The sequence below is a fragment of the Scatophagus argus genome, chromosome 16 (assembly GCF_020382885.2).
Source record: "Scatophagus argus isolate fScaArg1 chromosome 16, fScaArg1.pri, whole genome shotgun sequence".
Classification (NCBI taxonomy): domain Eukaryota; kingdom Metazoa; phylum Chordata; class Actinopteri; family Scatophagidae; genus Scatophagus; species Scatophagus argus.
Window position 1 is genome coordinate 4204061 of NC_058508.1, and position 558029 is coordinate 4762089.

A 558029-nucleotide genomic window follows, 5' to 3' on the forward strand; every position below is an offset into this window, starting at 1 on the left:
TTACCTCCACCTTTCAGACAGACAGGGATGGAAGTGTAATTCTGTGACAGTGACATGACAGTTTACTGTAACAAACTACATTCAGAGCAGATCTGTTTTAGCATAGCCTGACTAAGTGTACCTTAAAATGCCTGTGACTGCCAAAACAGCACAATTAGCACTCTCAAATTAGTTCTAACTAGGCTTCAGTTCTTTCTGGCTCGTCTTGTGAATAAGTTGTACCGACTGGTCCCTCCTTCAAACGTTTAAAATTCCTCACAAATATATTTTTATCCCCCTTTTTTGGATCCAAGACTTTGAGAATAATGTAGTACACTGACAGTGTGTGTGTGTGTGTGTAGTGGATAATGGAGGGTTGGGGTGGGGGGAGGTGCATAAACATAGCTCTGCCTATCTATATATCCTAATCACAGTCATGAAGACTAATTCCCAAGTTGAATGTAATTTCCTTTTGATTTATGTTTGAACCTTGGGTAAATTGACACATTTTCACATTCTACCTCTTCTTCCCTGTGAGTGACAAAACAAGCATTCAAAGAGTTTTTCTGTGGACTTCACTTCTTGGGAAACAATTTCAGGACAATACATCTTTTTGTGAATGGAAAAGTGATCGTCTGATTCTAAAACCAAATATACAGGATTATATTTATGCCCTCAGTTTTTAACATACCAAGACATTTATTAAAGTGAGATTCTGTTATTTATTTTTTTTCTCAGTTTCCAGTAAGCACTGAGTGATTTAAAATCATTCAGGATTAAATTAACACAAACAATATAAATGACAACAACAATATATGCAATATATATGTGTGTGTACATATATGTGTGTAACATATAGCACAGTATAAAGTGAGTGTTAAATAGAAAAGAATTAGTATTTTAAAAAATAATATTAGTTTTGTCCAGTGCACCCTGTGAGCATGAAGTTTTGTTTGGGAGAAAATTATTTCTCTACAAAATAGTCATCAGTTCATCACATGGCCAAGACCGCAAGAAAAGCAAGAGGAGGAAAAGCCTGTTTTTGATGAAGAAGAGGATGATGTCAGGAGGCTGAAAAGAAAGAAAAAAAGAAAGTGTATTGCAAAAGTGTATTGAAAGTGTATTGTGAGGAGCAGAGGAGCAGAAGGAGGGGAGGTGCTGGAGAAAGAAGGAGGATGGTGAAGAAAAGACAAATGCAAGAAGGAGGAAAAGGAAGGTAGAAAAGAGAGCAAAATAAGGTTGAAGACAAAAGAAGAAAAGGAGGAGATTCAAAGGAAGATGGAATAAGAAAAGGGTGTATGTGTCCTTGGCTGGAGGGCCGTGTGTTCTTCAAACAGACTGAAATAGAAGCAGTCATTACTCCCTGCACTGCTGTGACTGCTAGCTGACTGTCTGTCTGTCTTTCTGTCTCATGGTGTGATTGTCTGATTGTCCCTCTGTCTGACTGTCTGACTGACTTTCTCTTTTGTATATGTACTGTGGTCAGTTAGCAGGAAGACAGACTGCAGGGTGGAGCTGCCTTCACTGTAACCACACACACACACACGCACACACACACACACACACACACACACACACTCAGATGTGATTCCCTCTCGATCTGAAACTGAACATTTGGCAAGTTCAGTCCCAAAGAAGCAAACGCAAAGAAGGCAGTCCTGAGTCTTCACATACAACAACTGTGTCTGGTACAAACCTGAAGCCACAGCAGTCACACTTTATTACTGCGAGCCTTTCATAAGTTTACAAAAAGTGGTTTGTCCAGACGTTCATGGTTCCCAGAGGATTGAGCCCAGTGACTTGACATGATCCCTTGACTTTTCCTCTACTGCCACCATGAGGTTGCTATCTGTGGTATTAACTAAAATGACTGGATGGAATGGCATCACATTTAGTACAGTCATTAAGAACTTAATAAGTATTTGATAAATACACGACTAATATTGATACTTGATATGTAAATTGATACTGAGTGACAGACAAACTCATGGTTTGATTATTTGATTATTCATGTCATTTCTAAGCATGTGAAAACACAGTGCATGAAGTAGAGAAAGAAGAGTATCTACAAAAAATGTGTCAAACCTTTTTTGATTCAATTAGGACAGTGCATTTTATTTTTCAATACAGGAGGACAGGTGGCAGCCCTAAGCTGCACATGCCAGCAGACTACTGTGGATTCATGGCTGCAGGTTAGAAGTGAAGTACAGAAGTTTTTGTTCTTCCACCAAAGATATGACTGTTTTGAAATTCTTGACGCAAACAGCATTTGAAGAGAATAAAACGGCTGTGGTGAGCTAGCCTTATACTGAATTTGCGGTAACTGATGTTTAAGTATTTTTACGACACTTGGGGGTTCCTGATGGAACAGATAGCTTTACTTGTTGCTTATTTCTAACTGCTGCAAACTAGAGCTGCCATTAGCTAGTAGGCTGAGTTACACATGCAGCTAGTGGATCAGGAGCCTTTCCCAGCAAGAAGCCCACCTTGGTGCTGCATTCCCAGTTGTGATGCTGGTTTTGGTTGGTCTCAGAGGCTGTGTTCAGTCTTGGTCAGACTGTGATCATCTGGAGCTTCCAGTGCAAGCAGAGGCCGATAACAGAACCATGTAACCATGGCTGCATGTAACACACATTCAGAACTATTGGCTGATGTAAACGACAATCATATATCTGCAATATCTGCAGCTAGTACCTCCTTATCATGCAAAATAGCTCTCTGCTATCTCGCGGTTTCGAAAATTCAATGTTCAGAAGTAAATATCCTGGAAATGAAGTGAATTTGGCAGTAAGCACAAAACTGCACCGAGCACTGGTGTGACAAATTAAACTATACTTAACTCTACAACAGTAGCTGCTTTGATGTTGCACTGCTGTCGACTTTGCACTTCCTCTCAGGTTGTAAAACCTGGAGACACAGCTGTCTGTCATCACACACAGCAAGACAGCGTGTGTGTGTGTTTGTGTATGTGTGTGTGTGTGTGTGTGTGTGAAAGAGAGAGAGAGAGACAGAAATGGACGATGAAAAGGTTAGCCTACAAGCTGCTTTCTCATTACTGCCTTTGAGAGACTCAGCATTGGTTAAACATGTGTGTGTGTGTGTATGTGTGCATGTGTGTGTGTGTAATGGGCTCTTTATAAACGGAAGCTATTGGTTGTTTGAAGTTTACGCTACTGGCAAATACGGGAGAGGTGAGGAGTTAGCGGTTTTATGCAGAGTATGGTGTGTATAAAGGGGCCTCCCTCTAATAATCATTTACTGCAAGTGTTTGTATGGTAACAATGGGAGGTTTCCACCTAATAATAATGGGTTTCAGTTGGGTGTGTGTGTGTATGTGTTCAGTGCTCGACAGGAACTGACCATCTGTTAATTGGCTGCTCTGGGTCTACCTTTGTCCTCCAACATGGATGAAATGTACATATTCTTCTCTATTGATGTTCTCATTTTGACCAGTAAGGACCAATGTATGTGAGGAGGCAAGCCCCCGCCCCGACTAACTGCTGTTAGATGACAAAGTTGATACAGCCCCCGTTTCTTTATGCATAGACGTGATCATGTGAGCTGATGTCTTAATTGTTAAACAGCCTCCATTACTGATGAAAATCTGTCTGATGAGACAGAAGCGCTCATGGACGAGGTAATGTCTGGAACTGTTATTCATGCTACGTTTAGTCACATTTGCCGACTTCCTTCTCCACTCTCTGACTGAAAAGTTGCTGGGGACATTTGGAAGAATGCAGGTACAAAACTCAGCCGGATCGAGACGTTAGACATTTAAAGGAGGAATGCCACATATATCATCAAAAAACAGTTACAGTTAGGACTTCTTGTTGCTCTGTCAGAAGAGATTATTACATTTTTAACAAAAAATCCCGCTCAACTGCCTGATCAGGGAGTTATTGTCTCACACACGTCTCAGAGTGTCATTTGTAGAAATGGAGACACATCTGTTCTCTGAGACAGATAAGTGACTGACATCAAAACACACCACAGAAAGACTTCACATTGCCCTTAATTATGTAATAAGCTAATTCTCTCTCTCTTTCTCTCTCTCTCTCTCTCTCTCTCTCTCTCTGTGTGTGTGTGTGTGTGTGTGTGTGTAAAGGTGCAGTTGTGTGGGCTAGACTAACTACACTCTACTGCCACCTGTTATTAAAACCAACTACTGGATTCACAATTAAGAGGGAGAGAGTCAGAATCAGTTTAATCTCAAAGAACATTATTCAGGAATTTCCTGGGTTTTGAGAGTTAGAGAGAGAGAGAGAGAGAGAGAGAGAGAGAGGCAGTGCTGAGATGAAGGCCTTCTTCGTGTGTTTCTCTCTCTCTATGTTTCTGCCAAAAAACAAACAAAAAAAAACAGATAATTGAAGGCCTCACTCTGGTTTGGGAAGCAGAAGGAGGGACAGACGAAGAATGAGACCGAGGGATCGGGAGCAAAAAGAAGAGAGAGAGAGAAACAGAGGGAAGCCACGTCCACATGTATGACTCACTCTCCTTCCCTCCCCCTGCTCTATAACTCTTCCTTGATGGCACTCTCCCACTCTCTCTCTCCTTCTCTCTCTCTCGCTCTGTCAACGAGGTCAAACTGAACTCAGAGCTGCACTGATTTCCCCTGAAAATACTACCACTTGTACTATTTATTCATGGTACTACTGTAGCAAAATGTTTCTGTCGTGTGCAGTCGGTAAAGCTACACGGACAGGGACACGATGTCTGTTTTTGATGTGCTTGCCAAGGTAAACTCAGACAGGCTTGAGGAGGGTGTCTGCCATCTAAATATATGTGTGTGTGTTCTTTGGTAACCACAAGGAATAACTGAAAGCAGACTGAAAACATGAAACAACAATGCAAAATGAAGTGTTCGAAATCATAAAAGCTTGCATGAAAGTAAAACTCAATGGCTGTGAGGTGAATTCTTGCCTTGTGTTGTGTGCACAGCTCGCAGAAGTGCTTGAATGAATGCTTGTTGGTCCCATCAGTGTTGAAAAGCCTTTTTTTTTTCATTGTTGCTCACTTTCTTTAACTGTGCGTTTGTTTTGCTTTGTTTTCTGGCTAATTCTAGCAACAAAACACTGGAATGAGCACAGATGTTTAACTTAAATTAAAACATTGTCAGCACATGCAAATGCCATATTTTACACAACACTAGCCGTGTTGATGTGGCTCCAGCAGTGCCAATGTCGGTGTATCGGTCGATTCACCACGTTGATCCACAACTAGTGGAAGGATTGTCTTAAAAGTTGGCATCTTCATGACTCTTTTCTGACACTTTTTCTCTAGCGCCACAAGTTTGTCAAAGAAGTTGAGCATTTGGCTCAAGGTACCACCTACGTGCACCACGTGCAGCCTCACAGACCTGCTAGCATGGCAGCATGTTACATGTGACCTGGACCAAATCCCATCTCTCGAAGTTGTAATTAACGTACAGCACTGACTGGCGAGTGATGCTGTAGAGTTCGGTTCTGTCCAACAGCAAACCACAGACAGACAGGCAGACAGACAGACTGATGGGGCTGAGTCTTCCTCACAGGCTCTACGTCAGAAGAGAAAGACCCTCCGCTCACGATGTCACATCCCATGAACATGAGCGTGATGTCACCCCTCAGCAACCAATCACATACATGCAGAAAACAATGCTTTTACATTTTCAGGACATGTTGCCTCAGTTGTGAAGAAAAGACACTGAGGGTCTAACAGTAATGTAACATTCCTTTTGCATAAAAAGAAAGGAGGGAGATGCGAAATGAGAGAAAGAGTGAAAGATAGGCAAAAGAGTGAAGAACAAAGTCTTCAATAAAGGATGGGTTGGATTTAAAAGAGAGGAGGGGGTCAGCTGAGCGTGAACGAATGGAAAAGCAGACCAAGGAGTGACTCAGTACAGCCAAAGAGAGAGAGAGGAATGTTTAACACACTTTATGTCTCTCTGTTGCTCTAACTTTCTCTGTTTCCCAACATGCAAAGAATATCAAACCCATCCCCCCCTCTCCTGACACACACACACACACACATACACACACACACACACACAGAGCAGACAGGCTGAGGATGGAAACTATGAGCACGCTGCTGCTGGCAGACAGCAGAGAGAGAGAAATGATCAACAGAAGGAAAATATCCAGTAACGCTGGACTTGAGCGATTCTATTCTACTTGTTTCTATTCAAAAGAGGAAATTGTGTAGAAAGAGTTATGAGATTTTGATTAGGATGTGGTAACATTATGTTGAGATTTGATTGAGATTTTGATAAAATGGTTGTAGCAGTTCTACATTTTACAAAGACGTTAGCGTCAGAAATATTTGCATTACAAAGTTAGATGATAATGTGAAAAACTTAACTGAACATCTTTCAAACTATAAAAATTCTGACTGTTTCTGTGTTCTGTTCCGACTGCTTATCATTTAGCTAATTAATCACTGGCTCAATCAGAGCCTGGTCTGTATGGAGTGAAATGAGTGACAAACATGCTATCATTCTCTGTATTACCTAAGCTCACATACCTGTATATAAACAAACCTGGCTAAGTGCCGAGCACATACAGACAGACATACACGCCTGTGTGCACACAACACCCAACCCCCAGGACAGACACACAACTTGGCAGAATGTTATGATGATAATGATAAGGTGGTGTTAATTGGCAAGAAATAGTAGCATGCAACATCTCTCCATTCAGAGAGAAGGTAGGTAGTCTGGTAATGTCAGACAGCTTCTGCAGCCTCTGCTCCTGTATTCTTGGAACGCACACAGGCACGTACCCACACACACACACACACACACACACACACACACACACACACACAGTCTTGCCTCCATTACTTGCCTCCATGACTTGCATTCATTTCCTGGATGCTTAAACACCACCTAACCATAACAATAAACATTACTTACCTAATCCTAACCCTTACCTTAACCTAACCCTAACATCAGCATGACCTTAAAGCAAGGCTTCACCCTAATATTTAATGGCTTACGTTGTGGAAACCTCTATTTGGTGCCCATAAGTAGCACAGGTCCTCACAATGTGACTGTGTAAACAGTTTTGTATCCCCACAACTACAGAAATACACATCCACACACACACAGTTAGCACAGTTATTAAAGTTATCTCCCATTTTCTACTAATAGAGCAGTTCATTGTTTATACTTAATATTTATCCCACTTTAAGCATGAAAGTTTATACTTTACCATCTTGAAAAAAAATTGCTTTACTAAGACAGCTTGACTATAGGTCTACTTACTACTTACTTACTACTTACTTTATACAGACACTTGGGACATTTATGCAGATGTTTCAGTTTAGCTACTTAATAAATATATAAAAATACAAAAACACTGAGAACATAACAATTTAGCACATATCACAATCAATCAAATAAGAAGGCATGATTCAATTCAGTTCAGTTTATTTATATAGCACCGATTCACAACCAAAGTTATCTCATGACACTTTCCAATTAGAGCAGGTCTAGACCAAACTCTTTAATTCATATCTGAAAGATAAAACAGTAAGTCTAAAGAAGATCAAATTGTCAATTTGTTTGACTGAATAGGAAAATTTCCTTAAAATCTTGAGGTTGTGAATTAAGAGAGAATAAAAGTGCTACAGTAGCTTAATGGACCACATTGCATTTTTTTTTAAAGAAGACTGCACAAAAATGGGTAGAGATCCAGATATAGGTTCTCTTTGTCCATCAGCATGCACTTTTGAGACGGTCCCTAACTTCAGTTTGTCAGTCTTTGTATACAGTTGAGATTCAGCACACAAAATCTGTAGAGAATTTTTTTGCACTGATAAACAAATTTGGTAAAAACAAATGAAACATTTATCAGAATGTGCCCAGCTGAAAGTGTGATTATTGCTCGTGAAACTATTTACAGCTCAGGATGTGTTGGCTGCTATCAGCTCCTGTTTACACTGTACAAACATCAGTCAGCTGGATTAGGATGAGAAAAACAAGAGCTAAAGTTACAGTGAACTGTCATTACTGTGATTTCTGATTTAGGGATGTTTAACAGTGTTTTTAACAGTGTTTTTCAGTGGACATTCGAAATTCTGCCACCATTAGCAGTTACAAGTGTGTGACTGTTACTGCGAAAATGTGTATACTGTTGCACACATGCATACTTGGATACACAATATCTCCAGGGAGCTATTAAGCTTCAACATAGCTGAAAAGTACATTTGCTATTAGCAGAACATGTGAATGCTGTTCTACGTGGTCACACTACACAAAGTGTTTAACTACATTCATATTAAACTACAGTTCACTGCTGCACAGCTACAGACATGGTCATTTTTGTTTTCTAATGTTCCTCTGGATGGGATCTGCAACTCTGCATCACTAATGGCACTGTATTGTTTGTGTGTTTGAGACAGAAAAAAAGAGCAAATTAGATGTGTGTGTGTGTGCTTGTGTATGTATGTGTGTTAATGACGTGTCATAACCTCCTGCTGTCCACCATTTCCTGTGTAGTAAATCCATAGCCTCCAGTCTCCCTGTCACACCTGTGTGTGTGTGTGTGTGTGTGTGTGTGTGTCTTCACCTCATGGTGCGCTAAGGCGCCATTTGCGTACATTTAAAAATGCAATCCTGCTGTGTGCTGACTAGAGAGGTGATGTTAAGCTAACTGAGCAAGCCCAACCAGGCATGTAGACAAAAAAACAGCACCCTGACAACAACATCTGGGGGGCTTGTTTTGGGTACCAGTGAGATATTTGGTAATTTAAGCAGCAACAGTGGAGGGACGGCTACTGCTTTTAAGAAAAATGATTTTGCACTTTCTGGACATTGTAGCCCAGTCGTCTTCTCTAAGAGAGCGACTGGTTTATTATACCTAGCGATTTGTCAGAGGGTTAGCAGGTAATTACAGAAATAGCTGTCGTAGGAGTTAAATGTTGCTTAATGATATTCAATTTCCAAGAGAACTGCAACACACTGTAATGTTTTACAGACACTATAGCAGTCCACTGCTTAAAGTCCCTAACATAGTGATCCAGGGTGTGATAAGTGACCGATTGATGTGTTTGAAGGCTTATAACAACATGAGACAGGATTGATACAGCACTGGTAAGTTATCAGCAACAGCTCCAAACATTTTATCCTCCATCTCAATAAAAGTAAACAGTTTAAGCATCCAACTGATATGGAAAATAATAAACCCGAAATCTATCATTTTATATGGTGAGAACATCACAAAGATTACTCTTTCTAAACTCTCAAAACATGAATTTATTCAATGACACTGATAATCTGCATGTCAACCTGCCCTCCCCTATTGGATATGCTAGTTATTTGTTTATCTCATAAATGTAAATAAATGTGATTATCTTGAATTTTGTATTGTGATCAGATCTCTGCTTACAGGATGCAAAGTGAGGGTCACATTGAAGAATCAGTGTTCTCCCTAACATTATCAATACATTAAGAAGACGATCAGAGCCAGTAGCAATGATTTTTAGTACTAGAGCTAGCTAACCTGCCCCTATTGGTTACATGACCCTGGTCTTGCACATGGTAGTGGTTCCTCAAAGGTCTCCTGAAGTGATGCTGCTGTATGGACCATCTCCAGGTGTGTTCTGACATTCTAGTTTTGAGACCTGCTGCATGTTAATACCAGGGGGTTCCTATCAATTAAACCATTATCATCATCTACCTAATAATTCTGTGAATTCCTCATTGCATTTAATGGTGTATTTTCTTCCATATTATAGTCTTTTCATTGGATGAACAGAAGCAAGACCCAGTAGACCTCCGTTTGGCAGACGGAGAGAAGTAAAGCAGACTCAGTAACACAGTTTTGTAATGACTGTGACTGGAGTGTATTGTATCATCACTTCCTGTGCCATTTAAAAAGCATGACATGTGAGAGTGGGCGGTACTAAACCATTCCCTACATTCAGATCAAATAACTCCCCCACGATCAGAGGGAGGCCGGCCTGCAGAGCCTCGGCTCTCCAGCGCCCCGCAGCTCCATTAGCTAGTGATTTTTCCCTGGATGCTAGCCAAACCCACAACCAAGGACGAGCAAGAGACACAGCACTCAGCAACATTTATCTACGCTACTATCTTTGTGGTTACACACCTACTGTACCTGTCCAAACAAATAGCAGTTAGAAGACTCTCCAAAACACACAAACATATCCATCTGATCAACAGTCAGGAATTAACAGTCAAATCGTGATTTAACAGTGACCGTTATATGGTCTGCCAAAAAGTGTGTTATAGATAGTTATAGTGTTTGCTTTGTGTTGGATTCCATATCATAGTCTTTAGATGAGGAGCGTTCTCTGATTGTAAATACAGATTTACAGTATATGAATGCATTGTCAAAGACACACTGATCTCTGGTCATTTCCTCCTCCCTCCCTGAGTGTATTCTGTGCTTCATTAGCTAATGTTCTTCAGCCAGTGCAGAGCAACACGGCAGCCTCTGTTTTGTTATTCTTTTTTGTTTGTGGAACATCTGGAAATGTTCAGCTCTGCATTGCCATGGTTACGACCAGGAGGTGAACAAAGTGGTGGTGTAAATCCGCCTCTGCCTCTGTCCTCTGTCCCCTGGATGAGACAGGCACGATGGGAAGCCTAGGAGCACTGTAGGCCAGGAGTCCTGGCTGGAAAACTCGAAGAGTAAATGACAGCAGAAGAAGTGTGTGTGTGTATGTGTGTGTCTACAAACTTCCACATGAGAACAGAGATCACTCTGAGAGACATCACTGATCATCCCCTGGTAGAGGTCAAAGGTCATGGGTGGTAAAGTGTTGGTGGGGGTGGGACAGTTGCTCGGTCTGACATGGTAAAAGATTTACCAGCTGCCTTCGCTCCAGGTTCAGGACACCTCCATTAATTCTTTGCTGTTAGCTTTATCACCCCAGATGGACGGGGCTTTGCTTCACAAAGTGATTCTCCATAAAATGTTTAATTTTGTTTTTGTTCTTCTTTAACCCAACCTGAGCCTGAAACCTTTGTTTGGACTATCACAAATATTCTCAATAGATTGATGTCAGAAGGTGTTCTGTCTGTGTCTTAGGGTCTGTGGAACATAAATTCTGCCTCCTATTGGTCCTACATGTGTTTTCTCCATTACTGCCAAACACTGCGCCTCATTGGCTCAGAGGTCAGTGACCCCACCATCCTGTGAAAACACACAGATGAGTCAAGGTCTGGATCTCCCCATATGCCACAATGCTGAGCATCAACTTCATCACACCACACCGGCAGCAAAAGGCAACTACATTACCCAGAAGTCCTTTCTTTGCTGCAGTCAGGTGTGGGTTCAGACTGCAAAGATGACTGCAGCTGTGCAAAGACATTAACCTGAGAGATTACAGTTAGCTCTGGCTGAAAGAAGCTTTAAATGCCAACATTTGTGAAAGAGAGAAAGCAAAAAGAGAGAAAAAAAGCTGCCCTACACATGACGTTAACTTTGGTGAAAGTAACATCACACACTTTGTGATGGATTACCTACCTCAAGCAGGTTAGCATAATGACATAATGTAGAGTACAGTACTTATGCATGTAATAGGCTAAAGCATAAAAACCCACCGCTGTCATCTATTAAATAGAAAAACTTTTATTGTTATAACAAGTATTAAGATTGGAACGGTGGTTGCTCTGCTATAAGAGATAAAAGCAGTGGTTCCCGTGACTTTTGGCCTTTGACCTTTGTAAACAATCAACGAGCGAAGTTACCTGCTTGGGTTATTGAATACTGAAACTGAAACTGAATATTGAATAGGTCCCGAAAAGGTAAAAGTATTTAATTGCCCACCTTGTCACTCTGTGTGTTAACTTTTTAAAAACATTTTGAGAGAAACCCAACGCCACCAAAATGACCTTATACTTGACATAATGAGAAACATTTTTTTCTGTCTTGTCTCTGCTAACTTGGAAAACATTTATATATAGTCTTCACCGCATTCAAGTTTTCACTCCAAGTATCTTGAGAACGATTACAGTTTTCATGGTTGTGTCAAGCTTAGGCACTTGGCGCACTTTGTTAATGAGCATATATTTGATGAATGGATTTGTTGCAGCCAAGAAAGTACCAGGTACACAGGGTATGTTCATTTGGTTATATTTGTGTACAGTGTGGAAAATACTCTTTGGACCTTTTTAAGGAGTTTGAACATAAACTTAAAGATATGGCCTTATTATTAATTGGACTATTAATTGTATGTATATTGTATAGTATATTTTATTAGTCAGTGCTGGTAACCTTCATTTATCTGCTTCTTGGTGGATGTTTCTACTCAGAATTCTTACAGTTTCTGGTTTACAGAGTTAATGTGAGGTGATGAGGACCTTCCCGGTCGCCCTGCCCATACAGCTCTCAGAATAAACTCCGCTTTCAGTCTATTTCCAGCCTTCTCTCTTTCTTTGCTTTCTGTGCATGTGTCTGCTAGCTTGAAGCTTTTCTTTTCTCTTTCTCAGTCTTTCACTGTCCTTTCCCTCTCACTCATATGCCTCTCAGAGATTAAAGTTATGTGCTGTACTTTTGAGGTTTGCTTTAATGGTTATAATCATAACATGTCCTCAAGGCCCTGTGATGTTTGACAAGTGAAGGAACTTTTCCTCCATGCTTTCTCCCTTCAGTCATTTTTTTCTTCTCTCGCAGTCTGTCTTAGAAACAGTTCTCAACTCTTCTCACTTTGTTTCATTACCCCTCTTGACCTCTATCTTATGTGTATGTGAAGGAAATAGAGAGAGAGAGAGAGACAGAGAGGCAGGCTGCCCATCCTCGACGTGGCAGGGTGACGTTGCAAAAACCTGAAGACAAACCCTGAGGCTGGCTAAGAGACAACCACAAAGAGAGTAAGAGCAAGAGACAGAGCAGGAGGAGGAGACAGTTTTATTTTCTTCACTGTTCGGACACAGTTGTAATTTAACACTCATATCAATAAAGTTTTTTTTAAATTAACTATTCTATAAAGAAAGAAAGACTTTCTCATGCAGTGTAAGAGAGGAGTGATTGCTTTAAAAGTAACACATGGTAACACACACACACACACACACACACCTCAAATACATTTAAACAGAGACCAATTTTAACACAAAAACATATATCACTACCGTACATCTTGAGCCTATTAGTAATTCTTTGTGTATTTGTGTTATGCACTCAGACTGGCCATGACAGACTGCTTTCGGCCGTACAAACACACTCTCCCCAAACATATCCTCTTGTAACCCTAACATGCACTTACTAGGATCATAATTTTCCAAATCACATAAAAACAAGCAGCTATGTGAGGCTGGACTGAGGCTCCACAGTCCATTGGGCTAGATGTTAACTTCAGCAGGCTAACATCCTCACAACAACATTTCTATTCGACATTTAGCAGCTAAAGTGTTATTATGTTGAACACCTTGGTTTAGCATGCAGCATGCTAACATTTGTTAATTGTGACTAAGCACATACAACTGTAGGTTTAGTGCTGCTGGAGTGCAGTTGAATGGTGCTCCATCAGAGAATATTTAGAGTTTGCATAATCTAGACGCTTGAAGATCCAATCGAGAAAGTGTATGCCATGCAAGAGGGCCAATGAAAACAAATGGAATAGTCTAAGCTGTCATATTGACATTTAAGGTGACAACTCATTCGTTGGGCAACATGCAAGAAAACAGTCCAAAAAGTTCAAAGTTGCTGGTACCTTTCAATAGCCCTTTGAGTGCCAGGAGAATGAAATTGTTGTCTTCTAAAGTCTGTAGTAACTACTAAAAATGAAAAGACAAAACAAAACTTCCTTTCATTCATTCATTCTTCTGATGGTTTTCTTTATTTGTGATGCATTGGAGGCGAGCCCATTAACCTTGGCCATCTCGAGCTGCATCCACAGCGCCCGCAGGTAATGAAAGCTAGCTTAGCTATGTTTTCATAGCTTAGCCTACAAGTGCTAGTGCTTCCTATTGATGTAAGACAGGTTCAGTTTTCTTGGAATCAACTAACAGATAACAAAACTCAGCCACGATGGAAACTCTTTTGTCTTGGGAACACAACCACCAATGGCTCCTGTATCTGATCATCTACATCAGCGTCTAACATGATTTACATATGCAGGTGCAGCCCATGTAAACCAGGGATAAAACATAAAAACTGGTGTGGTGCCACCGGAAAAATGGTCAATTTGCAACCAAAGCAACATTCATAGTCTGGTAGCTGAAGCAGCCTAAACCGTCTGCCCCTTAGAAAAATCACTGTGCTTGGTTAACAGTCGCATTTATCATTTCCTCTGCCCTCTTATCTCTTTCCTTTGTTCATTTCCTCAAATAAGTCAGGTTTAACTTGCTGAAGCTTAGTAGGAGAGAAGTTCAGCGACTTTCCTTTTGACTTTATATAAATACTATATAATAAACTATATAAATAAACTGAATTGAAACTGAACTGAAAACTCTGCCTTTAGAAAAGTGTTGTGAAGGTAAAAAGTGTTTCGCTCTTTGTGATAATCCAGTTTTCTGAGATGAACTGAGAAAGAAGAAGAAGAGCAACATGGGAGATGAAAAGAAAAAAACAAAAAGAGAGAGTCTGGGTCAAACGTGGTAAAATGAATATTCTCTCTCTCTCTCTCTGTCTCTCTCTGTCTCTCTCTCCCTCTCTCTCCGTGGCAATTTAATCTAACCAATATGTGTGTGTCTGACACACGAGGGGAGGAGACGCAGAAAGAGAGAGAGCGTTGCATTCTTTTCCATTGAGGTCAATGTTTTACCGAGCCTTTGACCAATGCCTGCAGAGTCTATATGTGTGTATGACCTGACCGCAGAAGAAGAAGGAGTTCATGTGCGCTTTGGACAGTCAAGAAATCGGTCACTTGGTCCTGTCATCTATAATCAAGTTGAGACGTCTTTCGCCTCACTGCTCCTTCAAAACGTTTCGACTCTCCTCTATTCTCCAAATGACGTGTCAGCCTCGTCCCACTGTTATGACATCACAGCCAGATGTTTAGAACTCTTTGGTTGACACATTTCGGCCAAGCTGTTAAAACCTTTGCTTTCTGTGACTTTGAAAATCATACTTAATATCTAATATGTAAAGAAATTTCAACTGATAATGATATTGTATTGTGTGTGTTTCTTTTGCTTTTTGCAGATTTTTTTTTTTACACTTCTTTCTCCTCCCTTCATTTTTCTCCTCCCTCTGTCTTTTCTCTCCTCCTCAAATGTCCGATACACCAAGTCCTCACTGATGTATGTTTTTTATGGATCCTCTCTCCCTGCTTTTTTCTTCCTCACTGTCCACACATCAAACTATAGTTTTCCTTGGTTTTCTCCAACTTTTCCTCCTTTCCTTCCTTCCTTCCTCCCTTTTTTTAAAAAAATCTCTATCTTTTTTATCTCTTTCCATTTGTATGCAACATCAGTCTTTCCATTTTCTTTCTCCACCCTCTGAGCCGCCCCTTAGTGTCCATTTCTCTCTCTGCTGTATTTCTGTCTTAACGTTCTGCTTTCCCTCCCTCTTTATTCCCTTGTGCTTCTTCTCCTTTTCCTCTTCTCCTCTGTGCTCTTCAGGACAGCAAGAACAAAATATCTGAAACAGCAAATGGATTTTTTTTTAACAAACTCCACATTGTGAAAACTCTACCATGCAGTAATTATAGTGCGTGGGGAAATATTCACTGAAAACTGTGTCTTAAGCTGAACCACACAATGAACAGTTATGTTAGTGATCACTGAATCCAACCCCCGAACGGCGGCTGTGAACGACAGTGACTGTTTGCGAATGCCATCTAGGTTTAGCGGCAGACTGCTACACCCTCAGCGTAGGAAGGAGGGCTACTGCAGGTCCTTCATGCCCACTGCTGTTAGACCAGACAGCTCAACAGTCTAGTCCTCATTTCCTCCCTGTCCTCACAGAACTGTGCAGCACTAACCCACGATCATCACCTTCCACCACTATGCTGACATGTATATGGCCTGTGTAGCAGTATATTGTACAGTGTTTGTTTTTTAGTTGAAACTACTTTGCACACCTTTTGCTTTTTGCACACTATTCTCATCTTGTGAGCTGCCACAACAGGTGAATTTTCCTGTGGGATCAATAAAGTTCTTCTTATCTTTACTGAGTCAGTCTGTTACATTAGTACAGAGCAGAGTGACACAGACACTGTGTGAATTATCGCAGTCAGCTATGAAAAGGTAATCAGTGGCTTTTACAAGAAGGACAGCCATAGCCATGATAAGTGCACACAACAAAAGTAATGACAGCTGTTCTCCAAATGCTTAAATAGCATAAAAAATAAAAAAAAAATGTATGACAAAAATGAGACTTTTGCTTTTAATTGTTTTATGTGACTGGCCTTAAGATAGCCTGTTATGCAGGCTACACACAAACACACACACTCACACACACACACACACACACACACACACACGCTATTTATATCAGTAGCCCTGTAATTTCACTGCATGTGGTCAGTCAGTGTGGATGGAACATGAAGAGTTAACCTCTCAGTAAATGGCTTCTCTCTGCTCCTCTGGTTTCTCTCACACTCTCACCACTCCCTAACATGAGTTCCAGTCCACTGCAGGACTGTGTGTGTGTGTGTGTGTGTGTGTGTGTGTGTGTGTGTGTGTTGGACTTCAGTCCGTCCTTCCAGCTGGATATTGAGACTTGTTGGAATCAGCCGTAGTGCATTTATTTCATTGTCAGAGGTGCAGGGAGAAGCAGAGTGCAGCCTGATGTTCATATAGATGATGTGCTCAGATACTTCCACATGATGGTTGTCCCATGATATTCACAAGCATCACCACTCTGGTTTTACTAAGTAGACGTTGCTCTGTAGCGGTGTGGGTAGTCTGCTGACGTGTGACTGTACTTCATTTTGTTCATCTTCCGCCTTTTTTCTTTCTCTTTCCCTCACTGTTGCTTTCTGGCACGAATTCATTTTTCCTTTTGTCTCCTGTTACTGCAGTCTGCACATTCACTTTGTGCGTGCTCCCTCTTTCCTACAGCCCATCTCTGCCCTCCTTTGTTTGCTTTGCTTTTAATTCTGCTCTCACAGCCCTTCACCTTTCTCTTCATTACCACTCCACCATCATAAACGAAGAAATCAGATAGCAACAGTCAGGGTTGTTGATGTTAACTCATTAACCAACAAAATGTCTTTGGGATGACAGCAAGGTGGGTGCTTTGCTGTAGAAGCTGTGTGAGTTTCACACAGCTGACAGTTGATAAGATCCTATCTACCAACAGCCAACATTATTTTTCCCTAACTTCAAGGGTACAGTTGAATATTTTCGGTAATACACTATTTCAGTATCTGCTGAGTTGGATGAGATGATAGATACCACTCTCATGTCTGTAGGGTAGACTGAAATGAGTAGTGGTTTCCCATTAGCTGAAAATGGGAAACCAGACAGAGCCAGGCTAGCTGATGACCCTTGTTTGTGATCTTTGTGCTGAGTTAAGCTGACCGGCTCCTAGCTGTAGCTGCATACTGTACAGTCGTGACAGTGGTACCAGTCTGCTCATCGAACAGCAAGAAAGTCAAGAAGCATATTTCCCAAAATGTCTAAAAACTATTTCTGAAATTTCTGAAATTTTGGGAGTTTAGCAGTTTTTATTGCCCAGTTGACCAAATCTTTATTTTGATTGATCAGAAAACTCAAATGGTTTGAAATGACCAACTTTGTTGTGTAGGCTGGGCAACTTGTTGGTTGATACAGTAAGTTTAACAATGAAACGTTATGCTTTATACTGCATTATGTTGTGATGCCTGAATGTAGATGCTGTGGCAGTTTGCTTGCAAATCATGCACACATTTATGATAGGGCTATCAAATTGCATACTCTGGATAAAATGTGTGCCAGACTGTGTGATTGATGTAGCACGCACCTTACCATCACAGCGTATACTGTGTTTATTAAAGCAGCTGCGAGGATCTGGCCAACATCAAATGCTGAAATGGCCGGTGCACTAATTGTTGTGCCTATACTCTCAGGTTTCAACACCTAAGCTGACCCTCAAGGCAATTTGCTCAAAAGTATATTCTTCCACAAAAATAAGTATAACCTTTGAAACACATTCCTCACTCAGGCTTCACCTGTTCTGTTAAAACACTTCAAATTATATGTTGCTCCACATCCCCTAAAGACCCCCTCTCTGCCTGTCTCCCCCTGTCCTCTCTCTCTCTCCCTCTCTGTCTCTCTCTCATCGTACCACCTGTGTACTCTGAAGCAGGTGTTTCCCATGATGCCATGGGGTCTGTAATATGTGACATTATGGTAGCAGAAGGGCGAAAAATGTGAGGTTTTTATGATCACTCTGACATCCCTGTCATTTTCTTATGATTAGAGGTTCACCTACTGGAAATGGAGTGTGTGTGTGTGTGTGTGTGTGTGTGTGTTTGTGGATGAGAGAGAGAGAGAGAGAGAGAGAGAATGAGAAAGAGGAAGAACAAAAAGAGGATGAGGAGAAGCACTGCAGACGACCAGTTGAGGAAAACAAAACCTGTTCTTGTATATATCCTGTCTGGGATTTGCATATCTGTAGTATTACAGATGTAAAGATGTCAAAAGGTCAACCCAGAGTGCAAACACATGCACACAAACACACCAAACAGTTCATGCCCTGTGATCATGTGTTGTTGGCTTTGAGTGATTAAAGGACGGCCGAGGCAGGCAGGAAAAAAGAGTGAAACACAAAGAGAGACTGAAGAAACAGGGCAATAATAACTCGTCTGACAGAGAGGTTTGTCGATTTGCAGTTTTTCTTTGTCTTTTTCAGGCTGAACTTCAGAAAACCACACATACACACGGGAAAAGAGAAGGCAGCTGACATTCACAGGAATTTTCAGAAACACATTTGAGTGAACAGCCCATAGTTCTCCCCTCACTCCCCTCTTCAACTGAGCCTGGTAATAGCAGTCTACATTTTACTTTATTTCATCAAATCCAACAAAAACACCCAAAGCCAAGAATAAATTGTCCATATGACAAAGTGTTGTGTGTGTATATCCAAAGCCTCTGTGCCATAGACATCCACTGTTGTGCATTAACTCCCACTGCTGCACATGCTGACATGTTCCCTCACTACTATGGATGTAGATGCTCTAATTTATTTAGAATGAATTCTACACTGACTGTTCTGGTGCTAGAAATAGTCCCCAGCAAATCTGGCATTTCCTCTGGTTTGAGTAAAGTTAGCTTAAAACTACAGTGACCAACTGTTTTAGGACCCTTATTAAAAATGAAAACAAATGGTTTGGACAAATGGTCTCAGGGCTGACAACTGTTAGGAGTTAAATGATGGAGTAGTCTCTTAAGGAAAATTTGTTATAATGGTAATTATGAGTATGATCAAGCAGGTGGGGTCTAATACCACTGTACGTATATGAAGAAAGGTTTTCAATTTTCAAACAGATGCATGTGAATTTAAAAGTGGCACCAAAAATAAAAAGCGAGCTGTTTTAGTGAAACTTCCCATACTGAATATGAAACAAACAGAATCTCTACAGAATTATTTCTGCAAGACTGTGTATGTCAGGCACAATCCTAACGTGCTACAAAATTACCGCAGTTCAACTATTCATTATTTTAGCTATAATGCGATCAAGGGCTGACAGTATAATGCATTTTCTCATCCCTATTTTCTAATCACTTTATATTCCAGGGTAAAGCACACACACACAATCCGACTGCTTCCTCGCTCCTTCTGTTCGTGCTGTGATGAATACTTGTGTGTGACTGTGAAATGTGTGTGTGTGTGTGTGTGTGTCTGCCTGATTGAAAAACCTGCTGCTGTTTTTCCACCAGGACACTGGAACCGTGAGTGTGGGTGGACTTAATCTGTCTGCTCATGCATGTGATTTTACGTGCAGGGGCGTGTCAATTTGTGTATACAGAAAAAAAAGAATATACAAACAAACAAAACATAGAAAGAATCATGACGTGGTCCCGACAGCATTTCAAATGACAAAATCGATAAATTCTAATGAAATTTCCCTAACCTTCCAAACTGCAGCCCTCTTAGTAACGCTGAGCTTTAAGGGGGCGGAGAGCTGAAGAGTCATCAGTAGCAGAGGAGGATTTCCAGCTTATTAGCTGTGTTGAACCATGTTTTTTTAATTTAACCTCCTCGACCGGAGTAAACTGCTTTGCACAAGAGGAAAGGACAGAGTAGAGTTGATGATGCAAAGACAATGGTGCCACTTTCTGGGAAGGCCTTTAATGGGAATAAAAAATGAGAGAAAAAGAGTAATAGAGACAGGAGAAAGAAAGAAAGAAAAAATAAGATTGATTCTACAGTCGTCTGGAAAGAGAAGATGATGGACACAGAGGAGCAGGAATCTTTTCCTTTCCAGAAATTCTCTCTGTCGCTGGTGTGCCAATATGCACACACACCTTGCTCCTCTCTCTCTCATACACTCACACACACACTCAGCAAGAGGAAAAGGCAAAGTGCAGCGCAGGTATAAGTCATCATCGTTTCTCACATTCTTCTGCAGCAACGAATCAGAATTTCTATCTAACAGCTTGACTGGACTTACTGTTGCCAAGCTGAAGTCCTCTGGTCCTTGAGCGTTTATACAGATGAGCCTGTGATATGATACGATCATAGCCCTTTCAAAACCCACGAGTGTCTTTTTCCATCACTCTGGCTATGTCACAAATGGCTTATCCTGGTTATATCTTTATTGTATTTTCAGAGGTCAGCAATAAGCAAGGCCAAAATTGAAATAATTTAAACTTTGAGCGGTGATGTTGAGCAGTGTGTCACACCAAGGGTATCACTTAAGTGAATTGGGCAACACTGTTCTAGGAGAACAATGCAGAGAGGTTTTGCCTCTGATCATGAGTAGGTGCCTTGAAGTTGTCACTCCTCTCCACTCCACCATCTCACTCATCCACCAACCTACATCTGAACCTGAAGTCAGGTGACTTTGGTCAAATGACCTTTGTTATCTTAATCACTTGACCTATGGTTACAGTTTGGGTAGGTTTAGGCATTAATACTTCATGTCACGTTTGTAACGTGAGGTAAAAACATTGTGTGAGTTAACTTATGGACAACAGTTCAAATGGACCAGTGTTTAATTTTGGTTTCACACAGTACTTGAAGACTGGTCTCCTGGATCAAAGTGCAGCATTTGTTTGGACCATCTGCATGTGTTGACTTTCTTCATGATACTGGACTTTGTCACCTGCTCCATTAGACTTACGGTATTGTTACAACTTTTCATCCGTATATTTGCTCCTCACTTGTAGCAGGCCGAACTAAGTGGCTCGGATATCCTTATGTTTCCTTTAGCTCCCCTAGTGACATGGGATATGCAGTCCCTCCAATATGTACTGGGGTCTGCCACAGGGTCACATCCCAATTGGACAGGAAGAGGTCCAGGGTGCATCCTAATCAGTTGCCACAACCACATCAACTGGTTTCTGGCTCATAAATCAACAATTGTTCTACTCCCAGTTCCCTGTGGATGTCCAAACTCCTCATACTGTCCCTACCAGCACCTCTCAGCCTAAAGGTGTACAAATTATGGAAGCAGAAACTGCACTGGGATCTAAACATTTGTGCACTACTGCATTTCCATAGCATCCGAAGAACCACGAAGATGAAGCAAGGACATCCTGTTCTTTATATTAATTGATCCTTGATCGATGTTTTGGATGGTAAGAAGACCCGAAGAGATGGAAAATGTCTGAGATCTGTAGATCTGAGTGTCCTAGTATATAACTGCAAAGAAACATTCAGCAAACAAAAAGTTTCATCTCTGTTTCACTTACTTTGTTATTTGGTTGTTGTTCCTTCCATCTAATTCACTTGCAGTCTCTTATGACCACTACACCACGTCACTTCTTCACACAGTAGCCCTTTCAAAAAGTAGACAGAAAGCTGACAAAAAAAAGACGAATTTTGTTTTTAATAGTAAAAAAACATCAAGAAATGTCAAGATCTTGTGTGTGACCAGTGATCAGCTTTCTGTGCTCTGCATCCACATTTTCCAAACTATCAGAAAATGTTATGCCTGGACTAAAATATTTTTTTTCAATTCTATTAACGAAATTTAGTTCCTTCAGTAGATGCTGATATGTATATCGACTATTTTCTATGGGCTATTGTACAAATTATACTAATGAGATATGATAGGTTAATTAGTGAACTTCAGAGGTGTAAGTAAACAGATTGTTAGTTAGTTGTTTAGTTGTTTTCACTGGCTTCCTTTCAAAATCAGCATCTTATTGTTTGACTTCATTTTCTTTAATTTGTTTCATATATATATATATGTTTTCAGCTGGTTGTATGCTTTTATTGTTTGTTGCTCTGACTCTTATTGGCTCACTGTTTTATTTTTCCTTTGTGAAGCACTTTGTGACATTTGTTCTTGAAAGTGGCTACATAAATAAACTTTCTTACTTCTTGACCTTTCAGAATAAAAGCTCCAACAGATTGGGTATCCTTACTACAGGAAGGGAGGGGGAAGGCTGGGAATAGTAGTATGTAATCATGTCTCTACATTTTCCTCCATCCACCGTGGCATCCAGGCCACTCAGACTGCTATAAATACACATAAATTAGAGACTCTGTATGTGTGTGTGTCGGAACTAATGGTCCTTGGGCTGAGAGAATGTTAACTGTTGTACATTTGCCTATGTGTGAGCAGATTATGATATGTGATCTCGGACCACTGGTTTCTTTCTTTCTTTCTTTCTGTCTTTCTTTCTTTCTTTCTTTGTTTCTTTCTTTCCACATGGTCAGTTGTCTCTCCTCTCCATATCTATGTTTATTTCACATCTCGTCCACTTTTTGTCTAAAAAAAATGCCCTGTCAATGCTCTATTGAGAAATAAAAGAAGGAAGCGACGTGTTGATGGACACGTCGCTTCCTTCTTTTTCCGCACAAACTCTGCTCTGCTTGTTACGTACTTTGTGTTTGGCAGCAGGTGTGATGAGGCGTTTAAAAGCTTCCAACCTTTTCATTTAGTGGCACAGTGAGAGACACTCTGCATGTTTAAGCAGCCATTCACCACGCTGCTATTAACATTACTAGCACTGGTGCTCTTCTATTAAAGGAAAACTTCCCTAAAACACTATAACTGGACTCAAAACAGCTGTCAGTTATGTTCTTGTCATTCCTGTCTGCATTTTGTAGTTTGGTGTGTATTTCTTCAGCCTGTGGGTAAGTGGCCAGTCATACATTACATGACATCATATCCAGATATTTCCAGTAGCTCCAGTGGAGTCTGAAAGCAGAAATTGTTTTAGGGATTTTAAACATTAAGCATAAATGTCTGTTAGAATCAGACTGCTGTTAAAGTTAACACCAACATTCAGCATAGCAGCCTCAACAGACCAGAATGCAATGCATCAGGAGCTTCCATCTATGCAGAAATGTGACTGAATGTAAAATATGTTGTCAGTGCCTCAGGAAAAAAAAGAGAAAATTCATTTCAAGAAGAGAGGCATCCCTGATATCATAACTTTTTTACCCCCTTTTAAAAACATACTTAACGTTATTTAACTTATTTCAAGTTGTCCTCAAGTTTTCGGTCCAGGTTGAACACTGCTGTCATGGTTAAGATGACACATTTTTAATTATCAATTACATCTCACCTCTCAGAGAGTTCTTTGTATTTTTTGTGACAGCTTCACAACGAAAGCTACCATGTATTTTGCTAGTTATATGGTATAATACTGAGGTTCGCAAATTAAAGCAAAATGCACAAAAACTTGAATGGAAATGGCGTTCCTCCAAACTCACTGAATCTCGCCTGATCTACCTTCAAACACTGAAACCTTAGAAACAGCAGTAGAACCAGATAATTATCTTGACTGATTTTCTCCCATTGACCTTCATCAGTTAAATTCATGCATATTTTCATCTAAACCAACAACATGCCTCAACACCCCATCACAACGAGGGACTTATCTTTGTCCTTGTACTATTAGACCTTAGTGCTGCATTTGACACCACTGACCATTTTATCTCATTACACAGATTGGAACACCTAATTGGCATTAAAGGAACTGTATTAAACTGGTTTCAGCCCTATTTATTAGATTAGTCTCAATTTGTTCATGTTAATGATGCATTCATCCACACTCACAATTGGCCATGGTTCTGTGCTCAGGCCAATACTATTCACCCTTTATATGTTCCCCATCAGTGATATTGTTAGGAAATACTCCATGCATGTTCACTGTTATGCAGATAACACACAATTGTACGTGTTAATGAAACCAGATGAAACAAATCAGCTAGCCAAACTTCAGGCATGTCTTAAAGACATAAAAACTTGGATGACTTGCAATGTTCTGCTTCAAAATTCGGATGAAACTGAAGTCATTGTTCTGGGCCCTAATCACCTTAGAAACAAATTATGCGATGATATAGCAACTCTAGATGGTTTAACCTTGACCTCAAGCTCCACTGTAAGGAATCTAGGAGTTACTATTTGATCAGGGCATGTCCTTTATCTCACACATTTCAAAGACTGCATTCATTCACCTCCACAAAATTGCAAAAATTAGTCTCATTTTGGGTCAGAAAGATGCACAAAAATCTAGTCCATGCATTTATTACTTCCAGGCTGGATTATTGTAAATCCCTTTTATCAGGTTGCCCCAATAAGTCTCTAAAGACTCTCCAGCTAATGCTGCTGCACGATTACTCACAAGAACCAGCATGAGAGATCATATTTCTCCTGTTCTGGCTTCTCTACATTGTCTGCCTGTAAAATCCACGTTAGAGTCTTCTTCTCACATATAAAGCCCTGAACGGTCAGGCACCATCATGTCTTAAAGAGTTCATAGTCCTCTATTATCCCACCAGATCTTTACCTTTCCAAGATGCAGGGTTACTTGTGGTTCCTAGAGTCTTCAAAAGTAGATTGGGAACCAAAGCCTTTAGTTATCAAGCTCCTCTACTGTGGAACCATCTTCCGGTTTCGGTCTGGGAGGCGGACACCCTCTCTACGTTTAAGAGTAGACTTAAAACTTTCTTTTTTGATAAAGCTTAAAGTTAGGGCTGGTCTAGGCTGGCCCCTAGTTATGCTGCTATAGGCTTAGACTGCCAGGGGATCTCCCATGATGCACTGAGCTCCCTCATCCTCTCCCTCTCCTTCTGCACACATTTATGTCCCATTAATGCATATCACTAACTCAACTTCTTCCCTGGAGTCCTTGTGCTTGTCTCTCAGGTTGGACCTCCTGCTGCGGTCCTGCTCGAAACTTGCGATTACTACTGTTTAGTCATAATCTATTTTAATTCTATTACTACTCTGTATGGCTCCTCCTTATTAATGTTACTACTATTGTTATCATAATCACCATATTACCTTCTGTATACTTCATCATTATCATTATCTACAGTTCCAATACTTATTATAGCTGCTGCTACGCATCTCTGTTTGTGTGCACCTTCTCTGGTCTAGACTTGCTCTAATTGGAAAGTGTCATGAGACAACTGTTGTTGTGAATTGGCGCTATATAAATAAACGAATTGAATTGAATAGTTGACTGGGTTTGTAGGAGCAGTAATTTAAAATGGGTCTAAGACAGCGTTAAGAGAGTGAACAGTAAGCAGTGAGGCTGATGTTTAATCAAAAAGCATAACGCTGGTACCTGCCTGTATAATTTCCTTGCAGATCCCTTGTGCATAGGTAGATAATTTCAGTCCAGGTCAGGAATGGCAGACCCTGCCACCAGCAATGAAAAATAATATATAAACTGTTGTACTGTGCTCTTATCTTAGAATGTGGACAGTAAAACTCAGGGACATGTTTCACTATTTCAGAAAACAGATAAAAGACTGATGCTGGTAGTTTAACAGCTTGTTGATTAAAGTTATTCTATCAAATCCAACAAACATATGATATATAATAATGTAAGAAGTTAAAGTTCTCCTTTATACTCTTGCTATTATAAACAGCCCTTAAAATACATTGGAACTGGTTTTACTGCTGCGGTGTGCATGTGTGTGTGTGTGCACACTCTCACTGTGCCTGGTGTTGCTGGCGGCAACAAGTTTTTACACGTCAGAAGATCAAGGAGGAGAAGAAGTAGTGAGCATGGTGTGATACCTGGTGTGTTTACTGCTTCCTTAGAAACCAGAACCTCTTATTGGGCTGCTACTGTGTGTTTGTGTAAAGTCAGTGAGAGAGACACCAGCATTGAATAAACTCACTGAAATGTGCTTCTAACTACTTCAGTTATCTGTCCCATCTTCCTTCCAACGCCTTGTCCATTTCTTAACTTCTCTGTTTACATTTTTCTCTTCTTCTGATGCTTCTATTTCTTTCATCCCTTCTTACTGACATGAGTTTTGTTTTCCCTTTGGATATAAACAGACATACAGAAAAGAGACCATCTGTTGAGATAACATTGTATGATTGTTAAGATTATAGCACTGGGTGAGGCAGCAAAGACAAACTAATCTGCCAGTGCACACCTCTGCCAAGGCCAATGGTCTTCTGTGACACAAAACTGTCATTGAACCCCCCAAAAAACTCATACATTCTGTCACTGTGGATGTAATTATAGTGAAAATAAAATTATTCCTCTTTTTGACACATTGAGAACTGTTCTGTATGTAAATCTGCAAATGTATGTATATGTTTGGATATATTTCCAGATTATTAGAATTATGTCACACGCTTATGACTAACTAGAAGTGTGTGGTGGCGTCTTCAGAGACCCTGTTTGTGCATGTTTTTCTCCTCTAATTATTATTTTTGTGCTGTGTTGGGGAAGTTTCTGGGCATCAGCCTTTGAGTAGTGGGCTTGTAGAGTCCAGCCAATAACATCTCTGTCTCTGTTTGTCTCCTCTGCTCTGTCTGTGTCATGGATTGTGTGTTGAGCTGCAGATTTGGGCACTTTTCTGCATGGCACGTACAGAAGTGTTGGTGAGTTTGTTTGTGCTTTAGAATGTGACCACTACATTTGCAAGTGAAAAAATCTGAAAATAATGTTTTATTTCTTGGATTCACTAATTTGTTGTCACTCACATTGCTCACTGTCTTTACTCACTGTCTTGATGCGGCTCTGTTGGCTAGATGTGGTTTATCAAAGACACTAGCAAAGAACATATGATATATACATATGATTTAACGTATGATGTCATTGATTACCCAGTGTAATGGCTTTATGGATGTTTAGATTGGTTTCGCTTTCACTGTGCAATTTTGTCTGCCACAGAGCATGAAATCACCAGGAACATGAAGAGTGACTGTCCAGCCACCATTTCATGATGCCTTCATGTCTCCATTACAGATGAAATTAATTATTAAACGTATACTTTTGTCCAGTTTTGTTCTTGGTTACTACAGTGAGAAAGCTATCTGTTTGTCTTTGTGACACAACCACTAGCAATAATATCACTTGGAAAGCCTATGGGGAAAAGTCTGTTTTCATTTTTAGCTTGTTGCTCTTGCCAAATGTATTAAGAGCTGTGATTTAAATGTGATATGCATAAATAAAGGCTACATACAGTGCCAATGAAAAGTACACAGAGAGACAGAAACAAAAGCTTTAAAAAACACTTTAAAGAAGTCAACACTGGCATCACACAAGCTGTGGACGCTTTAAAGACACCAATTCTGCATCTTCCACTTAATCAGCTTGCAGCCTCAGCTGGTAGATTCCCTCTTTATCCTCTGTGGCTTTACCTGTCCTGCTGCCCAAAGCCAACATGTGCCCTTGCCACAAGGCCAGAAGACGGCCATCTCTGAATGCAACTCAGTTTTAACTGGACAACCTCGCACACACACACACACACACACACACTGAGCTGAAAGATCAGCAGCTACCTGCTTGCCACGCTGGCACCCCCAAACTACTAAATTTCTTTATGGAGTGGTTTTAAAATGCCCCCCTTCTGGCGGTTTCCAATATGACATCGGGGGGCCACAGGTCACCTCTTCCTTCCCTTTCTTCTCCTCTTTTCATGTCCCTGTTTCTCTCCCTCTCAGCAATTTTTAAACAGTCTTTCTTTCCATATTAGCTGCTCTGAAAGCCCATTAACTAACCCCCCCACGCCTGCACACCTCTAATCCCACTGCTGTTTTCTGTTAGCACTGAGCCACGTTAGCAGGGGGGTTATGGATAAAGAGGCTGTATCTCCTCAAAGGGACGAAGAGGAGGAACTGCTTACATTGGACCTGCACGTTTTTGAAGTTTTATGGTGGTGTTTTAAATGGGATTTGTGGAGCTTTACCTTACAAAATGGGTCGTTTATTGCTACTTCAATCTGCCTTGTTAATGGTGGGGCGCTTTATTTTTCTCCTTGTCAGGAAGCTTTCTTTTCAGCTTCAGCCAGAGTGCTGGGGCTCAACACATGACCCAGCTGGAGACACTGAGCTCTGCATTCATTACAGTATAGCTTTGAGAAATGCTATCAGGAGCAACATTATACAACCAAAAGGCTTCAGAGTCTTCATCATCATAGATTCATTTGTGTCATCATCAAGTGTCAGTTCTAAAATATAACTGTAGTGATCCACCAGGTAGATGTGAATTCTGTAACTGATTCATTGTACTCTGTCATGTCCAGGAAATGTTAAGTTATCAGTTTTGTCTTGTGTTTATGTTGTCTTGTGATTTCCTGTTTCATTTTGTCACTACTTCCTGTCTGTGTCTATTGTTGTCGGTTTTGCTTTCTCCCTTTTTCTGTTTTCCCTCCTTTGGGATTCCCTATCTCCACCCTGATTGTTTCCAACTGTGCCCTCACCTTATGTGTTTATATAGTCCTCATCTCTCTTTGTCCTGTTCCACTTTGTCCTGTCTCTTGTGTCAGACAACCAACATCATTGCATTTGGGTTCTGGTCCATAGTTCAGTCTTGACAGTACTCTAGATTGTGTGTTGAGAAACCTGTGAAGACCAAGTTAGGTAAAGCATTTGTAGGGACAATTCTGCTGTCAGCTGGACTGTGTGGGTCAGAAGCCACAGTCAGTAGACCCTTGAGTGGGCTACAACCAATCCAAGTAGAAAATGAGAGCTGATTTCCCTGACGTTCGCTCATTCCTGATGCTTTCAGACTCTGTGTGAACAGCAGAGCGGGACTGAGGAATTCTCCCTGAGTCACAAATAAGAAATATCTCTTCCTATCTAGACTCAGATATATCTTCCATTTAGAACATCACTTCTTGACTTTTTTGTCATCATCAGCAATATGCTTTCAGTTGGTGGTAAAAACTCTGTTCTCCATCCTGACATGTCTTTGAGAGACAGTGATAAACTGAACCCTTAAGGCAGACTCCAAACCAGGACCACTGTTCCTTGCACTGACGCATATCAACAACCCAGAAAAGCAGCAAAGTATTCATGTACTGTAAGCACATAAGATTGGCACATCCTGGCTGTGGTTACTCATTCTTTTGTGCTCCGGGTCGCTAATGGCATAACATTTGACTCCACTGCTTGTGTGTGTTGTATTTAAGCCATAACTGGAAGCTTATCAGACCAATGCTGAGCTGCTGAAAGTCTCATACATTCTTGGAAAGACACTTATTTACTTTTGTCCCAAGAGTTGGAGGAGAAAGTGGAACTGGCAGCATTAACTTTCTCTCCTAGAATTTGTTAAGAAAAGTGAGACATTTAACCATGACCCAGGTCATTCATACATTATTGTTCTTCTTCTTGCTGGTAGACAGTCCAGTATCATTCTGGAGAAACCTTCAATATGTAAGTTTCAACAGAATAGCACTTGAACACACTGTTATCCAGCAGTTAGCATGGAAGTCTGGCATTTCCAGAAATCTCTGAACTCTGGATTTAACAAGATGTTGCTGTGTATGTGCTGAGAAATACGTGCTGATGTGACATTCTCTGTTGTATTTGAAGCCCATTGTGGGTCCATAGAAACCGTTCTTTCCTCATTCAGAAATATTAATGAGGTTTGATTTGCAGTGGAAACAACTCAGAGTTTTTCATTGTGCTGATAGCCTGCTCCACCAGACGCTGCTGGGTGGAACTGAGAGAAATGTGCTGGTCCATCCAAACGGACTGGTGGTGATTGGTCAGTAACAAGGTAGTCCACATACTACTGGCTGCTGTGACACTCAGACACCAGTGTTAGTGGAATCTGAGCCGACTGATGGGATCTTCAGAGGACCAACACACACACACACACACACACACACACACACCCTGGTTTCCTCTCTCTCTGTCGCTTTCTTTGTTTATCTGTGTCTGTTCCTCTAATCTTCACTGTTTATTTTAACCCATCAGAGATTTTCCTTCTGAGACAAATTGTGCTTGGTCACAATATACAAGGTATACAACCTCACAGTCACCTTTTATTCTGAAAGAAAACCTCATTGTTGCAAGGTTCTGATGGACCTGGACCACCTTTTTTTGACACTGTAATCATCTTTGTGCACTTTAATGCCCTGCAATAGTTTACAGCAGGGCTTGTTTATTGTTCTTGTTTTCTTCTTCTATATGTACGTCTCATCCATACTAGATAATATTCATCTTTAACAATTGTGGAGTGTGTAATTTGTGTCTGATGGGTTGGATACATTTTTACTCTTTATAGATCAATGGGAGAGTACTTAAAGCAATGCTCTGACATTTGTTTTCTTGGTCTGTGCTGGATGGTAAATATGAAGTTGACTGTTAGCAGGCGGTTAGCCTAACACAAAGAATGGGAACAGGGAAACATCTAGTGTGATTCTGCCCAATGCTATCTAGCTACAAGCACCTCTAAAGTTCACTAATCAACATGCCACAAGCCTATCTTGTTTGTCTGATCCATTCAGAAGCCTCAGTGGAGCCTAATGTGTTTGCTAACCACCTGCTTGTGGTCATACTCTGAGAAACAAAGACAGAAAAAGACAGGATCATATCATTTTCATCAAGAAAGTGTATTTTTCAAAATGTAGGACTACATCTGTAGAAGTCTTTTAAGCACAGCTGGGTCAGCTTGCTAACCTGACACCAATAGGAACCTCTAGAAAAAATTACACTTTGTATTTCTTTGTATAATCCTGGTGTTATTTATTATTTATTTTTCCATACAGACTGATAAGTCTGCCTCACCAATAGCTAAGTGTTTCTTTTTCAAACATTAAGTTTGAATGTTAAAAGATTTTGAAACCAAGTGTGAAGGAAAGTTGATTTTTCTGTATGTCATCCTATAACAGCCTGCACAGCTGCTATGAGTTTATCCACTTTTGTTGCTCTGGCACAGGAAGATGACGTCCACATTCTTAATCACGCCTGCGAAGCTCTGACTGGTTTTGTAGTTTTGTACATCTGCTGTCAGTAAGGACAGCAACAGACCAAGCTGAATCCCTGTCTGAAAGAAATGGAGGATGTGGGAAGCGATTCAGAGGCCTGGAGCCAGTTCCTGACTGAGAAAAATACATGCAAAAAAAAAAAAAAAAAAAAATCCAAATCACCACAACTATGCAGCTGATCAACACTTGAGGTATATCAGTGTAGACCTCAGGTCATCAGACCTTTAATGTGTCCTCTGGGTGTCCTTCCCCATCACACATAACAAAAAAACTTTTTTAAATAAGCTTTTGATCAAACCTTCTCTTACTTGGTTACATGTGTGACTGTAAGAGAGGTGGACAATAATTACAGTTGGACATGGAATCTCTGCAGTTGCACTTTGATAGACAGAACTGTCGTGGCGCCCACTGGTGGTCACTTTAGGTACCTGCACTCCCGCAACCAGAACCCCCATTCACACACACAGACCCTGGATCCCTGCAGCTATTGCAAACTGCTGTACTGATACTGGTACTGGTCTTACTGTTGGTTTGGGTAACTGGTGATGGAATAGGAGGAAACAGCACCCACTGATTTACCTGGTTAACATGAACCATCACTATAAAACTCAGACATGGGGTGTTGGGGGCAAAGGGGAGGGAGGGGTGGCTGAGGGTAGAAGTGTGGAGTTAACAAAGGGTGTGGCTTATAAGAGGCAGGGAGGGGTTCAAAAAAAGGAAGGAGGTGTCCTGTTTCCAGCTGCAAGGCAAAGGGAGGCAGAACAACACGCTCCAAGATGCTGTGTGCTAAGCTCACTCTTCTGTCAACATTCACACACACACACACAGAGTACATGTGATCCACACACACAGATGAACCGATACATTAGATGAAGTAAATCAGAAGTACATTACAGCACAACCACACTGTTTTGGTAGAAATCAAAGCAGCACCAACATCATCTGGACCCAACAGTTCACCAACACAACATTAAACAGCATCTATCAAGACCACAAACATTAGCTGCTTTAAACACTTCGTGCAAGTTCATTGACTCTTTTCATAAAAAAATAAGTTTGGTGATATGCAGCGTTTTTCTCATTGTCAACAAATCGCAGTCCAAAGCCCAAAATCAATGATTATTTGATCCTATACTGTGCATCAGTGCCACATATATCCTCTTCCTATGTGAAAAGCAAGCTTGACATTTAACTACATTTTTATGTCTGTCTATGTCTTTTATGTCTCATTATGTCTTAAAATATCACTACAAAAAATCTTGATGAGATGGTGCCATATGTTACAAAACCATTGCAACCATTACACTAGCGCATCAAATATGTATTAATTCCATCTTCTAAAGTGACTTTATCCAGCTGTCCTAGGAAATAACTGAGTCTTTTTTATAACTGAAACTACATATTTATGACCCATTTTTAAAGACTTAAGTGAACAAACCCACTCAAAGCCACTGATTTCTACTGAAGAAATCAATGGCTTTGAGTACCACACAGGTTTAGGACCAGATCAACCCAGTAGTCCCAGGGGCAAAAATGTGCTTTGGGGTCCTTATTCAGCTTTTCCACCCACCAAACAAAATTTTAAAACAGAATTCCTACAACTCACGGCCTTGATAAAAAATGCAGTTAATGTTTGACGGTTTGAAAAGTGAAGCCAATGTTGAAGTGCCTTAAACCGCTTGACTTCTCACTTGATTTAGTCTCTCAGTAAACACTTTCCTAATGAGTTTATGATCTCAGCCACCAGTTTCAGGTCTTCTTCAACACAGCATGGTGTTCACTTTGTAGATTATGGTCCCATTTAGAGTAAAATGGACAATAAAGCAGGATATGCTCTAGGATATGGCTACCTTGACAAGCTGCCACAACCAGGTTAGAGGCCTAGCAGTGTGTGTTTACGGCATTGAGTACACAGTGGCTCCATCCGCTTCTTTTTTTACGACCTATGCTGTCACACCTTGTTGTACCAATTGTGTGTATGTTGTGTGTTAATGGAGCATCTTAAAATTTGCAATCAGCCAGATAAATTACTTACACATTGAACCTGGGGATCAAGATAATATGCTAAATGCTAAATGCAAATGAACAGTGGGTTTCATTTGACAGATTTTCATATGTACAGACACGCAGTAAACAGTAAAGGAATGTACATTTTTTTTCCTTTTTAGTCGCTATTTTAGGTTATTCTTAAAGTCATATAAGACACATTAGAGAATTTTTATGAATGCCTGAAGACATGAATGGAGGGGATCTTTGATGCAACTTTTATGCTCTATAAAGCTGAATGAATTAGTTGTTTTTAGTTTAGTTAAAATAGCAAACTACATTTTTGTGTGTGTGTGTGTGTGTGACTGTGAAAAAGCATCACGCAAGAGTTGCAGTTGGACAGAAATACCCCCTCATTCCACACCTCCCCTCACTCTGAGACAGGCCATGTGTTTACTGGACCAACACAGGACTCAGCATGATAGTTTATGTTAAAATATGTGTGTGGAAGAAAGAGAGAGCTGGGGGCTAAGCAGGATCTGTGTGTGTGTGTGTGTGTGTGTGTGTGTGTGTGTGTGTGTGTGTGCTCTCTATTGGCCTGGACAGTCTCTCAGCATTGAATTCAGAGTTGGCAGAGTCATTGACTGGAGTGAGGAGCTCTGACTAAAAAGGTTTCTCTGCTATTGATGTGGATCAGCACAGCAAGCAACATAAGCCAGCCAGATGTGTGTGTGTATGTGTGTGTGTGTGTGTGTGTGTGTGTGTGTGTGTGTGTGTGTGTGTGTGTGCGTGTGTGTGTGTGTGCGCATACTTGTCTGTCTGAAGAGCAAAGAAAAAGAGAAAAATCCAAGAGAGATCATTTTTTTCTGCCCAGCGTGCATGTCAGTGACTCACATCGTCATCCACAGACAGCCAATCAGAGAAAACCTCCCCTGCTTTTAGCTACGCACACACACACTCACACATACACACACACACACACATACACATTCCTCCTTCCCCCTCCGTATCCTCAGGATGGAAAAAGCAGATCCGCCATCAGGTCATACAGGAAAAGAACACAAAAACCTCCCAGCTGAGTGTTTCCTTAAACTATACACATTGTCCTACAGTTAATGACTAAACTAAATGATTTCTGTTTAAATAACAGATGTAAGTAGCAATAAGATAAAAACCTGTGTTTTTTGTTTTAGATTTTTTAACACAACTGGCTGAAAGTTAAAAAGCTGCCACTTAGACTAATGTAAACCTGTGAAACACACAGCATGATTCTAATCTGATTTGTTACTGATATGGTCAAACCTGCAGCCAATGAGAAACACCATTCAACATACTGATATTACACACGGGATCCCGATTCAGGAAAATACTTATTATAAAAATATTTATTAGCTTTGAAGCTTTGATGTACAACTGGCGGCTGTAGTTTATAGTGAGTTAATTGAATGGTTGATGTTTATTTGCTCCACATATTGAAGTGTCTTTGAGCAAGACACTGACGACTGGAGGCAAAGGCAGATTAAGCTTTACTGCAAAGGTTTATGCATTTCCCTCTGTAGCAGGAGAGCAGATGGTGATTGGCCGGCTTGTCACTGCACGCGTCGGATTACAGAGAATTATTAAAAACAGACAATTTCAAAAGGCAAACAACAGAGAAAAAGGCCGTCAGTAAAGCAACACGTCACTGTGTCATCCCTCGCTCCTCCTCCTCGGTTCAGAAGAGGAAAGCGTTTCGGTCACGGCTCGGACCAAAGCATCAGAGTGGGGCTGAGGAGGTGCACCTCCTCCCTCCCTCCGTCCCTCCCTCCCTTTCTCACAGGGTGTGTCGTTTCACCCCGAGCTAGAGAACTCCCCTGGAATGTGGGCTGAAGGGAGACAGACATATGACTTCTTCATCTTTTAATGTGTTTCTATAAGTGTGTGCTTGGACTGTGTCTGTGTTCTGTGCTCATCATGTGTCAATACAGCAAAGGTTTGTCCCACGATATGTCAGCACGCATGTAGGTGTGTGTGTGTGTGTATCGGTGTGTGTATCCATGTCAAATGACTGAGCTCACACTTTTTGTATCACACTGATTGGTCCTCATATTCACAAATCCAAGATGAATCCCAAATCACACATGCAAAACATCCAGTTTAGTGTCTAATAACTGTTGCATTCAAGACAAAGCAAAGACAAATAAACGTATGGAAAATAGTAACAAAGTCAGTCAATAAGCTTGCTGATTTCTAACCAGCTGAAATGACTGGATAAAACACAAAACTGTACAGTCAGCCGGTAACCAAAGTGTCTGGAAAGACTGAGTCATCTCTCTTACAAGATACTCAAGTCAGTGTTGGAAATAGTATTCAGATCCTAACACTGGCAGCACACGAGTTGTGTGCTTTAACGTATCATTATGAAGTAAATGTCGATCACACATGGCTAATGGCTATAGAACAATGGCAGCATCTCTGTCACTATGCAATTCTGTGTGCCACCGGGAACGAAATCTCTGAGGAAAACGAAGGCCGACTGGTCTGATCCAGTCACGCTGGCAGCCTGGTATCATTTCTATGTGCTCACACGTCTCCATTACAGACGAAACGAGGGAATAAGCGCAGGCTTTTGTGCTGTGCTGCTGGCAGTTGCTGCTCTGAGGAAAACAAGTGATCCGCTTGTCTCAAGGTGGAGCTTGTTTTGATCATTTTACATTCTCTTGGGTCATTCAATCAATCTGTTAATCAAACTTTATTCGTATAACACTTTTCATACAAGAATAATGCAGCCCAAGTGCTGTACACAATAAAAAACAATAAAAACACTATGGCATTAAGCTCTCTTTGTTTCAAATGCCTTATTTTGACAACGTTTAACGTTACATATCAAATTGTACCAATTTTTGACAATTTTCTGAGTTTAAACTTCCATGTAAACATCAGAGAAATTTGTCATTCAGAGCATCCCTGGCTTCCAGGAAAACGTCAGAGGTACAACCAGCTTCACACGCTGGTGTTAAAATGAGGTTTAAAACAAACTGCAGCAGTTGATCAAAATTCAATAATGACATTTACAGCTGTTACTTAATTGCACTTTCTTCCCAGTTGACAATAATGGGTTCAGTGTGTTCTCTGTGCACCGTGGGGGGACATTAGGTGACAAGAAAATTTACTCAATTAGATGAGAATTGTAAAAAAATTAGTAAAATAATAAACTTACACCCATGTTAACCTTTTCATTCAAAATTACAAAATGAAGAAAATGACCTTGAAGAGAAATTCTGGGATTTTCAAATCTGGGCCCCATGTTTATGTACAGCATCTTGGTGTATAAATGATTCAAAATAACCAGAAGTTTTGGAATTGGCTCAGTAGATGGCCTTCAGCTTGCCCAGTGTTACAGTGCAGTATGATAAGGAAAATATGATGAAACAAATCTAAGTTATGATTGAATGTGAAATTATATTGGATTTTTGATTTCAGTGCTGCTGACAACTCTTTATTCACACTGCTGCTTGTGTTTGGGTTGTTTCATCTTCATCACCTATCTCTCTTACTCGTTTCCTCTTCTTCTCTCTGCCTCTTTCAGTCAGCCTGTCTGTGCCTGCCTCCAGCATACCTAAAGTTCCAGCCCACTTCTCCTAATAGCCCCCCCCCTCCACCACCACCATCTTTCGCTCACTCCCTCCTCTGCTTATTTTTTTTTTTTCCTGAGGTGTTTCTTCTCTTCTCTACATCCTCTCTCTTGGCTTCATTCATTTTAGGAACAAATTAGAATAATACTGAAACACTCCAGCTCTCTACAGCATTTGTCATAGTTTAAGCTTGCCTTGAAGACAAAGTGAATCTGAGTACCCAGGCTTTGAAACACACACACACACAGACAAAGTCGTGTTTCCATCACTTCTGGGGACATTATATAGACTTCCATTCATTTCCTGGAGGCTTAACCACCTAACCATAACAATAAACATTAGTTGCCTAATCCTAACCTTTACCTTAACCTAACCATAACCCTAACCTAACCTTAAAGCAATGCTTCACCCTAATATTTAATTATTTAAGTAAGACAGGTCCTTACAATGTGATAGAACAGATTTTTGTCCCAACAACTACAGGAATATGCACACACACACATAATATGCCATACTGGTTTGACCTCTGCACATACAGACACAGAGACAAGCCTGGACAGGTATGCTGCTGTGGATACAGGGCTACACACATGCAGGACATCCAGACACACAACAGCTTGTCCTCAGAGTGAGGAGACATCAATAAAATGTATTGGCCCTGCTTCTTTGCAATGACAAGTGTTAGGGAGAGAATCTGGTCATTGATGACTCTATACCCGCTTTACCATTTCAGGGTCGTCAGAGGGCTGGAGCCTATGCCAGCTGACAACAAGTGAGAGGCGGGGTACACCCTGAACCGATCGCCAGTCATTCACAGGGCCGACACACGAAACAATCTATCGGCATGTTTTTGGGACTGTGGGATGAAGTCGGAGTACCTGGAGAAAACCCACGCAGGCACAGGGAGAACATGCAAACTCCACATAGAAGGGCCCAGACCGGGATTCGAACCTGGAACCCTCTTGCTGTGAGGTGACCGTGCTCAAACCCTGTATCACCATGTCACCCCCTACTCCATCAGCAGATTCTGAATCCCTAACCAGATTATGATTATCATTGGTTGTGATCCACCTGGACTATCATTCCGGTGTTTGGTCTGCAGCATTGACTGAATATAAAGATGGATGACACCAGAAGTAAAGCCAAAGCATCCTGATTGCCCCCTGCAGGCTGGCTGCAGCATAGATCATAAAACATGAAACATCATGATTGACAGCTGAGCGCTCCTTGAGATTGGGTCAGATGAGTGTGTGGGTGGGGACTTGATTATCACACTATCACTAAGAAAATGCAACTGCTACCATTTAATTATCCTGCCCTTGTCAGATGTAAGAAAACCATCTACTCAGGAAAACCTGAATTATTCTTCGCTCTCTTTAAATATATAAACCAAAGAGAGATAAAGGCAAAAGTCTTTCAGCCTTGTCTCATAAAGGGAAAAAAACAATCATGATAAAAACCCAAGACACATCATGGTGTGACCTTCACAGAGAGCAGCCCGCAGCAGTTGCTTCAGTACTAACCAGCATTAGCCACAAATCTCTGCCTGGAGCTCGTTCAAAATTGTGCAGGGATCTGAACTAGCACGGTGACAGAGATTTAGAGTTCATTCTTCTTCTTTGCGTTCCATCTCTTCCATTTGTTTCCAGAACTGATTGTAAGGCTCTAATGGGAATGTGCCGTTTTTTTTCCATTGGTTACACTGCGAGAACATGGCATGCGTCTTAAAAGGGCTACCAGGACACCCTGCCCTAACAAACGTTAAATTTTTGTCGCATTACTATTTCTTTTATAAACATTTTTTAAAAAGAAAAAAAAAACAAAACACAAACATCCATCATCAACCGCTTCTCTATTTTGTTATAGCTAAATTATAGAAAGACAATAAAAAATTTATGACAAACATGCAAAAGGCCTTAGGAGCCAGTAAATAGTGAGTATCATCCAAAACCACGTTTGTATTGATGTATGGGAAAGTCTTCCTTACATGGAACGTGATCAGTCAAAGTGAGATACATTTTAGAGTCCTTTTGCATAAAAAGTAGCTAACAAATTAGCATCATCATATAGAGGACTTATCCTCAACCTGTTTGTAAGTTATGAAACTCCCCAGAGCAGCTCATCTGCAGCTGGTTTGCTTCCCGTTCCTACCATCCATCCATATGTGTGGAGCAAATCACCAGGTCAACACTTTTTAACGGGAGTTTCGAAGTCTTTTTTGTTTCTTCTTGCTTTCGTAATGTTTTCGTGATTGTGCTCTTTAAATAAACTTTATGCCATGCTACAAACTATAAGTTGTTTTATGTCTGTGTTTTCTGTCGGCTGGTTGCAAGTTGTTTGGACCTTAAAAGTCAAGTAAGCATGTCTGTGTGTGGGCGTGTGTTTCAGCAGACGGTTCTGTCAGTGTAAGGCTCCCTCTAGTGGATCACCGCTGATAACAACTGCTTATACACGTGTACTGTTTTCTCCAGCACTGAGGCAGAAAGCAGCAGAGTTGGCAAACCAGCAGCCTGGTCACCACAGAAAGGCAGAGCCGTGCATTACGGGAGCTCTGAGCGCCTTGTCTGCCAGCGTCTGACCAATCAGGTCAAGCTCGACAGTGTTTTAACTGGATGTGTCCTCAGTCATCTAAACCCATCCAACGGCAGACAAGCCTCATGTAATTCCATGTTGCAGTAATCACACACATGGGAAAGTCTACTTTCAGAGTCGTGGTTTTCCCCACACGGCCGAGTTTAACTCTTTACTCTGTTTTTCCAGCTTTATTCTACATCCAAACCAAAGAGGGCAACTGCACATACACACATCGGTTGTTTCTCAGGATCACATAGATGCTGCTCTTCTTCTCTGCTTTTCTCTTGTGAATTTCCAAACGTGCTTTTATGTGATTTCATGCCGTGCTCGAAATGGAGATCTGACTGAGAAGGCATCCCATTGTAAATACTTCGAAATTTGATTGGACAACAGAATTTTCCACAGACGGATGTTGAAAATCTTGCTCAAAAAATGTAAAAATTCAAATTGGAGTCTTATGTCAAACAGCTTGTTTTTCCTGTGAAATGGAAGAACAGAATGAGATGTCAAGCAGCCTGAGCGACCTTTGCTGGCTTACCTTTCTTAAAATACTTGTGACTGTTTCAGTAAATGTGAATTAATTTCCTTGTCGTGATCATGTCGTTTAATTTTCAGATCTTTCTTTCAAATGACTTGATCTCAGTGAGATTCCCTGAATAAACAAAACATTAGCAACATAACCACTTATCTGCCAAAAATCTGTAGGAACAACCCAGTCTGTGGTCTCTTTATCTGCTTATGGCTGTAGACAATTTAAATTTACAAAGAGCAGCTTTCTTTATTGATTAGAAAATTTGTTGTTTATTGGAGATTTGTTTTTTTATTTGTTGTTTGTTTACACCGAATTGCCAAGAATCACTAGTTAGACTTTGCGTTTTAACACCATCAAAACAGGGACATGCCAGAAAAACAAAAAACAAAAAAAACACAGACACATTCTCACTCCTCATGTTAAATAACGTAAACACATATGTGGACCTGGAACATCAAAAACTGCAGACAGTCTTGTGTCACTTGCAGTTGCTTCATTAAACCCCATATGTTTTGTTTTGGTTTTTTTCAGGGTATTGCCAAGCAGTGGAATGTTCCAGATGCACAGGTTTTCCTGTTATTTCCAAAACATTAAACCACAGAGCCTAAAGGAGACAGTTAATCTGATGATCTGACACTGTTTACTGAACTGAGGACAGTCTTCTCTGTTTAGGAGATGTACATGCTGGATACTGCATTTCTGCTGGCATGTGAGATGACATTAAATTGCAATATTTGTGAATGGGGTTTGGTGAGGGCGGCACGGAGGTGCAGTGGTTAGCACTGTCGCCTCATAGCAAGAGGGTTCCAGGTCCGAATCCCGGTCTGGGCCCTTCTATGTGGAGTTTGCATGTTCTCCCTGTGCCTGCGTGGGTTTTCTCCGGGTACTCCGGCTTCCTCCCACAATACCAAAAACATGCACATTAGGTTAATTGGCTACTCTAAATTGCCCCTAGGTGTGAGTGTGAGAGTGTGTGGTTGTTTGTCTTTGTGTGTTGGCCCTGCGATTGACTGGCGACCAGTCCAGGGTGAACCCTGACGGATAAGCGGTATAGAAAATGGAGTTTGGTGAAAAGATTTCTGTTAACTATAATTCCATCTGTTCTATAGTTTTTCATGAATTTTGGTTTCCTTTTTTTCTTTCCAATGTTTGACTATTATTTATTATTATCAAATTCATAAAAAAATTCACTGACAATAACTATGTAATTTGGTATAAATTATATGAAAAATGGTGAAATATTCAAAGTAAATATTCATTTAATTATTACTGAAAATGACAACTTTCACCTTTTCACGTGTTCTGCTGACCTGTCTCACAAAATATTCACTTCGAAATCATGGATCTGTAAAATAAGCTTTACTGTTTTTTTCAAGCTGAAGCTTTGCGTAATTTAAGGTAAGTTTACATGAATGCAAAGAGTCCAGAAATGGACAGTAGATTTTCTAAAGTTGTACCAGAAAACTAACAATGAAAAAAAAACAAACAAAAAAAAAACAATCTGAGTTAGGCAGACATGGCTCGTCACAGGCCTGTGTGAGGTCACAGTCTGTCAAAGTGACAGACAAGCTCCCCACCCCCCACCTGCCCTGTGCTGAGGGTACAGTAAGTCCATGACAGTCCATGGTCAGTGTCATCACGAGTTGGCGCCCGTCCGCGGCCCTCTGATGATGTGGATCTTGGCTTCATCATCCAGCTCCTCCAAGATTCTCTCCTGTTTCACCGACAGGATGGTGTAGCTAACTGAACGACTACAGATTAAAGAAAACACTTATAAAAACAACAACAATGAATAAAAAAAAAACCAGCCATGTACCTTGTTGGGAGTATAAATGTTTAATGAATGGTCTTAACTAATTTCCCAGATTGCTAAACGGAAGTTTAAACTTAGACAAGTCAACCAGTCTTTGCGAAAAAAACTCCATAAATCTAACTGGCATCTAGCAGGAAAATAAATGGCACAACTGGAGAGTACAGTTATATACAGCTGAATCCACAAAAAATACTGTGTGTGTGTGTGTGTATAGAAAGTCTTATAAATCCTGTTCTTCTGTGCTATAGAAATATTGTTGTCCAAAAACACATCAGTAAACCTCAGTGGGTAACATCCATCACCACTGACACACAGATGATTTTCTCCTAAATCTGAATTCAGATTCCACATGTAATGAGTTAGTGAGTTAGCCTGTGTGACTATGCAAGGGTTGACAAAGCACTGTAAAAACACTCCTGACACTTTACTCCTACATTTGAAAGCTCTTCTTCAATGTTTCTTATATCACTAAACTCCCTGAACGAAAGACACAGGTAATGTGTGTGTGTGTGTGCTGTTAGGACAGTTAAATGACCCTCTGTGAAGGATACACATGCCGACCACAAACGCCCCGATGGCCAGGCCGGTCAGCAGGTTTCGGCCGCGGAGCTGTGCTGCATTCTTCTTCCAGTAGTCGAGCTCCTGTCGGCGGCGGAGGAGTTGTTTCTCCGCCGCTGATAGTGTAGGTTTAGCGGATCCTTCTGCTCCTTTTTCTGCCATGACTTGTTTGGAAGATCAGCTGCCGGAAGCACAGAGTTTCTCGAACCGGAACAATTCTTCTTAAGATAAAAAAAAAAAAAAAAGCAGAGCATATCGCCACCTGCTGGCTCGGAGCGTGTCGAGTCGTTGCATTAAATCAAATGAAAAGTGACGGTTATTATTTTTAACTGACTCACTCGTAGTGGCTCATTTTCAGCTTAGTTTTTGTTTTACAGGGCCCAAAGTTTCATTATCTGGAAAAAAAAGATTTGGAAAAATAACGATAAAAACGAAAAAATGAAGGTGAATCTGAAAATACAAAATGTCCATTGAAAAAACAAGACCTCAAATATTGAAATATACGTGAAAGTGAAAACTGAAAATAGATAATTTATTCATAAGAATTTCAGAACTGAATAAAAATCATATTTGAACTGAAAAAAAAAAAACTTTTCCTACACTTATTTTTAGTTCGAGTACAATTGTCTACAACAGTTGTCTTTTTCAAAGTTCAAAACTGAAAATTCAACTTTCGAGTTCAAATCGTTGAAACCTTTGGCCCTGATCTGGCTCCATAGCCCTGTCATACCACAGTGGGCCTACATTATCATCTACATTAGTCTCTTTGGGATAATGAAGTCCATTTTTAATTACTTCATACCCTTAAGGTACACACTCATTGTGATTTTTATTCATATTGTCATGTATGGTGTTATTATTATATTACATAATATTATCTTCATTTGAAAATACATTTAGAGTACAGCTCCATATAGACAGACTAACATGAGTGACACACAAGCTGAGGAATTGTGATTAACGGAGGAACAGTTTATGATTGTATTCCACAAAGATATGATGGTCAGAAGAGTTTTTCATTCTGAAATAGATGTAACGACAACACAAGCAGGCTACCATGCTTGATGTTGAGCATGCAATGTTTGTTATGTTCTTCGTCTCATGTTAGCATGCTGACATTTGTTGATGAGCAGGAAACACAAAGTACATCTGAGGCTGATGGGAATGTCAGTAGTTTTGCAGGTATTCAGTCGGAGAATGAAGAAGTGGGCAAAATGAAATTCGAGCTGAAGACGGTGCTGCATAAAAAGTGGCAGGGCTGTCAACATTAGGCAAGTTTATTTAGATGGCACATTTTATACACAGAAGCAACTCCAGCTGCTTTACAGTCAGTACAGAAACAGGTAAAAGGCATAAAAGTGGACAGCATAAACAACTTGGAATCAGTCTGTAATGTCAGTTCTATGAGTGAAAGCTAATCAAAAATAATAAGAAAGAATAAATAGTTTGTTTCGTTTCGTTACTGTAAATTCCAATACGAGCAGGCCTGAATGCTGTAACTATTGTAAAACTTCATGTAACTATGTAACTAGGCTTCTGTGGTCTTTATCATTATTATTTTTAAATCATATAAAAGATATTTATTATACCTTTCTTTTCACCCCTTATACTACATAAGTGGTATAAAAAATGAACAGATGGATATTTATTATAATAAAATAATTTATTATAATAAAATAATTGAATTGGAATAAGTGTAGGACAGTATGAAAATACCATCATTTTCATGAGTCACCATGTTACTACAACCAGCAGTCTTTGGTCCTCTGGTTCTCTTCTATCCATATCGGACACATTTGAGGTGGTTTTTGAAGAAGTGAAGCTGCAGTTTGAACTCCTCGTCACTCTTTGCAGGGTGTCTGAACTGGGCGTATCGAGCCTCGGCTTTTTCATGGTTTGTTTTGGGCTGATGGCCAATGGACACGTGGCCACAGCTGGCAACCATCAAGGAGCCCAGGCCATCCATAAAGAACTCTAGATTCAGAGACAAACACTTGGCGTTTAAGACAAACAACAGCTTGCATCACAGCTGACAAAGGCCATCTGGAGTCCATTCCCATTTGAGTGTGGACCTACCTGAGTGTGCTACCCTCTGGAGCTTAGGGTCAAACCCCACCTTCTGTACCGCATCGGTACGAGCCAGGAAGAAGTTGACCACCCCATTGGCCAGAGAGCATTTTGGGTAACCAGGAAGTGAGTGGAACTTGCCATTGGACTTCCTGTTCAGGCAGCCACCGTCCATTTCCTCTCCCTCCTCATAGTGAAGAGAGAAGTAAAACTGGTTCCCTTCTACTGAGCCGCCCAGCTGGTAAGAACAGAGAGACCAGAGAAGTCGTTAGAAACTGGTCCAAGGTGTGCCTGCCTCTAGTCCAAGACATGCTGGGACAAAGTGCTAACAGTCCCCAAGAGATTAGTGGTGAAAACAGTAGTGATGTTGAGTTTATTGTGGGTTGGGGTGGGGCAGGGCAAAAAGGAAATATGTGCACAGACAACTGCAGAATTAAATAATAAAACAAAATTAAATAATAACCACAACCCATCAGACATGAGCCTTTTCATTCTCACCACATCCAATTCAGGGACAGCCTCCATCACCTCCACCAGTTTCTCTATCTTTGTGTGCTCCGTGAACACAAAGTCATCATCCACCCACAGGAAGTACTTGGTGGTTACCTGGGAGACAGCCAGATTTCTGCCAGCAAACCAGCCCTGAGAGAGGAGACAGGCTTCACATCTGGAATCTCTAACAGTCTCCTTTAATGTTCATTATACAGTGCCAATAAAAAGTATTCACCTGGATGTTTTTCCATTGTATCGCTGTTATGAATTTTATAAATAATCGATATAACTTGGATTTTTGACCAACATTTACAAAAAAAATCTTTAATGTCAAAGTGGAAACAGATTTCTGCAAAGTAATGTCAGTTAATTAAAAATGTATAATGTAAAATAAGCGATTGAATAAATATACACCCCCTGGTAGTGTCACAGTTAGTGAAATGGAAATCACCTGACTGCAGAGAATGTGTCTCAAGTGATGAAGTATAAAGACAGTGAACTATAAAAGGTCCAGTCACTGGTGAAACTTTCCAAGTCACTGAACATCCCCTGGGCTTCAGTTAAATCCATAATTAAGAAATGGAAGGAATGTGGCACATGTGTAAATGTGCCAAGAGCAGGCTGACCTCAAAAAGTGGCAGTGCAAGAAGGAGACTACTGTGAAGGAGTTAAAAGATTCAGCAGCTGAGATGGGGGAGACTCTGCATATAACAACTGTTGCCCGGGTTCTTCATCAGTCCAAGCTCTATGGGAGAAAGCCACTGTTGAAGAAAGCTCATATTAAACCTTGATTAGAGCTTGCCCATAGTGGTCTGATGAGACCAAAATGGAGCTTGTTAGCCATCAGACTAGATGCTGTTTTAGGTGGACACCAAACACTGCACATCAAACAGTGTGTAACATGGTGGAGGCAGCCTCATGCTGTGGGGATGCTTCTCAGCAGCAGGCTTTTAAAGATAGAAGGTGAAATGAGTGTAGCAAAATATAGGGAAATCCTGGAGGATAATCTGATTCTGTCTGCAAGAGAGCTACAATTGAGGGAGGATTTATTTCCCAGCAAGACAATGACAAGAAGCATACTGCACAGAAATAATTTCGGGACAACAAGTTGAATGTCCTGGAGTGGTTGAGTCAAAGCCCAGACCTCAATCCAATAGAGAATTTGCACAGGCTGGATGCCTGTACAACCTGACAGAGCTTTCAAAGAAAAATGGAGTAGAATTGCATTGTCCAGATGTGCAGACCTGACTGAGAACAAACCACACAGACTCATAATGTGCCGTGACTGTGGCCAAAGATGCATCTAGTAAATACTGACTTGAAGGGAGTGAGTATTTATGAATTCATTTATTTAACATTTTATATTTTTAATTAATTGACTCTACTTTATAGAAATCTGTTTTCACTTTCACATTAAAGAATTTTTTTTGTAAATTTTAGTCAAAAGTGATATTTGACCATGATTGTGTGTGTATATATATATGCACTCTCTCTCGCTCGCTATATATATATATATATAGCGAGCGAGAGAGAGTATTTATATGTCAATATTTGTTTAAAGTGTGTGCTTAATGTATACATGTGTGTGTATGCACCTGTGCTGGAGGCATGATGTAGTGTCGTATGTGCTCGCCGGTAATGTGCTCTGGTTCAAAGCTGTCATCTGCAACAATGACTTCTATGTTGCTATAGAAACGGCGGATGCTGCTCAGCAACACTTTGAGTTGTGGGTAGCGCAGGAACGTCTTTGTCGTGATGGTGACATGAGAGTTGATATCTGAAGGGCACAGAAGTAGGCAAACACACACAGGAAAGCTAAGACAATAGGACATAGTGTAGCATGAGAGAAAATTTCCTAGTCAAATTTTCCTGTAAATACATATCATACAACCAGTCCACAGCTGTTTAACCAGGAAGCACTGCAGCTATAGATTTATCTTCCTGTATCAGAGTATAAATTTGACTACATTGAAATGAACTAGACAGCAGTGCCAGACCACCACCACGAGTCTGCTCCCACCTGATCCCATGTCATAAAGGACCGGAATGTGAGGCTGTTTGATGGTAATGGGAAACACAGCTTCATGGTTCTCAAACTGGAAGGATGCTGAGTACAGAAAAGAAACAGTTACGGTACCAGGCCATATTAGTTCATTATGACATTTAGGAAACAACACATTTCAGCACACACATACTTGCCAACAACATAAACTCTTTTAATTACATTTACTGTGTCAGGACTTATGCAGGTCGTTACAATTGCAGTTTCTCAGGCACATACCAAGGTCTCCAGTATGTATGTGGTAGACAGTGCTGGTATAGGACACTTTAGCCAGCAGGCCGTTGAGGGTCGCCAGGCTGCTGGACTCCATAATCAACATTGTTTCACCATTACCTGTCATTTATGAAAACATTTCTCAATAGCTGTTATTGATATTACGTTCCAGTTAAGCCATGAAGAATATCATGTGTTAGCATGAATGCAGTTAAGACAGAACTACCTGCAGAAGTGTATTGTTGGTCTTTTTTATCTTAAAGGGCAATACCAGTGTTTTAACTTGTTAATCAATTACAGTATGCATATATGCTTATATTACATTATATAAGCATGTTGTCATCTCACAAATTTTATTTTGTCTGTAAGCAGACATGTGTCTCCTTTTGTGTGAAATAGCAAAATTAGAAGTCAAAGATAAGTATGTGGTAACGCAGCTCAGGTTGAAATTGATTGGAAAGTTTGCACTGTGGTAGATCTCAGCAATAATATAACACTGTGACTGACATTGTCCAAGGTCCACAACAGATTTTCATCTAGTTTGGAAATGAACTGAAACCAGTGGGTGCCAGGCAGGTGAGTGTGAGGCAGCACAGGTAGGCACACAGGTACTGTCATGCTCATGCTTATGCCTTAAACAGTCTTCTTCATGTTTCCTGTGTCCAGTTTCTCCTGTGTTACCCAGTGCTCCTCTGTCTCTCTGTGTGGGTGTGGTCTCCCTCCTTCACTCTCCTGCCTTCCAGAGCTGTTTAAATGCACACCTGGCCTGTTGCCTTTGTTTCACCAGCCAATCTGTTTTTTTCTGTTACCTCAGTTCCCTTATCAGTTTATAGTTTCAGTCCAGTTCTTTGTTGGGTCATCTGCTCTGTTTGCTTGCTTATGTCATTCTGTAATTTCCAGTTAATAATTTAATCAGGAAAATAATGATATATAAGGTATCTGCTGTTTCCTGCATCTGGGTCCAACTGACCAACTCAACTTGTGACAGGTACAACTGAACTACAAATTGAGGTTAATGTTTTAGTGAGGTATGTTGAACCTTAAGCCAGGGTTTTCATTGTGGTAAAGGTGGCTCTTGACCTGGTTAGATCACCAATATAATTTATAGTACATACCTAACCTGGTTTGGAGGAAGTTACGTTCACAGTTTGAGATTAAAATGGCTATAAACAGAGGTGCCTTTTCACTCATTCTTCCTGACAGTATTCTCTACGAGTATTATAGATTCGAGTATTATAGATAGAGTACGTATGTGGGTATGTATGCAATAAAAGGTGGACCACAGAAAATAGGATTCAAACCCACAACTCAGGAAAAAAGCTTCAATAAAACTCAGTCTTCGGTTTGTTTGCAGTTTCAGGTACAGGGACAGGTGGACAGTAAAAGCAAACAAATCCAAAGGGTGAGGCAAAGACAATGAGAAAACCAAACCAGAAAGAACCAGAAAGACAGGACCATGGGCATACTACAATGAATGAGACAGAGATACATAACAAACCGGCACAGGGAAAAGACAGGGCACAGCTTATATACACTCAAGAGAAAGACACAGATGGAAGTAATAAGGGCAGGACAAACAATTAATAATGGAAGAAAAAACAGACAAAGATGGGAAGCGTGACAAGGATAAAATGACATTAAAGGCAACAAAATAAAAACAGGATATACCAAAACAAAAGCACCACTACAACACTGAAGATGTGTAAATGTATTCTGTTTTGGTCTGCATTATAACTGCTGGTCATGTTCAGCTGGGAGAGACTTTTTGATTTTAACAGCCATGTTGATCTGGTAGCCCACTGAGAAAATGCAAAGTTAATGTACTTATTTTTACAGAGGATAATTTATCATTTTGAGATACTGGTGTCACATGCTGGTAGTTGACTTCAGTGTTTTTGCTGCTAAAGCTGTAGCTTATGGATTAGTAAATTTTATGTTTTATAATGTTTTCCTAATGATGGGTTGCCTTACCACATTCTGTGTTGGAATTATGCATTTGTTTCCACTTCAACTTTAACAATGATTCAACAATAAATCAATACAACATCAACTGTTGTCAGCTATTGTTTGCTTATTTGCTCAAACACATCAGACTGAATCATACTCATTGAATCACAACTACAACCTGTATGATATTAATTCTGAAATAGGGCTCTCACCTTTGATTGTTACTTCTTCAGCAGGAACCTCTGTGGTCAGGATGCCTTTGGACACATTCAAGGAGATCTGGAGCCCATTTCAGAAAGCAGTTTTAGTGAAAGCAAACTCAGATCAGCTGTTCTGTAAATGGAAACTCAGACTTTTGAGTTTGTTGAACTTCCTTCCTGAAATGTGCTCCTGGAGTAGACACCTTAATGAACTACAGCAATAGAAAATGTAAGTTCATATTATAAATGATATATATATTAATAAATTTAATGTGACTCTCGATGGAAGACCCATGATGGCCATATGTGCAGATGTAACAATGACTGATCAAAACTTGATACAGAAGTGAATTAGTTCTGTTTGTCGAGACAGATTTGACAGATTCTTTAAATAAATTATTATCATGATCAATATTGTTGTTTTTATTTATTAATGTCCCAAGCTGAAAGAAGGCCAGCCCCACACCACAGCCACAAAATAAGATCAGAAAATCAGCACAAGCAAGAACAGGGCCTGCTGTCGACACCACTGTCTTTCAACTCAGCCTTTACTACCTGAAGGCTTGGTCACATCAGAATTCATGCATGTCTTTGAAATTTGTAGTGAAATATGTGATTCTAAAATCTTGACCAACTAACTACTGGAGCTAGTGGGGTAACTATTGTTTTCAGGGGATTGGACATCATTTAATTCAATAAAAACTGAAAAGGGTAAAAAAGCTAAAGTTGTTAGGTTGTTGGGCAACAAGACATTTAATTTGCACAGTTCATTCAAAAGATCTATTTGTGTCATGGCTGCTGTCTGCTAAACATACCTCACAATCAATCATTAATTTGTGGATCGTTCATATGTCAACAGAAGAAGTTAAATACAAGTTTATGGTGCTAGCTAGCTACAGTAGCTTCTTCCATTTTGGACTTTCTCAGTTCCTTATAATAACACCGCAGCATTCGACATGTTAAACTGTCGCAAATTTAATTTGCCCCTGCACATCCACTGATGCCTGAGATTCCACTGAAATGAACTGACCTTGCTACTACAAATTTTGACACTTTAAATTCTGATGCTCCAAGCCATTTGAGTTTTTGAAAGCCAATACTGCTCATGGTACATTCTGCCATTCTGTTTTCATCACCTTTAAATTCTGTCTACAGTGTGTTTGCCTGACATCATGGCCACAAATAATGAATAGGGAAATAATTACCTATGTTGGAATAATACTTGAAAATGTAATAATTGTATGTCATAAAATGAAAAAATTAAAACTTAAATTCAGAATAAAACTCAGGTAATGTCTTTCAAAAACAAACCCACATCCCTCTTTTGCAGCTGTTTTAGGCCTAGAGGTTTCTGCCTCTAGCTCCAACTTTAACACCAAGATGGCTGCTGTACAATGATAGAAAATCATGTCAAAGAAATGTATCTATCTTGAAAACATTAGCACAAAACCATGGAATTATTTCTGTGCAAACAAGAATGTAAATTGTGTCATTCAGACTACATTATGCTCAGTTGAGAGTCAAGTTCTCAGTTCTCTGAATCTCTGCAAGGAGGTGGAATATGCCACCTTGAAATATACCAGAATTATATATGAATAATTACTGTTATCTGTCCATATTTTACATAGGGTATATTCAATATTCTGTATTTTTAATTTGTTTAAACATTAAAAAAATAAATAAATAAAAATCCAGCAGCCATCTTGTATCAACCACACATCACTATCGTTCTACCAGGTTGACCCGGGTGAGAATGATCAGCAGTTCTGTTTTACCTCCTCAAACCAACCTTGTAACTGCTTCTTTGTCCTGCATGCAGAGCTAAACCTGAAATCAAAATTACCTCATACTTTTATATTTTCATACAGTTTTGTTGACTTTTACGTGAATTCTGCAACACAAATGATCAGGGTAAAAAAAAAATTCCCAACCAGCTTTCTTTCTCTGCACTATGGCTTCTCTATCCTGAAACTCAACTTTTTTGGTAATTAAAATTTTGTTTACTATGTGTTTTTCAAACCTATTTTTCAGTTACCTAGATGAACCCAAGCTTCTCATACTTGCTATGCCATCAGTCTGTAGTGTAATTAAGAAACCTAAAATAGATAAAAATGCCATCTGTACTGTATGCAGCATACCTGGTATGTAAGTGGATGTCAAAGGTCGTACTGTAAAACCTTGGATAGGATACTGCAAAGGAGAGTTAGGCATAGCAAGCAGCTGTCGTGCCAATTCCGATCCTCCATTCCTGTTGAGGAGATCCGGGAGGGTGGGGAGTTAATGGGAAAAACAAACAGGTGTCATCGCTGTGCACGGATAACCCGCAGGAATGTGTTAGCAGGAATATTTTTGGCAACAAAGCTCACTATACAGGTTCCTCGGCATTCCCACAGATGGTGCGTCTGAGGCGATACAGTTCAATTCAGGTACAATTGTTACAACATACCTGTATGACCAGCTAACGCAATTTTGAGTTGAGCCTTAAGGTTTATCAAATGCCAAAGTATTGTACAACACAACAAGGACAGAAGTTATCATGGAAGGAAGTTATTAAATGCAAACAATACTAACTGTAGCAATAATAATATGGTCCCAATATCCACACTCGTTGCATTGTATTAAAGCCTGAGCAAGGGTCACTTTTTCACCTTTTGACCCTTGGTTTTTCCAGGAGCCATATTTATTCATGTAGGGCTGATGGAGTCATAATAGCTTAGCTAGCTAGCTCCTCTTAAAACATGTACGCACACTGCATTGTTTACATTGATATTTACACATTAGCACAGGATATCTCCGATTTACAGTTAGACTAAATGTTGAAAAGACTAGTGGCAGTTCATCCTTAATAATAATATAATAATAATCAGAGTTAATCAAAGTGTTTCATGTTTCCTTTGAAAATAATTTCCAGTTCTGCTGCACTGAATCAGCAGTAACGCGGAATAACTTTGGAAGAAACTAACTTCAGTGAAAGCTCCATCCACTACCTGGCTTTGTATTGTTGGAGCTCCTTTGCTCGTCGTTGCACCAAGTCCTCATACTGATCCTTGGGGATGTGCTCTTTGAGGAGCACTGAACCATCAGGACAGGTACATGGACCAGCTGAGGGAGAATGACTCCATGGCATCAGCCTGGAAGTAAGTGGACATTATTGAAGTCCTGAGGAGTCACAATTCCTTCTTTGTCGTGTCAGGACGACAACAGTGTCCGACATTACACAGGATTAGTTGAGCAGTGAAGCAGATAGTTCTACACAAGCATAACAACTCAAGCCCTCACACAGGAAATGTTGTCCTTAGAAAGCCTAACTTTGTGCTGTTGTGCTCACAATGTTCAGCAAACCCTTCTGACCATTAAGTGCATCCATATTTTGCCCCAGTATTAAGAGAGGCAAACAACTGTGCACCAAGCTTAGCGCAGGTTTTATAGCTTCTTCTGTAACTTCCAGAGACAGGACAGTAGTCTCCATCTTATCTTGGACATGAGTTCATTAGCCATTAATTTGACAAAGTTCAAGTTCAGCATGTCCACTTGACTTCAGGAAATTCAGTCTTTTAACCAGCACATTGTTCACACTGGTTCACTAATTTAAGGGGTTCCTATTTTTTCCTCACAGTTATAAAGGTGAAAGTGGCTAGAAAGCAGATAAGATGAAGAGATGCAGACAGATTGCTGTTCCTGCAATTTACTCTCATGTTGTTCTCAAGTTGTAAAGCTGCTTTGAAACACATTTGATTTGTGCACATAGCTTCCCAGGTGTGGTCAACATTAAATTGGTAAATTTAACATTAAATTCTTTAATTTAATGTTTTTTTTTACAAACAGACAGTTGTAGTCTGGCACAAATGACTCTGTTACACTACATTTTTATTTATCAGCCACACTGCAGCCAGTGGGTTGAGCAAATTTTCTTGTCAATATACAGAATCACTTGGCAAGAGGCATCATCATTAAGCGAGAGGTGGGAGCTAATTTCAAACCCTCACACTCACTCTCTCTCTCTCTCTCTCTCTCTCTCTCACACACACACACAATGGACTTTACCTCTGTTCTTGCGTAGCAGGAAATTCTTTGGTTTGCTCTTCATGATTATTATAAAGTATCATGTAAAAAAGCAGGGTGAGCACACACACAGCAAGAGCCATCTTAAATCTGTTGAACACAATCATCTGTAAAAAGACAAACATTAGGCCATGGTCAATGGAACATATGATCAGTTTATGAAGAACATTATGCCTTGGACCACAACCTAACAAGCAACAGTAACCAAACAATCAAAACTAAACTTAGCATACAGATAGATAGATAGATAGATAGATACTTTATTGATCCCGAGGGAAATTCAAGACTTCTATACAATCTAACGATCAAACAATCTAATCTACACAACAATGCAACGCCCTGCCTCGCTGAGTTAAATGCTAAAGTTAAATTTGTGTGTGACGCTGGTACAACAATGAGAAAACAAAAGACTGCTTAGTGTGATTGTTCAGTATTTGTTCCTTGGAAAATACCACAGACTGTGTTCTGCCTTGAGGAGCCACTTATCACCTTTAGTTAGATATACATACATATGTATACGTGTGTGTGTGTACACCTAAAAATTAAACATTTCCTTCAAACAAGAAAAAAAGAAAGAGGAATTGATTAATCTAGAAAGAAACAAATACCAGTAAAAACTTATGGGCTATAGCAGCCATTGTTCAGTACCAGTCCCCTAATAACTGGATTTCTATATTTAAAAAAAATTACATTACTGGTGGTACCAAATCATAATCACAATCTCACCATGAGAAAACATCAAGGCAATATCATATAAATACTACAGTTCTTACTTTTTTGCTCTCGTCCAGGTTCCACCCTTGTCCTTCCTGAAGCAGACTAACGAGTAACCTCTCCTGAGAGAGGTGTTTAGAAATATGATCTGCTGCAGGTTCAGGTTTGGGCTCTGTACGCAGTAGAGGGTGCTGTTTTCTTAACTACAACTGACTCAATGTGATCCGGATATGTCCTGCAAGGCACAAGCAATCTGACATGAATGTGGGTAAAATCAACAGTGAAGTTGAGTAACAAACAAAACAGTAGTGAAGGACCCACAGAATGAAAATTCTTTGTCCAACCAGCAAATCACAAATAAATATTAACAACTGCACGTCTGGACCCACATTCATAACCACCATACCACGACTGAGGGTGAAAACGTACTTTTTCAATAAGAAAAGCCCTGTATGTCAAGTTTGGGCGTCTTGGCTGACGCATAAAAAGGCTGAACCCCGATGCAGAGTAAAAAGGCAGGGATGCGAGGTAGAGGTCCAAAAACTATAAGTCTTTATTTAACAAAAACTCAAAAAGCACACTTAATGTGGCAAGGGAACTGAGAAAAACTGTGGCAGAGAAACTGTGGCAAAAAAACCCCTGGCAAAACATGGCATGGTAAGGCAAAGCAAGGCAAGACAAAAATCTCCTGGCATGAACTCAAGAAATTCAACAAACGCTCTTACAAAAGGTGGCTGGGAAGACAAGGACACCCCATCCACAAACACTTGGCTTTGTGTTTCTGCAGCTCCTCAGCTCTGTGGTGCACCAGCTCCTCATACTGATCTTTGCTGATGTGATCTCTGAGGAGCACTGAGGCATCAGGACAGGTGCACGTCCCAGCTGAAAGAAAATCACTGTCAATCACTGGCAATCTGGAAATGAGCAACAGGGTATAAGATTGCACAGTGATACTATTAAAATAATTGCAAAATAAGATCATTTTATTACTGGCTTGATTAAATAAATATCTTTAAAGATTGTTTGTAGTGTATGTTACATAAGTGCTTGGACTTTAAGTGTCCTTAGATGTCCTTTTACTCTCAAACTATATCTCTGCTTCTAATTCATTATTCAGATAGGACACAGTTGCTGTTTTCTACAAAGTAGGAAAACCGTTTTCAATCCATCCACACACACACACACACACACAGTGGGCTTTACCTTCATTTTTGAGTCATAGAAAGCTCATTGGTTACTGGTGTAGTTGTGGAAGATCATACAATAAGATGTCAGCAGGATGATTACAATCACACACATACCAATCTGAAGTGGTGGTCTGTTAAACACAGCCATCTGTAGACACAAACACACACACACACACACACACACACAGAGAGAGAGAGAGACCTGCTAAACTATGAAGAGCTAAAGCAAACAGTCTTTCAAATTTCACCAAATGTAACTTAATATTTGGGTGTGACACTGATGCAAACTGAACCACAATGGTCTTATTAAACATGGTGTCATTTTACGCAAGTAACAGTGCTTGTTTTCAGCAGACTGATTAAACATTTTCCTTAAACTATGACAATGATTTTAATGACACATGACATGCGCAGGTACTGTTTTGTACTTTCTGGGTCAGATTTGAGCATGGGATGTGATCATGTACAGACCCGCTTCTGGGTCTCCTCTCTTGATGTGTCCCAGCTGCTTTGGCTTCTGAGCTTTTGAGATTGCCAGTCATTTTTCACCATCAAGCTACAAGGACGCACTCACATGTAGACATCGGGGTCATGTCTGTTTTAAACTTAAAGGCCGCACAAAAATGACGATCAGCCTTTGAATATGCTTTGTGACCATATGCATTTGTATAACATATGACCATATGCATTTGGCACAACGTCACATGTAAGATAACATGTGATGTTGTGCCGCTTCAAGTACTGCCAAAAGTGACCACGGGCAGCTTGATCATTACAAGTGTGAGTCAAATCATCCGTCCCATTCACAGTCTGGCTGCACTTGAGCATAAATCCAATTCTCTGGCATACATCCATGTCTGAATGGCATCAAAGGTTGATCTGCAGACTGAATAGTGCTCAGATTTGAATTTGTCATCAATATACTTCCATATTGTGGTGTGATGAAGAAAAGTTATTGCGAAAATGAGTTATTATCAGCTTCATTTAGTGAAGACACATCCATTAAAAAAACCTTTCTGAAATCACAAAAAACCTTCATGTTAAGATTCATGTTTTACGAGTACACAGAAGATAGAAGTTGGCAGCTGTCTACGGTGAAAGCACCAGGCTGGTACATCATAACCAGACATCCCTGATTTTGTGCACAACAAAAGTGTCATTATAATTATTATCGAGTTTCTATTGCAAATCAATTCCCCACCCTGCTAATAACTCCCTCAGGACCTGTTTGTCTTCCCCAGTGTCTCCATCCAGACACATCACACATCATCTTCCTAATGAGCCTGGCCTGGAGCTCCACGTTTAATAATAACAATAATAATAATAATGATACAGGTAGATGTGTGGCTTTTATGAGCAAAGTGATGTGATAGAGATTTAATTTTATAGTTGTGTTCCCTGAAACAAAAGATTCTAAAACTCGTGATTGACTTGTGAAACATTATTAAGATTGTGCTATGATGCAATATGGTGAACATGCAGGCAGTTTGATAGTTTTGCTTTTACGAGAGTCACACCCGACAGTATTAAACACTAGGACTGACAAACTGTCAATGCGTCACAATGGGAAGAGTTTAAAAGTGAAGAAAGTAAAGAATGTAACTGTGACAAAGTGGGTGAGAACCTTTCTTTGCTCACCACTTGTCATTACACACACCATGATTTCCATTTTGTTGAGTTTGCCATTGCTTAAGTAATATTGCTTCACTTACTATCCTGGGCGTGTTTGTGTTAGCATCTTGTTACAGCTGATATATTTACTTTGGTTTATTTAAAAATTTCACTAAAGAATGTGTAACGATTGCTCACCTGTAAAAAGCCATTGATTAATCATCATGAGTTTGGAAAATAATCTAATAATGTTAGGTGGTTTCCTGGTTCTGATCATACTGTGTATGTTTACCTTCAGAACCATGGTACCGGCTGAGGCAATATAAGTGTGAATTAAACACACTATATATGCAGTAGAGTTGTTGCTGTTTGGGAAGGTGAGGTGGTGCTGCCATTAACATGTGCCTTTATTTTGTGTTAATATGAGTTATTTTAATTGTTTACATGTACAGATTGAATGAGTTACACATGTAATGGAGAACACTGTTAATAAATTTTCACCTTTGGGCAGAGGAACGTGCATGAAAACAGAGCCTAACTCTGCACCTTCTGCAAAATTTGCTAAATTGTCTAATAATTCTGAAAATATTTGTATTTAAATTTGTCTTCCTTGTGGTGTTAAAAAAAGCTTTGGAGCTAAACCAAGTAGCCATTCACCCTATCATGTTCAAATACAAAAAGTCACATTTTATTTCAGTTTAGAAAATAAATTGATGAATGTGTTGGGAAAATTCCAGTATAAAAACAACAGACTATACAAGTCATAATCATTACTATGAGATCTCTAGTAAAAAAAACCACATGATACCACAGTCAATTACTACAGTCCTATAGCACATACAGTATACTACATGGAAAATTACTGAGATTTAGTACTGCTACTAGAGGTGACAGAATCTCACCTTCAGAACATATTGTGATATTAAAGAAATGCTGCAGTTTTTATTTACTTACTATTTACTCTTGCTGTGGCTCCACTTCTTATGTAGAATACAAAACAACTAACCCTCCTGTTATTGTAAAAGGTAAAGCAGGCACCCTGTGCTGGTGGACTTGGGACTATAGCCAGGTGACTCAGGTCTAGATACTGTAGCCAGGTGACTCAGGTCTAGAGACTGTAGCTAGGTGAGTCAGGTCTGGGGACTGTTGGTGACTGCTAATTGCTTTTATGTTAAATGGTGGAGAAAATAAATGGTATAGGAGGGGACCAGCGGTGCAATAGTGAGGGGAACCTGGGCCCGACCAAAAAGCCCTGGCCCGTTTCAGTACAAAGGACTCAATTAACATATAATCACTTGTTTTGGTACTGGTCAACAAATTATTTTCCCATTATCAAACTTTTTTTTTTTAGTACTAATAGTACTACCTACCTGTAGTACTATTTATCCATTGAGACTGCTTTGGTGTGAGATGTCTGCCTCCTGCCGAACATAACAGAACTAAATGGCACTTCATTTGTGATGCTCAAAGTGTCCCCCCCAAAAATTGAAAATCTCAATAGCGATGTCTCTTTCCAGAAATCATGATCCAGTCACTCAAGATAATCCACAGACCTTGTGAGCATTTTTGTACAGGAACTAGAACACAGGAGGCAGACATCTCCTTGGACACTGTCTTCAAAACTTAACACTAGCACTACAGTTAAGAGTACAAATATCTATCTTTGATTTGGGGGTGAACTGCCCCTTTAATGTGAGCAGTGACAGGGACAGGACAGTGATGAAGGGTGGAGCTGCTTTTGGTTGGAAGAAAACCAGTCATGTTGAGTAAGAGATCACAAGTGTCTGTACAACAAGTTGAGCCACACAGTCAGTCAGGCAGAACCTGCTCTTTCTTTATTCACAAAGCAGCATGACGTGCTCAGTAGAATAATCTTCATCCATCTACAGCATCAATCCATAACAGACAACAAACAACAGGAACACAACATCAGAAAGGCAACAATGTGGTAAATAACACCTCATATCGAATTTGGTTACTGGCTTCATTTCATAATAATAAGTTAATTGCTGTATTATTACCTCCAGCCCCACTAATCTCACTGACATCTCGTGACATGTAAAATTACAATCATTAAGATATTTCTCAAATTAAATCACAGTGTTGAAAATATTCATGGTTAACATTTTTTTCAGTAATAAACATTTAATGTATTTAAATTCAGTAATTACAACTCAACAGTAATTGTACTGTAAGCAGCGGAGTTGTCCATTCCTGTAGTGTTTCTAATCTGTCTTCCCTTGCACTGAGGATTCAGTCATTTCATCTCAGTGGTAACAGCCTTATCTTTTGCTATTTCTTTTCTGTAGCCGAGTTGTATTATTGCTAAAGCAAACCTAACGCACTTAAAGGTCACCTTGATTAGCAAAGTATTACAGAGACTACTTTTCTGAATTCTCTGCGTTTATTTCTGTTGTATGTGTGAGTGTGTGAGTGTGTCAGAGGAGATTTTGTAGAACAGGGTGCCAGCAGGCCAGTCCATTTACACTGCGAATTTGTTAGTACCGTTAGTATCTTTAGGAGGGGTATGTATCTTTGTTTCTGTGTTATTGTGCAACAAAAAATAATCACTGTTATAGTAGTATAGACTCCAGACTCCCCCCCAAATCTGCAGTTAGTACTGGCAGCTGTTGACTCCCAGCTGCTTGCAACAATCAGATCTTTCTGGGTGATACCGATAAGGCTGCTGCTCCTCCTCCTTCACATATATCACTGTCAGTTGTCCTCAGACAGTATGAGCTGTCTGTGTGCTGTGTTTGGGTGCAGCGTGAGTTTGCAGGCGTCTGATGGAAAGTGTATGTTCTACCACAATAAAGTGGTAGAACATACATGTTATAGTCAGCATTTGTTATTTCAATAACTTAATGTTCTATTCTGTTCAGTATCGGATTCCTAACAAATAATCAACAAGATTTCAAGAAGCTGCCATTTTAGCTTTTGTAAATGAAGCAGACATATATATGTTAAGATAGCAAACAAAGAAGCATGTCTCTAGTGAGTCCTCGAGCATCAAAATTAAGAATAATACAGCTCACAAGACTTGCCTTTTTGTCGCCTAATTCTGATCTATAATGACTATAACACCAAACGTGTGGTGTAAATGAAACAAAACAACTTCATAAAATGCTCTAAACAAGCTATCTGTGTAAAGCCTGTTCTATAGACTCCTTACAGGTGAGAAAACAATACCTTTCCTTTTCAAACAAAGGTCTTGTTCAGATTGAGGTCTGGAGTCGTATCTGTGTTCTGTGGGTGTGTACCGTAAAAGGTCGACAACTTCTATTCCATTGTGCAATCCTGTCTTGTACACAGGATTGCACAAGGACAAATGAAAGAGTTTAGACTGAACTTGAATCTTGAAAGAATTCCACTTCCCTCATAGAATTTCACTTTTTTTTTTTTGTCAAGTTTGGGTTTAATTAGATGTCTGATGCTATTAAAAAAAAAAACAAAAAAAAAAACAACAGTTGTGAAAGGTCATGGCTGACAGTTGAGCGCTGCTAGTTACTCAACGAGGTTGGAGGATGGGCAGGAACCCAACACCACGGCTCCACTAACACATCACTGCTGAACAGACTCCAAACGACATCACCAGTGCAAGATGGCGGCGCTCATATCTTTTCATTTGTTAATGGTCAAAACAATGCATCTCTAGACAGCAGTCTACTGTTTTAGCACAAAAATACAAAAATATACCAACTGCTGAGACACAAAGTAGGCCTACAAGTGAGGTTGATAGCCTCATAGTGTCATTAGTTTCGTAGATATTTGGACACAAGTCAACATACTGGACAAACAGAATTGTGTGCTGAAGATGTTTTATTGCTTTCCCCTTCTTGAGTATACTAATCAAATCAATGTAATCTTTTCTGTTTCCTCTCCCAAACAAGGTACAAAGCTGGGCATGCACACAACTTTTGTTTTCATTTGTCTCATCAGTTCCACTTAAGTGCCTGATTTAGGCTGAGCTAAAGCTAACCCTGCACGTCATCAGCTCAACCTGCCTGTGGTGTAAACTCTGCTGATCTACAAAGCTAAGCACCAACAGGTCAAAAACAAAACTGCACCAACTGCTACCATATGAGCAGCACATCATTTAAACTGCTGAATGTAAACTGGTCCTTGGGAAAATGGTCTGAATTGAAAAACACAGTATTATCAGAATAAAATGTTAAAATTCTGCAAAACTTTATAAGCTTATCGTATGTCAACTCTTCACAGGTCAGATTTCATCCCATGTTTGTCAGGCATCTCAGAGTCACTCCTGGGAAACACACTGAAAGATAAATTAGGACTAAAAACAAAAACCTCAGAGCAGAATTTAAGACTAATTTATGAAACATCCTGCCTTTCAGCAAGGAGGAGGACCACTTCTGAGATGGAGTGTGTGATGTCCCTGTTTGGTTACACTCAGAGCTCTTAAGTAGAAATTAAGATGAAATACTGAAGCCATCCATAGTTGTAGTTCTCTGATAGGTGTGGTTTGATGTATTAAATTGTAAGAATGAAAACCGTGACAACCTGAACACTCCTCTGAAACATAATCGTGCTATTATTTTGAAATGCATAATAAACAGGGATCGACTGACATGTCCTTGTTATGAGGAGCGTAAACATACGAGCATATCACTGTCATCCATTGTGCTCCTTTTTTTTCTGTCAAACATAAGAACAAAGTAAAACATGTCTATTATTGATATATTTTTTCCAAAAACCAAAAGACATGGAGAATCAAACAAAAAAAGAATAACAGATATTTTCCATTACCATACACACTTGTTTCTTAAGCCACACAGGGTCTGCTATATTACTGTGTACTGGTAACTGTTGCTTTCCTTTTGGCATCACTGACATCTTTGCATGTTTAACTTTGTTTAAAGTCACCCGGTCATACAAATAAAACACAAAAGAAGTGGTGCTGTTTCATGGGTTTTGTATTTCACCCTTAATAATCTGAAGAGGAACTATGAGGAAAACCCTCTCTTCATAACGTGGTTCTCTGTGGGAAGCTTCATAAATCAACTCTGAAGGAGTGTGACCCCAAGGAGTGACTGTTAGATGTTTGCTAAGCACAGGGCACGGGCACGAAAAGTGTTTCAGTAATAAGAAAACATCACAAACAAATACTCCCTCTGGCATTTAAGAAGTGCAAGAGAACAGGCCACTGACAGGTTTGTCTTCTGAGCAGCTGCTAAAAAAGACTTTGCTGACTTTACTTTCACAATTCTGCCAGCCAAAACAACAGGAAACTGATAAAACCTCTTAAATTGTACACCTATTCATATAAGGAGACTTGCTGGTAATGTAGACTTTATGAAGGAATATGAAGTTTCCAAGCCAAACCAAAGGCAACCCTGCTGACATCACTATGACATCATCAGGGTTATTTCCTCAAACTGTAAAAGCTCTCCAGTGAGCGCAGCGTGCCCCTTTAATGACACCTGTACTTCAATGTACTGGCCTTCAAAACAAGTGACCGCAGAAAGATCTGGAAGCATCACAGCACCTGGCTGTGTTGGTGAAGGCATCCACGACAATAATCACTTTCCTGGTCCACATTCCAACAGGAGGCTGTAGTTTGGAGAGGATTTTTGCAAAAAAGTTTTTGTCTGGATGTAAAAAAAATGAGAGAAACCTGACGCACCACTGGCGTTTTCAAATGAATCAACCGTAGCATATACATGTAGTTAGTGTTTCTTAGCCAAACTGAAATGCCGCTGACATCCTCTGCTTTAATCACTAGAACACTTAGAGGTAACCCCAACTTTAGAAATATAAGGTGTAACAATACTGAAATTCTCACTGCAGCTTTGGTTTTCAAGTTTCAAGGTAAAACAAATTGAGAAAACAATGTCCATAGCTCCAAGGCTGCACCAAAAAGCCTCAGAGCCAACAACTCTTCAGAGGCACAGTGCAGCAGCTGGGAGGAGGCGGCTCAGGATCCCCCTGCAGGCGTGGGGGCCTGCTGGGAGGCGGCGAGAGACGAGGCGTGGAAAGAGTCTGGAAGGTTCTTGGCATACTCCACCAGCTCGTAGGAATCTCTGATGTCTGTCAGGCCCAACCAGAAGATGGTCCACACCCCATTAACGAAGCTCCCATCGCAATGTTTAAAGTACCTGGATGGACAGAAAGCAGCAAAGATTTTTTTGCCTCTTGCAGAGTGTTACCATGGGAACACACAGAGCCAGACATTGTTATTTGACCAGTGAATGAAATACACCAACAACAGAAACAAATAATGAAAAGATAGTTTGGTGAAGCCGCTTGTATGATCACATCAAACTACTTCAAGTCTTTAAGCCTTTGTCAGGCTGTGCTCACTGTGGCACAGACACGCATACACCAGAAGGCCAGCTGTCAGACTCTGTATCAGTAGGTCTCTGTTATGTACAGGTGTCTACTTGCAGCTGTGCTTTAACTAGTGTTTAATTGAGAATTTGCAGTTCAGTTGCTCAATAAAGTTGGTTATTTTTCATTTCATTTGGGTGGGTCAGTTTCTACCCTTGCGCTGTGCCAGACTTGTGCCAGACTAAGACTTCATAAAAGGTAAATGGACTGTACTCGTAGCACTTTTCTAGTCTCACTGACCAGTCGAAGCACTTTACAAACAGACAGCATTCACGTTTATACACTTGTGGCAGAGGACACCATGCCTGTCCATCAGGAGCGATGACCATTCACACAAACACTCACTCACTGATGGAAGGGCCATAAAGAGATATTTAGCGTCTTGGCCGAGGACACTTCGACCATCAGAGCGCAGAGTCAGCAAAACAGGGCCCCTCTTGTCAGTACTAGGCCTTTGTCCTGTCTGCACATCTCCAGGCTACAAGTTATATCAAGTCTTCAACACTTTCAAGGTACTTCTGAACTTCTGGCGGGGGTCACAATTCCCAGACATCAACTTAAGCAGTCAAAACCTGTGGTGCTTCTCTGTCTCTGGATGTTCATGTTCCAGCTCATCACTCATAGGTCAAATTGTGGCCCTGTAGTGGTGGACAGCGGGACATCTCCCATCTTCTGCCATAGAAAAAAAAGCCACCTTTCCGAACTTCATCTCGAGCACTTGTCTTTAAGCATTTGCCCTGTAGCACTGAACGTGGATTTAGTTAACTCCTTAAAAGGGACAGAGTACAAATTTTGGGTCACATCTAGCTTTTGCTCCCACGTCATTTGAATGTATTGCTCATATGAATGTACTGTAAATGTTAACATTAAGTCTTGGTACGGGTGTGTGTGTGTATGTGTGTCTCTCACCAGGGGTTGATCCTATTGGTGGCTCTAGACCTCCAGAAGAGTTTGCCCAGGTCCTGCCTGATACATTCCCACAGGATGTGGCTGGTGCCCTGACCCTGCTTACTGCTGCTCACCACAAACTTGTCGAGGTACGGAGTGCCGCTGTTCACCGGCTCCATGGTGATGATGGCTGCCGCGCTGTAGCTGGAGAGGAAGAGAGACATAAATCCTCAGGAGGGGGGCGCAATGGGGTTAGCGTCATATATCTGATATAGTTACAGGAGGACAGGGTGTAGATTATGATACTGACAATTTATATGTGGTCACTTTTTTCCTGGAATACCTGCACGCACCCTTCAGAGAGGTAGATGGAGTGCAGTCGTCCTTGCAGAGAGTCGATGTAATCTTGCTTCAGGGTTTTATCAAACGACTTGTTGATGAGAGCCAGCAGACGCTCTACATCAATTCCATCCAGAGACCTGTACCTGCGCGCACACACACACACACACCAAACACTAATTTACTTGAAAGGCAAAAGATCAGATGCAGTGTCTGTTTCTTTCAACTTGTGAAATGGAAAACAACTCTTTAAAGGGGGTCATTTGGACTACGACTTGAATGAAGGGTTACGAGTCGAATTACATGTGTTTGTGTGTGTGCGTGAGAAGCACTTACCGGTGTATGGGGTCTTCATTTTTAAAGAGTGTCCCTGATCCTGAACCAGAAGTAGAGATAGAAAGCACAAGCAGTTTCAGAAATCCAGATTGGAGCTTAAATTCATGTCAATCATCGTTGCCTGGTCAAAAACACCTCCCAACATACACACAAACACACACACACACAAAGACCAGTACCCTCTTGGGTTACACCTCAAAATAGAAAGCCCTCTTCACATGTGTGCACATGTGAGGACAGTCAGCAGTCTCACCTCTGTGACTGAACAGCTCTGTGAGCAGCGTGTCCGCCGAGGTGATCACCGCTGAGGACTCTGACGGCAGCTGATTGAGCAGCCTGGCTATGGTGGTCACTCTGCGCCGCTCTGCTGCGCTCAGCCATGACGCCATGGACAGACTGGGCAGGTCGCTAGGCAACGACACTGTGCCCAGCACCTGTAACACAAACATGAAGTGTTCAAAGGAAGTTGGACAAGTATTCTTATATACAATATATGTGCATTTATTCTGCTGTGGTCACCATCCGTGCATGTGGTCAGACTTGACTGTTTGTTGGTTGTTGTCTGTCTGACTTTGCGTACTGTATAAAAGAGCTTGTGTCTGTCATGCCTTGCGTTCTTGGCTGCGGAGGCCTCCTGAGTTGTTCAGGAACATGACTTTGTGGGGTTGCAGGGCTCGGGAAATAGCTGTCGTCACCTCCGTCGGGTCCAACATTACCGAGCAACCCCGGCCATCCCTCCCCACTGGACACACCAAGGGGATTGTCCCGCAGTCCACGCACCACTGGAGGAGGCTGGTGTCCACAGTGACGGAGGGTGAGGCGCTGGAGAGGAGAGGAGGAGGAAAGGGATGAAGGCAGTGGAGTAAAGGAGCAAGAGGGATGAAGAGTGAGCATAGCAGATACAGATATACAGTACATGTGTCCATCGGCTGACTTTTGACTTGTGTTTTCTAGAACTTCATAATATTGATAACTGACTTTGCTTTCATGTATATTAGCCACTCAAAGTGTATTTGATATCCCATTTTATCATTTTGTACTTTTACTTTTTTATCCATCTGAGAGAACAATGGCATCTGTGATCGATTAACTAGTATCTCTCCTCACACACATGCTGTTCTGAGAAACACACACACACATACATACACAGACGGAAAAAAGAGTGAGTGAGTGTGTGTGAGATACTCTGGTATTATGTCCCTGCTGGTACATACAATGGCTGTGGTGTTTAATGTAGGCCTTCCTGTGCCGTTGTTTAAAGCTTTTAACTGCATCTGGTTGGTGTCCTGTCATTCGGTGCCACGTTGCTTTGAAAAGTTATATCATTAACAAAAAGCCTCCTCCACACACAACTCACCTGCTGCTGTGAAAACACAATTGCCAGGGGGAAAAAAAAATGATAAAGACAATCAACAGAACAGACACATAAAGGGAAAGAGAAACAGAATGAGGCAAGGCAAGCCATTGTGTGTCCAGTTAGAGACCATAAGGTATTCTTTTAAATTTGTTTTCTATGGACATAATCACATAGAACCTCATCCCCTTTAGATTGGGGGTGTTTTACCATGTTGTGTGTTTGCAAGAGAAATTTCCCTTTGGGGACACTGAGATCGAAGGTTGAGGTTACAGCTTGGACATCATCAAGCTGTCATCACCAGCTCCTTACTGAAAAACTACTAAAAACAAATGTCAGTGGGAGGACACTATAGTGTATGGCTGCACACTTCTCTCTTTTCTTTCTTTTCCTGTGTAATATGAAGACAAGTTTTAGAACATTTACAAAGGGCCGTCCTCTTCAAGGACCTAGAAACCTGGTTCCTCAGTTCGTCTCAGCCCTCACCTGCTTCCTCGTGGGGCTTCATGCAGCAGGAGGAAGGACTCGGCGGAGAAGAGCGGCAGGACGGTGGCAGAGTGTTGCTGCAGAGCCTCAGTCAGCTGCTGGCTGCGCTCCACCAGGCCTTTGGTGCACCGAGACCCCGCCACTGGCTCACTGGGCCCCGTCTCCTCGTTCTCGGATCGGCCCATCACCACCACAGGCTTCATATCCATGCGCTGCAGGAACGAGAGCCCAAAGGCGAGGCTCTGAACCATTTCCCTGCTGTGGAACACAGAGCTGTCCGCCTGGCAGGGACAGAAACAGACAGGAGAGTGTGTCTGAACCACAAAACAGGCTTGATTTGGTGAGTTCTTTTACCAATAGATGATTGCTACTGTCATAAATTTGTGTACTAAACCTGCTTTATCTTACAGGTTGTTAGTGGCTTTGTTTTTGTTTTTTTGCATGTAGTCCAACATTTGTGACTCTTTTTTAAAAGTTTCTTACTTTTTGGCAGTTTGTGGGGAGCACTCAGATCCAGTGGACTTAGACACGATAGTCTGCTATCTCTCTGACTGCAATTCAACAAGCCCTTCGGTGTCATGTGACATTTTCAAGTAAAGGACTTTTAATTATAGTATATTTTTTACCTAAGGTACGAGCCAGCTTCCACAGTGGGGTACTTTCTGGTACTTGGTTTTTGAACCCTTTTTATAGACCTGTTCAGCCCTGATAAAGCGGCAGACATCATCATGTTCTGATTCCTCACCGTCAGCTGGAAGCTAGCATCATCTCAATAGACCGCGGTGGTTAGCGTAACTACATTTGAAACAAAAAAATGCCCTACTAAGTTTTTTATTCATATTCACCAAATTAAAAAAGAAAAAAATAGTATCTTGCGTTACCTCTAGTACGGCAAAGGCAGGACACTGCGCGGTACTCGCTCTCTGGAACTGAGTGAGCCAGTACCGAGCCTCACGGGGGTCCCCACCAACCTCACTGAGAAAAGCCTTCACGTCCCGGTAAATAAGATTCCGGTTTGCCAGCACATGTCGGTCAGCGGCAGAGATATACCCGAGCGGCTCCTGCTGGGCCAAAGCCGCGTTTTTTCCTCCAGTGCTGCCGACGTCAGAGCTCATCATTCGGCGCTGTGGACCAAACATCCCCCGCTGCCGATGCCCGGAGGTCCGAGTCAGGGCCGGGGGAGACGGGTTCGACAGGTACTTTCCTGCCAACACCACGGCCCGACAACCAGAGGAACCGCTGCTTACTTTGGCCATGTTCCCCGCTGATAGATCTCAGTCCCTCGGGCTGATTGTTGGGGCTGTGGAGCCCCCCCCCCGCCGAAATGTTGGCAGGCAAAGAGGTTTATTGAACATGCTGCTGCGTTAGCACTTCTCAGATTTCATCAGTGCGGGACGTGGGCTGGGGGCTCCCAGTCTGCACTGTGGAGTTTGTACAAAAAATTACTCAAAGGCTCCATAGACTGAACCTTGTAGAGTTTGATCAATTCAGTTTCATCAGTTCATTTTTCTGCAAGTCTTCTGTGAAATTAAAATAGATTGATGGTGTAGTCTGAGTTTATGAAATTGAGGCATGGGAGTCAGGGGTGTAGCAAAAAAATTTAGGGCCCTACACTATCTGTAGCCCCCCCCCCGAAAATAAATAAATAAAATAAAATAAAACACATACACACAATTTTGATCCATGTCACTCATAGCAACTTTTGATTTTTTTCTTATTTTTAATAATTGATGCAACAATTATAGTATTTGTTACAGTAGTCATGGTTAAATGAGATTTGTATGGACTGTCATGTTTCAGAGACTGCAGTTTTCTTCATGTTTAAGATTTCCCTAAGGTGTAAGACAAAGATAAAAATTAAATACCATCTTAGTTGTCAAACCCCTACATTGTGAAAATAGTTACTGTACTGCATAATAAAAGACAACTGAACAAGACTTGACTACAGTTGTGTTTTATTTGCAAAAACAAAATCAGCTCTTCACTAGCCTAAGTAATGAAAAAAATATATGCATCATGCTATCCTGGACGATTGCCTCCAATATATGCAACATATAAAATGTTAGTTGAAACCATTATAAAGCAGTGTTCACAGGCAGGCAGAATGTTGCCCATACCAGACAAAAGTTTTTATTATGTAAATGTAGCACCAAAAGGATTTATTTGTAGGTGCTGAAGATGGCCTTTTGATTATGCATGGCTGCTGCTTTGTTTGATTGCTTTTTGAGTCAGAATCATGCCATTATGTAGTCTTGCACTTTTCTTCACCTCAGAGGATATTTTCTTTAAGACACACTTGAAAGACTTTTTGGTGATCAGGTATTTTACTGGCCAAAATTGTCTTTTTTCATTTTGCTTTTTTATTTTCTTCCCATGATTTTGTTTCTTGTAAGTGTAATTCCATCATTAACGTATGGACTATGTTGTTGTGATTCCAGTGATGGCACTGATGTGCTCTCTGTCTCCCTCTGAAGGACAGTACAGGGTAGTGCAGTGATCAGGTCCTGCTGGGCATGAATTTCAAAATTCAAAGCAGAGGTAACATTTTTAAAATAAAGAGAAAATTAGAAAACATTTATAGAACTGTTTTTTGACAATAATAAAGAATGATTTTCTGTCTCTTCGCAGTCATTTTTATCATTTACTGGTAATTAAATGCATTTTTCAACAACAGTCACTTCATACAGAGGATCTTGGTATGATGTTTAAATAATCCACCCATGACACTAAAAAGCCAACTATCTATTATTTTTTGACCCTGGTTGCAAAGCACCGCCTTTAGGTACAGATACCTGGTCATTTTGAATTTTCCACAATAGAATAGTTGTTTTAATTCTAATAGTTGTGCTGTGCTGCTGTTGACTCACAGGAGTGTAGTGCCACTGTTAAACCACTGGGAAGAGCCCTCGGCTTACTGGCCACACTGGACTGTGATCGTGATATTTCAGAGATTTTTCTGAAACTGTAGACAGTGAAGACATCTCTGTGTTTAACTTTAGCTGTTGTTCCCACACTCTATTGTTGGCTCAGTTCCCTGACTAAAGACACCCCAAATGTCTTTGATCACTGGGACAAACAGAGGGTGTACTGGCTGTTGGTGTGATGCCAGTCAGTGCTATGCCTTGCACCATGCATTTTTTAGATCAGATATGACTTTATTACACTTTTGTCAGTGTTTATGTTGGATTTTGATGGCATGAAGTCGAGAAGTAACATTACACGTTTCATGGTAGAATGAACAAGAAAAGAAGAGAAAGAGAAGAGAATGCAGACAAATGGATTTCTTTGTGAAGTCATTAATTGATTGCGACGATGATTAATCACTTGAAAATTTCAGCAGAGAACAGCAAAGAAAGTATGTTTCATTATATTTCATGCATTTGTTAGACTTTTAAGAAACTGATCACAGGAACCACAAGCTTCAGTGTCTACTCCCATAGTGCCACAGCAGCTGTTAAAGCTCATATGGTACAATACAGTGCAATATATTACAATGATAATTATCTGAATAGAACATATGTAATCCATTGTGCACTGACACCAACACCCTACAGTTTCTTTATTACAAATAATGCAATGAGGAAAGAGAACTGCATCTGATAGATCAAAGTGCAGAATAAATAAATAGTATTTTTTCTCCGTAATTTGCATTTCTTTTCCATGTTGGAGTTTTCAATACATTGTGTCCATATGAATGATTCTTAAAATAAATCTTTACAAGCACCTACACTTTAAAGTCATTTGTTTATTTTGTTACTGATGTAATATCAAAGCATAGCTAATCCTTCAAACCAAACGCTCCTGCGTCTTCGGTTCTGCCTCGGCTGTTCCCAAGATGCCTTCACTGCCCCCAGAAACCATAATAACACGGAGATCTGCCAAAGTCTTGCTGACAACTTGCTCAATGACTTTACCAGCACGTACATCCCTTTATTTTTGTAGTGTAAAAAATGTGCTGACTCTTTTGGTCAGTTTATACACTTTATGTATTTCAGTACGACTACCAGATGTATTTATAACTCCTCTTGGTTGTCACTGTCTGATGACATCATGCTTCTGTCTCTGTTTCTTCCCTATCTCTGTCTGTCATCAGACGGGGCTCAGAGGACTACATCTGCCCCGGCTGCCCTCAGGCAAGCACACACGCTATTCTCTCTCTCTCTCACACACACACACACACACACACACACACACACACTCAGTGAGGGCAGTGAGGAGGTGCACGTACTGTATAATCTTCAGGAAGTGATTAGGGGGTGCGAGATCAAAGGTTTTGTGCGAGGGGAAAACATTCCTCCCTCCGTTCCCCCTCAGGGATAGAAGGACGGACAGCTTCCTTATGTTTAACTCCAACCGCCTCAACTGACACTCAGACAACCTTTATGTTACCCAAAGCCCCCTGTCCCCTATAGATATATATATATATATATATATATATATATATATATATAGATATATATATATGTGTATTTATATATTTCATTTTTATTTTTTAATGGCAGGAGTTAATAATTTTTAATCAAGCTTAAGTTCTTTCTGTATTTTTACCAAAGATTCTTTGAAGTGTAAGATAAACATCATTTAATTTGGGATCAACACCCTTAAAATGTCGGACAAATGAGGACAAAGCAGCTGAAAAATGTACCTTGTGGTGAAGCACCGCACAAGCATTACCAGACTGACATATGAAGTTACACCTAAGTATTAAATCAAGTCACTTTCTGAACAGAATTAAGCAGCTTGAGAGCAACTGCAGACATGAAAAATATTCAAGTTTGTTCAAGAACCATACAGTCTGAGATATTTACTTTGAGTATTTTCATTTTCTACAAGTATATACTTCTACTCTACTACATTTCAGAGAAAACTATGAAAAAAAATGTACTTTTTACTTTATTAAATATAGCTATTGTCACTAATTTTAGTAGTGACATTAATGGACCTAACAATGACCAGTAGAGTAATAAAAATTATTTAAATGCAGCTTGATAATATTAATGCATTACAAATATAATCCTATCCTAACCCTAATAATAATACTAGAGGGAAACTCTGCATATTTAACACACCAGAATGTTTTTACGGGTCTTACTATAAATGCATATGTGACAAAATTAAAGTAGTATTTATAAAGTATTTTTTTAGATAAGCAAAACCTGATCATTTCCCTTAAGTGTCTGTCTGACATTATTATAGGACTGCAGTGCTAAATTGGTGGAGCACATTTTAATTTTAGGACTTTTATTGGTAATGGAATATTTTTTTTTTTATCGTGGAAAGCTTCCATCAGAAACAACTGAACAGACTTTAAGTCAGTATTGAAAGTGACATAAAGGTATGATGTGCCATCATTGATTATTGTATATGAGGGATGATGTCACAGTCCTTCATATGGGTCCAGTGTCCCTTTGTAAAATGGAAACGTGGTTTTCAGAAAAGTGGGGTCCAGGGACCCCCAGGGGTCCTTGAGAACATTTCAAGGAGGTCCCTAGCAAAAAGGAGAATAATTTGTTTTGACTGTAATCTCATCCATAAGTAACTAAGTGGCAGAATGTATGACTATTTTAGTCTTGGGATTTGTAATAAAACATCTAAAAGCAAAAAAAAACAGTTTTCTAGTTTGTCAGTTTAGAGGTCCATGATGTGAAAAAGCTTAGGAACCACTGATAGAAAATAAAATAAATGAAGACAATAGAATGTAAGAAAGACAAAAATGTTGGTCTTGTGGAGAGAAGGGAGAAGGGTTTCTTCAAGGTATTTCAAACTCTGTAAATGTGACGCTGGTGTGCATTGAGATTTGTGGTTTTGAACCTTCAGCATTTCTTAGTAAACTGTAATGTCCTGAATGCTCACATTAAAAATACGTCTCCTTTGTAGTGAAGGACTCAGGAGGGAAGGATCATCAGTTAAATGCTTAAAAACATAGTTGACTTCATTCGACATAAATTACACAGGAATACACATATAAACATTTTAATAAAATGACACCTGTCATGGCAGGGTTGGTTTAAACCAATTTAAAAGCAGTTTACAGTGAAGCTAAATGTGTCAAAAGGGAAATATAAGTTCTGTAACTTGAAAATTGCTTCTGTGTTATCAAAAGCTCAACTCATCAACTATGATCCGACAATGATGACTATCCATTTCAGGGCATAGTCTGATGTGCAACCGTCATTGACTTCCCTTTTCTCTTCGTCTTTAACATGATCAGATTTAAAAACAGTAGAGGGCAGTAGATACTAGGGGCTGTGTGTGTGTGTGTGTGTGTGTGTGCGTTTGTAACTCTCCAGCCATCTGGCTCAGCCACCACTGACAATGTGCAGCAGGTAAAATATCAACACAAACAAACTGAAAATATGATACCATGACTCAGTGAATATTCAAATTAAAACAGCTTTCAGTACTTTTGAACTGACACAAGCTTCAGATGTAGTTTCAGCTTGCATTATGAGATGTGACGTTTATTGAACAGTAATTCATGTCAAAGTATTTATCCCTGGAAATCTTGAAATAATTTTAAGATCATTTTTATAAACATGCTGGGCGACAACTCATTTTTCTTGGGCAAAAATGAAAACTTTTCAGGTTTCGAAAAATACGCAAATTACAAACTTATGGCTTTGAGAGCAATTTAATGCTCTCAGAGTGTTAGAAGGAACACACATTTTGAAGGATGTGGCTGAGACTTGCTCTACAAATAGTTATGTTCTTAATTCTATGAAAAGCATGCATTGAATTTTACATGTTTCAGCGATTTGAGTTTTACATGCATTATGAAGCATCCCCTTCTCTGTAAATATGACACAATCTAACTACACCTTCAGCTAGCAATCATGTTGTCAATGTTGTCATGTAACACAGAATGTCTTAAAGGCAGCATTCATATAACTTCAACAAACTGATAAACTAAGATAAGGAAGATAAGATAGGATACCACTGCTGCACAACTGCATCATCCCCATTAAAGCACCACTGAAGCCACTCAATGAGATCAACTAGCTGCTACTGTCTTCTTCTTCTTACTCTTTTGTTTTTTTTGTTTTTTTTTAACCCAGATCCTTTTTGGTGAATTCGCATCCACTGTGCATCTGCGCTTACAATGGATTACAATGGATGGATAGATGCAAGACTGAAACAATAGTTAATTGATTCAATTTACAGATTTTTTTTTTTTAAACATATTCAAAACTTTCTGTAACTTGATTACAGCTCCTTAAACATTATGATTTCATGCTTTTCTTGTCATGTAGGGGCCATGGACTAAAATTCTACTTGTAAGTGTATTTTCAGTGTATCAAGTATAGCAGGTGGGATGTTATATTTTTGCAGTTTGTACAGTCTTTAGAAATTACTGTATCACACTACTTAAAAATTTAATATACAGAATTATAATTCCCTGTTTCTAGTCTAAATGATTTAACCGTCCTTATGCATATATATTTTTTCTACCATATGATGCTGGGTGTGTAATGGTAGCAGGAAGAGTGAAGCAAATTTTAGAGGTAACACGTTTTCATACAAAGTCAATGGAGAACTGTGATTAGGTATGAATGGTGTGAAGATGCTTCCACATGAGCTGTAAATGTTTCAGATTGAGTGGAAAATGAACGAATCTGCTTCATAAACATACAGGAGATGTAAAAGGAGGAAGACTGAGTTCAGTCAGAAGCTGAGCTGATCGTAAACAGGCACATATTTACAGACATGCCGTCTACAGCTGTGTGCCAGTTGTTAGTCAGCTTATAGCTGTCTGGCTGTTTGGGGCGAATAAGCAAAAATGGTATCATGTTGATCTGAGGCGAGAATATGTGTTGTTTTTTGCAGGGGTAACTAGGTGGAGCAAAGGGGCCAACACTTATGACCCTGGTCCATATATTGCGAAACTTGCAGTTAAAAAGAAGTTTCAGTCATTCCTGTCCCCTCCTAGTCTAGCCCTCTTGAGTCTATGGACGCAGCGCTGTATTTACTCTGTGTTTCTATTAAAATCTCTGCGATAATGCATGTCATCTGCCTCTCAGCTTACGTAATTGGTGGATTCGTGTCCCTGCGTACACTTTGTTTGAGGCTAACAAATGAACACTCGGGAAATCACTAAGAACCTCCCCATCACATTACAGACACTGGAGTTTTCATTCAGTCGACACCGGAGATGCTTAAAAAATGGCAAGGAAGTTTGCTGTAGCTGAAGTTGTTGCAGCAATTTGCAAAGCAGTGATGAGAAAGACAGAGTATGAGAGGTTTTATACATTCAGTCAGGAGCAATACCTTTTATTTTACAAATACTTTGTGTTGCAATATCAGTGAGTGAACATCCCACAGATGTACAAATGAGATGCTGTCTTTCAAAGAATTTCATTTATTTAAATATGCAAATATAAAATGACCATAAATCAAGTGTATAGTTGAGAACTGGGGGGAGATTTGCTTCTGCAGTTCAAGATTATTTCCATGAAGCTTTCAGTCCCACAGATGACACAGACAACATGGCATTAGAAAATTTGATTTTAGACTGTTATTATACATTTATCTACCATTTTATTCAACCTAGCTTTTATGCACAACTGCACATGCACTATACAGAGACACAAAGAACACTGTGTGAAAAAAAATTTCACACAAGATTAAAAACAACAACACCTTATCAAAATAATAACATATGTTCAGCACATATGTTCCATATTGTGGATCATTTGTTTGCCAGTACATCTCATTGCTAACTAATGTAATTGCTCCTTTTGTATGTTTTTGCACAGTTATGGCTACAGACTCGCTCTTCACCTCTCTACACTCATATTTTGTGTGTAAAGCATTTGCCAAAAAAGAGTCAAAACATACAATAAGATGATTTGTTCAATCTTGGAGAATATTCTCTCTGACATAACTGACATTGTTACAATGCAAGGCCTTTGTGGCATTAGCCTGGTGAGCCCAACTCTGAAACTGCTTGAAAGGGTATGACAAAGGAATGACATGGCACCTGCTACTCTCTCATGGAAAAGGCTCAAACAACTGATTCTTATGTAGCACTACCTGCTCCTTCCTGTTCACCTGGTTGCTGGTTGTTTGCTGCTGGGAGTCACTCTGCAGTTACTCTTCCCTGGAAACTTCACATGTAGTTTTAGCATCCCCAAACTCCATCTTTTAGGATCTTGGGTCAAAAGCTGCAGCCAAGGTGTGGTTATACTGCATTCTGTGGCATCCTCCCGTCACGTTTGGACACAGCAGGTTGTTACACTACTGTGACCCTGTTACGTTTGGCCCAATAAAGAGTTTTTCCTATAAGCTCACTGCAAAAGAAGTGGCTCTAAAACAGTGGATGCATTGTTTTGAGCCTCCTTGAAATGACTGAAATCATTTTGATCCACTGTGTCCAATAACATTTAGAAAGTCGAAAAGAGTTGCAACATTAAATCATTCCATCCCCATTCAAGTTAATGGAGGGCTAAACTAGTGTGTGCAGTTTGCAATGTGAATGCTATGCAGGAGGTTCAGATATGTTCATACCCAGGAAGTATGAAAATACCTTGATGTTCAACAGCATGTGGTTAAGCAAACTGATGACACTTTAGACACCCTTTCTTTCAGTGATGCTGCTTCTCCCTGACCAATGTTTGAAACTGTCAGAGATACTGTATTCTTGATAAAAGACTGTAGAAAGGGTTGAGATCATTGCTGTATCTCTTGAATCCTTTATCTTATGTCCATTTCCATGAATTCTATGATACTCATATGGGAAAATTGATAGATAGTTTTGAAGAATACAGTGACTATTGGAATTTACATTTAAAGGAATAGTCTGTGACTTTTCCGAGATGGTGGTTCCCCCTCCATTTTGTTTTGCTTTGGTCAACTACTTACTGTTTACTGACTTTAAACACACCTACCAATTAGAACCTTGGCCAGTGGTAGTGAATATGAGAGCTTGCAACAGCAGTGGAATCTAACTAACTACACTTATTCATGTAAAGTACAAATTCAAGGCATTTGTACTTTACTTGACTGTTTCAATTTTATACAACTTGTTACTTTTTACCCTACTACATTTGTATGAATATAGTAACTGTGTATCTTCAAATTTGGTGATTTTGATTTTTTTGTTGTTGTTGTTGTTGTCCCACATACCCCAAAAAGAACACATGGTTAAGTTAGCTTACTACTAACTGGATTTTAAGGCATGTACCACATGCACATACACCTTAAGTGTAGTTTGAACTTGTGCCATCACTCAGGTCAACCCACCTGCCCCACAAAGGCAAAACACAATAATTTGATATTGTGTCAAAACTGATTTAAGATGTAAATCTGACTTTTTGGCGTCTCCTTTATGATATGATAGCCATGTCTATCTCACAGCTAGCTTTTCTATTCCAGCATGACTGTACCCCAGTGCATAAAGCGAGGTCAAGTTTGGATGAGTTTGGTGTGGAAGAACTTGACTGGCCCACACAGGGCCCTGACCTCAACCCCATCCAACACCTCTGGGATGAACTGGAACAGAGATTGCAAACACTGACCTCACAAATGCTCTACTGCGTGGATGGGTGAAAAGTTTATGTTATTTCCTACCTTGTTTTTGGAGTTTTATCTTATATGGTAGGAAATTTTTGTTTGTTTCCTACCTGTCTGCCTGTTTGTGTGTCTGTCTGCCTGTGTGTGGGTGGTCATTTAATCACAGACTGTATGTGGTCCTTCTTCCTTCTGAGGGCGAGAGGGCTGACTGGATATTACAGCATCTCTGATTACATAGGCAGTAGCTAGTGTGTGTACAAATCTATCAACAAGGGGTGTTAAAGTGATATTTCTCTGGCCCAGGAGTTTCATCTTTTTTCAAACATATGACAAGACTCTCCTGGGCATTAAACACGTGAGATCTGTTGGTACATGACATATGGTTTCAATAGTGATGTTTATTTTATATACAGTTTTAATTAAAAACAGGCAAAGTTTGCAAAAGCCTACCTGTAGTACACCCCTGTTCTACCTATACCACTGGTAGAAATTTCAAGTTTATGTTATTGACAATATTGACGTGATGTGGCAACAATGATGTGAGATAACTGTTAGGAAAAAATAAGAACTAAAATTAAGTTAAGTGTTGAAAGGGTTAGGGTTAGTTAATAAATTATTATAAGCTCTAGGCATAATAATGAGGGACATGACCTGCCAAGAGATGAGCTTTTAACTTCAAAGAAAAGTTGGGGGGTGACTGTTACAAATACACATTTTATTCTGAAAAGGGAAGAGGATGGTAAAAGTCAACATATTTCTGGGGGAGCCTTCTTCATTACTACGAACATGGGCTCTGTGGTTTATTGTAAGTCAGTCCCAAATACACAATCCTGCTACTGTTAATACTCACTAGAGCACTTAAAGTGTATTTGTCACTAGTCTTCAGTAGTGGCCTTGAGGATGACAAACACATTGTTGGTTTAGTTGGTTATTGTTGGTTTCGTGGGATTTATTAACAATAAGAAAATTCTAGAATATCGAATATAGCGTCATCCTATCATACATTTCTGAATTCTGAAAAAAGTTGGGATACTGTATAAAACATAAATAAAATGGAATGTGATCATTTCCCAATCTTTTTGAATATATGTTCAATTGAAAACGTTATGAGGACAGTGTATTAAATGCTTACCTCGTACCTCATCAGCCTCAGAGATTTTTGTGAATATATGTTTATTCTGAATTGTCTGTTGTCAGCAACACATTTCAGATAAGTTGAAACAGGAGTAACAAAAGACTGGGAAGGTTGTGTGCTGCTCAGAAAACACCTATTTGGAACTTTCCACAGGTGAACAGGTTAAGTGGTAACAGCTGATTGTATCATGATTGGGTACGAGAGGAGCATCCTCAAAAGGCTCAGTCGTCCACGGGGATGGGCTGAGGTTCACCACGCTGTCAATTCCTGACTGTATAAAAGAAATCATTACACTCAGGAACACTTTATAAAACTGTTGTCAGTAAACACAGTCTGTTTTCAAATGATTCTGCATTCTGCTTTCATTTGCGTTTTACACAGCATCCCAACTTTTTTGGATTTGAAGTTGTAACATCCCACACATTTACTTTTCATACAACCTTTGTAGCTTCTTATCAGATTTCCAGATTCACCTGAGAGTCACATTTTTCAGTGTGCCCTTCCCCCCATCTTGCCGACTCCGTACTAATAAATTTGATATTTATAAATTTATTCCACACATTTATTATAATATAGAGAAACAGTTTTCTGGGAGGAGATCCCCAAATACTGTCACTGTCTGGCATTTGACAAGTATGCTGATTCACCATAGTCATTTATCACTGAACATGATCATTGAGTTCATCTGTACATGCTTTAAAATTATGATGTTGGCAGCTGAAATTTTGCAACAAAATTCACGAGGAATGAGGACCCTGAACCCGGACTGGGGTTAACTAGGCATGCTAGCAATTTGCTGCTATATCACTGTTCAGTATGTCATACACAGGAAATTTAAAGGTAAAGGTGATTGCTAACTTTTATTATAGCATTGGTTTTCATGGTTATGAAAAGAAACAACTATGACCCATATTAACATGACAATCCAAGTTTGCATCTGCAAACTACAAAAACTCCACAAAAGCTATATTAATCATAATCATAATTCTTAAGAAACTTAATGAGTTGAGGGAATTCTGAGCGGTATGTTCAAGTCACTATTTGAAGTCAGATCAGTCAATCCACTCAGGTGAAGTAATGTTCTGACAATTAGAAAAAATAAAATTCAAGCTGGACTGGCTTGATATTAATGAAGTGTATAAAGTAGCTGTTTCTGCTAAATTCCTGTATGAAGTTTCACAGTTTACATACCACTAGAGGCAAGCTAGAATATACTATATTTTATTGTTATTTGGATGAATTGACTATTTAGGATAAGTACCTTAAATCTCAGTGGGGTTTTTTGGTTTCAGGCCTCCCCCTCCAAAGAACACTGTCTTCCTCCTCTTTCATCAAAGTACATGAGCACTTTCTTTGTTCCAAATACCATTAAACAAAGAGGTAGTAATCAACATCCTTACCAACACACATGCATGCCTCCCATTCATGCAGGCACAGTCACAAACTGAAGTGATAAAGGGTTAAAAAACAACTTCACAACAGTAATTCCCAAAGTGCTCAGTAGAAGTGACAGTGTGTAAAATGCTGCATTTTTCACCAAACAAAATGAAAGGCTGCTTTGAAGCCTGGCAGACAGCTTGTGGGCACATGCCCCCCTGGCAGTGTAGACACCCACAAATCCCCAGCGGTGCCACCCTGCCACCCTGCCACCCTGGTGCCACACAGAGACTTGAAACGCTAAATTAGAGTCAGTTGGGATGGCGGATTTGGATGCAGAGTCAGGGTGGGCTCATTGGTGTGGTTGGATATGTTGGTGAAATGTGGTATTGTGTGGGTATAAAGTATTTATTTTGGTGATAGCTGTGTGTGTGTGTGTGTGTGTGTGGTCAGTGTCTGTGTGTGCTCTGAAACCAGGTCTAGTCTGCATGTCCCACCATGTGATCTCCTGATTAAAATGTCACTATACAGTAGATTGAGAAGTAAACAAGCTGTCAGATTCAGGCACAGTATACTTTACTACAGAGTAAACAAACACCCATATCTCCCCACTCTGGTTTACTTGTTGCGCTGTAGTGAAATTTAGTTCTTTTATATTTCTTCAGGTCTTCTTCTCAGCAATCTTTTTCTTTTGTGTTTCATATAAAAATGCCCTCTTCTGTCAATGATCCCTAATAACAAAGTAGAAACAATAAGTCACAATAAATGGGTAACACCTTCCCTCGTTTTCTGTCTTACTGTACTCTATGAGAGGTGGAATGTAACACAATATAAAACTAACCCAAGGGAAAGGTTTGGTTTTGAAAGTGGGGATGCAATTTATAGTACTTTATACAACTGCCAGCTTGTACGTACGTGTCTGCTTGGATTCAGTAACATCGAAGCAACGGCCCCTCCTAACCTGTGACATAATAGCACGTCCCCACATCCCCACCCCTACCACCACCAATTGTGAGCTGCCATGCCTAGTATAAAAACCAGAACACAGCTAACCTTAGCTCCAGTTTGAGCCCCTAAACACAAAGCTGCTGTTGAGCCTTAACTAGTGCTGACAAAAAGACAACGTACACAAACCCACCAATACCTGTACCATATTCTGTTATGTAGGGCTAATGGCAATGTTACAACACTCCCCCATAGACACTCCAACAGTGTGAGTGCTTCTCAAAGTAGGGCTGAACTACACCACAGGTAACCACAGTCACTTTCTGAAAGGACCATAACTGTGCTACTAACTGTTGTACTCCCTGTCTGTGCAGTAGAGACGCCGAGAGTCTGACAGTAGTTAGCTGGATCGCTCTGACTACCAGAAATGTCCATGCTGCACTAAGGTATATTAGATCTTCTCTGATGTGGACTGTGGTGGCAGGGCAGTACAAGAAGACACCATACAATGAAATTTTGAATCAACACCTCACTGAATTGGTTGATAAGAGTGGAGCAATCTGCTGTATACCTTGCGTTAGCTTTTAGACAATAGCTTATTGAGCTAATAGTGTGCCATTTCTGACATTATTTTACAGTTTGTTGTATCCAGATTGATAAATGTAAAAACAGAATCGTTACATTTACATATACATTACTTTAACATATGCAGTGTGTAGCCAAATTAATCACTTTGTGGGTATACAAACAGGATGAGTGCTGCCTTTTTTCCCTTCTGATCCAAATCCTTCTGAATAAAGTCATTCAAAATGTGTCCTTCTGCTGAACTCAAGACAATTAAATATCTTATTTTGTGCACAGTATGTTGTGCACAAAACTGAAGGATGATTCCCGTGCAACCCTGCACAGTTTAAGCACGAAAGATAATAGATGGATGAGTGTTCTCTGAATGAGGGCACTAAGCTAAACACTGAAATTTCCATTTATACTCAGCAACATTCTCTTTGAGGGGACAGATGAGAAAACGGCTCCATGGGTAGTTTTTGGTGGAGATCACAAATGATTTGTTTTGTTGTTAGGATTGGAAGACTTGTTGCTCATTAAAGCTTTGAATTACATTTCAGCATACAGGAGAGAGTAGTTGCAAGAAATAAGGTCTGGTTTATAACTGTCATATTTTATCAGCCATCATCTTTAGTGAGCTGTTTTATTTTAAAATCATTTTTTGTTGTGTTTTTGAAGAAAGCTAAAAGAGCCAAAGAAAAACACTCCACCCCCTGCAGAAACACCACAGCAAAGGTCCGCTTTACCAAAACTGTTGCCAAAATAGAACAGGACATGGAGCTTGAGCACCGTGACTAGCTACAGGAATTATTCATTAAAAATCATTTGTTTTCACTAATTGTTATATGTCTTTGTGTAGGAGTAGTGACAAAGACAAAAAACAAAAGAAATTTCTATCCATTTGATTCTTCTCATGACTTAACTTTGGATCCCAGCAGAGCTATTAGAAAACACCTTTTACACACACACACACACACACACACACACACCATAAACAGCCATTGAAAAACACCCTCCTTGTATTTCATCCAAGAGCCCCCCCCCCCACACACTCAGAACACCCATCTCTTTTGTTTTTGCCTAAACTTTGGTGAAATTCCAACACGAGGCGAACGGGGCAGGAGAAGGACGAAGGAAAAACATGCTGGAATTTTCTTCTCCTCTCAGATCTTCAGGGTTTCTCAGCAGCAATTACACAGAAGTGTTACCAGATGCTTCTCACCATTGTCGGACCAAAAACCACGTATCTGCACAAAGTCAGTCTGTCCTTCAGGATTGTGAAATGCTTTATTTCATTTTTTTTTAATTAGGTTGATGCAGTCTTGAAATTTGATGATGGATTTTCGACGAAATACCTTGAGGTTGATGAGGCGCGCATACCAACAGCAAAACATTCGCTCTGAGGAAGAAAAACACTGAAATTGCAGTTACATGGTTATTTCCCGACAGCAGCATTTGGCTTCTGCAATCTTATCTTGTCCCTGAGCCTTGACAGTTAGCTCTTACCAACTGCTTTCAGAAAACACACTGATATGGACACACACACAGATGCTCTTCATACAAAATTCTGCATGTGCATGGACACACACGGCCACATTCCTTCATGGACAAGTGTTTTTGCTGTACATTTCATCTGGAGTGTGCACACATGCATCAATATACATGAGTTCATTGCACACAGTACAATACACAGTTACATAATTCCACATTTTTCACTCACAAAATGGAAAGATGCTGGGAGCAATTAATCACAATTAATCAATTCACCGAGTCATCTCTGGCACCATGCTTAGTTATCTGTGTCTCCAGAGCACCTTGTAGGCAATAAAACTCAGGCCATACATGTTACCGGTGATGAAAGAAGTCTTCAGAAACTCTACTGTAGTGAAAGTACCAATACAACCATGTAAAAATACTCCACTAAGGTCCTGCTTTCAAAATGTTACTTCAGGTACCATAGTATTATAACACAACTGTAGGCATCAAAATATCAAATATTAAAATGAAATTGCTTCCTAACCAGGGGTTCTTGTACAGCAGGTGGAGTAACTCAACTTGTGGAGTAACTCAACTAATTTAAAAAAATGAATTCATGATTTGATTCAAAAAACACATCCACATATTGAGTCAGCCATAACAATTGATTTAGTCATTCATTGCAATTAAAAGTGAGCGAAGACTAGTTGTAATGTCCAACATTTGTCACTCCGTGTGATAATGCAAACTTGACCAAACGGAACTGAACACTGACAGTTCAATACAATACTGAAACATCTATGCACTTAATAGTTAAATAACTTCCAGTTTTTAAATAAATTTAAATAAACTTAATTGGAACATTAACTGGTGGTGTTGAAGGGGTGCTTGAGTTCATCAGCCTGGGAAGTGGGGGTACGTCTTACATAAAAGGTTGTAAAGTATTGTGCTAAATGACCCCTTTCAGAGTGTCATAAATATTATAGGATCATTATCACTGATGCATGCTGGAGCTAATTTAACTACTTTATAAAGTGGAGTTTAATCTGCAAAAAGTCTTTTAAGACATTTCTGTCTATAATCAAGTGCTAAAACCCTATTTTGCAGAGCAGTGAGAATATTTACACCTGTTTTTAATTTACATCAACTTCTTTAAAGAAATTGTTGAAAAGGTTGTATTTTGTGATTGAAACAAAATCAAATAAGACACGTCCCAGAATTATGAATACCAATATTTTACAGATTTCTTTCTCATAATTTGATATGCACTGAAAACGAGTTGAAAATGACTACACTGGCAGATTTCTTTCACTTAAAACATTAAAGGACTGAACTAAAGACTCAACGAGTGGATAAGTGGGAAATTTGCTTTGCACTGAACAAGATTTTATGTTTTAGAAGATGATTATTTGTTCTATAGAAGTAAATAAATAAAATAAATGTACTTAGTTTCTTAGCAGCTTTGGCTACACATGAGACCCAAATGCTGGTTTCCTGCAGTAAAGTCTGCCCCCTGACTCTTCATACTCTTACATTAGAGGGAAGAATAGATGGGTTTTATTGTTTCCAGTCTTTATGCGAGGCTAACCTGCTTAGCATGAAGCTAACCTATTACCTTCATATTTATCATACAAAGAAGTACAGTGATCTTCTTACCTAACTTGCAGCGAGAAAGATGACAGGCATATCAAATTATAAATAATTGTATTATTTTTAAGGCCTAAAACTGAAGTAAAATGTACTTCTTTTCCAGATGTGTGCATGTGATTTTGTCCATGTTAACTCTCTTCAATGTCAATGGTCAGAGTTCAGACAACAGCGGAGCCAGCGACTGATCTGCACCGCAAGCAATTTAGACATAATCTAACCAATCCTTGGTCTTGTATAGCCCAACAGGACGGCCCCACCCACTGTACAAGGCTAATGTTGCAATTATGACAAATCAAATATTTCTGACATGGTCGCTGTCTCACTGGCTTAACCTCAGGGTGCATCAGCTTTCAGTTTTCAAATTATCAGAAGCTGGGGGCCGTTAGTAAAAGAGAAACTAAATACCTCATGTGGGCACACAGAGGGATTATGGGTATTTTCGGTTGTGTGGGTAAGCTCAGCTTTCTGACACGGTCACTTTGGGGTTTCCATTCAGAGCAGAAACACATTTGATATGTGCACACACACACGTACACACAATTGCAAACTTAAACATACTGTAAGCATGTTCACACATTCATCACACCACTCTCCCACACACACACACACACACCCTTACTCACTCATTCATACAAACACAGAGAAGCCGCCTATGCTCTCAGCTTCTCCTGGGGTCTCGAGGGAGAAGGTAATTACTGCGGAAGCCGAGCTACTGAGGACCAGCCGTCTGTTCGGTTGATAGGGATCAGTGGGCAAAGAAATGTGGAGCCTACAGAGTCCAAAGCAGAACTCTTCACAACCTTGGAAAACTCTTCTACCTTTCTCTACTCTGATTCTGACTTTTCTCTGGAACTTTTATTACATTTGTTAGCAAACTCCCCCTTGACCTACTAGTTACAGATTCAGTAACAATATACGCTCCACTAGTCAGTGATGTTGACCGTTTGATCACACAATAGTCTGGAAAAAGAGGATTGTCTGGAGATGTGTTCAGACAGAAAACAATGTGTTGTTAGCTGTTAGCTAGCTAGCAGCAGACACACATGACACGCACGTGGCATTTAATTTTACAGTCATAGTTTCTGCAGCGTGATCAAATATATCAATTAGTAATCAATACTATGAGACAAGGTGTGAATAAACCAAATGTCAGTATATGACATAAACCAAACATTAAAGAATAATAGCCCACATCCCTGCGTAATGGATGCATGGTGGAGCTCAGAGGGCCTGCACGTCTTATTCTCCATGGGAACTGTCACAAAAAGGGGAAACCTTTTAAATGCTGCATGTTTTGCAACTGTTGTACAGATTCAGAGAGGATTCAAGGTTATGTTATTTACAGACTGCTGAAATTTTTCTCTGGCTGTGTAATTTTAAGCAAATTAAGCCCTCTCCCCTGATGGCCAGTATGTTATTTAAATTTTCTTACAGTTTTGAAAAGATTGAAAAATTTGATTCGCAATGAGATTGTGACTGCTGACTTTTTAATTCGTGTCACCAGCTGGTCGATTTGATGCAATATACTTTATTGTCTTAGGGAAATTTGTGATCCTAGTTACTACATCCAGTGAAATGTTGCAGCATATGGATCAGCACAAAGCTTTGTACCGACAGTCATGGTTCCCAGAGGATAAATCTTACTTTCTTTGATGATCCCTTGACTTTTGTTTACTAGTTACAGATTCAGTAACAACTATGGTTCACGTTTGTGTTGAAATATCTTAATAATGATTGAACTGATGACATAAAATTTGATACACAGACTGGTTCCCTTTAAAAAGAATTGTAATAACTTTAATTACCCACTATACATCATCTGCCAATACTGTGGTTTACAAATACCTGCAAATGACACTCCCATCAGCTATAGCTGTAACCTGTGCTTAGTGTCATTATTATAAGGTGAGGAACAAGGTAAACCTGACAAACAGCATATTGGCATTGACATTTATTATTTATAAATAATTATTGATTATTTTGTTTTCTTGCCAGTACAAGTTAGAGAAACTAATGACTTTATTCTGCAAGTATAACATTCATGCTCTTGACAGAGACTTCATTTTTCCCCTGAAGCAGGTTGCACGATTGAGAGTAGCGCTGACTGTGCAAACCACACTGATTTCCCTGATGTGTGCCTGACTGAGTGGCGTTGTGTCCTGTGTGCATGCAAAGTTTAACCGCCTTCACCCGGCCGCCACCTGCTCAGATCTTCTTCATTGTCCTGCATGGGAAAATTGAGAGTGTGTGTTCTTTGTGTGGTACAGTTAGGGTGTCAATGATCAAAGTTCTGACTCTTTAACTTTTACAGACAGGGGCACTTCCAGGATCAGACCTTTAGGGGGCTTAGCTCCCATGCATTTAAAATTCTATTGTGAATAAAATGTTTTGTTTTGTTTTCCCTGCATCTCTCCTTTTTGCATTCACTATCTCAAATATATTTTATGCAGTTAGAAAATGACATATAAATTGGCAATAAATGAATGAAGTATTTATGATATACATAAATATAAGAGGAGGTTGGGAAAAAAATATTTGTGTGTGAGTGTGTGTGGACATGTTTTACTTACCTTGTGGGGACAAAAACCTGTTCACATAGTTACACATGGGGACTCAACTTCCTTATGGGGACAAAATGCAAGTCTCCATAATGTAAATAATGAAATTTTAGGGTGAAGACTTGGTTTATGGTTAGGCTTGGGTTAAGGTTAAGGTAAAAGTTGTTGGTTAGAGCAAGTGTCCGGGAAATGAACGTAAGTCTATGTAATGTCCCCATAGGGAATGAAAACATAAACTCTGTGTGTATGTGTGTGAGAGCCCTTACTAAACCAAATAAAATGCAGACAAATTAATAATGACTGCCAGGGTGTTTGATTCACCACACGAGGAGCCGCCCATGCTGAAAGTGCATATAATTGTAGTCCTGCCATGTGCTTTGATGATAAATGTTATGTCTTCAGCTGCCTTGTCACATAATTGCAGTCAAGTCAGAGAGATGCAAATTCTCTCTTGCGTCAGTAAAGTCAGTTAGTTAGCCTGTGCTGGAATTTGTACTTGTATGACTGCTAGCAGTAATTAAATGCTTAAAGATTGACGCTGGGATTAGGAGAGTGAAAGGAAGAAAGGTTGTTTTCACAAATGTCACTACCTGAACTATTTACTACTACTAGACAGGTGTGACAAATTTTTCTCTCTGATACAGTGACAGAGTCGTTGAAGTGAACAGAGTGAAGAAGGCAACGAGTGAAATAGAGGAACTTAAAGTTAGAAAGAGTTCAAAAAGAAAGTATGAGATAAAGAGATGAACAGCTAAATCATGGAAAAACTTAACCTCTGATACTAAAGTGAAACTGCTGACTCAGCCCGAACCTCAGGGGAATTCAGTCATGCGACAGATTCTGGTATTCTATAGGGAGTTTTTTTAATGAAAGTGTGTATGTGTTAACTGGGTATTTCCCAGTGTTTAGTTTTTCCTTTTTTGCGAATACAACCTCTTTGATTTTTTTATGCAGCATGTGTTATAGTTAATAATACTACATTTCCATATCAAACTTTGACGATGGACTCTAAGTCAGGATCAGATGAGCTATGGTGAGTAACCACTATGGCAAAGTTCTACAAAGATACCCGTTAATGTCTCCGTGGATGGAAATCTGGGCACACTGTGCCTTTTCATTAATCTTACATATGAACCTGTCACATCTATGCTCACACTGTGCCAATCGACTGACCTGCAGTGATGTGGAGCTCACACTGAGCGTAAGAAACGATACCTGAGCTGTTTTGTCGCCCCGTTCAGGGCAAAACTTTGGCATAATCCTTAATGTGTCCAGCTTAAAAGTCATTGATGATTTATCTTGTTGGTGCAGCTTTAAAAATGAATCATCCACTTGTAAAATCGCCACCAAGCCAACATTAGAAAAAGTTGAGACTCCATATATTTTTATTGGGTTTGTATTTTTCTCAGGATAATGTTTACTGTTTACTCCTGCAACTGCAACACTCAACAACCGTATTGGTAATATACCAATATTATTTTAACTCCAAAGTCAGACACATGATGCTTTTTTACTTATCTTAAATTGTTAGAACCATCCTGATGATTTTGCAGAGTGAGCTGACATGCTGAAGCACATCTTCTCTTTCATGTGGCTGCCATGCTCCTCAGTCACGCTGCAGGACATTTGTCTTTTCATCCACACTGCCAATGCTGTAACATAGTGTAAACTGTCATGCATTTTGCAGCGTCTGGGTGGTTTGAGAGGGCGCGGCATAAACAACCTTTCAGAGGGCTTCAGTTTGATTTGGTTCCCTGCACACTGGGAGGAAGGCTGCACAAGGGTGGAGAGCGTATTTTGACTTTTGAAGCTAAATTGAAGAGAGACTTAGCAGAAGCCGCACTAACAACAGAGCAACTGAGAGACACTAACATTTATGCAGAGAAACCACACACACGGATGCACATGCAGGGTTACAGCAGGGTTACATAAGAGAAATGCCTACATTTACATGGACAAGCCAGATACACACATCCGCAAGAACATATGAAGTGGTGTACACTTACAACACAGGAAAGGAAAGATGCCAGTGTGTACATGGGGGGAATATTAATGCGCACACACACACACAGATGGTGGCAGCAGGGCAGACCCCCTAGTCTGTCCACATATGGCTGCAATTGACCGGTAGGGTGGGTGGATAAATGGCAGCCGACCAACCGGTGGTGTAATTATCTGACCAGCCTCTTTATGTAGCCTTAAAAAGGGGTCTTGTTTGCACTAAAAATAAACTGTCATTTCAGCCTGCCAACATTTGACCCTTGACACCTGACCCTGAGCCTTAAAGGACAAAGGTCAGCCATCTTGGACTTGATGCTAAAAATAGTAGGTGAACCATTTCTTCACCCTTGAACCTGAATCAAAACGGGGTGTTTTGTTTTTGTTTGTGGCCGAAGCAAAAGTTCTTGTAAAGATTGAGGGAAATAACTTCAGGGAATTTTGGGGGGATTTTTAAACTAGGGCTGTCACAATATCAGATTTTCACTACACGATTGTCATGGTCAAAAGAATTCACAAATATTATATATATATAACATCTATTAGTTATCTATTTTATCTATTAGGAGATAATAAATAATAATAATAAAAAAAATCTACTTCTATTTTCTACTTTGTCTGTTGTGTCTTTTTTGCTCAAGTTATATTTTCTGAATGTCTGCAAAGGAGATTTCAAGTACAATATTGACAACATTTAACCATAGTTAAAATGTTCACAGTTTGAGGGAAATAACCTGGTTGAAACTCACCCAAATTTTCCATCAAATGTTCCAGGTTGAAATTTTGGAAACCATTTGGTATACACTCCAAAGTACTGTTTAAAAAAGTCGTTTTTTTGGGGTTTTTTTTTTTTCTTTTAAACCAGATCAAGTTTTATTTTTTTCCTTTTGCACACACTCCTCCTGTCTTTGAACACCAGATCACCACCTGTTCACCCTTAAAATACCCTCCTTCTCTGAGTCTCACTGACACACACACAGAAAAGAGTTAATGACCCTGACCTGTGATTATGGTCGCCTGTGGCGTTCACCTGCAGCTCTGCTCCAGTCACACACAAACACACACACAAGCAGTGGCTGCAGATATCCAGCAGACCCCTCACCTCTGCAAAAACACACAGGGCCACATGTGGTGGCAAAAGTCTTTTCACGCACACACAACAATATAATATAATAGAATACTAGAATAATAATAGAAACAGTCAGCAGAATTATGTGAGTGTGACATACGCTCAGCTTGCCTGATCCTGGTCCTAAAGTCTTGCTACTATCCTTCAGAAGTAAACAAAAGCAATTTAACCTAGTTGGTAACTGCTGCTTTTGTTCATTGACAAATATAAAGATGGACAAATGTCTAAAAAAAATTCCTCTCAAAGCCACACATGCAATCAAACCGCAAAACTTAGTGCTGCTTTACGAAAGAACAAAAACAATCAAAGCTTCATGAATTGACTTTCGCAAGCTAAAAATACAACACACTGTCAGCCAATAAACCAGCTACAGCAAAATTGTTAGCATTAGATCTCCTATTATTTCACATGATGCGGATACAGAGGAACAAAATTCACTGAGAAACACCTTTAACTTTACGCAGTCGTCCGATTTAATGTTACCATGACGATAACGGTTACTGCAGCTTCACTTAAACAAGCTGTGAGCTTCGTGCTTGCTCTGTTCGCCTCCATTTTGGAATCAGTATTTTCACACGTGCAGATTTAATACATACATACTGTATGCTCATTTTAATTATTGAAATTTCATACTTTCTGCCCCAAATCAAAATGAGCATCAAATGTGAGGTGTGGTATGTGCAGCAGAGGGAAGACCATTCTGAGTGTGCATATTTCCAGTTCATGGATATGTATACTATAAGTGGAGGGTTGATGCCAATTTTTACTCATACATCCTCTGAGTATTAAACAAGACACCTTCCTTTCACAAATATGGTCTACACTGATACATCTGGCATGTGTCTAACCTGCTTGATTTTCTTTTTGGGAAGCGGTTACACAGAATGTAATGCAGCCCAGACACAGGAGAAGGGAGTGTGGGGTAAAGTGCTCTTTCAACAACGTCACATTTGATCAGTTATGACATGGAAATTGCTCTTTACAAAATCGCTGTCCAGGCAAAGACTTCATTACAGTACCACAAGTCTGTTCTAAGGTCAGATATTTCTCTTCTCCCTTCTTTACTCCTCTTCGCAAACCAATCCCCCATTTCATGTAGCCACACACATACACCCCAACATATGTGCTTTATGTGCTGTCAATTCTGTACTATAATGTAATTCTACATTTACTTCTCTGAATATGAAACCATTAATGTAGATATAGGCAGAGTAATAACTTTAATTCACTAATAAGAGCCTTTTTCCCATCAGTGTTGTTGTGTCTTTCTTATATTTATGTTAACAAAAGATTGAATTTCTGTTTACAAAATGGAGGTCAAGGTCCTCTTTCGTGCTTTTGTGTGCATGTTACAACGCTGGTGTGAGGTTCAGCACTTTGTAAAACACACATAGAGGAACACTTGGTAAAACAGTTCTGAAACATTTTAGACAGCGTGCCAACTTTTTAAGGGGTTGTTAGGGTAGTAGCTTTACTCATGTCTTACACCTGTCGTTGGGTAACATTACTTTTAAAAGTAACTTGTTACTAGAATCACTAGAAAGCTTGTTATGTTACAGCGTTGCCCACAGAGAAAAGTATCTTATCCTCTAAGTACTTCTGCATTACCAGAAATAAAAATCCCTTTGACATTCCTTGCACGCGTTGGTTATTTTGTCCAGAGCTGTACATATCTACCACTGACTGTACTGACCGCAGACTCCTTGCATTGTCTTTTCTATGACCCACAAGCACTTCCCTTTACAGCTCTGTATTAAGCACTATGTTCTATTACAAGTATACAAAAAAATCAAGATGGTTACTTTCACATAACGTGTATGTTTTTCATTTATTTGTTCTATTCAGCCATAAAGTAAATAGAAATTGAGGATGTGTGAGAGGTGTGTGTCTGTTTGCCTGATAACAGTGTGACAGTGAACTGGGCTACAGCTGTGCCTACACAGCAGTAGGCACAGCTGTCTCTGGGAAGACAATACAACATGAGCTCACCATGTTTCAGCATGCACCTAATGAAGCAGCTAACAAGGTCAAGGCTTACATACAAACATGCAAAAAAACAAACAAACAAAAATCACACAGACTCACCCAACCCTTGTTCCCTCTGCTTTAGTCTTTTAGCAGAAGAAGAAGTTTAGGGATATTTGTTCTTCTTGGTATTGAGGATGAGACTTCGTAGACTAAAAAGCCTCTCCGCACATGGACTGGATGGTGTTTGAGATTTATTATTGGATTTATTATTGACTACTGACTTACTGACTTGAACAAAGATGTTCTTGATCTGTGAGAATTTGGTCAGTACGTCCATCTTGAGACCCGACTTGACTGTGCGTCACTAAGCAGCTAGCAACATCCTCATCTTGTTTTTTTGTCTCCTTCCTTAATCATTGCGAAGATGTAGTGCATCAAATATGGGACTTTATTAAAAACCTGTGCAGTACTGCGTGATGTTGTCTTTTTTTTTTTTTTTTTTTTGTATTTGAGGTTATGTGTCACCATACCATAGCATGTCATCTATTGCACGAGACGGCTCCCTGAAGAGTCATTTCCTGTATCTGTGTCAAATGGGTGTGGTCACTGCCATCAGGGGACTAGCAGCAGGTCCCAAGTCTGTTCATTCCAATGGGCGAAGCGAACATGGGCACAGATTATGTCTGATTCTTTAGCCCCTTAGTCATCAGAGTAAGTAGCCGCACATTTCCGAACATCATTTTAAATTGTGTTTTTCAGACAGATAAATCAGGAGACTTTGTCTGAGACCTGTCTCTGCCTCAGCAACACTCTCTTGTGAGAATTGAGAGGTGTGTTATGTACAAATGTTCAATTTTTTGATCAGGTGTTGTTGCATTTTGACATGGACAGGCAATAGCCCTTTGCTGCATGTTAGTGTTAAAAGTACCCTATGATGATGGGGAGAAGAGGTGACCGCTCCCACTGAGGAAACAGGAAGTGTATACCATATACCACTGGCACAGCTTGTAATGGGTCATCTTTTGTTGTTATAGAGAATCTTTGAATGCTTTGCTGTCCCATGACTATTGCTGGCTTTAAAAAAGCAGCTCTACAGGTCAGCTTTGGCCTATCAGTGCAGGGCATATTTTGGGTTTTGTGTCACATCTCATTTGCTGTAATAAACAATTATCTTTACTCCATTCATATGTCTCCCTCAATTGAAATTCAAAATAACACAAATACTTCCAGCGCTACACATGTGTACGTTTTATGACTAAAAAAAGAACAGAGACAGACTTTAAAATGTTAATGCAAAGAGACTCCTTGTTTTAAAATGTAAATAAACAACTGAAAAGTGCCTTATGGTACTTATTACTACAAAATAGTAATCCAAGTATATGAGTTACTTTGTAGTGCATTACTCCAACACTGGTCCTTAAGTACAGCCTCACATAGTCAGGTTCTTATTACAGAGAGAAATATAATGAGCAGACACATAAACATTGCTGTGTCTCTTTTCCTCCCATATTTCCTCCCACGCTCCCATACTACTTCCTTCCTTTTCCTCCTTATCCAAAAAAATATCTGAACCAACCACCTGCAACAAAACTCAGACATCTAATGGACTGATCTCCCCAATGAGCTGTAGATTTTCTTTTTTTATCGCCATCATTTACGGGGTCACCTCGCGGGGCCAACTCCCTGCAGCGTGTAGACAGTAAGGCCAAGAAGCCTCGAGTTTGGGGACACAGTTCTGACACACTGAAGGACAGATGTCAACACACACACACACACACACACACACACACACACACGGACAGAGGAAGCCTGGAAACTAAGGGAAGCTATGGTGACAAACCATTTCCCCTGTTCAGCAATTACTAACCATTCAGCTCTCCACTGAGGCTCATTACATCCAGGCCTGGAATGACATTTGGAAACGGTTGAAGGGGGCCCGTTCAGCGCTGCACTTTGTTGTTGTTATTATTATTGTCTGTGCTGAGAGCAGCCCATTAGCACTCTGGTCCTCCCTCAGCCTTTCACCACCTGCTCTTGTTAAACTGTTGCAACCATATCGGTTGCTTGTTACAAACTCATTCTCTGTCTTCACTCGAAATATCACAGCCCTGCATAAGCTGATTGTACGTTCTGTAGGAGAGTTTAAAAAGCACAGACATTCGAGAAAAGGTATACATATATATATATATATATATATATATATATGTATATGTATATATATATATATATATGTGTGTGTGTGTGTGTGTGTGTGTCTGTGTATACTATACTGTATGTATGTACTAGCTTATTTGAGTGTGAATTCACGTGCAATGCACAAAATTACAATAGTAGTTAAAGTATTTTGCTGAGTGAGACTTACCCATACTTTATTTCAGTCTGTCCATGTAATTTGTCTTTTCCTCTTTTTTTCAGAAGTGATGCCTTATAATTAAATTAAATAATAATGAACTTGTCTGATCTTGTCTCAAAGGAAGAGCAGCTACAGCATAAAAAAAGCCTTCTGTGAAGCGGACTTTCAGTAAAAGTCAAAGATGTTTCGGCTATTGAAACAGGCAGGTTAACCGTCCCCCTGAGGCTGAAACACTTTGTTATATCAGGTGAGACCAAAGTCTGGTCATGTTTTATTGCCTGGTATATGTTGATTTAGGAACTGCACCTTTTCTGCTGGGATAAACACTCAGGAAACATTTTGCAACAGTTCTCTACCTGCTTTTTCATGTAAGAACTGAGGTTCATTTCTGACGTTTGCTTGAGCTGCATGGGTACTTAATACCATCTCTGTTCATTTTTTTTGTTAATTATTTAAATTTATATTCTACATGACCGTGACAGTACATTACCCAGGCTGTGAGAAGATGTTGTATTTAGCATACGGTTGTTCTGATTTCAGTAGTGAAAAAAATGCTGCTTCTTAATGACTTTCTTACTGTACACATTGCTGCATAATGCTGCAGTGACTTACCGTAAAAAGCTTAATAAAATAAGCATTTGGGCACAGTTGTTCATTTATTTATTTAATTTTGATTCAATGGTAAAGAAATTTATAGAAATTTGTTTTCAAATTCATTGTTAATCAAAACTGTTTTTACAGTGTACTTACATTGCATTTTTATCAAGGTCACATGCAAAGTTTCATCTATAAATGTATTATATTTTAAATGTTTGTCCTGTATTAATTATGACTGCAACTGCACAATTCCTCATTATTTATTATTTCTTCAGTCCAAAATACAATAAGCTGAATTTCAGTCCTTAAAATATCTTAAAATGTCTTAAAAGTGAAGCAGCTTTTGGTTTCTTGCTCCACATGTGTGAAACAAGCCTCCTGAATACCTGAGGTCTGCTAAAACTATCAGCTCATTTACATCAGGGCTTAAATCATTACTGTTTACTGTGGCTTTCCAATAAATTACACACAGAACTACTTTTTAATCTGCAGCTATTCTTTTACGTGCTTCTGTTTTAACTATTTTTTTAAATGTTATTTGTTTTTACTTATCTGCTTGTTTGCGCTTTTTGCTTTTAATTTTCTTTTAAATGTAAGTTTAATGTTTTCTTAATGTCTTGTCTTTTCAATAAACTTGCTAAATAAACTTGCTTCCCCGGAAGAAGTTTTTGACAGGTGTTAAAATTGCTTTTAAATGTATTTTTGAGAAAAATTTGTATTGATCACACTGAAGCACAAATATTAACCTAATTATGTATGAGGCTTAATGTGTCACAACGTGAAGTGTGTGCTAACGTAACGTCGTCAAAAAATATCTACCTCTAGTGTAGTAACGTGTTCAAGTTGTTTCTGTTAATGTAAAAGTTCAGCGAGATCTGACACGAGAACAGCACATTTAGGGCTTGGCTGAAGCCTGTTGAAAATAATTGTTGCAACTTATGCAAGAAAATGCGTGAGACCTTTAAGGCATTAGAGTCGCATGAGGAGTAAGGAAAAAAAAATTTAAGGAACCTTTTAGGAACCTGCAGAAATCTTGTATTCTGTGTGGAATAAGATAAAAGCAGCAAATCCATTAATCCATTAAGAGGCTGAAATGGAAAATAAAACCTGAACCATTGCATTCAGGAAAAAAAAATCTAACTGTTTTTCTGCTAAATGACTAACAGACTAATAGATTCAGCTCTAATGTCTTTTTTATATAAAGCCTTAGTCTGAAAGGAACTAGTAATTAAAGCTGCCAAATAAATGTATACTGAAGTAGTTGTCGGAGTACCAGTACCTGAAAGTTTTGCTTGAGTACAATAGAAGAGTAAATGTCTTTCCACCCCTGGGTTTGAGGAAATCATATTCCTAACATTTATCTTATTGTTTTACATCCTGTGTCTCTGTCCTCCACTTGCTAACAGACATGCAGCTCTGCAGACGTCCAGCTGCAGTTCTGGCAATGACTTCTAACGACTTTCTCATGACTCAACTATTGACTGTGTTGGTGATAACAGATTTGCATGGACAACTTCTTCTACTCTGCAGAAAAATAAACTTTACTTCATGTAACACCTCAGAATGGGGGATTTGCCTTTTGTTTGCAAACATCACACATGTAAACAATTTCAGCAGTCTCAGTGTTTTTGCTTTTTTTCTTACCGCAAAGCAAACCTTTTAGTTATGGGACATCGAACCAGCACTTCATGTGCACATATGTACATATGTGTTCATTATGCACACTGTAGGATACTATGAAAACAAAGCTTTACTATAGTGAGACTGGCAGTGCTTCAGCAGTTAGTGCTACACTGCAAATACAGATCACACCTCAAACACACTGCTGCTTCTTTCCTAACAGAAGCAAGCTTGGAAAATGTTGCAAAATAACAACAATAATAATAATTCACTGTTGACTTTTAGCTTTGCACAGGACACAAACAGAAGCCTCCAGGGTCAAAGTGTGAGCATGTCTGACCCACTCCAACCTCCTTCGTATGCAGACAAGGTCACCTGACTTCTTCTTTTCTATCATTCATGTCTTAAATCACTAATGGTACAAAACCAACTCTGTGTGGGAAGACGGGGAACAACACAGGACTACTATATGCACATCATGGAACTCGACAACACGCCTCCTCCGCAGTTTGAGCTTTTAAAAGGCACTTAGCAGCTGCTAAGGAAACACTCAGCCAGAGGCCTGAAGCCTCAGCACTCCACAAACCATGATTTGATCTTAAAAAATAAAAGATAGAAAAGTGTGCAAACTGCTGACAGAGTGATGAAGTTTTGGAAAAACAAATAAAATTTCATGGAAACAGAAATCTCAGGGACAGCTGACTCAAAAGCTGGGCAGATATAACCTTCTGCATGGCTGGATTACACTAGAGGACAAACTGAGTGTAACCTCAGGAGGGAGATAGAGGCTTCCAGGTCTCACAGCCTCTTTTATGGAAAGAAAAGTGTCAAAATTTCCCCCCAGCTTTTTCCACTGCTGACACACTGCGCCAAGAACGACCACAGACTTTCTCTCTCTCACACACACACACACGCTCGTGCTCACACACACACACGTGCGCGTGCCTGTTGGAGCTGCTGAAGAACGATATCGCAGACTCTGAAAAATCAACAACAGTTGTTTGTGAAGACAGTGAGCACAGAGGTTGGAACAATATGTCTGCCAATATGTGTGTGTGTGTGTGTGTGCTAAGGGATGGCAGAGAGTGTGAAGCTTTGGCAAGGTATGCAGACCAGTGTTTACGTCATGGTAATATACAAAACAGTTCTGTTTTGTTTGCTTCAGCTGTGAGATAATAAAACCATTCATGTTTTGTTTGACTGTTGGTCTTATTTCATTTACTGCTATTCTTTTTTTTTTCACATCACTGACGTTTCCAGGTATATTCAAACAGTCAAGAACTGCCATTCAAATCCATAACTTAAGTCGCGGTCTGTATCCAGAAAAAGGATTAAGAGAATTTGTTAGGCCTGGACTGGTGGAGGACAGCCTGCTGGTTTTGCTCAACTTAGGGCTGATTTAGGGTTGAGTTATGTTTCTTTATTTCACAAACATTTTAACATCTGGGTTACTGAGGTAACTAACAAACACTAGGTGCCTTCAACCTTTTCTTCCCCCTCTTTGCTCCTTCACCCCCTGGCCCAAGACATTGAAGCTGATCAAGGTCCATCATCATTGGGCATGTGCAGATCGCAGTGAGGGCACTGAGCAAGGAGGCTCCCACAAGCACTCAGAGCGAGGAGCAACAGGTGTATCCTCTGTGGAAGATTTTTAGGGCACTGCAGCACCACCTTGATCTGTGTCTTAATTGGTCAGCTGCTCTGACAGGACGGTCAAAGAAAAGTCTGTTTGAACAGCTTTACTGTATTATAAATTACATTGCAAATCACTTTACAATCAATATATTGTTCATATTGCATGATTTGTAACCAACAGCAGCAACATTCATAAGATATTCTGAGGCATATATGAATGATGAAAACGCTCCTTATTGCTTCTGGAATCTTTTTTGTTCTTCGTCTTTTCTTAGTGCATTTTGGCTCAGGCATTCATTGTTGTTAGTCTTGCTATCATCCTGAACATGAGGAGGACATCACATTTACTGTACCTGTGCCATCATCAGGTCAAATTCCAGCAAAATGAATAACATACCCATAAACCTCAGTTGTACTTAATTCCCTGTAAAACTGAGGGTTCCTTTTTATTCATCCGTTTCCATCACTGAATCACTGCAACAGACTAATAGGACCACCCTGAGGGAATAAAGCTGTAACACAAAAATACTGTAACATCATGACATCAGAGTTGCAATTTAATGACAATAAAGAGGAAACAAATAATAATTGCAAAAATCTCACCATTGTGTGGCTTATTGTCCTCCAAAGTAAGAGCTGCTTCTGTCACTGTTCAGTGGGAAGCTTCCTGGAGAACAGACGGCCCACGCTCACACTGTGTAGGCAGCAGAATTAGCGCCACATCAGGAGTGCACTTTCTGATCCGATCTCATCTCTGCAGTGAGGTTCTGGTCTGCTGACTTTTTGGCAAGAGGGGGAAATGTGTGTGTGTGTGTGTTCCATCTGGGTGGTCAGCTAATACATTAACCAGCGCACATATAAACAACAACCAGCTAATGAGGCACAGTGGCCATGAACCTGATGTTTATTTGTATAGTGGTACATCAAAAAATGAAGCCGTCAGCTGCAGAACCTTATTATACAGTATCAAGGCTGATTTCCCCCCATATCACAGCTTCTACTTTACAAGGGCTACCCTGGAAATTTGTTTTTTGGTCTACACCCCAAAAAGTTGTAGGTTTGAATCCTTGAAAGGGAACTGAAAAAAACAATTCTCACCCAGAAATGTACACTGAGAATAACTCAGGAGAACAACTCCTGTTCCTTCTTCTAGTTTGACCCGCTGATTTGGCTGCTCAGCATCATGAGCAGCAGCTGGAGCTGCAGGCTTTGAAACACAGCACACAGAGACAACTGGCTACTTCTAAACACGCGGGATAGCTTCATCTGTGACGTCCACAGCCAATACATGTTATGAATCACAAAAAGAAAAGATGATTCTTCATCATAGTTAAGTTTCTTCATTCTCAAAGAAATCCAGTGTTCAGCAAACAGAAAACTGCTAATAGCTAATTTGGCACATTTGTAACGGTGTCAAAGTGACCTCGCCATCAACAGTTATGGCTGGAAACTACTGTTGGATTTCTACAGGAGGAGTTTTCAATGAATGCGAATGGTTCAGGTAAACGTGCAGAATGATTGACAATTATTTCCAACACTCAGTGCCTCTGTGACACAGAGGGGACGAGAGACAGAGAGAGGAGAAAGGAGAAAAGAAAAACAGAGCTTGAGGGAGTAAGAGGGGAAGGGAAAGAGAAGAAATCTGCTCTCATTCACTGTCTTTGCATAAATTGTTGAATTAAGAGATTAGAGGAAAAGAGCTGAGATTACCGGAGAGACACTGAGGATTAAGGTGTTCAAACATGACCATTAACCAAATGTAGCATTTTTCAAAGCATTACAAACATCACACAAACAGCTTTGGAGACCCTTCTAGCCATGCCAAAACACTGTAAAAAAAAATATATATCTGGCACCCTAAAAGCTGTTTTACTGCTGAAGTCATCAACTTAGTTTTTCAAGTTTGTCTTAAGGTCAAACTGAGTCAGCTACAGTGGTGTAAATACTGACTTTGCATAGTTTAAAAAATAGATTCCAAAGCAAAAAAATCCCAAGTAGAATGTGGGATGAGGCGGAATGTTGAGTATTGCACGACTTTCACCCGACAGGCCGAGTTCACGACCGGAGTTCATGTCTTTTGTGAAATGGGTGTTTTCCTAAACTTAACCATGTAGTTTTTGTACCTAAACTTAACCGAAGTGCTGTTTCATGTTTAGCACGAGTTAGAAAGGCTTTGCACATCAGCCACAGACGCCATATTGATGAGACGCGTCAAAGCGATGTGACAAAGTGAGAATAGTGTTGCCTAACTCCTTTAAATATTTCCATTCACTCCCAATGGTGCTTTTAACCACAAACATAATATATTTTAAAATTTTGATGGCCATGTGTCTACCTTTTGGATAAAAGTAAGGAGACCACATTTTCATGCTTGAGTGGCCAATAGCACCATTCTGTGGCATTTTATCTCAGCTGTTGTCTAACTTCTCACACCAAAGTCAGGCTCATTTGTCCATATGGTGAGTTAGCAGCCTTCATGTGAGTGACTGTTTTTATATTAGCTGACTTAAGTTATGTTGTCTTAGCACAGACAGGATGGGAGTTGCATAGGGAGCCTCTCCATGGTGCCATAGCAATTGTCTGCTTTGCAACTGTCTGGACTGGTTGTGTGAATGAGTGTGTGCGCACGAGTGGGACAGTGAGAAATATGTTATGCTACAGGTTGACTCAGTGACTTAATGACTATAATTTACTTTTCTGATGTTATACAACAGTCTTAAAAATGTAGAATTTGCATTTGCATTTGAAACTTTTATTTCTTTTTCACTGCACCAGCTCATCTTGTTTAAAAATGAAAGTATTCCAAGTGGAAAAAGGGCAGTGAACTAAGTTAACAGTTATGGCAAAAGTAGTTTACTACATCAATTACTTTTTTATGTACTGAACCAAATTCCTTCCAAGTCAACGCTTTCTCTGTCAGTCAAACAGATAGGCAAGCAAAAGTTTAAGTTACTTGCTTATTAAACAATAACCTGTGCTGTCTGCTCTCACTGCTCCAAAACCAATTTGGCAAACCGGTCCTTCACATAATAACTAATAATAGCATAATAACATAATAACAAGCAGTATCTTTTGTGTGTGTGTCTGCTTGAGTATACGCTGAAGCACTTAAAGTACAAATGGTTAATTATAGCTCAACTGAAAACACAGTTACAAAAGAATAAAGATTCAACTCTGTTAAGATCAATTACCCTCCGCCCTCACCCTTTGCCATATTTCCATCAAATAAACTTAAGCCAAAGTGTTTGTATTCCATGCAGCAGAGACGATGGAGGCATCAGCTGGGAAGCAACGTCACTGTCATACGGATGTCCTTCTGATGACCACACTAAGGTATTCGTGTAGGTGGTGGCACCACTTGCTGTTCCTAAGCACTTTTATTTCAAACCACAGCAGGAAGCTTGGCTGCACTGAGATTCAGAAATACTTGAGGAAAATGTTGCTTGTGTGGATGCTATTGCACTCGTCGTTGAGTCACTAAATTTAATTTAATTTTAGTTACTTTATTAATCCCAAGCTGGGAAATTAAACACACTTTATTCAAACTCAACAAAGCAAAACAATACTCACCAAACCTGTCTTGTCTTTCTACTGTTCCAACAATAACCCCTGGTTTTATCAGAACAAACTCTTAGTTCACCGAGTTAGATGTGGCAGACCTTTTGGCTACTTAACTGGGCAGAGGCATATGGGTGCTTGTCCAACCCTTCCACAAACATGCAGTTAACAACAGCAAAAAAAACCCAAAACAAAACAGGGTTATATGGTAATATCTTATAAGTAATTCACTTCTTATACCAAAGAAAAACACTACAACAAAAAAGTAATCTGAGAACTCTAACATTTCACTTTGTGGCACGTTAACCCCAACACTGATCCATCCATCCATTTTCTATACCGCTTATCCGTCAGGGTCGCTGGGGGAGCTGGAGCCTATCCCAGCTGACTACGGGCGAGAGGCGGGGTTCACCCTGGACTGGTCGCCAGTCAATCGCAGGGCCGACACACAAAGACAGACAACCACACACTCACACCAATAACCAATTAACTTAATGTGCATGTTTTTGGTATTGTGGGAGGAACCCGGAGTACCCAGAGAAAACCCACGCGGGCACAGGGAGAACATGCCTGAAGCAACACTGGGGAATAATAATGTAAAAGATGGAAGGAGCTGTTTCTTCCACTTCACAGGTCTATTTGATGACTGTTGTTTAATTTGCTAAACATTTCTTTTTTCCAGAGGATGAATTGTAATACCTTTTAAATATTGAACTTTCATCTTGCATCTGGTAGTGTCATAGTATGCTAATATGCTAAGCTAAAAGAATCAACATCATCAATATTATAAAATGTTGTGGCACTTCATTTTGAGGATAACTTTCCCACTCACTGCTATGAGTAATGATGTAATTGGAAAAACAAATTATGATGTTTGTTTGTTTTTATGATGTGGTACTAATTATAGATAATTAGTACCACATCATTACATTTAGTTTACATGGCTTATTTATGTGACATTGTCTTCCATAAAAGATGTGTCTCTGTATGCAGGTCATGTCTTACGTAGCTGCAATCACACGCACATACAAAAAAAAAATGTTAACACTTTCAGTGGAGACCGCATCTCTAATGAGTTATGGACGCTTTCATAGTTATAATAAAGCTTTATGACCACTGGAGTAGTCATAAAACTTTCACTACACACATCATTTTTTCTGATGCATTATAATGACAGTAATAAACATTATAGATGTGACTTATAATGAATGATAAGTTAAAGTCTTATGGATGCTCTTGATTACCTATACTCACCAATACATACCTCAACATTCAACTGTGGTGAGCAGTCGTAATTCATTATAAGCCCCATCAATCGACCCCGAAGAGCATCCATAAGACACTTGAACTTATGATTCATTAGAAGTCATTTTTTATGACTGTTGATATAGTCAGTCAGATAGCATTATGTGTTTTTCTGAATGCAGTCATAAAGCATTAGGAATGCAGTATGATACATGTGAATGCCAGCAGGTGGACCTTGACTCAAGCAATTTTTACCAGCTAATGACTTTACTGTTGTTGTTTTTAGGTTTTTTTCTGTGTTTCCTTGTATATAATAATAATAATAGCAATGTTATTACTATCACTATTATTTTTGTTGTTGCTGTTGTGTGGAGCAACCACGGAAAACGTGAACGTTTCGGTTTTTTGTACAACATGTAAAATATTAGCGCTCTCTTTCTTTCTCTCTCTCTCTCTCTCTCCTCTCTAACCATATCTGTATCTGTATTTGTATGTGATCTGTAAGTCTCCGAGTTCAACTCTAGACAGGCTGATAAATGACGGCAATTAAAACTTTCTCATTAATGTTGTTTTTAATTCAGTCCATCCACATAGGGTATTCATCATCTCCCTCCTTTACTGCGTGTATATGACCATGTGTTTGCTTATGTGTGCGAGCGCATGAAGGAGACAGAGAGGAAAAAAGTGAGTGAGAGAGATCAGAGAGAGAGAGAGAGAGAGACAGATAGTCCAGCTCCTCAGTGTGTTTCCTTTGGCTTGACGCTGCTGTTACTTGAGTGAAGTGGGAAAGAGGAAGTGAAGTGGGTGAATTGGTCAATTTAAACATACACGCACGCAAGATCCATGACAACTGCACACACACACACACATACACACCTGTTAATGTGGTGTCTGTTATGGTTGGAGGCCTTTTGTTTTCTTCAAATACAGTCATTTATCAGGCAAGATATTTTTGAAAGAACTTGTGGGATTCGCAACATAGCATTAAGATTTACCATCATGAATAGGCCTAATGTTGATGAAACTGATGAAGAGTATGATGATGAAGAATATGATTATGATTGAAATGGTAACACATTTCAGTAAGGTCATTAGGCTACTACTGTGAGAGGTTGCACTGGGCTTAGTAATACAAATTAATGGAGTCATGGAAATGAATTTCTGCAGCTTTCTTTCTTTTTCACTATGTGTTTAAAAATGAGCATAAACAATTTTCAATTTTCTAATTTCAGTATTAGTGTCATCATCAGATGACTGTTTCACATATGACTGCAATGCAAATCAACCACCAGTGGTAGTAATCAGTCACTGTTGTTGTTAGCTCATAGGTAATTGAGAGCGACGACGACAGCTAGGAGGTTATGAACAAACATGAGACAGATGTAAATGACAGGATGGTATGAGGTATAAGGATGTCAGTTGCTCAACTGATCACATCAATCCAGTAGCAGCAACGTGTCTACACCTTTAGCCGTTATCCTCTTGCTGTTGTCTTTTTAAATATGTAAACAAGTAAACATATTTAGCTCAAGATACTGCTAACAACTTAAAGAAGTAAATCCCAATTCACATGCAAAGGTTTCTAGTCAGGGGTTGAAATGAGCCAGAAATCCTGCTGCAGCAAAAGTCATTTGAAAAACCAGGCGAATGCTTCTATGAGAGAAAACAGCTTGTGGAACTGTTTTTTTTTCTGTCTCTGAAAGAATCATTTCTTGAACTGAACACAAGTCCTGCCTATAGCCTATGAAGTGAGTGAAAAGGAGTGATCTAAATGCAAAGCACCCTGCTACTCCTCCTAGTCCTTTCATTGTCTGTCAATATGTGCAAATCAGGGAAGCTTTCACAAATTAAGTATTTCTTTTCCCAAACTCCTATAAAAGTTATTTTCCATAAGGTGAAGTTGCTTCAAGCTGACAAATCAGCATATCCCTAATGTAATCCAAACACTGGCTAACACTAGCTTATCAGCTAGCCTTCCAGCTAACATTATTTATTCTGTACAGAAAACAGGTTCAGTTAGACAAAATGTGAGGAGGGAAAAGAGCTTTGATCTTTTTTTTTTTTACCAAATTTGCATTACCATCGCATATTCAAACTAAAGAGAGCAGTTTGTAATGCTGACCGTTTTACATTTTTAGTAGTAGTACATCAAACGTTGGACACCCCTGAAGTATCCGACATTTAATTGCAATTCATAAAAATAAATTCTACCTATAAAGAAATATGTTTTACATTTTATGATTGTAAGAAAAGTTTATTATGCGTGAAAATACCCTTGGTTCATTGCTGTCATTGCCTATATACCATTGATATATTACAGTGAGTTGTAGGTCTATCGTCAGTGGGCGTCTATCTTGCACTACAGTTCTTGCCTCATCACAAGATTTACCTTTGTTTCATTTGCCAGTTCACTGTGCCAGCTTTGTTGTTTCTATGGCAGCAACGACATACCAGTTTTAGGTCTAGCAAAATGTGACTGAGGTAGGTGACTTCCCCAGCCCACTATGTTGCCACATTTTTCTCCAAAAGTTTATTCAGATGTCCATCACTGGCAGCGGCATGGTGGTGATTAGCACTGTAATGGTGGTGATTAGCCTCACAACAAGAAGTTTCTGGGTTCGAGTCTTGGTCTGGTCCCTTCTGTGTGGAGTTTGCATGTTCTCCCTGTGCCCTGTGTTTTGTCTGCTTCCTCCCACAGTCTCAAAAACATTAGGTTAATTGGCTACTGTACATTGGCTCTAGGTGGCAAGTGTGTGTGTGTGTGATTGTCTGCCTTTGTATGTCAGCCGTGTGACTGTGACTGGTGACCAGTTCAGTGTGTATCCTGCCTCTTGCCTATTATCAGCTGGGACTCCAGCCTCCCCAACCCGCAACCCCGGACAGATAAAGCAGTATAGAAAATGGATGGATGGAAATTAATTCAGATCTTTTAATAGGATCTTTCATGTTAAGTGACATCAAGTGAAATCAAAGCCTTCCTCCCTGCATTTCAGTACGTCATCCATGATGTCATTACAGAGTGATTATAAAAATAAACTGTATTTAACTGTTTAATTGCACCTATTGTGTCTGGTCTTTCACCATTTGAACACGGCAGGGTGTGGAATGTTTTTCTCTCTTCTCTACCAAAGAAGACCAATTAGCTAAATCTGCTCTTCAAAGTGGGCCTGCCCACTGCACCCATCAGGAATCCACCATAGTTCACACGACATGCATGCACATACACACACTCACTGTCACACAGGGAAACCAGACTGACATTTTGTTTGTGACAAACAGCCATTTCCAATGATGAGTGTGAAGACACACCTACACACATCAAAGCCTATAACCGCACATACCTTCAACTGAAAAAATAGGGTGTGCTTGAAATGACAAAAATAAATATTAAAGATGTGATGGAAAGCACGTACAGCAGAAACAAGTACAGAAATTCCGGTAGAACTTGAACAGCACATCTGAGAAATATAGGGATACTGGCTTCATGTCATATTTCAGATGACATACAGCTTCAAGAGATCAGTGTGTTGTGAGCATATGGTACACAGCGTATGTGCCACAGGGGTTAAAGTTATCACAAAACCTGATCAATCAGGAGGTTCAACTCAAGGTCTTTTAAGTTCCAAACTGAGGTCGTGCGTCCTACCTCCTTCTAACGCTTGCCTTAAAACAATTGTTTACTGGTCATACACTCTGTTGTGCATTTATTTTATTTATTCATTATTTCACACCTTCTTCATCAAAGTGCAGCTACTTACCAGTATTGGCAGACAACACTGCAACATTATACAACAGGTGAAGATGGAAATTAGTGTGAGCTCAAAGATGTCATTGCCAAACAACTCTTCCACATTTGCTCCTGACAAATAAGAAATCAAGTGGATCTTACTGATTGACTGAAATACATAAAAATATGTGAATATGAATATATGACATAAACTGACCGGCCACCACATGAAACTTGCAATGATCAGGCGGTTTTGTCTGATGATCACTGAACAAAAAGGTTTGTTCAAGCAAGATGATCGATGTTGACAAAAAAGACAGACAATCTACAGACCACAGTTTCCCTAAACATGTGAAACACGCAAAGTAATACTAAAACAAGCTCACAGTTCAAGATGGATCTTTTAACAGTATCCGTGAAGGTAATCAAACCAGGGAACTGCAGAAATTCAGCCAAATTATAAATTTGCCAAATGGTCACAGAGTTAGAGTTGAAATTCAGAATTAATATGTACAGATTTAGAGTCAACACCAAAGACACTACGGACACGTGATACTGCTGTTGAACAGCAGCATTAACTCGTCACTCAAGTGAGCCTCTGTGAATGAATGACATAACATCAGTTCTAAAAGGTACAGGAAGAATACACTACTTGAGTAAATTCCAAATTAATTTTAACTAATTGCAAACTATCTGTACTTGATATCTGACAAATGACATGTCTTTTGTGTCCACACTGTCTCATTTTAAGGACAGTCAAGATAAAGAAGCTCTTAAGTCTAGGACTAGCACATACTGTACGTCAAACCGCTGAAGTGTCCTTGAGCAAATCAATGAATGTCTACAGTTTTAAAAGCTCCAGGGCTTCTGCTTGGGCAAGAGAGAGAGATTTGGTTATGACCTCATTCCCCATACCACTTCAAAACAATCTGATCACAGTGGTGATAAGGATAATTATCAGCCGTTTCATTTCTTTGAAGTGGTTCAGTTTAACAGGCAGTAATGATTTACAGGCAACTTCTCAAAGTAATCCAGGTATTACCAGATTCCTTTTGTACACACGGTACAGATAAATGAAACATGTACAACACATACAGGTGTGTACATAACACACCTTCAATCATGTCCGTCTTAAGGAATTTGTTGAGGGTAAATGCAACGAATTCATAGTCTCCAGGCTTTTCTTTACACAGCTCCCAAACCTTTAAGCAAATATGGTTCGAACAAACCTAAGCAGCAAAGAGGCACGCTGTACTGCACAGTTCCACCGACTGTATTTTCTTTCCGTGTCACCACACTGAAAGAAGCCTGCATCCTTTTGAGATGAGAGGCTAGCTAACTAAGCTAACTAATGCTACAGTTGAGCTCAGGAGGATAGCATTAATGTTAACAACCCACCCTGTCACGAGCATGAGCGACTCGACCGTGAGCAGATGCACATTTCCTTCTTCAGTTTAGTTCGGTAGATAGAAAATAGTTCCCACATGAAACTGCTCACAACAAGGTCTGTGGATTATCTTAATCAGGTCAGGATTTCTGGAAGCAGACATCGCTGTTGAGTATGCAGTATGATGTTGTGTTTTATTTGCAGCTTTCCACCGCCTTATTTCCAAAACTCACAGCAAAATAACATAGATGGATATATATATATGGATATATTGCACTGCAGGTAAGAGGAAAAATATGTATTTTGGATTTCAGGGTGAACTGCACCTTTAAATTCACCAAATCAGCTGCGCTATCTGAAAATGGAGAGTGGAGGAAGTTGTGTGTCATGCTGAACAGCCAACATTTCCACACAGTGTCACTTCATCTGGCCCTTCTGTCAGCTGTGTGAGGGGACAATTAAGACATGCTAAACTTTCCCAGAGACCTGTATTCAGTGTTGACAGACTAGTTTAAATGAGATGATAAATACTATGAGGTCAGCTGGAGGATAAGAGCAAGGTCTGAGACCACAGCTGCCGAAACTGCTATCATGTGTTCTTTCATCTCATTTTCTTTCTTTTTTTTTTCTTTTTGTGTGTGTGCAGACTGTTAAGTTTGTGCAGCTGTCTGCTCATATACAGTAAATACACCAGAATCTCGAAGCAATTGCTTTTTCACTGTGAATTTAGTTAATGAATTTAGTGAATCCATTTCCCTGTTGGCGCCACCAGATACCAAAAACAAAAAGAGTTTTCGATATGCATGAAATGTTTTTTCTATAAACTGAACACCATCAACTGGCAGAAGGGTTTCACAGACACTCTAAACAGAGTATCAGATAGCGTTGTAATCTGTCACTAATAACATCTAATCCCTCACAAGGACTTAACATGATAGTCATGATGATGACTGTGTAAGCAGATTTCAGATGTCAGCAGTAGAAACTCTTGAAGAGATAAACATATATGAAATGGTTTTAACAGTAGCCAGGAATATTAGTTTTATATTTATTTAAGTTTGGTTAATAAAGATAACTTTTCATCAACAGTCAATATTCTTTGAACAACGTTGGAAGCCGTTGCAGAAAAACCGGCAGAGTTTGTCACCACCTACACCTTTTCTTTGGAAGTCTTACGAACAATATGATGACCTCCTTTACTGTCATAGTCTTGATTACAGGTTATGCACTGATCTGCCGCCAACTTAAACAACCAAGCAGGTATGCAAGCAATGTGGCTCATACACATCACAGCATACTGTCTCGAAGAAGTGAATGCAGCATGATCCTTTCTGCTGTCCTGCAACAATATTAGAAACTTTACAAACTACAGTGTCATGGAAGCAGTGAGGAGAGGGGGTCCTGATATTGTTCATTCTGTCAAAATAGAAAGGAAAATAAAGGCCACCAGCAGAACCAAATGCTGTCTTGTCTTGACCAGGAAATTACTGAGAATCATTTAATTTTGACCGAGAATGGATAAGCTTACATTTTCATTCTTTCAACGGGCAGTTCAAAAGCAGACCTTGGAGATTCTTAAAAATGTGCCAGTGTTTCATAAGGCACTTCATAACACAAGTTAGATTTTACAATATTGTGACTAGCTGGACCTCTGTGAATTCAGTGTTCCATTTTGAATCGAATACCTCTATTGAATAGAATAGATCTATTGTTTACAGCAATGTAAACACACAGGTAGGCCTAAGTATGTAAACGAAACTAACTAGTTCTGCCTCCCTATGACTGATATATATGACATATATGATATATTATTTATTCACTAGAGCAGCAGCGTAATGTTGTAAGTGGTTGAGGTGAAGCAGCTGGTGCATTCTACTTTATATACAGTTGGGAGGTTTATTCCAGTAGCTCCCAAGTGGATCACAATGCATCTGAGGGACGGTGTTTAGAAGAGAATAAAGAACAACATTCTGCAAAATGTATTTGTAATAATTTTGGGGCCTTTAGATCATTTACCTTTAAGAAACCATCTGGCAGCTTTCTAAAAGGTAAACTGGGGAAAATAACAGTTGGGAACCACTGATTAAATTATTAACAAACAGAATGTAAGATCAGCACTGGGGCTAATGTAGTTTTTATGCAGTTTTCTTGAGGCACAAATTCTTGTTGCCTGTTTCGTAATTTGGTAGTTTCCTGGCACCAAATGAATGCGTTCGTGCTGAGGTGGGAGGAGAAGCAGAGCTGAGGCTGTGTTTATGCTGATTAGATGACAGTGCAAACTTGGTATTCTTTTTGGCACAAAATTGTACCTGCACAAACAAACTTGTCACGTATGTTGAGGGTGTTTTTCTTTCATTTTCTTCACCTTTTTTTCATTTACTGTAGATTGATGTGAATCAGAATAAAATTTTTTGTGTAACTATTTTTCATTATCTGACACAGTGACAGTTTCAGTTGGGATTTATTTATGTCCTGTATTTTTATGGAACTGGGAGGATATCATAGACTTTAAGTCCAGACTTTTTTCCTGGTATGTGAAGCACCAGCACCCACAATCAATGCAAACTGACCTGCTACCTCCAAAAATCTGACTCCACCCACTAATATAAATCCTTTTATGGAATATGGGCTCAGAGCTGCTGCTGGGAAGTGAACACATGGAACTACTGAAGTAAAGTACAAATAAATGTATTTTGGCACTGTGGTAAAAGCACCCTTTGGACTGTCAAAGTCAAAAAACAGTTGGTGTAGACAGTTGTGTGAAGATGCTTTACATTCAGTGTTCTGGTATTGTTCATGCTGGCTCACTGTCACACTGTTATGATGTACTGAGACACTTGAAAAGAGCAGATCATGTTAGTCTTACCTAATGGATCAGCGGTTAGGATGTCGGACCTGTAACCGGTGGATCGCTGGTTCGATTCCCTGTCCCGGTGTCCATGGCTGAGGTACCCTTGAGCAAGGTACTCCCCGGGCGCTGCACGCGGTCGCCCACTGCCCTGGGTTTGCTGTGTGTGTGTGCATGTCACTTGGGTGGGTTAAATGCAGAGCACAAATTTTGTTGGAGTGAGTTCCCTCCAATGACAAAATATGTCACTTTCATCACTTTCATCTTTCATCACAATTCAAACAATTTGTGTCTGAACAGGTTCACATGTTCCATATCCTCCTTGCTGTGCTGCTGTTGATTTGTTGGTTTGTTGGTCCGTTGCATGCTTTATTGAAGGCATCGAACCGCAGGCAGATTAGAAAACATTTGAGAAGTGTCTTAAGGGCATGTTTTATACTCACTCAGAATCAACAATGCTGATCATTACAAAGAAATTACACTCAGAGGCTGATTGTTGCTTTCTCTCATTTTAAAGGGATGATTATCTCATTTTATGGTTGAACTTGTCTTGGTAAACCACTCTTATAGTGTCACGGTGTCAATTAAAAGGACTTGTGCTTCACCAGCCCTCACACTGACCAGCATACATGTACAACATGCGCAATGCACAAACGTACACACCGGTCACAGTTGGCCTTTTTATCTCTTGGTCTCACACACACCCTATCCCCTCCCTCCCCTTCATCTCTTGCGTACATACATACACACACACACACACACACATGCAAGGAGACACACGTGGGAGGGTTGACGCCGCGCTGTCTGCAGTGCATTGAGGAGTATTGTTATTAACTGCGGTGTGAATAGAGGCGGCAGTACATCCCCTGCTCTCCGGCTGCTGCAGGGCTGTAGGGCTCGCCTTTGTTCTGCACTCCATAATGGCACACCATAATTACAGTCTTAGCAGAGAAGGCACACAGGCAGCATCTACCTTACCCCTCACCTTGCCTCACCTCACCTCGCAGGGCAACAGAGGCACACACAGACACACACTTCTTTCGCTTGTATACTCAAATTAAATATGTCAGGCTGTGATGCATGTCACTGTCACAAGAACAGGTTACCGTGCACTTGTTCTTGGCATCAGGGCTCATAATTACAGTCCCAAAGCTTATCACTACAAACTAAAGCAACTTACAATTGCAGAAAGGCAATGCCTTTTCCCCCCGAAATGGTGCCATGCTGATGACATCACATGTGTAGGACAAATAAGGTCTGCATTGTTTTGTTCTGTTTCTAGTCTGTTTTTAGATATCAGTATGCTTTAAACAAACTCATCGCAATGACAAGCCATCAAGGACAAACATGTTTACAGCTGTTGTGAATGGTCACACTCAGGTGAAAAGTTTTTCAAAATTCATTGACAGGAGTGTCAATGAATTTTGAAAAAGAAGAGCAGCACAACCTTTTAGTCATTCTCTCGAAGGGGACTACAGTGTTGCTGTCATTTTTATGAACAAAAAGTGGTTGAACCTGTTATGTGCAGCCTGAAAAAAGAGAGCTTGTGAAGTTTGGGCTCTTCTTTCTCATCTACCAAGTAAGCATACTTGTCACATAGCTGGTTTGAGAAAGTCACCGAAAATGTCAGACACAGCATTAGAACAGGAGCTGCAGACTCTGTTAAGGTGTGGTCAGAAAGGAAGCGAAGCAAACTATGACTTTGTGTCATGTGCCACCTGTACAAGCTAAAGCTACAAGCTAGGTAAATTCAGCCTCTGACTGATCACAGAACTCACCCAAATCTGAGGTTATTTCTTACATTTTTCTCCAGTATCTCCCACTTCTCTATCCTGACACTGTATATTTAAGTAGTACGACTCCGGACTAGCACTAATTTTTCGCTCAAGTTAAAACATTTTCAGTTCTCATGTACACATTGTAGTGCAAGTTCTCTCCACCATAAGAAAATTCACATCTATTAGTACCTTTCAACTGACTGTATGCAATCACACTGCCCAGAAAATTTGTCTTGTGTTCTGTCAGACCACACTGATTGCTGAAAGCACTTCATTTGAAGCCTATTTGAGGGCTTTGAGGGTTTTACGCATCAAGAACAACATACAAAAAGGCACAAAATAGACACTGCAATTGGTCAGGTGTGTTCCTGTCACTGAGGAAAATCTCTTTGTTGGAAAAAAAATACATCTTCTCATTGATTATGTGAAAGGCTTAATTGAGAGGCTATTACCCTAAAAAATATTACTGACATGCAAAATAACTGCGTGACAAATTTGTCGCTGGTGCAAAAAGACCATTAGAGTCACAAGGAGTCAAAACAAGAAAACAAAATGTCTATCCACATCCACAATTCTTTCTTACGGAAAATAGGTGTGGTCATCATCGCTACATATTAATAATAACTTGCTGACGTCTGGGGAAGTTTTGCTAGAGTCCTTCAGTAACTAAGTCACTCTAGCTGGTTGCAAACAAACCAGATTTGCAAACCTCATTTGGAAATCCACGTCCATTACATAAAGCAGATCTACTGGTTTCACTATAGAAGAGTGTACACACATATTTTCCATCCAGTGAGTGTTTATAAGTAACATTTCAGGTGTGATCGCTTTTGGTTTTACCCAGAATTACGGTAAATGGCTTCAATAATCTGGCCAAACTGGGGTTCCGACTTGTTTCAATATCTGGCTGTTTCTGCTCCTAGCTTTCCATTTAGTTTCACTGTAACATCATCAGATCTCAGCAATTATTATAACTGTAGGGGAGAGTTAAATTCATAGGAGTAACAAGCAAAATTCAAAAAACAAAAAAAAACTACTCTAAACAAACAAAACAGTTGTCTTTTAAGTGAAGAACCTGGCACAAACAATACAACAAATGTCTGGTGAAACGTCTGAGAACAATGAATAGTTACTGGTGACAAAGATATGCAGAGAAAGATGTAGAATCAAAAACAAATCACACAGTACTGTTGTTAACAATGGTATTTGCTTTTCAATGCTCCAGAAATGTGCATTTGCGGTCCACAGTGAAGGACTGTCAGGCCTCAGACAAAGAGGCTCATGTGTCATTCAGTATTGGTGTTGGGTAGTCAAGATTTAGTCTGTCAAGTAGTAGTGTCATTAGAATGACATGGATGGCAGATATGAAGCTTAGTGAAAGTTTAGTCAGGAAGACTACCTCTTTGTGCATGCCCTTTATGTCACAAGCATTTTCCCGCTATCCTTAAGTTACACTATCTCATTCTTCTCTTCTTCAATTCAATTTTATTTGAAGTGCCAATTCAAAAACAAGAAGAGAATCAGAGAGAAACAGGTCCCAGGGCAAAACCCCACACTGAGTAAGCATTTGGCGACAGTGGCAAGGAAAAACTTCCTTTTCAGAGGCAGAAAACTTGAGCAGAACCAGACTCAGACTGTCTACAGAATATAGACAGCCTGCGACCGGCTGGGAGGGAGAGGGGGAGAGGAAAGACAGGGAGATGGGGAGAGAGAAAGGAGAGGGGCACTTAGAGAGTAAAAGGAGAGGGAGAGAGGAGAGACAGGGAGGATGGATAGAACAGTGCAGAGCAGGAGCACCAGGATCCAGGCAGGGCCATGGAGAGGGTTCTGGTCCAGCAGCACTATCAGTGCAATAGGCAGGGCCATAGAAGCCTCAGGATCCAGCAGCGGTACTAGGCCTCAGGAGGGCAGGGTAGGAGATTCTGGATCCAGCAATATGCTCCGAAAATGCTGAGATAAGATGGAGCACAAGAGCACTAGGGGAAAGGGCGAGTTAGTGTTGTGCTGGTTTTGGGACATGATGAGTGAGTTCCCTTGCTCTGAAAGCTCGGTATCTAAGGATGTCCCTCAGCAATCTAAACCTATAGCAGCATAACTAGGGATTGGTTCCAGGCATAACCTAAACAGTCTAACTATAGGCTAACTAACTTGCTGTGCTGTGTTTTAAGTTCACTCTTAAACATAGAGAGGGTGTCTGCCGCCCGCACTGAGGCTGGTAATTGGTTCCACAGCAGAGGAACTTGATAACTGAAGGCCCTGGCTCCATATCTACATGTGGACATTCGTGGTATTACCAGTAAATCTGCATCTAAGGAATGCAGCATCCTAGAGGGCTGATATGTTTCAGTGACATCAGTGATATGATGGTGACAGACCATGCACAGCTTTGTGGATTAGGAGGAGGATCTTAGATTCTACTCTAAATTTTACTGAAAGCCAATGTAGAGAGGTCAGCACAGGTGAAATGTGGTCACGCCTCTTAATCTTAGTCAGAAAACAAACTGCAGAGTTTTGAACGAGCTGCAGAGTTTGTAGGGCTTTGTAGGGCATCCTGACAAAAGAGAGTTACAGTAATCCAGCCTGGAGCTTCTCAGCAGCATGTAAGGAAAGGACCTGCATGATTTTTGCAATGTTACGAAGGTGGAAGTACACAGTCCTCGAGATTTGTTTTATGTGCATGTTGAAAGACAAGTCCTGATCAAAGCTAACACCCAGGTTCTTTACAATGATGCTAGAGGCATAATATCGGCAACACAGGATTGCAGTTGTGTTGGCTGATTGCTTTCATCTGGCTTCATTGATAAATACAATTGGGTGTTGTCAGCATAACAGTGAAAATGTATAGAGTGCTTTCTGATCACATTGCCTAGTAGGAGCATATAGATTGTGAATAGGATAGGGCCAAGCACAGAACCTTGTGGAACACCACGGCTAACCTTAGTGCACATGGACGAGTTGTGATTTACAAAGTGATGTCTGTCTGACAGATAGGACTTGAACCAGCTCAAAGCAGTTCCATTTATACCAATTTGATTTTCTAGTCTCTGTAAAAGAATCTGGTGGTCAATAGTATCAAATGCAGCACTGAGGTCCAGAAGGACAAGTACTGAAACACAGCCCTGGTCAGAGGCCATTAACAGGTCGTTAGTGACTTTTACCAGTGCAGTCTCTGTGCTGTGATGTTTCCCTAAAACCTGACTGAAAGACATTTTTTTTTTTTTTTTTACAATAAGACAATTTTTTCATTAAAGAAGTTCATGAAATCACTGCTACTGAGATGTGGAGGATTGGATTGCTCAAAAGAGTTACGACTCTGGGTCACCCTGGCTACAGTGCTGAATAAAAACCCGGTGTCGTTCGTATTTTCTTCTATAGTCTGTGTTTGGTCTAGTAAAGATGGATAAATAAGAATCAAAGATCACAGTAGAAATAAATTTTAAGTTAAAAAAAAGTAATGTTTTCTATCATCAGAGAGTTTTTATTATGCTGTCCAAACTGTTTGCCTGAATAATTGTAAATTCATATCATTTTAATCAGCATCGTCTTAGCTGGCATAGCTAGCATGTGTCAAAGCTGTTGTGTTAAGCTAGCATAGCAAGTTTCATCATGGCTGTCAGTTATCACAACATCAATGGAAAGCTCATTGATGTAGGGTACACAACAAAATTGATTGCATGGATTAATACAGAACATCTTTCAATAGTCCAGTATCTCCCTTTGGGTTTATAAGTAGCCTTTAAAAAATCTGACTAGGCCACAATGTAGCATATATTTTATCTGTATTTTATATAAATTTTCAGTATGCCACAAAAGAGGAAGCACACAACAGATAGGAGTGCCCCTCTACCTGTTCGACATTAGCATTGTCTTTATACAGCCAATTAACTTAATAAAGACCCTGTCTGTTGACAAATAAAACTTTTTTTTTTAAAGATTTTATTACATTAAGGTCAGAGGTTGTAAGGTCTCTGGGTCCTGTTGCGGCGGCAACCGGTCCACATGTGCTTTGTGAACTTGGAGAAGGCATTCAACCGTGTTCCTCATGGCATCCTGTGGGGTGGTTCTCTGGGAGTATGGAGTTGGAGGCTCTTTGCTAAGGGCTGCGCAGTCTGGTCTGCATTGCAGGCAGTAAGTCAGACCTCTTCCTAGTGCATGTTGGGCTCCGGCAGGGCTGCCCTTTGTCACCAGTCCTGTTTATCGTTTTTATGGACTGGATTTCTAGGCACAGCTCTGCTTGTTGCGGATGATGTTGTCCTGTTGGCAAAGAGGGAGCTGCATAGTTCCTGGCCTTGTTGTTGCCAAGAAAGTTCTTCACGACCAGAACAAAAGCCTTACATGCTTCCAGCGGTGGGAAGAGTATCTTGTCTTGTCTACCAGAGGATTGTTGATGACGTTCCTTGCTCTGCAAGGCACCAATTCCTCCCACACAGGCCAGTCCTTCTTTGTGTAATGCTGAGCAGTGTCCCTGCTATCCCACATGCACAGAATGCATGGGTACTTGGTGAAGCCGGACTGTTGTCCCAACAAAATTCATTTTCATCTTCAGGTCAACACAAATAAGCCACTCATGCTGATCATAACAAATTTTCTCCTTCACCGCTCCTTCATACTTCACCGCTTCATACTTCTCCTGAGAAGTGGGTGAGAAAGGGGTACAGAGGCCAACTGATTGCAGAACACATTTCAGCGATCGCTTGCTGCTGTCAATGAACAGTCTCCAATCTTTGGGTTCATACTGTGGCACTTCAAGCTTGTGCAGAAGCTGAGCAATATCTGTACAGTACACCCAGTCCTTCTCTTCAAATAAAAAATGGAGGAACTCTTGATGTCTGTTGCGGTAAAAGGTGATGCGGTCCACTTGTGACTAGATTCCTGTTAGGAACAATGGTGTATTCACTGCAGATGTAGCAGAATACGTCAGGCTTATTTTTGCAAGATTTCTAGTCAAAGCTATTTCAGTCACGTGTAATATAGAGAAAGAAATATAAAAGAGTTTTGCATTATATGACATGAAAATACCCGTACATGTAAACAAAAATGTTCAGAAAGTTGACCTGGTTGAGCAAAACCAATGTGATTTTTGGATTCAGCACATCAAAATGATCCTAAATCAGATAAAAAAAACCAAAAAAAACTTAAACAATAAATTTGGTGTTGACCAGTGTTATCATGTATACACATGGTACAGCAGGGTGGGTGGGTACCTGACAGATGTGGGTGTAACATCTTAAAATTTGGGCTTTCCAATACAAACTCTGAGGAACTGAAGGAAATTTAAAAAGTGTTGCAGCTGTCCCCACTCTTCTTTCAGCTTGCTGTTTTGGTTTTATGGTCAGCAGCTTCACATAGTTCTGCCCCCAAGTGGCCGAAAATTAAACAATGCAGCTTTAAGATGGAGTATCTATCCCCCAAATTAGGTTCCTCAGTCAGTTTTTTTAAAATTCCTGGTTCTATAACAGTATAATCATGGAAAAAAAATTCAACAACTTCAGTAATCCTATTGTAAAGCAGACACATTGTGAGTTTTTAATACAATCTAATATCAGCTGAATGGCAAAGAAAGAGGGCCAAAGGACTCCTTGAGCTCTTAAAGGATAAGTATGGTGGTATTTTTTATTCTTTTTTTCAGCCAGTAACTATCATGAAAAGACTTTAAAGATGTCATTCTCTATTTCAGCTTCCACAGCTTCCCTTTCTGTGGTACTCAGCTTTGAGATGATTAATTCCTAAAGGAGACATACATTGTATAGACAAAAGTATTGGGCCACCTGACCATTACATCAACAGGGTCTTTAATGACATTGCATTCCAAATACATGGACAGCTTTGCACCTATAACAGCTTCCACTCTTTTGTGAAGGCTTTTCACAAGATTTTGGAGTGTCTCTGTGGGAATTTTTGCCAATTCGTGCAGCACAGCAACAGCGTGGTCAGACGCTGTTGTTGGACGAAAAGGCCTGGCTCACAATCTCTGTTCCAGTTCATCTCAAAGGTGTTGGATGGAGGTGAGGTCAGGGCTCTGTGTGGACCAGTCAAGTTCTTCAATCATCCAGCCATGTCTTTATGGACTTTGCTTTGTGCACTGGGCCACAGTCATGCTGGAACAGAAAAGGGCCTTCAACAAACTGCTGCCACAAGGTTGGAAGCATAGCATTGTCCGAAATGTCTTGGTATGCTGAAGCATTAAGATTTCCCTTCACTGGAAGTAAAGGGTCAAGCGCAGCCCCTGAAAAACAGGTACATCCCAGTACTTTTGTCTTTATAGAGTAAATTCTTAAAAACGGATCAGCTATAGATTAAAAAAGGCAAAGTAATTTCCAAAAAAATGGCTAAGCACTGTAGTTTTTCACAAGCATTATTGAGATTTTATTGAGTAAAACATGCATTTGCTGGGAACTATTTTCAGCAGCAGATTAATCCTCATATTTTCTGCAGCAGAATGGTGCGTTTGTCTTGATTCAAAATAAACTACAGTGTATGTTTTTGGTAATAAAGGAACATGACACCCAGCTTTGTGGGACAGAGGAATACGATACATCAGCTTTATGATATGTTGGATGAAAGTTTAGTATTCTAGCACATCTGTTGAAAGCAAGGATCAGTTTACAACCTTTATCCAAAGTAAATTCTGAAAATTTATTTCAAACTTGTTTACATGAGCTTATTTTTTATGAGCCTTTTCCCCTCTCTCCTCCCTCCCTCCTCCTCTCTTTCTTTCTACCTGAGGGTGTAAGCTGACCTGCATGTGTTCCCACAAGCTACCATGTCTGAACTCCATCTCATCGATGTCGGACAGTAACTCATCTCCCCTTGACACCACATGACAAATTGCCTCCCTGCAGGCCAATAAATCAGCATGGTTGTGTGAGCGCAGTCATTAGCCAATGTTACTTATTGAATCAGCAAGGTTAGCAATGTCTCTCAGTTGTAAAATCATCCATATTTGTTCCTCATAGTAATGTGGTTGCCAAAAAGACATTAGAAACACTTTTCATCCTCTTTATGCTAAATGTGACAAACTTTTTTTTTTTTGCTTTAATTTAGAATGGTTTCAGCTGAACAATTCTTCTTGTATTCCAGCTCAAACATTTCTATTGAGAGCAAGACCGACGATAACTTGGAAACTGTCGGACACTGCCAAAGCGGAGTGAACTGAACCGAACTGAAAATTGAGTTTTAAAGGGGTGATAATTTGCTCCCATGTTGCACCTCTCTCCAGCCCCACCGACTGACCTCTTCGCCTTTTCAGTCTGTGTGGAAAAACAGAAAGAAAATTTGACGACTTAGCAAGATTGTGCCCCTAAATACCAGCATTGACAGAGCGAGGAGGGTGTGCCCGGCGCTCAGAGGTGAAGTCAGGGAGGGGAGGAATGTTGGCTGCAGATGAAAGCTGGAGAGCAGGCTGAGATGTGTAGTAACTCTCCGTTCATCAGCCTGTTGGTGTAATAAGCCGGATCCCAGAGGCAGGAGAAGAGAAACGAGAAAGAAACATGCCAAAACATCTTTCACTCTGTTCTCTGTGTGTGTGTGTGTGGGTGGATGTGTGTGTATGTGTGTGTGCGTGTGCTCTCCCTCCTCCACTCCTCTTTGTCTACAGTATGTTCAAATTATTACTTTTTCCAGTGTGTGCGTAACTAAAATTATGTTCTCGAAGCTACACAGCTTCATTCTGATGGAAATAACTGACGTCCGTCGGTTCATTCATACTTGACATTCACTTCAATTCAACTGCCTTAAAAATTTTGCATTTCAGAAAATCAAATCGCATGTGTCTCTTTTGCTTTCTGTGTGTGTGTGTGTGTGTGTGTGTGTGCGCGAGTGTGTTTGCATGTGACAGCAGAGCCTTCAAAGAGTGCTGTCAAAGCTGAGATTAGTGACTAAAGAGAGACCCACGGGCCCCGGGGCCAGTCTCAAAACATCCATATAGACTTTCTTTTAGCTTCGGCTGGTAGGATGAAAGGAGGAGCACCAGCAGTGATGGGACAAGTATTCAGAAACACCAACCACAACACAGTAAAAATACAAAAAAAGGGGGGGTCTGTATTCAGATCTTACTCAAGCAGAAGTACAGAATCTGTAAATGTACTTTCCCGAAAATGACTCCTGTGTCTGAGATATTATTACATTATTAAGCTGTTCAGCTCTTCAGAGAGCATGCAGAACGTTGCTTTGTCCTGACTGAGATGGAACTACTGGCACTTTAATCCTGCGGCCCCCAACGTGAAGCTCAGGCCGCTTCTGAAAGTCCTGAGGTGACTAAAGAAGAAGAGTTACTGCTACACGTCTGTGTATTCATTCATTTATTTATTTATTAGATTTTTTTTCCCTAATTCTTACTTTTGTGTGGAATATTTAGCAGAACGGCAGACATAGACACACGCTGTTGTAAGGAGTCACAGTAAAAAGGTTGGAAACCACAGGTTTGACCTTCAAAAATAAGCTCATCACACGTTTGCAAGTATAAAACTGTCAAATATCTGCAGTGCAGCAAAAAGCGCCACGTATTCCTGTGAGACGCAAAGGAGTAGAAGTACCTCAGAACTGCACCACAGTACTTAGAGTACATTTGCAGCTGAGCAGCAGTATTCCCACCATCAAACAGTGTGAGTCCATGATGGGACTTTGTGGGCTTTTCAGACCCGACGTCTAGAAGTCAGATTGTATCTCGTGTTTATTGCAGCGTTGTGATAAACTAATGATGCGTTCCAAATGCGTCGCTGCTTTGCTTACATTCATGTCAATAAATGTCACTGAAACTGAAAGGGCTTAAATGGCAACATTAAGTCGAGACTTTATAGAAATGTAGACTTCGTTGTTAAGTTGCATTTACTATAATTTCTGCTGAGAAACGCCGCTCCGTCTGCCCTGCATGCGTCCCCCACCGTGGATGTAACCAAACTGTCTTAGAAATCCCGTTAAAACGCCAGCATTTATTATCTCGTGGAACTGGCGATTTAAAATGATCTAATAATTCCTCTGCAGCTTTATCCTATAGCATTTCATATATCATCTGGTAGCTAATGCTTTGGCTTTGGAGTTTAATTTGAAAGCAAGCCCACAGTCCGGGATTTCCACCGCAGATGAGCATAATGACCGAGAGCTGAGTGAAATTACAGTGTCCGAGCCTCTGCTCTGCCAAAATCACAAGTTTGGAGTTTCTCTTGAAGGGCGATGTTTGTTGTAATTGTCCCTCGTGTAGGACCACAGGCGGTGTGTGCCCTCAGTGTCAGTGTCAGTGTGTGCGTGTGTGTGTGTGTGTGTGTTGTTGTTATTGTTACGTTGGCATAAAATCACGTTGAACCCGATAAGTTTGGGGTTTATTTGACGTATACATATCGCTTAAGCTCCATTTTCATCTCAAAAGAAAGAATTAAGAAAAAGAACAACACGATGCTTCTCGGCAAGTGGATTCTTGCGGATCAGTGCTGGCCTGAGTGTGTGTTTAATAAAAACTCATTTGGATAATAAGGTCTGTGGCCTTTCAACAGCAGCTTATGAAGATAATTTGGTCTGATCTGCCTTATTTTGCTTTTGGCAGGCAGGGAGAATTTTATACTGGAAAACCGCTGGCTTTCATGAGGCAGCCTGCCGTTGTCTTTGTTTCATGAAATCGTGCATAGCATTTTTCTGATGAATAGTTATTTCTAAATATATTTATATTCTTATATTCTGCTGTTTGTTTGCCACTTACGGTGTGAAATAAATTTTATATTTTTATTGACTCCATGTGAGAAACGATCGGCCTGTAGTCACACATTTTACACCGAAGTGCGTCGATGTGATTCGTTACAATTTTATTACTTTGTATAATAATTAAAGGTAGCACGTGAATCAAAGGCCAAGCAGGCATTTATCTCCCAACAGATGAGGATCTCCGTAACAAATCTAACATTTTATCAGTTATCAGCACTTATTTATTGCCTTATCAGTTGGGTTCATTATTTATGTTTAGTTTTTGATTTGATTGATTTGTTTAGGCAGTGATTTTCCGTGATTTGGTGTGAATAAACTGATAAACTTGAATTGTAATTAGGTAACTATTAAGTTCACGAAGCGAATCGATATCTTTGTCTTTTTCCTTTCTTTTTTTTTTTAAACCCTGAAATTCGCACTTGCGGAAGCATATTTGAAGAGTTAAAATGTGCTCTTCGCTCAAGAGTTCTTTGAAAAGTGGCCATTAAGGCCTGTTTATTGTCCGCCAAAGCCGAGCGCAGCCGCTCCACAGCCGCGGCTCCCTGTGATTTGTGTGACACGGCGAAGCGCTGCAGCCAATGAGCGCGCTGTGTGTGCCAAGTGGAGGCAGCGGATGGTGCGTGCAGACGCACAGTGCGGTCTGAAGAGGAGGAACACACTCCTCTCTGTGCTGCCAAGCGCCCCTGCACAACACGGGAGGGAACAAGCACCGGACTGGTTGTTTTGGACGGAGAGAGAAAAAGGAAAATAACTCAATTCGAAGGATATTAAATCTTTTTTTTAATTTTCTTTTATTTTTTTACCGCCATTCTGTGAGGAGTTCCTGTTTTCTCGCCGCGTGCCGTCCTGGCTGCGCACTGGCCTATCATGTGTCTTGTCTTTATCAGTGATATTAAACTCTGAGTGTCACGTTTCCTTTTAGCTGGGATGTAGCGGATGGCAAAGCCTCTCAAACCCGCCTTATAGTCTCCGTTTCTTTCGGCGTGAATAAGGTGACATTTATCAAAGGTAAACTACGTTGTGAACGGCCGATGTCGGTTTATGGAAAGTGAACCACTTCTCTGAAAGTCTATTGACTTTTTAACATTGATGGTGGGTTGTCTTATGATGACCCCCGTCTGGTGGTCATAGTTGACACTTTTTATTTCCCACCACATCACTGCCCCTCACCCCAATGATGACTATGAGCTCTATATCGGACACTTTAGTCCCGCCTGATCCGTCCAAATCGGCGTTTTTGGAGTTCGGCGGCCACGGTTACCCCGGACACCAGCAGCCCTCCCCCGGTCTGTCCCACAACCATTACCCGGTCCACGGTCTGCACGCCGTCGGGCCCTCGCAGCACGACGGGCCCTTCTCCTCCGGCGCATCATCGTACGGTCGTCCTCTGGGATACCCGTCCTATCACAGCCCCGTGAGCGCGCACCACCCCGGGGCCTACCTGCCCTACCAGCACGGGGGTCACGGCGGGGCGCTCGGACATACCAGACTGGAGGATGCTGGTAGGTTTGCACAGGAGAAATGTGGAATCTCAATGTTTTCTATTGCACCCACAGCTTGCAGTTGTCACCGATAAGTTCCGGCTCCTGGATACCGACCCTGTGTGATATCAGCACATGGGCCCAGCAGTCACGTCGACACCAGTTATTCTTGCTGGATTAGAAAGATGTCAGAGAAAGAAAACAGCATTAAATGAACTTAGTCGTGACTTATTTGATTTTTAACTGGGCCCATCCGTGCTAAAAAAATATATATATGTTTTCCTGCTTGGTTTGAGAAAGAAAGACCCACGTGACGACCTAAATATTGCTGATCGTACCAGGACGTTTCGTGTCCTCTGTCATGTTAAAATGTTAAAGTAAAACCCCGTTCTTCACAGAGGTCTTACACAGGCCCATCAAAATACTTGAAGAATACTCGCGTTATATTGTAAAAAAAAAAACTCAAAATATTTCAAAAATTAACCACAGAGGAGCACAATAATTGGATGCACACACAGGTCCGCCGCAGTGTGTTCTGGGGTTGGATGGGAGATGAGTTTCAGGCCTGCAGAGACTCTCCTGTGGTGTCCCGCAGGGGCCTGCGAGCTGCGCACCGTCCAAACCCAAAGCCTCAGACCTGAACCCAGACAGCGTCCACCGAGGCCCTGCTGCCTACGCTGCCTGCATAATAATAATACTAATAATAGTGATAATTTCTTTAAACAAATTTGTTTTTAAACTCAAGCATTTCTTGCGTGTTATAAGGTTTATTTCAAAATAAAATAACCGAAGTCATTTGACCTCAGATAAATGATAAAGAAAACATCTAAACATTTATTTTTTGGGTTATCATATTAATAAAAGCTGCAGCAGACTTGTAATTGCTTGTACATTATAGACAGTATATTTGACAGCATTTCTTCAATTTCTGCAATGCGCCTCTAAGGATAAACAATTTCCCAGTCTGATACAGTGAACAGAAAGCCAGATTACACTGATGAAAACTAAAATCAAAGATATTAAATTTATTTGATGCCTTCATTTTATAAGATCCTTCATTGCTCAGATCTTTGGTGGTGAAGAAGATCAGTCTGCACAGGACACTTTACTGCAGCGTGCGGTTTGTCAGCCATCATATATGTTAGATTAATCACTGCCAGATGTGGAGTCACATTGTATACTACTAGTTATAAGCAATAATAATTTACGGGTCATTCTATACACATCCATTTAAATAAGTGACTGCAGATCAATATCCTGTTTTTTCTGTCAAAACTGACATGCTTTCTTTCTTTCTTTCTTTCTTTCTTTCTTTCTTTCTTTCTTTCTTTCTTTCTTTCTTCCTTCCTTCTTATAGCTGTCATGTACCGAATCCTTCTTTCAGCACAAATATGAAATATAGTTTCACCATTTAAACCTCCAAATACAATGAAAAAAACGGTAAGAAATCAACTTTAATATAGGCTATTTACATGGAAGATATTTTATTCCAACTCCTTTTTCTGCCTTTTTCTTTGAAATTCAGTGTACTTCACTGTAAATTAAAATTGGAAAACTGAACGCTCGTCATTGATTTGAAATAATAATTTCAGTCTGAATTTCAAGTTTCTTTCAGATTTTTATTTATTTTTTTTTATATAATTTTCTCGGTCTACTGACACAGATCAAATGAAGATGTGAAAGCGCCACATCAGCGCTTTGAACTGGTGTTCTCAGCTTGTCTCTACATGTTATCGTCTAAATAATTTTCCCACAAAATAAAACATCCCCGGTGTCCACAGATGAACACACTGACTCAAGAAACAGACTTGAGCTCCATTATATTTCACAAAAAAAGCCTAATCTTGTGAGCATTGCTTATAAACCTCATTGTGGACACACTGACAAACACTGTAAAACGTTAACAATTACAGCAGATTTTCATATCCTCTGTATGTGTGATTAGTACTGATAGGACTTCAGCTGTACTACCTGAGTATATTTCTCTTACTGGAGTTTTATAGCGGTCAGAGAAAGTTCCATTTTGTGGTGTCTGACTGACCCCCAGACAGATAACACACTGTGTGTTTTTTTGTCTGACTGTTTGGGAAGCAAAAGGAGTAGAGATTTGTTCGCATATACAACTTGTATATGATATCAATAAGAATTTTAAGTAAGATATAAAGTATTTTCTCCCTTTTATTAAATGTTAAGGTCCAGTTTGTAGCAAGGTGAAATGTTGCCATTTCAGTAGTTTTCCTCATCCTAATAAGGTTAGACAAATAGAAGAAATATTTAAAGAGAAAAGAATCACAGATTTTACAACCAACATTATTATATTTACATATACAAAAAATAAAAGCTGTTGTCAACAAAACACAAAGATTGAAGATAAGGATAACTAGCGATCCACTTTTTTTGAGTTCTGATTTGGTTTCATCCTTTAACGTGTAGGGCAACATCAGGCTGGACATAAACCGTGCTTTCCTAAGCTTGTAAAACAAAATGAAATAAAATAGGCAAATAATACAGTTAAAAATGTACCGACTTCCATATTATTGAAATAAATAAGAATAATAACGATAAATAAATAATCGTGCACCAACAACTTGCAAAAATAAATCAATAAATCAACAGGAATTACAATTCAAGTGTAAACGTTTAAATGTAACAACAAACAGGAATGAAAATCCCAGTATTAGACAATACATTATGAAATGAGAACAAAATGTAAACCTCGACCTACAGTCACTAACTGGTGCAAACGAACCGGAGAAATTAAATCACAGTTCACACAATAGTATAAATAAATAACTTGGTAAAAATTAATTTTTTTTAAATGACAGAAATTTAAATTCTTGCTAAATGTGTAGTGCAAATAGGCCCACAGATGTCAACTATATAGACAAAAGTATTAGTATACCTATTCGTTATTGAATTCAGGTGTTGTATGGGCCTGATTTTCAGGGGTTGGGCTGGGCTTCCAGTGAAGGAAAATCTTAATGCCTCAGCATACCAAGACCTCTTGGACAATGTTATGCTTCCAACTTTGTGGCAGCAGTTTGCTGAAGGCCCTTTTCTGTTCCAGCCTGACCAAGTGCCCAAGTGCACAAAGCAAAGTCCATAAAGACATGGCTGGATGATTTTGGTGTGGAAGAACTTGACTGGTCCACACAGAGCCCTGACCTCAACTCCATCCAACACCTCTGGGATGAACTGGAACAGAGACTGTGAGCCAGGCCTTTTGGTCCAACATCAGTGTCTGACCTCACTGTTGTTTTATTGCATGAATGGACAAAAATTCCCACAGAAACAAGAAACACTCCAGAATCTTCCCAGAAGAGCATAGGCTGTTATAGCTGCTATTGCAACGCCATGGTAATGTCTATGTTTTCAGAGCTATCTGTTGGTGCCATGTCCCAATATTTTTGTCAACATAGTGTAGAAATGAGCTGAATAGATTGGCCCCTTTGTCACTGATACATAGTCCAGGTATTAAAGTCGGTACCAGACTGATATCTGATATCAGTATTGGATTAGTGCATCCCTAAACAAAAATTCAATTGTATTAGTTCCAAATTTACACCCTTGTAAGTATTCACCTTTCTTTCTTTCTTTCTTTCTTCCTTCCTTCCTTCCTTTCTTTGTCAGTTTTCTTGAAAGTGCTCTCTGTGTTTCTCTTCTGCAGTGTTGATGCGGTTCTGTGTCTCTCTCTGCTGAGCTGCAGCTCACTTGCAGAATCTAAACATCTTGTGAGGCCTTGGCTTATCTGCAGCTGTTCTCTCCAGCCACTGCAGGCTATAAGCTCATGTCATAACAAAGATCGGTGTGGGCGAACGTACACAGTCATATACTTCCCATAGAAAAACAAGAAAAGCCCGCTCGGCTGAGCTGTGTGTAAACCAAGCTGCTTTGGAGAGGACAAAGAAGATTTATCTTCCTACCTGTATCCACTGTCACAGTCATTCTAGTCATTTCACAGCTTCCTCATTAGCCCATATTTCATAAAACTGACTGTACTCTGTTCGTGGCATTTTTCCTTAAGCTATTAGCAGTCTTACATCCAACATGTTTTCAAACAGAATCAATAATGATTCTGCATTAGGCGATATTACAGACAGAAAAGCCATTTATATAGGTGCACACCTATTGTAAGCCCCCCCCCAAAAAAACCCAATAAAAAAACAAAAATATTTTACTTTCAATTACTTCTTCGCTTCGCGCTTGCATAAGCTAGAACCAACCAATTTCAACCAATCGTATCTCGACATCCGCCTATCAATCAGTCTTCAACTTTTAGTAACAGAGATCTAAGATTTATTAGTTAGGTTAGCAGCAACAGCATGGTGCGTAGGTGTGTTCCTTTCCATTAAAAGGCCTTGACTGCCTGTCTAAAATTCATTCACTTTGAGGAAAGTGTTATCTGTGACAGCTCCAGATTACGCAGGGCATTTTACAGTACACCGCTTCATCAAGTACGGCTTCTTCTCTCCAGGACTGCTAGGCCACCATTTTGTCCCGCTGGTTTATACCATTTCACATGGAAATACGTAATAATACAGATGCTATGTCCCCCCAAAATGTCGTTTCATCTGGACTTTAAGATGCTTCATCTTAGGTGTACAGTTAAACGTCTACCCTGCCCTGTAATAAAAACAACCGAGCCCAGACATGGTCCGTCCCTACATAGTGAACAGGAATAAACTATTTTTAAATGTGTACATATTTCCTGTGAAATGAGGCTGGACGTGTTTCTGTTTGCTTTTAGCAAATTCCATTACATTCTAATAAAAGCCATATGTTTATTCTATGAAAACAGCACCACTCCCTGAAATTTCTGTTTTGGTTTTTTTGTTTAATATCTATATGCTAATTACAATTTACTTTCTTTAGCATTTGTGCTGAATAGAATTTAGAAAGGAAAAAAAAAAACACAAATGATGAGGAAAATAGCACAAAAAGCCACCACAAGCCTTCCTTTAAAAAGCTGAAAAAATGTGACAGATATGTTAAGACTTAAGACAGTAAAAAAAAAAAAAAAGAAAAAAGCCTATTTAAAGACAGGACTGCAGTGGATTTCTGGTGAAAAAAATCTTCCATCAGTCTTCAGTCTGCCACAGGATTTTGAAGCAAAGGATTCAGTGTGTTCTGTGGGGACACTGCAGATGAAACACTGCGACTGATCTTGTGATCTTTTGCAGGATGGTATCTGTGACGCGAAGGAAAAACTTCTGTCCCCACTGAAAACCCATTGTTGATATTTGCTATTTTTGGAAAATTCTTGTCTTGTCCAGAGCACGAGAAGCCCACAGCGGTGATAGAGAACGGGGAGGTGAGGCTGAACGGGAAAGGGAAGAAGATCCGGAAGCCTCGGACCATTTACTCCAGCCTGCAGCTCCAGGCGCTCAACCAGCGCTTCCAGCAGACCCAGTACCTCGCCCTGCCTGAGAGGGCTGACCTGGCGGCCAAACTGGGCCTGACGCAGACCCAGGTACTGTGATGGATGACACACACACAAAGACACACATAATAAGCTCATGTGGGTTATATCACTTTGCCGTTCAGAATCAGTACACACTGTAACTTATTTTAGCCTTTTTAATTTTAAGATGATGCATTGAGATAAAAATCAAAATGTTAAAAATAAAAAATAGAAATGTTCTTATGAATACAAACACAAAAAGGCCAAAAATGTATAAATATTTATATATCTTTTTTACCATATCTAAAAATCAAAGTCAAAACATAAGTAACTGTGTGATAACAGGAATCGTAAACACTAAGTTATTTCTCTAACTGAGAGCATGCGTGCATCACTTCATGCTAATAATTTCCAAACACTTGTGAGGGAGTCAGCAAAGCCATCACCAGCATGCATGACCATAACACAGATTTGTGGTACATACAACTTTCAGGCCTGTTGTGTGCCAGCAAAAGGGCAACATGCAGCAGAAAAGCCCAACCAGGCACTGGTACATTCTCTAACTGGTGTCACTGCAGGTTTGCCATTTCATACTAGTGTGGACAGGCACACTTAAAGGTCATATGAGGTTTGGTCACAAATGAAAGAAAACAAAGAACATGAAGCTGATGACAAATAAACAAGATTAAACAGCCGCAGCAGGCAGCAGCCGAGGTTAAAGGGAAGGCTTGTTTTGCCACTAGTCATCTTCCCTCCAGAAGCTGTTTATTTGCCTCTTTTCTCTGTTTAAGAACACACACACACACACACACACACACACACACACACACACACACACAGATGGGCAGTCACAGGCAAATAAAGGCTAATGGTGGCCATTTTGTCTGCAACATGGAGTCAGTGGATGCTGTCACATTTAAACATGTGATGGTTTTTATCCTCTCCAGGATGAGCCTCAGATTCATATGGTTAATGGGATTTACTAAGAACACACAATATTTTACTGTAAATAAACGCCTTATTTCTCACACTCCATTGATATTAGGCAACAGTGACGCTGGCTTTTATCCATTCGATCACAGCTCTGATATTTTCTTCTCTAAACACTCATAGACTAGGAAAAATGTCCTGATGAATAGGACAGATATTGATATTCCACTTTTATTTTAATGGAATTCTTTCTGTCTGCATGTAATTTTATTGCTTTTTTGATCGAGTTAAGACAACAAAAAGGACCCTATCAGACGGATATTTTTATGTTTGTGTGGATTGGCTTGTACTGAAGGGAGACTGTTTTATAACATGAGATTTGGGGCTCGTTCTGCTGACAGACTGACTGTTTCTTCATTTCCTGAGCACATTTAGTGCGTTAGAGAAAAAGCTCAGGTTCTGCAAAATACAAAACATTGTGAAATACCTTACGCCATTATTAAGTCCAAGCAGCAAAATATGTGGATGATTCCATAATGAACAACAGCATATCTTGTTCCAGAACTGTCTTTTGAACAGCCAAAGCATAATCATATTGTGTCTTACCATTTATTTGATATATGCAGTTGTTTATGTGCTGTACTGCTCTACAAAAGCAAAGTGCAGCAAATACAGAAGTCCAAAAGTTGAGGAAAATGATTGAAGTTTTCATGCTTGATTTTATATCAAAAATAATCAGAATTTAGTTAAACATTAGGGGAGGAATGTTGACAACACTGTATCTACCAACAAAATCTGTTGTGCTTGATTGAAAGAAAATGTTGGTTTTGAATATTTACAGCCCCTATTTTAGGAATGAAATATATCTGTCTGCCCCTTTCTTTTTCAGTAATATTAACCTGTATTGAAATCAGCATCACTGTTTCAAAATTTTAAATATTTCATTTAAAAGAACCTTAATCAAATCAGGTGAATGCCATGTCCAAAGGTGAGATATCTGCTAAGCTAGGTCCCATTAGCAGGTGTATTAGATGTGGGGGGTTTTTTCCATAAAAAACAACAAAAAATAAAAATAAAAACAATTACAGATTACAGCAAGTGAAATATAATCTGTAAATTTTAATTTTAGCTCTCACTATAGACCTCTTTCTGTAGTAGTTAAGCTTGTTTTTGTGTTTAGTAGTTGCTGTAAATTTAAAAAGGTGTTTGTAGGGCTGTAGTTGTAGTTATTCTATGTCTTTATTAACGAGTCACTCACCAAAAATATTATAGACTGATTCTTGCACTGACAAGCACCTGGTGAGATTTGAAGAACAAGAACTATTTTCTTCATCAGTAAAACATACTGGCTTACCATCCCAGAATGTACACTGTTATTTACAGCTGTTATCAACCTGTCTGTGATCAAAATAATGATTCTTCATGAAGCGACAGCAGTAAAATCGAAAGCAGCATTATCAACATGACACATGTTGAAAAGGTGAGACATAAAGGTTTGAGTACTGAGCAGGTGTCCCATTTAGGAAACATTAGATACGTTTTTTGGGAATAACTCGTCTGAAATACAATATATGCATGTATGTGTGTGTGCGTGTGTGTGTGTCTGTGTACTGAATATATATAAACAGCCATTGTCATCAGATGAATTGTCCTAATCCTGTATGAATTAACCACCACAGCTACATTTACACTGGGAGTAAGAGATGATCTGTTTATTTGCCAATGCCTTTTGTAGTGACAAAGTGATCCTGAATGTGGTTGCTGAAAGCCATGCTCACGTGCTTGATTACCAAAGACGCAACGTTTTTGATCTTTGTGTTCGTTGACGTGTTTTGGATGAGGGAAAGTTGGCTTTGACTGACTGTATTGTAGTTTTTACAGTACATCAGCCTTCCATTGATACTAGAGTGCATTTAAAGGATTAGTGACTGTAGTTTGAGGAATGCAGACACATATTTGTGGGCTTGGGATAAAGAATGTGTGTGCTTTTTTTGAACTGGTTGTTTTTTTTTCTGTTATTTCTTGTGCTGTTTAAGTTTCCTTTTTGTTATGTGAAGTTAGAATGAAGGTGAAGCCTTTTCAGGTTTCAGCAACTAAATGGTTCTAACCGGTCTTTGCCTTCTCAGAAATGTTTTGGTTAAAGTTATTACTTAATTTAGAACTGGTTTTACAGTTTATTTAACAGTCTAAACTCAGCACAGTATAGTCCTAGTAGGAATTCTTTCTATTCAGTTCCATAGTTCACAATTTGTGGATGTTTTTATTTTTGGCTTGGCAATCAGCAAGTCACTGTTCCCAACCAAGAAAGAGTCCAATGTATAACCCCAGGAGAAAATGCAACCTGATTTTTACATCTCGACTTTTGTGCAGATTAAAAAAACAAGATCTAAGATATTGCCAGTAGTTGCAGGTTACCTGTGGGCAGGACCAAGTGCAATGGCATGGCAGTGCTATCAGTCTTAAAAAACTCTACAAAAGACAGGGTATGAGTGTATTTCCAAAATTTCAAACTATTGCTTTAACCAAACATTTTAGAATCTAACCATAGCCTTACCTCAACAACAGTCTTTTCACTTTAACTATGATCTTTGACTAACCTGTTTTTTGTTTTTTTGTTTGTTTTTCTTTTCCACCTGTCTGATAGTCTGTGTTTGTTGACCTGTTGGCAAATGTTAGTGATGTTGCTAACGATACTTTCCCTTCAAAGATTTGATGTGACATATTCACATATTATTTAAAAAAATAATATGTATTTAATGTAAACAAAAATGTCCTAATCCAAGGTTTCACCAAATCATTCAAATTCAAACAAAGTACAATTAGAATAAAAGACATAAAAGAATAATACATTACAGTAAATAAAAAAAAAGTACAAGTAAAATGAGCCAAACACTATCTTTGGAAAAGATTTCTATAAAAAAAGTTTACCTGCAGAGGTTTTTAAAAGCTTTCTTAAAACAGTCTACAGAATCAGCAGATCTAATGGATTGGGGAAGTTGGTTCCCGAGAGCTGGGGCTAGCACCTCAAAGGTACAATCACATTTTGCTTTGCAGTGGGAACAGGGAGTGGATAAATTAAAAACCTGCTGATGATAGGATGGTTCTGATTTTGGCAATACTTATTGACTGAAGAAAACAGACCTGACCTGACAGTCAAAGGTTGCAGAATGGTCAAGTTTTTTTTGCAATAGGTTTGCTATTAAGATGAAGTGGTCTAAGAAATTGATCAACAGCAGAGGCAAAATTATCAGGTCCAATAATAAGAATGTTATGGAGGATGGAGAGTCAGTTCAAGTTACTGGGTTTAGCAGTGAAGTAAATCTGTGTGTCGTCAGCATAGCAGTGATGACACATTCTGAAAGCTGCTGAACAACTGACCCAGAGGGAGCATGTATAAAGAAAATAGTCCAGGACTGACCCCTGTGGGACTAAGCTATACCAAAAGTGCCTACCCAGTTATGCAGTGTGTCTAATAAAATGGCATGATCAGTGATGTCAATGGCAGCAGTGACAGGATGAGGTGCCTCCTCTGTCAGCACATATGAGTTTGTCATTTGTAAGCCTTAGGAGAGCAGTCTCAGTACTGTGCTTATGACAGAATCCAATCATAAGCAGAAACCAAAAAATATTATGAACCTTTATGAACTGCAGGAGTCAGTCTGTAACTATTTTTCCAGGATTTTGGATACGAACACCAATTTTGAGATTGGTCTCTAATTCTCTATTGGGATGGGTCGACAGAGGGCTTTTAAAGAGGTGCTAAAGACTGGCCATTTTAAAATAGTCAGGTACAGACTCATATGTAAGGGAACAGCTGACAAGCTGGAGGTTAGAACATGTGGCAGGGAGAATTTAGAAATTTTGTAGGAACTACATTACTGGGACTGATTGATGAATTTGTCTTATCTTCTTGTCTTCTCTCCTCTGGTCATGACAAAGTAAATTAATGGTGACGCAGAATAGCTTGTATTGAAACAAAGTCGTGTTGCTCTGAGTCTCAGTTGTGATTAGCCCTGTGTTGATTTGAAACTTTACAACCACATTCAGTGTGTACTATGCTCATAAACACATTCCCCACATGCATGGATGCCCTTAGGTCCACACACACACACACACATATGCAGAGCCATGCATCCACGCATACATATGTTGCATGTGCATTTTTATACGCATGGAAACATAAACACACACACGCACACACACACACACACACACACACTCACAAGATAGTGATCATACACCACATCTCTGTCCTGCCTTCATGCCATTAGGCTGGCGGCCAACGCTGACCACTTTCCATCTGAATCACTAATGTTCCCAGACGCAGCTGAGAAATGGCACGTAGCACAATTCCAATGTTTTTCCTCGAAATTCTCACTTTCTTTATCACACACAAACACACACACACACACACACACACACACACACACACACATTCATACTGGCCCTACAGCTTCCACCAAATGGAATCCTTATATTTCCAAATTTTTCACTGACCACCACTGATAAACTTTTTTCACCAAGTATTTAAGAGTATACAGACACACACTGCATGGTTTGGTTTGATGTATCACGTTCATGCACATACTGTACACACACACACACACACACACACACTACAGCAGCACCTGGCCGGCCTCTCAGCCACCCTCCTCCGCTAATGTCGGTGTCATTAGTCGCGCTCTCAGGGAGGCTGTCAGCTCCATGTTGCTGCTGAAATATGAAACCGATAATTACAGCAGAAATCCTCTCACTGAGGCTGCATTAACTTAATGTGCTGTTGAATGAGTGGGCTCATAAGCTATGCTCCAAATACTCACTTTAGCTTTTCATTCGTGAGCTAACCCTGTGGTGTACCACTCCAGGTAATTATTGCTGCAGGCACTGCGATTTGGTGATTGTAGGTTTTTGTTTTTTTCATTAGTCTGTACCTTATTGCAAAGAGGTGGCTCATAATTTGGTCTAAACATGGCCGTATCAGCACAACAAAGTCCTAAAGATTTCTGATATGATTTTCTTTTACGGTCTTGGTAGAATTTATTCAAAACAGAAACTGAAGAACTTGCAGTAAGAGTTTAAAGTGTATCTACAAATTAATTTCTGACTGACTGACGGCATTATGCATGGTAATTATAGTATTGCAGATTTATGTAGTGATAGTTTCATTTTATGTATTTGCCACCATCCATACTAACTTCTATTAGGCTGTGATTGACGTCAGCAAATGCACTGGAACAATAGAAATCAAATTAAATGTAAAATTTCTCTCTGCATGACATCTTAGCAGTTTAAGCTGAAAGCTGGGTGTAAAAGCTGGGTGCCTTTTTGATTATCGGGTAAATGGATAATTTTTTCCACATATTTAGAGTCAATTAGACCAGTCTGAAATTAGACTTTTTATAGAATCAAATATCTTCCATAAACCACTTCAACCATCTTCATAAATACCCATAAAATCCCAGGGTAATAATTCCCAGGACTGTCCGTGTGGAGGAGAAAACAATTTTAGCGCCAACAGTGTTTTCTCTTCTTTTCTTTTCTCTTTTATCCTTCTCTCTCCTCTGTCGCCGGCCAGAGCTTTTTCTCTGCACAGCACCAGTCTTTTGGGCGTTCACTTTTCCTTTACAGAGCAGTTAAAAACCTGTTTGAGACGACAGTATACTTCACTGACTGTGTGTAATTATTTATGATTCATTTGTTCCTGCTAAGATGACAGGTTCCCCAAGAGGCATATTTGTGTAATTTGATGCTCAATTTGAAAGCATGCTGGAAACGGAGAACCAATGTCAATCATATCAACAACAGCAAAACTGAAACATTGCTAACCACAGAAAAGAGACTGAAGGGATATTCAGCTCAGTATATTCAGATATTACAGTATTATGTCATATTATCCTTACACGTGCATAATATTCTGATTATGATGTGCTTTTGTGTTGAAAAGAATGAATACACCTCTTACAGTGCAGATATTATCATTTCATTTCCCCTCAGATTTGGGCTCATTGAATTATATCCTGTAAGTTTAACAGTAAACATCTTTTACCTTATTATTTTATTTTATTACTAATAAAAGATTTTCTTATGTACATTTCCCTTTAAACCCTGTTATAAACCTTTCGACCAGAGGTTCTGTCAAAAACAGTTTGCCCCTGACTGTGACACAAAATGTATGCATAAAATAAAGCACTGGGGTTACTGCATTAAACTGCGTCCCCCTAACAAATCATCAATCGGTTTAGGAATTCCAGCTCGAAAGCTGTGTTCGCATAGTGACTAGTAACGCCCTGTGAGCGTCACTGGAATTGATTTCAGTCATTGATGCAGGTGATGCATATTTGTGGAAAACATGGCAGTTTAATGAAAAAGTGAGATGGAAGAGTCCCGATGATTAAAAACAAAAAGAAGTATGTTTGAAGAGGAAAGGAGGTTTCAGGCAAAATAGATGAACGCGTACTTTGCTGGACTTCAGGGTACAGATAAAGTCAGATAAAGATAAAGTATCTGCAAACAGGTGAATTCAGTGCTCAAGGAATTTCACGGTAAACAGTATCATGAGACCAGTCTTGAAAACTTTATTGTTTGCCTGTGTGGCCAAAATTAGCAGTCAGTCATAAGTACTTTGAAAAGCCCAACCACACCATTTGTCCACAGGAAACACAGTGTGTTAAAATGATCTTATCCTCAAAGCGAAGGTAGTTTTAGCTCCTGTGGTATCACCAAACTGTTCCTACAATATTGTGTGGTTGTTTTTGTAGATAATACCTAATGCTATTGATGTCTGTTACACTACTGTCTGCTTGTTAAGCTTGTTTTACAACCACTTATTGGTCTGTATGGCTCATTATTACCCAATGGTAGCCTGAATAGTATGTGTGGTATGGCCTCATCATAATTTATTGTGTTTTTTTCTTTTATCATGTTCATATTTATAATCAGTTGGGCATGCTGTCTCTCATTACCTCGCTAAAACTTCTCTGTAGCCAATTTTATTTTTGACTTAATGGAAGAAAAATTCTTATGAGTAAAATGAATATATTTTGAAGAGCAAATTAGACTTTGGCACTTAGACTGCAGCAGGAAGTAGATCAGCATGGAAAACTCAAATGAACTGCGTGCTTCCATATGAAGGAGACCCCTGGATCCCAAACAGTGGTGGTGGGAAAGAGAAGTGACACTGACTTCATGAAGGGAAACTTGTAAAACTTGAAACTTATTTGACTGAGGATGACCAGACATTACAGTAGCAGTGTTGAAGGGATGAAGGTGGGACGTAAATATTCACAGGGCTGAAAAGACAGCTGAATGACAGCGGGGAGAGAGAGAGAACACTTTTAAAATTTGACAGCTTGCTAACAATTGGCTAAAGGAGAAACATGACAGGCTGATTGGAAGAGAGAAGACACTAAGCTTTATTAATGTACAACTGACAGCCTGTAAATATGATAAACTGCTTATTGACAGTAACCTTACTGCTACTACTACTCCGACTACTACTCCACGTACTGTATGGCCATTGATATCAATACATCAGCATTAGCTTACCTCTTTATCTGTCATGGCCTGCATGTTTTCATAGTTTTGGAATTGTGGTTGTATTTAGTCCATGTTATTTTTTTCCTGTAAAGAAGTAGTTATTTTAGGTTAGTAGAGATTAAAGAACTGATAATGTTAGCTAAAGTTACTGAGACTTAAAAACTGGTGTCATTAGGAAACAACACAGCCATAAAGAGAAGTTGCCCAAAACGCAAAGTGCTTCTAATTATTGGAACAGTTCAAGTAGCTAAATCAATCTCTTATGAAGAGATGTAGAGATGCAGAAGATAATTTCCGACAGTGCAGTGTGTGATTTTCCCGATACATCAAAGTTATTAAATAATACTCCATATTAATTAACTCGTTCATCCCTCTGTCTTTTGCAACCTTGTTTTAAATTTTACTCCCAGTTTTGGTTCCATCTTGTTTTAACCACTGACAAATGTTGTCAGTGCATGTGTTTCATTATAGTTTCCGCTGACAAATTAACAAATCCTTCAAGAATAAATAAGAACCGGAAATATCAATGATAGTCCAACTTGGTGATATTTATTATACAATACATAATGAAGAACAATATGAAATGAACAACAACTTATAGATACATTAGAGGTCAGTAAAAGTCCTGATTGTCTAGGGATTTATAAAGCTCACCACAATCACAGGGTCTCCAGTTGAGTCTCGTGGGAATAAGGATCTTTGATGTGTGCAATCTTTGCCCATTCATTTCGTCACTTTTACCACATATAATAAAAGGGAGTTAAATCAAAATGATTGATGTTTTTGGTCTAGAGTCTAGAGTCTAGTGTTTTTGTCTGAAATGAAATGCATTCATGCCACACTGAATAGTCTGGACATCCATGTGGTTGTGTGCTTTAGAATTAATCTATTCTTAACTCTTTCCCTTTCCTTGTCCTCTAGGTAAAGATATGGTTCCAGAACAAACGGTCCAAATACAAGAAGATCATGAAGAATGGGCCCTGTGGACCAGAAGGAGACCACCTCGCCCCACCTCCACCATCTTCCTCTTCGCCATGCTCCCTGTGGGACATCAGCATGGCCGCCAAAGGCGCGCCAGTGCACTCTGGAGGATACATGAACAATTTTGCTCACTGGTACCCTGGACACCAGCAGGACTCCATGCCGAGGACTCAGATGATGTGACCAACAGGAAGGCGCAACACTTCCAGGACAAATAGTGGATTTATACTAGTAAGCTGACTGGAGCTGTTAGAGACATGGACATTGTCATGAGTTTGAGCTGCTCTGGAGGCAAAAATAATGTAACTGGCAGAGATACATTGCAGGGAACAGATAGGTTACTTCAAGCTGAAAAAAGCAAGGGAAAAACTTCATATAATATTAAAAACTACAGACAATGATTATTAAAAATTTCATATAAAACATTAGATGGAATTTACTTTGTTTCTAGCATCCACAAAACATGTCATCGGGACTGTAACCATATCAACCAATCAGAGGCAGATTAGTGCCAGTCTTTACACAATGCAGGTGAGAAAAGAATCAAGGACTCTAGCCCCAACAGTTTGAACAGTCAGTCTAGCAGACCTTCCAATCACAAATAAATCATGCTAACTGTGCTTTTGCTGTGTAAGGCTAGTTAAAAGTCCTAAGTTCCACAAAACAGAAATTATGGATGTTTATTACTAGTCTATTATTGTTCTATTTTTCACTGTTTTTTGCCAATTAACTTAGTGTGTATCTTCTTCACTGTCTCCACATATTAAGGTTCAATATCAGAGCCTCAGTTCCAGTCAGTCACATGACAATGCTAAATGCCAAAATGTGGCCTAGCTTTACAGCAGCAATAGAATGGAGTAAGAAAGTTAGTGAACGCTCAGCAATGCCCTTCACGCAGCTTTTCCAAAGTTGGTGAACCTTAGCTAACATTAGCCGTCATAAGCTACTGGTCATCCTGACTATGTAAGGCTGTAGCAGAGTCTACCAAGTGGTTACTGAATGTCCTTTTGCTCATGAACTCAACATTTCATTTGTAAGAGGAATAATATGTTGGGTTTTTTTTCAAGAGCTCATTTAGTCTCATTTATATGCAGCCAGTCAAGTTATTTCTGTCTCCAGAGAAGCTCTGCCTGCCAAGACATTTATGATAAAGCTAAAAGTCAAAACTAAAGCCAGCCCCACCTCTGTGCTTCTGGACATTGCAGGGTTTTGCCTTTTCAGGGGGTTATACGGTGGGGCAGGTACACGTGTAAAAAGAAGGATTCTTCAGGGTTTCTTCATTGCTCTCCTTTATGGAAATTTATTGATTTAAAGGAACCTTTGGTTTGCTAACATAAAAAACTGATTGAATTAAAGAACTAAAGAAAAGAAGAGAACCATTATGTTTATTCTATAAATTCTGGTGTAGCACTATAATGATTCCGTGACCTTAAAAGACCCATTTTTACCTTAAAAGAGACATTATGAAATGGTTAATTACAGTACCAACAGGGGCTATGATAAGATATATGAACAACCAGCCATTTCATGGAAGCCTACTTATAATCCCCCTTTTTAAGAGTATATGGGAAATAGGCACTGAATGGCTATTCATGGCTACTTCACTGTATGAGTCAAATTTTATATGTATATATTTTTCCATAACAATAAAAGATTTAAAATGTTTGAAAGATCAAGCCAAAATCAATCAGTGTTTTTTTAAAGTCATATATAAAGGTATTAAACAAATTACACCAGGTCATTCAAGACTTGTGTGCCGATTTTGTCACTCTCATAATTGATTCCACTGACTAAATTCAAATAAAAAGCCTATCACTCCAGCTAGTCATTGTTCAGTGTTGCCCCCAGGAAGCGGACTGTTGCTGGTTTGGGTCCTTGGAGGTAAATAATGAGCTGTCAGATGCAGAGACTTTGCCAAACCACATAACAAGGTTTAATTAGGTTCAGTTTTATACTTCTGATAGTGAACAACGTTTCTGTTATATTTTCCTTTATTCTCTGTTGGATGTTAGTGATGGATGCTGTCAGTTTAAATTTTTCAGCCCAATTTTCTTTGCCCTGCTTGAGATCCTCTGAAGTGAGAAACTACTCATGACCAGCAGTTTACAGTCATATATATATATATATATATATAAACCATAATCTGTTGACTGGAACTTACTCAACAACCTCTTAATTAATATTTGCTAATAATATACTGGTCCTGAGTCAGGTTGCACTATGTTATTTGAAATAAATCAACTCCAGTGATCATTGCCACCCTATTTGATTTTGTGTTTTTGCATATTTAACAGATAATATCAAACTCAGGTTTCAGTAATGAGCAAAATAACATATTCCTTCTCAGTGTAAGGTCTCTGTGTGCCTCACTGGCCTGGAGCCATTTTGCCAGAAGTCATAAATCAATAGAATCAGGTCACGTCTTTTGCCCTGCAAACATCTGGAAAAGCAAAAAGAGTCGTCAAACATCGTCAATGATTTTATAAAATGACCACGTCAATTATAGGTAATTTAGGACACAGCTTGTTAAATAAAGCTTTCACTCCAACGCTGTAATTATCTGTAATTGTCAGTCAAGGGAATATCCCTCTGCCTCGGGCCCCAAAGGAAAAGGCTAGGAAGTAGTGGATTACATCAGGATGGATTACTGAGGACTAATCCTTTCACAACAAATTGATCTGTTGAATGAATATTACAAAAAATCATTAATACATTATTATGAGCTTATTGTGGTTAGGTTCTCTTTCTGTTGTTTAGTTAAGAAATCATTTTGAACATTGTGTAACAGAACAGGAATTTCCAGGTTATCTTGTTTTTTTTTCTTTCAAGGACAGAAAAGGAAAGCAGTTAGAATATACTGAGTTACTTCATTGGAGTACTCCAGCGGTCAGGTCACTGTTTTGAGTGGTTAGATAGACTGAAAGGACAAAAGAAAATTACCTTCAGGTGTGGTTTAATAGGGGAACAAAAGGCCATGGTGATATTTGTGTGTCTGAGAGAATTTGTGTTCTTCAGGTCTGCATGTCTTTAAAGGTGATAAAATCTTTTGTTCCCGACAAGCATCGTTGCCACACAATGGGATGAAAAGTCTATTACACTTAATGACCACACCCAAAAGTCATGCAATGCATCACAATGGAAACATTAGTATTGTCACATAATCATTTCAGGGTGCTTCATATTTGAGACCAAAAGGTCTGTTTTGCAAATTTAACACACAATGATGGAATCAGTGCAGCTGGCAAAAGAAGACGCAGAGAGGGGGCTAATAAAAAAATAATGAACTGTGTAGGTGGTCTGTATACTAGCTTAAAGGCCAAAGCTCTGAGGCACCCAAATTTGTCCTAGTGTGCTGTACTTCATTGAAGGTACTTAGTTACTTTCCACTACTGGGGCTTTACCCACATTGTATCAGCATCCTTTAGCATCTGTTTACAGCTGGCTGTTAATACCAGCTGTGTGTGTGCTGTTTTGGACATCTGTATGAAATGTATGAAACTCACTCACCTGCAATAGCGTTTTCCTCAATTTAGTTGTTTTAATTATGGTGTATCATTCTTTATTACTGGTGTGGCCAATCCTGCGACACACGATGTTAACCATGACCATAGAGGACAATATAGTGTAGCTATAAGATGCAGTTTAAAGTCATTGTTAGGCCGGTTTTGTTAACAACTCCTCATTTAAGGCATCCATTACTGATGCATAAGCCATCAATAAAAGCTTGATAACATAACATAGCTGTTATTATATATATATTTCTTCAGTAGTTTTAAAAACATGTATAAATCTGCTATAATGTCTGCAAACTTTATGCAACTGATGCATTGCTTTTTAGCACACTGTGAATTGATATAAGCCGCTACAGAAACATTTTATAATTGATATTCATTGTAAAAAAAAAAAAAAAAAAAAAAAAACTCTAATCAGATACTCGTACTTAAGAACATTCCAAACAGCCAAACAGTGTGTGTATCCACCCATCCAGTCGTTTTTGTTTTTAAAAAAACTTTGCTGATTTGTCCACCTCCACCTGCAAGTCTACACTGTGCCACCCATGCTGGGACATTTACTGATTAACACTCGCTAATATGTGAAAATACAGGTTATTACGCACGAGTGAAAGTGAAAGTAAGATGAACAAATGATAATGATGCTCACATATTATCTACAACTGATAATAATGATAGTGCAGCTGCCATAAAAGTCTTTTTAAAGAAAAAAAATATTCTGACCTGGACACAGCAACAATTTCTTCTTAAGAACTATAACTACATAATGATTACAATATTATACTGTGTCAAGCATTAATTCAATGTTTATAATCCAGTCATGAATGCCTCATAATAGTGTTACCACAGAACTGTGTTTGTTAAGTGAAGGAGCAGTCATCTGTACCTGAAAATGAACCGGCTTCACTGTCACAAAGAGCTTTGGGTGTAACAGTGAGACCCTTTACTGCTGGCCTCACATGTGAGACTTTCTTCCTCTTCCTCTTCAGTCCCGTGGAGACAGTTGACTGCAGGCTTTTTATTTTAAAGGGGAACACATGCTGGGGAACCTGAACATTGTGCAACGACATCAGTGGACCACAGAAATATAAATGACATCACTTACAGACATTTCTGGCATGGAGACAGCACAGTGAAGGTGCTGGCTCATTTTTGTCTTTTCAGACACTGTTCTCACAACCCAAATCATTTATATTTTACACATCTTTTTTATTTCCTTTTCTTCCAAGGATCAAACATCTCTTTCAAAAGGCCAGACACTGGAATTTTTAGAAGGCCCCGACTTATTTAATCCTCTGCTTGGAGCAGCATCCTGTTGCCTCTGGCAAAGTTCACACCGTAGAGTTTTATGGAATTCTTTGCTTCACAGACCTCAGACACATTGTGTCGTCCTAATGAACTGATGGAAGCCCTTCTGGGGCAGAGTTAGTCTGGCAACACAACTGTCTGCTGAAAGGACACACACACACACACACACACACATGCACCAGCCTGTACTGAAGTTAGAAAATAGACAGTGGATTTTGTTCCTGGTTCTCTGTAAGACTTTTATTATATTAAAGATCCCTTCCAGGCATGTTTGAAGACATATAAAATATTCTTCTTTGAATAATTACTTAGCACATATGTTTGTTTTTCGTTTCATTAAATAAGTACAGTAAAGTTTATTGAATATTTTAATTAACAGCTGGTGGTGAAATGACAATATGAGAAAGATCAGGATATTTGAATGTAACGTTTTATCGCTATTTTTAACCTGTTTGTTTCCCCTCTTCTTTCTTGTCGATCATACTGCTGAAAATCTGCAGGACACTCATTCAGCAGGTCAACTCTTCTAGGTTTGAACCCAACCCGGGTGTGTCCAAATGTGGACGTGTGGTGAATAATGGTGAAACTCGTTCTCGTTACATTTACCTCTATGTGGAACATAGGTGTCCCCATAGGTGGCCAACAGGTGTCCCTGTCCTAAACTGCACAGAGGCAAAACTAAACACACCCTCCTCAGTTGGACTATTGAACGTAAGATCAGAACAGGTATAACGAATTAAACACCGTAGTCACACAGACTTCAAATGTTACTCATCACACCCTCAGGCAGAGGTAGCGATCTTGTGATTGTGACTTCTTACAAAATGGAAGCCAGATGGATGCTTAGCCTGGACAGAGTGTCCAAGTCATGTGCTTAATGAGCAACCAAATCTGTCTCATTTAAACCTCACTACAATATACAGTATGCATGTACGTATGCAGCTTTGTATACTGTGTATTTTGACCTAGATGGTCCGACAAGGATACAAGTTCACTTCTCTTTATCAACAATTCAAACATCCCATTATTGTTTTATATTAAGACAGAAACATGCGCTCTGTGCTTCTGTGCTCTTTATGTCACTGACTTCCTGTATTTGTATAGATATGAAGTATATTAAACTCTCTCACCTTCTTGTTTCAACAACTCTCCATTTTTATTTTTCTGTGAGTCTGAATGTGGAGATAATACCACATATTTTATTTTTATCAAAGACGTGTGCTTGAAAATGTTAATATGTTTGCTTCAAAATTAAAACCTCACAGGATCGAGGTGAGAGGAATATGATTTTAACTCTCAAGCATTTCACTGTGGACTGGGTAAGTACATACCTTATCATTTCAGTACAAAAATCAACACCAACCACATGCAGGACGAATAAGAAATGGATAACAAAACTCAAGAGCTTGCGTGAGTACAAAAATATAAAAACTATAAAACTAAAGACTTCACAACTTGCTACTGGGCAGATGACAGCATGTCATCAGCACCCCCTAGAGAGAAGAAAGCAAAGAGAGAGAGAGAGATTCACAGAATTAGACATATTGAGAGAGAGACATGGAGAAAAAACACATTAATTAAAACAAGATGTAAACAGCAGGGGTCACTTTATATTTGCTTGTTAAACTCGACCCATGCTGTGCAAAAACACATACACGCTTAGTTTTTAAGTGCAACTGAGATACTGCAGAGCTTTGCTTGTGTGTGTGTGTGTGTGTGTGTGTGTGTGTGTGCATGCCTATGTGGGGATCAGTGTAATGCTCTGTTCATCAGTTAGACCGATATCTGTCTGATATTGCTAGTCAAGGTGCCCACTGTCTGTACATGTACCGGAGGTGTGTAAGAGTGCCTTACTTGCTGATTTCTAGCCTGTGTTCAATAAAGATATTTGAATAATAATTCACTAAGGGTTAGAGTCTGGCTCATGCGATAACAGCCTGATAACGACATGACCTGACAATGATGGGATAAAAAAAAAATGGGCACAGAGTGAGACAATTGCTAATTTTATCCCATTTAGTCCATCACAGGGGGACAGTGATTTGTCTCAACATATTTGACCCTCAGAAACTTCCACAAAGCAACCACAACTTAGTGTGGTATGTACATCACATTCTGATAACAATAAAATATTTTGTATTTTACAGGTGCAACGATGCACTATACGCTTCAGTTTTTGTATATGTGCTGTGTGTCAGCTGTGTGAGCAGGTAACAGGACAGAGACGGAGCAGGGGCGTATCAACGGGAAAAGTAAGTTGTGGTGATCTTTATGATGTTGATGGTTTCTGGTTTGACTGAGTTATGACTCTTAGGAAGAAAAGTGTGATTTTTTTTTTCATGCAAATTGTATCAGCTAAGTTTTTCTAATATCTCTCGGCGTTCTCGTCTAAGATTGTGTATACATCTAATTTCATAGCAAATCCGGGGCAGACGTTTGAAAAGTCACAAAAGAGAAGAAAAGAAAAGCTGGCTTGGAAGCATATATTAGGCTACACAAAGTGTGTTTTTTTGGTCAGAGGATGGCAGTAGAGGCAACATTACGCATGACTCCAACAGAGCGGGACAAGCACAGGTCATGAAGCAGAAACAAAATCATACAGGAGTATCGACGGCGGCACGGGCAGCTTCTCCTTCTCTCATCAGTCATGTGAGATAAGTGTCTGCTTTGTCAAAACTTATTCGAAAAAGTTGTTTCCATCGCCCAAACTTTTATTGTGAAATTGAGAACTTTAAACCTTTTCGACACAATTTCTAATGCAATACTTCAAAATGAACAGAAAAGACGTTGATGGAAACACGGCTACCGAATAGGAGTGGAGTGTTGTTAAGTGCCACATAAAGATCTACAGCTGCTTCGGATTATTTCCCCATGACGTGCCACATTGGCAACATATATCACTGGCAAAAAACCAGGCTTCGGTATCGGCTTTCAGACGTACACATCAGTCCAAACCCAGTGTGCAGATCATGGCTGGAGGCAGGGAAAGGAAAGTAACGTCAGCTCCAAATCTTTCATGACTTTGTTATAAACTTTCCTTCCGCTGCTGAGTTTTCCTCTCCTCTCAGCTCGCAGCAGCTGATGTCATCACCTCGTCTCACCTTCTTCTGCCTGCTTGTGAACGCCAATAAGCAAAAGTGTCACCTCAGCTCACCTTCCAAACCCTTTCATAACCCTTAACAGCAATATAAATGCTCAGGCATTCATTTCTCACAAGAGCTAAGGGAGACATTCTGGATATGTCACATTCATGAACATGAGAAAGACAGAATCAGAAATTCAGCGGGCGTGTTTGTCTTTGGAATGATATTGCTGCTGAATATCAGGTACTGGCTGTTTGTTAAAACCTTCATCTGTGAGCCACAAACCCACAATGACTTTGGTAAAAAACCATTGTTCCTGTGGAGTACCAGTCACAGGTTGCTACAAGTCCCTGTTCGCCTTCTCTGTCTGCCTGCCTTATGTACTGATACATTCCTCTCTGACACCTGGAAGCTGAGGGATCAGCACAGGAAGAGCCTAAACAAACATGGAAGGTGTCCTGGTGGATTTGTGGTTTCGGGTCCACACCCTTTTTGCTAACCTAAAATTGAGAAAAACTAACGTGCTGTGCTGAGTGGATAATCATTATGCCAAACCATCTAAGAAGTAGTGTGAGGAAGCATTTTGAATTCAACTCTGGACTGAAAAATAGTGGATAAAGATGAGGCTGGTGCTGATTTTGCAAAATGCAAGTGCTGAAATGCCTGTAGATTTGAAATAGATTTTTTAAATGTAATTCCTTAACCAGCACCCAGCGCATAACAAGATAACTTCAAAGATAACTTTAAAGGAGGAGAAAGTGCAGTGTTTGCCTGTGAAATCTTGTAAAGCCGTGTCTAAAGTCAGTCACAAACCTCATCTTTTAGAAAGCCACGGTAAAAGCAAATTCCTTGATGCTGAATGTCATCATGTGTCTGACTCCTAACTTTTAACTTTTAAAGTGTTTTTGTTTGTCTTCCTTTTTTCCAAAGAGGGCGGCATGGGTGGAGGCTGCCACTGGTTGTTAGAAATGGGTTCTTTCTTTCACAAAAAGTCTAACATTCCCAGTTTTTCATGTTGCTCTTAACACAAAGCGTGGTTAACCATATACATTAACTTGCACCATGCCAACAGGAGGATCAACAGGAGCGCCTGAAGACGGAGTGGGAAGAAGTCAAATCTTCAGTTGCTAATCTTAACTTTATGTGGGAGTTGTTCAAGTAAAAGATGCTGAGTGAAGCTGTCATGCACAGCTGTGTTCAGAGACTGTGAAATGATCACAATGAAGAGTGTGTGGAGTTCCTCTGCCAGGCGTGGAGTTGGACCTGCTCTCAGCCAAGTGGTTCACGTGGACAGATATTTTGACTGTAAAGGAGCATCAGACCTAATGCAGGTCTTCTGTCCTCCAGGTGTTCATCTGAACTGCTGTGGACTGGACACTCAGGTGTGAGGACCTTATTGTCATCATTCAAACACTGTGTTATTTCAAACAATACAAATACTTATACAGAGACCAAAGTGTCTTCCCGCTTACTGACCTGTGCTAGATACACTGCACACAAAGTGCTGGGCAGTTGTTTGTCAAGAAACAGCACCACTAGCAAAAGGTTTATTATTTTTTAACTTTGGACAGAGACAGGCTAGCTGTTTCTGCTGCCTCCAGTCTATAAGATTGTTAGCCTAAACTACTGAGATAGTTAAGATGGACAACATGAAAGCTCCTCTGAAAAGACCCCAAAACATCTTGGACATCCCCTGGTGGCTGGCACAAGTACTAGTCAAAAGCCTTGCCCCCTCCACATAACAGTTAGGACATGGGCCAAACTAAAAACTCAAAGTACATTTCCCTCTGATGTCATTGTTCCGTCAGGATGGTTCTCCCTTGTGAGCCGGGTCCTGCTCAAGGTTTCTTCCTGTTAAAAGGGAGTTTTTCTTTGCCACTGTCTGCTTCCTTGGGGGGTTCAAGCTCTGGGCTTCTGTAAAGCACCTAGAGACAATTCTTATTGTAAAAGGTGCTATATAAATAAAATTGAGTTGAATTGAACTGAATTGATTCCAGCCTTTACGCTAAGCTAACGCTGCTGCCATTTGCTGCAGAGACATGAGAGCTGTATCAATGTTACTCAGCAAGAGAACAAATAAGAGTACTTCCCAATATTCTGAATCATTCTTTAACTTACTGAGACATCTCATAGAAGGTCACAAAGTACTCTCAGGTCCTAATATTTGGGTCTGTGATATTGTTTCAAACTGTCCATCTGAGTTTCTTCTTCTTCATCAAGCCCTCTTTTTGTTGGCTAACCTGTGGGTATGGTTGGTTGAGAGAGAGGAGAGCATTTTGTTTGTCTCACACCCACCCACACACACACACACACACACACACACACACACATCTCTCCTCCTCTTTTCAACTGTGTGCCACATGAAAGCAGTGTACACCCATCTCTCTCTCTGTGTCAGCTGTGTGTTATTAGTATCCAGAGACTCCAGAGTGTCTGCTGCACTGTCACCTCCCACAGCCTGCTTTACACGCACTCTCTGTGTGTGGATAATATATAGATGGGTGCAACCTGTATCTGTTGTCTGACTCACACCAAGAAAGCACCGTCAGCACACTTTCAACGCCTTTGTGTATGTGTGTGTGTGTGAAAATAATACACTACTGTCTGATTCAGATGAAGACATTTTATTCTTTTATTTTAGTTAAAGCTCCTAAGGCACAAACTATTGTGCCACTTTTGATCTATAGTTGACAGTATAAATAAAAGACCTGAGTACAGCACCTGTGACAATAGAATATATACAACTTGTCTTTCATATGTTTTAGCACCAACTTGCGGTCACTTTTGTTTTAAGGGTTTCTTCAAGAGGTCAGGGCCGTGTAGTGTTTATGCGCAGGAATGTGGGCCCTTTCAGAGATAGACACACCGCACTGCTTTTTTATTGTATAGGCAGCTACCAAATCACCTTCCCTCAGCAACTGTGATTTTGCTTTGAAGTAAACTCACAGATCTGTACATTTTATTTAAATATATATATATATATATATATATATATATATATATATATATATATATAAATGAACTAGCAGAGGACACTTGCTCTGGTTCATACTGAAGGTTGCAGGCTGTTCTCAAATAATACACTGGGCAAAGGGAAAGAGAGACCCTCAGAAAGATGAAAATTCACAGAGAATTACCACGGGTTGATCGAGGAGCTTCACCTGGATGGTGGTTTATTCAAGGCTCAGGTTGGGTTAGGGGACAGTTCTTGCAGGGTCTTGCTTCACAAGCTGCTGAGCTTTTGTTTGTTTTTGGGTCTAGCGGACTGAATACCAACATTATAAACATCGGAAAGGTGTAGATGCGACCCTTGAGTCATGTTGTGTGACTTAACTAAATGATAAACGGTAGTGCAAATTACGTTGTATTCGTATACATGAAAACAGCTTAAATGAAATCTCGAGTACTGCATGAATTAGTCTCCAGGCCTGCCGTTTTGAGTTCATTATGAGTTCATGGTCATTATGGTTGGTAAAGTATCCAGCAACAGTCACCACTAGTTTGTCCTCCATGAGTGCTGCTTCCAAGTGTAACTTTATAGTCACCACTACAGTAGGCCTTGCTTGTCAGTTCATCTAAAAATGTAAATGTTGCCTGTTGCCTCTCTGTTGCTTCGAGGGCCTTAAACATGAGCCACCAATGGGCCTATGAGCAGCTCACATAAAGCATTCACTGTCCATAGAAAACTACTGGAAAAAGATATCTCTCACTTTCAAAAACTCAGTGGTGTCTGATGGGAGGGGTAGGATGCACTGTTGTTGGAGCTTGACTTCAGGATCTATTGGTCACTGGTCAGTTGGTCTTATTTCAGTTTTGTCCCTTCTTAAAATGTGTCTCTTGCAAGCCCCACAGTTTTTTGATAGCGAGAGACAAAATCCATGGAGGAGCCCTTTAACAGAACGAAAAATCCACTAAACACAAATCACTGATTGTGATTTGTATAATCCCTTAAGAGAATAAGCTGCACAGGGCCAATCTTCAGAAAGGGTGTGGATGTTTGATCTGTCTCAGGCATTTCGGCTCCCTCTACATTACATTATAGCAGTGTGTCACTTCTGAACTGCTGCTCATACCCCACAATCTGACTGACATAACACTTGAGAATGAAACATATACTAGAATAATATTTTTACAGTGCACATGCTTCCTCCAGTTTTTTTTGTCTAAATCATCTGCAGGAAAATCAACAAGTTGGCGCTTTTACTTTCTTTCAACCACTGCGTTGTTTCCCTCTTTGCCAAAACTGGCTCAGCCAAACTGCAGTGGATGCCAGGTTTATGACGACAGATTGATTTACTGTCATAACAGTAATGAAAAATGATTTGCAAGTCTTCAAATGGACATTCCCTTTTCCCTGCGGTTAAACTTTATGAAGCTTTTTCATGCTCACACTGATTTGAAGGCATCGGTACAGTATCAGGTGAGGGAAGAAATTTCCAAAAGCAGATTATTTTTTACAATACACCTCTAAGCTGCTTTAATGTGTGAAATCAACGTATAAATTAGCATTTTGCATCCTGCACTCATTACACTCTCAGACGGACGGCTCAAAAAAAAAAAAAGGATTAGAAACAATGCAGCAACACCAGAAATATCATCTTTTTTTAAAACTAGTGCTTACCTTACTCACAATGCAACTTGACTGCTGACAGGTCAGAGGTGTACTACGCTAGCAGTGCTAATGTAGCCTCTAGCCTAAAGCAGAAACGAGGCTACAGAGATCTGGTAAGCCCACTTCTTTGTAACTCAACATCGGCAGTTTTTTATTTTTGTCATTTTCAAACTTTTAGTCGTCCAGACTGACTCAAATGACATCACAGGAGGCAGTTTATCACACTTCACTCAGCTACCTCTGGAGCCACAAAATGGTTTACACAACATGAAGCTTTTCACTGGTGAAACAGCCACAGGTCCCATACACTTCTACTACCACCTGCTCCAGGCATGCTTTATAGGAAAAAAAAAAAACAAAACCTATAGACAAAAAAATATTTGGATGCAAACATTATTTGGAGAACACTTGTTGAAGGGCAGGTAAAATGCGCTGGAGCTACAAAAGTAAATCCTCCATTTGTTATTCTCACAACATGCTCCTTGTGGAAAGAGTTTCAATTCAGTTTGTAAATTGTTCTATATATATTAAAAAACAAAACAAAACAAAAAAAAAACCACCCTCTCAGGAATCATTTCAGTGTCTCTCCACAGTTTGTCTCCTGTGTTTGGTCGTTATTGATGTGTTATTTTAAAAGGTTATCAGCCTTTCAGTGTTGTTCACCTTTGCCATGGAGTGTCTGATCACAGCTACATCAAATTTCCTTTCACAATCTGTAAATTTAAAGCTGTACATATTGCAAAGTTCCCCATGTTGGAGTGGTGGGGATTTCAGTAGTATTCTGTTTTAGAGTGCTGACCAAGGCCCTTTCCAGGAGAACACTGTAAGGGGACAACTGAAGCAAAGCAAGTTTTTGTATAAATACGGTCATATTTAAAATATTATTTCTTATCAGTGATTTCAGACAAAAGATGTCAGAAAAACCAAGATCAATCACCCTAATCTCCATGATAACCTCTATGTTATGGTGTTGGTAGTTCAGAAGTTTCAGAGCTGAAGACAAAAGGGTGAACGAGGACAGCACTTGGTCTCAAGCCACATTTAGTGTAAAAAAGCCTGATTACAACATGTGTGTCTGGTTTTGCAGTCTTGTGTCTGATGATGACTGTCAGGTGTTTCCTTTCACAACAGCGCTCATCCAAAGAAATACCCCCGTGTTTAAGCGCAGGAGCCCAGTCAAACTGCTGTGCAGAGTGCATGTTTCAGCGTCAGTAGACGGCTCCCATATTCTGTGTGGCTGACGGTGTTGCTGATGGCGTGTGGTGCGTCTGTCCTGACTGTGACAGACTTAAATGTGCACCCTGCTGCTGGTACCAGTTCTGGTGTGTGTAGTCTCCCATGCAGGCAGGCGTGGAGTCAACTGGAGGCTGATAGGGACCCTGCCCCCTGCTGGTAGGATCCATCATTGTATTACTCTTGATGCTGCCATTATTTGTGTTGTTGCTGCTGCTGGTGCTGCTGTTGTTGTTATTGTTGCTGTTGTTGTTTTCCCACACAGCTGGGGATGGAGGAGAATTGCAGGCCATGGAATCGCTTGCATCTGGACTATGCTCAAGAGGAATATCCCCGAGTGGAAACTCTCCATTTTTGTAGAGCTTCTTAAATTTTGAGCGACGGTTCTGGAACCAAATTTTTACCTACAAGGAAGAGCATAAAATATTTAGGCAACATAAAGGGGTTAAAGGATTGAAAATCCTCAATCAATGTGAAATGAAATTTCCATATCCACAACTGTCAGAGAGAGAGAGACACGAGGTACAAGTGAACCAAAACAGTAAAGCTGCGGGTAAGCATCTTAAGCTTCTTTTTAGCCTCTTTTAGCTTGTTGTTTTGATTTCTTCCCTCTAAACTCAGAGCAATAGCACTCAGCTGTTTTCAGTGAAAAAGCTCACTGTTAAAGGCCAGCACAACAGCAGATAGCAACAATGTCAGCAGCTCGCTGGAGAACTTGGTTAAGCAGCTGAAGAGCCAGATATGTTCCTCTGGGAATGGTGGAGACCAGCAACACAGCTATAAGAGAGTGAATACTGGACTTGTGCCGATCAGCCACAACATTGAGACCACCTGCTTGATGTTTTGTAGGTCTCCCCTGTGTTGCTGCTCTGACCTGTCAGAGGAAGGGACCCAGGACCTCTGGGGGTATTTTGTGGTGACTGTTATATTGTGTCCTTCGGGTCCTGTGCATTGACGGTTTGGCCTCCAGGTGGGAGGCCTGCTGGTGGGAAGAGCATTTGCCATGGGTGGGGGTGTATTTGGTCTGAACCCAAGGTTACCACATCGCTCGGCTTACCTTATGGTGCATATCCATAAAGTGGCCAGAATCACACCCTAAATGCTAAGGCTGCTCAGTGACTGCTAGATGTTGAAACAGGCACTTAGCATCATGAGGTCAGTGATGACTTTTAGTTTGTTCTTTTGCCACCACAGAATGCAATTTTAAAGAATTTTTCTGCTGGCTTTATTTATTAACTTGATATCTAACATCAGGTACAATAGGTGTCCATTTTGTTGTCCTACTTGTTTTCATTTCAATTCCCTAATCTAAGTTATAACAATAACATGCATAATACAGTAAATGTTTTCATATGAGCAATAAACCAGGCAGCTTGTAAGTAATATTTAACTTCCATATAGGACGCGACACTGTCTAAGAACTGTATTTGGCCTGCAGAGGTAGTGTCATAGCTGATTAAAAGTCCTTTAAAAGTAGTATTATGATTGCCTGACAGCTATAGCGATGCTGTAACTTGTATAAACACCATGAGGGTATGACAATGACATGTTTCCAGTTGCGGTGGATTGCGTCCATGCCTTTGTTTTCTTAAAGCCTATGTGTGCAACCCAAGCATAATATTGAACAATGATTTACAGCAGCTGTGATAAAACAACCCGTGCCACAAGTGTTGTCTTTTATCACTCGAGCGAAGATAATAGAGAAGCATTACAGAAGCAGAGGTATGGCTTTATAAACCAGACCGACTTGACAGCAACAGCCACAGGGCTTTCTCAGCTCACCGGCTTCCATTCTCTGTTGCTGTGCCGTTTTACTGTACTGCATGTACTTAAGACTTAAGATGAACTTTATTGATCCCGCAGTGGGGAAATTCACCTGTTATGGCAGCTCACAAGGACAGAAGAGGAGTGCAAAAAGCAAAGAGTGTGCAAAAACAGTTACAGAAGAGTGTAGAGGTAAAATAAATTACCTCTACACTCAAATACTGCTTTATTCTATTCTTATTTTTATTTTGTATATTCTAGAAAATACATTTATTACTCAAAATATTTTAGCATAACCTCTTGCTGTATGATACCATATTGCAAGTCCAGTTTTGGAGTGTTCTGCCCATCTCTGGACCTTCTCAGCTCCTCTTGTGCCTCTTCATGCTTTTACCAAGAAATATCATTCAAAAGTTACTCCAGCCATCACCCACTGAACTTACGTATGCTGGATATATTAGTGCAGTTTTTCAATGTCCCAGTTTTTTTCCACACCTCGCATTTTCACTGGTGTGTATGGCACAGAATGTTCAGAGAACCAGCATTATCAACTGACATTTCAACCGTCTTCAGTGCAGATGGCGCTCAACTTTGGCCTACAAACTTCAACAGCTTTCATGGCTGATCAGTTCGACTCACGGTACAACTGCTTTCACTGAAAGACAGCTTTCATATTTCACACTTCAAACGACAGTTCAGCTGCCTCTTCAAATGTTAGTTCAGTGCTTTCTCACCGTCTGACAACTCAGCCACCTACTGGGCTTGGATTGGAATTAAAAACATATAAAATAGTTTGTGTTAAATTTTCTTTTCCCATTTTACTGCCCTGGGTTATATTTCTGCCATCGTACTGAAGTGCACTGGGGGTCCTTCCCTGCAGCCTCACCTGTGTCTGAGTGAGGCCCAGCTGTGCAGCCAGCTCGGCCCGCTCCGGTAGGGCCAGGTACTGCGCCGACTGGAATCTCCTCTGCAGGACTGCGAGCTGGTAGCTGGAGTAGATGGTCCGCGGCTTGCGCACCTTCTTTGGCTTCCCGTTGACCATCCGAACCTCCACGTCTGGTTCTTCTTTCACTGCAGGAGGAAACAGTGAAAAGCCATGCAATATTCCTGTGGGGACTTTTTGTGTGCTTGTGGAAACCTTAGAGTCGCACAACCTGCTTGAGACTTTTTCCACATAGGGATTTTTCTTTAGACAATGAAATGAACTCGCATGAGTTCTCTGCAGGGCAGTCTTTGCAGAGAAGTCGTAGCAAAAAATAGCCACGGCTTCTACAACCCCGAAATTTCAAAGAAATTCCGCCAGCACTCTGAACTTATAATTTTGGTCTGCTTGTCTCCCACAGCCAGGGAGGGAGACAGAGATTTATAGGTGCTTTTCATGTAGCCTTGAGGCACGCTTGTATACATCTCTCCCTGTTTGTGCTGTTATTATTGCATCTGAGTTCTGTTTTCTGTCTCCTTTCACATATACAACCAAGCTTCCTCAAACACATCATTCAGCGCACATCTTATTTATTACCTCAGGATGGAGAACAGAACATTACAAAAAAAAAAAAAATATCTGGTTTATATTTAATGCATATCGGAAATATGATGAAGGTTTAACATATTTCATGTACAAATTATGTCAAATACACTTACGTTTCAATTTTTCTGTTATTTACTGAAACGATTTAAATGAAAAGATTTTTAAATAATCAGAGGTCATAAGACAGATCAGTCTGACAGTATTCTTATCAATGACCATATAATAATATATTGTTATAACGTATCATTCCAAGAGATTCTATGATGAATAAGTCATTACACAATTTCTATAACATTTTTGATCATTTTTTCAGCTGTATTAGTTTACACTACCGTGACACACATGTAAAGTATCCAGTATTTTTTTTCTTGTATTAATTTTAGCGATCAAAAAAAAAGAAGTTTACACTCCACAATTAAAAATATTCACACAGTGAATGGCTTTGAAGCAGCATTTCAGCATTTCTTCATGTCAGGAGTCCAGAAGGTATAATTATTAGGACAATTAATTTAATAAAGTTGTAAAAATGTAAAATATCTGAGAGCCTTTGGCTACATCCATGTGTTATTTGCCCCTTTAGTTGTAGTTAATGTGCATATATTTTCATCTACTTTATTCATTATTATTAATTCAGCATTCATCTATACATGTTTTTTGTCGCCTATTAATTTATTTCTTTATTTATTATTTTAGGTGTGGCCACAGGCTTGGCATGATAGGAAGCTGTCCTTATTGGATGATTCAAGCGCCAAGGCTGACTGACATGTCGTGACACCTGATGTGCATGGCTGTGGGCCAAAGTCCCCTGGAGCCATTTCCAGGAGTCAACTCCCAACTGGAATGTCAAAAGCACAGCACATACACCAGTCTGTCGAGTTTGTTCTCCCCCTGTATTTTCCACAGAGACACCATCCAAGTTGGACAAAGAGCCAAGACAAAAAGTTTTTTAAACACAGTCCAGCTGTAGGGGAATTTGAATTAAAGAGTCAAAATTATGTTGTTCCAAATACTATCTTTTCTGTTCTTGTAGTGTCACTGCAGCACCTCTTACAGTCACCTTATGGCCTATTTTGTGCGTTTTTATGTCAGCGGGAACTGCTAGTTTAACTATTTAGTGCACATATACTGACTACGTGTTGATGAATCCACTGTTCATTCTTAACTTAAGTGAAGTTGAAAAGTCACTCACTAGAAGAACTGAGCTGTGGCTTCCATCCTAAAGTTTTTAGGCTAATAAAAGACATTCAAAGGTGAGATGATGAACAGGTGAGCCTCCATTTCCAATAAATGACAATGAAGTCACTCATGAACAATAGCTAAATGAGTTTCCCTCCCTCACCTGTTCCTCCAAACTCACTGTTGACCTGAATAGACCTTCATAACCTTAAATGCAGTGACGGAATGAAACAAAGTACTTTTACTCCAGTACTGTACTCAAGTACAATTTTGAGGTACTTGTATTTTTACGTTAGTATTTCCCATTTCTGCTACTTTAAACTTGCACTTCACAACATTTTGGGGGAAAAATCTCCTACTTTTTACTGCACTACATTTATTTGATATCTTTGTTTAGTAGTTACTGTGTAGTCTGCTGCAGAGCCAAAGCAGCACATTTTTAATTACTTAATTTTAAAGGCTTTCAGATTAAAAGAAAACACTGATTTCGATGCTAGATATCAGATCCCGTCCGTGGTATACAGTATATACACATACATGTAAATACATGTTAAATTTATTTGTACTTTTGCTACTTAAGTACATCTAATGCCAGATACTTTAACACTTTTGCTCAAGTACTACTTACATTTTCACTTCTACCAAAACAATACTGAAGCTTGATATCTTTACTTTCATCCACACTACTAATGTTCTCTTTCCTTTCCGCCTACAGACAAAGTTAATTATTTTGGAAACCTTAGCTGCAATCTGTGACATCCTTGGCACGTAAAGCCAGAGGCTGTTCAACTGACAATAAATGCTATAGTGAATTTATTTGCAAGTTCTTTTTCCAGCCAAATAAAATCAAGATTCTGCTTTGATGAATTAGATGTAGAAGCTAGCTATAAGAACTACACCTGATGCCTCATATTTACTAAGGAGAGCAGAATCTCTTTGTTTAAAAAGCTTTACCATCTTAAAAGCAATAAGTCACGCTGGTATTCCTGATATGCAAATATAAATAAATGTCAGTAAATGTTACAACTGCAGCGGCACTTTAACATGGCTGAGTTATCATTTAGATGTACTTTGAAGAAATACTTTTGGGACAAATACTACTTTCACAGTTGAAAAACTACAAATGCTTATATCTGTGACATAATGAGGAAGCCACTGTAACAGATACATGAGTATATAAATGAGTTACATAGGAGTGGGTGTCTAAGTCTCTGCTTATGTAAGTGCACTAGAATTCTGCCTCCTTACTCATCATCTGCTAATGAAGGAGATTTAAAAGTTCGAGATTAAGAGAGCATCGGCTAAATGCTTCCAAATATTCTAAAATACAATGTTAAAAGAATTCAGAACTCAATGGAAAACCGATGGATAAATATAACTTCATTTATTTTCCGTGCGTAAAACTTGTGCGCAATTACTGGGTTTACATGGCTAGACATGAGCGCTTGCCATACATCAGTCTCAGGTGGTCGGAGTGGCTTTTCTCGTTCTTAGACGAAGGTGGAGAGGACGTATTACGCAGCTATGTGGGAGAAAGAGTGCGACTGTGAACGATGTTAAACCTTAGATTTATTTGTTCATTAAACTGATCCAGAATTCTGCTCAGTAATCAGTCACTTCTGCCAGGCGCTTATGGAATAAAGTTCTCACTTACCACCGTCCTGCAGCGTTGACTGGACCTCCCTGCTGTATGCACCGTGCTCTCTGTATCCCGCATGGGGGTACGCGTATTCTGCCTTGCCAACAGGGTAGGCACCACCTGGACCCATTCCGTTCAGGTTATAGTGGTGGTACGCGTAAGGGTTCATGTGTTGGGCTGAGTAAGCCTGCTGCGCCGGGTAGAAATCCTGCGACCCGTGGAGCGCGCTCTGCCCGCTGTAGAAGCTCATGTCTGTGGATGAGGACTCCGGCAGGGTCGGGGAATCCTTGGTGGCCGAGATGGAGTTCCCAGCCACGGGGAGGGAAGGTTTCTTCTCCTCGAAGGCAGGTGAGGATTGTCCGTTCATTCTCAGAACTTTTTGTTTGGTCTAAACTGTAAACCAGGAGTGCTCTGAAGTCCTCACAGTCTGGAGCTGGCGTTTCCCAAACTCCCTTGACGCAGCAGCCGGGCTGTCCACGGTGGCGGCGCCCAACCCAACTAGAGCTTGTAATTACAGGGCGCGCCGAGCTGAGCCAAGCCGGGCAGGAGAGAGGGGAGTGAATGTCTCCTTCTCATTGGCTCGCCTGCTCGTTCCCTGCCTCTGCCCTGAGGCCAAGACAGCGCTGACTGTCGCCTGTCTGGCTCCCTTCTTCTCCCCACAGAAACCTACAGTAAGCCTCTCCTCTGCCTGCACCAGAGCGCATAAACAGTTGGCAAGCCCGTAAAGTCCTCTAACTAACATTTACCCCTACATATCCTGGAGACTTAACAGCATGCAAGTTTCTCAGCAGAGAAGATAAAGGTTTAACCGCGCATAATGGTGTTGCGATAAGGAGTGTTTACGCATTAGCTTTACGGCGCTGCCTCCCATTCAAATGCAGATACAGAGCCAAGCGCTGCTGTCGACCCACGTAGGGAGTTATTTACAGTTAATCAAGGCTTATTTTAAAAAAGGCTTTTCCTGCTTTACATGTGTTGACCTGGGGCCCGGGATTCTCCCATGCCCCAGGCAGGAGAAACAGCCACCATAAACCATCTATAAACTTCAGGTGTATCCAACATTCCTAGAGAATACTGTACGTACATGACGGGGACACCACTGCCCTTGAGTACTTCACTATAAGAAGAGTAAATCTATTAAGACCATAAGTCAAATCTGTGTTCTTCAGTTTCCGTTTTGAAGAGAGAAAAACCTTCTTGTTAGAAATTCTACTTTAGAACTTCTACGAGCTGCAGTAATAATACCTTTCATACAGAGATATACAGGGAAAGAAAGTTTACCAGAAGTGACACAGCCTTACCACCAGATGTCACTATTGAGACTTTGGGAGACCTTAAAAGAAAGTAGTTCTGGAGATTTTCAGGAAATAAAGTTAAAATTCCTCACACTCATTTAAAACAGATACTGAAAGTATAGGCCACGTCATCAGAATAAAAAAAATAAGAAGGTGTGAGCTTCTAATCCACATCCATCACAGATTCAGTTGGAGTTAAAGGTAGCCAAGTAATCTAGTTTTGTGATGCACTTGGTAGGCCTACAATGTTTTGTCTATAGACGTGGCTGGCAGACCTGTCACATGAACTCAGTCACCACCACCACCCTTCATGTCCAAATGTCTTCATTTCAACTGATAATAAAGGGCGTGTTTTTTAAAAAATTATTTTAAGGATTAAACATATAAAATCAGATTTGGGCACTTTTTTAATATATATATTTGAATATGTATGGTCAGTTTGGTCAAGTTTGCATTCAGACAGCTACTACTCAGAGTGGCAGAAGAAGACATGACCATTTATCTATTATTTTTAACCATTACCAATGATCTAATGATACATAAACCATTTATACTTTCAGCCAACTACTCATTACTCTTATCATACCTATCTATTTAAACTGTTCATTCTTATGTTGATATTTGAATCGATATTAGAAAACTACTCATTAGTTTCAGTTACACATTTCAACCATTCACATATGACTTTACTAACTACTTATCGTGCACTCAGTCACCACGTGTGCTGTTTACATGTTGTGGACTCAATATGCAGCTGCAGAAATGGGCTATCCATGGTCTACAATATGCTACTGCATACAAGGAAGTCAAACACATTTTAGGCAGACGGTTTCACTGAAAAACTGTAACCTCATATGGCGATATGGAAGCTTAATGTCCCCCAGCAGAAACCCTGTAACAGATTTTCATTTCCAAGGTCCTAAAATCACACAACTTGCAGATTTAATTTTTTTTTATTAGCATTTGTCTTTCTCTATGTCATATATGGTAAACCCTCGAGTCCTTGCAAAAGTAAGTTCCCAGAAATGTACAGCTTGATTTTCTTCAGCGAAACCCGCCCTTTTCTGCACACAAAACCCAAAACATCTCAGAACGCAGAGTTCTCGCTCCAGTCACGTATCGAGCATCAAAAGCACTTTGTGTGACTCACTGAGCTCTCAGTGGCGAGGTCCAATCTGTTCTTACTCATTATAAAAAAAGGGGACAGTGTGAATACATTAGGCCTTAGATGAACAGAGGCGCTTGGCAATGTTATATACAAACAGGAAATAAGAGTGCAGGGGGAAGGGGGGGGGGGGCTGCCGGAGACCCCACCATGGTGATGAATGTCCTCCTCTCCTTGTGGCATGGTCCCGAGTGGACAGAAGAACAAACTCCCTGTATGGTCCACAAATCCCAGAATGCCTTGTGAGTGAGTGAGACCACTCAGGGTGGAAAATGTGCGGGTTCAAAAGTCAACAGTACGGACAAGAGGAGAATGGATGGGGTTGTTCTGACGCCTCTGTTTCCAAAATCTCTCTTCAGGTGACCTGATTAATCGTGTGGCGAGTCTTCATAAATCAATTTCATTCAGTTTCAGAGTTGGTTGGCAAATTAAACACAGCAGGTAGAATCCAGTGGGAGAAACAGACTGACTGACTGAACCAAACAACCAACCAACTCACCCACATTCATCCCCGGTTACACTCTGATAACAGGCCGAGCACATTTTTTTCATATATATATATGTACATATATATATGTGTATATATATATATATATATACACATATATATGTATATATACACATATATACATATGTAGGCATGTATATATATATACATATATATACATACACACAATGCATGTATGTATAAGTACTGTATATGTATTTTTTTACTGTTATATTACAAGATTCCCTGATGGCCAGTGCAGACAGAAACAGAGGGGAGGAGGAAAAAGGGGCGGGTGTCTGATTTACATACAGTAGAACCCAGTGGTGGGACAAGAGAAGAGGGGCACAGTGCCTGGATTTGTTCATAGGGAGGAGCATGTTGTGTCAGGTCAGCCCCAGTCAGACAGGAAGAAGGGAGAGCAGAGGGCTGAGGGAGGAGTAGCAGGAGCATCGTGTCCACCCTGTCACTTTGTTACTCTGTCAGGTCGTCTTCAGATGGTCAGCTGGTTTGTTTGCTTTGCTGGGTTGATTAGTGTCTGTAAACTCCTCGTCCTCCTCCCCTCGTCCCTCCCGGGTTGAAGTGATAGATCAGCGGAGATGTGACTGGCCCACATCACTCCGGACAGGAGGACTGATGGTTTCACTCTCTCTGATGGGGTGGTGGGGGTGGGGGAGGAGACAAAGACAGGATGAATCTGCCTTCACACAGTAACAAATTTGCTCTTTGTTCACCATCATGTAGAGCAAAGGGCGAGTTCTTACATCCTCTTTCTGCAAAAGCACATCTGGATTTCTATGTAACCACATGTTAGGATGTACTGTCTCTGAGCTGATGTTTTCTGCTCACAGACTGTTTCTATAGCATGTTATACAACACAATCAAAACTCATCTCACTGTGTCTGTCAGGTACTGTATAACTAACATGCAAAAACGGCTAAGCTAACTTTAGCATTTAGCAAGCTAATAAACCACACGCCTGTTCACAAACTTGGTCGCCCCATCTGGCTGCTGACATTTCACCGTGCATTACTTTTTCTGGTGAGGTGGTGTGTGTGATGGTATGTATATATATTTTAATTGTTGTGGTAGAATCTGAGGTACTTCTCAGTGGATCTTCCAGACCAGAACCAGTTGGTTCATTATTTCATATTTGGGATTGCTCCTACATAGACAACATTCCACTGTCAACCAAGACAATGTAAACTAACTGGTGCTAGGGTTTTAAACTAAAACCTAACTAAAAATGTTTTTTTTTTTTTTTTAGTTTCTAGATATCACACGTGCACAACAACATTATCTATTCTGCTGGGGCTCACCTTATGTTAGCTTCTTGGCTTTGTTGTAGAGAGAGTCGACCACTTTGCTCATGTTCTGAATGGTCTCCAGGGCCGCTTCGTACGTCTTGTCCACCACCGGCTCCTCAAAGACAATCAGCACACCTTCGCCTTGGTCCAAAATACCTGTTCAGGTAGGATGGGGTGCATGAGAGAAACAGAAAATTGGTAAAAAGCTATTTATGGATTACAAGAGCATCGACTAATTTATTTTTTTCATTTCACCCAGTGGTGGAATTAAAGCATGACAGCAATGAATAAAATACCCCAAAACCTGCAAACTGTAAGTGAATTAGTTTAGAGTAAATGTACAGAGCCATCTGGAGGAAACATTCACAAAACATTAATATTTACAACGATGAGCCACTAATATTTATCCATGTCTTCAAGTGGCGTCCACTAAAAGGGCAGCAGACACATACCATGAAACTTCTTGTCCAGGATCATCTGTGATAATTTCCTCTCCACGTCTCCCTGCAAGGCAGACACAATCAGACTGTTGGTACTTCACTGTAAAGACCACAGGAATTACTTAAAATAGGCAACTTGTGTAGAACAAAGGTTAAAGTCTAAAGAGGAACACTGAGGAAGAAGAGGTAAATCTTACCTTGGGGAGTTTGATGAGGGAGGAAATGTGTGCTATCTGTTTGAGAAAAAAGGAACAAACATGGTTACGTACACTAAAAAAAGCGTACCACAAGGATATCGGTAAATATACCAAGTATTAAGTAGTGTGTTTACTTATGTTCACTGAGGATATATAGTCTTCATGAACCACTGGGGAATAAGATGAAAGATGGAAGACTGCTACCAAGACCGAAACAATGATTTCTTTCACTTCTTGGCTCTCCTGAATATTCGTCTAGTTGTAACTAATTCTGTCTAATCAAGTTCTGGGGCACTGTGCAAAGCCTCCTCTAAAGTCTGCTGAATATGGGCAGACATCCTGAAGATTACCTGGACCCTGGAGAAAGGTTCGATGACCCTGATGAGGTTTTGCTCCAGCAGGTTGTCATACAGCTTGGTCAGATGGGTGCTGATGATGGGGTCATCCCTCAGCTCTGCTTTGTACTCTGTTAGTGCCTTAGAGAGGGTGTGAACAAGACATTTTAATCCAAAATGAGGAGAGAGCTTCTAACATCCAGGAATCAAACATACAGAAAAGAACAATCACAGCTAATACTGCTGTTAGGGAACATACACTGAGCACCAAAATGACATTAAGCATCAAACTCCAGACACAAACCTTTTCAAAGTCTGCCAGCGATCGGTTCTTGCTGGCTTGTGCCACACATTTCAGTGAGTCTGTCTGTAGAAAAGGAACATATACAAAAGGTCATTGGTGCTTAACAGCTGATAAACAGCTTTTAAAGAAAGACTGAGGAATGCTGTAATATATGCAACAGCAAAGGCTGTATCTAGATTTCAAAGACTACTTGCTAAGCCTCAACCTCTTCAGCTGCCGTTACTACAAGTCAAACTTTAATTCTCCTCTCTTTCAATGCTTAATATCTCACTACAGCCCCATGCAGACTGTTTCAACATGTGGAAGACTGCAGAGTTTGGCAGGCTTGCTGTGCATTGTATCAGTTATTAAGCAATAATTGGACAATTTCTGTTCACGAGGTTCAAATAAGAAGTCAAACTCTTAGGAATGATACCTGTCTGCCAGCATACCGCAGAGCCAGCTTGCCACTGATGAGGGCCTGGACGTCTTCTGGCCTGAAACAGAAACAATATGCATCAGACACAGTTGTACATCTTGGTCGTACCTACTCTATGAATAATGGCTGCAGAAAAACAATGATTAGAATTACTTGTGCGGGTCTGTTTGAAGGGACATGATCCCCAGCATGATTTTGCAGCCTACCATGTATCCGAGTAGTAAACCACTTACGCATTGAGCATGATTTTGCAGAGCAGCATGTATTTGAGGGCTGTGATGGCTCGTGGGCTGTCAATGGAGTCGTAGCCCTCAAAGGCCTCGTAGAAGTAGGAGTACGCCGTCTTCCAGTCTTTCTCCTCTGCTGCATGAATGATCCCTAGAAATGTGACCAAACACACATAAAATGTCAGGTCCACTGCAGCAGAAAATACCAACTCACCTGCCACTCTGGTTTACGTGGCCAATAAGCAGTGTGTACACTGAGAGCTACGTGCAGCTGAACAACAGATAATAATCTGCACCTGACTGCATGTCCAATGCTGCTTGTAGTTTAGGGGGGCAGTAGATGGCGTTGGCGGTTGTCCTGGCAGATGTAAGAGCGGCACGAGCTTTGGGGAGGTTACTGAGCGCGTGGTATGTCTTACTCTCCAGCAGCTGAACCTCCACCAGCAGGGCCTTGTCATCCATCTTCTTCAGCTCCTGCAGTAACTGGGAGCCTGGTGAGGGAGGCAAGTTTAGAGTCAACAAGTTGTTTACAGTTTTACCATTTTGGATCCAAATAGGTAGAAAACTTCCCCCACTGGAAAAATGACATAATAATGACACAATATGAAATCCCATCTGTCAAAATTTACCTCTGAAATGAGGAAGAAAACTAAAATGGGACGGTACAGGAGTTTAAAATATCCAAAGCTAACATTATCCACCAAACATTTATGTCTATACTTAAGTTTTCTTTTGTCCTCTAAACATTCTGCAATTGTCAAGCCAATTCAAAACAACAACTGCAGGAGATTCACAACTTACCAAGTTGTAGTGCCTCCTGGTAGCATTTTGTGTCAAAATAGAGTGAGATGAGACGAGCCTGAGGATCGAGGAGAAAAACCATGTCAGGGCGCAGGTCTATAATGATTGCCGAAGGGCCTATAAATAACAAATGTTCACCTTCCCAAGAATTCTTTCAGTATTTCACTTTGACCAACAGATTAGACTGATACCCGAAGATGCTGGGAACGTCAGAAACCACCAAGTCTCACCTCTAGTGCCTGTCTGAGGAAGGTCCTCTTCTCAGCTTTGGCCCACTCGATGCACTCCAGACAGAGCTCAACCTCCTGACCTGTGGCAGCTTCCATGTCCAGGAACAGGTCCAGTAGGGAGCGGACCAGCCGGGCTGCCTTGGCCTTGGAGATGGAGTTGAGGAAGGGTCGTACATACTTCAGCAGACCCCCAAGCTCTGAGAAGAGAGTGTGAAGAAAGAAGAAGGGTAAATGTATGAATAGAGAAAAATGCAAAAATGTAAACTGAGTGAGTGAGAATATTTAAGAGTTGCAAAACATAATGAGGATCATTGTTTTTACGAATCACAGCACATCCACTGGCCCAAATCTAAGGAAGGAATGAGGTTTTGCTACTAATAATACCTTCCTTTCACAATGATTTGGTTTCTAGAAGCATATGAGATTTTTCACTGGATGATCCCTTGATATCTTATAACCAGTTTGCTTGCTACAGTATGCTACACTACTTGAACCTCCTAATAAACACGTGTAAAAAGAAAAAAACAGACATATAAAAGAAAATAAAAAATAAACACTTCAGGAACATCGATAGCATGTTAGGCCAACAGTCACATTTACAGCCTGCATAAAGTAGTGGATGTAATCAGAACTTCCTCACTGTAAGCCTTAGTAAGGAAGAACACGATTTTAGTGACCCTTTCAAGGAATCTGTTGCATTCGTAAAAAATAAACGGAAGCTAGTCCATTCAGCACAGAGCGCCAATGTGGTGACTAGTTAACGTTTATATTTGACAAACACTTTTTTAAGCACTGCGCTTAAAAGAGCCTTGCTGCACTTAAAAGAGTTTGTCTTTTGTGGACAAACTAAAACAACACTCCAAACCTCAGCAATGTGGACACTGGGTCGGGACTCTGACTCATGAAAACTGAAGTGCTCGGTGCATTAAAAGAAAAATCGGTTTAAGCAACGTGATATAAAACAGCGTGTGTGTGCAAGTCAAACAGCACCTACAAGTATGAACATGATGTTCTGTTACCTGCAGCCTGTCCCGTCTTGGCCAGCAGCCCACCCAACTCCAGGATGCTCTGCTCTTTAACACGCACCGCCTCCTCATCATTCTCTTGGATGTCCCGCTTCACTATAACATACACACACACACACACACACGAATAATGATGTAATCTGATCCGTACTGGCATGATCCATGATCCACCGCGATACACAAACAGTGAGAATTATGAAGTTAGAATCTTTCCTTCTGTCTCCAGAGACTAGCATCAAGTCCAGTTATGTCATGGATAGGTTGGATGGCAAGCAGCCAAGTGGCTAACGAAATATCTTACCTGTCAAATTAGACAATAAATAATAATGGCAGGTACACAGCTCCGCTTTAACAATCATTATGAAGCATCGTACGATATATAATCATAAACTGGAGGTGACAATGTGGGTGATGTTGAGAGAGTCAGCTCAGTTCACATCAATTTCCTTGTCGGCCTGACATCTGACAAGACGAGGCATAGCTGCTAATAAGGCTGGCTGCGGGCTAACGTTAACTAGCCAGCTGTCTCCCAAGTTCCTGTCAAATGAATGAGCCGAGACGAGCTAACGTTAGCTTGTCCGATAAGCTAGCCGGTATCGTGCTAGCCGGCTAGCCCGCTGCTGCTGACTCACTGTGCAATCTAGGATAAAAAAGAGACGGCAAGCATTGGACTAGCTAACTTAGCTTAGCTGCTAACTAGCTAACAGCAAGGATGGCTAACTAAACAGCTCCACACTGACTGGAAGGTTGTAAAGCCTTAGTGTCCAAGCGTAAAATGATTTTCTTTCTGTTGCCATACTGTGTTGGGTATATTTACCTATTGAATGTAAGATATCGATAGAGGCATTCCGGTCTGTTCCAAGAAGAGACTGTGCTCTCTGAAACTCAGCCACTGCCGCGGCTGCCATCTTTCCTCTACCAGCCTCCGCTCCGCTCTGCCTGACTGTTTTCCGGTTAGTTCGTTCACATGGTCAGAACAATGCTGCCCCCTACCGGCGGGGCCGAGTTCTGCCTGCACGCAGGTGAATACCGTATACCAAAAACTATCGGATATTTTAAAACATTGTCAGGACAATTACTTTTCAACGACGACTCTGGTTCATGATTACATGTCTCTGTTTCTGTTGTTACTTACTGTTGTTACTTACTGTTGTATCTTACTATTGTTCTGAATGATTAATTAGACATTAGGAACAGCTTTTCATTATTAATCTAAAATCCACAGGTGTTTCTTGATTAATCCTGCAGAACTTCCACAGGCAATTTCTTTTATTATCCTTATTAATGTGTTTTTGAGTATTATATTCTACATGATTATACTATGCTTCAAATTCAAAACTGTGGATACGCTGAAAGAGTTGATTTTGCAGCATAAGGAATATGTATCCTGATATTTGTGTGAAATTCACTCCAACAAATCAGAGCAGCTGAAGAGATCATCTGGGCATCAGCATCAGGAAAATACAGAGAAGATGTAAGAATTTTAAGAATTTAAATAAACATTTCGTTTAAATCATTTCCCTGTCTGTGATCTGCACTGCAATAACAGCTCTGTGTTTACAGTATAGGAGGGTGCATTACAGTTACACGTCAAGCTTACTTTGAATATGGGATTAAAAAAGCCCTGAAAAGGTGGACAAGGAGAGAAATCTGCAGGACTCCAAGCACAATATCAGGCTTACACACATTACTCTTAAAGCATAGAATCACAGTTTTACCATTATAAAAGAGTCATAGTTTCAGCTCCTTCTGCAATGAAGTATAGCACTCAAGTTTTATTTAAAGAATTTGAATGTCTTCACACTTACTATAACAATGAATACACACATTTTTCATAACTTCAGTATAAAATGCTTGCAAAACAGCAGTAAGAGAAGTGATAGCACACAGAACAAAAACATCTACACACTGGATATAAAAAAATAACCTTTATTATCAGAAAATACACAGAGAGTACAAAAAACTCAAACTAAATCTCACAAGTTCACTAACTCATGACAAGCACGACTGCTTTCACAGCACAATGGACAGGTAGTCACACACCTGAAAGCACAAAAAACAACAATTAACTTGACACAACTGGCACATTTGTGTGGCACACTCATTATTTTTCCTTTAGGGACCTATTAGGACCCAAAGACCTGCATCCGTGTTGGCAGCAAGGTTTTAACACTTAAGCTACAGATTTGTTTTGGTATGAACTTCCTGAAACTTCTTTAAAAACGACTTGACATGGACCACACCGTACCTTACAGCTTATCATCAGGTTGGGAAGGCTGTCTGTATTGGATGCTACAGAGAAGACGGGATTGTGGAGGCAGTTCTCCATGTGCTCCGACACCCTGGACTCAAGGAGATTCTGCAGGACGTCGGGTGTGATGTTCCGTTTCTGGAGACAAGGTGTGCGACGTTGCAGCATTTTAGCAAAAGCCATTATTTATGTACTTGACAGAACTTTATGCTTTTTTTCTTGGTTTTCTCTTCCGTTATTTACAGTTTTTCGCAGAGTCATCAAAACATATTTTTTTTTTACATGTTTTTTGTATGTTTACAAGTTTTCTAAAGAGGGATTGAGAGCAAAATCACGCTGATTGGACTTAAAACCTTAAAAAACTTGATGACTGTTGGGAGGTTTAAGTCACACTGAATCTACAATACAAGGATCATGTCTGTGTGTTCAGATTAGCCAGAGTTATGACTCCAAAAAGAAAAAGAAGTGCGACTTCTGATGGAAATCACAGCCATCTGCGCCAAGGATACTTTGGCTCAAAAGGTGAAAATACGACCTTCTCACAACTTTGACTGACATAATATTTTTACAACATATTCTGTTATATAAAACCAAGTTCCCTCAACTGTCCCTCAGTTTGAACAAGACAGAGTTTAACAAACAAACAAACCTTAGTGTTAATGTACAGTCCACAGGGGCAGGAGATGAAATGGCTGTTGATGTTCAAGTTTCTCCTGCGAGACACAAGAAGCATGACGCTGATATAAGCTAGCAATGACAGATTTCCACATGTCTGAATGTACAAGATATGTGTTAACTGACTGCAGTTGAAAACTGATCGCTTACTGGTTTTGTCAATACCTGATGCTACAGAAGTCATTTCTTGGACTTACGTGTGACATATGGGGCAAATAATATGCATCTCCTCCATCCCTTCCACAACAGACGATATGTACTGCTGCTCAAACTGCAGGTTCTTCTCGTACTCTTCAATAATACACATTTCTGTTCCACAAAGAAAAGCATAACATTTTCATGTTTTTCTTTTTGTTTTTTTTTTGGAAGTTTCAACTTATTTTGCTAGACATTCATTTTAATATCTACAGTCAGGAGTTTGAATAAAATAAAATAAAAACAGGTTGGTTTCATTCACAGACATGTTTTACCTTGAGACTGCAGCTCCTGTTGGATTTCTTCGAGTACTGCCAGTTCATCATACTCCTTCATGACACTGAACATCTGTTTAGAACAGAGAGCAGTCCTAAACTCGGTTACAGAACCCAGACAAGATAATTTAGCTCTCGGCGCTCCAGATGATCGCATCCCTGAGTCTTTGCTTTCTCATCAGGTCTCGCATTACTGAGTCTACTGTTTTTACGAGCTGATCTCACTTATTTTGACATCTGTGACAACTTTCTAGTAAAAGTGCAGTGAAATCTGAAGGCTAACGTACAGCTGGCTATCTCGAGGACCATACATCTGAGAGTGTAGACGCAGACTGACAGACACCGACCTCTTTCATGCCCTCTGGCCCCCAAAGCGAAGGCAGTCTGCGGTCCTCTGACTGCAGGGCTGTCCACTCCTCCTCCATGACCTCCTGGACGATGATGGAGGCCCCGGAGCCGCTGGGCTGCTGGTTCTCTCCCATCTGCCGATATCTCTCCAGCAACCGCGACCGACTGTTTTTTAGCCTGTCTACACAGCGCTACGAAAGAAACAACGGAACACAACACGAATTAATACCAATAGTTAACTCTGTCAAGTATCGTTTCCAATGCTAGCGGCACCAGCTAGCTAGCTAACTGACAAGTCAACGTTTGGTTTCTCACTTTGCGGTAAGTTTCTTTCCATGGCGGAGTCGTTCCTTTATAGAGTGAACGATGTCTGTGCAAGGCATCCATGTGTAGTGTTAAAACCAAGTGTGCAGTTACATACGTACAGAGAGTTCTTCTAACAAACTTGCTAAAGTTGGGGAAGACTCAAAAAACAAAACATTTCAGCTTTTAACCTCGTTCACCGGACATTGATGTGCGCAGGCGCGGAGTGCATGATGGGTCATGTAGTTCAACGCTGCTAAAATGGTTTCGCTGTCAGCAATTATGAAAATGGAAGCAATCTATTACACTGTTGTTATCATTATTATTGTTGTTGTTGTTGTAGAAGTAGTAGTAATAGTAGTAGCAGTAAATCAGTCTCAATAAATTTTAAAGTACTTCAACTAACTGAATTCCCATCATTCCTACCTGTAATTAATCCACTCCCTAACATTGCATCACCACCATAGTACCACATGATTTGTCCAGTTCACTAAAAATCATATGTTGCCCTACTTTATATTTCCACTGACCATTTTAGAAGTCATGTTTTCATGTTTATATATATTTTTTTCCATCTACATTGCAATCACCTGCAAATTAACTATGTTTATCAACAACAGTTTTCTGAAGAGGTCCCGAGCCTATGTAGTACTTTTAATGTTTTGCACAGAATTATAACCTCTTTGGAATACGGGTTGGATATCATATCCCATTCTTGTAGTCTTTTAGGCTATGAAATTTATTTCAGTGGATGCTTTTATTTGCATTTACACCAATCAGCTACAACATGAAACCACTGACAAGTGAAGTGAATAAAATGAATCATATGTTTGCAATGGTCTGCAGGGAAACCTTGGGTCCTTTGACACACACCACCGACCTAAACATTGCAGACCAAATTCATTCATCAATTCTCCATGGCAACAGCAGTGTTTCAGCAGCAGGGCCCACAACCTGGATGCCCCGCGTCCCTCAATGCACAGGACCCAATGGATCCAATATTCCAATGTCTGTTGACCACAGATTAGAGATCCTGTGTACCTTCCCCCTGACGGGGGGAAATGGGCTTGTTCCAGTGCATCCCACAGATTGTTGATCACTTTGGGATCTAAGGATTTGGCAGGCTGTTTTGCTTTGTTAAGTGCATCCTTGTGAAAAATTGATAAACATATTCAATAAATGTATTACAATGATCACTTTGTCAGCTCTCCTTTCTATATATTACTATGTTTTAAACAGCTTACCAGCAATCAGGTGACTAGTGCCTAACAGGTCTGTCATCTGATGAAAGAATATATAGAGTTACAGCACCTTATTTAGAACACCAAGGTTTGGGTATTAATGGTTTGGTGCCACATATCAGCAGCATCTGAGGTCATGAGGGTGGAAGGCAACAGACAAATATTACCACGACTTTCCACATTTAACATGTGAATTGTCTTGATAACATTGCAGGAGGAGATACATGACAAAAAATCAATAAATACATAGAATAAAATCAAATCAAAACAACATAAGTGTGACTGCTGAAATCACACAGGTCAAAGCTGAAACCAGCTGGAAATAAAACTGTACATACAGTGTGGATGTGTAGAGGAATGATGCAACCTGTCCAGCTCAGTCAAAAGAGCTAAGCCGCTTCTCCAAGGCATTCTTCACGTTTGAGATAGAGAATGGCATAACAGCTGGACCTGTTATCGTCCAGTACAGGCCACACTCATGTAAAGACATGCTGATTTTACATTATTTACAACAAATCTCACATGGTCCCCAGTCCACCCAGTCAGGACCACTGGAACTTGAATCTGCAGCTATGTTTTCTGGGCTAAAAATCTGCAGATTGCTGTGACTGACCTAGGGTAGCCTTAAAATGGCATTCTAGAAGCTTGGTGATGTAGCAAATGCCTGCACGGCCATAGTGTCTGTATCTGGCAAGCTATCAGCTAACACACTAGTTGGCTTGGCCTGCACGAGCCAGTGACATTAGCTCCATAGTTTCTCTGGCATTTAGCTCAGCAGTGTGCATCATTTCCTGGAAAATAAAAGTTACTGAAGGGGGAAAATAAAGCTCTTGTAGCTGACAAGGTAACTAACATTTAGTTTGCAGAGTAGTTATCTGGTTAGCTTTGTTCAGTTGCTAACAAGCCAATAAATTCAAGCAACTCAAAAATGTATTTGTGCCTTCGACTCCCCTCTCTTTTGTGCAGCAGTCTATGTTCCACAGAGGAGGTGAAATAAAAGCAAATAGTGCAAGACAGGTAATAAACAAACATAACTTCTTCTTCTTTGGATTCTAAAGCTCTCTGTCCCAGCAAAGTTTAACTCTGCCAAGATGACTTGCTATCGGTGAACAGTGTGAAAACATATGTACTTTTCCCATGCAAGCAAATCCACTAACTGCAGCAATTCGGTTGTAATGAATTGGATTTAAATGATGATTACCAAGCAGGCAAAGTTTAATTGCATTATGGGAACTGTAGGATGGATTTAGCATCATTGAAGCTTGACTCATAACAGGGACTAAAGGTCAGCATTTCTTGGCTTCTGCTATACCAATTTTGACTCTTCTTTTTTTGTGTTTGTGTGTGTGTATTGCGAGTTCCCCATCTTTATGACAGTGTAATACTAAAATCAGTGAAGTACTTCTTACTGGTAGTTATTATGGAAATAATGGCAAATTCAAATTATCCATTTAAATGCAAAACAAATGCAAACATTCAGAATTTATTTAAAATCTGTATTTTTTGCTGAACTCTACTCTCATCTGTACAGATGTCATCTGCTGATTGAGAAATAAAATAATCTTTATTCTGAATTAGCATTTCATTGAATGCATTGATTGGAAGCCTACTAATTGAATGTTGTCTCTATTTTTCCAATATATAGTACCAAATATTATATAAAACTTTTAATAAATGTACAAATAAACACCATATAACGTTAGAATATTCAGGGGAGGCAGAAGTAGTATTCAGAAGTATTCAGATCTTTGACAATTTTAAATATATTAATGTAAAAAAACTTTAGTACAATACAAGCCCTGCAAACAAAATCTGACTAAAACAAACGTATTATCAGTAAAATAAAATGTCCCTTAAATATATATTATTACATATAGCAGACAATGTCACTTCTCAGCCTACCTCGAAATTGTGCAGTCTGCCTACACGAGAATTGAGCAATGTGCTCTCCCACCACTGGTTTATTACTAGTAAATAATCAAAGGGAGGAAATTCTCCTTCTGTCTAATGATAAGAGTACCCCCTCCCCCGGGGATATAAAGCATATAAACTCTTGGGCAGTCACAGCATCACAAGGGCACATTTGTCTGCAGACAGTGTAGATCTCTCGGTGAGGCTCGGCCTACTCCAAGTGGTTCATAAACCCCTCCGCGTTCATCTTCAGCAGCAGCAGCAGCAGCTGGCAGCCTGCTCCGCCTCAGCACCAGCTCTGTCACATCTGCTCGGCTGGTTCAGCACCTCGGACAGCGAACTCTCCGATAGGCTGAAGCCCGTCGACGGCCAATGGCTTCAGCGGCGCGGCTGCGACAGCGACGGTCAACAGCAGCAGCAGCAGCGGCAGCATCCCGGCATCAGCCAATGAGAGGGCGCCGTTTCTCTCCCACATCCAACCCGAATAACTGCAGATGCCCGCATCAAAGCGACGGGTCTCTCTCTCTCAGGCAGGTTTGCATAGCTGAGGGTATGAGCTGTCGTCTATTTTTGGAATTCATGGTGGCCATTTTTCCTGTATCTCGGTATTCTCCACCTTTGTTGTGATTTAGCTTGTTTGGCCGATATCTGCTGTTTTATTTATGTCTGACGGACGAGCATCGTAGCGGCACATTAACAGCCGTGACCGTATAGATTTTCAGCTCTCAATGGAAGACATCTTCCTACTCGCTGCGAGCGAAGGAGTGAAGCACATTTCGCACCTGCTTCGCATCTGTATTCCCATCGAGGAGCGGGGGACTTTTTATAAATGAAGGTTTGAGAACCAAACCTATCGGCCTGTAACGGTGGGGGTTGTAAATCAGCAGGGACAGACCCGTATTCACGCCCTGGACCCGGGACAGTCTGTTTTGGCGGTGTGGGAACCGAGCAGAACGGGTTGGAAAGCATTTTCACATTTTGACCGCATTTGCCCGGCAGCAAGGGGGTCAAGGTGTGATATATGGATTCCACAAGAAGAATCGATTAATTAGAAGGTAGGAAAACACGGAGGATTGTTTTGTTGCATATGACAACTGCATTTATTTATTTTTTTTTAGCCCCGCAAATGATAAACCAACCTACTGAAGGGGGGGTAGATAAAGCCAACAATATGGGCTTAATCACTTAATTCACAGGTGTGTGACCGCTCTATTCTTCATTATTTAGAGGGCTTGTGTGGCCAAAACAAAATGAATTATTCGAACATTAAAGACAACCTGCTCAGTTGACGCGGTTGGCGTGAGAGCACAGGCCTGAAGCTGCCCTGTGTTGGAGGGGCTGTTTTCAAGGCTTCCATTTTGAAGCTAAGATGGATGCTGGCGCACATTTCTTTCTCACGCCTCTGTGGCCTTGTCTTGCTTCTTATATAACATTGATGAACACTGGAGCGGCGGCAGGCCTGTGTTCAGCTGCCGTGAGGGGCCATGCATATGCTGTAGAGACATCAGCAACGACGTTTAATCATAAAAACATAAAAGCAGACGAAAACCGAATTAAATTGCATTAGTGGTTGCTGTGGTCTCCTCTACTAAACCCGAGGCTAGTAAACTAGACGCGGACACCTTTACGTGACCACTGTTGCATTTGTTAAACAAGTGAATTTTTTCCCTCTACATTGCTGTGAAGGAATTTCATCGAGGTATGCCGCTGTAGAATGTGCAATGTGTTTTCACTCCCGCTGAGATTTCAAAGGTAACATAAGAAAACCATTTACGCATAATATCCTGTAAATTAATTACGTTTCATCAAAGGTAAATGGTGAATTTGCCCTTTAAAGTTTATCAAGGTTTCCTTCTGACTGGCTCTCCAAAATACAAGTAAAAGGGATGGTTTGACAGAAAAGCACTTAACCCAAGTTCCACTTAGTGTTTTATGGAGCTTTCAGGGCTTTGCTCAGATGTCATGATTGACTGCTCAGGGACAGCAACAAGTCTTTCTTGATCCATACTGAACAAACTCCATTAGCCATGAAAACTTATTAAACTCCACCTGTTGAAAGTAAAATAAAATGCACCTTGAAATGAAATTTAAAAGTTTTTTTTTAAAGAACTTCAATAATTTGGTTATTAATTATTTGTAACTAATAACTGCGTTATGTTTCCTACATGTATTGTAACTAATGGCCACTCCATGCTGTTTTTTGCTCGCAGGTTCGATTCCCTCCAGAAGTGAGACACTTTGGTTCTCTCAAAGCTCTTTGTCTAGGCCAGCCAAAGAGCTTATCCCCCACCACTAACAACTCCACCCTCCCTGTGTCTTACTGCTAACTCTTGAGCAGCCAGCATGGGTACAGTACTGTCTCTGTCTCCCAGCTACCGCAAGGCAGTTCTGTTTGAGGACGGCCCGGCCACAGTAGGCCATTACACAGCGGTCCAGAACAGCAAAAACGCTAAGGATGCTGCAGCAGCAGCGGCTAAGTCCCTCAAACGCCCCTCTATCATCAATGTGTTGCCATGGAAACGCATTGTGGCTGTATCGGCAAAGAGGAAGGGCTCCAAGAAGCTGCAGTCGGAAGGTGGGGACGGCGGAAAAGGGAGCTCTCCGGATGGCCACACCACTGCCATGACCAACTCAGCCTCCAACAGTCTGAAGCTGAAGAAGTCTCAATCCTGCGCTAACCTTTCGTCTTACTCATCAAGCCAGGACCCCTCAGCCACTAGCACCACTACCTCCTCCCAGCTGCCCACCTCCAAGACCCTGGCTAATGTAGTAACAGTTGCTGCCAAAAAGAATTCCCTCACAGGCTCTGGGATACAGCCTTCTACTGCAGCTGGCACGCCAAAGCGTGTCATCGTCCAGGTAAACCTAATCCCAACTGTTTCATTTCGCTATCACAGAAAGAGTTTTACTAAACATTAGAAAGCATTTAATCATATTATGCTACATAAACTCACTGACACCTCCTTTCACAAATCCTTTCCCCCAATCCTTGTTCTTGCCTTCCCTCTTTTCTATTTTGTTGTGTCTCTCCAACCCAGGCCTCCACCAGCGAACTGATGCGCAGCCTGGGTGAGTTCCTGTGCCGTCGGTGTTATCGCCTGAAGCGTCTTTCCCCAACAGATCCGGTGCTGTGGCTGCGCAGTGTGGACCGCTCTCTCCTCCTGCAGGGCTGGCAGGATCAAGGCTTCATCACGCCGGCCAATGTGGTCTTCCTCTACATGCTGTGTCGCGATGTGGTCTCATCCGAGGTGGCCTCGGAGCGCGAGCTGCAGGCCTCACTTCTCACCTGCCTCTATCTGTCCTACTCCTACATGGGCAATGAGATCTCCTATCCACTGAAGCCCTTCCTGGTGGAGGCGGAGAAGGAAGCCTTCTGGGACCGCTGCCTGGAGATCATCAACCGCATGAGCGGCAAGATGCTCCAGATCAACACCGACCCGCATTTCTTCACCCAGGTGTTCGCTGACCTGAAGAACGAGAGCAAGAAAGAAGAGGAGAAGACCAAACTCCTCATAGGCCTTGACCGATAAGAAGGAGCTGGGGGGGCGGGGGGCAAGGACGGATAGAAAGATTGATGAACAGGTTGAGGACAGATAGCCTAATGTAAGGCAGTGCAGCGATACTTTGGAACAGTACTGTTGTCTGGCGTCTCTATTGGTTTATAATTAATCACATTTCCTGTTTGTCCCACAGAACAAAGAGCTTCTGCGATTAAACAGATCGTTTCAATCCTTTGAGTTTTGAGACACAGGCATTAACTGACCTGTAGTGTCTCACCTGAAGGCAGCACTTAGCCTACGGGGTATTTTCACCGCAACAAAGCTGGTAAAATCAGGTTTACTGGCCAGACTCTCAGCCTCATTATTTGATGTGATTGGATCTGATTAGATTCTCAAGACAGAGAGGCCACTTTTCGGTATCCCACACCAGGATGTGACGATAAAAAGCTTTAAGGCGGAGATATGATTACCGTCTTGCAAGAACAGTGTAACTGACAACACAGACGAAGAGAGCTATGTTTTGCCAGCGGGGTTGGTGATGTGACATTAACAGGCTGTGAGAAAGAGATAGCCATCACTTGTATCTGTTGCCTCAGGTCTAGAGACATGCATCAGCCTGACCTGTATCTTGTTTCAGTGAGATAAGAAATGGTGGGAAGTAATTTTCTCTCTTTTGATAAACATGAACGAGTTTAGAAACGCCAGACAACACAGATTTACAAATTAAAGGGGGATATTATTAAAGATACAGTATATTGATGCGGTGATATTGTGTGATAGTATCCTGGCATTTTTGCTATAGAGAAATGTCAGGGTAATGATAAACAAGAACCACCATGCATGAGGTTACTTCATATGTTGTTGCACATAGTCACCTGCTTATTGCCAACTCCACTTTACCTTATTCCTGTAGTCCTGCCCTAGCTTATTGCACTCACCAACACTGGCGGCAAGGTCCACTGTTGAAACTTTAAAAGCATTAAATAGAGCAAAGATGAGTACGAGATCTAGTCTGCAAACTTGCCAGACCGTGAAATTTAATTTAATTGTACTGTAGTGGATTAATTCATTATCATCTCACATAAAGTACTGTACTTTTGAGGGAACATTTGAGTTTATCCAGCCTAATCCGATATGAATTGGGAGATCACTATTTATTTTTTAAAGTAAGAAACTTTAATCCCTTGGGCACAGATGAATATTCATTAAACAAGCCCTTCTGTAAGCTGTTTACATTGACAAAAACATGGGAAAATGCAATACAGACCCCTCCAGGGCATATTTTACATGGGAATTATTTCATTCCTGCCTGTTCCCCTGCACTTTCTCCTGCAGTCCATATTGGTGCTGTCCTGAATGACCACAGGACATTGTTTACTGAAAGAAAGAAAGAAAGAAAGCGAACTAGAAAGAAAGAACGAAAGAAAGAAAGATTGCAGTTTTAAAATCCTGCACTCATAGTCTGTGCTTCATACTGTATGAATGATGGTGAATGGTGGAGCTGGATCATGGAGGACATGGTCAGAGAGTAGATCATGTGATCTATTTCAACCAGTGGCTACACACGTTAGAATGAGAGAAAAGGTGATTATGTTCCAGGTGCGTATGGGCGGGGGCTGACACTACAAGCGTAGATGTGACTTTTCATCCAAAACAACACTTTGATGTTGCTGTTGGCGCTCGGCTCAAGAGACCTTCTCTGCTGTTTAAAGTGTCCTACCCACCCTTACTCCTCTCTCCTCTTTCCTTGGCTCATTACTCTCCACAACAACAAACTAAAATGACACAGATTCTCTCTCTTCCTCTCTCCATCTGCCCCAGTCTGGTCTACACTGGTCATGTCCTGTTTGGTGTGGTCCAGTCCAGTCCAGTTGTCCCATATTTAGAGATTTTCTGGTCTGCTGACACGATGGCTTACTTATCCACTGAGTTGTTTGACATGCATGTGTGCTTCTATAGGTTTCCTAGCATGCTGCTTTGTGTTGGGCACACCGCACAACATGTTAGAAGAGGCTGAGTGGTCGCTTTGCTGAACTGCTGAACTGCTGAAAGCTAGACTCAGTGATGTGACGTCCATGCAATTTGGCACAAAATCTCTAAAATGAAGGAAATGCGTGAAAGGCTAGTTGTACCTTCTCTTATGCTACACATACACTGATACAGGCAAGTCCAGACATTGGACCATCATCAGGATGTCTGCTATTCTTGGCTCCATGGTGCTTAGGGGCCTAAGAAAACTCTCCAATAGTTTCCTCTTTAAAAAACCAGTCGTGACCTAAGTGGGCTTCAAAAAAAGATATACTGACTTTTAATCCTAACTGTGGGTCAAGCTCCAAAAATGGTTGATCCTACCTTTCTCGTAACGCAAATGGATTTCGGGCATCGCTCTTTTAAACCCACCAACACCCAATTTGTATCTTTGTAGTGATGACCAGTGAGCAGTGATGACCCTGATGACCTCATACAGCTGAGCATAACGTAAAAAACCAGCCATGTGTGTCAAAAGATTCCTTTCCTTGATGACATCACATCACTAAGTCTAACTGTAGCCAATAAACTACCCACAATTTTAGAAAAGCTCTGCCTTCTTAAACAGGGGCAGAGATATTGTGCCATATCGTTCTAAAGACTCTTTATTTCATACAACAAAACACAAAGAAACATGAGCCAACTCAAAGTCTCTGCCTGCCGAACAAGAAAGACTATAGAGGAATCGTAAATAAGCTTTTTCACATTGTTGCTACATTATGTCAGAGATATAGACTATGAAAGAACTTTGTTCAGGTGTCAAAGAAGTGAATCAGTGAGTCAAAATTGTGATTTTTAATACACAGTGAAGTTTTATGTGTCACTTTGCAAATTGTAAGCCAAAATTGGAGTCATCCAAAGCTGGAGCATTCAGATTCATTCTGTAAATCAGTATATAATTTCCAAAAAAGTATAACTGGCCTGCTATTTCATATGACAAAACAACAGTGCTGTGTTTATTTAAAAGACATGTGGAACTGAATTTTAAAAGCAGAATATCATGTCTGTTTCCAGACTGGGTGTCTCCCTGATGCAGGTGATGTTTTAACTCTTGTTGTGTTTTGTGTTCAGATGATTGGGCTGCAGTAGGTATAATGCTGTAAAAATAATGTAGCCTTGATGCAGAGTCAGACCTCATGAGACATATATGCACATGAAGAATGAATCCATGGCAAACAAGCTTGTTTACACGTCCTTCTTCCTAGCTGTTTCTGATGGGTTAAACAGTATACGTATATAAGTAGCATTTCTCTGAATGGCATTCCCGGGTTTACTGTTGTATAATCATCATTTTCTTAATTAGTTGTATCGATCTCAATTATTTGGTTTGGGAGGAATTATATGAAAACAGCTTAAAGATAAAGAAGGACAACTGAGTACAAGCATGACACATCCTCTTTTCCATTTGGTGAACCCGAAAGAACTGAAGAAGTCGTGGTAATAAAAAATAAATTTATGTTTTTGTACAATACAGTGGTTCAACTATCATCCAGATTCGGTAGAGGAACGATAGACTTTAATGTTTTAATGTATTGACTTTAAAGTCAAAAAGGGTTGTAACTGCTGTAAAGCTTTAAGCTCAATTGAATGTTTGCAAAGCTCCACCAGTAACTGTTTAGTAACTGTTGCTACTGTCAAACTTTCTGTTCACACAAGCCCAAATTTACAATGATTAATGATGATCAGGTGATTTATGGTTACGATTTCACACAGAGATAGACAAAATATTTGCTGGTCAGCTTTTTATTTCCAGTTGGCAATGGTCAATTTTGGCTGGCAACTGGTGGGTTTTAGTTAGCTAATTAAGCTAATGTTAGCTTGATAAGTTACATGCTGTCTGACTGGCTATTGTTTCTAGGTAACCCATTATGTAAAAGGGCTCTAGAATATGCAATTGATGGCTACATATTCAATATCACACTAAACTTAATAGTTTGCATCCTTGCCAGATGATGCAGAAAATACAAAAATAAAAAGTATTGTTCTAGTATTGCCCCGTGGATCCAGTCCTAATATTGTAACTATGTTAAGCAAAAATGTAAGATGTGTTTTTTTCACTCTTAATATGTTTGACAAAAGTAACACTGTGTAGTAACAATGGCTAAAGCTAGCTGTGCCATGCGAAAAGCAGTCAGTGGATGCTCGTTTGTAAAATGCTCTTAGATTAAATTCTTTGCGTCCACAATGGCACAATACTGCACAGAGGATGTGCTATTCGTTAATATGCCTATGTAACTTGCAGCCCCACAAACTAAAATACTGTGCGTGCTCCTTGGCCCTGGAGTTAAGGCTGGGTTACTGATGTTGCCAGTAAGCTAATTAGTTAGTCAGTCATGCTAATGAGTGCAGTTTACCTTAATAAATAAACACATTCTTAAACCCTGTTCTTACACTTTTGAACTCCTGAAATGTCAAGTATCTCTCGACATTACTCTGTATATTGCTAAAACAAATCCAAGGCTGTGTCCAGTTACAGTCACTGAGCTGATTAAACAATCACTGCTGCAGGGGTTAATTCTGCTATTACTGTTAAATGTTAAACAGGACGCCCATCCTTAAAAACACCCCCACCCCCTCCGCCCAACACACACATACTCAGAGTGTTGAGTATTCAATATCACATGGATGTCAGATGACAGCTTTTGACAGACGAAAGGAGGTATGATGCATTTCTCTGTGAAACAAAGGAACGGGTGAGCAAAAATCCCCAGAGATTCCTCAAAGTTTTTGCCTCCGCCTGCTCCGGTCCATCCAACTCTGCAGGGACATTATAAAAGAAACAAGGAACGAGGATGGAAAACTTGTCCTCTGAATGAACCTTTGTCTAGAATTAGAGAGAGGTATGGGTTGACTACGCCCCCTCCTCCAATACATGCTCTCACCGTTGATCAATTCATAACTATGTGCCATATTTTATCTTGCAACACGTACAAGACAAAAAGTCGTGTAACATATGAAGCTTATGATAATGATGATGAAGTTATTATGGTTTTCCTTCTTTTCATTTGTGAATCATATTGTGTAAACAAGAATCTTTGTTGAACAAAAGTCAAGGCTACTAGTGTTACTAGAGTGCTGATGCTGCAGTCTGTTACTATGTGGATGTATGAATATGTATGTGAGAAATAAGAATAATTTGATCAACTGTTACAGGTACTTTATATAAAAATCTTTACAAGCATGGTTTTCTTTGTTTATTTCTCATGTCATGTGGTTTCATAGATATGTTATGTTAGGTGAGGCTGCTGTAGATTAGATTTAGTACAGGGATGAAGTGGCATTTGGGGAGTCTTGAGATCTCCTGTCCAGGAAAGAAACCCATAATAGGCAATGCAATTATCGCTTGCTGGCTTTCAGTGTCTAAGTGGGTGTAGTGTGTGTAGATGACTCACCAAGAGTAGAGATGTCTGCCTTTTTTCCAGTATAACAAAAACTAGATGGCATCGAGCTTGTGGTGCTCAAAGAACCAAAAAATACATTTGAAAATGATCAGAAATCATTACTATCACGCTGCTCAAGATCCACAGACCTTATTGTAAGCAGTTTCATGATATTTTCTTTCAGCATCACCATACAGAAGGAACAGGGCATTTGTTCATGAATGAGGGGCAAGCTAACTAGACTTGCTAACATTACGGCTCAGATGAGGAGGACAGCATTAATGTTTACATCCCACCCTGTCACAAGCACAAGCCTCTTGTCCATGAGTAGATTCACATTTCCTTCTGCACAGTGATATGGTAATAGTTCCTAAAAAATAGTTCCTACATGATGGTTGCTCACAACATGGTTTCATAGACATAGACATAGAACCAAAAAATAGCCTTTTGAAGACCACAAGCAAAGTAACTTTTTGTTCAATCATCTTTCGGCAGACATCACTACAATCAATATCTCCAGAAGTCTGCAAGCCACACTGGAACAATCTAGATGGATAAATAGCACTTCAGGTAAAAGGAAAAGTAATATTTAGTGTATAAGAAAATGAAGCAATCAACTGTGCCTTTTTGAGCTTATTTGATTTAATAGAAGTGTTCAGTTTATGTATAAACAAATATTTAACACAACATCTTAAAACAGAACCAATGATGTTGAGTCATACAGGAAGTGTTGGAAAGTGGTAGTGGAACAGTGACTTTAGTCGGGCACATTGTCACGGTGGTTTCTTAAATACTAACTCAGGGGGTCTTCTCGCACTGAATCATCATTGTCAATGGCTGCATCAGTAGCTTTTATCAGTGAAGTTCCCTCCACTTCACCTTCGACTCAAATATTGTCATCTCAGCTGTGATATACAGTGTGTTACTGTAGAGTAGCTTCTGGGATTTACCTCATTTACTTTCGGGAAAATAACATTTTGTGTCTTTACTCCAACTTCCCATAAGTGGATGAAAATTACATTTCCTACTGAACACCATGGGAACTTTTCATCCTTCCAGTTTTCCATAAAACATTTACTACTAATCATATCTCCATTATCTTTAGCATCACCAGTCTAAATTGCCTTTACACAGCAGATGATGTGATGTAAAACCAAGAATGATGCATTTTTGTTCATTTCAGAGACAAATCCTATGCTAAATTGATAACTGTTTTACATATATACAGTTGGTATCAATGTATGAAAGAAAGTAAAGAGACAGACTCTTCCTACTTGTTTATTAATTGATTGTTTCTACTTATTGAATCATTAATGGCATACTGTTGATAATTTTACATTTTATATACAGTGCGTCTATATCGATCAGATTCTAACAGCAATTCCCACAGCCTATCAGTAACTAAATCCAGGACTATAGTTCAGAACTGCAGACAGACAGACTGAGTGGGTTGCACTGCATTTTACTTGCTCTTATTGTGTACTATATGGTGTTTGTTAATTTTCCATTGGTTACTTCATATTCCATCAGCGTGCTGATTTCTCATGTCTCAGCAGGATTCTATTACTGCTGTACAGGGCCCGTCAGATGGCTACAGGGGAGTCAGTGGTGCTGAAGCGCGGTAACGGTGATATTTACCAAAATAAAATGTGTTCTACAAAAGCATATGGCGTAAATAATAAACATATATGATAAGGGGAAGCAGAACCTCAAAAGAAATGAGATTTTTTGGTTTCTGCCGTGGAATTAAAGACAGTTCAGGTGTATCAACATATTCGCATTTACAGTCGCCAATGAAGAACGAGGCAGCCCAATTAAATGCGTTTACACGTGCCAGGTTTGCATCATTACCAGTCGACATTTGAGACACAGTACTGCCACAGTGAGCCGTATGTCTTCCGTGTTTTGCCCACTGTTATCAGTCTGCCACGTGAGTGTTTTCGCACAGCAGAGGTTCACTGTGAGGCGCAAACACTAGTGATCCTCCTCAGCCGCACGCGAGCTAATCGGCACGCTTCCGCTTGAATCAGCCAATCAGAGCAAGGTGCGCTGCAGCTTATAAACCCATCTGCTGCCGAGCCTCTCCGCTCACTGTTCTATGAATCATTGACCCGAGCTGCATCCCTGATCTACCACAACCGTGAAGATGGCGGCCCGGGTAAGAAATACTGATATTATAAGACAGTATATGTACAGTACCTTCGTGTTTCTGTCTGGGAAATGAGAGAAAACCTACACAGGGCGTAAAATGTCGGGCGAGCGTTTTGAAGCAGCTACCTTTATCGCCTGGATGTCACCGCTACACGGGAATACGGTGTTTATTTCACATGATGTTGCAGCCTTATAACCCTGGCATGTGCCAGAGAGCATCATTTCCGCAAAGATCTCATTTTAGCTCCAGCAGCAGAGCCCCCTGAGTCTGCTGACTGCTGCCTTCTTTGGGAGTAACTGGTTAATCCTGGTCTCAGCTTGCCCTTGAGCCGACGCGGCTGCGTATAAAGCGGTCACTGAGCAGCCTTTGAGAGCTATGCATCTAAACTGAACAGAGTGCACGGCTCACCGTGTACAGCCAGCCATGGCAGCATGCATTTGATAGCGTTGGTCTAAAGAGTGAGGTTGAATGTGGCTGCTTTAGCCTCCAGTCTGCACTGTGTTTGCGTGGGTAAGCGCTGTTTGCGCTGTGGAGCAGCACAGCAGTGCACGGCCGGCTGGTGGTCTGTGTGCATGTTTATTTCAGTGTTTGTGGAGAACCTGTCGATGTGTGGGGAGGATTATGTCAGGTAACCAGTCACATCACAGGCCATATAGAGGGAGCAGATGTGGTTTCACTTAGCAGACTAGGCTAAGGTCCCCTCTTTAGTCCTAACCCCCCCCCACACACACACACACACCACCACCACCACCACCTCAATGACTTCCTTTGCTTAATTCATTTTGGTTTGATTTGCTGCATCTTAAAAGTACCATCCAGCTAGTAATAAAATAAAGACAATTGGATGAGCCCTGCAACAGCATTTGCTGCAGCGTGTACATTTATATTCCTGGTGTAAGCAGGTTTTCAATAAATGTAGAACACGCAATCACAGATGGAAAAATAGATTGCTCCTTCAAATCCTATCTTTCCATCAAATTATAAAAAAGCATATAAAAACAATCCCGACTTCAAAGATTACGATTTGAATAAATTCAATTTATTCAGTTTAAATTCAGTAATTAACACATTATGTCACTGCATGTACAAAGGAGTAAAGACATCAGTTTTGCCTGTACCAGGCTCTTGTGGCATCTGAGATCATGAACTATACACTACGTACTCAATATGTGTCCTGGTGTTCAACATACTTTTGTGTGAATAAACAGTAGTATGTATGTTCATCATGTATTGCATCACTTCCTGATAGTACGCATTTCACATACTTCTTAAGTTTTTGGACATCCCGTTTTAGCATACCTTATAGTGTGGAAGTTCATACTCATCCTATATTTCTTGACTTTAAGCAGTAACTTCCTGGAGTCTAAACTGGTTGCCTGGCAACTGTTTAGAAACAATAGTCAGGCACATAAACATTTCATAAAACTGTGAATTGTCACTTTGGCGCTCTAGCTTTACATTTGTCATACAGACCATACAGAGAGTGATATCTTCTCGTCTCTCTTCCAGATGGTGTCAGGTCAAAATGTGGAACGATCCCTTTAAAATGAGGCATTGTATCGTTTTGCCTTTATCCAGTTATTCCTCTCACAACCCTTCATAGCGGTTTATGTTGTGAGCTCTAGAGGGGGGTCTCACCTCACCTCTTATCTGCTCTTATTTGAGTGGTTGTTTTTTTACAGTCCATCATAGTGCAGAGTCATGATGCAAGGTGCTAATAGCTGTAGCATTACGCAGCAATTGTCTCATTGTGCTCATGTCACACTACGGGGAGAGTGAATGTAAATCATGCACACATATGCATGAAGCTGCTGTGCCTTTGCACTTCAGAAGTGGGCTTATTCATAACCTCTCAGCAGGTGTGAAGGTCTTTATCAGCACAGCCATTAATTTCACCCATTCACTGTTTGAGCTGGAAGACGACATATGAAAAACAGCCCATGCAGAAGTGACTCTTGGGGGTTAATACATGCCATTAGGTGGGTGCCTTGAGCTGCTTGTGTGCTAGAGATCACATTCACTCTGTTGGTGAAGTGCTCTGCTAATAGCTCAAATAGTTTTTCCACTGCAATATTTCTGTTGCAAAAAACAAGCAGAAATATTCACAAAGCTGGAGGGAAGTCCATTTTTACTGCAGAGCCCAGACAGTTTAACCACTGCTGTGTCTTAACAATCTGACCACTGGCTGACTTGTGGATGAGGCACAGCACCAGAAGGAGCTCAGCTAACAGTGTTTTGGATGGCTGAACGCTTCCGTTTGCCAGTTTTTTACATGAGGAATGGATCTGTGCCTTAATTCTTTATGCAATTAGTAAATGAAACCTCAATGGCGCTACTTTCATATTAAAAGAAAACCTTGAGGGTGGCTGTAAGGTTGTTAGAGAGTACAAGCCATATCCTTTGGACAGAGAAATATATGTGAATGTGTCTGACATTGAGAAACTGAATATTATCACATTATATTATTATTATTATTTATTATTTTTAATATATTCTACTGAACCATAATATAGGAGAATACTGGATTATTGCTCAGCCCTAATATTACAAACATCATACAGCATACAAATAACCTTCTGCATTGCTGTACAGTCTTTCCTGACTCCACAGTTGACTTAAATGAGGCTGACAGCTACAGGATTGAGGAACATTTTATGCAAATGCATACAAAAATTGCAGCGTTCATGCACGATATGGTGCATTGAAGGTGTAATTGAATCTGCATCACGGAATATGGAATATATATGTATAAATATGTGTGTGTGTACCTGAAAAGAGGACATGGAATCATCCTTTTGGTCTTCCAGCATGAGTCATATGTGTCCATCGGCATGTTGTTTGACGTTTGGTGCTTCTGGCACACATACACTCACACTTAGACATACACGCACACACACACACACACACAGTCATATCCCTTTCACCCCCACTTGCCCAGCAGACCATGTACTGCTGTTGGGCGTACTGCAGCTTGTCAGAGAGAGTCAGGACAAAACAAACAGCTCCACAGATCGACACCATGACACCAACATCCCTTTCACGTGAGAAAATTTTGCCTTAAACACACAATATATGAAATAATGTGGTATGGAAAACTGAAGTTTTAAAGGTTAATGATTGTTGAGGTTTGAAAAATTTCTATCATCTCATCAAATTAGCCCAATGGTGCCCAACTGCTCACTTCTCTCAGTTTTCATTTCCAAAGCAGGTGATAGCCTTTTCAAACAGTCAAATGCATTCATGAATTTTTCATGGCTCTTATAATTATACTGAAAGCTTTCAGCAGGAAAAGAAGGTGTGTGTAGTCTGTGTGCTGACAAGCTGTATCTGACTCTATATGTGCTCATTTCCCTGTGTGTGTGTGTGTGTGTGTGTGTGTGTGTGTGTGTGTGGGTGGGTGGGGTGAGGGGGATCCACTGCTGCTGCCAAAATAAGAAACACTGCAGCTTGCTTATTCTGATGCTGATGCTGGCCCCAGGCTGCTGAGCTATTTCCTGATTTATGTGTGAAGCCGTCACTGACTGTCTACCTTGTGGAAAGATGCAGAGATACAGGGTACACGCAGCTGTTCCCTGTAACCCATCACAAATAGTGTCTCCAATTAATTCATTTTTGCTTTTGATGATAAATTACAACAGCTGTTTGAGTCATTTGTCAAAAAAAACACTGTTCTAAGTTTCTCCACTGCCATAAAACAAATTTCTTTGGTCTTTTCGTGTCTATTACCAGTTTCAAAAATTAAACTCGAATGGCATTGTGTGCTCTTTAGCATATGTATAAAAGAGTAAAAATGGATGCATATAATTTTACTACTTAGAGTCAAACAACAAAGTGACATTTAAAGAAAAGCCACCTGCAGTAACGTTAGTGCTAACATAGCAAATATGTTTATTTTGTACATTACATTAGACATGTTTGGTTGTAGTTTAAGAGGAAGCCTGTTACTTGCTCCAGTGAGAGTAAAAATTCTGCTGTTTTTCAACATCAGGCATGCTTAATGGCTAACATTAGCCTAATGCTAGCTGGCACTTTTTAGCAGTTATCACATTACAACAGTTAGCATAGTTAACCATTTGAAGCAAACAGGAAAGCAGCAAGATAGTAGAATGTTTGCTATTAAAAATAATTATTCTGGACACATCAATGCCTAACATTTGCTGGTATTGCTAAGCTACCATTAGCTACTTACCAGAACTGCTAAAGAAAATTCAGTTTTGTTTACATGTGTTTTTGTTTTGTTTTTTACACTACAATATTTCCTTGTTCCTCCCACACGTCATACAGCACCTAGGACCAACAGAATCAATGAATTCAGTCAGTGGACCAATTGGAGTTGACCTGACATTGGCCATGTTTCAAAGAATATGGCTTATCTGCTTCAGAGAGATAATGAGAAATTGGGCAGTTGAACACAGCGCGTGGTAGGAGAGGATCTGACTCTAAATAAATTTAACCCTCGATTAAAACATTTTGTCAGCATGCACATTGGGACTTTAGATTTAGATACTTATTTAATTTCATTGCTGGAAACAGAACTCTTGATTCAATACCTTTTTTTCTGTAATGACCGATTCTTTCAATTTCGCCTACATAGCAACCTTTTCGACTACGGTGTTGAATTAAGAACTTTTCCTATCTCTTCCAAACTTTTTAAATGCTCAGTATCACTCTTATTACAGCATCATGTATACCATAGCAGCTTGAGAGGAAGTCTAAAGCTTGATCCCGATCCTGCTGTACTCATGGTTGCTCAATTATTAACTGGCAATCATTTGAAATGAATGACTAATGAGTTGCTGCAGCAGGTATATAGCGCAGACAGCCAAAATCATTATTATAACATGCAGCATCTTTAAGATTAAGATGCCTGTGGGCACAGGGGGCTTGTGCAGTTTGGTGAGACGTAAATGGATTATTGATCTGGTGGATTGACCTCAGGATTCACACAGGGATTTCCTGCCTTGGCTTTGTGCCCTGTAGTAAATACAGAAAATATTCCTCAGTTTAAGGTCAGAAAGCAGCAAAGCAGGTAAGTAAGACACTTGGACAAATCCCGCCTGGGTTTACCCAATCTCCACCACTTGGCTGTGCTGGAGATTGGCCTTCATAAAGACTAGATTAGAGTGCAGCATCTCAAGACTGAAGCATGTAACGTTACAAATGCCCAGGAATCACATGGCTGAGAAGATACTCACCCAAAACTTAACACACCACCTTCTTTATTCTGTTATTCCATGTAGCCATGATAGAGAGACTGTGTGGGGCTTGTTGGTTTTGGTCATTTCTCTCCTTTTAGACAAAAGCATTTCAACTGCTTTTTGCTGACAGACAGTTCTTCCTTTGGACAGAAATATTCTGCTTATTGCTTTACTAACAGTGACTGTAGTAGTAGAGTGTCAAAGGTAAATAGCTTAGCCTGAATTAGACCTTAAGTAGAAAGTGGATGCTAATCACATTACCTTGTCTATTGGAAAATAACCAGTGAAACACTATTATGTTGACTCTGTATGCTTCATGTTGTGGATGTGAAGCCTCAGAATAATTCAGAAATGAAAATGTAGATTTCAAGGACATGTTCAGTAAGAAGATGTAGCACCAGACCACTGACAAATGGTTCCAGCTTGAATCGAAATTCTTCTCATTGCTGTCAATGTTTATTTGGTCTCTCAGCAGTGCAGAGTAGGTCCTTTGTGTTTCAAGGACAACTTGATTGATCTAATTGTGTCAAAAATCAATAGGTAGAGTTGGAGCGATTTGGTTCTGACAGTCAGAGAAGGGGGAAAAAAAGGTCACAGACGTCTTCTTGTGTGATGGACCAAGTGAGTGGGCTGCAAAAGTTGGCACTTGCATGTCTTTCCTTCTCCATGGTCTCCTTCTCTCTCCTCTTTGATGAAATGAGCACTGTATATCTCTTATAATTTCCCTGTAGTTCCACCATATAACTGTTTGCCAAGAATCTGTTATTTGTTTCCCTGCTCTTGACTCTATTTTAGCACCCACACCCAATTTCAGAAGTAGCAGAGTGCATCACAGTGTGCTACATTTGACAAACACACCCCTCCCTCCCAAGAGCAGGAATGCTTTAAGCTGTTTTTTTGTCTGATCCTGATCAATAAACTGCACCATACCTGCCTGGACTTGTCATCTATTTTACCAACAGCAGCATCAACACATGCATTTTCCCTACCTCTCCATCTGTCTGTCAGTCGTCTGTTTAGTTTTACACATTGGTGTATAGATCATGAACATACTGTACATGACTCCCAAATATTTACTCTCTTATTCACTCCTTTGATTAACCAGTTTTCTTTGGTTCCAGTGCAAATCAGAACAAGCATCAGAGTCTTCATGAATTAAAATGTTTGTAATTAACAAGAATTAACACAAATATAACTCATCTCCAGATATTTGTAGTTTTTCTATACAAAACTGCAGGGATGAGTAAAAATTTTAATCACAGATTTCAATATAAAATTAATAAATGTGTTTTCTCAAGCCAGGCCACACTCTGACCAAGCAACCAACACCTCTGTGTACGAGTTCATATGATGTGAGTTAATGCTTATTGGCAAAAGCCTCATCATGAAATAGCTTCAGCGAGCTACAGCTATCGGTTTTAGCTGAGCTCATTGTGGGAATGCTAACTGCTTAGCTAGCGGCTCAGTTTGCTGCTGTGTTGTGTGGGGAGCAGCTTGTAGCTGTCTTCCTGCTTCGCAAGTCTGCAAGCTATAATATATCAACTCAGGTGTGTGACCGGAACCGAGACGATGCCAAACTATTTCACTGTTCCATTTGGTCTGTGTCGTGTAAATTATTGATTGTTTTCATGCAGTTTTTCAGAGCCACCTAAAATATTCAAGTCAAACATTTATATGTCAGCTATCCAAATATCAATTCTTCAAAATCTTAGCCATTTATTAATTAGTTTGTAAAATTATTTGTTAATCCCTATTTTCATCATCCAGTTATTTAAGTGCTCTATATATCCATTTATATTGCACCTGTGGTTCTCAGTACCTGTGCTGTCTCACTTGTGTGATGTTGTTAAAATGCAGCATGTTTCCTCACACCTCGACGGGCGTGTCGTGATTTCCCGTTCAGTATGACTCTGCACAGATAGACGTTTTTTTTGGTGGCTTAGCTGGTCAGATTTTCATGGAATGTTTTTACCAATGAAGTTGAGTATGTACAACTAACACTGAAAATGTATAGCAGCAATAGTCTCCTGATGATTCTTTATTTATTTAGAGTACGTACATGAGTACCTGTACATACTGTAGATACCGTATTTGTGTGTATCCTGTACCTGCATGTTTATTATGCGACTGGGTGTGTCTAGGAATGTGTGTGTGTGTGTGTGCGCGCGTGTGTGCGAGACAGAGAGTAGTGGTTAATCCCTGGCTGTCTCGATGCAGGGCCTTCCTCTGTGAGCTCTGAGCTGTAACTATTTTTAGAGAGCCACTCTCTGCTGTGGGGCAGCCAACATAACAACACACCAGCAAATACACAGATGTACACGCTGGGAGTGTCTTTGTGTCATCTTTTGCGTGTGTGTCCACCGAAGACAGGAGCAAACTTCAGCGTGGGTGTTGGCCTGTTTGTTTTTTTCTCTGTCACTCACAATGATGCTGAAGGAGTGCAGCCTAATACGTTCAGCTGAGGAGTTAAACGGGGAGAAGATGTTGATGATTTAGGGCTGGTGATATAGTTCAAATAATATCACAATAATGAGGAGAATATTTTCCCAGCACCAGTGCCTGAATAACAGACACTCTAACAAATTGGGAAGAACCATCACTTCCTGTGAAAAAATCCAGCTCCGTATGCCCTGATACCTTCTTGATTTAATGCTGTCTTTAACAGCAGCCTGCCAAGGAATTACTTAGTGGGATTTATTTGAATGAGGAAGTGAGTTGGCTCTTATAGTCGGCTTATTAATTTCACAATGTGCTCTGTAAGGGCTGAGGCGGATATTGAATTTGTGTCTGTTGGTTTTAAATGCCGAGTAGCAACTCATCAAGTTTTTAAGTTGATTTGGAGTGTTTCCGCATGCCCCTGTGAATGTTGGTTTCTACATCTGTAGGCTTTTAAGCCCTGTTTTTTGTGCTTAAAGTGTAGTGTTTATACATGTTGCCCATACATTCATAAATTCCAAAGCTTGAAAATACACAGAAAGCTGATGCAATTGACTGCTGGCCTTGCCTCATATTTCATGCACTTGGATGCAAAAGTCAGTCAGCAGTGGTTTCAGATTTGATTGCTGTAAAGCAAATGCAGCAAATTTGTTTTGTATTGATTCTTTCCATATTCTGTGGAAAGGTCACAAACGGAGTCCAGAGATTGAAAGGCATTAGCTTAAGTGATGGAGGTGGAAAGCTTGCAGATCATTATTTTGTTTTTAGCTTTCATTTTTCAAATTTGTGTAAGTCATTTCCTAATACTGAAAAGGTTGAGTGTCTCTGTATGCTGCTTTCCCATAAATTCCCTGAATGTGAGAAAGTAATCACATTCTGCAAGAGCTTTGCATCTTCAGTCACACCAAATCATTGTTTGGCAAAATTCCAATAATAGAACTTCCTTACGTGATCATTTAATGCAGTCTGATACAACAGACATGAAATAAATCCTCCATTCATGAAGGTTACAGTGTTCAGTAATATGTTGAAACTGTTGGTCCAACTGTGTGATACTGTTGGAGGATGTAGTTTGTTGAGCTTTTGAACTGCATTATAGTGAGAGGCGTTTCTGTTGTGTACTCCACTCTCCCTGAGATAAATGGTCCTGACAAAATATTAGAGACACCTTTCCATACGATGCAACATAATGTAACAGCACCAAACTACAGCCTGGCAACTGATTGTGTATTCAATACTTAAATGTATTTCTCCTGCAAATATATTTATGTATTTTTCTAGAAAGTTTGAAATGAAAAAAAAAACAAACAAAACAATTGAACAGCTAATTTGTTTGTGTGGTTTCATTTTTCATTTTGTTATGCAATGTTGCAAATAGATTGTGTGTTAAAACACCAATAAGCCAAAAGTCACATACTTGTAAAAGTGATATAGCTAACATGTTAGCGAAAGGGGCAAGCATCAGTGTAGCCTTGCAGTTGTGTTTCTGGTGACCTGTTGGACAAAAATTCAATTTTCACTCTATTTAACTCCATTTTCTGGCTCTTAAACTGTGTTCACCTGCTCGCTAACTAACCCAAATGGTAAAGTTGTGGGTCGTAAAACCAAACCAATAAGCTGAGGAAGCTCCTTGGAGCTGACAATGCTGCCAAGCTGTCTTAAGTTCTCTGCAGGCTCATCCCTACGAGTGAAGCCTTTTACATTACACTCAGTCATGTGACTAACTGTTGTATGTTAATGTTATAGAAGTATTGATCAGCGCAGCTTCAATTTCAGTGAGAGGTCAGACATAAAGGCGTTAAAAAGTATGGCTTGCCAATTGCTTCTAATAATATTTTCATCCATTCTGCTTACATGGTGTATTCCTGTATGTTTAGACTGGTAACATGGACTGTCTGGTAAAAGCTGAGGATTTCCAGTCCAGCTCAACAGGGAACAGCAGGTACCATGTTACCCTCTGTGTCGATATCGTAAACCCTCTGCTGTAATGCAGCAGCAGCTTCATTAGCCATCGACTGCCAGTGCAGACATCTAACTGGATACACCCTCTGAGGCACAGCAGGATAAATAATTTAATGGCAAGCTTGGAATAATAGGAATATTTATAGGGACAGAGGGGAGATGCAGGGAGTGGCCATGCCGTTATCCGGCCACTCCCTGCTTCTACAGTTTTACGCACGCCACACTGTCAAACGAGAGGAAACGCTTTTTGAATAATGCAGCGAAGAAACCGGAGATCATACAGTAGATTTGCCACAGGCTCAGGGGAGGGAGGCAGTGATTAAAAAGGTGGGAGAGAAAATTGATTGGGGTTTTAAAATGATGAATCTTTGCTGGAGATAATAATGTTTGCTGAAACGAATGCTATGACTAATTAGATGAAGGTGACACAGTGAACCAGAATCATTTCATAGAAGGTCCAGGGAGAGATTGTTTCTCACCAGACAGGAACTGGAGAGAGAGAGAGAGAGAGAGAGAGAGAGAACCAAACAGCCAAACGGAGAGATATGATAGATAGTGTTTTGGCAGAAATCAAACATCTGAAGAGATTGCAGAAAAATGGCTTTCTTAAACACACATTACTTTAACTTACAGTAAATATGGAGAGATTGCTACACAAGAGCAGCTTTGAGAGGAGTTTAGGAAACACCTGAACCAGCAGCAACTCAAAGGAAATCCTTAGACAATTGATGTTCTCATATTGGCAATCCAGACAAAACAGAGACGATGACTGAAGCTGTATTTTCTCTAAGCAAATCAAACACACAGAGACAGTCCAAGCCTTTTATCATCACACCGGCCAGACTGCAGTCGCAGCATACTTTCTCAAAAAGCTACTGTAAATGTTTTAATAACAGAGAAAAGGAAGGAAGAAGGATGGAAGACAGCAATTAACTCCACATTTCTAAATGGCTGTGATCTATATCTCACCATGCAAAGCGTAGCCGAGCCTCTGATGAAGCTGCATGATGATTATAAGATAGAAAATGAGAAATAAAAAAGCACATATTTCCACCACACAAATGGTAGGTCATTCCGGCACATAAGTGTAACATGTGTATGTGTTTGCCAGCACGGTATGTGCAACAGAGGACACCATGGCATACGACGTGGTGAGCTCCTGGAAGATCTGTGTGTATGCCTCCACACCATGCCAACCTTCAGCAAAGCCTTGAGGGAATTACATGTGGCACATATGGCCACCTGAACTCCTAAATAACGTGACTAAATTTTGGCGATCAAAGGTCATTGAGCATTTTACAGCCTAATTAAATAAGGTATTTAAATCAATTTCACAGTGTTGTCTAATAGGATAAAATGAAGTGATGACATTTTATATCCAAAAGGTCAATGATGTTATAATGTCATTTGTTGTCAAGCTAATAGTGCCAAGTATAAGAGTTACTATAAAAGGAAATGAGAATTTGTTCCCATGCTTTTCTGCTCCTGCAAGGATACTTGTTGTATTTCTCTGCTGGTCCTCATGAACGAGCTGTCAGAGAAAGCTCAGAGCTTGAGTCAAAGGTAGAAGTAGCTCTGATCAGAAACTGGAGCAGGAAGACAGGCAGGGTATTCATGCAAGACAACTGATGTTAACATAACCATTTGTTCATGTATTTTCTCCTGATACCTGTGATGTCCTGTCTGTCTGAGCATGCTGGCTAATGCTAACTGATCCTGTCCTAATGATACAATGATCAACTGAAAACAAAGCATTAACACGACTAGCACTGCTGTCAATCACTGTCCTTCCTACACCATTAGGGATTTAAATTCAGTTTCACAAATTATACATTTTGAAAAGTATTCATCCATGATTGACAAATTTATTGAGTGAATGAAATCTGAAATTAAATGACCATAAGGGCATATCATTCCCGTTCCCAGTATGGTCACATGGTCACATTGATGACATCTCCCTTCTCATCCATTAACAATTAACATCCACATAAGAGAAGAAAGTCAGCCAATCCCATTCTCTTGTATCCACATCTTATACCACATTAAGATAGTTGGCACTTTCTTTCTGATATGGGGAAGAGATGCAGCCTGATGGTAAACATGACAAATGTATGCTTGGCATGGCAATCACAAGATCATAGCACTGCCAGATTTGTGGTCTGATTTGTAACAGAAAAATGTGGAAAATGTTTTCTGCTTGAAAAATGATTTGAAACACAATCCAGCCAAACTCCAAATCTGGCCTGCATGCACCTGACACCTTCCCAGGTGATCTCTCCATGTGTATGTGTGTATGTGCGAATGCAACCTGCACGATTTATCCATACATGTGAATGGAACATGAATGCATCTGTCTTCAGCTACCGCTGCTTCGCACCTCAGCCTCAGCAGCCTGTTGCTCTAAGTCCCCCCCCCCCCCCCCACCCCATCTCAAATACTGTCTTCTGTCCTTCCTCTCTGCTTGCCTACGCTGGCGCCCGCAAGGTCGTAATATTTTTCAAGGTATGTATGGATACACACCCGTTCAACCTTCAAAACAAGCTGCCATCTCCCTCGTCATGTGGAATATATTTGCTAACCCGATAGCGTGCTATCTGTCTGTGGCTCTCTAAGTGGAGATGGTTGTCTAGAGGACGTGCGTCACTGCTTCCGGCCCCCTGCTGCAGGCTGGGTAGCTGGCTAGCACCTCAGGAGACAGGCAACCAAACAGCTGCAACCCTAGACTGTCTGGCACTATTGCAACCAGTGACTGAGCTGCAATGTCAAAGTGGTGTCACATGCTGAATGAATGGAAACGCTGTGTCATTAGCATCCATTAATTACCTCCCCTGTCGTGCTACAACTCAGAATGTATAGTCTCTGAAGCCCAGAACGAAATGGATTTTTTCCATTTTGTTTCAGGTGGCAGCTGTTCTGAATAAAGCTTAAGCCTTATACTGATGTAATAGCACATTAGCCAAGTTTACTGAACATCTAAGGTCATAAACGTGTGTCTGATATTAGAGAGATTTGGTAATAATGCTGTTTCAGTCAATGAAGCTGTTGCAGTAAGCTATTTTAAGAGATACTCCACTCAAAATTCATTTTGTAAGTATAAAAACCCATTTGACCTGTTGAAAGCTGTAAAGGTTTGCTCCCTTACAGACAACAGAGGCTGTGGTCAGCACAATCATGACAGTTGCAGTGATTTTTCTTGGTGAAAAGACATGTAGACATTCATACATTTGCACTTTTCCTGCTTAATTTAAAGAAGTATTAAAGAAACAAAAACACTTACAAAATTGTTCTTGGATTTATATTTGAATTTAATTTTAAGATAGATTTCGACAGTGTGCTTACATAAGATTTCTTAAATAGTCTGAGCATAGAGAAATTTAGGTAGGCTTTATGAATCCCATTTTTCACTTTTTGCACTTGTGAGCTATGAATCTCAAATCAAGCGATTTTGATGGCACCTGTCTTACGGTTTCCCCTTATATAATGCCAGAATAAGTGAAAGCTTAGGCAGGAACAGCCATGGACCAAAAGAGAAAATCAAACTATTTGGAAAACAAGAGTACGATGGTAAAGGAGACTGAAAAACCATCTAACTGTGGCTGATGAAAAAGAATTCAAAAGAAAGCGTGAGAGGATTAAGTGATGTAGTGTGTCCAAAATTAATGACTGCAGGTCTGCGAATTCCTCCGAGGTTTAATTGATAATTCCTATCACATTGTTCATAAGCTTGTGTAAACTTCAACAGAACAGAAGTTCAAACTGCAATACCCCTTCATAACAACAGGAAAATCACCTGCATCCGGTCTAGACTTTCTTTCGAGATCATTTCCGTGTCACAGGGAAGTTTTATAAATAACTACTTATATGTGAAGTCCTACTTAAGAGCAGAATTGGTTCTAAGTCCATTTTGGATCATTCTTTTTCTGCTGGGAAGAATTGCAAATAATGTGAACCCAAACAGACGTTCTGTAAATTCACACCTTATCACAAAGTAATAACATACCAGTAAGAAAAATCAGTCAAGAGCAGTTGGTGAGTCCCTGAAACCATCAAATCAGGAGGACTGTATTTTGCGTATAGCAGTTCATTCTTGATCTTGGAATCCAGTTCTGTGGCAAAATGATCCAAACTCAAAAGTCCACTTAGAAGATTTCACCATTCCTCCATGTGACTGCCTCTTAGGGTCTTCATCAGCGATATAAAACGACCAGTTGTCATCACGTGATCTACTTATGGAACTTCAATTGTGTGATAGATAGCCTTTGGTGTTGGATGCGAATGACCTCCTCGATCTTTCTCTGTTTGTCCGCTGACTGTAGAATCACATGAAACCAAATTGCTGATGAAGACCTTGAGTTGCAACAGAAAGCTCAATAAAAATACAGTTATTGGATGTTGTAGTCAGGATTATTTTGCCACAGAACAATTAGTGTATCCCATAATTAACCCATAATAATCCCACATCCCAGGTTTACTTCTTCAATGGCTGATTAAAGCCTCATAGTGTGTGTTTAAACAGAAATATGTGAGCCCTGTATAGTGGGGTTAACAGACCCATAATTGTCTGTATTTCTCATATAGTGTACAATCCTAAGTAGATCAATGCTGTTGCTGTGGGTTTTAAATAAACCATGTTACTGCACTTGATATTCACTGTTTTCTAGGTTACCCAGATGCTTTCTAGGGTAGCCTAGATGGGATACAATTTGCTGATAATCATGGCAAGCTATGATGCTTTTGCTCTTTACTGCCCTCTCTGTCATCCATATCGATTCCTTTTGCCTCTTTGCTATCCCTGCTGAAAGCAATATTTCCCATCATTGTTACCACAAAATGTTTTTCATCATGTATCACTTTTCTGTTCCGTTAAACTTTTCTTTTTTTTCATTTCCCTGTCCAAGGCTTACCATTTCAAACAGAATACTTAAGATTCAGAAAATAATTTTGATGAGTAATAATTACACTGTACACATTTAGAATATTGAAGATACCTGGAACTACATATTAATATAGTCAGAGTAATACTTAAGACATTTTGTGATTGAAAGTTGATCAAGAAATACATTAATTGCATATTTTTGTCCTGATACATGTTAAGGATCTAAGTCTTATGATCAAGCATTGATATCCTGTGTAAAAATAGAAAAAATACATAGACATTTTTGATATGTTCAAACACCTAAATTCTATATTCTGAATGACCACATGGATATCTTTGAGTCCTCCTGAGGACTTTTGCCTAATTAACCGGTAATGCAATCAAATGGGAAACTAAACCTGCACTAATCAATAGTTCATATTAGTTGAAATGTAAAAATGGTCACTCATAGGGACAAATCCACAGAGAAGCATCACCCAACTCTTCGGCGCCTCTTCATTTTACAGAGCATTGAAGTGTCTTTCAGCTCAGTGTTTTGACTTTATGGTTGGCAACTTTACATTTTTGGTACTCTGCTGCTATTTCCATCAGCCTTCAGCTGCAGCAGGCAGATGTAAAAGCTCTGATCAACTCCCCACATGCTACATGTCAAGCACCAAACAGCAGCCAAACAGACAAAGTTTGCAACCAGCTGGTGAACACTGTGGAACATTTAGCAGATGAAGACCAAAAACAGATGAAAGTAGAGTTATGGGATGTTGCACTTAATCAACATGGGTAATTCTTTTTATATTATTGGAGTAAAATGGACATCACTCAACTCAGCTCACATTTTTGAGGCTGTGTTGTTGTTTTGGATTGTACTGCCCGTGTTGTATTCCAGCCCTGAGGTGTATGATGTTTGGTAAGAACACCGAATGCTTCCAAAATCCAAACAGAATCACATATCCATCCTGTGACCGTGATGAAAGGAATGCATTGATGTTTATTTGGAGTGAAAGACTCCTTTAAGGCTTTCTCGACACGTTGGTCTTGCTCCGTTTCACCTCTGCCTGGCCAGACTACAGGGGAACAGGTGATGTGGGCACAATGCCAGCACTGCAGTGTTTGTCTCTCTGTGGCTCTTCCTCCCCTTTCCTGTCTGTATGTATGAGAAGACTGGATCTTTTCATTTTCTTATGTAGAAATACACAGTTAGTGTGCTCAGCATTACATAAAGTTTCTATTTTTAGCTCATTTGTCATTGGGTATGTCCCTCTTTCTGTCTTGCCAAGTGTAAAGCTTCAGGATACAGCGATCATTTTGTTTCCTTTCACACATGATAATTGATGAGCATAGTCCTAACCCTAACCCTGACACCCCCTAAACAGTAAGAACATCTTTGTCTGTTTGTTACTCTTGTGATTATGATATTTGAGTAGAATTTGAGGCATAAAAATTGGGTGGTAACTAGATTCTGCTTGTCATCTGGGCCTGGTATTTGGCCTGTGAAACAGTTTCTGTTTTCTGCCCATAGCTGCTCTCCCAATGAGGAGGCCTGACACTGGATGCTACAAATAACTGCATTTATGTGCTATTTTGGCAGTAGATCAAAAGAAATAAATGCTGATTTGAAACTGTCGCAGAGGATGCAGCTTTGTAAGTTGCAGAACAAAGTGACAGTGGTGGATATTTGTAACATGACTCTTACCTGACTCTGGGTTGTGAACATACAAACAGATGATATGGAATTTTCAAACGGGACATAATAGAGAAAACTGTGACACTGCGTAGTGATGAAGCTACAGAGCCTTATCACCTCTGTCTGCAGCTCCCCTCAGTTTTATGGAGCTTTAGAGTGTTTTATCTTGTTGTTTAGCTGTTCAATCTGCAGTTTTAGTTCAGTCTCGCAGCGTTATTTTCAACCACAGCGTGCAACTGTCAGTATATTACCACGCATGGTTAGCAGCAGTTAGCTGGTGAACATAGTGAACCATTTAGCAGGTCAAGAGCCACATATTTCCCTTAAGAGTTAGTGCAGACCAAAAACAGAGCAAGACACTGAATCATTTATACCTTATCTGAGCATCAATCCATCATTGGTGAAACTGGGATTTAAGTAGTTTTTTAACTGTTTTGTGCTGAAGCTGCTACTTTTTCACTAACTTTAAAATGGACAAAATTAAAGTTATTTTCATGCACATCCAATCAGAATTCCTTCATTTATTTATACAAAGTATCTAAAACAGCACATAAGCCTCTGGAGACAGATAGTCACGACTGAGACTTAGGCAGTATTGTTCTGAGGTGGCCCAACATTTCTCCTTCTGAAGAGTAACTCAACACTAAATCCAGCTTTCAGTAAATAAATTACATTTACTGTCACTTTATTAGTCACTTGATCCTGGTCGCATTTCTTTTGTTGTTCAACAGAAGTTATTTTCCTTTTTTCAGAGGAAAATCCAATCAGGTGTGTCAGGGTTGAAAGCATGTGATTTTGTTTAAGGGAGGAAGTTTCACCAGTGTGTGACTGTCATATCGCATAAGAAACTCAGATGAAATAGGACAGACTAAGGGACTAATCTGTTAGTGTGTCCAAAGTGACAGGGCTGATGTATTTGCACTAAAGCCTCGCTGGAACAAACGACAATTTGTGGCAAAGTAACCACTGCTGCCTCTGAGGGACAGTACTGTTTGAGCCCATGATAAATCAATCACCAGCAAAGCCTGATATATTGTCACACGCTCAGCCTGATAGCTTAATGCAGTTACCATGGTTACCACCTCATGTACTCAGGCTGCAGCAATGTGCATTGGAATTTCTCCATCGGCTGAACCTCGCTGCTGATTCGTGTACCAGTATCCTGTACCAGCGTGTCCTTGGGAGAAATTTAACCTTAACTGAAACATATCTGCGAAATAGCGGGAGCCTCCTGAAAGATAAGAAATGATAGTACAGTTTTGTAATAAGGAGGGTACAGGGAAGAGATAATAAAAAAGAACAAAATGGACTTATCTCCATCATGTCTATGAATTAGAAGAGGCTGAACGGAGTATGTTAATTTTGGAGACATCTTGTGATTATGGTGCTCATAAAGCTATTAGCCATATCACATCTTTGCTTGATCACCTCTTGTGCTAATGCTGAAACTTTGCCAGTATTAATTTTTCTCTTCCTGTCTGCAAAAAGTGATGAATTTGATTTCATTGCGGGTTATATTTTTCCTGAAGCTGCTTACTGCTCTTTTTGACAGACTGCAGACGCTGAACCTGGCTTTGAGGTTAACTAGAATGTTGTCCTATAGATATTCAGTAATATAGTCTTTTCTGTCTGTGCTAATGCTAAGAGTTATATTGATATAGTTCAGGGTTGTTCAGCTCTTCCATGCTAGTTCCAACTTTAAAAACCCACTGTAGCCTTGTGTGAAGAATTTTCACACATAACACCATTTCCCTTAAACAATTTTTATATTTCAAAAAATTGAATTCAAGGTAAATGTTTATCATTCCCCCAGTTTTATATATTTTCAAATATTCAAGTAACATTTCACGTAAAACATTAAACCAACGTAACTGATGACCTTAGTGTTAGTTGTACAACAGCTTTAGTGAAAGTGGGTTTTTGTTCATTTTTCCTCCTGATCCAATGATTTGCCTGCTCAGAATTTGTGTTCAGCAATCGATAACAACTACAACATTAAAAAAACTTCTCTACTGGAATATAAAAATGTTCATTCATGCTCAGTATGTTGTAACCGTTGCTCTTCTTCTTCTGCTCGCAGACCATGCAAGCGGCGCGATGCCCGACAGATGAGCTGTCGCTGACTAATTGTGCCGTGGTGAACGAGAAGGATCTGCAGTCAGGACAGTGAGTCGTCATTATCGCCTAGTCATCATTGCGTGGGCACACACCCAGGCATCTCTCCAATCATTTTCTCATCTATCCAAACACCCATCCATCCACCCACCTTATCACCGACCATTCATCCAGAAGATCACATAATAATAATAATAACCTGATATCAGGCTGCACAGCTTTCAGTATGATTGCATATCACGATTATTTCACTGGATATTGTACTAATGATAATTGAAGCTGTAAGAACAGTCTGATTCACCAAGTGTAATATTTCATCTCACCACTTGGAGGAAAAAAAAAAACAACAACTTTAGGTCTCAAAATACATTGTTTGTTATTGCCTTTAAAATGACCCATATGAGCATATTCCAGTCTGATCCCTGACCAGTAAACAGAGACGATTATATCGATGTGATAAAATTCAGAGCAGTTAATGCTGAAGTGCATGTATACATCATTTCCCTTGTATCCCTAGTGCATATATACACACATGGACAAAATTGTTGGTGCCCCTCTTTTAATGAAAGAAAAACCCACAATGGTCACCGAAATATCTTGAAACTGACAAAAGTAATAATAAATAAAAATTTGTTATTAATTCTCCTCTTGCAGCCACATGGAGGGAGTTTGGCTGCTGGCACGCTGCTTGGAGATGGTCTCATAGCCTTTACCTTTAACATGCTTGTCTATGATTTTCTTTCTTATCTCCTGAGATGACCCTCTCCTTCACGTTCTGTGGTCCATGTTCTGTGTGGTACACACCATGTCGCCAAACAGCACAGAGACCACTTGTCTCCTTTTAAATAGGTAGACTGACTGATTACAAGTTTGTTTTAATTAGAGGACACACCTTACTTTAACATGTACCTATGGTCAAATTATTTTCAGTCTTTTCTCAGGGTGCCATCATTTTTGTCCTGGCCTGTTTCCTTAGTTTGTTTTTAAATTTTCAGTAGATTTTTACTTATTATTACTTTTGTCAGTTAATTCAGTGACCATTGTGGGTTTTTCCTTCATTAAAAGAGGAGTCCCAACAATTTTGTCAACGTGTGTCAACGTTTTGTCAACAGGTGCTCTGAATCCAGCATAGGAGTGACAAGCTGCTCCAGCAACAACAAAAAAATGTAAATGTAAATGTAAAAATGGTCATCATGTTCCTGGTGGCTTTTCAGAAGGGGTGTCACATGCTCATTGCTGCAGCAATGTTCACAAGCATTGCTGTGTAAGTATGAAACAATTAAAAAATCAAAACACCTTAAAGAAAAAATCGAATCAATCGAGCAGGTCCTGTTAGGCCACAGTGTAAATTCTGATGCACACTAAAATGCTCAGTTATAATTTCTAGACTTATGAGTTTGTCCCATATTTTTGCTGCCATGGCAACTGCAGCCTTGTCTTCATCATCCAGTGCCACCAGGCAGTGGTGTTGGTGCTGCCAGTAGCATAATGTGCAGACTCTTTTCAGGTAGGAATAAGTCCAAATGGGATTTTTAGGTTGAAAACTGATGTTGATTTGTATAGTAGCCTCCACACAAAAAAACACGAACGTTTATAATACAGGTGTAAAATTCCCACTTTAATGTAATGCATTCCTAAGCTGGAAGATTTTTTGTTTTTGGAAGGAGGAAGGAAGGTTTTTAATACACTCACATGACAAGCTTTGTTGGAACCAGGCTGTCTTATGTGATGGTTTATGGTAATCGTATCCTGGTAACCACTGGAGATTAACCAATCACAGCTCATCAGTTGTGCCTCCATGAAATTGGCTGACACTATACTCCACCCTGCACTACCTTACTTTGAACTACCTCCAGTAAAGTATTTATTTCACAATTTTATTTTGTGTTACCTTATTCTATTTTATTTTTATTATTTTTTATTTTTTTATTTTTTATTTTATTTTATTCTTCAATTATATGTTACTGTTATGTTCTATGTATGCACCAATCACCAAGACAAATTCCTAGTAATGTGAAACCTCTTCACTTACATGGCAATAAAGTCTTTTCTGATTCTGATTCTGATTCTGATTAAGTTGTGCTGTGAGTTCTCCAAACGCCCTAATGTGTGAAGTGTGTTGGTGTTTGTTCCTCAACTCCTGACCTTCAGTACTGTAAGAACATCTCTCTGTAGCATAGTATACCTTTAACCTAAAGGAGAGGTGATAACACATGGAATAACCAGGGTCCAACTGTCTCCTGTCTCTGCAGACACGTGACTGTGAAGACCACACCCAACCACAAGTTTGTGTTTACAGTCAAGACCCACCACACTGTGGCACCTGGAAGCATCGCCTTCAGCCTCCCGCAGGTATACACACACACACACACACACACACACACACACATTGTTAATTACTCCTTGTTGGCTCGATGTTCAGTCTTTCCTTGTCTCTCTTTCACTTATCTCTCTCGTAGAGGAAATGGGCCGGCCTCTCCATTGGTCAGGAGGTGGAAGGTATATGTAACATTCCTCTGTGTGATTGCTTCAAATAACGGTTAGCTATTCTACGGGTGTAACACAGAAAAGGAAAGCAAACTTGCTGTGACTGACATTCACTAAGCCCCACCCTCCTCTGATAGTTTGCCTGTCAAGCTTTCCATTTTTGAAAGGCACATATGCAGTGGGCCTATGGATTACATTAACTTACATTAACATTAATTTCTAAATTACAAGATAAACAGCTTCAGGATGAGGACTAAGAGGAGCGTCAACCTGCCCACATCCAGTGAAAAGCAGGTTATCACTGAGTACGCACTTACATGAGCTGGTAGACGTGCATGAACGGCGAGTTTGTTTAGTTTCTCTTAGCATTTAGTAATATAAGTAAACAAAACAAAGTCGCAAAATGTAAAGAAAGTAAATATTCTCACACCTGTTGTCCTTATCAAACAGAAAACTACAAGCGTACACCCCCAGAATTCAAGTTTCTCTCATCTGATGAGGTTAACTTCCTTGCTCATCGTAAAACACTTTTCATTTGAACAGGATATAAATGGAATAAAACTCAACAAACTCAGCACACCCTTCTATAATCACCTCTGGTTTGGTCGAAATAAATCTTCAGCTCACTGAGTAAGATGTGAAAATATTACTCACACCCTGTTTTTGCGTGCTGCCCAAATCCCCCGTCGCGTTGTATCCCCTGTCATCAAACTGGCCGCCATCAGCCTCAAACAGTTTGTCCAGTCCTAGTCTGTCACCCTTCAAACTGTAGTCTAATCTGAAATGTTGCATTTATTTATCTCCTGTTCAGGTGCTTCTCGTTGTTCCATTGTGGTCTGTGTTGTCTGAGAATAGTCTGCCACTGTCTGTCCCCTCAGTGTCCAACTACAACTTTGACAAGTCCAAGCAGTGCATTGGCGCCATGACAATCGAAATTGACTTCCTGCAAAAGAAGAGTACCGACTCCTCCCCCTACGACTCAGACAAGATGGCTGCGGAGTTTATCCAACAGTTCAACAACCAGGCCTTCTCTGTGACCCAGCAGGTTCAGATTCTCAAGATATGCAAACACGTACAGTGCTAATACAGAGAAGTGTTTAATCTTTGCAAGTTTTTTGATCTTGCTTTTCTCCGTCTCTCAGCTTGTGTTTAGTTTCTGCGATAAGCTGTTTGGCCTGATGGTTAAGGACATCGAGGCCATGGATGCCAGCATCCTCAAAGGAGAACCAGCCTCAGGGAAGAAACAGAAGGTACCTGACTGCATGCACAGGCTGTGCTTTCAGCGCTTTGAGATTTGTCATCAGAGCCAGTAAAATCAAGTTCGCTGTACCATCTCAAAACTGTTACTGACATACTGTACTATGGACCAGAAGAAGACAGATGGCCTTAATATATTTAAAACGAGTCACCAGTAAAACAAATTTGCATGCTATAATGGCTTGTGATCAATAAATAATTTCCCATTTAAGATTAATCTTGTCCCTCATATAAACACATCTGACATTAATACACATTTATGTGATGGCCCATAAGGACAAAACATTCACTGCAGCGCAGACATTGAGAGAGAGATAAAAGAGATAAAAACGGAATGCTGGAAAAAATAAAACATGGATGCTTCACATGCGGGAAACATCCCGATTGTCTATACAAGAGGGAAAGCAGGAAAAGAAATTAAATGTGCTACAGATGAAGAAATTCAGAGCTTAAAGTAATGCATGCAGTTAAAAAAAGATAGAAATAGAAACAGCAGAAATGCCATATCAAATTTGGAACTTTTGAAAGTTGCCTAAACATACACATAGAGTTAAAGTGAAAGCATTAAAATGCACATGCTGTAAATGTACATTTTTATAATTGTGGCATTTTTGCATTGTTGGATTTTTGCTGCATTTCTACGTTCAGAATGCATTCCTTCACTTTTACCGTTGTGTATCATAGGTCACAGCATACTAATATTCTGCATGTACATAGGAGTCTTCTCCCAGTGAAGGTTTTATCGGGACATGGGGAGAAATATTTATACAATCATTGGACAATCAGAGAAAATATATCCTTTGTGTTTCTGACGGATGACCTCTCGACCATAGAGGACAGAGGACATCAGTAATCACCACACATGTACAATTTAATAAATAGATGAATAAAACACAGGGTTTACCTTGAAGATATGATCCTGTTTGACACCGTTACGCCGGCCTGTAGCTAAATGAATAGCATATTCTATGCCCCTTTGCTGATTGTAACTCTGTTTTCTGTCACAGATCGACATTGGGCTCATGGTGGGCAACAGCCAGGTGATTTTTGAGAAGGCAGAGAGTTCATCCCTCACACTTGTTGGTATGAGCCTTAATTCTTCCTGCAGGTAGCTGATGTTTCCCAAAGCTTTACTGACCTCAGGGTCTGGATTTTGAAGGGCTAAAAGAAGGAAAATATAAATGAAGTAAATAAATGGAGGGGCTAAAGGAGTGAGAACTTCAATGCTGTAAGCCATCCCTGTGAAGTCAGTTCCTTATCTATTTCCTCCACAGGATGGCAGTAAGGACACAGCAGTGTTCTCTCACTACTGCACCATCTTTCACAAATCACGTCATCGTAACACCCCTCTTGTCAAGAAAGACTTGTGGAACCAACTTGGCTTTATTTGTTATGTTTTTTAATCAATATGATTTTGACATTTTTGTTCTTTAAAGTACTGAGCTCCTCAGAAGCTGTGATTTTTGGGTTAAGTGGTTTCTTTATGTCTTTTAACAGGTAAGGCAAAGACCAAGGAGGCGAGACAGACAATCATTAACCCAGACTGGAACTTTGAGAAGATGGGAATTGGAGGTCTGGATAAGGAATTCTCCGACATTTTCCGCAGAGCATTTGCTTCCAGAGTTTTCCCTCCAGACATTGTGGAGCAGATGGGTGAGAAACCCCTTCTGTCCTCAACTTAATTGTCACTTTTCATATTTTTACTATGGCAAAACTGCCTTTGTTTTTTGGTTATTTTTGTGTTTAGTCAATGTACATCATCCTTTTATTTTACGAGACAGTTTGCCATCATGTCTTTGTTTTGTTTTGTATTCATGAGGTCTGAAATTTCTCAGTCCTCATGTGACATATATGTAATACGGGTATTTTGATTTGCTTTTGGGTTTTACTCTAAATTAAGCATTATTTTTATTATTTCAAAGTAAATGTAATTCTGTATATGGACAAACATTTGGTTTGAATAACCTAAAGTTGCTAGTCATTTTGTATACTGGGTATTCCCCACAGCAGCAAAATGTAATATACAGTAATACAACAGAGGAAACAGGGTTGGTCATAGTACAACAGCAGCTATTTCTCTCTCTCTCTCTCACACACGCACACACACACACACATTTATTCACTGGTGTTATGTTTCATTTTATTAGCTTCTTCTCCCTCTGGCTTTGACCACATAAAATCTTATAACATGCATATGTTAGTCCGTCCATCCGTCCATCCCCCCCTCCCCCCAAACACACACACACACGCTTTGTTGTTGCGTTTTTCTCTGACTTCTTCCTTTCTCCCTCTCTTATCTTTCCTTTCTCCCCCATCTTTTCTTCTTACCATTTCTTCTTCCTCCTTCCTGTCTACCTTTTCCCTCTGGGGGTTGTCATCCCACCCTCCTTTTCCTTTCCCAGGTTGTAAGCACGTGAAGGGCATCTTGCTGTTTGGACCTCCAGGCTGCGGTAAAACACTGATGGCCAGGCAGATCGGCAAGATGCTCAACGCCCGCGAGCCTAAGATCGTCAACGGCCCAGAGATCCTGAACAAGTACGTGGGAGAGTCCGAGGCCAACATTCGCAAACTCTTCGCCGAGGCAGAGGAAGAACAGAAGAGGGTGAGAGACACGCTTCACTGCATTTTTCTACATGTTCAGTTAAAAAAAAAAAAAAAAACAAAAAGAAAAATACTGAACTGATCATTTCAAACTTGTCTCCAGCTGGGAGCCAACAGCGGCCTCCATATCATCATCTTTGATGAGCTGGACGCCATCTGCAAGCAGAGAGGCACGGGCGCCAGCAGCACGGGCGTGCACGACACTGTGGTCAACCAGCTACTGTCTAAGATTGACGGTGTGGAGCAACTCAACAACATCCTGGTGATCGGTCAGTAGCATCACAGGGAACTCACTGACCTCACCTCATTAACCTTCCTCAGCAGCTGTATGATACATTCTGCTAATTGGAGGGCAGAGCCACGTTTTAACACTCATTTCACTAATCAAGACAAACAGCGTACTTGCGACTGATGCATAAGCACTTGAGAGCCCTGTAGGACTCGTTTGTGAAATATGACGATGCCACATTTTGTAGCAGCAATCGCAAATCGCTTTCGTGAAAGAGGATTGTAAATCTTGCAGTTTGATGTTTATTTTATGTGCACATTTTCAGCGTTTTATGTTCCATGATGATTGAAATGCTGTTTTAGAGCACTGTGTTAGGCAGAACCACAATCAAACCAGCCAATGAGGGGACTAGGATGGAATACCATCCCTCTGGCAGAGTTCTGCAGACACTGGAGAAACTACACAAAGCAGTGCTGGAAGCTTGTGGTGGTCAACACCTTACTCAGTCACTTTAGGTTGATTTTTCCTTTCATTTGCCTCCCATTTTCTTAATTTAGGTAGGAAGATGTCATACCTTTAAAATATAAACTATCAGCAACAAATGCAGAGACGATGGGTCTTGTGTTAGGATATTTCTGCATTCCTATCTTAAACCTCCTTTAAATTTGTTTGTACAAGAGTTTCAAGTCAGATTCACTAAACTCTTAATTCCACAGTTTGCCATAAATCACTTGCTTCAACTTGATGAGTGTCATCCTTTCAACATTTGCGGACATGTTTACGGGCTTAATATAAATAAACTGCCAACGATGAGTCTTTTGAGCAATTACTTCCTATAAAAGAAATGAAGAGTGAATAGTTTGACATGAAATTGAATACTGGACAGACAGATGATTTTCAAACATCTGCTGAACTGCAAAAGCTTCTGGATAAAAGATGCCATCAAATCATACTGAAAAAGCCATCAGACATCTCAGTAAATTGGTAAGCCACGATCATGATGACATAATGAACAGGAAGTTACTTTTACCTTTTGCACCGAATATGTTTTCGGTTTTAGAGAAACTTTATTGGAAAAAATGTGTGAGCAATGTGGTCAATACAGAAAAGTCAGTCCCTGGGGGGAGCTGGAGCCTATCCCAGCTGACTACACCCTGGACTGGTCGCCAGTCAATCGCAGGGCAACATATGAAACAATTTCAACATAATTTATTTTAATATATATGATGTATTTGTGTTGTATTTTTCAGTCGCATATGCACAGATGTCACTGATAAAGTCAGCAATTAGGAATTCAGTGAATTTCACAGAGTTAATGTCAGTCGGAACTCCGCTGTACTCGATTTGTACTCGTAAGTCATGAACTCGGAGTGACATCACATCTGGTGAAAATCAGTTGCATGCATGAGTTGCATGCGTTCTATTTGCCAAGCCGGCTCTTTATAATGTCATTCATCCATTGTTGTGATAGCAACACCGACCGGTTACGAGCAGCGCCAGTTGGTAAACAGCACATGACGCTGTATTTCGCGCCTTACGAGACCATAGCTATATACCTAAAGGCACATATCCAACAAGGTCCACCTCTTTCCCTCTGTTCCCTCAGTGTTGTTTTCTCTTCCCCCTCCCAGGTATGACCAACAGGCCTGACCTGATAGATGATGCCCTGATGAGGCCTGGCAGGTTTGAGGTCAAGATGGAAATTGGTGAGTGTTCAGCTCCCTCGGTTTTTCATTTAGAACCAACTCCGCTCGACATTCTGTGTAATGTTTGCATTCCTCACTTGTAGCTGTGACCTCATCGTGCTGAAATGTAACTTTTTTTTATGCGAGGTAATTTCTCATGAAGTCTTCTGAAATGTGCAAGTCGAAGGTTTTCATATGACTCACTTGTTTTTGATTGTAACAAGAGCACAAAAACTAATATATGATTACCAGTTGCCCTTTTAAATGGGTCGCCATTAAAATTTTGTAGTATACATATAAAAAACAGAAATGTAATATAAAAGTCCCAGTAGTTCATATTTTTCTTCGATTAGAAGAGCACTATGGATACAACTGTGGAGCACTGAAAATGTGAAAGTGTTAACAGACAAGTCCCTTCCCTCACTCCTTCCAAGCTCTCAGCACTTATTTCTTGCCTAGCCATACCCGTATCGATCTTATCTTCCACCCCTCCTCCTCACCCTCTCTCTTCCTCATCGTCTAACCTCCAGGTCTGCCTGATGAGAAGGGGCGTGTCCAGATCCTGACCATCCACACAAATAAGATGCGGAGCTTCAACCTGCTCGCTACTGATGTCAACATCAAGGAACTGGCGGCTGAGACTAAGAACTACAGCGGTGCAGAGTTGGAGGGGCTGGTCAGGGCTGCTCAGTCCACTGCCATGAACCGACACATCAAGGTCACTTGACACTTTCAGATATACAAAGATAGCACAAGGCTTAAGAACAGATTCCATTGGAAATGGACAGCTTGCATAGCAGGTAGCAAGTTACAAGGTGTGCTTAAAAGCCTCAGAAAAAAAAGCTGATGAGTGGTCTTTGAGTGAAACTGTTTTGTCAAACTACATTTAATAATTTCGGTTTTACAATAAATGTTTTCTGTAGCACTGATGCTGAAGTCCCATCATCATCATGTCTCTGATGTCCAGCTGCTCGATCATTCTGCTTGATCAAAACCTTTAAATAATAGAAATGAAGGCTCAAAAGTCAGTCTGTTCTTTTAGTATGTGATGCTTAAAGAAAATTTGATTCTGAATTTGATTCTTGAGAATGTAAGAATTAAATGTGCCACATTGTGTTGTGCTGTGTGGTTGTTGGTAGAAAGTTGTGTTCATATCATAGACACAGTTCTCTTCTCAGGGCACTCTAAAATGCCAAGGAGTCAATTTCTGGTCTGAATCAAGACTCAAAAACACTGGTTCAAACATTTTCCATTCAAATTGATCATTTCTTGTATTAAACTCCTCCCGCCTCCTAAATGCCCACTTCTTATACAAGGACATGATATCGTCAGATTTATTTTTTCAGGCTTTACAAGCGCTATATGCAGAGCCACTGAACACATTAGAAATCAGTTTTCGCAAGTTAATTAGTACTCCTTGTGATGAGTAAAATAACTCTTGTGTGTAAAATATGTGGAGTGCCTCTTGTGCTCACCTGGTGTTATTTTGATGCAGTTGTACATCCATCCATTTTCTATACCGCTTATCCGTCAGGGTCGCGGGGGAGCTGGAGCCTATCCCAGCTGACTACGGGCGAGAGGCGGGGTTCACCCTGGACTGGTCGCCAGTCAATCGCAGGGCCAACACACAAAGACAGACAACCACACACTCTCACACCTAGGGGCAATATAGAGTAGTTGATGCAGTTGTATGCATGTGTTTATTCTTTTCCAGGCTACATCTACAGTGGAAGTGGACATGGAGAGGGCAGAGAAGCTCCAGGTCACCAGAGATGACTTCATGGGATCCCTCAACAATGACATCAAACCAGTATGTACCAGAATACTGTGTAATACTGTAATATGAGAAGGCAAAACAGAGTTCCTAACGTTTCGCCATGTTGTCATCCAGGCATTTGGTACAAACCAGGAGGATTACTCCAGCTACATCATGAATGGCATCATCAAATGGGGTGACCCAGTCACTCACGTCCTGGATGATGGAGAGCTGCTGGTACAGCAGACCAAGAACAGTGATCGCACACCACTGGTGGCTGTGTTACTGGAGGGTAAGAACACAAACAACTGTGCAATGTGTATCTCGTTAGTTTATTCTTGCAGAGACAAATGCTGTCATGTGCTTTACTACTGCTGCTCCAGCAAAAAATATAAAGCTCTCTGTAGTCTCACACATGTGGATGGGGTGATGTAGTTCCCTGTGTAGTTAGTATTTACTTTTGGATGGACTCAAAGACATTTGAAGTGATTCATGTAAACATCACCAGGTTGAAATAAAAAGCAATTTTCCACTGTACACTCCTACTTTCAACCCACTGAATAGCAATACACATGCAAATACAAACACGTGCAGTAAATTGTACCCCTCCTCTTCTTGACACACACTCCCCCAGGGCCACCTCACAGTGGGAAGACGGCCCTGGCAGCTAAGATTGCAGAGGACTCGCAGTTCCCCTTCATTAAGATCTGCTCTCCAGACAAGATGATTGGACACTCAGAGATCTCCAAGTGCCAGGCAATCAAAAAGGTAAGCGCCGCAGTGTGTTTTAACCCTTGCAGTGTGTCATCAAACAATGAAACATTTGCATTTAAGCGATAACTTCTGAATCAATTTAATCTATTTAACTGCTCTTTCTTCTTTCGTCACTGATTCAACCCTTTGTTTTTCCCATCCGTTAATGCCTTCCTCCATCCTCTCTGCCTGTCTTTCCATTGTCTGTTTCTTCATTCATTTGTACCGCTCTCGCTCCCTGCTCCCTCCCTCCTTCTCTGTCAGGTCTTTGATGATGCTTATAAATCGCAGCTCAGCTGCGTGGTGGTGGATGACATTGAGCGTCTGTTGGACTATGTCCCCATTGGGCCTCGTTTCTCCAACCTGGTACTTCAGGCTCTGCTGGTGCTGCTGAAGAAAGCCCCGCCAAAGGTCAGAATGCAGCTGCACTATGCATATATATCTGTACTACACTATTGTGACTAATTCCAAGGAAAAATGCCAAGAATGAACTGGTCCTTCTAACAAGTATAGCGTGTGTATGCAAATCTAATATATGTTATTCCTCTGTGCCCTAGAGCTCCATTGTTGTTCAAAAACACACCAACACACTGTATAAAGCCCTTTCCTGCTCCAGAGCTGGCTGTACAAAATCTGATGAAGTACCTCAACTGATGTCATTTGATGATTCCTCTGGTTCTGTGCTAATTTTCTTTCATTGTTTGACTGCAACAATTAATTTTATTTAGCTGGAGTGCCTTATCTAAATATGTCGGAACTTAACTTTTTAATTGGATCCAGATTTGGAACAGCTGAATGACCTAACTATGACCCAAATGAACCTGCTGAGGGGGAAATCTACAATGCGCTTGTCATTGTAGCTCTCCATATGTAATTTATTCCTCCTGCAGGGTCGGAAGCTGCTCATCATTGGCACCACCAGCAGGAAGGATGTGCTACAGGAGATGGAGATGCTGGATGCCTTCAGCACCACCATCCACATTCCCAACATCTCTACTGGGGACCAGCTAGTCGATGCTTTAGAGGTACTAACACACACAAGCACACACAAATATGCACACAATCACAGGTATTCTACTTATTGTAGTGACTACATAAAGGGAGAGACGCTGACTGTTGTGCTTTCACATAAGGGCGCGATCAATGTGGTGAAATACACATTACCATCCCCCACTCTTATGAGCACACATTCTTGAACATGCAACCTTGAAAGCTCCAAACATATAACATTTGTGCTAATAGAGAAAAAACAACATTCACGACATTCATTGGCAAATTGGCTTAATCATAATTAAAAGGGTGTTTTCAGCTGCATTCAGCTTTGTTTTGCTTTTCATTCTGAGGTTTTGAAGGTATTTTGAAGGATTTGCTTTGCTTTGTTTCTCTGTTCAGCTGCTGGGGAGCTTCACAGATAAAGAGCGGGCCAGCATTGCTCAGCAGCTCAAAGGGAAGCGAGTCTGGATTGGCATTAAGAAACTCCTTGTGCTCATTGAGATGTCACTGCAGGTACAAAAGATTAATCAAAGTAGTGACCATGGTAACAGCCCATAAGCCATTGTCAGAAACCCACCAGCTGTGGCAGATTTCTGACATGACTGCGAGGCTCCGTAATGTCCTACTCTTTGTTTTTACTGTCAATAGACCGTTCAGTCTCTCTCTCTCCCTCTGCTTTCCTTTACTGCCTAGATGGACCAGGATTACAGAGTGACCAAGTTCCTGTCTCTGCTCCGAGACGAGGGGGCGTGAGTACAAGTGTTCTTCACCAGTCACACACAGTGTCTTTGCTTGGCTCCATCACTCTCTCATCTTCAACCACTTTTGTTTCACCTTACTCCTCCTTCAATTTTCTGTATACCATCATGTGTCTGTATGTTGTTAATTTCCCTAAATGTCACTGACAGAATGTACTTGGCCGGGCTGGGTAAAGTTACAAGAATAAATATTGACTTCTGCACTGCACACACAGATTAGATGCCCCTTGTCCTAACAGAAGTGCAGAAAAAACCTAACAATCAGCCACCGCTTCTCACCAGTTATTAACTGTAATGGCTTTATTTTGCATTCACCAGGTTGAATGAAGGCGATCAAATCCGAATTTAAAGCTGTCAGTCGCTCTGCACTGTACGCTGTGCACTGGTAAGGTCAACAGCAAAGCAATGAGACGTGTGCCCAAAGGTTAGGAGTACAACCTGTAGCTTCCCTGTTAACTGTTAGTTTAGCATTTCCACATTAGTTTTCCAGCTGTTTTCGGATTTTGTTTGCAGTAGCAGCTTTAATTATTTAAGTTGTGTTTTGGTGTGTACCGTACATTTTCCATGGAAAGCATTTCCACTGAGAGTACATATTCATTGTGCACAAATTAAGTCTCACCCACAGCAAGAGACTATGTAACTTTGGCTAGCAATTGCCACTGTGGCCAAAAGTAACGTTTATATCAATGATAAATGCAAAGAGAGAGAATAATCAAGTAACATTGGCTATTGTTAGCTAACATTAGCCACCGTTAACGCCTGGTCATATTTTAGAGCAACTGTATCTGCAAAAAAGGGTATTGGGTAGCAGAACACTAAAGCTTTTTATTTCTCATTACTTTATTTGTAGGAGAAAAAGGGTATTATGAAGCTAAGTGGTTTCACTTAAAATGTTGAAAATGTCTTAAAATGCCCTTTGCTCTTTAACTAAATGGATGTTTACATGGCATTTTGAAATACACCCAGTGTAGCCCATCTTACAGAAGTCTGTCTAAGTTGACATTGTCATTTTTGTTTTGTTTTTTTTTTTTACCAGTTATTCATGTAACATGGCATTCTAAATGTTTTACTTGTCCTTTATGATTATCTTACTGTTCCAAGTATACTCATAGCATTACACTGTAGGTCTTTGCAGTCATTTGTGAACATAAGTGATTTTATGCAGTGATAATGTTTTTTTAAAACAGATTTACGGTTATTTATTATTAAGATAATAGGTCTCAAGAGTTGCTTGTAACAGCTGTTCATAAATTCATACTTGTTGTAGTAAGGATAAGCTAAATAATGGCTAACTAATTAAAGATGAATGCTAATTAAATTATTAATTAGTATTATTAAAGCTAATTAAATTTAATACTAACTAAAGATGAATGAAAGTTAAAATGAGTTAAATACTCATCAACACACAAACATATAAGGTCTTTCATAGAGCTTAACCATGACTAAATATTTAACATCCACTAACTGCCAGGTGTAGCTGTTTCATAGCTAAATAAACTACCTGACACTAACGTTAGCGTAAAAGAGGTAGCATGAATTTGACAATAAAATTTTGTAATTCTGTTTATGGATGGTGTGTTGGAGGATTGAGACTTGACATGGCATGGTGGCAATAAAACAAATTTATCGAAGCATTCATTTTTACAATTAAGATTGCAGTAGAATAAAAAGGATGCTATGTGATGGTTTTATCTTGTGGCTGTCTTCTTGTTTTATAGCCTGCTAAATCCTGCCCGTCATTTTTTGTTTTACGTGAGACACTGGCCAGCAGTTTGCTGGTGTTGTGTGAGTACACTGGAGCTTATTGAGGGTTGAGCGAGTAACCCCACACAACCCTTAAGAAACTAACAGCTAACAACCCCTAACAGCTTGTCTTTCTCCTGCTGCTGTTCTTTCTGATTTAGTGATCGCAGCTTCTACGAGTAGAGGGGCTGGAGGAGTGAAGCCACCATCTTATCATCAACATGCCGCCCGTGAGACAAAATGAGGAAGACGAGGAGGAGAAGAGATCTTCCTCTAACTGATCCACCCAGCAATCCATCCGTCTGTCTGTCCGTCTAAATACACACCTGGTTAGAGAGAGGAACGCACAAGTCCTCTTTATCTCAGCATGCTTCAGTAGGCGATATCACTGTCTCGCTGTCCTACTCAACAGCAGCAACACACGTTGACACACTGCAGCAAACTCCTGGAAGTTATCTGTAAAGAAACTGCAATATATGATTGTAAAAAGTGCTGTTTTGTGCATTGTGCGTAAAAATAACCAAAAAAAAAGGTCATGTATGTTTTTTCGCTATTGTATTTGTTGCTTGTCCTGCTACAGATAGTTATTGTTAGCGTGATATGTATCCTCACTAGCCCAAGCAGTAGAAACAGAGTACATCCAAAACTGACACAAATCCCACATCCCTTTGAATATTTGAGATGTGAATCTATGAGAGGCTTTTAGTGAAAATGTAGTGGCTGTAAAAATGAAGCTCATCCATGTGCAAATGTACACCCTTTAATTATACAGTATGTTCCTTGTTCATGTTCTGTAAATAGTATATATAGACAAAATGCAGTATATCATGAGAATAATTTAAATGATCTGTCTCAAGTGTATTTCTCATTATATCAGTATGACTCTTCCCTATTGCTCTGGAGACGTTGACTTTACCAGGTTTGTGTAATAGTGAAAGTAAATGTTGGATTGTTGGCCTGTCTGTCTGTGTTGCGTGCAGTACAGTTCAGTTCAGTCTAGTTAGTGTAGTTATGGCATCATCAGTGTTAAAGATAAAAAAATATTCTGCACTTTTAACAATGACTCTAAAGACCTTTAGTACTTATCCAGTTTGTGTCCGTTCGTGTGCATGTGTGGGGAACTAAATGCTGCATGTGTCAAGTGTGTAAGAGCGTGTGTGAGCGTGTGGTGCCAGAATGTGCTTTTGAATGTGAGCACGCTTGTGTTTAAGTGTGTGTGTGTGCATCTAAATTCAGGCTTACACAGTTGGTGGTTAATTTGTGGATTTTTTTTTTTCTCAAGTCATGTGTTCAGTGCTTCTTGTCCAAAGTTCTTATTTTGTTTTGATCTTTGACAATGTGTGTGTGTGGGTGTGTGTGTGTGTGTGTGTGTGTGTGTAAATATATATCAACATGCAGATGTATTATTGCAATAAAAAGCACAGATGCACAGGAAAAAAAAAAAAGAAAAAACTTCCAGCGGCTTTTCTGGTCTCATTTATTTCTGTTTATTGATCACCTGTATTTTCATTTTACACTTCTACTCCACTACATTTAAGAGGTGAGCATTGTACTTTTTACTAAACTGCATTTATTGGACAGTTTTGGTTACTCTTGACTTCAGGTTTTACATACAATATATAGCAATATATTGAGTAATAAAAATTGCTTCCAAGAATTGCGATGTAAAGGCTGTTTATATAGCAATCAATTGGTAACAAGATAATATTACGTATAATATAATGCTGAGCGGGACCATTCTGCTGTATCATCAGTACTTTTACATCTGATACTTTTTTTTCTATTTAAATATGAGAACTTGCCACAACATTATTACTGTTGCATAATGATGTAAACAGCATTTTATGTTGTTGTTGAAAAGGTTGTCTGACAATGCGATGGGATTCTTAGAAATGAAATGCTACATGGCTTTATTGTGGCAGAAAACAGAACAGAAAGATAAGCCCTTATTAACAGTGCTAGAGTGAACAACAAGCCTGACACTTTAGCTGCTGTGCTGTTCAGGGTTATTTTTAGAGTTTACATAAAACACTACAAGTGTATATGATAGAAACAAGTTTGAAATTTTATACAAAGGGAGGGTGGTGGGGGTTAACCCTAACCCTGCATAGTGGGAGGAAATCAAAGCAACATCAGGTGGAAGCCAACATGGACGCAATGTCCTACATGGCGTGTGGCACAGACTACGTCCCACATCAATCTGACTTTCTTCCTTCATAGCTCCAGCTATGCTCTTCAAATGTGCATCTTAGTCATGGGCTGACATTTCTTGGGGCTATTTCTGATTCATACAGGACTTAAAAAGGCTCCCAGTTAACAGTTCATATAAGACAGTGCCCTGGGCTACTGCCTGCACACTCACAGTATGTGACCTCCACTTCACGTCACTTCCACTCTGTCAAGTTACTTCTTGTTTGCTTTTTTTTCTCCCTAAAGATTGGGATCAAAGTTCATTTTTAACCATTACACTAAGCACTTGTCCTGGTAGTAGGCAACTTTTACTCAAGGCTGCAGTTAGCCTTTAAGCACTTAACTCAACTTTCATCTTTATACTGCATCTCTATAGCGCATTTCACAGATAAAGGTAGTTTTTTACTTGTCTATTAAGTTTACAGCAATAATTGCAAGTTCCTTTTGTGGTAATTTTACCCATGAAACAATGGATCAGCTTACAATATCCCAACACATGGTGGTTAAAGATTAAACAGCTCTTTAAAGTAATCTAATTAGAGCCACTGAAATTAACTAAACTTTGACCAATTACAACAGCTACTTATAAACTATATACCTTATACTTTTGGTTGAAGTAAAGTATTTATAAATCTTTGTATTTTTACACGATGACATGAAGAAAAAGTAATACAATCCTTCAAAAAATAAAAGTAGCGACAAGTACTTTGTTGCAATCAATCTTTTTTTTTTTTTTTAAAAAAAAACAAAAACAAATGTACAATAGTAAGCAATTATCAGGAAATGTACTTAAACTTGCGGTCACCTTTTTTTTCTTTTTTTTTTTTTTAACTAATTTACACATCCAGCTGCTAGTATTTGTATTTTTGGTTACCTGGTGATAATACATTAGGTGTAATATTCACTGTCCCGTTAGCTCTGTTCTGTCCTGGTGTCCAGAGGGTGAGCTGAAACTCAGTATGAAGTTTCGTATAGATTCAAGATTCAAGACTCTTTATTGTCATTATGCAAGCGTAACGAAAAGCCGATTAGAATTGCAGATTCTGGTCATAATCTCAGTAGGTTCAGCACTATTAGCAAAACCCTTTCACATTTACGTACGTTTGGTAGATTTATTAATAAAAACACATCATCTTTCAGAACACAAATTACGTTATGTGCTTTATCAACTATCATCCAGCATTGACAGCGGTGAGGTAAATGTATTGCAGTTAAAGTAGAATTTTATCTGAAATGTTTTAAAGTAGCCTTTGAGACAACATAAAATAATAAAAAAACAACAACAACATTAAATTCGTAATGAGAATGTTTTTACTTGTGTATGCTGCTGATGTAAAAACAAACGAGATTCCCCTTTAATTCTCCTCTCTCAGGATTATGCAACCCACCGCTGATGCATCCCGCTCCGGTCGGTAGAGGGCGCTGCAGAGCCGGATGATGAATCATCCCCGGCGGCAGCCCTGCTTCTCCTGACCCGCATTCACCCGTACTGTACAGGCAGGGGGAGGACCGAGCACAGAAAGCAAATAAGCGCTGTAGAGTTCCCCTGGTCATGGCTTTGGCAGTCTCCGGCAGACACGGCGCTCCGGTCTCCTCGCACCTGATAGCGGACTGATAGGGGGCTACCAGTGGGAGAGCCACTAGCAACACCGCTTGAGACGCTTATCAACTGAACTCGCTTGTATTTCTACGTATTTATCCTGCTTTTTCTTCACGTGTTAACCCGGCTGTCCCATATGTTGACGGTTCAGGAGGCGGTTTTGTACCATTGGTGAGTGTGTCAATTTATTGCATTTACACTATAGCGAAATACAGTGAAGGGTTCCTTATGGGGCGGCGGTAGCTGTACCGTGAGTGCTGTCCTCACGTCAACCCGGGTGCTGCTGCGCCGGCCTGATTACTGTACCATACCATTAGGTTAATGCAAAGAAGACAGGCCACTGTACTGTGTGCCAAAGTGACCTGCCATGTGTTGCCTTTACTGTCGTTACATTCTGATACCTGGGTAAGGTAGGGCTGAGTTCACGGTTAAGGTCGGAACTGTACGATCATTGCAATGAGAAACCTGTTCAGCTACACACTGTCCTAAATAGCTGAACAATCAAAACGTGTGACAGATGACACCCAACAAGGTACAGAGATAGGGCTTTGTGCCAAGATATAGTCCGCTTTAGGTATGCGCGCATGATTTACTGCGCAGTCACTGTTCACGTTCCTTTTCTGTGACATGTCCAAGTACAGTGGGTCTGTGCGTGCAAAAGTGTGCCAGAGTGTGCTTTGAACGACCGGAGACTTGATACGAATCATGCATGTGTTCATGGGCAGCATGGAAAATAAAATGTGGTTCCTAGTCTGCATATTCTCCTGCGGGCTTAGGTGTGGTGTATATGTATGAGATCCTATATTGAGTTACACATTACACTGCCACTCTTTACCTTGTGTGTGTGTGTGTGTGTGTGTGGGTTAAACGTATGGTTAGGAGTAAGAATGTGTTGTTAATTTTTTATTTATTTTTTTTAATTTTGATTGCAGGATGAGGACAGCACCACCTGCCTCATTTGTGGACCAGTCAGACGATATTGCATGATTCATTTCAGGCACAGAGCTGCTGCAGTTCAAGACGCCCTGGGATGGGTAGGTGACCAGGGTCAGAGTCAGAACGGTATGCAGGGGTCAGGCTAATGGTGTGAGGAATTGATCTGATTTTACATAGGATGTCTACACAGAACATGCTAATGCTAAAGGTTGTTCTGCATCACATTATGAGCAACTTCATATTTCCCATCAGCCAATGTCACTCCACATTTTGACTTGTTGGCAAATATTCTCCAGCTGGAGGTGACATGACGTTTTTGACATAACGTGACTCATTTGTCTTTTCGTCTAAAATCTTCAAATGCGGTCAAGAAATCCAACGCGCATGTCAGACTGTCAAGTCAAGTAGGTGCACAAGGAGAAAAACATCATTCAACCACAACAGGGTGTAAAAGAAGAATGAATGTGGAGCCAGAAAGGAAATTTCCTTGTAGTGCAGGAGACTGGCCTGCATAAAACTACACGGGAAACACTGACTGACGTTGTTTGCAAGACTTTCCCCCCGTAACCCAGTTAGGATTTAGGATGTGGGTGGATTTTTATGAGTTTTCACCTACTTTTCCAAGATTTATTAGTCTTTTGAGTCGTTCCCGTAGGGTTTCCTGAAAGAAAGGAGAATTGTCTGAGTTGGCATTATGTTTTCTTTAAGCAGCTTGACAAGCAAGGACACAATGCTTAATGAATCCTGTGAAGCTAGTTATTGCTAATAATCACAATTTGCTAGAAAACTGAAGATATATATATTTCTATTGCATTTTTTCTTTGAGGAAAACAAATGAACACAATGAACATACCAAACAAAGAACATGTAAAAATACTCTATGTAAACATATAAAGCCGTAATCTCTGCCCGCGGCCAGACGTGACCTCCTTTGACGCCCGTTGCTAACACCTTCCTCCCCCTCTCCTCCTGTTCCCACAGCTCATTGCTGCAAGGCAGTGTCCTGGTTTTCTGAGGTTGAGGCTTAATGTATAGGGAGTGGGGAGGGGGGTCTCTCCCCCCCTCTCAGCTGTCTGAGGGAAAATCAGTTACATAACAGGTGCTGCTGAGGCAGCCGGTGCTCCAGTCCCTGAGGTCCCAGGGCCTGCTTACATCACAGAGGTGTAGATGGAGGGAGGTGGTGCTTACACTCATTTATCAGTTAGTTTTGTACCTTCATTTAAATTGACATAGTGTACTCATGTAACCCACATACTTCAGATTGGGCTGTGAACTTAACATAACAAATAGCATATATCACTGACATCTAGCCATACCAATGTGTGACTGCAACGGAATATTTCATTGATTGGCTCTGTCAATTGATGAAGTGATTAAGTCAGCGTAAAAAAAAAAAGTTTTCAATGGCCGTCACAAAACACCGGAGGGGAGATTAATGGGTTATTAAAGAGTAAAGCCAAAGTTTTTAATGTCATGAAGATGGCTCACCATTGTAACTTAACCTGCATACCTAACTTGTTCTGGAGGAAGTTATAGGTAGAGTTTTGGATTAAACCAGCTTTTGAGCAATATGGAATCTCAGCTAAGGAATGCATTATTTATCCAAAGCTTCCTGAGTCATACATTAGACTTTACATGCGATTTTGCCACGCCTATAGCAACATGTTTTGGATCTGTTCAATCAATAAACAAAGAAAATACCATTTTAACTTTAATGTGGTTATTTAGTTATTTTCTGTTAGATTTCTGTTGTTTTCTGACTGCCTGCGATCACATTTACTGTCAGGGCTGTCACAGCATCCCAAGGTTGCCTAGCAGCACACTTGTTGAAACAAGCCTGAATGAAAGCTGGACGAGTTCTTCTTAACGTGGAGGGAAAAAAAAGTTATGCGAATTTCCCTATCAGACTATGGAGTGTGACTTCTTTCAGCTCTTGTTCTTCTTCACTGCTTAGCTCTGTTGATGTGCTCTTCTGTGTCACCTGTGTGTGTGTCTCACTTTGTATCTTACACGCCGCTTCAGATCAATAAGCAAATAATAGAACATTGATTGGTCTTTTGGAATTTATAATAGGTAATCAGTGAAATTTGGCCAATACATAAGGTGACTTCCATGCATCCTTGAGTGTGGGACAGTGTCAGACCTGAATGCAGTTCTTGAGTGTAATGTTTAAATCTGCTGCATCGAGTTTAACGGTTAAGAGCTCTACATTGTGCAGTTGTCACATTGGAAGTAAAAGGGAGATGATGAGTTGAACATCTGTCAGAGGTCCCTGTCTGTCAGATCTTCATATCCCACCTCCTGAGTCTGAGTGGTCCATGTTCAAAGACTCCATTGTACAGGCAGCCAGTAGAAGCTGTGTTCTGAAGTTCACTGATGCTTCTCGGGGCAGCAGACTAAGAACCCAATAGTGGACACCAGTAGTGAAGGAAGCTGTCAAGCTGAAGAAGGAGGGTTTTTGGCCCAGAGTCTCCTGAAGCAGTAGGCGGGTAGCGTGACACCAGAATGGCTACAGTTTTGACTGTAGCTGAATCTAGGTGTCTGAGGAGTCTGGAAAATCTATGCTGAAGGACTTCCAGTTGTCCTTGTGGAAGCTCTGTCAAACCGGTCAATGAAACAGGGCTTGGCTCATGCTGTGAAGAGCACTTTGAGGAACAGCATGTCCTCTGTGGTGGAAACTGAAGACTTTGAGGAGGCCTCATCCAAAATTCCTGGCAGACCTCACTGAGTTAGTCAAGAAGCTAATTGGCCGCAAGGTGCTGACTGTGGATGAGACTCATCCTGAGATGCTGGACATTGTTGGACTGTCTTGGTTGATGCGCCTCCTTAGTTTTGCTTGGAGTGCAGGGAAAGTATCTGTAGAGTGGCAGACTTGGGTGATGGTCCCATTTCTGGAAAAAAGAGGACCAGTGAGTGACCTTGAATTATCAGGGAGTCACACTGCTCAGGTTCCCTCTCAAAGTTTATTCCATTGTGCTTGACAGATTACATAGTCGGTAACTTCACTGCAGTTCCTAAATAGTCATAGTTTGTCCCTTGTCGGTTACAATAATGTTAGTAGACCAATGAGTTCATCAGCTAATTGTTTTAGAATGACACCAAATATTTGTTGTCAAAAGGAAAGTGCCACTGAAAGAAAATTGGTTCCTGTTTTGGCTTTAAGAATGTAATGTATGGGAGTTGGGGATGAAAAAACAGACAGAATTGTTTGTTTCTCTTTTTTTTAGCAGATTTTTGGCTGATACGATATGATACAGGACATTTCCTAGGCTGCTTCTAAATCACATTTGATTTAGGAGTAACTCATGTCAAATTTTACATGAAGAAAACTTTGAATACGGTCTCTGAGCTTTCTTTTCTGATGATGGCGCTATTTAGTCACATCTCCTCCAGTGTACCCTTACTTTGTGCACACTGAAATATGTTTATAAATTTCTTTAACCAAGCTCAGCATTCTTTTGCATTCCGTCACATTTCCTGATATGCACAAGCTGCTGCTGAAACAAAAAGAAGTCTGTGCCATTCTACATTATCAGTGTTGGTAAATGGCCTGCTAAATTGAAAACATGTGACGAGAAAGGATGCTGTCCTGATGGTAATCTGCCCAGTAAATCTGCTTTAGTGTATCCATGTTGTCAACAGTAAGCCAATTAACAGAATACTCTTGCCTACCTCCAGCTACAGAGCACACCTGCCGATATCAGAATGGGTCTTGAAGTAAGGTGCATTGTAAATGGCCTTTAGAGCATCTAAAAATAGAGATATAGACAGGAGACTTGGGTAAAAAAGCCAATGCATGCAGCAAAGGACCTGGGCCAGGGACTCTGTGGTCACAGTGAATGCACCTTAAGCACAATGCCATGAGGGTGCAACAGTGAGGCTAGAGGAAAATCTGTAAAGGCAGGTGATGAGTTCATGAGTGCCTTTGGAGACTTCAGCTAGGTATTCATGTATGTGAGTGACATTACAAATCATAAAGACAGTTTAAAGTGGGAGTTCTTTGTCTCTGTCTTTTATCTCTGACAAGTGTATTTTGCAAGTGTTACACTTACTAATTGAGGAAAAAAGTTGTGCTAACCGGAATTGTTAACATATTTTGAAAATTCTCAAATATCAGCCTAAAAAATCCACATGTGTTTGGGCTCTGAGAAAAAAAATAAAACTACTGGAAGACATATTGTTTCTGCTTTTGGTTCCTTGCACCTCAAAGTACACCCACACAGGTGATCTGACTTGTAGTTCCCAGTGAGACTTCCTGTCAGGACTGCGCGGGTGCTTACAGACTCTGCCTGATCCCTCGCTCTCCTTTAGCTTGGGTATACATTAGGGCAAGTAGATTACACTTTTATCATTCTCTTTGTTACATGGTGTCAGTTGACTCTGGACGTCATTCCCAGCATACTGTAAGGCCGTTCCCCTTCAGCCTAAGCACAGATCCAATCACCAAATTAGTTCCTGTTCGCTATATTTATATAGCCCAAAATCACAACTAAAGTTATCCCATGACACTTTCCAAATAGATCAGGTCTAGGTCTATATATATATACACACACACACACACACATATAGACAGACTGTTCATTAGACAGCACCAAGTGTTCTAATGAACAGACTGTTTAATGCATATCTGTTTAGGAATTAGATTCATCCTAGTTTGGCTTTGTCCACTGCAGTTTCTTTTTATAGATCTATATAGATAGATATGCAATGATGTAACATTTATTAATGGGTGCAATACGCTAATGTAAGCTGATACATTATACTCTGTGATTCATTGGTCCAGCTCAAGCTCTGACTTTCTACATTAATGTCAACAATGCTCTTTGGAAGAATAATATGGTTTCAGTTGAAACTGATGATTGGACCAAAGACGGTGTATCAACACTATTGTATATGTTCCTCTCACATTTTAAGTCATCTTTCGGGGAAAGGCGCTGAACATTTAATGGCAGTCAACTGCTGGTTGGACAAAACATTTGCCATTTGAAGACAGCACTGTTTTAGACATTTTATAGACTAACCAGTTGATGAATCTGAAGAGTAACCAACAGATGAACCGCTAATGACAAAAATTCCTGGTCACAAGAAAAAGAAGAGATAAATGGTGTAAAGCCCAAACTGAAGGACTATTGATTGAAGTTACCACCTGGGGGATGAACATAGAGTCAGGCTGAATACAAAATAAAACACGTGATGCGGCACTTAAATATGCTGACACACATAAACACATAATCAAAGAGTATCATAAAGCCTCGGAGCTGTTCCGTGATACTTGTTCCTCTGAAATGTTCTGTTTTTTTCTGTCAAGGAAGAAACATCTTTATGTAAGGCAGCCTCTATTCAGTCAGTTTTAAACACCAGCTCTATCCAACACAGAACATTAAATAGCCAGGGACTATGATTCTTCCCTCTGACAGAAAATTACTCATAAAGAAGGTCTTACAATGGGCTCGCCAGGAGTCTCATGATATACCACTGAACCAGGACATAGTGCTTTAATTATGTTTGGGTTTTCATGTTGTGTTACTTGTGTACTTTAAAGCAATATGTACTCAAAAGCTATTACTAAAAGGGTTACATTAACAATTGGAATGAGGTTTGGAAAGCATTTGTGGAAATGTTTATTGTAGTAGTGTCTTAGCACAAATGCATGTGTTTGGGAACATTGAAAACCCATAAAGGGGAGCCATAGTTATTAATCAGAAAATGAATCTTTATTACTCTTGGGTCTTTTCTCCAGAGTCTGTTTTTGTTTTTAGACTCACTGATTTCCACTTTAGCTGCTATTTTCCAGCCCAGCGTCACACCCACAATCAGTTCAGCAACCACACCAAATGGAAGCTGTGCTAAAATGTTCACAACATCAGTTACAAGATCATTTGAAGGCAAACAGAGATTTTAACCTATGGTTTGTTTCTTAAAGTATGCTGTCAAAAATGTTTGATTTTATATGCTTATATTTAAACACACAGAATATAGTTTATTTGGTACCCCTGTACAGTATAATGCAATCCAATACAACTAGACTAAATTACTATGAAAGTTGATATCTGTTAATAATTGTCTCTTCAGCTGCTACAGGCTCCACTGTGGTATTGAGTACACACTGTAAAACTTAGCCCATTGGTTCTTTTGTATATTATGTGAAAAGAAATATGACCAGCTGTCATTTTTTTGGATATTATGTCTTGTTATGCCTTTGTGCCAGTGATAGCTGTTCCTGCAGGTATTATTTTTGTCTGTCTGTCCAGCCATATCTGTCTGTTCTTCCCAATCTTGCGGATGCAATATCTCAGTAGCCTTGAGTGAATTCCTTCAAATTAGTCCATTATCCAGCAGCATAACTCAGGAACAGAAGGGCACATTGTCACCGTATATCACATTTGCTGAGATGCTGAAGTGGTGATGCTAATCGTGGGTGTCCACCTTGAAAGTGTGCTGTAATTGTTGTTGCATCATCTGATGAAGCTCTCTGTCAGTCACTGCATATATTAGATATGGACAGACAGGGATGTAAACTGCAACTTGACTGGTGTGTGGAGGCATACAATCATGAGGCGGTAATTCTAGTGGTACTGATGTTTCTGTTTGAGAGTGCACAGTCTTTTAATGGTAAGAGCAAGTTAAGAATTAAACAAGTTTGGTTTGTTTTTTGGTGAAAAAAAAAACCAAATCAGGGAAGTAATGCATCCAATCACTGCTCTCTAGCATTTTTAGACAATGGTGGGTCGGAGAGATGCTATACTTTACTGTAGTTTTGTCCTTGTGTGATGTGTGATATTTCAGCCGCCCTCCTGATCAAATAACTTGGACCTCATGAAAATTATGCTTCATTATCTTTCCACACTTTGGCCCCGAGGGGGGACATTTCGTCGTCGTCGTTTAATTGTCCATCCACTTGTGACGTGCAGAATCCCAGATGCCGCTGATCAGATTCTGATTACACTAATTGCACTGTTATGGGGGACTGAGCAGTCATTCACCAAAAAACAAGATAAACCATTTGCAGAATATAGTCCAAATGCTCGTATCAGAGGCAACTGGATTTCTGTTGGTTGTTGAAGACGTTTCGCTCCTCATCTGAAAGGCTTCTTGAGTTCTACAAACTGATGGGAAGTTCCAGGTATTTAACCTCTAGTTTGGTTTGGTCCTGAGGGTTGTAGGCACCGCCTGCCACCGTGTGACGGTTTAACCTCCATTCACAGTCCCTCATGTGACGACTAATGTGATGACAGGAGTTGTCAATGACCCTCAGGACCATCCACAAGGTGACAGTCCCACTAGAGGTTAAATACCTGGGACTCCCCATCAGTTTTTAGAACTGAAGAAGCCTTCCCAATGAGAGATGAAACGTTTTCATCAACCAAAAAAGAAATCCGGTTGCCTTTACTTCTAGCACTTGAACTATCCTGATACACATTACATTTGCAGAATATGCCACAAAGCTGTAATGTACATTGAAACCTACGGTGGGTGCAGGAGGGTTAGCCATATTCGTGTTGGCCCGCATGTGATGACATGTTTACTGTCACTCTGTTCGTTCTGGCAGCCTGCGTTCCGTCTCTCAGCTTCTTCTTCTCTGGCTCTGTTGCTGTGCACTTTTTTTTTCAGTAGTAACTCTCTAGGGGCTTGTATTGTTTTAGGGGATAAGAGAAAAGACCACAAAAAATATCCTGCTTTATTGGGATGAGAGAAAGACTTCATAACAAGCTCTCAGCCCTCCAGGGAGGACTCTGGCTCACACACATAAACAAATGTTCTCAGGGAGTCCAGACAGAGCCATGTAGTAGGAAACGCATGCACATGGACTCTCTGCCCTGTTGAGAAAGGAACAGAGACCGGTGTTAGGAGTGGCCACAAGAGGAAGTGGTCCAGGGATTACATTAAAAGGATGGACTCCCTGCTCAGAATGAACTTGTGCAGGGAGGTCGAGGCCTTTACTCCTCCCATAAGGGGGGTTTTAGCAACGTCCTGCAGTAAAGCCTGCATCATAACTTCTGAAAGTGTATTGTCCTAACATCCTGCTGTTCTCAATATCTGAGAGAGATGGGAAAGATGGGAGAGAGGACACTGTGCAGGGAATAAAGATCAAGATAGGAGGAGACTTAAAGAAAGACCTCGCACGGTAAAGGTCATGGACCACGATGTGGCTCCCAAGGTTGGAAGCCTTTGCTTGCAGGGCTGTTGCCCCTTCTCTTCCTGTAAAGCCGCACCAGGGAGGAATAACACTGAGCTGGGTCTAATGGATTTTATCAGTTGCACATTAGCCCTGCTGTTATTGTTTTTCTTTTGTATTTTTATCACATAACCTCTGAGCATGTCACACATGCACAGTGCAAAGCAGTCATTCCATTAGCGGGTATCCCTTATCTTGGTTCCCTTAAATTGGGGCTGCAACAAAGTAGTATTTTTATTAGGGGTTAATGTTAGGGGTTAACCTGCTGATTATTTTGTCTGAATAACCAATTAATCATTTTTTTTTTGGGGGGGACTGGTTTAGTCATGGTTAAGTGCATAAATAGTCAGAAAATAGTAACAAATGTTGGTGGAGGTGATGTGCTCACTTTTGTTTAAACCAAATGTGAATGAAAAAAGACATAAATCACTGATTCAGGTTTATTCCAATGTGGGTCTTATTTTATACGGTTTTTGCCTTCAGTTCCACAGGTCATGATAACATTAAATAACTTGCTGGGTAGTGATGTGTGATACCACAGATTTCCTAAATAAAAAGAATTCTGTAGTTTTCAGAATGTGGGGAACCCCTGGCTTTTGAACATCAGCACACAAAGTGAAGCCTGTCAGTGGTGCCTTACACATTTATAGAGCTGCATTTGCATTTGACTGACAGGTGGAAGGAGAAGTAGTTCCTATCAGCCAGGTAATAATATACCCTGGTGATTGAATGGGCACTTTCTAATGTGTCCCTGTTGATGTTAAGATACGCTTTTACCCCAAATTACTGAGTTTCCATTTCAATCTTTTAATATTAGAATCAAAAGATGTCGTAAATGCCTTAAAATAAGAAGTGAAGTGGCACACATAGTCTGAGGGTGAAGATCAGCTTCAAGTCAACGTGACTTTTTTTTAGTAATAAAGATGTTTGTTTCTTTTTTTAGTCCTGGTGCAGGATTTTCCTCAGGTCAGCAGCTTGCCACATACACCACATCATTATCATCCAACATTTCACTGTGGTTAGTAGATTAAGTGTGTTCTCAGATTTCATTAAGTCGTCCAGGTCAAAAGCTGGAAGCTTATTTTCAAGTGAAAGAGAACGTCTTAATGCGGCTGTTGGGAAATTCTTCCTGATATCAGAACCATGTGATATGACCTGAGGCCTGGGTTGAACTTAGAAAGACAGAACATTCAGATCGTACATAGATATTCTTTTCCCCTCTTTTCATTTAAACTCAGCTCAACTCAGCTTGACAAATATAACAAAGGCAAACACACCCACACATACACAGAGTTCTCTTATATTTTCTCCAGCTTCACATAAGTTAGTTCAAAATGACATAAAGCTGAAGGAGCCTTTGAGTTCAGTGTGATAGTGAGGAGTGATCCAGGCTTTGTGTAGTTCACGCTGAAAAGGCTTGACCTTTGAACTCGATGCTACGCTAATGAACTTCTTCCTGTCTGATTGCTAAGAGACTACATTTTGACTTTGCCTAGTCATGTTTTATTTAGTTGATCCAAACTGAAAAATTGCAGTGGTCCCTATTTCTGAAATGGGATGGGAAAACACACTCATAGGGCACATATTAGTTAATTCATAAGATTTTTTTCTGTTCAATAATGCTGATTTAACTTGTGATTCATTTCAATAAATTGCACAACAGACTTGCATTTGTGGTCCAGATATAATATTAAACACAATATGTCCGTACCAAGCTGAGAACTCTTTACTGATGATGCTTATGCTAATGTTGGCTTTGTTAGCAAGGCTAACTTCACAGTACTAAATGATTCAGAGTTCTCAGGGTGACAAGTGTAGAACAATAATGATCATTTGTATAAAAGTCCAACTGCAGTATTCCAACAACCTGATTTGCGCGCCATTTGTCAACTAATGAGCTACCTGCAAGCTATGTAGCTGTTTGAAACTGACACGAGGTGACCACATAGACGAGAATGACCACCTTGTTGACATAAGATTTATACAGAGTGGTGTTTATTTATTGACAAAATTGAGCAAATTAATCAGACAAAAAAAAAAAAAAATATTTCAGCTAAATCCATCCTAATTCAGTTTTCCATGTGAGACTCACACGTCACATTCCAGAAAATAAATCTAAGGTTATCTTTTTTCAGACTTTTGAGAGACATGCACTGAACTGTACATCTGCTTCAATGAAGACACTCTGCCATCTGATGTTTGCGTCAGTGAGGAAGACTGCCCTCCATCCACACAGCAGCAGGTTGGTTCTCTTTGCTTCATCTTCGTAGATAATTACAGTGAATGTGGTAGCAGGCTGACAGGTTATTAAACCCTGTTCTCTCAAATCCCAGCCCTAAATGAAATGAGCAAAAGCAACTAATGCTCCAGTTGTGTAAGTTACCTCCATTAGTGCATGGATGGTTTTCAGTTTAATGGAATTATATTTTGACAGCAGTATTGTGTTTTCCCATTATTTTTTAAATCTTAGCTGTGTCTGAAAAGCTTATTAAAATGATTTATGTACAGGTAGTCATGAGGAAATACTATAACCATGCTACTGAGAGGCTACAGAATACAACATCAGCAGCATCTAATTAAAGGCTTCATCTGGCAGCTCGGGTGTGAAGTCCTGCTTAGTGACTATAAGGAAAAGCTGCTAAAACAACAAAACAGAAATTGTGTTTATTCACACACATACACATAAAAATTCTCACCAGTGTCATGTGATACAGGTAATTTTATATGCCTTCTGCACATCTTTGACACGGGCTGCTGTAAGATCGGCTATTTCAGGCAGAAATCAGCATTGTATTAGTCAGTGGGATAATTGTATCATGCCTGCAGGGCACACAGCAACGAGATAGGAAAAGAACGAGAGGTTTGTTCTTAGTCTGCACACAGGAGAAGCCTTAAGGCTTTTTGTTATTTGATCTTTTTAATTAGACACTGAGACATGTGTTGACAGGAGCCCATTAGCCTCTTCAGTGTTTTGTAAAATCTAGTCAGTTCAGACGCTATGTATTGCAACATAAATGACTTGCATGGGCTAGCATGTTCATGTGGTATGATGATCCTATTTTGAATATTTATGTATGATTAGTCTATAAATGCATCTAATAAAGGGCTGATGTTTTACATCTAGTCATTTTGCATGGGCGTCACTAAATTAAGTTGTGATTTTGATGGCAGAAATGTCTGTTCTTAAGTTAGTTTCAGCCGCACTAGCAGCACGGCTCTATGGGTGGCAACACAGGTATGTCTGGCCCCCCACTTTGGTCCACATTCAGATAATCTCAGTGCTCAGTGGATGGATTGGAAAAGAACTGGTGCAGACACTGATGGCTCCCACAGGGTGAAACTAATGACTTTGATGATACCTTTACTTTTCCTATAGCCCCACCTTGAAGTCGACTGGATGTGTGCTAAACCTGAACAGCAAAGGATTTTTATTATTATTCACTGTCTTTAAATTAGCCGTGCAGTACAATAAGTGTGTGAGGATGTGTGTGTTGACTGTAAAGTGGTACCCTCCCCTGCTGGGCGTGGATAATGGTTGTATGGCTTTATTACCCCTGCTGAGTGAATATAGGGAAAACAGCACAGAGATTATTGCGGTGGTGGGAGTTTTGGCGCTCTGATGTGTTGCGACGTGATGGGACGGCAGATCTAATGTGACTTGGTATAACTTTGTCTCACACCTCAAATTATTTTCCCCACTAGTGAGTTCCGATGATGGAAATTTAAGACATGTTTAGTGCTTCCTTAATGGCTGCGTTTACGCTGTGATATATAGATATATATATATAGTTCACTCGTCATCTTTCTGTAATATCAAGGCCTACAGCAGCACAACTGTGCAGGCTTTGTGCAGAGATTGATGCATTGTAGGCATGCAGACTTGGAGTCACTGACCGCACTAACTGCCCTCGAAGGCACACTAAGATTGACTAGCTGGTACTGGTGGGGTTAAGGTACGGTCATTTCAGCTCTGAATTCAGCAAAAGTGTCCCGCACTCAGCACTGAAAAGGGATGTGATGTGTATTCAATAAATATTGAGCACAGAGATGCTGCAGGTTGAAATAAATGGTAACACTGCAGTCTGGTAGGGTTGAGTTTCAATCATATCTTATCAAATTTGAAACCAGTATTGGCCTATCGAATTTGAATCCTTAATACAAATTTTATAAATTCTTTTAGTTTTGTCCTTTATAAAGAACTAAAACTCTAAGTTCTCTAATCAGCTTTCCTTAGCTGAGATGGCAGAAACTGCAGTTTTTAGTGTTAGCTTTGTTAATATTCACATCCTGCAGCTACACCCTGAAAATGAGATGAGCCGCAGGAGATCTGAAATTCTGATTAAATCTATCTGACACATTGAAATAACCGACTTTCTTTGCATTATTCTGCAAAAGCTCCTTCCTTTTAACGCTGGAGGGCCTGACTCCGAACTGTGACGCTTATCAGCTTAAATTATTTATATGGTATGCATGAAGGTTTAACAGGGAGAATTTCCTGAAATTGATAAGATGTCATTAACTAGATAAGTCTTGTAGTCACTGCTTTGTTGGTCTTTACTCCCGGTGTTAGAGGGGACAGACACCACACACTGACAGTGTAACTGCTGGGTGGGGGTGCTTATTTCTTAGGACCTCTGTCACATCACTGTAGAATTAATTTCCAAAATAACTTCAGATTTTTTAAAATCTTAGATGGGTAGAGGTGTAAAATGATCTCAGTGCTATTTTCAGTGCTATTAACTTCAAAATTCCTTTCTTTTGGTAGACTGAAAACCAAAGATTGTTTCAACCTTTCATTCTAAATGCGCACAAGGGTGAAACTTACGTTATAATTATATATAAGGGATTATATATAAATAGTTAAAGCACTGTGAGTAAGTGTAAGTATAAGTATAAGTATTTCCAAGCCACTTGTAAATCATCAATGTGAGGGAGCTTGTTCAAGTCAAATTCAAATCATGAAGAAAAGCTTAATGCATAAAATCTCCTTTAAGTACAATTGGTGGTCTTGATTTTAAGAGGCTGCCTTGTTTGACTGGAGCTATGACACAATGGTCACTCACATCATTAGCAAAAAGATAAATATATGACTAGATATGAGGAGCAATTGATTGAAACAAAATCAAGAGGAGAGCATTTTCTCTGGGCACTTCTGATTCAGACAAGTTGATTAGTTAGTTTGATTAGGCCACAGGTAAACTTAAAGCTGTCAAGAGACATTCCCAGTTAAAATCTCCTGCAATGATGATCTTATTAAAATATAAAGTTGAAAATAAGGTCAAGTGCAGAGTGAAAACAACCAGTCATGTGGATTAAGGAAATAAGTCATGGGATTGTAATTTAGTAATTTATGTGACCTGATTTGGAGAGCCTTTAAAAGGATTTATGTGACATTTGTGCTTTGCTTAACGAAATGACTAAAACAATAATTTGATGAAAATCAGTTTTCAGTCAGTTGACCAATTGACCCGATGCCCTCTGATGTCAGGTTCCAGTACAGGAAGAAGGGACTGTGATCAAAGCGAAATGTCACGTACACGTCAAGATGATTTTTTTTCCTGTCATTTTACTCAGTTCTTATGATGCTGAATGTCAGCATCTGCCTGTAAGCTCACGTGTTCATTTTGCCAATAAGTTTGGTTTTAATTAGTTATTTGATGTAATAAAAAAGGGGCCGTGAAACATGATGATCGACCGCTGAGCGCTGGTCCTCATTGGGTCAGATGTGTATGGGCAGGAAGATGGCGGCGCTGGTCTTTGGGATATTTTGGCTTCACTTTTTGTGCAGTGCGACGAAGTAGAGACATGTCGTTTATCTTTCCATGTGTCAGCCTTGATGACACACAGCAAAGGGGAGAAACTTATATAGACAGCTTAATTCATAGGAGGTAAGTTTCTTCATTACAGCAAAAACTCGACTTCAGACTTGATAAACAAACAAGAGAAGCCTGTGCTCATAAATCTAAAGACCGTGAATGCACAGCAGTCATATTGAATAATTATCTCAAAAATATGATATTCAAATTTAAAATGAAAGAATACACATCGAGTATAGGCTATGATGCACCGTGAAATTAGAAGTTATGGTTTCATTTTACAGAAAATAGTCTGATGTATTCTTTTTTACTCCGAATTTATTTCATTATTTCCTAATGCGCAGTAGTTGGAAATGAAGCTCATCACGTATCTCAGTTATTTCGGGTTAGTGTTTGGTTTCTGAGTACCAATGCTTTGTGATAACACAGTTGTGTCCTCACATTCAGTTCGCTACTCAGACAAATGCCTTTATAGGCCAGTGGGTGTTCAACCATTTCAGAGCTCACTGAACATGTACAGTGAGATGCAAACTCTCCCCCCTCAGTTTAAATTTTAAATGCTGCATAAATAATTTTGGCTGTGAGCCCAACGCGAACATGAGTACATGACAGACCCAAAGGGGGAAAAAATTGCATTAACCTACATAAAAACTGAGATGTGTCTCCATGAGCTTTAATCCAACTTTTCTTTTCTTTACTTTTCAGAAAAGGGAAGGCGGGCTATATGTCACACTAGCACTCTGGTTCTGAAAACTATTAAAGGTTATGGAATATATTCTACAGCTGTTAAAAATAAGCACTCTAATAAGCTCTCTAATGGCCAAGCTAATTACAAGAATGTCCATCCTCTGTATGTCAGAGAGGTTGATGTACTGGTAGGCATATTCTTTTTTAGTTGTCCATGCTGCTTTTGACCCACCCGTAATTACCAACGGGTAACAGGCCACTAATGGCCTGTTAAAGGAGGCACTTCCTGTTCAACCCAAGCCCTTACCTCTGGCTTTGCTCTACTGTGCTTTTCTTCAATGTATCCTGGATCCACATCATTAGGCCTGAAAGAATTCAAATAGTTGTTGCATACTGGGCATATCTGCTGCAAGGGGATATCAGTATGTTGGTGCAATCTACGAGTCTGTTCCAAACCCCACACTAGCACAATTTTTTAAATTGTTTTTTAATTCACAAAACCACTCATTAACCAATCGTGTTCCTGTGTGGTCAAAAAAAAAAAAAAAATCGTTGAAGTTTATCCTTACACTGTTACTCATAGTCAAATCTCTGAATAGAAACACACTGGGGTTTTTTTTGTTATTTTGCCGGAGGATTTTGACTGAGTCAGTCACATGAGTTTCTATATTCTGTTAAATAATCCTTGCTGTTTTCATGGCAGTTGCGAACAACAGATCCAGAGGGAGAATAATATGTACGCAGAGTTCCATTTATTTTCAGTCTTGTTCACGCACAAGATCACAGACACCCATGAAAATCCTCTGGGCCCAAGGGTGACATCTTCATTTGCAGTGCACTGTGACGGACAAGCAATATGATTAATGTTCAGCCCCGACTGAGCGTCAGATTTTCCAGTGTTAACACAGCGAAGCGTTGTTGGTTTCTCATGCATAAAGATCAGGGCCGTCTAAACTTTTCATGCCAGCACTTTGTTCTGTACACTTGGATCTTCTAATATGATTTTACAACACCAGATTTCACTCGCCAGGAAAATATCACTCCTAATGGGAACAGTGCTGATGGGACTTGGACTGATGAATTGCTGTCAGGTAGGGGATAAGTCTGGTAGCATATTTACATCCACCTGTTTTTATGCTCATTATCGGTTTGTGCATAAAAATGTCATGCTTGTGTCAGTAAACACAAAGCTCAGAGGATACAGACTTCAAGAATTAATCATGAAATACACAAAGCATGTGACATAAACATGCGCTGAAGCTCTAATGAGGAGATGAAAAAAAAAAACCACAAAAACATCTGATCTGTGTGGAGCAATGAGATCGTGCAATGAATCTTCCTCAAATTAAATCTTGAAAAACGCCGTTTTTCCATCATGCTTTCCACGTTCATTTGAGGTTTAAATGGAGTTCTTTTAATCACGTCCGCTCACTGCAACCTAAAAGTAGAGAATGGAAATGCACATTAATTTACATTTTTCTTTGCTCATTTTCTATTATGTTAAACAATAACTTCGATGGGATAAATTATAAAGGGGATTCGCTATAAGAAGTGTTGACACTTCTGCATTAATCAAGGCTTCAGCAGGAAAGTACATTTGTAATTCATTACTTATACAGCCCAGTTGTACTGTCATTGTGCATATATGTTGATACCTGTGATAAGCTGAAGTCAACGATATCAGCTGTGGTGATGTGTTAGTTGAGCTGTGGAAACTCATAATATGCTTGTAGGGCGCTCAAAAGTAAGAAGAAAATACAATGAAAACAATTAGAAAATGAGACAATTAGAAAATTACCTTTTTTTTTTTTGTTGACTTCATCAGCTTCATGTCAGCCCCAAAAATGCTGCTTATGCACAACAGTTTGGAGTGAAACAAAATGATTGTAAGTGAAAAAAAAAAAAAAAAGAATTTCAGAAGTCAGGTCAGATTTATTGATGTAAGCTTATCTTGTCTGATGTATAGTCGTACTCACAGGAAGTAGGCAGACAGTGCATTTTGCAGCTTGCAAATTGTGAGATGAACATCACTTACTTTTTGTTGTCCACAATTTAAAAGTAAAAGTGCAAATGCGGTGCTGTGCTGTGAAGTAAAGAAGCAAAGCTCTGGCTGTTGTTTTGCTAGTTAGAGGTGATTCCTAATTCCTAGCAGGCGGTTAGTGAGCTACCAAAACGGTGTGTTATGTTTTAAGTCAAGCACGTTATTTGGGCTTTAGGTAAAAGTGAGTTAGCATTAGCAAACCGTGAGCTGTATGCTATCAGGTAAATATTACTATATTTGAAATGAATGACAACAACTTACCAGAAATCCTGGTAGCGCACTGTTTTCCCTCCAGGTAGGTAAAAACAATTGTCCTCCATGGTTGTTGTTTCCAAGCAAACTGTAAGCTCAGTTCATCTGACTGGACAATGGGGGGGAAAAACACAAATGATGTCAGGATTATGCAATAAGACAGACCTGTTTGGTTCTTTGTCTGGTTCTTTTGGCTTGGTTCTTTTTCTTTCAGCCATATAAATGCCAGGGCTCGCATTCTCATGTGCTTCAGTTCGAGGTCCCTCCTAACATTTTGCAAGTGTACTGTTGTTGCATAGTAGGCTTGCCGCTGCTCAAGACAACTGTGAATTGTTTCTAACTAAGAGCGGTAAGAATGTTTTTCCTTTTCCTATTATCCACAATGCGATTTTAAACCAATTTAAGATGACGTAGCTGCAAGACGCAGCTTAATTTGTGTCAAAAGTTGGGACTTCAAACTATATACAAGTTTTGAATATTGTCGTCACATTTGCCGTGTGTTTGGTGCGAGTTTTAAAAATAATATAAATAAATTTTAAGTTTTTTAAGTAATTCGTGGTGTGTTTTATTGTGGCACTTGATTGTGTTGTAAGTAAGCCCCTCAACTCCTGAGGGCGACCTGCTGCAGCGGCATTGTGGCTTGCCATGTTGTGTCAGAAAGGCCCTGATAACAGAAGTATTACGGGTTCAGACATTTCTCCTGCCATAGCACAGTGTTCAAGTGAAATATGGAGATATGTTGATGGAACATTTGTTGGAATTTATCCCTTAGCGCCTTTTCTTTGCTCTCAATTTAGCACCACCATTTCAAAATCTTTTTCTGCCATTTACTTTAATGAGTAAATCCAAGCATATGTATCACATGTCCCCTGTGTATATGTTCCTGTGGATGGACATGTGGGCACTGTTATGTGGATCATTATATCTTTGTGTACATTTGATTGTTTGTGTGTGAATTCCTTTTTTTTGTTTGTGCTCATCGTGTTATAATTTGATCCATTCTGATGAGATGTGATTGGGGCGCTGAATGCTTTGCAACACAACAAGCACTCCAACACATTTACAAAAGAACATTCAGCAGCATGAAGCCTTAATGAAGCACATCACAGCACCCAGGATCTCTGAGTAGCGTTTGGTCAACTGTTATTGTGTTCTGGGCCTCTTTTACAAAACCATAGAATACTGCAGGATAGGTTTTAATAATCTTTTATGAAGCCCAGATGATATGGGTGAACCACGAGACAAGTAAACTCCTGTTCCTATGTGAGCGTCCCCCAGAGCCACCACCGCCACCACCCTTATGTCCTCATTCTTTTATGTATGTCCCTGTTTTGTTGGTGCTGTGTGATTGATTAAACGTCAAGACTCCAGCTGACCGCGGGATGAACCCATCAACAAGTAGGGGTCAAAGGTGGCACTGCTTCAGTGCTGCGACGTGTGATGACCTAATTTGAGTTTGTTTTTTTTTTCTTCAGTCAGATGAAGTAGCAGTGACAATGCAACCATACTGGTCTGTGGTAGAGCAGTGTTTGGTTCTAGAATATCCTGAACTGTTCTCCAGGATTAAGTTCTGTCAGGGCATTTTTTGGCTTTGTATCAGCTGTATGAAGCCCAGTCTTTCTTGTTTTTCTTTATTTTATTATTGTTGAACTTTGTACACAGGATGCACTTCATAGCACAACTAATTTTCATTAATTGCATGAATTTAAATTAATGATTTTATTTGTGGACTGTGCAGTAAAAAACATCTACCATAGGCATATTTACTTTCTTAGTTTCCTCAGGAAATAATGAGATGAAATACCATTTGCTCTTTACAGTAAGTTGCCTGTTGTCCTGTCATTTTAAAGTAAACTTAGTGTAAGTCAATGTAACTCACATTTACCAAAATATTTTATCATTTATATTCTGCATCTATCCTGGCAACTGTTTTGTTGATTCTCTGAAAAGCTGTTTACAGTGTGTGTGTGTGTGTGTGTGTGTGTGTGTGTGTGTGTGTGTATGTGTATGTGTGTGTGTGTGTATTGCTGTTGTATGTAAATTTACTTGATAGCCCTGAAGAGAGTTATGGTTAGTTAGAGTTATTGCTACATGTTTAAGTAAAAAAATAAAAATAAATAAATAAATAACAGCAGAAATTCATTTCATGAAGACACAGTCCTCATAGTCAACGCACAATTTAAATTAATGTGTAATTTAAATGTGATCTGCAGCAGCTTAGCCTAAACTTAAAACCGCTGAGGGGCTGGACAGACAGGGTAATAACAGACGTGTTAATGATGATGATAATGCAGGAATCCATAACAATTGTCCATAAATCTCCATGCAGCCAAACATTTTAACAATACAGCAATGCAGTATTTGCTGGGCATAGTGCACAAAAACTGTTTATGCTCTTATGTCCAGTATCACCTCAGTGAAAGTTCCTACTGATATTATATGCAGTATATATATATATTTGTTATATAGGTAACATCTACTGTACCAGTGTGTTGTCCTACACACACTTAGCTCCAGAAATGACTCCTACATTTACATGCAGAATAACAATAATTAGTTTAATAACCGACAAGTATTTCTGGTGCCAACAACCCTTAATTGTCTAGCTGACCAATTCCACACATCCCTAGCCTAAAAATGTGCTGTGTTTTTGGTTTAGAAACTTGTGGTGGTATTCACAGCAGAAGAGACTTGGTTTCAATGATTTCCTGTGAGACCGACCAATCAGAGACTGGGTTTTTTGGGATGGTAGCCTTAAAGTCACAGAAGCTATAATGGAGCATTTTGGACAGAGGGAGAATAGACGTGCTGCAGCAGTGTACAGTTTGACAAAAATAATCTTTGAACAATAACAATACTTGTCTAAACCTATTCTAGTAAACCCACCAAATTAAAAGAATAAACCTTTTAGTCCCAGGGTCACACTGAATTAAATTAGTATAAAAGATGAAAAATAGTAATGACTATTTTTTCTTGTGTGTGTGTGTGCATAAGGCAGGCTTATGAGTGACAAAATTGCTTTCTTTATATACACCAGGCCTTGGTAACCTGCATACCGCATACCATCAAAGTGCACAAAGCAGACATGTATACACATACTAAAAAAAAATATGCTCATCTCTGTCGAATGTGTCCTGGTTTGTGGTGAATATCAATTTGGTTTTGACCTCCGAATACATTTTCCCTGCAACGTTGTTTTTATATTTTGTGAGAGTCCTTTCCTTTTTGTTTTGCGTTGTTGGATGTTTCTTAGGTTTAGACCCATGTCGTCATCAGAAACAGTAATGTCTCTGATACCAGCATGGCCTCAATGCTGTATTCACCTGTTGTTACGCCTGTCAAGGAACTGGTCTGAAATACGTGCTCAGTAGCTGTATACGTGATGTTGTTCTAAAAGACTGAGGCTGAAGATACATGTCTCAGTTGAAGAGTCAGCTTCCTCGCTAGCTGATGATTCACATAGAAGACAGGGGATAAAGGAACTGTATTGCTCCTGTATTGCATAGTGGAGCTAATCCAAGAGATTTGTCTTCATAAACATACTTTTGCTATTAATGTTACTAGAAAGAAAGGCTGGATGAGGATGAGAACTAACCAGTGTGCTTAACAAATGTATGTTGTTTTTGCTAACTTCACCGGGGTGAACAAACTAATGCGATGTGCTCCTTGTCTCCAACCTATATAAGAGCCGATAAACACGCTGTTCTATTCATTCCTTACACTTCGCCACCTTTAAATCTAAAAGTATTGGTTTCTATAAAGCACCACGTATTTTGCTTCAGCATGCGACGAAAAGAGGGCAGCACAGTGCCAGGTTCAAATCCATGGTCTGGCCAGGGTTTAGCGAACAGTTGGTCAGCTGAATTTAGTGGAAATAGCACAAAAAACAAATAGCTCTCAAATGTAACAGTGTGATTGTGTTAGTTAGACTTGTTTTAGTCGGTCACTGCTATAGTTTATAGCCATAACCGTGACTGGAATGTAGGATAACAAACTGCGTATAAATTGTAGAAGAGCAGCTAATAAGTGTTGATCCACAATACTGCATATATAGACTATAGATAAGTGACTAAGTGAAAAGACAGACAAGTGTTTGCATGTGATCTGTGGCTGAATAGGATTTTTCAGAGCATGGACAGTTGCAATAAAGTGGACATAAGAGGTAGAGGAGTGGACATGTGACCACTTCCCCCACACCAGTGGTAAAATCTGGGTGTGGAAATGGTAATGGCTTTCGTCTCCCTTGGCAGTTGAATAGATTTTCATGATATATACATTCCATTATACACACATCCAACAAGTGTAAAGATGGATTGAAGACATTTGGTTGAAGTTGGTGAGCCAGTGGGAACAACTCAGAAAGGAGTGATGACATTTAAGTCAAATGTGTCCTGCTGCTGATTCGGCCTCGGGTTGAATTAATGACAGCAGTGCTATCTGTGCTATCACTGCAGTGTTAGAGAACATTGTAATGAGTAGGTAAGAGCTGCAAATGGCAAGTCTACATATAATCTCCATTTTATTACAAGTTGGTATTTATAGTTTTATGGTAACTGAGTTCCAGTTTTTGGCCTCTAAATAAATGCAATCCGTCATTCAGCTTTCGCTTTGGACAGCCCATGATCACACAGTCTCTAGACCTTACGTTGGTTCCCAAACCTGCCACCCAACATGCTGGTGCAGTTGTTCCTCAGCATGGGGGTCCCAAGGGTTCCCCAGTTGGTCCTCTTTTGGCAAGCAACTAACCATGCAAGACATCCCATCTCCCTTTTTCACTGAATGTGCATTATAATTGTTTTTGTTATGAAATATGCCCTCCTTATGTGTTTTACAATAATTGCCATTAAATCCACTGCTAAGCTTTTATTAGAATTGTGTTGTGTTTGAACTTTTGTCCCTTTTCAATAAACATTTATTCATAGGTAGATGTTAATTTCATACAATATTCTAATATCATCTACGCCTACAAGGAATGGTAAATAATGTGGGTTTTTAGTTTCACCGTCTAAAGAAAAGGTCTTTCTTTAGAGGAAAGAAAGTTTGATGGCTTGAAACAATGATAGCACTCAAGAGGATTGCAGCCACACAGATCCAGAGTGATTGCTTGAGTGCATTTATCTTCATTTGACGTGACTAAGTTGCATTGCTTTATCTTAAAAGGTTCAGTGAGATTTTATCCTTAGTAATAGATCTGAGTGCGTGATGTGAGAGGTTTGAAGAATATTTAGAGGCATTTTTTGCTTTTAACAAAAAGCAATTGACAGTGTCACTGAGCAGTCGTCTTCCTGTACTGTTCATAAAAAAACAGCTTTCAGCTCTCTGTTTGCTCTGCCTTTCTTTTTATAACTTCATCATTCTCTCTGCTGTCATCCGTCTTTCCATTTCTCATCGTCTCATCTCCCCAACCCTCCTTCGTCACTTCTTAACCGCATCCCCTCCGCCTCTGAAAGCTGCATAGGATTTGTGTGCATGTAGGTTCATGTTTAAAAATGTGTTTGTGTGTGTGTTGCACCAATTAGTCTCTGAGTGCCTGAAAATTGGAGAGTGGTACATTTTCCCCCCTTTTTGGCAGATTTCATGGGGTTCAGTTTTCATGTTGTTGCTATGCAACCCTAGGAAGATGACTCTAGCTGATCCATAAACATAGGTTTTCATACCTACACTCTTCCTCCTCCTCCTCCTTCCTTCTCCCTTCTCAACATCGTCACATGCTCAGTTACTCCCTCACACTTCACCCTCATGTTGTTTTTTCTCCAAGTGATCTGTTCATGCTTTGCTCCTCTGCCTCTCCTCTCCTCTCCTCTCCTCTCCTCTGCCTTTCCTCTCCTCTCCTCTTCTCTCCTCTCCTCTCCTCTCCTCTCCTCTCCTCTCCTCTCCTCTCCTCTCCTCTCCTCTCCTCTCCTCTCCTCTCCTCGCAGCTGTCTGCCGTGCTGCTGCCTCCTTCCTGTCCTCCTCTCTGTCCTGTTCTTGGCTCAGCTGCTGGCATCCAAGGTCACCCATACTGTGCTCTCAGTGAAACAAGTGGACTGGTGTGTGGCTGTGTGACAGAGTGTGCATGTGGTTGGGACAATTCATGCACCCTCCTATATGCTGGTGCTCAAACGTGCCGCTGTGTGTCCTCTTGTGGCCTGCTTGTATAACTGTCTGCTGAGGTCATGTAGGCAATGATATAGGAGGCCACATAGGAGGAGATATAGGAGGCTCTGTGGTATGTGAAACATGCCGGACCTACTTTCTTTCTGTCTGTCTGTCTGCACCTCACGTGTCTTGTCACTTCACTCAGCAAATCGACCCTGATCTATGATACACAGTAAGAGCAGAGATGTGCCATTACAGAGGAAGGAAGCGATTTAAAGATGCATAAGATACACATGAAACTGATAGAATGACAGAATGTAGGGTGGGCTGTAGCACATAGAGTAATCCTATGGCAGTGTTTCCCATATGCTGACTAATTTCTGGCGGCCTGCCGCAATATCAACACATATTGAGTTTTTTTATTTTTTTTTTTTTTATGCTAAGCCATTTAAAAAATGCAGCATATTTATTCTTCCACAGCTGCATTTCCTTGCCAGACACAATCTATCTCTCCCTTTCTCTCTCTCTCTCTCTCTCTCTCTCTCTCTCTCTCTCTCTCACACACACACACACACAGACTGCCAAATAGTTAGCCTTTGAATAGTTCCTCTGCATGCACACCATATCTGTCTGTGGAAGCATGATAATTGGCGTGGTGAAGACGACGAGATCTGGAGTTCACGAATATTTGGTATCCCATGAAAGTACATACACAGTCACAGATGTCCAAAATGAATGTTACCCCAGGCAGGTTATTCTGTATTAATATCGGAGACTTCCTAAGTAGGCTAAACAAATAAACAACTGGAAACGCAGCTTGCATAAGGATAATTGGCCTACGTTTATGATAACATGCATATGCAATGCATGCTCGCAATGCATATTTTTTGCACATATTTTTGGTTGAGACCAAAACAGAGCTAAAAGTTACTTATATGTTAAATTCTCCTGGTGACTTGAAATTAATGTTTATGTGGATTTTTATATGCTGAGTGTTTGACATCTGTGAACAAAACTTCAAAGCCTTGTAATAGAGGACTGTTTGCATATATTCAAAGTGTGGGAAACTATGGACTCAAAAGTAGTGCTGAAGGTGACCAGAAACACAACTTCAAATGCTGTATTTTGCTTATACAGTTTTGCTTTTGGATGTGTTAAGGCAACTGGTTGCAAAAGTGTCACTGGAAACATTTTTAAATTGTGATAATTTATTAGTCTTTTGAATTTATGGTGCTGCAGTTACTGCAGTTTTGGGGGATTCATTTCATTATTGCAACTTTGAATAAAAGAACAATAACAAATTAATTTTTGACCGTTATCAGGGTTTATGGTATTCGTACTACTCAGATATAAACAACATTTCTGTATAATTGAGTGTTTGGTGCAGGAGCCTTTATCATGGAACAGGCCTGCTCTTGTGGAAAAACAAAGGGTAAAAAGCTATACATAGAGAAACTCAATATAAAAATAATGAATTAATAATAAAAATGGATTCCAATTAAGCTGCATACTTAGGCTCCAAAGCCAACAGCATACCCCCTCCTTCTCCCTCTTCACAATTCCTACAGGGTAAGAGTTTCAGTGACTTTGGCTCTTCTCAGCTGTATGAAAAGCAACAGTGGAATTGTAAATCAGGTCAGGATTTTATTAATGATCTTATCAATGGCAGGATCTTGTTGTTCTCATTAACACAACCTGCGAGTTCCATAGTGAAATACTGTACTTTGGAGAATTGCAATGAGTGGGCTTCACATTGGGACACAAACTGCACTGACAACAGCAGCTCTTTTTCTATTTTTAATTGCCTTTTTGATGGAGTACATAATGTAGGCTGCTCGTCTCTATCTGTCATGCTTGGTAATGTCCAGAGTGTATGGAACAAAGCTGATAAACTGAGTCTGAGTGAAGTATCTCTCTGGCTAGTGTCAAACCTGCCCGACTTGCATATTGGAAACATAGCCCACTGCGACAAATCACAAGTCAGATGTTGAGCTGGAGGGCTTCATGTGTCATTTCATAAACGACAGCTCACATCGAGGCAAAGTACAGGGTTTATACCTAGAGACTGAACTTTTAGCTGTCAACCTAAAACCCTGAAACTTAAAGCAATCATTTCAATTTCTATATTGCACCTTTGGCTCTGGCAAGGTAGATTTTGGACAGTTTCAGTCTCTGCAATCTGACTTAACTTTTACCAGTGTACCATCAAAGTGTGACGTGTTCTTCCTGGCCAGATGCCTGCCTCAACCAAGCAGCATGGGAATTTGGAAAGGACCAACTATGCAGAGGAAATGCCAGGACTGGGAAGCCTGGACCAAAATATGGTTCAGCTCATGGCTGTTCATCAACCTTGGCTACATTGTGAAAAAGCAAGGAAAACAGAAGTCAAATGCTGGACCAGTGAGGCAACTGCTGCCTTGACAGTTTTTTTGCACTAGTTGGGATGTCATATTGAACATGTTTCAAGATGTTAAGGATGCTGCCTTTGCCATATCAGGATACATTCATTTCTGTGATGGCTTAACACTTCCCAAAAGGACAATCAAACAGAGAAGCTATGACAAATCTTGATTCATTCCAAAACTGACAGAACTGCCAAATCAAAAAAAGAAGTTATTCAAATCAGGGGGCAGTAAAAACAAAAAGAAAGCTGTAAAATGAAGAGGAAGTAACAGAGTGTTTCCTATAAAATTTAACTATGACACGAAAAAAAAGCTTGGCACTGTGATTACACACCCCAGCAGACTAAGGCAGTTGATGAAGTTCCACGTTTACCTGCTAGTGACATCAGGATTATCCCGTTTGAGGTTAAGTAATAGTTTTTACGTATTAATGCTGGCAAATCTCAAGGTCCAGATGGTGTTGCCCGTAAAGTCCTGCTGTCATGTGTGGAATCACTGGGATCTTTGTTCCAGCACTCACTGGACACAGGGCCTTTCCTGACCAGTGGAAGAGCTGTCTGACTGTACCTGTGCCCAGAAACAGCTGGCCCCAAAGACGTGATTTGTGTTGTGTTATATACGTCACACACTAGTGAGTGTCAAACTACAAGTCTCTATTCCATGCAGATGATACTTCATTGATTGGGTTTTGAGTACAAGGTAGGAGACATAATTTGAATGATGTTCTGATAATTTCCTTCACTCGAATATGAATAAAATAAAGGAAATAATGATAAAGTTTGAACACTCACTAAGGTTCACAAGGAACCTTTCAAAAGAGTTAATATGCACAGATCCTTAAGGATACAGATCAACGACCAGCTGAAGCTCAATGAATGTGCTACTACAAAAGCCATATTGCATATGTATAGATTTTGAGTTAATGGCTGTTTTGTGTACTTTTGCGCTTTCACTTCCTGATTTTCTGTGTCTAATTAAGTTTAAAGTCTACGTCAATCATGACCTTTCATGACAGATTAAAATTTCTGATTTATCTTTTCCAGCATTGTGACTTATGTTAAGACTTATGTGAATAGCTTTTTCTTTTTTTTTTCTTTCCCCAAGACCCTCTATTTGACTGTAAGTATGTGAGAGACTGGATATACTGCAATACAGCAGTGAACCCAACCTGGCAAGTAATCAGTCATGTATGTAAAAAGAAAAAAGATATACTTTGCTGCAGTCAAGCCGCAGGTGTATCTTTTCTGCAGTGGTGAAAGAGATGATCAAAAGAAGCCAGATGTGTTGGGCTCAATTTATCACTGAGGAATGCAGAACAGAGCACAGATATTTGAAGACGATGACATGAAAAACGGCTTTCTGCTCACTGTCACTAAGACGCAGCCTTAATAGTCCACTTAATTTGGATTCCTTTTACCATCCAGGATGTTAGGATTTTCACAGAATGTAAAGAGACCGTTCTTTATCTTTATAGTATAGCTGGTTCATTATGTTAGCGGGAAATACGATATGATACGACGATATGTGCTGCATTTACTCAGTTGACATAGCATATCATTTCAAGCCCTGTGATCTTATAATATTCCTATTCTAATTTATAAGAACCAAGAAAGCATGTGGTAGAGTTTACTTTACAGCAGGCTAAAGATCATTTAAAGATCATTTAGATCAGACAATGACAGTGGTTCTTTTCTGTCGTGCCTCTCTTTGGCAGCTGAAAACTGACTAGTTTAGATTTTTCATCTATTAATATTGCGAAGACTTCTGTCAAAATGAACATTGTGGCACTGTCAAAAACATGAAGTACGTTTCAGTTGTATATCGGTTTTTGAAATGAAAATTGTTTAGCTTTGCCCTCATCATGTTTATCGTTAATAATCACTCGATGCTGCTCTTTCCGCAAAGACAAGTGATTGATAATTGGTGCGTGGTATTCACATGTACTCTGAGATTGTTTGGTCTCATACTGCCCTCATACGCTGTCAGGGTTTTTAGAGAAAAAAAATATTCAAACATGTCTTTTCATGTTACTCTAACATGAGCACGATGGGCTTTGAGATATTTACTTGACTTTGTCTTTTCATGATGAAGGTTAACCGTTTTCTGTTTTGGCGACGCTGCATTATCTCCCTCTGTTATTTTCTCGTAATTTGCTAATTATTTCCTTGAAAGTCTGTGAAATGCGGTGCAGGTGAAAAGAGAGGATCTGAGATTGCTAATTTAGTTATCTTAGCTTGCTGTGTTGATTTCCAGAGGAACTGCACTGAAACAACATCCCCATTCAAACCCGAGGAACTCTTTCTCATTCATTCATTAGGAACTTAATTAAATATCTTGAATTGTCTATACACTAGCGTATTTAATTAGTTTTATTGGAATTCAATATTTGATAGTGTATCAAGTGAACAGTGTCTGTATTTTGCCAGCAGTTAGTGCCAAATTGCATGGATCTGTCCAAGAAAATAATTTTTGGACACAATCAGGAACTTGTGGATCTGTGAAATCATGTGTTAGCCTCTTTACTTTATGTCATAACTCTCTAACTGATCCCTTTGCTAGCATGAAAACACCTCTGCACTCTGCAGTGCTTCGGCTGCTACTGATTTCCTCCTCTTTTGGATCACATCATGCAGTTACGGTCGCAGATCGCAGTATTTTCCTTATATGATAGCAGTAAAAAATAAGTACAGGGATTGATTCAATACCATATTATTCTAGATTACAGATTGCAGTTTGCTTGCCAGCTCTGGCTGTTTCTTGAGAATGTAAGTTGGCAGTGACATGAAGGAATGCACAGAGAAATGTTCATTACACACCCATATCAGGAACACACCATGCCACGCCCAAGTCAACATAAAAACAGACCGGGGGTGTTATCAGTTTATGCTACAGGACTTTGTGAAACAGGATTCACCAGTTTCATGCCCCATAGTTTTGCATGTACCTATGTGTATATATATATATATACACCACTCTGCAGTGCTGCACCTGACTAACAAGCCCAGCTACTTACCGAAATTAAAAATGGCACATATGCAAGTGGAGCTCTTAAGGAAACATATTATGCTCTTGTCTTTAATGGAGCAAATATACTTTTTTGCCTCATTTAAAGCTGCAGAAAAACTTGCTTAGTGTGATTGGTGCACAGTAATATCGCACTGCAGAGGAAGAGAGAAGGTCTCACACACACACATAGACACACACACACACACACTTGGCCAAGCACCCACTGTTGTTCCTGCTGCCAAAGTGTGTGTAGGCGGGTCAGTGGGTGTTTTCTAGGCTCAGAATCCCATCCACATCCAAAATTATAGGAGCGAGAAGTCATGAAAAAAATAGCCCTACATATGAATACCAAATGACCTTTATTGCTACCTGCTGCCAAATAGTTAGACAGAGCTTCAGCCAAGGGACTGTGCTCACCACACACACACACACACACACACACACGCACACGCACACACACACACACACACGCACACACGCACACGCACACACACACACACACACACAAGCAGGCACTCTGTTCCAGGTTAGTGTGCCAGTCTCTTAGTAGTAAAGGTTCAGAGACAACAACACAGCAATGTGATAGTTTACTGATGCCTGGAGGACAACTTCCCTTTTTGGTTTTCTGCCTCTTCTCTGAGGTCAAAGTTCAGGATCAGATACGCAGTGTCGATATGCAGTCAGCCCACCCGCTTGCTTCTGACTCCACACTCCACACTCTGAATCCAAAAATGTGATCTTTAAACTGTAATTAAGAATTTGTTAAAAATACAGAATAAAAATGTAAAAAAAGTAAAATAAGGCTGTTTGAGTCAATAATACAATAAATTGCATTGTTATTTTCTGTGTGCTCCCTATGCTCTCTTGCCCTCAGCCCCAAGCCCATTTATTCCAACCGAAGATATACATTTTTAAAAATAATATCACAAATATATTAATTTTTATTGGCTTTTTATTATTATTATCCCTAATTTGTCTGCTGTCATTTATTTTATTATGCTGAAACTGTAATGAAAATTTGTCATTTTTGAATGGTTGTCAGTTAATGAATTGTCAACATTTTCTTAGTTAACTAATTGTTGATTCAAACAGGACTGGATGTATTAGTGATGTAGTTGCAGGTGAATTCACATTTGTTGTTCCGTCATCAGATATTTTACTGTTGAATCCATGATAACCATGTCTTTAATATCGTATATCTTGTTGTACCATTTGTTATGTAATGTTGGGCAATTTTGGATTTATATATTAATTTTAATTGCTGTGTGTTGAGATTTTTTTCATGTAATGATTCTTTGATTTGTATTCCGCTCCCTGGCTGGTCGATCAGTGCTTGGCTAATTCCCGTTCCATAAGGTTCCTTTGCCGTGGTATAATACATTTTTCCATCAGTTGCTCTTTTCATAGAATGTTTTGACAGCTGAAAAATACAGAACATTTTCAGTCTTGAATCTGCGTGTCTTCAAACAGAGACAGAGAGGAAATGTTTGAAAAGAGACAGGGTTGACAAGCCCTAGAAGCCCTGAATTTCAGGCCCTGGATCATTGACATAATGCGTCGTTAAAGACCACTGAGACACCAGATCATGTCCTGTACTTCCCTGTTCTGGTTTTCATCCAATCAATCTTCTTTTCTCTCTTTCCAACAGCCAAATGGTTGTTAATTTTGTCAACAGATAGTGCTTTGGTTTTTTTTTTTTTCCTCACACTCACCGCTAGTTTGGCAGACAACCAGCCATACACTTGAGCTTTCTTTTACTTTCTGAGACTTAAACTGTATTTCTGGTGAACTACTGATAGCAGCCTGTACTGTACATCTGTCACTGTAGCTTGTGGGGGAGGGAGGTCTTTTTTTTTCCCTCCTGCTTACAGAATGATGAATACTGTACGACATGACTCTTTCCTCTCATCCCCCCTCTTGCTTTCTCTTGCCATCTTACTTCAGAAGATTAATCTTGATGTCTCCTTCATTTGGTGTTTCCTGCTGCTGCTTAATTAGCCCCTCTGCTGAGGTCTCATTTGTTTGCCTGGGAGGCTCCTCTGTGTTAGGAAGAAGAGACTAGTAGTGTGGTGCCTTGTGTGTTGTTTGTGTCTGCAGAGCTGATGCTTCCCCACCCTCCCTCCCTCGGTGCTCAACTGGCTACCCCAGGTCAGGAGGAGTCAGTATCATGGATGAACCACTGACAAGAGATGCAGTTTTGTGTCTCTTTCAGTCAGTTCCCATGAAGAGGGGTGGGGTGTTTTACAGGCCTATCCGTGGCTGTAGGTTTGTGTCAAAAATAGATGCTTTTTTTAATATTAAACCAACGCTATAACCAGGACTATAATACACTGTACATTAACACACACATTTTTATGCAGTGTAACAGCTTTGAATGTGTGCCCCAGTTTGCCACCTCTCTTCAGATGTTTTAAATCCTCCTCTGGTGGGTGTTTGTCCACATCTCGGTTTACCTGAATATATGAGTGAGTTTGTGAGTGTAGTGTTTTGGGTCTCTGCCTGTCCTTTTCACTGTTAATGTATCAACAAGTGATGCTAACAGTGTTAAGAGTGCTCAAACCTTAGTCATGCAAATAGAGTTGCTTTGGATGAAAATAAAATAAAAAAAGGAGTGTGAGTCTTAAAAATGTTATTTAAAGGGAGGACGGACCTTGATTGTCTGGGTTGTTTTGATCGTTACCATTTCCAGAGCAGTGAAGCCTCCACCTGAGTGTGTGTGTGTGTGTGTGTGTGTGTGTGTGTGCATATTACTCATGTGGAGGGAGAACATAGGATGAGGATAAGAATTCTCTGCTTTCCTTCTGTCTAATCTCTTTACACACTTGTTCAGAGTTGGTAGTGGAACTATGGAGTGCACAGCAACAAATACATGCACATCTAATCCATTAATACAGTTACACTGTGGGGACTCATCTGCCTTATGGGGACAGAACAGTTCATATAAGGTAAATCGTTCCCATATGGTAAATTGTTGCATTTTATGGTGGTTTAAAATGATGACTTGCCTTGGAGGGTTAGGGAAGTAATGCTTATGGTTATGGTTAGGACAAGTCTCCAGGAAATACATATAAGTATGTAATTTTCTCCGAAGTGATGGAAACGTGGCTGTATGTATAAGCGATGGAAACGTGGCTGTATGTACCCATATGATTATGGGTGTGTATGCGTGTGTATTTTCAGCTTGAAACTATCTTTTGTCTTTATGAGGAAGAGAGTTGCACCACGAGTTGTGAGTGTATGACAGAGACCCAGCCCAAGAGCAGCTTGCACAGATGGAGGAAGATTAACAGGGAATGTGTGTGTGTATGTGTGTGTGTGTGTGTACACATTGTGTGAAATTAAATGTGGGTTGCCAACAAAAGATTTTCCACCCAGTAGCTGCTTTACATACTGAACAAGTGCTGTAGCTGTTGTTATTGCACAATGAACTCTATGCATTTTTTTTTATTTGCATCCATCAGCACTACAGAACCTGTGTAACTTGTGGAAAGACACTGTGCAACATGCCTAATGTAATGTGTGTAGAACACATCTTTCGTCAGTATGCACATAACTGCATCCACTTTTCATAATTGAGACTTTGCCACATCTAATGCACTCTAATTACGGTAGAAGGGGCACCGTTTAGATAGTAGTGTCATTTTGGAAAGCCACCAAATTGCACAGGTGAAGAATAGACACAACCCCCCTCATGACTCAAAATATGAGAAAGAAGAAGAATTCTCTGCTTTCCTTAACACACTTGGCACAGGAACTGGGGAGTGCATCTTCAGCATTTGGTCTCATTTGATTATTAATATATATTAACATGGTTTTGTCAAGATGAGAAGCAACACCTACAATATGTTTAAAATTTACAGGGGAGGATCCCAGCATGTACTGGCTACCAGTCCGTCACAAGACTTAGACATAAACAGACAAATACGTTCACATCTAAGAGGGCAGTGCAGAGTTTCTGGGTTATTTTTATTCCAGGATCATACCTGCATGATTCGTCTTAACCTCTCTGTAGGGTTCTGTTCTTAAAAATGATTTTAAAATGTTTTCTTCTTAAGTTTGGAGAACTTGATGAATCCTCAATCATCAAACTGAGTGCCAGTTCTCCACTGTGAGAAGGGACATCTTTTATCATGATAATAATAATAATGTGCTGTGGTCACAGTCTAACCAGTATGTGTATTTTGTTTTCCATAGATGGAGCCCGTGAAGAACCCAATGCATGCATGTTAAGTGGCAGAGACAAGCATCGATTTATTCAGATGGACACTGGAAAAATACCAGCATTCTTTTTCAAAAGACATAAAACAGAAGACATTAGTCAGGACTGATACAGCACAGTTTTACCTCCCACCATCCGCCCCTTTTCCTCTGATCCAATCAGAGAAAAACCTTGTCTGCTTTCTACCTCCCAGAGAACTACAAAAGGAAAAAAAAAAACAGCAGTTTATTATCCATTACCAAGTTCCTATTTTTCTTCTCGCCGTGCAACATTTCTCCATTTACCTCAGGGATTTTCTCCCACTGCCTACCTCCTCCACCGAATCAGCCGACCCAGTGACGGGAACACAGAGCAAAGACACACCTGTGACCTCTCACTGGCCATACCGTGACAGCCTGTATTGCCTCTCAAGCTCTCCTCACTGCAACCGTGATGAGCAGCAAGGACCTCTTAGCACCTGCCAGCTCAGACGTGCTCACTGCCTAAATTGTACTGAGCCACACTAGTTATTACTAAAAGGATCACATTGCCAGAAAGGCAGCTACATACTCGCAATAGCCTGAAACATCTATACAATAATTGTGAATTTCCCTAGTGTGGGAATAATAAAGGCCTATCTCATCAACCTGGCAGGCAACTATATACCTCAGCAGACAAAGGTTCAAGATAAACAGTCAACAGAAGGGAACTTTTCAGCCCTCGCTATCCTGGTGCTTCAATCCACACAGCAGGTAACACTTCTCCAGTAGCCTGGTGCTTCAATCTACCCAGTAGACAACTCACGTCAGCATCTTCCATTTGCCTTAGAGGTGGCAGTATAACAACAGTAGCCAGGGAGGGCTCCAGAGAAACAGAGGAAAAGACTCAGGAGTATTGCCTGGCAGGCGACTTCACTTCATTTGCTTCTCAGCAAAGTCACATGATACACAAGCTTTGTGATCTTAGCCGTAGCATAAATCAGCAATTGCCCGAGAGGCCTTCGGAGATCACAGAAGAGACGTTCCTCCTGCCTTGAGCTTCCTCCTCACCCCGTGAAGCCTCCAGAGAAGCAGAGCTGTCAACGGAGTAGAAGTTCTTGGAAACCTCATCAGCTGTTCTTAATCTGGCAGCAGCCCACAAAGAATAAAGAACTTGCTGGAAGTTGCAACTCCACCGAACATCCACATTGTGTTCCAGCAAAGAGGCGGGAGGAAGCATTAAGAGTGAAGAGAAGAATGCAGCGGTGAGTCCCTTTTTCATATTTTATGCGATTGTTTATCAGCATGCTTCCTTCTCATTTTTCTTCGTCGGTTACAGGAGGCCCATTATATTGTATATGAGTGAAAAGAAAGGAGAATACTTTAAGCTTCTCATATTTTTCATTTGTCGTCTTTTCATTTAGTCGCATCACCAAGTGACATTTAAATGCCATTTCTACCTTATTAGATGATCCAGACTAGAGACAGACAAGAGAGCTTTGCAGTAAAGGTCAGTCAGTGAATCTGAGCTTTCCTGCAGTAACACCCATCTTGGCAACACCTCACACAAAACAGATTTTGCTTGGAAAGTCTCTGCAAAGTCTGAAGAAAGCGGAGACTAATAATGTAAATTTAATCAGTTCTTGTGATTTTCATGCTTCAGTTGGTGCATGTCAGTAGCAAAGAATGTTTGGCCTGAAAAGTATGCTGACGCTTATGGTCACCAGTTTTGGGGATTTGATCTTGTGCATAAGGTACAGGCATTCAGGTCCCCAGAGGAAATGAAGGATCCTCTGACTGGAATTTCAGCTTGGTTTGACCAAATACCTGCAGAACTACTGACACTCAGCCTCAGTGAAGCTTTGTTAGCATGTTAATGTGCAACACTAAGCCTCTGAACATTGTGTAGTAAACTTCATAGCATTATATCACCTAAAAATCTGCATGTCGCATGGTCACTCTGAACATGTTAATATGCTGACATTAGCATTTGGCTAAAAGACCTGTGTGTACACATATTAACAAGACCTTTTTAGCATTTCAAGATGTGATATATCTGTTGTAGAAAGTGGTGAATCACCTGTTTACAATGAAGCCACAAGAAAACACCTTCCAAGTTCAAACCTAAAAACTAAATAACATTCAATACAAGCCAGAAAGACACAGATTGAGCTGCAGAAGACAGACACTAACTCTCTAACTAAAGTTAAAATGTTTTTTAGCTACTATCTGATAGACATAATACTGACTGTGATACTTGGGAGAGGTAATTAGATGGAGCACTGAACAAGGAGTGGTCCATGCTTATGAAATGTTGCAGCCTGGCTGGAGGGACAGCGGTCGTGGTTGGTCTGTCCACCACTTTGATACAGACTGAAATATCTCTGGAAAACCATTGGATGGATTAGCATGACATTTTCTAGAGACTCTCATGGTCACTAGAGATTCATTTTGCAGGCCTTGTTGGCCCTCTGGCCCTAGACATGTGCAACAGATATTGGAAGAACTGTCATGAGTGATAACTGGTACAGGAATTCATGTTCCCCATAGAATGAATTGCAGTCACTCTGCTGATCCCCTGGTCTTTCCCTCTGTCACCATCATCAGGTCAAAAGTTTAATTGGTCCAATAACTACTTACCTGCAAAACTAGTGACATTCCTTCAGTCTTAACTGTAGCATGTTTTAGCATGTTAACACATTCATCCAAGATCATAGATACCTTTTAAACATTGGCATATCATTGTTAGCATGCCGATGTTAACATTTAGTCTAAAGCACTTCTGTTTTCTCCATTGCTGTTGTCATTCTCCACAACAAGCACAGCTGATAGACTGGACATTTGAGCTGTAGAATGTGTTAACTGGACAATAAATCACGTGCAATAATGGGGACAAATGGTCACACCAGACCTGCAATAATACATGTGTAGTAATAATTGTGCAATAATCCTTACTCATGTAACACTGCTAGTAGGATCAGTACCTACATACTTAGTCCCTGAAACAAATTGGTACAATAATCAATCCATCCACTAATCATAACTTGAGGGACTCTAGTGTGAATAGTCTTTTTCTTTTCTGTACTGTGTACAGCTGCTGGTACTTGTTTCCTGTGCATTTATTCTTTTTTTAATGCACATCCTTCCCTTATCCTTTCATGCTTTGCACCCTCTATATCCTGTTTGCTGCTGTAACACTGTAATTTCCCAGTTATGGGACTAATAAAGGATTATCTTATCTTATCTTATTAAACTGTGTGTTGCAGCTGTTGTGAAAGATCATATTGAAGAAGCTGGGAATATTCAGCTGTTAGACATTTAGGGAATCCATTTCAAACCTGATTGAATAAACCTGAATCATGCACCAAAAGGAGACTGTTTCTCTTGCAAAAGGGGACGCGTACATTACAACTGTGAGTCCTGTTAAAACATCAAGGCACCCCATAGGCGTAAAACAGAAGCGGCATGGCCTACATTTCCTAAATCATCTTAGCATTATGATCTGTGTTCAGTTACTTTAAATGTGGAACAGCTTTTATTAGTCACGGTACAATTGATGAGATCCCTAAGTGGGAAAAAATGCATAGCACTGCTGCAGCATATTAATTCTGTTCTTTGAAATGCACTTGATAACAAGGCCACACTCTTTCTTGTTTCTTGTTTGAGAAAGTTGTGAGACAAGGGAGAAGAAAAGTAGTGTAAAGGAGGAGAGATTGGAGAGATTACAAAGAGAGACAGATTACAGGTGTGAGGTGGAGAATGGGAAAGAGAGAGAATGATGTGGGAGGGAGGACGAAAAGAGACGAAGATGGATGTTTACCCCACCAACGAAAATGTCCATGACTCACCTCAGACAATCTCTGTCCTCTCCCTCCCTCTAAATGACTGAGGGAGTCTCACATGTATTGGCTTCTATCATTGATAGTCTCCTCACGTCATAGAACCATAACTTGCTCCCGCCCTGTGCTTTGTGTTGCCACGGCAACGCATACTCTTCCCCAGGCACCTGTGGCTCAGATACACACTGATGTATAGAACGCAGAGCCCATGTCAGCCAATCAGATTGGTGACTTGTTTGTGTGCGGGTACACATATGTCTTTCTGTTTCTATGTAAGTGTGTGTGTGTGTGTTTTATGTTTAGGAAACACTAAAATACTGGGACCAATCAGGCAGCTTGGTGAAGTGCGTGTAGGTAGTCACATATATTGCTAAGAGGCCCAGTTGTCCCGCTGCCACTTTAAAGGGCACATGGGGCCGACACAAGCTGGATGAGATCTCATTATCGTGTTGTGTGTCGGTGTGTGTGTGCTCAGGTACATGAAATTGGGGCATTGAATGAGTCATCACTTGGTGCACTGAGACTATTCCTGCAATCATTCTTGTGTCAGTGTGTGAGCATGTAGGTGTGTTAGTCCAATGAGGACATCTTCTAATAGAAAACTGTTACATTTTTGGAACATGGAGACCCTCAGAGTACTTTATAGTTAGTTGTAGTTCAGTAGTTTCAGGTTTAGCAGGTAGCTTTTTTTTTTTTTTAATTCAATTTAAACTATATGTAGAGTGAGTATGGGTCCATTTTCATCGTCCCTACACTCATTGTACGCTTACAGTTGTTTTTAACATTTAATGTATTAATCATTAAGTTGACCGGTACTGGCATCTATCAAAAGTCACCAATCATATGAAATTCACACACACTTTTTCCCTTGAAACTTGATTGGCCAAAAGCAAACACCTATTGTATTGTTACGATGCAAAATGGTACTAAGATCCCAAGTTCCCTACCACCAATACTATTTAACTGGTTGTACATTACAAGTAATACTCTGTCAACAGTGGATAATATGAACCTGCAAAGTATCAAGTAGCTGAAGTCATCACATAAATGTGGTGGAGCAAATCATACAGTATTTGAAAACAAAATATGGTGGAATGGTAGTGTAAAGCAGCAGAAAGTTGAAATACTGAAGTAAAATACAGGTACCTCAAAACTGTACTTCAGTACACCACTTAATTAAATTATACTTCACTACTATACTCATTACGGGCGGCATGGTGGTGCAGTGGTTAGCACTGTCGCCTCATAGCAAGAGGGTTCCAGGTTCGAATCCCGGTCTGGGCCCTTCTATGTGGAGTTCGCATGTTCTCCCTGTGCCTGCGTGGGTTTTCTCCGGGTACTCCGGCTTCCTCCCACAATACCAAAAACATGCACATTAGGTTTACTTTAAATTGCCCCTAGGTGTGAGTGTGTGTGTCTGTCTTTGTGTGTTGGCGACCAGTCCAGGGTGTACCCCGCCTCTCGCCCGTAGTCAGCTGGGATAGGCTCCAGCTCCCCCGCGACCCTGACGGATAAGCGATATAGAAAATGGATCGATGGATACACTCATTACTGAATATTACTGAAAATGTTTGGGGAAAAGCAAAACATTTCAGTCTGTCCCTAATGCATTTGCATAAGACTGTTTTTACCTCACAAAAAAATAAAACAGCACATGTATCTCTTGTTTTTTTTGGCCAGAAACATCTGGCAGGTAAATTGAACCTTATGGTGTATCAACTTTGAGATACAGCAGATATGTAAATGATTGTTCCTCTCCCTGACAGCTTAATTAGGGTTTTCCTACTGAATGATACATTTATTGACTGTCTTTCCAAGTCTGAAATGAGAAAATTGATACCATTGATATCGCTCTCCTGTCTCCTGTGCATTGTGTGACTGGAGCCAGGAGGTGATTAGCTTAATTTAGCATGAAAACTGGAAGCAGAGGGAAACCACCAGTTTGATGCTTGGTGGATCTTCCTACCTCAGTGCTTAACAAAACATAAACAAAAACACAAAAAATTAGACAGTTTTTAAAAAAAAGAAAAAAAAAGAAATAATAACAGCCAGGCCTAGACCTCATGGAGGTTTGTGTTGGTTTGGTACCATAGTGCCTGTACAGAGACCCCCACAAAAGCCTGTGCTCACCAGCCACAGAAGTGCTTGGCGAAGGATAATCTGCTATGTGTCAAGAATTAGTTTCAGCAATCTGCAGCACAGTAAAACTGCAAATGTTATTTCTACATTTCTCTTTCTGTACAGAGAAGCTTAACGGTACATTTATTGAATTTTGAAGATTGTCTGTGAGCTAAGATATGCACATTCTCTCTTGACTACAGGTCAAGGAAACTGCTGCTGGCCAGAAAATATTCTGGCACATAATCCCCCATAAAACCACAGTGTGTTGTTTTTATGCTTAGGTGTTTTTTGTTTGTTTTGTTTTTTTTTGTACAGATTAAACAAACAAAACTGAACAAGACATAAAATGTTAATTAGTGAGCTTCAGATGTGCTGGTGGGCAGATTTGGGGAGAATACTGTTTTATTTGATTTTCTACATTTACCGTTTTTGTTGTTGTTTGTTGTTTTCTTACGTTGAGTTCCATAATGATGCTTGCTTCAGTACCTGTTTAATTGGTAGTTGCGCAAAGGGTAGTTTGAAATATTTCTAATTACGGCTGCTTTGTTTTGTTCCTCACTCCTCACTTTACTCTTGAGCAGAACATTGCTGTTAAAAGTTGCATGATACCACTTTACTTTAAAATGGGTCAGCTTCATAAAAAAGGCATTTTTATGCTCGGTGATGCATAGGCAGTTTTCATGCACTGTATCACTTGACTGTCGGGCCATTGCAAACAACAGCTGTGCTTATAATCATCTTGCTCATTTTTTCAGTGGTTCTCTGCCTTAAAAAAATTGAATTATACATAAGGCAAAAATGAACTTAGCATGCTGCTTTGTCAGGTCCATATGATGGCACCCACACAACTTGGTCTAAAATATAACCCCAACTCCAATTAAGTTGTGTAAAATAGAAATAAAATCAGGAGACAATGATTTGCAAACAGTCTGTGTTTAGGGTCAACAGTTTTCCTGAGCCCACATATTATATTCTTTATACAATCATTTGTTTGACAAAGCGTTGAGCCTCAGCCCGTTCCTGCTTGTGACTGAGCCTTTTGAGGATGGCCCAGTCATGACTGTCACTAATTAATCTGCTCGTCTCTAGAATGTTTCAAACATTTTCCATAAATGTTATGTACTTTCAGTTGAACAGAGATACATATAGCAAAAAGGACTGGAAAATGATCACAGTGTTGTGTTTTATTGTGTCCCACCTTTTAGAGTCCGAGTTTTGATATGCTCCCACCAGAAGCCGACCATTCATATCATTTATGTATAGATGTCTGTGCTGGTATTTGAAATTTGTATGAGATTTAAACTTACTTTTTTTTTTACGTCTTTCTCCTGCTTTGCTCAAATGTTACTCTTACTAAACATTACATTTACATTCTGTTAACAACATATAACAGAAAATATCATTTTGCTGCTGAGAAGCATTTACTGTACTGCTGTTGAATGCACTCTAGGGTGAAGATCATTGTCCTTAATCATAGCTGGCTCTTCGACCATCTTTGTAGAGGTCATGACTGTGTCTAGATATTTTTTTTTCTCAGCTGGGAAGCGTTCATGGAAATCAAAAATCTGGTGAGCAAGAATTGGTCAGCAATGCTTGTATACGTGTATGAATGGGATTGGCTGTTATTAGTCAATTGTCTAAAGATTTTAAAAGGCTTATTAAGTCAGTAAAATACATATATATATAATATGAAGGTAATTTGGCCAGTCTAGACATCCATGTTGTGTACATACGGTACACACATTCACATTCATAAATCATGCATAATGGGTCACTGGGGCCGTGGAATGTGTTGTTGACCTTTACCTCAACAGCCGCCTCTCATCTGTCAGTGAAGTCGCTCGGTTCAAAGAGCTGACACCACGTAAACATGTGTGCACACACACATTGTACACACTCCTGCATATTAACACTGGGAGTACATGTGCATAGATACACAGACAGTACACACAATGTTGTCCTTGAACACAGTTCAGATTTTTTTTTTCTTTCTGCAGTTGACTGTTTTCTTTCCTCTTCCTTCTATCGCTGCTGCTCTATTTTGGTTTGTCATTCTCACCTAGATCTCACCTTCCTTCTCCGTTGGCTTCCCAGTCTGTTTCTCATCCGACGGTGTGTTCCTCATCCCCTCTTATCTTCACAGGTTTTGAGCAGGTCTACATTATCTACCAACTTTTCCTGTCTTCTTTGCTTGTGGCCTGCCTGACAGGCACGTTGAGTGAAGCTTGGCTGGACATGGAGTCCTTGGCCTGGTTTGGTTGGCTTGGTTCCAGGTTGTCAGCATGATCTGAGACTACGCTGTCAGCTGTCCTCCTATGGAGATACTCACAGTAAATAGATCAAGTATATAAGCTGTGGTATGCAACCAGGACACTCACATTGGGCTTGGCTTTAAATCCTGTTTGACAAGGGAAGGGCGATCAAAACTGATACACAGGATAGATGCTAGATTACTGCTGTTTTGTGCAGTTTGCACTGTATGCATGTGGGTTTAATACCAGGAATTGCTACCCTGAATCCTGCTATTTAACTGAAGTTCTTCCTGAAATACCTTTGCAGGCAGTAAAAGCTGTGGAAACCTCATGGATTTTAGCATCTTTGCTTGTGTTTCTGGGTTTGTATGTACTGAAACAAAGACACCTCGTGAAAACTTAATGTAACTGCACAGGTGTTTACCTCAAGAGTACAGTCCTGTCCTGAAATGCTGTTAATTCAGTGATATAAATATCATAAGATTTAAATGGCATAATATTTTTTGTGCGGCCATTACTGTCAAATGAACACAAATGTGAGTGGAGAGTTGTCCCAGAGGGAGATTTGGCGTCAGTCAGTGTCCGCCTGAACATGACCTGAGTCGTGGGTACAGCGGAGTCAACCCCACCAAAATGCAGCAAGAAAACCATCTCGGTAATCACATAGGATCATTTGATTGCTCGAACATGATGTCCAAGAACATTGCTGCTGTGCCTCAAACCACTCAAACAACTTGATGAAATGGCTGCAATCAGCAATATAAAGCTGGTTATTGTGGTATAAAGATTTCAAATGATTACCTCTTGGGGACATATATCCCTTTTCCCTAGATTACCAGAATCTCTTGTCCTAAACGAAAGAGAAAACCAAAGATCAATGAAAACTGTAATTTTGTGGAGCTCTTTGCCCACTTAAGCCATACAAATTATAGCCTTTGTGCTCTCATTATCGGACCAGTATCAGTGCTGATGTCTTTGTCTTCACCCATCAATTCCCCAATCCAATGTCCCCTTACGTGTCAACCTGCTTCTCTCAATCAAAGCAGTGCAGGCATATCGAGTCCCATGTGTGTCAGCATTGTCCCACATAGATCTCCTGTTGTTTTAGTGTAAAGCTTGTTGATAACATAGGAAAGAAGAATTCTTTAAGATCAAAGTTGGCTGCTTAGCTCATTTGTTCAGGTTTTCAAACAGCAGGTTTCACTTTTAAGAGAATATCCAGAGAAAAGGCTTTAAGGATGAAGACTAACTAATGTGTTTGGCATAATATTATCTCAAGTAACATTGGCTACAGTTGCTATGGCGTCAGTGCTGCCAAACCCAATAAAGAGCAGAACAGGGCTGCTAATTAGGTTCAAACTATACATTAACAAAATGTTAATAATGGCATTCGCTCAGTACTGTATTTAGTAAGCTGTTTGGCTGGGCGTGCTACGTTAGAGCTGATAAACACACTCTTTAATCTAATTAATGGTCTGGAATTTTTGGTTGTAGCAAGGCTGCAAAAAGACACCACCCTCTAAACTCTTTAGATGCAGATTATCTCTTTCACTATGCTTTAGGAATAAACCAATTATCAGCTTGGTGGATTATCTGTTTAAGTGTTTTTGGGGGGTTTTTTTTGTTTGTTTTCTGATTGACAATAAAATTTTAAAATGCACCTATTAAATTTATTAAAATTAAATATTAAAATTAGTCATGTTGCTTTACTAGTTTTAAATTTTAATGTTTGCTGCAATTGTGTGTCAATTCCAAATATCAGTTATTAGTCTTAGAAAACACATATTGGGTCTACCCCTTCAAAACTTGGCAGGCTTACTGTGTCCAGGTGTGGCTGCTAAGCTGTGATTGCGCAGTCAGTGTCTGGTGGAGACGTTAAGCGAGCGGTCAGTCGTCCTGTGCAGTACTTGTGACAGGACTTTTCCCATGGACTTGCTTGTCCATTTCACTCATGCACATTCTCAGAGTTGGTCTATAAAATAACAGAACCATCTTTCTCATCAATCACAAAGTCACCAGTTGTCTGGACCCCCGCAGACATTACTCTTAGCCTGTCTGTACACACCATGGATGTATTAAGAAGAACTGCGTACAGCGTCCATGTTGGGGCCCCGTTCATTCCCAGGAAAGTTGCTCAGTGGTGCATGAAAACAGAAAAGCCATTTCCAGCTGAAAAGAAAATACCCACATGAATGCATACATACACACTGAGGCCCACAGGGGATGTGCACCATACACACACATTAACTCACATTTTGTTTTTCTCCGTTCACAACAAGCTCCTTTAATTTCCAGGGCTGGATAATCCATCGCAATTAACATGAAGCCTTAATTTGGTTTTATTGCAGTTTCTTGTTCAGTCATAATTTATCTGTGCAGTCTTTTCATATCAAAAAAATTAAATCTCTGGGGTACTAATGCCTATAAAACATGACATCCTGGAACTGGTTTTGAGCCTTTTTTTTTTAGCCTGAATGGCAGCTAATTTCCAACTAAGAGTAATGGTGTTCAAATTTTAGAAGTGTATGAATGGTACATTCATTTTAAGATGAGTGGGTAAAATATTAAGTAGACACAGACAGAAGTTGAGTCCTAACTTTGAATGACGCTGTTTGTCTCCTGCTCAGTGCATCATGTCGGACTGATTGGCCCGATCTGTTCACTCACTCACACACACACACACACACACACACACATACACACACACACACACACACACACACACACACACACACACATACACACACACACACACACCATTGAACGCAGAAACTGCACCAGCCACTTTATACAGGATCGGACTGCTCTCACCGCACTGCATGTCACTTTAAACTGTTATGTGCCTTAAATTTTTATATTTATATGTATTGACTTATTTATGACTTTATTGACCCTAGTTAGTTTAGTTTATTTCGCAAGCCCTTAGCTTTTTTTTTATACTTTATATGTTTACATTTTTCTACTTAAGTGTACTTACTGCACGGTGGGTCTTAGAGTAACTCAGTTTCAATCCTCTCTATGTGTGCACATATGGCAGAATTGACGATAAAGTTAACTCTGACTTTTGACTTTGTATGTGCAGAAATGCTTAATAAGGATCTGTGGTGTGTAGCCTAGCCCAAAACTACTCATGTAAGGGTACTGCTACTTTAAAAAAGTAAGTACTCAAGTTGAAGCAAAAGTAGTTGCCAAAAGAACTGGAGTCCAGAGGTATTTATTGAAAAGTATACTTGAGTAGTGAATAAATATCAGGAGTAAATAGAGAATAAAAACAGAAAATGGAAATGTCAGATTGAACAGAGCCGAACATCAAAGGTCATTTTGAAATATACAGCATATTGCAGAAAACAAAGCACAAAGCACCGAAGACACAGAGACAACATATAATAAAGAACCCAAGGTCTTGCTCTGGGGAATTGTGACAGATTTATGAGCTAACAGATGTTCGCAGTTTACGATCTATAAATCTACAAAGACCATGTAGGCAGGGAGTTCAAATGGGAAACCGGTAGAAATAACAAGAAATGATTTACAGTATTTGGGTACTGTACAAGTCCAAGTACAATAATAACAACATGGCCATTGTTGTCAAAAAAGTAAGCATTCTTTCTTAAGAAACTTGGTCAACTTCTGCATGGCTCAGTTGTTTATGTTTTCATCTCCATATGTTTTAGGGCAATGAAATTGAACAGTTTTATCGCCTTCTTTGGTGTAACTTCAGGACCTAAAATTGAAAACAGGTGGCCAAGTGTTACAAGTGCTGTGGCTGTTGCTTTTTTTTTTCTTACAGTGGGTGCACATTGTGTGCTGAAGTAGTTTGAAAGTTTTTATGCTCAGCACCAGGGACAGCCTTGGCTGGACGCATGGTGTTTTCAAGTTGTCTATCCAGCCTTGTGGGTGTTCAAATCTGGCTCATACGTCCATTTGAACTCGAGGATGAACTGATTAGAATTTGGTGGTCACTGGTTCCTGTGACTTCACAAAACTCAATGATTCATGCACTAATTATCACAAAATTTCACCCAAATGTCTAATAGGATAAAATGATGAAGTGATGACATTTTATATCCAAAAAGGTCCAAAGTCAACTTCACTGTGACCTTTGATCTTTTGGTCAACACATCGTAATGTTTTCTTTCCACTGTTCAACAGCATAAGTCAGAAGGGCAGACTGTGACATTATTTCACATTTGGTCACATACTGAACTGGTAACACTAATCTTGGTTGTCCACCTTTAAACAGTGCTGATGTTTTTTAGATCTCCTCTAAATGGAGACATCATATTCCTTTATTTCAAATTATTACCTGGAATCATACATGTCTGCACAGTGATAATGTCCATACTTTAATCAAATTCCTTCAAGTCTTAACTACATATTGTGCATGAGTCTGGACAGATATGGGTGTAATCTGAATCTCTGAATCTTAGTCTGAATAGTAACAATGAACATAAATACATGATGCATACCGTAATTGTAGTGTAGTTAAAAGTACGGTGTTTCTTTTTGAAATGGAATGCAGCGAACGTTTAAAGCAGCGTACAATAAAATAAAGTACTCAAGTAAAGCGCGAGTGCTTCAAAATTGCTCTATTCCTGATTGTTTTTGATAATGGACGTTGTCCTCCTAAGGTCGAGCGTGACTGCCTTTCACAGTTTAAGTGTTCATTTACACCCTCGCACTCAATACACAGACCTCCACAGCTGTGAGCGTGACTTTGTGCAGGGTGAACGGGTAGTGGAGAGTGTCGGAACAGGCTTTTCTGAAATCTGTAGCTCATCATTTCTGATATCTAAAAATGCAAGCATGTGATGTGTGGTTTTGGCCAACACAATTGCAGACGTTGGCATTCCGCCTTAAGAAAACCTGTTTACACTTTTACGCACCTTTTCCCACCATACCCTGCCTCGTTTTTCTTTTATCCCCCCTTTCCAGCCATCATTAGAGTTCTGTGCGGTGAATAGCAGTGTTTTAATTTTCTTTTTTTGTGAAGTGTCAGGCTCAGTTTTGTCAGTCATTCTTTGTTTTCAGATCTTCGAAGCATTCTGAGGCAACAGCTGTCACCGTCATTGGTGTATGCAGTGAGAATTAGACTGTTCTGCTAGTTCTGCTCTGTTTTGCAGTAATTCAAAAGACCAACTCAGGCTCCTTCCCCCCTTTAAACATTTTTTTGAATCTAAATTTAATCACCTGTATACATGTGCTGTGTAGAATGAAGGAGTTCACAGACAACTTTTTGCTATGCAACCCTGAATTACACAAGAACAAATGAACACACTTGAATTCATAACTTAGCTTGTGAGCAGGTGGCTAATCAAACTGTCACCAAAAAGATTAACATTAACATTACTGGCAGAGACTTAAGAAACGGTAATGTTGATTGACTTTGCTGTCAGAGATGTAACCTTTGCTACTGAATGCAACATCCTTCTTAGTGTTGGAACAGGTGCTAAACTAATGAAGAGGAGATTTTGGGTAGCACTGGATGCTGTTTATCCAACCAGGAATTTGGCCACACTGTCGTCTTTGAGGGCAGTTGACACAAAACTATGAGCTGTGAGGTAACGCGTGGAAGACAGACAGGAGATACCGTATGCAGCACAGTGATGGGGTTTAGGTTTGCTCTGGTTTTATTTCTCAATTCCAGTGCCTATAGTCTTTCCAGAATGACTTATACAGATAATATCAGATATTAGATTGGACGGATGAAGAGGTGAGAGAGGTTTTCCAGGTCATATATAAGGAGAGGATTAAGAGAGGAAGGGGAGGTCAGAGCGAGGAAGGCTGGAATAGAGATTACCCAGTCCATCCAATAATGCAGGTTTTATCCACACCACAGACACTGTGTCCTCGGGGGTCACAGCACTGGTTTATCCTCAGCAGCAAAAGTCCTAAAGGAGATTCTGCTCAAGATAAAACAGAGAAAATATAGGAGCATATAAGCATGAAGATTTCTTTTTTTTATAGCATAGGTTTTTGGGTTTTCTTTTTAAAAAAAATATATTTTCATAAAGCTCAAATAATTTGGTGGTTCTCCCTCTTACTGCCTTAGTTAATGCTATGATTTCTCTCACTTAAGACCACTCGCCTTTTATGAAAACAAAATTTAGACTGAGTTGGCTTAGATTTTATACATCTTGAGGCTGGAACTTCAAACAAAGGAAACACTTTATCTGCATTTTATATTGTACTTTATACTTTACTTGTGCAAAGCCAGGCTCCTTTATGGTACATATGAGGAAGGAAATCTTTCAGCCACGCAGTAGGTTTGGTTTCTGGTGGTGGGAACAGATGAAGTCAATATAATATCATCATATTATCATGATATGAAAGATGTATATAATAATAAGTTGTCTGCTGTGGTTTACTTATTACTTTGTAAAAAATTCACACTTGCATATTGGACCATGATTGGTATCCTGCTGGTACGTGCACATTTTAAACCAAGGTGCACACCTCACCATTCTTTTGCAACATTTAAGTCCGTGTGCTAAGAAATGTGAATACAGCTAATGGGAGCAGAGCCGTGCTATGACAAGAATAAAGACAGTTTGACATGTTGTTATATATGAAACGATTTGCTGAAGCAAAGCGGCCTGAGAGTTGAGCTCCCCCAGTCAGAGAGTAGGGGCAGAGGCAGGCTGCTCATCACTGCCCATGAGGCTTAGCACCGCTAGAACGCACTATAGCTATTGAGGGCAGAATGAATAAACGTCAGCATTTTGAGTGCAGCAGAAGAAAGGGTTAAATGAAGAGAATGCACCAAAGCAATGCAGCCCCAATCAGTTATGGCCAAACCTCCAGAATGAACCCTGTTTTTGTTCGTGCTTGTGCAATGAGACTGGATATCAGATTATGATTGTTCCTACGTGTTTCCAGCAGCAGGGTCAATTATGCAGCTGCAGCAGGGCCGCAGCTTCTGCTGAATGAAAAACAGCAACAGTGGACAGAGAGGCCGACAGCGAGTGCAGTCATTCTAACACATCCACATAAACAGAGAGGAGAGGCGAAAGGAAGGTCAACCATGGCAGACTTACATTCTTGGCAGACCTCACACTGGCTGATCATTAGAGGGGGAGAGAGCAGGGAGGATGCAAGGGAGGAGGAAACAAAGGAGAGATGGAGGATGAGAGACTGCAGGGATATGGAGACAGAGGGGAGAGGAAGCTTATAGAGCTTTGATTTCAGAAGGTCAGTCTTTGCTTTTATGTTGCCTCAGTGTGTGTGTGTGTGTGTGTGAGAGAGAGAGACACAACTTGTTCGTTATCGCTGAGTAAACAAGTAGAGAAAAGAATATCTTGAATTTAACTGTAAAGTACATGGGTATATGGCAGTTGCTTTGGTGTTTGACTCTATGCAAATATGTCTGTCTGCCCTAACTTGTCTACCTGTGTTCACATTCCTACATGCATAGATTACAGCCTATACTTGGTTCCCCAAGCGTTGTTCACTTTAACAGAAAATAGGAGGGACTTGGTCTGCGGTTTCGATCTCATAAAGAACATGTGAAACCTTCTGTGCCCCAGCAATGCACTGGACGTTGCAACTAAATTAGTAAAAATCACTCTTGATCTATCAAATGATGATATTGTTATTAAAAAACTTGCATATCACCTTACTCTACCTTGATTATATATTGAAAGCGTTGAAGTGGAGCTCCTGCTAATGTTTTCCCCTCCCCAGGGGACCGTGGGAGAGATGTGAGGGTAAGATACTGTGTGAGGTGAAAGGAGAAGGTGCAGGCTGGGGTTGTAAACACAATGGGAAGTGAGTTATTGTAGTTTGGCCGCTGATATGAACTGGTTGTAGCAGTCAGTAGGTGTAGCAGCAGCAGTGGCTGTGACACAAACCGCCACCCTTTGCATCAGAAGTCACACCTTCTCTCAGTCATAACTCAGTCAAACCTGTACACTGCAAATAAACATGTACAACTATATAAATAGTATATTATGGTGTTAGAACTTTTCTGAGAATCATTAGGTTTTCTTCCATATGAAAGTAATCCAGTCAGTCTGGATATTGATGAGTACATTGAAAAGAACAGCACAAGTAAAAATGACTTGGCTCAGTTTGTAGCCCGTAGCTAACTCAGCTAGCAGTTAATCAGTTATCAGATGTGTTGCTGGTGAACTTCCTGCCACTTATTGATTCACCAGTTAAACTGCTAATTGTTTCAAGTGTATTTTAAACTTTATCAAATATGCCCATATGTCAATATGAAACCAAACTCTGATCTTTTAAGTGGGGGTTTGACAGCATACTGTCACTTCCTGTGACTGTGGTCTATGTGAGCTTTCACCTCTCTCATTTTGAGCGTCGTCTATTCAGTTCAGTTCAATTCAGTTTATTTATATAGCGCCAAATCACACCATAAGCTGTCTCATGACACTTTCCAATTAAAACAGGTCTGGACTAAACCCTCAGCACATTCAGTTTGCTCAGATCTGTCAGACAGCCTCATGAAAAAGGCTAAAAACCTGATGACTTTCTCTCTTTTTTCTTCTACCTGAGAAAAGTGCACCATTTTGTTTAATTGTGCCAATATGGAAATTCAAAGACTGTTTCAATTCTGGCCACAGTCTGCAGGATGCTTCAAAATTAATTAGAAATTTTGATTTAAGATTGTGATTTTAACTAGACAGATTGTGATATGATCGCCCACATCTGTAGGTGATAAACTGATGAGTCAGCGCGCAGAAAATTAACTGACAAGTGCTGATGCAGGTCTTACCACAGGTCCATTTGGTAGCTGTTCTGGAGCTTTCAGTCATGACATGACCTTCCACAGCAGATGGAGTTGACCAGGTGCCATGGATTTGTCAGTGTTTGACTTCTAAGATTGGAGATTGAAGTTCACTCTTGTCTGTGAAAATATCTGTTGGAAAAAATGGTCAACTCAAACTTAATTGATTTAAGGCATTTATCAAAAAATAAAAGCAGGATTTGCTGTCTTGATATGATTGTAATAATTGGACTTTTTGGACACAACAAGAAAAATAATCAACATTAAAGGATATTGCATTTAACTGGCAAGACAGACGTGAACAAACGTGACATTGTTACAGTCGGTGAGGTCAGCTTCATGATAACAGAACCTCGCCAGTGTTTAAATCGAGTCTCTATAGCTGGAGGAATAACTGCAACATCATGTTAGATAATTCTTGGCATTTGTCTAATCTGTATAGCTGAGCAGATGGGTGAGGTTTACTGCCTCCGGATGGCTCAGATTAGAATCAGGACCAGGGTCAGCGTCCCCGACAGCTTGTGTATGCGTCCAGCAACAGTCGTGTGTCCTGAGAGTGTTGGGTGTCAGCTTAAAGAGTAACTTAACACTAAATCCACCGACACACGGTGACTGTGTCGGCCGCACACTTTCGATTTCAGGAGGCAAAAAAGGCACTCGAGCGTACCGACACATACACGACAAGCTTCCATCCAATTCTCAACCAAATGCTAACCAAAATTCTAGAAAAATTGGTAAAAGAAAAAGCAGCTGTACACTAATATTCCATCCACTACTGTAATACAAATATTAGGTTTATAACTTACACACGTTACTTTACATCCTGCTCGCATGCCCACACATGGTTGGATATTGTACAACGGCAACATTTCCAAGTGTTTACGGCTTAAAAGTAACCCCAAATGTTGCCTTCACTCACTCAGAGATATCACATCTTTCCATTTTCTTTTCATTTCTTATTCATGAAGGCGATTTACTCCTTTCAGCAGAAATCTGTTCCAGAAATACATTTAAATCCCATTCTGTTGCTCACAAAATGTCACATTTACCATACAGCAGCTGTTCTGTTGTCCGCCCATCACCTGTATCCCACACAGGTATTTTAAAATACCATTTGTCACAAGCCTTGATAGAACAGAGATAAGGGAGGAAAATGTGTCTGCCTGAGAGGAAGAGGATCCAAAGTGGACAATAATACACAGAAGAAGGAGGAGGGACAGGTTTTACCCCTCACGCACAAGCGTGTGCACACACACAGACAACGTTACACTGGCTTACGTTAAATTCCTGGAGACTTACCCCGGCCATAACCATGAGCTGCCTAATGCTCGCCGTAACCTTATGCTAACCTTAAATGAAGTCTTTGCACTAAAATTTAGATGAAGATGAGTCCCTGCAACGTGACTCTCTAAACAGATTTATGTTCCCACGACATGACTAACATAAGTCCTCATGCCTGCTAAACTGCACACACACACTACGAGGAATATGTATGTATGTAAACTCATTACTGCGTACACAGATGTGTGCAGGCAGACACCCACAGACACAATGTGACAGAAATGCACTTATATATACCCTCACTTACTGAGAGATGCACACAAACACAAACACACACACACTCATCGGTCTGTAATTACAGTCGCTGGCAGAGAAACGGCAGCCATACATAGTCAATGAGAGCAGGGAAAACAATGAACACAGAGCAGATGATTGCTGTAAATAAAAGAATGAAAGTGGAGCGAGGGAGGAACGGAGGAGGACACGATTCCGCTGGCACAGAGAGAAATGAGGACTGGAAAGAACGAGGGCGAAAATAAAGAGGAAAGAGATCGGAGAACGTGAGAAGTCTAAAATGAGGAGAGAAGGCTATGAATATGAAATTAAGCTAACCATTTTTTTGTTATCTCTGTGCCAGTTTGATACATTGATAAATAAAAAAGTAAATTTCAACCGTTTCTGCACAGAATGAGGAACTTTGTCACAAGGATTACGGTGCTTCCATCAGGGTTAAGGGAGAGTGGGAGGAATTTAAAGGTGGACAGCAGCAATCAATTCAAACTCAGAGCCCTCCGAGTTTGTCTGCAGTGCTGAGCAGGTAGTGTACGTTGAGTTTATCACGACAGCTGCATGCAGTTGGGAGCAGTGAGAGTGATGCAAACACTAAAGCAGCAGCTGTTTGGGGGAAAAAAAGTCAAATCAATGAGCCGAAAGAGGCTAAAACATCCGTGGGGCTGAGGTGAGTCATGTGATGAAGTCAACAAAAATGTTCAAATGTTGTCACACACGGTCATCTGATCCATGTGAGCAGTCTGATTGATGCGGCTTTAACTTTAAGGAAAACACGGATATGAAATCCTAACTCTGTGACTGAGACTGTTGAGAGCTCTTAGACAGCGCCAGAAGATGAGCTTGTCTCAAGAGACATGTTTGACCTTACTAGGAATCACAATGTCCCATCATGTGACTTCCTACATCTTGGTGTCCTAAACTCACCGAGTAACCCCCCGCCTTAGTCGTTTAAAGAAAATTCAAATTAGTACATATTTCCATGCACTACCGCTATGCTAATATCAACCACATTGAAATAAACAGTTGTTGACACTAATTCTCTAGTGTTGAACCATTAAGCAGTTGCAGAAGAGGGGCCAATGACATGACCTAATTCATAGCACCAGTGGAACCTCAAATACGCTGCAAGACAACGTGGAAAACATTATAGAAATAGGGCAATTTTGTTTGTGTCTAATTTAGCGTTTAGCTCTGAACACCGCTGCACGGCCTCACGGAGCTTTCGGCATGGCTGTGCAGACCAGTCTTGTTTCAGTTTGAAGCAATTCGCAGCTTGTAAAAGTAGCCTGCTTAACAGTTCACCCAGAAAGGTCCAAACATATTATGCCAAGTACAGTGTGTGACCGTGGTCTGGTTAAAGGAGAAGGCTGATGCTTCACAGCAGTCATCAGTTAGTATCTACTGATAAAATGGTCTTACCCCAGTACATCCTAATGGTTTTACTCTGGCTTTGCCCACTGAGTCCTGACTTCAGCCCGCCGTAGCCCGGTGATGTGTCCCACTTTAGCTGCAGAGATCAAGTAACAGCTGATGCTATACAAGTTGCACGTCAGCTGATGTGAACTGTATACAGTACTCCTGGATCATCCAAAGCCACCAGTGTTTAACGTGCGCTCAGTCAACTTTTAAGCATCCTCATGTGAGCTGTTACAATGGTAGCTGTCAGATCGCTGCAGACTCTGGACCAGTGTTTGCAAGACTGCAAGAGCAAACTTCACTTTTGTTGTTTTAGTGAGTTGATATTTAAACAGTGTTGTTGCTTCCAGCTTGATGAATTTCTGGTATACAATACTGCTGCTTTGAAAACATCCGTCATGTGTTGACAGAGTGCAGTATGTTCAAGTGTTTTGCAGGTAATAGAGGTAGATAGAAGACAATGTAGTGCAGTAGTCAATGCAGTGCTCTTTAGTAGCCGTTCTGGAGCGTTTGATCACATCGCATGAACCAAATGTGAAGGTTTTAACTTTTAGAAGTCTTTAAGGTGCTTATGCAAATGACAATCTGAACACTTACTAACACAGTCAGTAACCTCTTGGGGAAAGCTGCATTTAGATTGTCTGAAATGAGAAACACAATCAGTGTGTTTCAGCTTTCCTTTCTGGCCTATAAACTTCTATTTGTGTGTGTGCTGACTACTTTTCAGCTGAGAAACAATGAGTACAGTGGGAGAAAGTAGAGGGAGAAAGGTGATTTGTCGGAGAGAGAGAGAGAGAAGAGGGAGGGAAGGATACCATCATCTTTGATCATCTGCTGCTTCTTCTCCCCATCTAATCAGCTTGGATGTCATCCAAAGCCTCCCTGCTCGAGGCACGTTATAGGTGTGTGTGTGTTTGTGTCTGCACTTTGTGCCTGTGACTGTGTGTGTTGGAGAGAATATGTTTTGCAAAGACTCGTGTGTGTGTGTGTGTGTGTGTGTGTGTGTGTTTTGCAATTCTTTTTAAAGATCTGATCATTGCCAAGTCCTGTTTCCAGACAGACTGGTACAGTATGTCCACAGCAGAGAGTACATACTGATCTGCCTGTGGGGACCATATAGTCTTTACACAGTTTGTGTGTGTGTGTCGAATCCTCAGCAACTCCTACTAAAAGTAATTCTTATTATTTCATGATTTACCGAAGTTTCCGAGTCTCTCCTTTCTTCAACTCGTTGTCATTGGAATCACATTACTGCCAAGTGCAACGTTTTTGATCAAGGTAAAATGTGTCACTTTGTGTCATTATAAAAAACGAAATGCGGTGCTACGGAGAGGCCCTGCCTACTAATCGTGTTCTCCACATGTAAGGTCTGTTTGGCAGACCCCAGAAAAATTCAGAATTATCAAAATCTGCTGTAGTTTGCAGTAGTTTAATAGTAGTTTCAGGAATAATAATACATTACCTTGAATCTGCTGATCCTTGCTGTGCCAATGTGCAGGTACATGTTTCCATGCCATAACTAAAAGGAAATCTCCAAATCATTGCACCCCAATCATTCAGTCTTTCACTGGTCTTAATCATACCTTGTCTGAGTTCAAAATCCCATTTGTTTTTTATTTTGTATAGTACTGTCTTATGCCATACTGGAAATGGATTTTTACAATTTTGAGACTTTGAAACACTTACTGTGTTTGTTTCTGATATGAAAACAGCTTGAAGAGAATAAAACTTTGAGAGAAGTACTCCAAATTGAAAGTAGTATCACAAGGAGAAATTATATTTCCAATATATTTTTCCTTTTAGTGTTGGATGTGTGTATACAGAGCCTAGCGTTTGTGTGTGTGTGTGTGTGTGTGTGTGTGTGTGTGATCTCTCACACTCTGATGCCCTCTACTGTCCCTTGTGGAGAAATGGAGCTCAGCTGCTCAGCTTTCTCTGTTTTCAGTGGGATCACTGAAGTGTTTTCACACTTGGCCCCTTTCAGCCTTCCAAAAGAACTCAGAGCGATTAGTCAGCATTTTTTGCGCTGACCTCGGGAGGTGGTCCAGGTTCACTTTGCCTTCGCCACTGTATTTTAATCCTTTAACCTCGCTGTAGGTAGATCACATGCTTGTGCTCACATGACAAAATAGAAAGATGGCTTATGAAAAGAAGTTTCTTCAATCGCTTTCTGTGTTCACGTGAAATCTGAACGGTTCTACTCTGATTTTCTTTATGTCTGTGGGCTAATCTAGCTGCATACCACAGCAAAATAGATAAGGCAAAAATAGCAGCTTGTTCAAAGTGACAGTTACCCATAATCCAAAGCAGTAAAAGTCTGGGAATTCCAGAGGAGCATATTTATATTGTATATATAGTGTGAAGAGAAAGAGGATTGAGGCCTCAACAGAGCTGAAGGGGAGCAGAAAGAGAAGATGAAAGCAAAAAAGAGCTCAATCTCTTCTGCTGGTTCACTTTAAGGTTGACTGAGCTTGGTTCGTTTTAGAAAGGACTGTATGTGAAAGCGTCCGAAGGGTCTGTGCAGCCTTAGGTAGCTCGTACCTCTGCCACAGAACTCTACTGCCTTCCTAAAACTATTCAAACACATAAAAGAGCACAAAGGAGCCTTTGAGTCGACATGTGTTTCATTAGCACTGAAACAATAAGTCAATTCATTGTTCTGTCCACTGACAGAAAACCAAATTGTTTTTCTTCCTTTTCTCACGCTTGAAGGTTTGCAGCTTTTCCGTGTTCCTCTAATGACATTTGCTACTTGAATTATAGATTAATTAAGAAAATACTCAGCGGGGGAAATTAGTACTGAAATGTTTCATGATTGGTAGCTCTACAAGTAGATAATCTCTTTTGCAATTTTATCAATGCAAGATGCTTGAAAAAGTTGCCGTTAAATAAAAAAGAAAATTGTGTCCACATCCAACAAAATTTTAAATATATGATAGTCAGTTTTAATTAAGAGATATGAAGAAATACAAAAGCTTGTGGGTGAAACTCATGACAGTCCTAAAGGCTCCAGAAAGAGACTGACCTGATCAAAGGAGCCCAGTAACCCATCTGGATCTGCTTCCAGGTTCAAACAGCATTATTTACATTGCACTTGTGCCAAAGGCATCATTTTGAACATTTTTTCTCAAGCATAGCACTGTCCATAATGCATAAGCAAATTGTCAAAGTACAAACACACATGCAAATTCTTCTGCATATATTTTCACAAGTAGTTTATCTAAGTGTTAAGGAAAATGAGCCTCTCTTCCTAAGCAACTGTTATTTTTTCCTTGTTGGTTTTTTTTTTGTTGTTTGTTTGTTTTTATTTTCAGTTCAGTCATGCTAAATGAAATGAGAACAGCCTCTTAAAGCCAGGCTGGAAGCAGGTCAGATCAGGTCACAGTTATATCCAGGCCATCAGTGTTATGGTGACTCTGGTGCCCTCACCTGGCACTCTTCACTCTCTGCATGGCAATGTACATACAGCTGACGAGGAGCAAAGCATGTGATGAGTTTAAGGCTTTAGCCGTACATGAAGAGTGACATGTCTTTATTATTAGTTATGTTGTAGTTTTATTGAAAGTAAGTGAGTTGATGCATTTGAATGGTTCCTCTTCTCTCACACATGCACAAGTTTTTAAAAAAAGTTCATGACTGTTGCCTCTCCATATGAACAGACAGTAATATTTTAATCTCTGGCAAGTGTCTGTTAGTGAAGGATAAGCCATTCTGAACACAGCAGTCATAGAAACATAACACAGTTAATAATGATTAATAATTGTCAAAATTTGTAAAATATAACTAGAGAAGCCTGTCAAGTAAAGTCAAGAGCTGAAACATTCAGCCTGCCAAAACGTCCAACTGTCAGTGGTTTTAATGCTGTGGTTGATCAGTGTATGCAGCAGGATGACAGTGCAGCAGTGGAGGATGACATTTGATCAGGTCAGCTTTTGACTTTTGGCAAACTGCTATAATAACACAGGTCCTACTACTAATACTTAATGGCTGATGTCAATGCTGATATTTGAACACTGAAGAGTAACTTCAGCCGTGCTAAAAATACTGCTAGTAGGAGTCACGGTCCCACCTAGTGGCATGCTCTGTCAGTGCCGAGGATTTTATCCCGTCCTTTTTTCCCCTCAGTCTTGTCAGACTTAGGTCCATGTTAGACTGCTTGTACATTGTTTGAGCAAAGCTGCAAACTTTGAATATACACATTAAAAATTTACCATGTGTTGAAACCACAACAACCACACAGAAAAGTTTCAATTTGCTTTTATTATTTCTGTGCATGGTCTAACTGCAGCTGTGAACGTAACCCACAAAAAAATAAAATAAATATTTAAATAAATATTTAAAAATAAAAATTGTAGAGTGCAATGTTCTCTAAATTCCTTTCCAAGGATTTGTAAGTAGCTTATAGTAAATTAGATTTGGCTGGAGTCTGTTTCCTCTAATAGACACAGGATTGTAGTGGTGAATGGAGCACAGTGAGCACAGAGACTGTATTGTGAAGTCTGATGTCTGTGTAAGACATCTAATGAGGAAATTAAAGGATAAAAGTTAAAGAGTCTGATCTCTGGAGTGTTGTACCTTTAAGCTGAAGATGATTTGATTTGTTGTTACTTTCAGAATCCTAGTGTCCTAGTGTCTTCAAACATTTCTCTCTAAACTGAGGACAGTCCTTCAAAGCATAACACTGTTATGCAAAATCTAAAAATACAGTCTATTAGTAAATGAACTCAAGAAGTCTTGTCTGCGTGCTGGGGTTCTTTATCCTCCTCAGATACTGGGTTAAGCCTGTTGGGTTACTTTCTTCTTGTGTTCCCGCTGAACTCGGCAGCTTTGTGTAACTCAGCCTCTAGGTCAGATGTCTGCAGGATGAAAATTGAATAATCGTGAATAAATAAATACTTAAGAGATGCATAATATGGATTTTTTTCAAACGATACCTCCCATGGCCCATGCCGATAAGATTACTGAGAATTTTACATTTTTGTATTTTATTGACCCGTAGTTTATGTGCACCTGAGGGGAGGAAAGATTGAGACGTATATAAGAGCTACATCAGGAGTGCATGCTGCTGTTATTAAGTCAGTTAAAGCAAATGGGCTTCATGTGATATCTTTTGGCTAAAATTATTTGCCTGTAGGTGATGATATACATCTTGCCATTTTTGGGCCAATAATTTATCAGTTTGATATATACAATACATCCTTATGATACACTTGGTACAGTTGGTGACATATGTTAATAATTAAATAAAGGATATGGTGAAATAGGCGACTAAATGCATGCAATAATTAGGTAATAGATTATATACATGAATAATACAGTTGTAATTAGTAGTAATTAACTGACACTTCTCACCACCCGCTGTACATTTTGTTTAGTGCTAATTAGTAAGTGTTAGAATGCAAACACATCAGACTAAGATGGGGAATATAGGAAAGACTATAGCTGCTAAAATATCAGTATCATGATAGCGTTGTCATTATGTTAGCAGCTTCACACACCACACACCTCTTACAGTCTGACATTATAAGGATGAACACTAGACAATATCAAAAACACATCAAATGTTTTTCTTCCTTTTTTAGTGACTTCTAGGTCTTCAAAAGTTCAAAAACTGCACACAGGAAAACATAGAAAAATATGGTTCATTTAAAGAATAAGGACACTTTTCATATTGTTTTAGTCCCACCATGCACAGCACACAATGAAAAGTTTTGCTGTAATGATCTTCATCTCTTCATATCTTCAGACATGGTTGTGATGAGGATTTCAGTTGACAAAACAACAACTGGCATTTTTCGCTACTGTCATAGATCACTACTAATCAAACCAGTTATCAGTTAATCCAGAAAATAATTGGCACTTTAACTGATGATGAAAATAATCACTAGCTGCAGCTCTAAAAGGGTCTCTTTAGCTGACAGGTGGTGTAATATCACTCTTTGAAGAACTAGTCCACCCTTCAACATTGAATCCAACCTGGATTAACATCAGTCTGTAATATTACATTATGGTGTATTTTTAAATTAGAATGTAACATTGTATTATACAAAATGCTGTTTGTGTGTAAATATGTGTCTCTTTCTTACTGTGGTTCCTCTCTTTGCCTCTCCAGCTTTTATTTACTTCCACTCATGTCCTACCCATCATGCTCCTCCCAGCCAGTCGCCTCCCAGATTCTCAGATGGATGTCTATTGATGGTGCTGCTGGCGAATGCTGAACAGACTGGCAAGGCTGAGGTCCGCCTCATTGTCCTGTGATTGGCTGCTCAACGGGACTGAGGCTGCATGGAGCCAATGTCCAACAAACAGGATAGCAACTCATCAGAGGGAGATGAGAAAGGGTAAGAGAGAGGGAGAGAGAGAGAGAGAGAGAGAGAGAGAGTGTGTGTGTGTGTGAGCTAGCCATAATGTGATGGATTGTACATCTGCATGTGTGTGTTCAACTTTGATGTCAACATGAAAGGAAAGCAGAGATTAACATTGGATTTGACAGATGAAAGAATGGCTAGAGGCATGGATGGATGGATTGATGGATGAAAGCATACACTGATGCAGAGCTACATAAACACTCAAATCTGAGTCTCACACTCCATACAAAAGCACTTCACATCACACAACTGCATGTACATTTGCTACATAGGATACAAAGATGGACTGAGGTACAATTACAATTTTGTAATTTCCCAGTTATGGGACTAATAAAGGATGATCTTAATTACAAAGATGGACTCAGCGATTTGATGCTTTAATGAACAGAACAGAACAAATTAAAAAAAAAAAATATATATCAAAGAGGAAGTAGTCAGGCTGGATGGAAGCATAGAAACAGTGTCTTTAGTGTATTTTGGGGAGAGATGAAAGGGAAGGCAGTGCAATCCACCCCGCTGCCATCTGCGCTCTCTGTTTCTGTGGCACGTGCAGTCACACACACACACACACACACGCACACACTCATACACGCTCACACACGCTCACACACGCTCACACTGCCTCATCGCTTCATTAAATAAATTCCCAGAGACTTCAGATCTAACTAAGTGAACTCTGAGCGTGCTGAACTCCACATCAGCACCACAATACCTTGTGAAATGATTTGTCAAAATGTCACTCATTTGTAATTCCAATTCCAATAGATATTTTCCTTAAAAATATCCATCTTCAAAACTCTGGTTTTGTTTGTACATTTTAATATCATGACAAATTGAATTTCATAATATCACATTTTACTTTATAATTTCACATTTTATTTCTCTTACCTTTAAGTCAATCACATGCCCCCTGCCTCTTAAGCTAGCAAGTTTCAACAACTGCTACCAAAATTAAACAGTTAGCGCAAGAAACAACGTCAAAGCAAGTGCAAACAAATCAGCTTGAGGCTGCTGCTGTAAATAAACTCAGACACACAGACACATAACCATGTCCTTTTATTTAATTAGCTTAACAAGGCTGTACCTACTAGCTACCCAGCCAGCTAGGTGGGTCCATGAGCTTGCTTTATTACTCAGCATCCAAGTGAAGAGACAGTATTAACAGCAGTAGTTAATGTTAACTAGCTAAAAGTTACTTCTCCCACACTTTGAATCTAAAGATATTTCTCAGAAATTCTGTACGTTCGACTCAAAACAGATGGAGACCTGTTTAAGCCGATGGGAGCTAGCTATGAAGGTATTAAAGGGGTAGTACCTCAGACTTGCAAAATCAAACGGGTAAACAGTTATGGGGAATTTAATTGATAATTGATGTAAATGAGTAGTTCAACTTTAAACAAAATTGGGGTTTGATTCATCTTGGGCCCAGACAGTTACTCACTGTTGTGTTGAGTCCCCAGAAGAAGTAGGGGAACAAATTTGTATGTAGAAACAAAGGAGTGTATTAACAACTTACTTAAAGGTCACTTACTACTAACAAGAAAAGAAATCTAGCTTTCCATAACAACACGAGAAGTCGTTCTGGTCACATGCAATATGTCACTGACAATTTAAAGTATCATACTAAATCAGACAATAGACAAACTCATGAAATCCTCCCTCCGAAAAGGATTAAGATTGCTGACCCTAGCACACACTTGCTACATACAGACAGATATCAGCCAAATAGCTCAGAAAGACTGGTCGCTGCTCTCTCCAGCTCTTCTAACCTCCAGTCCTGATTAGTGAGTGGAAACAGCTGCGATCATCCAGCCACTGGAGCAGGTGGAGGGCAGTACCTGGAGAGACAGGACACCTGGACACCTGGCAATAACATTCACCAAATTAACATTCAATTGGACAGCTCTAAGTACTTCACTTCACACCTGGCTCTACAATGCGTCTTCACATGTGTCTCGAGTGACCAGCTGTGATCAGCTCTCACTTCCACAACACATTTCTGGGTCAAACAGACACACACTGTTTTTCACACAAGAGTAAGAATAACTTATTGTATAACATGTGCTGAATTTACAAGAAGGTTGGAATTAAGAATTTGCTGTAGGTATTTTGCAAAGTATATTTAGTTTCTTTGGGTTTAGTGGTGGATTGAGCTGAAAGAGACAGTCTGTTCACAAACATCTGCTGCTTACCTTACCAAATTTGTATTACAGTGAACCAAATGGAAATCAGACAGCATATAATTTTGTCTGTTGTTGTGGCTTCTTGTTGTGACTCAGAATGGCCCAGGACACTTTGGCATACACATTGCTAAAAGAATTTGGCCACATGTGTGATTCCCAGCAAGGGGTACTTCTTCTTTTGCCAGGGAGTATTTGGAGATATTGGAGTGTAGCTAATTTAATTTTAATTTAATATGACATTGAATGAATAATTGAAATCTCAAAGTAGCACATAAACAATCAGTTTTTGTCAGTCCATGTGTAGTACGGAGGGAAACGTCCAAATTGATTCTGATTGACAGTTCAGTTATATAAAGGCTTAGTATGTTGTAACATCCGCTATTGTATCCACTTTTATATGATTAATAGTTTCAAATGAAGACATTTGGAACCTGAAGGCTGGTGTGGATGAAGCAGTACTTGAGTTCATCAGAATGGGCTCTGTGAGTCTGTCTTACGTGGCTGAGAACCACTAGTCTGTGCGATCAGATCTAAATGCGTCTTTAATGTGTCTTGCGTGTAGTGGTTGCACATAGAGCTGTCCACTTACAATCAAATCACTCAAGATACATGTTGCCAGGTGCCACATTATACTCTCTCATCATTCAAATGTCAGGTGAAGCCACAGTATTATTACAGCTGATAATGTAATGTATGCGCATATGTTTCCATAACATGTTTCCAAAGAACACAGCCAAGGCACAGTGCAGGTTGTTGTTCTGAATATCCAGCTTGGCTTCACGTGTACCTGAGAACAGTTGTGTAGTTACACCTCAGTATGTTGTTGTGCTGATTTTCATATTTTCATCCTCAAAAGTGAAGGGTCACATAGGCATGGGAGCCAGTGCTGCACATTCACTGTGCAGATAAAAAGAAGCTTTTCGGTTCTGGTGACCTTTTGACCTTGCAGATCTTGACCTAGCAGTGCCATTAGGTCAATCTTGGGGGTTTAGTCCTGACTCATTATTCATACAAAAACGTTGATGCTTTCAGCAGAAAGATGGCTTTTGCAATGGCCATCGCCATGGTTACCTACCTACTTGTAGCTAGCACAGAGTTAAAGAAGCATCTACCTGGGGAGGTAATTAATCTTTGGAGGAGTCCTCTCCAGCTTGACTCTGTGCCATATGCATGTGTGTTTATCCTCATGTGAGCAGATGGGTTTGTATTATTGAACATGTATGTCTGCATGAGTCTTTTCCCCTCAGAGGAGATGGTTGTGTGTGTATGTGCATGTATATGAAGCTTTAGGAGTGTATGTGTGTGTACATGTATGCATCATACAACATGCGTACGTGGATTAGTGGACTGGAGAGAGCTGGATTAGGAGCGACGAGGGCAGATGGAGTCACAGAAAGCAGAGGACAGTTTAGGACGCCTCAATATGTGACAACAACAGGGGATTGTCGCTTTGTGTCTGTGCGCATGTGCATGTGGTGTGTGTGTGTGTTTTTCAGTGTCATTGAGCATGCACGTGTACTTGTGAGTGCTGCCTCATGCCCTGACCCCTCCTCTCTGTGATTTCTGAGTCACAGAGTGTTCTGGATACACACACTCCTACACACACACACACACACACACAAACACAGAGGGAGAGAGAGATGATGATGAAAAACTTCACGTAGCCTGGAGTAGATGATGCTGAAAAAGAATTTGGTGCATGTATATGTGTGTATTTCTGTGTGTGTGTGTGTGTGTGTGTGTGTGAATTAACTACAGTGTGAAGCCCCTGAATACTTGAGGATATGATTGCATTTAATTTCAGTTAACATCTAAAGAGAAGGATTTTAACTGTGTGTATGTATACAGTGCAAGTATATATGTGCCTGTTGGCCGCTCTAATGAGTGGGCTGTATTTTCGCGATTAGAATATCCATGTTTTATGGATATCCCTGTTTCATGTCAATTAAAGATAGCTTCCAAGGTTGGTATGCATAAAATAAAAACTAGATGAAAAATAATGGGTATAAGAATGTGATAAGTTGTGTCTGGCACAAGAAAGTCACAGGTATGGCCTACTTCCATCTACATCTAATTTTTCATGAGCTACTTGCGCCAAATACTGGAAGTCCCATGTAAAAATATGAAGCTGCTTTAAATTTAAATTACTGATATGATATGCCTGAAAGTCTAACTGGAAGATTCTGACCACTCACACCGCTGACTGCTAGATCATTTCACGAGAGAAGACTTGCCCCTCCGTGGAGGTTGAATCTTGAGGGGTTTTTTTTTCTTTATAGGTGACTCACATTTAGAGTGATTCCAAAGGTTTGGTGTTCATGAAACATCAGAGATGAACAACTGCATCTCTGGTTCAAAAACAGGCCTGTGTGCATAGTAATGTCATAGTTTGCTCTGCCTCCCAAGGTAAACTTCACCAGGAGTCATCCAGTCACTGAGCGTAATGTGCTGCTATGTGCACTGCTAACGCTGAATGTCAAAGATTACCCCGAAAATGATTACAGAATCTGTGGCTTAAATTAACTCACTTTCAGATTCTGTGTCACTTTTGGATGGATTCAGCAACTGTGGCACAGCACACAAATTAAGCATATTAATAATATTGGTTCAGGCAGAACAAAGAAGTCAAGCTCCATTTATAATTACAGCTACGTCAGCTACATCAGCTGATTCCCTCCACACATTTTATTGGCAAATCCATACTTTAGTCTTGCTGCTTCTTCAGCAACTTGTTTTACAACCCATCTCCACCCTAGCGCATGTTTTTTATACTGTGTCAGAGTTTAAAAAGTCATTCCTTTTGTCATTTGTGTCTGCTCTGCTCTGTATCCTATGGGGGTGGGGTGGTGCTGCTCTCCTTTCTTTAGCTGTTCCACGCTGACCCATGAGAGGTCCCATGCTGACTCATGAGAGGTCCCATGCTGACACATGGGAGGTCCCATGTCCATGCTGACAGGCGTAATTACTGCAATGTAAATAGAAGTTTTCTTTAATTGAAGTGTTTCAGAGTGAACTTTCGATCTTGCAGGCCTGGTTTACGGCTCTCTCATCCATAGTGGTAGTTTTAGTCATATTTTTGCCAAGCTGATGGAGCAAACATTAATTTTCTCTCTTTAGAAGGCTCTGGAACAAGAGGCTTGTGCTCGTGAGAGGATAAGGTGTACATATTAATCTTGTCCTCCTTGGCTAAACTGTAAATTCAGCTAGCTTAGTTATGTTGGTTTGCTGGCCTCTCATCTGTGAGTAAATACACGCTTCCTTCTGTAGAGGTGATACAGAAAGAAAAGAGTTCTTACATAAATCTGTTCCCAACAAGATCTGTGGATTAAATTAAATTAAAACATATTTTTGATTTTGGGATTAACTGTCCCTTTAACACATTTGTAAACGATTACTGAACAATTAAATAGATGAAGACTTGAAGGTACATGCAGTACGTTCAGTGAGTTTTTCTGAATATTTCTGATGCAAAGAGTTGTTGCAAACACAATGGAGCTGATTTAATTGCCATTAAAGAGCCAAAGCACATTTTTCTCCTGGCTGCTGTTTCCAGGCATTGATGGTGGCAGTACTCTTTTACTTTAAAAGGCTTGTAATCAACAACATTCACCTTAAGGTCGTTATAGCCATGGAAACATTGCATTGCATTGTTCTTTTCAACTCTTTCTTCTTTCCCTTAAATATAACTCAGTACATAGCACATATGCACTGATTCCTCTGTGTGTAAAAGAGAACTACACTGATGTAGCAATGCACAATGTACAGTTAAATCTCAGAATTTATGTAGCAAAAAATGTGTCTTTTTATGTGACACATTCTTTGTTCCTTGTTAAGCGGGGTTTAGTCCCTTTGACAGTTCAGTCAGAGATTTGGGTGTGTTATGTTAGTAGTGATGAATGAAGCCACAAGCCTCCAGCCTCAAGCAGAGATGAGGAGAAGACTGTAGCAGTTTTGTAAGATGATTGGGGGGGGGGGGGTGTCATGCTTAGCAACAGCAATAATAACAGTACTGGAATGATTAAAAAAATAATATTAGCAATAGTAGTGATAGTAGTAGTTGTAATAAAGTAGAAATATGACAAAGTGTTAACAACAGTAGTCATTTTCCCGATCATGTGTGGTGGGCCTTGATGCACCACTGTCAACACAAGACCACACATGTGACTGCCCAGCACCCCTACAGACACACAAAGCTAAGCTAACCCCAGCTTCATGAGACAGCGTGACATAACGTTGTCGCAGCTGCAGGCAGGGTTTCTCCTCAATTAAATTTAATGTCAGGATGTCATTTAATTTTAGGATGACAGTGCATCACATGAGGTCTTCTGTACTCCTTGAATAATAAGCTAAAGCTAAAAATCTCTTTTCTTTTTTTTTTGTTCCTTCTTGTACTCATTGTCCTGTTTGGACCCACGATTGTGAACAAGGCCATGCTTGCCTGCAGCGTCACCCCGAAGCTCATCGACAGTTGTTGGCTTGATCTCTGGCGGCAGCATGTCGACCTGTTGGTCAGATGTAAGGAGATCTATCACAGCGGTGCACGCCAGATAACTTCTCGTTAAACATCAGTAAGACCAAGCAGGTGGTGGGAGATTACAGGCAAGCATTCCTTCATTAACAGAGACAGAGAGAGAAAGTCAGAGCTTCTCAGTTCCTCAGAGAACCTGTCATGGGATCTACACTCAGGATCTGTGGTTAAGAATTTTATTGTCTAATACGGCTCAGGAAGTTGGGCACAGGCCACTCTCAGGAATCTCTACAGCTGTGTCATAGAGAACATCCTGAGTGGCTCCGTTATTACCTTCTGTGACAGTGTCACAGCCCAGAACCATGAGCCTCTTCAGAGGGCCAGTGATACGAGCTTTCTTTCATCCATTACATCCACAACATCAACATCACTTCATCCACTCTGCTCCTAGTTTGCAGAGGCTACAGCAAATTAGTTCTGAAAATGTGTTAACCATACAGATGTAGAAGTGGTTTATTTAAGCACCTTTCCCCAAAAGTTTGAACAAAAGCCATCTTACCTGAGAGGGCTTAATAAAGTGTGGTGGTATTTTGCCTGTGCTAGCAGTTGATAGATCATACCTATTCTTGAATGCACTGTAATCCATTCAGTCTGGCAGTTTTTATACGCCTCTGAGAAAGCAAATGTGAGGACACCAGCACTGTGTGATGTCAATATGCCAGCACTAATGAAGACATAACACTGCCTGTACACGTGTGTATGTGCCTGCATCATCGCCAGAGGACAGCAGCTGTATGAACCCTTTTCAGAACCACTGAGGTCAGACCTAATTTACCACGATTTTGGCAGTACACTAAAACACGGCTCAGTCACTCAATAAGAACATCGCTGAAACACCACGAATTCTTTTCAAACCAGTTTCTTACTGTTCAGTCAGTGAGACATCTGACAGACAATTCACACTGCGGAACTTACCTTGAGGTGCTGCTAAAAGTGTCAGTGCGTGGTTGAGACCTGACAAAAGGGTGACATTGTCATTAACATCTCAAAGATGTTAGCGCAAGTCAAGGGAGGGGATGAGATGAAATTAAAAGGTGGGTTGATAGAAGACAAAGAAGGGAGAGAAGATTAGCCCAAACTGAAATGTTCATCATTGCAATGGAAGTGACATGTTCTCTGGTAGTTCACCTATTCTGACATCCGTAACAGGTTAGTTATTATCATTATTATTTTTTTATAATTACACAGTGAATGTCAAAGAACCTTTATTTGGAACAAAGAAATGTGCAGTAGATAATGTCAGATGTTTAGAAAATCTAATGCTAAATGAGAAATTAGAGTAACAAAAGTCTGTGTACGGCATCCTTTCCTGACCTACTGCTGCACTTCCAGTTTAGTAAAGACTTCTTGCTTTGTCTTCTCACTTGTCGAGCACAGCCACTCTATGTACCCACTCAGTCTGTACTGATGTCCTTGTATTCCCCCTTTCCACTGTAGATGCAGCTAAGCTAAATATAAATGTTTGATAGATAAGGGTTTTGCCTCGGTGTCTCCAACAAATCTGTTTTAAGATTGGGTTCATTACTTCATTGCAATTGCAATTGTATTCAGAAAATATTAAAATATTTGAGAGTTGAAGTGTTACAGAGAAAAACAATCTTTATTTGAAAGAGGCATATGTGACATACTGTAGTATATATATATATATATATATGTGTGTGTGTGTGTGTGTACTAGAGATGCCATCATCACCAATGGTGGTTTGGCAGTATGTTTCAGGTAAAATGATGCATTTTAATGATCAGTTTGCGGGCTAATAATACAGTAGCCCATAAGCTTGGTAAATCGTGTGATAAGTTGTATACTAAAATAGCAAAGACTGAGCGATAAGGGTAAACCATCTAAAAAGTGTCTCCTGAATATCATCAGTTTACCTGAGATAGATAGGATACAGTTAGAAACTAATATTATAAGCACTACACAGATGGATTTCAATAAGTTGTCAGTTTTGTAAATTATGTAGAATTTAGCATGTAAGCCGTTGTAGTGCAGGTGAGTCCATATGCCCTTGATAATTTTACCCCGCCTTCATTAGCAGCCAGCTGTTTCATTTGTGCCACAGCCCTGGCTCATTGGAATGCTTTCATTTGAGTATTTACAGGGTGTGTAGCATGCTGTATAACTATAATACAAGGTCAACCCTGTTTGTGATCATTCAGCCACACTCCTCAAGGTAGTGTTGTATCCAGCTGTCACTGTGGCCTTCACAATAACTGGGTATTATTACACTTGGAGCAAAAAGAGATCACAGAGCAGTCTAATTCAATTGATGAGTGTCAAGCATCTCTTCTTTGTCCTCATAAGACTTCACTCAGCTGTACTGGGGAGACTGCATCAGCCTGCTGTTATGTAATCAAGTTAGCATTAAAGCTTAAGTGAGTTTGGATGTAGAGAGGCAACATTTTTTATTTTAGTTCCTCCTGGGGGACAAAATGAAAAGAGCAAAATAGAAACAAAGAGAGCATGACAGGAGGAAGTTACAGAGATAAAAATGTAAAAATAACATGCAAAGTGACAGAGAAGGAGAAAACAAGTCAGGCAGTTGGGAGAAGATAGAAGAAGTAAATACAGAAAAGCAAGGAAAGAAAGTGATAGAGAGCAAGAGGGGTTGCACAAGGTAGACCAGAGAATGACAGGGTTTATGGTGATGACAGAGAGCATGTCACCGGGGGAGGAACTACACATGCACACCCAGACAGGGAGGGAGGGAGACAGGGAGGTGTTGGGGAGGCTGGAGAGGAACAACTAGAAGGGAGGGAGAGAGGGAAAGAACGTGGGAGGGGGGAGAGGGAAATAAACAGAGTAGCCATTCCTACCAGCAGCAAGTCTGAGGCAGAGGGCTCGTATTGCCTTTCAGCTGACAGAAGCAGCTCGAGGTTCTGCTCGACTCTACTGTACTTCCATCGGCTTGCGCTCTCAGGTCACTGGGAGGTTGCTGGCAGGGGGATTTAAGGGCCTCCTGTTAGAGGTTTATAGATCCGTGAAAGCTGCCGTTAGGCACATTCAGACCTATATACTCTTGAAGAAGTGGAACTATCACAGTACTACTCAAAAGGAGAAGCAGCACTGTGTTTCCTTGTAAACAAGGCTGAATGGGACACGAGTGCTGACTACCGGGAGGCTGAAACAGCGGAGAGAACTGCTGGGTCACATTTTCTTCCTCTGATATTCCTGCAAAGAGAGCAACATGCATATATTACAGCCATACTGCATCAACAGGTTGGTGTGTTTGTGTGAATATATTTGTATGTTTATATGTGTTGGAAGTGGGTGTGTACGAGTGCTCCATATCCTGCACCACGTTTACAACAGATAAAGTAAGAAACATGTGGTCAGTGCAGTTAAGAAGGGCTTTGCTTTATTAGTACTTGAGATCATAGCTTTCTGTGCTTTTACCAATTAGAATGCTGGGAAACATATATTCTACTTATTCACATGTTTCTTGTGGTACTTTTGTTGAACTAATTTGTTGTTAAAGTAAAGTAGGACTTTATATTTAATGGGGTGAGATTTCTGAAATGAACATGGTGCCTTAACAATTTAGGAGGTGGGAATATAGGAGAGTTTGCAGGTTGACAATGTTTGTGTGTGTGTGTGTGTTAGCGTGTGGACCTCTTGGAAACAATTTTTATTCCTATAAAAATGTTGTGGAAACATATGGTGGACTAAACCTGTATTTTTAATCAATGTCAAAATAATCACGCAGGTTTTTGTTATGGCTGCTCACCCTGCAGTGATCAGCAACCGGAGCAGACAGTTTCCCACCGTGTTACTGCCTGACCATGTGCACAGCAATAAATTAATAAGTTTGCTCGTCCGTGAAGAGCAGCAAGAAGCAAGAGAGAGACGTCAGAGAGAGTTTTTTTTTGTTTTTTTTTTTAGGTTGGAAGAGAAAAGTGGATTTGACAGCCAAAGAGGAATGGAGAGAGGGAGAGAGGAGAACAAGGGAGACGGCGGTGTTACCTAATACTGCTGATGGAAGTGTAGAGAGCAGAGCGACAGGGAAGAGGAGAGGGGAAAACAGAAATAAATTGGAGGAAAGAAGCAAAGCTGAGGGATCAGACAGAAAGAAAAACCAAAAAGTAGTCAAATGGGAGGAGCAGGGAAAGAGAGGGAGAGAGAGGGATTTTATCAAAGCGAAAGGAGAAAAGGAAAACGGGGAAGAGGAGGGGAGTTGGAGCAAACAGTCAGACATGAGGATAGACAGAAAAAAGGGAGGGAGAGAGGACGGTAATCCAAATCTGCCGCCAGGAGCAAATGACTCCATCCTGCGAGAGTGAGACAAGAGAAGGATAGAGAATTAGAGAACGCGATATGAGCTGGGGAAGAGAAGAGTGAAGGAGTTATCTGCATCCTGTAGTTTGTGTGTGCGTGTGTGTGTGTGTGTGTTTGTAGTGTAGGTCTGATTCTGTCACTCACTTCCGGACATTGAATGTAAAATTTGTCCTTGGCTTGCCTCTATATATTTTAAATAATTGCATATGCAATTGAAAGTGAAAAAAAGTTCTATATAGAATTTTGACTGAGGTGAAAGGCAAAAATGAATTTCCAAAGGCGGCAGCAGAGGAAACAGGACTCAAATTGGAAAGCGAAAAGTGACTCAGACATCCCTCCAGTCGAGCTGTTTAAGGGCGACTTATCTTCAGCCAAGCTAACTTTAACCATGCATACATGCCACCAGCAAGTCCACAAGCCATCTGACTCAAGTCAGTTCATTTCCAGGGAAGGATATTTCCTCTATTTTGTTGTCTGTTAATGTAGGAAGGTTGGCTGCTGTTGGACTTTTGGACTCTTATTAGTGTTGTAGCGGGCAGCTTATTAACTTAGATCACCACCAGCCACCGATCAGTAGTCACACTGGTTGTACAGTGAGAAAAACGTTGATCAGCATTTTTATATAAATACTGGTTGTCATGTGAAAAGTGTCTCTCCCAGTGATCAATCCATAGAAAATTATCATTCATCTCTGCAGTGGTATGTAGTTGTGTCTAGCATTTTAGCTTCTTTAAAGTCTTTGTTTTGTCTTTCAGACAGAACATTTTTCTCTCATTAACTTTGTTGCACGATAGCTACCAAGCAGCAAAAGACAGACTTAGATCGCAACTAGCTGGTTCTACAGTGGAGATTTTAGCAGCTAAAGACATACCACATACACTATGCAGATGACACCCAGCTCTACATCTCCACAAAACCTTACTCCACCCTTCCTCCTTCATCCTTACTGACTGCTTCCGTGAAATAAAATCCTAGTTTACCTGCAATTTCCTTAAACTAAACAGTGATAAAACAGAAATGTTACTTATCAGCCCTAAATCCACTTTAACCTAATCCTACAGTTTCACAATATCCATGGACACTTCCTCTGTCTCTCCCTCCTCTCAGGTAAAGAGTCTGGGTGTTTTTCACGACAACAGGCAACTGAAGGAGAGCGTGCTGTTGAGCGTGTTTATAGATAATTAATTAATCAGACAAAAAAAACACATTAATCAAGAATAAAAACAGTAACTTAAATGTTAACCAGATAATGTATTATGCACCACTGCAATTGGTGCAATGTCTTTGGGATTTAGACTTTCGGTCGGGTGAACAGGCCAACTTTGGCTCTGAGATCTTTTCATCATTTATATTTTGTAGATTTTAACAAACCAACTGGATAAGATTATGGATGAATAGATAATGAAAAATAATGTGCTATCATCTCAGCCTTATCATGTTATCTTTTTTCACACTGTAATCCTTTTCTCTGGCTTTCTTTCTCTCCCCATCTTCTTCCTCTCCTCCCTTCCCAGGTGGCCAAATGTGCCGAAGAGAAAGAGTAAGAACAGCCAGTGTTCGGTGAAGAGTATGTCAGGTAAGGATATATTGTCTCCTCCTCCATCACCTCCTAACAAGCAAAAGGAACTCAATTCAAACAAGGTTTCTTTTGAGATGCTTTTGAGATGTCTTTTAATGTGTTGGTTGGTTCTAGTCAGTGTTCAGCATTGCCCATCACTCCGCAGCTCTTCTGGGACTCCCCGGGCTTTGATTTGTGTCCTAGCAGTCATTAGTATGATAATCTCCTCCTCATCATTTTTTATTTATATTATTTTCCTTCAGAGGCATTGTTGAACATAAATTAACTTACCTAGGTGGCCAGAGTCTGAGGTTAAGAGATTTGTCTGAGTCGAGCTGCAGACAGGACTTTTAAGGTGTGAGACCATAGTACAGACTAGACAGATCTGGGACCAAGCTGAATGTGGTTTACAAACTTCATATAGTACTCTTTTTTACCCATCACGACAAATGCTCCATGCTTAATAAAAGAAAATAGGGGAAAAAAAACTAGATTAACTGACATTTCTAACATTATGTAAAGATGAATGCTTTGTCCTCTTTTGAAATCAGGGCCCATAAATTCTGTAATTTTACTTAATATTGCCTTCAGTCAACATAGGAGTAAAAAAGTCATTTTAAGTAAAGAATGAGGTAGTATCAAGCAATGTACACATGTTTATCAATGAAGTTGTGTTATTCCTCCGAAATCCTAAATATACCCCGGATATGCAGTGGTAATAATGATGATAATAATAATAATAACACCACATAAATGTCACGATGAAACACTTAACTTAAGCCCAACTTAAATAATGGTACTTTAAAAATGTTTTTCAATTAATTGTTGTACATTTCCCAGTGATTGCATACAGCAGTAACTTATTACTTTTAATTGAAAAGAATTTTTTATATCTTTCATATATCTAGTGTCTTGCAAATATCTAGCTTGACACTATGGATCTGCTGGCTTTTGAAGTATGAGAAAAGTAGCTCAGTAAATCCCGTCGTGTCGTCCCGTTGTGGGGGGCTCTGAGCACTTTGGCTTTCCAGAAGCCACTAAACATATGCGTGCCGGTGAGACTGAGATTAACTGTGATATGGTGGTCGGGTTGTGTGTGTCATGTTGAGTGTTGGGGAGGAGGGACTCCTCAGGCATTTCAGTGACAGGCTTTGTGTATATGAATACATGTGCTCTTCAAAAACTGCACTGTCCTGTCTGAGCATGCCCACAAGACTGCCAGTCCCCTGACAACAACAGGACAGTGTATAGGTCAGAGTTTTAAAGAGATTAATTTTACATACATATTGTAAATCTGAGGTAAATGAAGGGAAACAACTGAAAAGCGTATTTCTTGAATTCTGTGACTGTAAACCTCGTAAACTTGCATGATATCAGGTCTGTGTGTGCAGTCTTGTATGCTGTATGCTCCATCCTGTATCACAGTCTCTTGGGGCCCTATGCACAGGAGCTTCATGGAGGCCCCTGTGATAACACTCAGCCCCTTCCTCCCCCTCCTTCTCCACTTCTCCGTCCCCTCATCTACTCCTCTCCTCCTCATCACCACTTCTCTTCTTCTCTTCCTCTGGGCCTCATGCATCACTCAAATTCATGTCTTTGCCTCCTCATCCACCCCACCCTCCTCACCTCACATTCCTCCCTCCTCGCTTCACCTTCCTCCCTCCCTCCCTCCTACTCATTGCTCACCCTTTTCTCATTCCCTCCTGTCTCCCTCTTCAACCTCCTCCTCCTCTCCTATAGCTCTTAGTGTTTCTGTTTCAGGGTACATTCCAAGTTACCTGGAGAAGGATGAGCCGTGCGTGGTGTGTGGGGATAAGGCGACTGGCTACCACTATCGCTGCATCACCTGTGAGGGTTGCAAGGTACAGTATATCATCTCCCTCTTAATAAATGATCTTTGACACAAGAGAGCAGAGCGGATGAAAATGGAGCTAAGTGTTCCTTAAAGCCCTCAGCTGAACAGCGGTTGTTTAGATCAGCAGCAAAACAAAAGTTAGCATGTCCAGCTAATTAGCTTACTGCCTACAGTAGTGACCAAAGCCAGCATTATACTTCTATGGCCAGAGGCATTTCATGCTACATTGTTTTGTTTTTATGCATTACATTTAAAAAGTACAATATTCATGACTAGAACATCCACAGTGCAGTAGTCAGCCTTGGATGCTATAGCAGAATGTAGGCTAACATTAGCGGCTCTGTCATGGTCTTCATCATATCAGGGGTTTGCACTCCAGCTTATTATTCCAGATAGCATTATGTTTATTGGCACATTGATTATTCCTCATAAAAACCTGTTGATTTGCAATATTAAAAGTAAAACACAGGGCTGCACAAAAAGGATTGCGCCCTTGCTCGGGGCAAGTAAAATGCCACTTCTGGCTAATAAATCTTAGCTACTCACATGCTCGATCAGACAAGAGGTAAAATAAGTTAAGTCATAAATTAATTTTTTTTTCCAGAGATGTTGTTGAAAGTACCCAAGGAGTGAGTTGTCACATTTTTTTCTCTTGGACAGGCACTTCTGGTGGCAATTAAAGATATAATAAAATGACAAAGCTTATGAAATGAAGTGCAAACGAACACTGGAAACGTGGAGGTTTAGCTGGCTGGTGTAAGATGATGTGGATGAAAGTCTGTCCAGGTATTGCACAGCTTGCCACAAGTTTTAGAGCAAAAACGGATAAGATTAAACATGACAATTAGCTTTGTTTTTATTTAATAACTGCTAATAAGACGATTTGCGTAGCAGCAAATAAAAATACACTTTGGACTAGTTGATTTTTGACCTTTTTAGAAATTTTTCATTATAAAACAAGTGGCTGCAAAAGATCCTCTGTAGACAGTGTTTTCAACCAACTCACATTTGTTTGCTTAATTAGCTAACTAGCAGCCTACAACTGATAAAGTGTACACATACATACATAATGATTTTTATTATGTATTTCTCTTCTCATTGACGTCTCCATCATGTGAAAAATGTGGCTCCAGCTCAAAATGGCCGCTGGCATGAGAAGTAACTTGGAATTACATCCTTGTCTTTATTTATTTTGCTGTCAGAGTGCCACTGTGTGAGCCTTGAGGCTAATCAAAGCTGGCAGAATTTTCTGAAGCATTTTTAATGATTGATCTCACAAAAGAAAGAAATGTCAGTTTCAACATATATCAGTTTATACCACCTTTTTGATGTACCTCTGACATGCAGCAACATGTGATTCTCTAAGCTATTCAAGCTCCAAATCTGTTGTTTTTCCTCAATGCAGCAAAAGCTGAAGAGAAATGTGAAAACTTTTGAAGTGCCCCTTACAAATATTTTCATGGGCTCTTAACCTCAGAAGCCCAGGCAGTCAGCCCCAAATGTTCTGGATCCTATGGAAGATTTGAATCTTGGAAGTTGGACTCAAAGTAAACTGCACTTCACACCACCACTGTGTAAATGTTTATGTAAGCTTATTTTTCTCTGTCCAAGATTGATTTGCAGGCAGATATTTTTCACGCTGCTCAGTAGCCAACTGTTACACTAGATTGACAAAAAATATGCTTATTTGCTTTCTGCTGGAAACTTTGATGAAACCATGGATACCGCTTTCATGACTTTGAAATATAAGGCTGGAACCAGCAGCCATTTAGCTTACCTTAACTCGGATCTGAGCAGTTGCCAGGCAAGCAGCAGAGACTGAATTAGAGCTCCTTGCCAAGAAAAAGTCGGGCACATAACTTTGAGATTTGTGTGTGTGAATGTTAATTTTACTGCAGTACTCTAGAGATATGAACTGAAGCAAAAAACTGCTTAGAAGTTGGAAAAATAAATTTGGATCCGTAACAACCAGCGGTATGCATTGGAAAATTGTTGGCAGGGATGTGAAATAAATGGTAAATGGACTGTACTTACTTTTCTAGGCATACTGAGCCGATACCAAGTGGACCAGAGCATGTAAAAACACAGGAGTATTAAAACTAATATACCATATTACTGGATTCTAGTTAAATATTTTTAGTTTAGTTTTTCTCAACTGACTATGTTGTTTACTGTCATCCAAGAAAAATATCATTTTTTTCCTTTGTTGATAAAATGAATGCATGCTTACCACAGTGCAGAGTAATGACCCAGCAGAACACGTCTTGATTGCAGGTGTGGGTGTTTTTATCTCCTGAGCAGAGGTTTATTATCCAGTGACTGGAATCCTGTGGAGCAGTGTCTCTGTGGTCTCTAAACATGGCTTCAGCTGTTCTCATACCACCCTACCATACTCACATGGGAAATTATGCAGACTGAAATCCCAGTGTGGTGTTGAAAAGGCGAATTACCTTTGTTTCCGTCAGGGGATACACAGACACACAAGAGTCGTACTGTTTACTGTTGAAGCTCCATTTTAGTTTTCATGGCTTTGAGTTTTCATGTATTAGAGTGACCACCTACCAAAAATGTTTCCTTTCTTGCCATGCAGCTTGTTAGCTGAGCAACTTTTCTTGCCGGCCTCCCTAATCCTTAAATACTATACTTAACTTCTGATACTTATAATCATGTCTTTGTAAACTCTCAGTAATCAAACTGCTCCTCAAACTGTCTTGTACAAAAGTGCTTACTGAGAGACACTCAGTCAGCCATCACTTCATTAATTAACCGTTCCTGGCAGGCAGGACCCTGTCATGCAGTCATCAGCCTGCCATGTGATATAACCCATTTAATTCGCTTGTTTTATGCTCATCAAGACACAAGAACTTTTAATTGGTGGATATAATTTTGTGGTTTTGGAGTTGTGTATTACCATCACTGAATGCTCTTCCCGTTGGTGTTTTTCTGCAGTTGCTCCTTTGTTTTTTATTTGTTTTACGATCTCTCCCTTTGTCTCTTTGTCTCTTTCTCTTTCCTTTCCTGTCTCCAGGGTTTCTTCCGCAGAACCATCCAGAAGAACCTCCATCCAGCTTACTCCTGTAAATATGAAGGCTGCTGCATTATCGACAAGATAACCCGCAACCAGTGCCAGCTGTGCCGCTTTAAGAAGTGCATCTCTGTGGGCATGGCCATGGACTGTGAGTTATTATAAGCCCATGAATTATTACTCTAATAGTATTTACAAAGAGATCCATGAGGTTAGGACTGCTGCTGTTCAAAATTAGTGCGGCCCAGTGAATGTTGCCTGTTCAGACACAGAGACAGCCTTGATGGTGTTGCACTCAGATTTGTCCCAACAGATTTGCAGAGCTGTAAATTTGCCAAAAGAAAACATCCCACCACACAGTGCAAAGATGAACAGAATGAATTATAATAAATTTTATTTAACCCCCTGCCACCCCTTTGTAATCACTTGTGTTTTGATTAGTAAATGTAATTTGATTACTGATGGAATTATTAATGAAATGCGTTCACATTTATTTTAGAATTTATTTAATGCCATTACATGTAACTAGTTAATCACCAGCACTGCTAATCAGCAAATGCCAACATGCTAATCTAAGATGGTACAGTGCCCACTAACATGAGCACATCATAGCACAATCACTGCTATTGTGAGCATGCTCATCTCTGTGCTGATGTGGAGTCTTCTAGAGCCAATAGCATGGCTGTAGACTAGTTAGTATGGTGAACTTTTAGTGCTCTTAAAAGCTCACTTAGATGAAACATATAATGTGCAAAAATCAGAAGTCGGATATTAAGGTGCAGATAATTTATTTGTATTATGTGTATTCATGTTTGTACACCCACAGATTTCTGCACTGCCTTGCAGCATAACTAGTTAATCAGAAGCATAATAGAGGGCACACACTCGACATCATCATCTAATTTCATGTTGGGAATGATATTAATTTAGCAGTACAGCTGCTCTTGTGGATAAAGGAAATGGGTTTTGCTCCTCTGGATATTTTCATGAACACAAATTCAGAACATCTGGACTTGATTTCCACCTCTCTTTTATGTTGCTTATCTTTCATTCCCGTAGCTTTTCTTTGCTGTGATTTACAGCAGCAAGGGTCTGCTAATTATTGAACAAAGAAACAAAAGTAGACACGTGGATTATAATAAACACAAGATGCACACACACACATAATTTAGCAGTTTGGACAGGTTGTAAAAGCTTTTGAGTGACGTCATTGACCTCCTTGCAAACATAACCATTGCGATCAATGAGGGACGATACAGAAATGTAACAAAATATGTAATCCCACAAACTAGATATGTTAAGTAAGACGTGATGCTCTGATTTAAACAGCACCGTCACCACCAGTGTTGCTGAGCAACAGTGTGTACAGTGTGTTCTGGTTTTTATTTATCATTTAATATTGATTAACACAAAAACAGCAGTCTTGGGGTTGTTAAAATGATTTTATTCCAAGTAGAGTCCTTCTTGTGGTTTTATTTGATGTTAGCTTTCAGTGTTGCATCTGACATTTCATTCTGAACTCCTATCAATATTTCACTGGATGTTCTGAATGTCAACCAGCTTTGGTTCTGATAATGTAGAATGTCAAGGAACATTTCTGCTAGTTTTATCTGTTCTTCGGTTGTCACGTCAGGATCACATTTGCAGAAAGTCACACGTGTAGTCATTCCTGGAGTGAATGTGAGATTCAAGCAGTTTATAATGTAGTGATTTTAAATGTGCGCAAAGCAGAGTGACAGAAATTAAGAAAGCAGAAGGCATTTGCTGCATGAGTCACTCTGTCCTAGTGCTTACCTATGGCAGCTAAGTTTTGCTACAATGGGTAAAATGTACAGTGAAACCACTGGTTGTTGCTGACAGTACAGCCTCCGGTGTGGCCAGCAGTTTAACAGGTTTTCAGACGTATGCTGCTCGCTCACAGTCTCTGTCACAGATGACTAATGTTACATCTATTCCATTTGACTTCATAGCCAGCTGTGTGGCTTTGTGGATGCCAATGTCACTCAGACTGAAAATTCTCAACAATTATTGGATTGATTCCCACACAACGGAGAGAAATTAATTCTCCCCTCAGGATGAGTTTATTTTAATTTTCATTGTCATTTTGAGCAGGTAAGACGGTTGATAAGCTCAAAGCTGTAGACTTAACATCTTAATAATTAACAGTTGGACAATTTTTGCCCCTCAAGATGAATTGTAATAATTTTGGTAATCCTTTGCCTTAAGGCAACGTCTTAATGCATTAATAAAATTGCTCAAATAGAGCCTGACAGAACCGCTTGCCTGGTTTTAGACTCTTAGCCTTGTTATTGTTGTTTTTTGGTTTTTGATTTTTTTTTTAAGCAAAATCAGGAGAAGGATAACTACATGAGCTCTATGAATCTCAAGCATTTAATTTCCCCTTAGTATAGAGAGAGCAAAAACAAATAATCACATCACATAATCAAAACAAAAAACACAAAAATGTACAGTAGCTCAGTATAAATGGAGAGAACTAAACATACTGTGCTGGAGAACTCACCTCAGTGCTCTCTCCCTCTCTCAGTGGTGCTGGACGAATCAAAGCGCGTGGCCAAGCGGCGTCTGATCGAGGAGAATCGACAGAGAAGGAAGAGGGAGGAGATGGTGCGGACACTGCAGACGAGGCCAGAGCCAAACACCGCAGAGTGGGAGCTCATTAGGATGGTAACCGAGGCCCACCGGCACACCAACGCCCAGGGCTCCAGCTGGAAACAGAAGCGCAAGTTCCTGGTAAGCTTTGACTTTTTCAGCTAACAGAGCTGTTGTGTAATAATGAACAGAAATGAAAATCTGAAAATATAGACCTGATTCACATATTTTTAGATTCTGTGTGACCTTATTTCTCATTCCATCTTTTTGTCCACCATGAATAAACCTCCACATCTCTGCTTATAAATCATAGGAAGAAGAGGCTCCTCCAATAGTAATTCAGAATACCTCGGATGGTGCCAATTTAGCAAAGTGTAACCAAACACAGCCTTAAAAATGATGCTCAAGTTGTAGCTCACACAGTGTAACTCTGTTGCAAAATCCAATAACATTATCTTTTTTCATGATGTACTGCAATGCTTTTTCCAAAGGATAACCCACAATGTTAGTCTTACGAAACTCTCGCTCAAACGATTCAGGCTGGGTGTGTTTTTGTTGTTGTTGGTGGTGGTTTTTTTATGTTTGTTTTTTTTTGTTACTCATATACAAGATGGATTGAAAATATATAGGAAACTCAGCTCATGAGCATTCCCTGCTTAATCAATGAAAGCATGACAAAAACCATCACAGAGAAAAGCTATTAGTTGTGTCATTTTTTCATGAATGAGTGCCTAAATCAGGATGCTGGTTAGATTAAAGCAGGTAAGCCTCAATCACACTTGTTGAATTTGTCGTTCTCATTTTTATTTCCACTAATTACTCGCAGTATCCATGCAGCAGTTCATTCCTTCTTTCATGTAGCTCATTATTTCCGAATATTCTGCGAGCAGCTCGTTGAAAGTTGTTTCCCCTTCAAAACTCAAGCGAACTCAACACGAAAGGGAGCAACTTTGTTTCATTTTTAAAAGAAACTATTTTGCCAGCGCTCCTTTTCATCAGCAACTCTCTCTGTACTGTCCCATGTGATCGATGCCATGTGAAGATGCATGTGTCTACGCTGCTGACGTTCAGGCAAAGGTCAGCTGACAGTTACCAGGCAACCCTTCCATAAAGGCAAAGACACATTCACAGTCGTGAAGAGTTTTTGAAGCCCTGCTGAAAATTTGCTCCTTGGTGGCCAGTCTAAGGTGAATGAAGAAAAGAAAAAAGAACTAATGCCATATTTCGCAGCAAGTGACACAGCAGGCAGCAGGCACTGCACAGATACTGTCTGTTGTTGCAGCAACTTTAAAACGTTATACTTAGGATTGCCTAAAATTTCATAGAGGAAAAAACAAGAATTCTGCTTACACTACCAAAGAGTACACTTTTAAATACAGTCAACAAAAAATGTGACGGATGTGATTAACATCACCCAGATACTGAATGGCCGATAGCTCAAACCTCTGCCGTTAAAGTTACTGTCTGATTCCGCTATTTGTAGCATTGTAAAAGCCCTTAATGACCACAGCTAGAATAGAGTAATCAGCTCCCATCCACGATCTGTAAAATGTCATATTTAAATGTGAGTACATGGGTTTATAGGTTTCCAGTTTTTATATTTTAATTATTTTTCATTCTAACATCTTGCTGATGACACACAAGTTTCCCTCTAGTGAATAATAAAGTACCTTTGTGTATGTGTTGCCTGAAGCTGCTTCCTGTCTGTTATAGCTCCATGTTACTGGGACAGGAATCAACTGCGTAGCTGTCAGTAAACTATAGCCCTGCTTGAAGTTAGGTAACTTCTTACCTCAGCTCTCCCTGGTGCTAAATCCACTGTGGCACAGATGAGGTGCTGTGATTCGGAGATGCAAGATGCCCTTAAATGAATGATCCTCTGTCCCTGTTTCTGATCACACTTTAGTCTTAACTAAGTGGATTAAGCTCACATGGCACATCTAATTATCTTTACGTTATACTTACGTTATACTTACGTTATACTTTACGTTATACTACAAAGTCTGTAAATCTTTTACATTTTTAGGATTTTCTTCTGTTCTTCAATGTTCCACTCCCCCCATAGGAAAACTGTAAAATATAAAGAGAATCTAACCAATGAGCTTTCAACCACGACTGCACTCTGAAAACTTGCTCAAACATTCATTCTGACCTTTTAGTAGCAAATGGCTCCTTCACTGGTGTGCCGTGTTGTTTCTAGTCAGATGATATCGGCCAGGGTCCGATGGCGCCCACTCCCGACGGAGACAAGGTGGACCTGGAAGCCTTCAGCGAGTTCACCAAGATCATGACACCCGCCATCACGCGCGTTGTCGACTTTGCCAAGAAACTACCCATGTTCTCGGAGGTAGGTTCAGTGGGTCGTGTGTGTTTAAACGTTTAATTAAACATTCAAACATATGTGTCATTGGCCTTGATACTATGGATGCTTTCATCCAGAGTGCCTCACAGTATCATTAGTGGTTATATTTTGGGCATGGGTGGCTTTTGTGGGCACTCCATCTTACATGTAAATCTCCCCACATATCCTCGACATGTAAACCTCTTTGCTTCCTCTGCAACACAGCATTTTACGCAGGAAAGACCTACCAAATATGAGTAGCTTATCAATTGACTTAAACCTTTACCCTGGTTGTCCGATCATAGTTTAGCAACCATATAGCCGGCAGGCCTCTGAAACTTTCTAAGCATGTAAAGGTTTTGGTGGGTTTTGTTGTTTTTTTAGACAAAACCAAAAACAGAAGAGCGGCAGTGTGAGGAATGGATTAAACAGTGTATTTATCTGTTCTAGAATAAGCTGTAGCCATCAGCATGTCTGGGTAATTGCTTATTGCGAACTGCAGTCCATCGAGGCCAAGGAGCACAGCATTAACTAACTACCCTGTGTAGAGTTACATTTAAAAAAAAAAAAAAACATTAATTAATTGCACCATAGTATTTCCTTATTTTGTGGAAGCTAGTCCTGGATGCTGCTACAGTGCCTATCAAAAGTATTAAATATAGTATAAAATCATTAAAAGTATTAAAAAATAAGTAATTGCAACCCCTTCAAGTTTTCAAGTCCAGCCACAAATTCACTATTGGATTGAGGTCTGGACTTTGACTCAGCCGCTCCAGAACGCCTACCTTGTTGTCTTTAAGCCAATTCTGTGCAGCTTTCAGATCGTTGTCCAGGATTTCCCTGGACTTTGCTGTATTCATTTTACCCTTTTCCTTTACAAGCCTTCCAGGGTCTGCTGCTGAGAAGCATCCCCACAACATGATGCTGCCACCACCATGTTACACAGTGGAGATAGTGTGTCTGTGGTGATGTGCAATGTTCTTGTCTGATGGCCAGAAAACTCCATTCTGGTCTCACCAGACCAGAAAAGCTTCTTTCAGCTGACCGTGGAGGCTTCCACATGCCTTTTGGGCAAAATTAAGTCCAGGTTTATTTCTTCAACAGTGGCTTTCTCCCATAGAGCTTGGACTGATGAAGAACCTGGGCAACAGTTGTTATATGCAGAGTCTCCCCCATCTCAGCTGCTGAATCTTTTAACTCCTTCAGAGTAGTCTCCTTCTTGCACTGCCACTTTTTGAGGTCAGCCTGCTCTTGGCACATTTACACATGTGCCACATTCCTTCCATTTCTTAATTATGGATTTAACTGAAGCCCAGGGGATGTTCAGTGACTTGGAAATGTTTTTCTGTCCATCCCCTGAGTTATACTTTTCAATAACCTTTGAAGAGCTGCTTGAAGTGTTCTTTTGTCGTTATGGTGCAGTTGTAGCCATGAGTACTGATTAAACAGTGACTGGACCTTCCAGACACAAGTTTTCTTTATACTACAATCACTTGTAAAGTTTTGTCGAAAAAGCCAAATTATAATTAAATAATATATTTATAATTATATTATATTATAATTAATTATATTAGAATTAATTATAAATTTAGAATTCCATTATAATTACATTTATAAAAGCAGTAAAAAGGGGGAACATCCATTAGCATTAGAGTGTAGAGTAAAGCTAGTGGCTCTGTCCTGCTCGTTATAGGATTGTGGGACATTTATAGCACAGTAACCCAACACAAGCCTCTTGTTTGTACAGGAAGCTAAGAAGCAAAACAGGGTTTTATTTTCTTCACCTTTAATACTAGGACTACACTGCAACCGACCAGCAATCCTACATGGAGAGCATGCAGATTTTTCTTACCCGGGACATGCAGATGCTTATCTTCAGCAGATGCATTAGCAGCAGTCACACTGTGTCCAAAACCATTCCCTCATTTAATAAACATTCACTAATTTAAATTATATTAGGATTGAGACACTTAAGTCATCATCATTATGTGCCTCGTTGTGACAGGTCAATCTATAATCAACATATTTATCAAGGGCAGAAAAAAAAGTAGCTAAAAGGTTGTGTTTCCATAGGGGACATTTTTGAAGGTACTTTATAGTAAAAAAAAAAGGAAAAAAGAAAAATAGATTATGATTTTGTGCAGACCATCTGTTCGATTTTTTTCTCTTTTGTTCTCTTTGTTCACTCACATGTTGATTGGGAACATTCTGCTGTCATACTGCTGTTATCTCACCAAATACTGATCAGCCCATTCCCCATCCTCCCATCTCTCTCTCTCTCTCTCTCTCTCTCTCTCTCTCTCTCTCCCCTCAGAGGATGTAGTGACTCAACACTTGCTGATACTCACTCTTCTTTCTACAGAAATTTTGTGTGTGTGTGCATGCATGTGTGTGTGTGTGTGTGTGTGTGTGTGTGTGTGTGTGTGTGTGTGCCCTTGCCTGTGTTCCACCTCTCTGAGTGCTGTCATCATTTATATTGTAGGGGCTTCCCAGTTACATAAAGTATGTTGGGGGATTTGTTGTGAATAGAAAATGATTGTCCTTTGTCTGTAAGGAAACTCTCCAGGATAATTATGTCAGGGGTTGAAGAAAAGCTATGATTCCACATTTTACTATAAATTTCAATGGCTGAGTTTTCTTCTGTTTTGCCTTTTGTTTATGACTGATTAATGCTATCTTTGGATATTTCACCAAATAACACAACAGTCCATGAGTAAAAATAAATAAAGTAAATTCTTTCAGTATGTCATTTCATCTAGCATTCAAAAGTATTGCAAAAGTAATTTTAGAACAAGTTTTACTCTTGTTTTATCTCTGTACTGCTATACTCCAGTATACATTTTTCTTTTTGCTTTTGGTCTCATCTAACTCATGTGGTCACTTGGTGGCCAGAGGGTCCATTATGTTAACAAGCTATTTGCTAACTTTGTGTGCCAGTTACTTAGTGTCGAGTTGGACTTTAATTGGATTATCAGCACAAAACGAAGAAGCTGAAAGGTAGTAAAACACACAGAATCAGGTGATAAGCCTCTGTGGGTGCATTGCTATGAGTCACATCATACATCAGTATCCTTATTATTATTATCATTATTATTATTATTGTTATTATTTCTACTTGGAGGCAGTGGAAACCAGCCATAAATATAATAATGAACTATCTTAGCCTTAATTAGTGGTTGGATTAATTCACTTTAATTTAATTCTGTACCAAATCTTCAGAGTTTACTTTGAATCTGTGAGTCTATGACAAGCCGTAATGTGCTTTGCTTTTTTTTTTTTTTTTTTGTGAATTATTTTGTAAAACTGTTTCAAGCTGTTGTGGGCTTTTAGATTGAAATTCTGTCATATTATTTGCTGATGTCCTCTTGTGTTGCTGTGGTGTTCCCCAGCTGCCTTGTGAAGACCAGATCATCTTGCTGAAGGGCTGCTGCATGGAGATCATGTCCCTGCGTGCTGCTGTACGCTACGATCCAGACAGCGAGACTCTGACGCTCAGCGGTGAGATGGCGGTGAAACGTGAGCAGCTGAAGAACGGCGGGTTGGGCGTGGTGTCGGACGCCATCTTTGATTTGGGCAAGAGCCTGGCTCAGTTTAACCTGGACGATTCAGAAGTGGCTCTGATGCAGGCCGTGCTGCTCATGAGTTCAGGTGAGGAAGGAGTAATGTTATCATATGTAGCATGTGTTAACTTCCAATGTGTACAGATGTGTGACTTTTCTTATTTACATTCCTGTTACTTCTGCTGTTGTTACTGTTTTAGTATTCTGATTTTCCTGTGCTCACAAGGTAAAAACAAGATCAAATATTTAATTATTGACACATAAATAATACAGCGAGTGAAGCCTTCGTAGCTTCTGAGTTTAGATCACTTAACTGGTTCATGCAAATCACTCTTTACCGTTTCACATAAACAGCAACATGTCATTTCATTTCTTAGTCTTCGACTGCATCACCTTCTGTTAGAACAAAGGAAGAGGAAAAGGAGAACTCCACCAATTTTACACATCCAGATAATTGTTATTTTTAATAGTTCCCGACCTGTGACAGCTGGCTGTATTATGTTTTTCTGTTAAGGAGCTGTCTGAGAACATCACCATGTCCAAGATTTGGACATCAGCTCATTTGCAGTCAGTCACAGTTAAGACCAATATTTTGGTAAGAATTCATCCAGATCGGCACTGTGCCCAGTTAAGGCATTTTTAAAGGCACTGTATCAGCTAAATAAAGCCTGATCCATTTACATTCCCTTTATTGGAACCTTCACTCAAATTACAAAATAAACTAAATATATATATATATCAGGTAATCCTGTGGTGTAGGACACTGATAACAGTCAAGATGTCATGCAAATTTAACACAAATTCTAACCGAATTTCCAGGAGATCAGTAACGGAAAATGCAAATAAGTTGGGTTAATCAAGATGCAGCAGTTGTTCAAGTCGAGTGCTACTTAAATTAAAATTAAACCATTGCAGAAAAAGAGGTTGCAATAAGGAAATGTAATTAAAAGATTGCCAGTCAAACCTCAAAGAAAAGAAAATGATGATTATTTCTTATTTTGATTAAAATAAGGTTAAAGTTTTATGATCCGTGACGTCACTGTTTCAAGTTCATCTGAACTTTAATCTGTATTGTATTTCTCTCTCCCTCATTTGCTGCCATTTCTCCTCTCTCTGTTATACAGGCATACATAAAAATGCCCAGAAAAACTATTTTTCATACTTTTTCCTTTAATTTTTTTTGATAGGGGGATGGTTGGTCATCTCATCAGGAGACAGGAATAAACCTAAAAATGTTGCTGTTTTGGAAAGCTACTTCTTGCTTCAAAATGAGGTGAAATGTTGCCTAACAGTAACAAATATAATTGTTTCTCCCTTCACCCCAGACCGCTCAGGGCTGACCAGCGTGGAGAAGATCGAGCAGTGCCAAGAGGCCTACCTGCTGGCGTTTGAGCACTACATCAACTACCGCAAGCACAACATTCCCCACTTCTGGCCCAAGCTGCTGATGAAAGTGACGGACCTGCGCATGATCGGAGCTTGCCACGCCAGCCGCTTCCTCCATATGAAGGTGGAGTGTCCCAACGAACTCTTTCCCCCGCTCTTCCTGGAGGTCTTTGAGGACCAGGAAGTGTGACTTATGTAACACTGAGTCCCTCTTAAAGAACCCTGGAAACAGAAGGAAATAAATGGGGTGGCTTTGTTGGAAGAGTAAGTGTGGGGATAACAAGAGGAAAAGACAAACTTTTTATTCTTTAATGGGAATGTGCCCTGTAAACCTTTTTTTGTTCTTTTTCTTATCAGGCACCCACAACACCCACCACCTGCCACCAGCAAACACACGTCAACACCACCAGAGAGAAACATACTGACATTTTGCGCGTGCACACACACACACTCTGACAGAGTGCACAGTTGTAAACAGTTACAGATATTCACAGATTTAAATTCCAGATACACTGCCGTGGACGTACAGTAGATCTATATGCAAATCTCAGCAATTAACTTCTCTTGCACCTGTATGGATAACAGCTGTACTCTGTTCCTACACTAATGCAAACGGAGGGGCTTGGTCATGATTTTGCTCCCTGCTACACCCTCCTTTCACCTCAGAAGTTGGGGGTTTTTTTTTTTGCTTTTTTTTCAATCTCTGGGACAGAGACCCGTCCCCAGCCCCAGCTCCACCACACACCCTCCTCCAATAGATTTCCTTCACTGTAATGGTGTCCTCCATCTGCAGGTGCAGCCCACCCCTCAGTCCACAGAGGCCCTGTGAGTGTTTGACAGCCTACCTCCCTCACGTACTGACCTCTCTATCTCTCCCTATCTCACATACACACAGAGAAACACATACATAATGTACATGTACAAAATACACCCCTGCACTCTTACCTCATACCTTGTAAAATGTATTTCCTCATTTATTGTGTGGGTGGTAGTACTTTGTTGAGAAAACATGGAGCCAGGCAGTCCTCAGCTATCCCTGTACCTCTCTGCTAGTGATAGAAGTTATAGTGGAAACACTTGGCATGAAGCCATAATCTATCATGTATTATTAATACATACATACATACTTGAGTGACATATTATAATGCATATGTGTGACATATTATAATGCATTATATGTATATGTCATACACCTGCTATGATTAGATATTATAAAATAATACAGTAGAAGTTACAAGTTGTTGTGAGCCTCATGGTGTTTTCTCTGATCATACTGAGTGTGGTAATGGCAGTTCTTATCTGCTTCGAGAAAGGGTCTATTGGTATCCAGGAGGTTTTGAGATTTGTGTCATTGTACAATAAATTCTCGTTGTTTGCTTCATGTTAAGGCAATAGTTAAGCATTTGGAGAATTGAGCTTAGTTGCTTTGTTGCTGAGAGTTAGATGAGAACATTGATGCCACTCTTAAATACGAAGCTATAGCCAACAGGCCTAGCAGTTAGCTTAGTTTAGCACAAAGACTGCAAACGGTTAGCTTAGCTCGGCCCACAATGTGAGAACTACTGGTTGGGGTCTTACAGGGGCTTATGTACTGGACTATTTCTCGGCCTGGATTTTGCTCCCTTTGGACACCCTAAGCTCTTTTACTACTTACTACTTACTTTTAAAACTAATAAGCTTATTTAACAAAAATGCTCTAAAATCACACTTTACGCTAGCTCCAGCAATAAAAAGGGGGGCCAAACAAAGTCCGTTCTAATGAGCATGTTAGCAACAAATTCAGTTTTTACACCTAACTATGTGGCTTTGCCGTCAAGATAATTACCCTTACTGTATTTACAGTAGAAGGTGAGCGGTAAGAAGATCATTATTACCTGTTAGAAACCCATTCCTCATTCAGTATGTTTACAGAAAGCACTGTTTTATTCATGAGAAAGAGAGACTTCAGCTTGAAGAACAATCATTATTATTATTATTATTATTAAATTATTGCTATGATGAATATCATGGCATTTTGAAAATGATGTGTATTGTAGCTATAGGCTGCACAGAAAACTGTTGAAAATGTTTGGTTCCAAACAAACTTCATTCAAAGAAACTCATTTTACATTTCATGTAGATGCAATATGTTACTCATTAACACTGACAAGTGTATGTACATAGCTAGAAATAGCTAGAATACCTCTCCAGAACATACCTCCTGTTTTCATTACCTCATAGACACACACGTTATACACATTCACTTGTTTTTTGATGTATTACCTCAGTTGTTTTGTTGCTCAAATCTTCCTCCTCCTAAATAATTACTGGGCTGCACCACACTTCCTGTCTCTGTGTGTATGTGAGAGTGCGTGTTCTCATTGGAGCGCTGGCCTGTTAATCACACCGTAGCCCCGCCTCCTCACCTCCCCACTCTCTTGTGATAGGTTCAGAGCTGGCAGAGGGCAATGGTGGTGGAGGGATTGTTGTCACTTGCCTGTCCAGGCCTGCCCTGTCACCTGTACCTGTTTCAAGTCCAGCATGAGACCGACAGATTCTACCTCACCTCTCATCTCAGTGCAGCTGCCCCTCTGTCTGCAACACACTGACATGCATGCGCACATATATACACAAAAAATACAGTATACAGTATATGTACATGAACACACAGTGCACATATGAGTTGCCAACTTGGACCCGCTGGCTGTGCTGTTTCACCCACAGTGTACAGCATGTCTTTTAAATGGGCCGTGGATCAACATTTGACAACTGACATGGCAGTCCTTTTTTATTTTTTATCACACACCATGTGGGACCAAGAGTCACCTTTGATTCTGTTTTTATTTTGGAACCTAAAATGACATCGAGGGAAGGGGTGCGTATGTGACATTACAGTGTGCCGATTAATCTCAAAGGAAACCGTCAGCTGGAAACTGGGACTCTAGTGGAAGCCATTTTGGCCTTGTTGGGTGAGGCCAACAGACTATTGTGGGTGGTGACTGGGAGGTCAATAAACAGCAACTGAGTCAGCAGTATTTGCCTGTGGATATGGAGAGGAAAGAAGCGACTGTGGCGGGTACTGACTCAGGCCAAGGTAGTAGCAGACCGCCACACAACAATGGACCCTCGTTCTCACACCTACACTACATCTACAGATCCTTCCCTCATCGTCGCAAAATGGACACCAAGACATGTAAAAGACTTTCTGAGCGACGGTCCTATGCCAGAAACTGAGAATATGAGTTAAACACTGCTGAAATAAGCTCCACCAACAACTATGTCCCAAATTGCCATCCACTACAAATAACTATCAGGTTTTTTTCTTTTGCACTAAAACCACTATGTCTGTATCCCTTAGTAGCCCTGAACCTCTTCCTTTATCCCTTTCCTCCATATCTTTCCTGTTCCTGCCTGTCTTAAGCAGTTTTAACAATATTCTCTAAAATACCACACACACATATAGAAACATACAGAGTCCGTTTTCTCAACTCTTGATTACCTGTTGTAACCAACAACAACTGTGACATGGCCTTTAGGTGCCACCACTCTCAGTTTTACTTAATAAATGTTGCAGGGTATTAAAATAGAACTGTAAGTGCTGATTATACAGGGATCTATACACAAACACACACACACACACACATGCTGCAGCAGCAGCACACACACACACACACACACACACACACACACACAGCAATAGGATGATCATGCAGTGCAGTTTCACACCCGCCCTCTCCAGGCCTTGTGTGTTTGTATCGTACTTTGCTCACTATCACTGTGAATGAAAGCCATGCTGCAACCAGGTCATGGCTCAGACAGGGAACCACTGGTACAGTAGTTCTGATATGTTGATGTGCCTCACAGAGGTCTATAATACAAATATACATGATACAGTATACAGACGCTTATATTTATAGATATACACATATATACAATATATATACATAAGTATGTATGTATATACATATACACACACACACATATATATATCTATATACGTGTGTGTGTGTGTGTGTGTAAATGATACGGTTATTGTATGTGGCATTAGAGCTGTCAGTGGCTGAATTCATGCTGCCAGCTAAAATCAATCATGAATCTGCCTGATCAGTCATGTAGCAGAGGGTGTCAGAACTCCGTTTACCCAAATGTATTAATATCTGTAAAGTAATATTTATGCATTGTTTGTAGTTGATGTCATAATGCATTAGGATCCTTGTTTGCCTTGTGGTGATCACCAACTAACCTTCGTGACCCACCTTATGTACACCTCTAATTCACTTCATATAGCACAGGAAGTATCTTTTTTGCCCTTACTGTGGAACTACAAACATGAGACCAAGTCTGGTCCACATCGCTTGGCAAATTCATGTTTAGATTCAAGCTGGCAGCACAGCCACTCTGTCTGTCTCTCTCTCAGCCAAATGATCATTGGAGAACTGCTCCCACTGTCCTCTGAAAAAAATCCCCACACCAGCACCACAGAGCACACTGCCTTCAGCCATGATCAGCTGCACCAGCATAGCAGAGAGACAGACCAGTAGTCAGTGACCATCCTCCTCACCAAAAAGCCATTCTACCTACCGCCAGCCATATTCACATAGCAGACAAATGCACATAGTTCTTTAAATTTGTCAGTAGTGTCCTTTTCAATTGGATAGACTAAATTTTGGTTTGGACAGCCAACCAGGCACACACAGTGACAAGGAACACATTTTCCACGTGACCAACAACTCCAAATACCGCAACAAAGCAGTGGCACAGAGTGCTTATTTTAACTTTTATGGCTTATTGGCTCCTTGTAGTGCATTCATGAGAGAAGGCATGAAGCTTCTGAAAGTTTCTTCTTCAAAGTAGAGAAATGAATTTGCTCTGTGTGTTGGAACATGGCCGGGGCGGTGGCACATGAGGCAATTTTGCAGGCAAAGCTGAGTGGAAATGCCCACCCGTTGAAAGAGCCGCAGAGTGAAAAATGCGTTTCTCCTTGCAGGAGTACAACACCTTTTGACAAAAGCAGCAACACCGAGGCCTTTGAGAGTTGCCTGAAAAGTTGCACTCTGTATTACTGCCTGTTTACCCTCTAATACCTTTCACACTTCCCAGCCAAGCTGCATGATGAGACTGAAGAGTCGCCGTCTTTTCCAAATACGGACCACAGAATTGTGTCTCTCATTGATTTCTCTCTGTCTGGTAGATTAAAGTGAGAGTTAAGTTTCATGTTTGTTTACAATAAACTAAATCGTGAACTTGATGTGAAAGCTCTGTTGCTGCAGCATGGCACAAAACCGTAACTACTCTGAAGCAGTTCAACTCTCATGGAACACGTTATTCACAAATAAACTACTTCTGCTACTTTCATTACTTACCCAGGGAAAACATATGTAAGTCAATAACATCCTTTCTCATCCTTCCATCTCCATTCCCCAACTCCAGAATTTACATCCTCATCTCTATCCCCTTTCTCTGTTTATTTCACACTGTCTTCTTTCCCTCCCACAGACACACACATATACATTTACAAAAAAGTTACCCCAAATCATACTAGCACTCTTTGGTGGAGAAAGATGACAATCCCTGCAGGAATATGTCTACAAGTGGAATGTAAAATACTGAAATTGTACGATTGAAGACACAGTGTGAAGTCCCACACTCATGTTGTTTTTGATGTTGTTGATGTTGCTTTTGTTGTGCACCAAGTGTTCGTTGTTAGGCTTACTCTAAGGTGGATGAGTTTGCGGGTGAGATTAAAATCTCAATCATGTGACAGACTGCTACTGATAAGTCCTCTTTTTTTAAAATATATTATGTTTCTAAAGGACTTGTAGTGTGGGGACTGAAAGGCCCCGAGTGATGTAAAGCAAGAGATGAAGCAACTTTATTTTGAATAGAGGAAAGAAATGTTTTTTATGATTATTCTTTTGTGTTGTTATTACTCTGCATCTGATTTTCTTGGTAAGTGAATGTCTGTCTGTCTGTGTTGATGCTTTACTGTGAGAAAATGGCTGTATAATGCACTTTCAGACCATCATTGGTGCAGTGGTAGCTAGTGCTCAAACATCACCCAAGGGCCAGGTTTCAAATCACCTTCAGTTAAGCTAACTGAAAAATATACAGAAAAAAAAAGCAGGATGTGTAATCAGATTTATAATTTAAACGTTCAAGTTCCTTATTCTGAGTTTCCTTTTCTTCATCTGAATATTCAGAATTCTGAAATGCGTGAGATGGGTTAGGTTTACTGGTGACATTACATTATCTAATGAGAGCTTTGCAACAGCTGGCTCTGCAGTGTGTGTGCTAGCACTTTAACATAGACTATGGAGTTATAGGTGACATGCATTACTCAAAGTATAACCTTTTGTTAACACAGATTTGCCCCTGATTTGGATTCATACCATAGATTTTTCTGAAAGCCTTTAAACAGATTTTTAATGTTTGGGTTTTCCCACCTTTTACTGCCCATGATAGGCTGAGATCCTGGAAACATACCGTATAGTAGTACTTCCTGTTCAGCCTAGATAATCAGAATTTATAGAATTTTTGTTGAATTTAGCTTCTGTCACTCATTAGAGGAACCACAGCTAACAGCTAATCTTAAGTTTAATGTCAGGCTCAGGGTGCATTGTCATATGGTTAGCTATAATTGAATAAGGAAATATTTAGGACTGAATGTTTTCTCATATCTGCTCCCACATTCAACTAATTAGCATTTAACAACTGAGTTTTGTACGTGTAATTTACATACACCTGTACATTTAGAAGGTATTTTAGGTTCTAGTGTTAAGAAAACTGTTTGTGTCCTGTCAATGAACAACTAGCCACAGTGCTTCGTCAGTGTCTCACATTCATTAGGATAATGCTTGTCACCTATATCATCAACATATGGTCTCCCAAACCCTCAGCATGCACATCGCTTAGCTTCTGTCTGACTGTGTCCACTGTCATATTGGGTAAAGTTGAACAATGGGCCAAAGCCCCACAAAAGATTCATCTTATATTCTCTAAAGAAATTCTAGCTAATGTCACAGTAAAACACATTTAATGTAGTTTTACTTAATACATGTATAATTACCAATATCTGTTTTTCTTGTATGAAAATTACTGGTATAGGAAGAGGCTGAATGACATTTTGAGTACAGTGTCACTAAATGCTTGTACAATTAATACATTTGTTTTTATTAGAGGCTGTACAAAACTTGTTAGGGGAACGCAGATTCATTTTTTTAGGAAAGTGGTATTGATATTTTATTTGACCCTCCCCTTGAGTTAAAAAAAAACTGCAGTATCCTTCTCCTGATAACTCAAACAAAATATAGAATAAAATAAAATATTGATACAACTTGATTCGTCATTAATACTTAAGAGGTATAGCATAAATAGCATATAGCAGTTAAGACTGTGTACCATAGCCTTATAAAATAAATCTCGGGTGAGAAAAAATTTGAAATAAAAAACAGCAAGGAGACCCCGCCTTAAATAAATCTCTCCCTCCATAATAAATCTCATAAAGCTCCTTGATGGTCATTGTGGATGCATACATTATATTTCCAGTACAACTGACAGGTTACAATTTTGGTGAAGCTTATTTTAAATTAAGGGTATAAATCCACTGTCCAATTAGCTGAACTGAACGTGAATGAACCTGAGTCCTGCTTTCCACAGTTGCTTGGGCTGTATCACTCGCTAAGCTGGGCATTTGCTCACATCCCTGATCTGGGTCAATAAATAAAATGATTCCTAAATCCTGATCTTAGCCTTTAGATTGTTCAAAATTAATCTGACCATAGACCAGGGCTCATCTTGCAATGTATAAATCTGTTATCTATTAATCTCTGTGTTGTGACAAGAATATTGCATTTGATGGGAAAAAAAATAGTCTCACCATACAAAAAGGAATACAGTAAAGAAACAGAAAAAATCACAAAATACAAACCAAAAAAAGAGAGATTTATACAACTGTTCGTACCTCATTGTACTGCTGTGTGCCAGAGTAATGGAGGGGGGGGTGATCAGTCTCAAGCAAGGAAAATCACCAGTGGCTGTCAAAATGTGGAACAGGACCCAGCAGTGGTCTCTGGAAGATTCAAATGTCGCCCAAACTTTTTGAAAAGAAATTGGGGGCTTGACTAGATTTTTTCATGGCAGTTTAGTTTGGAGTTCCTGGCCCTGAAATGTAACTGAAAAGAGAAAACACTAATGTGCTGAAGAGGGTGGCAAATTTGTTTCAAGGAAAAAAAAAGAAAAGAAAAAAAAAAAAAAAAAAGCTCTGTTCAGGTTGTAAAATATATCATTGTGACAATGTTGTGGCTCTAAAAAATGTTACTATTAAAACTGCACTTACATTGTTATGTCCATAAGGAAATAATAGCATGAAATATGAGGCCATGCTTTTGAGTATTCATCGTCAGCTGGCAGATGTTTCTTCCTTCTCTGCATGTGTTCTGACCTGACAAACCAAGAGAGGACTGGTGTTTCATCAGGACAAGAGTTGGGGTGCATTGAATAGTTTGGCCAAATAAAATATTTAAATGTTTCAAAAATATACAAAGAAATCAAAAATGGTGCCCCCCCCCAAAAAAAAACAAAAAACAGCAAAACAGCTCTAAAGAGAGATGTCCTCTTCAAGCCTTCGGATCTTTTCAAGTGCACATATGCAATTACACACTTCCAATTATGTCCAGTGTACTTAAATACAGGACAGTGAATTGTGCCTTGAACAAGAGAAGTTTAGGACCCCAAGTCCCAGACAACTATTCCCATGACAGTGTCCTCTCTTGTTTTTGCTGGTTGCTCCCTGCAGCTCCCCTTCACAGTGACTTTCTGCAGTAGCACACAACCCAGCCCTAGTGTATCTGAGAGGCATCATGTGAGGACCTGCACATGCAGGAGGCTATTTCCTGTAAGCAAAGCAGCCATAATTTTTTGGCACAGCACAGTGTTGAATGTAAAGCTGAATGAGGTATGGGGTTGAAGCATCCCCAGTAAGAGTTTGATGATGTATTTTATAAAGCTGGTTGTGGGTTTGTAATGGGCACGGTTGTTGTTTGTCTTGTTTTCTGTGACAAATCATTCATGGCACAATCAGAGAATGGCATCTCAGTGGCTCAAAGCTGTTTGTGTTTGTGTCTATGTGACATTCATTTTCAGCATTAAAATTACTTTGATATCAGTTTGTCTAGCCTGTCTATGTTTAGCTATATGACTCTCTGACATGTAAGAGTTTATTTTTATTAAGTTTAGATATGACAGATGGACACACATTAAGTTGAATCAATAGCAAAAGCTGGTGGACAAGAATGACATTCTTCTCAGTCAAAAACATAAAATTGTGTTCAAGCTCACTTCACTGCACGCCAACACTTTTAGCTTAGCAGCTACAGTGAAGATTTCAGTTTAAAAGGGTGTAAGTAACATTTTTCAGACCTCCAGAATTTCAGATTACATCGGATGAGCTGTACGAAGCCGTTTTATGTGTTCTGTTCTGTTTTTGTAATGTTCTTAAACAAGTCCCTAGCTTTTTCAGTTATTTAAGAGAGTGCTGCAATGCTGATTTGCTGTGTAAGCTCCAGAAATGTTTTGTAGACAAAGAGATTCCACACAGCTTTGCATTTGCATTACATTTGGGTTGAGTGGATAATGACTGAATTTTGATTTTTGGTAGAATTCTTCCTTAAACACAAGTATATCTGAAGATATTTTAATTTTTAGAGGCCATTTTACATTCTGCAAGGAAAAACATCTGTAACTTGTCACATTGGCCAGTTAATTGATTGACATTTTGCATTATTGCTGTCAACTTATTGATTTCTTAGAACAGCAGTTTACTTAAGACAAAACTGGCCACATGTAGCCTTGTGACTCTAACATTGCATCCAAAATTTTGTCTCATCTGTTCGATGAGACAGATGGTGTTAAAATTTTCCATTCTGATTATGCTTCATTTTGCAGAAGTTCTAAACCCAGAAGGTAGGCAGACTTTCCTTGCAGCCAGGTACAGGAATATTGTGGAAAGTTAGGTCCAACACGTTTGGTAATAAGGCCTGTCTTTCGGTTTCAGTTCAAGGTTTTATATTAGCTCAAACCAATAATGTATGAACACCATGCCAACACACTATTGTTTGTGTGTATGTTTTTGTATAGTACGTGCAAACCTGGGGGGTAATAGATTAATGGGCTATAGATACTTGAACACTGTTTATGTAATAATAAAATATTAGTTTTATGCTATATTAGCTAAAATACATTAGCAGTAACTATATGAGTACAATCAGTTTCTCTTTGAAAGATGAGATACTGTATTGTAATGAATTTGTTGCTCAATTTTGAGGTACTTTAGCAAATATACTATACCACCTTGGTGAAGGATTAGGACAGTACAACAACAGTATGATATTTGAGAGGGTGATGATAAAGGACCAAGCAGAGAGCTACCAAAACACAAGCCCACCTGGAAGTTAGCAGGATTCCAGCTGTCCATGGACCTTAGTATGACCTCCGAGACATAGCATGTCCAAAACATGTCTGTACATATATCAGCATTTTTCTGATAGAAGAGTTACTGTACTATAGAGCTCCTTATGAACAACAATTTCTAAACCAAACAAGCTAATAAAGATGTGTAACATTTTAGGCACTTGCACAAACACAACACGTCAATGCATCACCCATGTCACGCTAAAACTAAAACTAAAACTGTTAGATTTCATTAGTTTTTCGTGTTGTGTTCTTCTGTGTCCCCCTTGCCTTGTGTTTTTAGTGTGTCCCTGTTTGTTCTCTCCCTGTGTTTCTGTGTGTCTTGTGGTCTGTGTGTGTGTCTGAAGGTGGACTTGGTTTTCTGGTCGTTTCTGCCAGCTCACTTGCACACCTGAGCCTGAACTGATAATCAACTCCTCCCTCTTCCTCAAGTACTTAAGAACCGGTTCATTTGTCCAATTTCTGCCAGATTGTACAGTCCAACTCTTTGGTACTTGTGCCAAGTCAATTTTCTCCTAGTGCTCTAGTGTCTTTGCTTTGTGTAATTCTGTTTTGCTTGTGATTCTGGTTCAGGTTTCATCCTTGTGCTCCATTTCCACGTCCGGCTCCATGATTCAGCTTTCTGTCTGCACTCACCTGCAATCACTTCTGGCTCCTCACCCAACTGCCTGTCTTCACCTGCCAGCTCCAGGATCCTACATTAACCCAGGAAGCCACCTCTCTGGATTGAGCACCTTTTTCCTCTTCCATGACCATGGACTCATTCCCAGTGACATTAATCATTAATATTCAGATATGAACTGAAACCTAGTTCATTATGAACAATAAAATGTCTACTTTGACTTTTAGTCTTGTCTCATGTGTGTGTGTTCTGAACTTTTGGTACCAAAAGAACAAAAAGAGTTCAGCTAAAAGCTCTTCAGTTTGTACACCCTGTTTGAGTTGGGTTGAGACTACAGGTGACTTACAAATACCCACTATAATGTAAAATGCATCTAATAGTACACCTAAGCCTGTGAATATAAAGATTGTTAATACTGACAGCAGGTCTGTAAGGTCTGTAGCCTACAGCTGTGATCTGTCTGACACAGGACTCCAAAGTATGGGGCTCCATGCATGACAGTTGACTTTGGCAATTTGACTGTTCCCAGGAAATACCAGAAACATGCAGCAATATAGGTATTTCATGCATTGTTACTTAAATTTGAGGCTGTACATAGGCACAGAGAATTTAAACACAGTGAGTCCAAAATAGTCCATATATGTTCTTCTATGTGGAACTAAAGCTATTACTGAATGTAATGCTCTCTATAATTATACTGCATATGCACAGCCTAAATGGGCTGTCTATGGTGCACTCTAAATTTGGAAACAGACTGCCAACTCTGAGACTCATGAAAGCCAGTTGATGTCAAATTTGTTTTAGGGTTGTTGTGGAGGAGATGATGTAACAATGAGCAGCTTTGCTTTCCACCAATCCAAAGTCCTTCACAGCCCACCCACACCACCACCACCCCCGAACCATGACTCCACCCCGCCTTCCCTCCCCAAAACACAGAAGGGCACAGCTGGTACAGAGTAGGCATGCTCCAGATTGGCATGTTGTGTGTGTGTGTGTGTGTGTGTGTGTGTGTGTGAGAGAGAGAGAGAGAGAGAGAGAGAGAGAGAGAGAGAGAGAGAGAGAGAGAGAGTCGTACGTACGTACGTACACACACACACACACACTCACACACACAAACCTTCTTACACAGACACAGATTGACAGACCAGGACATCCATTACAGATTTTTCCCCTCAACTAAAGGAAAAGTGCTTCCAGCAAGGCTCCAAAAATAGAACAGTATATTCTGATGATGTTCATATTCACTGACGCTGCATTTCATTTTTGAGAATTTTGCAAATTCTAAGAAAAGCACACACTTTTATGCACATGCTTGCATCTGATTCATAAACACATGCTGCTGATTAAAGCATATGATTTGGTTACATAAAATGGTTTATCACCATGTCCAGAGTTTATATATATCTAAAGGTTTCATCACTGGTGATCAATATTTTATGAGGTCAGAATTATGTTGGGACAAAATTCCAATGATGAAATGAAACCACTAAACCTCCAGTTTTCCCCTTTGCTGCTATATAAACAGATTGATACCACTGCCATGTCTGCATTGTAAGTATGAAGCCACTGCCAGCAGCCAGATAACTTGGCTTAGTAGAAAGACTGTAAACGAGGGAAGACAGCTAGCTTGGCCCAGCATACAAAGCGAATAAAATCTGCCTAGCAGCACCTCTAAAGCTCTCAGCTGGTTGCCTGGCAACCCCTCAAATGACAAGAGTTCAGGAAGTCTGTGCTTTTCCTAAATGAACTGTAGACTGCACCAAGCGACGGTATGATTGTGGACTTACAGTGTGTTGCACAATAACAAAGGTCAAGATGTAACTTTCTGTTTTAATGGATGTTGTTCCTGGTTCCATTTGGCTTTACATATTTATAACATGAGTGGAGCACAGGCGGACCAGAGGCCAGACATGATTAGATCTGTAACTCATTCAAACTCACAACATTCTCTGCAGATGTCAAACTGGTTGACCACTATTAGATTAACTGCCATGAATCTTCCCAAAAGCGTGAATCAGCCAAATGCTTTCCAAACCAATCAGCCTCAGCTGTGTATGTTCTGTGTAGTGCTAATGCTAGCATTTTAACTGGCTAAAAAGGAACAGTGAAAATAGCAGGCATTACCTGCTAAGTATTAGCATATTGACATTCTTGTTAGCATGTTAGCTTTCTCAATCATATTTATTCCGTATCAGCTTGTTTCAGCTTTTCATTGTAGGTATTTCCAATAGTCTTGTTCCCTGTTTTGGCATGACCTCAACATTGCAAATCTTTCCCTAACCATAACCACATTGTTTTTGTGCCTGAAATAGACCATGTTGCCATTTGATGTTGAGCAAATGTTAGAAAGGCTTTGCGGAAGGAAGGCTTTGCACACCACAAAGGGTTTCTTGTGCCTCTAGATGAGAAGTGGTGTGGCAAAGCATCAGTACGTAACAAGCTGGGATCAGAACGTGTATCGAGTATGATAGCACAACACTGAGCCCCCACTGCTGTGACGTTTTTTGGTATGTTTGAAAATTTGCAATCTTCACTATAATTTTAAATGAAATTTTGTTTAGCTGCACAGAATGAGTTTGTAAGACTGGGGTCAGTTATGTTTAATTTATTTCTACAAACTACAGAAAAAAAAAATGAAATAAAATACTGGGAATCTACATGGTGCAGTCTTACTTCACTACAAGCATTTACCTGACTCACACCCACCCACACACATACACACACACACACATTTGAAACACATGGCTGCCCCACCCCCACGGATTCATTCATGCAGACTGGTGTTATGTAAGAGAGTTAGCATCCTCTCCTAAAAGACATGTCCTTGCGTCAACTCCATGTGCCAGACCAGGACAGAGATGAGACAGACAGACAGACACAGGGGGGAGAGATGGATAGAGAGAGAGAGAGAGATAGCTTGAGAGAGCATGTGTGAAAACAGCTGACAGGGCAAAAAGAGATAGAAAAAGACCTGCAACAGAGAAAACCTCAGGGTGGGAGAGAGGCCCCGCCATGGAACTCAACCTACGAAGCCAGTTGAATGCAATAAACTTGCTCACTCTCTCTCTCACACACACACACATGCGCACACACACACACACACACACACACACACACACACACACACACACACATATACAAGCACACTAAATACAAAAGGAGGAGGTGCCTATTAAAAGGCCTCTGGCAGGATAAAGGAACATCACAGGGGGTGGAAGAGTACTAGCAAGTTTGTTTTGTTTTGGTAGTGAACCATCAACATATTGAGTATGTTGACTAAACAAAAAAGATGAAGTGGCTTATTTTAACCATGTTTAACCTTTTTTGTATTGTATACATCAGATGGTTAAGAGTTATATGGCTTTAACATACATGAGAAGTAAAATCGGTTCCCAGTGATAAACATTTTTCTCTCAAATATTTTTCTTCCGTTTTACAATACTTCATAAAAAAAATAATATTAAATAAAAGCAAGAGTGGTTATAAACAGTCCCCCATATGGGTTGAGCTCTGCTTTTTCCGTAATGCAACACAGTATATATCTTTAGACTTGCCCTGCCTAGTGAACGGCCTCCAAATCCATGGCCCAATCTGGATTACAGGTTTTGTGTTTGACTTTGTGGTCTCCATGCTCAAACTGAGATAGTCCTGATGATCTGAGCGTGGGGGGGTAGGGGGGATTATTGTGTCAGACTTGACAAAGCTTCTCCAAAGCCATCGAAGACATTTTACAACTGCTGTACAACTGTCGCATAAAACTGATCTTTGTATTTAAAATCAGGTGGACTTTCCCTTTAAATCTGTTTTTACCTCCAACATATTGAATTGCAGTGTAATGTAGACGCTACTCAGTCTAAAAAAAAGGATGCTTTACAAAGTGTTACACAGTTGAACTTATAAATGGCTGAAGCAGGAGATGAAGCTTTTTATAGTCTTACAATATTGTGATGCTGATGGAACCTTAGTTTGAATTTGTTGCCCAACACAACATTGTATTAGAACAGTAGTCCTACTGCGCCCCCTACAGGACAAAGTGACTACAAACCAGCAATGCATCATCTACCACAGTACAGCAGCTACATATTTAGTTCAAACACAATTGAGATCAGAAACTGAGATGTTGATATTTATTTTGTTTTAGTTTATATTACTCATTTTATTAATTATTTTATTTTATTGCTGCAGAAATGTAAGCTTTCAAAGAAAACGGCATACTAAGTATGCAGTTACGCATGTAAGAGGGACAAATTCAGTTCAAACCAGCTGGTGAGATAGTCATGGTTATCCTTGAACAAAGTTACATTTCACTCCAAGCTCTTACATGTAGTTAAAATACACTATAGTATTGGGACACACTTCTTTGTTATTGAATTCAGGTGGAGACTGCTTCTCAGGGGTTGGGCTGGGCCTCTTACTTCCAGTGAAGGGAAATTCTAATGGTTCAGCATCTTGGACAATGATATGCCTCTGACTTTGTGGTAACAGTTTGCTGAAGGCCCTTTTCTAGTCCATAAAGACATGGGTGAGTTTGGTGTGGAAGAACCTGACTGGTCCACACAGAGCCCTGACCTCCATCCAACACCTCTGGGATGAACTGGACCAGAGTCTGGGGCCAGATCTTTTGGTCCAACATCAGTGTCTGACCTCACTCTTGTTGTGCTGCATGAATGGACAAACATTCCCACAGAAACACAACAAACTGTTGGAAATCCTTCTGGACTGGAAGCTGTTAGAGCTGCAAAGCTGTCCATGTATTTAGAATGTGATGTCATTTACATTCCTGTTGGTGTACCGGTCAGGTGGGCCAAAACTTTTGTCCATGTAGTATATCTAAATGTAGCATACTTCACTGTAAATCTTTTATACAAGTTCAGAGTGGTTACTAGCAAACAGTTAATGAATGAAGCACAAAGAACACGGTTTGTTGTTTTTAATGCTGTTTTAATGCTGGTTTTTACCCTCATATCCATAAAACTTCTTCCTGTGTAAATCATTTTTGTAATGATGATAAAGTCTAAAAATACCTAAAATGATGACATTATATCCTAACCATCTGTTACAGTATACCCACTCAGCCTGAAAACTTCTGACCTCTGTTTCCCAAAGTGTAGAATTAAGTGCTACATCTAATACTACTACTACTACTACTACTGTTTTGTGACATCACATCAGACACTGGCAAGATAATAAGACAGCATATGTGTTGTCACTTCGGTGATTCTAAGAAGCTATGAAAGAAAACCAGACATGTCATTTTCTGTATATTACTTGAACGTATGAAAATAGAGCAACAACAATCACAAGTGTCATTAGATAAAGTGCACTTGATAAACAGCACGGTCATAATCTGTGAGACTCGATGAAAGCCTACTGACATGACCACTTACATCACATCCTACTCAGTAATGCACATGATGATTCACACGTTACAGGCTTAATAAAGCACACTGTGACACATAAATCGCACTCATGAATGCACACCATGACTCAGTAAACACGTAAACACACATCTGTGCTAACAAAGGAACATAAACAACACATTGGCTCACATGTACATTACACAGCATGCTGCCGTACAATATAAAACCGCATGTACTCTGACAAAAACACACACACACACACCAATGTGCAAAACGTGTAGACTGAGAAGTTATCCAATAATATTTAAGTTACTGGCAAACAACATTCTGGCAGTGCTTTAATTACAATCAGAAACTTCAGTGACTTGGTTTCACTCACTGGACCATTTGGCATAAAGTTACAGGTCCTGTACCCTCAGCAGCCTGACAGGGCAATAAAGGAATAGTTTGATATTTTCAGACTTACATTCGGTCGCTTTCTTGCTGAGAGTTGGATGAGGAAATTTATACCTCTCTCATGTCTGTGCAGTAAGTATGAAGCTATGGCCAGCAGCCACTTAACTTAGTTCAGCACAAAGACTTGAAAAAGTAAGAAACAGCACCTGTAAAGTTTACTAATTCAAGCTAATTTGTTTAGATGTTTGCAGTCCAACAGTCCAGCACATTTTGGGTTTTGGAAGGACTAAACACATGGGATATAACATGCTAATTACTGGCTTTACAGGTTTTAGTAGGCAGTTTTTTTGTTGACTGTTGGTATTTGCTTCATTTTGACATAAGAGTAGTTTCCATATTCTCACTATTGTATTCAACTTTCAGCAAGAAAGAGAACAGTATCTTCCAGTAAAATGCAGAGCTATTCCTTGGTTTCTTTGCTGTTCCATCCATGTATCAACATTGTAATTTTACTATTAAAAATTTAATTATCTTGCGGTATGAAATACTGTCAAAATTTCCTATAAAACACCATACAGCAAGACAAAAATTTAACTGAGACATACTTCTGAGGCAGGCTGCTAGAAATGAGCACAATATAGGTCACAGATTTCTAAAACTTACTAAATATAACAGAGAAAAATGATTTTACTATCATCCTCTAATACCCTGAAAATCTGATTCAATATGAAAAATCACAGTGTCCACTTGAACCCTCCCCCGGGAACGGCTGGAACTGAGAGATTTGGCAGTGTTTGCAGGAGTTAGGCCAAGACAAAGAACACAATGCCAGGAGGGAGGAAGAGAGAAGGCGGTGGCAGTCTCACATCGGTTACACCATCTGGTTTTTTCAGCAGTTCCCACAATGAGCGCCTTTAAATGCATATTAACATTCACATGTTGATACTGTTCTCTGGAATAGTGAGCAGCAGGAAAACACACCAAAATATACAGAACACTGTCACTTGGACCTGAACCATGATAGTACACACTTAGTGAAAGCAGTGCAACTGGATTTACACACATTTACACTGTATGATCAGAACATGGCATCACCAGTATTTGACTGAACACAATTAAAATACTGTACATGTCAAAAGGTGGTATGCAAGGTGTATAATTTTACATACACTCAGTGCTGTCAGCCTTAGTCTGAGAGAAAAATGTCTTTTCCGCCATCCTCACATCCGGAACGTCTCACAGATCTGCGGCTTGTTAAAGCTGTAGAACGAGTGAAAGAAAGTGATGTGCAATAAAGGATACTTTTGTTCCTTCTTACAATCTTTCATCTTCAGTCATTGTCTGCCTCATTTGTTCCAGAACTTTCCCTCAGCATCCAGCCTTTGGTTTAGCCAACAGAGCTGCCTGAGAAAGCCGTCGTTGGGTCCGATCTCTCTTTTCTGCCGCACCATGGCCAGAGCGCTGTGGACGTCCATGTTTTGGCGAAGCATCAGGTAGGCTATGACTAACGTAGGCGAGCGGCTATAGCCCTCCCTGCAATGAACGTACACTTTACCTGTAAAAGAAATTCACAGTGGTACCTGAAATTTGACTTTTGAGTTCAAAGAAAAGCAGTCAGATCCCCACAGACCCCCACATCATAGACACACAAACAAGATTTCAGCTGTGGTATCTTCTGACCTTTTCCATTTTTATATGCCAGAGCCTTCTCGATGAAGTCTGCTGCCTCTTCAAAGTAAACGCTGATGTCGAAGTGGTCTGTGTCGCTGGCTGGAATGCCGTGGTAGATGACGCCCGTGCCGGCATAAAACTCAGCGTTGGTGTTGACGTGCATGAAGGAGTTTCCCTCCGCAGCGTTCAGGATGTGGGTGATGCCTTGGCGCTTAAGACGCATCACGTTCATTGCCACAAAACTGCATCAGATTGGTAGACAAAAAGCACACACCACAGAGTTTATTTCACACATACTACTATTTTTAAATGTGATATCAACCAAAATACAATTTGATAGTTTCTGATTCTGGACTAAAGCCTGACAACCCTTCATTTACCATAATGCATAATGTAACTAGCATCTCCCCACTGAGCAAAAGTTACATTTCAAAGTGACCTTCATTCCCCAATGTGAAATAGGTGATAAGCTTGTTGACGGCTTGTGGCTGATCACTTAATTATTAACTTAGCCGTTACAGCACTGTCTGTTTTTCGCTGTTTTGTCCCACTACTGCCAGTTTCCCAGAAATACTGCCAATAATATTGGTTTATTAATATAAATAATAAACTGAGCTGTCTAGCTAGTTAGCCAGCCAGTTAAGCAGCATGCAGCTCCTTGTTACGTTAAATAAATACAGAGAGACGCTAGTTTCTTTCTGTAAACTGTGCTTATTTGCAGCAGCAGTCAGTCAGTTGGTTGATTCAGTTGTTGCTCTTGCTCAGTGGTTCCTAGCCTTTTTTACCTTAAAGCCCCCACTTGTCTCCAAGAAAAGCTGCTTAAAATGGCATTATGAAATAAAATCAGACTGAACTTGCACATTTGTCCATTGCATTATACTGACATCAGCTTTGAGAAACAATGTTCATCTTTCTTTCTCCTCATCGTGCTCACTTCTAACAGCCCTTCTCTTTCACTTTTTTCTGCCATGCAAATGCAATGCTCTGCCTAAGAGATCTTCTGCTTCTTGTTGCGAACCGTTGGGATTGCTGTACCGCTTGGCACCTCCTGCCTTTTAGATGTAGGGAGCTAAAAATAGTCAGTCGACAGCTCACTGGTGCTGAATACCGAAAGCAACATCACGCCTCCATAAAAAAAAGTCTGCCAGGCTGTCAGACTACACAGAGGAACCAGGACAGATACATCAAAACACAAAACACCCACTCAGAGAGACGATGTGCGGGTGCGTGTTCTCTTCACTTGGCTTCATAGAGCTGCGTCGATGCATTTGTGCTTTCCAGCCTATATATGTGAGGACATTTGCTCCAGTCTAACAGACAGTTTTTCTGCTCTGTCCATTATCACTCCTTTAGGATGGCAGGTGCAATAAAAATGGCACTAGAGAGGTTTTCTCTCCTGAAATACACTGCTATGACTCACTGCGCAGGAAAAAATAAAAACATCAAAAATTTAGAACACATATTTGCTTAAAAGCCTGGATATTCTCTTCCCAGCTTGACATGCAGTGCTGTACATGAGAACTTTCTGAATAGCTGTGATGGACTGTTGGTCTGTGAAAAAGAACAATCGTGTGCAGCAATCTGCGCTGTGAACAAGCTTCTATTAAGAAATGTACGTACTTTCAAGTTTCTTCAAGAGTTATAATCCGTTGTGACCTCAATAAAACTAAAGGTCAGTGTTGTAGAAATCAGTTAAAGATTACCGTACTATAACATATAATATAATAATGTATTGTATAATGTATTCGCACTGTTTTCACTCTCTAATTCGGCCTTTAGATATACATTCTTTGTAGCGCATTGTGCCATTCGAAAGATTTGTACAGTTCTGTAGAGAGCAATTTATATCTGGCTGCATATTATTAATTTTCTTTTATTTTAAAAGCCTTTTTTTCTATTCTCAGTTGCACACCTATAAAGTATTGTGTGACATTTTCATACAGTAGGCTAACTTCAATTATCATTGCGTGAAAATAACCACAGTAATACTGCTTCGGTTTTGTGTATTATAGTCTTTGTGTATTTTCCATCTATAGCTACAGCAGATATTAGAAGCGTGGTTAAAACAAAACACAAACTTAGTGCTTGAGTGATGTGAGAAATCAAAATGGTAAATGCTGTAAACTGGCTCATATGCTATAAATAATTAAAAACAAAAATACACCATAAAAGTTACATTTTGGGGCTACAGCTCCATAAGCCCCTGTTCATTTTGGACTACCTCGCGAGCGCCCCCTACAAACCGGAAGTTCAAGAGAGTGGGAGTTCTTCCTTCCCGAGTTTCTTGTTACAGCCTTCTTGAGAAATCTTGGAACTTGGAATCTTGGAATCTCGCAACTTCCCATAATGCAACTGATATTGTCACGCTCCAAAGCCTCCACATCTGCAGTTTGTAAGACAGGCGTGTCTGTATATATTGACAAAAACACGTCAATAAGACAAGATCCAGTTAATCTGTGAATTTAGTCTAATTTTATGTGATGAAAAAAATGAACAGTTTATACAGTGAATGGGTTCATGCGTGTATGTTTCCATCCGAAATGACTCACCTGATGTTAGCAGAGAAACACGGAGGTGTGGTCAGCCATGTTAATTGCTGACTGAAATGCAGAGCACTCTGGATATTGTAAATCAACAGGAGACTACACCGGTTCAGAAACAAACTATCAATTGCTCCTTCCCTGCCAGCTCTGCCTTCTTCTGTCCCAGCTCCATTTGCCTGTTTCTGTCATTCCTCCAACCCTTCAAAGCATTAGCTTCTGTCTGATACATAACTCATTACCATACCTCGGTCACCAATAAAAAAAAAACCACAGTGGCTAATTATAGTACAGCGGAGAGTTCCTAATAGCCCCACTGTAAGCCATGGCATTCATTTTCTACAGCAGACCTACTTCTAGATTATTCTGGAGCGATACTCTGATGATACTCTTGATACTCTTGCAAACGGACACAGTGGATTTAAACTATGCTCTGATTTTAAATGCGGCTGATCAATCTAAACATATCATTTAATTTTCTATCTTTTGTGGTCTAATAATAATAATCCTACTTGGACACATAATTTTCCTGTTTTTGCCATATCAGTGTACCAGCGCATTAATAGAGTGTCATAGAATAATAAGAGGAAAATAAATTGGACTGATTATGTGAGTTGCGGCCGAACGATTCGAAACAATGAATTGTTAATGCTGCGTGACCTGAATTGGACGGCGACGTCTTCATTGTCATGTATAACACCTCTGTGTGAATAAAATAAAACTGAGGATTTATCCATATGATCACAACAATGACTCACGCATTGCCGACGTAGATCCTCGGGTAAACCTCATGGAAGTGTTTTGTCGGCCAGCTGTAAAAGCCGCTGTCGTCCGTCAACAGATCATTGAGTTGCTGGAGAGTCACCTCGAAGCTCGACATGTCGTGTCGGTTCGGAACCACTGACTTGACCTGTTGGTTGTGTTTGCTCTTCATAACCGAAGATCCGATATAGCACACACAGAAGGAGAAAGGTGGCGAATGTGGCAGACAGGAGTCGGTTTACCGGTCTGGTGAAGTGAAGGAGGTTCTGCTGTGTGCGTACCTCCAGTGCGGCGCGGCTCAGTACTGGAGCTGCTCTGTGCTGTGGAAACTAAACACACGGGCAGGGCCGGCCTGAGCTTTTTCTTGTTCAGTGGTTCCCAACCAAGCGCCCCCCCAAAAAGACATCTATGTATAGTCATTTTCATTGGCATAAAGGGCTAGATTAAACATTTAAGATGTTTGTATCATGTATTTCTTGTTCAGAAGTAAAATGAACTTTAAATTTCAAGCTTTTCAAAGACAAAAACAAACAAGTCTGATAAGATAAAAAGATGCATCAGTGCGAGGTTCAAAAAGAGACATTATGTTGGCTTTTACAGTTGGACCACACTTGGTCTAGTTTATTAGCATATTGTCAAGTCCAGGAAACATTGTTAAGTTAATTTAATCAGTTTTGTCTTGTGATTTCCTGTTTTATTTTGTCACTACTTCCTGTCTGGGTATGTGGTTGTCAGTTTTGCTTTCTCCCTTTGTCTGTTTTCCCCCTTTTGGGATTACCTGTTTCCACCCTGATTGTTTCCAACTGTGCCCTCACCTTATTTGTTCATATAGTCCTCGTCTCTCTTTGTCCTGTTCCAGTTTGTCTTGTCCCTTGTGTCAGACAACCAGCGTCACCTCCATGCGATTGCAATTGGCGGGTCTTGTTATTTTGTTACTTTGTTCTATTGATTTTCTGTTTTCTTTGCCAAGCTTCAGCCTAGCAAGTTTTTGTTTCTTAGCTTAGTGTAGGTTTTTTCCTTTGTGAAGAGTGATTTTCAGTTTGTACTTTTGTTAATAAAAACTTTATTTTGAAACTTTGAGAGTCGTGCATTTGGGTTCTGGTCCATAGTTCCGTCCTGTCACATATCATTCAAATTAAATTAAAAATACATTGTGTGCAATGTGTGCACTTGTGATTTATCAGCAGGTTAACTGTTACAGATCACTTGGAAGCATGACTTTGGGTTAGGTTCAGTCTCAAAGACAACTTGGTAAGGTTTAGGGAAAGAACATAAGGTGTGTAGGAGCCAAACACAATGTTATGGAGAAGCATGGTGATTGCATATTTGTTGTGGGTACCACAAGGGGCGCTGTGGTCATTAAGGCCATAAAGGGTATAAATGTAATGGGAAGTCGGGGTCCATCAGGTGTTGTGTGACCCTGGAAGGGAAAAAGGTTTTTTGACCTCTAGTACACTACTAGGACGTCGCTAGTGCACCGCTAGTGCATCGCTAGGACACAGGTTTTGAATGTTGGGGAAGATGAATGGACACGTTCTGTTGTTGCATCGAGAATAAAACATTGTATGGAACAGTCAGTGGAGACTTGTGAACTCATTCCTGATCAAGAAAGGAAATTGGGACAACTTAGCGCGTCAGAAAGGTCGCTCCGGGGTCAAACCCCTCAGTAGCTTGTAGTAGACTAAGCTCCTATAAGGTGAGTTAAATTAAAACGAAATTCTTAATATTAAAATTACTACACTGCCTCTAGACAGCCTTGTTTCTTGAATGTAAACAAATCCTTGTAAACAAATCATGTAAACACCTGATACTGTTAATTTTCCTGCTGACAGAAAAAAAATGCACAAATAATTTTATTGTGCAAGAGATTTTTATTGATATACAGATTGCAAAGAAATATTTGAATTGATAGAGATGCAAAATGCCTTCAAGAAAATGTAACTGAATCTAAAGTGCAAATGCTGCAGTTTGTAATCAGACGAGTGTTAGTTAGGAAGAGAAAGTTATTCTGCATTCAAGCCCTGAATCCCAATGTGAAGAATGACAGGCTGGTGAATGACACCCTGGCTGCCACGAGAGAGCGCCCCGGCAGCTTGGCTCTGAGGGAATAAAGCTGTAGTAGAAGAAAAAGACAAGGAGGACAAGAGATTTACCACAGTTTGTGCCAGACCAGCTGGAAACACCCTGGGAAGTGTATCACCCTTGCTTTGTGGTCCAGTGACCCATTGGCAAGACTGGACAACAGTATCAAAATTTTAGGCTGACTTGAAATCCAGCGTTTTACCACATTTTAACCTTTGACGCTTAAGTCAACAAGGAAGCTGTTACTTCCTTGTTGCCCCATTTGCAAATGTACAAGGGAAATGTTTCTTTAAAAGTCAATAACATCTAAAACCACCCATTTCAGTGTTTTTCACATTGTATCTTAGGATTTACACATTCACATTGAGGATTGGATCAGTGAAGTCAATGATTTGTGCACCATGAGGGCTAACACATGTCACTTCCAACAAAAGCTTCAAATACTGATAATTCATAATGGCAACTATTTTGAGATTAGAATATTATCTCAGAAAGCAGACGTCTACCACGTGTTGATCTATAGTTTCTTAAACAATACAAGCTTCTTCCCCCCCAGAGTCAAGCTGGCTGCCTCACTGTTTAGCACATCTCAGGCTGCATTTTGGCTGCCCGGCAGCGTAGGACTTTGAGGAAGCTGTCAATTTTGTGGGAGTCCCGGCGGAAGCAGGACAACAGGAAATGGAAGTTAGTCAATTTGGAAATCTTGTCCTGGCCCATGTCACTGCCTCCTCTGTAGGGCAGAAGAGAGATGATCTGAGCCTCTGGACCCATCTGTGAGGAAACACGAGGAAAAGTGAGGACAGCTGTTTTTAGAACACGCTTTAACATTTATTTATTCAAGGCTTTTTCTTCCCCCACATGCACACCTTGTCAGATAGGACATTCAGGCCGTCACCCAGGCTCTTGGAATGTTCCTGCAGCTCCCTGAGCTTGCTGGATATGCTGGATTGGGCTGGGTGAGGCAGGGTCTTAGCAGAGGTGGACAGGATTACCAGGGGGTCTTGCCAGGCAAGGAGTAGGGAGCGAGCCAGGGACAACAGGTCTGACTCCTGCAGGAGAAGTCAAACACGTACTAATAAGACAGTACACTAAGCTGAAGACAAACTGGGACGTCAAGAGTTCAGAATAGAGAAAAATACGAAAGTGAAGTTAGCTTTACAACACTGTTATTGCAATAATCTGTGCAGATATTAGTGTGACAACCCCTTGCATGTCCAAGATATTGTAGGTCCCTGTGTTAGCCTGCAGAGGCCACTGAGTATTACAGATTTCTCAAAGTTAAGGTCAGAGTGAAATTAAAATGCCTTTCCCCTTTTCGGTTAATTTTCAAGTCATATCCACCTAATGAACACAAATTTATTCTCATGTTGTTATTCTAAAATCAGCTTAATTTTTGCAAACTCCTTTCCTTTCACCGTACCATTCAATTGAAATGCAAATTGTTTAGAGCAGAACGTTATTATTTTAACTTTAAATTAGTATTTCAGAAGCTTTTATAATATTCCCTCAGTTGCTCAGGTGAAAGCTGAGATCACACATTAATGTTTGTCTGTAATCATAGAAACCTCAGTCAAGTCTTGACTGATGCCACAGTGATTCACTAGAAAGGAGCCTGTCCTTTGAGCAAATAAAGAAAAAAGGAGAAAGAACTAAAACATGATTCAGTTACATACTGATACTTGAAGAGCCTGTTCCTTGTCGTTAGGAGTCTGTAGAGAGGAGGTGTGGCACACTGAGGGGCGGGGTATGATCATCCGACCTAAAGGAAGGACCTGAGAGTCCTGGGGGAGACATATGATGATGAAGGCACAGTCACAATTAACTGCTGTTTCAATACATGTTTCACTGAGATGGAGAGCAAGTTTAAAAACGCTGCATGCTGACACATAAATGAACATGAACTTATTGCTACCCACAAGATTAAAATTGTAAGAGATTTAAATTGTGCAAACCCACTGGAAAGGTATTTTAAGGTAAAGAACATTCGACAGCTTAATCATCTCAGAAAATTCACAGCGCTTGCTTTCCTCATTCAGCACTTTACTCCCCACGCAATTCAAACCCAAGGCAGTCAGGAAGCCAAGAGCGCAGCCGAACACGCTTTTTGGCAGGAGCTTTAGCATGCAAGTTTGGGAATGCTCGGACAGTGCATCGAAGCACAGATACTGACCAGGTCTTGGGTGAGGGTTGTGCTGAGGGAGTGCAGTGCGTCGGAGCGCTGAGAGGCTCGGTCCAGCAGCTCATTGATGGGGACTGCACTGCACGCCGCCACCATGTACAACACTGTGGAGCACGGGAATATGACCGAAATGATAAAAGCTATAATACTGAGTGTTTTTCTGAACAATTTAACGGATGGCAGATGATTGATGAATAAAAAAAATGAATGAATTTTACTGGATAAAAAGGCTAATTTACTTCACTTTTAACTGTAAGTAGCCAGGCTGGTGCTGGATGTTGAGATATCAGTATTGTTTTAACACATCCAGTATCACTATATTGGCTGATATTCTTTTTGTTTTACATCAATGCATAAAATGAAAAAGTATTTAGGATAAGGATCCCATAAATGTTATGTTATGTTATCAATACAAAAATATATGAGTAATATACAGTATTTAGTAAGTGTGACATTTTAACAGACTGTAACACTGCTTCTAAATGACCTCAGACAAAACATTTTTCTGCTGCAGCTTATTAACATCTCAAAAATTATTTTAGTGTAGACAGTGTTGTACTGATCTCAGAAATAGTTTCACGTTTTCTAATCATTTCATAGATGTATCCGACAGACAAGCTAAGCTCATCTCACCCATCATGAAGAGTTTGCTTCCATTGGTCCTTCTGTGAGCCATCTCTCGTCTTTTGCCGCCCGTTTGGTTAGGTTTGCTTCTTTTCGCTGCTTCTTTCTCTTTCTCCACGTCTCCTCCATTTTATAGGTCCTTGGACAGTTTGGTTATGCAGCAGCTGAGTAACTGTGTGCTTTTTAGGAACTTGTTTGGTCCTGCTCATAATGAGAAACATGGTTAAGGAGATTTGAATGGATGCAGCAGGTTGGTGTGTGTGTGTGTGTGTGTGTGTGTGTGTGTGTGTGTGTGTGTGTGTGTGTGTGTGTGTGTGTGTGTGCGTGTGAGGATGTGGAAAAAGTTCCTCCCAGATCTTAATTGGATGGATGAATAAAAACAATGATGTTCGCACAGTGTTTTGTAGTCATACTCTTAATTCATTACCGGATCATTTGATGGTTAATTTACGGTCAGTGGAGGAAGACGTACTCAGCACTGTTATGTGAGCAAAAGTAAAAATATCACAGTTTAGAAATACTCTGTCACAATAAAATAAATTAAATAAAATTAGCAAAATACACTTCAAGTACAAAAAACTAAAATTGCTCATTAACAGAACAGTATATTTCAGAATAAAGGTCACTACTGGATCGTAATTATTATCGTATTAATGTGTACATGCTAGTTTTAATAACATCACAGGTAGAGTTCAAGAACACATCACAGACTGATTCACAGAGGACTTGAAGGACAAAAGACAGAACATTTCTTCAATGCCTGATATGATCTGATGATAATCTTTGCACAACAGCTTTCAAGGTGCTTTACAGATCCCACTGACTACTGAAGCCAGCCCAACATCGAAGCATGATAGGTGGATTTAGATAAGGGAGAGTACTGAAAGTCTAGAACAACTGTTTGGGTTTTTCATTCATATTAGCACATTTTCAGGAAAAACTGGAAAAGTCCCACAGAATTATTTTTTATTCATTTCTGGTCAGAGTTGGAAACTGAACATTTGCTCTGAATATTTTCAGTAACAACCAAATTACCAATCTGAACATTTTCAAGACTTTCAGCTTAGCTCAGTTAGTGCTGTTCAGGAACTATAAAATTCCACTGTGGACATTAATGGGTTAAGGACATTTTGGTTAATTGTTTTCCTGACTCCAGGTTTGAAAATACTGGTAGCAGTAGGAGAAACTTTACTGCAATGTAACCACTGATGAGGAGTTCAACAAAGTACATTTACTCAAGTACTTATTGGCCATTTTCTCTACTTTACATTTCATTACTTTCATTTCAGATTCAGATATTTTTTTACTCCACCACATATATTTGATAATTATAGGTACTTTGTTACTTTGAAGACTCAGATAATTAACTCAAACAACACATATATATATTTTTTTTTCAAATATAATAAAATAAGACCTATCAGACATAACCCTGTAGCTTTTTGTCAGGTCAAAACCTGGTCACAGCGTTTAAATGCAACTACATTTTTGCAAGCAGGAAAATAATTATTGCAGTCATCAGTTATGGTTAAAACAAGGCCTACAGAGGCAGGAACCCAGTGGGGACATCTAGTGGACAAGAGTGGAATGACAGGTCTAAAATGACACGGCAAGATGCACTAAACACTAAACTAACCCTAACCCACCACACACGGCAAAATAGAAATTAACAGTGACTTATACATTGATGAATGATTGCTTTTCTGGGTCTGAACACATTTTCTAAAAGATGTAAACTTAACAGTAAATATCTGGTCCTTTTAGTCTAGCAGTATGGACATTTTTAACTGGTGAAATCAAAATAGTGTTAAGCTGATATCACATATAATGTGATGGCATATTGGCAATGACAAAGGGTGAGGGCTAGGAGCTGATCTGACTGCTGAGGTGTGGAATATTAAGGTATTATGTTAAGGCTGAGAACAGGGTCTTTTATAAAGAGTCAAAAAAGAAGAAGAACATTAAGTGCTGAGACAGCTTAGACAAACAACTTCATGAAGTTTTTAATTTCCTGTACATGCAGGGAATAACCCTGTATCAATAATAACACTCTCTCCAAACAGTATTTCAATCTATATTTTCTCAAGTTCTATCTGAACTTTCCCATATTTAACCTTTGTGTTCCAGATATGAGATATGAAATTCATGTAAATCATTTTTCTTTTCTCCTGACCGAATTAATCATAATATGTAGAAAAACACTGAAGTGGCAACTCACACACTGGTTTTGAACATTTGATGAAGGTGAGAAAGGTGTCCACAAAGCATCAATACTACACCAAAGGAGCACATACTTCATGTTTTATGTTATATGGGCTTAGCATGAAGTAAGAGATTTCTTGCTGATTCACAGAACTGTACAGTATACTATCCTCCATAATGACCTTAGCTACAAAGGTCAAACTTAATGTTAGACCTCTCATGAACACATTTCATTTCTCCAATGACACAGATATGATTGTTTTGTATTTAGAAGATGTAGTGCTGCATAAAAAGTCCCGCAGCATGTAGAAGTCATCCGTATTTAACCATGCCTCTAGGGGTGGGAGAAGTAGTGTGTCATTCCATGTCACCGACTTGTCAATATGTCATGCGATCATGTTTGTTCAGTTGCTAAAGAGGCCGCCAAGCAGAGCATAAGGATTAAGTTTATCATTTCTTTGACTTTCACAGGAAACCTCATCACTGAGTTAACAGTCATCCCTCCTCATAAGGACATGACAGGGGTACTGTGTCCACGTTCGCTAACTGTGGACCAACCTGCAGCAGCCTCTATGCACACAGTTCTTCTTGTGACCTTTGTGTTGTATGTTCCTCTTCCTGTGTGCTACTGCTGACCTCCAGCCTCCAAACGTGAAGGACTCTACATGTGCAGACATTCACATGTGCTGCAGGCCTCCCATGTGTGACCTACAGACTGACCTTGGAAGCTCCTCTAATTGAATCACCTGTAGGTACCACCACACACACACACACACACACACACACTAACACATAAATCCCAAGTGTATATTTGCTTGAAGCAAATGTTGTCAGAAAAACAGGTTTATGATGATGGTTTTGGCTTACAAAGCAAAAATGCAGGTGTGAGTGTTTTGTTTGAACATGTGTGTGGTGTATCTGTGCCTGAGGGCCTTCTCTTTGTGCATCTGAGTGAGGGACCTCCACACAGAAACTGATGAGAAGGAACTGAAGGCTGAAATGAAGGGAAACTGAGGAGAGGGGAGCAGAACGGGAGAACCTCAGGAGCCATATTTCACGTTGTTTTTCTGAACTGAGACGTCAGTCACGCTGGAGACACACGGGAACATACATGTACTGTGTGTTACACACATGTGCACAGGCCATCACCCCCCCTCAGCTGGGCAGTTTAACCCTCATGGAATGTCAGACGGATGCATCTTCTCTTTTAGACTGTTGCTCTCTTCACTCAAGTTTCTTTCTTTATTTATTCCTTCGTCCGCCCCTCCCTCTTTGTCTTTTAGCTCCTGGCTGTGCACATACCACGAGCACACACATGCACGCAACTCGTAAACTAGAGCCGCACACCCCCTTTTAGTGAGCAGTTGCAGCACACCAAAGTCCCCCTTTGGCATTTTCTGGTGATTGCTGCACACGCTTAGGCTGACTTTTTTGTGCTCTTTGACTCAGGACCGAGACGTCCCATCTGCAGATAGGTAGGAGTAAATGTCATGGTTTCATGAAATCAGTCTCATATGATGGGTTTTTGCACAGGAAGCCACTTCTGTTGCCTAAAGTACATGGTGTTCCCTGTTGTCTCTGTGCAGATGGACTCACGCTAAGGTGTGGAATGAGCTTCTTCACAGAGGAGCTCTTTCTTTGCTCCAAAAGTTCTTTCTTTTTAGCAGAACTTGATGATTTGGAGACTGTGTACTTTGATGAATAATCCAGTGCTTCATAATATATTGCCAACGTTTACAGGATTTTTTACCTGTATGTTATGGTGCCATTGGGTGATAAGTTTTGTGTGCTTCATCGCGTGTCCTCATGGCAGAGAATTTATGCATGATAGAGCATTATTTGTGTCACAGGAGGTGAGAAGAGGAGGTTTTTCCCACGGAGGGAGGTAATTGGATGACATTTAATGCTAATGTAATTTAGGCACCTCACTCTTTGTGGAATATGAATGAGCACTAATTTAGGAAATAGCAGAGCTGATGTGGGCTGCGCTTGATATAAATCACGTTGAGCAGAGCTTACAAATGTTTTAAAAACAGGCATCCGTTGTTCTGCTGCAACTATTCAGCAACATACCTGCAAAAGCAGCCTGAGGTTACCAAGCTCTCGCGTTCACTTACCCAGGACTACATATCCCACAGTTCATAGGGTTGTGTTAAATTTGAAAAGCTTCACCAGGGTGTTCAGGTCGCAAACGAGCTGTGGACATGCACGGGACAGGTGACGCGCGCCAGGAGAGCTGTTAAGACGCACGACGTGAAGTCAGTCAAGTCTTGATTTACGTGTTTTGGATTGAGAGGACATAACTTTCGGTCCCTGGTATCAGTACAGTTTTAGAGTCACAATGTAAAGGTTTGCTAAAGGTGGTACCAGGTCTCTGTGTGCAGCCAGGTAATTCTGGTAACGTGGACGCAAATGAGCAGCGGCGCGGTCAGGAGTTTTGTGCGGGTCGTTGCGTAACAGTTGTTGCGTCAGTAATGTAACAGCACTCATAAAGGGTCGGCTCAGCCTATTCCTCGTAGCCACGCAGATGCTTTCAGCTTTTATTTTCTAACAACACTGAGACAGATTAATCACATTTATGCAGAAAGAATAAAAAAAACGAGTACAAACAGTTTTTCCTCATGCAGTCATTTGAAATCATCATAATCACTGTCATCTAGTTGTGATAATGTTCTCGTTTTGGTAGAAGCTCTTTAAAAGGTGTTCAGCTTTGTGGCGTATTAATCGATTAACCAGCTTTGTAGTTGATGGTTCGTTGCATCTCTAGTCTGATTTTTTCCAGGGGATGTTTTGTGACCTTGGAAATTCTTTGAGTTTGTTCCTACAAGGACATGTGGCTCAACGTGGCCGCTGCTCCCATTTGGTGTTGAATGAATGCAGTATATACACAAAATACTATCTTCTGTAACTCCGCTGATTATATTACAGGGAAAAATCCTTTCACTTTGTTTATCTACAAACACTTTTCTGCATTACATTCCCTGACCTTTGAAGCATGGCTGCCATGTGCTTTGTGATGAAGATGCTGTAACATCTTGCACAAAGCTGCCACTAGGTGACGCAATTCAATATACAGACTGGGCTTGTCATTCAGATCACCGTTTAACTCACAGATTACATTTGTGTGAGGGCTGTGAAATACATAAACATCTTTTGGGTTTGTTCCGCTGCTGTTAACACATTTGGTATTTGGTGAGTGTAAGTTCATGTAGAGTTTCATTATCGATTAATCTGTCAGTCATTTTCTCAATCAGTTGTTAGTTGGTTGGACCATCAAATGTCAGAATGTTTAAAAAAAAAATTAAAAAATTAAAACAAAGTTGATCACATTTTCCTAAAGCCCAGTGTTCCCAGGATGTTCTGAGATGTCCTGTTTTGTCACCAACCCAAAGACATTTAGTTTACAGTCATAAAGGACTAAAGAAACCAGAAAATATTCACATTTGAAAAGCTGAAATCAGAATGTGGGAATTTAAAAAAAATCCAAATAGTTGGCGATTAATTTAAAAGGTGAGAACTAATTGATTAATTGACTAATCTTGAACAGCTGGTTAGGAACCAGTGGTTATAAAACTACCTCATGAACCTGTCATCAGTGAGGAACATCAAGACTTCCCCCTTTGTCCATGTTGTCCAATCTTCTGCTTTTGGACTTCAGTCGAGGTCACTGGCCCTTCACCTCTGCTGCTGTGCACACACGTGTGCTGCCCTCTCACATGTTTATCTCCTCCCACCTCCTCCCATGCGCCCTCCCCTTTCACCAACTCACTCTCAACCCCACTCTCTCTCTCTCTCTCTCTCTCTCTCTCTCTCTCTCTCTCTCTCTCTCTCTCTCTTTCTCGGTGGCTCTGGGATCCATTGGCGTTCGGAGGACAGGAACAGGACAGGACACGCACCCTTGACAGCACGACAGACATGTCAGACTCCGAGACCGCCGCCGCCGCCCCCGCCGAGGCCCCCGTCCCTGCTGCTTGTGCCAGCATCAAGGCTGACCTGGACAAATGGTAGGCCACTGTATGCATGTTGCAAAGAGGTGTGCATGGGAGCAAAAGTTCAGTGTGTTTCTTTTATCTCCACCATCATCATGACAATAAACTGTGTTAGCAATCAATGAAGCTCTTCTAGTCTTCGGTCCACATTCCACAAGTTCTCCACTGGCTTCAAGAGTTGCCTTCAGGCATCCACATTTGCTGAGATGTTGAATAGCTGAAGAAGCCCTGAGCGACAACATGACCATTTGAATCATTTGTGCTGTGCTTGAAAATCGTCTGCAATATTTCTCAAAATTCTGAGCTGATTTAACGTCGCAGAACTCTAACGACTGAAGGAGAAGACCGCAGCATCCTAAAATGCGCCATGCTAAAATGGAGTCTCTTCTGAGGTTAGCGCTGAAAACCACCAAGAGAGAATCAAGTCTTGCATGTTAGCATGTAACTGAATTTGACATCCTAGCTGGGTGCAGGGGGTAAAGGTCATGAAAACTTGGGGTACCCTATGTGGGGTGAGTGATTCGGGCATTAACGATTTGTGGCAGCGGGATGGGGTTTGATGCTCATCCATACGCATGGATGAAGGTTGGGAATCTGCTTGCGTCACTAGCCTCCCTCTCCCCACAATACCTTGCGTTAGCTCGTTCCGTTTGTCCCCGCTATCTGAGACGGTGACAGCAGCAGCTCAGCGATGCTTTGGCTTTTGTTTTTTGTTTATTCGCAGCAGAAACTTACATGTGCAGCTCAGATGTGTAATGATGTAACACTTTGCTGTACATCTTCTGGGCTTCTGCACATTAACTATCCACTCTTCTTCTCTGGCACAGACCATTTTGACAGACAGGGGTGTTTTTCCTTTTTTCTTTCTTTTGTGCATGGTTGCTAAGCTGGGGGTGCACCTCCACTGTGATGGATTACCATGAACAGCTAACTTGTATCTTTAACATTTCCTTGAACATTCAAATGGATATTTTAATTTTGCCTTCTTGTGTTCATATTTGTGCAAAATACACACATTTCTTTCATGGCAGCCAAGTCTCTTCCAGCCAGACTGGCGGGCCTTGATAAGCTGCCAGTGAATGTGTGAAGTCTTTAGATAAGACAGCAGGTTGAAGTGGAGGAGGGACGGAGGCAGGGCAAGGTGTGGATGGTTGGCTAATCAAAAACTGTATGTGTGCCAACTTTGTCCCTCCATTTCTGACCATGGACACTTAAAGATCTGTTTGAATTTATGTGCTCAATAGCTAGCCTGATATATAACTTTTTCTGTGTTTAGGTTTTCTGAATATAAATAGTGCAATGCCAATAACTCATTGGCGCTGCTCCCGTGTTAATGCTGTAGACGTTGGTCCTCCTTGTGTTTAGTCGCAGGGCACTCATGCTTAGCAGCATGTAGGTCCATACTGCGAACTCCAACCAAGGTCTACGCTATGCAGTGCAGGGTGTTTGAAAGCACAGTACAATGGTTTTATGGTGATAAGGTGTTTTGTCAATATCAGGTTTCAGTTGATTACTGGATGTGGACCATTGCATGCAGAACATGATCCCATGACATTGAAATTTGGAAAGTCAGGTGGCACTATAGCCTTAGTAAATGGGACCTTAAGCTGCTAGTGTTAACCTGAGGGCCACAGTGGCCCCCGCAGGGTATTGGATTCTTGACCCGTCTCACTCTGGATTTTTGTCTCATGACTTTTTGATGGCCGATATTTATTAGAGATCAACAACCGCAATGAATAATGGGCTTAGCTTAGACAGGATTATAAATGAATGACAAAGTTGCTCTGCTGGTTGACTAAATAAGCAACTGTTTGCTAAGAAATAAAGATACCATATCAACTTAAAAAGTGACGTGACCAATTTTAACACTCTGATAAATGACCAAGGTAGCCAAAACTGACATTTAACAAGATAAGTTCTAGTTATTTGAAGAGGTACTCAGTTTGTTGTGGTGCTTTAATATTGTTGGACACTCAGTGGACTGTTTAAAAAAACATCTTTCAAACCGAACAGACTTTGACATGTGAAATAAAACACATTAAGTTCACCATGTTCCCAAGAATCCTTTGGCCCATGTGACTATAGTACATCCAGCATGCTGTCATTGACATGTGCTTTGGTCACTGCCATTTATCTGTTCTGCTGGTAATATAAAATAACTATTTGATATCAAGACTGAAGAATTAGCTTATAAATGCAACCTGTTTAGAATATTTTCAGCTGGGCTCCTGCCCCTCACGCATGTGATGTCCTTCTTACTACCATGTGCCAAATGGAGGTGTTGAGGAAATCACAACACCCTGTTGGCCTCTCTGGGTCTTTCTTTTTATTCCAACCAGGCCACGTTTCAATCCAATTGTAAATTCAATATGGCTGACTATGTGTAATGAATCCCACAAGTTCCACATATTTATAGAATGAGACTGCATGTTTGACACTGACTTTATGTTCGGGGTACCACGACATGTTCCTTGCCATAGATCACATTACTGCTCCACCTGACACTTGCTTCTTTTAACAAGACAGCCTCAAGGCAACACGTTCACATACACAGGGGCGAATGGAGGCGGCCATCTTGGCTTCTGGCACTCATGTTGTGGTGATAAGCAGCTCCTTACACTCACTCTAGGTCAGATTTGAACATGTTTCTGCAGTTCTTTTTACAGACTTTTTATGTGGTTTAATAGGAGAATCCTTTTTTTTTCTTTCAATTAGCAACAGCAGTCATGACCTTGTCAAGGTCACATAGGCAAAGTCACACAGAGGTGGAGTTCGAGCAACAGATCGTGAGTATGTGTGAGGCAATAAACCATGGTACGCCTTTAAAATATTACATGCAAAGGATATACACCATTTTATCTTCACATTAGACACTTGTTTGTGTAGTTTGTAGCAGTTTTGCTTAAATTCTCCAGCAAATGCGTGCATTTGATTTATAGTTGGGACAAGCTGCATTTTTCTTTTGATATTTGATAACACTCAGTTTTCGTTCTTCACTTCTGCATCAGTTATTTTTTGTCTTTCACTAAACAAGCATTTGTTGTCTTTAATTCAAATCAGCTTGTTTTAGTCTTTTTTTTAAATGTACTGTAATACAGAGACATGCTCTATTGTTCAGAAAAGAGAAAAGAGTTTCTGGAAATTGGCTAAAATATTCTTCCATATCTATTGATAGATCCGGAGAATATATGTTGAATATTTTTTGCAGTATGTCTGTTTATGGAACCTGGTGTTCTGGGCCAGGACAATCAATGCACATACAGAAACACACACACTCACATGAGAGGTTGATCTATAATTCTCTTACTGACATACAGTATATTATGTGACTCACTGAGCTGTCAGTTCTTGTTGTATTTGTCATGAAGAGTATTGTGGAAACTCCAGTAGGCAACATGTTACCTACTGGAGTGTTGGTGGTAAGGCTGTGTACTTTGAGACTGCAGACTCTTTCACAAGAGCTGAATATAAAAGCACACAGGTCCTGCCCTCTTCCGTTGCCCTCCATTCTCTCTCTCTCTTTCTCTCTCTCTCACACACAAGAGAGAAGAGACATGTGTCTAATCCTGGGAGTCGAAAGTTAAATCCGAGGGTGAGATTATTAACGGCCTGGGAAAGCAGAAAAGAAATTTGAGGTAGATAGTATTGTGTTATTTTTTTTGTTTTTACTGTCTCTTTGCATGTTTGATATAAGCATTTCAACCCTTTTGACAAATGAACGCAATAAAGAATAATAAGGAACACAATAAAGAAAGAAAATCTTGTTTAAGTAGTCAAAACTGGTAGTTGTAGCAACACCTGAGTGCAGGTCACAAATAGAAACAGCTTTGTTTTGGAGGGGTCACAGAAAAGTTTTAGCACCACTGTTCTATAATATTTTAAAGGCCTACCATGGTTATAGCACCACTGGCCAAAGGAGCCCAGGGATGCTTGAATGAGTCTTGCGTGCTCCCCGTTTGATAACGACACCACACACTCGGCCTTAATCACATGATCTCTTGGCTAATGTTTGGCCTTTACATCTTTTATCGCTGCTGCACCTGCTCAGTGATCCATTATGCATGTTCGTCCCAGAGGACAGACTACAGCTAGCCCAGTCTAAATAATTCAGCCCCCATTTCCTGATCGTGTCCAGGATGGGAAGATGACGTCACTCTTGCACCCGGCCTGAGTGGCGATCAGTCAGACCTAGGCGTGTTGACATCACTGCCTCAGGTTGTAACTTGTGCTTGATAGCGTGAAGCTGGTTCAGACATTTCATGGTGGTTGTGTGAGTGAGTGGCCGTTTGCCTCAATGCCAGATTTTTCATCTGAATATTATAAGCTTTGTTTCATATAATGTAATGAATATAATTGAGTCTGGCCAGAAGATTCAAGCCTGAACTGGTTGCCATGACAACCCAGCTTTGCCCCATGACCCTGTAACGTGACCTCGCTCAGAGTTGGGCTTTCTCTCGGGAGGTTGCGTGATGACTGCGGTGGTGGTGATGTCATTGGCTCCTTTCCCTCCTCTGCCATGTGACCACCCTGCTCTGATGCTCTGTAAATCCCCCTGTGTGTACTTTGTACACATGTATTCATATCAGGACTGTGCGCATGTGCTGTTGAATCAGACCAAAGACAATGTGAAGCACAGGCAGTAAAGCACACGTTTCAGCAAGGGGAACCATACCTTTTTTTTTTTTGGAATTTTGAAAAGTATGAGTTTTTGGAGAGCTCACATTTGGCGTGTCTTTGTTTTCATGTGTTTGACAGTGCTGAAGAAGAGCCCTCGATATTCAGCGTTGCACAATAAAACCCCAACTGGTTTAGATGACATTTGAACTGCAGGTTCTTCGAGCAGCTCTAGCATGGGGACGTCTTGGTCAGCATGATTCTTCCATCCACCTCGATTCAGTCAGCTCATTTTGGGATTGAGATTAAGAAGCACGTGTGTGTGTGTGTGTGTGTGTGTGTGTGTGGTGGACCAGTGATACTGTTGCAGGATTATCTGACGACACACCCATGAGGTTAGGTTTTCTGGTGCACTGCTGTTGGGTCATCAGTGCAGTGCGTCCAACATTAAACACTCGTTGACTCTGTTGAAGCGCGCATGTATACACACACACACACACACTCTCACTCACTCACTCACTCTGCAACACACTACCATAAATGCATGATTGCAGTGACACAAACTCATTGGCTCCCATTTCCTCATACCCACCTCCTGGCAAAGTGAAGCTCTGAGCAATAATCTGCTGCAGCCAGCTGTGTGTTACATCACTAACAGGCACCCAGCCACAATACAAAAAGAGATAAAGTGGTAGAGAGGGCCCAGTGTAGCTACGCTGGTGTATTAACAGCTGCAGTGTGATGGTCTTGGTTTTCACAATTATTCAATTTGCAGAATAGATTTTATTTCACCCCTGTTGTGTCTGCAAAATGAAATAATGAAAACATAATGAAATAAAATTAAACTGCTTGTTGTTTAGAGAGTTGACAGTTGTCTTATTGTGGACTGTCTCCTCAGTTCAACTTCATATTTAGCATACAGACTTGAGTGCTGTCAGTTCTTGAATAACCATTTCCCCCAAAATATCAAAGTATTCCTTTTGAGGTTGTAATCTTTCAAGGGGGAACCAGTTTTAATACATTAAACTGACCTATCAGCAGTTGAATTTTAATTTGTGTAGCGCAGGTGTCAGGTTATGACAAAGGAGAAGCATGTGTGGAATCAGAAAAGATGATATCTCTTCTGATTCCTTTCACTTAACTGTCCATTCTGTGACAGTGTTACAGGAATGCAATCAGTGACGCGCCCTTAAGATTTCAGTCCTGATTTATTTGGAATATTTTTTATGCCTTTTTATGAAAAAGAATGGTGAGTCCGTGCTATGACTGCTTCACAGTGAAAACCATCCCATGTTTCACCAGTCGAGCACTTTTAATATGAAGTAGCAGCAGTAGGAAACGTTCACATGCATACGTTGTGTGTGTGTGTGTGTGTGTAGGTGTGTAGTTTGAACCTTGCACAGGACTGGCGGACTGTGCCGCTAACAATGAAAACTACTATATGTAAAATTAATTACAGTATTAATTACAGTACAGTATACGGTTATTGCTAATCCTGTAAAAATACCAAAAGAAGAACAATATCACCAGCCTTACCCTTTAAATGTGAACTATTTGATACTGAATCAGTAGCAAAACTATTATCTTAGTGACTTTAAAGTGAAAGTGAGGCAGCATGGAGGGATTTGATGTTGAGGAGATGAGGATAGCTGCCCAGCTCTTCAGTGGGTTGAACATGACAGAGGGATACTCAGGCGTCATGAAGAGATGGGAGGAGCCAAAGGATGGGTTTACATTCATGTATCATGAAACCCCTCCTCCTGTGTGCTCACCCTCTTATCTCATGTCCTGTCATCTCTGCATTATCACGCAAACCTCCCTCCATCCCTCCCTCTCTGCTGTCCTATCAAGCAGATGGGTTCATCCACATGGCTTTTCACTCCTCCCTCTGCCCCACCCCCCCCCCTTTCCCTTCCCTTTCGCTCCATCACCCTAATGCCCTGTGGCAGTGTCGACTGCTGTGTTTGCTCCTGCACTGGAGCCTGAAATAATCTGTTAGACCTCTCTCTCTCGCTCGCTCTCTCACTTTCATCCCCTTATTGTCCCATCTTTCATACAGTCTTTCTTGTTTTGTTTTCTGTCTTTGCCCGCCGGTGCATTTCAGATGTATAGGCCGTTCTCATTTGGGAAAATCTTTCTGTGTGTTGGGTCATTTTTGTTCTCAAAGTGATTGAACTTTGTCAGTGAGTTGGTGTTCCATTGAGAGAGGACACTTGGCACCCTAACAGCATTATTCACTTAGACTCATTTCACGTCAGTTTGTCTTGTCTTATCTGTCCTCTCCACTAATGGAGAGATGGGATGGTATCTATATACTATTAGTTGCATCTTATCCCATTAAGATCTGTTGGCACATGAAACAAGCATCTGTTCTGTCAACAGAATTAGTTGGACTGGGACTTAGTTGAGTCCACCACTGCTGACAAAAGCTAGACTAAAGCTCTCTGTCATTCCTACATGCCATCGGAGTGAGAAGGTGACATCGTAATGCAAAAACTATTTGTGAAAATGAAAGATGAAATGTGCTTCATCTTGTAATCTGCATATGTTTGTAATCTGAGAAGCCATGAGCTGTCGTGTGCGAGTGGGATCTGATTGCATGCAGGTAAACCGTCGGTGTGGAGAGCAAAAGAGGCCAAACGCACCGGCCAAAATGTAATCTCACAACCAGTCGGCTATTGTCGGTTTTAGCTTTTTAAAACTGGGTCTGCGTTCACATGCAGATAAATGAAGGGTCGTCTCTCAGCTCCAGCCCCATACTCATCTCAAGTTGCTAATATACGTACTTGTATTAGCAATAATAAAAAAGATTTGCTATTAGCTCCATGATGGTATTTTATACACGTGGTGATGCAAGCAGAGAGGGAGAAAAAAAACTTGCATACATGCACTCATACACAGTAAGAGAGGAAGTCTCATCCAGGATATCTACTGGCTATAGTGAAAGCCCAAAGACCTTCTCAGAGGCTAAATCGTCATCAGACTGTAGCCTGACTGTGATCTAACAGTCATTAATCTTTCTTCCAGTGTGGCAGAGAAGGGAGCCGAGGGCTGCAAAGATCTGATGGAGGCCTTTGCTGCCTGTGTGAAGAGTGCAGCTGAGGGGACGTCATGAGGAAGCGCCCTCTAACCTCAAATGTAAGGACGTTAACATCGTGTACTGCATGATACATTCAAGGCCATAGAAAGTAGTTTTTTACCAGTAGAATTTGCAGTGCTTTCTCATCATTTTTGCTTGAAAATGATGTATTAGTTGTCAATAGCAACTCATTTATTTCTGTAGATAGGGTTAGGGTTAGTTGAATTTTTGTTTTATCTTATTTTATTATCTCGCATCTCTTTCTCTCTTCCAGGTCCACTGCACTGAGTCCTCCAAGTTCCCAGCATTCCCTTCTGCACGACAGCTCTGGACTGGGTGATGACAACAACGATGATGATGATGATGATGGCGTGACAAACATTGTGTTGATTCGGGCTGAATTTTGGATCTGGCGGCAGTAATCACAGTTTCCTCCCCCCTGTGTTCCCCTCTGGTTTAGGCTTATTTGGTGTCCCTCAGTCCCCCCCTCCCCCCTTCTCCTACGGCTGGCGTACAGCACATCGACTTGTAGACAGTTCCAGAGAGCTGATGGGCTGTGATGTAAATTGTCAACTTGAGATGAATACTTATAAATGGAAATAAAAGTATCGAATACTTGGTATAAAAACAAATTGCCATCTTTTGTGTCATCGCTTTCTGAATATTGTCAGAGTTTTGAATGTCTGAATTCTTTTAATATTTAGGAGTATGGATACATTTAATTATCTAAACAATTCAGGAAATGTATAACCTCACTATAACATCATATGCTCACATTTTTACTTAACCTTTTGCACATACAAATAGCAGTCGATGCACATTGTGGTTCACTTGTAAATTCCACAGTGTGCACTGTGCTCTGGTCACACACACACACAGATACACATACCCTCACATGCAGACATCAGTACTGTCAGCTGTCTGTCTGGCTAACCTAATCCAGCCCCAGCGGGTAAACTTGAACTCCTCTTGGCGTCACACCCACACATTCCCAGATTAGCCTGCTGTCAGAGCCTGGCAGTCAGGGGTGCAGATTTAAAGTCACGATATGCATGTTAACAATACTTGAAATCCATACACATTATGAGATACAAGATACAAAATAGGTTTATTTGTCACACACACACAATCATACACGGTACAATGTGCAGTGAAATTCTTTATGTCCCTGCTACCAAAAAATAGTTAAGTGAAAAATTTAAATATTGTAAAATATACAAAAATATACAAAACTATTCATTCATTCCAAACAAAGGCAATAAAATGTGTCTGAGAAGTGTGTTTAATACAAAATGTTCATTAAAACGCCTCCACAGCAGTAAAACACCAAACCGCATTTTACAACTCGCCTCAGTTCTGTTTCCCAGTTTGTCAGTTTTTATCCCAACATTACCGATATAACGATGTAAATAAATGCCAGTGATTTCTCATTTTTGAATTGAAGCCATCTTACAGCATTTCAGGAGCAGGACCACACCTGAACCACGTCCCTTCTGAGTTTCTTATAAATACCAGCCTAACCTCCACCTCCTCTGCACAACCTCCCCCACTCCATTTTCCTTTCTTGTTTCTTTCTCTCCTTCCTTCTCTTTGCAGAGTCGTGAGGGGGGTTTCTTTTCAGCCTGTAGTCTGATCACACACCCTGCATACTGTTACTGGCTTGGTGCTACTAACCTGCACCCTTTCTCTGTTTTGTAACTACATCACGACTGTCTATATACAGCCGCACACGCAGATGGTGGACTTAAACTTTTTTTTTTTCACTCCCGGTTGAATCAGCTTCTTTTCCAATTAAAACTGCTACCGTATTCTGGCAGATGTTAATTAAATTTATTTTAGGTGGAAAATAAGATGGTACACACATCTGAATACCTACAGCCACTCTCACAGTTTAGGGTGGAGGGAGGTTGAAGATCACAGTTCACCAACAAAATAAGTATTTTTAGAGTTGGTGGGTGTCACAGTACAACCTGTTTACATGCTGTCAAACATTAAAGCCTCATATATATATATATTACTTAGCCTGACAAAAAACTCATCATTTCCTTTAAAGGGGAGTGGGCTTATTCTGTCTCAAACATCTAGACATTAGAGGTGTGCCATTCTTTTACACACATATTTGAATGTCTTCTTTTCTCCCTGTAAACTCCTGTTGCACTGTATTCAGCAAAGCTCTGTTAATTTCAAAAACAAAACTGAATCATTACCTTATTACCTGTCTAACACAAGCGAGAGACAACAGCCCAGAATTATGCTTTATTCACATCATGCATTACACGTGCATGTGTATGCAACACTCCAGGTAGAATAGGGCTCTTGACATGAAAACCCTACTCTCCCAGAATGGGCTTGGATCCTATTATACTCACCACTCTGGTTTAACTTGTACTAATTACAAAATGTAAATTTCAGTACCTCTGAATAAAAGAATTGACTGCAAAAGGGGCATATTAATACATCTAACTGATACTCTTATTCAACTTAAATCAATTTAATAAACTGAAATTCCCCATCACCCAATACCATTTCCTTACAGTGTTATGATTTACGAATGTCTTTGGGCATGTAGAACTGGAGTTATTTAACAATTTGCATATTTGTTTTAAGATAATGACTCAAACCTTGATGTACTGCTAAATTGGTATACCATGATGCTTATCTGTGCTTCAATGGCAGATCATGAACAGAAAAAAAAAAATACAATTACACAGTGACAGGAAATGATAGCTCATGTAATAGCACAACAGCACCACCCTATGGTTAGAAAATGCCCTTGCAGTTAGTGGAAAACTTTTTTTTTAGGGTGAGATTTCAGCATGTTTCTGTTACAGCATGCTTCAGAGTTTGTTCTGTAAGACATCACATCACATCTTTTATTTAAACTGTGATGTTCTGAGAAACATTTCTGATTGTAGGGCACGTATGGATTGAGGAGGTGAATGTGCATCATAGTCGACGAGACAAAATTTCTGTGACACAACTAAATTTATTTAAATTTATATACCAGGACTTCTCTCATTTTGACTTGTTCATGCAGGAAACCATCTATGGCACAGAGATAAACTCCAGGCATGGATTTACACACTGACCCACACTCACGACACCATTAGATAATCGAAAATACATCAGCCTGACTGCATCAAGAGATTAAGATTAAAAGGGATTAAGAATTGGGAGTCAGCGTCATACAGATATCACGATGTGAACCTTACTCACAGCACACACTGACACAGTGGTTGTCCAAGTGAACATTATGATGTATCCCACAGGTCAGCGGTGGACAGTGGCTGTTCAGCAAATTTTTAATCTGGATTTCCTCTACATTTTATGAAAAGAGAATTTAGCACACAAAAAACAAAATCAAATGTTGTTATCATAGTATATAGCCTACTGTATAATCAATGGAATGAATTTCCAAACAGTGTTTTAATTGAAGCTGCTTAATTTAATTGCTTGCTTGCTCTGTTGCTTTCAATGTTATCACTTCAGTAAAAATAATAATAAAACACATCCTTCTTTAAGTCAATATAATCAGAGGTTTGGCTGCCACAGTATTACTTGGTATGACCAGTAGCTGATGGTGGCTAATGTTGGCTAAGGTTGGCAACCTGTGGATGGATACTGGTAAATAACAAACATTACAGAGTATCAATTTATATAATGTACAAAAGGTATCCCACAGCAGCAATATTTATTTGATTTACAGATGATATAGGATGATATAGATTTATTTTACTGTGTGATCAATTTTGGATGCTGTGGTCAAGGAACTTAAAAAAAAAGTTGTTTTTATCTTTTTTGTTGTAATCATACAACAAAGCAAACTTAAAGGGGGTGTTGAAAAAGACTGAATAAAATTAAATGTTTGGGAGTTACAATATAAAATAAATTATACATAGTTCAAAAATGTCAAACTCTACCTAAAACTGTACAAAATTAAGGACTTCTTCAAGCTTCCTTAAACTCAGCAAAGCTTACACTTTTTTTGGGTGTAATTGCAGTTTTTTTTTTTCCCTTTTCTGCCATTTTGTACTAAAATAAACAGCAACAGGCCCAATACGGAGCCTTAAGGAACTCCTGTTTGTAGCTGAGCAGGTCATGATCAACCAGATCCAGAAACAGCCCCACTACAGATGGTTGAAAGTGCATACTGCGTACAGTAAGGTACATCTATGACAATTCAGCAAACTGCATATGTGGGTAAAGACTGTACCATATGGTCAAAGCTCCTACAAGAAGTAATACATTGAGTAGAGCTTGCTTTGTCAAGTGTCTTTAATGACTCTGTGTCTGAGTATGTAATGATGACGTTTTTAGCCTTGTTGCAAAATCATAACAATATCCTCATATTTGTTCAGGTTCATTTCCTAATTCACCTCTGCACCATCGTGTTTGCATCTGGCATACCAGTGGAAGTAAGTAGTGAAGTTCAATTCATTAGCTGATTTATCAAAAGTGTACTATAATCACATCACGGGCGAAAGTAATTCATGATACATCCTGTATGAAAAGATGCATTAAATTTATCATGAGTCATGCATTGCTGAAGAATATATTTAGTTTCCTCATAGTAAAATGTGACATATTTCTGTAACACTCCTACTCATGTTTTTGTCTTCATATATGAAACTATAATTCCTCTATTCATCTCTGAAACGGGCTGCTGACATGGACCACGTGCTGTTTTGGTGTTCTTGGTCTCCTCATGTCTTTCTGCTGTTGCAGCCAATCACATGATGTGGAACTTTGCTGTAGTAAAACAGGGTGGAGGCGAGAGAGTCAAAGAGAGGCGGGGTGGGGAGGGAAAAGCGGAACCCGGATGCTGATGCTGACCGATGAAGGAAGCCAGACAGAAGCAGCAGCAGCAGGAGGAGGAGGAGGAGGAGGAGGGGTGTGTGAGAGGTGTGGAAAAAAAGAGAAAGGGAAACGAGGATATTACGGGCAGCAGCGGAGTGGAGGAGATCATCCCGTGAATGATGGACACTGCTGCTGTGGATGGGAGAAACTTCTGAAAAATTATTGCCTGCAAGGCGATTTTTCTGTTGGATTTTTATTTATTTTTTATTTATTTATTTTATTTTTTGTTGTCAGTCCTGAGGGGATTCAACAGCTTGGCGCCGGCTGAGCGAGATGCGATGATATCATGAGCATAGCCGGCCAGGGAGAGAGAAAGAGAGACAGAGAGGAAGAGAGGGAGGGAGGAAGAGGGAGCGCGGGGAGGAGAGACGGGGAGTCGGCTACCACCAGGCCAGCTGAGGATGCTTGTTGTTTCTAGAAACAGTATTAATCGCCGGGCCGAGCACTGATCCTCCTCCTCCGGCACACCGAGCGCACCTGTCTCCGCTGAAGCTGTCCCGACCGAGGACGCATTTCGCCCGCCTCGCTCGGTCTGCCGAAGGCTGGTTGCCTTTTTGATGCCCCCCCTCTTCCTCTATTTCCTGATGCAGGGCCGGGGAGGGGTGAGCCAAAGTGTGCACCGGATATTGGAAAACCCATTCTTCTTGCTGATGCTGTTGTGATAATAGATTATTATCTGGGCAACGCCGCATCTGCACAGATCCTGACCAAACGAGGCCTGGTTTGAGAAGAAACGGGAATGTTTGGGCTTGGAAGGTTTATGAAAACATTTTTAGACGGTACCAGCAGCGACGAGAGGGGTCCCTGATATCGATCAGAGACTGGATTCAATCAGGGCATTCTGACTTGGGATATTTGAGACTCTGCTCTTACAGAAATCAATCTGTGGCAAATGTAGCCTTCCTGCCCAGGTCTGGATGAGATCTGTCTCCTCTGCTCCACTTTTGGCCAGCTGAATAAGCTATACGGGATCAATCAGCTTTAAACTACTGTTATTTATAGCAATGGGGGAGTGGGTTTGATGTGACACGTTATCACTGGCACCGGTCAAACCTCACACGTCCTCTTCTTTTGATCGTTTCTACCTGCCTTCTGAATGATGCTGCTTTCTGCGCCGTAGTAAAAGGGACACAACCCGAGACTGGGAGATACTTTATTCTAGGCCTTATAGAGTGGAAACTAGGAACTGGACCGCATGACAAACAAGTGCATGGGAGTAGCCTGCAGGGCCCGGCTTTAGATCACGACCAGTCCTCCGTACCTCTCCTCTCCGCCGCCTGTGATGTGCTTTACGGCATTACGCACGGAGCAGGAGCGACCGCTATCTTGATCTGCCTTATATCAGGAATAGAATTTCATCTCGGGAAAGGATGAGCAGCAAGGAGCTGACGGTGGGCCAGTCCAGCCAGTATGTGGGGCCTTACCGGCTGGAGAAGACCCTCGGGAAGGGACAGACAGGTAGGAGCCACCAGAATTACCTTGTGTCATGTAACGAGGCAAATAGGACGTCTGCAAGGTGGATCAGCTGATTTTAGAATTTTGAATGACCATATACAGATCTCACGACTTAATCTCTATTCCTTCTGTAAGTCCTCTTATTATCCATGGTTTTATTCTGCTACTCTTAGACCATCTCCTAAAATTCACCAGGCATTGCTTTCATGTGTGGGGAGGGTGAAGATATCACAGTGGGCCTCTCTTCCAAAGAGTCTTTCTGGGAGCTGAGTTTGGTCAATGTTTGTGACAATGTCTCTAAAGCTTTTTGAATTATTTATGACGTTCCCTCCTTCCTGCTTTCACACTGCATGATGATTTCTGATACTCAAACATTTTCTTCCTCTCTCTATGTGTCTCTCAGGACTGGTGAAGCTGGGTGTCCACTGTATAACAGGGCAGAAGGTGGCCATAAAGATTGTCAACAGAGAGAAGCTCTCAGAATCAGTGCTGATGAAGGTGCAGTACCTATAATGTACCTCATGCACTCATTCTTATGTTTATCTCTCTATCTGTGTGCTGTATGCCTTGTGCCTATAGTATGGCTGTGATTGTGGTGGCTATACAGCTCAAATCCTAAGTTTGCACAACCCAACCTGCAGAAATAGCAACAGAGACTGAGTCTACATTTTTGTCAAGAAAAGCCTGTCTGTGTGTTGTAACTTGGAGCAGCTGAGTGCGTGGGCACTGCTTCTTTATACCGAACAATAGGGATGATTTCATTCTGCTAATTATAAGTCCTCTGATGGAAGCTACTGCAGCTGAAACACACCGGAATGAAAATAAAATTGAAATAGCTTTTGGTTGGTGTTTCTGATTAGGCTGATTACTTGCAGCTTTAAGCAATTTCTCTCTAACTTACAGCAGGTTGTACAGGAAAAACTTTGAAAAAACACAAGGAAGCGCTTTACTGTGGTTTCATATGGTTTATGTGGTACGAATAGATAGATAGATAGATAGATAGATAGATAGATAGATAGATACTTTATTGATCCTGAGGGAAATTCAAGAATATGTCTTCATATTTGAATAGAATCTATAAAGAGCTGGAAGGTCTTGTTCTTTATGAGATCAGACACAGATAGAGGGCCATGCTTCTGGCATGAGTATCTAAAAAGTTTGTGTTTTCGATAATTTCTTTCTTCATCCAGATGGCAAACAGTCCTGTGGCAATAGCCAATCAGTGCAGAAATAAACATCTTTTGCACCAAAGACAAAAAGCTACCCTTCATCCCCTGCAAATGCCACCCAGTCCTCTGGCTTATACAGTATTGCTTTGGACTGCTGCTCATTGTCTGCTCCATGTGTTAACTGTCAGTAACCACATTACTATGTCGCTGTCTGCTAGCTTTCAAATTCACAAGCTAGCCATCATGGCAGGACTGTTGTATTGCATTAGACTGTCCAGGTGTGTTTAATAAAGTGACCTCTGATAGATGATCATCACACTACCTTACTCATGCACAGATGTGCACTGGACTTTTTCAAGTAGCTGCTGATGGACCCTGAAATTGGCCCCCGTGAAGGGATTCATCAGAACCTTTTCAGACAAAGGCTGTACAAAAATATTGATACAGTCGTGATCATGTATCAGGAACATTTTTTGAGTCTTAATTAATAATTGCAGTGAGACCACTTAGATGAGAAGAAGTAAACATATATCGCTGGCATAAAGAGCACCGGCCTATGAAACAGTATCGCCTTCCTTACAGTTAAATTCTATCTTGATATATGTATATATATATCATAATGCCAAATTCTTACCAGTATGCAAGTCCAAAGGCCTTGAAAGACCTTAAATCACAATGAGAATGACATGAATGTACCATCCAATAATCAATCCAACTATGTGGGCAGCAAGCCAATATTGTGCCTCATTCTGTACCAAGTGTGAGACTGTTTATTAGGTCATATAGAGCTGCTGGTGCTGAAATGAGATCCAGTAAACTTCGTTCACTCTTTTTAAAGAACAGGTTTGCATACTTTCAAGTCCAACTGAACAGAACACCCACAGGATCATATGTAGGTCAAAGGGTCATTTGTCATAATACTTCTCTCCATACAAGGCATGAAGAGAGGGACAAAATTGACAGCCCTCGTTCACAGCTAGCCAAAGCTAACCTGAGGCTATCCATCCACTGCAGTTCAGCCACAAAACACTGTCCAGTGAAACACAAAGATAGAACTGAATACTCAGAAGACTTTGTTAAATATCATCCTAGCTTTCCTTAATTCGCACTGCTGAATCAGATTGTTTTTGCAAAGGTAGCACTTTAGTAGAAACAAGAAACATTTTTTGTGCATTATAAAAGCTGATCATTAGCCCAGATTAGTCAGAGACATGACATCATATAGGGGACTTGTAGAAGTGCTTGCTTTGGCTATTATAATATAGCTTAATCAGTAGACCAGGTGTTGTCCATGTGTCATAACTTTAAACCTGCATTAATCGATTTTTTTTCGCCACCTTGTGGCAGCACAACAAGCTGTTAACATGATACTCATGTTAACAGCTCATGTCACCTGATAAGTTGACTAAGTAACAGATCTGCTCTATGGGTCTCTGTGTGTCTGCTGCTGAAAATGAGGGAGATGAAAGAGTGAATCAAATCCGAAAAGTTCCTGGTCATAAAACCAAGGCAATGAACTGAAAGACATTCAAACTGTGAGTATAGCTGAGGGGAACTGCAGAGTTAGTGATAATCCTCTGTAGGGTTGTCACTATGACACAAAAACATTGAATAGTGCAGCTTTACATACATGTAGGGTTAAAGTCTGAACTAGCTTACGGCACAGGGCATGACATGCACTTTAGCTTTGACAAGAGAAATTGACAACACAGCATGTATTCTATATAGACAAAAGCACTGCGCAACCTGAACATTACATAAACAGGGATTTTAATGACATCACATTCTAAATACATAGACAGCGTTGCGGCTTTAACAGCTTCTAGTCTTCTGGGTAGGTTTTCCACAACATTTGGTTGTGTTTCTCTTGGAATTTTTGCACATTCATGCAGCACAGCAACAGTGAGGTCAGCTGATGTTGGATGAAAAGGCCTGGCTCACAATTTCTGTTCCAGTTCATCACAAAGGTATTGGATGGAGTTGAGGTCAGGGCTCTGTGTGGACCAGTCAGGTTCTTCCACACCAAACTCCAGCCATGTCTTTATGGACTTTGCTTTGTGCACTGGGCCACAGTCATGCTGGAACAGAAAAGGGCCTCACCAAACTGCTGCCACAAAGTTGGAAGCATAGCATTGTCCAAGATGCTGAAGCATTAAGCTTTCCCTTCACTGGAAATGAGAGGTCCAGCCCACCCCTGAAAAACAGCTCAATTTTAATACTTTTGTCTATATAGTGTTTTTCAGTCAGAATTTCTAATATTTGAGCCTTCCTTTCCTTGTCCCTTTATTTTTTGTACTTTCAAAAACATACTTAATCCTGGCAAATGACTTCATGATTATCCTGCCACCTCTCTCTCTATAATGTAACCCCTGTTGTTAGTGCAACTTCAATGACTTTTCTCTGCCTTGAAATGAATATTTCAGAATATATAATAACATTGAGTACTGTCACCTTCTGCTTCGCGTTTGTCCTCACTGCTTTTACGCTCGCCTTCTCCCTCTCTCTGCCTTTCTCATCCTTCTGACATTTCATTCTCTATGATTTTTAACCTCGCTTCTCCTCTCTCCTGCTCTCTTAACCTTTTTTCCACATCTCCCCCTCCCTCTGTCTATCCAGGTGGAGAGAGAAATAGCTATTCTTAAACTAATAGAGCATCCTCACGTTCTGAAGCTGCATGACGTCTATGAAAATAACAAATACCTGTGAGTATCTCTTTATCTTTCTCCTTTCCACTGACTTTTTCTTATCTTCCCTCTCTTCCTCTGGATCTCTGCCAGTGCAAAAACAACCTTGAGTCTGAGATGGAAAAAAAAATGTTCTGTAGGACGACTGAGATAAATAGCCGCATGACATACAGGACATATAGGGTTGTGAGTGTGGGTTTGAGTTTGTGTGTATGGAAGAGGCAGCCATGATTTGTGTGCATGGATTTTGATGGCAGTTTTTAATGTTTTTGTTGCATACCTTTGTTATAATTCCTCACCTGTTTCGATCTTTCTGACCTCTCTGGTCTTTGTCCCAGGTACCTGGTGTTGGAGCATGTGTCCGGTGGAGAGTTATTTGACTACCTGGTGAAGAAGGGCAGGCTGACCCCCAAAGAGGCCAGGAAATTCTTCAGACAAATAATTTCTGCCCTTGACTTCTGTCACAGTCACTCCATATGGTCTGTGATTTATTATATAACGTATATATTTTCAGCCTACCTGACATTATCTGAGGGATTTGTTAACTTACATCTCATACTTGTCTGTAGACCAATGAAAGCACGCATCCCCACACATTTTTCGCATAGAAGTTTTCCATAGAGAATTGCAAAATCCATTCTGAAAAATAAAATATTTAGCCCTGTCCCGCATTAGAAACAAGACAGACACACGACTGCTTTGTGTTTAAGATCACCATGCTTTAACAAACAGTAGAACTCCATGGGGCATAAATGTTGACATGTCATATGGAAGTCAACAAAGTGCACGAAACAAGATTAGTTTAGCTTTACTTGCTGTTTATGTTCTCAAAAAACATTTAAGTTCTGTCACTGAGTGTGTGTGTGTGTGTGTGTGTTTGTGTGTCCAGTCACAGAGACCTGAAGCCAGAGAATCTTCTCCTTGATGAGAAGAATAATATCAGGATAGCAGACTTTGGCATGGCCTCACTCCAAGTCGGCGACAGCCTGTTGGAAACCAGTTGTGGGTGAGTGCTGTATTAGATGGTTTAAAATAAGCTTTTATTTATATGTGTGACTAAAACTCCTAGGTCATCTGCCTGTTTAAATGTCATCTTTACCTTTTCTTACTGCACTTCTGTATTGTAAATGAAAAAAATACATTTATGCTCCTAAAATGTATTTCTTTCTTCTTTATAATTCTGTTCCTATGTTAATTTCTGATATTAGTACTTAAATGACTAGATTTAAACTGTTGAGAAATTATGGTGGTATACAGGAGTGTCTGGAGCATTATTAAATTCCACTCGCTTCTTTTTACATAATCGATGGCTTTGTTCATTAAAAGCTTAAACATTTTTGAACCGCCTGCCCATCAGGAGGAACATGGATTTGACAGATAAATTTAGAATGGGATTGTAGGTTTCACCTGGATTCACCTTATTCAGTCTATTCCAAAAGAGCAAGTATTCTCAGTTTTTGTACATTCATGCAGAAGTGTTCTTTTATATGAATGTATACACCCGAACTCTATATTTGTGTCCAGTTTAAACCATTCAGTGATTTTTTTGTCTTCTTTATTTATAGATCACCACATTATGCTTGCCCAGAGGTCATAAGGGTAAGTTAGTTTCTACTCAGTGTGTGTGTGTGTGTGTGTGTGTGTGTGTGCATATTCCAGTAGTTGTGGGGACAAAGATCTGTTCACACACTCACATTGTGAGCATAAATCATTAAATATTAGGGTGAAGCCTTGCTTTAAGGTCAGGCTGAGGTTAGGGTTCGGTAAAGGTAAGGGTAAGGTTTAGGCAAAAAATATTTATTGTTATGGTTAGCTGGGGGCTAAGCCTCCAGAAATGAATGGAAGTCAATGTACTTGAAAAGTGTAAGTGAGGAAAGGTGTAAAACAAGTAAGACCGTGTGTGTGTAATGCACAATACCCTAATATTCTGCTCTTGAATTTCGGTTTCAGGGGGAGAAGTATGACGGTCGCAGGGCAGATGTTTGGAGTTGTGGTGTCATCCTCTTTGCTCTCCTTGTGGTAAGAGGATTCTTCTTATTTTTTAACCCATTCTTTTCTTTTCTCTCTCTTCTTATTTTTCTCTCTACCCTTTGATTCACACTATTCAACTCATGCAGAATAATGATCGCATTGATAAATATTAAAGGTATACTGTGAAGTTTCTGACCTCTGGTGGCAGTCCAAAGCAATGTTGTGATGAGTTGGTCACCATTTTGTTTGTATCTTGTCTTCTACCAGTAGTGTAGAAGGATGCACAAGTATGATTGACATGATACACAGCTGTTGACAGCTTTACACTTTTCAAGTGAAGGGCAGTACATGAATGTAACCTGCCAAGAGATGTAGAAAAAAACAGGAAAGAAAAAGACTGCAAACACGGATGTAAATATGTAAAGATTTATGAGGCCTTGAATATACAAGCAGTATATTTTTTGTTAGAAACATATCACAAAGATACAACTGTATTCCTCTGCAAAAAAAAAAAACCTCACAGCACACCTCCAAAGGAATAGTTTGACAAAAGTAACATGCACCTGCCACTAAAGCTTCCTAATTAACATATTATGTCTTGTTTAATCCATAAATGCAAACTAGAACTACCTGTGAAGTGTTATTTAAGTTATTGCACAGATGAATTTTATGGATGCTGGTAGATGGTCTTTGTTACGTTTCGACAGTGCTGGAAAAGCTATTTCGCACTTAGCATAGAGTTTTGAGTCTCTATGCTAAACTAAACTAAACTAACCAGCTCCTCATGGTGCAAAACAAATAAGTGGCCAAAATGTTGAATTTTACATTGAGTGTGAGAAAACAAACTCCATGGTTCTACTTTTGTAGCCATGTCTGCTGTGGTTTCCTTTGTGTTGTGTGTTCTCCTGTGTTCCCCAGTGCTCCTCTGTCTCTCTGTGTGGGTGTGGTCTCCCTCCTTCACTCTCCTGCCTTCCAGAGCTGTTTTTAATGCACACCTGCCCTGCATCAACCTCGTTAGTCCTGCTCCGTTGCCTTTGTTTCCCCAGCCAAAGAGCTCTTTCAGCTTTTTTTTTTTTGGTTCTCTGGTTTCATCACCTTATTCCCTTCACCTAAGCTTTTCCACCTGCACGTCATCACCTTGTCAGTACAGTTTGAAGTTGTCTTCTTCTATCGTCTTGCTCGTTTCCGTCTCTTATCATAATTGAACTTTTTTTTGCTGTCTCTCTTCTCTTCTTCCTTCCCTTCCCAGGGTGCCTTGCCCTTTGACCATGATAACCTGCGGCAGCTTCTAGAGAAAGTGAAGAGTGGGGTATTCCACATGCCTCATTTTATACCTCCCGACTGCCAGTCTTTGCTTAAAGGAATGATAGAAGTCAATGCTGACAAGAGACTCACGGTGAGGAGGGAAGGACCATTGGGCTAATGTAGAGAAAGGAAAAAGAAACCTTATTAAGCGTAAACACTAGTATTTTGAATTACACTGTAGTGGCACAAAGTGTGACATAGGAAGACTTGAAGAATATATACTGTTAAAGTGATGAAGCAAGTCCCAAAGTATATTTACTGAGGGTGTGTCTCTTTGCTCACATCACAGAGGACCTAGAAGTCCAGCCAGCCATAATTGTGACTTTGATGAATGTGACTGACAGTGTGCTAAATTCCTCCACTGAACCACAACTTGTCCAATCATAGCTTAGCAATTGGAAGGCCTGCCGAGCTTTGGATTGAAGCAGTGTGAGGGAGCTTTAGAGGCCTTTCCAAAACCAAAAACACAAGAGCACAAGTGCAAGGAATGGATTACACAGTGTGCTTATATGTGGCTGCAAATGTTAGCATATCTGGCTAACTAGCAGACTTCCAGTGCCAATGAGGATTTAATTAAAATAGTTTGTGGTGTTATACGCTACACGTAAAAAAAGAAGCCTCATTTACAAATATCAGCTGTATAGTTTCCTCACTGTGTGGAAACAGGCGTTAAATTGTGTTTTCTGCGAATATACAGCTAAACTTCAGAGAAAAAAAGTCACATATGTGACCAAATCACAGAAGCTGACAAGACAAGACAGTTGTGTTGTGGCAAGCAAAATCATTGGTTGCCAAATAGAAATTTTGACTGCATCTCTTTGAAATGAAGGACCCATTGTTTGAAAAAGTACCAATAATTTTGATCAAACAATGCAAATTTACCATTCTAAACTGCATGAAGTGAAAGCTTAATGAGCGACAGCAACAGTAACAAAGGCAGTCGAGCCTTGACAAAGAGTCGGTTGTTGCACCACATTGCACCATCAGTTTCTACAGCACAAGCATGAACTAGGCATTTAGGAGGGAGGAAAGGAAGGAAAAGAAAAGACTCAGCCCCAGGCATTACTTCAAGATGTGACAGAAATTGACCCTGACACAAGACCTTACCGGGGGGGTGGGGGAGGGCGATGAGCAAGGTGGAATGAACTAAGGTATTGCTCAGAGGCAGGAACAGAGTGAACCATGACAGGACTACCCTGGGTCTTTATTTCTGTCCTCTTAAAAGTTAGCAGTTTGTTCAAAGGCGAGACTCATTAGAACCAATATGTGGAATGATGCATATATATGGATGTTTGTACAAAAATTAATCATGTGACGTCAGCAGTGACTAAAAATGATGGGGAAACCAGCTTTCTCTCCTGAAAGCAAAGCTTGAAAAGAGACTGGAAATTCAGAGCTAGATTGAGAGAAGAGGGTCATTGAGTGCTTTGGACTGCTTTGGGAAATTCCTCTACACTATAAAGAGAAGCGGGGATAATGTAGGAATGTCAGGTGGAAATGAGTTTGCTGCAAGCTGTAAAATAAAGACAGAAGAGAATAAGTCGGGTCAGTTAGTCATTCATCTACAACAGAGCAGATTTAATCAAAGCTGTGGTTTCATCTGATGAGCTGTTGATTAATGGAGCCTGAAACCAGGTCAGACTGTCTCTCTATCTGCTAGCTGCCTCCATGGAAACCACCCACCAAGTGAGGACACAAATTTCTGTCTAAAAGCATATGGATAGATAGCAAGGAGAACGTTTGGAAATTAAACATTTTCATCATATTCACATCAGTTAGGAAATGGAACTGTTGGAGAGTGCTCCATACAGTACTTTATAAGCAGGTTAACAAATGCAAAGCTTTCAGCGCATGCAGCTGCTTGCTGGTTTCCTCTCTGCAGATGTACAAATACGGTGTTCACAGCAGGCCCACTTTTGACTTTTTATATGCTTGCAGAGCTGCAGCTGCCCCATTACTCCAACCCCAAGAGATACTTTGCAGTATTGATGCGGTGGCTACCACTGTATGCAGTCCTAATGCAGAGAGAGGACTTGTACGGAGTATGTAATGTACAAGGGGATTTAGGACTGCAGGGAAACTTTACAACCATGCTAGAGGCTGTGTGAGGCTTTACTTGAGCTAAATGCTAACAACAGCATGCTGACATTGACAGTACAGTACAGTACTACTTATGTTTATCAGGTGTAATGTTTATTGTTTTGCCATCTTATTTTAACACATTAGCAAACTAAACATTGCAAATTAGAACACAACTACCACTGAAATTGCATTAATGGATATAGGATTGTCATTCATTTTGAAGGTATGTGGTCGTAAACCAAAGAACTGGATAAAATGATATTTCTACCTGATGATGGCGCTAGATGAAAAAGTATTAAACAAGGGAATCATCAGTGTCTGGACCAAAGTTTGTAGCAATTCATTCATTTGTTGATGTATTTCAGTCAGAGCCAAGTGATGGACTAACTGTCCATAGAGTCATAGTGTTGGCATGTTAAAAAGCGGTGATAAACAAAAAGCAAGGTGTGTGGGAATCGGAATCAGAATACTTTATTGATCCCTGAGGGACATAGAGAAAATTGAGAGACAGGCTGATTCCTGAATTCCTGCAGAAAGCAACTAAATTTAGTGTTATTATTGTATCAGTGCTGACTTGGTGCCTTTAGGCTCCCATAGTAAAAAAAATCCAGTCTGAGTCCTTTTTTTTATTAGAGAGGCCCAGTGTTTAGTTAGACAGCAGATGCATGCTCTATATAGGGTTATATCAGTTGTAAAAATGGGAAGAGATGTTTGGATCAACATTGTCTCCTCTTTTTATTGATTACAGCTAGAAGCAATACAGAAACACTCCTGGTACCAGTAAGTACATTAATTTTTGTCACTTCCTTTGCATTTGCCCAGTTCCCTTAAAGCCAGCACTATTCCGCCCAATTCATATTTCATAACTGGCAGCTCCAGCTACCAGTACTGTTATAAAATTCCAACAGTTTCAAAGCAAGAATTAAATTCTTTTTCTATCTCTGCCTTACTTTTGTTAAGAATTGATAATTATTACTGCACCATAATATTAGACTGTGAAATGTACTGTCTCATTTGACATTAAACCTGTGTCATGTTGAACCTCATTGGCTTTCAATGCTTGCTGTAATCTTTCAGGTGTTTCTAATGTTTCTAATTTCTCACACTGACTATTTCCCATCAGGGGTGGTCGTAATGAGCCTTGCCCAGAGCAGCCGCCCCCTCGACGGGTGTGTCTGAGGAGGATTGTGTCTTTATCAGAGCTGGACCCTGATGTCCTGGAAAGCATGTACTCCTTAGGGTGCTTCAGAGACCGGGTCAAACTCACACAGGACCTTACAAGTGAGGAGTGAGTAAATATAACACATCAAATATTTCCATGTTGAACTGATGTGCAACAAATCATTGTGAAAGTGAAAGTGAAAGAGCCCCAAAACAGTTTTATATATCTACTATATTTCTAACTGTGTGATAAATATTAATTGACAAGACTGCAGTTGTTCATACCTAGGCATATACATATACAATCATTGAAAGCATTGAACAAATCTCACAGAGGCCCATATACAACTAGCAGGTGTGCTTGCATGCATGCTTGAAAAAAGTAATTGTGTGTGTAGTTAATTTTCAGTTTTCTCTCTGTCTCTTTGTCTCATTGTCTTTTCTTGCGGCCAGTCAATTACTTACATCATTAATCTGCCTGGCATGGCAGGAACAAGAGCCAAGAGCAACATTATCAACAATGTCTCTTTTATCTCCCTTCTCACCAATCCCTTGTGAGCCCCCCACCCGCCACCCCCACATCAAGCTTCTCACTACCCATAAGGCAGTGCAGTCCTCTTCAACAAGACAAGCCAATATTCACATTAAATTCCAACTGGCTGGTGAACATAGAGGAGCATTTAGCTGATAAAGAGCTAAATACCGATCTCCTCTTTCCTTAAAGATATAGTAGATACCAAAAACAGAGCTAAAAGGAGAGTGAGTGTGAGTCAGGTAGCCAGAAATACGACTCTAAATGAATGTTTTTGCACGTTTGCTGAATGTGTAAATAAGTTTGCTTACATGTAACTTATAAGGTGACAGTAGAGTTGGTTGCGCTTACCCCAAGTGGCTTAACATTAAATAATTTTAAAAGGTTTGCTACAAGTGTGCTACAGTTGTGGTGACCTGCAAGAACGTGGATTTTTGTCACCTGGGGCCCCTGTAGTCCACATCATGCCTTAACCCACCCCTCCAGCTGTACATGTGTATTTGTAAACTCGCAAAAGGATTTGGAACCAGAAAAGACAATGTCAGAAGATGCAGTGAGCGAGTTGACAACTTAGCTACAACTACCAGTCCAAAAGCAAAAAGGCCAGCATTACATTTGTCTTGCGCTGCATTCATCAACGACAATTTATCAAATACTACCAAAGTACTTGTAGCAAGTATTGCCACCCAGCAACCATCTTGGCAACGCCCCAAGGAGCTAATGTGACCAGTCCCCTATGAATGGGGAGAGAGCTATAACTTTATTTTTAAAGGTCACCAGAACATCAAGACACCATGTATATAAGGCTTAAGACACTTTTTTTTTTTTTTAGTCAGGTTATACTTGTGCTACACGTGCAAAATTTCACAACACCAGCTTCTTTTACGGTTCAGTACAGAGTGCTGTGCTGTGACTGAACCACTAGTTATCAATGTGAAGGTCCAGGATGATTCCAGCTGTAGTTGGCAAGAGATCTGTGATCACCCTGACATCTGTTTTTCATCTGTTTCCATGTGTTCTCCATCTTTGCCGGTCTCCTCTTTTTCTGACTTCTGGTTTCTATGTCTCTCTGGATCCTTTTCTGCAGAGAGAACCAAGAGAAGATGATCTATTTCCTCCTGTTGGACAGGAAGGAGAGATACCCTAGCTGTGAAGATGAGGATTTGCCGCCCAGAAATGACATCGGTGAGAACACTTACTCTTACCCTTTGACTGTCTAACTAAGAACAGCAAGACAAAAGCTTGGGTGATGTTATCTGCCCACTGAACTATGTTTTTACCATTGCAAACGTAACACAAAAATATCTAGATTTCAGAGGGACATTTTAAAAATGTGAAAATAAATAAATAAATAAATCATTTATCATTGTAAAATAAGTTAATTTTTGTAACTTAAATTTTTGTTCTCCAAGACCCACCCAGGAAGCGTGTGGACTCCCCCATGCTGACGCGTCATGGCCGCTGTCGTCCAGAGAGGAAGAGCCTGGAGGTCCTCAGTGTTACAGAACAGGGGTCTCCCACCCCACCTCGCAGGGCCCTTGACACTAATGCACACAGCCAGAGGTACTAAACAAGCACTGACATGAGAGTTGATTTTTAATTGATGGAAATAGTGGACTACACAAAGTTCAATAAGATCACCTAAGAACAGAATATCTTTTGTTTTATTGCCCCTGAAAATCCCAGTCGTCTTGATGACGAACCTGCGTCTTGTTTATTGCTGTTTTCAAAAGGTCTCGTTCAGTCAGCGGAGCGTCCACAGGTCTGTCCTCCAGTCCTCTCAGCAGTCCCAGGGTAGGAACTTCATTCTGTTCCATATTACTCTGTTTAACTGTGGTATGTTGAACTATCTGTTTACATATACCATTTGTACCATTTGTGGCCTCTGACCAAGCTGCCCTAGTAATAATCATAGGAAGAAATGGTGTTTGACAGGCTGTGTGGAGACACAAAGACAAACTTTGAATTAACCATCCTTATCTGGCAAATTTTTTTGAATTTGTAGCTGTTGTAATTGTCAGACACCTGCTTTCGCTAAAACATAATTTCACACGTGTGCCTGTAACTATCCCAACCTGGTCTGCAAAATGTGCTGTCACATATTCTGACTGAATGATTACACTCATGAAAGTCGGAGATTGTCACAGAAAGCCACATTAATGTACACAGTTTTCCCAGTTCACTATTGTTTTTAGCATGTTTTTTTTTGTTTTAATGACCAGCTTTGTGTAAAATTTAATTATAAGACTAAAACCAGCAACAGACTGATCGTACTATAGGGCTCCATTTTATTTTCCAGAGTGATTTAATTTAAATCAATCCCACGTACACTGCTCTGTTGTGGTAATTACTAATCTAGAAAATGTGAATTAATCCGCAGCTGAAAATAGTCCCTAATATGTTTCTTCATGTTTGGATAATACAACTACAGTACAAAATAAGTCTTGAAACTGAACATTTACCTCTTCATTAGGGACCAGTGGGCTTGTTGCCGCATGTTACTGAAAGACAATCTAATGTGATATTTATACAAGTTCCTACAGACAACATAGTGTTTGATGCGGTTGCAATCTCTCAGTCTATCAGTCATTGCCTCTGCAGTGCTGTAGACTAGAAACAGTTTTAGATGTCAAATATATCAGTTGCCAGATCTGTCTTCCCAGTTGTTTCCTATTGAACACCCAGCATATGCATGCAGTAAACATCTATTTATTATCAGCAGCTGCAATATATAAATATCAGCTCTGGCCATCAAAAGCACAAAACCAAATTTCCTGTGCTGCTGTGTTTTCTCCGATAACTCTTACTCAGTCAACACCAGCCTTGCCTTTCCATCATGCTGTCACATTGTCAGTCGTACGCATTCCCCTTTCATACACACATCACTCTGCCTCTTACGAAAGTCTGTGTGTACATTTTGACACGGACAGAAAGGGACTGAAACACACACATAAAAACACAGATACCTATACCCAAGAGTAGGGATCACCAAATCTGTCTTCCGTTTGGGGCTTCTGACTGAGGTTTGTTGAAGAATTGCTCCCATGAATCATAATCCATGACCATTGCCTTCTCTCATCTGTCCATGCCTCTTTCCCTCCTTCTCCTCATTTCTCTCTGTCTGCCCATCAGAGTCCGGTCTTCACTTTCAACCAATCAGAAGTCACCCCCACCTCCACTTCCTCTTCCAAAGACCCCAAACCAGGAAGTGCAACCACCTCTCGGCCTACCCGCCCGGCGCCTGATCCAAAAACCCAAACCCTTCCTTCAAAGGGCCCCACTGAGCGGCCCCAGCTCCACTCTATGAAGTCCCTCCCTCTTCAGACTCCACGCTCCCCTTCTCCATCTCCCTCCCCACTCCTCTCCCCCATTCCACGTTTCTTCAACTTCCCTTCTCCATCTGTATTCAAGTCCAAGAATGTCCACTCGTCCTCTAACTCCTCTGCCACCCCTCCTCCTGTGTCACAGGTCACGCCGCAGGGCTCACCGCTGCCCACTCCGCTGGGCACACCTGTGCACCAAATCCAGCACCCTTCCTCCACCACCCCTCCCTCCTCCTCCTCCTCGTCTTCTTCTTCCAGAGCAGACGGAACTGGCGGGGCGTCACTGTCGCTGACCCCGCCCTCCAGCCCGGGTGGCAGTGGCAGTTTGGCCGCCTCGAGCTCTGCCCACTGGAGAACAAGGCTCAACTCATTCAAAAACAACCTTCTGGGCTCGCCACGCTTCCATCGGCGCAAACTACAAGGTGAGTGAAAGGTTAAAGGTTACTTTATTTGGGGTTGTACATCAGAATGGAAACTGTAGCCATTTCATGAAACACAAGAAAAATGTTTGTGTTGATGTGTGAAGGATGAGTTTCACGGTCAGGAAAGAAGCTGCTCTGTAGTCTGGTGGTACCACAGCAGACACTTCTGTATCTTCTCTTCCTAAACGGCAGCAGAATGAGCAGGCTGGGGCTGGTCGTGGGTGCTGTCTTTTAGTATCCTTTGGGCACTGTGCAGATGAAACCCCACCTCACCAATATCACTGATGCGCAGTAGATTGGTACCAGTCATGTTCTGTGCAGTTTTAATCACACACTGCAGAACCTTCCAGCCCTGGGCCATGTGTGAGCCATGCCAGTTTGTGATGTTTCCAGTCCAGTCCATTCCCAATAACTCCTCTGCAAAGGTTAACAAGAACTCGACCCAAACTTTGCCTTCTTAATTTTCCTTAATGAAAGCAACCATTTCTGAGCTTTCTGAACTAGGGTGGAAATGTGAGACGAAAGACGGGAAATAATGATGGTGTGAATCATCTCCACCTGATTGGTTGAGTGAATACATCCTGAAAATTTGATTTACAGCTGCAGGATGAAGTAACATTTTTCTACATCAGTGTTAACATGATGCCCTGTTAACAGCTTAAACAATCAAAGCATCAGAGATAGAATCTATTATTACCAAGAAACACAGCCCCAGACTGCAGCCTGCGGCTGTGTTGAGTAATGTCTGATTCTGTGATAATCTGTAATTAGGGCAATTAAATTAGGCCCTGTCATCAAGATTCACTGCCCTTTTTCTTCCTCTCTCTCTCTCTCTCTCTCTCTCTCTTTCTTTCTTGTTCTCTCTTTTTCTGTTCTTTTTAAGTCCCCACTTCAGAGGACATGTCCAGTTTAACTCCAGAGTCCAGTCCAGAGTAAGTCCATACACGTCTCAGTTTGTCTTAATTTAAGTGCAACTGAAAATCTAAAGTTCGTTGTAAAGCAAAGAACAATATTTAGTTTCAATTTGATGATTTTTGTTTTTTGAATTTCCTTTTTCCCAGAGAGTTAATTGTTTTCTTTTCATGATCCTAGCTGTAGGATGAACTCCGTCTGCCTCTGGTGGAATTATGTAGGTTTTAACAATTAAATATTAATGTATGTGTTTGTTAAAGGTCCGGTGTGTAGGATGTCGGAGGATCTATTTACAGAAATGAGATATAATATAGCATATAACCACTTGAAACTAAGAATTGTTGTGGGTATTTTTTTTTTTTTGTAACCTTTGAATTTTCCACCATGTTGCACAATCAGTTTTCTACAACAGCCCAGAAAGGACAAACCAAACACTGGCTCTAGAGAGGGTCTTTCACATTTTTCATGAGTTTCATGGCCACTGTATGTTCTCCTAAATGCTTGAAACAGGAGGGTGAAGGGAGGGGTGTTCAGTTGGTTGCAATTTGCAACCTTACCACTTGTTGCCACTAAATCCTACACTCAGGGGAATGAGTTCTCAGATGCTGCATGTTATTGTTATTGCTGCGTATGACTAAAAGGCTATAAATAGTCCCTGATTTGAGTGTCTCTGACTAGATCAGTCAGTATGGGCCAGTTAAAAATAACACATCCAACCTGAATATTTAGTATACTTGCTCAATAATACTTTTGTGAAACGTGTGAATGGGGCTGATCTGTTGCATATCAAACTCTTGTTTATTTGCAGACTAGCTAAGAGGTCCTGGTTTGGTAACTTCATCAGCCTGGAGAAAGAGGAACAGATCTTTGTTTTGATTCGAGACAAGCCACTCAGCTCTATCAAGGCTGACATCGTCCACGCCTTTCTCTCTGTGAGTATAATCAAGCTTAAATAAGTCTAGACAAATCCCAACATTACTATACGATACCATTTGTGGTGTTAAAGGCATTTATTTTTTTTACTGAGCATCACCCTTCTCTTTTGCCCCTCCAGATCCCCTCACTCAGCCACAGTGTGGTGTCTCAGAACAGTTTCCGGGCAGAGTACAAGTCCTCCGGTGGCCCCTCTGTCTTCCAGAAGCCTGTCAAGTTCCAAGTATTATTATTATTATTATTATTATTATTATTATCGTCATTATCATCATTATTATTACCTCTTCTGCAGTCTGAATTTTTGTAATTAAATGAACTGATCCTACACATAAAGATTCAGTCATGCAGATACAAAATTTACGTCTAATATTGGCATACAGTGTGGCTCATCATGAAATCAATGGTACATGGTTCTTTGATGCCATAGGTGGACATTGCTTTTTCTGAGGGAGACAGTGAGCGAGAGAGGGAACGAGCAGAGAGGGAAGGAAGGAGAGAGATGGGCATCTACAGCGTCACCTTCACTCTAATAACAGGTAGGAGGGTGTGTTTCGTACTAGTGAAGTACCAGCTGGTGGGGCACATTAAAACATGTTTACACAAAGTCGGATTGTTCAACCAAGCGAATGTTTGATGATCAATTCAGGCCCATTTACTGCACAGACCACATATAATAACACTAATGTTTTTACATTCTAATGTACTGCAATTAAGAAAAGGTAAGATTTAAGTCATTTATTGTATGTTGCCCCTGAAAGAGGTTGCTGTAGATTTAGTAACAATCCCAACTTTCCTTATTAAAAAGATCCCAGAATATGTGGAATATGAAGCTAAAAGTATGAACTACTGAACTGTGTATAAATTCAATCCAGGTTCAGTCAGATGGTAGACTACAAGAGGCTAAAAGTGCCGACTCTGGTCTTGAAATTCATGTTTATTTCTGTGTTTGCATGTATTTTCAGTTTACATCCTTGAGGCTATACTTGTGTTTGTGTAACTGAAACTGACTTTTAATTTTCACACTTTAGCATTTGAAAAAATGCTCTCTCAGCTAGGACAACATAAGAAATGGGTGATGAGTTGATCCTTTCCCCTCTCAGGTCCCAGTCGCAGATTCAAGAGAGTGGTGGAAACCATTCAGGCTCAGCTCCTGAGTACTCATGATCAGCCTTCTGTGCAGGCACTGGCTGGTAAGTAACACTCATACAGACACAGATTAAATGATTTACATTATATAATCCAGTATTTTGATCCCGATTATGGGATCCCACACTCAATATGTACCAGTTGTTTGTTTCACTTCCTCTCTCCCTGATTTTACCTCAGATGAGAAAAATGGTCAGCTTTCCCGCCAACCCAGCACACCTCAGCGTCAGAATTCTAGGCGTTCCGAAAGTGGATCCGAGCGGGAGCGGGCAGAGAAGGAGCGTACGCCAGATGGGCAGGGCGGAAGCGGGAGCAGCAGCGGGACCGTCCTACAAAGGCGAGGGTCAGGGAAAGACAAGACCAGACTCCTCTCATCGTCCAATGGGATGCAGTCTCATCCATGAAAAGAATGTTGTGGAAGAGAGGCGAGGGTCATCTGCCTGGCCTTTTTCTCTTCCTTCCCTCAATCCTTCCCACATTCTTTCCTTCCCTGCTTTCTTACTTCCTGCCTTGCCTCCTACCATTTCAAAGTAATGGGATGTAGTAGGGGGAGGTTTTTCCTTGAAGCTGATCTGGGGAAATGACAGAGAAATGGCTGGTTTTAGCAAAAACATACACTTCTGGTGGTGGTGGAGGCGGTTTAACCTGATCTCTAGTCAGCCTTCAAGGGCAGCTTCACCCCGGAGGGACGAGTCCCAAAACTGGATGCCCAAAAAACTCCCACCTTACCAGAGAGTTACAGGAAAAGTCCACAGCCAGGGTAACACACAGTTCACCTGATCCGACGAATCAAGAAAGCACATACCCTTTTCACCGACCAGTCACATTCAACACGTGGTTCAAATCCAACAGGAAACTTCCCCTCAGTCAGTCATAATGGCACAGGAAGATACTGACCAACACCATCATCTGATCATCAAGTCCCCTCAACACCACCTGACCAAACCAAATGATACAGTCTCATGACAGGAAGCCCACTCTCCTCTCCTCCCCCCACTTCCTAATTAAAGACAAATATTCTCAAACAAAGCTACAAAATGAGGTTGTCTTTTGAGAAAGGAACAAGACATATAGGAGGAGTCTTGATTTAGACTTGATTGTTGAAGTGGATATTATTTCTCAATAATTTATAACCTTAATTTGTACTTTAACAATCAAGGAGTTTGAGAGCAGAGGAAAAAACAAATGAAACAATGGATCTGGTTTAGGTGAATATCAAAATACGACAAAGACATAGAAGAAAGAAATTTTCCGTGTGTGTATGAGCAACATAAAGTCCCACAGTTACTTCTGAATTACTCTTACTGAAAAAGCTATGATACCATATTGCCTTTAATGGAGGAGAAAAAGTGGATAGCTAGTTAGATTTAGCCCCATTTTGTGGACACTAGTCACACCACAGGTAGAATGTTTCATAAGTGAAAACTCTTGCTAGATGAGAGGGAGCTAGATGGAGACAAAACAGGATAGTTAGCAACAGGTATCTATTTGTTCGCAAACAAAGGACGAAAGAAAATCCAGTAGCCAAAAACTTAACCTAACATAAAGATGACAGTGAAGGTGTGGGTTTTTTTCCCAGTCTATTTCCCATATAATATTCATACGCCATATATACATAGAAGGAGTTATAGTTTGCTGTAGTCGCTTTATATATGCTGACTGTGAAACAATCCCTCCAAGTACAACTCAATTGTAAAGGACAAAATTCACTGTCTGTGCATTGGTTCAGCTGAGGCTAATAAGAGGCCTCAGCAGTCTGAGTTAGCCTAAAAGCTAAGGCCTGTCAAACTTTGGATTTCTCAACATGCTTAAGTGGTATGCTATAGCAACTGGCTACAGCTGTTTTGACAGCTGATTGGCTGTAACCACCTAAAAATAATAAGCCCACTCTTGTCTACCAGTTCCTTAGCTCCTTTTAGCAAGTTTGAGTTACTGGTACTGTCAGAAATTGCTGATATGTCTAAATCAGAATTACGACTTCCAGGCTGGCATGGTTGTCTTTTTCTGATTGTGCTGCTTGTTATACTGCCTGGTCCTACAACAGCCAGGACAAAAATACCCATTTAATTTGGCAAAATAAGACTACTAACTCAGACTGTTTCCTAATATTTGCTTAAGCTGAACTGTGTTTTTGTTTCCTGTCTCTAATAATGGAGTCATTGGAAGGGATCACTTCACAGCCAGTGTGGACAGGAAGGATGATTGTAGTGACTAGTAACCCTTTAAGTGTACATATGGGTGTATGAATATTGTATGATGGACTCAAAAAAGTCCTCATCTATCCTAAATGAGAAGAGAATTTAAGTCCTCTAAATTAAGTAATTGAAAATGGATGATGATAGAAGTGTGGAATTAAAATAAAGAGGTGGTCAAGCAGGACTGCCAAGTATTTAAGCTTTTTAGACCCACAATTACGCAACTGAAACCCTGCCTATGTTCCTTTGACAATAGATGCAGAATGATGCATGGTGATTCAAAGCACCCCAACAAAAGCCTCCTTTCTTTCTGCTTCTCTGAGAGGAAAGATGGAGATGAATAAAAATTGCCTTTTTACAAGAAGAAAAACATGAAGGCAAGAAAGAAAGGACTGAGGTGTGTCACTCGTCATAAAAATTCTGCCTGGAGGGAGGGAATGGAAAAATGAAGCCACACATAAAGAATGAAGTTTTGCTTGTGTATTTTTTTTTCCATATTTTTTTCTTTAACTGCGCTCTGGTCTTTCCTCTTTTTAATTTTTTTTTAATGTTTGCCACCAGCAAAAAAGAGGGCAGCGCCAATCATGTGAATGTCAAAACCTTTTTGAAATTCTTGCGAGTGTGAAGATATTTTTGCTCATGTGTTTATTGAAATTGTATTTATTTATCTATGTATTTATTTTCCGCGTATTTATTGACAGTGTAATTCTTTTTTAAAAAGCAGGAGATGGGTGAAGACCACTTTCAAGATGTCATTGCACGGCAAACCAGCCTTCCCTGAGAGAAACTGAAAAACAACTTCTCTCCTTTTTCTTTAATTCTAAAAAGTGATGCCACAAAAATACTGTTCATCTTTATATTGTGTTTTTAGCTGTTGAAATTTTACACAATTAATTCAAAGACGTTTGCGTGTGCGTGTAAGACACACATGTGCGCCTTTCAAATTAGAAGTGTGTTCTCACCAGTGTAGTGATGTGGCTCCAGGGATGGCAGGGTCGGTTTGTTGGTTGATTAACAACTCTGGTCCAAACTGAAATCTGAACAACCACTAGATGGGTTGCCTTGACTTTTTCCAGACATTCTTGATCTTCAGAGGATGAATCCTAATGGCTTGCGTGGTCTTTTTGGACAGACAATAATGATATGTACTTTCTTTCTGACTTTTTGTCATCTGACTTTTCATCTGGCACCATCACCAGGTCAAAATTAAAATTTTGTCCAATACTTTGATTTATGAAGAAATACCTGCAAAACTGAATTTCCACAAGCCTCAGCTGCACTTTGTGTTCAGAGGTAACTAGTAAATTTTAACGAGAACAAGTTAAACTAAGAAGGCAAATAGGGCAAGCGTTATACCTGCATAGCTGTAGGCTCTAGGTTGTTAATTCATTCATGAACAGGGACAGCAAGCACAAATGTATTTTTTGTCATTCCCTGTAAAACTATCTGTGTTCATTTATGCAAACCAACACTCCACTAAAACAATTACATATTTCTAATTGACTTTCTATGGTCTCTTCACACACTGTGCATGCTTAAATTAAACAGCTGTACAAGAATAGAAAAAAACAACATTTGTTTGCAGTTTTATCACAGTTTGTCTTTTTTTTTTTCTGGAATATGTGGTTGGCAACTGCAACATCCCTACAATCTGTTTACACAAGATCAACATTCAAGTGCAAACTGAGCCTTTTCATAAGTGGATCACAGTCACATTGAAGGTTCTGGCATGGTTTTGGAATATTTTTTTCAGAAGGCTGTGGGAAATTCACTTGCTTCTTTTGACAGTTTTGCATTTTCGAATGGCACAGCACTCTTAGTGGACATAATTTAAAAGATTTTTAGTCTTCACTGGTTTAACATTACATATAAACTGTTTCTCCCCCTTTCGTGTAATCAGAAGCTTTATTTTCCCATCCTGGTGTTCAAAGTGAGCCCCATGTGTGCCCTAGCAGTGAGATGGCACATCCTAAAGGTGGAAGGCCATGGAGGTTTAAAGTTACACACATGAAAAAGAGTGTTATGTCACAGTATGCTTTTTATAAGCATGAGGTCAGAGTCAACTTTACAGCCATCTTTAAAAAGAAAAAAGCAAGGGAAGAGCAACAAAAGAAGGAAAGGCAAAAAAAAGGCTGTTCCAGATTGTTCTCTACTCTGAGCAAGCTCTGCATCTAAATCCATTCATTGATTCAAGGGGACCCTTGGCACATTTGCAGCTGAGAGTCTTCTGTGCTTGTGAAACTCTCCTATTGAAAGAAAACTCCCTCCCTCATTCCTCCTGTATCAGCCCCCCCGTTCTCCCATTCACTTTACATTTTCTACACTCCCCCATTCCTCCTCTTTGTATCTCCTGTATGTCTGCTCCACGCCCGCCCTTGTCCCAAATGCACATATGTCACCCCCTTATATAATCATCCCCTCCTCCCCTGCCCTTGTATACATTTTATACACTGTATACTTCAACACAGATGCTGTATACATTTGTATACACTGTATGCCTGTCTGTCTCCATTGTATGCCATCCATATCTATGTAGTGTTCACTATCTTTTATTGACACTGTAGTCACCATACAACTCTTCTTCTCGTCATTATTGCTCAGTCTTCTTCTGCAGTCAGCATTGTACAACTGTAATCTCTTGTCTCCCTCCCATATGCCAAGCCACTCCCACCTCACGTCACCACACTCCACCCATGACCACCCGCCCATCTCATGCACCTCCACTCCACTCACTAGAAAAAGGGTTTTTTTTTCACTTTGGAGGAAGTTGTGACATCAGAAAAAAAACTCAAGAAGGGGAGGTGCGTGGGGGGAGGGCGGGTCGAGAAAACGCTAAAACGATTAACAATGATGATGACGACAGCGACGAAGAGAAATGTCTGTAGTATAATTACAAAAAAAGGAAAAGTGCACTATTATGACAATGATTATTATTGCCTGTAAGAAATACTGACCAATAAACATCAGTGAAAATCTGAAAGTATGTAGGTGTTTGTGTTCTCTTCCATGGCACATATACTATCAATAACTATCCATTTGATAAATTGGTGGCAAAAGCCCCATTATAATTCCCCTGATTCATGTAAATTAAGTGCAATGTATCAGCTTTCACTGAGAACACTTGCATCATCTTCAGTTTAGGTCTTTAAATACACATTTATATAAATAACTATAAATTAAATTAAATTGCATTCATACAGGACAGCACGGTGGTGCAGTGGTTAGCACTGTTGCCTCACAGCAAGAGGGTTCCAGGTTCAAATCCCGGTCTGGGTCCTTCTATGTGGAGTTTGCATGTTCTCCCTGTGCCTGCGTGGGTTTTCTCCGGGTACTCCGGCTTCCTCCCACAATACCAAAAACATGCACATTAGGTTAATTGGCTACTCTACATGTAGGTGTGAGTGTGTGCCTGTGTGGTTGTCTGTCTTTGTGTGTCAGCCCTGTGATTGACTGGCGACCAGTCCAGGGTGTACCCCGCCTCTCGCCCGTAGTCAGCTGGGATAGGCTCCAGCTCCCCCGCGACCCTGACGGATAAGTGGTATAGAAAATGGATGGATGGTTGCATGATTCACTATAAGTCACATCTATAATGTCTTATGACTGTTAATATAGAACATCAGACAGCATTATGTGTGTTCATGACTTCCCACTGCAGGATCAATAAAGTTCATCTTATCTTATTTTATCTTATGAGAGCAGCCATAAAGCGCTGTGAATGTACTCTAATTCACTATGGATGTCCCATGTACCTATACATGCAATCTTCACAGAAGGTGTTGCCAATACTGCTAGTGAGTCAATGTTGACTTTTATAAAGTGAGGCATACTGAATAACCTGCTCTTCACTTTACAGTAACAGTCAAATTTATGATTAGCATAGCAGAAATTTCAACCTGAAAAGTCTACATGTTTTGGTTTCTTCTAAGGGGGGGCGGGCTGCAGGTTTGAGGGGGATTTTGGACTTTAAAACCCTAATAATGGTCACGGTCAAGGTCCCTGCACTCAGTAGCGGAGATGTTGGATATTTCAATGGGAACATATTTTCTTTTACCATTCCACATATAATTGCATCTTATGACATATAATAGGACAAATGTGTTGTAACCTGGTTTAAGTGGGAAGACAGCGGAGAAGGATATTGCAGGGTTGGTGACAGTTCATAAGCAAAGGAAATAATCCTGTACTGTTCGTTAACTTTAAATTTCATAGTTTTTTTTAATGTTTCTCTAGTTTGGGAAACAAGATAGTGGGAAACATGGAGGTGATGCAATGATGTTTGCGCAACAGCAGAAGACAGTTCAAGAGATTAAAACGATGCAAAAACTGTGACGACTTACAGAATATGAAAAGTAATAAAACAGAAAAGATTATATGTGTCAGTTTCAGCGTAACCTACCCACACTACCTGCATCTCAATAAAAAAAAAAGTATCTTCCATGTGTTTGAAGCAGGCGGGTCCCTGTGGTTGACGTCATGCGTAGTTTACTGAAGATATAAATGAAGTGAAGACCTCTCACTCCGAGTCATTTTATGGGCAACAGTCTATAGGCATACCTAGAACATTTGAGTCAAAGTTAACGCCTACATTTACACAGCGACTGGTCGCCCCCTTGTTTTCCCAACTGAGTATTTGCGTGGCTCAGCCTCATACTGGCTCATACTATCTTTGTTCGCTGGCACTGGCAGTGATTGCCTTGGTGGTTGAGGAGAAAACTCACAGTTAACATAGTGATCTCTGTTGCAGGCTCGACAAAAAAAGGGAGGGGTGTACATAAACGTTTCTGTGTTAAGCTTCTCATCGAGAAAGTTTTTCGAAAAACACTTAAGGTAAGCATTTAATTGTAATTATCAATTTCTCATTTTACGTGTGTCTGCCAATTTGTTCTCTCCACTGGCTTTTGTGCATCGCAATGGGTGGGAGATGGTGCTGAGCATGAATGGATCACTTTGTGTTAAATAGTATGGATATCACACTAGGCTACAGTGCATATATGCGAAAATACTGTACTGTAGGTTAAGTTTTGTTGTAACGATTGTTGGATTTCAGGTTTGCATTTGTTTTGGTATTTGAGGGTGTTTCTATCCACCCACACAACAACGTGATGATGTAGTGATGGAAAGTAGGAAGGTTGCCTCGCACAGAAAGTATTTCCTTAAACAAAACTGGTTTGGCTTCAGCTACATTCAAACAGATCCTAGCAAGTTTCTTAACTTAACTTTGTATTGGTGTTGGTACTGAAATGAGAACCTGTGGGCCATTGAAACTTGACAGCGACTTGTTGTTCAAATATATTTCAAGGTAAATGAAAACGTTAGTAGCCTGTTTACATACAGCCTATACTCGTTATTCAAATAAGAACATTTCTCTAAGATGAAATGCTGTTGCTCACAAGACGTATGAGAGATACGCTGATAATAGCACAGCAAACACTAAGATACAATTGCTAGCAACATATTTGAACTAACGTTCATTTTGTGTTTGTTAGGCTAAAAAACAAAAGAAGAACTTGTGAAAGAGACTAATGAATGGGCGTCCAGACCATACACAATTTAACCTGCGTAGTGCATCGGGTAAAAACAGCCAACTGATTATTTACAGTAGGCTACGTTACAATAAGCTAACCTGTGAATATTGTATGTAACTGTGCACGCGAGTTTCTTCCCGCCGTACTCGTGTCCGCCTGTCCGCGTGCCCAGCCAGTCAGACTCTCATTACCAACTGCCTTTACCACTCAGCTGGTACGACCTGCTTGTCGACATTTTCTTAACAGTTTAGTGCCAAGCATCAATTGGTAGTTTTGCCTCCGCCTAAACTAACTTTGTTCTAAGATGTGGTGCAGCATCAGAGTTAAGTTACGTAAACATCCATGTGGCGCAAATTGGGTTATTTTTGCATTTTCTGACTTTGTCCTCATTGAGTCTTCGCACCTCCATTTATTCAGTAGGGTATTCAGTTTTTACTTCTAATTGCTCCTTACTCTTGCAATAATTGTGGTATATGTGTATAGCATAACTTAAACCCTAGTTGTGATATTTTTCAGTGAAATAAGTATAGAAGAAGAAGAAGTATATAAGTAAAGATTTCACAGTATATAAGTATATAAGTAAAGTCTCATGAATTAAGTGCGTTGTCGTTTTCTTTTTGAGTTAGTGCTGCTGTCAGATCAGTTCCATCTAGTCTCTGATCAGTTCCGGAAATCAGCATCCTCTTGGAGAAAAAATATTTACAATCTAAATAATGAACTGGTAACAACAACAACAATTAGCTCCATGTTGTGCCCTTCATGGATGACCATTACATTTGAGTCGGAGAGCTCAGCATCCAATATTCCTGACAATATATACCCAGCAATATTTGGTTTCTTCTGAGGTTCATATATAATTTCCACATTGTTAAGTAGCACTTACTGCTGCTCAGAAGGCATTTCCAGTATCCAGAAAGACTCCTTTAACCCACTAGATTTAAAAAACAAATTACATTTGTTTTTGATAAAGAAGAGGAGAAAAGCAGTTTTCTTTATGTTTAATACTTCAAAAAAGATGGTAACCAGGAATGGTATATCTCCTTGTTAAGTGTGTGCAGTGCGAACCAGAATAATAGTATTTTATTCCAGTATTTTATATTTTCACACAGTTATGTGTTTACATTTTTGTGGTGTTATACAAAATGAAGTAACATTTCTTGTTCCCTGGAATGGTTAAGGAATGCAGCCACTGAGAAACAGGTCATAAATCTTTTTTTTATTGTGCAGCAGACTGAATTTCTGTGTCCTTCAGATGGTTGTAAGTGTTACATCGGCAGTATGTGTTGTCAAACAGCCTTCTGGGTTATAAAATATCTCCAGGTATATATTTTTTTTTAGTTATATCAGATACTGGCTTAGTGACTGGAATGTTAGTGATAACTACAACAAACACAAACTGGAGCTAAACGTGGATGAAATATGTCACGGTGGAGTGACTTGCAGCTCTCAGTTATGTTTATGTAGCCATAGGACGAGACTTTTAAACCAGTGTATTTTGATTTAAACCCTGTTTGTAGTGTTTGTCATAGACAGGCTCATCCTTACCCACCTGGCAGTAGGTTAGGGTTTAGGTTGTTGTGTGTAGGGTAAAGGTGCAGTCTGGTTTTTGGGTAACGACTGGAATTTGTTTTGGTTTGTTGGAAGGTTCATGGTTAGGTATGAATGCCATTTGGACTGAATATTCAGTTGCTTGGACCACAAAGAGAAGATGAGCAAGGTCTGCACACACGACCTCACAGAGATTATATGTTGACCTAGTTTCTATAGGGTGTGTGACTCGTACTGTGTAGTTGTCATGCCATCATCTGGTACATACCAGAAGCCTCGTTCATCTGCAACAGCTGTGTGTTCACTGTGCCTTTCATTAGGACAGGACTTCAGAGCTCTCGGGCTTCCCTCTCCCTCACACACGCAGACACACACACACACGAAGAATGGAGCTTTTGGACTGGACAGATATGTGTCCATTTGGGTTGTTATTGTCTATTTAGTTAGCAAAATTTAGCTGCGCAACAATAACTAAATATTTGGTTTAGTTGGCATCCATGTGTTTACATTCTGGTGAGGTTACGCAGGAAGGAAAGGAATTCAAAAACAAACCAAGCCAACAGTGACACTGGAAAATTCACTGTCTTATTTCTTTGCCCACACATTGTCTGAGTGCCACTGGTGGCTGAATGATGAATTGGCCCGTCCAAGCTTTCTAAACGCAGATTAGAAATTTAAAGATCCAAAACAGTGGGCTTATGAAAATGACATGAATATTGTTACATGTGGTATTATCGCGTAGGCTTGCTAAGTGATTTAAAGCTGGGATTGCCAGAAACTTAGTCATCTGAGTAAGAAGAAGTATTGTGAAAAATTGTGAAAACACCCTAAAGTAAAGACAAAGACAGATGAAAAAGTTCAAAGCACTAGTCCTTAAAACCTCTTAATTCCAAAAAGTCTTGGGTTTACATAGTTTTAAATAGTTTCTCATTCCCTGTCTTAGGCAGTATTGTTAGTTATGCCCTAAGTAATATTGTTGTGACGGGGCTTGAGTTTCAGTCTGCACCATCAGCCCCAAAGCAAATACTGTTACTGCTGCAGCTATGGGAGCCTGGAAGCTCCTTGTCTTATAATGGGCAAGAGAAGATTTTAGCAATCCATACATCTGTTTTCTGGGTTTACCCATAATTGCTTTGATTTAATTAATATGTATTTATTAATATAATTAGAAATTATTGTTTTTTGCTGCAGGTAAAATGTAATCAGCTTATCTGTCATATGTCTTGTGAGTAACAGCATTTCTTGTTAGAGATTTCAATCATGCTTTTCAATTTTGGCCATTATAACCATGACAGTGTATGAAAGTGCTTTCTGTGTGGAATCAAAAAGTCTTAAATTTGTCTTTGTGAGTCCTGCAGAAACACTGACACATCTGTCCGCCCTTAATCAGTTCACTGAGGACACATTTCATGTGCATGCTAACCTGTTAGCATGCCTTGCTTAGACTTTGATTTTTATCATAAAACTGGGCAGTCCATGTAGTAGAAAGACACAACTGTTATTAAATGTTTCATTTGTTTTGAGCAGGCAGAAAACCACGACCTTGTCTCAAACATTCATATATGTTATGGCTAAACAGGACACTAAAATATTGTTCTATGCAGTAACAGAACCGTGATTCATATTTGATCAGCAGTGCTTTGTTTTGACAGTTTGATCTGAGTTTCTTTTGCATTGAGAGAGGGTCAGCTCAATCTCTTTCAGTCTGACTTCTGTACTGGAGGCAGGACTGCAAATGTTTACTTGATGACTCATAAATGAGTGAGGAGTTCTGGAGCAGGCAACATGGAAGAAAGTTGAACATTGTTCATATCCTGCCGAAACAGTATGAACCAAAGCTGGTTGAAAATTGATAATGTTTGATTTTGAGGATGGGTAGGAGTTCGGTAGATGTTAATGGTTGACTTTCTCCACATAGAGTTTTCTGTTACACTCTTTATCTCAGAAGTATGAGTGAGCCAGCATGCACAAGACCACAACCCGGAAAGGATAACCGGGACAGTAACGCAACAACCTATTTATTTGCCATATTTTCCACCAGACATTTTGGCCGTTTGATGTATTCATTTGCTGGACAGCAATGCATGATGCTCACCAGTAGCTGCACTTGCTGGCTAGTGTACACTCTGCTAGTCTTATGCTTAGCTTCCAGCTGTAACCAATTCCCCTTAAGGTATGCCCCTTATGTTACAAAATTACACATCGTTTTAACACTTGAGATAATTTCTCAGAGTATCTAAATAAAAAATAGCTGATATTTTGTTTGCACCGACATTTCAACCTGCCAGTTGTCCTGGGTGCGTCGCCACCATTCCTAGCCAGTACTTCATGGTGTCTGAAAATCCGAAATCTGCAACTGAAAAAATAACACCTCAGATGTTGAAATATGAAAGCGAAAATTGAAAATAGATAATTTATTCAAAATAATTTCAGAACTGAATAAAAATGATATTTAATTATATTTAGTTTGGGTGCGAAGTTTCAAGTTCAAATATTTTTTTCAGATTAATGAAACTTTTGGCCTTGATTTGGCTAGATAGAAAGTAAAGCTAGCTAGCTTTGTGCTGTTCAGCCGCCAATGTGATGCCAGAGCTTGTAGCTTGTGAGTATTAAATGATTAATAATGTCAGGTTGATGCTGATGGTTGCAGCCCTATCATAAATACTCCATATAAACTGCATGCAGTACTGTGTTTCCTGACCTGAAGTATTTTTCTATCCATAACCTAAACCAGCCAAAGAGGAATGGCTTTCCCTTAGTCTGACCATGAACATTAACATTCACTTCACTAATGTAGGAATCAGAGTCACTTAAACAATAAAAGTAGCAATTTGCTGCACAGTCGATAATACAGGAACGTCCAGTGTTCGCCCAGCAGTGCTGGACTTACTGGTTGGTCAAGTCTAGGTCTACATTTTTAAAGGCCACATATGTAACATTATTTTATGTGATGGTCTTCCTGTTTCCAGATAAAGTACTCATAATATATTCAGGATGCACACTTGTGGAGCTTTGTTTTTCAATATTTAATTGAAGTTGCGTGTCTAGTAATTAGAAGTACTCTATAACACAGGGCCTTAGGACTTTGCATAACAGAAGAATGTACTATGAGCAGTTTCTCTTCAGTATTCTCAGTGCTGCTGCAGGACCCAGTGAGACAACAACATTCCACTGACACAATAAATTACTCAAGTGTTCTCACACAAAGTGTTCATGCAATAGACAGCTAGCACTGATGAGCCTGCTGGCTTATAAATTCAGATGTCAAACAGAGTTTATGTCATAAAAGTTAGGTCACAGCCCCAGTCATGTACTGAGTGTTTTCAGGCTATCCTTATTATGTAAAACATTAAAAATAGACTGTTAGATGAAATGCCATTACTTGTGTTAATTCTAATAAGTTAATCAGGATTAACAATACATCGAGTGATATTGGTGTTCAGATTTTGTTCATTTGTGTTTTCATAGTGATGGCAGAGGCTCACCAGGCAGTGGCGTTCCAGTTCACCATAACGCCAGAGGGGATTGACCTGCAGCTCTCTTATCAGGCCCTGAACCAGATCTATCTGTCCGGAGTGCGATCGTGGAAGAAACGAGTCAGCCGAATGAGGGTGAGGAGTGAGTGTGTACAGTACAGTGTGAATTGGGGAATTAAATTGTCATTTTCTCATTGTTTCATGGCAGTTACGTTCTAAAGCACAAATAAACACGTCCACAGCTCTGCACAACCCTGCACAACTTATGTGCATGCTGCCAAATTGCAGATTTGCTGCTGGGCCTGCTGTGTGTAGCTCTCACAGACACACAGACCTGTGCCTCTTAATGGCAGACAGAGACACCGAAATGGACAACTTGGTTGCTATATGCTTTTATAAAGTTCCTGCCTTGTGCTGTTATTGACTGGGGACACTCAGTGCTTTAGAGGTTCTTACAACCTGGAAAACATATGATGCCCACTGACCTGCTTACACTCATGGTACAGACCTAATGCTTCAGTTCTTTCGCTACTTGTCTGAACTTTTGTTTGTGTGTTTGTGTGTGTATGGATGTGTATTCCTGTAGTTGTGGGGACAAAAATCTAAACACAGTCACATTGTGAGGACTCGTCTTACTTATGGGGACAAAATGATGGCCTCCACAACATAAGCCATTAAATATTAGGGTGAAGTCTTGCTTTAAGGTTATGTTGAGGTTAGGGTTAGGTTATGGTAAGGGTTAGGATTAGGCAACTAATGTTTATTGTTATGGTTAGGTGGTTAAGCCTCCAGGAAATGAATGGAAGTCTATGCAGTATCCCCAAAAGTGATGGAGACAACATTGTGTGTGTATGTGTATATGTGTGTGTGGGTGTGTAGGGATGTAATTTGTGTGTGTGTGAGAGGGACTGAATCCACAAGGACTTATTACAGGGTGTGAATTCCCATCTGTATAGGTGAGGAATGCTGAGCCTTCCCTAACATGTACTGACATGCAGTTTTGCCACTGCTGCATTGACAAAAACAAAATATACAACAGTACATATCATGTAATGTAAACAACAGAGCAAGTGGATACATAATATGTATAATAAGTATGTGGTACACAAAAATTTAAAATTTTAAAGCTTCTTAAGGGGAGCATTTGATCAGTTTTACAAATGTTCATTTTGAACAGGAGTAACCTCCAGCTGTCTGAAAGGAACCTCTCTTTTCAATGGCCCAGTGAAGAAGAAGGGAGAGTTATTTCACTAATCTTGCCATTTCTTCTTCTGTGGTAACAGAACAGTTTGATCAAAGGAGTGTACCCTGCCAGCCCTTCCTCCTGGCTCTTTGTCGTCATAGCGATCCTGGCCACCATGTACATGCGCTCAGATCCCAGCATGGGGCTCATCACCAAGATACAGCAACACCTGCCACTAAGGTACACAGACACTTCTGTCTTAAGCTTCTTAATGCAGACGACTTCTCTTTTGCATATGAAGTTGGTCATTTGTGAAGTTTTAAGATTCTCATGTTAGCCTATTATCTAAATTTAAACATTAAAAACTGCCACATCTTTTTAATATTTTAAGACATTTACACTGTCAGTTCTTTTTCTAATTATGATGACACCTCTGACATTCAAACAATATGATGCTGTTATGTAATGGATGCATGGAAATAAGAACCAGGAAATAAATTAATGTTTACTGTTTTTATCTGTTCTGTGATAGATAAATAACAGCATATTGAAATGCAACATATACAACAAGATACATAAAAATTCACAATGAACAGGAAAACAGCTTTTAAAACACAGTGGTTCCTCAAAGCAACTATATGCCTCCTTCATTATATTTCTAATGATACCCTTAATTCATCAGTTATAAATATGTCAAGTAGATGTTTTTGCAGGTTATTCCAATATATAGATAAATAGAGCCGAACTGATTAAACAGCTAGATAGATTTTGATGGATATTAGCTCATTACAGATGATCATTAGTAACAGGGAATTGCAGTTTGTTTGTCAGATACCAGTGATGAGTTTACTCTCACTTGGAATAAAAGGAAATAAAAAGAATGAATGGTGGTATCTGGATCAAATAAAAAAAATCATCAGCTCATATTACCAAATATCAGTATTGGTGTTTGCCTCAAAAGTCCAGTATTTGTTGAACTGTGCTTAAGGGCTCTGCCACTTGAAGCTGACAGTCCCACTTTAAAGTACAGTGTGTCTTACAGTCACAACAGCCAGGAGGAAATAAAGATTCAGGCTGATCCAAACAAACATAACTTCATGGCATATAAAAGCAATGAGTCAATGTTTAACAGTGTGGGTGTGGTGCCTGCACATGAACTCTCGCCTACTTCCCTACCTGTCTGTTCACTTACTGTGGTTTTAGATATTTACAACAGTGCTGACTCACTGTCTACTGTTGTACACACACACACACACACACACACCTGTCACCCTCCACCCTGGTACTAAAAGGGAGGTGATTTAGGCTGTAAACTGTGGCAATTCATCTGACTCACCCTGCTGTTCGGAAGCACTGACAGCTGAAAATGACAGCTCCAGTTTAAAGATTAGCAACAGCCTGACGCTTAGACACGTGCTTCTCCAACATGGAGGCTTCTTTTTAATACATATTGGTACATCTCACTGCATTTATGTGACACTTATATCATTGCTACGTAACACAAGATAAAAGTAGACTAATGGTCTTTCACATTTAAAAGTTTGTAGCATGTTTAGGCCATATGTCGTGTGCCTCTCAATATTGAGTCAACTGGTAACGTGAAGCAGAAATGACCATAATAACACATACATTCAGTGATATTTATGTTACTTGATGATAATTGAAATTCTCTTCTCATGTTTGTCATTTTGCTCTGCTGTTATTACCACATACTGTGGTTTTCCTCTTTCATGTTTCTGCTTTTTTTCTCCCGTTATGTCATTCTGAAACAAACATTTAGAATTCACTTCCAGGTCGACCCAGCAGATGTTGCTGTTGTACTTTCATAGTCTTTACTGCTGTTTCTTCATGTGAATAAGTTTACTGATTTCTACCTCTACACTGAACAAAGTAATAAACACTAGACTGTTGTTTTGGTCTCATTGTTCATGAGCTGAATTAAAAGATGTAGATGCACAGAAAAGAATAATTTCTGATAAAATTTTGTGCTCAGATTTGTTCAGATTCCACGTGAATGAGCATTTCTCCTTAATCCATCCGCCTGACGGGTGCGGCGTATAACGATGATGATTAAACATGATTGTTGTATAGGTGTGCCTTTGGCTGGTGACAATAAAAAGTCACTCCTAACTGCACAGACACGTTTGTTTTTGTACTTTATATGACCTTTACTTACCATGACTGAACTTCCTGTGCCTGGACAGTTAGTTTACTCATTACTTTTCCCATAAAATGCTATTTGTGGTGCTTTTTTTCTGTTTATTTTGTTCCTACTTTGAGTTCCAAGTAACATTAAATATACCAATTAAAAAGTAAATTAAATTAAAACGTGCTTAACTTAAATGGCCGGTAACTGTTCTTTCTGCCTCCCTCTGTTCAGCCTCCATGTCTCGCTCAGTGCCCAGGGGCAGACCATGGTGTCTGCACTGGTCTTCAGCACCCTCCTGTGGCTCTCACTCATCCTCACACTCAGATTCTGCCTCAAACTGCTGCTCTCCTACCACCAATGGATGTTTGAGCAACATGGCCGAGTGTCCAATGTCACCAAAGTCTGGGTGGTAAGCCTTGCTTCTGCTATCACAGCTCCCTTCCCTCTGGTGGTTGCTCTGCAGAAGTTGCTTTGGGCCAGAGACTCAAACTTTAACTGAATCTTGTTTAGTGTCAGTTATAACAGCATGATATACCATAAAATCTAACACCTTGCAAAAAAATGCTATAAAAAGGCAGGGACTATGGTCCCCACAGTTTAATAACAATTTATTGTTGCTTATAATCCAAGTAAAATATGTTAAAATTTCTGAAAGTGAGTAATTTTGAAAAAAAAAATTGAACACCTAACAAATGTCCTTCTTTTTGTCTCAGACTCTATTGAAGTTACTATCAAGCAGGAAGCCTTTGCTGTACAGTTATCAGACTTCTCTACCTCACCTGCCTGTTCCTGCCATCAAAGACACACTGAGCAGGGTGAATGAACACACCCAAAATGACCCAAACAGAACAGAGCATGATAATAACTGTATAACCAGAGAAGCAGATTGTGACTGATGCTGTGTTTTCTCTCTCAGTACCTGTTGTCAGTCCGCCCCCTGTTGACTGATCCAGAATTTAAACGAATGACTGAACTGGCCAATGACTTTGAGTCTAACCTGGGAAACCGCCTGCAACGTTACCTGAAACTCAAAGCTCTGTGGGCCACCAACTATGTAAGTGTGCTCAGTCACATGCTAGAGCTGAAACCACTAGTCCAATAGTTATTAATTACTTTGACTGACATAAAATAAATTTTCAACAGCTCTGACAGCCAGCTGATTGTTTTTTATATATATATATATATATATATATATATATATATACTTAATTTTTTTGGCAGAATGCCCCTGATTCCAGAAATCTGTGAAAAACTGAATATGTTTGGATTTGGACTGTTGATCAGATAAAACAAGCAGCTTAATTATGTCAGTTCAGCCTCTGTGGAAATAAGAAGGCTGTTATTCACTACTTTCTGATATTTTATAGAACAAACAGTTACATGATTAATCATGAAAATAAACTGGCAGTTTAATTAACAATGAAAAAAATAATTTTATTACAGACATTTTTTCTTTTTTAGTATGTATTTCTGTAGTCTGGAGTTCAATAAAGGATTATCTTGGTCTTAGTTTTATTATCAGTTGACAAAGTAGAGAGAGGGTCAGGACTGAGGGTGAGAGAAAAGGGGGCTGTGACATGCAACAAGAGGCCAGAATAACGCCTGCTCTGGGTACTTAACATAACAGTTTTTTCTTTCTGCAAACCAAATGTGGAGTTTGCTTTTAACTTGGTGATCATTTAGGAGGATGTAGTGAGCACAGGAGGTTTTATGTTGTGTGGGTGTGCATTTTTGTCTGGTGAGTTGCAGTCTGCCAGTGACTTTAGTTTATTGCTGTACATTTGTATTTGATTACAGTTTTTGAGCCTTAAGCTCCATAAAATCTCCCACTGTCTGCCCTGTATCTGCCTCTCAGCTTGTTCCATTATCAGTGGATAAAATAGCGTAACAATCCATTTAGTCTTATCTGCCCTGCTTTGTTCCTCTAAAGGGTTTTAATCTTTTTGAGCCTTAAGAATGAGTGCTTAACAACTCTAATGGTAATAAGAGTTTTCAAAATGGAAGTTAAAAGTCTGTCACTGCTGGCTCAATGGGTATTTTAGCAATTGCATTGTTTCTGTGTTCCAATAGTGTTACTGAGCTAGCAGTGCTCAATGGGTGTTGCTTTCAGTCAGTAACTAATTAAGTTAAAGTAAAGAGAACCTTTTCTTTCTCTAACCATACAACGGTTAGTTTGAGAAGTATATAGAGAGTATTTAGCATGTTTAGAGTGTTCTAGAAAGTTGTGATATTTAATATTTCAAACATTCAGTACGAAGTAAAAAATAGGTGTACAGGAAATGAGTAATTTTGTTCTGTCCTGTTTTTTTGCTAAGAACAGAAATGAAAGTTGTCATGTTTTGGTTCCAGGTGAGTGACTGGTGGGAGGAATACATCTACTTGAGGGGTCGAGGTCCCATCATGGTCAACAGTAACTACTATGGCATGGTAACGGGCTAGTACACATTAGCAGAAAGACTGGAATAAACCTCTGTTCTTGCTTACGTCTTTCCTCCATTTTGCACTTCTTCCGTTTGTTCTTATGTGTTTAAAAGCATCAATTTTCAGAGACTGTTTTTGTTTTGATTGTAATGGCCTTTGTGTGTGCTTTCCAGGACTTTCTGTATGTGACCCCAACCCAGGTGCAGGCAGCCAGGGCAGGAAACACCATTACTGCTCTGATGCTCTACCGTCGCAAGGTCAACCGGGAAGAACTCAAACCAGTAAGACCACATACACTGCATTGTCATATGAGCATATTAGCATACCAGCGTTAGTATTTAGTATGTAGCTCTAAGTATAGCCTGACAGAACTGCTAACACATCTGAAAACTTTTGTCTTGTTTGACATACACTACATGGACAAAAGCATTTGGGTACCTGACCATTATAGCATTCTAAGTTTGCAGACAGCGTTGCAGCTGTAACAGCTTCTGCTCTTCTGGGAAGGCATTTCACAAGATTTTGGAGTGTTTCTGAGGGAATTTTGGCCAATTCGTGCAGCAGCGCAACAGTGAGTTCAGACACTGATGTTGGATGAAAAGGCCTGGCTCACAGTCTCTGTTCCAGTTCATCCCAAAGGTGTTGGATGGGGTTGGTATCAGGACTCTGTGTGGGTCAGTCAGGTTCTTCCACACCAAACTCATCCAGCTGGAATAGAAAATGGCCTTCCCCAAACTGCTGTCACAAATTTGGAAGCATAGCTTTGTCCAAAATGTCTTGAATGTGAAAAATGACAGAATAGTACAGTAACAATGGAAAATGAAATGAAATTAAATGTAAGTAGAGGACTCAGTTATATTTTTAAGTGTAAATTCTCATTACAGCATGCTTTATTGGCATGAACATTATAAATATATATATGTATATATATTATTTTTATTTTTTTTTTCTAAAATGTCCATCAAAAACAGGCTGTGTGTGTGTATGTGTGTGTGTCAGAGTCGTGTTCCAGGCACTGTCATCCCTCTGTGTGCTGCTCAGTGTGAGAGGATGTTCAACACAACACGCACACCGGGAGTTGAGACTGGTAACACACACAAAAAACATACACAGCTTTTCTTTTTTTAACGTGAGCTGACATTTTTAGGGGGCCAGGGGTAGCTGGCTAGCATCACCTGTCGCTGTGCCAGGCTTTTAAAAAATAAAAGCAACACAGTTTTATTGCATGCTCAGCATAAATACTTGTTCATTTGTGTTTATGACTGACATGACGCGGGCTGGACAGGGATGCCTGAAGGGCCGTGTGTAGCCCGCGGGCCGTAAAATGCCCGGTTCTGCTTTAAACAGATGTTCGAATACTGAACTCATCTTTGTGGAATACAGTTAAATTGAAATGCATGATGCTTTCATGAAGTAGGGGTGAATTGGAAACCAAATAGCACAAATACATGCACAAACAGAAAAAATAGATAAAAGACATCTGACTGAATTGGCAAGCACCAACAATGTGCTAGTGTTTGTGTGGGATAAAAATGAGTGCTGAGCCATTGAGAATCACCAAACAATTTTCTCCTCCTCCACAGATGTGCTCCAGCACTGGCAAGACAGTGAATTTGTAGCAGTGTACCACAAGGGGCGCTTTTTCCGCCTGTGGGTGTACCGGGCAGGTCGGCTGCTGTCTCCCAGGGAGATTGAGTACCAAATCCAGAGGATCCTAGATGACCCTTCACCCCCACAACCTGGAGAGGACAAACTGGGAGCTCTTACTGCTGGAGACAGGTAGGAACAATATGGTGGGGTAAGCCTTGGCATGGAGTACAGGAATGTGTCTGCACATTTTGCATAGTCACACTTTGTCTCTTACCTGTGGAGCTTTCCGGTGTGTACCTTTCATTCAGTAGCAATGAGTGACTACATGTCATGACACTTGGTCATGACTGGTTGGGATAAATAATACCATATAGAACAATCTGCTAAAATCAAAAACATGTCAACAAAGAAATTGTTGTCTTTCAGTGTCTTTTAACTGTCCTTTTATTCGATGTTTTAAATGTTCCAATTTCTTACACTTTTTGTTGATTAATTTTCTATATTACTTTACTTTGCTTATCTGTTGTGCTTCAAGTTTTGTTTTTAACTGGTTGTTAAGCACCTTGGGAACCTGGTTCTTAAAAGGAGTTATATAAATAAAGTTATTATTATCATTATTATTAGCCAAATGTAGAAATGAGGTCAACATAAGGTCAGCATATTTTTGTACTCTGCTAGTGACTTGCAGCATGATTTACATTATCTTTGTGTGTTCTTGTAGCAAACTTCAGTCTCGCTCTGTCTGTGTGAGCTGGAGTTGGAATGTTTCTTTGTCTTCCGCTTCTGTTATGACAATTACTTGTTGAGAATGATGAGAATAATTGAAGATCTTCACTGTGTTTCGATCTAAGACTTCCAGTGAATAGCCTGGCGTGTGTTTGAAAGCTGAATGGAAAAATCAATGGAAAGTGGATTTGCGGACAGTCATGACAGTTTGGTAACTTCACTCCAGTTGATTGAAACATTAGTTTGTATTTGCAGTATTTAAAGGCTTATTAGGCTGACAGTTGAAATCACTATGTCGAAGGGAGGATGCAGTGTTGTAACCTGCCTCTTGTTGAAGTAATACCAAATAAATGGATGTTGTCAGAGTTGAATGGGTGTTCTTAGTCATGAAAGGACATCTGCAGTTTCCTCTTTCATGAACTTTCTGTGCCCTTGAGGCTCTTTCTGCAGTCTGTGTTGCTTTGAGCAGTTAGGACATTTGTGCCTGTGTGTGTGTCACCATCTCCTAGGATTCCTTGGTCTCAGATGAGGAAGCAGTACTTCAGCTCTGGCATCAATAAGCGATCACTGGATTCCATCGAGAGGGCCGCCTTCTTCGTAACTTTGGATGATGAAGAGCAAGGCATGAAGGGAGAGGACCCAACAGGAAACTTGGACCGCTATGCCAAGTCACTTCTCCATGGGAAATGTTATGATAGGTCAGCAGGATTAGAAGTCTTGAGATCTCTGCATCCAAAAATAACCAACAAAGTCTGACTGCACTGCACTGCTGGCAGATAAGCAGACTACCTTATCTAACTAATGTTGTAGTTACAAAATGTTCTTATGCTCTTTTCTCTGGTCTTTAAATAACTCAGAAATATAACTGTTTGATGATGGTAGCATTCCCTTTAAATTCCAATGCAGAGCAGTGAACAGAACTGAGGGAGGAAGATATAAGATGAAGCAAAACTTTTCTGTCATTGTGAGAATGTTAGAATGTTGGTGTCAGCATTTTTTTCCAGAAATTTTAATTTCTTAATTACCTGGAGAAAAATATGAAAATGAAATTATTTTTGTGTTTAAGAATGTATAAGTGTACATTTTGTTATTTATTTCTTCACTTCTTAGCTGTTTTTCTTCCTGCTCTTACTGTTTCCCCCTTTCTTCACGCTTGCTTTAGGTGGTTTGATAAATCCTTCTCCATTGTGATCTACAAGAATGGGAAGAGTGGACTGAATGCAGAGCACTCCTGGGCTGACGCACCCACAGTGGCTCATCTTTGGGAGGTGTGTGTGTGTGTGTGTGTGAGAGACTATGAAGCAGACAGTGTGTCAGCACTGTTGTCTAAAGCTATCATTAGTAGACAGGCAGGGATGTAGGGGAGCTTTCAAGGGCAAGCACCACACTTCAACCAGTGAAGTTCAATTCAGTTCACATATCGATTTGTTCTTTATCATGGTTTTTTGACCAAGTTAATTTGTTTATGTTGAGAACCAGTTGAGTTCAATTACTGAATATCTGTCTTGTCACTAGTGACAGTGCTCAAGCTTCTGTACTGTGTATTTACTGTATGCGCGCTACCAGTTGAACGTTTGGAGACACCTGCTCCTTCAGTGCATTTCTTTATTTTTGTTATTTTCAACATTGTACATTAATACTGAAGACATTCAAACTATGCAGGAAGACAGGTGGAATTATTTAGTAAACAAGTATATCTTTTAGATTTTAGATTATCCAAAGTATCCACATTTAGCTATGATGACAGCTTTGCACGCTCTTGGCATTCTCTCATGAGATTCACGAGGTCGTCACCTGGAATGGTTCAGTTCACAGCTGTGCCTTGTCAAGAGTTAATTTGTGCCATTTCTTTCCTTGCTGATGTGCTTTAGACCATCAGTGGTCTTGTGCGGGAAAGGTGGGTACAGACTCAAAAGCTCTGTTAGTGCTACTACAACTACTGTACAAATCAATATTATGGCAAGAAATATTCGTTTAAGTAAAGAGAAAAGGCATTCCATCATTATTGGAAGAAATGGAGGTCAGTCAGTCTGAAAAGTCTCAAGAACTTTGAATGTATCCCCAAGTGAAGTCACCAAAACCATCAAATGCTATGATGAAACTGGCTCTCTGGCTACCTCTGCGGCAGAGGATAAGTTTATTAGAGTTACCAGCCTCAGACAATGCCATTTTCCAGCACCTCAGATTAGAGCCCACATAAATGCTTCTCGGAGTTCAAGTCATAAACATATTTTAGCATGCACTGTTCAGAGGAAATTACAGAAGCCATGATTGAATTGTGGCATAGAGGGCATTACTTTGCATTAACAATAGGCAGAAAAGACTTACTTGGGCCAAGAAGCACAAGGAATGTACATTAGATCAGTGGAAAACTTGGTCTGGTGAGTCCCTATTTGAGATTTTTGTTTCTAACCATCATGTCTTTGTTAGTGTGAGGTGTGATGGTGTGGGGGTGCGTTGCTGGTGACACTCTTGGTGACTTAGTGAAAATTGAGGACAGACTTGACCAGCATGGCTACCACGGCATTTTGCTGTGGGTGTCATCCCATATGGTTGGCGCGAAGGGGGGCCACCACTTGTTTCCCAACAGAACAATGACCCCAAATACACCTCTAGGTTATGTAGGGGCTATTTGTCCAAGAAGGGGAGTGATGGAGTGCTGCATCAGATGACCTGGCCTCCTCCACTGAGATGGTTTGGGTCGAGTTAAACCGGAGACTGAAGGAAGAGGAGCCTTAGAGGTACTCAACACCTCTGGGAAAACTGTTAGAAAGCCAGTCAGGTGACTAACCTCATGAGGCTGATTGAGAGAATGTCAAGAGCATGCAAAGCTGTCATCGACGCAAAAGGTGGCTTCTTTGAAGAATCAAAAATATAAAACCTATTCTGAGTTATTTAACACATTTTTGTTGACTACATAATTCCATATTTGTTCTGTCATAATTTCAATGTCTTGTCAGCATTAATATACAATGTTGTAAAAAAGCTCAAAAAAAGGACTACAAAGCACAATAATTTGATACACAAGAGTTTTTAAAACAAATAAAGCATTTGAAACTGAATAGGGAGAGTGATCTAAGTGTGTAGTTGGACTGTGTGTTGTGTGTTAGTTTGAATTTGGATGTAAATATGAGCATGTCTTTTCCCTTTTCTAGTACACACTGGCCACAGATGCCTTCCACTTGGGCTACACTGAGGACGGACACTGTAAAGGTGAGGTGGAGCGCTCACTACCTCCTCCTCAGAGGCTCGTCTGGGACATCCCCTCAGAGGTACGTGAAGATGTGTGTGTGTGTGTGTCAGGTGAAACATCTGTCCTCACTTACGAATTATCGAGTTATGACCCTACACGCTGCTGAGCAGTTCAGAGGCATCTTTAGATACAAACTCCAGACTTTTTTTTTAGTTTTGATCTGCAGGCGTGACAAGGAAAAGCTCTTTGTTCTTTTGTTCTGAGTTGCAGCCAAATGCCAGGCACAGAGCAATGACTGAGTTCTCCCCTTCATGATCCTTCATCAAGAAAATTGGAGTCTCTTATGTCAGACTTTTCTGAAAAGCCATAAAACCCATTTCAGTTTAACTTTACATTCAGTTTATTTACAGTATATCACTTTAGATAATGGTGTCATAATGCATGAAGTGTGTGTGTGGCACTAAACTATACCGAGCCTAATATGTTCCAGGGGCTTTACAAGCATTTTATGTTCATATACAAAGTATTTGTATAAATGATACATTGCAATCAATAATTGGAATAGGGTTTTTTTTTAGATGAGTGTGTCCCTGTTTAGTCTGTGCAGTTTCACACTGAAATATCAGTGATTATAGAAATTGCTCATAATGTCTGTTGTGAACAGGAAAAGCATGTGACTGGGTAATGTTCATATGGAATGTGTTGAATCGTGTTGAACAAAAATCATGTTTGTCTGCACATTATCAAAGGATTAGGTTGTGATTTGATTGGCTGTAATGGTCTTTTGTTTTGGAGTATTTCCAGTTTTTATAGTTTAAACATGAAACCCTGCCAGCGTAATGGTTTTGATAGTAGGACATTAGCATGTCCAGTTATGCAATCTGTTTAAAAGCAAAAAACCTGAACCTTTGGCAGAGTCATTGCTGAAGTTCTAATGGCTGTCCAGAGGAAGGGAGGAACGCAGATCGGATGCAGTGGATCAGGGAGCAGAGCACAGCATGCAGTTTCACAACAACAGAGCACAGCATGCAGTCCGACTGTAGCCTTTGCTATTAACACCAGTTGATTGCACAACACAGCAGGTCAGCCGGAAGGGGAGCATGCCAGTACATAATATAGCAAATAAAATCGTATTAAATATGAGTAGTAGATGACAGTGATGTTCGCTGAATGCGAAATGCTACGGTGCACTATTATTTGAGGAGGAAGTGGAGGAGTTGAGGAGCACAGAGCTAAACGAGCCTTTTTCTGTACGTGACGTGAAGGCAACAGCCTAGATTCAGTTCAGTTCATACCAGGTCAATTGGGTGACTGAAGTGATGTGAGCTGCTGCTCCTTTGCTCTCTTTGGTTTAATAACTCCTCCAGACCAAATTCCTAAATATATATGTCCAGATTAATTATTAACACTGCAGCAGCCCTTATTATTCCATCAGATTATTGCTATGAAATGGAGAATTTTAGTTAAGCTGCTAAAGAGCAACTGGTAATCACAGTGACACATTACACATGTGGGGTGTCTACATGGGGCAGCAAGACGGTTCCTGGTTCGAATCTTGGTCTGGGCTTTGATGGTTTGAGTGTGTCTGTTGTCTGTCACTATGTTATCATCTGCCAGCTTAATGTTGAAGAATTTGAGACATGCTGCCCTCCTCCGCTTTTATTAAGCCCACAGCGGGGAAAATCTCAAGAATTAGACCACATAGGAGCTGTAGTGTCAACAAATAGAGTTGTTGACACTAAGCGGGAGGTGCAGGCAGGCACAAGTAGGTCATCTGTGGTCAAACAATATACTGCAGACTTAGCATGCACTGAATTTCAACCTTTGAATTGTTCACTTTCTAACAAACCACTGCTTAAGATGAATCACAGTGACGATTTTCATGTTTCGGCATCCCCAAGTTGTGGTAAACACCAAAGACAATACTAAATCAGGATAAATCGGGGAGAATCATTCTCTGAAGGAGACTTGATGTGCCATATTTGTTTAATCTTAAATGAGCCTGGTGCAGTGGGTCTGTATACCTCTCTCGCATATCACTGTTGTAATTGCAGTGTTCCACCAGCATCTGGTTCACTGTGCATAAAATATTTCTATTTTGGATGGGATGTGTGATGCCAGTGTGATTCTTTCGTTTACTGGTATTTCCACCAGAAGTTCTCCTCCCTCCCTCCTCCTTACTGAAAAAGAAAATAATTTGTTGTGGATTTTGGAACCCTGGGTTAACAATTGTAGGAAACTGCCTTCATTTCAAAAGTCTGCGTGCACAAAAGAAGAAAATAGCATATGGCAGAAAATAATAATCTGCTGTAACTCTTAGCAGTGTTTAAAGAAAAGAGATTCTATTGACATGTTCACTCAGTCTGTATTCTGGTGGTCCTTTCAGACAATTAACTAACACAGACAGATTTGCTGCTAAAACTTTCTATAATAAAATAATAATACATGAATTTGCTCAGTAAAACATAAAATTGCTGCTCATGTAGATTGAAAATTGCAGTTTTCATGATTATAAGTGATAACGATTTGAAAATGATCAATCGCAGTCACAGTTTTAGGATTTAAAGTGAACAGTATTATAAGAGCTTGCCTCCAGATGAATTGCTTATTTCAACTGAAGAAAAGTTATTATTATTTTTATTATTTTATTTTGTTATTTTCTTGAACATAGATAAACAATAAAAAGAAAAGAAAAAAGAAGAAAAACAATGAAACAACAAGACTTATTTATGTTCAAAAAGGAGTGGGAAGAAGCCAAAGCTTTTTCACAATGTCTGCATTGAGACACTACTTCAGGACTGTGACATAAGTTTCTTTTTCACAGTGGAATTAATTTTTTCTCTTTCTTAATACAAGAGGATGGGTTTGCTACCAGAGAGAAAAGTTACAGAGAGTTATCAGAAAGGGACAATCAGTGTATATGAGCTAACATTTTGTTGAGGGCAAGGATTGGCAATTCAGGTGTTAAGGCAGCACAAGGGCAGGAAATAGGAAAAAAAGGGCAGGATCAGTCTGTCACTGAAAGTGCTCTGCTGTTTGAACAGGAAGTGATGCGCCTACTTCAAGATGTAAGCAATTTCCTGTTAGCTGTCCAGAGCAGAAATCTTTCCATTTGTCCAACGGAAATAGAAAACCACTATGTTTGGGGCATTGTTTTTTAAATGTCAGTCAGCGATGTCACAAAATAAATAGCACTCTGATGTGTGTTAAAGTGAGGTGGTTTCCTACAGCAAAAGCCCCTTGGTTATCAGAGCTGCAATAGACGAGCTAATAAGTCTCTTGAAAACGGGGGAGAGGCAGGGAGTTCCCCCGATAGACTTTCTATGAGCGTTTGTTTGGTATTCAAAACATCTCCTAACAAATCAAATGGGAAAGGAATCAGGCTGATGAAACCTCTAAAACCTGCATGTCAACACTTGTTTGCTTTTGATTCTTAATTCATTCACTGCTCTGCTGTCTGTTGACTTTTTGCTTTCGTTGTGCTGCACCCTAAGTGCTTTATTTAACTTCTTTTTTTAAAAATGTGTGCACATCTTTTTGCTTTTTTCATCCTTTACTACTAAGAGAGTCTACAAATAATAAAAGTCTGTGTGGCTGCAAGGTTTTGAGATTGAGGTTTTTTTGTTTTTTTTGGGGGGGGGTGGGTTCATTTTGGAAACCCAAAATGACAAAGTCAAGCTAAAGCTTCATCCAAGCATCATAAAACCCAGGAAAGGGAAGGAAAGCAGCAAAATCTTACACTGCTTACACAAGCTGGAACCGACTAATGTTTGAAAACCCAATTTAAAGATGACACACTAAACTAACATGGTGAACAGGGTAAGCATTATATGAGGTGAACACCAGCATCTTAGTCTTGTCAGTAAGAGTGAGCACGTTAGCATGCCGGTCTCAGACTGATGTGCTGGCATGGCTGTAGACTCTCAGCAGTTGAATCAGTCTGTCTGTTTGGAATTAGTATATGTCAAAATGGAAAGAGGAAATCTGAATAGTGAGGAATGATAAATGAAAGTGGAAGTTCTTTTCCTCCTCTCACACTGAATGGGCCTATGTAATCACAAATGAAAATGAAAAACTCTTTTGACCCAGATGTTTATCGCTGTATATTGTGCAAAAGGTGCTTGATCTTGGCTTAAATAAGACACATGGAGAACAAATAGATAATTTAGTGGAGATCTAAGTTGTTTTCCCTCTCTGGTGTCCGTGCCACTGAAGGTCACCTGAAGGATTTACTGATCAATGAGGAGGCCCAGTCCGCGTAGGTTGCACCCAAAAGTAATATGGCTCATGCTTTAACAGACCATACTGAAGATGAAGGAAATGCAGTGGACCCAAATGAAACGACTGACAAAATGTCATGATTTTGTTATTGTGTCCCTGCTCAGTATTGATGAAACTGACCATGGTCCAGTGGAGGATAATTTAGTGACTGGTACAAATGCTCCTTTTTGGACACAAATATGCCTAAAACAAGAAAAAGGATCATTTATTTGGGAAGAAGACTCCCTCTAGTTTTTCTGCTCTTATTTATGGTCGGGCTGTTGACATTGTTAGGCAGTATAAGTATCTGCAGACAATAACTGATGTCAAGTTAACCTTTTAACCAAATACCAATGCTGTTTGTGCAAAGGCCTATTGGCATTAATATTTTATTGGAAACTGGAAAAGTTTTAACTTTGGCACCATTTGATTTACCATTTGATAACTTCCTCTAAAAATCAGGTACATATTAGCAGCTATTGTTAGAATGTGTAGCAGAATGCCAGGAACAAATGCACATCAACTCTGGGAAGTGCACAAAGTCACAAAGTAGGTCAGTCAGTCCTGTCTGACTGTAGTCACTCTTTGTTCAGTGGGTTCCGGTTGCGTCCATCTTGTTACAGATATAATCTGCTGAGATGCTGCTACTGGGATTCCTTTTTTTTTTTCATCTAAATTGATTCGTGCAACAAAAACCTTAATTTTGTCCAGGGTTTTTCCACAATATTGCATCAGTCGTGATACATCAAGTTTGACTCACTGACCCAGCAGGAACTGAATTGGTCACTTCCTGTATCCTTGATTTCCTTTACATCTGAAAATAACAAAGGCACAGGATATGCCAATGATGAAAGATGACAACTGCATGACAGACTGTATCAATAGGTGATCACTGATAAAGCCTGAAAGTGAGGCAGGTTCACACCTTTGATATCATGTTGTAGCTCTGTCCCTTTATCTGGGACACAGTGTGTAGCTGAATTGCACAAACACATGCGCACACCCATTTGTTGGGAAATCAGACCGCCATAGTAGACTCAAAGACCATATGTTTACAAACAGTCGGCTTCCTTCCTTCCTCTGCATTGTTTGTGCCGACTTTCCCCGTCTGATCTTATCAAAATCCACTTCACTAAACGTGCATGTTCAAATCCAGCACTCTCTTGCAGCAGTTAATAGGTCTTGCGGTGTGTACAATAAACATCAACAATCCCAAAGAGCTTTCCTGTTTGCTTCTATTTCTTGGCTTTAGCTTTCTTCTTTTGATCACAGAATCACTTTTGCCAATCTGACAAATCTGATAAACCTAAGTTAAATGCCCGTTTCTAAATGTAGTCATTAGATTACACTTAAAATACAGTAAAGTTTTACTCTCTATTACTCTGTGTATGTGTGTCATGATGTGGTTGGTAAATTTGCTAGACTTTGTGGTGCAACGCAAAACATGAATCGGCTTGTGTGCTTGCGTCGTTAGCTGCCAGTGGAAGAGAATCCCGTGATATGTAGGAAAGGGAAGAAATAAATGATGAATGAACCTTCAACAGAAATCAAGGAGTGAGCACCTCTCTGGATGAGTCATCTGATCAGTTAAAGAGCAAGACTAACAGTGGTGAAACTGAACACATGTACTTTGAGCTAAATGCTAACCTTGCCATGCTAACAGACTCACAAGGACACAGAAGTTTCACTTCATCTTATATCTTCCCTTCTCTGTCCTGTCACAAGTTTGCACTGGAGTTTAAGGGGAACCCTGCCATGATTTTGCACCATTACATTTACATTTAGGTGCTAGTTCATCTTAAATATTAATTTTCAGTTATTAAATTTGCTCCAGACCTGTTAAGGAGTTGTAGATCAGTTACTAAGAAAATTTCCAAAGAACAGCTCTTATAGGTCTTATAAGTCTTATAGGCTGTTACACAATATTGGAGACTGACGGTGTGACTTTAACCAGCTTAGTTTAGCACATAGGATGCTAATGTATGGCAGTTAGCACTAATCATAAGCTATATTTGAAGCCAATAGGCATATCATTGGTTTAATTTTATCACAACCCAGGTAACATTTGTTGAGTCATCTCACTCAGAACCACTTTTGGAGACCAAAATTATAGCAAGAGATTTCCACTTCAGTACGATCCTCTTTTGCTTGTATGTTGTGTCTTCAAGCTTGTTTTTGCATGCCTGACAGTTGTGCATCATATACACACAGATTGCAAGAACAAGCTACTGAAAGGGACATTAATTTGGCCTGTAGCCTGTATATAAATGTGTCCCAAAGAGGGAAAATGTTGCAATAGCACAGGCCCACACTAAAACTACATGAAATAAAGCTCTCAAATGTTTACTCATTCTATTTACTCTCAGGTTGACAATGCCAATCCCACACGTCTGTCTCAAACTGTAGCCCTTCATGAGAAAGAACATAAGCTGCCCTGTTTTGAGGACCCAGCTGTGAAACATAAGGGTTCATGAAAATACTCAGTTGGCCTCAGTTCACGGTCTTTAAGTGTCTGCCTGTCTGTCTGTCAGGTTCAGGCCCAGGTCTGCAGCTCCCTCGCTGTTGCACAGGCACTGGCAGATGATGTGGACTGCCACGTGTTTCCCTTCAACGAGTTTGGAAAAGGACGGATCAAGAAGCTACGCGTTAGCCCTGACGCATTCATACAGATCAGCTTACAGCTTGCATACTACAGGGTAAGATTTTGAGGGGCACATGCACAGAATGTAGATTGGAAGGTGGTGTAGTGGCACAAATGTAGATTTTGTGTACAGCATTTCAATCTAAAAAATCAAGAGAAGAGCCAATATGAATAAAGCTAGTTGATGTTGGTCAAATGTGTACATGAATTCTGTTCTTGTAAATAATGATCTTAAGAATGATGCTAAGCTTTAAGTTATCAGTAGAAAAATCTTAATCACAGTTAAAAGTAGCACTTTTGTATAAAGAAGCCAAAAGCACCTGTGATTCAACTCCAGTGCCCCCAGATGTTGTTGATGTGTGATGTTGTGCAAACTAAAGACTTGAAGTATGAATCAAATAGATTGAAGAAGATGGTTTCTGTCATTTCACATAGTTCTGATGGTGTGGTTATGGTTTTAATTAGTTAAATGACCAAAAGCTCACTCAGACACCTTTATACAAATAGGCCCAGGTCTCACCTGTGTGAATGTACTGTTAAATTACTTTTGTAACAAAAAAATAAAATTAAAAACAATGGGACTTTATGGTTGGACAGTGGACCAACTGGTCGGTTGAACTTGAAGTTAGATTGTCTGTGCTTGTTACATGTGTTTTGGTGTGTGTTGTACGGTCTTTCATCAAACCAAGCGACAGCCACCATGCTATTATCTGCAAATTCAACTAAGGTGAAACACAGTAAGTACACTTACAAGTAGTACAAGTACATCTCCTCCCGTGATGAAAGTACTGAGTACTGACTGTTGGGATACTGCTTTATGCTGACAGCTGACAAACAGATAGTAACTGCAGTTCAGTTTTTGTGACTTATAAGTGCACGGAGTCTATCAAGTAAAGAGAGTTAGATGTTGAGGTTGAGGTTTATACCAGTAACATTCGATCATTATCACCAGTTTTTAGGTCAAAAGCATAATTTCATAATTGACTTTCCTGTATCATAGAGTTTCCCTTCTTTTTTTCTAGATGGTTAGATTATCTGGGTGGAAACATGCCTACAAATATCCATGCCTACCAATCTTGTGCCTTCCTTTCTTGTTTATCTTATCTGTCTCTCGATCTGGGCTGGTACTTACGCCCTAACGTGAAAATGGTCTCTCCTCTCTGTCAGCTCTCCTTCTGTTGTCTGACCTTATTGTTTTTAATTAACTTTAATTAACCTTAATGTGTCTTCAGCAGTGACCTCATGTGTTGCATCTCTTCCCCCCACTTTCTCCTTCCTTCCTGTTGTTGCTCCAGGATCGTGGTGGTTTTTGTCTGACTTATGAGGCATCAATGACCCGTCTGTTCAGGGAAGGCAGGACAGAAACTGTTCGGTCCTGCACCAACGAGAGCTCTGCCTTCGTCAAAGCTCTAGAGAACAGAGAGGTACTGATGAAATACTTGATTTGTGTGTCTCTTTAAGTCTTGAAAGTGAAAGCTCAAACCAAATTTCAAACTCCCACTAAGTTTTAATGTCCATCTAAAATCCAGTCTAAAATCACCATGATGGTGTATTTCTAGTGAATTTCAAGTTTATAGCCGATTCCAAAGTGATTTTATTTTGTAGAAGTCAAAGTGTGATTTGTATTGACAGGCAGAGGAACAATGCAGGCGTCTCTTCCGACTGGCTTCCGAGCGTCACCAAAACCTTTATCGTATGGCTATGACTGGAGCTGGGATTGACAGACACCTCTTCTGCCTGTATGTGGTGTCCAAATACCTGGGGGTGGAGTCACCCTTCCTAAAAGAGGTGAGCTTTTGGTTTGGGTCACTGTTACATCGGTATTCTAGTCTTTTCGTAGCGAAAAACACAGAATATGTATAGTGACAGTTGTGTCATAACAAAATATATGTGAATTAACAGTAACAACACGCTTCACATGCCACATTTGCCCAGTGTTCACGATCTTAGCATGCTGACATTTACTTATTAACAGTAAAGGAATGTTACAACTGATGAACAGCTATGAAAGTCCAGTTATGAGATCAGTACAGATGAAAAGTCAAAGTTCATCGATGTTTGAAAGCCGACAGAGATGCGTGTGCAGTGGGATGATGTGTGAAATCCTGCCTTCTGATGTTCTGCTTCACTGATCTCTCTTTGTTTCTCTCTCACGTCACTCTCACATTCCAGGTTTTGTCTGAACCTTGGCGTCTGTCCACCAGTCAGACCCCAGTGCAACAGATGGAGCTGTTTGACTTGAAGAACCACCCCGATTTCATATCGCTGGGCGGAGGTTTCGGACCCGTGAGTGACACATACTTTTTGCCATGGAATACAGAAGATAATTATATGGTTGTAAACATGCACACACACACTGGTGTGTTTGTGCGAGACATTAATGCTGATCTCCTGTGACCTCTGTGTGGTTATGTCAGGTTGCCGATGATGGTTATGGGGTCTCGTACATCATCGTGGGCGAGGATATGATCAACTTTCATGTTTCCTCCAAACACTCCTGTGGTGAGACTGTGAGTAAAGCCTTTGTTACATCCACCGGTGTTCAGATGAGGTCAAATCAGATCCCAGTTGGTATGGTTTTGGGATCAAACAGCACACAGTGTTTAATGCCATGTTGTATTAGTATCATATGGCAAGATCGTTTCTACATCTACAGAGATTTCTGTGGAATATTACACAATAACACTTCAAATTAGTTATTTTCTGAGGAGTAAGCCTGGCTCAAGTTTCCATCAATTCATTCATAAACCACAAAGCACATGACAGGACAAGAGAAACTGCAGTGCTTGGCTGTCTGTTTTCACATCCTCTTTTCACAAACTCTTTGCCATCGTGGAATCCTTTGTTTGTGAATTCTTTAATAGAGCCGGATCCATAAGTCAGCCAGGTCCATATGTGAGCCACTATCAGCTGGTTGCAGATATCAGTGTATAGTGGACTGATGAGTAAAAAGAAATTCAGGAAACCTTGTATCATTAAATAGTTAATCCTCCAGAGAGCACTGACAAGTTGTATCCACTGTATCAAGACTGTGTTACGTGTTTATGTCAAATAAAATAAATCACTATTATCTCTATCTCCACATCCTGGCTTATCCTCCTTTTTCTCTCTCTTGAGGATTTCATTCTCTACCAGTCGTTTTCACTCTTTGCTTTTTCCCCTCCCTCTTTTTAATACTCGATTTTTTTTCTCCATTGCAGGACTCACACAGGTTTGGTGCACAGATAAGCAAAGCTCTTCAAGACATCATGGCGCTCCTCTCTGCTGACACCAAAACCCCCTCATCCTCCAAAGGCACAACCCAGTCTCAGTCCAAGAAGCTCCTCTGAACATGAGAGGCTTCTCACCGCGTGGACAGATATCTCCCTCAAGGAATGATCTCGAACCCTTAATGCTGAAAGCGCATCCTAAGACGTGAAGCATAAAATAAATCTGATAAAAGTGAATTTTTTGTGAGTAGAATCAAAGGGAGATTCCAGCCTAAACTTGGAGAGCAGATGCTCTTTAGTTATCTGCAATCATTTTAAGACACAACAATAACATAATTTTAGGCCCTTTAACAAACAAGATAAACTGAAAACTCCAGGTGCTCTTTCAGGTTAGATACGTAATCTACACCTTCATTTTTGATCTTTTTTCACTTCCTGAAGTTTCAGAGGAATACATGAGTGGACCTGTGTGTCAGAGCACTGGAACCCCTCACTTGATTTACAGTCTTCCTTTTAAAAATGATAGACTTCAGCAGCATTTCTGCGTGAATGGGCTGTTGAATATTTGACCGCTATTTGACAGCATGAACACATGTTCATGCAGGTTTTATTTTTATCGTTCCATTAGCTAGAGAGAAGGCAAAAGTGCTTCCAATCCCAACTTTCTCTAAGGATAAGGAACCAGAGAAGGACAATTTTCTTGTTCTTTTATTTTCCTTTCTTTTTTTTTTTATAGAAAGAAGGAGCAAAGATTATCTTGGCTTACGAAGGAAGTCATTAGCAGCCAAGTAAGGAGCGTAGAAAGAGTGACAAATCTCCTTGCCATTAGACAGGAAGCAATAAATGAAATGATGCCACGCAAGTCAGCCAGCTGACACAGTACCAAGTCAAGGGTACAGAGTGTGAGCTGTTGTTCTTTGCTGAATATCAGATAAGCTTAAAGACTAAAGGAAGTAGGGGAGATAAACCTCACTGAAGGGGTATGGTTATTTAGGTGTTATTACAAGATAGCTCAGTTAGTATTTTTTTATTGTCATTTAATATGAAAGATGGGACTGGAGGTTTTTATGAGCTAGACAATGACAGCCCCATTCTTGAGAAATGGCTACTATAAACGTTTTCCAGTTGATGCTGAAGGTTACATTTACTTATCACCTGATCTCTGGACAGGCCACATACCACAGCCTAACTAATAATGAACTGCTCGGTGTCTTCCCTTCCTCATAAAGCATTTCCAAAGAGTTCCCACAGTCAAAATATGAAGTAAAAGTATAAATATTTTGTTAGCAAAAGCATTTCAGCTATATAAATGAGAGGTACTCATTATGCAGCAGAATTTCTAAATACATTATTATATGTTAATGAGCATGTTAGCAGGATTTAATATCAAAAACATTGCCTCATCAGGTTTCACATGGACTGAAATGCACAGCTTAGCTTGGGGATCTCCACGTGCCAGCTGGAAGGCCACCAACTCATCTGCTCAGACGAGACAAATTGATACCAAATGCTAAATTATCATGTGTCATTGCATTACAGACATCGAATCCAAGTGCTTTCATATGAATTCACATTTACGTTCTCCGATTACACTAAGTGTTTTCAGTAGCAGATAACACCATTAAAGTGATCGTGTGTGGTTTTACTGAGATCAGGGGATAACTCACAGTGTGATCCTTTTATTTTTTTTAGAAAGGATGGAAGGAAAGCAGGAAGGATGGGAGAAGAAAAAGAGGTGCAAATGACTTTTGGCTATTGTTTTTAGTTTCACTTTTCATTGTTGGCGGATGATTTAATAAAATGGAGCCATTTTAGGTCCATTGTTTGATGATGTGCTTGAGTTTATCAGACAGAGCTGTGTGTTACTGCTGTTGGCTGAAACACAGCTCAGTTGGACTGTTGTCACGTTGTGTATAGTCGCATTGCCTTATTCTTACATTCACTGAAACGATTATTTTTGTTTTTCCCTTCACAACATCAGTGCTGTGAAGGGGGTGACCAACACGGGGCAAGCGGGACTTGTTGGTCATTTAGATGGTAGACTTGTGGGCCAGTGGCACTTCAGTCAGGATTTCCTTGGCCAACACTCACACCTGGTTTTAAAGCTATGGCATTTTAAGAAACACATCTGTGCCTGAATTTAAGTATTCACTCAAACAGTTTCAATGCAATTTCTTAATCAATGCAATTCCTGAGGGAACCTTTGTAACATTTGTGTGTGTGTGTGTGTGTGTGTGTGTGTGTTAATAACAATGTACTGCACTTGCTCAGTTAGTTAGCATCGTTGTGCGCAGTGATGTAGTGGTCAAGTCGAGCATTAACGCTGCTGTATAGCAGATATTTCAGAGTCAGAGTCTTGTTTTCCACTCATAACATCAACATATTCATGGTCTAATATGAATAGAAACATTGACTACAAACGGTCTGGTTTTGTTAGCATTCCACCACATCTCTGCTCATGTTTTCTAACTCTTAACTTAATCATATTCATCTTGGGCTTAATATCTGTCTGTATCTGACCACAATCTGTCTCAGGTTGGCTGATTTTCTAGACGGCATAAAAGAGTTTAGTTTTCCAGTACTTAACATTTATAAATCCTTTCCGGTAATAAAATAAAGTCTCCCTTTGTCTCTTTAAGAAGGGCTTTTTATTCTAAGATTAATTCATTTCCGAGGTTTGGAGTTTCAGTTAAGTGCACCATTAGCGATACAGATCTAATTCTCATCAATTGTTATTCACTTCATGCCTCAGCCTACCTGTGAAGTCTGACTGTTTGTGTGCCTCAGTCTATTCAAGATGTAATGGGCGTCCTCATGCTGTCAGTTTGTTTGAATAATGAGCCTCAGACCTAGTTTGAACTAAAGCTTATTAGCTTAGTTATTTCCTAATTATTTGATACATTTTTATGGTTTATTTCTGTGTAACCTGTACAACTACTCTTTTGACCCTCGATTAATAGTGATGCATGACCACGTTTGATGAATTTGCGGGTATGGTAGTTCTGTATTCGTATTTACTGATTTTACACTCCGAAAGATGCTTGTTATTGCTTTGTTTTTGTCAGTGCTTTTCATTCTTAAACTTATTTAAATGTCGGGTGTTGGCTTTGTGAAGGAGGCCTTTTATAGACGGTGATGGCGTGTTACGTGAAATAAAATACTGATCTTACAGTGCATTTTCATTTGGCCAGTTCTTTTGGTGAATAAATGTTTTTGTTGTATAATTGTCAAGTAAAAACAAATATGGTCAGAGTCTTGGTGAAGATGGCTCACTACAGGAAAAATGTCAGTTAAAACAAAGCCCCATTTGCCTTTAAAATACAATGCTGGGCCACTTCAAACTGATATGCCTGTTCTCACAAGGATCTGCAACACGTGCACCAATGCTTTATAACCACACTCATAAATACATAATGCTTCAGACTTACGATGAATCGTAAGTCCCGTCTATGTTTACGACTTGATATTGTGCATCACATAGCATTGTGAGTGTAGTTAGCTGCAGGTTTCCAAATTATCTGCTGGTGCTGTCCTTGGTGCTGAAATAAAAGCCATTTTCCTTGTCTTGCACCTATAATATTCTCTAAACAATATAATACCAACATATAGTCTGTCGTCAAAATGATAAACAGCGAGGTGTGACTGTGGGTGAGCGAGCAAATCATAAACGCACTGCTATAATATTCTCATAACACTTCCGTCAGACTCCCAGTGACAGATAAACCATTCACAGACTGCCAACAATCCTAATACTCCTTTTTTTGTATATTTATTCAGCTAAGTGTGTTGCATTACACCATCCATGAACAGAAAGGATCTAACTGCAATAAATTTGGTTTTAAAGCAGTCAGCACAATTATCAGCTAATGCTCAACCACAGTATGGGGAAGCTGAAACAAATAAAGGGAGCAATAAACAGCTAACATCACTATTACTTCTGTGATACCTCTTGATCCTGTGTGGGAGGAAGGGTCTACAGTGAATAACCCACATAAAAAGTAATTGAAATGACAATTTAAATCTTAATTATACAACCAAGACAAATAGATCCAGTTGTATCCTTCAGGCCTCCCAGGCTCGTTTTGCTGGAGTGCTGTATAACACTGATGATACGTGTTCTTCAACATCTCGAACATTTCCATGATGCACCTGAAGTGGTCACCGCTGAAAGGAGTTCATGGAACACACGTATAGATTCACTTGTGAACCTTTCGGACACACTGACGCGACAACACAAGAAGCCGGACGTGTCACTAGTACATGTCCTCTCTTAAGACACAGCAAGCAGCAAAACAAAACAAAACAAAAATGTAGATACTCATCCCACGTCAAAAGTAGGCCACTCGGCTTGTTAGACTGTGGGTGTACCTTGGCCGTGAAGGGCAGATAAGGCTTAAATCGGGTTTTGAGTGGGAGCTTCAAACTTTCCAGACTGCATTTCGGGGGGTTGAAATCATATTGTTAAGATTATATCGCTGCTTTTGCTTGTTCAGTACACATTTGGAAAGTCCGGGTATTCTATGAGATCATTTGTGAAGACGAAAGGGGGTGAGGCAGATACCTCATGTGAAAACCAGAAAGTGAAAGTAAACATGCTCGGAGGATGAACGCGGCTCTGCAGCCAACACCACAACAGGGTAAGCACAGAAATACATCGGCTACTCTTTATATTCACTGGGCGACTTCCTCTGACTCAAATGCAACAGAGTCCACGCTTCGGATGGTCGCTTATTGAACCGTTCCACAGCTACAAATTAGGAGTGAAGAGATTTGTCATTGTCTTTGTGAACGTTGCTGAGAGGCTTTCGGAGGTTTGCAGACTGTCGTGTGTGTGTTTGTGTGTGTGTGTGTGTGTGTGTGTGTGTGCGCGCACCCGCAGGGGAGCAACGGCCTCGACGACGCTACAGGTTAGATGACAGACACGCTGAAGCTGTTCTTAGAAGGTCACCATACCGTGTGTGGCCGCGTGTGCTTTGCGTTCGCTCTGACGCACTTGAGAACGTTGAAGTGCATGAGAGACTCGTGTTACCTTCAGGTCACAGCTTTCTTTAAGGGGCGTCTGTTTTATTGCGGTCCCTCTCACATAAATTCTTTGAGCTAAAAATTTGAAATTAGTGTGTACCTTAATATCTAAGGTGTTATATTTGCTGCATTGTTTTAGGAGACATGAGTCATATAGTAGATTATTGTAAATGTGATTTTCCTTTGAAAGAAATTAGTTTAGAAATTGTTTTTACGTTAGCATTGGGGTCATTTTTGTTTCCTGAAATATTCCTTTATCCTGTCCTTTTTTTTTAAATGTATTGCGCTTGTATTTGTACATTTACATACTGAGTGCGTTAATTATTGGCTGATCAAAAATTTTTGTCCCGTGGATGAAACCTCACCAAATTCTGCATGGTCGTCTGGTGTCAGTTTCCCTGAAGGTGGGGCTGCAAAGATCACCTGCATTGAAAAAAACTGAATGGTCATCAGTTTAAGGCAAAAATACAAAGTATTTACTGGTTTCAGCTTCCTGAACGTGAGTTTTTGCTGCTTTCTTCTGTTTATGTCATTGTAATCTTTGGCTTTTGCACTGTTGCTCAGACGTAACTGCTGATCTGTGAAATTGTGCTGCACATTTGTCATAACTTTCTGATCAAACGAGTGAAATCACCAAATTAATAGATAAGGAAAATAATCTTAAATTGTTTTTTGTGTATTATTTGTGGTGTATATATAATTTAAAGCTGCCACCACGACATGCACATTATAATATATATATACCATCACACACAGTGCAGGTTGCTCTGTGATAAATACTGTTGAAGCCTCCTGTTCATTAACATTCCACATCAAGCAGCAGCAATGCGCACACTGCATGCAAAGTTGACTCAGCAACATCACAGAAGGAAGATAATGTTAGCCAGAGTCTCTCCTTAGATTAGTCACCTTTGTCTGCTGAATCATTGTTTCTTTGCAGCTGACCCCGTTTGAAACCCCTTGAAATCACATCTGCAACAACAAATGTGTTCAAATTCATAGAAAGCTTTCTCTGATCCCAGAAACCAGAGTTTGAGTCCAGACTCTGCACTGTGGTTAGGCTTAGCCAACAAAAAGCACTTTGGTTAGGATTAGTCAATTTGTGTAGTTTTCATTTGAATTTAAATGAGCTTTATATTTTCGTGATGATGTATGCATCAGACCTCTGAAACATGCTTAGCGTGGGCTTAAGAGAAAAATTCTGACCGCACTTTGTCTGCAGACTCGCACAGAAAGGCTTCTGTTTGCAGTAAACAAGCTGGTAGAAACTTGCTAGCCTAGCTACATCAAAACTGAACTGAACTGAATATTGTTGTTGTTTTGGACTGTCGGTCAGTCAATCGCTCCATTTTGTCTGACACTTATACTTATTGCAGGAGATTTTTAATATGTTAGATAGATATAGATAGATTACATAATAGGTTAGATACACTAGATGGATAAAAATATTGGGACAAGAGACTATTACACCAACAGGGACCTCGATGATTTACAATTTCATTGTATTCCTTGTACAATGACAATAAAGGCTTCTGATTCTGATTCTGATGACACTACATTCTAAATACATAGATTTCAATATGGAGTTGCCCCCCCCCCCCCCCCCCCCCTCTTTGCAGCTCCAACAGCTTCCACTCTTCTGGGAAGGCTTTCCACAAGATACTGAAGTGTTTCTCTGGGAATTTTGATGACATTGATGTTGGAACAAAAGGTCTGGCTCACAGTTTCTGTTCCAGTTCATCCCAGAGGTGTTTGATGGGGTTGAGATCAGGGCTCTGTGTGGACCAGTCAGATTCTTCCACACCAAACTCATCCAGTCATGTCTTTATGGACTTTGCTTTGTGCACTGGGCCACAGTCATGCTGGAACAGAAAAGGGCCTTCCCCAAACTGCTGCCACAAAGTTGGAAGCATAGCATTGTCCAAAATGTCTTGGTATGCTGAAGCATTAAGATTTCCCTTCACTGGAAGTCAGGGTTCGAGCCCAACCCCTGAAAATCAGCTCCATACCACACCTGAATTCAGTAATGAATAGGTGTGTCCTAGTACTTTTGCCCATATAGTGTACCTCTAAAGGGAACATAAGATCATCTTAGATAACCTTAGATGAAGCTTCCTTATAATAAACTGTGTTTCACACCATTGTGCAAGTACAGTGTGTTCTGATGTACGTGATGATGATGATGATACATCTGTACTCATGTAGGAACATGGCAGACACAGCAGTTCTCATGTCTAAGCAGTGCATCAAACCAGGGAGTTTCAAGTGACTTCATGGTGTGTCTGTTTGTTAATGGCTTCAATTGAACTGGTGCAGAGTCAGTGGTAATAAGATGAAATGTGAGTTTCACTTCCTCATTGATACGTGTGTTTCCCCCCCTACTTTTCCCTTTGTTTGTTCTCACTGAGCTGTGGCTTTTGGCAGTGAATCAGTTCAAGGGGAAGTGGCTGTTGATTAATGATGAACGTCTGAACTTTGCTGAGTATCTGTGAGGCATACCAGATTTGTCATTACTTTTGTTTCTACTTCATGTGTGATTGTGATATATATTTTGATATATGTTTGCTGAATCAAGCAAAATTTGAGTAAAATGTCATATATTGCATTTACTTTTGTCATTTGCTCAAACCAATTTTTTTTTTCGAGAGATACTTTTTATTTGAAGTATTGAAGTGCTTCACAATAAAAGACAGAAGTGAGAGACAGGTGTAGGTTAAGGTGCTTTTTAAAGCTGTCCACAGTGTCAACAGTCCAGAGCTTTAAAGTTTCGGCATAACGTCGAAGACACGATCTGGATTGAGGAACAACCGAAAAGCACTGATTGTGGTATAGAACTGCATTAGGTCTTAGGTCTATGCAGAGCTTGAAATGCATGTTCACAGTATGGGTTTAGATGGATGAATTTTAGATTAAAATTGATCTTGAAGGCGGCCACAATCTACTTTTAAGTTGAATTGTCGAGAGTGTGATTTTTATTGTCCTCCTAAAAAACACAGTCCACTTTCTCCAACTTCCACTGTCATAATAGACGTGTATTTGAATTGAGGCCGATGGTGAAACCAGATGGATTTCCTGGCTTTGCCAATGTCCACTGGTCCATTTAGATCTGAATCATTTCTGTGCTGATGTGAGTGCCCCATTAGGCAGTGGGTTATCAGTCACTGAATGGTTTTATATGGTGCTTTGGTTATTTGATAATTATGAGAGGCCTTCTCCTGATGATGTCATCTTTCATCACTATTGTCATTTCTAGCTACCTTAATATCTAAGGTGTTATATTTGTTGCATTGTTTTAGGAGACATGAGTCATATAGTAGATGATTGTAAATGTGATTTTCCTTTGAAAGAAATTAATTTAGAAATTGTTTTTTGTGTATTATTTGTGGCGTATATATAATTTAAAGCTGCCACCACGACATGCACATTATAATATATATATACCATCATACACAGTGCAGGTTGCTCTTTGATAAATACTGTTGAAGCCTCCTGTTCATTACCATTCCACATCAAGCAGCAACACTATTGTCATTTCTAGCTACCTATTTGAGACCAGGTATATAAGCTCTATAATCTCTTTACTCTGCTTTCTGCTTCTTCTTCCCATAGAGAGTCTGGATAATCTCATTGGCAGCATGATGGGGCCCACTTGGAGATACGCAAGCTTTCTGTTTGTTTTTGTAAGTGTCTATACAGTGTTTCTTGTCAGGAGCTTGTAGCTCTGACATGGCAAACCTTATGCAAAGAGTTAAATTACTGTGTTTTATTTTACAGTTAAAACACTATCATGGTAAATAAAAACACAATAAAATACTGGGATTTGATTCTACAGTAAGTTACTCACAAAGGATACCAGTTAATTAGTGTGAATTCCTCATTAAGTTTTTTTCTGTATATGTGTCACATGCTGTCCCATTCTACCTAACTGTTTATAATGTGACCTTTAATGCTGCTGCTACGTTTTTGCCTGCTAGGTATTCCTGATCACAGTCAAGTCTGCCAAACAGGATTGCCTGGACTACTTCAGCTTGAAATACATGGTATATGTTCAATATTTTTTCATTCAGTTGTTAATTTAGGCTTTTGGTTTTAGCAGGACAACAGCAAAATGAAGACACGAAGGTAAAAATTGAGCCGAGCTCTTTCAGAGATAAGTCTGCATCGTTTTATGTCAGGGCATCTGCAGCAAGATTAAATGCACTTTCCCACTGGCTTTTATTTGATGCTGCCACTTAAGGTGCTAAAACAAGAAACTGTCAGATTTCATATGTAGTTGTTCTGAAATAAAGGACCTTTATGGACCTCACAACCTTGACAGTGACTCCATACATACACCAAACTAACAATTTCTTATTTAGTCTCACAACACTGTCTGTTTGTGGCATCCGATCCCGCGCTCAGTCATTCCTGCTGAATATGTGAATCCTAAAAAAGTTACTTGTAGCTCTGTCTGTAGTTGGTAGTTCCTCTCCGTTGTTACTCAGGAGGAAATGCTGTACTTCCCTTGGGAAACTAAGTTCAGCTTTGTTCTGTAGTTAATATTTCACAGCTGGGCAACGTATGAGTAATCAGATCAAGATGTGTTGTGTAGTCAGTCATGACACCCAGTGCGGTGGTGTGGCTCACTGCTTTAATAGCTCTATGCACACACAGACACACACACACACACACACAGACACACCTTTAGATATACAGATACTCGTTAGTCAACTCATTGTTAGTTGTAATCGTTTAGATTTAAAATGGGATAAAATGTCAGACTTATAATTTTTCTCCGCATTAACTCAGGGTCAGTGGGTTACACTGTCATACAGACTGTGCCTAAACTGTTTAAAGAAGACAGTTACTGCAGTCTCCTTATGTCCTCTAATTTAATTCATAACTGTTATTCAACACTAACATCTTATAAAGTCTTCATTTTAAATTGTTATAAAAATTGGTGGCACTCTAAGAACCCTCTGTGGACCGTATTATTTGGCAGACTGTATTTTAATAACTTTTCTACATCATTTAATCATGATTCAGAACATAACAGTTGTAACAATGATGTACCATTTCCACCATGTAACTGAAAGCGATTAACAATTAATATCTTCTGTTTGTCTACTTTTCCACTTTCAAGGAAAAATATCTGAGAAACACCACCAACATCTCGCTTGTACAACCTGAGAATCCTAAGGTAACTTACAGAAACAGTGAACTGCTGAGATGCTGTGCCAATGTAAATGCATTTTGTGTCACTGAGGACTGTTTTATGTGCTCTCCACAATGCAGGATACCATTGAATGTTCTCTGGAGAGGGCCTGTATACAAAGAGAGGACCTACACCATGTTCTCTCTCACTGCTTTCATAGAGAAGTGAGTAAACAGCACCAACTTTTTACTGTTTTTTTTTTTTTAAACTTGTTGTCATGTTTGCTTTTGTTTTATTGGTAGAGCCCCTTGCAAGTGAAGTTACATGTTTCACTTTTCTTCTCTTGTTTTAGTGAAGGCCAAACTATTGAGTTTCTGGATCCAATAAATCTGTCATTTGTTTTTCTGTCACAATAGAGTTTGAATGCAACCAAAAAGTGTGAAGGGAACACTTCTGGTTCTCTCCATTTGTATCCCTTCATGTGCTTGGTGGCAGAAGTTTCCGGTCACACTCCTGAAGGTATCAATCTGATTTATTGCTCACAATTTAAATAAACTCATCATCAAAGTCTTGTTAAATATTGGAAAAGTCATAATTTCAGTTTCATTCTTTCTTTCTTTCTTTCTTTGCATCACAGTCTGTGCATACAGTAAGTATACATTTTGTGTGCTGGTATGGGACACGTGTGGGTGTCTGTCTGTACTGTTTGTCCATGTCAACATGTGATTGCTGACATAAAGTCAACTTTTTCTGTTTTCAGGTATTCATTTTGATTGAACCACATACTTGTGTCTTATTTTATAGTTTCTTGCTTTACCAGTGTATGACCTTCACAAGTAATATTGATTGCATTGTTTTCAGATACTGCATGTGAGCTTTATTCAGAAATAACATCCAGTGGTAAGTGACGCCTTTTATTTAAAAGGGATAAAGAAATGCATGTTGGTCCTGCACATTTGAATTCCCAGAAATCATGCTTAATTAACTGCCCTTCTTTATTTAGGAAGAGCTTTGCTTTAAGCCAAATGCCAACAGCAGTGCGCTAATGTTCTCGTAACGACAATGCTAACATGCTAACATGCTAACATTTGCAAACTGAAAATAGTACAGCTGAGACTGATAGGGATGTCATTAGCTTTGCAGGTATATAAAACCCAAATATTGGCCAAATTGAAATTTTCATCTAGTGATGGCATCCTATGAAAAGTTAAGGAATCGCCAAACTTCACTCTACAGTTGTTGTTGTTGTTGTTGTTGTTGTTGTCAACCTTATGGTGGCACTAGCGCAAAAGACAAAGGACCAGGACAGAACTAAATTTAACAACCAAATGTTGTTGAGCTATGTCAGTTCAAACTAAAGAGGTGGTGCTGCCCTTCTGACACTGAAAAAGAAGTTTATTTGAATTTTTTTTATGGCACTCCAAATGCCAGGATGTAGCATTTCAGTTAAATACAAATAAAGTTAGACTGAAAAAAACAGCAAAGATGTGTAGCATAGATTGCTGTCATAAAGCTTAATTGTAGGCTACAGAACATACCAGAGGAATGAGACTAATTTGCATCACATTCAACAAAGACATCCAACAACTCCATGACTGACAAAACAAGATGGACATACGCCAGTTCCAGTCAAGAGCAGGTTGTTATGATGAAGGGCTATGAAGAACAGCGTATGAAAAATACTTGACCGACAGCAACAGGCAACACTGTTGCTGCAAATAAGACGAGAGGAATGCTGGCAGAAAATTGCTGATTATGGAATAAATTAATGTATTTAGTTAATATTATCTAATATGATCCTAATATTGTATCAGCACTTTGTGCAGCTCTTAAATTTTAAACTTGATACAGCATATTTCAACAATGTAGTCAAGAAGCGAATGTAGACTGCATCTGATACTGTCCCATAATGATGGATGTGTAGAAATCTCTTTAATTTTGAGCAATTTAAAGTGAAATTAATTTTTATTGATTTAATATTATCTGTGACCCGTCAGTTTTGAATCAGTTATTTAGTTGCAATAGCAGTAGTTTTAAATGGACTCCAGGAGCAATTCAGGACAAAGAATATAAACGGTATGGATGAGATGCATGTTGCATACAATTAATGTTGCTGTTGCTGCATTACAAGCGCACGGCTTGGCGAGTTATGGATAGTTTTTGATAAATCGGTGCTCAAATTAAGTGAATAGCAGTGACGACCAGTATTGACTGTCACAAAATCTTGATTTAGTAGGCTTACTTAACAAAATGCAACACTGCTGTGTAATTTATACACATACTGGTCACAATATAACCCCACTCATGTGTTTAATATCATTGCTATATGTGTTGCCTAATATCTCAACCAAGAGCAATTGGATGCTGCATTTTCAAAGGTTTTATTTATTTATTGATCTGCTGGCAGGATCTTCAGGCTTCACATACCTCAGCAACCAATTTGTCTTTCTTTGTAATACACCCCTCAGATGGCTTGACCATTAACAGAATTAAAACATATTTGTAACAAATTCAACATTTCTGAGTTTCCTGTACCTTTTGATTAACTGTCTGTTCATTACCGACTGGCTGACTTACTGACTGACTGACTGCCTGTCTGCAGTTTACACAACAACAACAAGAGCAACCACATTGTCACCAACATCACTGTCAGAAAGATCAACAACATCACTGCCAGAAAGATCAACAACATCACTGCCAGAAAGATCAACAACATCACTGCCAGAAAGATCAACAACATCACTGCCAGAAAGATCAACAACATTACTGTCAGAAAGATCAACAACATCGCTGTCAAAAAGATCAACAGCATCACTGTCAAAAAGATCAACAGCATCACTGTCACCACCAACAACAACAACAACAGCAACCACATTGTCACCAAGAACAACACTGCCAGAAAGATCAACAACAACAGTCATACCAGGCACAGATAGTGAAAGCGATGGTAAGCTCTGCAAATGGAACTTTATGTTATTCTTTTTTTATTTCAAAAAAAGAATTTTACATAAGAAAACCCCAAGCAAGTTAGTTAAACTGAGGTTCAACAGACTCCGTTAAGAAAAAATATTCAACTTTGAAAAGAGTTTTATATTTCCCTTCTTTCTCTTTGCAGTAACCAACAAGATCGTCAAAAACATTTACATTCATTTATCACTGTTTTATGTGTGCATCCAAACCAGTGAATGAAAAACATGAGAACTTCATGACTTTACTGACCAAGGCATGATGTATCTAGATCAGAATAAAGTTATGTAACATGTTAGCATTGCCTGCATCCTCTGCTATGCTGAAAGAAAAATGAAACAAGTGTTTCCTGTCTAATGCGGCGTGTTTGCAATTGTAGTAATGTAAGCGTTTTCATCTTTTCAAAGGTCATACATTGGATAAAATGCAAGAACACGGTAAGTTTGTATATTTGGGCTGATACAACTAATGTCAGTTTAGTCTGTGAAATGTCAGATCTTTCAAATCTGTCAGTCTTTGAGGTTTGCAGGATTTTGTCAGTATATTACTTGATTAATTTTCTCGTTGTGATGTGATTATTTTGGAAGCCTAAAAAGAGTTAAAACTATTGTTTCTTATTTAACCCGTGTTTTGAAATAACTTATTTTTAACTGCCTTGTTTTCATTTTTATTAGCTGAAAAGTCATAGTACATATCGACTTAGTTATTAAACATAACAGCACAGTCTCTTCTTCTCTTCTGTGTATTATAAAAACAGACAGGTTGTTAAAAACTTGATATACACTCTGAGTTTGTTTGATATTGCTTTTTTCCCCCATAGACAATAATGATGCAGCCAGCAAAGGTAAGCTTTTATTCCTTTTCTCATTCCCCGATGTGCACATTTGGGGTGATATGAATATTTCAGAGAGACACAGCTGCTCTGGAAATGGAAATAGTGCTAAAATAAATTAGAATTTCCAGGTTTTTGATTTTATTTGTCTCACCATAGTTTCCATGTGTGTAGTTTAAACCAGTCTGTACTTGAATTTACATAAATACCTACAATGATAACTTATGATACCGCATGATACTGCTATAGCATAATATGATTGCTGAAGTGACTATGGGTAAGAAAATGGGTTGTCATAATGGTTTACAAGCCTCATCAATCAACGTCTAGTATCTAACTTAAGTCACATGTAGAATGTTTTATGACTGTTCATATGGTTAATCAGAAAATATCGTGTTAAATATATTGTGTAAATATAGTCATAAAGGATCATGAATGCATTATGATACACTAAAAATGCTCACATAACTCATTATAGATGTCGTCTTCATAGAAACTCCAAAACTCCACCAGCATTTGTGTTTTGGAAATGAAAAGTGAAAAGTGCTGAGTCACATAGTTACCCTGCCGCTTACACTCATTAGCTCACTGTTTTGTTTGTTGTTTGCTAAATGACAAATTACAACAATTGTAACATGACCCTGGAACCCCAAACATTTTCCTATACTGCCTCACCTTATTACTAACCCCATCACTTACTCAAAAGATTGTTAGGTTAGAAATGTTGGTCTTAATTATCCAGTAAATAATGACAAATAACGGTAATGGTATGTTGTTGAAGTTACCATTAATGGAGGTTTCTTTGATCTTTCCTTAACCAGAGCTCACGACCCTCAAGAGATTATTAATGTTATCTGGGTTCCTCAATATTGCCGTGCCACTGACTGTTTACATGTATATGCGCAACAAGAGGAGGTGGGACTGTGGCCATTCGGTGAGTGTGACCAAATTCTTATTTGCTGTTTGACTGCAATGGTCCATAAAGGGACAGCTTAACAGCCTTGCTGAAGGAATGAAGGTCCAAGAGCATATACACTGGTATAAAGTGGATATTATGAAGAGAAAAATCTGAGGTCATTTCAGTAACATTTATTGTGACTTGTTAAAGCTTTTATACTCTCAATAACTCAACTCAAAATCTCTCATAATTGACTAATCTTGGTGAAACTGGATTATATTTCATGGAGAAAATATTTTCTGGATGTCCCTCTGATGTCCCCCAGCTGCTCAGCTCCAACTTTCCAGACTAATTGTGGATAACACAGTTAGCTGTGCAGCTGCAGTTATCAGTTCATTAGGCTACAACAAAAGCCATCTGTTCATTGGGAAACAAGCAGGACGACGTCAAAAAGCATGTTCCGTGTGTATTCAGTGAATAAAAATCCAATTTGTCTTCTTGTATTTCGGAGTGAATGAGTATATACTTGCACTTTTGCAGACGATGTCAGTTGCATAAAGCAGTGCTTCAGTGTGGCCCAGAACACATTCACGTACACACTGCTAAAAGAATGTGGCCACGTATGGCTCAGGCCACCAGCATTGATAAAAAAATAAACCCTTTCTCACACTGCAGATAACAATCTACAACGCAATGTCAATGTTGACATTTTTTGTTTGTTTTTTTTCAGAGTGAACATTGTTTGTCAATTGGAACTTTTACACAAGCTCAGTGTACTGAGATGAAGGTAAAAAGCTAAATATTCTCATATACTGTGAACACAGCCATTTCAACCTGACTCACTCTGATTTCTGATTTCCTAATCATTAAGTATTGATGCTGTTATATACTAGACTCACATTTGTACAGATATGCTATTGCAGCCTGAAATCGATTTGATATTTACAGAGCTGTTCCATATCTGACCACCATTTTTATATGTTTCCTAAAACATAGAATGTCAGGATGGTTAATCTGCGCACAAGATAAATGAAGCAATCCATGTTTGATGTTTGACTACCTCTGTCATTGAGCGAGATCAAAAACATAATAACAGACAAGAAAACTGCAATGAATTATTAACAGACAGAAATGAAAGAGGGGAACACTCTGGCATTCTTTTCCATAGAAAAACAGGTTCAAAGGTCAGTAAACTCTGGCCATCTCACCATTTTAGTTAGAAAAGTTAAAAGTTTGCTTTTTATTGTTAGCACCCAACAGCTACATATTCCTTGAATATTTACCATTTGTGATGATTTAGAACATTTTACCAATCACTGTAATGGATCAAGTGTATTTCAAGTATCTGCAAAGTTTATTTTTTCACATTGTAATAAAATAAATCAGTGGTAAAACAATGGCCATCTGTAAGGTAGCACAGTAAAGCAAATATTGAAGTGTGAAAATATGGTGCAATACACACAAATTGCAGCAAATTGTAAATTGAATTTTAAAAATATTAAAGTAATACACTGAGACTGACTAAGCGGTCACATTTAAGAAATAAGAACATAGAAAGCAATCTGTCAAAACATTATATTGTTTGTAGGGTGAGTCAGTGAGGTTATCTGATCCTGGCTTTCCTCTGGGGAACACACAGCCGCTATTCTCGTTTCAAGTGCCAAATTAGGCTGCGGCTACCAGCTTGAACATGTCCAGCTGTGGAGAAGCACATCCAGCACAGCTGAACTGATGCCTGTGTTCAACTTATCTGTCTTTCAGTCACAGACACCATCCACAAGAGTGGGGGGAGTAGAGAGTTCACGTTTAATGCAGGTAATTATGAATACAAATGCAGAATGTTTAAAATATTGTATAAGAACCTTAAAGCTTTCACTTGCTGACTTAAAGCAGCTCGGTTATGGCTAACATGTTCCACTTATTTATTGATTTATTTTTGGATTTCTTCTGTACTTTGGTCTAGCAGTTTTACGTAAAAATCTGGCCCCGTAGCTGCTAGGTGTACCTACAGCTGCGCAGGTAGTGTCCAGGTGTCTTGTCTGATCTTGTTTACATTTTATATTGAAGATCAGTGAGAGTGTGATTATTCAATATATTTGCATATGGAAATCCAGAGATAAAAACGGGCTACAGTCAACATCTAGACATCATAATAGAATTATTTAGTTATCTCAAGAAGGCCTGGCTCACAGTCTTCATTCCAGTTCGTCCTACAGCTTTTAGGTGGGGTTGAGGTCAGGGGCCAGTCAAGTTCTTCCACACCAAACTCATCCAGCCATGTCTTTATGAACTTTGCTTTGTGCACTGGGTCACAGTCGTGCTGGAATAGAAAAGGACCTTTCCCAAACTGTTGGCTCAAAGTTGGAAGTATAGCATTGTACAATATGATTTGGCATGCTGAAGAATTAAGACTTAACTTCACTGGAATTCAGGGCCCCAGCCCAAAAATAGCCCCATCCTCATAATTCTGTCTATAAAAGACTTTATAAGATCATGAGAGTGGACCAGCACGTACACACACTGCTCTGTGGGCTGGGTTTGGGAGTTTAATACTCCTTTATCTTAAATCAGTTTTTCTCATGATAACAAAACTTGTTTTCTTGAGGTAACAAAATAAATAAGCTGTGATTTTGAGATAACAGCATTAAAAAGAATTGCAGCTATTCTCAGTTTCCCTGCTATTTCCTTATTGTTTAGTATACAAAACAGCAGATACTAGCATACTAACGTGAAAACATTACACATTAGCATGTCAACCATTAGAGTACACCATTATCTGGATCTGCTCAACCAACTAAATTATTTTTATACATTATCTGTAGTTGTAATGGATGGGGCTTTAAGCAAATGTGGGTGGTGCTTAACCAGAGCCAATTCATTTAAACTTAAAATTGATGTGGATTGATCAAAAGTTTCTGCCTAATCCTAACAACTTCAGTGTTTTTGATCACAAGACTATTTACAGAATAAGTTTTTACATATTTAAATTGAATTTAAATGTCAGCTGCCCAATGAGGACATCATAATGAGCACACATTTTGCTTTGGTGATAATCGTTTGGTACATTATCTATTATTGGATAGTCATTTCAGCCAAGTACTCACTCAGCCTCAATTATTATAAGCATGTCAGCATTTAGCTCAGTGCTGTGTCTAAGTACAGCCTCATTGAGTTGCTGGTATGGCTGTAGGCTCTCTGTGCACTAAAGGGATAAACACCTACCTGTCTCTCTTTGGCACACAGCATCCTGAGTGTGACTCCATCACCACTAATTCAGATGGTAAGAGTGACTGCTGCGCTACTGAAAATGAAATGCCGCATTAAGGACCTGCTCACAGCAGTGCCTCTGTGTATTCATGATGCAACGCAGCTGTGGGGTGTAACAAAGCATTGAGCCACGAGGATCAGCTTTGCACTGTTTGAACAAATGTCTTGTCCTGGGCCACACCCTAGGCAGAATAAAGTCTTAAGGGGAAGTTTCACTTGAAATGTGAAGAAGAGTGAGAGTGATGAAGCTGCAACATGCCAGGCCACATAGCCTTGCTGCATTCTCTAATCAAGACGACCAAACACAAACGCTGATTTGTACAAGCGCAACAAAAGAATATACGGTCTTTGTATTACATTACTCTATATGAATCCATTATGATCCAGATTTACAAGGGTAAAGTCTGTTTACTCACGTGTTTCTTCATCTGGAACATAACCTCCTGTTCAGTGTTTCTGTTGAAGTGTCTGTATCTGTAATTAATCTGTAAAAAAAAAAAAAAAAAAGTGCGGCAAAAACCATATGTGTTTGAAAGTTTGTTAGAACAATGCTGACTGTATGTCTCCAGGAGTAGATTTCAGTAACAGCCATACACAGCAGCAATTGAAGGTGTCTGGGCATGAAAAAGCTTTTACATTTACTGGTAGCTCAGCTTTTAATTTTTTAACTGTATGCAATGAGTTTGATGAAAGTGCTTAATGTCAACTACAGAAAGTGTGAGTGTGAGTATTATTATTATAACAGTGTTGAAACTACCTTGCAGCTGCACTGTTAACATTTGTTTAGTCTGTTGTCACATTACAGTGAGATCTAATATAGCATAAAAATATAATAGCATGTAATAGTCATGAAAAAGCAACATTTAATTTTGTGTTATATTCCATCTGTCCTGCATTATATTTATAATGTCAGACTTTTCATAGTGTCTTTTATTTAGTGTGATACGTTGGTTTGTACTTTTTATTAAGTCAGTCGGTTTATTTATGGTGCTTTTCACAGGGCTGTCACAGTGTCAGTAGCTAGGATTAATTTACTATATACGATGTGCAGACTGAAGTATGAGGAAGGTGAGCTTCCCTGGAGGCAGAATCTCATTGTGCGACTTTATTCTCAGTGGGTGGCTCCAAGGTCACAAATGAAATAATCAGAGAACTATTTAAATTCCACATAAGTTAAAATTGGCCAGCTTCTACTCTAAGACTCCATGCTTTGAGGTTTTGAATCATCATCCATTGCAAATATTCCATCAGACCATTAAGATTCAAACTTTGGAAGAGAAGATTATTGTTTATTTATCATTTTTTCAGCATGTAAAATGGATTGTACTCCATCCTGTTGTCAATAATTTGAGCTGTGCTTGGTCTCTCTTTGTCTTATTTAACGCCTTTTGTTTGTAATGTATTTTGTAATATATTGTAAGAATTAAATGTATTTTTATTACTGGTTAAGCATGCTATGTACAAAATTATGTTACTATAGCGTCTCTCAGGCTATTCTGATAACATAATTTTTGGTGAGTAGACAAAAGAGACACACCAGATAAAAGTCAGTGTTTCTTTCACTTTAATCTTTCATGCACTTAAGTGTCTTTTTGATGCTAACAATGGAAGTTACCAAAGTCAGAAAAGCCTTATTGTCATAATAGTTCCTGTGCATGTACCTGACAGCTCAACAAATAAAATCATTCCGTTCTGATGTCCCTTGTTTGTCAAATAGAGCTTCACAACTTCATTTATTGGTTGGTTTCCTTAATACACCAAATACTATATTTTTATTTTGATAAAAATATCGGCCAGACATTTCACCCACACAGATAGGAGATGTCAGACCAAAATAAACCACAGCTGGATATCTCTCGTAGTCACTCCCCTCTCCCACTTCCACCTGTCACTGTCTCTTTTGTCTATAGAGGATGAGGCAAGACTAGTAGCTGAGGTTAGGGTGATTATATGATTTGATTTGATATAGTGTTTCATTGTCTCATTCTGTATGTGTGCAGCAGCGCTGCAGTGTCACCTTTTGGCTCTAGGAAGTCTAATATATATATTTACTGTTATATAAGTAACTGTTAACATGTCCACCATTCATTCAAATCAGTCATTCATTTGACCATATTGAAATGATTAGACAGCCTACCTGCCAGTCTCTATGCACTCATCACACACGACCAGAATCTTCCACAAGCGGAAGCAGGTTCACCCATCAGCCACAACATTAAAACTAGCTGCTAGATATTTTTTAGAAACACAGGAGCTCTGGGGGTATACCGCAGTTACCTGCATTAAAATGTTGTGAAATGTGGTCCAGTGCACTGTGTGTGGGATCTCCATGTGGGAGGGCTGACACACAAAGACAGACAACCGCACGCACACACACACACACACACACACACACACTAAGGCGTAGGGGCAACGTAGAGTAGCCAGTTAACTTGATGTGCATGTTTTTGCGACTGTGGGAGAAAGAAGAGTCCCCGGAGAAAACCCACACAGGCACAGGGAGAACAAACTCCACACAGAAGGGCCCAGACCGGGATTTGCTCCAAGGTTTTCTTCCCAGAAGGTTCTGTTGGCATGTTCGGTTGTACTTTCTGGGGGGGTCTGCCCTCACACAGAGCAGCAGATACAATTCAGACTAAAAAAAGGCACCAGAACCAGGAGGGAACATGAGCCTGAAGAGATGAATTTTGTGAAATGCAATTCCAGCACTCTGTACTGGGCTCACAATGCCAGCTACAGTATTTTGCATTGCATTATATGTTTCTGCACATTCCTGCAACAAGTAAGTTCTAAAAAGGGTTCAGCAGCTCTTCCACAAAAGAGAGAAAAAAGGAGAACTGCAAAGCCTATTGGTTCCCAAACAAGTCCTCATGATGAATGCATTTCAGGCTTGGCTCTAGCCTCAGGATGTTTCCTCTGTGACCTCACAAGTTTATTACTATTTCGCGTATGGGCCTGCACAGCATATACTTTGTTTCATCATGAGCCATTGAATGGTTTGGTAGGGAATACTACAAAGTCACTGTTATGAGATCCATACTGACCAAATTTCCTCCATATAGTTGACATGAAATAAATAAATAAATAAATACACAAATAAAATACGATACAAAGTAACTCTGAGGTTTCTCGAACATACAATTCACATACAATATTCTTGAACAGTCATTTATTCTGCCATTCTTTTCGGCGCTGATGTTTTCATGTTATTATCACCTCTAATTGACAATGCACAATTCTTTTAACTCAATAATTAATAATTTGATATTAAGATGTTCATACTGGGGGCGGCACGGTGGTGCAGTGGTTAGCACTGTCGCCTCATAGCAAGATGGTTCCAGGTTCGGGCCCTTCTATGTGGAGTTTGCATGTTCTCCCCGTGCCTGCCTGGGTTTTCTCTGGGTGCTCCGGCTTTCTCCCACAATTGGCTACTCTACATTGCCCCTAGGTGTGTGTGTGGTTGTCTGTCATTGTGTGTTGGCCCGGCGATTGACAGGCGACCAGTCCAGGGTGAACCCCGCCTCTCGCCCGTAGTCAGCTGGGATAGGCTCCAGCTCCCCCGCGACCCTGACGGATAAGCGGTATAGAAAATGGATGGATGGATGTTCATACTGCACATGAAAAGTGGACAGTATGAAAAATGATGATAATAAGTTTGGGTGCTAATTTTACAGTTCTCTTTCAGTTAGTTTGACAAACTGCCGTATATGAGCAGTATTTCTGTTTATTAATTGCCTCACATTAAATTAAACAATTCTTTTTCAAAATCAACAGCAAATCATGTATGTGCTGAAAGATGTATTTGCTTCAAAAACCAGGCTCACTGTGCCACCTCAAGGATGAAACAAGCAACGCAACTTGATTAGTTGGATTGAAATAAATAAAAATAACTGAAATTAAATCTTCCCGTTGTCCTAAAACACAAAGTAGAATAGTTAAGTCAGTCTTTTCTGAACATGCCTCAATGTGCCCCTGAAGAGCAAATTTTGTCTTTTGAGTGGTTCTTGCATAAGTTGCAAAGTTTGTGACATAGGAAAGGCAAGTCAAAACTAAGGTTATGGGTTTCATTCACTCATCCTGTCACTGATGACGATCATGATAATGTGGCTGACAAAGAGAGTTGCATAACAGTGACACTGATGGGTGTAATGACTGTTGGACTGCATTATTACATCAGTTTTCCTTATTGAACAGAAACGTCCAGTTCAGTCAACAGAATCAAATGTTGCCACAGTATCACATAAGAGTTGACTTTCTCATCAGACCGTGGAGCACGTGATAGGGTGAGATGGCTGCCAATCAAGAAACCACTGTTTGGTCATTTTAGTGACCCCACAAAATGGTTTGCAAAAACCCTTGCTCACTGATCACACTCATGGAACAATGTGTGAGTGGAGCATACCACACACCATTTTCTATACCTCCATCAGGGTCATGGGGGGCAGGAGCCTGTCCTGGCTGACTACGAGGTTCACCCTGGACTGCTCACCAGTCAATTACAGGGCTGACACACACAAATACAGACAACCACACATGCACACACTCACACCTATAGGGCAATGTAGAGTAGCCAATTAACCTAATGTGCGTGTTTTTGGTATTGTGGGAGGAAGCCGGAGAACCCGGAGAAAACCCACACAGGCACAGGGAGAACATGCAAACTCCACATAGAAGGGCCCAGCCCGGGATTTGGTGAAGTGGAACCCTCTTGCTATGGGGAGACAGTGCTAACCACTGCATCACCGTGTCACCCCCACATTTAACATATCGTTATCTAAAATATTATCCTTTGTTCCATTTTCCAATTAGTAGAGGATTGGTCACAGTTTTCCTGTTTCGTATTTTTGTTTGTCATAGAACCCGTGGCATAGAAAGTAAGGCAGCTTGCAGATCATAAATTCTACTATGATGGTCTACACACCAAACTCTTGAAAACAACTTTACCAAAAGCATAATGTGTAATAAAAGGCATCTTCGCACATGTATAAACATAAAAAAACTAACTCAATAGATTAATTAACAAAACTGAAAAATTGGAAGTGCATGAGGATTCACCCCCTTTGCTATAAAACCCCTAAACAAGATCAGGTCCAACCATTTGCTTTGGAAAAGTCAAATAATTAGTGGACTAATTATGGACGTTGTGTCCTATGTGCAACATAATCAGATTTAGTGATGTAAAGTTTACATTATTCAAGACGCATGAAATAGGACAAAATATCTGGACAAAATAGTTTGGCGGGTATTTTAACAAACAGTTGGGAATTTTTATGCTCTGTATATAAGCTGTTTTCCATGCCAATCGTGGTTAATAGTTTGTTCATAATTGAGTATGCAATACAATCACAATTTCATCAGTTTCCTGGACTTAAAATCTCCTAAAGATTTGACTTCTGTTTCTTGTAAAACCACCTACTAAAACTCAATATTAACTCAATATTAAATTCAATATTACTCAGTATAGCATGCAAACAGTAAATTATCCATCATCCAAATACAAAGACACATATAACTCTTGCCAAGATCATATTACTGATGTATGATCATTTTGAAGCATTTCATAGAAAAGAATTACAAGTGGTATTCATCACGCTCACAATGGAGACTTATTACTGATGAATGAACTGTTCTAATAAAAGAAAAAGAATGTGCAGCAGATATAAAAACCCCGACTGATTGCGTTGACGTAGAAAACTGTCCAAATTGAACACTCTGCAATGTCAAATTGACGTATTATAATGGTGAATGAGAGTCAAATTCCTCAAGCAAACAGAGGTCAGTGCTGGCATTTGAGAGACACAGAAGAATGCTGGAGGCAAAATGGCATTGTAGGGGGCCATGTGCATGGCCATGGGAAATAAACCCAACCATCCGTCATCTGTAACTGCTTATCCTTTCAAGGGAAAGTGGGGTAAGCCCTGGACAGTTCGACAGTCGCGGCAAATAAATAAATGATGAAAATAAATATATAAATGAGGCCTAGTGACAGTGCTGCAGTTTGAACAGCGATCTGCTCCCAGTTTGTGTATCAGAGGTGTTTGAACAAATCAAAGGTGTATGTTACTCAGGGCTGTTAGACAAGGCTGTTGTTTCCAGTGAAAAATACAGAATAACTCTGTTGGTCTACAAGTCAGTGGGGTTGCGCCAAGTTCTCCATCCCCTGTTTATCAGCTTCCAGCCTCCCATACTTGGCCCTCTTGCTTTCAAAATGAAGGAAATAAGGCATCCTTTCAAAGCGACCCAATAAGGCTTTAACAGCAAAATTACTGTGGCTTGAATTGAGCAAATAATCACTTTAACGCCAGTGAATTTGCATTTTTTTCTGAATGGTTTATATGTTCTTTCAAAGTTTATTTAGTCTTGCTTTTATCAGCATGTTGAGAAATGCTTTTATTAGATCAGTAGCATGTATTAAAATCCATTTGGCAGAGGAGACAGCGGGGTGAAGAATTCCTGTGCACACAGAAAGAGTCCATCAAGTTGAAAATTTTGCATTTTACAAGCATTCAGTCATGACTTGCTTATTGATTACAGCATCAATGAATGAGATGCTTGGTGTCAGGCCAGTTTGAAATACACTCATCTTCTGCTGGATGTCTGCTGCAGATACGGTTTGACATTTTTTTTGCCTCATATAAACCGTGTGACTCTCAAACATTTAACTCTGCAGTGGTGTTTGGGTATAGTAGATTGTGAAGTGAAATGGGTCAGCAAACCCTCACTGAACATAAACAGATTTCTGGTTATCTGTACAGACAATGGGAAAACTGCAGGCTGAAAATCCAGACTCCAGACTAATCCGACCACAACCTGGTAAGAAGCCCCACAAAACATACATGAAATCCTCAAATTTGAAAGACTGTGCCACAGTTTATTCGCTATTACGCTGGTGTTTTTTGTTTTTTTATGTTCTCTTATTCCTTTTTTCCCCCCTTCTTTTCTTTTGCTCTGTAACAGCTTATCCTTTTAAGGGAAAGTGGGGAAAGCCCTGGACAGTTCGACAGTCAAGCCAAATAAATAAATGATGAACATAAATGCATAAATGAGACTTAGTGCGAGTGCTGCAGTTTGAACGCTGGTCTGCTCCCAGTTTGTGTACCAGAGATGTTTGAACAAATCATTACCAACCATGGTGTATGTTAATCAGGGCTGTTGTTTCCAGTCTCCCACTGCCAGTATGCCCTGACACTGGTCACAACTTCTGGCAACCAGTCTGGCAAAATGGGTGGCTAATGACGGTATATGACCCTGAGTATTTTTCTGTCTGATACACACACACACACACACACACACACACACACACACACACACACACACACACACACACACACACACACACACACACATACGAACACTGCAGCTACACAAACCACACCATTGACACAACATGATCCGCAACAGGCTGCTGAGCCATAGCTTAATTAGAAAACATATATGCAAGAGAAAGAGACTGAAAGGAGACGTGAAAACAATATAACAGAATATATGATTTCACTTAGGTTTTTAAACCACTGAACACGGTGATCTGTCGAGTATTTAATTCCGAAGTTGTTAACTGACTGGTAATTTGTTTTACTTTGAAAATTCTGTGCCGGAAGTGTTGTTGCGTCGAATACCACCGTGACATCTCACGGCAGTAAGCGGCAAAAGGTACGTGTGTAAAGGTAAACACATTTTTATTTAACGTGTGCTGGGAGGACGGGCATTGTAAACACGCAGTACACACACCAGAGATTAATTTCATTTGAAAGAGAACGAGAGAGCGTAGTCATTCGACCAGTGTGCTCTGCAGGGAAGCTAAAGCTAAGCTAACGTCTCTAGACGGGACAAACACCTCACGAGACATGTAACCAAGACGACGCACTTTATCTACTGTAACCTTTAGCTGAACCGCCTGGGGCAGCTTGTGGCACTGCTCCAGTCAGAAGATCCCAGTACCTATAAAGTTCACATGAGTCTGAGTCTCGGCGGGCCACGCACAGCAATCGATAACAGTACGTGACATGCCTGAAGCCAAAAAATGATGTTGTTTCGTAAACAGGAATACAGATAGATAGATTCTTTATTGATCCCGAGGGAAATTCAACATATGCACACATTTTAGACATGTTTATTGTTCAGCAGTTTACACAGCTGTGCACCAGTGGGAACTACATTTTTTTTGTACAAAATGTGCAGCGCTCCCATTCGTGCCCTGTTCCATAATGTTAGTCCAAATACTCAGCCTTAAGCTTTGTAGCCGATTGAGGGCTATTGTTTTAGCTCAGGTGCCTGATTATATCAAAGCCTAAGGTCTTTCCCATCTGTTTATGTTATTATAATGGAAGCATAAACTGTCACTTATGTTAGTCATTGGCATATGGTAGCAGGTGCATGTTGAAGACGAACTCAACCAACTAAACTAAACAAAGCAAACCAACTAAACAGCCAAGTGCTCAGTTTCCCGAGTCGTAACTTTATGTTAGCTCTTTTTGTTAGCTAGTAACAGTGTGGAGTTGTTCATTTGTCATGACCTATAGTGAAATGCATACAGAAAAAAAAAAGCTCATGTTCAGGCTTGCGGAAGCTTTGTTTGTGGCATTCACAGTCTTTGCTGCTAAACGTGAACCTTCATGTTGTAAACAACTGCAGGTGATAAAAGTCGTTTGTTTTATATGCTCGTTAACTGTGGAGAATGTGCCACCGTTACAGACAGAAAAAACAAACCTGATTGTCAAGGCTTTAACCTGTCAAAACTTGAGAACGCCAGGGTAGCTTCAGCACACTACTGCAATTACATTATATAACACAAGCTGTACGGGTTTTTGGATGATGAAGTGATAACCCTTCCATACCTCGAAAGCTGTGAACAACAGCCAGCCGCCTTTTCCCTCATCGACATCATGTACGCCGTGTTTATGCACTGCTGATGAGGGTAATGATGGCAATGCAGGCAGCCCTTTTACATTCCAGAGAGTTATGTGATTCCTTGTCATTATTGAAAACGGGTTTTTTAATCGTTACATTTTGTATTTGATAGTATTGGATTCACTGACCCAGCCCATAGCCATGGCGACAGACTCCTCACTCCTCAACTCTGAGCTGGAGTTACAACAGCAAGAGGAGCTCTATCAGCAGCTGCTTTTACAGGTGATGTTGCCTCACTGTTACCTGGGTCAAATCAAGACTATGTAACTTTTGTTTCTCAGCAATCATCGTGATCACAAGTTACATTTACAGAATGGTAAATGGTATAACATACAGCGTCAAAAGCGAAAAATACAGAATAACTCTGTTGGTCTGCAAGTCCTCAGTGTGGTTGCGCCTCCAGTTCTCCATCCAAGTTCTCCATCCCCTGTTTATCAGCTTCCAGCCTCCCATACTTGGCCCTCTTCCTTTCAAAATGAAGGAAATAAGGCATCCTTTCAAAGCGACCCAATAATGCTTTAACAGCAAAATTACTGTGGCTTGAATTGAGCAAATAATCACTTTAACGCCAGTGAATTTGCATTTTTTTCTGAATGGTTTTTATGTTCTTTCAAAGTTTATTTAGTCTTGCTTTTATCAGCATGTTGAGAAATGCTTTTATTAGATCAATAGCATGTATTAAAATCCATTTGGCAGAGGAGACAGCGGGGTGAAGAATTCCTGTGCACACAAAAAGAGTCCAAGTTGAAAATTTTGCATTTTACAAGCATTCAGTCATGACTTGCTTATTGATTTCGGCATCTATGAATGAGATGCTTGGTGTCAGGCCAGTTTGAAATACACTCATCTTCTGCTGGATGTCTGCTGCAGATACGGTTTGACATTTTTTTTGCCTCATATAAACCGTGTGACTCTCAAACATTTAACTCTGCAGTGGTGTTTGGGTATAGTAGATTGTGAAGTGAAATGGGTCAGCAAACCCTCACTGAACATAAACAGATTTCTGGTTATCTGTACAGACAATGGGAAAACTGCAGGCTGAAAATCCAGACTCCAGACTAATCCGACCACAACCTGGTAAGAAGCCCCACAAAACATGCATGAAATCCTCAAATTTGAAAGACTGTGCCACAGTTTATTCGCTGATATGCTGATATTTTTTGTGTTTTTATGTTCTCTTATTCCTTTTTTCCCCCCTTCTTTTGCTTTCTTTTTTTGTGTCTACCCTTGTCAGGTATGTGTGTGAAGACTCTCTCAGAGTTGGGCAAGCAGAAGGTTTTCATAAACATCTGTCAGTCCAACTCAGTCCCACCGCCGCCAGAGCTCTCCAGAGATGAGCTTGTGGAGCTGCTCCAGTCAGAAGATCCCAGTGGCTACAGAGTTCCCATGAGCCTCGGCGAGCCACACACAGAAATGGATAACAGTACGTGACATGACTGAAGACAAAAAAGGGTGCTGTTTCGTAGGCAGGCATATATATACACATTGTAGACGGTTGCACATCATTCAGCAGTTTCCACGGCTGTGCACCAGTGGGAACTAAATTTCTTTACAAAGTGTACAGACACGTGATTTAGCGACACATTAAATAAAAAAAAATGACCTTGCACTGTAGCGCTGTGTTAATAGCTTCTTTGTTCTTTAGGTGTGTATGTTCAAATATTTAATGATTGGCACTGACCTCCTGGTACTGGCACCTCTACCTCTCTGTTATAGAGTTACATACATTCTTCTTGACTTGTAAACTTGACAAAACATGTAGATCAGATGTACGAAATGCTCCATGTGGTTTTCCTGTAACTGAGTTTTCTTTGAGGTTTATATGGACCAGAAATGTGGAACTTATCTGTTTGATCACACTGTGTATTAAGGTCAGAAATGAGGCATTTATCTGTGTGTGTGTGTGTGTGTGTGTGATCTCAGTGCAAAGTTATGTTAATTGTGTGAATTCACACAGTGTATTTTAGAAAGCTAGAATTCTGCTGTTTTTGTGTATTTGTTTATTTTCCCACGTTTTTGTCCTCAGTATGGTGCTAACAGAAGGGCTATACATACTTTTTTAAATTTCTCCTTATTTGCCCTTTGTGTAGCAAGAGCTTCCGGTTGTTTTGTACACGTGTTTTCTATTTTAAAACTCTTCTAACAATGCAAATTACTTAACACTTTTGATACACTGAATTCATATGTCATTCTCTGTTCTAGGCTCTCAAGCATGCACAGCGTATGATGTGGTCATTAACCAGGAATTCTTCCAAAGGTGCCAGGTGTGTGTGTGGGTGTTTTTAAAGACTTCTTGTTCATGATAGCACATGTTCTGTATATTTCCCCTTTGAGTTTCGGGGGACAGTCCTGGATGCCAAGAGTGTGGGCGAATGTTGGCAGCTCTGTCCTGTAGGATTTTTTCCTTCAGCATTCCCAGCCAAAGTGCTTATCCAACGATAGTGTTATATTTAGTAAACATACTGGTTAGTCCTCATCCTGAAAGCTTATTCCTCCTGTAGCAATTAAAGGGAAGCGTGCTATTTGAAAATCTAAAAATTTAACATCTGTCATGTTTGTCCAAATATTTGCATAACAGGAAGTTAAGCAGCCAAACAGGGCAGCATTTGATCAAAGTAAGAAAAGTCAAGCTTCTAATATTTACCATGTTCATGCCCGCACGCCAATATTAGCCATGGCCGGAGACGTTATATTTTATTTTTCTTTCATGTGAACACCATATCTCAGGGCCAAAGGATTACCCTATTAGATTTGGGTGGTTAAAGGTCACCTCACAACACACATTTTGAACAGTAAGTCAAGACTTACACTGTATAGTGTGTTATACAAACATTTATTGATGAACTGATAACATTTTATATCCAAAGGGTCAAAAAAGTCAAAGGTCAACTTCACTGTGACATCATAATGTTCACTATCAATTTGTAGCTTCTCTGCAGCGACATCCTTATCTGAAGCATTGTAGTCTGTCACAGGCCTGCTGGTTTTTGTCATTGCATCATGTGATGAAGTTCTCTCTCAGTCACTCAGTTAGATGGATCGTCGCCTACCAAGGATGCCACATTCTTGGCACTTTACCTTGAGAGATAATGATTATTTTGTTAAATGGCTAGCTAGTTACAGCTGCTAAAAATTTGTCAGCAACACTTAGCTTTTCAGCCGGTGAAAATGAAAATGAATGAACACAGCCTGTTGTTGTATGGCTCTCTGTAATTGCGGACCCAGTGTTTCAAAAGCTCGGCCCTGCGGTTGACTGGCTACTGACTGCTGACGGAAAATTGCAGTGTGGTTTTAAAAGTTAATTTGTGCTTCCATTTAAAGAAATATTCTGGTGTAGACTATATAGACAAAAGTATTGGGACACCTGACCATTACACCAGCAGGGACTTTAATGACATTGCATTCCAAATACACGGACAACAGGTATAACAGCATCCGCACAGGTTTGTCAGGATACTGTTTTCTATATAGTGTATTCCCCCCATAAGTTACTAAAATATCATAATTTGTCTATTTTAAAGTGTCTGAGGGAAATGTGCAGCATTGACCATCGCTATGTTGCTTTACAATATGAAATGTGTGTCTTGCAGAAGGATCCCTTATTTCAACAGTTTGTCATTCTGGTGTCTTTAGAGGGCTTAGAGAACAAATACAATCTGGAGCTAAGTAGAGGTAAGGGAATGTTTTACATTGATGCTCTAGATACAAAGTCATGTTGTTGTGTAGCTGAGATAATTTTTTTTTTCTTTCTGACATTATAAATGCATTAGCCTTAAATGAACTGCTGCTCTTCCCAAAGAAGGCAACCTCTGTTTTGCCTGTCTAATGCTGTAGTGCAGCTGTATAAACATAACTGCCTTAAATGTTAATTGTTACTGTGTCCACCGTTTTAAACTGGCAGAGGCACGAGTCCAATGGAAATATACACTTAACAGTCCACTCTGAGGCTGTGGTGCCCAGAGCAACATGCCAACAACTTTGCCGTGTGGCCGTCCCAGCTTCACTCAATGAGGAGAGCATAAAATATATCATGTCTGCTGTGCCAGACAGCAGTCCACAGTGAGAAGAGAAGCAACAGACACATTGTCGTAGCACAGACAGTTTGCTTGTCAATCTCCAGCAAACTGTCATTATTATATCAGCTTTGAAAAGTGTGTGTGTGTAGCCTTCTTTTCATGCCGGAGGTAGCTATTGAAATTAATTTTTTTTCCCCACTGCAGACTGGAAGGTGCTGAAAAACAGGAAATTCTTGGGCTGTATTGGCGAGCAGAACATTCGGACGAAGGGCAGGCCAGTGATCCAGGAGTTACAGCCTCAGTGGGTCACTCTGATGTCTCTCTGTATGAATGCACTGGTTAACAGGAAATGAGTGAAATTTGAAGCCTGTTGCAGGATTTTTATTTGAGTGTTATTTTATTTCGTTCAAATTTGCACTGATGCCTTCCAGAATGCTCAGCTTTTTCTCAGTTCCTCTGTTTCCTTTCTTACAGGGAGAGCTCCACAGCAGCAGCCAAAAGGTAAACATCTTTTCATTTCCTACTTTTAATTTTCATTGTGTTTTTCTTTTTTTTTCCTCATCCACGTCTTCTCTTTCTCCTTGTTCTCCCTCTCTTTCCCGCTGCTTTCCTCGCTGTCTCCAGACCAGAGTTCACCTTGTTTGTGGAGCCCCCTGCTGGTGACTCTGAGTACCTCATTGCAGAAATAAAACTACCCGGGGTGGTGAGACATGCATTACACAATAGCATAAACAAATTGTTGCTCCCCCGTTTCTTCACTTCTGTTCTGTTTCTTTCTCTCCAATCATCTGCCTCAAATACAAGTCTGAGCCAAAACTTTACAGGGAAACCTGCAAACAGCATATGAAGGACAAGGACAAACAAGTAACCATGATTCAGTGATTTTAAATATCATGGTCCCACAGATATTTTGTAATTCTCATCATTTTCTAACTTTCTCCTGCGGTACAAATGTAATTATTTATTTATTTTATTTTTTTGTTATGCTCAAAAGATCATCTTGTCCCCATTGAAATTGTAATGTAAGAAACAAAGCACTTATGACAGCAGACTGTTCATTTGGATAAAGCTATAATTGTAACTATCATGTAGTGGAGTAATTGTTAGCTGTGCTGGAAGCCTTTAACATTTGAAATGTCGCTGTGATGAAATGTTGTCCAGTTACCGTCAGCTTATTTGCAAGCAGATAACCTAGGCTGCGAAAAATGTAGTTTGTTAGAAGTTGGTGGTATAGACTACGTTACACGTGGTTGTTAAAAACTAAGTAGAGGTGGAGGTCACAAACTGGAAACAGGAGCAGGTGTAAGAAGAAGAAAAACAAACAACTGAAGAGAGCCCTGAAGGATTTCTTTTTTATTTTTTAATGGGCAAGATGTGATTATCCTTTAATGTCAGGTAGTAATCAGTTTAATATCCTGGAAGATATCTGAAACATCTTCTTCTTATTATTATTGTTCTACATCTTCTTTTTCCTTTTCTCATCTTTGAGTGGAAACGGCTGATTAGTCATATTAGTTAAATATATGTCAGAACTTACTTGGAAAATGTGTTTCCATCTACCAGTCAGTGCATTGAGTAAGTTTTTTTGTTTCTGTTTTGTTTTTTTCAAATTTTACTGTTTTCATCAACCTTTTCTATTCAAAATTCAAAATTTGCATAAATATACTCCTTTGTTAATATGGCTTGTGAAGCAGCTGGAAGCATACAGCAGACAGTCAATTGCAACAATTTCATTGTTATGAAGACTGTCCAATGCAGAGTCATGCTCAGTATTAACAGCTGATGTCTCATAAGTGGGGTCATACTGCATTATTGAAAAGAGTAGATACAGTCAAAGTAGATTGTCAGCTGGATGAACTTGCCTCCTGTGCAGACGTCGTCTCGCTCTCTGGTTCTGGACGTTGGAGAGGACAGACTGGTGTTGACGGCTCGGCCCTCGCTCTTCCATCTCGACATCTTCCATCCCTTCCTCGTAAACCAGGAGAGCAGTGTGGCACAGTACAACAGCAGCACTCAGGTACGAAACAGTGCGTGTAATGCATACTACACACAGCAATAGTGTACTATAGCACCAACACATGGCAAACAGTAGCTCCAAAAAACACATTGTTCAGACGTAATGCACCAGCAGCACCTGCTGCACTAACTTCGTTCCTGTTTTCTTTTTCCCAGATTCTTACAGTCACCATGCCTGTGGTGTCTTCATGAAATTACAACAGTATCTAGTTATTTATTTTTTTGTTCAAAAATGATGCTGTAATAATAAAAGTGTTTTCTATAAAGTCAAAATTTCTCTGTCATATTTGATTATATCCCCATTAAAACAGCAGCAGGTTTGTCAAATGGTTTTCCTCATGCAGGAACAGATTTCAGAGTGGTGCAAATCCACTCTCAGATCACTGGACATAATATCCCTGAATTTCTCAGCTGTGTTTGTTTGATTTGGTATTGAAGCAGGTATTTTATGCATTGTCAGGTAGCACTAGGCATGAAGAGGTCTCCTGTATGGCAGTTTGAAACCTTCAGACACCATGCAGTGCGGTATCCCCTCATTTGCGTCTGTACTAGTAAAGTACACCAATCTCTTAAGAAATGGTTAAAAAAAAAAGGTCAGTTTGTGAAGTAGCGCTGTGGGTACGTTCAAGGATTAAAGGAGCTTTATTGTCATTTCACACATGTAGAAACATGAGGTGGAACGAAATTAGTTTCCCTGGTCCCGGTATAAGCCCAATAATCTACAAAATATGTAATACTATAAATATTAAGCAACACTATATAAATATAAAACCAACCAGGATAAAAATAAAGATATAAACAGTGACAGGGATGGCAACAATATTTACAGTGGTATTGCGGTGTTGTGCAAATGAAAGAGTAGTGCAAATCTGTAACGAGTAGTTTTGTGTGGGCTCTTTCTATGAAGTAGAGACCCCTCCCTTTCATGGATAAAGAAAGCGAGTGAAGAAGTCACTCTTCTATTTCTGGATCTGCTCTGGTCATCCTCTGTCCGGCACCCCTCTCCCTCACTTCTCTTTTATCTTTCTTGCTACTGTTGCTGAGCATCCTCATCTGTTCAGCTCGTTCTGCCCTCACACTTGATCCATTTGTCATACAGTGAGGAAGTGGGTGGGTCCAGGAGTAAAATACCAGTAATTTTTTCCATAGTCATTGCTGACGATAATCTGTTTTCACAATGACATTCCCCCAACGGGTATTAAAAGAAATTCTACTTTACAGCCCACGCTATTGTGCAACACAGCTGTCTTCTGGAAAAAATCTGTTCCCCTCTGCACAAGAGGCACAGTTAATCAGCAATAAACACAGCACAGAATTTTCCTGCTAAAGGAACTAAAAGTAGATTGAATATTAGACATGACTCCATATCTACTGGATGTATGAGCAGAAATAAATTTGTTTAGCAAACACTTTTGCTATAAGAACTTACAGTTTATATGTGGTGTTTGTTTCTACCAAATTGGAAGTGTATTTTAAACATCTTTGAAAGTATTCATATTTACTTTCTTCACTAACTTGAGAAGAACAATATTTGTCTGCACAGTAAATACAGACCATTAGCTTAAATTAGCACAAAGACTAAAAACAGAAGTAGCCTGGCTCTGCCCCAAATGTAACAAAATCTAATGGTTTTGACACTTTACTTTTTATATTTATTAAACAAATTAAAACTAGTGCATAGAAATGCGATTGGGTAGATTTTGTTACCTTTAGGCAGAGGCAGGCTAGCTGTTTCCCCATGTTTCCTATCGTTGTGCTAAGCTAGCTGGCTGCATAGCTTTTTATTTATAGACATGAGAGTAGTATCAACCTTCTCTTCAAACTATTGGCAAGGCATCAAATATGTATATTACCCAAAACACGAAGCTATTCTTTTGGAGATGTTAGGACTGATGCAGTAGGCCTAGGTGTGGATGGTATCTCTTCATAGTAACAGCTGCAGATGCTCACAGGAATATTTACAATATTTGATATTCCTTTATTTTTTTGTCCCTTACTTTCACCATCTGGTCATCTGTCCTTTCCTCAGCTCTGCCTGAGCTCCCAGTTTGTAGAACTGGTTTTAATTAACAATTGTATAATAATAAGAATTATTGCCTTTTAGCAAACTGTTTCTCCTCAGTTGTCTCTCACCTTGCCAGTTCTTTCCAGCTCTGCCAGGGATGAAGAGGGGAGGCTTTCTCTCCCTCCATCCATCACACCCTCCCTCTTCATTTTGTCAGCCCCCCTCTCCACCTGTGGCACCCCTCCATTTGCCCAGTGAAGTCATCCCTCTGTTCTCCCTAATCCTGCGAGGTGCTCATCTTTCTGCCTCTGCTTAATCCGCCTGTGGCCCCCGACCACACACACACACACACACACACACACACACACACAGGCATGCAAATCTGCACATTTGTGCACACAGACTCACAGTTATTCTTGTATTGTATACTTGGACATTCAGTAATTCTCACAGCATGCGTACACACATAGTCATTCAGACAGCACACACACAAACACATAGTGCCACTCAACTGCTCTGTATAAAACTCCCTCTGTCTGTCCAATAGCCATTGTGTCTGTCTTCTGTGCGTGGTGATACCACACCTTCATACAGGTATGTCTCTTTGTCTGTCTGTCTGTTCTTTAATATGTGCTCTCAAGGTGTTGTAACCATAGAATGTCAGGAAGGGTATCACCAAAACTTTCAAGGTTGATCTTTAAATTTTATGTCTACTTCTGTTTTCCGTTCATTTCGCTAGAGTATCATCCATCACAGCAGTTTAATCAGTTTTCACTCTTGTTTGTGTTTTAAGGATGCTCCAGCATGAGAGCCAACCCTTTTAATGTGAAAATTGTGCCTTAAAGCATATTACAGAGCTTTAATGATTTCCAGTGTTTTGGATTTCCAACATTTATTCATTATTTCGAGCAATATTCAAGTATCAGCAAAATGAATGAAAACCAATGGCAGACTTAAACACAATCAGTCCAAAGCACTACTAACCACTGTAATGGTCCTTGTCATTTTTGTCATTAAAATCTGCTTAATGCATCCTGACTATAGCCATTCCAATTCCTAAAAACACTAGAAAAAAATAGCAAAAATAAAAATCAATCTAATCAATGAATCCATCATTTTCTTGAGAAAAGTGGACCCAAATTAGAAGTTGTTTTCACCCAAATTACAAAAATCAACCATGTTCTCACTTACAGCTATAGATATCTAGCTTCAGCAAGAGGTTTTAGTTATCCGCTTCGCCAATTTCTTCCACTACACCAGCTTAATGGAGGTGAATAGAATTTCATTTGTGTAAAATAGCTCTGTTTTCATTCCATTCACTTCCACTGCATTTGAGTGTATTTTCTACTTAACTGTATATTTTAGTAACATGAGTCTAAAAACATCACATTTTTAAAATGGTGAACAGGTTTGTTGTATGCGGTGGGAAAACAGAATGCACGGTTCTTCCAAGTGTTGAAGCAGCCTTAACTTTGATATACTTGTGTCTGTATTAGCAGAGCAGGCAACTGATACACAGTCCAAACATTTAGAAAACTACACTGCATCTTCATTATGTAGGCAAACATTATTTACATGTACTGCAGTCTAGTAGTGGTAGGAGGTTTCATTCTGTAGCTCAGACACAGGATGAGGACTGACAGTAGGTCCACTGTTGTCCACTAGAACCAAACAAGGCCACGTCCATGTTCCGAGTCCACAAAGCTGTCATGAAAGCATTCGACAAATGGTCATTGACACCACAGCACTGTTGGCTACTTTGCATTTCTTTCTTTAGAACTATTCGTCAAAGGTCTGACAGCTTATTAGGCTTTTTTATGAGTACAGTCTGTGTGTGTGTGTGTGTGTGTGTGTGAGAGAGAGAGATAGTGAGAGAGTGTGATTAACCTACCACTCTTCACATTGTTCCTTTGCCTCTGTGGTCACTGCTAACCACATACACAAATGCAAACAGTCTGAGGTCAGATAAGCTAACTTTAGCATGCAGACATAGAGGGTACTTAACAGCTGCCTGCATACACAAATGTAATCTATGTAGTGTGTGTGTGTGTGTGTGTTAGAACATTTGCGGAGGCTAGTTCAAGTAGGCATCAAGTTTCTGACTGTCATCTGATGAGCCACTCTCTTTTTGTTGCTTTGTGACATTTCCATCCTGCCAAGCCTTTTATCACAAATCTCATTTCTCAAGAGATTTTTATGTCAAGAAACGATTTTTTTAAAAAATTACTTGAATTTGCTTAAAAATTTAATACTATACACTTGAGCTAGCTAGCTGTATGCCGAAAGCATTATCCGCTTCTTCTTATTAAAGTTTGTTGGTAATAAAGCCTCTCATTCTGTGCAGTGGGGGTTTTATTCCAGCTCTCTTCTTTTTCAGAAGATTTTTACAGACGTGTTTCCATCCCTGCTCCTCTCTAAAATATATTAATAACATACAAAAGCTCTCTTTAACACTAATGTGATATTGTAGGAGACGCATTCTCCTTTACTTCACACACATTGCCCTTGACTAAAATTAACCCTGCCAAAGCCGCGGTTGCCCAGTGGAACTTGACTCTTAAATCCCCTGGTTCGCTCACACCCCTTGCCTCTCTTTAGTGGACAGTCTCTGTCTGTCCTGACGGAGGTGTTAAAATGTGCACATCTCATTCATCTATCTGTCACTTCTCCCCACATCCACCTCTCATCCCTCATGTATGTACTCATAGGTTTTACCTCCACGTACCTTTTTAGTAAAGCCTTGCCTTTCCATTTAAAATTTAGCTGACAGAGCTTTTAATCAAGGCACTAAATCCCAAGTAATTCTTGTAGTAAGGTCCCATAAAAATTGAACTGTCTTTCCTGTGCCAGTACTTGGCATCTCTAAGATTATTTCTCTGCTGGTAATTTATGACAAATCAAAAGCTACTATTTTGTCTCTTCAAAGAGACCTTCCAGGTCCTGTTAATCATTCATCATTAATCTGATATGTGCAAAGCTGCTTATTTACAGATTTAGCAGTCATGGATCAACATCATCATTCATTTGGTGATGTGCCAGGTGGCCAGAAAAACTAAGTCTAATACTTATTTTAATATTCACACTTCTCTGCCATCTCATGTAGGAAATACACAGCTAACTAACCTTCTTTATCCGTAACTTTTGGACAGAGCCAAGCTAACTTTTTCCCTTTCTTTCCAGTCTGTGCTAAGCTAAGGTAAGGGGCTGCTGACTGCAGCTTCATATTCACCATGCAGACATCAGAGTAGTATCATTCTTCTCATGAAACACACAAAAAACTTCCTTAAAAAAATTTTGAAACTGATGTCAAAAAATATAAAGACCAGAAATGATTGTATTCTAGAAGCCTCTCAAACAACAAATAGAGAGCAGATTAGTGGGAGGATTTATTGATTTGCTGTTGAAAGGACTGATGTGTCATTATGCCAAGTTTCTGCGTCTGGCAGGGCAATGGGCACGACAACAGACAGAGGAGACAACAGGCGAGCTTTCGACATTACACCTCTATAAATTCAACTGCACAGTCGCTGGGCTGCTGTGAATTGTTCCTAATGACAGAGAGATAGAGAGTGAAGGAGAAAATGGGTTGGCATAATGGTGTGTAAAGGGATACCAGAGGGTTGTATGTTGATGTATGATCAATTTTGTTTTTTGCTTAAAATCAGATTATAACAACTTTTACAAGTAGTTTTTCCACCTGGATAATGTCTAACAGTGCAGAAATATATTTGGACATGTAATAGTAGGACAGGAACTTTGATCTGTGTCAAGGCACTCCAGCCAAACCGTTGGCATATTTTTATTTTTAGTTTATCAATCACATGTCAGTTGAACATGTCAAACTGTGTAGTTATTAAGATGGAAGTGTTAACTTTCACACTTGTAAACACAATGTAAAATCTAAATAGTAGTGTGAGGAAATGTCTGTTATTTTTTTCATGAGAAATTACAGACTGAACATTAATGTCCTTCACCTGTTCTGTGTTTTAAAGTAAGTCATCCCATCTAATTTGTCAGAGACGCCAGGGCAGATGGAGACAGGGTGAGTGGGGACAAAGGGGGACTAGAGAAAGATGGATGAGGGAGCTAGAAAGCGAGAGAAACTCTATCTCTCTTGGTCTTTCTGTGTTTAACCCTTGTCACATTCTCACCTGTTGACGCTTCATCAATCTCCCTGCATCTCCTGCCAGGAAGGTGTCATCACACACCCACTGTGTATGTCCGTCCATGTGAGGATGTCTGTCCATGTTATGCCAGGACAATGGCAGCTCAGGACAATTTATAGCCAAAACCACCACAGTGTGATCTGGCTACACCACCCTTGTGTGTCTCCGTGCTGGTGTGTTTTTCTATCTCCAAGAAAGATCACAGGAGATTAAGGACTGTGGCTACCTGTGATTTAGCAGTGATGAGTCACTCTTACCTATGCACAGCCAGGACTTCAAGCCTGCCTTTATGTCACATTGGTTTCTCTATATTTTAAGAACCTAAACCTGATATGGTTTATTTCTTTTAAGTCCAGGTATAGCTAGTATCTTTTCTTATAACTAAACATGTTAAATATACACAAAATATACAAAGTAAAAATACTTTTTTACACTTTTTAAAAAGAAACTATACACATATAATATATATACAGTATTGCACTATTTTTAATGTATTAGCAGTAGAAAAGTCACTGTATTGCACTAAGCGATAGAGAAGCGATGAGAAGTTATCATAACGTTTAGAATCTGGAAGCCATGAATCTCTGTTCCAAATTAAATCCGAATGTGCACAATTTCTGATACACTGTGTATATGTATAAAATAACACCATAATTCTCAGTTTCTTTTGCTGAATTTCTGGAAATTCTGTTAAAATTTGAGCTACACTTGGATGGAAAGCTGACTAGTGAGATGTTTGATAAATGAAAGCTTGAGCTTGAGGAAAAGTCGGGGAATCACTAAACTCAGTAGGCTTCATTCAGTGTGGACCCTGAATGTTTGTTTGGCAATCCATTGAGATATTTAAGTTTGGGTCAAAATGGTTGACCATTCAACTGGCTGACCTGTCATTTTTTTCATCTGACAATAAATCGGACCGCAACTGTTTATTTTTATTTTTATATTCAGTCATAGAAATACATAGCAACAGCAGTAATGATAATGATAATATAGAAATAATAGAACTGTCTAAAATAACTGCAACAATAACAATAATAAGAATAATAATAACAATAAGATCAGTGAGTGACTCCAGAGTCTAAGAAACCGAGATTCCTTGTTAAGTGTTTTTAAAGATTAATCAACATCAGCATAGTTTAACTAACTAATTAATTAATTATTTCAGCACTTTAAAATATAATCGTTTCTGGCATATTTTGATTAAGCAATTTGTCAACCAACTGAAACATTTCAGGAGCGCTTTCTTGAAGAACTGCTTTCATCCATATTTTTGTTGTGTGAATATATCATTGTGTCAGTTCCCCTCTCCTGATGGGCCTCTCTTTATTGCAGCCATGTCAGATGTGGAAGAGGAGTACGAGTGAGTACAGCAGCATCCCTTACTGCCTGCAGTTTGACATCACTTGTTTATTTTGTTTATAAATGCATCAACTGTGATCTTAACTGATAATTATGCTTCTCTCATCTCACCAGGGATCAGACAGAGGGTAAGTTCACTTAAGTTCACTGTCCTTAATTGTCACATGCTATAAGATGTGAAACTATGTTCGTTTCTCTGGGTCTTCTTTTTCCCAGAGGTTGAAGAGGAGGAGGAGGAGGCCCAACCTGAGCAGGCAGAGGAGGATGGAGTAGGTAAGATTATGAATTCAGCACAGGTATACAAGACAGCTGCCTGTTGTATAACCAGTCTAGACATAAAAATGGTTTGTGAAAATGTGCTGAAAAAAGCAATAAAAACAATGTAAACAACAAGACAGATTAAAAGAGTTGTGGTCATCTGAAGAAGCTCTCAAAGAGTCCAGCAACTGTTCCCTCTCTTTTTGTGTGAGTTATGACTAGCACTGCACTAACTCGCACCTGTCAACTTCCCTTCTATGCTGCTTTCTCATTGGATGACACTGCTGATTTGGTCTATCAGAGCAGCAAGAGTACCAAGGTAAGGTGACATCACACCTATCACCAGTAGCACCATCATTCACCATTAATGGCTAGGTCTAAAACCGAGCACAGGTGAAATTTGTATTTAGATATGTTTTCAGCATTTGTTTGAAAAAGAGGAGATGTTCATTTGCACCTGATTTTTTATAACACCTAAGCTACTGTTCAGAGACTTTTTACCTGCACTGTATTTCAATACCAAATGGAGATGGGGAATTACACACACAATACATGTATTGTATCCACATGTATGGATAAAATCATACATCATGCCTGAGCATATTTTAATTGACATGTTAATTATGCTTTTGTTGCTACTGCAAACACTTGATTGCTTATTTCCAGCTAGTGTTTTAAAGGTATAAACAACCAGAACAGAAATCTAGTGTGGTATTTTTGTTATCTTGTCTGCTCTAGTTCCTTTTATTCATTGTTTGGAATTTACCAACTCCATAAACAATTTTATTTCCAGGCAGCAAAGTTAGCAAAATGAGCTGGTGAACATGCTGCATGTTTAGGACTAAATAAAAACAGATTCAGAATGGAGGAGACCAAAACAGACTTAAAAAGAGAGTAAATATTGAACTAGATTTATCACAACACCAGAAACACATCTCGAGAACCTTTTAAGGTGATAAGAATGTGTTTGTAGCATTGGGGATTTACGAGCTCCAAGTGACCATTACATTATGGTGCTATTGAAAAATAGATGTCTCATTTTTTAAAGTTTTTTTTTTTCCATTAATATGTAGTAATCTATATTGCTTCGCTCTTAGTCTGAAGTTGATCCAGTAAAATGTTTCCTTGCTGTCTATATTAGCTTTACACTTTCAATGGAGAAACAACAGAGATATCACACAAGTATGCAGCTGCTGTTTAAGAACACATTTTACTTTGAAAAGTTGTAAAAGTTGTAAAAGTTGTACGATGTTTTGTTTTTTTCCCCCCCTACAGCTGCAACCATTGTATGTATTCTGCCATTCAGAATTATACACACGCACATAACAGATGTGAGTTTTATTTCTGCGGGAAGTTCTCTGATGAGTTAAACCTTGATGAGCAGGGCCAAAGTTCCACCATGTCTAAGAGCACATGTTTGGCCAGAATATATCCCCAAATATTTGACTGGTAATGGTTTCCTCTGCCTTCATGACCATTAAGCCCATGGTGATGAAAAGACTTGCTAGATTGTTATTGTTTGGCCATGCCTATCAAAGATTAACACAACCAATGAGAATATTTCACCTCAGAGATGTGTTTACATCAGTAAAACTCCAGTCTGCATGTGCACAGTTATCTATGTGCAATGTATAATAATGGATGTTCACAGAATATTCGACAAAACTACATTTCCCTGCAGCCACAGTGGGTAGTACATATTAGTGAATAGTGTGGCTCTCATTGCATGATGGGAAATGATAGTATTAAAGTAAATAGTAAACATTTTGGGAATTAGACTTATTAACTTTCTGACTATAGTTAGATGAGATGATTTATACCACTCTCACAACTCTAAGTTGTGTTAGCGTTTGAGTGTTAAACTTGCTGGTGGGGTTTGTCACATTTGGGATCTGTTACCAGGCTAATTCTTTCCCCCCAGTTCCAATCTTTATGCTAAGCTAAGAGGATGCTGATGATAGATACATATTCATTGCACAAGTATAAGAGTGGTATTTATTTCATGTAGATTTCTACAGCAAAGTCTAAAAGCATAATTTCCAAAATGTCTATTTCTTTAAGCTTGCTACCTGTGCAGTATCAGATTTAACTTGGCACTTTTTTCAATCACTCCACATCTCTTCCCTCCTTTTGTCCTCATTGCTACCTTTGAAATGTCACTGTGTTTATCCATTCTTTCCATTTATCCCTCTTGATCACCCTTTCTTTGGTTCTTTACCACTTCATGTCTTACTTCTGTATACATTTCATCCTCATTTTGACTGTCCTTCTATCCTTCTTTCTTATATTCTTTCCTACGTTTTCACCTTTTTGCCTGTTTTTCCACTCTCCCTACATTCCTTCCTTCCCTACTTCCATTTGTCACCCCATCTTTTCTCCCTTGCTCTCTTTCCTCCACTTTCCTTTGTTGCTCCATGTGTTATCTTTGTTGCCCTCTTTCCATCTTTCATTCTGTCTTTATGTGACTGTTCCGTCAGATCAAGATGCCCAGGAGGAAGGTGAGAAGTAGTAGACGTGTGATTCCCTCGAGGGTTAAAACTCCTTTAAAAACTCTCCTGTCCTCAAGCTTAGCATCATGTTAGCTAACTCAGACATTTTTACCTCAAATGAATTATCTAACAATTAAAATTAGATCTTATCCTTTAAATCCCACCTGACTCAACCACTGCAAAGCTCACATAGAGGAAACAAATTATTGTAAGCTACATTTTATGGAGTAATTTGGTCTCCTCAGTAATTAAAAAGTGGTACCTTCCATACTATAATCACCTTTATTTTGCTGAAAAATCTTTAAGAATGGCCAAATAAACGTGGTCAAAATTTAACAGTGTAGAAGCTCAGTGTGACTCTGGATTGGTAAGAGAAGTGCCTCGCTTATGGCGTCTTTGTCTTTATCATAACTAATTTATTGCTTAAATTTTGTTGCCCTTTCTATTCTCAGCCCCATGCTTGCTATGTTGTCAGTCACATTAACAGCTTTATTAACAATTTTCAGATCTTCAAATGAGTTTTTTCACACATTTGAGAGAAAGTATTTCATCACTAATATGACCTCTTTTATCTCTTCTTTCTTTCTCATCATTAACAGAGGAAGAACGACCCAAACCCAAGTATGTTCACCCAATTCTAGCATGTTTGGTTGCAGTAGTTCTTCTTTTTTTCCTCAGTTAAAAAATGTCATAATTAATTACTCTCTCAAAATTCTCTCATTTTGTGTTTCCTTTTTTCTCCAGACCAATGGTGCCTCAACTTGCACCTCCAAAGATTCCTGAGGGGGACAGGGTGGATTTTGATGTAAGTTATAGAAATGGAGCTAAACTTCAGTTCAGATCAGTTTATCTTTTTCTGTTGCACTGGCTCTTCTGGTTCTACGCATATCTGAGTGGCGGAACACAAAATGCTCACCATAGACAGTATATCTTCATGCTCCAAGGTCAAGCATGGTGCTCCACAGGGATCAGCATTCGGGCCACTTTTCATCCGTGCCTGACACTTGATTGTGTCTTAAAAAAAATAAATTATCACTGCTATGCAAATGACACACAAATATACTTTCATGTAACAGTCAATGACCACTCCCAACTTGTGAAATGAAACTACTTCACATCTGAAGTTCACTATTGGATGTGTAACAATTTCCTGTATTTGAGTATCCAGAAGACCGAAATGCTGCTTGTTCATCCAGCCTATCATAGGTCCATTTTAGTTTTTCATAGTTAAGAAACTGGGACTGGTTTTTGACTTCTTTTGAGCCGCAAGTTCTCCTTCTGACTTTAAATTTCTTTGTTCCTTCTTACATCTCCAGTCTTATGATTCAATAGTTGCTCACATCTTTATGCTGGTTATTTAAGTGTATCAATGACTGAACATTTTCGTGGGGGTACACCTCATCAATCAATAAACCCTTCCTTATTCCATAAGGACATCCACAGAAAGCGTATGGAGAAGGACTTACTCGAGCTGCATACTCTGATCGACGTTCACTTCGAGCAGAGGAAGAAGGATGAGGAAGAACTCATCAGCCTCAAGGAACGGATCGTAAGTTGACTTAGATGCTTGCGCTTTCCAGCCATATCTGTGCAGAAAGGTGAATGGGACACTAAACACCTAATCTGGCAGAAACAGATACTAACCTGCAATGTGACAACATGTCCTAAATGAATGTAGCAGTAGTGATACAAAGTCATATTAAGTACATACAAAGTACTTTTTGCTCCATCCTATAATTACAATTTTGAGGTATATATACTCAGCTAAATTTCAAAGAGAAATATTATCTTTTTACTCCAGAAAAATAAGTAAAAAGGTAGTATTTAAAATAGAGGACTTTACTTGTGAGGAATATATTATTTATGGTAAGTTGTCTTAGGTCAATGAATACTGAATACCTCTCTGGTGCATGGAAGATTGTGAGGTATGATGTTGTTAAATAATGAAACATATTTCTCCTTTATCTTGGGGTGGATTAAAAATAAAAAAAGATACAAAATTCTCCTCTGAATCTGAATGTTGTGTATTAATTTGCATTAAAACGTTTTATGCTGCTTTTGTTTTGCTTTCCACCAGGAACGTCGCCGGTCAGAGAGAGCTGAGATCCAGAGGATTAGAGCAGAGAAGGAAAAGGACAGACAGAACAGGATTGCGGTAACTCAAACCCCCACACTCACACACAAATGTAGAAATGTATCACCAAGTCTACACAGTGTTATACTTAAAGAGGCTCAAACAGGGCTGTATGTTGAACTGTCTCTCAAGGATCCACTCTGATTTGATGACTTATTTGTTTCTCGATGTGAAATCACTTTTTTACATAATGTATAAAAAGCTCAGTACGACACAGCGTCTCCCCTCCAGGTGCACAACAATTCCATTTCTTTTTTTTTTTCTTGTTCTTTTATCACTCCTTTTTTCTTCATCTGCCAGGAGGAACGTCACAGAAAAGAGAACGAGGAGGCCAAGAAGAAAGCTGATGAAGACGCCAAGAAGAAGAAAGTGCTGTCTGGCATGGGAGCGAACTTTGGAGGCTTCCTGGCCAAGGTCAGACAACAGTAGAGATGATGGTAACAGTGATGATGAAGAGACAATGATACAGAGGATGACTTTGGACTGCGTGTGTGCTGTTCCAGGCTGAGACGAAGAGAGGCAAACGTCTAACGGGCAGAGAGATCAAGAAGAAGACTTTGGCTGAGAGACGGGAGCCACTAGGCATTGAAAATTTAAGGGAGGATGCACTCAAGTGAGTGTCCTCCAACTGTACTTCAGACAGCTAACCAATGATGTTGCACCATTACAGCAGCTGTCAACTAGATATTATTCACCTAAAAGATTATTAAACAACTTTATAGATTTATATACTATTGTAAAGGTTTGTTAAAAAAGACCAAGGGCGTATTTAAGTAAATCCCTCCTCTGAACAGGGACTGCCTTTTTTAGACAGCATTTTTCACTTAAATAAATGGCTAGCTAGCTACAGCTGCTAAAATCTGCTAGGTCACCCAACTGAAATCAAAGACACATTTCATAAATTACCAAGAATTCAATGATAAATCTTCCACATTTCTAACTGCAAACTTGTCTTTCCAAGGCAACGGGCCCAGGAGATGTGGAATTGGATCTACCAGCTGGAGTCTGAGAAGTTTGACTTCATTGAGCACATGAAGCACCAGAAATACGAGGTTCTGTTGTTACTGAAAACAGAAATAACAGGAGTTTGTTATGTTCTACGGCTGACTGAAAATTAATCAGCAATTAATTTAAATTGAAGATCTTTGGGTTTTTGACTGATCTCTTTTATAATAGTTTTAATTTCCCCCCATTACTAAAATCTAAAATCTTTGTGCTTGCCTCCTGCAGATCACCGTATTGCTGAACAGAATCCAGCATGCTCAGAAATTGTGAGTAGTTACTTTTCCACAAACCAACGATGAATTGCACATCAGATATTCGTCTTCAATCCCTCTTACACCCTCCTTTCTTTTTCTTCCCTCCCCTCTTCCTCCAACAGTAAAAAGGGCCATGGCAAAGGGAAGGTGGGCGGTCGCTGGAAGTAAAGGGGGGGAGAAGACAGTAAAACCAAAAACACATTGACAGCAAAGAAGGGGAGGCAGTATAGAAATGGAGGAATCACACATTTCCTCTCCTTTTGTGCTGCCAGAGCCTCTCTGGAGGTCCTTCCTGTGTGACAGATATTGAATGTTTCTTGATGACATGTATTCATAATTAAAATGACGTGCACTCAGTTTTGAGTTGATTTTGTCACAGTTTCATTTTTTATTCAATTAAATCATTTTTTTTTTTCTTTATCTAATGTGTGTGACTCACAACACCCAAGTGGCTCAGTGATCTGCTTTTAGCTACTGTCTGTCTGGTATAGCTATATTATGTGATGACATAATGTTGGGTCTCTCCAAAAACCAAATTAAAGAGTTTAGTCTAGACCTGCTCTAACTGGAAAGTGACATAAGAAAACGTTTGTTGTGATTTGGCGCTATATAAATAACTCCCCCTCATCCCGGCCTCATGGTTGGCTTACTGCGTGAGAAAAGGACTGAAGAGGACACACTGTTAATCCAGTCTTTCACTCCTTGCATCACTATAGGACACACAAACATGCATATACACACTGACCTCACTGAAGTAAAATTTATCAGTGAGGCTTATGATATTGCTTTAAGGTTAGGCTAAGGTTAGGGTTAGGATTAGGCAATTAATGTTTAATGTTATTGTTTATTGGTTAGGTGGTGGTTAAGCCTACAGGAAATGAAGGGAAGTCAATGTAATGTCCCCAGAAGTGATGGAAACAAGACTGTGTGTGTGTGTATGAGACTCTCTGCTCGTGTGCAAATGAAAGGATATCACGTTCGCGCATTAGGGTATTATAGCGTGTGTGTGCACATATAAATCCATCCATCCGCCAAACCATCTGTTGTTTGGAAATGTTTTATTTATTCGGCTAGTATTTACAGTCACATGGTAGGTATTGAAATTGAAACCACAAACAGCTTTTAATTTTTTTATGATACACAACATACACTCTCACACACACACACATTGATATGTACTCTCCAAGCATGATTTCATTCAAACACAAGCACAGATGGAGTCACAGAGAGACAGTAAAAACATGTGACTAAATACATTCACGTGAAAAATCCAGTTTAGACAAGGGGAAAACATGGAAAAAGGAAAAATATAAGAAGATATGTAAGATTCAGTAACGGAAGGAAATCATTTGTTTTCCTATTTTTGCATAGCAAAATTCATCTGACAATACTACAGTATAGCTATAATGAAAAAAAATCTTTTAAACTTGTAGACAAATAGGACATTGATTACATGAAAGGCGTCCAAGAAAATAAATATTGATGGGGTGCCAATTTTTCACGAGATTCAGTTTCATTGTAAGGAAAACTACTCATTTAATTAGTTAGTCTGTCAGCCTAAATGGTGCAGCTTTTCAGTATTAGCGTGAGCCAGTGCACAAACATTTTGCTGCACTGTGTATACTGTCGGTTAGTATATATTTAAGTGTACACAAAATGTGTTTGTAGACATTTTTATGGTATTTATTCAAAACAATATAAAGCACACATGACGGTGGAACTGAAGTACATTAAAGATTACTATTCAAGTTAGAGGTCCCCCTCCCTCCCATGCAGACGTATGTGTGTGTGACTGTGTTTAACGTATGGGGGCCTTCAGAGCAGCATCCACCTCCTCCTCTGGCAGCAGCGTGTGCCACTGGGCGACTGGACGCCTGGGATTGGCTAGCATGTCTGACCAGTGGCGTAGCCCAACACCGGTGGCACCGTATCCGATCCAGCACTTGCCGATGGGGTCGTTACTGCCCAGCTTGTCGTAGTCGTACACAGTGATCAGCACCTGGACTTTCTGCACGTGGAGACAGCCGGGGAGGAGAAGCCACAGTCAAAGCACATTCCTCTGTAGGTATATTTTACTGTATGTTTCAGTTGAGGCTTTGATATTGTTCTGGAGGTTTTTAGGGGATTGGGTTTCTTATTGATAGTTCAAAATGTTACCAGAGGGTAAAAGTCATGCATCTCAGAACAACTGCAGTATGTACTGGTGATGATGTCATCAGAGTCATCGGGACTCAAGGCAGTTTTTTTAACAAAAACTCTGTTGCTAACTGAGGCTGTGCAGTTTGAGTGAAGGCAGCATTTAAGAAGCAGTAATAAGGGTCTGATGAAAGATGGGAATAGTAGGCTTCACCATTTTTACAATGCCACTTTTTTTTCCCTTAAATGTGCCTTTATCTTTGCCCTCTTCAACAGTATCTATAACAGTCAGGCCTAAAGTGAAAATATGGAATACTAATCAAAAATCAAGATCAATTAAAATCAGTGACCAAGGACTTTAATATGCAACTAAACTGTGGCAACATGTGTGTAAAGAACTTGAGTCCCTCAGTGAATCTTAATCATTGTTAATTAATGAATCCAAATTAATTAATCATAATTGTTAATCACATTGTTAATTAATTGGAAATATTCATAATTAATTGGAACTGTGTGATAACATTTGTTATAATGTAACATATAAAGTTTTGCATGTCTTTGGTGATAAATTTTATCAAATTAAAATGTTGACCTGCTGATGAATAAAAAGTTACGGGCAGATTTGATCTACCAAATTTCATGATGATCCATCCAGTCATAGTAATAGTAGCTAAAAGCTGAAAAGATCACCCTGCTGAAGGTACTGGTGGAAAGGTCAAAGGACCACAGTCCAAAATCACCAAAGTCAGAGGGATTCTTCTTCTGGGAACCATGAATGCATGGACCACATGTCATGTATCAGTCCATGAGATTCTTCAATGTGGACCAAAGTGTTGGTCCAGTTAATCAACGTAGCCATTCCCAGAGCCATGCTGCTACCAGGGATAATGAAGCAGCCACAAAGGAATGGCATCATAAGTTTAAATATTTTAATAAATAGAATTTATTCTAATTAATTGGAACAAGTAGTTCCAAGTCAGTGTGTGTTAACGTTCAACTCCCTGCTGTAAATGTCTGAAAAACAAAATTGTTCAACCGAGAGGTGTGCAAACCTGGATCTGGGAGAAGGGGATCTCAAAGCTAAAGCTCTCATTGAAGTAAGGATTCAAAGTGTTTTGTTTGACTGATGTCTTCTTCTTCTTCAGTCGCTTCCCGTTGTGCTGCAGCACCACCTTAACAAAAGGATCTGAGAGAAAGAGGTGTGATAGCAGACAGAGGACTCAGCACGAAGCATGCGCACAAGCATGCACACAAGTAAGTGTGTTCACCTGACAATCCTCCGACATCCATCTTCTTCAGGTTCTTGGCTTCCATGATGTTAACCGTTAGCTTACCAGCCGTGGGGACGTAACGAAGGGAAATACAGATATCACCCAGCTTCTCTTGCTGTCAGGGGCAAAACATGGATGAGTTGTCACATTGCACTTTGTTTTGACTGCCTCCAATGCTGACAATGAGCGATACATTCATCATTGTTTCAGTGGTGTCAAACTAAAACTATCACATACCTCTTCTTTCTCTCCTCCAACCAGATCCTTCCATTCATGTATAGGCTGTCCAAGGTCTATAGAGTTCATGGGGATCTTGATCTCGCCAATGACATCATGTTTACCAAAGCGGTCAAAATCAAACACCTGTAGCACCAGAGTCTGACCTCCCAGCTCGCTGTATGGTATCTGGAGAGGGATACAATTACTAATAATAAAAAACGTTTAACTCTAAACTGCTTTAGATGCTGGTTTCAGAATGCTACTGCTGTGACAAGACAAGACAAGACAACTTTATTTGTATAGCCCATTTTTACAAGCAGTTTGTCTCAAAGGCCTTTACTATGCTGATAGTATTTTCAAAAACAATTTTATTTCAATGTTTTATGTTCGACATGATCTTCAGTATCGACGTGCAGACCTTAAAGGTGAAGGTCTCATTGAAGACGGGACAGAGGTTTTTGCGCTGGACTTTGGTCTCAAACTTCTTCTTCTTGTCCGGCAGCATGTAGACTTTGACATATGGGTCAGAGGTTCCACCCATGTCCATGGCTGCAAGGTCCTGAGCCTGGAGGATGCCCACTATCAGCTGGAGGAGGAGGGAGAGATATGTTTAACTGTAAGGTCCAAATCCTGAAGTGGGTCCTTGTTGAGTCCTTATTGTTGTGGTCATTAATCACTTCTTTCATTACTTTTGGATACTGGTGTGTAGTGCTTGCAAGATATTATCTGCAGGTTTCTGTGTGTCTGTGTGCATACCTGGTTTTCAGTAAAGTTGTAATCCAGTGTGTACTCCAGTTTGCCAAAGTTTTCCTTCTCCTCCTCTTCCTTTCCTTCCTCTCCCTCCTGGAAAACACCAATATGGTTAGTAGGGCTGCAATAATTATTTTAACAGGTGTTGTGATCTGAGTTATGATTTTAGAAGAAATTTTTGCATTTCAAGATTAAGATTTATGGATTAGGGCATCTGTTATGTTGTGGCACATTTTATCTTTTCCAAAATACTGCAGCTCCTGTGATCTGGATAATTTTGATAATATTTCAATAAATTATTTATTCATAATGGTTAGCAGCTAAGAGATGAAATTCGCTCATTTCATATTCGAACACCGGTGATAGACGGGAGTAAACCATCCAGAGAAAGCTTGGAGTGAAAACATCATGAGATCTGTTTGTGCACATGAAAACCACACAGTGCACTTTTAAGGTTCCACCAGCCTTTGAAGATCATACTATCAGTAGTCACGCTCAAGCATTTGAAAAGATTGTTTGGTTCTTTTAGTTTCACAACACATAAAGTTTTCCCTTAATGTTTTGAGAGTATTCTACCCTGTTGCTCCAAGCAGCGTCTTATCACAAGGGATCAGCAGTTCTGCCTCTGCCGTCCCTTTTGGCTGTTGTGCTCAGTTTAAGCTGTAAATTCATCCATGACTAGTCTCAACATGGATGAAAGCCAAACATCTGTGGACGGTGAAGCAATGACTGCAAACACATGCAACACAGTGCGGTGTTAACTCCATCTGTTTGCCTGTGGAGGTTGTGGTCAGCCATGTACTTCTGATGCATTTGTGATGCATCACATGAATTTTTGACCTGCCCTTAAAGATACAGTTGAGAGCCAATTTACAATTTCCAGTTGTGCTAAAACAAGCTAACTGGCTGTTGGCTTCAGCTACATCTTTACCATATAGACATGAGAGTGGCGTCAGTTTTCCCATCTTACTCTCAATCCTTTAAATCAACTAATGCAGAGTTGTCCTTGTCCTGAACCCTTTAAATCCATCACTCTGAACTTCATCTGTTGACATTTAAACGGGTGGAACCATATAAACTCTATAGTTGTGTGGTGACATTTTGGGGCAAAAATAACTATGATGGCAATATAATCACCACATGGCAACTCAAAAATACATGGGACAGAACCTCTCTGCTCCTATTCTTTTCTTACCTTCTTGTCCTCTCCTTCCTCGCCCTCCTTCTCCTTCTTCCTGCGCCCTCGTCCTCCTTTCCTCTCACGGACCTTCTTGGGCTTCTTGCCCTTGTTGAAGCACTTCTTGTAGATGCAGAATCCCAGACAGGCAACAAGAGCAAGAACCACGACCACAATGGCTCCTACAGCCCACATGGGCACTGGAGAAAAGAGGGAGAGGAAGGAGAAAGGCATGGTCGGTGTTGAGTAGTTTGACAGGAAACCGTGCTGAGGGACTTAATTCCTACTGAGATGAGTTGAAGCATTTTAGAAACAGTGCAAGACTGGTGTGATGTAAAGAAAACATGCATGGTTTTAAAGTTTTTTAAACCATGCTAGCACAGTGGCTATAGGATGGCATCGTAACCCTGTCTGTTAGCTGGCCGACAGCTATTGAAAGGATTAGCATGTTATTCTGGGCAGACATTCATGGTTCCCAGAGGATAGAGCCATGGGTAACTGTAGTGCAAGAGAGAGGCTTATTTACACTTTATGATTTTTCTAATGAGTTTTATCATTCCTAACTTTCCACGTGTGTCACCCTTTGTAAGTGGAAGGGAGCTTCTATACATTCACACAACTCAGTGCAGAGCAGCTTTTTGCCATATGTAGAAGACTTGGCATGTATTTTTCTTTAAAACAGAAAAACAGGAATGGTTAAAGAGAAGAGATGGACTTACAGTTGAGTTTATGATCTTGAAGAGCAGAGCAGAGAGGGGTCACATGAAGAAATGAGAGGGGACAGAAAAAAGACATGAAACAGGTGAGGTTTAAAGACGAGATGACAGGTCGGGCAGATGATGGTGTGCAGGTAACACGTTGATAATCATTGTGAGCCTGTGTCTGTGCTGCACGGCTTTATCAGCTGAACTGGCTTCACTTTTTGTAAGCCACACACGTACTCTGGGCCTCATGTTTGCTGTTTATGTCCACAAGAGGATGAGTAAACATGTTATGTTTACTCACTGTGATCTATAAGCTATTCCACTTGGTACCAACATCACTCAAGTGCTCTTCCAGGGACTGAATATTGTTGTGAGGAAAAGGAATCGTTGTTGTTTGCTCAAAAAGTGTAGGGCCCAAAATAAAATCAACAGCCAGAGCTCCAGAGCTATGTGAGATATTGAACAGCTGAGTACAGTTGTACGCACTACGAATGCAAACTGACCTTTATGCGTAAAATCTGTTGACTTCCCCTTCATAGACTAAGCAGGACCCAAATGTTAGTACATTGTCTAAATAATTCAGTCTTTGAGGACACAACAAATACAATTTAATGTGTAGTATGCACTGTCTCCGCATTGTCTGTGTTTGTATTTTGTGTGTATTTTAGATGTGTGGATCTGTGTGTGTGTGTGTGTGTGTGTGTGTGCTCACTTGGCAGGTGGGTGAGCTCATTGAAGAACTTGTTCTTCATGCTGTTGAACTGATGGTTGGAGTGGTGGGAGGGGGGTTGCTGAGGTGGAGGCTCCCTCTCCCTCTCCTCCTCCTTGGCCGCCCTGCGCACTCGCGGCCCCGCCACGCTGACCAATCGCATCGCTGCTCTGATGAAACCAAAGGAGAGCAGGCACCAAAACGGTCAACAACTTCGTGATCACAGAATCAGTTTTGGAAACATTAAAATCACAGCAAAACAACACGTTCGCTCTGTCTTATCACACGTGTCTTTCAAACTTCATCCTGTCTGACCCTTCACCTGGCCATGTCCTCTCTCACTCACCCTCATGCCTCTCATCATTTCAAGCATCTCACAAAGACTAAAAAAATATCTTCATCAAGAACAAGACATGCTTTTATTTTATTCCATTTTTTCTGAAAAAGGAAGTAGAATCACATTGTGAAATTCCTCTGGTGAAGGATGCACTTACATCCTTTATTAAAAATACTACAATGTAAAAATACTCCATTCAAAATTTAACATCTAAGCAACATTTGTATGTTGTTACATTTTGAATCGACAACAGTTTTAACTACTAGTGTAGGGTAATGTGTAATAGTGTGCATTTTACTATTCTATATATTAGTATTTTGTTAGCTAATCATGAGTTTGGTACAACCCTGATTCCAAACATGCTGGCACACTAACAAAACATTACATTAGTTTACAAACAGGTAAAACAACAACACTAACTAATTTTGCCTTATTTATCTGGTGTGACTACAAGGTTAGCACTAGCTAACCGCACTTTGGAGTGAAGCACGAACACTCTGAGCAGAATAAAGTGTGTTTTCCCTATTCCTCCCACTCTGATGACAGTGTGTGAATGCAGAGCCTAACAGGCTCGCTCATTAATACACAGTAATCCCTCTGACTTAGACAGCAAGGCAGGTGGATGTAATGGCACTCACACACACACACACACGCACACACCCATACCCTCATATATGTGTGTCTCTGAGAGCCTTTGCATTCAGAAATTTTGACTTGTCATTGCAGGAAAGGTGCCTAGGTGTTACCAATAGCAAAAAAGATGGCTCTGTGAGCTCTGACAGCAGGACCCTAAAACAGAAGCAGCTAAATGGAAGTCAGTCATTTTTTTCATTTTTTTTCATTTTCATTTCATTCCAGGTTGAGGGGCAGGGATGCCCAGACCTCCCTCTCCCCGGACACTGCCTCCAGCTCTTCCGGGTGGACCCCGAGGTGTTCCCAGGCCAGCCTACCCCATGTTGCATCGAGTGCTATCATAAAGCTGGGTTTACCCTTTGCCAAAAATCTGCTCATGGCCATGGAACAAAGAAGTAAAATAAGAAAATATCAGTTTTTGATAATCATGCCCCACTCTCTCTCTTCAGTGCCCTGCAAAGAGTTCAGCCTGCCTCATACACACACCGACATTTAAACCCCCATGCACAGGCCCCGCCCACAGCAGTCATCCCTCTGTCGCTGCGCAGCGATGTAACGAGATTAATTGCCAAAGGTAATCCAAAAATCCCTGGGCTTAAACAAATTAAGGACGGTTTGCCTCTCTGGGTCCCCTCCCCTTTCTCTCCCCCCTCCCCCCATCTCGTCATCATCATGTCCTCTGCACCTCCCCCCTGCGCTCCCCCTCTGTCTGTCATTCATCCTCCTTCATCCCAGCTGAAATAGAGACATAAACATACACAAACGCACATAGTGAGATCTGATGTAGGTGGTGAACTGTGTTACATTAACTCTTTTATCTCCTTGGACTGCATAAGCAGATGATTAGAGAGGAGGGGTCTCTTCTCTGTGTGTGTGTTTGTGTGTGTGCATGCGTGGTATGTGGTATATATTTTCTCATCAATAATCATCTTTTAAGTGGTATTGTGCAATTGCCCCCCTTTGCACATTTCCCACTGTGTCCCTTACTACAAATGAAATATTGTTAAGTGTGATCATTTCAGTGGCCTTGTATTCACTGTTGCCCCCCCCCCCCTCCAGAATTGTCTGTATGGAAAAGTTCCTGAAACGTTTTTATACTCAAATGCTTAAACTCTTAAGTGAAAAGGCACATCAACCATGTGATACATGATGTTTTTGATGCAGTCAGATTTCAGAATGAAATACAATGAACTGAATTTGAACAAGTAAAACGTACCTTATAGTAAGTTTTACAGGATATATGAGAGGAAAATGAAAGTGGATGAGTTTTTGAGCTCAGATAAACATCCAGTATGAGTCTGAGCTTTAGATAAAAGCACAGATTGAGTTCTGTGTCATTCGGCTGTTTCTGCCAGGACTCTGTGTGTTGTATAATGACAGTTCAGAACACCCCAAAATCAGGATGATGACCACAGTTGTTATCTGGGTCACTGCAGGTTTAGCCGGGACTGCTGCCAAAAACTTAGATCAGTTCATCAGAAACCTGGTGAGGTTGATGTAGGAATACAAAAAAGCAGCTCCACAAGGAATTGCGAAAACTGGTTTGACAAACAATTTTTAGGTTCTACAAAGCAAATGTACAAAGTGATTAACAACTGATGGCACAGACAGGAGGTCTATAGATATCATGTCAAAAGAAACATGATTTGTCAGAATAAGACAACATTTTATATTAACAAGAGCAACGTGTGTGACATATTAAACAAAAATAAACTGTGACTCAACCACCAACGCTATGCAATGGCACAAAAAGCTGAGAGAAAAGGTTCTGTATGTGCATTACACACTACACCAATGGAACCACACCAATCACCACACAATATTAAAACAATTTGTTAAAAGATCTACCGTGAGGCAACAAACAAAAGAAAGGCTCTCGTTTTCCAACCCCAAAGCAAAAACTTCAGGGGTTCAAACATATTCAGTGGGCAGCATTTAACTGATTATAGCTGAAGAAAAGACAGCCATATCTTAAGGTCTTCAACAAGAACTTATCTCGTGCAGACTGCAAAACCAAAGTGCCTCTCCTGAAGGTGCAACCGATCATGTGTCCTCTCTGTAGACTACTGTGTGTGGTTTTCTAAGGGCTTTGTTTTAGTTGTGTCAGCTGCCTGTATGTGGGTCTGTTGGTTGCTGAAATTTTGATCATGGTCCCCAGTGGACTGACTTAAACGATTTCCCAGCTTTTCCTCAAACACCATCATGAGGTCAGCGTTTTGGTCTTTTCTGACATATCTTGACAACTTTTGGCTGGATTACTGTAACATAATACTTTGTTATAACTTAATGTCTGAGCTTTTCTGCTAGTCATTATCAGGTCAAAGTGTAACTTTATTAATGCTATGTTTTATGGCCAAATACCTTCAAAACTAATATTATTCCCATCAGCCTTAGCTGTACTTTGTGTTTAGTGCTAGTTGTCTGCAGAAGCTAGTTAGTGGAAAATAGCCTTTAGTGTGCCCACAAAAGTGGTTACAATACAAGATTAGATTTTCTGGTCTATTTTTAAGTTCAGTCAATTCTGTACAAGGACCAAACCGTTCATCAGTTCCATGATTAGAGAAAATAATTGATAATGATTGTTTTTATATTTGTGCACACCTTGTAGGTAATTTCCTCAATCGAGTGCTAAAATACATTTGAGCAGACAGTAAATGTACATAAGGCCTCATGTCACCCCTAATGTTTCAGGAAGCCATCGTAGATTGGGCTAAATCTCAGAACTTGCATTATTCTGTCTGTCAAGTCTGATCTGCATGCAGACAGGCTGGAGGTGAGCAGCCGCTGGTGGGATTTTGTCAGTCCAAAAGCTCTTAGCTCTGAACTGAACCTGAGGCCTCATTAGGCTTCTGACACTCTGCCTGACTGCTGTAGGGGTTTACACACACACGGCTGTCGTCTGTTCACAATTTGAAAGATCAAAATCCAAGCCATCATTAGTTATCCTTCATCTTGAACTTGAGCATTATTTTTAATAGTGTGACAGAAAAAAGGAGCATATTTTTTTCTTTTTGTGTGTGTGTGTGTGAAAGGCCCTGTGTAAATAAAGTTTATTATCAGTGTTATCGTTCAACTTGAATTTGAAATTCCAGCAGTGCTAATTTGACTGTGAAGTTAGGTTAAAGAAATACATTGACATTTTGGGAAATGTATAAATTTGCTTGTAAATATGAAGCTAGAGCCAGCAGCTAGTTATATTAGCTTAGGATGAAAACTGGAAAGACCAAGAACAGAAAAACTGCCTCTGTAAAAACATTTTAAAAATGTAAAAATCTGCCTACAAGAACTCTATTTCTTGACTCTATGCAGTTGCCAGTCAACTAGCAAAGACTCCACAAAGTTTCCCCTTGTTTCTAGTCTTTGTGCTAAGCTAAGCTACCCGGCTGCTCCCTGTAGCTCCATTTTTACCTAAAAACATGAAAATGGTATCAATCTGCTCATCAAACACTCGACAAGAAAATGAAAAATCTTCTTTATCGAAATGTCATACCTTTCTATTACAGATGTTGTTTCTTTGCTGAAAAATCAAATTTCTGCATTAGAAAGGTTTAAAATGGCAGAAATGAAAAGGATAATATGGTTTCATTAAAGTTCACACATCTGAACTTTTATAATAGTCACAATATCACTTGACCTGTGGTTGTACAATATTTTTCAGGACAGGATTACTGCAGTTAATATACAGGTATTTGCAGCTTTGTACAAAAAGCCTCAAAAGCCAGAAATCTCAGTCTGTATTACAATAGTGCAAAGTTCAAACACCCATCCAGTGTCCATTCATGCTCTTCCTGCTCACCTTCCCAACATAAAGCAACTGGTTATAATGCTGGACACAATGTCAGAAAAATATAGGCTGTGAAGGTAATATGTTGGCATTGTGAGGGCGTATTGCAAGTGAACACAGACTCTGCAAATAGACACGCATTAGCCACCTATAATCCACTTAAACTAATCTTTCTCAGTTTTGGAAAACATCCTTCACTGTGTATAAAATCGAACGTTTCTCTCATGCATGAACTTTTCCAGTGAAATGCATTCATCAAATGATAAAGAATGCCATAAAATCAGCATCAAAGTATATAATCCAATAAATGAACCTTGTGCTCCCTGCGACCACAGCTGCTTAACAGATTTACTGCTCGGCTGAAATACATGGAGAAAGAGAAGAGAAATAAACTGCAGCTGAAATGAGTCATTTATGGAACAACAGAAAATTAATCAAGACAAGTTTCGTGGTGAGTTTTTGAGCGGACGCACCAAACATTTTGTTGTTGTTGTTGTTTATGAAACAGATAACTAGTCAAAAACATCTGAAAAGGCTTGCTTTTCTCTGTTTATCATCCATTGGAAACCTTTTTCAAGTTTTTCGACTGTTAGGCAGGAACAAGTAATTTTATAACTGCAGATTGGCTATGGTAGTAACTTGAACCAATAACTAATTCTAAAATAAACCACAGTATAAAATGAAAATAGCGAATAACTCACCCTCTTTAGTGTTGGTTCCACTCAGCTTTTTGGCTTTTAGTTTATTTTAATGTTTTGCATCCAAATGTCCTCCAGACAAATCCACCACCACTGACTGATGAGAAGTCGTCACACACAACTCCCTCCCTCTCTCGCTCCCCCTCCCCCCTCCTGCGTTAATCTCTACAATATCCCCCACTGCCAACTACTTAGTGTCCACCTCCACTGCAGAAAAGTCCATCTTTAACAGCTAGTTCGTCTAACACCGTGCTTTTAAATCGTATTTCTAAACCATTGAGAAACGTATGCTGCATACATACAAGTGTCACTCTGACTCACATGACTGAGTCAAATACAAATCAGATTATCACACTGCACCTCTCCAAATATGTTAAGCATCCATATTTTTTATTTACACTCCAGGTGTGCTGAAACGCCAGAGGGATGCTAACCTGTGTGTATTTTTTATTCCAGGAATAAGATGAATTAAAGAGAGCATGAGTGGAAATTTCTTCCATGATTGGGCTTTAGCACCCTGGACAGCAAACAACCCGAGTGTGCTGCCAATCACAGGGAACCTTCACCCTGATGCTAAGAGTCTGATGTGGGTGGAGGTCCTGACCCCTGAGAGAACAGCAGCACTGTCTGAGGAGATGCATGCGTGTCTGTGTGACTGACAGAATACAGCACTTATTCACTGGAAGATTACACTTGTTCCTATACACTCAGCTCTTTCAAGGTAATGTAATCAATGCAGCAAATCAGAATATAAATTCCAGAATATAAAAATAAAGTTTGTGTGGTGAATATAATGCATAATGCATTTCTTTATTTTTTTTTTTTAATTAAACTGTTAAATGACAAACTCCTTGGGCTAGGGCTAAACTAAAAGTCATATCATCTTTCCTTCAACATGTTTATGACAACAACTGTACCAAATTACATTGAAGATGTAAAGTTATGAGTGCAATACCAAAGCTCTCCAGCAGATGGCCATAGTGCATCCAATACCTATGTGGAACAACCCAAATGTACTGTCTCCATAGGCTAGGACTTGAATATCACATCGTTTCTGCATCCTCATACTTCTACTTCAATTCAGACGCAAATACGTTTCACTGCACTATAATTATAAGATAACTTTGGTTACTTCTTTCTTTACATATAATTCATAATATAATATATAAATAAAAATTATGATACGTTATTATAAGTTATGATAATATAAAACTTAAATCAACTTGGAGGGGGGATTCACCGCCTTTACCAACCGCAACATTCAAGCGATGAACACATGAATACATCAATAATTGAATATTTTACTTCAGTAAAGTTTTGAATGTATGACCTCATAACAGAGTATTTCTACACTGAGGTATTGTACGTTTACTTCAGTAAAAGAAGTCTTCCAGCGCTGTCATTGCTATCCATAAGAGCTTCAGTTCTTTGGCTTTGAAATAAACAGAGAAACTGCTGACAGTTAGACTGAGAGGTGATGTCAGCTGTTACACCACAGTCTGTCAAAACTGGATGTATTCTGACCAGTTGTATACAATTGTATGCTTAGTGACCGTGGAGGCTTCTAAAGGCCTGTCATTTATTTTAATTATCAGAATTATGTTGTGGACAACAATGACAGTCAGCACTGGACTGGTAATGTGCCTTTTCATTTTTTTGCTTTCCTCCATATATTCAGTTTAAGAAAATGTAGCCTCAGGGACTATCATGTCCAAACTGTCAGAAGACTGAAGACCAGGAACTGAAGCTCTATTGACTAGATGTTGTTACGGTGGATATGCAGTTGCTAATGTATGCCAGGGCACAAAAGGATATTTGACTTTGATATACCATTTCAGCTGATGACAATTTACATACAAGTTCTCTTATCCCATTTCATAACTTATTAGTTCCAAATATACACCACTCAGCCAAAAATTTCCTTTAGAAAAAAAAAAAAAAAAAAAAAAAAAAAAAAAAAGCTGTCTGGTTGCATTCATGAGTCATTGTTCAAACACTTCCCATAGCTTTAAAGCCAATATGAATGAGTCACCGGACAGATGGAGACAACGAGATTCCAGCTCAAAATGTTTATTAGGATTAAGAACAGATCAGAAACAGTCACAATAATTGTTAAACTGTCACACAAGAGCAGGTTTATAAGTCATGAGAGCCAGGCAGCAGGCAAACCAAAGCCTCGGAGAGAGCAGCAAAAGGATGCTGTGACGATGAGAACAACATCAGCCCAAACTCTCAGAGACCTAAAATCCATCCTCCTATATGACATTTAAAAACAGCGACACCACCAGAACATGTGAAAGCCTATCAGTGTAATAGGTTAAGCAGATCACATACAAAAATCAGGCCCAATGAATGAACAACTGGAGCAAGAAGTTAAGCTGAGTTTAAAGCCTGTTTTGTCATTAAGATTTTCACCCCAGGCTCAATCTTGGCACTTTGCATTTAGCTCTTGCCCCCCAGGGAGTGCTTGTCAAACAAGTACTCCGCCATCTTGTTGTTGTGGGAATCCATGCGGGTGAGGTTGGTAATGTGATCGCCCAGCTTCTTGATGGCCTCCACCTGCTCGTTCAGGTAGTGGGTCTCCAGGAAGTCACACAGCTGGGGACAGGATGAGAGAACACAAGTTGGTTTAGTTAACACAGACAAAAAGTTTACCCATGAAGCTCTCATTACTCATAGATTTTTTATGCAACTTACATGAGGGTCTACATGTTGAGAGGCCAGCTTGTGCAGGTCCAGCAGAGCCTGGTTGACATTCTTCTCCAGCTGCAGGGCGCACTGCATGGCCTCCAGCCCGCTCCCCCACTCATCACGCTCCGGTTTCTATGGAAGAAAAACATTCAATTAAAGCCAACTGAACACTCATTACATTAAGCCTTGTGTACGCAGGGTACAATGATCTCAGTCACCAGTACTCCATATCATAAAAAAAGCTTAGAGGATTAGCTCTGATTTTTGATTTGAAGAAATAATTTAGTTCAGGACTGATTTTACAAAATATAACGTATTAACTGGAAGTAGCTTGCTACTAAAACCGAAGCTGAGATGTCAATATGGTACAGAGGCTGAACGTTACTTTGTACTACAAGAGGTACAGTCTCACAGAATAGGTAGGGAAAAAGTGTTAAAACCTGAAAAATTACCAGTTGATCTGTAGTAGACACAATGTATGTGGTGAGACATGTTACAACGGGACCAGCTGTCCACTCTGTACCAACCTTGATGTCCTGGAGGAAGATGCGTCCTCCTCTCTTGTTCTGGAAGGACAGCAGCTTCTCTGCATGCTCCCTCTCCTCCTCACTGTTCTCCTTGAAGAAATGGGAGAAGCCTGGAAGGGCCACATCATCACGGGAGAAGTAAAAGGCCTGAGGGGAAAGGAGGATAAAAACAGTGATTATAAGACATCACCCGTCATTATTTGTCAAACAGTAGTTATGCAGCCAGTTAGCGGTCAGGAACATGACTCATAGCTTCTAGTCAGTTTAGATACAAACAAGGATTGAGTAGAACACGTGAAGGTGGTGGACAAAGAAAAAAAACAACTCGTATGAGCATGACGCAGCACTTTTTCTGCAGCGGTGGGTGGGGGCTAAACCTCTCCTTATCTGGCAACCTGCCCATCAGCGATAACACAACCAGGAAACGTAGAAACAGCAAGCTAACGCTGAAATGCTTCGCAATTGCATTAAATAACAATATTCCTAAAAAAATTAGCTTTCAGAATTTATTAATAATTGTATTTACCATTATTCAGTTTAACGTATCAAGTCTGTGAATCACCTAATGTGGATGATACGCTATCAAGACACAGCAGAATCATGATTTGCATGCATTAACATATGCTATTAAAAACATTCAGAAGCGGTTTTTCCTCACCATTGAAGTGTAGGTGTAAGAAGCAAACAGCTCCATGTTGACCATACGGTTGATGGCGGCCTCGCAGTCGCGGTGGTAGTTCTGACGCACTTGGGACTCCATTTCGGCTGGCGTTTTGAGCTTTTTCTTTACAAAACAGTACAAAAATAGAGCTTTACGGCGACTTTATCCAGTAGTGTTCAAGTATAAGAGGTGTTCGTGTCCGGAATGCAGACGAATAGAAAAAAAGGGACGAAGGAAGAAGTTCCGTTCAAACACTGTTGAAGCAAGAACTCCTTTAGATTTTCTTCCCGATCGTAAATGGCAGCAAGTAGCCCACTGTATTTATAGGCTACTGCACACGTAAGCCCTCGTGACAGACGTAACGTCATTCTGCAGCTTTCAGCCAATCACTGAGGTAGCACATGATAGTGGGGGAAGGCGTGGGATAAGGGATGATGCTGCATTTCTTTTTCCTTATTCGTGCGAATCGAGGTTTCATGTTTCATTTGATTTACTCGAACCTGCTGACAGAGTTACCTACAATGACGAAGCACTTTTAATATCTTCAGAATCAATAAACTGGTTGAAATTCATAGAACTGACCCGCAATACAGAATCACTTAAAGTGTGTTATTTGTGTGGAGAGGCAGACTGTGACGTTTTCATTTTCCTTTAGTCACACATATACAGATAACATAAAAATAAGGAGAAAAGAAAACATTAATTACTCTTTCATGTTAACTACAATACAACAGGCCTTATTGAAATCAAAAGTGTGACTGTTTCTCATTGACCCTTATGTCAAAACACATGGACACAAGTTCTTTGCAAACTTGCAAATACAAATGACAAACATCATGAAGTTGGTGAGGCTGCAAAATAACTTTAATTTTTATAGATGTTCTCTCTTTCTTCTTTCTTTTTCTGTAAGATGACCATGCACTCCTTTTCTGACTAATACTCTTCATAGTCAATCTAACTTGTTTAATCCTAGTATAGTAAAATTTGGGCCAATAGCGCTGGTATACTTGTTTAACCTCATAAATACATTGCCACATCTAAAAAGTGCTGATAACGTGTTTTCACCCAAGGTGGTTTTTATTGCATTACTCAATACCACAGCACTGTTGCGAGAGATTGACTCCAAACAACCTGAAATGACCTGTAATTTCTAAAACAAAAAGAGAACAACGAATCTGCTTCATTTATTTCATTTGTAAGCACATTTGATTTTTTTTTCCCTAATGAAACAGAGTCTCAGTCCTGTTTTTGGGGAAACTCTTTATGATATTTTGCTGCAAAAATAGTGTCATTACATCAGGGCTACCAGGTGTGTTATTCACACAGGTGTAATAATACAGTTTTTGATATTTTCAATAAAGGGATCCACTATACAGCGCATACATGGAGGGAAAGACATGCTAGCATGCAGGGTGTCCTCTGCTCCCTGCCCAGTGCATGCTGGGATAGGCTCCAGCCTCCTGTGACCATGAACAGAATAAGTGGTTTAGGAAATGCAAGGATGGAACCATTACAATAAAATAGTGAAGGTGTATCAGTGTTTATGTAATTACAGTAAACAGGCTCTGGAGTAAAACATCAACTGACTCTATATTTGGTTAATTTGTGAGCCAGTTGAGTGACATTTAGTCTATCTGAAAAGGACTGTAGGGTTAACTATACTGTACTGAAGTGACATTAAAATGACCTGCATGCTGTGTTTATGATTAGCCTCTGTGGTAAACCAAGCCCACCTGCCTCTAATTCAGAAACACATTGAGAGTTAGGTTGGAGTTTGTCCTCATTTCAACTTGATTATTACGAACTATCCCCTATGATCACTCTTATCAGGCTATAATGAACTGACACAGCACTGTGGGCCAGTAGTTTTCCACTGACATAGCTGTGCTTTGTTTACAGTGTCTTGCCCAGGTGGACATGAAGGGCCTGTCAGCGTGGAGTAGTGCTAAGGAAAGAAATTAAGAACACATCTTTAATTTGGCACATGCTTCACTGAAGGTATGTTGCATACAGAGCTAATGTGTATCAGAAGTAGCTTTCATATTTCAATATACACATAACAAAAATGTAAAGGTCACTCTAAAATGTATTTTTTTTCATGACACAAAGTGGTGGAGCTCATACTGCTTTTGTCCGCGAGCACTTCCAAAATTAACACAAAATAAAAGGTCCTTGAAGTTGCTTTAACTTCTTTTGTGACAACCCTCTGGTCTGTTTGGTTGTGTCTTGTTTGTTCTTCTCTTGCAGGTTCACATTTGGCAAGTTGGGGCCGTCCACTCGTGCCCAATGCTCCCAGTTCTTTTCGAAATAAATCAGTTAATTTGTGTGCATTTCTGGTGTCTTCATGGTCCTTTGAGCCAGTGACAACACTTTGCTGTCATCCCAACGTGTCCTAACCATATGGACTTGTCACAACAGGAAAAACACAATTAGACTTAACTGCAATGACAGGTCAGTTGCATTAAATGTAACAGTGACAGTGAACCAGCTCACACAGTGGCAGGACCTCCTCTAAGTGGAATGAATCATTAATACACCTGTGAGCTTCCTCCTATGACAAGTCAAAACATCTGCTATGTAACCAGTGCATTCCTTATGGCTTCAGAAGCACAAGACTCTGCTTGTTCCTGGCAGAAAGTACAATTTTGAGGTATTTGTACTGTACTAATACTTCATTTAGTAGTTACTTTTCAGATTTTGTTTAATAATGCTAAATATATTTAACTAACAAATTCTAATGTTATATTGTAGACTAAGATAAAGATCCTCAGGGGGAAATTCACAAGCTACCCAGCAGATAAAATCTGTAAAAAAAATCCTTGATTAAAGAGATGAACACATTAATGCATCAATAATTACAATACACTAATATGCATGACTCTGATATATGCCAATCTATATGATGAATACTTTTATTTTCCTACTTAAAGAGGATTGTCATGCTAATACTATTGTACTTTTGCTCACGTAAAACTTAAATGTATGACTTCACTTGTGAGTATTACTACTCTGTGGTACCGCTGCTTTTACTGGAGTAAAAGACCTGAGTACTTCTTCCACTTCTGACCATTACACAGATGAATTTAAGAAAGTATTCAGGGATTAATGGCACCAGATGCACTGTTACTACACGTGTTGCCAGGCAGTCTAACTAAAAGCAACAAAACCTGTCACGCATATACTGTTTTCTGTAATCAGGGAACAATAAAACTAAATATGGCCCTTTAGCAAAATACATAACACGTGTCCATAGTCATATTATGTGCTATATTCTCATACTTACAAAAAAGTGACTCAAAAATGTACTCATTCTTATTTTGTGCTGTGTCACTTTACCACGAAGAGTCGGTACATAGAATAAGGTTCAACTGAGGATTGTGCTGTGTCATTGTTGTGACTCAGCCCACTTCACTTTGCTCTGTTTTGGTCAGGCTGACAGACAGAGGGAGGAGTCTTGTGACCAAGGAAACGAATGACTGGAAGTCTTTACCTCAGTGCTCTGCTGGCTGGAACCGGTTTGGAAAAGTAAAATAGGAACAAGAAAGTTAAATAAGGAACTAATGATTAGATAGGATTTGCTGAGTACTGTAATAACATCAAGCACATGAATGGTATTTTTCTTTTCAAATGTTCCTTTCAAACATTTCTCACACTCTTTAATTGGTTAACCCTTTTCATACCTGCCAGTTCCTGCCACTTTTATACACAAAATTGCTAGACTGATATTGAGTTCAACAGCAAGTTAGACTTCCTTTTAGTTTGAATATCAGTGACATGTTTCCTTGATGAGCATCGACAGCTTTTCTTTTCTTTTTGTTTGGGCCAAAATAAATGATTACATTTTGGCACAGCATTTTTACATGTTGGTAAATGGGGCTCATAACAGCAACGTTGGCTCTTTTCTAGCAACTTCTGCAACGCTCCCATTTGAGACAAAATGTCTACGGTCTAGTCAACAACAGTTAAGTGTTAACTATGAATGTGTGCCATATATGGCAGGGAGTTTCGCTCATTATAATGCTGACAAATGCTGATTGTTAAGAAATAAAATGACGTGAGTTTTGCAATTATTTGGTCTTAAGAAAGATTAGATGAAACATTAAGGGTTCACCGAAGTTATCAGAATTCAGAAAGACAGCAGTGTGCAAATTCATTAAAGCATCTTTTAATTATGGCGTTAAGACAGTGAGACCCACAGTCATTCTCTGGAAACACATACAGTTTTGAGAAACAGTTTTGTTTTGTTTTTTTACATTGGGATTATTAAATTGGAAACAAACTAGATTTCACTGGGAATGTTTGCATCAAGTGTAGTCCACTTGCATGGCTAAAGGCTGCAGCATTATTGTACAGTAATGACGACATACAGTACAGTGCATTAGCGTATTAAGACTAATCGAATTTTGCTCAGCCATCGACAGAACTCTAAGGCAGATGAGGTTTCAAGTTTCAGACTGAAAAAAGGGAAGCATTTGTAAAAACAATTACTATACCGAGATATTTATTGAAAGTATTTTATCATGTCTCTGTGAAACTCTGTCACTTCCAAGTATATATAATATTCTGCTCTGCTCTGTGTAAGTCTGTCTGGAAAACTAAATGCTTGCCCCAGAGTCATAATACTCTTAATAAATCAAGCAGAGATATGATGACTAATGGAAAAAAAGAAACATAATAGCAAAAGATAGAGGTAGAAAGTGAGCAGGTTTTGTGTTTATGATTGCATACATTTTACTATGTCAAGTTAACACATCAACAGTCCTGCTAACACATGGTCTTGGTGGTGAAGGGCTATGGGCTCTCCTGTCATAACCTCAAATCTAAATTTGTTAGTATATTTAATCTCATGTTTTCTAATACTATTCAACTACTTCATTGTTCATCTGACATCTTACAGTTTTCATGGTCACAGTTAATTTTTGATCCTTCCTTTCGAATCTACACCATACAGGTCACAGTTAAACTCTCCATACTGATGTTAAAACAGCAGATATCTGCAGCTCTTTCTCCCTCTATCTTTCTTGCAATCTTCATCTTTTATCCCAGCCTCTGTCTTCTTAGTCAGTAGGAATCCAGACACTCTTCCACTGGACGGCATTTCCCCACATCTCTTCCATGAATGAGGAATGGGACTGAGTCCAGTCCTTCCCTCCGTCTTTCCCCTCCACGAACAGGCACAGGGTTTTCAAAGGGCTGGTGCAGGTGTGCTGCAGGTACTGACAGCCCTATGGCAGGAAATCAGAGAGCAAAGGTGAAGCTTGATTATTGACTATTTTGGAGTGATGAGCCAATCGACTCTCCCACAACCTCTCCTGACAAAATTTGAACACTAGTGTAGGTGTTGATTCAGTTTATTTATATAGCGCCAATTCACAACAAAAGGTATCTCATGACACTTTCCAATTTGAGCAGGTCTAGACCAAACTCTTTAATTAAATTGTAAAATAGAGAGAGCCCAACATTCCCCCTTGAGCAAGCACTTGGCGACAGTGGCGAGGAAAAACTGCCTTTTAGAAGGCAGAAACCTCGGAGCAGACCCCGGCTCAAGATGGGCGGCCATCTGCCTTGACCGGTTGGGTTGAGAGAGAGAGAGGGAGAGAGAGAGAGCAGGAGAGCGACAGAGAGAGCAAGGGAGAGAGGCAGAGGGGGTGGGGTGTGAGAGAAGGTGTTGGTGTGTGTTGGTGCTTAGTTGTCACCTCAGCACTGCCCCAGTACCAGATGGCCTTAATGACACTGTGATTAGCCAGCGCCACTGTCAGCTGGTCTCTGCTTCCTGTAAGGATATTTACCAAACCTGCTGGCAGGTCTGACGACTGGAGCACCTGAGGAGAGGCAGGAAGAGGAAAGGTGCTATGCAGATAAAACCAGTGTTTACACATGGACAGGTGCCCTCAGGTGTTGTCAGTGGTGGTAAGTCACATGTCCGATGCAGCTATATTGACTATGATATACCTCAAGAGTCTGTTCATATGTTAACATTGCGTCACTTAATGTATTTTTTCCACTTTTATACAGATGACACTCAGCTGTACTTGTTGTCAAACCTCACTGTCTCAGCAAACCTACTGACCTAAAGACTGGCCTGCACTCAATAGTTGAGTTTAAAGAAAAAAAAATATTTATTTGTGTTTTCCATGGTTTATCAGGGTAAACAGCTGGTGGTAAACAGCTGATTACAGTCTCTGGTCGCCCATTAAATCATTGCAGAAGAAGACAGTGTAACAAGAGGACGTAATAAAAGGAGCACTCATCAGAGGACAGTTACAGTCTCCTCAGCAGTCTGTTTCCATTTCACTTTGTTGCTTTCTTTATTTGTACAACAGCTCTTAATTTTCTAACTTTTGTATTGAGAAGTGCAGATGCTTTCCTTGACCATGAAACATCCAAACATGTACCTGAATGAATGCCAAGGCTGGTAGTGGATACTTCTGACTGGGAACCATGATGATGGCGTTGCCAGTGGCGATGGCTGCCCCAAGTAGTGTTACTATAGAGAGGAGGGGATTCTTGTCAGGGAGGACCACCCCCATGACTCCCAAGGCTTCAGGGAGGGAGAAAGCAGAGCCAGACTGTGGTACAGGCTGAGGTATAGGAACATAACAAAATAGAAATGGAGATCAAAAATGCTAACAGTCTTCCAGGCAATCCTAATTTGTTCATTATCAAAGAGGTGTTTTATCAGCTTTGTATGACATAAAAAAAAGCCTCACCAGACTACTTCCTTGGATTTTGTCACAGTACGCCGCCCAGTCGCTGAGTCTGGTGATGCTGAGCTCCAACTCCTTTTCAGCCTCTTCCTCTGAGACACCAGTCTGACGACTGACTGATGCAGCTATGTCCCGCCTATTTGCCTCCAGACCCTTTGCCAGAGAGTAGAGTGACTGAGCACGAGCAGATGGACTCTTCTTCATCCAACTAGGGGAGGTGAAGGTTGTTAAAAGAAATAAAATTGTTAAGAGAAACTCTTAGTGCTGATGCATGTCATCTTTCATGATTTTATTTTTATTTGACTGGAAATGTTGGTTAAAAATAAAAGATATGAATTTCCTGCAGGAAAACCATAATGAGCACAAGAAGAACTGTGTATTCATTGAATTTAATCTGTTGATAATCATACTGTGTATGACACAAGCACTCAGTAAATTTGTGTCAAGTTTGACTTTGACTGGTGATAAACACACACAGCCTACTAGTTTATGAAATACCTTGCTGGCTGTCTGAATGAGTTTTTCTGATAATCTGAAAGCCTAAACGTCTCGGACAAGTTTAACCTCTAAAAGTTTTAAAGCTCTGCAGGCTTTTGGATTCACATTTGTATCTTATCCATGACAGTGAATTCACAGTGAACAATCCATGAGTTGGAAAAAGACTTGTTTTTTTGGGTTGTGTATGTTGAGGCCCTTGGAAAGTTAGGATTGTTCCAGGGGTGGGAGTGGTAGTGAAATGTGTGACTTTATGCACCTGCAGCTGTGTGTCACGCCTCTCGTTGATCTACTGCAGCCTGTATTGTACCTAATTTGTATATTGCTTCGGAGAAAAGTCTCTGCCAAATGAACACCAGAGTTTTCTATTATGCGACTTGGGCATTTTCTGGAATCACAGAAAATAAATTTTGGTGAATGGCTGAACATAAGGCTGTCATATATGCTTTCTTCCTTCCTTCTAATGTTTTCCCAGCCAATGTGCAGCTTCTAAGAAAACAAGGAACAAGCTTATCAGTCGGTTTAATGACGGCACAATACACTACAGACACGAATACACGAGGTCAAGGTCCAAAATGTTTTCAGATAACAATCATACATTTGTACTATGGTCAGAATATTTTCTTTCTTACTAATATGAATTCCTTTGTTTTACTTAGTTTTAAGTGATCTGAGTTTGATCAAGCAGCATCCCACTGCTCTGGTTATGACCACAAGTACATATAATTTTGTTGATATACCCATTATATATACACACCTGTATTATTAACTTTATGTTATTCATTTATTTGTACTTATTTGCTTTTTTATTATATTCAGCCAAAAAACCTTAAGTCTACCTATTGTTTATTGCCTCCTTCTCTTGTCAGACATGTAAACAGTGGTCTTGGGCTTCGACTTTGAAAACATGTGCTTAACTGCTTTTTTTTTTTTTTGCTTGGCAATAGTTTGTGTGTAATTTGTGCATGTTTATTGTGGCAAAGCTCTCACCTGGGCTGGACTTTGACAGCAGCCTCCACGGCATTACGGACGTCTTTCCGACCACCTTCTGGACAGTAGGCTAACACACTGCCGCCCTCTGGGGTCTGCACAGCTACACTGCGGCCAGACACTGATTTACACGCCTTACCACCGACAAACTGCAGGTAGGACTTAGGAGCACTGAGGGGAGAGGAGGGAGGAAGGGAGTGATACATTTGGACCGATACTGTAACCCTTAACCCTGCATGTGTTTGAGTATATCATGCTGTTATTCAGAATACAATGCCTTGTGATACCTCATAAACATGTCTCAAAGCACATACAGCACCAGAAACCCACCTTGCAGGGTCTGAGTCATCAGGAATAACAGCTGGGGATGCTGCTGTTCCGAACGTTGAGTAGTCCATGGAGACGGGAGAGGAGCGAGGTAGGGGAGGAGAGAACGAAGAGGGCAAGCGTAGAAACTGGTACAAACCCTGGCAGAGAGCACAGAGAGGTCTAGGTACTAAATTGTTGTTTTTTTTGCTTGTCAACACAGCAAGGCTCCCACATCCATACATTTTTCCTCATGCTTATCTGATAATTAGGTGTGTGTTTGCTTCATGTCTATTGTTTGACTCGGAAACAACGTCATCCTTCTGGTTGCAATTCCAAGTGAGAGGTATCAGGGGACAGTTTGAAAAGACCCACTGAGTGTCAACAAACCATTAGAGTGGCAGAACCACCATTGTCAGCAGTTACATGTAAATAATTCCAGTATTACCAATAGTGCAGTAAATTACACTAATTTAAAAGAAGCTGTGCTAACAAAAGTTGCATCTGTTTGACTTGTTAACAAACCCCTCTAAATATGTAGCACCTTACAGTTGCTAACTGAGACTATTTAAATGATGTGACTGCAATCTAGCAACAATGCTAACCATCTGGGAATAATGTGTAAATGCTCCCATGTTAAAATAACAGGAGGTTTTCGTGTTCTTCTCATTTTACTGACACTGCTGTTAGCTTAGCTGAAAATACTTCTACAAAATGTACTGAGCATAGCCTTTTCGACTAGCTACCTAGCTGAAGCTAATTTTTGGCATGAAACTATTAATAAAATGAAATTAGAGTCAGTCAAATTATCATCCATATACTGTACTGCATACTGCTTTAGCATCATTGGATTAACTCTTGTAAAAGTAGATAGTGTTTTTGTCGGTAAGCTAACACACATAAATTAAAATTAATTAGCTAACAATACTTGTGTTTACAGATCCGATGACTATTTTCATAGCATTATCTTCATCTTCAAGTGCATATCTCTGGTACAAATGGTTTGTTACACTGGTAATAAATATTTTACAATATTTCAGTTTTGGGGCGTTGTGTGTGTTTTTTGTTGAAGTGCTAATTGTGTGATACTGAAACCCACCTCCTGTCCTCCGTCAGTGCAGGTGCCGCTGTCTTTGTGACCAGAAACAGGCATACAGGGGTCAGACACCGAGTGGGAATTCACCCACACCGAGCCAACCGACAGACTGGGGGGACAGGGAGAAGAGGAAATTATCAGCAGGGAGAAACAGACACATTACAGTAGTAACATTATCAGTGGTACCTTTCCAGTAGCTGTTCCCAGTAAGCCACGTCAGTGAGCGACCAAGCACAATATCAGAGCCCGAGAAGTGGCTCACCATAACGGAATGCAGGCCATCATGATTATTACTGTTACACTGTTATTAATTTCACCTGTGGCTTCTCTCCAAGTAAAAAAGGTGATGATCAAGGCATATGAAAGAGGACAGGTGAAACAAATGAAAAGGCAAGAACCATACAAGTAAATGGAGGAAGAAAACAAGCAGAAGGAAGGAAAGAAGAGGAAGATGAAACAAAGATGTTTGAGTGTGTGAATGTGTGTACCTCTTAGCTGTCTCCAGAGCCAGGGTGAGGTCTTCAGTCCAGATGGAGGCTGCCTGGCCATGAGGACTGTGATTTCCTGTGTCAACACAGTGTTACTGTGATTCTAGCTGAAATTCAATATTAAAAACACAAAGTCCTCTGAAAACTCTCTCAGTTTATCCCCATCACCGAGATAAGGAACTAATGATGATAACATGCTACCAACCACATCTTTAACAGGTCTCCTACAAAGCTTTTAAAAGCTGAACATGTACTTTTGTAAGAGAACTTTTCATATCCATCAACCATGTGACTTGACCATCCAAAATGAATTTCTTAAACTAGATTCAATCGTGCATCGATGCCCACAGAACCTTCCTTACCCAGCGTCACTGCTTCCGTGTTGGTCCTGAAGGTCATGACAGGCAGCAGGGGTCCTGGAGAGGCGCTGACCACAAATGGAGAGGAGGGGGCTGCACTGCAGAGCACCGTGGGAGGGTACTGGGCACCTGAAGAGGGGGCTGTGCAGGACTGAATCAACTGGGGACCAGAAGGAAACACTTGAGTAGATAAGAAACCCAAACATGTAAATTACAACTCATTTTTATTTGTCAGCTCTTCTTTTTCCCACTTTTTGGTCAATACACACATTTAATCATCTATTCATTTTCTATTTTCATCCATTTTAAATTTCCAGTTTTATCAGCTCTCTACCTACATACTGCCAACTTCAGTTGCACCAGTGTATAAATTTGTGGTTAAGAGTAAAGCAGCTTCAGCAACCAAGCTAAAGCTAACAAAGTTACCTAGTTAATGCTACAGCTACACTGGCATTTTTGTTAAATTCATTTGACATTATGAAAAAGATTCTAAATCTCTTTCACACACACACACACACACCTACAAAATAGTAAGGATAACTTAAATGCAACATCCTTCAACTGTGGTCCCTATGAAGACAAGATAAATGCATTTAAAAGATGACAATATTATGACTATAGAAGCATGGCATTGATGAACTTCTGAGCAGTTTACACTGTGAGGAAAATCAGCTTCAGGTACACACACTGCAAGTTGTAGTCCTTGATGAAGATGAGTTGAAGATAATGTTCTAAAGATAGTTATGATCCCATCCATCTGTTGTCTAAATTTTAGATATAAAATGCATTTTAATGTTTCAAAGAAAAGTCAGGTAAGCTTCAATCACTTAAGTCATACGGTTAATTTACTCTGCTGCCAGTCACATGTCTTAAACGTTGCTGCAGCTAAGCACTGCTTTTCTTTGTGCTTCTGACTAACCGTGGCCCCCTGCTGCTGAGATTCCTGTACTGCAGCCTCAACCAGGGCCCTGTCTTCATCACTGCGCAGGGCCACACACTTCATGCCTGCCATACGGAGCTTGAGACGGGCCACGACTCTGTCCAACACACTCTCCTGCACGCACAACACCCAGTGGACCTGAGGAGGGGAGACAAATGTTACAGAGACGTGGTGGTCCGACACGATGCCGTGAGGCTTTGATAGGAGATACTTCTTTGTGTAACTTGCCTCTTTTCTCTTTTTGAAGGCAGTCTCTATCACTCCATCCACTGCGCTGTCGATGTCGGCTGACTCAAAGACAATGAAGGGACACGTAGCTCCGACGCAGGCAGAGACAGAAACGGGAACGCCCATCCCTGCGGTGGCTTTACACAGCATCACCCCGTCCTGAAAGAAAAGAGAAACATTGCTGTAATAATTTAGGACATTTTGGTAACATTAAAACACCTTTAAAAGTTGCAGAACAAATGTGTAGGTAGGTTCTAAACTTTCTGTTTAGGGATGTAACACTAATTTTGTCCCAAACAGACCTGCTTGTTGCCGCTGTAGGTGACGTAGCTGACGCTGGAGCTCTGAGCCACTTTGGCACCCAGTGACATGTCACTTCCTGTTAAAACATTAAGAGCCCCAGCAGGAAGTCCTGCTCCCATAAAAAGCTGTGCCATCAGGAGCGCTGGAGGGGCGCTGCTCCGACCAGGGACAACGATGACAGAGTTGCCTTGAAGAAGACAAGACTCAGTTATAACCAAGAACAACTCTTAAATCAATGTGACAGAAATGTAATCAGCAACTATTTTGATAATTAATAACTTATTTTCAAGTAAAAATGCCAAATTTAATGGTTTCAGCTTCTCGAATGCAATAATAATGCCAGAAAAATGTCTGCTTTTTCTTGTCTTCCAATTTGTGTTGGTTGGACAAAACAAAGTATTTGCTGAAACCACCTTGGACTCTGGGAACTACTGGGCACTATTTCCTGGTTATTTATAGAAAAAAATATATATAAATAATAATAAATAATTGATCAAATGAGAATTAAAGTAATTATTAGTTAGACTTTTTCAGTGTGTATCTAATTAATACAGTGTGTATCTTACCCATGGCCAGTGCTGGTAAGACTTTAAGCATAAGGGAATAGAGAGAGCAGTCATCAGAGACAACTACTGCCACCACACCTGAAAAACAGGAAGCACAAACAAAATGTTAAAAAACAAACAAACAAACCTAAGAATGAATGAAGATTAAAACACTCTACCCCTTGATAACCTCACCCAGTGGTGTCCGGTTGCTGATGAGAGTGTCTCTGAGTTGAGCCCAGCTGCTGTAGTACTGCAGCAGTCTGACGAGGGTGGAGGGCGAGCACGAGACCCCACACAGCTCACACAGCTCCGACACACACTGTCCGTGCTGCCCGAGGACGCTCACCAACCTGTTAGAGGAGGACAAGCGGCGCGGACAGTCATCTCCATGTCTGGACAGTGGCAGAAACAGTGCTGAGGGTCCCAAGGTACGTAAGGGTGGGTGTGTCGTACCTGAGCAGCACTTTGGCCCTCTTGTAGCAGGTCAGGCCACTCCAAGCCTCGTAGCCATTTACAGCAGAGGAGACACACTGGGAAACGTCGTCCTCCACAGCACACACTGTGCTGCACACATTAGCACCTGCACACCAGGAGAGCGGAAAAGACGCACACATGGTCTGTGTCATCTCTTTTCATTCAAAGAAATACGACCAGGATCATGCAAGTCGCCTCAAAGTGGCCTTGTATTTTATCAGATGTTTAGGTTTTCACATTATGAGACAAGTTGGAGGGGAGGCACAGAGGGAGAGTTTGAGCCAAAAATTGCACTCATTTTCCAGTTGTTGAGGGGCACCATGTCAGGCATTGAAAAGGCCAGGTTTACATTGTTCAGCCTCAGGATCATCACAAACAGACAGACTGACCCAACTATTAATTCCATGGATACTTTGCAAAAAGATGGACCATGAAATATAAACTCAGCACTATGTGGGTTTAACAGCCAAACTTCATCAATCATCTGTCATTTAAAGGCATAATATGTAGGAGCTTAAACAGTAAAGTGCCAAGAAAATAAGGACATGAATGCAGAGGGCTCTAAATGAGCTAAATCAGCTCTGTCAGCTGTCTGTGCGTGCCACTCTCACCTTTAGAATCAGCCAGGGAGCAACTCTGTCTGTCTGCTGGACGGACAAACTTGCCATCGATGAACAGACCCAGAGAACGGGAATGGTAATCGAGCCAGGCCTGATGGAGAAGAAAACAGTGGTCAATATGGAGAAAGCATTAAACCATCTCTTAAGGTGAAGTGTGGCTGTGGAGGATTTCTGTGATAATTATGTCGACCAGTCTTGGGTGACAAGCATACGGCCCTGAAGACAGCTTTAAGTAGTCCCAAAATGCAGTGGGGAAATACCACAAACTGATTTGCATGTAGCGAGGTGTACCTATTTGAAATTCACTCTGATGTCTGACCTGCAGTCAAGATAAGACAGCGTGATCTCAAGTCCACAGGTGGAAAGCAACAGCTGTCTTTCAAAAAGTAGCTTTTTCTGCATTAGACAACAGAGTGATGTCTTTACAACGACAGATAAAACACAAAAAAATGATCATCATGCTTTCTGATTCACTTCCACTTCATAACAGGCAGGAACAACAACAATAAAACTGCCTCTAAATGAAGCAGATCCGGCACCGTACACGAGAAAGATCCAAACCTATCGTCAAATTTTATTGGTCAGGGGGACACCACCTCTGCAGGACACTGGTGGAGTGTGTCAACTATTTACAGACAGGAGAGCAAAGTACAGAGCTGACATTCTCTGTGCATCACCAAGTCCATCTTCAACCAGCAACACAGAATAAACTAAAGCTGCTCTGAAATCACACTGTAACACCGAACACCTACATTTTCCTTTGATGGCCTTAATTCAATCTGTTGCTACAGCAGAAACACGGACTGCAGGGATGAGGTCAACTAGATAGATAGATACTTTATTGATCCCGAGGGAAATTCAAGCATCCAGTAACCCATTACAGCAGTAACTACTGATCAATGTCAAAGCTGTTTCATCAAAATGAACACCATGAAAGCACTGTGCCGGATATCTGAACATTTTCCGGGTCCGTGAAGCGACATCACACCAGCATCAATCTTTTCACAATTCTGTGGCAAACTAAATCTCACACTTATCGATAACTCAAGTCTCAATGCTCCGATTTGACTCTACGGGAGGGAAGCTTCTGACCCAAGTCTCAAAATCAGAGGCTGAAACTTCCCTGGAGTATAAATATATGTCCAGCATCTGGCCATTGAGATTTCATAACCAACTACTGTACTGTCACAAGGCACATGTTTGCCTTGCTAACAGTTAATGAACTTCACGTGTCAACAGTCTCACAGGGATACGCTAACTCTAGCGAGCAGTAAAACAAGCTAATATTAGCCGAATATAACGTGAGCTTTATGTTAACCATAGCATCGATAACTATACCTGTGCAGTGGCATGGGTGGAAGTTGCTGCTGGTCCGTACTCCATGTTTTGAAAAATATCGTACACTGTCTTAATTGTGCTTCCAGCCATAATAGTTACAAGTGCCAAAGGAAACAAATCTCCCTTGCGCAGTGTACTCGTTCCTGTGAGGCGTTCAGAGTAAAAATCTTTAAATACTTTGGAGCTTCTAAGATGGGACCTGCAAGAGACAAAAGAGAAAAGGCAAGCAGGAAGGTCGCCTAAAATCCAACTCCACGTCAAACGCAACGTGCGAGCCTCCCTCCCACTAAAAAAACCTCAAGACTAACGCTGTGGACATCAGTTTACAGAACCACCTTTAAACTACGATATGCGAGAGGTTTAACCTCCGCTTACTTCCGGTGTTGATTTCGCGTTCGAAGGCTCGCGATGTCCACTGTTTTTGTAAACCACGGACCGAAAATTTTGATTTATATCAAACTGTAATTTCGTTTTAATATTTTAGCTGGTCGCCCTGCTCCGTGATACGCAACACCTGATGAGTTTTAATATGCGTAGCTAGCTATTACAGTGATATTTTGGTACCTAACGTATAGCAACTATTCAATAACTTTCCTGAATTTTCGAAAGTTGAAATAATTCACTGCCCTTATAATGCTCCACTCGAGCTCGGTGAATATGAGACAAAATATCCTTATCAAAGGGCCACTGCTGTGGCTACTACGGCTATATGTTCCACACGGAGGCATTGGACGGACGGACCCTAAAAACCAGCGAGTTTGCGCCGTACTAACGAGGAAGTGTAGCGAAATTGGTGCGCTTTTTTCAGCTGAGTTGGCTGATATCAAATGCTGTTTCTTATTATTTATAGAAGCTAAGATAAGTTGTTCCCAAAGTACGGCGTAATAATCTTCCAGACTCGACACATTGCACCTTTGAAAATGCCCCGGAGAAAGGTAAGGTAGATGTGTGTTGTACACTTAACCGTTAGAGCAGACTGCAGATCGGACTCACAACAACATAACGTCATAGCTAATGTTAGCCAACGTAGAGGAATATAAACCCGCTGTTTTATGAAGCTTTTGATCACCATCCGGGTGGAATGAGATTATATAACATGCCGTTGTCAAGCTATAGATGAGTGTTGATTATCAGCGTTGGTAGAATCAAACAGCTGCGCTGTGTTTTGTATGGTGTTAAAGGCTACGCTAAACAATGTTTATTGCTAAGTTGCCAAAATGTGTCGTTGTTTATGAAGTGTCGCTTTTATGGGGTATGGCTCGTCAGAAGAGCTTTGAAAATCAGGGTAGTGCGAATTTTGGTCAGATTTCCATACGCTAGTGGGGAGCATGGAGATGCTGACCTCCGTAAATGTCGTTAACGACAGTTGAGGAACAGGCTATTCTTTGAGTACGAGGATGGTACGAAGCGTCCGCACCAAAACAACGCTGTGATTGGACGGAATGCGTACAAGCGTTGCGTTCATTGGTCTGGCATTCGCAATCCCCGCCACTTCTCCAATGTAATTGGGCGTATGTAAATGAAGTACTCAGCTTCTTGTTGTGGAGTTGTCAAACACAATTAATGTGCGCTTGTGGTCCATGTGTAGTGTAGTGATAATGAGAGTGGTAGTCTTTTCACCCGTACGTTGTTGTTGTCTTTTAGTGCTATTAAAAAGCAGTCAGTTCTTCCTAGTATCCTTATTGGGATGTTATCAACATTATTTTATATACCCGATACATGCATCAAAAGTATTTTCTATTTTTCTGCCTCTGTCGCACGCCTGTCGTACGCCTAAACAAAGTTTTGTTTTATCTGCTTATTATATGTTATTACTTAAATTTTATGAGACATATGGAGAAAATGGTAAAATAAATAAATTTGACGGAATACAGAATGACCACAGTGAATGAATGACATATAGAAAAATAAGCATCTGATATCTTTTCTCCATATTAATTGTAGACATTTCATTTTTGGTCTGTTATTTTAGAGGATGGACGGGGCCTCACATTTTATTTGTTAAATGCAAATTACATGTTGGCTACTACTTGAGTCCCCTTACCCCACCCCCACCCAGCCGGCGGATTTTGGTCTATAGTCGGGTAGGGTGAGACCTCATGCGTCGGCTGCATCACCCCATTCATTCATTCAGTGCGGCAGGCAGCTATAGACAGCCTGTAATTCGGTGTGTGTACCCGCGCTGATGCCGATTTGGCACATACTGAGTATTTATTGACAAGTCTATCGTGTCAAGAGAGGATACAGAGCCGGAGGAAATGTGAAGGGGGCGATGCTCCTCCCTTAGTATGGGATCTTTGTTGAATTATCCGCTGGTAACACGCACACACACACACAACCTAACTTAGTCTCTCTGATCTGATGCGGGCTTTCTAACTGTCATACTTGTAGTTACCAACAAATAACCGATAAGTGCTGATAAGTGTTGTTGTTTTCAGAGGACCGCAGGCAGCAGCTCGGACGGGACGGAGGACTCGGATTTTTCCGCCGACCTCGAGCACACCGAAGCGTCTGAAAGTGCGCGCAGGCGCAGTAGCACGCGCCTGACTCGCGCGTCACTGCGCCTCAGCCAAAGCTCTCAAGGTAAACGTCAGAAAAAAAAATCCTTGGTGTGAAGTTTAGAAATTCACATAAACTAGTCACATCGTATATAGGGAAGAGCAATTGAAAATCTGGGGTGAGGAACTGATAACATTGGCCATTGGCCTACCTCTGTAATTTATACACTACTGAACTTTTTTGGTTATGTATATTTATTATCAGACCAAGCAGTTCTAAGTGCATTTTATATATATTTTATTTATATAATGATTTAATTCGAATGAGGAATCATGCTTTCATTCAGGGACCACAGAGACTTCAAACTCCCTTCACCTCAGCAGTTCTGCTATTATGTATGGGCGGCCTTAAAGCATGAATGGTTTCAGACAGCCTGACCTCCCCCCCACCACAGACATATAAACTCCACTCCCACCCCCAGTGTGACCTCTTTCTGCTGTGCCTGCCACAGGGAATTTACAGCAGGGAAAGAAAGGATGACATTGTCTCCTCTTCTTTTTGTTACCGAGACAAGTTGGCTACATTGTTGTGTTCATCATACAGCCTTAGAAAGGACACAGAGTCTAGTTTTCTTCAAAAAGACGGATTCTTTTCATGACACAGAAGGTATTCACAACAAGTAACTATCTTCTTACTTTTTTTGCTTGTAATTGCTCAGTTACAGATTGGTCAGGTTTAATAAATCAGTCTGTATTTTGTAAAGAAAAATTTTAGTGCATCTATTCAGTATATTGTAAAATTAAGCTGTAATAAGCAAATGTAGCAAAATCATAAATGGAAAGAAGTGCATTTAAAAGTTAATTGAAAATACACACTATATGGGCAAAAGTATTGGGACACATCTCTTTATTATTAAATTTAGGTGTGGTATGGAGCTGTTTTTCCGATAGTGAGCCAGGCCTTTTTGTCCAACATCAGTGCCTGACCTCACTATTGCTCTGCTGCATGAATGGGCAAGAATTCCCACAGAAACACTCCAGAATGTTGTGGAAAGCCTTTCCTGAAGAGTGGAAGCTATAATAAGCTTAATTTAGTTAAAGCTGGATATTTAAACTTCTATTGCATTCTCTTCTCTTCTCTTCTCTTCTCTTCTCTTCTCTTCTCTTCTCTTCTCTTCTCTTCTCTTCTCTTCTCTTCTCTTCTCTTCTCTTCTCTTCTCTTCTAGATAACTGCAACTCAGTGCGAAGTAGTTCTCCTGCACCAGTGAGTAATGAGGAAGGCTTAGATTCTGCGGCAGAATCGGCAGCAGTGGCAGCATCCGTCTTCTCGTCCGAGCGCAGGGTCACACGCAGCCAGCAGGGGGCGACAATCACTACAGCCAAAAAATACCCACTGCGGCAGAGCAGGTCGTCTGGCTCAGATACCGAGGCTAATGGTGAGACCAATAGTGTTTCCTGTATGTCTTAGAAATTAGATCATATATCAGGAGTGCTTTCAACATTTTTCTTTATCAAAAGGAGGAACAGGTCGAAAGGGAGAGTAAAAGAATAAGACTGATCAGTAGAAGCTGAAAAGGAAGACTGAATGGCAGAGAACAGAAGGAATGACATGAAGATGAGGTGGAGAGGAAGGGCGTCTTATCTGCCTGTTTCATTCATTCATTGTGGTGACGTTCAGTTAATGTTATGAGCTCAGTTTGTGCTCACAGTGTGTTCCTGATCATAAAGAAGACAAATCAGACTCAGCACATATCCTGGATTGTGCTTTGTCAATGGGATGAATGAATGGATCTGTTGTGGATGGTGGTGATCTGGATCTGTGTGTAGACTGTGTGCTTATTCAATTTTATCATTTATTACCTTAACACAGAGTCATATTTCATTCACGAATATATTTTATTCTGTCATTACACTGTCATTTTAATCATCACACAGTGCAAAATAGAAAGATCAAATGTGAAAAGCAAAATTCTAAGAAATAATACAAAGAATCATAAAGTAACCCAACTTTACAATACTCTAATAGATGTGAATTCAAGATAAAAAACTTTTTGGTAATGAGGAATTCCTTTAAAAACCTCTGGGGAAAGGAAAAAAAAAAAAAGAAAAATTCTGTATTGGCCTTTGAAGACTGAAGCTGAACATCGTTCCAACATAACCGATAAATCTTTTGCAGTTTTGTGTGGTGCTTGCTTGCCCTAACTAGATTACAATAGCTTACAAAATAATGTATTATTTCACTTTATACCTCTGTTATTTTAGATCATTTTAATATGCGGTCTCCAGTTTAAGGCTCTCTCCAAAACATTTTTCATTTTCTGATTTAGATCCAAATAAAATAAATCTCTTCAAAGTTAAGTAACAATTGATTCCTGTTAAGCAAATTAGTCATTTAGTTCGCAAATTTGAATATAAGATGTCACTGCGTGCTCTCTCATGCCTCTGGGCGTATGGAGATCTGTTTTCTCTCTTACTCATCGCCCGTCCCATTGTCTCCACTGCTCACAGCAGTAGATTTTATGTTGTTTTCCAGTTTTTGTTCCCAGATATCAGGTATTGTCTCTGTGCCATTGTACTGTGACACACTGGTGTAGACTGGTTATTTATTTATTTTTTCTCATGAAGTTGGTGTGTAGGGCCCTTAGGAAGTAAAACCTACGTGAAATAGAGCATTAGTTATGTACCATAACTCCAGTCAGTACAGTACAGGCGCAGCCCTCTGAGCTGTGGTTCCTATAAATAGCTGAAGAAGAAGCCGTTGTTGTCGGTCTAAGGCACAACGTGAATCCGAGGTCGCTCCCACATAGTTGGCAAGCACAGTCTAAAAGTCTTCAGTGCTGCGTGAGCAATCAACGAACCCACTCATGATAATCTTACAGAACTGCTCTTATTCTCGTGCAAACGTGAGTTACTGTATTTAATTTAAGTTTGCGCCTACTTACTCTGAAGAAACAAAGAAAAAGCCAAAGGGGAAAGTCGTTCACTCAGTCAGGAACAGGCTTCTAACTCTTGTAGGTCTTGTGTTATTTTGCTTGGCTGTCTGCAGGCTTTCTCAAGTTCTTTCTGACTTTCAGCGCAACAATGATGTTTTGGGATGTAACACAAAGCGTTGTTTGGTGTTGGTGTAGGTTTACAATCTCAGAGTTAAAGAAAATTGCCTGACATTTTGAATATCCCTGTGTGACTGGAAAAATAGGAAAGGAAATTGCCTGCAATAAGTCCTCCCAATCACCAGACTCCCTGAGCTTGAACACTGGTCCTCCGCTGCAGTAACATCAGTCTTTACTATTGGATTTGTCTACTGACAGCCACTGCTGGAGGGTGTTAGCTGCACTTCTGTCACATTTTCATCCTACAGAGATACCTTTATCACAGGTCAAGTGGTAAAACATTAGCCTGACTATTTAGGCTATGGAGGAATAGATGCTTTTGAATCACTGACGTGTTTTTCTGTCAGTGGTGTTACTGTTGTTGTTGTCCAATCTACAGTAGTTGTATTTAGTCCAGTGCATAAAAACCATAATATGATTGAGCTTTCTGTAAAACTGCACCTAGACATAAAAATAACCCATTCTGTGAGGTTCTCACTGGATAAGCCTGGATAACTACCCATTATTGAATCATGCCTTTAAAAATAGGGCATTAGGATGCATGCTAATGTATTTATTATCTCAATGAGGACCAGTTTGATTTGAAATATTTTCAAATCAAACAGACTTGACATTTTCACTTGAAGTGACAAGCCACTGATTTTTTGAGCAGCTGTAAGTTTATTCCCTGGCATTCTGAAAATTATTCCCTCTCATTCCTTTTGTCCTGATTGGCTCAGCAGACCTGAAGCAGGGGGCGGACCGGGATGAGACCCCTCCTCGCACCCCAACAGGTAATGCGCCTTCCTCAGAGTCAGACATTGAGGTTTCGAGCCCCAGCAACGACCACGTGTCTTCCAGCAACGATATTGTAGTTTCACAAGAGGAGGACGAGAGATTGGCCAAAGAGCTGTCGCTCAAAGAGGCCGCCGCCCACGACCTTTCCCACCGGCCCAAACGTCGGCGCTTCCACGAGAGTTACAACTTCAACATGAAGTGTCCCACGCCTGGGTGCAACTCATTGGGTGAGGGCACAAACACTGCAACATTTTTCAGATGTTTAGATGTTCTGCTCCAATCCACTAAGCCCTCCCTCTTTCTCCTTTTCTTCCAGGTCATCTAACAGGGAGGCACGAGAGACATTTTTCCATATCGGGATGTCCTCTCTACCACAATCTCTCTGCTGATGAATGCAAGGTACACACACACACACACACACACACACACAAAGATATGTTAGCAGGGATTCCAGGGTAAGACGGGAGTGTGAAACAATGATGCTGACCGCTATTTTAAAACAGAAAATCTTCCCACAGGAAGCTCTGTCTATTTTAATTGTTGTTTGTTATCTTATGATCTGTCTTTTTCATTTTTACTCACTTATTTTCACCACATGAGAATAAAATAAAATTGTTGCATTTTGCTTCAGTTACTCTTTTGTATCTTTTGTAATATTACTCATTTGTCAAACAATGTTTCATGTGTGCTGTGGGAACATCTCAGCCTTCACACTGCGACTGAGTGTCCAGTGGAAAACACTGAAGGAAACTCAAATCGAAGTTGTCAAGCTGCGAAGCCTCCAGGAACATGGAGGTGGATGCTGTGATGTTTCTGCTGCGGGGGTGGTTGTGAGTCGCTTGTGGTAGACAGTGTTGATGTTTTGTTAGGGCAAGGCATCGACGCGCGACAAACAGGCTGAGGAAAGGACGCTGTCGCACCGCCAAGACGAGAACAGACACTCCACAAGAAATCAGGTAATGCGCAAGCACACACACTCACACACTCACACACAAAGATATAAATATGTGGTAGAGCATCAGACAAGCGTAACGTGTCGTGACACATGCTCACATCTAACACAGACAGACATGTACACATACAGTATACACATATTCTGTCTTTCTCTAAAGGTAAAGAATAGGTAAAGGTAAATAAAACATTTCTCTTTATTAACTGAACAAGTGAATCTAGGTGAGGGCTGTGACCCTTCCTAGGTTTTGCCTGTCCAACTCACTTCGTTGTGGACTGAGTGTAGGTGGGTGTGTGTGGGCGTGTGTGGGTGCAGGTGGATGGTCCCAGGTGTCCCAATACTTTTGTCCACATAGTGTAGCTTGTCCGAGTATAGATCCCTGTGGGACACCAGCACAGATGTGATAACTGGTCTAATATTATGAACTCTCACATTTCTGACATTTTAAAATTTTATGAAGCTGTGATAAAATATAAATGTTAATGGAAATTATTAGTAGTATTTATTATCTTTTTCATTTCAGTCTGTGGTAGCCTGCTTTTTGCTATACCATTGTACCATTGTCACCCCTCAAAAGGCAAAGGGGTCAAATGTAAGTGCATCATTTTCTTTGTTTAATTGTTTTTTCCGTGGTTACAGGCCCCCACAGATCGTCAACTGCGCTACAAGGACAAGGTGACGGAGCTGAGGAGGAAGAGGAACTCCAGCCTCAATAAGGAGCAGAAGGAAAAGTACATGGTATGTGGCTGAGAAATGAATGTGGGTCAAACCTCCCTCCTTCACATAATATTTAGAAAGTCTTGCTCTTTTCCCTCTCCACCTCGTCCAGGATCACCGTCAGAGCCACGGAGCAAGCAGGGAGCCGCTGTTGGAGAACATCACCAGCGACTACGACCTCGAGCTGTTCAGGAAAGCGCAGGCACGTGCCTCGGAGGACCTTGTAAGAGAGAAAACTCATCGTCACATCTCTCCCTTCCTCTTTTCTCCTCTCCTTTCTTTTTTGTCTCCTCTCTTTTCTGTGTTATTCCTCTTCTTCTCTGTTTCAGTCAGCAAACGCTCCCCTGCTGCCACAGGAGGAGTCTGATATTTTTGGTAGTTTGGACGATCTCTTCATGTTATTCTGTATTTGTTTTTGTTTTTGTTTTTCTTCTGCTTTGTCACTTTGTGATCCATTCAGACGAAGATGCATTGTTATTTTCAGTCAGGCTTACTTTGAATGATTGTGTAGATGGTTTTGCATGTTTTAGTTGGTTAACTACAAATACTTAAAACATTTCCAAAAAAGACAAGATTTAGATTAATTGCAGGCTTTTCAAGCTGCTGTTGGTTTCTGTTTCACTACTAAATAAAAGCAATCTTTGTCAGACAAACATTTTAAGTTTAAGCCCTTAAAATATGTTTACATCATTTAGGTCTTAATTTCATGTTATTTTGTATTACTTTCAGAATTTTCAGGCAAATCTTTTCTTTGCTTTCATGTAAAGCCTTTTCCTATTTGTTCTTCATCCTAATTTTGTTGTCTTTCATCTATTTATTTATTTCTTCATTGTGATTGGTTGCCTCCACTGAGGTTTTCCTAAGTGTGATCTTTGGTTCACCTGGTCCACTTCCCTGAATAATTGAGATCTTTCCTCTTTCGCCTTCTTTTCCTCTTTTGTTCCTTTTCACCTTTCCCGGTCTCCCTTTCCCCCCTGTCCTGGCTCGTACAGGAGAAGCTTCGTCTGGCCGGCCAGGTGTCAGAGAACAGCAACATGATTAAGACCATCATCTTTGGTCGCTACGAGTTGGACACCTGGTACCACTCTCCATACCCAGAGGAATACGCCCGCCTGGGGAGGCTCTACATGTGCGAGTTCTGCCTGAAGTATATGAAGAGTCAGACTATTCTGCGCAGGCACATGGTAAGACAGTTTTATTTTTCAGTTTTTGGGAAACATCTGCAGGTTCTTGGAAAATTACAGAATAGCTATCCGACATCCTCTTTACACATGTATTCCTATTAAAGAGAAGCTCCATCTGCATTATTTTCCAGGGTTTTTTTTTACAATGTAAGCTGATGGAACTGCAGAAAGCAGTGACGTAGGTTATCAGACTTATACACTGCACTGTAATGACAAATGTATTGGGACACCTTACCTTTACACCAACAGTAACTTTAAAGATACTGCATTTTAAATACGTGGACAGCGTTGCAGCTGTAACAGCTTCAACTCTTCTGGGGTTTTTCACAAGAGCTTGTGTTTTGTGTTTCTGTGGGATTTTTGCCCATTCATGCAACAACAACAACAGTGAGGTCAGGCACTGATGTTGGATGAAAAGGCCCAAAGATGTTGGATGGGGTTGAGGTCAGGGCTCTGTGGACCAGTCAAGTTCTTCCACGCCAAACTCATCCAACCATGTCTTTATGGACTTTGCTTTGTGCACTGGGCCACAGTCATGCTGGAATAGAAAAGGGCCTTCACCAAACTGTTGCTGAAGCATTAAGATTTCCCTTAACTGGAAGTAAGGGGCCGAGCCCAACCCCTGAAAAACAGGCCCATAAAGGGGTATGTCTGGACACTTTTGTCTATACAGTGTACCTTCCCCTCCCCCTACTCAGAGCCTTCACTGACCGTGTCAGTGGAGAGTGACTCAAGTGTTTGACTTGAATATTTGACCTTGGAGGTGGAAGATGATTTTATAATTATTAAACCCTCCTTTAAAACACCATTCAAAGTTACTTTCCAGCTCTCCTGCTCAACGAAGACAGCAGAGTGAGACAGACCGAAGCAATGGTCGAGCAAGCTACAGAGTGCTTCCAGAGTGCACAGAGAGAGCAGTGTTAGTTTTAACAAAACAGTGAGTCAGAGCTTTGAGCTGTTATTTTATGTTCTAAATCACAAAAGCAATCCTGTGGGAAGTATCGACAGATTTTGTCTGAATTCAGCCAAAATGCTCTCTTTATCCCTGCTGCTCATGAAGGCATGAAGGTGAGCTGGAGGTTGCAACATCAGGTCACATGGAAAAAGGATTTTAGAAGGGCTTTGGAAAATACCATTTCGATGCTAAAACATGCATGTTTGGAAAAATATTTGATTACAGAAGGAACACTACTGGAAAATCACAGAATGATAGACAAACCTTAAAACCATAAATATAATCGACCTGCCCTTTATCAATACAAAGCTAGTTTGTTAGATTAATTGGCATTACTGCAATAAAAATACATGCTGGCAATGATTTTTCATTCATTCTCCCATGCTGTATTCAGTTGACACAGTGTCAGTTCCACCTATAATGCTCCTAGAATTCAGTTTGTGTGTCTCATGTTGCTTTAGTTAGGATTAGGATTCACTTTACAGATTGTATCTGCTGATGCACAGTTAATCATCAGACTTCCTTGTGACTTAGTATGAATAGTGAGTTTTAATGAGCAGTTTTCTTGTTCTCTCATTCATCCCACATTTCATTGAGGGGAAAAAAATGTACTACACCATGAAAAACTGCAGGTTCCTCCAGGTGTGGTACTGTATCTTAGCTAAAATGTCTCTGATAACTATAAAGACTAAATTCAAAGTATTAAGGTGAAAATTGCCTTTTGCACAAAGAGAGTCTGTGCTGTTGCTTTGGTTCAAGCTATAAGCTCACTATCTGAATGCCTAAGGCGATTCATAATTGTATTCCTAGACCATGCAGACTCTATTTAGATTAGACTATATAACTTTGCCCTTCTGATGCACTTCACACTGTTTCTATACTGCAGTGAGGGACATGAGAAGAGGACTGTTTTCTTGACCGTGTGCTCTGCGGAGTGACTGAATGGTTTGGAGATAGGAGGTCAAAAAATAGTACTTTTATCTAGTTGACTTTGGCAACGGTCAACTGGGATTAGTTCATACTAAGCACAGAAAGTCAGCAACCTCTGTTGGTTTGATTTCAGCCATTCTTTCATTCCACCACCTCCCTCTTGTGAGCGCCTCATCACATTACTGGTGTACCATTTTAAGCCCAAATACAGACATGAGATGTGAACTGAACTTCAGTGATCACTATGTGCAACTCAAAGTGAAATGCTTTTCTAACTAGTACATAAACTAATCACTGCTGCTTCCTTTGGTCTCTGTTGCATTAAGGCCAAGTGTGTGTGGAAGCACCCTCCAGGTGACGAGATCTACAGGAAGGGGAACATTTCCGTCTTTGAGGTGGATGGAAAGAAGAACAAGGTAAAAGAGAGCTGTGCAGCTCCCCCTCAAGGTCCAGGAATCCATTGGCCACATTTTAGTATTTTAAAAACTTTAAGCAAATGCACTGCTCCACAAACATGCTACAAAAAATTTCCAATTAGAAATTCGAATCCTGTTGTGTTTTGCAGGTAAGTTAACTCTAGGGTGCCCCTAGTGACTTTTCTTTTTGTGTTTAAAAGTTCTCAGTTGACTGCTGAACTATTGCTTTTACATTTTAAATTAATATGGCAGTTATATCACAATTGATACTATGTAGCTAATTTTTTAAAGAAGAATCTGAAAATGTGAATGACAGTTAGGGCATAAAATGACAATGTCAGTAGTCTAATTAGGAAACCCAAAATAATTAGAAAATATAACGCAGCTGCCAGCGACTTGTCACCTGTGACAGAAACAAGGAGGAGATAGTTTGTCAAATTAGATACTAAAAAGCATCATGGTAACACAAAGCAGCCTGCAGTTTCAATGGGAGGCAGCCAAGAGGACATGATGGAGGTGGACTGGACCATGTGTTATACAGTAGGTGACGGCGCACCGTTGGTTGGAGCAGAAAGATGTTCAAACATTGAACGGTAGAAGTTGTTGTGGCAGTCATTCATGAAGTATGAAAAACCTCTCAGTAAACTGGAAAGTCATGTTGATTTTAATATCATGAAGTTTTATTCTGGTGAAGTTTGAAGATGATTTGGTGATGAGATGGATCAGTTGGACTGTCTGTCCGTGTGAGGTCAGACGGCGGTCTTTCCTGTAACCTTCAAAAAAAATATATGTCGGTTTTAGCACTGATTGGTGGTGTTCAAATTGTGCTTGTGTCTCGAGCAAAGCCAATTTTCCCCTTGTGTTACTAATGTGTGTCTGACCTCGGGATCGTTTGTATTTATTCACCCCGACAACCAGCCTGAATAGCTTACTGTACATTTGCCATAAGCTAGTGAGCAGTGGCAGGCGAAGCCTTGTGTTACCTCTGACTGAACTCATCAGAGTTCCCTCCAGTGTCTTGTTGATCCCTTTTCTTTTACTCGATGTCCTCTCTACATCCATGATATAAATTCAAGAGTGAAGAGAGACATCAACAGATTTTTCTGATACCATATAATGGAGTCTCTGATAATGTCTGCTGTGATGCTCTCCCTCACAGATTTACTGTCAGAACTTGTGTCTGTTGGCGAAACTCTTCCTGGACCACAAGACCCTGTATTACGATGTTGAACCTTTCCTGTTCTATGTCATGACTGAAGCTGACAATACGGGGTGTCATCTAGTCGGATACTTCTCCAAGGTAAGCCAGGAGCCATTCACAGATGGATTACTGTAAAAATGTTGCAGTCCAGTGTGGAACATCAAGATAGGAATTTGCATTTAAGCTGTGGTAGAACATAAGTGAGTATACAAAACCAAAAATAATGAGATTGTAAAAAGTAAATATCAGTTTAAAGTATCAGTAACCTCCAGTTCAAGAATAAAAGTACTGATAGAAAACTGTGTCAGTCAAACCATGAGATTTATTCTCCCTTTGCAGGAGAAGAACTCCTTCCTGAACTACAACGTGTCCTGCATTCTCACCATGCCGCAGTACATGAGGCAGGGTTACGGCAAGATGCTCATAGACTTCAGTGAGTAGAGACACCCAGCGTGTGTATTGCTTTTTACTCTGTCCTTGTGTGTGTGTGTGTGTGTGTGTGTGTGTGTGTGTGTTGTGTGCTGTGCAGAGCCAAGGGACCCTGCACAGCACAGTAACACCAGATTTAAGAGGCTATCAGTCTGCCAAAAATCCTGCACACTCTTATTATTATTCTAGTTGGCTATTAACGTAATTCATTGTTTGTTATATTTCTGTATGCTTACTTCTGGACAGCCAATAGAAAAGCTCTGTCTGATCTGTCCTCTCAGGTTACCTGTTGTCCAAGGTGGAGGAGAAGGTGGGTTCACCTGAGCGACCCCTGTCTGATCTGGGCCTTATCAGCTACCGGAGTTACTGGAAGGAGGTGCTGCTGCGCTACCTGAACAACTTTCAGGGCAAGGAGATCTCCATCAAGGGTCAGTACCAGACCTCATTCTCCAAAATACTGTAAAGGGTTAGGAAAGAGTGCAAGAGAAATGGGGAAAAAAGGGGTGGACAAGTAACTCATTAAAGGGCAAACTGTGAGGAAGGAATGTGAAAGTGCCAAAGAGGCCAAGAATTCTTGAAACTGTGTGTGTATTTGTGTGTGTGTGTGTTTTAATATGTGCGTGCATTCATGTGTGTTTGCCTTTGTGGATGGATCAAAGAGCACTGAGGCACAAAATCAGTGTGTTCAGGTGATGAATGAAGGTGGATGCATGGGAGACTTGTGCAAAACTGGGTCATCCCAAACACATTCAGGGGACAGAGAAATCATCCTGCAGAGTCACTTTTGTTTATGATGGTTGTATCCAGTCTAGGGGGAAGACCAGCGCCTGTGGTGAAAACAACAGCCACATCAGCAGCTCTGTGAGGCCGGACGTAGGCACAGTGCTGCTTTGAGTGAAATACTATGCTAACATGTTAACAGTTACAGTGGTGATTTAAAATAGGTATAATGTTCACCATCTCAATTTAGCATGTTAGCATGCTAACATTTGCTGGTTAATCACATTTGAGGCCGATGGGAATGTATCTGGGCAAAAACCAAAGTATTCAGCACATTTAAATTTTACCCAGTGGCACTTGATGAAAAGCTAAGAATACTAGTTAAGAGGTTAGCAACTTTTTACAGTTCAGAAGTAATTAGGATTCTTGATTGTCTGTACCAGATTTCATGGAACGCAGTAGTTGTTATCTCAGTCAGGAACAAAATGGTGGACTGACCTCCATTCTCATCTCTAGAGTCACACTATTAGCATGCTTAGAAGTTGGTAATGATACAGTATTGTGAAATTTCTCATGTAAAACTCAACAGAAAGTGATGTTAGTGCTTTCTCCAAATTAACTAGAAATCAAAGGTACTCCCTGAAATCTTTTTGTAAACAAACAAAATATGGGTTAACATTTAGGGATTCTTAGCACTGTCACCTCACAGCAGGAGGGTTGGAGGTTCCTATCCTGGTCCCATGTTCTCCCTGTGCCTGCGTGGGTTTTCTCTGGGTACTCAGGCTTCCTCCCACAGTCCCAAAAACAACGCACATTAGATTAACTGGCTATTCTACATTGCCCTGAGGTGTGTCTGTGTGTGTGTGTGTGCATGGTTGTCTGTCTTTGCCAGCCCAAGGTGTACAAGATAGTAGTAGTTAGCTGGGAGAGGCTTCAGCCGCCCCGCGACCCTGACAGATAAACGGTGTAGAAAATGGATGGATGGACGGATTTAGTGTTTTTCATCAAAAGCTGTTGTGTGTACCTTTGTGGTCTTAAAATGCTTTCCCTCCCCCCTAAAATATTTGAAAAGATGTATTTGAAAAGAATACATCATATTGCAGTACTGTGTTGGCCCTGTGTCGCCCAAGCGCATGGCTGTCGCTGTGTTTGTGCTCGATGCGGACAAAATGGACCCACTCTTTATAATGCTGAACCAGAGTGCTACTGTTGGAGAAAGTACTTTTAACCAAAATTATCTGTTTCCTTCGGTCATCTGATGATCTTAACTAGGGATGCTTAACCAGTTAACTGGAGCTGACTAACAAGGGAAGCAACTTTTAAGTGGATGGTTGACTAATCGTGCTCATCTCTAATTTGAACAGCAGTAATTATACATGTCATAATATGGCAGTAGAAGAGATCATCATCAATTTAGATCATTTAGTCTGTTGCCTTTAACTGTAAGACACAATAGTGCACTTCATTTTACATGCTCAAATAACTTGATTCACTGCAACTCAAAAAACATTTTGTCACACTAAAGAGGTAGTGGAAGCCTTAATTAAAAGATCGGGCAGCAATGATGACCCTGTGAAAAAAATGATTCAGTAATAACACTCTGTTCCCTCCCATGCAAGCCTGTCTTTTTTATCCTGCTTTTCTTTTGAGCTTTTGGATTTTTTTTTAATCAAAATTTCTGCACATTATTTTGAATTTAGGCAGATGTTTTCAGCTCACACAAAGTAATACAAATGACCCTTCGCAGTCATCCCAGCCTGCATTCAAAATGCGTTCTCACTGTGCTGCCGTGATTGGATGGCTCCGCGCGATGTATGAAGTGTGCTGTTATCACAAGCTTTGATTAGTTTTAACTGTGCTGCGGTGAATGCACATTACACAAAGGACTAGAACTGTGGTCTTGCTTTATCTAAAGTTTTATAATGTTTTTTCTGTTGCATAGTAACAGCAGAAGCCAGCATGCATCTGATTATCAAAGACAAAAGATCCTCCCTGTGATTTCTGATGTTGTTACCCCAAATATCTGACTTCACAGAGAAATTATCCATACTGTGAGTCAATCAGTGAGGACATTTCTGGCACATATCTATAAATGTCTAACTATTTCTTGAACAGTTTCATTGTGAGCATGTTAGTATGCTGATGTTAGCATTCAAAGCATTAATTGTGCCCAAGTACAGACTCACACTGTAGGAGTGTTCTTAATCAAACAGTCCTGATGCCATACCTCAGACCTCCTCTTGTCCTGCTCTTGTGTTCACAGAGATCAGCCAGGAGACGGCAGTGAACCCAGTGGATATTGTCAGCACACTACAATCCCTCCAGATGCTCAAATACTGGAAGGGAAAACACCTGGTTTTAAAGAGACAGGTAGAAAACAGTCAAGGATCAGCAGTTCTTCCATCTGTCTGTGTAGTGGAAAAATGACACTTTGCCAAGCTGGTAGTTATGATGAGTTTAAAGCTCTTAGTGCTTACTAATGAGTGCAAACACATTTCAGGTTTATTACAGAACGCTTCATTGGTGTAGCTGACTAAGGTGTATTTTATTTCTGTAGGACCTTATTGATGACTGGAAGGCCAAGGAGACCAAACGTGGTAATGGCAAGACCATTGACCCGACAGCCTTAAAATGGACACCACCTAAAGGGACGTAGAGGAGCTTCCTCTCACACTCCAGACTCAAAACACACGCATACATGGACAGATCCTCCTACACACACTGGCATGCTCACAGACATTGAGCCTAAACCCTTGCAGACACTCGTGTACAAAACGCTTTCAGCAGCTACAGTATAGTCTTTCAGTTCCAAGGTCAGCCATTACTCTGGGTTCAGCACTCAATGTCATGGCTTGGGAAATTGACTTCAGTCCAACAAAAACACCATTAGCTCATTGATATTACGACTGTCCAGAGGATTTTTTTTGGACATTAAAACAAAATTAGGCATATTTGCCTATTACAGAAAGAAATTAGATGAAATGTAATCAGTGTATCATTGTAGTCTGTCGATGTGCAGTCTGTGAGATCTGATTCTACAAAATTTGTAGTAGTAGCTGTAGTCAGAGTTGCCATTGAGGGATCAGAGAGGGCAAAAAAGGTTACAGGAACATGACACCCAGTAAGTGGGGGACAGGTTGTGGCAGAGCCCACCTCCTCTGGTGAGTGAGGGCTCTTCCAGGTTAACAAAAATGGCTTTGAAGTGCAGGTGGATTGCTGAGTCCTGTCCGGAGGTGTTGGCTCTCCCGTGTTGTGCCATACGTCTGTGCTTCTTAGACGAGAGGTGAAACGTCTTCAAGAACCCTAACAAGTCCAGAGGCCCGAAGAATTTACTACATAGATTCTAGCTAGTGAATGCTTTAGATAGACTGCCGAGTACACAAACACATAAACTAAAATCTCCTTTAATTTACTTAATTTATTTACTCTCCTTAAATTGAATTAACTTGCGACCTACCTAGCCAGCTAACTTACTAGGTGGGAATGTGAGCTTGGTTTATTACTCCAAGTAAAAGGACAGTATTAACATCTGCAGATAACATTAGTCAAGTCAAGTCAATTTTATTAATATAGCTCCTCGTGGGCTTTATAGTGTGTAGAACAGTTGTTCAAAATCTTTTTTCTTGAAGCCTCCATATATGTTTCAAGGCACATCCAACAGGATGGAGACCGTGGGGTGTGCCCAGAAGTTGCTTTTGGAATTACATATCCTATAACAATGAAGCAACATTTCATAATGATGGCCCGAGTTTGAATAATTTTTCAATTATTTCACAAAATACAGGTTAATTCATATATTAATATTATATATTTTAGACAATTTATTCATGTAATTATTTTGGGTGTGTTTTTTAAATTTTTTTTATATATTTAATGTTGAACACTTTTGAGGTTCCAACAAAGAGAAGCAGGAGTTTCTGGCTCCAACAGTATGACTATGAAACGGAAAATAGGCGCTATGTAGCAGCCAGTGATGTCCGTATATCAAGTATGATCACCGCTGGTATCTCCTCACCCCCATTTATCTTCTGAAAAGTGAAAGTAATTGGGCGTTGTTAGTGCGCCTCCTCCTACACACTTGATTAGCACAGGGTACCAGGCACACCCGCTAATCCAATCTGCGACAGCCAGTATTGAACCTGCACTGCGTTTCATTCCGTTCTTGAGGCAGTCAACACAACGCAGATCGGGAAAGATATTGACTCATGCAGCATATTTTGACAGATGCAGTCCAGCTGTCTGTGATTAGAAGGACATGGCCTTGGCAAAATGTTAGAAATAGGAGCCATGACCTTGATATACCAGTCAGGAGAGTGAGAATTAATTTGATCAATTCATGGAGAGTTGCATAAAAATGTAAAAATACACTGATGTTCAATTGTACCCATGAACAAACCATTACCTCTTATTAACAGTATTTTTACTTAGTAATGTAAAGAGTGAATATCAGCTTGTAGTATGGTGTTGTCTTACATCATACTGTACACACAGTGTACAGTTTTCACACATTTGAAATGGTTTGAGGAGTTACAATAAGATGGTCACAGGTCAGATCCTTTACAGACTCTCTTTTAGTTTAAGAAAAGGACTAAAAAAATGTTAGACAGACCGCAATACCCTAACATTTTTCTGACCCTGGCAGTGGTTGTTTGAACCCAGAGCATATCAGTAATTTAGCATCTCTCATGCACCAAACGCACACATTTTGTCTAATATTTAAGACATCAGTCAAACAGCTGTCAGGGAGCTATAGCTGCCACTGGTCGTGTTTGGACTGTGACCAGGATGGGACGTACCTGGGTGTGTTCATTACCTTCTGTCTTCCCTTCTTTTTAACCTTTTATCTAAGTGACAGCTGTGCTATTTATGTCAGTTTTATACTAAGCGGTAAAGGTACATGGGAAATCCCAATTGTTGGAGCTCACAAACATGTTGCTGTTTTTTTCTGTGTCCTTTTTGGTGGTTTTGGTAAGTTCTCAATGATATTTTATATCTTTCTACCTCTAAGGTTTACCACTGTATGAAAGCTACAACGACCCACTTTAAAGTTCCTTTTGTTTTCTTTTTTTGCTTTTTTGTATGTTATCATGTGAAACTATGTAGCTGTCTTCAGCTAGCTAGTGTTTTGTTATTTGTTTTTTTTTTTTTTACTAGATTTTTAAAAAATATATGCTATTTATATTCTTAAAAACTTTTGTTAACTGTGTAGAATGTAAAAAGATAAAGTCTGGTGGAGGAAAGTCCATTCCATAGGACACTGGTTATTTGTGAATGTAGATATTTATCTCAAAATTATATGTAGATTTGAATGTGTCTAGAAAGGTACAGGAGGGAGATTCCAGCACCCCCACCACCAAGGACAATGACAGAAGTCATTTACATTTCAGAGATTTATCTCCTGTAATCAAAAGTGGCATGACATGTTGCTTTTGCACATTGTCATTACTTGTTACCGCCACAATTGCTGCTGCAAGCAATTAAGAAAATACAAGCACAACCTTAAGACTAGTGAACATGGTCATTTTCTTTTTTTTTTCTTTTTTTTTTGTTCTTTACATCCTACTGTGTTTGATTAAGAACTTTAAAAATGTTATTTTATTTTATTGACAATCGGATAGTTCATCATCTTGGGAAATACATCCATTTGCCCTACCCCTCTGGTTAGATGAGTAGATTGATACCACTTTCATGTCTGTGTACTAAGCATGACATAGCTTAGCGTAGTACATCCGCCTGTTTTCTATACTGCTTATTCATGCAGGGTTTCTTGAGGGGCTGGAGGTTTCAGTTGACAGTGGACGAGAGGTGGGGTACACCCTGGAATGGTCACCAGTCCCTCACAGGGCCGACTCACACAGGTTAAACAAACAAGATGTAACATTAATCGGTGAACTTTACAGGTCCTGGTAGGTGGATTTTGTTGTTGTTTTTGGACAGGGCCAGGCTAGCTTGTCCCCCCTGTCTTTATGCTAAGCTAAGCTAATCAGCTAGTTGCAGTAGCTAAAAGCATACAGTGGTATTAATCTTCTCAACTAACTCTAAGTGTCTTTCCCAACATTGTACATAAAATTGGAGGTGTTTGGATAACAATGTCAGATTGAATCAACAATTTTTTTTTCTTTTTCAGAATGCTACTTTTTCAGCTTTTGTGTCATAAAGTGCTATGTGGAGGAATGTTTTTCCTTCACACACTTGGACTTACATTTGCTTTTTTTCTGAGTAGAATTGCTGCCTTTAATTTCTGTAATGGTTTTCTTCATGTCTTGTGTTCTCTTTTGTAGCAAAGTTTTCTTTCTGCCATCTGTGGATTTATTTATCTGTGTTTTACACGTTTGTATTTTCTCTAATTGTGTGGTTGGTTTTTCTGTCTTCGTCTGGGTCTTACATGAAGGGGTTCAGGAGCCATGACACCGACTGCTAGATTTCCAGTCAATATAAACAGGCCAAGCATTTTATAGGATTACATTTATGCCCTCAGCACCTTACATTTATCCCCTCAGTACCTGTTACCATTTACAGTAAGCTGAACTTACTTTTTGAAAGATTTTCAAAGGAAAAATCCATTCGAAAATCCAACTTTTGATGATGTTCTGTACATGACTGAGCCAGTTTAGATTATGGCTGTAATTTTGCCTTTGTCACGTTGAAATGTGACCTGCATTGGTATGATGGAGTGGGGGTGGAGGTTTTTGACTTGAAAAGCCTCACTAAACCGTAAATGACAACGCTTTGTCGAAATAAAGACCTGCAATTTGTTAAACATCACAAATTGATCATATTTAATCATATGAAAGTGTCCGAAAGAGATTTTTTTTCCCCCCGGTTAGCCTGTCTGTCTTGACCTCACAGTCCATTTTTATTTGTCTTGTCTATTTTTTTATCCCGGTGCCAGCTTTTCTCTGTGCCAGTGGCAGCTATAGGTTGACCACCTTGTTGGTTATAAACACATCTGAACAGTGTCACAGTTACTTTGAGAAACCAGATGCATTCCATCACCTTCCATAGGCTACCAGTGAGCTGTTGTAGTATTGCAACCTGCTTCCTATTTCTAAACTACGCACTGAAAGCAGACACAAACAAAAGTAGCGCGGCATTGATATGTAGCTCAGTTGTGCTTTTGTACATGCTTCCTCGCCTTCCTTCCTCTTCAATAAATGCAAATGGTGAAACCATGGTGAGCTTTGTTTGATATGTTATTTGTATTTTCCCCGGCAACATCTTCAAACTCATTTGTGAGTAAAGGATTGCTTGGGCCTGGTCAGTTAACAATTAATGAAGAATGTATGGACCAATGACTAACGAGGTGTCACTCACTTCAGATGGTGTCTACACAACTGTAAGAGAAATACCTTACAGCTTAGCTTTTGTCTGTTTGTTTCAGTATATTGAGGTCCAGGCTTTCAGCTGCCTAAGGAACCAGTAAATAGATAATTTAAAAACTTCTAGGGAAAAAGCTCAGTGAGTAGTTTGTACTGACTGTGTTGAAACAGACTGAATTTCACTAATTCTTTAAAGGATGATGCCGCTAGGAGATTTGGTGGGTGTTTATGAGGCAGGGAGAGGCATAACAATGACATGCAGCTGAGTCATTATTAGCATTATGGAAAATGTAGGCTAGAGTATTTTACCCATAAAAGGAACTTTATGTCAGAATATGACTACCTCAAGTGTTAATAAACTATGCCAACACTCTACTGGTTAGTGGACCACCATTATGAAACCTTGAGTTTGGTATTAGAGCTGTTGCCATCTTCTTTTTTTTTTAAAACAAAAGTGACCATAGCTGGGTAAGATGGTGGAGCTGCAGAGGGTACTGACTGATTTCACAAGGTAGTCAACCCTTTCAGCATACCCTGGTTTATTATCTATTTTACCGTAAATGGGACCATAATTTACAAACTGAACATCGTGCCGGATTGAGGAGGACTTGAAATTGATGACTGAGACCATAAACTTGCTAGGATATTGTTACTAAGTGAATAAACCAAGTCAGAAGTAGGGTCATTTTACCATAAGCTTACATCCAATCAGGTTTCCTTTTGTGACTAGTTGGGACGCCCCCTACTGACCATCAAAAAGACCGCAGGTTTATGACACTTCAGCATCAGCTTCAATTTTCAGACCTGGAAGCTCTGTTCATAATTTATATTGTCTCCCTCTGCTGCTTCAGTTACAACCTCGGAGTGCCCCTTTGAGGAATATGATGCAGTTGCATAATTTTCATCATTTTCCCAGTCTATAATACAGAAGAAGTAAATAAAAATTTCAGGTAAAAGTGTTACATATTAAAATTTCATGTTAGATGTAACATTATCAAATATGTACATATGCGTTCATTCAGGGCAAAAGAATGGGCAGACACCCATGTGAACAAAATATGTTTTTATTCATTTATCTGCAACATTATGCCGTTACTATAATACCATGGAGTCAGAGCATGATTCCCCCCCTCCCCACACACACACAACAGTAAAGTTAAATATATGTCATGCTGGTCCATCCCAGTGATACTAAGTATTCCACTCACTGACTTTCCTTTTCAACAGCATCATTCTTTACAGTGGCAACACAGAATAAAGACACAGCTTTAATCAGCTTTAATGGATTTAACTGAACTAAGCAAACACTTTTAAAAGACATAAGGGTTACATATACATAGTTTTAAATATGACTAAATATTACTGATAACATTATAGATTATACAGATGAACAGATTTGCAGCAGCTTAAATCAATTTCATTTAATTTCAACAGGTTTGGAGACCATCTGTTCTGGTCAGACGGTGTGACACTCTATGTCCCGTTGATCAACAACATAGGACTAAATAAGACATGGTATTTCAATCTTCAATCTGAGTTTTGATTATGGTTGTTATGGTTATTTCTGTCTCATTTTTCATCTTTAGTAAGAGTCAGAGTCCCAATCTTCCAAATCTGGGAAGCAGAGAAGAAAAAAGTGAAATATTAGATTTAGGAGCTGAGACATACCACAAACTCAAGCAGGAAGTCTTGACAAGGTGATGGCAAGAGAAGGAAAGGGAATATTTTTTTTCTTTAAAAAAGAGCCATTTCCCTACACAAATAATAGTGCAACAATCAATAGTGTTTGACAAAAAAAATGCAAAATTCCAGAGTTTTAGTTCATCATTTGGTGAGAATTTAGAATTCGCTTCAGGAGTCTGCATTACCTCCACCTAAACTCCTTTTGCCCATGAGTCCAACAAACATCTCCCCTTTATTTCCTGATGAAGAGTGAGACGGAAAAAACAAGTCCTCATGTGAGTCAAAAGAAACCAAATAATCTTAAAACTGGTGGTAAAGGGAAAAAAAAGAAACACTCAGAGCTTTTTAATGGTGTAATTATACTCACTTTTCCTGCCCAGCCTCACAGGCTGAGATGCACCTGAAATTAAGGATGGATGTAAATATTACAGTGATAATAAAGAAAAGCACAGGGAAACCACAAGATCCAGTACAAGTATTATTCAGGTATTACTGGAGATGTATATCACAAATATGACAACTGCAAAAATATTATAAATTAACTGTAAAATCTCCATTAAGTACAATTGTGTATTTGTTTGCTTGTTTACCTGAGCTTCTTCCCATCAGGCCATGGAACTGCTGTGCTTTGGACCGCTTGATAAGGTCTGCCAGCCGGATGGTTATTCCTCTCTCTAGTGGGTAGCCCTGCGCACACACACACACACACACACACAGTAAAAACAGTCGTGAGTCATTGCAGGTTTGGGACGGGAATGTATGATCTTGCTGATCAAGTTATTCCCTGCTGTCTGATGGACTGGGAAGTGCTGGTGCAGTCAGTGCTGCTGAAACTGAACACTTGTTCAATACAAATACCTCATTCATATTTATTTTAAGTACAATATATACAAGGGCATACTTTTCACTGAGCACAGGGAAGACGTGCCCCCTCACATATCAAAAAAGCTATTTCAGTCCTACTGTACAGTTTTAGTTTCATTTCCTTGGTAAAAAAAAAAAAATCTTTCAGAACTTTCTTTCCATATGGCAAAAGCCAAATGAGAGGTGATTAAGATGTCCACGCACTCATCTGCCTCCATGTGCTGGCAGCAACAGCGAGCAGCAGCTAGTGGTGTGAAGGCTTTGCCCCCACACCACACCCTCTGTGAGGTGGAGGCTCTACCTGCAGCCTGAGAGGAACACTGCTGGCACTGTTAGTGCTAAACCGGTCGACATGATTATTATTTACACATTATTTACACTCAGTAAAAACCAAAAAGAACTGAACAAAATTCAAAATTCACAAGTCAATAATTACAGATTAGATTTACTGATTGAAGGTTGAAGTCAGTATAGCAGCAGAACTAAATATTATTTATTAATAACAGAACAATTTACACTGATTTTTTTTTTCAATACACTTCAATTAATTTGGAAAGCATGATAATGCGTTTCACGAAAGCGTGTTGTTTTCTAAACGGAATTAAATTGACGCAAAATGCACAAAAAGGACTCACGAGCTTTCTCATGTAGAGTTCACACATTTATTTTGAAAGCGACAGACTTGACGCTCCCTTCCCACAATCCACTTCTCAACTGTCTCAACTATTTAAAAAAAAATAAATAAATACTCAGTTTGCTCAGTTCTTGTCGTTTTCTTGTTCAAGGGAAATATTATTTTACAGATTGTTGCTTTCTTATGTTTTTAATGTCTCCCACTGATTGGTCTGTTGCAGCTCTCTGGGGGAGATGATCATCCGTGCAGGCTGATTGGCTGTCGCTCTCCGCGGTGCTGAAACGTGCGTGAAAAGTGCGTGAAAAGTGCGCAAAGCAGACAATCGGGTGAAAGCAAACGAGGGAGGCTTCTGTACCTTTCTGCAAAATTCAAGCTGACAGTAACTCTTCTTCTGAATACTGACTTCATCTGAGAGAAATTCCAAATCGTGCAAATAGCAAAGACGAAAGTCCTATTAACGTAGCGCCAAATGAGAGTTTATTATAATCATACTGTTAACTTTCACTACTTAAAGACTAAGTTTTGCTTATTGTACCACAGAATTTTTCACTACAAGGCAGATTTCTCGGCAGATCTTTTTCTCAACACAACACATGGGAACATACTCCGCTGTTTATCCCATATAGAACTGAAAAAATAAAATCACATAACATTAACATCACATCCATACGTCGATGTTTAGACACGTGTCCGATGGTGTGCTTTTTTACCTGCCAGTTCTCCACCGTCCAGACCTCTCCGTCTTCTTCTTCGCTGGAGAGCGGAGTCCCCAGCGCGCCAAAAACCTGCACGAACACCACCACCAACAACACAGCTGCGAACTTCAAAGCCTCCATCGTCACCTCGGGCTGTCAAAATAAAAGTGCAGCAGATTGTCAAGAAAAACCTCCCCGATGTGGACGCATACAGTAGCCAAATAACTTCAAACTTCTTTTTTTTTTTCTTAGACCAAAAAAAAAAAGAAAAAAAAGAAAACGTGTGTTCTGTTGTACACTTTGTGCGTCGGTCCTGAGAGAAGGTCTCTTATAAAGTCCCTCTGCTCGCTCCTCCCCACTTCCTCCAGCTTGATGTTAAAGTGAATATATCCTGCAGGCCATATATATATTTTTTTTTCTTTATCTGACTCAGACGTGACGTGCGTAGACAGTGAATAAACTTCACCTTATCTAAAGCCAACTGACCACTTCCCAAACTGTGAAGGATGGGCCCTGTTGGTTTGTTTGTTTCCGTTTCTCACCAGTGACAGAGGAGCTCATTAAGCAGCTAAATGTGGTATGATTGAGCACAGTCAAGTGTGATACTGATGTATGACATTATGACATTCTGCTGTGTTTGAGTTATCAGGTCAATGAGCCACAAGGAAGGGGGGGGGCAGTTTACAGGCAAAGACAGCAGGACGTGCTTTATTTTACACGTTACAAGACCGCAATATGCCAAACCAAATCACAAATATTACTGACACGGTGCTATTTTCAATTTCAGGCCTCCCTTCAAAGCTGAGCCAGATCACATCGTGTTTTGTCTCATCTTTATGGCTCGTGTCACCTTCTCCAGGTGCAATTTGATTTCCAGCTGTGATGTGTTCATGCTTTGTCTGTGTGACTGCAGGTGGGTGGCCCAGTGGTGCGATGAATCCGTATTTTAAATAATCAGTGCAGCAGCAGTCTCGGAGAGGAATACATCTCAATACTCTCCCTCGTACACCAAGAGCTTCAAGGAAACAGGATCACATTCAGCATTTAGTGCTTTTCTGTGTTTTTTTTTTGGTGTGCTCTTCTGTCCTCCATGACTCATTGGACATGAATTAATGTGTACTTCAGTGCTTTCCAACCTGTGGGTTGGGGTTCCCAATTGGTTGCCAGGTTAATCTGACATGTAGCAATGATGATTAAAAAGGGATTAAAAAAAAAAAAACACTAATACCAAACATATATTTTGTGTATTTCTTTTTGATTTTCCTCTAATTTGGATTTTTTTGTTTTTAACGTGTTTGAAATATTAGTGTAGTTCACATCTTCAAGCCTCCCTCTCTTTCCTCAAATAAAACGATCTGAAAACCAAAACTCAGTCTTCAGTTGAACTGCAGACATCTCAGTCTCACATTAAAGCCATAACCTTTGCTGATGGCTCCCAGGTAGACATTTACGAGCTAAACAAAACTGGGAAGCACATGGGAGAAGTTAGCCTTCGTGGCTTTCTCGTAGAAAGCTCTTTATAACACATCATTAACGTTGTGAAATGGTCTCTTCCAAACCCAAACCATGTTCCTTTCTGAAACCGAAACCAACCAAACTAGGACTGGAAGCTGAAAATAATAATAATATAATAATTTTTTCTTATTTTTCCAAGATGTGTCATCTAATCACAAAACACTTAAAATGATAAATGGTGGGCGGCACGGTGGTGCAGTGGTTAGCACTGTCGCCTCATAGCAAGAGGGTTCCAGGTTCGAATCCCGGTCTGGGCCCTTCTATGTGGAGTTTGCATGTTCTCCCTGTGCCTGCGTGGGTTTTCTCCTGGTACTCCGGCTTCCTCCCACAATACCAAAAACATGCACATTAGGTTAATTGGCTACTCTAAATTGCCCCTAGGTGTGAGTGTGAGAGTGTGTGGTTGTCTGTCTTTGTGTGTTGGCCCTGCGATTGACTGGCGACCAGTCCAGGGTGAACCCCGCCTCTCGCCCGTAGTCAGCTGGGATAGGCTCCAGCTCCCCCGCGACCCTGACGGATAAGCGGTATAGAAAATGGATGGATGGATGATAAATGGTTATACCACCTCATCCCTTCACAATGCACTAGTTCTAGCCAAGTTGGCAGCATGTATTGATCCCCTAACGCCCAATTCATCAAACACCATCATCGGGTCAAAATTTTAATTTGTCCAACACTTTGGTTTATGACAAAATATCTTAAAAACTCACAACATTCCTCTCAGCCTCTGCTCTTTGTTTGACTGGAGAAGAGAGTTACAACTGTTTTTACTTTCTAATCAACAGATCCATTTCGCTGGTTCCACAAACACGCCGCCTCCCTTCATAAGGCCTGATCTGTCTGCACAAACAGCTGTCTGGGGATGAGCCTCGCTAACTCTTCACCTTTAGGACCACAAGGGTGTTTTCTGAGCTTCTGTGAAAGAATCAAACCCTCCTGGAGTGCTGGGAGTCAGGGCTGTAAAGGAAAGGAGAACATCAGATGGGCTCCATACAGATTCAGATACACACAGTAGAATTAAAGCAGAATACAGAAAAATAAGCAGACACACACACACACACACACACCGCATCTCTGCACAGTGTACGTGTGTCAGATAGATACTGACAGACCAGGCAGAATTTCCCCCTGATCATCTGCTCCACTTATCAGTGTCTTAATCATCTTATTTCAAATCCCCTCCATTTCATTTTTTCTTCTTGTTGAATGCCTGAGCTTCACTGTGTACGTGTAAGATGTGTGTGCAGTCTGACACCATTTCCACATTCTTTGCTCAAAATGTAAATGTAACCACGACCACGATTTATGACATCACAAGTGGTTCGGAAAGCCAATCCTGCTCCAGTATCGAGCAGACGTAAGTGTGATGTGGAGCTTCCAGTGTGCGCGCACACACAGACACACACACACACACACTGAGACTGAACTTTACACTGAAGTAGGAGACATCTTGTGTCCAGAGGTTAAACTTGTGAAATGAAAAACATTTGCAAATTTCATGCAGTCTGCAATCTTTAAAATGGAGTCGGTGTTATTTTAATGATTTTAATGTGGTAATTACACTTTTTCTCCTTAAAATCCATGTCAGACACACACTGGAGAATTATAATGTGTGACTTAATGCATACGCAGTGGGGATGATTAATATGTTCTTTTTAATGGGGTATGTAGCATGACGGTCTCACTGTAAAGTTGTTCTTTGTCCTACCTGACTTGCTGCAGTTTTGACATCATCAAACACTTTTGTAAGTATGTTTGTCATACTTCCATGAAATGCCGTGCCTGTGTTTCTTTAACCTGTGATGTCTTCCTTACGTCAAAGTTTGTTATCTAATAAATGACATCCTTTGTCAAAAGGGAGCACATTCAGAGTCTCATAGACACGATTTAGTTAGCCATATCCGTCTATTCCAGTTTAGGGTCATGGAGCTGACCCTCAATCAGTCATTTCTAACTGTGGCATCCATTACAAAACTATAGCTGACGACTGATTAGACCTTAGTCTCCTTATCCACTTCTTTAATGGCTGTGGTGAGTTTCTGTTTCACTCACTGTTTTGATAGTCGCTCCTCTTAATATTAGCTGCAATCAGTCTCCCTTTGGCAATCAGGAACTATTGAGAATCGAAGAGGGAACATCAGTCTGTGCTACGGTTCGTGACTGTCATTTAATATGTAGGAAGGTGAATAACAAACTGCAACATTAAACCATCCATCCATCCATCCATTTTCTCTACCGCTTATCTGTCAGGGTCACGGGGGAGCTGGAGCCTATCCCAGCTGACTACGGGCGAGAGGCGGGGTACACCCTGGACTGGTCGCCAGTCAATCGCAGGGCCAACACACAAAGACAGACAACCACACACTCTCACACACACACCTAGGGGCAATGTAGAGTAGCCAATTAACCCAATGTGCATGTTTTTGGAGGAAGCCGGAGTACCCGGAGAAAACCCACGCAGGCACAGGGAGAACATGCAAACTCCACATAGAAGGGCCCAGACCGGGATTGGAACCTGGAACCCTCTTGCTATGAGGCGACAGTGCTAACCACTGCACCACCGTGCCGCCCACATTAAACCATTTTAGGATTAAAAAAAAAAAAGTCTACAGCCATGGTTGTGAATTTGTGAGTCAGTGGATCACTAATGGCTTACGTTCCATCCTGTGGGCAACACAAAAATCTGTGTGTCAAAAAAGCAGACTCTAACCGCTAACTTTAAATTCATTTTGTGGGCTACATTTCTATCATTAACAGTTAGCTATTTTTCTGCCATTTTAAGTCAGCAGGAAGCATTAGTCTGTGATCTCAGTCCATAATAAATACTGAGGCCGCACATCTGCATCATCTCTCTGCTGCTTCATGCTGAGCCGGTGGGGTCCACTCAGGCTGTGTGTGCTGCTGTGTTGGAAGCAGCCGCACGCGGTTTGATACGAATGAACGCTGTTTCGTTTGTTGGCTTCTGAAAGCTCACAGTGAGTTCGCTTGATTCCACTTTATATCAGAAATACTGTTATTGGAACTTCAGCTTAAAGGAATAGTTTGACATTTTTAGGGAAACACATTTTTGTGCTGAGAGATGACTGCTGCTCTCATATCTGAAAGGTAAATATGAAGTTACAATCAGCTGATGATTAGCATAGCTTAGCATAAAGACTGAAAACAGCCAGCCTGGCTCAGTCCAAAGGGGAAAAATATATCTTGGTTGTTTAATCCATACAAAAACTGGAGTTCTAAGACCCAGGTTAGCTGTTTCCACTTTTTGTGCAAAGCAAAGATAACCAGCTGTATAACTTCATAAATTTACCTGACATATTTGAGAGTGATATCAATCTATTCATGTAACTGTCATCACAATAATAAATAAATGAAGCGTATTTCCCAGAATTCCAGATTTTCCAGCTGAGAAATGCTGACAAATGTTAAGGCACTGTTACAGCTGGTGACAGACGGATGGATCGGATGTTTCACATTTCGGCTCGGCTTTGATACGGCTACAGTCAGGAAGAGCAGGTATTTGCATTTGAACAATGCTCAAAATCCATCTGCTAGGCAGTAGTGGTCTGTGCTCTATGCCATTAGCTTTAGAAATGTAATGAAAGTTGTTTCAAACAGCAATAAAATATGAGATCAGATGAGATATGTTTTTTTTTTTCATTTTTCCTTTGGTCAAACACCTGAACTATTATGAACACTGGGGACCGCCTGCCTTGACATGACGCTGGACGGGCTGCACGGTTCATCACCTCAGTTATGTCTAACCATTCTATCATGATAAATAAGTGAGTCATGTAATTGAAGTGAAAATTACATGAAAGAGTATAGAACATTACGGATGTACGCCAGCCTTAAATGAAACCTGCATTTAAATCCTTGTCATACATTTCTGCTGATATTCAATCGAAATCTGACATATTTGTCTCTATGAGTATTACAGAATATTTCTCTGAGAGGGGATATTTTAAGTTCAAGCATAGCACTGTCAAAGGTTGCACATTATTTTTAAAGTCCGCAGTGTGGGATTTTGTTAAGCAGCATTGCAGTAGTTCATAACAAAAGAGCAAAAAATCATCAGCTAAAAATTCCTGAATTTTTGTTCATTGTCTAGTGGTATAATGTTCCACAAAATGTCATCAAATCTGCAAGAACATAATAAATATCTGTACCTACTGACCTGGGCTGTAGCTACAATGTAAGACATTGAGACACAGTCTGCTATGGTTAAAAATAAGGCTGTCACAGGTATTAAAATGAGTCATTTACATACACTATGACGGCATGTATGAACCAGCGGCAGAGAATAGATGACATGACAGCTCCCCCAAAAGTGAAGTCAAAGCATCTTGATTGCCTCCTAGTAGCTGGCTGCAGTACAGGTTTGAAATATTTCACTGGACAAGTGAAAACTTTGAGCCTCTGGCACTAGATGAAAAGGGTGGCAGAGGTCATGAATGTCTGTGCAAAATTTTACAGCAATCTATTCAACAGTTGTTGAAGATATTTCAGTCTGGATCAAAGCGGTGGGCTGAACAATTGTATTTAATCTATAAGTGAAAATACATTTAGAGGCCAAAATATCCATCTGCAGCTGAGTCACATCTGAGTTTGAGCCTTGATGAGCAAATGAGTATTGCTGAGGCGTTCATGGCAGAGAACAGTCTAAGTGCTTAGTTTATCTCTCTAAACAGCTCTCTCCAGCTCTCTCAGGTACTACACACATTCCACTTGGTGGCTGTCAATACTGTGGAAACTGCCTTCTACTGTTTTGAATTTCAGTGTCTTTCAGCAACAGCTTGCCAGTAAAGGTCTCATATGAGAATTTTAAGGACGGATTAAAGCACTAACACCGCTTGGTTTTATATCTGCACTAATTTGAGCCCTGCTGCATTGGCTCTCAGCTTAAACATATCGCTTTCTACATTTATTAGCAGTACCTGGGGTGGAAAAAACATCATGTACATACCAAAATTTACCTTACTACAACTTCAAAAACTGACAAGTTGTTGTCACTGGAGAATCGTTGCTTGTTTTCCTGAAAACCCAAGACACGAACGCCGGCTGTAGACTTTGAGCTCTGGGAGAGATTTGACTCAGCAGTTTGAGCTGTAAGATGAGCAACGTGTAGATTTCGATTTGGATGGATGGATTTCTTGGTGCGATTAGAGCTCTGGGTTTTTTCCTGGCAGTGGCATTATCTCGATGCCATCAGCCCAAATGCAGCACTTCTCATCAAGGATTATGCCAACATTTGTTTTGTGCAGCTGTTAAACTCTTAACTGATGTAATATAACATTAATATAACATGTGGACAGGTGTCGTTATTTTCACCAGTCCTCATTTGACTTTATTCGAACACATTTATTATGAAACGTCAAGATTATTCAACGTTTATTTTCCCCTTTCTTAGCTCCCAGTGCCTCCTTTTGGCCTCTCATTGCTCTTGCATTTTACAGTGACTCTTATCTGCGGACAAAGCTGAAGCTATAGCTTAGATCCAGTTAACCACCAAGGGAGCAGTTTTTGCCAAACAAAATAGGAGACATCACTCCAGCTGTCACCACCGAGACAACACACCTGGTGGGAAGAGCCAACACACTGCCAGAGTTCTCTAATCCATTTAAGGCTAATTCTTTACTACTTTTTCCCCTCCCATGTCTTTATGACTGTGTTGCTTGGAAGGAGCAGAAGAGCCAATAAAACCCAGAATGTTTATCACCATAATAATTAGAATATTAAATTACAATAATGGTACCCAGAAGAGGAACATGAGGAAGAAAAAGAATGTAATCATATGCAGAAAGAAAACTTGCTACAGATTAATTTTGTGATGTGTAATCACTGGACATGTTGGGGTTTTTTTAAATTTCTTCTTCTTTGTCAATTCTCAAGCAGCTGTGCTCTCAAACGAATATGCAGTTTAAGAAAGGTAACATTGGAAGATTTACAGCTGGAGAGGGAGTCTTCTGAACAAAAGCAAGCGCCTCATTTCTAACCGATGCTGCTGGCTGAAACTGCGGCTCTCACAGATCTTATTTGCTATCTAAGGCAAGCTAATGCCAATACTAAAACTAAAACTCTGTGAGATGGTGAAAACTTTTTGAGGATTACAGCTTATCTGTTTGTGAGAACCCTGTCAAAGGGTTTTAAATATGCACGTGGTGGCTGCACGTGATATCATGCCTGTATACTGCAGTACAGAGCCAGTATCCCTGGTATAAAAAATAAAATATGATGTATTTTATTTCCTTGGGTGATTTGGACTGTAAAGAACATACATGAACAAGGTGGCTATAGACATAAGCTTGAATATATTTTCAGACCATGTTTCCCTTGTTATCCTACATGTTAGTCTTTGTTTGAAATTACTGGCATTGTGGCTGCCACAAGGAGGATGTTTCAGTCCTGAACAGGTAACAGGTGTTTTTCTGACCTAACATGTAACCTTGTGAAACAAAGCAAATGGCTATTGACAAGCTTCTTGCTGTTGGAAATAATGCTAAGCAGAGGTGTGGACTCGAGTCACAAATTTGATGACTTTAGAATGAAAATACTACGCCAATGACTTGCCTTTTTGCTGGAAAATATTTGATACCTTCCCCCAAGCCCAAAGATGAAAATGTATGTTATTTAAAAAGTGTGCCACCAATCAGGTATTTCCCTTCATTTCCTTCATCAACTAACATTGATGCCATGGGTGCATAATTAACATCTGCTGGACTTTCCGCTTGGTGAGTAAATCTCAGAAGGCTGTCGGCCACATTGGTGGGTAAATATTTGTACCAAAGTAGTCATGTAATAAAAAACTATGCTGAGAGTCTCTAATGTGTTTTTCACAGGCGTGCTGCTCCTGTCCTCTGCTATGCGCCTGTGTTGGAGTTTTGGCACATGCGCGGGGACAGTGCATGTACTAAACCAGCGATGCATTCAAATACACCTTGTAAACTCTGAAATTTTGATTGTTTTGTACGGCAAAGCAAGCGGGTGCGCTCAGGGACTTCAAGGTGAATTCAAGGTGCACCTAAGAAACAAACCACCTCAACAAAAAAACAAAATACAGTTTAAAGAACATGTGGCCAACAATCACAGACAGCTTCTACCTTTGTTTGACATGTTGTATAAAGCATAGGCTTGTTACATTAGGTGTCTTGTTTACTTCTCAAAACAAAAAGCTTAGGACTTTGCACTTGACTTAAGACTTATCAGTCTAGACTAGACCTCTGTCCGTGTACAAATGCGTCAGGCCAACTCTGGTAAAACAAAGGAAAAAGGGAAATGTCTGTGCAACCGCCCTGTAAATGAGCTGTGGCTGGGAAAAATTGAAAAGAACATGCAGGTTACAAGAGGCAGCTTCATGTCACACTGAAAGCCATTTTACTGCAGATCCAATCAGCTTTTATTTGTCTGATCAGACTCATCTCAGCTCTTCCTCCCTCTCATCTGACCTCATTCAACTTTCTCTCCCACTGTCAGCGTGTCTAAACAGAAAATATTGCATATTCAAACCCATACGAGCAAGGTGCAAATGTCAGCACAGGCAATAAGAAAGAAAAGTATCCGCACAACTGAAGTGCTCCTTTGAATTAAACATTGCTTCCTAGCAAGAGGCTACTTTTTGAACACAGATTCATATCAGGCCTAACTGGATATATGAATAACATAGTGCAGTTGTTTGTTTTCGTCTTTTCTACTCAATTACAGTGTCAGTGTCAGTCATGGTGGTTAGCAGGAAATCTTCTCTTTGAACAGGAAGTAAAACAATCAATGAATAAACACTTTGGTTCAGCAAAATTGCTAAGCATTCAGGATGTAATTTCTTGGCATTGATGTGGGTAATAAAATTAAAATGGAGCAAACTCAATCTTTAGTCTGTGAGATTCATGGAGAAAGGCTGGCTGAACCTATTACCAATCTGGTATGGGGGAAAGAAATGCTCTGGCTTGTTTGTATTTCTTTAAACCAATCATGTTCGTCTTGGACAGCGTTAAGAAAAGAGGGGTACATTACAAGGCAATTTTGACAAAGCCAGGTTTTCTTTGTGTAAGCTGTCTTGATAAAACCTAAAGCCCCAGTCACAGATAGTGACTTACCTTTTTGGCCAAATCAAAGTGAAATGACAAACACCAACAGACTAATCTATTGTCTAATTTATATTCTATTAGCTGCAATGCCAGCAGTGTAAAACGGACATTATGCGGACACGGACCAACAGCCTACTTCCTGTGAGCAACAGTAAGGGAAAGAAATATTTGATCCACCTGTTTGCCTCATGATGTTGCCTGAGAGGAGGCACTTGCTTAAAGGCTAAAGTCAGGGAATTATAGTCTATTGTGCACAGTAAATACCACAGAATATGTGAATGGCTGTAATATGATTCCCCTGCAGGTTCTGATCTCATCTGTGCCTATTGTTAGGTATTTATATAGTAAACCCTTCTGCCCCGAGATACACTGTACATCTCTACATGTGCGACACTACACCTACAGTGTTAACGTGACGTCATGGAAAATATTGTAAAGTTAGTTAGGTTATGCAGAAATAAATAAGAGAGTGTATACACCAGAAAAGTACATGACAAAAGAATAGAAAACGCTTTGTTTTATGTTGCTTGATTTATCTGCTTATTTTTTAGTCACTTGGAACTTTAGTATCCTCTTGGAAAATGACATGCTTGTGTTTGTCTAAACAATCAAGGAACAGTTAAAGCCCTGAGTTTGACGTTAACTGGAATTGCATTGGAATTTAGCAAAATCTAAGTAATAATCTAAAACTATAATTCTTAGTAGATTTCAGGGTTTTCAGAACTCCCCATTATCATTCAGCCATTGTGTATAGTTTCTAAACACATTAAAAATGTATATTTGAAAGCCACAGAAACGTGCTCTCAGGCAAAACAGCCATTGTAGCCCCTAAGACACTAGAGGACACCAGTGGGACAAGACTTTATGTACCAGTTTGTTTATGCATGCCTGTGACAAAGTGCACATGTATCATTCTCAAAGTTTTCCTCCCTGTTTTTCAGCCCAGAAGCACTGAGCCCATGCTGCATTAATTTGCTCCATATGTTACAGGTCTCCACTGAAATCTCTCCTGCTGAGCAACACCAGTACACACAATGAATACTGGTGGTAAATACAACTGGATACTTTCCCCCACTTCATAATTAGATCGTTCAATCATTTGCTGTGGCATCTTTTGCCTTGCTGGGGGCTTGGAGAGAGAGAGAGGGACTTGTCCATATGCAGTGTGTTGTGTGAGCGCATTGTAATGTCTGTGTGCATTCATATGTGTGCATCAGGTAAGTGTGTGTGGTTAGAGTGGCTGCATGTCTACAATCCTATTCAGACACTGACTTTTTAGCTGTAGCTTAAGTCCATTGAATTGTATTGAGATGCGCATCAATTTTGGTCAGAGACACATACAAATTCCCCATTGCATCATAGGGATCACTTCCACGAAGCAAATGTTGCTTTGTTTTCGCTAATTGCACTCAGTACTGTATGAAGTAATGTTTCCACACAAGAGAGAGAGAAAGGCTGAAAGTAAACGAACGACTAATTGCGTGCATTCATCACTTGCACTTTGTGTGATTTCCCCAGTAATCAACTTCACCACTGTTAAACGAACAGCTCCACATTTTGGGAAATACACACTACTGTTAACTATCACTAGATGAGAAGACTGATGCCACTCTCATGGTAAATATGAGTTAGGAGAGTTTATTCCTGAGCTTTAGAGGTGCTGCTAGGCTGATATTCACATCTCAGAACTTTAGACCATTCCTTGTTTTAACTGCTTCTGAAGACCACGAGAAAGACTGAGCTGGGCCACACAAACACACACACACACACACATACACACACACAGTGTCAAGGTCCCTGAGTGTATCTATATATAACATTCAACCCATGCTAAATGATAGCCTTTATAGTATCTGCTTAACTGACTGTGAACATCTGCTCCACATGTTGTCATTGCATTTATTATCAATGCATATTGAAGTCTATACCAGCTTGGTCTGACTGATTGTGTTTACCAGGACATACTTACAAAGGCTCTGGAGGAAGACGGAAGTGTCCTTTATTTGGGAAGACTGATTGGATTTATCAGGTAAATTTAAAACGCACACAGCTGTATCAACAATGAATAGAGAAAGGTGGGGAAAGACTGGTGAGGGAGTGATGAGGTGATATGAAGTAAACATGTTCTCCAGATAGCGTGTTTTAAACACACGTGCAGTATTAGACTGGCTGATCATGTCGTTTCTCAGTGAAGAGAACAAAATGAAGCGGCTCTGAAGCTGCTTGGGTGTATCAGCAGAGGAAACTAATTGCTTTGTACAGAAAAGAAGGACATTTTTACTCCCTATTAAAAATTCATTCTGTAACAGCAGTATCTCGTCTGCTAAAGCACCAGGGTTAAGGAGTGCATTAGGTGAGAGATATGAAAAAAAACTGTATTTTTAGTGAAAGTGGTAGCAGAGGTACAAGCTTTTTTATTAAGTGTTTCTAGAGTCACGAATTCAAATTAGCAGTTTTTTGTTATTGGCCTCTTGGAGGTAAACAACAAAGGAAGATTACCACCAGTTATTATGCACATGTCTTTGTGTTAGTGGTGCAACATTAACATTCAAATTAGAGACAATCTAAGTAATATTGACTCCAATTTTACTGTAGCTCTGCTTTAGTTTCCGCCAGCTCTTGGCAAAAATATCTGATTCTGTTAGCTGCTAAACACTTGACCATCTTCATGAGCTATTTGCTAAGTTGCCTGTCATTTGCTGATGGGCATGTAGTGTGCAATTGGTTTAGCAGAGCTTTTTTACTGAAATTAGCTGCCTGTTGTGGCTGGAAAAGGAGTTGATGAGCACAGTTCACATGGTGGAAAACCAAAACAATGAATAATTAGAGGCTAACAGGCTGCTACAAGTATGTGACTTCATCACAGACTCTAATAATAAAATATAAAAAATATAAAAACTCCACTAATGTAAAGGACAGGTACAGGATATCCTCAGTTACAGTCAGTCCAGTCAGAAGGCAGATGTCACTGGAAGTAAAGATCAAGATGTACAGTAACTGTCTGCAAAGCTCTGAAAGCTGCCAGGTGGGGTGTGTATAGTAACTAAGACAAAGATTTGAATGAATGCCTGAATGAGCAAACTGACACACTGTGCATCACACAGTGAAATAAGCTTGCTGCTTTATTTTGTAATGTACACCACAATGCAGTGGTAGATTGAAAGGTCCATCAATAATTAACGTTATTAGCAGGCTCCTTAGTTTTTTGGTTCCACATATAAAGGTGAAAACTGAACAGCCACATGATAATCGTAAGATTGGCCACTGACTGGACGCTACAGGAATATAATAAATGTCCCTCTAAGTTAAATGGACACATAACCTTCTATGAATATGAACCCTATTATGCAGTGCAGTGATTATAAGATCATAAAGGGTATCCTTGTTGCCAAAAACAAAGCTATTTGCTTAACTGATTACGCAATAAAAATGCAGAGACAGAAAAAACAACAATGTTGTAATACTGAATGTAATGTTAGATGCTCTGAAGGCGTAAGTGTTATATAATCATGTCTGATAGCATATGCTTAATTAATAATTCATAAAAAGGCTTAAAAACATTTCAACCATTAAAACATTCAAGTATTTTAATTGTATAAAAACTCTGTTTGCTCCCTTGCTCCTGTTTAAAAAGCTCAGCAACTCGACAAGTTCAACAGCATGTTTCGGATCTTTGGACCACAGCACCATTTGGTGGTGAAGAGCACCTATTACATCCTTTAACCGTACCACAGTACATACATAAGAACCAAACACTGGTACATATTAAACACCCAGGACTCATACATACAGTATATATTTATATCTATATGACTGAAACCCTCCAACTCCCATGACAGCTAATAGCTTCAGTCATCACACTGCTTTAGAACCATTAGCATACGTGGTAAGCATATCATTCCCTGTGTTATCATCATCAAACATCAGACAAGTAATTAAAATGATTTCATTTAAAGCACAGATATCAACACACTTACAAAGTACTTTATAATACCCTAAAGAATAAAATGGAAAGATAATAATAAAATTATAAAAGAAATTAATAAAAGAAATAAAATGACGGAATGCTAAACAGTTAGATGTAGATATAGATATAGATATATGCAATTAAAAAGAATGATATAATTGAGCTCAAAAAAAGCAATTCATCACAGTGAAGTTCAGAATCTGAATATTTCAAGAAGGTGAGTAGAAAGAGCTTCTGAATACATTACACCTCATCCCTGTTTTCACTGCCATTAGTATTAAAAGCTCTAACTAAACCTTCTGATCTGAGGGTGCCTGCTTCAGCAGATCTGCTATGAGGCCACCACTGGGACAACATTTTCATTTGGTATCTCTTTGAATGCAAAACAGAGATATACACTGAATGCATTTTAAAATATTTTAAATATGTATCTAGCACTAATTATGTTTAAACGCACAGTATGCATTTTCTGCCATTAAGATTCTCTTAATTAAAGGAGGAAAAAGAGGAAAAAAGATGTAGTTTGATGATGTCATGTAGTAGCAAGGGATCATGGGATTTGCTGCCTTTATCATTGAACTACAACCAATGCCATGAAAATTTATCTGGCATGACTGAAACCTTCACGGGCAAGGTAATATTTTTCATTTTTTATTTGTATTACATGTAGCCGCTCTATGATTCATCATTTGCCGGTTCCCAGAAGTTATAACAGAGGGTTAAAGTTAAACACACAGTTACCTTGACCACAAATTTATCTGGACATTTTAATGTGGAAACTCTGTGCCTCTCTCTTCTAAGTTTCTAGGAAGAAGAAAGGCATCAATCTGTCTACAAACTGCAACCATAAAATATTATCAAACAAATAAATGACATAACCAAAAATGAACAATATTTAACAATGAACAAATTTTAAATTTTGAACATTTCCCACACTGACTTTGGAATCAAGTCCCCATGTGTACAGTATATGACTGTACACATAGCTCTAAAATAAGATCTGATCTCAAGGCAGTAATGACCACGGTGGTTACCAACTCAATCAAATCAATTGTCCCTAAGCCTGAAGCCAATCTGTCCACCAAGCTGCAGGAAAACCATCCCTAAGTGTTTCCTGCTGACATACAGAGAGACGAACGTGGGTGAAAACATAACCTCCTTCACAGAGGTGTTAACGCCTCAACTGCGAATGGAATAAAGGCATTTATATCAGTATCTGGCACACCAGGACACGTAATGTAATAGATATTATATCAAAACACATCAGCCTGTATGAAACTACATGAATCAAAATGACAGCCGCATTCTGTGTGTGTGAGTGTATCTGTGGAGAGTGAGAATACTAGTTGAACAGGCCACTCCTGTTAAAACAAGATTACACTTTCCTCCATATAAACATACATATTGTAAAAGATGTAAGAAGAAAAGATTCAGAACTGGAACATTCCATTTCATTCCATGGCAGAAACTTATTTTCTATTTCATTGAATTTTGGAATGGGGACTCAATGTTCTGATCTATTTCTTTGTTCTACAACTGAGTCTTTTATTACAAAATAAAGGGCATTTGAGATTAGAAAATGGCATGCCATTGTAGAAAGTTATATTCATCTTCTATTTTTTGAATAAAAACTAGATATTCTATTCTATTTCTATGGTAAGCAATCCATTATAGAATATTCTTTTCTAGAGTGTTGTATTCTGGAATAATAAGTCTATATTCTGTTCTACTTCTATGTTCAACATTTATGTGTTTTATTACAAAATAATGGTCATTCTATCGTCTATAAATTGGAACTGGAACATTCTGCAGAAAATTGTATTATAAAATGTTGAGTTTTGGAATAGGGACCAGGTATTCTATTCTACTTCCATGTTCTACAATTGAGTCTTCTATAACAAAATAACAATCATTTTAAATTTAAACATTTGAAACAGAACATTCTGTTATGTTTATTTTCCACTTCTTATTGAGTCCATGACAAAAGAACGGTTAACGTGGATTGGAACATCCCACTGTGGAACATTCTATTCTTGAATTTCATATTTAAAAATGGGAATCAGATATTCTATTTGATTTATATGTTTTACAGTTGAGTCTTCCATTACGATTATTGTACATTACAACATTCCATTCCCCAGTTACCCATTTCATTGTGAACTGGAACATCCCATTACATTGTGGAATAGAAAACATGTGGTATTCTAGCTGGCAAAGGCACACTGCAGTATTGGAAAAAAAGACACATTCTAGATTACAAATCATTGTATATTCTTTATTGTTCATTTGTATTGTCACATCTAAATTACTGTGTGGAGGTGTGAGGTAACACTTACAAAAGCACCCTCCATCTATTATGAATACTGCCAAACGGGCCATAGGGACAGTAAGTAATGTAGGTCCCATGTCTTCAAGTTTATGGATCCCACTGAATTTAACACAGCACAAATAATGTATAAAGCAAGAAATTATTTATTATCTGGCAATCACAATAAATATACAAACAAAGTTCTTGACAGGGGGGTAAGGGGGTCATAATGTGATGAGAAAGTATGACCATATCATATCAAAGGCACAATCTATGGGCCAAATACTGTATAAATGTGAACTCACAGATCTTGTAACAGAGTAACTGTATTTACAAATCAATAGGTAATCATATTTCCTGATGCTATTTCCATCAGAATGTTGATAAACAGAGCAGGGAAACATCAATTCATTGAGAAACACAAAAATGCCCTTTTATTATCTGTACATCAAAACTCTCACTGTGTCATTGCTGACAACTATATAATTGTTTTTTTTTTTTACAATATGACATTTAATTCAATCAAAAAGCAAACAAGTTTTAAATAGAGGCCACAATGTGTTGTTTCTGTTTTTTGCATGCAGTCTGTGCGTGTATTTCTGTGCGCACAGTATTTGCCTTTACATAGTGGTCGTGGAGTGCCGTGCCGTGAGTGTGGGCAGGCGGTGAGAGTGTGTGTGAGAACGTGTGTATATGAGGCTGTGTACAGCGTGTCTATATCTGGCAGACATAAGATTGTACAGTAAAGGGTTGACAGCAGCACTAAGGTAGAAGAAGACAGAGGACACCAGGTTGAAGTACTGAGACAGATAGTATGAAAAATAGTGTGTGTCATCGTGTGTATGTGCGCTGTCAAAGGGTGGGTCATCCTGTGTGTTATCATTGTACAGGTTGGCTGGTGTCACAGCATATGTGTTTGTCCCCGCGCTGGGAGGTGCGTGATTGGGTGTGTTTTGTGCGTTTATGCAAATGGATGTCAAGTTTTGCGTGCTAGTGAGTGTGCGTGTATCCGCACAACACGGACTGTCAGTGCGCGTGTTGGTGTTTGTGTCACTATTTAAACCATTTTTTGAAGGCGCAGTGGTGTCAGTGCTGTTCTGCATATGGCTGATTGTGTCTCTTTTGTCTGTGGATCTCTCAAGTTGTGCAGCAACATGTGAGGTATCATGTGTTTCAGATTGTTTGGCTGTGCGTCTATCCGTTTCAGTGCTGGGATCCAGATTATGTGAGGTCTTTTCAGTGCTTATGCGTTGTCCCCTGGTGTGTGATACAATATGAGAATATAAGTGTCTGCCTGTGCTCATGTCATCAGATTGTGTGGCCATGTCGGCGTGGGTCTCCGTTTCTGTGTCTGCCAATTGTGTGTCTACATCAGTGCGTGTGTTGGCTTTGACTTTATTTTTTGCAAAGATATCACAGAATATTTCATATCTGTCTGTGATCTTTCCAGGCCTAGTAACAGTATTTGCGTTGATAGTTCTGTCTACGCTGTCATCAAAGACAGACTTGATGTCTAAGTGTGAGTTTGTGTCCATGTTTGTTTCCTGACTGTAGAAAATGGTCCGACCCACATGGAAAGGCAGCCAGCACAGGACAAATGCCAAGACAATCACTCCTGGAGAGGGTGAAGGGATAGAAGGACAAGGAGGATAGAAAAACCACAGGGGAGGACATTAAAATACTTAAAGATTATAAGTTAATATGTGTCTCTTACCTGAATAAACTGTGAAAATACTATCCCTGTAATTGTGTGGTCTCTAAATACCTGTCCTAGAATATGCTGGACTAGTTATTCCTGAATCCCTCATTAAGTTTGTGACTCAGAAAGAAGAGGGACTGGAATACACTGACTTAGATTTTTCCCTTCAAATAAAATAATAAAGTAAATAGCGGTGTTAGATAGTTAAGACTTCAATAGGAATTTAAAGGGGTTACTGTGAAACATCTTCATCACTGTCCAACCAAAACCATCAAATGTCTAATTAGGAAGTCACTGTAATATCTTGTGTGGCCAAACAGATGAAAAAATGGATGGATGCATCACCAATAAAACACTGGGAAACTATTAAACTATAACTATTAAACTCAGTATTAAATTGGGTCTAATATTTGTGTTATTTTAATACCAGACATTGCCAGCTCCAATAAGTGCAATATGCTTTATTTGTTCTCTAGTGGGTCCATCTGCTTGGTGAGAAAAGCAACATTTGGATTCAGTGGCCAAACAGAGCTGCTGGATGGAGCCCATTTGTTTTCCTAATTCAGTTACTGAGTAAATGCAACAGTCCTCTACAGCTGAAGTCAAACAAACTAGACAACAGCATTGTTAGCACTGTGTCAGCAAAAGCCCTGAATGTCTGTAGCCCCGCACAGGTAAATACCCACCAGCAACTACTGTTTGTCAGTTTGTCCAATTGGCATGTTTACAATAAATATTTAGCCTAAGCTAATCTCTATCTAAGCAATTGTTGCTATTTGTTCTTATTACAGTAAAAGTAGTGCCTAAGGGTGGATGGTGGAGAGTGTTTGTTTCTCACCCAGCATTTTGACGGTGTGCCGGTGACTCTGGTCTCTACGGCTGCTTTGTGGACGGAGCCATAGTGTCCGCCCAATCAGGCTGTAGACCAGGCCCAGGATGCAGAGGGGCACCAGGAAGTACAAGTTAGAGAGAATCATCATGGCCGACAACAGACCAGAGGAGGCAGCGTAGTGTGTGCAGCGACACTCTCTCTTGTCAATCTCTCCTCCCTGACCTCCAACCACACCTTCTGCCCTTCCTCCTCCCTCATCTTCTTTCATTTTATTTTGACGCTCTGCCACAACTTCCATCTTTCCTTCCTCTTCACCTCCTCCCTCACCTTTTTGTGTCCTCTCATCTCTTTCTCCTATTCCCAATTTTCTCTCTTCTTTCTCCCCAAAGCTTTTAAACTCCCCAACTCTTTCATTCCATTCCCTTTTCTCTTTTTCTTCCCATTTTAGTCCTTCTAGCTCTCCATCCTTCAAGGCCATGTGTCTATTTTCTCTTTCCTTTCCACTAATCATGAACCCTCCCTGTTCTCCTTCCCTGCTTGTCCACTCTCCGCCATCTCTCCATCCACTGAGTCCTAACTCCTCTCCCCCGACATCCTCCACTCCAACCATGACCAGCACCGGTGCTGCACTGATGGCCGCACCCAGCCAGAGGCACCCAATGATAGTCCTGGTTCTGCGCCGTGTTACCAGGGTCTTGGCGGTGATTGGCCAGCAGACTGCCAGGTACCTCTCCAGGGAGAGGAAGGTGATGTGGAGGATGGTGCAGAAGGTGCAACACTCTGAGAGGAACATGGTCAGCTTACAGGCAAGGTCTCCGAAGGGCCAGGGACTGGGCCTCCAGAGCTGGAAGACACAGAACATTTATTTTACCCTGATGACTGTCACATTCGGGTGTACACCAACATTTTTGAAATAATAGCATGTACAGTGACATTTTACAACAAGACAATGTATTTAGTCAAGAACCAATTAAAATCTGTGTCAATCAAAGACGAAGAATAATGATACATGTTTCAAATGAAAATGATTTCCACAAAGGTGAGAATGAACATGAGCATGTGGTCAGACCAGAACCAGCAGGGCAAAACAAGACACTTTGTAATATTATTAACAAAAAATAATGAAAATGTAATTTGGAATATCATATTCAGTGTTTGCCCCTCAATTCCCCAAAATACTAAACACAGGACCTTTCACTGTCAAGCTGAACTGCTCCTAGCAACTCCTACCACAGCTTTTATATCATCTGAAAATGATGCTGACATGTACATTAGTCACTACTGATTGGTTAGATCAAAATCACAGCTGAGGAAGAAAGAATTGCATATTTAGCAACAATTCTTAAAATGTACCATTATTACTAACTATACTATTATTATTAATAACTATTGCGCATTTACTCACATGTAAAATTTGATCTTCCCTTGCCACTGTACAGGCAAAATGATGGAAGAATGATCTACGAACACTCTGGGTATGACATGTCGTGGATTGTAATAGAAAAAAACTTAATTTAGCAGCAGGGATTCCCCTCGGGGGAGGCACTGAGGGTGTGGTTAAACCACTATTGGACCACAGTTCTCAAAAGGAAACAAATGCATCATGTCCCCTTCATTCACATTAGCTGTCTGAAATTTCTGCTGTGACTTTACAGCATCAGGTCAGATCGTACCTTATATCATAACATGCATGTATTAACACAGCTACACTTTGAGTAAGTGTCCATGTACCTTATACAGATCCAGAGGCAGCAGCAGCAGTATGAGCAGATCACTGACAGACATGCTGCTCAGGTAGAGGTAGGTAGAACTTCTCATGTGAGGTCGCAGCCAAACCACCAGAATTGTTAGCATATTTCCCAGAAGGCCGAAGAGCATCAGTGGAATGTAAATGACCGTCACACACACTAGAATAAGAACAATTGTTTTATCAGAACAGCAACTGTATTTATTTCATAACTGTTCACACTCTCAGGCTTATAATTACCACATCAGATAATCTGTGTAAATTTTGTGGAATAGACATTTTGGGAAATCCACTTATTGGCACTCTTGCTGAGAGTTAGTTACTTTCACATCTGATAAAAAAAAATAGTCAGTTAATTTATCTTAGCATAAAGACTGGAAGCAGTTGGAAACAGTTAGCCTGACTGTCAAAAGGTAAAAATAAAAAATAAATAAGCAATCTAGAGTAGCACCTCTAAAGCTCACATATGTCTCTGAAAATCAAAGGTTATGTGCAAAAATGTGACAAAAATGGTTTTAGTACCTTTAATCCTAAGCTAATCAGCTGCTGTTAGTAGCTTCATATTTACCAAACAGACAGGGAAGTGGTAGCTAGTGGTAGCTATCTGTCATCTTTCTTTTGCTGTCACCTACAAATAAGCTGTTGAACTACACCTTTAATCTCAAAGCAAGCAGGAAAGCTAATTAATGACTGTTTTGAATTGTACAAACAGCAAAGATAAAATCAGATATCAGAAAACCAAATATCTTGCCTTTTGCAGCTTCAAATTTTCCTTTACAAAATATTACACTGAAGTACTTTTTGCTGTTTTTTTTTTTTGTTGTTGTTTTTTTTTTATACCCACCTAACTCAATCAGTCCAAACACTGATTCATCCCCCTGGCACTCTTGGTTTGTGCAGCTCTCTGGGAAGCCGGATGCAAGGCTACAGTTTTCATCTTCACAGCCGCTGCCCAGGTCCCCCAACTCCAAAAGATCCATGATAACACAGGATGGGGCTGGGGGAAAAAAAGTGAAAAGTGGAGAAAGTGATCAGGGAGAGGTGTGTGTGTCCCAGGTTACAAGGCACAGAGGTGACGCACACAGATGGATTTCCTATGACACTCGATCACGACTAACACTCAAGGGGACGGTCAAGGTGGCAAAATTCTGTCTAGTTAGGAAAGAAAAAAGAAAGAAAAAAACCATATGAACACTTTTCCATACAAATATATGGAATTTACTTTAGTCTCTACATATTGTGTATGAATACACACACATGCAGTTACATTTGCAGCTCAGGTGTTAAATCAACACTGTGCCACTGTTTATGATATGTTGATGTTCCTTAAAAATAAACCTTTATTAACACTGAGAACATGGCTGACTACAAATGGGCACACACACACACACACACACACATAGTCTGTATCTGCACTGTTATTGCTATTAAACATTTCATTAATGAAACCGTCGATGCCAATGAAAATGAACCGCTTAAAGAGTCAGCTGGTCGTTTTTACATCCGGCCGCAACCAGTCTGTACCAAAAACTACACATTAGAGTGTACAGCTACAAAAAACATTCACACAAACGCATCATGTCTGTTTTTTTGATATATATAATGTTTACTCACTGATAGAGAGGAGCTTCAGTGCCTGGAGTGTCTCTCTGCTGCGGTCACACTTGCGCTTTGGCTGTGACTTACACACACACACACACACACACACACACACCTATCTCACTCCTGCTTTCTCTGTCTTCCTCTCTATTTCATCCTCGATAGGCTGCATTACACATTGGACTTAAACTGTTTTACATTTTAAGCTGATTCTCAAGCAGGTCAGGCCAAGTACCTAAAACATGACTTTATCATTACTTTTCACCTTGCTAACTAACATCCATGTCATAAAAGTATTAAGATCAGGATGTCTTCAAACTCTTAAAATGCTCTTTCTTAAATTTTTAATATACAATCTTAAAGAGCTATTTTAAAGTTTTGTGTACAGTGTGTATTCAGATTTTGGTCTGAGATTCTGGTGCTGATATCTACTGCCAGTTGGTGTCGTATATTTCACCCTTAAAGTATGAAAAGCTAAAGAACTCAATGGATGGATGTATCATTGAATGAGCAGCATTTCCTGGGGTTGATCCTCACTGAACAGTCACATGATAAGTAAGGTAGGCAGACTTGCTAAAGAAGCTCTGCAAAAAGACACAATTTACATGCAACTTCACAACTAATCCAAAATGCTCTGTAAAGTAAACAAAAATATGGTCCACTTATGGGCCAAGTAATAACCACTGTTATCACTGACTGCATTAGTATTAGCTCATTACATATTTAAACCCTACACACACACACACAGAAAATAAACATACTAAACAAAGCTGTTGGTTTTTGCTGTCATGGTCCCGCCCATGGATGCTGGCCTATATTATCCAGTCTTGTCATTGCAGAAGCATCAGTTTGTTGTCTTGGTCTGATTAAGACAAAATGGCACTGAGAGCTGCACTGAGGAACAAGCACAGCTTATCAGGTATGTCTGCATGCATGGACACTTTCTGCTTTTATGAGTGCTTTTATTTTTAAAAGAGCTTCAGGTCTTCTTTGGTTAAGACAAGGTCTTTGAGGTGAACACACACCTCATTCAGGTATTTTAGTGTAAAGAATGTCATTCCTTATGATGAATAGTATGTTATCTGAAGCAATATGTACAGTAGAGCTGTTGATTGTTTAGTTAATTGACAGGAAATTTATCTGCAATATTTTAACAATTAATATAGTCACTTAAAATTGAACATCTTTGGGCTTCAGCTTTGCTAAACTGCAATGGATTTTTTGGTTTTTACTGTTAACTTCCATTTTCTATTACTACTTTTATAGAAGCAGGTGATTAGAAACAAGTAATGGAGAGAATAATCTGCAGATGAAATTATGATGAAACTAATTGTGTGTTTCAGCCCTGATGTACAGTACCGTATAATTCAAAATATGGTATTTTTAGTCTATTGATCGACTGAACAGTATGGCAGTATGGTTTGGTTTTGTTCAGAACGTACATGGGATTTATCATGTGGTCACGTATTAGATGTATGATAAGCATCTACCAAGGACAAGACAACAGTTAAGCCACATCATGGTGTTGTACTAATCATTTAATAGCAGTGACAACATAGTAGTATTGTGTGTGTGTGTGTGTGTGTGCAGGTCTTCTTTCCCAGCAGTCCTCCTGCAGCCGTCATGGCGGAGTGTGTGTGTCTCCTGTCCTTGTCACTCAGCGGAGGAACAACTCCACCTCACCTAAAATAAAAGTAGATTTCGACCAAAAAAGGGGTAAACATTTTTCCATCATCACCATCATCCCTCTTTTTCTCTCTGTTCACTGTTCACTGATCTGTCACTCTTTAATTTTAAAGCACCCTTTCACACACGAAACCCAGAGGATTGGTGGGCTCTTTCATTCAGACACCGGAGTGGATATCAGAAGTCACATAAGTTTCATGTATTGTAAAATTCATGACATTAGTGTTAGGAGTTTTGCCCTTACAGCAGGTGGCTGAAGAGTAACAAGTTGGGTCATACAGACGGTTGGAGAAGAATGGCAGCCATGATAAATATTTGTTTTGTATTTTGAGAATGCTTGAGGGCATTTACCAACCAATATGTATATTTAAAAAGTCTCAAAACCTGCTTTACAGACATTTATCTCTCTGTTTTCAGATATACGATCACTTCCAAAAAAGTTGGGATACAGTGTAAAACAGACATAAAACACAATGTAATAATTTGCTAATCCTTTTTTGACATATACTCAGCTGAAAACAGTACAAAGACAATATATCTGATGTTTTTACTTCATCAGCTTCATTGATTTTTATAAACACCTGCTTATTCTGAATTTGATACCAGCAGCATGTTTCAAACATGTTGAGACAGGAGCAACAGAAGACGGGCGACGTTGCTGAATGCTCAGAAAACACATTCTGTTGTGTTTCCATTAGCCTTCCTGAAGAGTTATTGTGAGTGGTGTTGCTGTGGGACTTGTCTGATTTTTAAGACTTTTGAACTTTTATGTGTTGGTTACGTACATTGTTGTTGAAAATATATAGCACGCTCGTCTTGTGTGCATGATTTTTCCTAGTTTGTGTTAAAGCTGGCAACAGTTAGCTAAATCAGAGGAGGAGAGAGCTCAAGAAACACTGCATCAACAAAGGCCATTTCAAGTGTCTCAGATCCACTTCATTCACATTTAGCCACAGACAGGTGTTTCCAGTGGCCAGACCACAGACATGCTTGCACTAGACCTTGATCTTGGCTTTGCAGAGTCTGCCCCACTCCACTCCAAAGTGGTGATGATACCCTGTTATCACCCAAAAACGCCAGAAGAAACTTAAATATTTTACTTACAACAACAACAGTCACACCAGAACTCTCAAGCTGGCAACTATCAGTTAATTCACACAAACACATAGATGAATCACATTAACGAGCCAGGAGTAAGACACAAGTTTTATCGACTCAAGATGCTCCCTCACCCTCACAAGTCATTCAGTGACTGAACTTTCCTGGGGTCAGCTGAATACTGAAAAAAGATCAGTGTGTCTTCTGTGTGATAACGTGTGCTAAAGTAACTGATGATGGTTTTTTCCTGTCTCTAATGAAAGAGCAAATTACAACTAATTTGACTGTAATTCAGTGTAATTTCAGCTGTCATCATTACTTAACCTACCCAGAGACAGCCAGACCCTGAGTTTGACTTTAATAGGCAAATGTGCATTTAGTATCAGATTTGCCATGTACCATATAAATTAGATATTGTTGTTGGCCTTGAAGGCCTTGTCCACATTCCTTAACTGACTACAAAACACCATGTTGTCATTACCTAATAATTCCTACCCTTTCATATAACTTTTTTACATTTTTGGATGAATCCGTAGATAGTTTATGTTGAGGCTAAGGATCATGGTCTCTGTCTCTCTGCAGGTGTGGCTTTGATGCGCATGCAGAGTCCACCCGTCAACAGCCTCAGTTTAGATTTCCTCACAGAGTTCTGCACCGCCACAGAGAAGCTGGAGATGGATAAGAGTTGCCGAGGCCTCATCATCACCTCGGTACAGTATAACCTCATCGTTTAAAGCAGCAGTTTAAGATGGATCTTTTGGCTTTGTGTGTGTGCGTGTTTCAGAGGGGGTAGATATATATAAAATGCTTCACTTTTTGATGTTTTAGAATGTTGTTTAATCAGTTGTGCAAGCACTGTCACTGTTGGACTGTGTGACAACTTTTAAATGTTGTAACAGAAAACGACAATTTACTCTTAGTGTGTGTGTGTGTGTGTGTGTGTGTGTGTATTGCTTCAAATCCAGAGCAAAACCAAGGCGTTCTCAGCTGGGCTGGACCTCAAGGAGATGTACAGGAAGAGTCCAGAGCATTATAGAGAGTTCTACAAAGCTGTTCAGGAGATGTGGCTGAAGCTCTATAGCTCCAACATGATCACTATAGCTGCAATCAACGTACGAATAAATGACTCACCCCAGTTCCCCACTCTCCCATAGGAGGTTTTCATATTTCCACCTACAACACCAGTATTTTTATTGAAATGACTCTAAAACCTCTGTTATCGCTCCCTCCACAGGGTTCCAGTCCTGCAGGAGGCTGCCTGATGTCTATTGCCTGTGACTACAGGATAATGGCGGACAACCCTCATTACAACATCGGCCTTAATGAGGCGCAGCTCGGCATTGTAGCACCTTTTTGGTAAGGAATTATAAATATGGCAACACCTGACAGTGTGTGACAGTGGTAATGTTCATGGTGATGATCATGTTAATATTTACAATGAATAAAACAACTAATAAGTAACTGTTAATTGTAGTAAACCACTACTGCTGCTGTGTGCAGGGTTAGGGACACCATGAAGAACACAGTGGGCCATCGAAATGCAGAGATATCTCTGAAGCTGGGGCTGCTTTACAACCCTTCAGAGGCCCTGAAGATAGGACTGGTGGACCAGCTGGTACCTGAAGACGAGATCGTCACCACAGCCATACAGACAATGACCAAATGGTTGGCTATTCCAGGTACATTAATAGAATAGGAGATTTGTGTTACAAAATATACTACTTGCAACATTCTGGAGGTGGACTTGTTCACTTGGAAAAGAGAATAGTAACTCATTTTATAGCAAAAGTGCAAAATTACATTGTTAATTCTCCTCCTTGTTCAATATTTTTAGCTGGATTTACCTTACAATCCTGAAATATTTGATAGACATTAGCTTGATATCATACCTAGTTATGGTTATGTATGAGTTAACTGAAGAATGAATTTGTTTTTGCTGACCTTCTTTAGTAGAAGTTATCATCTTTCCGTGATAATGTAAAAGTGTACTCCTGGGTACACCATGACATCACTGTTGGGGGTGGTTGCACATGGTCTGGGTTGCTACAGACCTTAACTTATCAGGACCCTCACTTAATGAGACTTTGTCCCAAGGAACTAAATCACTGAATAAAACACAATGAAAAGAAACCCAACACTGCTCAAAATACAGGCAATAAAATAAGAACAAATAGGTGTATTAACTTCACTATTTGGAATGTCCATCTGTTCACTTTACAGACCACGCCAGACACAACATCAAGTCCATGATGAGGAAGCCAACCATCGACAAGCTGAAGTCTAACAGAGAGGCTGACATCCAAGAATTTCTCAGTTTTATCACCAAAGACTCCATTCAGAAGTCACTTGGGTTCTATCTTGAGATGCTTAAATGGAAAAAGGAATAAGCCAGTAGGTGGAGGCATCATGATGCAGCTGTCTGCAGGAATGTGCAAGTGGAGGCTGCAGTGGATGTTGCCAACGTTGACTGTGCCAGAATGCGCACATTGGAGTGGCTGTGGATTTTTCTAGCAGTGCCTGTAGGTGGAGGAAACTCCATGTTATTGGTAGAGGATGGAGGTGGATGAGTCCAGCCCCATCAAAGCTGTTGGGACATTTTTTGTTATCTATCTTGAACAGGTGCCAGTTTTATTCAGTCAAGATAAAAAAATCTTTACCAACAGAAATGTGGAGAATGTATCATGTTTATTTATTAAACCTATTAGCAGTGATGAGATGAAGACTGTGTCTGTATACTATGACTTCCTTGTGGCCACTGACCTTTCTTTGGTAAAAAAAAACAAAAAACTGACACAGTATGTTTACAAGTATAGTCCACCTTAATAAATATCTTAGCAGTGGCCTGGGACCTACAATGCCAACTATCGTTCATTTATCACCCATAACTGGCACTACCTTTAAGAAACATGGCATGCCTCACAGCTCTGTTTTCGGTCTTCTCCTGTTCTCTTTATATTTTTCACCTCTTACCCAAATTATACACATTTCCACATTTTGGGGAATCCCTTTGTCAAATAATTTCCAACCAGTGACATTTCCAGCCAGACTCCTAACTAAAACCAGAGAATCTGACCATATTATACTAACTTCAGCTTCACTTTATCGGCTCCCTATCACTGTCAGACTTTAAGGTGCTTCTCATGACTTAAAAAACTGTAAATGAGCTCACCATTTCCTATCTGTCTCACCTTTTTATGCCTTACATTCCTTCCCATGCCCTATACTCTGAGTACTGATCTCCTGTCAGTCCCAAGAGTTTCCTATCATGCCTCCCTTTCTCTGTTACAAACTGTTTATAAAACTATAACTACCAAACACATCTTTGTCTACGCCCTGTATAACTCTCTTAGCACCACCTGTGATTTTGGAAGTGCAATTATTTTTCACATCAGAGATTAAACATTGCATGGAGAACCAACCACCTTCACACGCCTCTCAGTGTGCGTCTCTCTCTCTGTAAGAACGGCAGCCCACTCCGGAGCACAAGGTGGCGCTAATGCTTTTAAAACGGTGGTTACCACTCCGACTCCGTGAAGAAGTTCAGTGGCGCAGTCGGTTCGACCAGTTTCAACAATGGCACTGAGGGCTGCATTGAGGAGCAAGTGTGGCCTGTCAAGTATGTTTGCGTCTATTAAGCACTTTGTTGCGATTTGATTGTAGGTGTGCGCGTCAGTTTTTTACAATTATTCTAACGTAGTTTGAGTTAAAAACTGTCATCTCGTCTCCGCCGGCTGTTAGCTGCGTTAGCTCTGAGCTCTGCAGAAACTGGATCAAAGGTCACTGCTGGGCTTTTTACCTTTAGCCACCAACTGTCACACATAAACCCTCCAAGTTTATATCAGCTTATACCTGCCATTAGCTATCACTGCCAGTCAGCTCATGGCCAGTTTGTTCTGAAAAATGAAGGCGTAAAAGAATAATTCAAACCCAGTTAATGTCAGTTATAGATTGATGGTGATTTATACACTGATTTGTTTTGTTCAAATTTATGCAGTAGCCAGGACGTAAAAATGCTTTTAAAATGAAGCTGCACTTTAACAGGAATACATGTGAGACACGAAGAGACAGAAATAACAATAAACTGACATAAACTTACCTGAGTTAAACTGACTAGATTTCTCTACTCTCCATAAATCTTCATTCAGTGTGTTACTAAATCCTGTTTATACCAGCAGCAGGATTTCTCTCCTGCTCCACTTTCCTTATTATTTCAGCCACTACTATTAGCCATCTGTTCAGAACTGTATTAGGTTGTTGTTAACATATTAATTGTTACTGCAGTCATTTGAAATAACAATTACGCTTGTTTTTGCCAGTAAGTGAAATGAAATTGTGAACTGAAACTTCTGTTCTCATTTATCATGTATGGGATTAATCATGTAGTCACATAAGAGCTGCTCTTAAAGTTTACTTTTCCAAAGTTTACTCTTTCAAGCACTCTTACGTGTAATTCTTAAAGTTTGATAAATACGTGCCAAGGACGAGACACATTATTTAAATCATGATGTTGCTTTCTTCAAATACTGTGTGTGTGTGTGTGTGTGTGTGTGTGTGTGTGTGTGTGCAGGTCTTCTTGCCCAGCAGTCCTCCTGCAGCCGTCATGGCAGAGTGTGTGTGTCTCCTGTCCTCGTCACTCAGCGGAGGAACAACTCCACCTCACCTAAGATAAAAGTAGATTTCGACCAGAACACAGGTAAACATTTTTCCATCATCCCTCTTTTTCTCTTACTGTTATTGATCTGCGTCTTTCTTTTTTCTCACATGAAACCCGTAAAATCACGACATGGCTGTTCCAAACAGCATTTTCTCCTCCTAGCAGGAGGCTAATGTGTAGCGAGTTGAATCATACGAGCACAGAATTCTGGCAGTCATAAATGTTTGTCTTTGATTTGTTGATTAATTTTTTTGGTGAATTCTTTTAGTTCATGGTCTCTGTCTCTCTGCAGGTGTGGCTTTGATGCGCATGCAGAGTCCACCCGTCAACAGCCTCAGTTTAGATTTCCTCACAGAGTTCTGCATCGCCACAGAGAAGCTGGAGATGGATAAGAGTTGCCGAGGCCTCATCATCACCTCGGTACAGTATAACCTCATTGTTTAAAGCTGCAGTTTAAGATGGGTCTTTTGGCTTTGTGTGCGTGTTACAGGGGAGGTAGTGTATTATAAAATGCTTCAAATTGCATCGTAGGACATACTTTTTAATGTTTTAGAATGTTGTTTAATCAGTCAGGATAGCACTTTTAATGTTGGATTGTATGACACAATTTTTAAATGTTGCGGAAGAAACTGATAGGTTACCCGATGTGTGTATGGATTTAATGTAGAGCCAACCCAAGGTGTTTTCAGCCGGGCTGGACATCATGGAGATGTACAGGAAGAGTCCAGAGCACTGCGCAGAGTTCTGGAAAGCTGTTCAGGAGATGTGGCTGAAGCTCTATGGCTCCAACATGATCACTATTGCTGCAATCAATGTACGTATAAATCAGAAAAATGAAAAGATCAGACATCTTCCAGATACACTACATGATATCAGGAACATGACACCTTTCACTACCTCTCCAATACCTGTGTGTGTCTGTGTGTGTAGAATATGTTAGAGACATGAAGAAGTTTAAACATCTTTTGTTTACCTCTCTCTCTCTCTCTCTCTCTCTCTCTCTTTCTCTCTCTCTCTCTCTGACAGTAAACCACAATTACTTAACCATCATTATTGATAGCCATTACCAAAGGCAAACTAAGTGCAGAAAGACAGGGCTGGCAGCAGCAACACCACATGCAACCAGCCACAGTATATCAGAGACAGAGGCAAGGTAGTGTGTCCCGGGTGTAACTCCTCGCTCCCTCCACAGGGTTCCAGTCCTGCAGGAGGCTGCCTGATGTCTATTGCCTGTGACTACAGGATAATGGCGGACAACCCTCGCTACAGCATCGGCCTTAATGAGACGCAGCTCGGCATTGTAGCACCTTTTTGGTAAGGAATTGTTAATATGAATATGACAAGGGGGTTGGCTGATTGTTTGTATTTTAATATCTTCCGATTGAAGATGAACCAGATCGCAATTAATATGTGCAGCTGTGCACACTCTGCTCTGCCCCTGGCAAAATGGTCCAAAAAACAACTGCCAATCTCCCATTCGATCATCGATATACAATCTGATTGTCAGTCAGCACAACCCTGTATGACAACGCCCATGACAGCTGTGGTCAGTCGCTTTCACCTGATTGACTGTGGTAAACAGGTAGTGCTGCTGTGTGCAGGTTTAAGGACACCATGATGAACACAGTGGGCCATCGAACCACAGAGATGGCTCTGGAGTTAGGGCTGCTTTACAACCCTTCAGAGGCCCTGAAGATAGGACTGGTGGACCAGCTGGTACCTGAAGACGAGGTCCTCACCACAGCCACACAGACAATGACCAAATGGTTGGCTATTCCAGGTACGTAAATCGCAAAGTAGCACTTTTTTTCATTTGTACCTAGTGTGTTGGGGGGGAGCAATTTGATAATTTTAGACCTTGTTCAACAAAATCATAGCATAACTAATGTCAATGTCAGCCATCTGACTGAAATTAAACGGATACAGCAAACCTTTTTGTGACTTCCCATATAGATACTGCACCAATTAAAATATTAGTTATTTCTAGTTATTACACTTTTGACCAAATAAGTGCTGATTTCTTAACAAAAGTTTTAAATAGGTCAGAATCTGATACTTTGGTTGGAGGTCCAGTAACTCCACTGGTAGAATCTGTGAGCTAACTGTCCATCTGTTCACTTTGCAGACCACGCCAGACAGATCAGCAAGTCCATGATCAGGAAGCCAACCATCGACAAGCTAAAGTGTAACAGAGAGGCTGACGTCCAATACTTTGTCAACTTCATCACCAAAGACTCCATTCAGAAGTCGCTCGGCATGTATCTGGAGATGCTTAAAAAGAGAAAGGGCTAAGGGAGAGTGGGAAACAAAAAAATCACACTCACATATAAGAGCCATAACAAGAAATGACAGTGAGCTTGGCGTGCAGTAGCCCACAGTGGGCAAAGCTTTTGTCATGTCTAACAGATTTATCTACATTCACTTTTTCTAACTGCCTTTTAGACAGAAATTTCCATATAAATGGGTCTGTTAATGTGTTCAGCGTGTTGATTGGTGTGATTAAAGAATGAAGGTCAAAATCACATTGTTCTCAGTCATTGTCACTTTCATTTTTTCATTACTTTATCTCAAGAGGTTAAAAAAAAAAAAAAAAAAGGTCTCAGGTCTCATTCAAAAATAAAAGGTTGCTATTCGGTACCCAGTCACTCAACAAACTGCCAGTACTTTCAGTCTGAGAATCATCATCCCAGATACTCCAGAGAAATTGCTTTTCTTAAGTAGAAATGGATTCCCAGTTAAATCAGCAACCTCTTTTCTGGAGCTGAGAGACTTGTTTTCCACATGCCTGTTCCAATAAGCAAGTTTGCAATGAAATAATTTGGAAGATTTGTTTATTGTGGTATTGTAATTCATTGTTGGAGAGAGTTCCTCCGCTGAATAATCATTATTCAGATTCAGCCTGGCGGCCTGCAGCTGTTGGAGTCGTGATTCAGACAGCAGGAGTCTAGCCAATCAGCTTCACCTCCACAGGGAAGTGGTCACTGACAGCCAAGGCCTGAGAGGGATACAGAAAACACTGTAGAGAGTTTCCCCATGGCGATTTGTTGTCAGTCCAGCTCTGGCTACAGACAATTGTTTGAGTGTATGCAGTTAGACAGAACACAGGTGATTACCTTCTCAGCAGTATCATAAAGACCTACATACAGTACACTGGTGGTTTTGCTTGTTTTAGCCCATCATCCAAAAAATAGCATCATAATTAGCATCGGTGCTGAAATAGTCCAGCACATAACAATCCTTAAAATGAATGAAACTAGTTACAACATGTTAATCAGTGAGCTTTAAAGTTGCTTGTACCTTTGGACAGAGCCAGTTTAACTTGTTGCTGGGATCTCTCCGGCTTGAGATACTATTTTGCCAGGATGGCAAAGGCATGAAAGGTCAGATATTCTTACCTTAACCCTAACAATCAACCGAACCAGCTAACAAAGGTAACAAACAAAGGTGTTGCACCAGTCAGCCACAGTGCACAGACCATACCCTGACTAGACTCCTACATCACTGCTGCAAGGTGGAAACATTAACCACTGGAGGTCAGAAGTGAATTGTATCATGGAAGAGAAAACAAAAAAAAGCAAAACTTGTTTTTACCAGACTCTGGCTGAGATTTAATTCCGTCATGTAGTTGTAGACCCGAGCGCTGCCCTGCACCACTCCTTTCATCATGTCAGTGGTTACCACGATCCTGCAAATTCAGGAACAAGGGTGGAATCCCAGAGCCCTCATATGCATGTGTTTGCATGTGTGTGTGTGTGTGTGTGTGTGTGTGTCTGTCCACCTGTCATAAGGGCAGTTGGTGTGTGACACTGTAGTGTCGGCTTGATCAGTGATCAGCCAGTGGAAACTCTTGTCGGTGAAGAGGCGGATCTGCTGCCATTCAGAGCCCGTCACATAACTGCAGCCTGCGTTGAAGTCGCCCAGCAGTATGATGTCCTGCAGGGAGATTGTATCGTATCATCCCCATCTCATATTTAATAACATCAGTTATCCTTTGCGCTCTACCTTTTCTTATTATGTAATCCATAAGTGATTTTGCGTGTGGGTGCGTTTGTAGAGTCACACTCACGTTGGTGTTCCAGCGTGCGCGGACGTCAGCCACCACGTCATAGAGGGAGTTCACTTCCTTCACAGCGGATTCTGGAGAGGTGTGCTGGGGGATCAGAACAAAGTCCCTCACAGCTGGAAAACAAGGGAGGAAAGGAATGAAAAGTGACATTCTTGCCTTTTAAATTCAAGTTAACAAGTTTTTTTAAAGGGTGCACTGGTGACCAACAGACCTCATGACCTCATAGTCTCATCCTACACAAGTCTCAGAGCTCAGCTGATCACCTAATGAAAGAGAAAATCTACAGCTCTGGTGTCTGAAGGTGAAAAAGCAGCCTACCGGTATATCTGGAGGAGAACATGACAGTAAAGGGCTCTCTGTTGAAAGTGTCTGTCCCACAGGGCTCGCAGCCATCATCATAGGTGTAGCTTTTAGCCACGGACACCATCTGCACCCTGACGAGGAAAGATACAACTTACACACACGTTGTTCAGCTTCTTCCCTGACTGAGTTATTGCCTGTAAAACCTTGCTTTTGAAGAGGCTTTCTAACAGCGGGTAAGATCCATCAACTCTGATGCCTATTAGTCAGCAATTCACAGCATCACAGGACCATTTCCAAAACTCAGTTGTCACATATTTCACTCATTGAGTTACAGTCCTGTCAGTTCTGTGCCTTCTATTGGCCACTAATGTGTAATTCTACATATGTGAATGGATGAAACATAAAACTTCTACTGCACCATTTATTTAAGAGGAATGTCTGCAATTCACTAATGACTGTTGTTACTTTTCAGATTGAGATACATACAAAACATACATAGCATCCATAATAAAATATGATACATTAAACTGCCTAACTGGAAATTAGCTCCACCGGGACCAGCTACAACATTAAATGCTTTCAGCAATAAGCACAAGCCATAACAATGTGATGTACATTTTGCTAATAGCACTTTTTTTCTTAATTAAATAAGGTTTTGAAAGTGGGACTTTTTACTTGCAGTGGAGTATTTTAACAATGCTGTTTGGCTACATGGCCTCTGTCTGACCACCGTCCTCACAATCAGGACACAAAGTTACTGTGGAGCTGAAGGAAATAATGCTTTAGAGCGGAAACTTTTCTGTTTCTGTGAACTGATGTGGGGTCTCTACAGCGGATTTCTACAAAAAGCTGTTTTAATGGCTTTGTCTTTTGCCTCACAGTGTACCTGTACAGGAACAGATATCTCTCCTTGTAAGTGCTGCGACCCAGAGGCTCGCTGACGATGTAACCGTATGTGAACTGAGAACCTCTGTGAAAACACACACACACACACAGAGAGAGAGAGAGAGAGAGAGATATGAAGAGCATAATTTTGTTTATCATACATCATAATGTGATTTTAAGCTGAGCACCTCACTACACAGTACAAATCATGTTTTGGACACCATATTCTGTGTAATAACATGATGCTATGTGAACGTGTGTAGTTTGTCTAACTTGTTGACATGCTCCATGAGTTTTTTGGTTGCTGACAGATCGCTGTCCCTGACCTCCTGGATAAGAATGATGTCATAGCGGTGGACAATCTGAAAAACAGGAAATGATATATATATATCTGATTTAAGTTCTCTTTCACCTCAATGTCTAATTTCTAGTGTAGCTCATTGAAGTATGGCTCTCCTAGAATAAAATAAATAAAGAGATAACCCAGTAAAATCTATTTTTCCTGCGTAATTATGTTTGCACATCTGTGCTTCTTATTGTTCCAGGTAGTAAGTGTACTTAGTATTTCTCGGCCAAAATAACCCAGCAGATGTCATAGTGATGTAATCAGGTTTTCACTGAGCTCGGTTTCGCACAATACAAATTTATAGCAGAAACCTTGCGATACGTACTGGGGACATACAAAGACTTTGTTTTTTGTTTTTTTCAGAGTTTAAAGAAATTATGAAAGCAGGAATTGTGGAATGCATACACATACAGTCTTATGCACAATATATTAGTCTGTGCTGTATTTCATATTTGGGTACTGGTGCTGAGATACAAGCTCAGGAGAAAACAGGAATAGCAGATTCAGACCTTGCTGATGATGTTCATCAGAGTTGTGTTGGAGGCTTTCGTGTCTCCAAATGACTTGATGTTGAAGGCTCCCAGCAGCAGAGAGTTGGAAAGATGCAGCAGGGCCAAAAAGAGACCCGAAGTACACACCAAACGCATCCTGTGTCAAAGATTTCAGACATTCAAAAAAACAGACTTTTTCAGATTCCCCCAGTCTTTTTTTTTTTTTTAGTGACATATTGTCTTAGTGTGGGACTGAGAGACGGACGGGACACCTGCACTCCTGGACACATGACAACGCGATCCCTGTTCCTGGCACTTTATCTAACTGCAAGTCTGCAACTTGAAATGTGATGTGCTACTTTATGCAGAAGCAGCAGTCATGCTGGCTACTGCGTAAAACATTACTCCTGGAGGAGAGTATATTATCCTGTTACCCTGGTTATGCTGGAACGAAGTGACTCTTGGGCAAAGGTTGTAAAATATTCAAATGGAAAGCTGCAGCTCTAGAGTGGTGACCACACTGTTTGTCAGTAAAACCACATGCTATTGTAACACAGGATACAATCTTTGCCTTTAAAGAAACATGTTGCAGTGTTACACAGCCACCAATAATTGCAATTCCAAGCAACCAACAGGTTCATAGCTTTGTTATACTAAATAATTCATCCATATTACCAAGACAAAAAGTTTCTAAATGTGCTTATCCCTCACAGTGTAGGCTTTGTTCTGCTGATCTACCTGCTCGCGTGAGTCTGTGCGGGGGAAGACGAGGAGGAGGAGGCCTGTTGTAAGCAGAGCACAGAGGCTTGCTTGTGTGAATCCCAGGAAGCTTCTGAGCAAAACCATGGATAGTGTCACACGGGAGGTTTTTATTTACCTGCATGTGCATGTGACTGGGAAGGGGCGGAGAGGCAGGGTGTGCTGTGGATGGGGTGCAGGGTACAGGTGATGGTGGTCTGACTCTGACAACAGTTTCATGTATATATATATATGCAAGTGACGATTTGGCCGTCTCAGTAGGAATTAGTAGAAACGCAGAGGGGTGTGTCGTTTTGCCACAGATTTCATTTATTTTCCAGGCTTATCATCTGATGGCATTCTGTGTTAGTAACATCCAATTTATGTAACAAAAGGAAACATTAATAAGGCCTCACAGTTAAGCCCAGCTGCCCATATAAATCATGGATGACCTTCCAGCAACACCAGAAATAGGTGCGCAAATACTTTATTAAGTATTATGTCCTGTCAAACAGTTGAGGAGTCACATACATTCTTTCACTCCCAAACAAGCTTTATTGAGCTTTAATGGACAACATAGTGTGTGTTCTTAAATTCAGTGACAGACTTATCAATATTCTGCTTTGCTGAAAGACATGCATCAGGGATTTTTGGAGGTAATTACAATGTGAATATTTGGTAATACGGCATGTACCATGTTTTGTTCTGAGTCAATAATACCCAGCGCAGTCTATGTCCACAATAACTATCATTAAGCGGGAAACAAAATATGTAAATTTCAATCTTTCATCAGATGATGGCTTATGAACATCAGATCTGTGAACAGATCAGGGGTACATCCATGGCAGAGAGTCACCTGTCATTAGCATAATTCTCTCTAACACCAACATAGCTAAAATTCTCATACCCAGAATGCAAATAATCTTTTGTCGTAGCTATTGTAAATGGACATATAAACTCAGCATGTTAGTCCCCTCGATTACTTAATATGTACTGGGTTTGTTAAAGAGTACTTAGAGTGTAATTCATTTGTTGATACATTTTTTTTTAAACCCTGTATTTCCCCATTAAGTACTTCACAGGTACGCTGGAAATGAAAAATGTCTAAACTGTAATTTGCAGGCTAAAATCCGAAGTGGTCTGACTGAGGGTCTATGCTGTGCCCGTCGGCTGTGGAGAGTACCGGGAGTCAGAGTGTGGATTTTGTTTTCCTAGACAGAATACGTCTCTAACCCTCAGGTTGGCGCTGCAGAGCACAACCAGGCACAACAACAGTTTGTTTTCACACGCCATCACTCATGAACACTTACCTACAAATTCTAAATTATATATTTATGGTTTAATACATACTGTTTTTAACATACTGGTCATCACTGTCACTGTTTACTATAAACAAATGTGTTTACATGCATATATTGCATTTGTATTGTTTACACTTAACTTTTATACAGACATCATGTGTCATTCATCACTGTTGCTTTTCATGTAGGACACACACACACACACACACACACATACATATAAACAGATAGATCAATAGATAGATGCCGTGTGGTTTTTGTACTGCCATGATGTGTTCAAATGCCTTCAAAAATTCACTTTTAAAATATCAACCTTAAATCACAGTATTAATTTTAGATTCCATGTATTTTAAAATGTTATTCTTTTTAGTATGTTTATATGTCACCATTTGCACTGGTCAATGCATGAGATCAGTAGAGGCTATTTTTACCTGCAGTATTTGCAGTGGCAATGAGAAGACTACAGATGGCTGACTTCATGATAAGCAGAGTTGATTTAAGGTTATGTGTGATGGAAACTTTTTGCCGTGTTAAGCCACGTTTACATGGTATTCATGCCAAAATATGTCTTCTAGTAAAAGAAAAAAAACAACTGAACAAAACTAAAACCAATAATAAGTATACAACCAACAAAAGTGCATATGTTGTTTTCATTGCAGTTCTTTTTCATTCATGTTCTTTTTTCTTTTGCATGTAAAGATTTTCAAATCCACTGCAGGTTTGAGCAGTTTGTGGTACAAGAGAACATTAGCCGAGAGATCAGAGTCAGTGTGTTAAGAAAACAAGAAATAGTGAGAACAGAGAGTGACAAGGCGCTGAAATGGTCATATTGTTCAAATAATGTGATTAAATTCATGATCATTTTACTGCATGGTAGGTTGATCTCACTTTAGCCCTTTTTCTTTTGCTTTGTTTGCCTTTTCTTTATGAGCCTTAGTCTGCCACAACATCACAGTCTCACATTTTCACATTTTTTCTTTATGTTTTTGTTATAACATCTGTACGTGATGTGTACAGTTTGTTTAGGGGTAAGGCTTCATTTCCGGCACCTCTCAAAAATGCACTATTAAACTGAGTTAAACTTTACTATGACGTAAAACAGGGAGGGACACAGTAATGATGCTAGCTAGTTGTTCCTTGGAAACAGGACAAGCGAGTAGATTCTCTATAGTCCACACTTCAGGCCAGTAGGTGGCAACAAAGCGCTAATATGTTTAATACCAAACGGCTAATCACTCGAAGAAAACGCTTAGCGAGACGTCATTCGTGTAGCAGCAGTGACAAACAGGAAGAAAACATCCAGCTGTTACCTAATTACCAAAGCAGTGAGAGCTCTGGCTAGCCTAGCAGCCTGTGTAGCGCTGGTACAGTAATGAAACGGTCTTGTGAATTGGGAATAGACTGGTGTTTTATCATGCTTTGTCCGGCGTAGTGACTGTATCGATTGATACCCAAGGGATATAATTCTTCTTCACTTTCCTCCGGTCTGAGTGTTGAAACAAGGTACGTTAGCCTAACAGCAAAACGTTAGCTAGCGGTAGCTAAGTTTAGCTTGTATGCTAATGAGAAGGAGGCTGTTACATTTGCAAAAGCTTACTTTATCAGTACACCACATTTTATCGGTTGTCTTTTGATTACCTGAGTGATTACTTTGCTATTCTGTTAATACCTGCAGAGTGAAGAATACTTTTTTCCATAAAGCTTTAGCTGGATCTAACAAAATCAACTAATGAGAATAGTATAAGTATGTTTCTGTTAACGTCTGCAGAGTAAGCTGGGTAATTGAATGAGACATGTTCGCTTCGTATAAATACTTAATGTAGTCAGCAGTAATGAAGTGAGGTTTATAGCTGTTTGTAGCAGCTCGTTACCAAGACTAAATGGACGTAATGCATCCTCCACATCTCTACAAACATGCAACGTTGTCTGTGTTCACTATGATGTCAAAGGATATTCATGAACTGAATTCATCAACTATTTAACTCCATAAATTAAATGTAATTTTCAATGACATCTGTTAGTGCTTTATAGACCTAGCAATCAACGAATAAAAACAAAAAAAAGGTTGAAACTAATTGATGCAAAAATGGTTAATTGCAGCCATTCTGTCAATCCAAATGCAGTCGTCAGTACAGATTAAGGCTGCAAATAATGTTTCTAAAAAGTGAAAACACTTCTCAGCACTGTCAACCTGCAGAGGTAAAGTGAATACACACATACACACTCCCACATTATTGAAAGTGTGGTATGAGGGAGGGAGAAGCCCGCACAATGATGGAGAGCAGCTAGCCTGTATCTTGTTTTTTTCAAAATAAACCAAACTAGTGAACCCTATTGGAAAGTGTCAAGCTTTGTTAGAACTCCAGCTGTGGTTGCTAAATTAGATAGCATTTTTGGTGCTGTTTGAAAACCTTCACTGTCTTAAAGGTGTTACTCTCAAACCTGTGCATAATCTACATTGGATTCTTTTGAGTATAAATGACCCCTCTTCGCTGAATTTACAACTCACTGTCGCTCTGTCACATTTTTGAAAAACAAACCTCGCTCGCCCTGATCTCTTATTTGTCGATTTAGGTCGATGTTGTTGACACTGGGACTGACCAAACCTGTCTGTGCACTCTGTCGGTCCCTGCAGGTGTGAATGAGTGACGTGGTGCCTCCCACAGCCCTCAGTGAAGTCCAGCTCCGCTTCCTCTGCCACGATGACATAGAGAAGGTCAAGCTGCTCTGCGGTGATTGGTTCCCAATTGAGTAAGAGTCGTATTCAGTCAGTGTACCAGTGATGCTGTTTGTTAGGGTTGAAGTATCTTGCGTTCAAATCAGAATTTGGATAGTATAATTGTACCCCTTTAAAGCTGTCGATGAACATGTGTGCATAATTTATTGGGAAACAAAAAAAATTATGTAGCTCTAAAGTATGCATTACTGAGCTCATTAAGCCCCTCTCTTCCTGTAGTGTAGTTCAGTATCAGGGAGACGTGCACTTCAACTCCGGTATATGTCGATATGGGGGAACAGATTTGTTGCATGAATGGTAACGTTTCTGTCCTCTGGCTGCAGGTACCCAGACTCATGGTATCAGGACATCACCTCCAACAAGAAGTTTTTCTCCCTCGCTGCCACCTTCAGAGGAGGCATCGTGGGAATGATTGTGGCTGAAATCAAAGGCCGGACCAAAGTACACAAAGAGGTACAGCGATCAGCTTGGTTACGCAGTCACTTACACAAAACACTGGGATTTTACAAAGTGTATCCTTCGATGGTGTCACTGAGTGTGTTAATCGCTCAGCTGTAATTTGGAAAATGTCTTAAGTGGAACACATAGACATAGTACAGTCTGTTTTTAGTCTCCTAATTAGATGATCCACATGCCCTTGACTGAGTTACACTCTGTCCTCTGTCATGAAACCAGAGTACCATATAATGGATACTAAGGTGAGGAGAAAGAAGCTGATGATGGGAGGGCTGCTGCTAACTAACTGGTCTTTTCATTTTGAGAAACATAAACAAGGAGGAACACTAAAGAAAGAATGTTTTTCTTCTTCTCGTATAAATGAATGTGATAAGCCTTGTGCTGCTGTGCTTTGAACGTGGGTATTTGTAAATGTATACTGTCTGTAACAAGCTGTATGAAGTGGCACTAGAACATTACGGGAAAGGGTCTAAGTCCTATCCTAAAACAATAGGAAACTTGTCAGATGTGCAGTAACAAAATACAGGAGATTCAGTTTATTTAATGGGCTGAAATCTCTTCTCACTTTAGGCGGTAGTTTTTTGAAAGCTGTTCACTCAGGAGTGCTTGCGGATAAAACTTAATTTTCCTTTTTAAGGAGTATTTGCATTTTGGAAAGTGCCTTCCTGGTGGGTAATTTGCCTAGGCAAATATGAACACAGAGTAACATCAAATTACCAAACTGAAAGATCTTTTTAAGTGATATGTTTGAATTCGATAAAGAACCAAATTTAGTTTTTACAATCTATTTTGTGTTCCTAGAGTTCCTATTGTGTGATTTTAATCCATTATTATCTCTCTGTCTTTGTGTGTAAATGTGTGTGTGTGTGTGTTAGGATGGAGACATCCTGGCCTCCAGTTTCCCTGTGGACACACAGGTAGCCTACATCCTCAGCCTGGGAGTGGTCAAAGAATTCAGGAAACATGGCATAGGTACTGATCCCCTTTTCCCAGAAACTCTCTCACACAGTGACTTGCTTTGACACTTTGGAGGACATTGCATTGACTCATATCCATTACCTGGACACTTTTCATAATCTTAACTATCACCACTAGTAGCTAAAGCACCACCCTTTACCCTAATCCAGAGGTAAAGGCAGCTAAGCCTGAACTTAAGCTACTGGAGGCAACACAGACAGGTTAATAACTGATAAACTCACCATAGAGTCCGACTTCTGCTCCTTGTCTTTGATGTATTTCTCACTGTTGATGTCCGTCAACAACTTACATGCAAGAATCCATAACCATTTTCCATAAATCCCCATACATGTAAATGACCTAAAGCACAAAAAGGCCACCTGATGGAACAACATACAGTTTATACAGTGGCTCCTACATGCACACTAATTGAATAATAATAATTAGTTTAATAACCAACTAGTATTTCTGATATTTCTGGCGAGGGAAGCAGCATTTAAACGGCTAGTCGCACACATCCCTACTTGTAACAATGACCTATAAATGACAAACATTCATAATTCATTTGAATTGCGATGTCCTCAATAATATTCTTGAAGGTATTTGTGCTAAAAATACACACAACATTGTCCTTTTGTGCAGCATTAATAGATCTTGTTATTGCTTAATCACTGCATTTACTGTAACCCACCTTTAAACCATTCAGGCTCCTTACTGCTGGACAGTTTGAAGGAGCACATCTCAACGACAGCGCAGGACCACTGTAAGGCAATCTACCTACACGTCCTCACCACCAACAACACTGCCATCCACTTCTATGAGAACAGGGACTTCAGGCAGCACCACTACCTGCCCTACTACTATTCCATACGAGGCGTCCTCAAAGATGGATTCACATATGTGCTCTACATCAATGGGGGTCATCCACCCTGGACAATATTATATCCTTTTGTGGAAGCAGGAAAAGAAATTTAATATTGTTTATTGGACAGTTTGTTTTCATATCTCACTCTGTATTGTAGAATCTTCAGCATCTTAATGAGAGGAGTTGTTATGCTGAGATACTAAATAGACAAACCAAACATAAATGTGCCATTTTTCTAGATTTTCCTTAACTTCCCGTCCCACTGACTATATCCAGCACATCGGTTCAACCCTTGCGAGCCTGAGCCCCTGCTCCATCCCTCAGAGGTTGTACCGACAGGCCCAATCCCTGCTGCGCTCTCTGCTGCCCTGGTCCAACATCGCCTCCAAGACCGGCATACAGTACAGCAGAACAATGTGACACAACGTGGTGGGTGTTGTGGCGGCAGGAGCTTATTTGAGTAGCTAGTACCATAACTATTTCTGTCCATTAGCAGATGTCTGATTTTCTCTTTTTCCCTTCTCTCTTCTCCTCTCCCTCCCTCTCTCTCTTTCTCTTTCTCCTTCTCTCTTTCTCTTTTTAGGAATTTCTCATCAGTCTTCCCCTGTACACACCAAGATGTACACGCACACTCTCACACCCCGTCTCATATGGCCTTCCACGCCCTGTCTTTGATGCGGCGACGCAGATTCAACCTGCTTTTCACCATTCGCATATTAGAATATTATTCCAGATTCAGTACATCATTGTTCACACTAGATCCAGGTCTGCAGCTGTACTTCTCGGCTCAGTTCTAAACAGGGTTGTTGCATTTAATCAATCAAAGTGCAAGCTTAGTTTTCACATCGATGGACTGTGTGATTTGGTTAAACTATGCCATTTCTTTTAATTATTCACTGACTATACTATCGTGTTTATGCTTCACTGTCCCATAGTTGTTATATAGTGACTAGTGTTTAAACAGCCATACCAAAGTCAAGCAGTGCTAGAACCGCATTCAACCCGGGCAGCAGAGCAAAGCGGAGGACCTGGTCCAGATAAACCACGCTGACCCACGCAGATGGTGAACACAGGTGTGAAAGAGGTGTAACACACACACGCTGGCATCCCTACAGAGACTAAAGGTTCGACTCTGCTTATCTTTCTTTCCTCATCTTGTCCACCACTGTCACAGAGACTATGTACACTGTTTCTATATTGTATATACTAAGCTAATATATAAATTTCTCTCAATATGTATGTCTATTCTATGCTGTTCATAGGTCTAGTTGGAATATAACCCATCCTGTCCCCCTTTTTGATTATAGACTGAATCCAGAGTCAATTCCAGCTTGTGAAATAAAGACTCAAGAACAAGTTAAATTTAATTGGGCTGTGATTCTAGCTATGTTGATAGGCTAGTAGACTAGAATAAGGCTAAATATACGCAGTACACAATGTAGATGGCTGATTGTAGATGGCCATATTTAGTAGCAACTGGAGTTTTCAAAAGAGGTTCTTCCCTTTTGAATATTCATGGAGTTGTCTGATTGTCTTTTTTCAGTAATTATACTGGTGACATCAGTACAGAAACATGTGCACATGTTCTAGTATGTTACTCAATACTTCCTGCGACGCAGAGTTTAGAGACACTTCACTTATTATGCAGTGCTGTTTGAAGGTCTTACAAAAACAACTATCATCAGAACTCCAAGCAGAATGGCCTATCTACATTGTTTCCAAATGTTGCTCATACATAAAAGTGTAAAGGGGAGTTGCTCTGGTCCTTATTTTAGATATTTTAAATGCCTGTCTGTCTGCTCTGTGGCTGTAAAAATGCTGCTAATGTAGAGAAATGTCTATTTGTTTGTCCAGATTTTAAAACAAGGCCCAGATTAGATTTTTATGTTGGCCTTTAAAAGAAATAAGAAAAAGCAAGTACACAGACACACACACACACACACACGTATACATATATATATATATACATACATATGTACACGTGTGTGTGTGTGTGTGTGGACACAGAGTCAGAAATTAGTGACCAGCAAGTGCCAAATGTTGATCTGATCTGTCAATGGAAAGACAAATTAGCAAAATTCACCCTTGACTGGTAACTTTGTCAGTGAGTAACAATTTTACTGCATATTGTTGCACTTCGTAATGAATTATAAACCTGATCCAATATATCAGCGTCAGTGTATCAGTGAGCAAATCCTAGATTTTATACATGATAACAGCACTGAAAAAAGTAAGGGAACTGTGTGAAATGTGCATTTATAGTTACCAGGTGAACTTTTTTCACTTTACCAGCTCTGGGAAGGTAACTCAAGTAAATTTCAGATGTTGTGTATGCAATAAACATGTTTCATTTTTTGATTGATTGTAAAGACTGAGTCAGTGTGACCACCCCTACTGTGTGACTGTTTTACATTGTTGTAACGTTTTCATCATAATACATTGTCATAAACCAGAGCCTTGTTTCCATTCACAAAATGCCATGGTTTCAGCTGTTTGTCTTAAAGGGGCACACCAATGGATTAACTTTGTATTTCCATGAATTTGGTAATACTTTAGACAGAGACTGTGTTCAAAAAACAAAGGTCACACCATATCAAAGCACCAAAGACTGAGATATCCTCATTTTTACAACCATGATTCCAAAAGGTTGGGACCCTGTGCAAGATATTAATAAACAGAATGTTTGACAGAATGACATAAACTCAATGGAAAACGGACAGTGTATTTTATGCTTTACCTCATCAACTTCATTGATGTGTGTAAATACCCGTCTATTCTAAATTTGATGCCAACAACATGTCCTCAACAAGTTGGTACAGGAGCACCAAAAGACTGGGAAAGCTGTTGAATGTCCCAAAAAAACACTTGTTTGTGCCACAGTTTGTTTGCTAATTTCTGTTTATGTTAAAGTCAGGCCTTTCAAAATCAAAGTGTGAGTCAATCTTCAAAAACACTGGATCCTACTCTACCCATAATGCAACTTGAAATGATCTTTGTTAGACCTGCCCTAACTGTTAAACACATATGTCTTTCAGACTCCCAGTGTCAGTGCTGTCTTTTTCCAATGCCCAAGAGATATGACATTGTCAGGGTTATTTCCCCCATCCACAGCAGACATGATACAACTGTTTTCAAAGGCTGGATGGTACGCCCTGATGATTATACTGATACACTTCATGTGTAATACCAGTGGAGTGCCCACTTAAATATATTGTAAAAAAAAAAAAAATACAAAACAAAACAAAAAAAAACTGTTCTGTTCATTATATCCTTATCACCTAGAATATCTGGTGCCTCACAGGTGCATTAGCAGCATCAGCATCCTGCTGAAAACAGTGCATCTCAAGAACCTCTTAAGTGCTTCCAGGGAATGGAAAAAAATTGGTTGATTTTCTCATTAACCCTCATTCATTTTTAATACTGAGTGCATATGAGGGGGGTGTGCTTGGTCCAGGACCATGAAGGCCTTTCTGCATATGATATGGTTTGAAAAATGTGTTACAAAAAAAAAAGAAACAAATGGGTTGTTGTTTTGTTGTTATTTAGCTGATGCAGCGAGGCCAGTGGATTTGTTTTATTCTACCAGGTTCAAATCTTTGAGCCTCTTGTAATGTCACTCGTCATTAACCGTAGAGCAGCAGTCAACTTCCAGTATTCCTCTGTGGCAAACGACACACATTTATTTAAAAGGAGAAATAAAGGTCATGTCTGTACTTAGTAGTAAATCTGTTTTTGCTGATTTGGTGCATGTACAACTGCAAAATTAAAATGTCTCATCATTCTTTGGGAAATGTCCATTATCAAAACTGTACATTAGAGTGGTGTTTATTTCCACACATACACATAAAAAAGTCTATTCTGTACTAATCTGTTTTTAAAAGACCAAGAGAATCATTTGTGGTGCACAACTGTAGCAGCCATTGTTGTGGTACTGACCCACAGTCACAGGCACCCAAGACCATCATTAATGCTCAGTCACCATAGTAGTCAACTTGTGTCATGAGAACATCATGCTAGCCAGTCTCCAACTGTACTGCAACTGCAGGGACATGCATAGAATAGCAGCAGCAAGATATCCATATTAGTCATATCTATCTGTGTGTCTTTAGGCTGCACAGATATGTGGTCAGTGTGTTCTTTTCTGGGTTGAATTCACATTTTTCTGGAGGTGGGGATAGTCAGATCAGCCATATTTTCTGTGCATAATGATGTTAATGTCATTTGTCATTCAGTTTCAAGTTCAAAGTTTCAACTTTGTAACATAACAAACTTTGTTTTATATCATTTTGCTGGTTGCCTGTAACTTATTTTCCTTGACAAATTTCATCAAATAAATAGCTGATAAACAGCTGAATGTGATATGGCATGTGATCAGTTTTCACAGTCTGCTCTTGATAATGTATGTATAATTGGTTACAGCTGGGAAAATGGGATTTTTTTTTTCAAATATTACTTTGATATTTTCCTATTATGTTTATATATAATAATAACTGCCTCAGTGTGTGTGCCTGGGCCCACTGCTCGCATCACATCACATCACATCACATGCTTATTGACCAAAGCGATAGCGATATTTAACACCAGAGCTGTGCCAGCATTACGCAGAGCCACTGTTATGCATGACAAACACAGAGAAGTCTGAGGGGAAAATGACAGGGGCTTTGTGGGGGTCTGTTTGTGCACATGCCAGCTGTACTGTAACTTCATTTCAGTCAGTGTTTTCAGTCAAGGACAAGAGAGTGAGAAGAAGGCGACCAGATAATGATTGTATCATTGCGTGCTCTCAGTCAGTGGCATTTATTACCAAATGTGTCTGCAGTGTGCCGCAAAGTGGGTTTCAGGGGTCCATGTTGAAATAGAAATGACTGCAAACCAGAAATGGTTGGTCAGTTTTATCTTGTGAGAATGCTTTGGCTTTGTCAGTGCAGTTTTCCTCACTCTTTGATGAGTAGATAGGCAAAGATAATTTGGTCCCTTTAGAGTGCTCTTTATTTTTATTTGATTTGTTGCATGTATTAAAATAGTGTGTGCCAAGCCAATTTTATAGCTGATGCTTTTTGGAATTTAATCTAATACAACTCGCCTTGGTGGTGTTGCTGTGATGAATAAGTAATTTTTTCATGATGTGATTTGTTTGTTTTTGCTTAACCTCTGTGCATATGAAGGGCAAAATGGGAAATCTCAGACTCACCCTTTGTTAAAATCTCAGTACCTTTACTCCCACTGTCTCTTTTCCCAAAGTAACACCAGTATGTATGCTCTGCTCCCACCTCTGCTCTTTTTTTGTTTTTCTCACATGGGTTGTACAAAAGGGAAAAATAGTCTGTGGAAGTGATAAAGGAGAGCAATTTAAAAAGTTATTACACATTACACAACTGCTGTGAGTTCATTATGTAACCACAGAACACATATACAGAAATATAGTTCTCATTCACGTTCAGATCCAATAAATATGTAGTTATGTCTCCCTCTGCTGAATAGGATGAGACACTTCATGTGGACTTTCTTTCTGGTTCATCCAGTTTAATACCAGGCCACTTTCTATAGTCCAACTGTCCTTGTCACTTTTTTTTTAC

At 40.1% G+C, this 558029-nt stretch overlaps 26 protein-coding genes and 3 long non-coding RNA genes across 61 annotated transcripts; 16 read left to right on the plus strand and 13 right to left on the minus strand.

Moving 5' to 3' along the window:
- Positions 1-41107: 41107 nt before the first annotated feature.
- On the minus strand, positions 41108-42460 carry LOC124073213 (cytochrome c oxidase assembly factor 3 homolog, mitochondrial). The gene is made up of 2 exons (XM_046415284.1): positions 42231-42460; positions 41108-41609 (listed from the first exon to the last, which is right to left on the minus strand). Exons 1-2 carry the CDS (start codon positions 42397-42399, stop codon positions 41503-41505), a joined length of 276 nt encoding a protein of 91 aa, XP_046271240.1. The 5' UTR covers positions 42400-42460; the 3' UTR covers positions 41108-41502.
- A 1038-nt stretch (positions 42461-43498) lies between these two features.
- LOC124073803 (beta-1,4 N-acetylgalactosaminyltransferase 2-like) lies at positions 43499-54202 on the minus strand. The gene is made up of 12 exons (XM_046416313.1): positions 54054-54202; positions 53263-53387; positions 52206-52349; positions 51357-51466; positions 51008-51045; positions 49231-49297; positions 47078-47191; positions 46817-46903; positions 46392-46573; positions 44803-44946; positions 44314-44542; positions 43499-44211 (listed from the first exon to the last, which is right to left on the minus strand). The coding sequence occupies exons 2-12, from the start codon at positions 53385-53387 to the stop codon at positions 44015-44017; spliced, it is 1437 nt and encodes a 478-aa protein (XP_046272269.1). The 5' UTR covers positions 54054-54202; the 3' UTR covers positions 43499-44014.
- Positions 54203-60593: 6391 nt separating this feature from the next.
- nags (N-acetylglutamate synthase) lies at positions 60594-68152 on the minus strand. 2 transcript variants are annotated; one of them, XM_046416148.1, is made up of 8 exons: positions 67425-68149; positions 66544-66824; positions 65312-65525; positions 64957-65137; positions 64704-64743; positions 64382-64513; positions 64050-64232; positions 60594-62908 (listed from the first exon to the last, which is right to left on the minus strand). In XM_046416148.1, the coding sequence occupies exons 1-8, from the start codon at positions 67797-67799 to the stop codon at positions 62728-62730; spliced, it is 1587 nt and encodes a 528-aa protein (XP_046272104.1). In that variant the 5' UTR covers positions 67800-68149; the 3' UTR covers positions 60594-62727. The 2 variants fall into 2 exon arrangements, 1 of the variants encoding a protein (XP_046272104.1); XR_006845717.1 differs by having other exon boundaries at positions 62769-62908; positions 64372-64513; positions 67425-68152.
- A 54787-nt stretch (positions 68153-122939) lies between these two features.
- Positions 122940-140309, plus strand: LOC124073846 (homeobox protein Dlx4a-like). The gene is made up of 3 exons (XM_046416372.1): positions 122940-123795; positions 129048-129244; positions 138563-140309. Exons 1-3 carry the CDS (start codon positions 123468-123470, stop codon positions 138803-138805), a joined length of 768 nt encoding a protein of 255 aa, XP_046272328.1. The 5' UTR covers positions 122940-123467; the 3' UTR covers positions 138806-140309.
- Positions 140310-149509: 9200 nt separating this feature from the next.
- Positions 149510-160103, minus strand: LOC124073424 (homeobox protein Dlx3b-like). Its single transcript, XM_046415616.1, has 3 exons — positions 158493-160103; positions 155021-155205; positions 149510-152774 (listed from the first exon to the last, which is right to left on the minus strand). The coding sequence occupies exons 1-3, from the start codon at positions 158842-158844 to the stop codon at positions 152346-152348; spliced, it is 966 nt and encodes a 321-aa protein (XP_046271572.1). The 5' UTR covers positions 158845-160103; the 3' UTR covers positions 149510-152345.
- Positions 160104-160709: 606 nt separating this feature from the next.
- On the minus strand, positions 160710-167683 carry LOC124073425 (26S proteasome non-ATPase regulatory subunit 11A). The gene is made up of 13 exons (XM_046415617.1): positions 167526-167683; positions 166703-166804; positions 165684-165880; positions 165454-165511; positions 164949-165143; positions 164659-164803; positions 164423-164483; positions 164008-164070; positions 163719-163844; positions 163369-163404; positions 163184-163235; positions 162744-162887; positions 160710-162075 (listed from the first exon to the last, which is right to left on the minus strand). Exons 1-12 carry the CDS (start codon positions 167614-167616, stop codon positions 162745-162747), a joined length of 1269 nt encoding a protein of 422 aa, XP_046271573.1. The 5' UTR covers positions 167617-167683; the 3' UTR covers positions 160710-162075; position 162744.
- Positions 167684-168617: 934 nt separating this feature from the next.
- rpain (RPA interacting protein) lies at positions 168618-170983 on the minus strand. Its single transcript, XM_046416497.1, has 7 exons — positions 170768-170983; positions 170452-170643; positions 170105-170177; positions 169832-169943; positions 169609-169672; positions 168957-169097; positions 168618-168751 (listed from the first exon to the last, which is right to left on the minus strand). The coding sequence occupies exons 1-7, from the start codon at positions 170837-170839 to the stop codon at positions 168722-168724; spliced, it is 684 nt and encodes a 227-aa protein (XP_046272453.1). The 5' UTR covers positions 170840-170983; the 3' UTR covers positions 168618-168721.
- A 3489-nt stretch (positions 170984-174472) lies between these two features.
- Positions 174473-179272, plus strand: LOC124073928 (cyclin-dependent kinase 5 activator 1-like). Its single transcript, XM_046416499.1, has 3 exons — positions 174473-174962; positions 176118-176766; positions 176946-179272. Exons 2-3 carry the CDS (start codon positions 176251-176253, stop codon positions 177435-177437), a joined length of 1008 nt encoding a protein of 335 aa, XP_046272455.1. The 5' UTR covers positions 174473-174962; positions 176118-176250; the 3' UTR covers positions 177438-179272.
- A 5478-nt stretch (positions 179273-184750) lies between these two features.
- Positions 184751-218933, plus strand: LOC124073755 (vesicle-fusing ATPase). Of its 2 annotated transcripts, XM_046416214.1 has the most exons (21): positions 184751-184973; positions 203201-203286; positions 205488-205587; positions 205695-205734; positions 206601-206767; positions 206865-206972; positions 207987-208062; positions 208477-208632; positions 209382-209581; positions 209684-209849; positions 211441-211515; positions 212025-212212; positions 213209-213304; positions 213386-213542; positions 213885-214018; positions 214268-214414; positions 214894-215028; positions 215396-215509; positions 215690-215745; positions 216073-216139; positions 217659-218933. In XM_046416214.1, exons 1-20 carry the CDS (start codon positions 184962-184964, stop codon positions 216101-216103), a joined length of 2244 nt encoding a protein of 747 aa, XP_046272170.1. In that variant the 5' UTR covers positions 184751-184961; the 3' UTR covers positions 216104-216139; positions 217659-218933. The 2 variants fall into 2 exon arrangements, with proteins under 2 accessions (XP_046272170.1, XP_046272171.1); XM_046416215.1 differs by lacking the exon at positions 216073-216139 and having other exon boundaries at positions 184752-184973; positions 217659-218931.
- Positions 218934-221069: 2136 nt separating this feature from the next.
- LOC124072623 lies at positions 221070-232551 on the plus strand. Its single transcript, XR_006845562.1, has 3 exons — positions 221070-221458; positions 222220-222321; positions 232535-232551. It is a non-coding gene; the product is annotated as an uncharacterized LOC124072623 (long non-coding RNA).
- LOC124072620 (thyroid hormone receptor alpha) lies at positions 232546-317631 on the plus strand. 6 transcript variants are annotated; one of them, XR_006845560.1, is made up of 11 exons: positions 232546-232641; positions 254876-256122; positions 280913-281141; positions 293669-293730; positions 295453-295574; positions 298596-298743; positions 301138-301343; positions 303403-303549; positions 306933-307191; positions 308429-309314; positions 310916-317631. XR_006845560.1 is itself a non-coding variant. In XM_046414135.1 (10 exons), the coding sequence occupies exons 3-10, from the start codon at positions 281086-281088 to the stop codon at positions 308677-308679; spliced, it is 1251 nt and encodes a 416-aa protein (XP_046270091.1). In that variant the 5' UTR covers positions 232546-232641; positions 254876-256122; positions 280913-281085; the 3' UTR covers positions 308680-317631. The 6 variants fall into 6 exon arrangements, 5 of the variants coding, with proteins under 5 accessions (XP_046270091.1, XP_046270093.1, XP_046270092.1 ...); XM_046414135.1 differs by having other exon boundaries at positions 308429-317631; XM_046414137.1 differs by having other exon boundaries at positions 295474-295574; positions 308429-317631.
- A 7176-nt stretch (positions 317632-324807) lies between these two features.
- On the minus strand, positions 324808-330838 carry LOC124072622 (dual specificity protein phosphatase 3-like). 2 transcript variants are annotated; one of them, XR_006845561.1, is made up of 4 exons: positions 330283-330838; positions 326994-327226; positions 326483-326868; positions 324808-326225 (listed from the first exon to the last, which is right to left on the minus strand). XR_006845561.1 is itself a non-coding variant. In XM_046414142.1 (3 exons), exons 1-3 carry the CDS (start codon positions 330456-330458, stop codon positions 326660-326662), a joined length of 618 nt encoding a protein of 205 aa, XP_046270098.1. In that variant the 5' UTR covers positions 330459-330838; the 3' UTR covers positions 324808-326659. The 2 variants fall into 2 exon arrangements, 1 of the variants encoding a protein (XP_046270098.1); XM_046414142.1 differs by having other exon boundaries at positions 324808-326868.
- A 1962-nt stretch (positions 330839-332800) lies between these two features.
- prl (prolactin) lies at positions 332801-335305 on the minus strand. Its single transcript, XM_046414141.1, has 5 exons — positions 335181-335305; positions 334539-334651; positions 334042-334149; positions 333235-333417; positions 332801-333139 (listed from the first exon to the last, which is right to left on the minus strand). Exons 1-5 carry the CDS (start codon positions 335221-335223, stop codon positions 332948-332950), a joined length of 639 nt encoding a protein of 212 aa, XP_046270097.1. The 5' UTR covers positions 335224-335305; the 3' UTR covers positions 332801-332947.
- Positions 335306-338826: 3521 nt separating this feature from the next.
- LOC124073817 lies at positions 338827-349683 on the plus strand. Of its 5 annotated transcripts, none has more exons than XR_006845727.1 (4): positions 338827-338848; positions 341250-341377; positions 349004-349114; positions 349330-349683. It is a non-coding gene; the product is annotated as an uncharacterized LOC124073817 (long non-coding RNA). The 5 variants fall into 5 exon arrangements; XR_006845728.1 differs by having other exon boundaries at positions 338834-338848; positions 341245-341377; XR_006845725.1 differs by lacking the exon at positions 338827-338848 and adding an exon at positions 339491-339631.
- A 4228-nt stretch (positions 349684-353911) lies between these two features.
- On the plus strand, positions 353912-375128 carry brsk1b (BR serine/threonine kinase 1b). Of its 3 annotated transcripts, none has more exons than XM_046415995.1 (20): positions 353912-355370; positions 355771-355865; positions 359153-359238; positions 359559-359699; positions 360110-360226; positions 360786-360819; positions 361171-361239; positions 362441-362587; positions 365327-365358; positions 365702-365866; positions 367359-367456; positions 367684-367834; positions 368005-368065; positions 369740-370016; positions 370900-370948; positions 371737-371860; positions 371983-372084; positions 372289-372397; positions 372962-373051; positions 373188-375128. In XM_046415995.1, exons 1-20 carry the CDS (start codon positions 355283-355285, stop codon positions 373409-373411), a joined length of 2259 nt encoding a protein of 752 aa, XP_046271951.1. In that variant the 5' UTR covers positions 353912-355282; the 3' UTR covers positions 373412-375128. The 3 variants fall into 3 exon arrangements, with proteins under 3 accessions (XP_046271951.1, XP_046271950.1, XP_046271952.1); XM_046415994.1 differs by having other exon boundaries at positions 353915-355370; positions 369404-370016; XM_046415996.1 differs by lacking the exons at positions 353912-355370; positions 359153-359238 and having other exon boundaries at positions 369404-370016.
- Positions 375129-379737: 4609 nt separating this feature from the next.
- Positions 379738-410299, plus strand: cpt1a2b (carnitine palmitoyltransferase 1A2b). Its single transcript, XM_046414375.1, has 19 exons — positions 379738-380029; positions 385744-385886; positions 387035-387174; positions 389315-389492; positions 389797-389898; positions 390000-390137; positions 391433-391510; positions 391678-391785; positions 392504-392591; positions 393088-393283; positions 394330-394518; positions 394983-395088; positions 396976-397092; positions 403805-403969; positions 405210-405338; positions 405547-405702; positions 406087-406200; positions 406332-406424; positions 407115-410299. The coding sequence occupies exons 2-19, from the start codon at positions 385746-385748 to the stop codon at positions 407241-407243; spliced, it is 2367 nt and encodes a 788-aa protein (XP_046270331.1). The 5' UTR covers positions 379738-380029; positions 385744-385745; the 3' UTR covers positions 407244-410299.
- Positions 410300-411333: 1034 nt separating this feature from the next.
- On the plus strand, positions 411334-426761 carry LOC124072744 (putative mediator of RNA polymerase II transcription subunit 26). Of its 9 annotated transcripts, none has more exons than XM_046414377.1 (16): positions 411334-411760; positions 415755-415825; positions 416120-416185; positions 417268-417324; positions 417420-417503; positions 417696-417798; positions 417917-417928; positions 418141-418179; positions 419882-420058; positions 420107-420226; positions 420654-420683; positions 421067-421090; positions 421900-422012; positions 422707-422763; positions 423738-423791; positions 425220-426761. In XM_046414377.1, the coding sequence occupies exons 1-16, from the start codon at positions 411727-411729 to the stop codon at positions 425298-425300; spliced, it is 1122 nt and encodes a 373-aa protein (XP_046270333.1). In that variant the 5' UTR covers positions 411334-411726; the 3' UTR covers positions 425301-426761. The 9 variants fall into 9 exon arrangements, with proteins under 9 accessions (XP_046270333.1, XP_046270339.1, XP_046270332.1 ...); XM_046414383.1 differs by having other exon boundaries at positions 419882-420038; positions 420183-420226; XM_046414376.1 differs by having other exon boundaries at positions 419882-420226.
- Positions 426762-431870: 5109 nt separating this feature from the next.
- pih1d1 (PIH1 domain containing 1) lies at positions 431871-440455 on the plus strand. 4 transcript variants are annotated; one of them, XM_046415580.1, is made up of 11 exons: positions 432738-432893; positions 434263-434372; positions 435170-435227; positions 435385-435573; positions 436353-436414; positions 437741-437822; positions 438371-438467; positions 438641-438667; positions 438791-438869; positions 440040-440183; positions 440339-440455. In XM_046415580.1, the coding sequence occupies exons 2-11, from the start codon at positions 434292-434294 to the stop codon at positions 440372-440374; spliced, it is 855 nt and encodes a 284-aa protein (XP_046271536.1). In that variant the 5' UTR covers positions 432738-432893; positions 434263-434291; the 3' UTR covers positions 440375-440455. The 4 variants fall into 4 exon arrangements, with proteins under 4 accessions (XP_046271538.1, XP_046271536.1, XP_046271537.1 ...); XM_046415581.1 differs by having other exon boundaries at positions 432775-432907; XM_046415579.1 differs by lacking the exon at positions 432738-432893 and adding an exon at positions 432946-433237.
- A 2086-nt stretch (positions 440456-442541) lies between these two features.
- tnnt1 (troponin T type 1 (skeletal, slow)) lies at positions 442542-454215 on the plus strand. Of its 3 annotated transcripts, XM_046415583.1 has the most exons (15): positions 442543-442781; positions 447686-447713; positions 447827-447840; positions 447929-447985; positions 448272-448289; positions 450448-450468; positions 451059-451080; positions 451204-451264; positions 451892-452008; positions 452537-452614; positions 452894-453007; positions 453097-453206; positions 453555-453645; positions 453824-453864; positions 453975-454215. In XM_046415583.1, exons 2-15 carry the CDS (start codon positions 447688-447690, stop codon positions 454018-454020), a joined length of 816 nt encoding a protein of 271 aa, XP_046271539.1. In that variant the 5' UTR covers positions 442543-442781; positions 447686-447687; the 3' UTR covers positions 454021-454215. The 3 variants fall into 3 exon arrangements, with proteins under 3 accessions (XP_046271542.1, XP_046271539.1, XP_046271541.1); XM_046415586.1 differs by lacking the exon at positions 450448-450468 and having other exon boundaries at positions 442542-442781; XM_046415585.1 differs by lacking the exon at positions 442543-442781 and having other exon boundaries at positions 447494-447713.
- Positions 454216-454903: 688 nt separating this feature from the next.
- Positions 454904-460997, minus strand: syt5a (synaptotagmin Va). The gene is made up of 9 exons (XM_046415396.1): positions 460822-460997; positions 460125-460139; positions 459424-459605; positions 458235-458321; positions 457897-458064; positions 457497-457664; positions 457257-457374; positions 457041-457174; positions 454904-455860 (listed from the first exon to the last, which is right to left on the minus strand). Exons 1-9 carry the CDS (start codon positions 460979-460981, stop codon positions 455651-455653), a joined length of 1242 nt encoding a protein of 413 aa, XP_046271352.1. The 5' UTR covers positions 460982-460997; the 3' UTR covers positions 454904-455650.
- Positions 460998-468324: 7327 nt separating this feature from the next.
- On the minus strand, positions 468325-470460 carry LOC124073597 (ferritin, middle subunit). The gene is made up of 4 exons (XM_046415920.1): positions 470147-470460; positions 469489-469635; positions 468968-469093; positions 468325-468868 (listed from the first exon to the last, which is right to left on the minus strand). Exons 1-4 carry the CDS (start codon positions 470246-470248, stop codon positions 468713-468715), a joined length of 531 nt encoding a protein of 176 aa, XP_046271876.1. The 5' UTR covers positions 470249-470460; the 3' UTR covers positions 468325-468712.
- A 2045-nt stretch (positions 470461-472505) lies between these two features.
- Positions 472506-474216, plus strand: LOC124072837. Its single transcript, XR_006845604.1, has 2 exons — positions 472506-472799; positions 473581-474216. It is a non-coding gene; the product is annotated as an uncharacterized LOC124072837 (long non-coding RNA).
- Positions 474217-474292: 76 nt separating this feature from the next.
- Positions 474293-485321, minus strand: aldh16a1 (aldehyde dehydrogenase 16 family, member A1). The gene is made up of 17 exons (XM_046414547.1): positions 485042-485321; positions 483695-483794; positions 483063-483189; positions 482802-482959; positions 482628-482705; positions 482061-482248; positions 481759-481917; positions 481510-481668; positions 480594-480750; positions 480232-480307; positions 479747-479852; positions 478672-478808; positions 478342-478512; positions 476860-477064; positions 476545-476730; positions 475846-475971; positions 474293-475374 (listed from the first exon to the last, which is right to left on the minus strand). Exons 1-17 carry the CDS (start codon positions 485129-485131, stop codon positions 475207-475209), a joined length of 2391 nt encoding a protein of 796 aa, XP_046270503.1. The 5' UTR covers positions 485132-485321; the 3' UTR covers positions 474293-475206.
- A 212-nt stretch (positions 485322-485533) lies between these two features.
- Positions 485534-506108, plus strand: LOC124072836 (histone acetyltransferase KAT7-like). Of its 3 annotated transcripts, none has more exons than XM_046414548.1 (15): positions 485534-485976; positions 487480-487624; positions 488766-488975; positions 491369-491653; positions 491743-491825; positions 492296-492382; positions 493018-493116; positions 493208-493318; positions 494088-494279; positions 496491-496580; positions 497740-497880; positions 498121-498214; positions 498492-498638; positions 501194-501300; positions 501488-506108. In XM_046414548.1, exons 1-15 carry the CDS (start codon positions 485962-485964, stop codon positions 501584-501586), a joined length of 1905 nt encoding a protein of 634 aa, XP_046270504.1. In that variant the 5' UTR covers positions 485534-485961; the 3' UTR covers positions 501587-506108. The 3 variants fall into 3 exon arrangements, with proteins under 3 accessions (XP_046270504.1, XP_046270506.1, XP_046270505.1); XM_046414550.1 differs by having other exon boundaries at positions 493208-493297; XM_046414549.1 differs by having other exon boundaries at positions 491372-491653.
- A 20066-nt stretch (positions 506109-526174) lies between these two features.
- On the minus strand, positions 526175-531251 carry LOC124073531 (growth hormone secretagogue receptor type 1-like). The gene is made up of 5 exons (XM_046415815.1): positions 531116-531251; positions 530256-530431; positions 528531-529368; positions 527503-527608; positions 526175-526809 (listed from the first exon to the last, which is right to left on the minus strand). The coding sequence occupies exons 1-5, from the start codon at positions 531249-531251 to the stop codon at positions 526614-526616; spliced, it is 1452 nt and encodes a 483-aa protein (XP_046271771.1). The 3' UTR covers positions 526175-526613.
- A 2027-nt stretch (positions 531252-533278) lies between these two features.
- LOC124073532 (enoyl-CoA delta isomerase 1, mitochondrial-like) lies at positions 533279-537431 on the plus strand. Its single transcript, XM_046415817.1, has 7 exons — positions 533279-533284; positions 533433-533586; positions 535237-535364; positions 535620-535766; positions 535889-536010; positions 536155-536333; positions 536875-537431. The coding sequence occupies exons 1-7, from the start codon at positions 533279-533281 to the stop codon at positions 537039-537041; spliced, it is 903 nt and encodes a 300-aa protein (XP_046271773.1). The 3' UTR covers positions 537042-537431.
- Positions 537432-538123: 692 nt separating this feature from the next.
- Positions 538124-541830, plus strand: LOC124073176 (enoyl-CoA delta isomerase 1, mitochondrial-like). The gene is made up of 7 exons (XM_046415210.1): positions 538124-538270; positions 539222-539347; positions 539601-539728; positions 539976-540122; positions 540501-540622; positions 540910-541088; positions 541434-541830. The coding sequence occupies exons 1-7, from the start codon at positions 538228-538230 to the stop codon at positions 541598-541600; spliced, it is 912 nt and encodes a 303-aa protein (XP_046271166.1). The 5' UTR covers positions 538124-538227; the 3' UTR covers positions 541601-541830.
- Positions 541831-542122: 292 nt separating this feature from the next.
- On the minus strand, positions 542123-546271 carry dnase1 (deoxyribonuclease I). Its single transcript, XM_046415211.1, has 9 exons — positions 546138-546271; positions 545418-545556; positions 544836-544924; positions 544564-544647; positions 543693-543808; positions 543375-543487; positions 543087-543241; positions 542900-542993; positions 542123-542303 (listed from the first exon to the last, which is right to left on the minus strand). Exons 2-9 carry the CDS (start codon positions 545553-545555, stop codon positions 542253-542255), a joined length of 840 nt encoding a protein of 279 aa, XP_046271167.1. The 5' UTR covers position 545556; positions 546138-546271; the 3' UTR covers positions 542123-542252.
- A 2308-nt stretch (positions 546272-548579) lies between these two features.
- nat15 (N-acetyltransferase 15 (GCN5-related, putative)) lies at positions 548580-556812 on the plus strand. 4 transcript variants are annotated; one of them, XR_006845651.1, is made up of 8 exons: positions 548583-548941; positions 550074-550189; positions 550499-550628; positions 551507-551603; positions 552295-552529; positions 552717-552882; positions 553037-553577; positions 553761-556812. XR_006845651.1 is itself a non-coding variant. In XM_046415213.1 (7 exons), exons 2-6 carry the CDS (start codon positions 550080-550082, stop codon positions 552871-552873), a joined length of 729 nt encoding a protein of 242 aa, XP_046271169.1. In that variant the 5' UTR covers positions 548580-548941; positions 550013-550079; the 3' UTR covers positions 552874-552882; positions 553037-556812. The 4 variants fall into 4 exon arrangements, 2 of the variants coding, with proteins under 2 accessions (XP_046271169.1, XP_046271168.1); XR_006845652.1 differs by having other exon boundaries at positions 555489-556812; XM_046415213.1 differs by having other exon boundaries at positions 548580-548941; positions 550013-550189; positions 553037-556812.
- The last annotated feature ends 1217 nt before the right edge of the window (positions 556813-558029 follow it).

Coding starts and splice junctions, on each gene's coding strand:
- LOC124073213 (XM_046415284.1), bottom strand. CDS start 42,399: ATGGCAGAAAAAGGAGCAGAAGGATCCGCTAAACCTACACTATCAGCG. Junction 41,610..42,230: donor GGCGTTTGTGGTCGGCATGT/GTATCCTTCACA, acceptor GTAGTCGTTCAG/TTAGCTACACCATCCTGTCG.
- LOC124073803 (XM_046416313.1), bottom strand. CDS start 53,387: ATGATTGTGTTCAACAGATTTAAGATGGCTCTTGCTGTGTGTGTGCTC. Junction 51,467..52,205: donor CTCCAACAATACAAAGCCAG/GTAGTGGATGGA, acceptor TCTCCTCAACAG/GAATGGAGGATCGGAATTGG. Junction 46,904..47,077: donor CATACATACTGGAGACCTTG/GTATGTGCCTGA, acceptor TTCTGTACTCAG/CATCCTTCCAGTTTGAGAAC.
- nags (XM_046416148.1), bottom strand. CDS start 67,799: ATGGCCAAAGTAAGCAGCGGTTCCTCTGGTTGTCGGGCCGTGGTGTTG. Junction 65,138..65,311: donor TCCGCAGCCAAGAACGCAAG/GCATGACAGACA, acceptor TTTGTGTTACAG/GTGCTGGGCACAGTGTCGTT. Junction 64,514..64,703: donor AATGAAGACCCCATACACCG/GTAAGTGCTTCT, acceptor GTGTGCGCGCAG/GTACAGGTCTCTGGATGGAA.
- LOC124073846 (XM_046416372.1), top strand. CDS start 123,468: ATGATGACTATGAGCTCTATATCGGACACTTTAGTCCCGCCTGATCCG. Junction 123,796..129,047: donor TACCAGACTGGAGGATGCTG/GTAGGTTTGCAC, acceptor TGTCTTGTCCAG/AGCACGAGAAGCCCACAGCG. Junction 129,245..138,562: donor TGGGCCTGACGCAGACCCAG/GTACTGTGATGG, acceptor CTTGTCCTCTAG/GTAAAGATATGGTTCCAGAA.
- LOC124073424 (XM_046415616.1), bottom strand. CDS start 158,844: ATGAACGGACAATCCTCACCTGCCTTCGAGGAGAAGAAACCTTCCCTC. Junction 155,206..158,492: donor GTCAACGCTGCAGGACGGTG/GTAAGTGAGAAC, acceptor TTCCTCCTGCAG/TGAAAGAAGAACCAGACGTG. Junction 152,775..155,020: donor TGGGCCTCACTCAGACACAG/GTGAGGCTGCAG, acceptor TCTTCCTTGTAG/GTAAAAATTTGGTTCCAGAA.
- LOC124073425 (XM_046415617.1), bottom strand. CDS start 167,616: ATGGCAGCCGCGGCAGTGGCTGAGTTTCAGAGAGCACAGTCTCTTCTT. Junction 165,512..165,683: donor TCCTCAGACAGGCACTAGAG/GTGAGACTTGGT, acceptor CTCGATCCTCAG/GCTCGTCTCATCTCACTCTA. Junction 165,144..165,453: donor CCAGGAGGCACTACAACTTG/GTAAGTTGTGAA, acceptor CTCCCTCACCAG/GCTCCCAGTTACTGCAGGAG.
- rpain (XM_046416497.1), bottom strand. CDS start 170,839: ATGGATGCCTTGCACAGACATCGTTCACTCTATAAAGGAACGACTCCG. Junction 170,178..170,451: donor GGCCAGAGGGCATGAAAGAG/GTCGGTGTCTGT, acceptor TGTTCTAAACAG/ATGTTCAGTGTCATGAAGGA. Junction 169,673..169,831: donor ATTTGCCCCATATGTCACAC/GTAAGTCCAAGA, acceptor TGTGTCTCGCAG/GAGAAACTTGAACATCAACA.
- LOC124073928 (XM_046416499.1), top strand. CDS start 176,251: ATGGGTACAGTACTGTCTCTGTCTCCCAGCTACCGCAAGGCAGTTCTG. Junction 176,767..176,945: donor CAAAGCGTGTCATCGTCCAG/GTAAACCTAATC, acceptor TCTCCAACCCAG/GCCTCCACCAGCGAACTGAT.
- LOC124073755 (XM_046416214.1), top strand. Junction 205,735..206,600: donor CATTGGTCAGGAGGTGGAAG/GTATATGTAACA, acceptor CTGTCCCCTCAG/TGTCCAACTACAACTTTGAC. Junction 209,850..211,440: donor CAACAACATCCTGGTGATCG/GTCAGTAGCATC, acceptor TCCCCCTCCCAG/GTATGACCAACAGGCCTGAC.
- LOC124072620 (XM_046414135.1), top strand. CDS start 281,086: ATGGAGCCAATGTCCAACAAACAGGATAGCAACTCATCAGAGGGAGAT. Junction 281,142..293,668: donor TCAGAGGGAGATGAGAAAGG/GTAAGAGAGAGG, acceptor CTCCCTTCCCAG/GTGGCCAAATGTGCCGAAGA. Junction 303,550..306,932: donor AACTACCCATGTTCTCGGAG/GTAGGTTCAGTG, acceptor GGTGTTCCCCAG/CTGCCTTGTGAAGACCAGAT.
- LOC124072622 (XM_046414142.1), bottom strand. CDS start 330,458: ATGAAGAGCAAACACAACCAACAGGTCAAGTCAGTGGTTCCGAACCGA. Junction 327,227..330,282: donor AGGATCTACGTCGGCAATGC/GTGAGTCATTGT, acceptor AATCTGATGCAG/TTTTGTGGCAATGAACGTGA. Junction 326,869..326,993: donor GGCATATAAAAATGGAAAAG/GTCAGAAGATAC, acceptor TTTCTTTTACAG/GTAAAGTGTACGTTCATTGC.
- prl (XM_046414141.1), bottom strand. CDS start 335,223: ATGGCTCACAGAAGGACCAATGGAAGCAAACTCTTCATGATGG. Junction 334,652..335,180: donor AAGCAAACTCTTCATGATGG/GTGAGATGAGCT, acceptor CGTGCTCCACAG/TGTTGTACATGGTGGCGGCG. Junction 333,418..334,041: donor AACAGGCTCTTCAAGTATCA/GTATGTAACTGA, acceptor CTTCTCCTGCAG/GAGTCAGACCTGTTGTCCCT.
- brsk1b (XM_046415994.1), top strand. CDS start 355,283: ATGAGCAGCAAGGAGCTGACGGTGGGCCAGTCCAGCCAGTATGTGGGG. Junction 359,239..359,558: donor TATGAAAATAACAAATACCT/GTGAGTATCTCT, acceptor TCTTTGTCCCAG/GTACCTGGTGTTGGAGCATG. Junction 367,835..368,004: donor ACTAATGCACACAGCCAGAG/GTACTAAACAAG, acceptor TGTTTTCAAAAG/GTCTCGTTCAGTCAGCGGAG.
- cpt1a2b (XM_046414375.1), top strand. CDS start 385,746: ATGGCAGAGGCTCACCAGGCAGTGGCGTTCCAGTTCACCATAACGCCA. Junction 394,519..394,982: donor CATGGGAAATGTTATGATAG/GTCAGCAGGATT, acceptor CGCTTGCTTTAG/GTGGTTTGATAAATCCTTCT. Junction 406,201..406,331: donor TGGGCGGAGGTTTCGGACCC/GTGAGTGACACA, acceptor TGGTTATGTCAG/GTTGCCGATGATGGTTATGG.
- LOC124072744 (XM_046414376.1), top strand. CDS start 411,727: ATGAACGCGGCTCTGCAGCCAACACCACAACAGG. Junction 417,325..417,419: donor TACAACCTGAGAATCCTAAG/GTAACTTACAGA, acceptor TCCACAATGCAG/GATACCATTGAATGTTCTCT. Junction 420,227..420,653: donor CACAGATAGTGAAAGCGATG/GTAAGCTCTGCA, acceptor ATCTTTTCAAAG/GTCATACATTGGATAAAATG.
- pih1d1 (XM_046415579.1), top strand. CDS start 433,195: ATGAGTCTGAGTCTCGGCGGGCCACGCACAGCAATCGATAACA. Junction 435,228..435,384: donor ACTAATCCGACCACAACCTG/GTAAGAAGCCCC, acceptor TACCCTTGTCAG/GTATGTGTGTGAAGACTCTC. Junction 440,184..440,338: donor AGTACAACAGCAGCACTCAG/GTACGAAACAGT, acceptor TCTTTTTCCCAG/ATTCTTACAGTCACCATGCC.
- tnnt1 (XM_046415583.1), top strand. CDS start 447,688: ATGTCAGATGTGGAAGAGGAGTACGA. Junction 451,081..451,203: donor GAAGAACGACCCAAACCCAA/GTATGTTCACCC, acceptor TTTTTTCTCCAG/ACCAATGGTGCCTCAACTTG. Junction 453,008..453,096: donor TTGGAGGCTTCCTGGCCAAG/GTCAGACAACAG, acceptor GTGCTGTTCCAG/GCTGAGACGAAGAGAGGCAA.
- syt5a (XM_046415396.1), bottom strand. CDS start 460,981: ATGCGATTGGTCAGCGTGGCGGGGCCGCGAGTGCGCAGGGCGGCCAAG. Junction 458,322..459,423: donor AGGAAGGAGAGGACAAGAAG/GTAAGAAAAGAA, acceptor GGTGTTTTCCAG/GAGGGAGAGGAAGGAAAGGA. Junction 457,665..457,896: donor ATGAGACCTTCACCTTTAAG/GTCTGCACGTCG, acceptor ATCCCTCTCCAG/ATACCATACAGCGAGCTGGG.
- LOC124073597 (XM_046415920.1), bottom strand. CDS start 470,248: ATGGAGTCCCAAGTGCGTCAGAACTACCACCGCGACTGCGAGGCCGCC. Junction 469,636..470,146: donor CTTACACCTACACTTCAATG/GTGAGGAAAAAC, acceptor CTTTCCCCTCAG/GCCTTTTACTTCTCCCGTGA. Junction 468,869..468,967: donor CTCAACATGTAGACCCTCAT/GTAAGTTGCATA, acceptor TCCTGTCCCCAG/CTGTGTGACTTCCTGGAGAC.
- aldh16a1 (XM_046414547.1), bottom strand. CDS start 485,131: ATGGCTGGAAGCACAATTAAGACAGTGTACGATATTTTTCAAAACATG. Junction 483,190..483,694: donor CTCCCTGGCTGATTCTAAAG/GTGAGAGTGGCA, acceptor CCTGGTGTGCAG/GTGCTAATGTGTGCAGCACA. Junction 476,731..476,859: donor AAATCCAAGGAAGTAGTCTG/GTGAGGCTTTTT, acceptor CCTATACCTCAG/CCTGTACCACAGTCTGGCTC.
- LOC124072836 (XM_046414548.1), top strand. Junction 493,117..493,207: donor AGCAGAAGGAAAAGTACATG/GTATGTGGCTGA, acceptor CACCTCGTCCAG/GATCACCGTCAGAGCCACGG. Junction 501,301..501,487: donor ACCTGGTTTTAAAGAGACAG/GTAGAAAACAGT, acceptor TTATTTCTGTAG/GACCTTATTGATGACTGGAA.
- LOC124073531 (XM_046415815.1), bottom strand. CDS start 531,251: ATGGATCTTTTGGAGTTGGGGGACCTGGGCAGCGGCTGTGAAGATGAA. Junction 529,369..530,255: donor TGCCTCTGGATCTGTATAAG/GTACATGGACAC, acceptor TGTGTCTTCCAG/CTCTGGAGGCCCAGTCCCTG. Junction 526,810..527,502: donor ACAAACTCACACTTAGACAT/CAAGTCTGTCTT, acceptor ACACTATTTTTC/ATACTATCTGTCTCAGTACT.
- LOC124073532 (XM_046415817.1), top strand. Junction 535,365..535,619: donor GAGGCCTCATCATCACCTCG/GTACAGTATAAC, acceptor CTTCAAATCCAG/AGCAAAACCAAGGCGTTCTC. Junction 535,767..535,888: donor TCACTATAGCTGCAATCAAC/GTACGAATAAAT, acceptor CTCCCTCCACAG/GGTTCCAGTCCTGCAGGAGG.
- LOC124073176 (XM_046415210.1), top strand. CDS start 538,228: ATGGCACTGAGGGCTGCATTGAGGAGCAAGTGTGGCCTGTCAA. Junction 539,729..539,975: donor GAGGCCTCATCATCACCTCG/GTACAGTATAAC, acceptor GATTTAATGTAG/AGCCAACCCAAGGTGTTTTC. Junction 540,623..540,909: donor GGCATTGTAGCACCTTTTTG/GTAAGGAATTGT, acceptor TGCTGTGTGCAG/GTTTAAGGACACCATGATGA.
- dnase1 (XM_046415211.1), bottom strand. CDS start 545,555: ATGCGTTTGGTGTGTACTTCGGGTCTCTTTTTGGCCCTGCTGCATCTT. Junction 544,648..544,835: donor CTCATGGAGCATGTCAACAA/GTTAGACAAACT, acceptor GTGTTTTCACAG/AGGTTCTCAGTTCACATACG. Junction 542,304..542,899: donor TAAATCTCAGCCAGAGTCTG/GTAAAAACAAGT, acceptor TATCCCTCTCAG/GCCTTGGCTGTCAGTGACCA.
- nat15 (XM_046415213.1), top strand. CDS start 550,080: ATGAGTGACGTGGTGCCTCCCACAGCCCTCAGTGAAGTCCAGCTCCGC. Junction 550,629..551,506: donor GGACCAAAGTACACAAAGAG/GTACAGCGATCA, acceptor TGTGTGTGTTAG/GATGGAGACATCCTGGCCTC. Junction 551,604..552,294: donor ATTCAGGAAACATGGCATAG/GTACTGATCCCC, acceptor TAAACCATTCAG/GCTCCTTACTGCTGGACAGT.